Source organism: Staurois parvus, unplaced genomic scaffold (assembly GCF_062004578.1).
Source record: "Staurois parvus isolate SC_StPar_1 unplaced genomic scaffold, SC_StPar_1.0 ptg000108l, whole genome shotgun sequence".
NCBI lineage: Eukaryota > Metazoa > Chordata > Amphibia > Anura > Ranidae > Staurois > Staurois parvus.
The window spans coordinates 3,161,824-3,738,539 of record NW_028317904.1 but is presented as its reverse complement, the minus strand read 5'-3'; the positions used below and the strand labels follow the sequence as shown (position 1 = coordinate 3,738,539).

The following is a 576,716-nucleotide window of genomic DNA, read 5'->3' as shown; positions in this document are numbered from 1 at the left end:
GGGGGGAGAAAAAGGGTAACAGCAATGACTGCATGAGTGGTAAAGAACAGCATGGTGGCGCGCTGGCGTCACGTAAAGTGGGCCAAGGGCAGCGTTAAATGTGCACTGTATGGGAATCAAGGAAGAAGAAGGGATTCGGCAAAGTTAGGTGGGAGGAAACATTCTACCCAGTGGCTCCAAACATTTAAGAATTTAGGGATCGTGTCAAGAATCGTGGCTTCCACCTTTGCGTGTATCATAGCTTGTGTTATTCTGGATTTAACAGCTGTGGTGTTTAAGGTGGGGGATTTCCAGGATTTCGCTATGACCTGTTTGGCTGCCGTAGTGACTTGCAGAAGGAGTTTGAATTCTGAATTGGTAATACCAAGAGGGCGTTGATTGAGTAGGGCTGTAGCCGGATTGGGTTGTAACTTGGTGGCGCTGAGTGTGGACAGTATGTTGAAGATGTCAACCCAGAAAGCTTGTGCGACTGGACAATCCCACCATATGTGGAAATGCGTTCCAGGGTCTGTACAGCCTCTAAAGCAATTGGGCGAGTAGTTAGGGGTGTATTTCGCGATTCTCGCTGGAACCAAATACCATCGCGTTAAGACTTTATAATTAGCTTCTAGTGCAACTATGTTCTGAGATGACGATTTAGTATTGGCCCAGATGTGTTCCCAATCAGATAAGTCTAATTGCCGATGGCATTATATCATATAGATCACTTTACTACTAGAACAGTTAATAAAGTTTCTTATTTGGAAAACTTGAGATTTGTTAGCGTTAAAAAATTGATCCGTCTTGTGCACAAAGGGGCAGACTTGACAATGGCCACACGGGTACATTCCTACCGTCTTATTAATACTTGTTAACCAATTTTCACTGGGGACCTTCCTAAATTCTAACTGAACCAATAGATCATTCAAATTAGAGGCTCTTTTTGCTACCATCTGTGGTTTTTCACCTACAATTTGCGCTATTCCTGGGTTCAAAGTTAGTAAATGCCAATGTGAATTCAAAATCTTTCTAACCTCATTCCACTGTTGTCCGAATTTAGTTATGAAACTCACTGGTTGGTTCTGTGATTTATCAATTTTGCTAGGATTAACTTTACTAATTAGTTCATTTCTAGTCCTATAGGAAGCTTTGTGTTTAGCTCTTCTTAATGTTCTATTTGAATACCCTCTTTTTCTAAATCTTTGATATAGTTGGATTGATTCCATTCTATACTGATCCTCATCTGAACAATTTCTTTTAATTCTCTGAAATTGGCCAGTTGGTATACCTTGTTTAAGGCTCTCAGGATGATAACTAGCAGCATGTAAAAGTGTATTTGCTGCTGTTTCCCTTCTAAAGGTCTTGGTAGTCCATTTATTCTCATGGATCGATATTGAGAGATCAAGAAATGAAATTACTTTACTATCAACATCGTATGTTAAATTTATATTTCTATCATTACGGTTCAAATACACAAGAAAGCTCTCCAATTGCTCTAAATCACCATCCCAAATAACCAGGACGTCATCAATATATCTTAGCCATTTCACCACATGTCTGTTAAATGGAGTCGATGTATATACCAAATCGTCCTCCCATAATCCCCGGTGGAGACAGGAATATGCTGGGGCCCAGGGTGCTCCCATCGATGTACCACAGATTTGTTGGTAAAAGGTACCCAGGAATTGGAAACAGTTATGTGTCAAGATAAATTCCAAAAGATCCAAAATAAACTCATTTTGGGCTTCCATTTCAGGAAATTGTACTTCCAGAAAATGTGCTCCAGCTCTAAGTCCCCATATATGTGGGATTGAAGTATATAGGGATTCAACATCTATACCCACTAGCAGAGCTCCTTCTGGTACCCTGAAATTTTCAATTTTAGAAAGAATATCTCTTGTATCTTTAACATAAGATTTGAGTCCAATTACCAGGTCCTTAATTAGGTCATCTATGAACTTACCAATTGTTTCAAGTGGGCCTTATATAGCTGATACTATTGGACGCCCTGATGGTTGGGATGGGTTCTTGTGTATTTTTGGGATCACATAGAATGTAGGGATATTATAAACATCTACCGTAAGCATCTCAGTCTCTTGTCTAGTCAAAAGATTCGCTTTATAAGCCCAGTTGATCTTCCTGTTCATGGCCTCTACTATTTTGGGGAATGGGTTTGCATGTAGTTTATGTTATGTATTTACGTCCTTAAGTTGTCTCATTATCTCTTTTTCATATTTATTGCTTTGCATAAGCACTACATTCCCCCCTTTATCTCTTTTCTTGATTATTATATCTTTTGTGGCATCCACGAGGGGAAAGAAGCTAGTGATGCAGCTCCATCTTGGATAAGCATGAGGCGATATAGATAACTACAAGGCAATTACTCTGAGGAGTTTTTCTCGGCGATTCAAGTGACTCAGTTTACTTCCACCTGTGGCAAGTAACAGAGTGTTTAGCTGAGTCACTTTAGACCACAATTTTTTTAATGGGAGCTAGATGACATGCTATAAATAAGCTGTTTTGAGCCCTAGATTAAAGGGGAATTTTTGGGGACTCTACAGGTATATAAGCTAGTGGTATGGGACACTGGTCTCACACACCTCTACAGGAGCCGAACTAACTCCTTATAGGAGCCGCATTAACTCTTCAAAGAGTAATTTTTGGAACCCTTATAGATGCACTTTTTAAAGGAACCATTGATGTTTGCATGACATCTACTGGAATTCTATGGTATCTACTCTGGACTATTACCCCTCCACCTACACATCCATACTTTTTTCATATCAACATGAAAATGTTTTCTGGTCTGCCACAGGGTAATTCACATTAGCTGTTTGTATGACACTTTAGTACTACTGGTATATATATTTTTTTCTCATTACTTTATATTTATTTCACTTTTAGAGTCACTTCTTATTGTGGATGCATTTCCATCTATGCTGGTTATCCAGGAAGACACATATCCACCATTTTTATATCATGGCACATTTATTGTTAAGTTAAAGAGAGGTATAATTACTACCTAGCTAATATGAAACATGTGCACACTGCTAGGTCTATGTCCAGATGATTAGCCTTTGTTTCCTGTGTATTCATCATAATCCATTATCTAACTCCTAGGATTTCATCCACTTTCACTGTGATATCCATAAGGGAACAGCCAAAAGAGAAAACTAATTTACTAGGCTATACAGTATGGAACTCTACAACAGATGAATACAGAAGGAAAACCTTACTGCCTCATACTGATCATTTCTGCCTATACAGCCATTTTTGAAGATGCGGAACAGTTCTTTTTTTTAACTCTTTGATTTTAACATGATTGCAATATGTTCACCCTGTCAATGTCAACCTTTTTCATGATCTAAGTGATTAAATAAATACACAATCACATTCACTTTTGTAGTGATATATTACTCCACATAGGATTTAATTAACCACTTTCCAGGCGGCTCTGCACTAGTCAACTGCCAATTTTTGTCTTCTTGTCCTGTAAACCGCCTTTTCTGGTTTTACTCAAGGATAAGGTGGTGCTTCGACCGTCTCCTTCTTTTCTACTGAAGGTGATGTCGAATTTTCACTTAATATATTGGATATTGTCCTTCCTTCTCTGTGTCCTCAGCTTTTTGGAGGTCTGATTCTTTCTTTTTGCTCATCGACACTCCAAAGAAAATCCTGATGGCCTCTTTTGCACTATTTCCTGTGGAATTTGGCAGACAATTGTGAGTAGGTATTTAAGGTAGTTAAGGGGTGGGAACCTCCTTTCCCTGTTATGGCGCACTCCATCTGGGTGGTTAGCGCCTCCTGGGTGCTCTGACATCAGGCGTGTGCTTCTCAAGTTTGCAAAGTGGTAACATGATCATCTGTGCACACGTTTACTAAGTTCTATAAAGTTGCTGTGCTGGCTACTTCCAATGCTGGTTTTGGCCACAAAGTTTTGCAGGCAGCTGTTTAGGATTCCTGGGAACCCCTTGGGGTGGTTTGGTGTGTTTGCATGTTGCCCTAGGTTTTATCACCATTATTTGGTTTGCCCACCCATCCTTATGGCATTGCTTGGAAACATCCCTGTTTGGTCGTGCTGTGTCTGTCAATAAATGTAAGAGAAAACAGAATTTTTTGTTACTCACCATAAAATCCCTTTTTCTGAGTTCATTGACAAACACAGTCCTCACAAGGCATTTAACTCGTTGGCCACCCTGGTCCAGGATGGGGCATCGTCATGGCCGACCAAGAGCGAAGCTAGTTGTCTGTGTGCACTTGCTGGTAAGACTGAGGTGACCACTGGATCAAGATTATCCAGCCTGTCTCCCAGCCCGACTGTTGATAGAAGATTTCCATGGGAAAAAATCCCAGGAAAAAGAAAAGGAAAAAATAAGAAAGATATATATGACTAATGATAATAGGACTATGCTAAGTCCCAGCATAAAAAAAGGACATCCATACCCCTGACAACAGGCAGAATGACTTTAGGCCTATAGCAGAGAGAGTTTTATGCCCAGAGAGGACTGCCCATAGGAGGTTCCAAAGCTTTTTTTCCTGCCTAGTGTCCTATACCTGTAGGTGGGGCTATAAAACCCTGTTTGGTCATGAAGAAGATGCTGTGTTCATCAATTAATCCAGAGAGAGGATTTTTTTAGTAACAAAAAATCCAATTTTTCCACAGAGCTTAGTAAATGTGGTAAAACTCTTTTGATTTCCATTATTCAATCATGTGCAAGTAAAAATTGTGTTTATTTTTTTTTACAAAATACCGCATTTACTAAGGCCTGGGGAAAATGAGTGCAATTGCACTTGCAAACTGCACAGTCTATTTCCTTTAGTAAATCCATCCCACTTCCCTTCTGCATTAAAGATTCTAACCTGCCTGTTATCATTGTACACTAAGCTGCGCATGCGAAACTCAATGTATAAATTTGGCATTCCTGAGATGAATAAACTCCTGCACATGCACCGGAGCGACATCAAAATGGTCTGAGAAGTCAGCGGTTGGCAGGGAGCTCCAGGACACTTCAGTGCTGGAGAGAACGTGAGTATAGTTCCACTTTAAGCTGGCCATACACTCTTACAGTCATGGCCGAAATTGTTGGCACCCTTGATATTTTTCCTGAAAATCAAGTATTTCACACAAAAAAGGTATTGCATTAACACATGTTTTGCTATACACATGTTTATTCCCTTTGTATGTATTGGAACAAATATAAAACAGAGGCAGAAAAGCAAATATGACATAATGTCACACAAAACCCCAAAAATGGGCTGGACAAAAGTATTGGCACCCTTAACTTAATATTTGGTTGCACACCCTTTGGAAAACATAACTGAAATCAGTCGCTTCCTATAACCATCAATAAGCTTCTGACACCTCTCACCCGGAATTTTGGACCACTCTTCCTTTGCAAACAGCTCCAGGTCTCTCTTATTGGAAGGACACCTTTTCCCAACAGCAATTTTAAGATCTCTCCACAGGTGTTCAATGGGATTTAGATCTGGGCTCATTGCTGGCCACTTCAGAACTCTCCAGCGCTTCTTTGCCATCCATTTCTGAGTGCTTTTTGACGTATGTTTGGGGTCATTGTCCTGCTGGAAGACCCAGGATCTTGGACGCAAACCCAGCTTTCTGACACTGGGCCCTACAGTGCGACCCAAAATCCTTTGGTAATCCTCAGATTTCATGATGCCTTGCACACAGTCAAGGCACCCAGTGCCAGAGGCAGCAAAACAACCCCAAAACATCATTGAACCTCCACCATATTTTACCGTAGGTACTGTGTTTTGTTCTTTGTAGGCCTCATTCCGTTTTCGGTAAACAGTAGAATGATGTGCTTTACCGAAAAGCTCTATCTTGGTCTCATCTGTCCACAAGACGTTTTCCCAGAAGGCTTTTGGCTTACTCAAGTACATTTTGGCAAACTGTAGTCTTGCTTTTTTATGTCTCTGTGTCAGCAGTGGGGTCCTCCTGGGTCTCCTGCCATAGCGTTTCATTTCATTTAAATGTCGACGGATAGTTCGCGCTGACACTGATGCTCCCTGAGCCTGCAGGACAGCTTGAATGTCTTTGGAACATGTTTGGGGCTGCTTATCCACCATCCGGACTATTCTGCGTTGCAATCTTTCATCAATTTTCCTCATCCGTCCACGACCAGGGAGATTAGCTACAGTGCCATGGGTTGCAAACTTCTTGATAATGTTGCGCACTGTGGACAAAGGCAAATCTAGTTCTCTGGAGATGGACTTGTAACCTTGAGATTGTTGATATTTTGCCACAATTTTGGTTCTCAGGTCCTCAGACAGTTCTCGTCTCCTCTTTCTGTTGTCCATGCTTAGTGTGGCACAGACAGACACACAATGCAAAGGTTAAGTGAACGTCTCTCCTTTTTATCTGCTTTCAGGTGTGATTTCTATATTGCCCACACCTGTTACTTGCCCCAGGTGAGTTTACAGGAGCATCACATGCTTGTAACATTCTTATTTATCCGCAGTTGTGAAAGGGTGCCAATACTTTTGTCCAGCCCATTTTTGGAGGTTTGTGTGACATTATGTCGAATTTGCTTTCTTTCCTCCCTTTTTTTGTTTTGTCCCAATACACACAAAGGGAATAAACATGTGTATAGCAAAACATGTGTTAATGCAATACGTTTCGTGAGAAATACATGATTTCCTGGAGAAATATCAAGGGTGCCAACAATTTCGGCCATGACTGTATGTTAACACATTCCTTCATCCACACAAACCAGGTCCCCTTTGCCAGGACTTTTTATACCTATGGGGTCCACCTGTCCGTTTTTCAATTGGGCCCAATTGGTCCATCCATAGACTTCAATGGACTGTCGGATGGCAGCGAACAATAGTTTGCTGACACCCGCCGGCATCAGATCCAATCCTGTATGCCAAAAACAGACTGATGGGGATCCATTCCCCATCCGTCCAGCGGATCGGATGACAATTGGGTGGAAAAGGACAGGAGGTCTGTTTCCATCCGACCATCCCATTGAAATCAGTGGGCAGTGTCTGTGTCCGCTCTGGAGCAGCAGAGTGGACAGAGACCTGTCATCCGCCTGCTCAGCGGGGGATCAGCTGAGAGATCCCCTGCTGAGTAGTTGGATCACGCTGACAGATCTACCCCTTCTAAAAGGTGCCTTCCCCATAAGCTTACACAAACATAACAGAAAGAGAATGGTTTCTAAAACTATATCAAAGCGAAACCTATTGGGTTTTTTTATTAGGCACTATGGCCCCAGGTTAGCTTCAATGACGAAATAGAGCTCAGTACTGTTCTGCAACTTTGTATCACTTTTTGAAAACAGGTTTCTACAAAATAATAAGGGTTGTGATCTTAATAAAACACAAATCAATTTAGATTTGTAGCACATCTTCAAAGGAACATTGTTTATAAAACATATTTTTATCATTATCAGAACAAATGGTTTCTGCATATATCAATATTAGTACATCTGGCTTGTTGCTATTCCAAAAATAATGTTTGATATACCAATGCCAATACATCACATATCGTGTGTTATACTGTACTGTATATGCATCTCTGTATAGTTATATAAATATCCAATTATCCATATCCATATATACTGTTAAATGTGTAATCCTCCTTTTCAATATATCCATCTTAAGCATATTTTTTAGTTTTTTTTTCATTTTTAGTATTTTGTTATCTTTATTGTTCTATTTATTTAATGTGGTACAATGGAAAATCATGAGCACTTGCTCCCCTTGCACTCCTCCATCTGTTTGGAAGCACTTTGTATTTAATGAGTTCATCTGCTGTACAGGGCAATCTTTAAGATGGGGCTAAAGGGGCAGCTGTCCAGGGCCAGTCATTGTTTTGGGGCCCAAAACAGCTGTCCCTTGAGCCTGAAAATAGTTTTCTTGGCCTTTGCTTTCCAGCATACACACTCTGCAATGTGTGGATACATGTGCCCCGGGAGTCTACAGCGTCCTACCCAATCAGCAGCGGCTCGATCATAGATAGACAGCGCAAAGGGCCAATGAGTGGTAGTGTTGCTGTGCCTGGCTGGGGCAGCGCTGACTTGTGTGGGTTGAGCTGGCGGTGGGGAAGGAAGGTGACGGTGAAGGAGAGAGAGGTGCTGCCTGCCTCTGACACCAAACAACAAGCTGCACTGCAAGGACAAACTTTGTATAAGTCTCACTTGTCCTATATGACTTCTCTGTTCCTGGATGGTCCTTCTACTGCAGGCAGCATGGCTAGTCATTTATCCCTGGCAGCCCATCCTCTGAGATGCTTGTCACATTAGGCTCTGTTCCTACCTGCACTCAGTTAACCTTCATAGCTGTGTGTGCTCTGCTCATTGCTAATAACACATTCTAGGAGTTTTCTGTCTATTGGGTGGTCTACTCACCTCCCCAGTCCATGGTGTGCAGGCAGTGAGGAGATGATGTGCTGTAACCTGATTTGCTGTGTAAGTTTCACTTGTCCTGTATTACTTCTCTATTCCTGGCCGGTCCTTCTACTGCAGGCAGCATGGCTAGTCATTTATTCCTGGCAGCCCATCCTCTGAGATGCTGGTCACATTGGGATCTGTTCCTACCTGCACTCAGTTAACCACTCACCTCCCCAGTCCATGGTGTGCAGGCAGTGAGGACATGATGTGCTGTAACTTTCAGCAACCAATCAGTGAGCTGTAATGACACATCATTACTTCTCACTGGTTGCTAGAAGTTACTGCACATTATTGTCCTTCACTGATTGGTTGCTATAAGTTACTGTGTATCATTACCACTTATTTATTGGTAGCTACAGCTATACTGTAAGCTGTAGCTACCAATAAATAATGCATGGAGGCAGTCATATTCTCCACATATGCTGAATTAGGTTGCTTGACCCTAAGACCCAACCTCATGAAAGTAAGTATATGCTTACCACACTTTTTGCTATACTTTCTATACACATAATACTGAACACTACTCTTAGAAAGCTCTCTCTTTTGGCTTTTTATCCCCCTTTTTCCTTGTCCTTGCTCCCTCCTGCTCACCTGGAGCACCACTGAGTTATATTGACAATGTCCTTTAGATGTGGTAGGGAAAACATAGGGAGTACTGCTGATAAAGTGCGTAGGAAGGTATTAGTGTAGGACTTGTTGGCACTAACAGGTCTGTTAAAGTAGATTAATGGCATGTAGGAAACACTGGAGGACCTTAAGGAGTCGCAATTGTCTCTACAACCAGGGCCACCCTTAGGAAGCTACAGGTGGCCTCTGATTTTCTTCCCCGAATGCAGTGCAGCTTTTGTGCCCGATGTGTAGCCTTGTTGCAGGTGGCTGGCAGCTCCCATGGCCTCTCTCCCAGATGGCAGCTTCTCCATGGGCTAACCGAGATGGTGGGTGGGTCTGGGGAGTGGCCAGCTTCACTTACATAGAAAGGTGGCTACTCTATCTGAAAATGGTAGAGGACTGGGAGGGGGAGCACAGATGGCAACCCCAGGAGTCTTTTCCCCTCCAGCCATATGGTGAGTGACTCCTGCAGCAATTCCCTCCATGTATAATACTTCAGCTTCCTTCTATGGTTAGTACACTTATGCTCCTCACTGATGCTCCCCTCCACTGTATACTGCCCACTGCACCCCCCTACTGTATACTCCCACAGCTACCTCCAAATGCCCCCACACTGTATACTGCTCACTGCCCCCCACCACTGTATACTGCTCACTGTTCTCTCCCCCTCACTGTATACTGCTCACTGCTACCCCCACACTGTATACTGCTCACTGTTCCCGTCCTCCCCTTCACACTGTATACTGCTCACTGCCACCCCCCTCCCACTATATACTGCTCACTGCTCCCCACTCCCACTGTATACTGCTCACTGCTACCCCCTTCCACTGTGTACTGCTCACTGCCCCTTGCCCCACTGTATACTGCTCACAGCTTTCCCCTCCACACTGTATACTGCTCACTGCTCTCCCCCACTGTATAGTGCTCACTGCTCCCCCCCCCACACACACTTTATACTGATCAGTGCTCTCCCCCACTTTATACTGCTCACTGCTCCCCCCCACTGTATACTGCTCACTGCTTTCCCCCCTTTCACTGTATACTGCTCACTGTCCGCTCCCCACAGAATACTTCTCACTGCTCCCCCCAACTGTATACTGCTCACTGCTCTCCCCCTTCCACTGTATACTGCTCACTGTTCCCCCCCTTCCACTGTATACTGCTCACTGATCCCCCCACCACTGTATACTGCCCCCCACAGTATACTGCTCACTGCTTCCCTCTCCCACAGTATAATTGCTCAATGCTCCCTCCCCACAGTATACTGCTCACTGCTCCCCCCAACTGTATACTTCTTATTGCTCCCCCCTGTATAATGTTCCACTGGTGTAGCTCCAACCTTGCAGGGGGCCCATATGGGCTCCATGTCAGAAGGGGCGGTTCCAGGGGGTCTACAGTACCCCCAACAATATTGCTAGCACCCAGTGGTGGAGCTACCAGGGTCACAAAGGTCACACTTCTGACCGGGCCCCAGTGTTCCACCACTGGGGGGAGCATGAAGATGGCAGAAAGGGGGCCCTACTGCCCTATAAAGGCCCCAAAATGGGAGTAAAGGGTCCTGGGATTAGTGGGAAACACCCTGAAGGGAAGGGCCCCAGGACCAGAGGTTAGGGGGTCCTTCATGGTTTCTTGCACCAAGGCACTGAAGGTTCTAGTTACGCCTCTGGTAGGAAACAAAATGTTGTGTATGTTGGAGAATTTGGCTGTGGGGGAGAAAGGGTTTTTAACCTTTTCTTTCATCCTTTGCTACACCTTAATGTTGCTGATGTCTTGCAGCCTCTTTAATGCCTGTCCACTGTACAGCGATATCAAACTGAATGTGTTTTTCACAGGACATATCTCCTAGTCCTAATTGTTGTTTGCTGTGATTGTTTTTTCACAGTCCTTGAACATAGTAGGTCTGCTCTAATGAAAGCCCCCACGCACACCCCAAAGTCGAATCATTTACAAAGCTGAATTAAAAATAAAGCTGTTGTTTATGAATGTACACTTATCATTATTGAACCACTATAAAACAACTGGATGAATATGGTATGCTGTTCGGATATAAAATAAATGCAGTTAAAACCAAAGTGCTCCCCACTGGTATCCCAGCGATGCGTCTTGCACAAATATATACTAATTGTAACTACAGCTGGAAGCTGAAGTCAATCAAATACCTAAGCATTCATATTACACCCAAAGTCAAATGTAAAAGAAGAAGAAAAATTAGCCACCCTTGAGAAATGCATCAACAGGCCAAACGACAAGTGCTGTTCAATGGCTTCACTATAGGTACCAGCTTTGCTGCCCTCTCGACAGGTTGGGGAAACCCAGAGAAAAAACAGCAAAAACTAAAGATGGACGGTGCACTAGCCTAGCGCATTACCTCAATAAAAATAATTTAATTGTATTAAAAGAAGCAGATGTATACTCACAAACAGCACAAAAATAAAGGAACATCAGACATCATGTCTGAGAACATCTACTGGGTGAACCCCAATTGCGTGAAGATCTACCAAAACGTCTGATGCGTTTCGAGACTAATCGCCTCTTCATCAGAGTCCTTAACTTATAAAATAAAGACACCATTTCATCTTCACAACTGGTATACTGGGGTAATTTTTTGAAAAGGCAACAGTACTCTGAATAGTCTGTTGTTCAATGCATCACTATTGCTAGAGAAACCTTTTGCCAAGGAGGTCCTTCTTAATTGTCTCTCGACAAAACCATGGGCTCTGGGCTCTGATGAAGAGGGGATCAGCCCTCGAAACTGGTGCTCCCTCCATCTTTTGCTTTTGCAGTTTATTCACATTACACCCACCTATTATTCTCTCTGTAAGTGGAACTCCTCTGCCCCCCTCCCTTCCCCGTATATAGGGACGTAACAAAACAATTTCATGCATGGACATCCCAACCTTTATCCTTACTGGTATAGAATGTGACAATTAAAATGGCAATTAACCCCCAACTTCTATATCTGTTTGAGAACCAGCCTGCTAGGGTACCCTCTATAGATCATAAAAAACTCTAGATGGTACCAGAAGGAACTACAAGTGTCACAGACTTGCTAGAAGATTGCACTGAATGCTTAGATCCCCAGAGAATTCGGAGGTTCCCAACAAACCAAAATACTATTACACGGTTAAGACACCTTACATCTTGGGCCACCCTCAAGAGGGAAATAAGTATTTGATCCCCTATCATTCAGGATTTCTGGCTACCAGGTGTCTTTCATACAGGTAACATGCTGAGATTAGAAGCAGTCCCTTTAAGGGAGTGCTGCTAATCTCATTTTGTTACCTGTATAGAGTAAAAGACACCTGTCCACAGGAGCAATCAAACAATCAGATTCAAAACTCTCCACCATGGCAAAGACCAAAGATCTGTCCAAGGATGACCTACACAAGGCTGGACTGGGCTACCAAAATATCGCCAAGCAGCTTGGTGAGAAGGTGACAACAGTTGGTGCAATCATTCGCAAATGGAAGAAGCACAAAATAACTGTCAGTCTCCTTAAGTCTGGTGCACTATGCAAGATCTCACCTCGTGTAGTGTCAATGATCATAAGTAGAGATGAGCGAATTATTCAAAAATTCGATTCGGCTGTTTCGGCGAATTCGCGGAATAAATTCGATTCAAGTCGAATATATTCGCTGCGAATTTAATTTATAAAAAGGGTGTTTCTAGGCTTCAGAGAGCCTTTATATTAGTGCAGAACACTGTACCTTTAATTTAAATGCCCTTGGAGTCTGCTGGGGAAGAGAAATAATACTGTCAGTCAGTATGACATGCAGATGAGTGCCGTCGATCTTAGAATCACCGCACACTTCACTCATTTGGGCAGTCACGGGGCCAAAACCAGAGTGTGGAGCCACAGTGTGGCGGTGGAGGCAGCAGCAATGGGAGGCCATACAGCACCCTATGAAAAAATGGAACCCACCAGCAGTGTGAAGAGACCTGAAAGTGGCACATGGCAGAGTGTGGCGATGGAGACAGCAGCAATGGGAGGACGTACAGGGACCCATGAGAGACTCTGGACCTGGCAGCAGCATGAAGAGGCGGTACAGGGGCCCATGACAGATTACGGGCCTGGCAGCAGCATGAGGAGTCGGTACGGGGGCCCATGGCAGATTACGGGCCTGGCAGCAGCAATGGGAGGCCCGTAATCTGCCAGCACCCTATGACAAAATGGAACCCACCAGCAGTGTGAGGAGACCTGAAAGTGGCACATGGCAGAGTGTGGCGATGGAGACAGCAGCAATGGGAGGCCGTACAGGGACCCATGACACACTCTGGACCTGGCAGCAGCATGAGGAGGCGGTACAGGGGCCCATGACAGATTACGGGCCTGGCAGCAGCATGAGAAGTCAGTACGGGGGCCCATGGCAGATTACGGGCCTGGCAGCAGCAATGGGAGGCCATACAGCACCCTATGACAAAATGGAACCCACCAGCAGTGTGAGGAGACCTGAAAGTGGCACATGGCAGAGTGTGGCGACGGAGACAGCAGCAATGGGAGGCCGTACAGGGACCCATGACACACTCTGGACCTGGCAGCAGCATGAGGAGGCGGTACAGGGGCCCATGACAGATTACGGGCCTGGCAGCAGCATGAGGAGTCGGTACGGGGGCCCATGGCAGATTACGGGCCTGGCAGCAGCAAGGGGAGGCCCGTAATCTGCCAGCACCCTATGACAAAATGGAACCCACCAGCAGTGTGAGGAGACCTGAAAGTGGCACATGGCAGAGTGTGGCGATGGAGACAGCAGCAATGGGAGGCCGTACAGGGACCCATGACACACTCTGGACCTGAGGCGGTACAGGGGCCCATGACAGATTACGGGCCTGGCAGCAGCATGAGGAGTCGGTACGGGGGCCCATGGCAGATTACGGGCCTGGCAGCAGCAATGGGAGGCCCGTAATCTGCCAGCACCCTATGACAAAATGGAACCCACCAACAGTGTAAGGAGACCTGAAAGTGGCACATGGCAGAGTCTGGCGATGAAGTCAGCAGCAATGGGAGGCCGTACAGGGACCCATGACACACTCTGGACCTGGCAGCAGCAAGAGGAGGCGGTACAGGGGCCCATGGCAGAGTGGCGAAGCGTAAGCAGCTTAAATTGAAGGCCATACAGAGGCCTATGTTAAAAATAATAACATGTTTGGGGCATGATTCATGGCGGATTTAGTCAGTTGTGTCAGGAACTGGTGGTTTGAAATCCAGACTAATCCACGCCTGATTCATTTTCACAAACGTGAGTCTCTCCACACTTTGGGTGGACAGTCGTGTCCTCCGCGGAGTTACAATACCTCCTGCCGCACTAAACACGCGCTCCGATGCCACGCTACTGGCCGGGCATGACAGCCTTTCAAGGGCAAATTCAGCTAGTTGGGGCCAAAGGTCAAGTTTCGTTGCCCTGTAGTCAAGGGGATTGTCTACCTCGGTTGGCAGGGTGCTGTCCAAGTAGGCCCGAGCCTGTTGTTTGAGGTCCTGCTCCAGGTCCACCTGATGCTGCTGCTGCTGCGGCTGGTTAGTAGTTTCCTCACTGCGCTGGTGAAGAAAGCTACTCATCATCGACTGCAGACTGAGGCAGCCGCTGCTGGTGGAGCTGCCACTGCTCCTACCACCCCACCCCTCCCCTGCTGCCATGGCAGCGGAACGCGAGCGCACAGGGCCCACAGTGTCTGAGGATGGACGTTGGCGCAGAAAGGCAGAGACCAACTGACTACATAGGTGGTTTTTATAGTACTTTATTTTGGCCTCCCTCTCAGCAGGTGTGAAAAAGGCCACCATTTTTGAACGGTAGCGAGGGTCCAACAAGGTGGACAGCCAAAAGTCATCCCTCTGTCTGATGGTTATTATTCGGCTGTCGCTACACAAGCAACCGAGCATGCTATGGGCCATTTGTGCCAAGGAATGCGAGGGACTCCCTGCCTCCATCTCCACAGCATACTGCCACGGTGCGTCTGGGTCCTCTGTCTCCTCCTCCTCCTCTACCAGATGCTCCTGCTCCTCCACTCCTGTCCGCTGAGTGGAAAAACCACCCATTTCACTCAATAATTCCTGAGCACCAATGTCCTCCTCTACCTCCTCCTCTTCTTCCTGTCCTGCCCCCACAGGGGTCATGTGGCGTTGAGATCTGTGCGCCACATCTACCGCACCCTGACCAGCCATTGTTAACAGCATTTGTTCCAGAACGTGCAACAGAGGAATGACGTCGTTCATCCCATAGTCCTGCCGACTCACGAATAGCGTGGCCTCCTCAAAGGGCCTCAGCAAGCGGCAGGTGTCACGCATGAGCTGCCAATGGCTGACATCTAAGTTACACAGGGAAGTACCTTTATCCGCTTGTAACATCAGGAAATCGGTGATGGCCTTTCGCTGTTCGTAAAGGCGGTCTAACATATGTAGGGTTGAATTCCACCTTGTTGCAACGTCGCAGATCAGGCGATGCTGTGGAATTCCGTTCTGCCGCTGCAGCTCAAGGAGGGTGTGCTTTGCGGTGTAGGAATGGCTGAAATGCATGCAAAGTTTACGTGACATTTTAAGGATGTCTTGCAGTGGGATGGTGGATTTTAGGAACCGCTTGACAACCAGATTGAACACGTGAGCCATGCATGGCGCATGGCACAACCTTCCTTGACGCAGAGCAGACACCATGTTCTTTCCGTTGTCGGTCAACATGGTTCCGATTTTCAGTTTGCGCGGAGACAGCCATCTGTCGATTTCTCTGTTCATTACACTCAGAAGTTCCTCCCCTGTGTGACTACGTTCGCCAAGGCATACCAGGTGCAGCACAGCGTGACACCGTTGCGCCCTGCACATGTGATATGCCGGTCGGGTAATGGGACTTGGCACGGGGGTGGCGGCTGAGGACACGGCGGAAGAAGAGGTGGTAGAGGCGGACATCTTTGCTGGACCAAGGACGTGCAAACGTGGAGGCAAAAGTGGCGTGACCTGTCCAAGTTGCTGGTGCGGCTGTGCCAAGTGGGCCGTAAATGACATGTACTGTCCCTGACCGTAGTTACAGCTCCACATGTCGGCGCTGCCGTGCACTTTGGCAGAGACCAACATGCTCAAAGACTGGCCCACCATCTCTTCTACATGTGAATGCAGGGCTGGCACTGCCTTTTTGGCGAAGAAATGCCGGCTTGGCACTCTCCACCGCGGCTCGGCACAAGCCATCATTTCTTGGAAAGGTGCTGAGTCCACCACTTGGAAAGGGAGGTACTGCAGCACCAGCAACTTGGACAGGCGGACGTTCAGCTTCTGCACCGTCGGGTGCGTGCTCGCAAACTGTTGTCTCTTGGAAACGGATTCCAAGAAAGACTGCTGACGGAATCCGTGAAGAGGAGTAGCAGGAGAAGGAGCATCTGAACGAGCGGAAGATGCCAACGAGCGACAACTCCCCTCAGCAGAGGTGTTGGAGCCTTGACTGGCTGATAGAGGGCGATTGACGTCGGGTGACGGAGCAAGTAACGGAGCGGGTGATGGAGCGGGAGCTGGGGCAGGCAGAACCGCCGTATCTTTATCACGGTTTTCCCAGGCCACCGAATGGCGACGCTGCATATGCTGACGCAACGCTGTAGTCCCAACATGGGCCCCCTGGCCACGCTGGACTTTCTGGCCACATAGTCGACATACGGCTACGTTTACTTCCTCGGGCGGCTTGACGAAAAATTGCCACACCGCCGAGTAGGAAACTTTGCCCCCGCTACTCCTCACTGGCTGACTGCTACTTCCTCCGTGCACACCGGCACCACTACTGGCCGTGGTGGTAGGCTGCAGTGGAGCTGGTGCTCTACTCCGTGGCCGTTTGCCTCCACTGACACTGCTGCGACCCTGCTGCCTCCTGGGCAACCCACCGACTGTTTTGCTCGCTGCCAAGCTGGCACCCTCTTCTCCTGATGATGCGGAAGCAATAGCCTGATGACAACGAGGCTGCCAAGTGCGATCAGCCTCATCATCATCAATTAGGGTCTCCGCCTTACTACTAGCCCCCTCGGCTGCGTGTGGGTCAGGAGACAGACCTGTCTCTAGACCGGCTACCGAGCCACTCTCCTCGCCAGTACTTCTTCGCCTGGCTGCTGAAGAGGCGGATGTCTCCCCCCTTAGGTGAGCACAGAGAAACACACATGTGAAGGAACAGCAAGGAGGGGGAGCACTCTAATTTGCAGACCTGCTCCTGGATACACCGGAGGGACCCAGACCAGATCCTTTAACGTCCAACACCAGGGGGACCCCTAAGTGGAGAGGATCATCAGCCTCATACACAGCTGAGGGAGGACCACCCAGTATCGGGTGACATCTGGATCATTTATACACAAAGGCGCATATTTTATGCGGGTCTGGTGAGTGCGCATTGCTTTATCACTTTCGTGCACGGATACCTGAACCAAGTCACCTGAATACCTAAGTCACCTGCATACTTGAGCACCTAATCTCTGTCACCTAATTGAGGAGGACTTTTTATTGATCGAACTGATTGAATACATGTCATTATCTATATATGTTTAGCGCTGCACTTTATTTTATGTTTAGGATGTCTCCCCCCGTTCCTGACCGCCCTCTGTTAGCTCTTCCTCACTGTACAGTGGGGCTGAGCCCACAGCATGCGATACTTCGCTTGGTGAGGGAACACCAAAGGACAGGGGCAGGTAGAGGACACGTGATTTCAGTGGGCTTGCTCCCGGGCCATGCCAACTAACGGTTGTGTCTGACGTACCCACCGACCGTTGGCTGTAGGTGTCAGAGGTGACCTGGGAAGAGGAAGACGACCGAGTCAACCAATCGATGACGGCAGGGTTGTCGGTGGAGACACGACCGCTGGATGACACCGGGAGCACTGGCCTCTGGCTGCGACTAGTGCTGCCTCGACCCCTTCCTCTGCTGCCACGTCTGCTCGCTCCTGAAACATTGCCTCCTCTGCCACTCCTCTGCGTGTTGTCTGACATGCTCTTTAATTCAATAGTGGTTGTGAAGCAGAAAGTAACGATTCTGTGTCCCTGAGTAACAATTGTGTGTCCCCGAGTAACAATTCTGTGTCCCCGAGTAACGATTCTGTGTCCCCGAGTAACAATTCTGTGTCCCCGAGTAACGATTCTGTGTCCCCGAGTAACGATTCTGTGTCCCCGAGTAAAGATTCTGTGTCCCTCAGTAACGATTCTGTGTCCCTCAGTAACGATTCTGTGTCCCTGAGTAACGATTCTGTGTCCCTCAGTAACGATTCTGTGTCCCTGAGTAACGATTCTGTGTCCCTGAGTAACGATTCTGTGTCCCTGAGTAACGATTCTGTGTCTGTCCCTGAGTAACGATTCTGTGTCCCTGAGTAACGATTCTGTGTCCCTCAGTAACGATTCTGTGTCCGTGAGTAACGATTCTGTGTCCCTGAGTAACGATTGTGTCCCTGAGTAACGATTCTGTGTCCCTCAGTAACGATTCTGTGTCCCTGAGTAACGATTCTGTGTCCCTGAGTAACGATTCTGTGTCCCTGAGTAACGATTCTGTGTCCCTGAGTAACGATTCTGTGTCCCTGAGTAACAATTCTGTGTCCCTGAGTAACCATTCTGTGTCCCTGAGTAACGATTCTGTGTCCCTGAGTAACGATTCTGTGTCCCTGAGTAACGATTCTGTGTCCCTGAGTAACGATTCTGTGTCCCTGAGTAACAATTCTGTGTCCCTGAGTAACAATTCTGTGTCTGTCCCTGAGTAACGATTCTGTGTCCCTGAGTAACGATTCTGTGTCCCTGAGTAACAATTCTGTGTCCCTGAGTAACGATTCTGTGTCCCTGAGTAACAATTCTGTGTCCCTGAGTAACAATTCTGTGTCCCTGAGTAACGATTCTGTGTCCCTGAGTAACGATTCTGTGGCCCTAAAGTCTCTCTGGCCCTAACTCTGTCCCTAATACAGACAGGTCTGTCTCTCTTGAATGACCGGAGGCTAATGGAGAATTGTAAGATGGCCGCAATTTATAGTTCCACCATTACACAGTGCTGGCTGGCTGGCTGCTGATTGGCTAATGCGATCACATGTCATGAATGAATGCATTATGGGTCAGCGCGCCTTGTCTGCGCGCCTTCCCAGAGATCCCCGCTCCGTCGCCACACATGTCGCCGCCATTTTTGGGAAAATTCGATTCGTGCATCCGAAGTTTGCTAATTTTCGGATTCGGCGCGAATCGAATATTTCCTAATCTTCGAAACGAATTCCACTTCGTCATGTTCGATTCGCTCATCTCTAATCATAAGAACAGTGAGGAATCATCCCAGATCTCGTCAATGATCTCCAGGCAGCTGGGACCACAGCCACCAAGAAAACAATTGGTAACACACTATGCCGACAAGGATTGAAATCCTGCAGCGTCCGCAAGGTCCCTCTGCTCAAGAAAGCACATGTCCAGGCCTGTCTGAAGTTTGCCACTGAACATCTGAATGATGCAGAGGAGGACTGCTTGAAAGCATTGTGGTCAGATGAGACCAAAATCGAGCATCAACTCAACTCGCCGTGTTTGGAGGAGGAGGAATGTATGACCCTAAGAACACCATCCCAACTGTCAAACATGGTGATGGAAACATTATGCTTTGGGGGTGTTTTTATGCTAAGGGGACAGGACAACTGCACCACATCAAAGGGACGATGGACGGGGCAATGTACCGTCAAATTTTGGGTGAGAACCTTCTTCCCTCAGCCAAGGTATTGAAAGTGGGCCGTGGATGGGTGTTCCAGAATGACAATGACACAAAACACACGGCCAAGGCAACAAAGGAGTGGCTCAAGAAGAAGCACATTAAGGTCCTGGAGTGGCCTAGCCAGTCTCCAGACCTTAATCCGATTGAAAATCTGTGGAAGGAGCTGAAAGTTCGAGTTGCCAAACGTCAGCCACCAAACCTTAATGACTTGGAGAGGATCTGCCAAGAGGAGTGGGCCAAAATCCATCCTGAGATGTGTGCGAACCTGGTGGCCAACTACAGGAAATGTCTGACCTCTGTGATTGCCAACAAGGGATTTGCCACCAAGTATTAAGTCATGTTTTGTGAAGGGGATCAAATACTTATTTCCCTCATGAACATGCAAATCAGCGCATATTTGTTAGACATGCATTTCTTTTGAAATTTTTGTTGTTATTAAATGTTCTTGCATGGCAAGACCACTTACTGTTATCTCACATATATATTCTTATTATTATAGCCAAATTTACCACCCTAACTCCTCCCACAGTTTTTACACTACATAGACAGTAATATACCGAAATGAGTGGATTGTTCCCGATTGGTGTGCTATTACTTTGTGGAACGTTTCGCTGAATGGTTCACGATATATTGGCGTTTTTGTGGTGAAATTGGTCCCATAGGAATGAATGGCGGAATGTTCAAAACTAGAGTGGAAGCTGACAAATCAGGACATGATTTCTAAACTGCCATCACTCCCTCATTTTCAAGCCCACCTACACAAATTTTATATCAAAACGTTCAGGTATACCTGCTGCCACTAAAAATGTCCACGGCTAAGCCATAGTCCTTATAGTTTTCACAATATGACCATTTGTTTGCAACTCACGCCACCCATTGACATTCATTGAAACTTCACTCTAGCCACCTCAAATTTGAAGGGCAATTTCTAAACTGCAACTGTGCCTTCATTTTGTCATATTTCAGAGACATACTATACATCAAAATATAGGTCTGGGTCTTGTGAATCTCACAATATAAAGCTGTTCGGTGTAGGATTCATAATTTTTAAACTACAACCATTTGAAGATGGCAACCGCCAGTAAAATGAGCAAGTTGGAGCAGTTTGTTTTTAACCGTTCTTCTCTGCCCTTGCTGTAGAGTGAGTTGCCATGGGAACCAAGGTGTGTGAGCAGGCAGCAGAGTGACAAGCCACTCCACCCAGTTACTCCGCCCACTCCAGTTGTAGACTACTGGTGGAGGCAAGAACACTTCACTCAATTTCCCCAGAAATTGTAGCTTTTCTAGTTTGTTTGTTATTTGACAAAACTCATAAACATTCTTTAAAAAAAAATAAATGTTGCTCAGCTTTATTTTCATATTGCTTTTGCAGACAATTTGACTTTAGGACTAGGAGAACTTTCAATAGAGCAAACCTTTCATTATAATGGAAGACCTGCTTTAAAATGTGACAACAGTGGAATGTGCATTGTTAATGTGCATCAGCACAGGCGTTTATAGTTTTTTTGGGAGAGCATGTGACAGGATGATTTATGGGTAGGCGATTGTGGGAGGCAGAGGCACACTGTTGTTACCCCACAACAAGAAGGGCCCATACAAGGACCTTTAGGGACACCATCAGTATCCCTAGCTGTTATTTTCATGAAGTGATTAAAATAAAAACAGGATTTCCAGGTGGTATGATCATGTTAAAGGTTATATGTTATTTTCTTGGTTAGCTTTAAATCTACTTTAACAAGCTATGCTTGAGCTCTCTAAATTGCACAGATCTGCACACCTGAAAAAGTCCTTTAAAGACTTGGCCTCCAAAAGGTTTTACCCCCTTCCTGATCAGATCTTATTTTGCTATTCAGCACTGTGCTATTTTAACTGGCAATTGCGTGGTCATACAACACTGCATGCAAATAAAATTTCATACAAGAAAGAGCTTGCTTTTGATGGTATTTGATCCCCTCTTGATTTTTCATTTATATTATAGAAATGAAAAATGACTGAAAATTTTTGAAAAAAATATTTTCTGCTTTCTGTTACAAATCCTATAATAATATAAACATATACAACTCAGAAAATCAATTTTACTCATAAATTTAGGCCAAAATGTATTGTGCTACATGTCTTTAGTAAAACAAAATCCCAATAAGTGTATATGTAAGTGGTTTGTGCAAAAATTATAGCATCTACAAACTATGGCATAGATACTAGAATTTACACAGCTATAGATGTTATAATGCAATGGCAGTTATCAACAACAACTTAAAGTGGGTCTGTGTGGTGGTCAATCTAGTAGTAGCTGACACTGGCTGGGTGGTACATTAACTGACACTGACATCAATAGTGACACTAATACAGTGTTTATTACCAATACTGTACACTGTCACTGTACTAGTGACACTGGCTGGGAAGGGGTTCATATCTAAGGGCAATCAAAGGGTTAACTGTGTGCCTAACAATGTGTAATGTGTTCTGCTTTTACTTTACTATCTGGTTGTTTTTTCTCCGTGCTCTGCAGGGTCTGCCCTGGGTTTAGTAACTTTAACCACTTGCCCTTCTGAGGATTTACCCCCCTTCCTGACCAGGCCTCTTTTTGCTATTCGGCACTGCACTATTCCAACTGGTAATTGCGCGGTCATGCAATACTGTACCCAAACGAAATTTAAGTCCTTTTTTTCACACAAATAGAGATTTCTTTCAGTGGTATTTTAGCACCTGTGTGCTTTTTTTTTTTTTCACACTATAAACTATAAAAAATATATAGTAAACTCAAAGTTAGTCATACATTTAGACCAAAATGTATTCTGCTACATGTTTTTGGTAAAACAAAATCCCAATAAGTGTATATTGATTGCTTTGTGTGAAAGTTATAGTGTCTACAAACTATGGTATAGATACTGTAATTTATGCCATTTTTTGCTATATAGCGCTGAACTAGTTTAACTAGTAATTGCGTGGTCATGTAATGCTGTGCCAAAATAAAATTTAAGTCCTTTTTTTCACACAAATAGAGTTTTCTTTCAGTGGTATTTGATCACCTGTGTGCTTTTTATTTTTCGTGCTATAAACAAAAACAGACCGAAAAATTTGAAAAAAAAACAATATTTTCTCATTTCTTTCATAAAAAATATCCAAAAAAACTCAAATTTCGTCATAAATGTAGGCCAAAATGTATTCTGCTACATGTTTTTGGTAAAAAAAAATCCCAATAAGTGTATAATGATTGCTTTGTGTGAAAATTATAGCATCTACAAGCTATGATAGCTATGATTATCTAGATAGCTAGATATTGGAATTTACACATCTTTTACTTTCTGACTGCCCATCACATTTCTTCAGGTGCTAATATACCAGGACAGTACAAACACTCCCAAATGACCCCTTTTCAGAAAGTAGACATCCTACGCTATCTGCTGAGAGGCATATTGAGTCCATGGAAGATTTATTTTTTTCCACAAGTTTTTGGAATATGACAAAAACATTTTTTTTTTTTACACAAAGTTGTCATTTAAATGATATATTGCCCACACAAGCCATGGGTATAAGTGGAATTACACCCCAAAAGTACATTCTGCTACTTCTACCGAGTATGGGAATACCGCATGTGTGAGACATTTTGGGAGCCTAGCCACATACAGGAGCCTGAAATCCAACGACCACTTTGAAAGCCTGAAGGTGCGTAACTTCCTCATTTCACTGAAAAAATATGTTTTTGTTTTCTTTCTTCATTTTCCAAAAACTTGTGGCAACAAACGAGATCTTCAAAATACTCACCATGCTTCTTATCACATTCCTTGGGGTGTCTACTTTACAAAAAGCGGTCATGTGGGGGGTTTGGTGCTATCCTGGCATTTCAGGGCCTCTGAAACTGTGATAGGTACCGTATTTGCCGGCGTATAAGACGACTGGGCGTATAAGACGACCCCCTACTTTTCCTGTTAAAATATAGGGTTTGAGCTATACTCGCCGTATAAGACTACCCCTCTTCCAATGCGCCCCATCATTGGTGTCAGTGGGGAGGAGGAATAGTGCCCCATCATTGGTGTCAGTGGGGAGGAGGAATAGTGCCCCATCGTTGGTGTCAGTGGGGAGGAGGAATAGTGCCCCATCATTGGTGTCAGTGGGGGAGGAATAGTGCCCCATCATTGGTATCAGTGGGGAGAAAAGTGCCCCATCATTGGTGTCAGTGGGGAGGAGGAATAGTGCCCCATCGTTGGTGTCAGTGGGGAGGAGGAATAGTGCCCCATCATTGGTGTCAGTGGGAGGAATAGTGCCCCATCATTGGTGTCAGTGGGAGGAATAGTGCCCCATCGTTGGTGTCAGTGGGGGAGGAATAGTGCCCCATCATTGGTGTCAGTGGGGGAGGAATAGTGCCCCATCATTGGTATCAGTGGGGAGAAAAGTGCCCCATCATTGGTGTCAGTGGGGAGGAGGAATAGTGCCCCATCGTTGGTGTCAGTGGGGAGGAGGAATAGTGCCCCATCGTTGGTGTCAGTGGGGAGGAGGAATAGTGCCCCATCGTTGGTGTCAGTGGGGAGGAGGAATAGTGCCCCATCGTTGGTGTCAGTGGGGAGGAGGAATAGTGCCCCATCGTTGGTGTCAGTGGGGAGGAGGAATAGTGCCCCATCGTTGGTGTCAGTGGGGGAGGAACAGTACCTCATCGTTGGTGTCAGTGGGGAGGAGGAATAGTGCCCCATCGTTGGTGTCAGTGGGGAGGAGGAATAGTGCCCCATCATTGGTGTCAGTGGGAGGAATAGTGCCCCATCATTGGTGTCAGTGGGAGGAATAGTGCCCCATCATTGGTGTCAGTGGGGGAGGAATAGTGCCCCATCATTGGTGTCAGTGGGGGAGGAATAGTGCCCCATCATTGGTATCAGTGGGGAGGAGGAATAGTGCCCCATCGTTGGTGTCAGTGGGGAGGAGGAATAGTGCCCCATCGTTGGTGTCAGTGGGGAGGAGGAATAGTGCCCCATCGTTGGTGTCAGTGGGGAGGAGGAATAGTGCCCCATCGTTGGTGTCAGTGGGGAGGAGGAATAGTGCCCCATCGTTGGTGTCAGTGGGGAGGAGGAATAGTGCCCCATCGTTGGTGTCAGTGGGGAGGAGGAATAGTGCCCCATCGTTGGTGTCAGTGGGGGAGGAACAGTACCTCATCGTTGGTGTCAGTGGGGAGGAGGAATAGTGCCCCATCGTTGGTGTCAGTGGGGAGGAGGAATAGTGCCCCATCATTGGTGTCAGTGGGAGGAATAGTGCCCCATCATTGGTGTCAGTGGGAGGAATAGTGCCCCATCGTTGGTGTCAGTGGGGGAGGAATAGTGCCCCATCATTGGTGTCAGTGGGGGAGGAATAGTGCCCCATCATTGGTATCAGTGGGGAGAAAAGTGCCCATCATTGGTGTCAGTGGGGAGGAGGAATAGTGCCCCATCGTTGGTGTCAGTGGGGAGGAGGAATAGTGCCCCATCGTTGGTGTCAGTGGGGAGGAGGAATAGTGCCCCATCGTTGGTGTCAGTGGGGAGGAGGAATAGTGCCCCATCGTTGGTGTCAGTGGGGGAGGAACAGTACCTCATCGTTGGTGTCAGTGTGGAGGAGGAATAGTGCCCCATCGTTAGTGTTAGTGGGGGAGAGGAGCGGCTGCTCCTTCTTTCAGTTCGGCCGCTTGATTTTCGCGGGGCCGTTCGGCTCCGCCTCCTCGCCGGTGATTGGTCGCCTGTGTGCCTTTCCAGTGCTGGCGCCCAATCACCGGTGAGGAGGCGGAGCCGAGCGGGCGGCGGGACCATCGAGCGGCCGAACTGAAAGAAGGAGCAGCCGCGCTTCCTGGACCGGATCGTCGTGGGACCGGGACCGGAGCCAGGTAAGGTACAGCAGCCCCTCTGCCCACCCCTGTACTTGGTGTCCGTTGGAGGAGGAGGGGGGGCGGCGCCGCCCCTCGAAAAAGTGCCGCCCTGACACCGGCTCGCCGTATACCGGCGTATAAGACGACCCCCGACTTTTCAAAAGATTTTCACGGGTTGAAAAGTCGTCCTATACGCCGGCAAATACGGTAGTCAGGAAGTGTAATGAGGAAATAAAGCCCTTTAAAAGCCTGAAGGTGCTTATTGGATTTTGGGGTCCTGTACTTGGCTAGACTGCCAAAAAATCTCTCACATGTGGTATCCCCATACTCCAGAGAAGTAGAAGAATGTATTTTGGGGAGTAATTCCACATATGCCCATGGCATGTGTGAGCAATAAATCATTTAAGTGACAATTTTGTGTAAAAAAAAACAAAACATTTTTTTTTCATTTTCCAGAAACTTATGGTAAAAAAAGAAATTCTTCTATTGAGACAACATGCCTCTCAAATATTTTGGGGTGTCTACTTTCCAAAAGGGGTTGTTTTGGGGGGGGAATTTTATGCCCAGCATTAGAAGTTTATGCCACATATCATTCACTCTTCTAACCACCTGAAGACCAAGCCTTTTCTGACACTTTTTGTTTACATGAAAAAAATGTATATTTTTTGCTAGGAAATTACTTTGAACCCCCAAACATTATATATTTTTTTATAGAATAATATATAAACAGTGCAAATTAACCTCTTCAGCATATAAACAAGATTATAATATAAATTAAATAAATTTAAAAAATATATAGTGATATATAAATAATAGTGGCCAAAAGAAATTTGCATGAAAAATAAAATAAAAGTTTTTTCTTCTTGGTATTTGAGTTGTGTCTGTTATCCTCTGCAAACTAAAAGGCTGTGAGGTCTTTGGTTTCTGGATTGGATTGTGGTCCCACGGATTTGTGTGAGCCAATGGAGGCAATATCCAATGCTTTTAACTTTCTCTGAACATGTAAGTGGCCTGGTGTTATTTAATACTGTACAAGGTATTAGCAATATCACACTATGGTATTTTTCTTTTATGCACCTATATGGAGCTTTCATTAGGAGTAAGTGGAAGGATTACATCTAACCATACAAGGTGAAAGGAGCTCTGGAAGATTTACAGGGGGTGTAGGATCCCTAAAATCCTAAAAGGCGCAACACTCACTAACATCTGGTGAGTGCGGTTGATGTTGATTTTACACTGGTGAATGGTGGACGCACATTTTTTTGGGGAGATCTTTTTGGATTTATTTGATGGGAAGAAAGTACTTTTATTTTATTATTGCACTCAAATTTTTTTTGGACACTATTATTTATATATCACTATATATTTTTCAATTTATTTCATTTATATTATAATCTTGTTTATATGCTGAAGAGGTTCATTTGCGCTGTTTATATATTCTATATTTAATTGATGTATTGCACCGGTGCACAGCAGCATACATTTACCTCCAGGATTTATTGAAAGGTATTCCTATGCGCTGGGGTGTGAGAGAGATATTTTTTTGTTTTTATTTTTTAATTTTTTTATAATTATTTAAATATTTTATTAAACTTTTTTTTTATTACAAAAACACAGCAAAATATCATTTTACATCCAAAATACAAATATTCCCTAAATTTTTCAATCCCGCCTCCCCAATGCTCCCCCCCTCACCCAAACCCCCTAACAATTTATCCCGGTCCATATAGCTCTTCACTTTTCTTTCCAACTTTCCATTCTATACCTATGATCTTTCTCCACAATCCTCGCTTCCAACTCTGTTTCCCTCCAGCCTTTGTTTTCCCTTCTCCTATTCCTGCTACTGCCTTACAAAACATTCCCCTTATTCTCCTACCTCCAATCAGATCCCTGGGGCTCCCACTACTTCAATATATTTTCCTGATGCCTTGAACTTAGACCATCTTCCCCAATCCTTTCTAAATCTACCCATATTACCTTCGTCTGTATGGTATAACTCCTTCATCCTATTTATATATTCCACCCTGTCTAACCAATCCCTCATTGTTGGAGGCTCCTGTAACTGCCAAAATTTTGGAATAAGCCCCTTAGCTGCACTGATTAAGTGATATAATACACTGTTTTTATACTGCTTCACTGATGCATCTGTCCTACAAAACAAACACACCCACGGATCTTTCTGTATAATTGTCCCCAAAATCTTTTGTATGAACTGAATGACATCTTGCCAAAACCCTTGTATTTTTGGACAATCACACCATATATGTGCCATTGTTCCCTTGAATCCACATCCCCTCCAACATGGCAGTGAGTCTTCAACTCGTGGTATATGTACAACATTCGGTGTCAAATACCACCTCGTTAAACATTTATAATTCATTTCAACCGTGTTTATGTTAATCGACCCATGTGTTAAACATTTTATTTTTCTGTGATTCATTAATTTTTGTTCCCTGTTCCCTTTCCCATTTCTCCGAGAACAGTGGAGTGCCTGACCCCCCCCCCCCCCACCAATTCAAAAAGAATCTTATATATCCCAGAAGTAACATGCTTTGGCGCCATACTGGAGCCCAACATCTTTTCAAAAGGGAGCATGTCTTCCATCATCCTCAGTGGTTGGGGCAACTTTGCAACAAAATGTCTTAACTGACAATATATCAATTCATCTAAAGACACAAATAACTCTTTTTTACTCTTTAAGTCTTGAAAAGTACCCAACTTCCCCTTAACTACTATGTCCCACAAACATGCATCTACATCTTTAAACCATTTCCCAGAAACATTGTCCTTCTCCAGTGGGAAAAAATTAGTTCCCACCAGGGGAATAAACAGTGAGTTATACTTTCAGTCCATTTGATTGTGCATTCTATCCCATACTCTTAAAACCTCATGTGTCGAGGGGCGCTCGTGAGCAGCACACGGTGATGGCTGCTTATTGATCCCGCTCCTCCACCGCTGGGCACATCTGTACCTACCCTGCCTCCTGGGGAGCTCATTCTGTCCCCCACCCTTACCCTATATCTTTGCAGACCCCCCCCGCTACCTATGGGGAAGAAGTCCGCGGCCTCCCGCACCTCCAGTGCCCGCCTGCCGAGCTGGTTCTGAGATGCAGCCTACTCACCGGCCTCAATTTCGGCCGCTTTCCCGCCGCAAACCTCGAGCGGTCCGGACACCCTCTTGGACCTGGAGAGCCTGCTTGATGTTCCTGCAGACCTCCCACAGCCCCCCTTGCGGGCCTCAGACCACCCACATCCCTCCTTGCGGGCTGCAGACCATCCAGAGCCCTCCTTGCAGGCCGCAGACCACCCACAGCCCCCTTGCGGGCTGCAGACCACCTACAGCCCTCTTTGTGGGCCGTGGACCACCTGCGGCCCTCCTTGCGGACTGCAGACCACCCACAGCCCCCCTTGCAGGACTCAGACCTCCTGGCCAGGTTTAAGACCATGCTTCAGCAGGACCTTCACACTGCCACCTTCAGACTAGCGACTCATCTCACCAAGGAAATTCGCAAGTTGGGAATCCGCAGTGATGTTCTTGAAGATAAGATGGACGCCGCGGCTACAGTGATCGAAAATCATGAACAGGACCTTTCAGATCTGAGAAGAGAGCTTGACGTGGCTCTCTTGCATCTGGAAGATTTTGAGAATAGGTCCCGTCGGGGTAATCTTCACCTGCGTGGCCTGCCCAAAGCCATCGTTGACCTCACATCCACCGCTACCGCGCTTTTTCAAGAGCTGGATCCGGCAAAACCGATAGACTGTCTGGAATTCGATTGCATCCACCTGGGTCCGAGGAGGTCTGAGGGTCCTCCCAGGGACATCATAATTAAATTCACCTATTACCATATGAAAGAATCGCTCCTTCGCTCTGCACGAGACACACAGGATCTTCAATTTCAAGGTCATCTGTACCAGCTGCTCGGGGATCTGGCACCATCCACCATCCAGAATTGTCAGTCCTCTTGAACCGTCACATCAAGTACCAATGGGGCTTTCCATTTAAGCTTACGTTCGCATACCAAGGTCAGAGCCATGTTGTGCACAATCCGGAAGAGGCCAAATCGACCCTGGAGGCGCTATACCTTCTGCCCTTGCGGGATTCCTCCGACAGCCCGGTGCAGCCCCCCGGTTCCCATGCTCCTTCATCTCAGCTGCAGCGTATATGGGAGAAAGTTGGCAGGCGTAAACGCTCCCTCCCTTGTACCTCTCCATTGTCCGGATCCTTCCGCTCTAATCCAGGTTAAGTATGGTTGGATGGGTAAGATTTTTCATATGGCTTGCTCCATTGCCTTGACTCTCCGCGTTTCTTATGGGGCGGAGACCCTGACTGGCCCTTGTTGGACAAACATTTCATATGTTTTGTATGTTGCTCATTTTCAGTTTTACAGTTTGAAATGTTTTTCTATGCAATACTGGTCAGTACTGGTGGTGCTCCTCGGCCCCCGCTGGCTCCTCGCGGTCCAACTTTGAGTTGAAATTTTTTTTTTTTTGGGGTAGGCGATATGTTTGTAAGTATTGTCTCCTATCCTCTAATTTTACTATCCACTAATTTTACTGTTATACTAGGATTTTGTTTATGTGGATCCTCGGCTCCCGCTGGCTCCTTGGTTTTTTCTTTTTTTTTGCCGGGGGGGGGGGTTATTGTGCCTTTTTATATATACCAGGAGTCCTCCTGGCTCGTGGTCCTCTGCCTTATCTACTGGGGCCGTGACCTGAGTGCCTCATTTCTATTATGCTGATATGTTTGTGTACATGTTTACATTTTCTTTATACTGTATACTATGGTGTCATATTATGCATTTCTTAAGGTACTGTACTTGACTTTGCCTTTTTGCTTGTTATTCCCCCCCCCCCCCCCTTTTTTTTCTTCTCTTTATTCCTCTGTTCCCTTCCCCTTTTTCCATCCTTTTCCTTCCCCTTCCCCCTTTCTTCCCCTCCCCATGAAGGTTCTTTTTGTATTTTGTTGTTTATGATGCACCCATGTGCCTGGTGGTAGAGCCACCCTCTATGTGTGTCCATGCGGTTGGGATGCAATTTCCACTGATTGAGGTTTCGTTACACTACCTTAGAGTGTACATTTTCTCCTTCTGTCTCTTGTTTCTTGTCTGTTTTTTTTTTCTCTTTTCTCACGGATCTGGGGCAGCCCAGGGTAAGGTTGCATTTGAGGACTGGACCCTTATTCCTAGAGTACTTTGGCAGCTAAATTCCCTTGACTCTGTATGGCTTTAAAACCTTTGAAGATTTTTTCTCAAAATATCCATGGTTTTAATTCTCCGACCAAGCGTTCTAAAGTGTTCCATCATCTTAAGTCCCAAGACGTGGACGTAGTCTGTCTGCAGGAGACAAGGTACCTCTCTCACCATTATCCAACCTTTTTCTCTGCTTCGGCCCTTAAGAAGCATAGGGGTAGGGTGATGGCTTTTAGACGCAATCTGCTGTTTACTTGTAACCTGGAAATAGCTGATCCCACCAGTAGGTATTTGCTCCTCCGGGGTACCCTTTGGGACCAGGAGGTGACCCTGGTGGGTTATTACGAGCCAAATAGATTTCAACTCAAATTTTTTTCTCACTTGTTGAAGGTGATTTCGCACCACCAACGTGGTATTCTCTTATTGCTGAGTGATTCGAATGTTGTTCTTAATTCCTCTGTCGATCGCCGTTACCCGACGGGAGGGACCTCATGACCTTTCTCAGGAGTCTAATTTGCGTGATACGCTACAAGCCTATGGTTTGGATGATGTCTGGCGGGAATACGCTTTTTATTCGGCCCCACACCTGAGCTTTTGTAGAATAGATCACGTTTTCATTTCCTTCCAACATTTATCTTTAATTCAAAAGATTGTCATCTCGACCTCACCCTGGTCTGATCATGACCCATTGATCTTTTCATTGTGTCTTTCTGGTATGGCTAGGCCCTATTTTCTGTGGATACTCAATGAACCCCTGCTCACCACTCAGGCTTCTTGCTCCCAGGTTCTTTTTGCACATTCAATCCTATTTTACGGACAATATGGGTTCTGTATCCTCGGCTCTACTATAAAAAAAATTGCCACCGTTCTGGTTCCTCACTTGACGGCTTTTTTCAATTTTTTGAAGCAGGGTTCCTGGCTTACTTTGGAGTCTCTTCAGGCGCATATTACTATGATCCCTAAGAAATCTGAAGATGCCTTTGAACCGCAAGCTTTTAGACCAATGTCTCTGTTAAATGTGGACTTGAAGATTCTGGGAAAGGTTCTGAGCACCCGAATTAATACGTTTCTACTCTCACTTATTCATCGAGATCAGGTTGGCTTTGTTCCGGGACGACAAGCTGCTGATAACATTCGTAAAGTCATCCATCTCATTCATATTTTGCATCGCCGCAGGATACCGGGGTTCCTTTTATCCCTGGACATTTATAAAGCGTTCGATTTGCTTTCTTGGGAGTACTTGACATATATACGCTGTCTAGATGGGGCTTTGGTGACGCATTTCTGGCTTGGAGCTCAGCTTTATACTCCTCCTAGGCCTCGGTTAAATATGCAGGTTTCTTTTCCTCATCTTTTCCTATTTTCAGGGGCAGGAGACAGGGATGCCCATTATCACCTGCTCTTTTTGTTCTCGCCCTTGAACCTCTAGCTGCAGCCATTCGAAATCACCTGGATATTTCTGGTGTCCCCTTATGCCGGCACTCCATATAAGGCCAACTTTTATGCGGATGATGCTTCTTTGGTTTTAACCAATCCTATCATCACTCTCCCCAATCTCCAGGTCATATTGGACCGTTTTTCGACTATATCTGGCCTTCATATCAATTTGTCTAAAACCACGGCATTAAATATTACGCTCCCTGCTGACCTGGTTGAACGGTTGCAGACACAATTTCCCTACCGTTGGGCATCCCATTCTCTGGCTTATCTTGGCGTTACACTTACTTCCTCCTACTCTGCCTTATTTTTGGCTAATTATTACCCATTACTGCGCTCTGTTACTTCCCTGCTTCCTTCTTGGAAGTTTCCTTCTTTATCTTGGATTGGCCGGATAAATACTGTCAAGATGACTATCTTGTCGAAGATTTTGTACTTTTTCCGCACTCTCCCTATTCAGGTCCCTGCGTCTTTTCTTTGTGTACTGCAAAGCCGGATTCTCCATTTCGTTTGGGCTCATAAACGTCCCAGAGTGCCTAGAGCCACTCTGTATACTCATAGATTACAGGGAGGTTTGGAAGTTCCACATATTTCTAGATACTACTTGGCGGCTCAGATTTCCCAGCTGTCTATGCTTCATGCCAAGACAGATATCCCGTTATGGGTACTCCTGGAATTACCCAATTGTGCTCTGCTTTCTTTAACTGCATTGCCTTGGCTCCCGCCTAAGATGCGTCCTCCAGATTTGAGCCCTATCATGCTTCACAATTTACGAACCTGGGATTCTGTTAAATATTCGGGTAATTTGATATCATTGTTTCTACCTCTTTTGCCGATTACACAAATTCCTCTATTTCCACCAGGCCTAGAACATCCCCCTTCTTTCTCTTGGTGGACCTCCCATGGCTTTGTCATTGTACATGATTTTATGAGTGCTCGTACGTTTCCATCATTGGAATCTCTTCGAGAGGCAAGGGGGGTCCTGCCATGGAAATATTATCGGTATTTGCAGTTGCTCCACTGGGTTTTATCCCTCCATCATACCTCTACATATCCTTACCACAAAACCCCCTTTAAACACATCTTTCAGCATTCCCCAGGGTCCCTTGGTCTCATTTCTGTAATTTACATCACGCCTGTCTTATGTCTCTCATTGGGAGCGAGATCTGGGTATCTCGATTGCGGTGGAGGATTGGCGTAGGGCCTGGGGGATGGTGGCAAAATGTTCATTCAATACAGTCACTCTTGAGGCAGCCTATAAAGTTCTCCTGCGGTGGTACTGGGTCCCAGCTCGGACTGCTCACTTTAATCAGACTGACGGAGATAGGTGTTTCCGGAACTGTGGTCTACGCGGGGACATCCTGCACATTTGGTGGTCGTGCCCATGATTGATAGGCTTCTGGTTTAGGGTTTTTGGTTTGCTACAAACGCTATTTCACAATACGGTCCATAGGGATGCAAGGGTGGCCCTCCTGCACTGCCCAATTTTGGGTCTGTCCAAGTCTCAGCAGAAATTGGCATCCTACTTATTTATTTCAGCCACACGTGCTATAGCTCAAGCTTGGAGAACCCCTTTGGTTGTCTTCCAGGGGGTGAAGACCCGGATGAATGCTATGTTGGTCAATGAACAGATGTCTAGCATTCTTCATGATTCTCAGCCGAGATTCCTTAAAGTTTGGGAACCTTTGATACGTTATTCCTTGCCATCCCTGTCTCCTACTAGTTATGGCCTCTTATAGTCACGGCCTGTGCTAGCCCTGGATCCATGATTCTTCTAGTTTTCCTTTCCTCCATGTTTTCTTTCTGATTCTTTTCCTTTTTTTTTTCTTCACTTCTTTCTTGCTCTCTTTTTCCAGTAATATGATGGATTGCTGCTGCTATTATTTGGTGCGGCTTTTTGCCGTCCCTCATTGATGTCATTGGACATTCCGTTATTTGACTAATATAAGTCAGCAGGATGTATCTCATTATGTATTATTGTTCTGCTCTGCCCCTGCGTGGGCATATCTTGAGCCGGTTTTATTCTTAAAACAAATCTTCTTAATAATAAAAAATATTGAAACAGAAAAAAAAAAAAAAAACCTCATGTGTCAATGTACTACTAGTCTCATCCATAGTGTGCAAATTTCGTGGTATCCAGATAATCCTCTCTAATCGTGTATTACTTAACATGACATATTTTTTTAAAGCAGACACCCTAGTGAATAAAATGGTGGGTGCTGCAATTTTTTATGTCACATAGTACTCGCGCAGCGATTTTTCAAACGCCAATTTTTAAAAAATACACTTTTTTTACTTTTCATGCACAAAAAGACAAAATATTGGTCAATTATTTGGTAACACATAAAAGATGATGGTATGCCGAGTAAATAGATAGCAAACATGACATGCTTTAAAATTGTGCATGCCCCATGCAATGGCAACAAACTACATACATTTTTGATATCCATAGGCAATGATTTAAAAGCTTTTATAAGCTACCATTTTAGATTTACAGAGGAGGTCTAGTGCTAGAATTACTTCCCTTGATCTTACGTTTGTGGCGATACCTCACAAGGTGCAACCACAGTTTACATACTGGCACAGGGTCAATGCTCGCGGGCGGGCCAGGGTGCTTTTTTTTTCAATTTATTTTGATTTTGTTAATTATTTTTACACTGACCCTTTCATTATTTTTTTTACTTTTAATGCTATCACAGGGAATGCAAATATCCCCTATAACTTCATTGGGCATTGTCATATATTCTTTTTTGAGAAATCTGGGGTCTATCAGACTCTAGATATCTCCTCTGCCCTTACATTAACTAGTCTCACCAAGATTGGTGTTATAAGATGCTTTCCCAAGTTACAAATGGCTGTTTATATCCTGTGAAACTGAAGTGATGAAATGCTTGTAGCTTCCAATTTCTTAGACCATAGAGATGATTGGCACCATTCCAGTCTCCAATCAGCTGTATGGTAAGCTGGCAGAAACACCAGCTGCATTCTCAAGTTCCCCCAATGGCATGAGACTGCCCAAGAAGGCCGTGGAAGGCAGTGGGGGAGGGGGGGCATCTTCTAATTAGCCACTAATACATGAAAGTCAAACGCTGGCTGAAAAAAACGATACCAGGATGATGTCTTCAGCTGCAGGCATCCTCCAGGTTTAGCCACTCAAAGGCCAGTGATGTACCAATACGTCACTGGTCATTGTTGAGTGTATATGCTATGTTGTTTTTTTTTTTTTGCAGCCTGTGGGCTGAATGAAAAACAGAGAAGAAATTTCGGCCAGAAAAAGTGTGTAGCATGCCCACCATTAGAATATACCGCCCTGCATCCACCCATTTCTAATGGTCGGTACACATGAAATGTGCCAAAAAAAATAATAAAATATATATGCCGAAGCATAGGAGCCATCCACCCACTGGCCACCCCAGGCCCCCATGCTTCGGCATATATGCTATTTTTTAACTGCAGATGAAAAATCTCATCTAACAGCACTGCGCACACCTACTTATGTATATTCTGAGAGCAAAACCCTGTTGCTGTCAGAATAAACAAGTCGATGCTGCAGCTGAATGACATCCTCATTTCTCAAGCAGGCTTTTTCCCCCTTTCTAAAATGGGTATTTACAAGCCGTTGGGGAAGAACTTGAGATTAGGTCGCACAGTGCTACACGCGCCAGTTCAAAGATTGTACAAATGTCTAAATAGTGGCACGCTTGAATAAAAATTGGCCACGTATAAGTGGTAACCCATGTGGAAAAAGAATGATACCAAGTCCCAAATTATCTTGCCACTGCTCCCCATGTAGTCTGGGCATCCGGGGGGCTCCATGTTTTCCCTCGTAAATCTGAAACTTATATGTATAGCCTGTTGCCCTCTCACAGGTCTTATACATCTTGACCCCATATCTGGTACGCTTTCTGGGGAGAAATTGTTTGAATGCAAGGTGGCCAGAAAAATTAATGAGGGACTGATCAACGCAGATGTTTTGCTAGGGAGTATAGACATCTGCAAATTTTTGGTTAAGGTGATTTATGAGGGACCGAATTTTGTGGAGCCAGTCAAATTCAGGGTCACCCAAAAGATGATAGAGTGTATTGTCATTGAAATGCATAAAACACATTATACTCTCATATCTATGCCTGGCCATGGCAACAGAGAACATGGGCATATGATGAATCGGGTCTGTCGACCAATACAACAGCAATTCATTTTTTTTAGTAATGCCTATGTTGAGGGTTAGGCACAACAAAAATTTTAATTTTGAAACCGTAATGGGTTTCTATGTGAATGGTCTGGCAAGGTTTGAATTTGGGTTGGCGGTGATAAACTGTTGTGCATATAAATTGCCTTGATCCACAATCAATGCATACAGATCTTCTGTGAAAAACAGCTCCAAAAAATCAAGGGAAGTAGTTAAATTTGCTATTTCCACCTCAATTCCGGGTTGTGCAGTAAATGGGGGAAGTATGGGTGCTGCAGAATTTGAGGGCTGCCAATCGGGATTTGCAAGCACATCTGTAAGGATACTAGGGGCTCTATGGGCCTGTGTGCGAATTCTTGGTGAGTGCGGGACACTACTTGTGCTTGCCACCGCACCAGCTTGTATTGCACTTATGGGAGTTGCCATGTCACCAAGTGATACTGCAGTGCTGGTATGTGAAAGACCAGGATGTACTAGGCTGCTGGCGCTCGCCAGTTCACCAAAAGGTAGAGCGGCACTAGTACTGGCACTCTGCTGCATATGAGAGTCATCAAAATTTACCGGGAAGTGCTAGCAGAGATCAGGCCTGATTCCATGAACACTGTGGTTTTGTGTGTAATGTATCAAGTTACAGTGACACTGCACTTTCTGGGGGAGAAGGGGAGGGTAAACGCAGGTGCTGGGGCTGATCCCACTAATGCTGCATTTTTGGGGACACTATACTAATGTGAAGGCTGGTATAGTGCCAATTTGATCAAAGATATTGATCCGTTCAGACACTATACTAGCAATGGAGGTTTATTGTGTATGTAAGCGTGTTCCTAGCAATCAAGGGGTTAAATGTGATTACTGGCATACAGAAGGGTAATCTGACGCTATCTTGGAGGGGTGCAAAAACCACGGGAGTGCGAATCACATATATATACGTGATTGTGCGCACCCATGCTGCCCTGCAGCAGTATTTCTACTACAGGGCGGTGCGGAAGCGATTAAACATGTCCAGTAAAAAAATTTAAAATTCAAATTTCGTCATAAATTTAAGCCAAAATATATTCTGAGACATGTCTTTGCTAAAAAAAAATCCCAATACGTGTACATGAATTGGTTTACGTGAAAGTTATAGCATTTACAAATGGCGGTATAGATACTGTATTTTTTTTTCTACTAATAAGGGCAGCGATCAGCGACCTATAGCGGGACTGCAGTGGGCATTCTGACACTGGGGGGAACTGATTTGGTGTCACTGACATCCCTAGTGACACCAATACAGTGATCAGTGCTAAAAAAAAAGCACTGACACTGTATGAATGGTACTGGGCAGGAAGGGGTTAACATGAAGGGCGCTCAAAGGGTTACTGTGTGCTGGGAGTGTTTTACTAGGGGGCGGGAAGTGTGTGCTTCACTGTAAGCACACTGCTCTTGATGGCAACCATAACCATAAAAGTTATACATAGGTATTACATATTCAGAATCCTAGATTGTAAGCTCGAAAGAGCAGGGCCCTCAATCCCCTCATGTTTTGCATTGTTTTGTTGTTGTTCTGTCACATGTTCTGTCCCCCTTTGTAATGTACAGCACTAAGCGAACTATTGGCGCTTTATAAATACTGTATAATAATAATAATAATAATACATCAAAGATAGTACAACACAAAAATGTTTTCAAAAAGTACATACAAAGATATACAAAAAAGTATAATAACCACTTGCCTGCTAGAGGATTTACCCCTCTTGATGACCAGGCCTCTTTTTGCTACTCGGCACTGCACTAATTCAACGCGGTCATGCAATGCTGTACCCAAATTAAATTTATGTCCTTTTTTTCACACAAATAGAGCTTTGTTTTTGTGGTATTTGATCACCTGTGCACTTTTTATTTTTCACGCTATAAACAAAAAAAGACCGAACATTTTGAAGAAAAACTTTATTTTGTACTTTCGGCTAAAAAAATATATAGTAAACTCAAAGTTAGTTATAAATTTAGGCCAAAATGTATTCTGCTACATGTTTTTGGTAAAAAAAATCCCATTAAGTGAATATTGATTGCTTTGTGTGAAAGTTATAGAGTCTACAAACTATGGTATAGATACTGCAATTTACGCCTTTCTTTTGCTATACAGCGCTGCACTAGTTTAACTGACAATTGCGCGGTCATGTAATACGGTACATAAATGAAATTTATGTCCTTTTTTCACACAAATAGAGCTTTCTTTTGGTGGTATTTGATCACCTGTGCACTTTTTACTTTTGGCACTATAAACAAAGTTTTGAGAAACAAAAATTTTTTAGAAAATAACAATATTTTCTAATTTGTCACGAAAATTTTGTCATAAATTTAGGCCAAAATGTATTCTGCTACATGTTTTTGCTTAAAAAATCCCAATAAGTGTATATTGATTGCTTTGTGTGAAAGTTATAGCATCTACAAACTATGGTATAGATAATGGAATTTACACAGATTTTACATTCTGACTGCTTATCACATTTCTTGAGGTGCTAAAATACCAGGATAGTACAAACACCCCCAAATTACCCTTTTTCGGAAAGTAGATACCTTAAGCTATCTGCTGAGAGGCATATTGAGTCCATGGAAGATTTATTTTTGTTCCACAAGTTTCTGGAAAATGACAAAGTTGTCATTTAAATGATATATTTCTCACACAAGCCATGGGTATATGTGGAATTACACCACAAAATACATTCTGCTAATTCTACTGAGTATGGGGTTACCACATGTGTGAGACTTTTTGGGAGCCTAGCCACATACAGGAGCCTGAAATCCAATGACCACTTTGAAAGTCTGAAGGTGCGTAACTTCCTCATTTCACTTCCTCCCTACCTATCACAGTTTCGAAGGCCCTGAAATGCCAGGATAGCACTAACCCCCCCCCCCCCAAATTATCCCTTTTTGGAAAGTAGACACCCCGAGGAAATTAAAAAGAGGCATGGTGAGTATTTTGCAGATCTCATTTTTTCTCACAAGGATCAAATTCCTTGGGGTGTCTACTTTCCAAAAAGTGGTCATTTGGGGGGGTTTGGTGCTATCCTGGCATTTTAGGGCCTCCGAAAATGTGATAGGTAGTCAGGAAGTGTAATGAAGAAATAAAGCCCTTTAAAAGCCTGATGGTGCTTATTGGATTTTGGGGCCCTATACTTGGTTAGACTGCCAAAACGTCTCTCACATGTGGTACCCCCATACTCGGAAGAAGTAGCAGAATGTATTTTGGGGAGTAATTCCACATATACCCATGGCATGTGTGAGCAATAAATCATTTATATGACAATTTAGTGTAAAAAAAAAAACATTTTGCTTGTCATTTTCCAAAAACTTGTGGTAAAAATCTATTGAAAATAATGCCTCGGTTTACAAATTGAAAATCTATTGAAAATAATGCCTCGGTTTACAAATTTTTTACAAAATGTTTTCACAATACAAAGTGTAATACATTCTTCTATTGATTCAACATGCCTCTCAACAAATAGTTTGGGGTGTCTACCTTCCAAAAAGGGGTAGTTTTGGAGGGTGGGGGCATTTTATGCCCAGCATTAGAAGTTTATGCCACACATCGCTCACTCTTCTAACCACCTGAAGACCAAGCCTTCTCTGACACTTTTTGTTCACATGAAAAAAATCACTGACAGCTGAATGTAAAAGAATTGCTGGCAAGTAATTTTTTTTTTTAACTGCCGGCAATTCTTTTACACTCAGCTGTCAGGTGCCAGTTTTTAAATGTAATTACCGTTTTTTTTTTTTTCTTCACTATACAGTAGTTCAGAAATTCAGCAGTCACTTTCCCCTCTCCAGCTAAAAGAGAGAAAGTTTCTTTTAGAATGATAATTCTATTTGACACAAAAGATAATGGCCTTAATTTGGACATGGGTTTCCTCAACCATTATCCGACAGCTTTATGACTATCTATTAGCTAAAGCTTGACCCCCTCTGTGTGAGTGTAGTATCCCCCCCCCCCCCCCCTCGCTTTTGATGTATCTTATCTGTAGCCTTTTTTTTTTTTTCTCAATCCCTTTTAACATTCTGCTTAAACTTTGTGATTTGTAATAGTACTGCTTAGACCTTGAAGAAGGGGACATACCCCGAAAGCTTGTCCTCAAAATTGTATGTTAGTGCAAATAAAAAAAGTATCACGGACAGTACTCAATTGTTTCTGTCGCAAATGCACTAATACGGCTGCAATCACCTCAAACAAAATGGAAGATACTGCATATAGCCGCATAAAGAAGCAGTTAACCAACCTAATCACAAAGGAAACACAGATCAACAGTGATATTTTCTTTCTCTCAAGATGCAAAAAGAGGAATCTCATACTACAAGGCCTCTGGATTAAAAATCCTTGCGTAAATACAATCAACTCTCCTTATGCAGAAGGACTTTGCAGACGCACCAGTGAGAGATTAAGGAATCACCTCATTCACAAACTGTATGGAAAAAGGGTAACTATCCAGATACAAAAGCAGTCTTTGTTTAAAACCCTAACATCATTGGACCCTACCAACATTAACCAAATCAAGAATGAATTGGAAACTTTACAAAGACAAACACAAAAACTTGCCATGACTGGGAAACAAAAAAAACTTCAGAAGCTGCACCAAGAGCATACCTTTTGGATACAACCTAAACATAAAAGCAACCCAACATCTATACCTCCTACGATCAGTGACCTGGAATCTAATTGAGCATCCCAAGGGATCCCTTGTGTAAATGCTGACCCGACCGAAAATGTGGATATAACAGAGGAACTTGGAATCATCAACTTGTCAAAGCATAAACTTTCCAAACCAGAATTAACCATCCTTTCCAAAGGCCTTACATTCTGCCCAACCACCAAATTGGATCATTTACAAGTATTGTCAGATATGGAGGATTTCTTCAGGAGACTAAGGCTCAAAGAATATTTCCACAATAATGAAAGGAATCCTAGGACAATGGAGTGCTACACAAAGAAAAAGAACAGCTGCTTCACACCTCCACAAGGACGCAACCCCAAACTGGACACCTATATTGATAGCTTCAGATTGCGAGCTACATCCCTGATATCCACCCAGCAAAAGAAAATTTTGTACAATCTTTCACCACTAGAGCGAAGGGCTATACACGATTTACGCAACAATCAGGCCATCACCATCAAACCAGCGAATAAAGGGGGAGCAGTTGTTGTGATGGATACAAACAAATACATAGAAGAAGGCCAGAGGCAGCTGAAAAATGACATTTACTATAAAAAACTGGATTATGATCCGACCCAGGACTTTACAAAGCAATTAAAAGGTCTCATTAAAACACTTCCAGCCCACCTACATTCAGAACTTATAAATGCGATCCCGGATCATCCAGAAATCGGGGACTTCTACATGCTGCCCAAAGTCCACAAGCCAGGAAATCCAGGCAGACCCATCATAACAGGTATGAATACACTCACCGAACAAATCTCAGGCTTTGTAGAAAAAATTTTAAAACCGTTAGTCATGAATACTGCTAGTTTCCTGCAAGACACAACTGACTTTCTTAACAAGATCAACAACATACAGCAATTACCATCTAACACACTTCTAGTGACTATGGATGTAGTATCCCTGTATAGTAATATCCCTCACAAGGATGGATTAGCTGCATGTCACAGATCTTTATCGTCCTCACCAAACGACAAATACACTGCTGAGGATGTTACACAGCTCATTGAATTCATACTTACACACAACTACTTTGCTTTCAATAAAGACATCTATCTTCAATGTATGGGCACTGCGATGGGAAGTAAATTGGCACCCCAATATGCAAATTTATTTATGGCTAACATGGAGGAACAATTCCTGAACAACATGGAACAAAAACCATACAGATACTTTCGCTACATTGATGATATTTTCATCATATGGACAGAAGGTGAAGAAAATCTAAAAGAGTTTTACTCATTGATGAACACTTTTCATCCATCAATTAAACTAAAAATGGAATACTCAAACACACATGTTAACTTCCTAGACACCACAGTATACATCAGGGATGATACACTTCACACCTCAATATACAGGAAACCCACTGACAGATGCAACTACCTCCACAGTTCCAGCTTCCACCCCCAACACACGAAACGTGCCATCATACACAGTCAGGCCATTAGATACCACCGAATATGTTCTGACCCAAGAGACAGAGATAAACATCTCGGGACACTAGCAGACGCCTTCCATAAGAAAGGTTGCAAGGACAAAACTATCAACACCAGCATAAACACAGCCTTGAGAACCCGAAGGGAAAATCTACTTCAGTACAAAGAGAAAAAAACAAACAACCGTGTACCTCTAGTAACCACATACAACCCAGCACTAGAAGGGATAAGAAAAATAATCAAAGATTTACAACCCATCATAACAGAGGATGGAACTCTGAAAGAAATATTCCAGCAACCCCCAATACTGGCTTTCAGACAACCCCCTAACCTCAGAAATAAACTAATCAGTAGGAAAATTCCTTCTGATTATGATGTCACAAATAATGGAACCAAACCCTGCAATAAGAAACGCTGCAAACTGTGCAACCAAATCAATCCATCAAAAAGTGTCAGACACTCAAAAGGGATCTTCAATATCTGCAGATCATACAGCTGCACCTCCAGTAATGTTGTGTACCTTATCCAGTGCAGAAAATGCAGCAAAGGTTCTTATGTTGGTGAAACAGGACAGAGGTTACAAACACGGATGAATTTACACAGACATACCATCAAGGAACATAAAGAAGGTGACCTCTGCACACCTGTAGGACACCATTTCTCACAACCAGGCCACAATATGGAAGACCTCAATATTTTAGTTCTGAAAGGAAAATTCAAATCTATCCAGGAAAGAAAAACAGTTGAACTAAGAATGATAATTCTATTTGACACAAAAGATAACGGCCTTAATTTGGACATGGGTTTCCTCAACCATTATCCGACAGCTTTATGACTATCTATTAGCTAAAGCTTGACCCCCTCTGTGTGAGTGTAGTATTCCCCCCCCCTCCCCCCTCGCTTTTGATGTATCTTATGTGTAGCCTTTTTTTTTTTTTTCTCAATCCCTTTTAACATTCTGCTTAAACTTTGTGATTTGCAATAGTACTGCTTAGACCTTGAAGAAGGGGACATACCCCGAAAGCTTGTCCTCAAAATTGTATGTTAGTGCAAATAAAAAAAGTATCACGGACAGTACTCAATTGTTTCTGTCGCAAATGCACTAATACGGCTACAATCACCTCAAACACAGTTTATTTCCCCAAATTAAAAGAAATAATGTTTCCTTTCAGTTTCTTAAAAGATACAAAGAATCCCTTCGCTCCGGGGAAAGTGATAGCTAATGTTGTGAGCTATAGTGAAGGAAAAAAAAGGCAACTGCATTAAAAAATCAGCACTGACATACACTTTGTATTGTGAAAAAAATTTGTAAAAAATTTGTAAACCGAGGCATTATTTTCAATAGATTTTCATTCGTAAACTGAAAATTACATTAACAGACGCATTCTTAACAGAGGTATTACTGTATATGCTGTTTTTTTTTTATTCTATGCAGCCAGTGGACTGAATGAAAAAAAGAGAAGAAAACTCTGCCAGAAAAAGTGTGTGGTATCCCCACCATTCGAATATACCACCCTGCATCCACCCACTTCTAATGGTGGGCACACATTAGGTTACACTTTGCCACATGCACCAGTTCCGAGATTGTACAAATGCCTAAATAGTGGCACGCTTGAATAAAAATTGTCCACATATAAGTGGTACCCCATATGGAAAAACGATGACACCAAGTCCCAAACTATCTTGCCACTACCCTCCATGTACTTTGGGCATCTGGGGGGCTCCACATGACTATCTTTTCCCTCGTAAATTGTTTAGCCTGTTGCCCTCTCACAGGTCTTCTACACTTGACCCCATATCTGGCACACTTGCAGGGGAGAAATTGTTTGAATTCCAGAAAAATTAATGAGGGACTCCTCAACACAGATGTTTTGCTGGAGAGTATAGACATCTGCAAATTTTAGGTTAAGGTGATTTGTGAGGGGCTGAATTTTGTGGAGCCGGTCAAATTCAGGGTCACCCCGAGGACGACACAGTGTATTGTCGTTGAAATGCATATAACACATTATACTCTCATATCTATGCCTGGCCATGGCAGCAGAGAACATAGGCATATGATGAATGGGGTCTGTCGACCAATACAACAGCAATTCATTTTTTTTAGTAATGCCCATGTTGAGGGTTAGGTCCAAAAAAAATTTAAATTCGGAAACCGTAATAAGTTTCCATGCGAATGGTCTGGCAAGATTTGAATTTGGGCTGGCGGTGATAAATTGTTGTGCATATAAAATGCTTTGATCCACAATCAATGCATACAGATCTTCCATGAAAAATAGTTTCAAAAAATCAAGGGAAGTAGTTAAATTTGCTATTTGCACCTGAATTCCGGGTTGGGCAGTGAATGGGGGAAGTATGGGTGCTGCAGAATTTGTGGGCTGCCAATCAGGATTTGTAAGCACATCCAGAAGGATACTTGGGGCTCTACAGGCCTGTGTGCGAATTATTGGTGGTTGCGGGACAATACTTGTGCTCCCCACCGCACCAGCTTGTACTGCACTTATGGGACTCGCCACGTTACCAAGTCATACTGCAGTGCTGGTATTATTATTATAAGATAGATAGTGCAGCGCTAGATGATATATGACTGCACCAGTATTAGAGATGGTGCAATATCCCTTACTTAAATGTCAACTAATGTGGACCACATATATTGTATGTGACCTTCCCAAGAATTGAAAAAAGGGAAATAATGACGTGAACTCCACGCGACTTCACTTCACAATAAAAAACGCACAATATAAATGCACAATACAGTCCAGTCATCAAAGAAACACAGATAAGTATATCTTGATAAGATCCTTATGATGCATGCAGTCCGGCGTTGTGCAGAAAAAATGAATAAATTGCGCACTCACCGGAAGCACAATTTAAATTGTGCGTTTGTGTCTCATACACCAAGGATCATTCCGGCTGTAGATGAACGGAAGCTCTAAACAGGTGGTTCTGTGATAAAAGGTAACACATCTGGGGGTTCCTTATGGCAGACAGGCTCCAAACAGGATCAGCTGAATATTACTCTGGGCCTTGGGGTAGTCACCTGGTGGTCCTGAGGAATTAAATGCTCGATGTGGAGCAAAAAGGAATACCCATAGTGTAGTATTTAAATCAAATTTAAAAAGATTTATTGTATATTAGAACAAAAAAAACACTTAACATGAGTATGAAGATAAAATCAATCCTTGTGCACTAAGGATATCATAAATGACACACTGACCAGCTGGTATAGAAGAGTGGCCGCCGGACCCCCTTGATCCGGCGGCTTGACGTCACAGCTAGCAGGGGCTCCTCCTTGACGCGCGTTTCGTATCACACGTACATCATCAGAAGGAATAAGAGCCATAGCTGCCGGACGTCACAGGAGCTATATATATAGTGCATTGTGTGCCTGTATTAAAATTAATTGGGTGCCATTTTGCCGAAGTCCCGCATACTGCGCATGCGCGGGCGTCCGGGTGCCATTTTCTAGTGGCCTTGATCATGTATGTATCCACCACATACCCAACCGCGGTGGAACATACTATACACAAATGAATTGGTGGGCAGAACAGAAGCCTACCTTCTTCTCCTGCATGTTGTAGTCCCAGGTGTCCCCAGGTATCTTCAAAAGGAGATGGAGAAAGCGCCGATCAATGCGGATCGGCGCCATATTCCCGGGGGTGGGCTGCATAAGTGCGCATGCGCGAATGAACACAACGGACCGACGCCATTTTACCGTGGGTCGGTACAGCAGTGCGCATGCGCAAACGGAACCGCCATATTTCCGTGGTCTCACAGGATAGATACACACTCACTGCACTTGCACAGGTGCAGGGACAGTGAATGAACAATTAAGGATATACCTGGAATTTATACAATGCCCTATTCACCTAGGGGAGGCTCTGATATATAGATTGTACAATTAGATACATCATTCCTAATTACTAAGTGTCCCATATGGTATCTTATATGCCCATTAGTGACATGTACCTTTGTATACAAAACTCTTGATCACTCTATGGTGATCAGAAGCCACTATGGTTAAAACTAAAATTATATACATAGCTTAAAATCATTATGCATAAACAGTATTATTATATACAAAAATGTATAAAATTATGCACATGTTGACCATAGAAGATCATATAAAACCAAAACATGGGGGCTATAATGAGTGTACATAACCATGCAGTATATGTCCTCATTAAACCCACTTCAATACAGTAAAATACATAAAATTGAAGTTGAAATACCCCAAATATATAAAAATTATAATAACCAATGTCAAAATAATAAAGTAAAATTTCTAAGTGGACCATATTAAAAAACCTTATAAGTCATAGTGTAATAAACAAATAGGTGGACTGTTATGATAACTAAGGTAGTCTTAATCTATATTCATGGTCTGTAATGTTGTAATATTCCTGATAACCCACAATGTAAATGTGAAGAATTAAAGTTAGACAAAGGGCCATATAAACAATTAAAGACATAGGTGTTAACTATTATCTATATAGCAATTTATATCTACCTCTACATTATGGCCAAGAGGGGATAAAGTTCTCATCTCATATATCCACCTCGTTTCCATTTGAGAGACTTGTCTTAACTTATGTGTACCTCGCCAGTGACTATGAACTACATCGATCCCTGAAAATTTCAAAGAGGTAGGGTCCCGGTTATGGTGGTATCGGAAATGTCTAGACAGAGGATGTTCTTTCCGGCCCTTTTTGATACAGTTAACGTGCTCTCTGAACCTGTCTCTGAGCCTTCTGGTGGTTCGACCAATATATTGCCGTTTACATGGGCACTCCAAGAGGTATACCGCATAGCGGCTATGACAGGTGATCAATGAAGAGATGTCATATGTTTTCTGAGTTATAGTGGAAGTAAAAGATTCAATTTTCTTTTTGCGTATGCCATCTAACTTACATATAACGCACTTGTTGCATGGGTAAAAACCCGTCATATTACCAAAGAACGTAGTTCTGGAGGGAGGATCTACCACATTTGGTGAGATTTTATCCCGTAAGGTAGGGGCCTTTCTGAAGACTATTTCAGGCCTATCTGGTAATGCTCTGACTACGTTCTTTGGTAATATGATGGGTTTTTACCCATGCAACATCTACAGCCGGAATGATCCTTGGTGTATGAGACACAAACGCACAATTTAAATTGTGCTTCCGGTGAGTGCGCAATTTATTCATTTTTTCTGCACAACGCCGGACTGCATGCATCATAAGGATCTTATCAAGATATACTTATCTGTGTTTCTTTGATGACTGGACTGTATTGTGCATTTATATTGTGCGTTTTTTATTGTGAAGTGAAGTCGCGTGGAGTTCACGTCATTATTTCCCTTTTTTCAATTCTTGGGAAGGTCACATACAATATATGTGGTCCACATTAGTTGACATTTAAGTAAGGGATATTGCACCATCTCTAATACTGGTGCAGTCATATATCATCTAGCGCTGCACTATCTATCTTATATTGTCTATTTGAAGGTTTTATGGTTTTTCCTTTTTAGTGTATCAGCTGCTGTGTTGGTTAGCGCTCACTGAATCCCTCATTACGGTATTATTATTATTATACAGGATTTATACAGCGCCAACAGTTTGCTCAGTGCTTTACAATATAAAGGGAGACAATACAGCAACAATACAGTTCAATACAAGAGGGTTAGGAGGGCTCTGCCCCATGAAGCTTCCAATCTAAGAGGTATGTGAAAGACCAGGATATACTAGGCCAGGGCTTAAGATTTTGAGTCTAGACCCACTAGCCAGGCACAAACCTACTCTCCACCAGTTGCCCCACCCAACCTTGCCCAGGTCCGCCCCTGCCCCCACCCCCAACCACACCCCCTTAAAGCTTATGAAATTACCTTTTTCTTCAGAATAAAGAGTCCAAAATATAAAAAACGGCAATTATAACATAGCTTTATTATGTCAATTTAAACATAGCAGCTAAATAGCAATAGGGTGCAATCAAAATATCACGTTTTACAGCTTTAAACCTGTAGTGAACATTGTGTATTTTTTGTTTATCTCCTGCATCTTTAAAAAGAGACGTTAGTAACTAAAGTCTCTTTTAAAAGATGTAAGTTTAGTTTACAGAAGTATAGCATAAGAAAAAGTGCTTATTTTGATGCCAAAAACATGGAATAATAGTTACTGTAAACATGTTGTATTTTTTATCTCCAGCAGAGACCTTAGAGAAGTGTGGCATTAAGAAAAAAGAAAAAAGTGCCTCTTTTGATGGCCAACAAACATTGCATAAAATAAATAATAATAATAAACATTTTTCATTTTTTTATCTCCAGCATCTTATTAAAAGAGAGCTTAGAGAAGTAGTGCATTAAGAAAAAACAAAAAAAGTGCTTATTTAGATGCCAAAAAACATGGCATAACAATAGTAAACATTTTACCAAAGATGTGCTAATAGAGTAGCCATGGTTTGTGTTGTACAAGCAGGACCAAGACTTGTGTAATACCTTTTTTCTGATGCAAAATACCACTTCAATGGCTGTATGTGGATTGCATTTTATTCAATTATGAAAAAAAACACAAAAATAAATTTTTTAGATGACAAAAAGCAGTAGGAAGCCAGTTTCACATCAAGATTTGCAATTGTTTTCGTTGTACAGCAGGACCAAGACTTGTGCAATACCCTTTTTCTGATGCAAAATACTACTTCAATGGCTGTGTGTGGATTGTAATCTATTTCATGAAGAAAAAACACACCAAAAAATTATTTTCTGGATGACAAAAAGCAGTAGGAAGCCAGTTTCGCTATGGTTTTCGTTGTATAGCAAGACTTGTGTAACATCCCCTTTCTGATGAAAAATACCATTTATCAATGGCTGTGTTTGGATTGTAATCTTTTAGCGGTGGTCCATTACCAGCAATCATCAAAAGATCATCCAAAGTCTCCAGTGTCAGTGATGAACAATTGACTGTCTTTATTCCGTTTTGGTAGCTAAAGCCACGTTCACATGAGGCGGTTGTTGGGGGAAGTACGGCACAGAAACTGACCAGAGGGAGTATGTTGCTGAATCTTTCTTTCTGCTGATTCAGTCTTTTCAGAGTCTCATTAATTCATCCATTTTGAATGGAGAGTTTTAGGTCAGCCCACTCTGCTTCTAACAGGTCAATTTTGTCTTCAAACTGATTAGCAAAAACATGTTTTGCAATTCTGTGCAACTCAGTCAATCCAAAGTTGAGGATGTGTGCTTTGTCTGGCCAAGACACGCTGTTAAATATATTTAAAGATTGTACAATATCTGAGGAGAATGAGGAAAGCCTCAAAATTAAATATCTTTCTGCTTTGGCCAATACAGATTGGCGTATAGACTGAAATGCTCTGTCACCAACTTGAAGGTTGGTCAGCTGCAGCCCATGTAGTTTTCCATCTTCTGTAAACTTACTAAGAAATTCAAATTCGTTTTCCCTTTCCCATCAGAAAGATCCTGAAAAGTTTTAACTGAATGTTCTAGTTTGTTTTTTACCTGACAGATCATAAGTTCCTTGTTCTGAAGACCCTCTGACAAAGGTTTCAGCTTGCTATAAAAATCGAATAGGAAATGCAAAAGTTTCACAAACTTCAGCTGTTTCAGGTCTTTCAGGATGCTTTTAACTTTAGCAGATTCAGATGATCCCTTAGTTGATATCTGCTCAAAATGGCTCAGTACTGTCTTCCAGTTTTGCAGAAAAGCACACAAGGCCTCAACTTTGCTGCATAACCAGCGCACTGTGTGTACATCTTTAATTTTCAAGATTTCCTTGCTTAAAGTGTTTGCGAGATCTTTAAGTTGAATAAAGCGTTTTGCTGAGCAATGATAATATTTGAAAACACGCCGCACCACCTCATGGTTTCATTGATGGCTGGATTGATTCATGGCTGGCTGGCTTGATTGATGGCTGGCCTGATTGATGGCCTGATTAAAGTCCGGTCTGCTGGCTGGTATGATTGATGGCCTGATTAAAGTCTGGTCTGCTGGCTGGTCTGATTGTTGGCCTGCTTAAAAGGCTGGTCTGCTTGAAGGCAGATTAACGGCAGGTCATCTGAGCGGCAGTTCAAATTAACGGCAGTACAGCTCAACGGCAGTTCAGATTAAACAAGGCAGTTTAGACTAAACAATGCAGTTCAGATTAAACAAGGCAGTTCAGCTCAACGGCAGTTCAGATTAAACAAAGCAGTTCAGATCAAAGGCAGTTCAGATCAAAGGCAGTTCAGATCAAAGGCAGTTCAGATCAAGGGTAGTTCAGATCAATGGCAGTTCAGATTAAACAAGGCAGTTCAGCTCAACGGCAGTTCAGATTAAACAAGGCAGTTCAGCTCAAAGGCAGTTCAGCTCAAAGGCAGTTCAGATTAACGACAGTTCAACTCAATGGCAGGTTAGCTCAATGGCAGGTCAGATTAAACAAGGCAGTTCAGCTCAACGGCAGGTCAGATCAACGGCAGGTCAGCTCAATGGCAGGTCAGATTAACCACCTCCCGCCCGCCATATAGTACAATGACGGGCGCAATGCGGTTCTCTCATTCTGGGAGGACGTCATATGACATCCTCCCATTCTAACTTCGCATGCGCAGCTCCGGGAGCGCGCAGCGCGGCGATCGGCAGTGCGCTGTGTCCCTCAGATCACCGATCAACGGAAAGAGCCAAAGATGTTGGCTCGGTCATGTGATCAGCTGTGTCCAATAACAGCTGATCACATGTAAACAGGGAAATGACGGTTATCGGCATTTCTCTCCTCACGAGCTGTCATGGTGACAGCTCGTGAGGAGAGCAGGTAATCTGCATCGACATGTACACAGATCATCAGAGCACTGATGATCAGTGTGCCCTGATGATCTGTGTAGCCCTAGAAGTGCCACATGTCAGTGTCCATCAGTGCCAGCTGTCAGTGCTCATCCATGCCACCTGCCAGTGACCATCAGTGCTACATTTCAGTACCTACCAGTGCACATCAATGCCACATATCAGTGTCCATCTGAGCTGCCTTTCAGTGTCACCCATCAGTGAAAGTCAGTGCCACCTATCAATGCCAGTCAGTGCCACCTATCAGTGCTGCCAATCAGTGCCAGCCAGTGCCGCCTATCAGTGTGCATCAGTGCCGCCTATCAGTGCCCATCAGTGCTGTCTACCAGTGCCGCCTAACAGTGCCAGTTAGTGCCACCTAACAGTGCCAGTCAGTGCCGCCTATCAGTGCCAGTCAGTACCACCTATCAGTGCCGCCTATCAGTGTCATATGAGTGCTGCCTTTCAGTGCCCATCAGTGATGCCTGTCAATGCCCATCAGTGCCACCTCATCAGTGCCCATCAGTGCCACCTATCAGTGTTCATCAGTGCAGCCTATCAGTGCCCATCACTGCAGCCTCATTAGCGCACATCAGTGAAGGAAATCACTTTACAAAATTTTATAACAAAAACTAAGAAAAAAAATTTTTTTTCAAAATTTTCAGTGGTTTTTGGTTTGTTTAAGAAAAAATAAAAAACCTAGAGGTGATTAAATACCACCAAACTAAAGCTCTATCTGTCACAAAAAGATGATAAAAATTTCATATGGGTACGGTGTTGCATGACCGCACAATTGTCATTCAAAATGTGACAGCGCTGAAAGCTGGAACTTCGCCTAGGCAGGAAGGTGGTATAAGTGCCCTGTAGGCTAATGGTTAAACAAGGCAGGTCAGCTCAACGGCAGGTCATATTAAACAAGACAGTTCAGCTCAACGGCAGGTCAGCTCAATGGCAGGTCAGCTCAACTGCAGTTCAGATTAAACAAGGCAGTTCAGCTCAACGGCAGGTCAGATTAAACAAGGCAGTTCAGCTCAACGGCAGGTCAGCTTAAACAAGGCAGTTCAGCTCATCGGCAGTTCAGATTAAAGGCAGTTCAGCTCAACAGCAGTTCAGCTCAAAGGCAGGTCAGATTAAACAAGGCAGTTCAGCTCAACGGCAGTTCAGCTCAATGGCAGTTCAGCTCAACGGCAATTAAAGACAGTTCAGATCAACGGCAGTTTCTCAGCTCAAGGACAGTTGTTCAGCCCAATGGCAGTTGTTCAGTTCAATGGCAGTTCAGCTCAACGGCAGTTCAGCTCAACAGCAGTTCAGATTAACGTCACTTCAGATTAAATGCAGTTCAGATTAAAGGCTGGCCTGATTGAAGGCTGGTCTGCTTGAAGGCTCCTCTGGTGGCTTGGTGTGTCTGCTGGTGGGGATGCCTTTTTAGGAGCAGAGCGGAGCACAGATGCTTGCTTGCTGGGTCTGTCCACACATTACAATTGTGAGAGACCAATGGCGACCCTAGGAAAATAAACAGGGTGCATATAAAATACCACAGTCAAAACTGGAAGGGCACTGATAATTTTCACCACTACCATATGAAGATGTGTTCCTATGCATAGTCAGCTACCAATTTTTTTTTTATTTTAAATTAAATTTGCAGCTGATTTTGCATAGGTGTGCTCTGCTTTTTTCTTTTCTTTTTTACTTTTTGAAATATTTAGGCCCCAGAGAGCAGCACTAAAATGGTGTGGTTATTTTTTTTTTAACGTTGTTGGTGTTTTCTTTTTTACTCTTTTCAAAATCATTTTGCTCCCAGAGCACAGCACAAAAAAATGTAATTTACCTTAAGCTGGCGGGTGTAGTGATGTGCACCGTTGGTAGGTCTCCCCTTCACGTGTCCCCCACGCCAGTGTAGAGTGGGTCTCTCCTTGTGTCCCCCAAGGCGATGTAGAGGCGGCCTCATGTCCTCCAAGGCAGTGTAGAGCAGGGCTCATGTCCCCCAAGGCGGAGGAGAGTAGACCTCTCCTTGTGTCCCCCAAGGAGGTGTAAAGCGGGCCTTGTATCCCCCAAGGCGGTGTAGAGCGGGCCTCGTGTCCCCCAAGGCGGTGGAGAGCGGGCATCGTGTACCCCAAGGCGGTGGAGAGTGGACCTCTCCTTGAGTCCCCTGCGGCGGTGCAGAGGGTGTATCCTCTCAGTACCTCTCCTGCACCTGTCCCCTCAGCAGCGCTGCCAGTGTAATGGCGGTGCTGAAGAAGCCGGAAGTTGGAGACCAGAATTCGGCTTCACAATGAGGCTTGGAGCACAGGTGCAGCTGCTCCATCATCTGTGCTCGCCGCTCGCCACACAAGAATTACTACTTTCATTTGGAGAGCAAGCGAGCAGCTTTTTCAAGCCCTGTACTAGGCCACTAGTACTTACCAGTTCACCAAATGGTAGCGTGGCACTAGTATTGGCACTCTGCTGCATATGAGAGTCATCAAAATTTACCGGCAAGTGCTAACAGAGATCAGGCCTGATTTTGCAAACACTGTGGTTTTGTGTGCAATGTATCAAGTGACAGTGACCAGAGGGATTAAATGTGATGACTGGTGAGAAAACCACAGGAGCGCGAATCATGTATATATATGTGATTTTGCGCATCTGTGCCGCCCTGTAGCAGTATTTTTTTTTGTATACTAATAATAGCGGCGATCAGCTACTTATGGCGGCGATCAGCAACTTATGGCAAGGCTGCGGTGGACATTCTGACACTTGGGATCACTGACATCCCCAGTGACACCAATACAGTGATCAGTGCAAAAAAAAAGCACTGACACTGTACTAATAGCACTGGGGAGGAAGGGGTTAACATTTTTAGGCAATCAAAGGGTTAACTATGTGAGGGGAGTGTTTTACTAGTGGGGGTGTGTTCTTCACAGGAACACGCTGGCTGTCCCAGAAAGCTAAGCTCTGCTCTCTGGAACAGTGTGCTGGAAACTGATAGGGAGCAGGGCTGCATTGAAAACAATGCCGCTGTGCTCCGTGTCAGTGTTTGCCGGCAATCGCCGGGACCCGGCGGGTAATCACCGGCTGGGACCTGGTGATTGACACCCGCGGCCGCGATTGGTGCCGCGGGCAGGGTGCGCGCGCCCCCTACCATGTAAAAAGGATGATGTTTATAAACGTGATCCTGCCTACAGGGGCCGCTTTGCACTGTGCTATGTACTGTGGGCGGTCCCCTAGTGGTTAAATACATCACAAATAAGCATATACACAAAATATATAAACAATACTCAAAATATAAAGAAAGAATAAAAAATGAAATATAAAAAATATCAATTAAATACATATAAATATATGCAGTGACTGAATATCAGGGCAAAAAAGGTTTGAAACTCAAAGTCATTCAGGCCCGGAGGTTGTGTTGCCGCCAAATTATGTATCCATCTTGCCTTTTTTTAGAGGATACTGTCAGGGATCCCCTCGATCCCTGCCGCGATGGTCCCGGCGCAGGCGCAGTGCACCGCCCTGTGCAGGGACACGGGCACTAGGTCCGGGCCGGCCGCGGCGTTCGAGTTCGCGCATGCGCAGTAGAAGCCGCGGCCGCCCGCTGGGCACCAATGGCAGCGCAGGGCGGGATATTTAAATGGCCCTGAGCTGTCATTCAGCGCCTTCTGGTCTTCCCTGCATCCTGTTAACCTGTGATCCTGTACCCCTTGTAAGTTTTGACCCGGATTGAACCTGACCTTGCTGCTTTCTCCTGCTCTGACCCTTGCTTTGCCTGACCTCTCTCCTGGATGCCCCCTATTGGATTTGACCTGCTGTTGCTGACCTGGCGTGTGACCCGACCATTCTATGCCCGCTGCCTTGTACCTTGCCGTCCTCTCTGTTACCGACCCGGCCCGTCTGACCTTGCTCATCCATCCATCCATCCCTTGTGGTGGTGTCTTCCGACCTCCTCACATCAGACTCTTCCCCGTGGGAGCCCCTTGCGCATACTACTACCACTGACGGGCGCACCCAGTAGTCACGACCTGGTCTCAGGGAGCTCCAAGTCCATCCCCACCATCAGGGGCCCTGGTGAACAAGCACCCTGGGACTTAGATTCCGTGCGCTGGGGACGCCTATTCAGTGGAGTGCTAGTGGTACCGCCGGGCGGTCCCTTACAGTACCAGAAGGCCATGACTGAGTCTAGAGGAGGTCCCTCGCCGCTTGAGGAGATCTGCAGGCACCTGTCTAATTTGACACAGGCCGTATCGGCCCTGCAGGATAGATGTCAGCAGATTGAAACCCAATTCCAGACCTGCACTATAGCCGTTCCCGCTCCACAGGCCGCGGTCCCCGCACCTCCAGCCGTAGCAGCCCCTGTGCTGGTGTCTGGGGCATCCGCACCACTCCCGGCGGCCGACCCCCGAGTACCCTTACCGGAACGTTTCCACGGGGACCGCACACGCTTCAGATCATTCCGCGAGTCCTGCCTCCTCTATTTTGAGCTACAACCCCGAACCTTTGTGACTGAATCCGTGAAGGTGGGGTTTGTCATCTCCCTCCTGCAGGGTGAACCCCAAGACTGGGCCCATCGATTACGGGGAAAAAAATGACCCTCACCTCAGTTCGGTTGACAGTTTTTTTGATGCAATGGCCATCCTTTATGATGACCCGCAGCGGGCAGCTTCTGCTGAAGCTACTCTGTACACGCTCCGGCAAGGCCGCCGAGCGGCGGAGGAGTACGCATCTGAGTTTAGGCGGTGGATGGGGGATACTCGCTGGAACGAGTTCGCACTCCTGCATCAGTTCCGTATAGGCCTATCAGAAGGCCTGAAAGATGAGCTCGCCCGGGTGGAGGTACCTGAGACTTTAGAGGACTTAATAGCACTGACCATTAAAATTGACCGTAGACTGCGGGAACGCAGGTTTGAGAGGTCCGGCCAGGGTCATGGAAATCCCTGGGGATCATTTCAAGGCCCCAGTCAAACACCTAGGCCAATCATCCAAAACCGGCCACCTGGAGATAACCCCGAACCCATGCAACTTGGCCTGGCACGGCCTAAACTATCCCCAGAGGAACATCTGCGCAGACGATCCCAGAACCTGTGCCTCTATTGTGGCGAAGCTGGTCATATGGCACGTTCCTGCCCGCAGAAACTGAGTAAGTGCACCTCTTCTTCCTTATCCATTGGCAATACTGGTCCATCCCAATACTTAGTGGTACCCCTTTCCTTTCAGCTTCCAGAAAGGACCGTGGAAGTATCGGCCATAATTGACTCTGGGGCATGCAGCTGCTTCTTGGATATTAATTTTGCTCACCAGCAGGGTATTCCTCTCCAATTGAAACAGAAGGGGTTCAATATTTATTTGGCCGACGGTTCCCGAATAAAATCGGGGGTAGTGAACCAGGAAACCCCCTCCATCACCACTGTCATTGCCGGCCAGCACCAGGAACTCCTTCGCCTGGATGCTATAGCTTCACCCCTCTTCCCAGTCATTCTGGGGCTCCCATGGTTACGGGCCCATAACCCCCAGATTGACTGGGAGACCGGAGTAATCACGTTCCCTTCCCCATACTGCCGGGTATACTGCCGCACTTCGGGCCCGGGGGCCCCCCAAATCCTCCTGTGCTCTGAGGGGGAAGCTGAATTAAAACAAGTAATCCCTGCAGTCTACCATGGGTTTCTAGATGTGTTCAGCAAACGGGGAGCCGATACTCTACCCCCCCACCGCCCTTATGACTGTCCCATTGACCTGTTACCCGGCTCAGAAATTCCGTTTGGGCGAATCTTCCCCCTTTCAGAGCCCGAATTGGGGGCCCTAAAGGAATATATAGAGGATAGCCTCCAGAAGGGGTTCATCCGCCACTCCACTTCACCGGCGGGGGCGGGAATCTTCTTTGTTGAAAAGAAAGACAAAACCTTAAGGCCGTGTATCGACTACAGGGAATTGAACAGGGTCACGATAAAAAACCGTTACCCACTACCGTTAGTACCAGAGCTGTTCCAAAGTTTAAAGTCAGCAGTGGTTTTTACCAAGCTGGATCTGAGGGGGGCGTACAACTTGATTCGCATAAGGGAGGGGGACGAGTGGAAGACGGCCTTCCGCACCCGCTTCGGTCATTTTGAATATCTGGTCATGCCGTTCGGGTTGTGCAATGCTCCGGCCACTTTTCAACACTTTGTGAATGATATTTTTAGGGACTTTCTGGATGTCTTTGTGATCGTTTATTTAGACGACATTCTGATTTTCTCCCCGTCTTTGGGGGAACGCAGAATACATGTAGCAAAAGTATTGGGGCGGTTGCGGCAGCATGGGTTGTACGCCAAGGTAGAGAAATGTTGTTTTGAACAATCCAGCATTGCCTTCTTGGGCCTGATTATCTCCACCGCGGGGGTCGCGATGGATCCCCAGAAGGTCGCTGCAATACTGGATTGGCCTGAACCCACAGACAGGAAAGGCGTCCAACGATTCATCGGCTTTGCAAATTTTTACCGGAAGTTCATCAAGAACTTCTCGGGTCTGGTCTCCCCCATTACTCAGCTAACCAAGCTGGGAACCCGATTCAGATCAACACCAGAAGCGCAGGGAGCTTTCGAAGCCTTGAAGAAGCTGTTCACTTCGGCACCCATTTTGGGTCACCCAGACGCCGCCCTGCCCTATATCTTGGAGGTAGATGCATCGGAGAATGCGGTAGGCTCCATCCTCTCCCAACGAAAAGGCACCAAGGAACTGCTCCACCCTGTAGCGTTCTTCTCACGGAAGCTTACCCCAGCAGAGAGGAACTATGATATCGGTGATCGAGAGCTACTAGCGATCAAAACGGCGTTAGAGGAATGGAGGTACCTGCTGGAAGGTGCGGTGCACCCCATCTTAATATTTACTGACCACAAGAACTTAGAGTATCTGAGAACCGCCAAGCGTCTATGCCCGCGACAGGCGAGATGGGCACTATTCTTTTCAAGATTCAACTTCCACATTACGTACCGGCCGGGATCAAAGAACACTAAGCCGGATGCGTTATCACGGATGTACGAAGACGCCAAGGAGATCCCAGTACCCGACACCATCCTGTCCTCGGGTAACTTCTTGGTCCTTCAGTCGGACCTTCGTTCCAGGCTAATGGAGGCATCCACAAACTTCTCTACCCCAGGCGGAGGGCCGCTCCAGAACAAGGGGGGACTCCTATGGAGGGAAGATCGAATTGTGGTGCCGGAAGAAGCCCGAACCCTGGTCTTGGGGCATTGCCACGACCACCCGATGGCGGGGCACTTTGGCCCAGAAAAGACCCTGGAACTTCTCCGACGCTCATTCTGGTGGCCAGACATGGCTAAGGATTGTAAGGGCTATGTAAGGTCCTGTGTCACCTGCCAGAAGAACAAGCCAGCAAGAAACAAGGTTTGGGGTCTGCTGCGACCCTTACCTATTCCTGAACGGCCTTGGCAAAAGATCTCATTAGACTTTATAGTCAAGCTTCCGCCATCCCGAGACCACACGGCAATCCTGGTGGTCGTGGACCGCTTGTCCAAGATGGCCCACTTCATCCCGTTGAAGAAAACCCCCTCGGCGGCCGAGACCGCGCGAGTCTTCATTCGTGAGGTAGTCAGGTTGCATGGGGTCCCCGAAGACATTGTCTCGGACCGAGGGGTCCAGTTCACGTCCAGATTCTGGAGAGCACTGTGCAAAGCCCTGGACATCAAATTATCTCTCTCCTCTGCGTTCCACCCTCAAACTAACGGTCAAACCGAAAGGACCAATCAGACCTTAGAGCAATACTTAAGATGCTATACTTCGTTTACTCAAGATGACTGGCTGCCACTTCTACCTCTAGCGGAATTTGCGTATAACAACGCCCGCCACTCAGCAACAGGGCAGTCCCCGTTCTTTGCCAACTATGGCTTTCACCCAGTCTTCCTCCCGGATTTGGTTTCGGAATGCCCAGTACCAGCAACACAAGATGTGGTAACGTTCTTCGCTGCGAACAATAAGAAGCTTCAAGAGTCCATCAGTCGGGCCCAGGAAGACTACAGGAAAGCATTCAACAGGAAACGGAGAGATCTGGTATTGCGGCCTGGGGAGAAGGTTTGGCTGGCGACGTCCAATTTAAAGATGCTTTGCCCGTCAAAGAATTTGGGACCCAAATTTATAGGCCCCTTCTGCATTAAACGGATGGTTAACGAAGTAGCCTACGAACTCGTCCTCCCTGACACGCTCAAGATCCACCCGGTCTTCCATGTGTCCCTGCTGAAGCCAGTGGTCCCAGATGCCTTCCCTGACCGGGAATCTAGACCCCCGGAAGCGGTAACGGTCGAGGGAGAAGAAGAGTTTGAGGTTGAAACAATCCTGAAGTGTCGAAGGAGGGGAGGCCAGACCCAATTCCTTATCAAATGGATCAAATGGAAGGGCTATGGCCCTGAGGACAATTCCTGAGAACCAGCCCATAATGTCCATGCACCCAGACTTGTCCGGAGGTTTTTTCGCGATCACCCGTGGTGGAGAGATCGGGTGGGCATCCGGAGGCTGCCCGTAGGGGGGGGGCAATGTCAGGGATCCCCTCGATCCCTGCCGCGATGGTCCTGGCGCAGGCGCAGTGCACCGCCCTGTGCAGGGACACGGGCACTAGGTCCGGGCCGGCCGTGGCGTTCGAGTTCGCGCATGCGCAGTAGAAGCCGCGGCCGCCCGCTGGGCACCAATGGCAGCGCAGGGCGGGATATTTAAATGGCCCTGAGCTGTCATTCAGTGCCTTCTGGTCTTCCCTGCATCCTGTGAACCTGTGATCCTGTACCCCTTGTAAGTTTTGACCCGGATTGAACCTGACCTTGCTGCTTTCTCCTGCTCTGACCCTTGCTTTGCCTGACCTCTCTCCTGGATGCCCCCTATTGGATTTGACCTGCTGTTGCTGACCTGGCGTGTGACCCGACCATTCTATGCCCGCTGCCTTGTACCTTGCCGTCCTCTCGGTTACCGACCCGGCCCGTCTGACCTTGCTCATCCATCCATCCATTCCTTGCGGTGGGGTTTTCCGACCTCCTCACATCAGACTCTTCCCCGTGGGAGCCCCTTACGCATACTACTACCACTGACGGGCGCACCCAGTAGTCACGACCTGGTCTCAGGGAGCTCCAAGTCCATCCCCACCATCAGGGGCCCTGGTGAACAAGCACCCTGGGACTTAGATTCCGTGCGCTGGGGACGCCTATTCAGTGGAGTGCTAGTGGTACCGCCGGGCGGTCCCTTACAGATACGGTGGTCCCAGTCACCACCTCTAGGGTCCAAATGTACTCTTAAGAGCAAAAAACGTCACACATTATGGATTCTTGGAATGATGCCAGGTCCCATGTCTACCAATGGGGAATGAAATATCTCCCATTTGGATGGCTGAAACATGATCATAAATTCTTTTCCAAAACTTACGTTTGGTTTTGCCAATATAGAAGATACCACAACTACATGTCATCATATAAACACCTGCCATTTGGCAGTTGACATAGTGTTGTGCTTCATGCATCTCACCATTTGGCAGAATATGTTTTCTGCCTTGGGGGATGTATTGGAAATATACACAGCCACCACAAATAAAGGTTCCCCTATGGCGGCATGGGTCCCTCCTTCCTGATCTATTGAAATGACTATGTACCAAAGTATCTCTGATTGATCTATTCCTATGATACATAATCTCAGCTTTGTCCTTCACATATATAGGCACATATTTTTTAATAAATACCAAAATTTACTTACAATATGGCGGATTTGTTGCTGTTGTTTATTATAACACATAATTAATCTAGTAGTCGTTGCTGTATTAGAGCTAGATTGTAGGGTCTGATAAATCAGATCCGTGAGTGACGTGTCATCCCAGAGGATGAGTATGTCATCAATGTACCTGTGCCAGGACAAGATATGGCACAGGTGCATTGAGAAAAACTCATCTCCAAACACCTGACGGTCCCATCCCCCCCCAGGCACAGATTAGCGTGGGACGGGGCGCAGCATGTTCCCATAGCTACGCACTGTACCTGGAGGAAGTGGGAACCGTTGAAAGTGAAATAATTGTTAGTCAAAATATATCTGATAATTTCAATAACAAATACAATGAATTCGGTCTGGCCCCTGCTTCTTTCTTGTAGAAGGCTATTAACAATATCCAAGCCCTTACTGTGTGGAATACTACTATATAGAGCCTTCACATCCAGGGCCACTAATGAAGTATTAGCGGAAACCTGCATGTCTTCAATTATTTGTAACAAGTGAATCGTGTCCTTAGTGTATGATGGTAAACTAGTGACATGTGATCTCAAATACATGTCCACCAAGGTACTTGCATTTTCCGTGAGACCCCCACATCCAGAGATAAAGGGTCTACCTGGAGGTTTATTTAAGTTTTTATGCACTTTCAGAAGAGCATAAAAAGTCAGGAGACGTGGCCATTGAATGTTCACAAAGTCCCAAGTGCTCTTAGGGATGATATTATCTTGCAAGGCATCATTGATGATCTTATAATAGGTTAATTTTGCCTTGTTTGCTTGATGTTGGGAAACCTTTTTATACCATTTTCTATTTTTTAGAATCTGCTGGCACATGGCACTATATTGATCACAAGACATTACCTCCCTTATCTGAGGGTTTGATCACCAAGTCCTTCCTTTCCTTAATTTCTCCAAAGCTAACTCATGAGATTTGGTCAGGTTTTGTCCAGATGTACCCGAAATAGGCAGGGCAGTAATGTATTTCATTGTTTTCTGCACAAAAGCAAAGATATTGCCATTGAGGGTTAATGAAGGAAAGACTATGGATTTCGATTTGAAAGTTTTTTGAAGCAGGAATTGGGCTAAGGACAGAGAATTAGCATTCACGGCTACTAATTCATCCAAGTCCCAGTTGTCAATTTCATCATAATAATCCATATTATCAATTTCCTCCAATAACTCAATGAGCTCTTGCAGAGCTTTAAAATCAAGCTTTTTTATAATTGGAAAAATATAAATTAGATAATTCTTACGGCTTAAATTGTTTACACGTAAAACGCTCAGTAGTAACCAACTCACAAATACATAGATATCCTTAACTGCCTTGAATGGATCAAAATCTTTTTCAGGACAAAATCCAAGACCCAAAGATAGTATTTCACTTTCTTCTAAAGAAAGGACTGTAGGAGATAGATTAATTACCTCTAAAGTGTTCTGTCGGTTTGTACTCGTGTCACATATTGGTCCGGATTTGTTTGTATAGTTTTTGTTTCCCCCATGAGGTTCACTAAAAAAAGCGGGATGCTGGAGTCTAAATGTATTTGTGTTATCACATGGGTTCTCACATGGTATATTTAGGGGACTTCACCATGTGGTGTTGATCGTGGTGTGGTTATTCACTTGTGAGACCATAAGGTTTGACTCATGTTGAGGTTTTCCAGGCTGAATGTTGAAAAGAGGTTGTGAAGATTGTGAGAGTGAGAGATTTGGTTGTGTAATCATTTGATTGTGTACATCAGGAGTGGATAAATTAAATTGTACATTTTATTTTAGTTGTTTGAAAGTGCCCCCCTTGTGTGGACGACTAATCCCCCTCCATTCTTACGTTTTTTTGTGAAACTGTGAAAAAATGTGAAGTGGAAGGATGTGAGGCACAATCAGAAACAGCCCCATTCTCAACTTCAACCACATGGTCCCTTACTGATCTTTTAATGTATTGTTTATTGGTTCCTTGCCATCTATAGGCCCTTTTATTCTTAACCACTTCCCGACCGGCCGTTGTATATAAACGGCCGGACGGTCGGACACAGTGAAACACCGATCGTCGGACGGGACCCCTGTACGAGGTCCCGATCATGTGATCGCTGATTGCTATGTGTGAAATCTGTGAATGATTCACAACAGCCTTGTACCATGTGACAAGCTGTGACCAATCACAGCTCACTCAGTAGTTCTCAATGGCTGCAAGGATGCAGACAGAGAGAAAGAGAAATGATTGCTTTTACATCCTATATGGGTGTAAAAGCAATCAGTGTAAAAAAAAAATCTTCATCACCCCCCAAAAGTAGTACATGGTGACACTGTACTGCTAGGGTGACAGTATGTAAAAAAACCATAATAAAATAAATAATAACATAATATAAAAAAAAATAAAAATGTAAAAAAAATGTTTAAAAATTATAATTTTTGGTTATAAACTAATTTGGCTTATTTTATTTTTACTAAAAAGATAACAGAATAAATTTTGGCCAAGATTTATGATGAAATATTATTTATTTGCAAAATTTTATAAGAAAAACACTTTTTTTCAAAATGTTTGGACATTTTCATTTACATAGCAAAAAAAATAAAAAGCCCAGCGGTGAACAAATACCACCAAAATAAAGTTTTATCTGTCTAAAAAAAATGGTAAAAAATTCATATGGGTACAGTGTTGCATGACCGCGCAATTGTCATTCAAAGTGTGATAGCGCTGAAAGCTGAAAATTGCCCTGGTCAGGAAGGGGGTAAAAGTGTCCGGACTGGAAGTGGTTAAGGCCATCCTATCTTTAAATATTTTGGTTTCCTTATCCTCGATTAAATTAGTTTTGAATTTTTCTATATAGAATTTTTCTATATATATAGGGCCTTCAACTCCATATCTTTCTTCTTGAAGCATACATGAGATAATAAATCATTCCCTTGAGTATAAAGGGTACCAGTTTCCTCAACTATCATGGTTAGCTCTCTATTGTATTGCTCCACCAGTAGGCCCATCATCCCTTGTGAACATCTGGACAGAACTTCCTCCCATCTCCCTCTAAAGTTATTCAATATTTCCTTTAAATATGGGAAGATTTGAACTCTAAGACCCATCGGGCTTGTGTTCTCCTCTAGATATACAGGTGAAACTCGAAAAATTAGAATATCGTGCAAAAGTTCATTTATTTTAGTAATGCAACTTAAAAGGTGAAACTAATATATGAGATAGACTCATTACATGCAAAGCAAGATAGTTCAAGCCGTGATTTGTCACAATTGTGATGATTATGGCTTACAGCTCATGAAAACCCCAAATCCACAATCTCAGAAAATTTTAATATTGTGAAAAGGTGCAATATTCTAGGCTCAAAGTATCCCACTCTAATCAGCTAATTAAGCCATAACACCTGCAAAGGGTTCCAACTTCTTTTGCAATTAACTTTTGAGGCTTTCCCTCCTTATGGAGGGTGTCAATGATGGTTTTCTGCACAACTGTCAGGTCAGCAGTCTTTTCCATGATTGCGATTCCTACTGAACCAGACTGAGAGACCATTTAAAGGCTCAGGAACCCTTTGCAGGTGTTATGGCTTAATTAGCTTATTAGAGTGGGATACTTTGAGCCTAGAATATTGCACCTTTTCACAATATTAAAATTTTCTGAGATTGTGGATTTGGGGTTTTCATGAGCTGTAAGCCATAATCATCACAATTATGACACTTCAAGGCTTGAACTATCTTGCTTTGCATGTAATGAATCTATCTCATATATTAGTTTCACCTTTTAAGTTGCATTACTGAAATAAATGAACGTTTGCACCATATTCTATTTTTTCGAGTTTCACCTGTATATCCAAATATTTCATATGCCAGTATTTACTAGATTATTGCTCCAACAATTTCTTGAGAGAGTGGAAGAATGCATTAATGTCAGTATCAGATTTTTCATACCTAGTGCTTTGAACTTGCAATTTAGTCATCATAGCATTCCATAGTTTGCCCTGATATTCAGCCATCATGCAAAAAAAAGGGAGAAAAAAAATAACTACAATAAAGTATTTTGAATGTACAAAAACATCAATAATATAAATGCAAGGGTATTCTCCCAATAGGTGTTTGCCACCTTGAAAATTCAAAGCATTAATAGAGAAGAGAAGGTGGGAGATAGAGATCCAAAAGCAGATCACCGCCCCTTGCTAATGGAATTTATTGGTGCCACACCCCTTGATAAGTCATTGAAGCTACCACCCCTATCTGAAAAAAACTAATGGGGTTTTAAAGGCACCATACCACAAAAATACAATTACAAACTGTATAGTAAATACAACTTTATCAATAAAATTCAAATCGCTATTGTGGTAATAAAAACATTGAGCACATTATTCTTAGATGCTTGACTTTTATTCTCCAACACATTTCGCTTCTTCAGGGAGAAAAAGTATATAACTCTGAAACGATCATAGTCTGGACTGTATGCTCATACTCTTTTCCACTGGCCTCCTGCAAAGTCTATGATGTCATTTTGGGTAAATGTCAAATTGAGCGTGTTAGATTCATGACTTCAATATGGTATGTTTATTTAAAATTTTTGGTCTATTTTGTATAATTTCAGAGTTTTTATACTTTTTCTCCCTGAAAAAGCAGGCTGCGTCCCGCAAAATGCGTTGGAGAATAAAAGTCAAGCATCTACTTGTAATAACTATGCCAGTTATGGAAAATAATAGTAAAGCATTCTCTTGTACCAATTATGCTAGTTATGCTAATTATGATAATAAGGCTATCTGAAGCCTCATTTTGTACTAATGTATATCTATTGTGCTTACTACCAACCTTACAAGCTTTTTAAGAATAATGCCCTATGCGCTCAATGTTTTTATTACCACAACAGTTGTTTGAATTTATTAATAAAGTTGTATTTACTATATAGTTTGTAATTGTATTGTTTGGTATGGTGCCTTTAAAACCCTATTAGCTTTTTCAGCCCAGCCAAAGGTCATCAGTCTACGTTCACAAAAGAAACTTGGCCTGCAGTATAGGAGGACATTTTCATCTGTGGAGGTACATAGCTAGTCATCCCATTCAAAATTAATAGACTTTAACACAGTTCTATGCCTAAACCTTTGGTCCTGCTGAATTGTTTTGCGATGGACCACAATGCACACTGTAGAGAAAATTTTGATTGCTATAAAACCCCATCATTCTTGTCAGTAACCACAATAATAAACCCCAGTATTGGTGTTCATGAACATAATAATAACCCCAGCATTGCTATCAGTAGCCACAAAAATAACCCCTAGCATTTTTGTCAGTGGCTCCAATAATAACCCCTAGCATTGGTGTCGGTGGCCCCAGAAAAAAATTCTCACCTTTATTGTCAGTAATTGGTGGAAAGAGCTGCACTGGTGGAAAGGGCTAAAATAAAAAGCCTGAGCATTAGTGTCAGTGACAGTAAATTTAACCCCCAGCATTGATGTCAGTGGATACAACATTAACCTACAGCATTTGATGTCAGCAGATGAAATAAAAAAATAGCAGTAGAGTGTCAGTGATAGAAATAACCCCAAGCATTGGTGCCAGTTGCTGCAATAACCCCCAGCATTTAAGCATTCAACTTGGCAAGGGCTTTTTCCTCACAACCCTGGATAAGTGGTTGTGGGGATCTACGGGCTGGGGGCTTATCAGATGGTTGCCCCATTTAATGCTGGGAGTGGTATTTATGTTCTGAGAGCACATGGACTCAGTGTCTTTCCCGGAATTGGATTGTCCAAGCCAGGCTTGCTGCCATGTGGCCTCAGGTGGGTCAACCTAAGGGCCTGAAGTTAGCAGAGAGAGTGACCCTGGTTCTTCAGTAAGCTGACTGAGGGGAGCTGCGTGCTGAAGATCAGTCTGGTATCACTGGAGAGAGTCGCTTGGAAGATTGGAAGGAGGCAACCATTCTGTTCTTGGACTTGTAAGTACAGAATCTGAGAGATCTTAGGGACTCTGTGTGCTTGCTGCCCCTCTGGTGCCTGATAGTCAGAGTGGGTCTGAGAAAGGGAAGACTGGCTAGTGTTATGAGGAGCTTGTCCGATTTTTGCTTCTGCAAAGGGACTTTGCTCAGCTATGTTACCTTCGGGCTGTTGCAGTCTGTCTGGCTTATAACTACTACTACTGCAAATAGGGCTCACTCTAAAAACTACCTGCTGCTATATGCTACAAGAGAAGTCTGCTATTTACTATCAGCCAAGACTTCAAACTAAGAAGATCAGCTAGATGTCCTCAGTGTGGATGGTTCCAATTTTGGAGTGTCCTACTACAAATCCCAAGTGTGTGTGAGTGTATTTGGCTGCAGAAATACACTGTGCCTGGCTGCAAAGTGAAGAAGGGGAGCCTGTGGAAAACATACAAGTGGCTCCTTAGGGGGTAGTGCTACACATAAATAGAGACGCCACAATTTTTGACATTCTTTATTAAAAAAAATATGTCCCACCATGAACATGCATCATCAATAACATAGTCCAGTCTTTGTCAATCACAATGAATTATTGGAGTGTCCTACTACAAATCCCTATCCCCAGTTCTACAATAAACTCCAAAACAAAACATCCCCTAGACTGGTCATAAAAGACAATGAGCGGAAGTGTGTGTGAGTGTATTTGGCAGCAGAAATACACTGTGCCCGACTGTGAGGCGAAGAAGGGGAGCCTGTGGAAAAAATACAAGTGGCTCCTTAGGGGGTAGCGCCACATATAAATAGAGACACCACAATTTTTGACATTCTTTATTAAAAAAAAAATGTCCCACCATGTACATCCATCATCAATAACAAAGTCCAGTCCTTGTCAATCACAATGAATTATGCCCACCTACTTGCTGAAATAAAAAACATGCAGACCCACACATCCAATATCCTCACTACACCCACTGTGAATGACATATTTGGTCCCTGACACAAAAATGTAAACAAAGAGGTGGGGTATACCTGGTGATGTAATTGACCAAATATGGCCATGCAGTCAATATTCCTGCCCCTTTGTTTACATGGCTGGGGAAATGGATGGGACAAGGTGACATCACTTACTGCTAAGAATGTGGTGGGTGCCGACAATTGCACTCTCTTAACAACCATTGACAGCTAAAGAAGAAAACTATTATGCATCATAGTAGTAGAAAAACTGTTACTATATATGACATTCAGCTTCCGCTGAATGGGCTGAAAGTTCAGTATTTGGACAAATTCCAGAACAAGCAAAGTTTGGTTTGAACCTGTGTTTGGACTAAATCAAGAACATGTCCCCAGTGGTTATTCATTTTCAGTGCCTAATCTGCCAGTTAATGTATATAAAGCATCATGCAGGGGACTCAAGTTCTTTTTTTTTTAAATACATTTTTATTGAAGTTTTTCAAGGTAAATACAACAATACAATCTCAATATAAAACCCTTATTAACCAGAGGTATTTGTAAGACAAGAAGTACAAAAGTACAAAAGCGTGTACAACAATTAAAACGTAGAAAAAAACAGTGTTAGAAATAGGCATAACATGACCGTAAAGAGGGCTGAACCTAAAAGGTTAAAGCGGAGTTCCACCTGAAAAAAAAAAAAAGTCAGTAGATGCTGACTCTTAAAGTACAGCTACTTAGCTGTCCCTCAGTCCAGCGGTGTCCTCACCACCACTGGTTTCACTGGCCGTCTTCTCTCCCTGGCGCCGGCATCTTCAGTGTGGGTACCTGGCTGTGACAGCTTGCGGCTTCACACTTAAAACACTTCCAGCCCACCTACATTCAGAACTTATAAATGCGATTCCGGATCATCCAGAAATCGGGGACTTCTACATGCTGCCCAAAGTCCACAAGCCAGGAAATCCAGGCAGACCCATCATAACAGGTATGAATACACTCACCGAACAAATCTAAGGCTTTGTAGAAAAAATTTTAAAAACGTTAGTCATGAATACTGCTAGTTTCCTACAAGACACAACTGACTTTCTGAACAAGATCAACAACATACAGCAATTACCATCTAACACACTTCTAGTGACTATGGATGTAGTATCCCTGTATAGTAATATCCCTCACAAGGATGGATTAGCTGCATGTCACAGATCCTTATCATCCTCACCAAACCACAAATACACTGCTGAGGATGTTACACAGCTCATTGAATTCATACTTACACACAATTACTTTGCTTTCAATAAAGACATCTATCTTCAATGTATGGGCACTGCGATGGGAAGAAAAATGGCACCCCAATATGCCAATATGGAGGAAAGATTCCTGAACAGCATGGAACAAAAACCATACAGATACTATCGCTATAATGATGATATTTTCATTATATGGACAGAAGGTGAAGAAAACCTAAAACAATTTTACTCATTGATGAACACTTTTCATCCATCAATTAAACTAAAAATGGAATACTCAAACACACACGTCAACTTCCTAGACACCACAGTATACATCAGGGATGATACGCTTCACACCTCAATATACAGGAAACCCACTGACAGATGCAACTACCTCCACAGTTCCAGCTTCCACCCCCAACACACGAAACGTGCCATCATACACAGTCAGGCCATTAGATACCACCGAATATGTTCTGACCCAAGAGACAGAGATAAACATCTCGGGACACTAGCAGACTCCTTCCATAAGAAAGGTTACAAGGTCAAAACTATCAACACCAGCATAAACACAGCCTTGAGGACCCGAAGAGAAAATCTACTTCAGTACAAGGAGAAAAAAACAAACAACTGTGTACCTCTAGTAACCACATACAACCCAGCACTGGAAGGGATAAGAAAAATAATCAAAGATTTACAACCCATCATAACAGAGGATGGAACTCTGAAAGAAATATTCCAGCAACCCCCAATACTGGCCTTCAGATAACCCCCCAACCTCAGAAATAAACTAATTAGTAGGAAACTTCCTTCTGATTATGATGTCACAAATAATGTAAGCAAACCCTGCAATAAGAATCGCTGCAAGCTGTGCAACCAAATCAATCCATCAAAAAGTGTCAGACACTCAAAAGGGATCTTTAATATCTCCGGATCATACAGCTGCACCTCCAGTAATGTTGTGTACCTTATCCAGTGCAGAAAATGCAGCAAAGGATCTTATGTTGGCGAAACAGGACAGGATAAATTTGCAAGGATGAATTTGCACAGACATACCATCAAGGAACATAAAGAAGATGACCTCTGCACACCTGTAGGACACCATTTCACACAACCAAGCCACACAATGGGAGACCTCAATGTTTTAGTTCTGAAAGGAAAATTCAATTCCATTCAGGAAAGAAAAACTTTTGAACTAAGAATGATAATTCTATTTGACACAAGAGATATTGGCCTTAATTTGGACATGGGATTCCTCACTCATTATCCAACAGTTTTATGACTATTAGCTAGCTTGACCCCCTCTGTGTGAGTGTAGTATCCCCCCCTCCTTTTGCTGTATCTTATCTGTAGCCTTTTTTCTTTTTTTCATCCCTTCTAACATTCTGCTTAAACTTTGTGATTTGTAATGGTACCGCTTGGACTTTGAAGAAGGGGACATACCCCGAAAGCTTGTCCTCAAAATTGTATGTTAGTGCAAATAAAAAAAGTATCATGGACAGTACTCAATTGTTGATGTAATGAAGAATTCGGTCCTAGAAAGATGAAACCCACGCACATTCCCACAAGCGATGGAACAAGATCGGTTGGTTGCGATCACACCAAGAGCATGTAGGGTGGGCAGCAACAGCCAAATTCGTGAAAAAAGGATAATAGGCCTGGTGAATGATTTTGCATTGAGTTTTGCTCCATGTTTCACTAAGTACAAGTGAAACAATTTTCCTGTATCCCGATAATAGTTTGTCTGGAATAACATCCGTAGAAAGTATGGGGGCCCAGGGTTTAAATGGAGTAAGGTGGTATTTTGCAGATTGATGAGAGACCGGATGAGGGTAGATGTCTGATATGGAATAGCGGTCTTGTCGAAGCAATATCTCTATGAAGGAGCTTTGGATTATACAGTAATGTATATCCCAGCTTCCCTGTACTCCATTATAGTGATATGACATGTATACAGTAATCATTACTCTATACATGTCATCACTATAATGGAGTACAGGGGAGCTGGGATATACATTAATGTATACATGTCATATCACTATAATGGAGTACAGGGGAGCTGGGATATACATACTGTATACATGTCATATCACTATAATGGAGTACAGGGGAGCTGGGATATACATTACTCAGTAATGTATATCCCTCCAAGTCAATAAGGTGTCTCTGATCAAAAGATTAGATCGGAAAGACACAGGTAGAGATTTAAGGTTGGAATGCAGAATAGAGAGATGGAGCTGGGACACCAGGGCTTCCACCAAAGAGTAGTTAGAATAACGCGATTTCATGGTAATCCAATGGAGACCCTGGCAAAGGAGGCAGGACAAATTGTAAAATCATCCTAATATTCGGCAGGCCTGCGCCACCCTCACTCCTAGGGAAACTTAGCTTCTGTAACGCAATGCGGCATGTTTTTGCATTTCCAAATAAAGGCTTGTAGGGCCGTGTGAATCTTCTGTATTATTATTATACAGGATTTATATAGCCCCAACAGTTTGCTCAGTACTGCACATTATTTTGGGAGACAGTACAGTAACAATACGATTCAATACACGAGGGGTTCGAGGGCCCTGCTCCTTGGAGCTTACAATCTAGTAGGGAGGGGATACTGGTACAGGAAAAAATAGCTGTGGGGGATGGAGTGGAAGGAAGAGTGGGGGAGATCGGCAATTAGCTGAGGGCGGGGTAGGCTTCCTTGAAGAGATGGGTTTTCAGGGTGCGCCTAAAGGTGAGGAGAGCAGGTGATAGTCTGATGGATTTGGGTAGGGAGTTCCAGAGATTGGGGGAAGCCCTGGAGAAGTCCTGGAGACGGGCATGGGAGGAGGAGACCAGGGAACTAGAGAGTAGGAGGTCTTGTGAGGAGCGGAGAGTACGTTTAGGGTGGTATTTGGATATCAGATCGGTGATGTAGTTTGGGGCAGTGTTATCAACAGCTTTGTACGTCAATGTTAGCATTTTGAATTTTATCCGTTGGGCAATCGGAAGACAGTGGAAGGATTGGCAGAGGGGGGTGGTGGATACGGAGTGGTTAGTAAGGTGGATGAGTCTGGCCGCAGTATTCAGGAAAGACTGAAGTGGGGATAGCCTGCGGTGAGGTAAGCTGGTGAGGAGGGAGTTACAGTAGTCAAGTCGTGATATAATAAGGGAATAATTGAGTTGTTTAGTGGTTTCCGGGGTTAGGAACGGATGTATTTTGGAGATGTTGCGGAGGTGGAGTCTACATGAGTTTGTCAGCGATTGGACCTGGGGCTGGAAAGACAGATTGGAGTCTAGGATGACACCTAGTACTCTTGCGGGGTGGGACTGATGGTGGCGTTGTTGGTCGTGATGGAGAAGTCGGGGGGGGGGGGCATATCTGAATGCTTTAACAAAATAGGAAGTGTTTGTAAAGGGTATAGCGGTCTTGCAAATGAAATCATTTTGAAGAGATGGCATTCCCAAAGAGCGAGGGGGGGGGGTGTCGGCCAAGCTTCCAATTCCTGTGCAATCTTATTGATTAGAGGAGGGTAATTAAGGTAATAGAGAAATGATGGTTCTCTGCCTATGTGTATGCCCAAATAGGTAATTGAGTGTTTAGCTATACAAAAAGGGGAAGACCTGAGCCAGCGAGTCGAAGTAGTAGGGTTCAAAGTGAGCACTTGACAAAATTGATTCATAAACCCCAGCAGCTACAGAAGGTTGGGAATACGTTCTGGAGTAATCTAAAATCTGAAGGTGGATCAGAAGAAAACAACAATATATCGTACGCAAATAGAGCTGAACGAAAAGTGTGTTCGCTGATCGTGACACCACTTACTCCTGCCATGAACTGGAGTAGTCTGGATAAATGTTCTAATGCAATATTAAAAAGAAGGGGGGAAAGTGGGCAGCCCTGTCTCGTACCCTTAGGAGAATGTCAGTGGATATAAAATCAGGTGTGATCAGTCTAGCCGTGGGTGAAGAGTACATTTGTCGTAAAAAGTCTAAAATGGAACCCGATATACCAAACGTCTGCATGACCATGAAGAAGCCAGATAAAACTAATACTGTCAAAGGCTTTTACAGCATCCAAGGATATGAGCGTCAAATCATGCATTGAGTGGGATTTAGCATATTCTAGGGCCAACAGTACTTTAAGGATATTTACGTCGCTGATAGCCCCTGTACAAAGCCAGATTGGGCCGGATGAAACATTGTAGGGAGTAGCAGAGCCAACCTGGGCACTACAATTTTCGACAGCATTTTGGCGTCAACATTAATCACAGAAATAGGTCGGTAGGATCCAGGCTACAATTGGTCTTTCCCCTTTTTAGCTATGAGCTTGATATGTGCTTGGGAGCCATTTGGGAGATAAGGGCCATCCTCCCACATTGCCTTGTAAACATGATGCAAGGTGCCTGGGATGAAATGGGATAGTTTTTTAAATTGTGCAGTATAAGAAATTATGCGCCCTCTGAGGAACGCTTTCCCAGAATAGATTGGGGTTGGTTAAGTGGGCTCCATTCGTGTCTGCAAATTCCGCCCAGGCTGTGTAGAGATGAGTTTTGAAGTCCTTGCTATTAACTAAGTAGGCAGGGAGAAGCACCATGAGTTAGTAGTCCTTGGAGCTCTCAGCCCAAACAGCTGCATCATAATTGGACAATGATCAGAGATGGCCATATCAAGTATTGTCATTTTGCGTAATAAGGGAAGGAGAGACCACGAGCAGAAGAAATAGTCAATGTGGGAAAATAAGTCATGTGGGTGTGAGTATAACGTGTATTCCTGGTCAGTCGGGTGGTGCAGACGCCATGTGGTTTATTTACTAAAGCTGGAGAGTCCAAAATCAGACTCCCTTCTGCATAGAAACCAATCAGCTTCTAACCTCAGCTTGTTCAATGAAGCTTTGGCAATGAAACCTGGAAGCCGATTGGTTTCTATGCAGAAGGGAGTCTGATTTTGGACTCTCCAGCTTTAGTAAATAAACCCCCATGTGTCATGAAGATTAAGTATATGGATGACTGTGCTAAAGGAGTAAGAGTGGGAGGCTGAAGCGGTTGTCAAGTTCGTTGCATTAAACAGTCCCTGGTATAATTGGCAAATTGGTGGAGTTAAAATTCCCGACTAGTATATGGCAGGATTCTGGGATTTATAGTGCCCATGATATCAGGTCTTGGTAAAAGTTCTGTTCTGGGGAATTAGGGGCATATACATTGGGAGATAGCAATGTCATGAGAAGCGATAGTGAGATGGACGGTAAGTTTGCGACCCTTAGAATCAGAGTTGACAAAGCTTATAGTGTGGTGTAAATTTTTGTGTAACAGTATAGCTACCCCTGCTTTACAACCTACAGCAGGAGAACCATATACCCGGCCCACCCAGAGCTTCAACAGTCCTGAGAGATTGTTTGCTGAGAGATGCATCTCCTGGAGGAGAGCCACATCTGCCCTCAAACGCTTCAAATGTCGTAAAACTTGCATATGTTTGTTTGGAAAGCATAGTCCCTTAACATTTCAAGAGACTACCTTTAGGTGATCCCCGTTGTCTGATGGAGTCATGTCTGTTGCAGTACAGGATTAGAATATAGCCCATAGGAGGGCAATACCACATAAGCATTGCCCCAATGAGTCCAAGTTCACATTAGTACCATACAGTTCCTAGGAAAATGAAACATAAAGAAGCAATGGAGTAGGACAATAAAAGCAGAGTATTCGTAACAAAAAGGAGGTACTCCCAAACCATAACAAGAACTTCACTTTTTTCCACATGAAGCAACCTCATTAAGGCTCCCGCACTAGAGACTCCACTACTGAGAATTTACTCAGCGGTCATGAGGGGGGGGGGGAAAGGAAAAAAAGGGGACGGGAGAATGGAGGAATGTGATAGGAAGGGGAAAGACAGAAGGGGGCACATGAGGGCTGAGGGGAAACAATAGGGGAAGGGAGCTAAGAAGCCTGCCTCGCCTACCAGGGGGAAGAGGTGGACATAGTAATTAGCCGTAAGAGAGGCAGGTAACAATACCATCCGAGGGCAATGCCCCGGCCCTGTCAGGGTCAGAAAGTGAATACGGGATGCAAGATGAACCATTGCTTGGGTCTTGAGGGGGCAAGTCAGCAATTAATGTAGTGGTCCTCTGATTGACAAAAGTGGACTCATTTGTGGGACGGTTTTTGGGGGCTTGGTTGTTTTTGGAAGGGTGCAGCTTTTCCCCTGGGGGCGGAGGAGGAAGATGGTGTAGAAGTTGCCCCTTGCTCCATCGCCATTTCAGGGGTGTTGTTGAAGTAGTGTTCCGCTTCGGAAGGTGGAGTGAAAGAAAGATGGTCCTCCTCTGGTGGTTGGATATGGAGGACAGCGGGAGTACATGTGATATGTTTGTGATAGAGAGCAGAGCAAATCGCAGAGAAGGCCTTACGTTGGCGCATAACTTCTATGGAGTAGTACGCAAACAGGAGTAGTTGGTTTTAATCGACAGTTAATGTGTGCATCTGTCAGAATTTTTGAAGAATGGCTTGCTTGTCAGCATAGTTCAAGTAGCGGACTATCACTGGCCTAGGCTTGGGGGGAGAATCAGACAGTGGGCCAATACGGTGAGCTCGCTCGACTGCACATTGATAACGCAGACCTACAGTATCTCACAGAAGTGAGTACACTCCTCGCATTTTTGTAAATATTGTGACAACACTGAAGAAATTACACTTTGCTACAATGTAAAGTAGTGAGTGTACAGCTTGTATAACAGTGTCAATTTGCTGTCCCCCTCTCAATAACTCAACACACGGCCATTAATGTCTGAACTACCAACAAAAAGTGAGTACATCCCTAAGTGAAAATGTCCAAATTGGGACCAATTAGCCATTTTCCCTCCCCGCTGTCATGTCACTCGTTAATGTTACAAGTTCTCAGGTGTAAAAAGTGAAACTGTCCAAATTGGGCCCAAAGTGTCAATATTTTGTGTGGCCACCATTATTTTCCAGCACTACCTTAACCCTCTTGGGCATGGAGTTTACCAGAGCTGCTTCTCCACCTCTCCTCCACCTCATCTAGTTAGAAAACACCTGGCATTTGTAAGAAAAATAGGTGTTCAGTAAGTGGCGCCCTTGCTGAGCCATCGGCCTCCTGTTCACTATGCAGCAACCATGGGACCCAGAGGACAGCAGCAATCACTGTGGTGACTGTAGAGTAGCACTGGCTCTCCTGTATGAGGCCCAGACCTCATAAGTTCCACAGGGGGGGCCCGTAGCGGTGGGGGGAGGCACAATTACTGGAACCAATCCCCCTGTGGCGTGCCACTGCAGTGCAGCTGGCTTTTACTCCACTTGCTACCACTGGCTTTCAGCTGCGGGGGGAAGGATAAGAGGATTGGTTTCAGTTAAAAAATTTAATAAATAATGAAAGCAGTAGTAAAGACTGCTTGCTCACTTGTACCCACAGGTAAACTTATAATAAAGCTTACCTGTAGGTACAAGGAATATCTCCTAAATGTGCACGGTTTACTACTTCTGCAGCCGGTGACATCACTGGCACATGCACACTGTGCTCTGAAGGGACAACATGTTGTGCTCTGAAGGGACAACATGCTGTGCTGCAGCTCCCATGTGCATGTGCGAGAGTGACGTCATTGTGGCTCAACCATTCAAATGACCGGAGCCCATGAACCTGGAAGGAAGACTGGTTGACGATGGAAGCCTGGTCACTGAGCACTGCTGGAAGGTTTTGTTTTAAGGTAAGTCTCGCATAATGTGCTAGTTTGTGATGCATGCTAGAACATTATGGCATTACCTTGCAGGGGAAAAGTTTTCTTTTTTTTTTTTGCTACCGCTTTAAAATGTCGTATAGATAAAGCCAAGAGGATCCAAAGTCCTGCTGCTGCAAAATGCCACAGGATATGTAGTTTTGCTAGTAGAAATGTATGCACTAATTGCAAAAAAAGTGTAAAACATCACTATCGTCCTGCTTTAAATATTTGCTTGAATTGGCTATTTAAAGTGTTACTAAACCCAAGACCCTGCATTCACTCTATCTGGTCTCCCACAGTACACAGAACATGGAAATGCAATTATTTTAGTAAATATAAACTGCTAAATACCTTTTCTCATCAGCAGTTAGAGCAGTCTTGTGACTTCTATCAGTGTCCAGCAGGGCACTGGTTAAAGATTGCAGTTTTCATTCTCCCCTGACTGTCCTATGAGGCTGCAGGACCCGTCCCTCTGGCTGGACAGCGCTGATTGGCCCTGTGCTGATCACATACACCCAAGAAAAAAAAAAACTTGGTTCACAAGTACAGGTGTGACCAAGTGAGGGCACGTTTCTGTGCGTTTTTAGTGCATTCCCACATGTCATGTGTAAGTCAGCCCATTTATTTCAATGGGGTGCCGTACAGGCAAGAAATGCAGAAGAGAAGTCCTTGACTCTTTCCCAACAGAGTGCAGAACTACGCAGTTTGGCGAGTGCGGAAATGCGCATTTATGTATGTTCTGGAAAAGCGTGCACATTCCCAGCTCAGTGTACATTCTGGGGATTGTGGTGAGTAGGCAGGTAGGTGTCATTTATCGCAGAAGACAGATTGCATGCCTGCCTGCTCAGTGTGTTTACAGCAGAACTTTAGTTCTGTTTTAGCCCTGGTTTATACAGCTGCATTTTTTTTGAAGAGTCACATGGCATGGAAAAGAAAATTAATTCCTATGGAGGTTGTTCACTTTTATGCAGTCCACATGTAGTGCGTTTTGAAAAAGGGTTGTATACAACTTTGAAGTGGTGCAATTACATTTTAAAGGTCCATAGAGTTCAATAGAAATCGTATGTGAAATTCTTATCTGTTCACATTATGCGAGAGAGACCTAGGACATTAATCCAAATTTGCAGGAGAAAAGCATTGTTATCGTGACGGGAGTCACTTTGGGTGGGGGCCCATGAAACACAGCTCACTTTGGAGAGGTGGGGAAACCCTTGTCTCAGCTCCCCATATCCCTATTATGTGTAAGTCACCCTGTGCCTGTTAGGGGTACAGGGCGATCTGTCCTAATATTGGGGTGGGGGGTTGTTGATTGTTTAATGCCATGTGGTTGCATCCTATTGTTCGTCTTGCTTGGGAGCAAACTATTATGGGATGTATGTTTTTGTGTATTGGCTTGGTGGGGGGGGGGTGTTTCCAGCAGCCCTCCCTCCTGATGGGACTGTCTGTTGGTGTGTCTTGTTACTAAAGGTAGATTGCCCCTCCCTGTGCAGGGAGGGGTGGGTTGTTCCCTTGAATGTATATATTTTATATCTGTGTTAAAATAAAGTAGTCTATTTCCTGGTTTACTTCAGGACTAGTGTCGTCTAGTCTTGTATGGCCAGCTTTGGTGTCTGTTGTCGGTGTTCGGACGGGGAAGCGTATTCTAACGGAAGTATTCAGCATAGGCTGGGACGGTTCCGTTACATTGGTGGCAGTGGTGGGATTGTGCTTCCTGGCTGTGAACATGTCCAAACCACCACCGGGATTCAAGATTACAAGTAGGCCTCGGTCACCCCAGTGGAGATATGGACCTGGCATCAGAGTTTCTGGGGCTACTGCGGATCGTTCTTGCAACATACCCCAGGACTGTGTCTGCGGATGAGCACCTGGAGCTCAGGGTGTGGATTCAGGTGGTGCTTTGGAGTGGAGCCCTCCAGGTTGCTGGTATGTACAAGGGCAAGTGCTATCCAACCCCAGGGGAATGGGCCAGTGACCATCGAAAGCTACGGATGCCATTCCTGGAAGAGCGACCCCAGGAGCAATGGGTGACTGAGTTGGACAGGCTGGTCCAGCAGGAGATAGAACTGGACAATGGATATCGGGCTTTGCAATGGTATGCAGAGCAGAAATATTTAGGGGTGACAACAGAACGCTCTCCGGAGGGATATGACTTTGGTGGCCCTGGACTGCTGTGGGAGAGCCTTACAGATCATTTTGTGTTTGGCGATTATTATTATACAGTATTTATATAGAGCCAACAGTTTTATCACCGCTGTACATTACAATGGAAGACAATACACGAGACAGTACAATAACAATACAATGCGATACACGAGGGGTTTGAGGGCCCTGCTCCTTGGAGCTTACAATCTATGAGGGAGGGGATAGTGGTATGGGAGGAATAGCTGTAGTGAATGGAGTGGTAGGAAGAGTGGAGGAGATTGGCAATTAGCTGAGGGCGGGGTAGGCTTCCCTGAAGAGGTGGGTTTTCAGGGTGCGCCTAAAGGAGAGGAGAGTAGGTGATAGTCTGATGGATTGGGGTAGGGAGTTCCAGAGGATGGGGGAAGCCCTGGAGAAGTCCTGGAGACGGGTTTGGGAGGAGGAGACCAGGGAACTATAGAGAAGGAGGTCTTGTGAGGAGCGGAGAGTACGTTTAGGGTGGTATTTGGATATCAGGTCGGTGATGTAGTTTGGGGCAGTATTATGGACAGCTTTGTACGTCAATGTTAGCATTTTGAATTTTATCCGTTGGGCAATCGGGAGCCAGCTGAGGGATTGGCAGAGGAGGGTGGCGGATACGGAGTGGTTAGTAAGGTGGATGAGTCTGGCCGCAGTATTCAGGATAGACTGAAGCGGGGATAGCCTGTGGTGAGGAGGGAGTTACAGTAGTCAAGTTGTGATATGATAAGGGAGTGAATGAGTTGCTTAGTAGTTTTCGGGGTTAGGAACAGACATATTTTGGAGATGTTGAGGAGGTGGAGTCTACATGAGTTTGTCAGCGACTGGAACTGGGGCTGGAAGGACAGATTGGAGTCTAGGATGACACCAAGTACTCTGGCTTGCGGGGTGGGACTGATGGTGGCATTGTTGGTCATGATGGAGAAGTCGGGGGGGGGGGGCGAAGGCTGGGGGGAAAACTAGGAGCTCGGTTTTGGAAAGGTTCAGTTTGAGGAAGTGGAGTGACATCCAATCCGATATGTCGTTCAGTAGGTTAATGATTTGGGCAGAGACTGAAGGGATGAGGCGAGGGGTAGAGAGATAGATTTGCGTGTCGTCGGCATAGAGATGGTAGTTGAAGCCGTGAGAGTGTATCAGTTGGCCAAGGGAGGAGGTGTAGATGGAGAAGAGAAGGGGCCCGAGGACAGAGCCTGGAGGGAACCCAACAGAGAGGGTGAGTGAGGGGGAGGTGGCTGCGTTATAGGTAACACTGAAGGAGCGCTGTGATAGATAGGAAGAGAGCCAGGAGAGTCTCTGAGGCCAAGAGAGTGTAGTTTTTTGAGGAGGAAGGGGTGGTCAACTGTGTCGAAGCAGCGGAGAGGTCGAGGAGTTTTCGTGTGAGGGGTGCTAGGTGGGGTGGAAGTCTGAGCAGTGGCGTTGTCCCTACGAATTGCGTCAATCTTGTTTTTGACGTGGTTGGCAATCTTGTGGGCGGTGAGTGAGGTCCTGGGTGGAGGTGGGGGCGGAGAGAGTAGAGAGTTAAATGTAGAGAAGAGCCGGCGAAGACTGGAGGAGAGGGTATTGATGAGGGTCACAAAGTAGGCTTGCTTGGCAGTGTGGAGAGAGGAAGTGTAGGTGAGGAAGGCAGATTTATATCGGGTGAACGCTAGTTGGGATCTGGTTTCGCGCCATAGTCGCTACAGCGCACGACTGCGTCGTTTGAGATTTTTGGTATGATCAGTCTGCCAGGGTTGAAGCGGTCGTGGTCTAATGCTTCATGTGGTTAGAGGCACTAATGAGTCTAGAGTGGTTGACAGCGAATTGTTATAAGCAGTAGTGGCCAGGTCAGGGAAAGGATACTGTCGTAAAGTTGATCAGCTGCAGAGTGGAAGGGGGCAGGGTTCAGGTTGCGGATGTTTCGGCTGGTGATAGTTTGACATTTGGAGGGGTAGGTGTTTGAGAACGAGGAGACGGAGAAGGTAATAAGGTTGTGGTCAGAGAGAGGAAAGGGGGTGTTTGTGAGGTTGTGGGGAGTGCAGCGATGAGAGAAGACAAGGTCCAGAATGTTCCCATCAGAGTGGGTGGTGGGCTGTATACACTGTGCGAGTACAAAAGAAGAGGTTAAGTGGAGGAGTTGGGATGTAGCCGGGTTATTGATGCTGATAGGGATGTTGAAGTCTCCAAGGATGATGGTGGGTAGCTCGGAGGAGAGAAAGAAGGGTAACCAGGCGGAGAAGTCGTCGAGGAAGCAGGACACGGGTCCAGGAGGCCGATAGATTACAGCAATCCTCAGAGGGGTTGGAGAGAATAGTGGGATGCAGTGGGCCTCAAAGGAGGAGAAGGATAGAGAGGGGGGGTTTGCGAGGACTTGGAAGGTGCTCAGCGGTGACAGAAGCATACCAACCCCACCACCTTTTCGACCGCTGGGTCTGGGTGAGTGGGTCCAGATGAGACTTCCATAGGAGAGTGTCGCAGGGGAGGTAGAGTCAGTGGCTTGGATCCAAGTTTCAGTTATCGCTAGGAGGTTGAGGGAGCGGGAAACAAAGAGGGCGTGGTTGAAGGAGAACCTACGGGCACTAGGTCCTGGCCGGGTTTCCAGCGCCTGGCACCAATGACAGCGCAGGGCGCGGTATTTAAATCCTCCCTGTGCTGTCACTGGTTGCCGTATGGTCTTTCCTGCATTCTGTTCCTGAACCTGTGCTATTGCTGATTACTACTGACCCGGATTGCGCTGACCTTGCTGATTTCTCCTGCCCTGACCCTTGGCTTGCCTGACCTCTCTCCTGGATGCCCCCTTGTGGATCTGATCTCTTGTTGCTGACCATTCTCTGCCCGCTGCTTTGTACTGCACCGATCCCACGGCTACCGACTCGGCTCGTCTGACCACGCACTTGCTCATCCATCCATCTGTCCACCTTGTCGGGGTATCCCTGCCTCTTCACATCAGGCTCTCACCCTGCAGGAACCTCTGGTGAGCTCCTCTACCACTGGTGGGTGTACTCAGGAGCCGTGACCTGGTCTCGGTTCACTCCAAGTCCATCCCCACCATCAGGGGCCCTGGTGAACAAGTGAAGCGTGACTTAGACTCTGCGCTCTGGGGAAACCTAACCAGTGGATTACTAGGGATGCCGTCAGGTGGTTCGTTACAGTACCATACGGCCATGACAGAGTCTGGAGGGGGACCCTCCCCATTGGAGGACATATGCCGCAACCTGGTAGCCCTGACCCAAGCCGTCACGGCCCTACAGGATAAATACACTCATCTGGAAAACCGCTTCCAGACATTGACCGTTTCTGACCTCACCTCTCAGGCCCCGGACTCTCCTGCCCCATCCGTGTAATCTCCTGGGCCAGCCACGGGAGCTTCAGCCGCACTACCTATGGCTGAACCCCGCGTTCCACTACTGGAACACTTCGGCGGGGACCAAGCACGTTTCAGGGCCTTCTGGAACTCATGTCTCCTCTATTTTAATCTGCAGCCACGCACGTTTACCACGGAGTCGGTTAAAGTGGGATTTATAATCTTGCTGCTCCAGGATGAACCCCAGGGCCCATCGATTGATGGAGAATCACGATCCTCACCTGGAAACGGTAAAAGATTTTTTCGAAGCGATGGCCATACTTTATGATGATCCGCAGCGGGCAGCTTCTGCAGAATCAGCCCTATACTCCCTTAGACAGGGCTGCCGGGCAGCAAAAGAATATGCGTCAGAATTTAGACGATGGATGGGAGATACCCAGTGGAATGACCACCAATTCCGCATAGGGCTCTCTGAAGCTCTTAAAGACGAGCTGGCCCGAGTAGGTCTACCCAAGTCCTTGGAGGACCTTATTTGATTGGCCATCCAAATAGACCGCAGATTGCGGGAGCGCAGGTTTGAGAGATCCAGCCAGGGTCAGGGAATAGCATGGGCCCCTGTCCGGGGGGCATTCCAACCTACATCAGAGGGAAACCGGACTGCAGATCCTGTGGACACCCACGAGCCCATGCAGCTGGGACTGGCTCGGTCATCTCTATCACCCGAGGAACGCCAGCGAAGACGGTCCAAAACCCTCTGCCTGTACTGTGGAGAAGCCGGTCACATGGTACGTTCCTGTCCTCTGAAAGCGAGTAAGTCTACCACTATTTTTTCTTCATTATCTGCTGAAGATGTTAGACAGTCCAGTTACTTAGCTGTACCCCTCTTCTTTCAGCTCCCAGGAAGAACCGTGGAGGTGACAGCCATAATTGACTCGGGAGCATGCAGTTGCTTCTTGGATCTAGACTTCGCACATCAGCAGAAAATCCCCCTACAGCCCAGAGAACAGGGCCTTAATATATTTCTGGCCGATGGATCCCGAATTAAGTCGGGGTTAGTAGATCAGGAGACTCCGCTTATTCCTACCACAGTAGCGGGTCATCATCGGGAACTCTTTCGGTTAGACGCCATAGCGTCACCCCTTTTCCCAGTCATTTTGGGGCTTCCTTGGTTGCGGGCCCACAACTCTCAAATTGACTGGGAGACCGGTTCCGTTCCCCATATTGTCAGGAACACTGCCACGCATCAGGCCCCGCAGCTCCCCAATTTCTCCTGTGCTTGGATGGAGACTCCAATCTAAGACAGGTCATCCCGTCGGCCTACCACAGCTATCTAGATGTTTTCAGCAAACGGGGGGCGGACGTCCTGCCTCCACACCGCCCGTATGATTGCCCCATTGACCTTTTACCCGGTTCCCAGATTCGGCTGAATTTTTCCCTTGTCCGAATTAGAATTGGGGGTTCTCAAGGAGTACATCGACGAGAACCTCCAAAAAGGGTTCATCCGCCCCTCCACTTCACCGGCAGGGGCCGGAATTTTCTTTGTGGAAAAAAAAGATAAATCCCTGAGACCCTGCATTGACTATCGTGAACTAAACAAAGTCACGATAAAGAACCGCTATCCACTGCCCCTGGTCCCAGAACTCTTCCAGAGACTGAAATCCGCAGCTATTTTTACAAAATTGGATTTGAGGGGTGCATATAATCTGGTCTGTATAAGGGAGGGGGACAAGTGGAAAACAGCATTTCGCACTCGATTTGGCCATTTCGAGTACTTGGTCATCCCATTCGGACTCTGCAATGCCCCAGCCACGTTCCAACACTTTATTAACGACATATTCAGGGACTATCTTGATATTTTTGTGATTGTCTATCTGGACGACATATTAATATTTTCTCCCTCTCTCGAAGCTCATAGGAATCATGTGACAAAGGTGTTGGAACGGTTACGCCAACACAGGCTGTATGCCAAAGCTGACAAGTGCAGCTTCGAGCAGCACAGTATTGCATTCTTGCAGGTCTCGGCGATCCTGGACTGGCCAGTACCTACGGATAAAAAAGGCATCCAACGCTTTATTGGGTTCGCTAACTTTTATAGGAAGTTTATCAAGAACTTCTCTGGTCTGGTTTCCCCCATTACCCAGTTAACCAAACAAGGAATCCGCTTCAAATGGACACCTGAGGCCCAGGCAGCCTTTGAGTCTCTAAAAAGATTATTTACCACCGCTCCCATCCTCAGTCATCCTGACTCCTCTCTGCCTTATGTTCTGGAAGTAGACGCATCAGAAAATGCAGTAGGGTCCATCCTGTCCCAGAGGAAAGGCACTAAGGAACTTCTGCACCCAGTGGCGTTCTTCTCAAGGAAACTCTCACCGGCAGAAAGAAACTACGACATTGGAGATCGAGAATTATTGGCTATTAAAACCGCATTAGAAGAATGGAGATATCTGCTGGAAGGAGCCACGCATCCTATTCTGATTTCTACAGACCATAAAAATCTGGAGTATTTGAGAACAGCGAAACGCTTACGACCACGCCAAGCGAGGTGGGCACTCTTTTTCTCCCGATTCTCTTTCCATATTACGTACAGACCTGGCTCCAAGAACACGAAACCCGGCGCTCTCTCACGCATGTTTGAGGATCCTGAGGAAATTTCAAAGCCAGATACTATCTTATCTTCAGGGAACTTTCTTGTCCTTCAAACGGAGCTACGTTCTAGACTGCAAGATGCATCTCTGGATATGCCAACCCTACCTGGGGTGTTCCTCCAGAGCAAGGGAGGACTCGTATGGAAGGAAGGGTTAATCATGGTACCAGAAGAGGTCCGAACATTGGTCCTGGGACATTGCCATGATCATCCGATGGCAGGTCATTTCGGGCTGGCGAAGACTCTTGAACTGCTCCAGCGCACGTTCTGGTAGCCAAGCATGACCAAGGACTGCGAATGCTACATCAAATCCTGTGCCATTTGTCAGAGGAACAAACCGTGTAGAAGCAAGGCCTGGAGTTTGCTACTCCCACTACCTATACCCGATCGATTGTGGCAAATGATTGCGATTGATTTTTTAGTCGAGCTTCCTCCGTCCCAGGGCCACACCGCGATCTTCGTGATCATGGACCGTTTGTCAAAGGTGACTCACTTTTTACCCTTGAAGAATACGCCATCGGCTCTTGAGACCGCACAGATCTTCATACGAGAAGTGGTGAGGCTGCACAGAGTCCCGGAAGACATCGTCTCGGATCGAGGAGTCCAGTTTACCTCCAAATTCTGGAGAGCATTATGCGAAGCATTAGGTATGAAATTGTCCCTCTCTTCCGCTTATCACCCACAGACCAATGGGCAGACGGAGAGGGCCAACCAAACACTGGAACAGTATTTGAGATGCTACACGTCCTTCCTGCAGGATGATTGGCTGGCACTCCTACCATTGGCGGAATTCGCCTACAATAACGCAAACCATTCAGCCACGGGGCAATCTCCATTTTTTTGCAAACTATGGGTTCCATCCCACTTTCCTACCCGATCTGGTTGCCTAAAGTTCAGTTCCTGCCACTCAAAGCACACTCACTTTTTTTTCTACCAATAACAAGTTGCTTCAGGAAGCTATTTCAAGAGTTCAGGAAGATAACAAAAGAGCCTTTGATAAGAAGCGAAAGGGAGAACTAGTGTTGCAACCAGGGGATCAAGTCTGCTTGGCAACAACAAACCTGAAGATGTCGTGTCCCTCGAAGAAACTGGGACCAAAGTTTGTGGGCCCATTCCGAGTAAAGCGCATGATTAACAAAGTGGCGTATGAGCTCGTTCTTCCGGAAACTTTCAAAATCCACCTAGTTTTTCATGGTTCACTTCTGAAGCCAGCCGTGCCCAGATCGGGAGTCCAGACCTCCGGAAGCTATAACCATTGAGGAGCAGGAGGAATTTGAGGTGGAAGCAATCCTAAATTGCCGAAAGAGGGGGGGGGCCAGACCAAGTTCTTGATCAAATGGAAGGGCTATGGTTTGGAGGAGAACTCCTGGGAAACAGCCCAAAACGTTCATGCCCCCAGGCTTATCCGAGAGTTTTATCGCGGCCACCCACGGTGGAGAGATCAGTTGGGCACCCGGAGGTTGCCCGTGGGGGGCAATGTCAGGAGCCGCGGCGGCGTTGGGCTCGGCGCAGTATGCCGACTCGCACTGGTGTGCGGGCACTAGGTCTTGGCCGGCCGCGGCAACAGAGCTCACGCATGCGCACTCGGGACCGCAGGTGTGCGCCTGGCACCAATGACAGCGCAGGGCGCGTTATTTAAATCCTCCCTGTGCTGTCACTGGTTGCCGTATGGTCTTTCCTGCATTCTGTTCCTGAACCTGTGCTATTGCTGATTACTACTGACCCGGATTGCGCTGACCTTGCTGATTTCTCCTGCCCTGACCCCTGGCTTGCCTGACCTCTCTCCTGGATGCCCCCTTGTGGATCTGATCTCTTGTTGCTGACCTGGCGTGTGACCCGACCATTCTCTGCCCGCTGCTTTGTACCACACCGATCCCACAGCTACCGACTCGGCTCGTCTGACCACGCACTTGCTCATCCATCCGTCCACCTCGTCGGGGTATCCCTGCCTCTCCACATCAGGCTCTCACCCTGCAGGAACCTCTGGTGAGCTCCTCTTCCACTGGTGGGTGTACTCAAGAGCCGCAACCTGGTCTCGGTTCGCTCCAAGTCCTTCCCCACCATCAGGGGCCCTGGTGAACAAGTGAACCGGGACTTAGACTCCGCGCTCTGGGGAAACCTGACCAGTGGATTGCTAGGGGTGCCGTTGGCGGTTCGTTACACTACCCTTGAGGACCTGCGAGAAGACAGAGATGCTATATTCAGTCTCACAGGGGTCTCAGAGCTTGATCCAGATCTGGAATACCTGATGATGAAAGAACAGGATCTGGAAAGGCAACTGCTAAAACATGTTCAGCAGCATGCCCAAGAATCAGCAGTGGAAATTCCAGAGACTGGGGATTTGATAGACTTCTCTGCCAAGGAAAAACAACCTGGTGAGCCTCTAGCAGATGAGCTGGCAATAGGGCCAAACATTACTGAACTCTGCCCAGCACTGGTAACATCTTCTGGGTTCCACGGACAGGAGATGGTAAACCCCTATCCCCAGAAACCAGTTATAGAGACTGGGAATTTGATAGACTTCTCTGCTGAGGAAAAACAACCTGGTGAGCCTCAAGCAGAAGAGCTGGCAATAGGGCCAAACATTACTGAACTCTGCCCAGCACTGGTAACATCTTCTCTTCTGGGTTCCACAGACAGGAGATGGTGAACCCCTATCCCCAGACACCAGTTCCAGAGACTGGGGATTTGATTGACTTTTCTGCTGAGGAGGAACCAGCTGGTGCACCTCCAGCTGGAGAGATGGAATCAGGGCATGGCGTTGTTCACCTCTGCCCACAACAATCAGCACCGCAGGAGCTACAGGAAGGGGATGCAATTGGCACCTCACAACTGCAGCTTGAGCTGATGTCCGTGGATGGGACTTCGGTCTCCACTGACACAACCCCAGAAAAGGGTCTGGCATTGGGACAGGAGGATGTCAACCTTACTTTGCGAACACTGGGGGATGTCCATCAAGTCAAAGTGGATGAGAATACAGTCACCACCTGGATACCCCAGGGATGCTGAGCAGTCGGCCCAGATCCCCAACCACATGATGGAGTCGGCCCAGCCACCCTGTCTTCTCTCCAGCGGCTGAGAGGACTTCAGGGAGAAGGACCAGCCCATACTTCTCGTATGTTCTACAAGGGAGGCAGAGGTTGGCTGGGTGAGTAGTGCTTTGTGTGGGACAATTTGTTTGGGGTACTGTGTGGGTGCTGGCATTGGGAGACTGGAAGTACAGACTAACGTCAGAGTCCACCCGTCTGGTGTTTCCTCCTGCTGAAAGGGGAGATATTGACGGAAGTCACTTTGGGTGGAGGGCACATGGAACACACCTCACTTTAGAGAGGTGCGGAGATCCCTGTCTCAGCTCCCCATAGCCTTATTATGTGTAAGTCACCCTGTGCCTGTTAGGGGTACAGGGTGATGTCCTAATATTGGGGTGGGGGGGTTGTTGTTTAATGCCATGTGGTTGCATCCCATTTTTCTATTGTGTCTTGCTTGGGAGCAAACTATTATAGGATGTATGTGTTTGTGTATTGGCTTGGTGGGGGTGTTTCCAGCTGCCCTCCCTCCTGATGGGACTGTCTGTTGGTGTGCTTCTTGTTACTAAAGGTAGATTGCCCCGCCCTGTGTCATTATGCAGGGAGGGGGTTTTATGCAGGTAATGGGGGTTGTTCCCTTGAATGTATATATCTTGTATCTGTATTAAAATAAAGTAGTCTATTTCCTGGTTTACTTCAAGACTGGTGTCGTCTAGTCTTGTATGGTCAGCTTTGGTGTCTGTTGTCGTTGTTCCGACGGGGAAGCGTATTCTAACGGAAGTATTCAGCGCAGGCTGGGACGGTTCCATTACAGTTATCCAAGCTGAAAGGTTAATCAATCACAGGTGCTCCTTGAATAGCACTTGGTAACTGAAGGAATTCAGACTTCTTCAGTGTGAATCTAGCCCTAAAGTGGTTGTAAACCCTTACAGATACCCAGTGAGGTGACTGGTCTCAGGTGATACAAAGATGAAACACATCATGCTGCATACATTGTACCTGTTTATCTGCAGTCTTTTCTACATCTGTTCAAAGTCCAAAATTTATAAAGCTTGTCTGAGCAGGCAGAAAAAAAGGGGCAGAGAGCGAAAGCTACACTCCATAGAGATCAGTGTGAGCTCACAGGAACAGAGCTGAGGCTGTGAATCAGCTGGAACCATTTTTCTGTTGGTGTCAGGAATACTCATCAGAAGTGATTCATGCCGATAGCAGAGGAACAAAGCAGCAGACAGAAATGACACTTAGTACTCTTAATTGAGACAAGTACACACTGTAGAGGGATATACTTTGTTAATATTTCATGTCTGAGGTTTACAACCACGTTAAAGTATTTTTAAATGAAAATAAAGGTTTGATAAAAAGCTGTGCACATATTGTGCAACATAGTCTTTTTATTCAACTGGAAAATATTTAATTTTCTGGAGTCAAATTTGTCCTTTATGCCAAAAACACACATTTTAACAAGTGTAAAAGAAACAAATGAAAAAATTGGTCTGCCAGTCAGTTTAGGATGCACTTGATATCTGTAAAGTGACGCTATACAATCCGATTGTACAATTTCCTTTAACCCTAAGTTCCCACTTGAGCATTTTCAGTGCATTTGTTTTCCAGTTAGAAGAAACGCACTACAGTCCATTTAACATGATTTACTACGGATCTAGTTCACATTTGTGCGTTTTTAGTTTTGGTGCGATGGGTTTTTTAGAAAGGGTCAGGGACTCCCCCCCCCCAGATTTTTTCTTTTTTTGTGCGATAGACTTTGATGAAAATACACCAAAAACGCAAGTGCTGCATTTTTAATGCATTTTTTTGCCAGCAGGAAAGTATTGACGTTGTTGTAACTTTCGTGGGTGCAACCTTTTTTTTTTTTTTTTTTTGCTAATAGGAAAATATGACAGTTCTGTTCATTTGATGCAACTTTACACACTCTTGCCCTCAAGTAGCATTAAAGTTGCACCAAAGTCACACACATCCGAAGTGGCATAAAAGTCAATACTTGCCTATTGGTAAAAAAAAAGCAAAAACCGCAGGTGTGAACCTAGCCTCAATCCACCAATGACAAGAGCCTGCCATAGATGGATCAAAAGTCGTCTGGTTCACCAAAGACCAGCTGAACTTCCACCCATCTATGGCCATTCTCACTCCCAAACGTCGATCCAACGATCAGCTTCTCTCGTATGGGAATGACAGTGGAGTCATCCCCAAAGAAAATCATCTATCCACCACTAATGCATGGATGGGGGAATCTGTTGAGATGTTTTACCAGTCTGCTGGCTGATGGGAAAAAAAAAAAACAATTCATCTATGGCCAGCCTGTGTAATATAATGGCCTGTTTGGACAAAAATTGGGTAGTAAAGGTATGTCCCATTGTACCTAGTTTTGGTAAATGAGATTTGTAAAGATTGTAGTGTGTATGGCCAGCCTTAACCAGATCAATTCTAAGTGACAAATCTTCAGTCTGGTAATTCATTATCCACTTCCCGACCGCCCTAAAGTAGAAGTACTGCTATAGGGCAGCAGGGATGCACCAAATCACACACACACATATATATATATAGACACAGACACACACACACAATTTTGTATTCCCTGGTAGGGTGCGCGTGCTCCCTACCCACCCGTACCGCCATTGGCTCCTCGGCATATCAATCACTGGGTCCCGACCAGGAATCGGTGGTCATCGGTGGAGCTGACAGCGGAGAGGTCTGTATGTAAACAATACAGATTTCTCCTCTGTCAGCAGAAACAGGCTGCTTTGTATTGCAGAGCAATACAAAGCAGCTTGTTTTCCTAGTGAAACACAGTTAACCCTTTGATCACCCCAGATGTTAACCCCTTCCTGCACAGTGCCATTGGCACAGTGGCAGTGCTTTTTATTAGAACTGATTACTGTATTAGTGTCACTGGGGATATCAGTGGCAGTTAGTTCTCCCCCAGTGTCAGAATGCCCGCCGCAGTCCCGCTATAAGTCGCTGATTGCCGTCATTACTAGAGAAAAAAAAATCCCCGTATACCACCATTTGTAGATGCTATAACTTTCACGTAAACCAATTAAGTTACACATACTAGGATTTATGGTTGCAAAAGACATGTAGAAGAATATATTTATGATAAAATTTGATTTTTACATTTTTTTTATTGGATATGATTAATAGCAAAAAGTAAAAAATAGTTCTTTTTCAAAAATGTTTTTTTTTTGTTTATAGCGCAAAAAATAAAAAATGCACAGGTGATCAAATACCAAAGAAAGAAAGCTCTAATTGTGGGAAAAAAAGGACACATTTAATTTGGGTGCAGTGTTGCATGACCACGAATTGTCAGTAACACAGCAACGTATCGCAAAAAATGGCCTGGTTATCAAGGGGGGGTAAACCCTCTGGAGGGCAAATGGTTAACTATTATCTCCTAAGGGACCACAGGCAAACCTGGACTGCATCCCGATCATCGTGGGCGGCTGTGAGCTAGGACGATGTGCATGTATACCATGATCAGTCATGTCCTGGGCAGGTGAATGGTCGCCACTCCATTCACTTCGAGCATCACATAGAACACTACTGACCCCCTTCCATACACAAAGCTAGGCACCCCATAGAGAGCACAGTCGATGCTTCTCCCAGCAGAACTACCCCAACCAGCTGCACCCAGCCCACCACCTGCGCCCCCACCCTGTTGCCATCCCCCACCCATTGATACACCTTCCCTTTAAACAACCTCACCACGCTCGGAATGACATCATCCCTTAAATTTCATCCCGCCTCACCCAGTTTCTGATTGGCAGATAGGCCCTCCTTCCACAAGTCGTTCGCTATAGGCTGTCGCTCACGTCGCTCAATCCTCGCAGCCACGCCTCCGTAGGTGTAGGGGAAGGCTCAGGTTGCTCTGTGTGCCGTGATAGGCTGAGGAAGGCGTATGTCTAGAGGAAAGGGGGCGGGTACTATGTGGCAGGGAGGTGCTGCCTCTGCTGAGCTGGGAATAGGGGTGATTTTATTTTGAGCACCCCGTTGTCTGCGCGGTGGGAGGAGCGGGGTGTCATGCATCGGAAGGGATGATGGAAGTGAGGAGGACCGGCTTTGGTATCCCGATCACCGGCTGCCACAGCTGCTTCGGCGGTGTAGCTGCATCTTCGGGGCTCTGACCGACACAGGACACATCAGAGGAGACAGCAGACGTTTAAAGGGAGAGGAAAGCGCAGGACATCATAAGAAGGAGGCAGACAGGTGGCCCAGGGACCATTGGAGGGGGGGAGGGGATGATCACCACCCCAGAGGTACAGTCCGGGGACCAGGGGCAGGATGGCAGTCATCATCCTGGGGGGATATAGACCACCAACCCAGGGGGGGGGAGCTAAGGAAAAGGCAAATCCCATATTATGCATCTCTTTATATTCAAATCTTCAAGAGGAATAAAAAAGATCATTCCAATGACAGATGCCAATAGACTGCCAATCAAGGGGTAGCAAAGGGAGTGTGAGGACTATTCCTCCCTATACAATTTTATTTATAGTAACCGATAGTAACTGTACATTAGAATCCTGAAGAGGAATGCGTTAGCCCACCTAAAATCAGCCAGGAGAAGAGGGCCCTGCCCAGGCAATCCTACATTCTGGGAGACATCTGGGGTCTGGGAGACGGCGCGCTCAGCTGGAAGAGGAAGAGACGGCCAGAGAGGCCCAGCTTGCTGATATCAAGTAAGTTGGGAGGGAGAGGGGATAGATGATTGACAGCACCTCCATACACCTGTGCATAGATGGGGATGGGATTTGCCATCAGTATCCCTCATCTGCTGGGTACCACATCCTTGCCTGATCCATGGTGCCTTCCTGTAGCAGCATTGGAACAGTAGATATACTGGGGGGCTGAGTATGTAATGTCTGCCTCCTCTCAATCATGTCATTGTTAACAATTTCCTCACCAGTGGCGTCTTCAAGGAGTTCAATCCTACCCAGCCAACACTGGCTTCTACAGGGCTATGCATCCTTTTCCACTGTCTTATGAAAGATTCTGATCTACCCCCCATCTTTCACCTCATCCCGCACCTGCTGTTTTATCAGCCCACCCATTTGCAGTTTGCCTCTCCACATCCCTTGAGTGGTTTGCAGGCCCTTCCAACAGTAAAGGGATTAATGGAGCATTATCAACTGCCCTCTTCCTTTTCTGCATATCTTGCCTTGCTACTGCCTGATCACATCCTTCTCTGCCTTCCCTGACAACCAGTGTTGCAACCCTCCCCCATTTATGCCATTGTATCCCATCCTATTTATGTCTGCATCATTCTCATCTTCCTTGTTTTCTTTGCAACCATCATTTTGATTTTTACAGTTTCCCTTTGATGTCTGGATGCTTTAACACTGGACAGATCATAATATCTATCTGCCTGTCTAAATGTGGGCTTTGAGTATATGTATGCCTGCTGTTTACGGACATATGGTTTTTTTCGCTATAAATATTTGCAAAAACACATGGCCATAATAAAAAAAATCGTATGTGTGTGTGTGTATATATATATACACATACATACATACATACATACATACATACATACATACATACACACACCCAGTGATGCTTGTACATACAATACTGTTGTTTAAAATAAGCTGGGGATGTATCCACATAATCCATGAATATGAAATATACTATGTGAAATATATATATATATATACATATATATACACACACATACATACACACACTAACACAATGTACATGTAAAAGAATGTATTCACTATATTTGCTTGGATTACAAGCCTTTTCCTTCCTAGTTCCAGGAAATGTCAGTTTTGATATTTGTATATTGTTGCTCTAATTGGTTTATTATGTGTGCCATGGGAATATTGTCCTCTTGGTCATTTTCCTTTATGTATCCTAATATGTCCCTCCAGCCTATATTCCATCTTTGCTGTCACTCTCATCCTCAGACCCCTCCCTTATCAGCTGGCAGCTCACTGCATTCATGGAACCTCTTATTCATATAGGTGTGCCTGGCTAGAGGGTTGTGTTCTGATGGCTGAAATCCAGTTTGCTACCCCAGTAACTGCTATTATTATGCGGGCTCACACCTGCTTTATATCACAGGAATTCCCATAGGTTAAAAGGACAAGGTTATAAAATAAAGGTATACAAAGATATAGCCCTGTACTACTTTAGGTACTTTATAAAGGAAAATAAGCTAATATACAATCCAGTATGTGACACCCTGGCAGATATGTCAGTGCCAACATGGATCAATTCATCTTAAATTGGAACTTCTCTCTTTCTATCAGAACTGACTAGTGTAATACTTAGGCCCCATTTTTCAGGCGGAAAAACGTCTATTCTCTATGGAGCTGTGGGTGTAAACGGACGTGTCCGTTTACACCCACCGTCATCCGTTCCGCCAAAAAGAGACAGATGGGGATCCGTTCCTCTTCCATTGAATGGCAGTCAGATGGAAATGGACAGGTGATTCATTTCCACCTTTTCAACCGCCCATAGAGGACAACCGGCTTTGTCCGTGTCCACTCTGCATAAGCAGTGCGGACACAGACCTGTCGTCCGTTTTCTCAATGGGAATCAGCAGACAGATCCCCCTCCCTGAGCAAGCGACTCTGTTGACGGGTTTCCCCCATGGGAAAGGATAGCATTTCTAAAAAATTTAAATGTATATCATATTTACTTTTTTTAAACTTTTTGTACATTTCTTCAGTTACTTCCTGTTTTGTTTTCCTAGGCAAAATGATGTCATGCATCCCAGGAGTTTTCAAGAGGGGAGGAGGGGTTTTCTCAGCTAAGCTTGTCCTCCTATTTGTATGCCTGAACTAAGGGCAGATGGATTCCAGGAAGTAAATGGTACATGAATAATAATCTTACCTTACTCAAGATGGCCTGGCCAGAAATGCTAGGGGGTGCTTTTCAAAGTGATTTTTCAGCAAAATAAAGCATGGAAACATGAAGGGATCTGGGAGTTTGCTTTGAATATTAAAAATGCATTAAATTGCATTTTTGCTGTGTGTTTCTCAGATTCAGTGTAGTTCTGCTTTAATAACTGGGAGAACAGTTACATACACCAAAATGAAGGAAAGGAGTAACATCATAAGAGCGTAGGTTTTTTTTTTCCTTGTTCATACATGCTTAGCTATGGCATGTTGGGGAAGAGGAGTAGCTAAACATAGTTTATCTATTTTTCGTTTATATTGCACAGGGTTTTGTATTTTTCACATAAAGTTATTGCTTTTCTGAAATTTAGCTTTATGTTTGGTTAGGTAAAGCTAAGGTCACACAAACTTTAAATATATTCCTCTGTGGCTACAAATGATATAAATCCACTTTCTGTGCGCTAAATGCCTTTGCAAACTGTGGGAGGGACTCAGCAGGCTATACTTATTACAGGATTCCTGTAGAAAACTTCAGGAGATGGCGGAGACAAGACCAGTTATCCTGCACAAGGAGAGAGAGCAGCAGTGACCGGTCTTTATTACACATAACCAAAGTTTCACACTGGATTACTGCACAAACCTGGATTATTATTATTATACAGGATTTATATAGCACCATCAGTTTGCTCAGCACTTTACAATATAAAGGGAGACAATACATCAACAGTTCAATACAAGAGGGTTAGGAGGGCCCTGCTCCTTATAGCTTACAATCTAAGGGAGGGGCTGGTGGTACAAAAGGTAATAACTGTGAACTGATAAGAGGAATTGATGACTTCGTTATTAGCTGAAGGCGGGATAGGCTTCCTTCAAGAGAGAGGTTTTCAGCGATTGCCTAAAAGTGGGCAGAGTAGGCGATAGTCGGATAGATGTGGTAGAGAGTTCCAGATGATGGGGGAAGCTCTGGAGAAGTCCTGGAGATGAGCATGGGAGGAGGAGACAAGAGAGCTAGAGAGCAGGAGGTCATGGGAGGAGCGGAGAGGATGTTTTGGGTGATATTTGGAGACAAGATTGGTGATGTAATTTGGGGCAGAGTTACAAATGGCTTTCTATGTTATTGTTAATGTTTTGAATTTTATTCGTTGGGCAATGGAAAGCCAGTGGAATTGCCAGAGAGGGATGGTAGATATGGAACTGTTGAATGGATGAAATGAACAAAACACTCCAAGAATCAAGTAAGAATATACATCCCTCTTGCATTTAGACAGTATTTACTTATCCCAAAATCAGAAAAAAAAGTAAATGTGCAGATTGTAGGAGCCCACATCAACCAGTCAGAAGCCAACTTTCATTGAACTGATTGCCTTTAAAGTGATATTAAACCTTCATTATTTTATTTAATTAAAAAAACAAACATGTTATACTTACCTGCTCTTTGCAATGCTTTAGCACAGAGCAGGCCCGATTCTCTTTTCCTGGGGTCCCTCGTTGGTGCTCCAGGCCCCTCTTCTAAGGGGGTGCCCCCCATGGAATGCCACTTTCCTCCCGAGCTGCCCTGTTTGCTACACAGAGTGGGCAGCTCGGCCCTGCCCCACCTCTCGCTCCCATGTCACAGCATTTGATTGACAGCAGCGGGAGCCAGTGGCTTTCACTGCTATCAATATTCCCAATGAGGAAGGAGACAGGACCTACAGACGCTGCACATCGCTGCATCGGATCAGGCAAGATAAAGTGTGTGTGTGTGTGTGTGTGGGGGGGGGGGGGGGGGAGGTTTCACTTTAATGCATAGTATGCATTAAGGTGAAAAACCTTAAGGCTTTAGAACCACTTTAAAGTGGGGGTCTCTAAAATCTTCAAACAGAGCTAGCTTTTTTCTTTTTGGACATTAGAGGGACCGGATTGTGGTCAGTGGGAGTAGAAAATGTCCCGGACCCAGCATGAGAGAGAAAAAACAAATGCCTCAGGGTTGGTGGTCAGTTGCCTCCAATGTACAGTTGCAAGAAAAAGTATGTGGGATTGCGTGGAGTTTTGCATGAATTGGGCATAAAATGTGCTCTGAACATCATCTAAGTCACAACAATAGAAGAACACAGTCTGCTGAACATAATACTACACAAACATTAGATGTTGCCATGGTTTAATTGCACATAACATGTAAACATTCACAGTGCAGAAAGGAAAAAGTATGTGAACCTTTGGACTTAATAACTGGTTGACCCTCCTTTGGCAGCAATAACCTCAACTAAACGTTTCCTGTAGTTGCAGATCAGACCTGCACAACGATCTGGAGTAATTTTGGACCACTCCTCTTCAAAAAACTGTTTCAGTGTAGCAATATTCTTGGGATGTCTAGTGTGAATCGCTCTCTTAAGGTCATGCCACAGCATTTCAATGGGGTTGAGGTCAGGACTCTGACTGGGCCACTCCAGAAGGCGCATTCTGTGCTGTTGCAGCCATTGTTTTGTTGAATTACTTGTATGCTTTGGGTCATTGTCCTGTTGCATCACCCATCCTCTGCGGAGCTTCAGTTGGCGGACAGATGGTCGTACGTTTTCCTGCAAAATGTCTTCATAAACTCTGGAATTCATTTTCCCATCAATGACAACAATCCGTCCAGGCCCTGAGGCAGCAAAGCAGCCCCAAATTATGATGCTCCCTCCGCCATGTTTTACAGTGGGGATGAGGTTTTGATGTTGGTGTGCTGTGCCTTTTTTTCTCCACACATAGTGTTGTGTGTTCTTCCCAAACAACTCAATCTTGGTTTCATCTGTCCACAGTATATTTTGCCAGTAGTGCTGTGGAACATCCAGGTGCTCTTTTGAAAACTTCAAACGTGCTGCAACATTCTTTTTGGACAGCAATGGCTTCCTCCGGGGTGTCCTCCCATGTACTCCATTCTTGTTTAATGTTTTCCTTATTGTAGATGTGTCAACAAAAATGTTAGCATGTGCCAGAGATTTCTGTAGGTCTTTAGCTGACTCTCTGGGATTCTTCTTTACCTCATGCAGCATTCTGCGCTGTGCTCTTGCAGTCATTTTTACAGGATGACCACGCCTAGGGAGAGTAGCAACAGTGCTAAACTTTCTCCATTTGTAGACAATCTGTCTTACCGTGGACACATGAACATCAAGGCTTTTGGAGATACTTTTGTAACCCTTTCCAGCTTCATGCAAATCAACAATTCTTGATCGTAGGTCTTCTGAGTGCTCTTTTCTGCGAGGCATGGTTCACATCAGACAGTGCTTCTTGAAACCAGTAAACCCAAAACAGGTGTGTGTTTTTTTTTAAGGGCAGGACAGCTGTCAGCAACACATCCAATATCATCACACTGATTGGAGTCAAGGTTGGCTCACTCCTGGCTCCAATTAGCTCTGGGAGAAGTCATTAAGCTAGGGCACTGTGAATGTTTACATGTTATGTGCAATTAAACCATGGCAACATCTGTTTGTGTAGTATTATGTTCAGCAGACTGTGTTCTTCTATTGTTGTGACTTAGATGATGTTCAGAGCACATTTTATGCCCAATTCATGCAAAACTCCACGTAATCCCAAGGGGTTCACATACTTTTTCTTGCAATTGCATTTCTCCTGTGCATTGGTATTACTGGAAATAATAGGGCCCCATCATTGTCAGTGGAAGAAATTGGGCTCTATTGTTAATGTCAGTGGGAGGAATAGTGCCCCATCATTGATGTTAGTGGGAGGAATAGTGCCCCATCATTGATGTTAGTGGGAGGAATAGTGCCCCATCATTGATGTTAGTGGGAGGAATAGTGCCCCATCATTGATGTTAGTGGGAGGAATAGTGCCCCATCATTGATGTTAGTGGGAGGAATAGTGCCCCATCATTGATGTTAGTGGGAGGAATAGTGCCCCATCATTGATGTTAGTGGGAGGAATAGTGCCCCATCATTGATGTTAGTGGGAGGAATAGTGCCCCATCATTAGTGTCAGTGGCAGGAATTATGCCCCACTCTTGGTGTCAGTGGGAAGAATAGTGCCCCAATGGCTGGATAAAGGCTAGCAAATGGCCACAGTTTGGAGACCACTGCTTTAAAGTAATGAATAATGAAATTTAGTTTATTTAAGTTACTGCACTGGGATAATTTTTTTCACTGTTTCTTCTGTTTTTCTTACATAATCCAAAATATCCTGTGTATATAATATGAAGAATCTGCTGCTGCTAGGGGTATTTAGCAGGTGTCCACCTTCAACACCACAGCCTTCTGCATACAATTACTTAAAGTTCAATTCCAGGAATTATTTTTTATTTTTTTTGCAAAGTTACACTAGTCCAGCTTGGACCAATGTAAGCATGCATATTTCATAACTGGCCTGTCCCTGTGAAATAGGGGAATCACTGGAGTAGTTGCCGCCCCTACAGTGATCCTCACGCTTATCTGAGTCCTGAAGAGGCTGCTGAGACCGATATAACAGCCTGGATGAACCGTGGGAGAAGCAGATCCGGTAAGTAAATCTGTTTCTTTTGGGAGCTTCCCCCCAGACCCAAACAACCGTTTAACCATTGCAGTGGGGTGCAGCCGCAGATACAAGCATAGAAGCAAAATAGAAGCATTTTTATATTTCCTGTAGTTCAGCATTGAATTGAGATAGATATATATATATACAGTCATGGCCGAAATTGTTGGCACCCTTGATATTTTTCCTGAAAATCAAGTATTTCACACAAAAAAGGTATTGCATTAACACATGTTTTGCTATACACATGTTTATTCCCTTTGTATGTATTGGAACAAATATAAAACAGAGGCAGAAAAGCAAATATGACATAATGTCACACAAAACCCCAAAAATGGGCTGGACAAAAGTATTGGCACCCTTAACTTAATATTTGGTTGCACACCCTTTGGAAAACATAACTGAAATCAGTCGCTTCCTATAACCATCAATAAGCTTCTGACACCTCTCACCCGGAATTTTGGACCACTCTTCCTTTGCAAACAGCTCCAGGTCTCTCTTATTGGAAGGACACCTTTTCCCAACAGCAATTTTAAGATCTCTCCACAGGTGTTCAATGGGATTTAGATCTGGGCTCATTGCTGGCCACTTCAGAACTCTCCAGCGCTTCTTTGCCATCCATTTCTGAGTGCTTTTTGACGTATGTTTGGGGTCATTGTCCTGCTGGAAGACCCAGGATCTTGGACGCAAACCCAGCTTTCTGACACTGGGCCCTACAGTGCGACCCAAAATCCTTTGGTAATCCTCAGATTTCATGATGCCTTGCACACAGTCAAGGCACCCAGTGCCAGAGGCAGCAAAACAACCCCAAAACATCATTGAACCTCCACCATATTTTACCGTAGGTACTGTGTTTTGTTCTTTGTAGGCCTCATTCCGTTTTCGGTAAACAGTAGAATGATGTGCTTTACCGAAAAGCTCTATCTTGGTCTCATCTGTCCACAAGACGTTTTCCCAGAAGGCTTTTGGCTTACTCAAGTACATTTTGGCAAACTGTAGTCTTGCTTTTTTATGTCTCTGTGTCAGCAGTGGGGTCCTCCTGGGTCTCCTGCCATAGCGTTTCATTTCATTTAAATGTCGACGGATAGTTCGCGCTGACACTGATGCTCCCTGAGCCTGCAGGACAGCTTGAATGTCTTTGGAACATGTTTGGGGCTGCTTATCCACCATCCGGACTATTCTGCGTTGCAATCTTTCATCAATTTTCCTCATCCGTCCACGACCAGGGAGATTAGCTACAGTGCCATGGGTTGCAAACTTCTTGATAATGTTGCGCACTGTGGACAAAGGCAAATCTAGTTCTCTGGAGATGGACTTGTAACCTTGAGATTGTTGATATTTTGCCACAATTTTGGTTCTCAGGTCCTCAGACAGTTCTCGTCTCCTCTTTCTGTTGTCCATGCTTAGTGTGGCACAGACAGACACACAATGCAAAGGTTAAGTGAACGTCTCTCCTTTTTATCTGCTTTCAGGTGTGATTTCTATATTGCCCACACCTGTTACTTGCCCCAGGTGAGTTTACAGGAGCATCACATGCTTGTAACATTCTTATTTATCCGCAGTTGTGAAAGGGTGCCAATACTTTTGTCCAGCCCATTTTTGGAGGTTTGTGTGACATTATGTCGAATTTGCTTTCTTTCCTCCCTTTTTTTGTTTTGTCCCAATACACACAAAGGGAACATGTGTATAGCAAAACATGTGTTAATGCAATACGTTTCGTGAGAAATACATGATTTCCTGGAGAAATATCAAGGGTGCCAACAATTTCGGCCATGACTGTATATATATATATATATATATATATATATATATAAAAATAACACACACACGCGCACGTCCATGCATCCAACCAAAAATCTGAGATAGAAACATAGGGATTGGGATCCAAATAAGACTATCCCTCCAAATGAAGCACAGTATAAGGCATCAGGAAATGTCTAAGAAGCATCTCAAACTGATCTCAAATTCAACAGGATGCAAGTGCTAACCTAAACAATCCCTAAATTAAACTTGTACAGAAAGAAATATGGAGTCTGCCATTGCCTACCTTATGCAAATGCTAGCTGCTTTGCTGTCATGATTGATTGCTTTGACCTGAAGCAAACACCTAGATCAAGATAGTCAGAATGAAGTTTAAACTCCTAATTAGCCTACTCATTCTGAGTCTGTGACCTAAGAAGTACTGATGTCACTGGCTAAGCACGACAGCCAAGAATATAGCATTTTTTAGCAATGGTAGTCTTTGTACTCCCTCCCTAAAGGTTTCCTTTAATTGTGACTACACCACCCCTCCTCCCCAATTTTTTTCACTTAGTAAATGCCTTATAGCCATTGAAAAGTTATTCTTTGAATGGCAGCAGGACCAGGTGAGTACCCCCCCCCCCCCGTGGTCATTATGTAGTGGGATAGCTGCTTGGCATAGGACCTGGAAGAACGTGGTGATCGGTGTAGTAGTGCCAACTACTACAGTGATTGTTGGCTTCCAAAGGAGCCCCTCAGCTATGAAATACGCATACTTACATTGGTTCAGGCAATGGTAATAATGCAGTAAAGATCATTTCTGGAGTTCAAGTTTAAAACTACCCTGTTGCTACCTTAAAAAATTAGAATAGAAGGATTCCACATCCCCACATGTATGCTATGGTTGTACTTACCGGCCTCTATATTACCATTGTACCCTGTAGTGACCACAGCAGTCACCCAGAAATGTCAGATACCAATGGTGGCCATGGTTGTGCAAGAGAACAGAGTTGGTGCTCCCAGAACAAGTTAGTATTCTTCTTTTAAAAGGATGCTTCAAGTCAATTTTTTTCAGGTAGCAACGGGGTTGTTTTTACCCTTTGATTTCTAAGGAGGCATTTTAATTATCAAGACTGACCCTCTATTAGCTAGCATCTAAAGGCAGCATTTTTTAGAATACTTGTTCTTAGCCTTTAAATACTATAACACTATAAATAAACCCATTACTGTACATAATGTATATTTACAAATGTCATTGCTGCCGTTTTACTGCTACCATTTCATTTGTAACACGGTTATGAAACTCTGACTTTCACATAGCATTATTTCTACAAGTATATCAAGATGACCTACAACGACCCTGAATCACCTACAGTCACAAGCAGACTCATTTTATTTAATGTTACAATTTTCTCTTCCCCTATAGTTTAGTGGTTTGGAAACTTGACTTTTGCTGTGAAGCTCAAATTCACCTGTATATTTACTTGAATGTGTTATTGGTACATTCTTTAGAATCTTCACTAATTTAATGCCTAGAATACCATTTGACTCACTAAATAAAAGAAGTGACCTACACCTTATTTTATGTAATTTTGATGTGTTGCATAAGGATTGTAAGGTGCAAGTCTTAAAGTGTTACTAAACCCAGTAAAATCAGTCTGTATATGCAGTAAAGCATGCTTGTTATACTCACTGTGGAACCTAAGGGGTTTAATCCCCTGCATTGTGTAAAAACGCTGTTTGAGCCTGACTTCTCTTATCCTTCCCTTCAACTAGTGTCCCCCACCTATCTCCTGATAAGACATATTGTGTGTAGTCACTCTGCACATGCTCAGTTTAGTGTGTATTGCTAGAGCGGTTGTTTTTTTTTTCTTTTTCTTTTCTTGGGAAAGTGCATGCAATCAGCACAGGACCAATCAGCACTGTGCAGACAGAGGTCAGGGGTTCTTCATCCTCCTAGAGCAAAATGAAAACAACTCTTACAAGCTTACACTGGTTAACCAGTGGTCGGCTGGACACTGATAGAAGTCACAAGACTACTCTAACTACTAATGAGAAAAGGTATTTAGCAAATTATATTTACTAAAATAATTGCATTTCCATGTTCTGTGTACTTTGGGAGACCAGATATAGTGAATGTAGGGTCCTGGGTTTAGTAACACTTTAAATAGCAAATCCAAGCAAATATTTAAAGCAGGACGATAGTGATGTTTTCCACTTTTTTTGCAATTAGTACATACATGTCTACTAGCAAAACTACTTATCCTGTGGCATTTTGCAGCAGCAGGACTTTAGATCCTCATCCTTTTGGCTTCATCTATGCAAGCTGCAAAGCTCAGAAGTCATACTCTTGCCACACATTCCTCGAAGTATGTTATTATCAGGGAAGTTCATATAACGTGTCATAGACCCTCTTTAGAATTCCAACGGGCCTGCACACAGAAATTGTCTGTTTCTGTGCGAGATTAATGTATCTATCAGAAAAGGTACATGAATCTGTCGGAGGCTGGCCCTGAGGACAGTGTGTCTATACTAGACCTCTATCCTCAGTGCGCTCTCTCTTCAACCACTGCACTCATCACACAGGTGTATGGCTAAGGAGTGTTGTAGTGGAGTGGGCGAAGCGTGTTGGAGAACTTAGAGACTAGTTCCCCATCAGGTCCATTTGGCCTGCGATTGACAGTGCATGGTAATGAGCTAATCCATAGCCACTATTCAGTTCAATAGAATCTTTCAAATCCACATACTACTATCTGCTGTCAATCAAAAGCAAGGTGGGCCAGATGGGAAACTAGTCTGTTGGGTTCTTATCAGGTTTCACCCTCCAAATAGGTGTTGTGGCCACAGGGATTTGTTTCCCATCAGGTCCGCCTCCCATGTGACAAGGCATTTCTCAAATATGGGCATGGCCATATTTTGGGTAATACTATCACCAGTATCCCTTGTTTACGTTTATCTTTCGACCACGGAATCTCCTGGCTGCCAGCTAAATGGGGTTGGGGAGGGAAGCTGTCACATTTCATGACTGCTTCACAGAATAGACCTGCCCCACTGGAGCAGTTTCCTAATCTGCAAACTGGTGTTAATTCTTTAAGAATCTGTTGCTGCCATAGACATAGGTTAATTGGCAGTAAGAACTACCTACATTTATTGCACTTGACAGTAGTGTTACTGAAATTGTGCAAACGTTTGCCTGAATTAGGTATGGATAGCTTTAAAGACACCTACTATCCTATAAAAATCATTAATGCTTTATTGAATTCCACAGTATGTATCCTATGGCATTTTATCAGCAGAAGGACCTTGGATCCTTAAAGAAGAGTTTCACCCACTCTCATTACTATTTTTTTTTTTTTGCTTCCCCGCTTACCTAATATTGAGCTGGCCACACTTCAGATACTCACCCACACAGAGGATCTAGCATTATCCTGCGGAAATCCTCTTCTCTGCAGCCACCTCTGGGTCCTGTGCCACCATGTTCATCTGTGACATCATTGAGCGACTGCATCTGACGCAGCCTACTGATGATGCACTGCTAGGTCAGCCCCCCCCTCTTCCATTGGTGAATGGGTTGATGTTTGGGGCTCCCGGTGCCTTTTGGGATAAGCACGTCGGAGAATGGGAGGACGAAATTTAAAAAAAAAAGCCGATAAATGTGGAGCAGAGAATGAGCAGGATGCAGAGGAAACAAGTCATTGGAAATAGGTAAAGATCTGCTTTATCTTCATGGCTTCATCTGTGCAAGCTGAAAAGCTCAGAGGTCATGGGCTTGCCACACTCTCCTCTAATCCAGTGTTTCTCAACCTTTTTCCAGTCAAGGTACCCTTTAAAATATGCACAATCTTGAGGCACCCCATTCTAAAACGTAAGAAATGAACTAGGTTTACATATTGCAGCAGTATCCACACTTGTAGGACACCCAACATTAGGGGTGATTTATTCTTACAAAGTAAATACAATTTCACACTGGTACTGACTAGTATTCCAGCATTGCTTCTCCCATGTTTTTTCTCCCCCTTACAACTAACGTGGCCCCAGTGCTGACAAAGAGGGGTGGAGTGAAATCAAACAAGGATGTTGTGCAGGTGCCTGATGTCCTCGTTATCAACCAATGACATTAGTGGCTGTTAGGAAGCTAGTGGCTGGACCAAGGTTGTAACATTAAACAATAAAAATCTTTGCCTTCGTGTGACAAAAAGGCAGACTTGATAAAGCCACTGGCTTGTATACAATTTTTAGGCAATTTTTAGGCTTTTTGCCAAGGCACCCCTGAAGAACCGAGAGGACTCCAAGGAGTGCCTCCTTAAAAGATGCTGCTGTAACCTAAACATGTCATTATATTGCCACATTTCCATAAGGGGCTTGAGCACCTCACTGCAAAGAATAATTTTGCCTTTCTTAATTTTGCCCCATGTTCTCTCTATTTGACTGTTAGCTGCATTTAATACAAAAAAATGGATAACAGAGCAGAAGAGAGGGAGAATTGGGGTGGCAATAGATGTGCCCTGTTACGCACCCAGTTCCTGGCAGAGTGAAAATTGTTCACTTGCTTTGAAGGAAATAGTATATTACCTCCTCAGATTGGTAGCACGGCTTTCATCATCTCCCACTAATGCTGAGGAACAGGCTTTACAAGATAGGCATATAGATATCTATATACAGTATATTATATATTTTATTTATAAAGTAAAAGGTAACACAGATTTACAAGTATACATGCACAATTCTTGAAGTATCCATGGTCAAAATGTAAAATCCTAAATTCTTTTCCATATTGTTTTTCAGATTTTTTTTGGCCTACTCATTAATCTGAATGATCTTGACATTTTTAAACATACTATGTGAAGATCCACACATATTTCCTTCCTTGAATTCTGCAACCCTATTCACTATGCCCTATGATTAGACACTGCGGTGTCACAGAATTCATAGATCCTGCCTTCTGAACTACAGAGAGAGTTTCAGGAGGTCAGTACAGCAATCACTGCTTGCAGGCAGCAAGGTACCATGAGATATTGTATGTAGTCCTTCGAAATTGAAAATTAAACAGCAGAAAAGCAAGTTATTTTCTGGGGCGAATTTTGTTTGGATATTGTGGCGCTACTGGCAAGATCCAGGAGAGATCTGTGCTATAGTCAGATGCAGGCTCTACATCTTTGGGCTCCTGGGCAACAGGATAGACTGAATTCAAACCTGGAAAAGAACAGACCTCAGTGAACCTGGTGGGATTGAGTCTCAGAGTCCAGTCCAAAGTAAATACTTGTAATGGCCATCCCAAACATTGTAAGCAGTCTTCCATTCATCACCTTCTTTTATGTGGATTACGTTGTATGCATTGCTAAAGTGTAATTTAGTGAAGATAGATGGATGCAGAGCGTTCTCTGAGTGGACGAGGTGGAGAGGCAGGGCAATGATATCACAGTCTCCATCTTTTGGACAATGCTTTGCATTTATTGAGAGAAATGCAAGGCTTTCTTTGGATTATACCATGCCGAGTGAGCACCCCCCCCCCCCCGTGTTCACAATGCAGCACTGCCACTGGTTGGCACAGGACCTGGAAGATGGTGGCGGTTATTGTAGTAGGGGTCTATGGCACATTATGAAAGATTTAAGCCCTCTAGTGGTGTGCTGTCACCACTGTAAGTGCTCCCATCTTCACCCGGTCTTCCTTCCAAGTCTGTGGGCTCCAGCAGCTTGAATGGCCGAGCATCACTTCCATGCAGGTGTGCTGAAGTCCCGGCCACGGCACCCTTGCCTGTTCCTTCAGAGAGCATGTGCCAGTGACATCACCGGCTTCTGCTCACTGCAATATTTCCTAAACTGTGTACGTCCAGAAAGTGTACTCTTAAAAAGAGAGTTGGAAAAATGATCTCATAGCGACAAGGCTTATGTCCACTGATACTTGAATCAAGAAAACCATCTAGCTGGGAATTGTCAGTGGAGTTCACTGCCAGAACAAGTTATCATGGTAGCAGTAAACCTTCTATGTCACCATGTGAATGTAAGCCTTATAGAAGGTCGAAGCACAGAAACGAAGGAGCTGCCTGGTGTCCACCAGAGTAAACCTGCAAACAAATATGAGCTTTTCTGCAGATACCTCCCGGGTTATGGTCTTTGGTTACATCCGGACTGGCAACAGCTGACAGAAAAAAAACACACGGTATAGAATCACGAGGCAAGATCAAGGGCTGGCAGGGATTGTTGAACAACTGGAGGTCATATTTGGGTATCAGACGTTGACAGCAATCACAGGACCTGGAGCCTAGGAACAGAATCTTAGAGGTCTTCACCTTGGCAATTCCACATTGCACTGGCTAGGTTTAAAAATCTTTCTTAGACATGACTAGAGGAAGTGTCCAGCAGCAAACAGCAGAGAGAACATGTGGACTGAATAATATTTGGTACTGGTTTCCTGGGAGGAAAAAATCTTTGCACTTGAGTAAATGATGAACAGGAATCAGTCAAGGAAGCCAGGTGAGGAACAGCAGAGTCTCGGCTACAACAGCAACAGCGGTGGACAACTGCAGAGGTTGTTTCTGAATGCAAGAAACTGTATAATGCAGTAACCATTAGCAACAAATTTAATCAACTTTTAGCTGCTCCTCATGCCTGTGATTCCTCATTCAATGTGATTTCTGTGTGGTGCAATTTTGAGCCATACCTTTTTATGGCTCAAATCACACCATATCCGCACCAGAATAGTGCAGGACCTTTTTTTTTTTTTTTTTTTGACCGCACCAGAATCGTATCACATGGGTGTTCACACCCATGCAGTCTGATTCTATACATCGCACCGCATTATTGAACTGATTTCGGGGGGCGTTGGTTACTTAAAATACACATGAACGGGGTACGATTATGATGCGGTTTGGAAATCGCACAGAAACCGATGCGAGTTTCGTACTGCATCAGTGTGAACCAGGGCTTGTGGTGACTTGCAAGAGAGGATTAAAGAATATATTGCTCCAACATTTCACATTGTCAACATGCCCCATCCAACCAAAAATTTACAAATTTGGTGACATATTTGTATTGATGAATTAGTTGTCACCCCTGCAGAGTAAAGTCAGCCATCTCGGACCTAACATTTAAGCTGTGCATGTTTCTTTGTTAATAACTGTTCACCCAATTTTTTCTTTTAATTTGTAACTTAAGAGAAGAAAACACTGGTTGCTAGTTTTCAGATCCTTTTTCAAGAGTCCTTCTGTGAATTGATCAGTCTAAGGCACCATGCACACTAGCGTTTTTTTAAGCTCAAAAACGTTGGATAAAAAACTCTGGTAATAGTGGTTTTTAGTAGCATATGAGTAGCTTTCAGAAGAGTTTAGGTGCGTTAGTGTTTTATTAGCGTTTTTACCATACATGTAGAGGGAAAAAAAAAAGCTAGATAAAAGCTGTCAGGAGCATTTTAGTAGCGTTTAGGAGCATTTTTTGCTGGTAAAATGCTCCAAAAAACTCTACAAAAACGATTTTTTATCTGCTCCTAAACTCTGAAGCTGAAAAAATGCTAATAGCATAAAGTACAGTAGTATGCATGGACACATAGGATAACACTGTTTAGCTTCTGGGAGCTTAAAAAAACAATTACTGTGTATCAACAGTTCATTGATTTTATACCAATTTTAGAAGCTGCATATGGACGAATTGTGCAATGGTCACTTTAGAGTCAGTTGAACATAGAATAAAAGACTTCGGTAGAATTTGTTCAATAAAAAAAAAGCTCTTGATTGCAGTGTACATGCTTGGTGTTATACCAAATAGTAGGCAAGAGTGCATTAATGGGCTGCCCTATACCCAACATGCATTACCACGTCTGAATCATGCTTTTTAAATCTCTAGCGGGAACCCGTGTTCCCGCTAAGCAATGTGTGAACGTGGCCTAATGCTTAGTGCAAAATACTGGGGAGAAACACTGGATTAAAGTGGTTGTAAACCTCAGACATGAAATATGAACAAAGCATATCCTTCTATAGTGTGTCTCTATTCAGAGCACTGTGTCATTTCTGTCTGTTGCTTTGCTATCAGCATGTGACACCAAGAGAAAAAGGGCGACAGGAAAGGGACCGCCAGCAGATTGACAGCCTTAGTTCTGTTTCTGTATGCTGTGTGGAGGGGATGTGTCCCTTCCCTCAAATCATCTCTCAGAGCTCTTCTCACTGAGCTCTGTATTGTGTAATTGCAAGCTGCATAAATTCTGGACTTTGAACAGATATAGAGAAGAGAAGACTGCAGATAAACAGGTACAACTTATGTATGATTTGTTTAATCACTACATATCACCTGAGGCCAGTCACTTCACTGGGTATATGTAAGGGCTATCAACCACTTAAAGGGGCAGAGTACAGATTCTTGTAGGAGACACAGCAGGGTTCTGGCAAACAGGAAGCCTCATTTTTGAGAGCACCCACAACCATTCACATTGTTGGACACACAGTGATTACTTGTTGATGAACGGCCCTGGATGCAAACATTTTGCCTCAGGAGCCGATCATCCACAGGTAATTGCTACACATCCAATTACATGAAAATGGCTACAGGCCCTGTCAGCCTCTCCTAACCTTTAAGCTTAGTAAATAGGGATTTGAAACTTAAGCCAGCTATACATCAATCGAAATTCGGCCGTACAGCAGGGACCAGCCAAATTTTGATCCATGGATGGGCTAGCTGGTTGTATACAAGTTGATCTATCTATTGAATTATGTACAACCAGCTTGTCGGGTTTTCCCGAACGATCAGCACCGCTGGTTATAGCTGGCAACACTGATCATTGTATTCTGATGATGAGGAAGGCTACCCTCTGTTAGAATACAATACCACAGCGGAAAGGATTCCCCTATCCACCTCAAATGTGTGTATGGGGGAACCGATTCCTTTTTCTTTTTTTTCAATTTGCTGGTTGAATGAAAAAAATTTATTAATTATGTATGGCCAGTTCTAGAATACATATGCCATTCTAAGTTACTCAGGAGAACTGTCTTGCAGGATTTTGCTTTATCATCATGCACAGAGATATGCTTATTTGTATTGCTCTCTATATTAGATTGTCCAGTTGGTGTGATCTATTGGCTGCTAGGTGCAGTTTTTTTTATCTATGCACACTCTATTATTTTAGTATTAGTATTGGAGTACTTTAGAATGAACTTTGTTTAAGGTTGGAATTGTGAAGTTTAGTATGTATAAAGGCTTGGCTGCGGGCCACATGCAGGTCTGTGTTTTCCCAGCATGGGGATGCACAGGTGTTGCATGCATCCCTTTTGGAGGCATCCAATTAATTTCTTTCCTTTCATTAAGTTTTTATTGGGTTTGTTGGTATTTTTTTGTTGTGTACAAAGTACAAGCTTGACCGCTTTCTAGTACGTAAGCAAGAAGTTACAATAATGAACAGCAGTTAATAGTTATCGTATACAGGTGGAACATAACTATAATAATTAACGTTATATATAACTTGTCAAGAGAACAGAAACAAAACATATATTTTGTGTCAGTTGATTGGTTAGTGGACAGAAAAGCCTACCTATCAGTAGCTCATCGGCCGACATTGATAAAAGGATTATATCATGAAGGATATACTAATATGTTATCGAGACAGGAGATGTATAGAACACTTCTTGGTTCGTGAGGCATCCCTGTGGAAGAGCCAGAAAATGGAAATTCAGAAAGAATAGAAAGGGGAGGAAGTGGAGGGTGAACATCTAAAGCACTTGAGTTTGGTTTATAAAGTTTGATAAGGCTACAGTGAGGTGAAGAACTCCACAGAGACCTCGGGATGGACGCGTTGGATCCATGGAGTCCAAGCTTTAATGAATCTCTCAAGGGTGTGTGAGAGAATGCTAGACGGTTTTTTTCATTTATTTAGAAGAAATCAAGGCGGCGGTGGACTTCTGTGAAGGATACGAACTGCCGTTTCCAGGCTTTCGCTATGGTTTGTTTGGCTGCCAATAGTACATGGGTGGCTAGTTCAAATTGGTGTTTGGACAATTCCAGTTGTTTTAAGTGTAAGAGAGTATACCAAGGGTCTCTCGGGAAGGGACAATAAATAATGATAAATCTTGTTTAGAGTAGTTTGAGAACCTTTGAACAGAACCGGGAAAGCATAGCACATATCCATCATATGTGTAGAACATCTCCCAGTGCGTTACAGCCTCAGAAGCAAATATTTGGGGCTAATGGGTGAAGAAATGCTAAACGGGATTAGACAAGGTACCACCTTGTCACCACTTTGAAAGACGATTCCATGGTGAGGATGTTGATGGAGCATGAGGTCAGAGTTGGCCATAACTGTGACCAGCGCCTCTGAGGTCTCTTTCCCATCGGAAAACTTAAGCATGATTATTGGGGTTCTGTATATTAGTCAATTGTGAATAAAGGATAGAGATAGGTTTAGATGAGAGAGGCGTCCGGTGGCAAATGTGCTCATACAAGGATAGTCGTGTGGTCGGGTCTTTCATGGCAAGGACCAAATTTACCAAATGTTTAATCTGTAGAAATTGGAAAAGTTCTGGAAGGGGGGGGTTGATATTTTCCCTTATTTCTGCTCAGGTGTAAGCTGAACGGCCCGTGAGAAATGAATGGATACATTGGAGGTTGCGGGAAGTCCACCAATGGAATGCGTTACGGGACTCGAGGCCAGGTGGAAGCAGAAGATTGCCCAAGAGGTGGAGGAGTGGTAAATGAGGGGAGATTAGGCCACTAGTGTATTTTGTGGAATCCCATATACACAGTGAGTGGGCCATTAGAGGACTGATGGATGTGGGTCTGGATCTTGGGAGGAGCCATAAGAGCGAGGAGAGAGAGAGATCGGGTGGCAAGAGAGCACTTCTAAAGTTACCTATATGGGGGCTTGTTGTGCTGCATATAATGAGGTTAGAGGTGCGATTTGAGCCACCACATAGTACTTGGAAAAGTTAGGAACCCCCAAGCCCCTATGTTTCCGGTGTGTGAGCATAGTATATTTAGTGACCCAAGGTTTTTTATTTGCCCAAATAAATCGTAAAATTGATTTTGAAAAGATTTCAGGTCGTAAGAAGGGATTGGGACAGGGAGGCTCTGGAATAGGTATAGAAGTTGGGGGAGGATAGTCATTTTTACTGCATTTATTCTATCCATCCATGAGAGAGGTTGGTGTGACTAGGTTATTTCCTCTACGGGGAGGGAAACGTTGAAGGCTGATGATTTGTCTTTGTTTACTATTAAACCCGAAATGTTGGAAAATCTGGTTAGGATGGAGAAGAGGTTGGATAATGCGATGTGTGGTTGGATTAGAGTCAGAAGCAAGTCGTCTGCAAATGCGCTAACTTTGAAGGTTAGGTGAGCGAATGTGACTCCTTTTGATGTCCGGGTTGGTTCTTATAAGGTGTAGTAAGGGTTCCAGGGCTAAAACAAAAAGTATCGGAGAAAGAGAGCATCCCAGGCGTGTTGCCCTATGAATAGTAAAGGGGGAAGTTTGGAGAGATAAACTGTGGCGGAGGGTCCACAGTAGAGGGCCCTCAACCAGGATGTGAAGATAGGTGGGAAATACCATTTTTCTAGAACATAGAATCATGCCAGGAGATTTGTGTTGTTGTAGCAGATGGATAACCTTACAGTATAGTCTGAGGCCTGTCGAAGGGGGACAAAACCCCCTTGATCTTTGTGAATGAGATGGTGTAAGAAAGCTAAAATGGTCTATTTGTATGGCAGTTATGGGGTGCCAAGTAATAGGTAAAATCTTGTGCTCGAGGGTTGAATTCTCTTCAAGCATCCACTAATGTGTGTTCAGATAAAAGATCTGTGAATCTCTTTGTGAGGTAGTTTCAGTGGGTTCCCGGTGAGGATTGGTTGGGGGGATCGGTCTAGTTGCAAGGCACACTTACATTTCTGGGGGGAGTTAAAGCCCTATTTGTTTTGGTATACGATGACGAATTTGGAAGTAGCCATCATGGTCGGTAAAGGTTGGAGTAGCTAAAGAACTTGAGAATGGACCATTTTGTTTCAAATGTAGTGTGTTCAGGCGTTTCGACATCCTGGAGAAAATAGAAAAAAGGAAGGATTGTGAGAGAGAGAGTACAAAAAGGTAAGGTGTAGCAGGCTCAACCATAGGGTTGTCAAAGGGGGGATTGTCTAAGCAATCAAGGGTGGTGGTTATACAGACTGCCATAGTTGAAGGTCGCCGAAAACCCTTCAGGCACACATTGTATTATGTATTCAGAGAACATTTTAGAAAGAACTAGCGTTCTATTGACTGACTGTAGAGAGGAAAAAAAAGGGAGGGGAAGAGAATGATGAAAAAGAAGAGGAGAAAGAAAAAGAGGAGGGGGTGAGAGAGGGAGAGGGGAAAAGAGTGTAAGTGATAAAGCCGACTTGTACATATACTCATTAGCATATTTAAATGACATTAATAAAAGGTATCACTGACCATGTAGTTGGGACCAGAGGGAACCACGATTGACTGGATTAGGGAACTTCAGTCCAGTGCAATCGAATGAGTGAAGTATTAAATGGAGGGTGCAACATGGTTCTACCGCCCATTGCTCTCCCATTGAGATAGGTGAAGGACTGTTAAAACTGTACCAGGTCCCTGAACAAGGCAGCGAGCCTTCAATTCCAATTAAGAATGAAAGAACATAATAACCCAGGAAACAAGCATAAAAAGGTTAATACGTTTGAGTTCTAAGGTTCAGTTTAATACATCCTGGCATGTGAACTTTTAAGTAGGTGAGCCCACTCAAGCATGGGATGTTCAGAAAAGGGGGTACAATGAAGAATCAGTCCTCTTCCGGAACGTCTGGTCGAGGAACCAATTTGTTTTGTCTAGGAGATGGTCCGAGGGAGAGGTTCCCAGAGAGGAGTAAGGCGAGGAGATTTTCCGGGGGGGGGGGGGGGGGAATCTGCAAAGCCTGTGAACTAGTGGATGATGGGAGCATGAGTTGTAGCCTGGTAAGGACTTCTTGAGCTTAGTTTGGTGTGGTGAAAGTGTAGGGGTGACCTTGGAAGGAGAAGGTTAGTTTGAACGGAAAGTTCCGGCGGTATTTAATGCATTGACTTTGTAGTGTTTGGACGAAGTGATTCAGTTCTCTGCATCTCGAGTGTTTGCGGGGCAAGATCGGAAAATATTTGTGAAATTGAAAGGTCCCTCTTTGACCAAGCTGCATGCATGACAGCCTCTTTAGTTTCATACAAAGTAGGTTTGATTATGATGTCGCAGGGGGAACCTCAGGTCTTTTTGGGCCAAGGGCTCTGTGGATTCTGTTGAATTCCAATCTTTCGATGGGATGAGCTCCTGCTGTAACACAGTGACTGTGGAGTTTAAGTCCTCTATAGATTCTTGGAGGCCTCTGATCCAGAATTTACCTCTCCTACTGCGGTTTTCCATAACTTCAGGTTTCTGTCAAGGTCCTACCTTTTCCCAGAGGTTATGTTACTCCATGTGCTAGCATCCATCTTGGATTTCTGCTGAGCATGATGGGAATCTTTTATGCCTTCAGGTCTCTGAGGTTCATCCCCCAGAGGGGTGTGGCTGAGTACATATAAGCCTGGGATCTGCACATGCTCTTTGCACTTGTGTCTTGTGTCTTGGTCTTGCTACAGCTCTGTGTATACGCTCGTGACTCTTCTGGTATTCTGACTCGGCTTGTGACTAAGACCATTCTCTGCGTTTCCCTTTGATCTGACCTTCCGTTGCTGAACCCGGCCCGTGACCTGTGATTCTCTGTCTACTGTTCTGTACTGTTTTGTCCCGTTGTTATTGACCCGGCTTGTCTGACTACGCTATTGTCATTCTCACCAACTACACGCCATTGGCGGCGGCCATTACCGCAGTTGGGGTGTCTCGGGGGCCGCGACCTGGTCCCTGGTTGCGTCAAGTCCATCCCCACCATCAGGGGCCCTGGTGAAGGGCAGCCTGGGACTTAGACTCCGCGCCCTGAGGGACTTCAGTCTGTTGGTGGTGGTTGTCGTCAGCCAGTGCGTTACCCTGCCACTAGGCCTACCTGTCCGTTCCACAGCCCTGCCCTGACAGTTTCTGCAAGGCGGAGGAGAGGTCTAGTTTGATTATGTCATTTTTCCTGATTATGTCTTGTTCATGGTTATGAATCACCAGAATAGCTTTGTCTACTTTGTGTTCAAGATCGTCCATCCGGGAACCTATGTCCTTGATTTTGCATGTAATCTTAGTAGTAAGTTGTTCCGTGGCTGTGTTCAGTCCCTTTTTGAAGGATAGTCGTTTCAGTAGATTCTTCGTTTCGTGCAGCTGAAAGACCATCATTGGATGAGTTGTCTAGCTGGTATCCAAGCTCTTGGGAAAGAAATGGGTATTCAGTTGAAGGTTGAGATCTTTTGGCAGGGTTGGCTGAAGCTTTAGTGGAGCTTGCCGATGATATGGTCACCTTGGCCGGGGTGGCTTGGGAGTTTTTCCCCATGGTCCCCTGTGGCAGGGTCTCCCCACGATGGGCAGCATGTTGTGGTAAGCGTGGCATCGCAAAATCTCCATGGAACCCCTATGCGTTGGATGTGACGGGGGCTACGGTGGACAGGAGGGGGTTTTCGGCCACCAGACGAACAGAGGGTGCGCTGCGGGTGGGGAACGGAATGGGGATACAACTCCCCCAGGTGATATGTCAGGAGTTCAGGGAAGTAGCCAGGGTGTCTGTGCTGTCCCAGTGGGGGAGGCAGATGTAGCCAGGGGGTCTAGAGGAGGCAACAGACCCCTACCTCCTCCTGCTTTTCTGATGAGGTCCCTCTCAGAGATGCCGGCCCTCTGTTCTGGGCTGTGAACTCCTTATGACCTTCTAGGCCATTGAAGTCCAGGGAGCCTGGGGTTGGAGTAGGGGTACACACCGGAAAGTTAGAGTGCGTTCCTGTGGCAGGTTGACCGCCAATGGCTAGCGGAAGTCCAGGTCCAGGGAAGGGGGGTGCCTGAACTGCACCAAGCAGCTGTGCACAGTTACTGTAGTCGGCACGCCGAGGAGGCGCGCACTGGCCGTAGGAAAATGGCGGCTGCCACTCTCCTGGAGGCATGGAGCAGCTTCCTCAGTGATTGAGTCAAATTACTTGGCGAACCCCACTCACCATGCGTTCCTGCCGAGTCTGTGGGGTCCCGTGAGTAGGGGGGGGGGGGGGGAAGAAAGTTCTGGTGTGCAGGCTTGTCTCTGGCTGGGCTGTATAAGGATGTGTGCCTGGGAGGTGAGGAGCCGGGTTAAGGAGCGGCCATCACGCTCGGCTGCTCAACAGCGCCCCTGCGTCCCATTCATTTATATTGGGCAACACGGCCCCACTGTCAAAGCTGCTGTGTCCTAATGTGCCGCGTGGGTGCAGGTACCCGAATGCACCCTGTATGTGTTCTGGGACTAATATGACCCTGTCATAGTAGGACACAGTGGCTGTAACCAGGCAGCTCTCTGTCCCAATAGAAATGAATGGGATGCCAGCAAGGGGATGTATGCCCTCTGTTCCCCAGGGACTCTCACTAATTGGCTTCCGCTGCTGTCAATCATAGCCAGTGAGCCAATGATAAGAGAAAGTGGGTGGAGCCGAGCTGCAGCTCCATGTGTGAATGAACACACGGAGCAGTGGCTGAGGGGTGTGCCTGGTCCGGTACCCCCATACAAAGCTGCTTGCTGTGGAATCACCTGACAGGAGGGAGGGGCCAGGAGCACCGGCGGGGAACCCGAGAAGAGGATCTGGGCTGCTCTATGCAAAACCTCTCACAGAGCAGGTAAGAATAGACATGTTTGTTATTTCTTTTTTTTTAAATTTAAGCCTTTAGAATCACTTTAAACCACTTCCCACCCGTAGGACTTACCTGTACATCGTCGGGTTGAAGTGGTTATACCAGGGCCATGGCCCTACAATGTAAAAACAACCTGAGTGACTGAAAAGCTGCTTGATCACTTTTACATGGTGTGACAGAAGGCCCCCCTCACCACCTTCAGCTGCCTTCCCAGGCTGTCCGATTTCACTGGGGAGCCTGGTACTTAAGCCAACAGTTTTGCTGACTTACCATGGAGATGATTGAGGACTAGAAGTTCCCCGATTATCGCTTTTGTCTAAGAAACTGGACAGATTTTGTCAATTCTGCTTTCACTCAAATGTATTCAAGCCATCACCAACTGAAACTGATCTTGGTTTGATCAGATGCTTTTAAGGGCAAAGGAGAGATCTGGGGTCTAACAGACCCCAGATGTCTTAGCATGGGCAGTGAAAGGTACCCTTTACTATCATAAGGGATGTTGTTCATCCCTTGTGATAATAAAAGTGATTTTTAAAAAAATTAAAGAGACAATGTAAAAATAACAAAAAACTATTTAAAGAACCTTTGCACTCTTCCGTAAAGTGCCCCACTTCATTTAAGTGTATTTTTTCTATAAACGTTGCTTTTGAAAAACCACTGCGCAAATACCGTGTGACCTAAAAAAATTGCAACAGCCATTATATTATTCTGTAGGGCCTCTGCTTAAAAAAATATATACTGTTTAGGAGGTTTAAAGTAATTTTTCTAGGAGAAAATGCTGATTTTTACATGTATAACAGAAGTGTCAGAATTGGCCTGGGGGTTAGGTAGTTAGGTCAAGTTTTGTAGAGAAAAACACAATCCCCTCTATGTAATCTATATATGTTGCAAGGATTTTAGTTTTATTTTGCTTTTGGTCTAAAGCAGTGGTCTCCAGAAATTGGTCTGCGGGCCTGATACAGCCAATTGCTTGCCGTTATCCAGCTTTTTGGGCACCATTCCTTCTGGTGCCACCAGCTATGTGGCACCATTCCTTCAGCTGACACTGACTGTGGGGCATAATTCCTCCCAAGTCCACTATTCAACAGTGGATCACTATTCCTAACACTGACACCAATAATGGGGCATAATTTCTCTCAGTGGCAAAAATTATGGGGCACTATTTTTTCCACTGACACCAATAATGTGACACTTTTCCTCCCATTGACACCAATGACTGGGCACTATTTTACCTTTTCTTCCTATACCTATGCTGTTACAGAATAGTAAAGTGTATGTATTTTTAAAAATGGCATTTAGAAAAAAAAAAAAAAAACCTTGAAAGAAAAAGGTGTGTAGTTTACCTTTAAATTCCAACCAAAGACATATCCATTCAAGCATCCTTGGTGCAAGCCTCCCCTCCATTGCAAGGTACGCTATTCCAAGATTGAGGGACAAGGGCCACGTCGAACAACTTTTCCTTCAAAAAAGGATGTGGGGGTGCGGGACTTATAGGAATCTGGAAGCCCACTTTAAAAATCAGGGCCCCCAGATATCCACTTACTCCCAGGTAAATGATTACAGGGGTACATTAGTACTTTTTTTTTTAATTACTCATTCCCAAAAAGTGGAAAGTAAATAAATACACCCACATTATGAAAAAGTCCATTAATAGGGGGAAAAAAAAAAAAAAAAAAAAAAAAAAAAAAAGGTAGTAGTACTAGTACCACTAAATCACAACCTCCTGGTCGCTAGAAGGCAAGCAGCCAGGTATCCTGACTGACGTTATTGACCTCAAGTATTCCACGCTATGTGGTATGGTGGTAACATGTTTCTTTAAAAATATTAACATGGTTACATAGTTTGTCAGGTTTAAAAACAGTAGTCTATCTAGTAGAAACCCACAAAGTTGTAAAGGTTAAGGTTTTTTTTACCCTAATGCATTCATAGTGGCTCCCCCCCAATACTTACTTGAGCTTGATCTCGATCCAGAACTGTGCCCATCTGCAGCAGCTCTTATCCCCTCTCGCATAGGCTTGGCTGAGATCAGTGGGAGTCGTTGGTGCTGCTGCTATCAGTCAAAATACTGAGCAGAGAGCAGGGGATGGCGCCAAGTCACACTGTGTGTCTGAATAAATGCACACAGCCTGGCTTGGGATGGAGCCCTCATGAGGGCACTCGGAAGGGAGGAGGAGCCAGGAGCGTCAGCGGAAAACCACCAGTTAGTTATTTTGTTCTGTGTCCACTTGGGGAGAATGTTGGGGAGATGCAACAGAAACTGAGAGAACATTGCTATAAAGCGATCCATACAACCAATTTATTTGTCCTAGGACTTTGAATGAGGCACAACACACACGAGCAATGAATAACTAGTTTCCAACATTGTTGTTTAATAAAACTTCTCATTGCATACAAAAAGAGGATAAAATGGTAACAAGCTGTTTTGTAACAAATCTACATTAATGCATTTCTTACATAATTATATATACAGTTGACTATATACAATCCTGATGTCAAATGATTACACTAAAATTGCATCCAAAAACTCAACGCTTTTGTGACTCTTTGTTCACCTCTTCAGGAGTAGATGCATGTATATTATCTGTAAGGTAAAGCATCAGGTATGTAGCATACCTCATGATATCTCTTAATACATAGAGTAAATCCAGCCTCAAGGGTCACCAGAGGGACTCTAATAAGTACAAAACAGCTAAGGATAGATATGACCATATTTCCAAACTATGATCGCCAGGGGAGTCTCACCTGGGAGCCGAGGAAGTATAACTCAGCAAGAAAGGGGACAAACAGGAAGCAGATTCAACGTGGGTGAGCAATCCATGTTGGCACCCAAAATAGTTGCTATAGAGAAAAAAGTTTAGGTATGCATTATAGTGATAAATAAATAATAAAGAAGTAAAAATTGGTGAGAAGCAACAAAAATAGCGTGCAATGCTGGCTGCAATATAGCAGTGAATGGATGTAACATAGATTGAGCATGTGAAGGTGCAGAAAACTGCACATAGTGGTATAAGGAAGGAAAAGACACCCAAGTCTCAAAGTCCAGTCCACAGAAAAGGGAATGTACCAGTAAAAGGAAATAGACCACCAAATACCCAGAGATAATTGTATAAACGAAATATAGGCAGCCAAATCATGAACCACCATGAGTCAAGAGCTCTCATTCTAAGATTAAATAGATATTTGAGTCAAAATAAGCAATAAACAACAAAAATAAAGTGCTGTACTGGCTGCAATCTAGCAGTAATTAAAGAAAACATATGGTGAATTTGTGAAAGGTACTAAAAAATGCACCTGGTGGTATGAAAAAAAGGAAAAAAAGAAAATAGGAAGAAAAGGGCACTCAAGTCTCCACACCATAATCCCCCCCCCCTTCACCAAACTTTACACTTAGCGCAATGCAGTCAAGCAAGTATCGCTCTCCTGGCAACTGCCAGACACGTCCATCAGATTGCCAGACAGAGAAGCATGATTCGTCACTCTAGAGAACACGTTTCCACTGCTCTAGAGTCCAGTGGTGGCGTGCTTTACACCACTGCATCCAACGCTTTGCATTGCACTTGGTGATGCAAGGCTTAGATGCAGCTGCTCGGCCATGGAAACACATTCCATTAAGCTCTCTATGCACTGTTTTTGTGATAATCTGAGGGCCACACAAAATTTGAAGGTCTTTAGCTATTGACTCTGCAGACAGTTGGTGACTTCTGCGCAATGTGCACTTCAGCATGCACTGATCCTGCTCTGTCATTTTACGTGGCCTACCATTTCGTGGCTGAGTTGCTGTTGTTCCTAGTTGCTTCCACTTTGTTATAATACCACTAACAGTTGACCGTGGAATATTTAGTAGCAAGGAAATGTCACAGATGGACTTATTGCACAGGTGGTAATCTATCTCGGTACCACGCTTGAATTCAGAGAGCGACTCATTGTTTCACAAATGTTTGTAGAAGCAGTCTGCATGCCTAGGTGCTTGATTTTATACACCTGTGGCCATGGAGGTGATTGGAACACCTGAATCCAATGATTTGCAGGGGTGCCTTAATACTTTTGGCAATATAGTGTAAATTGGTTGTATGGATATAATAATGAAGGAATGGAGGAACATCACTGGGTGCACCAGGTCACGTTTTATTTTGCTATAAAGTGAAGGGAATTCCTCTCTTAGTTGTTACCAGAACAGGCTTCCAGATTGGAATATTTACTCTTGCCTCATGTTCTGGTGACAATTGTAAAAATGTGACATCACTGTATAGTGATGCTAACATTTATAAGTAAAGTTTATCCAGGGAATACCGGATTGCCTCTCGGGGAATTGGGAAGGAATTTTTTTCCCCTACAAGAGCAAACCGAATCATGCTTTGCTGGGGTTTTTTTGCCTTCCTCTGGATCAACTGTGGTTATAGGATATAACATTTTGTTTTTCCTTTTATGGTTGAATTAGATGGACTTGTCTCTTTTTTTCAGCCAGACTATGTAACTATATGTGTAAGTTCATATAACTAAAAAATGTTGCGCTCCCAATCTCTAACAAACCTATAAATTAGTGACTTCAAAATATATATCCATGAAAAACAAACAATATACCATATATAAATAAATGAATATCAAGTTAAATGTGATGTGAATCAAATAAAATAAAAAAACAGTCCCATTAATAAAATAGTCCAAAAAAAAGGGATTTGTGATGACGTGATTCAAACACACCAATTGTGACTTTTCGTGAATCCTTAAAACATTAAAGATGTGCGCTCACCTCCTTACAAGCCTAACACACTTTTTGTTCACATACATGGAACCTGCTAGAATTTGCTGCAGCATGGAATGGATGTTGGATACCTCCTATTTACTCCAGAATGCTTCTCTCCATATACACTCGTTATCCCTGCAGGGTTCACTCCCTCCTTCAGCTGCTCAGGATCCCCTGCTCACTCCTCTTGGATGTTCCTCATATGTGTGTGTAACTTGTGAGCCACTAAAATATTCCTCTGGATCGCTAACATTTATCACATTCTCAAACTGTGTAAAAAAAAAAAAAGACCATATAACTAAAAAATGTTGCGCTCCCAATCTCTAACAAACTTATAAATTAGTGACTTCAAATTATATATCCATGAAAAACAAACAATGTACCATACATAAATAAATGAATATCAAGTTAAATGTGATGTGAATCAAATCAAATAAAAAACAGTCCCATTACTCAAATAATAGTCCAAAAAAAAGGATTTGTGATGCCGTGATCCAAACACACCAATTGTGACTTTTCGTGAATCCGTAAATCATTAAAGATGTGCGCTCACCTCCTTACAAGCCTAACAGATAGGCTTAATACATTTTTTGTTGACATACACGGACCCTGCTAGAATTTGCTGCAGCATGGAATGGATGTTGGATACCTCCTATGTACTCCACAATGCTTCTCTCCTTATACACTCGTTATCCCTGCAGGGATCTCTCCCTCCTTCAGCTGCTCAGGATCTACTGCTCACTCCTCTTAGGCTGGCCATACATTATACAATTATCTGGAGATTTTTGGTTTAGATTTACCAAAAACCATATAATAGGAGGACAAACCTAAGCAACACTTTCAGTTGTATCCAATTATGCAGCCCCTTGCACTACACAGTTGAAGGCAAATCTAAAGGAAATTGGGCAGAAAATTGGAAGATAATTGTATAATGTATGGCCAGCCTTAGATGTTCCTCAGTGTCATGAAGCAAAAAAGAAATGTGGACATAGTGCTTTATCCTTATAAGACTTACCTTTATTTAAATGCTCAATATATGCACTCGCATTGAATAAAATTAAAAAGCACTTTGGTATTAAAAAAATCCTTTGCTTGTGTGTGCCCCGCACAGCGTGTATACTCGCCGTTTGCTATCTGGTGCCGAGTGACGTCGTAGCCCCACCTGTCTATACCAAAGGATTTTTTAATACCAAAGCGCTTTTTAATTTTATTCAATGTGAGTGCATCAGTGGATAATAAGTGTATAAGGAGAGAAGCATTGTGGAGTACATAGGAGCTATCCAACATCCATTCCATGCTGCAGCAAATTCTAGCAGGGTCCATGTATGTGAACAAAAAGTGTATTGAGCCTATCTGTTAGGCTTGTAAGGAGGTGAGCGCACATCTTTAATGATTTAAGGATTCACGAAAAGTCACAATTGGTGTATTTGGATCACGTCATCACAAATCCCTTTTTTGGACTATTATTTCAGTAATGGGACTGTTGTGTTTTATTTGATTTGATTCACATCACATTTAACTTGATATTCATTTATTTATGTATGGTACATTGTTTGTTTTTCATGGATATATAATTTGAAGTCACTAATTTATAAGTTTGTTAGAGATTGGGAGCGCAACATTTTTTAGTTATATGGTCTTTTTTACACAGTTTGAGTATGTGATAAATGTTAGCGATCCAGAGGAATATTTTAGTGGCTCGCAAGTTACACACGCATATATGTGTAAGTTAACATGCTCAAAAGTAGGAATACAGAGGCTGAAACTACAATAAAAATGTGAGCGGTATCACTTCCTTTCTTTATACAAAAGCAATTTATATTATTTTTGCAATTTAGAGTTTTCATTTTTGCACAAGGATAACAATCTTTGTTTTAGCCAGGTGACTGCAGTTTTCAAATCTCGTAGACTTGAGCTGAAAGTACTTCTATTTTGAAAATAAGGATCCATATCCTGCTATGCTACCTTTTGTGAGCTGAGCCTCACCTTCAAAATCCCCACATAATTCTCCAAAGGCACAAAATGTAAAAGTTTGGCTCATGCAAACTTGCATGTTCTGTACAAAGTATGTCTAGTGTAGTGTCTAAAAACCTTAAGACCATGCTGGGGAAAATCCAAAGTTGGTTAGCTTAAGATTGGGCAAGGGAAAAGTCTAACAATAAAATACGAGACAAGGCACCATTCTACGTACTGACACCAACTATGAGGCACCATGCCTTCAACTGAGACCAACAGTGGGGCATAATTCCTCCCACTACCAACATTCAATGCTGCGGCACTATTCCTTCCACTGACACCAACAACGGGGCATATTTTCTCCCAACTACACCAACGATGGGGCACTATTCCTTTCACTGACACCAGTAATGAGGCACTATTCCTCTCACTGACACCAGTAATGAGGCACTATTCCTCTCACTGACACCAGTAATGAGGCACTATTCCTGTCACAGACACCAGTAATGAGGCACTATTCCTGTCACTGACACCAGTGATGAGGCACTATTCCTGTCACTGACACCAGTGATGAGGCACTATTCCTGTCACTGACACCAGTGATGAGGCACTATTCCTGTCACTGACACCAGTGATGAGGCACTATTCCTGTCACTGACACCAGTGATGAGGCACTATTCCTGTCACTGACACCAGTGATGAGGCACTATTCCTGTCACTGACACCAGTGATGAGGCACTATTCCTGTCACTGACACCAGTGATGAGGCACTATTCCTCTCACTGACACCAGTGATGAGGCACTATTCCTCTCACTGACACCAATGATGGGGCAATATTCCACCCACTGATACCAATGATAGAGCACTATTCCCCCCACTGACACAGATAATGGGGCACTATTCCTCCCACTGATACCATTGGTGGGGTACTATTCCCCCCACTGATACCAGTGGTGGGGTACTATTCCCCCCACTGATACCAGTGGTGGGGCACTATTCCCCCCACTGATACCAGTGGTGGGGCACTATTCCCCCCACTGATACCAGTGGTGGGGCACTATTCCCCCCCACTGATACCAGTGGTGGGGCACTATTCCCCCCACTGATACCAGTGGTGGGGCACTATTCCCCCCACTGATACCAGTGGTGGGGCACTATTCCCCCCACTGATACCAGTGGTGGGGCACTATTCCCCCTACTGATACCAATGGTGGGGCACTATTCCCCCCACTGATACCAATGGTGGGGCACTACTCCTCCCACTGACACTAATGGTGGGGCACTATTCCCCACCCCCCCATTGATTCCAATGGTGGGGCACTCTTCCTCCCACTGACAGCAATAACGGGGCACTCTGATGCTCTGGGATGGTGGGTCGGGAAGCCTATATCATGGTCAACAGGTTGCCGAACCAGGACATGTGCTTCCTTGGTTAGAAGTTGAGAGCCACAGGTTGAGCACCCCTGCTTGACAACAAATGCAGGGGTGTGGAAAAAACTACTCGTCCAAGGGACTAATTTGGGGTCCCAATCTATTTGTCCTGGTAAATTAAAAGAAAAAAAAATTCCCAGGATTATTATGAACAGTTTATGAATTTATTAGGCAGAGGTGCTTTTAGGGATGTCTGGGACTTTTAAAAAACGAAAAGGGCTTTATGGCGACTTTTTTGCTAGAAAATTTCTTTGAGCTGCCAAACATTTATGTTTTTAAAGCAGAGGCCCTAAAGAAAAAATTGCTGGGTGTTATTTTTTTTTTTAACACCGTATTTGTGCAGCAGTTTTTAAAACACATTTAGAAAAAAAAATACTTTTTTACATTTTAATGCAAAAAAAACAGTAAATAGATACCAAACATGTTACACTTTAAAATTGCGTGCTCTTGTGCAACAGCCTCAAATTACGTACATTTTAGTATCCAAAGGCTTTAAAAGCCTTTACAGGTTACCACTTTAGCTTTACACAGGAGGTCTGGTTCTAGAATTACTGCCCATGATCTGGTGTTTGCGATGCTACCTCACATGCGTGGGACCATCACTGTTGGCAAGCATGCAGGACTGATATGTGCGTTCACCTTTGCATTTATTGTTACACTGTCACTTTAATTTTTTGTTCTCACTTTTATTGCTGTCACAAAGAATGTAAACATCCCTTGTGACAGCAATAGGCAGCGACAAGTACTCTTTATGCAGAGATCTGGGGTCAATAAGATCTCTCCCAGATCCCTTCTCTAACCCAAGATTGGTGTGATTTAAATGCTTTCCATTTTTAAAAATACCGCCATTTACAAGTGATGCATGCTCATCGCTTCCTGGCTCCTATATCATAGAGGCAGCCAAAGTGGTTCTGCTCTTTGTCCACCTCTGTGATCAGCCGGCGGAAGTGCCGGCTGGTCGATCCGGTGTCCCAGATAGGACAGGCTCTGTCCCTCCCAGTGGATGGTACTCAGATGGTACAAGGCTGCAGATAACAATAACTAAAAAACAAATAAAAATGTAAATAAAATGAAAATGCTTTTTTAATTAAAATTAAAATAACAGTAATCAGTTAGCTACAACAATAAAGATATAAATAGAAAATTTAAATAAAAATTTACAAAAAATAACAGTCCCGCTCCCCACTGCCCATTGGGGGAAAGTGCTGCCAGTCAGAGCCAGATGTTCTCTGCATGGCTGCCCTGTCGTGTTCTTCTCAGGAGCTGCTGGTGACAGAGAACCTCTGGCTCTGACTAGCGGCGCTCTCCGCCAATGGACAACGGGGCAGGACGGAGCAGAACTGGACTGGACTGTGCTTCCACCAAGCAGGGGAAATGACAACCCCCTGAAGGCAGTGGGACGGGGGATATCCCCTACTGCTTTCTGTAAAAATGATCCAGTGGCTTGTTAGCTGCTTTTACAAGAGAGCTGAATGTCTAAACCCTGCTGCTTCTCCGTAGCAGGGCTAAGTGGAAATAAAAACATCTTGCCTGGCGCCCGGAACTGCATGTCCCAGGAGAAACTGAACATCTCTGAAATGGCCAACAAACAAGCAAATGTGATATTACACAGCAATAACCATAGAAATGTCAACAAGCATGACAATATTGACCGTAGCAGTGAGGATATCTGGATCTCAGCTTGCCGCTTACCCCCCCTTCCTTTAGCTTCACACCAGGACTCCTGGACATAGCAAACAGGGATCTTTTATGGCCAGGTGTTGCCCATGTGTGACATCTGGAGTGCTGCAGGACAGTGTATCCTTGCCAGGACAGTGACCCACTTACTGTTGCATTTGGGGTCTGAGCATACAGAAAGCATGTGCCTATAATGAGGATCTGGAGGAAGAGTAAGCAAAGCCTGCACCTCCTCCCAAATTTTTACATAATGTACATTCACATATAAAATCATCAATCTGACTAAAATCCAACAGTCCATTGTGATCTTTGAGAATAAATTACTTAACAGTACATGCAGCTTTGGGGAGTTCAGGGATAGCTTGTTTTTAAAACTTTTTTACTGGTTGCTGAAAATATGTAAATAATGTTCACACAACCCCAATTCGAAAATGTTGGGACGCTGTGTAAAATCTACAAGAAAACAGAATGTAATGATTTGCAAATCTCATAAACCCATATTTTACTCACATCAAACATCAAATGTTTAAACTGAGAAAATGTAGCATTTTAAGAAAAAAATAAGGTAATTTTGAAATGGATGTCAGCAACACATCTAAAAAAAAAAAAAAGTTGGGACAGGACCATGTTTACCACGTTGTAGCATCCCTTCTTCTTTTAACAACACTCTGTAATCCTCTGGTAACTGTGGGGGGGGGGGAGATGTCTCATTCTTGCCTGATATAGGAGTATAACTGCTCAACAGTCCTGGGTCCTCTGTCGTATTTGTAATTTTAAGGTGCACCAGATATTTTCATTTCATATTTTTGTGTTTGAAGTTTAATTATGGTTGTGTGTGTTGATAAAATATTATATTTAAGAACACTTTTTTTTTGCATTATAAGGATAAAAAAATTGTTGATTTGTTGGATAGTGCGATAGTAGTATTAACCGAGAAAAACCTCAAGGTTCATTAACATTTTTGGGCTAGAGGACTTGTGAATGAGCCCTATACGTGATTGCAAATCAGCTAATTCAAGCACTATCAGGTACTGCCAGAGTTAGTGTTCCTAAACCCACAACAGTAAAATCAGTCTGTATATGCAGTAAAGCATGCTTGTTATACTCACTGTGGAACCTAAGGGGTTAATCCTCTGCATTGTGTAAAAAGGCTTTTGATCCTTTCTTCTCTGCCCCTCCTCTTGTTGAATTGACCACCTGATACAGACTGAACCCGTAGTCACATGCACATGCTCAGTTTGGTGTGTATTGCTAGAAAGGTGTTTTTTTTTTCTTGAGAGAGTGCATGTAATCAGCGCAGGGCCAATCAGCACTCTTCAGACAGAGGTCAGGGGTCCTGCATCCTCCTAGAGCAGAAAGAAAACTCTGACAAGCTTTAGCTGGTGCTGAGCTGAACACAGATAGAAGTCACAAGAGGTTTCACATCCTCCTAGAGCAGAAAGAAAACTTCTCCTACAGGCTTTAACCAGTGCTCTACTGAAGTCATAAGACTGTAACTGAAGATGAGAAAAGGTATTTAGCAGTTTATATTTACTAAAATAATTGTATTTCCATGTTGTGTGTACTGTGGCAGACCAGGTATAGTGAATGCAGGGTCATTAGTTTAGTATCACTTTAAAGCGGAATTCCACCCAAGAGGGGAAGTTCTGCTTTAAAAATTGGTTCCCTGCTCCCCATTAAGGATTGGCACCTTTGGTGAATAGACAGGTACCTGCTCCCACTTCTGCTGCGACCACCTAGGCGATCGAAAGCGGAGGTTGTCCTCTTATGCTCCCTCTCCGTAGTCTTGTGGGCCACGTGACAGGTCCCAGAAGGGCCATTCAGGATGCGCAGTGCTACTCGCGCATGTGCAGTGGGCACCCGGCTATGACAGCTTGTGGCTTCACACTGAAGATGCCGGCGCCTGGAATACAGGTGGTGAAACGGGCTACGGCCGGGGCACCGTGGGATCGTGGGATAGGTGAGTGGCTGTTTTTTTAAAAGTCAGCAGATACAGTTTACTTTTATTTTTTTTACTGAGTGATTGGAATGCCGCTTTCAGGAACAAAAGTGCAAAAACCGCATAAGTCAAGTTTTTGTAAATCCTTGTCAGATTTGATATAAATTATCCATAAAGCAAAAAAATGTACAGAAAGAAAATAGTCCAAGGCTGGAATTGGCTTTGGTTGTGTGAAAACAGGTAGAATTTGGAGCTAATTAAGATACATGTACCCATTTATAGCTAGCTGAATGCAGACTGTATTGAATACTGGAATTTTGATGTTCATTTGGATTATGTGCTTCATAGCTTTTCTAATTGAACAGTCTCCCCTAGGAGCTGGACTGAACAAGAAAAATCCAAGTATGTACTGTATGACTAGCTGTAGGCTGTCTTCACACTGATCCATTTTTCTTCCACTTTTGCGTTGAAAAAAGCAGAAGAAAAATGTGTGATCATGTAATTCTATGGAATTCTTCACACTGATCCATTGCGGGTCTACTGCATTTTTTAAAATCCTGCTTGCTGCATTTTTGGTGCAGGTTTGGTGAGGTAGAGAAAAAAACACCCCCCACTTAAATCAGTGGAAAAACGTGGCAAAAATGCATAACAAATCCACCCGCGTTGCGTTTTTGGTGCGGTTTTTGAGTCACTTGTCCTCAAAATAAATGCACTTCAAACATGGTAAAAAGCGGCAAAAATGCATATGTGTTTTTGCTATGAATCAGTGTGATAGTAGCCTAAGTTCTACCGATTCCTGTGGCACTATGGGGCCTCCTTGGGTCCTAGGCCATCCACACTCTTTAGGGCTAAGGCGTACCTCTCATTTAACTGTTAGATGCTAGAAAATCTACTGCCTGCTATTCTGGCACCAATGGCGGTAAGGGGGACGGGTGTAGTTTAGCAGCAGGAATGGGATGGAGTTTGATCATGACTTGAGCAGACATAAAGGCACCAACAGATATTAGCTGCTCGTAAGTAAAGGTTTAGATAAATATTGATCATAATAAAAGAAAATTTATCCAATTATATAAGAAAAACCTTGAGGGCCCATTCAGAATCTGAGTGGTATGGATACTATGTCTCACTTTGAATGGTACATTGCAATTAGGCCCTGTTCAGATTGTCATTGATAGCAGGAGTTTGAGGCACGTTTTTAATGTTCCTCAAGCTTCTATGCAATTGATAATATGGACGGCACACAGTATGAAGCGTTTACGTCACTTTGCTTCAGAATTGAAGCTTCGTGTTGAGTTTGAAGGAGTTCAAGCATTTCAACTCCTTCTATTCAAATCTATGGTAATGCACCACAAACACGCTGGCATGTGTTTGCGGTGCAGTATGTTAATAACATTACAACTTCTTTAAAAAATATATGCATTGTGGTGCGCTTTTAACACCCGTTGAATGCGCCAAAAACGTACATAGGGCATTTGGGGAGTCAAATGCACCTGTTAACGTGCATTAACGCTACATATGCGTTTGTTAAGAGTTAGCATTTTGAATGAAGTGTGAACAAGTCCTTAAATTGATGGGCAACACACCCACACTGCATTGCAGTTGTTGTGTATTTCTGTGTACTGTGTCATATTAAAAGCTAACTCCACCTTTCTGACCATGTTTCATGTTTAGGGTATATCAGGAAACATGGTCAGCTTCCACAATTCTCCACTCTCAAACTGTCCACCTCACTTACAAAATCTGGGGGTTCTTTTTCTCAAATTCATTCAGAGAGCCATTCATGCACAAAGAGATGTGAATAAAAGCTACAGGTCCCATCTGTCACCGCAGCAGAAGAACAATACCTCTCAATGAAGCACATTGAGAGAAGACTCCCAATTAACCTGCCAGCATGTCTCCCAAAGACATGCTGGTAGGTTAATTGGATCCTGTCTAAATTGGCCCTAGTATGTGTATGTATGAATATGAGTTAGGGACCTTAGATTGTACGCTCCTTGAGGGTTAGGGATTGATGTGAATTTTCTATATATATACAGTATTTTCTGGCGTATAAGACTACTTTTTATACTTAAAAATATACCCCAAAAATTGGGGGTCGTCTTATACGTGGGGTATAAAATGTGAACCTTGAGTTTGTTTGGGTCAAGCTGGCTGGATGTGTGGTAATACTGTACAAACAGTATACCGCGCTGAGCCAAGCTGGCTCAAAACAAATGTCCCCATGACAGAATTATCTGTCAGCCCGCTGGATGTGCGGTATATACAGTATACTGCGCTGAGCCAAGCGGTTTCAAAACGTTCAGGTACGTCCCTACTGCAATCAGCCCACTGGATGCGTGTATGTACGGTAGCTGCGGCTACATACAGTATACACTGGGCCAATCACGGCGAGTGATGTATTCTACTAATGAATACAAAGCCTGCTTGGATTGGCTGAGTCAGAGAGGTGGGCTGATGTCACAACCTCAGCCAATCCGAACAGGCTTTGTATTCATTAGTAGAATACATCGATCGCTGTGATTGGCCCAGCGTATACTGTATGTAGCCTCAGCTACTGTACATACACACATCCAGCGGTCTGATTACCATAGGGACGTACTGGTAAGGTTTGAAACAGCTTGGCTCAGTATACTGTATATCCCACACATCCAGCGGGCTGACAGATTAATCTGTCAAAGAGACATTTGTTTTGAGCCAGCTTGGTTCAGCGCGGTATACTGTATGTACGTTACTGCACATCCAGTGGGCTGTATATATACTGTATACTTTATGTAGCCGAAGCTACCGTATTACCGCACATCCAGCGGTCTGTATATATACTGTATAATGTATGTAGCCGAAGCTACCGTATTATCGCACATACAACGGTAACCATCTGATTTGGAATTTGATCCATATGATGACTGTCTTACAAATGTATCACAAGATGTCATTCATGAACTTATGATGTCAGAGGATGAACATGAGGATTTTGAAGGATTTTAAGTACTGGTAAGTCATAACCATTTCAATAAAAAAATCTGATGTTTTTAAATGGTGTTGCCTCGGAAGGGGGGTAGCCTTATACGGCGAGTATAGCACAAAACCTTTGTTTTAACTGGAAAATTAGGGGGTTGTCTTATACACCCAGTTGCCTTATATGCCGGAAAATATGGTATGTAAAAGCGCTGTGTAAATTGACAGCGCTATAGAAGTACCTGTAATAAATAATTAAATAAGTGTGTTGTTGTAGCCCATTGATACTTTCTTCAACTTTGTAGCTGAAAGGCCATACCTCAGTATGGACTTGAGCTGGAGGAATAGTCTTCAGGAGCCAGAGCATTGCACCCACAATCCACTGATTGCGTTTGCAGTGCTTTAGAGGCTCAAATGCAAAAAAAAAGTAGACACATTGTTTTGCATTTAGGTGCATTTATTTAATTCTTTTATGCAAAAGATTGGATTCTTCTTTTAACCCCCAAATTACAAAACTTCTTTTATATTCTGCAGTTACATGTGCATATCACAAGTAAAGCCTGATTATTACTGGCATTGTCGGAAATCAGTAAATACGTGGTGATACTGCCAGTATTTTCACTTAAGCCCTGTTCACATCTTGCAAAGCGTGAACTTCCACTGGCTATTCTTTTTCAAATTTCCACGTTTCCGTGTATCACTCATAGGGCAGCCCATTTACTTGAATAGGCTGCCCTATGCTCATTTGTCATGGCAAAGAAGCTCAAGGACCACACTCTGGCAACAATCATGGTGAAATTGCACTGCGTTCGGGGTGCCATTAAGAATGAGAGGCGCCCAAAAGCGTATTTTGCCTTGATTTCAGTTCCGATCCTGCCTGAGATTCCAAATTTCTACAGTGTGAACATAGCTTAATGCAAGACTTCTGTGTTGTCCAGCCAACACTGAAGATGGCCATGCACTAGTGGATTTTGTACTAGTAGACATGAACGAAAGTTCATATGAAAATTTGTACGAACATTTGCATGAAAATTCTTAGTGCAGTTAATGACTTGATGGAATTAATGGACTGGACATGCATTGTTAGCAATTTGTTAGTTCGAGAAAAAATTTCCATCCTGCTGCTTTTTTCTCATCATCTACTATCATGAACTACGATACTGTAAAATACCTAATATTTAGAAACCCTGAAATAGACATACTTTATGCCAAACACTGCTGCTTTTTTTTTTTTTTTACATATTTGTCTATTGGAAAGCTTATAAAAAAATGTATTTACTAAAACTGTGTGTCTTTGTATGTTGTCCCCCCCGAAAAAGTAAAAATTATTTTGATAGGAAAAATAATCAGTGGGTAATGGGTGGTTTGCCATTGCATACTGATACAGCTAACTTTGGAATGGGCAACTAGGTTTCAGTGACACCTGGTCATGAAGGAGTTAAATTGCACTGCCTGCCTATTTAAAATGAATAGGTTAGTTTAACAGTGCACCTAATGCATAAAAGCACATAATTTAAAGGGGACATTGGTGTGCGTTTAAACACAGCTTTCAAAAGTACCTCATTCTGTCCTTATGTTATCTTCTTGAACTCTCACGCAGAGCAGAATTGACCAAGAGAATAGCAATGTGGTGAGACATATGGGCTTTAAGGGCTTTGCACGATGCTGTCAGCAAAGTACTGTGAGTTTACTGTTGTTCATTTATAGCCCAGTCAGTTGTATTTAAAGGCAACCCAGCCCCACCCAAAAAAAGTATATTGCAGCTTACCATCCTTAAATATGGTAGCTGTATTTGTTTTCTTCATTTAGGCTTTGCTTCCTTTTTTTATCTGGTGATCCTGTTCGTAACACACATCTTGTGCTAGGGTGTCAACATTTACCATTCTCTATTAAGAATTAGTGTTTTTACAATAGGACAGGACTACAAACACCTCCACCTTTCCTCCACTTCATAACATGGAGGAGAGGGGTTCCATTATCCTCAAAGATAGCTGAGAACATTGTAACTGTTAAGACTGCAGTACAAGCAAGAGAGCACAAGGTGTTATAAGCTGACAGTATTTCTGTCAAAATCAGCAGGTATTCTTGGCACTTATCAAAAAGATCTAACAAAACAGTTTTTCAGTGGTGCATTTGGCAGACCAAAAGGGACAAAATAGGTTCATTGTTAGGGTTTACATACCCTTTGAACTACAGTTGAAAAAAGGTCAGGTTTCAGTGTATGCTGTGTGCAGTGAGGTACCTACGTTCACAAGGTGGGCTGAACATTTTGTAGGTAAAACATTTATTATGCATGTATTTCAAATGTGTGTTCAGTTGTTTGCGCAGAGTACATTGCTAAATTGCTGAGATTTTAAGCCCCACTCAGGGATAATTTTCACCCCCACCAACCTGTACTCAGTCTGGCCTTGAGTACCATTAAAGAGCAAATCACAGCCTTTGCCATTTTGTTTCAGAGACTGATGGCCTCTCATTCCATAGTTAGAACCTTTGTGCAGGGTTTCACACCCATCTCTCTCCTGTACAGTCCCCTGTGGCTCTATGAGATCTTAACTTGGTTCTTTTGGCCTTTCAGAGACTGACCTTCAGACCTAATAGGGATATTCCCTTATCTGACCTTACTTGCAAGATTGCCTTATTTGTTTTTCTTACCTCTGCATGAAGTGTCTGTGTGAGCCTTATCCTACAAAGAGCCTTATTACTGGGGTAAAGGGAGTAGTCTAGGAAGCCTAGCCCTTGTCTGTCCAACTTTTACTAGAAGTCAAGGTAAGTTCAAACAAAAAGATCAACCAGGTAATAGCTAAAGTGGAACATCATTAACCCTTAACTTCAAGGAGGGGGAAGTTCATAATATTAAGGATATACAGTTAGGTCCATATATATTTGGACACAGGCACAATTTTATGGGTATGGGCTGAAAGTGCACACTCTCCGGTTTAATTTGAGGGTATGTACATCCAAATTGGAGGAAGGGTTTAGGAATTACAGCTCTTAGGAGTAGCCATCCCCCCTTTTTGGCGTACAAAGACCTCAGGGCCAGAAGGATGATATGGAGAATATCCAGCTCACACCCCAATGTGTCAGGGGTGTTGTAGCCATTCTATAGCCTACCTTACTAGCAGTAGAAGCAATTAGCCAGATAGAGAGTAGGAAAAAGATTGATCTCTTAGCAGTTAGGTCCCATGAGAGTCTCCAGACTTATGCTATCTAGCTGAAGTGAACTCTGCAGACAAGATTGTCCTGTCAGCTGACCTCATGAGGAAGTACAGACTTCAAAACATGGATGCTTTTAAGGAAGAAAGGAAGCACACTCATATGTTTGACTAGGTGAACATCAGATGCCAGGATCTTGAAGAGATATTTGAGTCTAAAAAGAAAATGGCATTGTCACAAAAAACACACTCTACACTGTCCAGGTTAGGGACCTAGTCACCCACACAGTTAGAAGGAAAGTTCTCAATTTTTTTTTTCCTGAGGTGAAGATCTTGCGCCTCAAAATTAAGTCTAGTGGAGGTTAAAGAAAAAAAATATCAACAGAGAGATCCCTGGAATTTGGGAAACTGGCATTGATAATGACAATGACTACAAAGTGCATATATTCATAAGGTGAATCCTCTCAGAATAAGAGAAAAGAAAGGATTGATTATTTTCCTATCCAGCAAAAAGCAGGACAAATTGGTCCAAAGAATCTCTGTTGTATCTTGCCCAAATACCATATTCTCCAGCACAGAAGGAGATATGAAAAGTACTGAGAGACTATAAGAAAATAAATTCCCCAACAATTACTCAAGCAGTAAATGGGAAAGGAGCTGCTATAGTGTAGACAATAGCAGGAACTGCATTCCACAATAGAGATGTTAGGGGGAAAAGGGCACTATAGTGGACATACTAGTCAGTGCGGTAGGTATGATGTAAAAACTACCAGAGTATACAGAAGAGACAGGCAAGGGAGTAGTGGAAACTGATCCCTGTTAATCTAGCAAGTCAGGAGATCGCTCCATACGGGAATAGGGGGAGTGCAAGGATCCCACTGAGGAGTGTCTTATCGAATGGGATAACACTTAAGGATAGATTTCTACCATGGTAGGAATCAGATCCCAAGGTGCAGGGAGCTTCAATAGAAACGCCTGAAAATGTGTGATTTGAGCGTTTTTATGAGCATTTGTCATGTGTTGTCTGCTCAAACAGCAGCTCTCCGTCCGTAATTTCCTCCCCCTAGTGCTTTCTATTGGCTAAACAAAAACACTTGAAGCTGTAAAACACTTGTAATACTCTTCTAAAATGCTTGTAATAGACTTCTAAAAATGCTCAAAAATTCTCAAAAGCGCCGGTAAATCTCTACTTTCAAGTGTCAATGCAGCCTATCTGTCCTAAAGTGACACTTACCCTGAGAAAAGAAAAACTAATGCAATAACCATACTCAAGGACTGGTAAGCTGCAGTGTATTATACAGTGGCATTACTGATGCCAGAGCAGTCCATGCAGCTATTGTGGGGGCCTGAGGGTGGAAGGGGGCCCTTGTTGGGGAGGTTGTTGAAGCAAATTAAAAATAGAAAATCTGTGTGGATGTGAAGAGAACACAGATTCAGTACTGTATAATTTAGAGTTGCAAATGAGGACAATTGTAATCCCCTATAAAGTCTCCTGTCTAGAAGAGTTGACCTTAGATGTACATGAGGGGTCTTGATGTCACAGCTTTCCTTTGCTTCCCCCATCTGTGAATAGATTTTTTTACTTTCAGAGCTTCTGGTCATTCGGACAGATATTAACCCTGTATGCTTCACACAGTTTTTCTGACAGGTAGGCTTTTTATTGCAGAAGAGATATGCAATGTCTCCCGAAACTCCTGGTACCTGGAAGAAGCTGGGGGGGGGGGGGTGTTGCCAGCGAGGTACTTTTGTGAGTCTTGGACAGTTGGAGAATAGGGGAGTATTCGTGCCTTAGTTCTACTTTACCCCCCGCTCACCTCAAGCCCGACTTTGAAATCGTGCGACTTACTGTGAAGTCACACGATTTCAAGGTCGGGTGAGATGCCGATTTCAGGTGTGATTTGCAAGACATTGCACCAAAAGTAGTACATGTACTACTTTAGAAATTGGTGCGGCTCCGACCAGGTTGGAACCGCACCGATTTGACCACTGTAATTGCAGACAATAAGGTGCGACTTGGCATACAATTTACAAGTCGCATGCTAAGTCGCACCCGATGTGACCGGGGTGTAACAGCATTTTATCCCCTCCTTCATTTGATGGTGCTGGTGCCAGAGTGGCCAGTTGCCAAGAATCAGTGCTATCATGTAGGCGGATGGGGAGGTAAGTTTCAGACTCCCCTAAAACCAGTAGTACTGAGTATTTATCTTCACTCCTGGAGGAAAAATTAAATGGTAGGAGGAGCGACAGGAAGCTGTTGCACAAGCTAGCATTGTTATTTTGCCCTTAGCGGGCAAAACAAAGGTTCACTTAATGGGCATGTTTACACTATAATATACATAAAAAAGCTATAAAAATGCTTTACTGTCGGCCTGCAGTCACATGCGTTTCTGTGTGTTTATGCATCTTTATGTGCCTTTATGCACATTTTTATGTGCATTTTTCCACATAGTTCTGTTTTTTCAAGGGCATGTTTCCTCTGACCTAATTGTTGAGGGTGAAAGGTGGGTTGGCGTGCAGTGTGATTTTGCATGTTTATTTGCTTTCCTGTGCGATACAATGTAAACCTGTTGCATTTTAATGCACATCTCTGGAATGCGTATAGACTCGGCGTTCTAGTGTGAACGTGACACATAGAAAACTATTGAAAACAGTGTTGGCAAAGGACACGAATAACGGACTTTTTTTTTTTTTTACAGCTGGTGAATAGGTAAGGGGGGGGGGGCCAGAATGACTAGGGGGAGACCCCCAGTGATGGGTTGTGGTGCTACACATTTTCATTGTGTTTGTTCAGTATGATAAGTGCACTGTATTATGGATTTGGCTTGTGTGTGTATACAGGCATCCTGTTTACTGTACTACTCTATCCATGCATTTGATAGAGGACACGTTAATAGAAGGAAAGTATATTTTGTGTGTATTGTGTGAATTATAGGCTTGATGGGTGTACTTATAGAAGTTTTTATGTACAGTATTTGATTATTATTTAGCGTTTCATATAGCAGCTATCCCATAGAGTCACAATTAATGTTGACATATTGCCTCTGCATGGGATAGGTAACCATTTTGATAACTGAATCGTGTTTGAGAATGGTGCTTACTAAGACACATAAAAATGAATGAATTACAATTCACTTTGTAAATAGCAGTGTGGCTGACTGTAAGTTTTCTTACATAGGGGATTATTCAGTGAGATACAGTGAAATTGCATTAACTACTATAACCTATTTAGTTTAGTAAAGTAAAGGGGGGACCAATGCATCCTGGTTGACTGTTACACTTTAATCACTATCTTTTGCCGCATTTTAATCATTATGCTTTGCCACATTCAATAAGTTACAGTATTTGGCTTGTTTGCTTTAGTGTCAGTTTTAATTGCTGTGGAGCACAAGGTGAAATTGAACAGTCACCACAGTTAGGGCCAATTTTTCAGATTCTAAATGAATATGCAGTTTCTTCAGTTCAACATGCAGAAAAATAATCTACTTGGCATTGACAGTTTTCATCCTTGAGAATGCAGCCAAATGGCAATTTTAAGTGCAAGCAAATGGTGATCAATGGATCAGCCTATAGCATTTGAGAATGCAAATGCAAGTTGATGGTCACCCTATAACATCTGAGATTGCAGACTAATTCTGCTCAGTGGGTAAACCTATAGAATTTGGTGGCTCAAATGCTACGAAGAGCATTTGCTATCCTGTTCTGCAGGCCCATTATGTAAATGCATTCCTAGAAGGTAAGCAATTGAAAGCACTGGGATAATGCATCTTGAACATTACATTTAGCATTATGGTCAGTATTGTTTGAAAAGGTGTGTGGAGCTAAATAGAAGGGTAAACACTTCTTCATTCCTTCTGTCAGATCCAGTTTCGGGTGTGGTGTTGGGGGTGCTTGACTGGTGAAGGAAATTTTTGTTTTTAGGGCCCTCTTTGTCATTGTAGGCTAAAGAAAACGTTCTGGTAAAAAGAAGCAAAAGAAAACTTTCACTTAAGACGCTAGTACTTCTTAAATCCACTTTTTAGCTGCTCATAGATGTGTCGTAGAAACCCCTTGAAGTTTTACAAAAAAGGCTTCCTTCCAGGTACTAGAGATGTGCTTGTTCATCTTATCCATAAGATGGGGCAGTGCAATGTGGAAAGCAAGGAGCATGCTCATTCTTTGACCGTGAAATATCTTGTATCTGTAAAAGCAGGTCTTGATGTTTTCCTACTATTCATTTTTTTTTTTCTGATGCTTAGTTAGGCTTTCTATGAATTCTTGTGAAGCAGGAAAGTATGTAATATGTCCCCTCTACTCCTCCTTTTCGTATTACTTTCCTGCGTTCCCAAAATCTCACTTCTTTACCCCTCTGCTCCACCCCAAAACCTATAGATCTCACCCTCACTGCTACCATCTCCCTACTACTGCTCTCATCACCTCCTGCTGATACTTTACTCTCCTGCTGACCCAAACGCCAGGCCTGGAAGGCATGTACACTTGTGTACATCCCGCTCCCATGTTACTTTCCTCACCCTTCTTCTTCTCCTAACCTCTGAGGATATCTCCCCAAACCCTGGTCCTCCACTATTTCACCCCCACACCAGGCACCCTCTTTCTTCCAGGAATAGCCGCAATCCCCTCAATTTAATATCAGTCCCCGTGCTCCCAAAAACCACTCTCCCTTTTTTCAGCTTCGCTCTGGAATGCCCGCTCTGTCTGTAATAAGCTCACCTCTGTCCATGACCTTTTTGTCTCCTGCTCCCTTAACCTACTAGCAATTACAGAAACCTGGCTTCAAGCAGCAGATTCTGCTTCTCCCGCAGCACTTTCCTATGGAGGCCTCCTCTGGACTCACTCACCCAGACCCAGTGGTCGGAAAGGAGGAGGGGTTGGTTTACTTCTGTCCCCATTGAGCACCTTTCAAGTTCTCCCTAACCCTCCCTCTCTATCCTTCTCTTCTTTCAAGACTCACTGCATTCGGCTGTTTTCTCCCATTTCTCTGAGGTTTGCAGTGATCTATCAGCCTCCTGGACTGGTGTCCCGCTTTCTTGATGATTTCTCCATCTGGCTACCCTACTTTCTCTCCTCTGAACTACCCGCTATCATTCACTGAGATTTTAACATCCCCATTAATGTCAACAACCCGGCTACATCCCAACTCTTCAACATAACCTCATCTTTTGCATTAGTACAATGTATACAGTCCTCCACTCACTCTGATGGGAATACATTAGACCTTGTTTTCTTCTATCTTTGCACTCCCTACAATCTCACAAATGCTCCCTTTCCTCTCTCTGATCACAATCTCATCACCTTCACAGTGTCCTCATCTTCAATCACTTATCCCTCCAAGCAGCAAACAATTACCCACAGAAACCTTCACAACTTGAACCCTGCTCCTTTCCACTCCGCAACTGACCAACTCTATGACAGAATCTCTCCCCTGTCCTGCCCTGACCTGGCCACTGCTGTCTACAACAGCTCACTTTCATTCACATTAGACTCACTTGCTTCTCTAACAACACGAAGCATCAGGCCCCGACCATTACAACCTTGGCAGACTGACAACACCAGAAATCTTAAGCGACATAGTCGTGCGCTGGAGCGATTGTGGCATAAAACCAAATCTCACCAAGCTTTCACCTTATAGAAATCTGCTTTCTTAACAAACAATTCCTCCCTGCATGCTGCCAAACAAGCATACTTTGTAACTCTCATCAATAGCTTGTCATCCAGTCCTCGCCGTCTCTTCTCTACTTTTAACTCTCTACATTCTCCACCTCCACCTACACCCATTACCTCACTCACTGCTCACGAGATTGCAAATCATTTTAAAACAAGATTGATGCAATTCGTAGGGGCATTGCCACTGCACAGACATCCATCCCACTTAGCATACCTTATACTAAACCTCCCTCAACACTTTCCTCTTTTGACCTTGCTACTACTGAAGAGGTTACTAAGGTTTTCTCAGAAGCCTGTCTCACTACCTGCCCCCTGGATCCTGTCCCCTCATAACTACTACGGTCACCCTCTTATTCCATCCTATGCTTCCTCATTCACATCTTCAATCTCTCACTCTCTAACGGTGCCTTCCCTTCCCCTCTAAAGCATGCACACATCACTCCAATACTTAAAAAGCCCTCCCTGGATCCCACCAACCTAAACAACTTAAGACCCATCTCCCTGCTGCCATTTACCTCTAAACTCCTAGAACGCTTAGTCTACAATCGCCTGAGCTCCTACCTCACTAACAGCAACCTTCTTGTCCTTTACAGTCTGGCTTTTGCTCACTACACTCCACTGAAACTGCCCTACTAGAACTCACTAATGATCTACTAACAGCTAAAACCAATGGCCACTACTCCATACTCTTACTACTTGACCTCTCTGCGGCTTTTGATACGGTTGACCATCCCCTCCTCCTAAAAAAACTCCACTCTGTTGGCCTCCGAGATTCTGCTCTCTCCTGGTTCTCCTACCTATCTCAGCGCTCCTTCAGCTTTACCTATAACTCTGCCTCCTCCTCTCCAATTCCTCTTTCTGTAGGGGTCCCTCATGGTTCGGTCCTTGAACCCCTTCTCTTCTCCATCTACACCTCCTCCCTTGGTCACTTGATAAACTCCCCATGGCTTTAAGTACCATCTCTATGCTGAAGTGACATATCGGCATGGATGTCATTCCACTTCCTCAAACTCAATCTTTCCAAAACTGAGCTCTTAGTATTCCCTCCAGCCTGTGCCCCCTCCCCTGACTTCTCCATCAAGATCAATAACACAATCATCAGTCCCTCCCCTCATGCCAGAGTACTAGGTGTAATCCTAGACTCCCATCTGTCCTTTCAGCCTCAAATCTAATCGCTGTCTAAATCTTGTAGACTTCACCTCCGCAACATCTCCAAGATATGGCCGTTCTTAACCTCAGAAACCACTAAGCAACTTATTCACTCCCAGGTTATCTCTCGCCTTGACTATTGTAACTCCCTCCTCATTGGCCTACCTAATCGCAGGCTATCCCCTCTTCAGTCTATCATGAGGAGCAGGGCCCTGCTATCCCTCTTGTATTGAACTGTATTGTTGCTGTATTGTCTCCCATTATATTGTAAAGTGCTGAGCAAACTGTTGGCACTATATAAATCCTGTATAATAATAATAATAATGTAGCTAAGCTTGGCTTTGCAGGAAAAAAGTCAGGATTTACATATAATTCTGGGTGTCTATATCTTTGTATCTACTGATTGATGTATGCAGTTTTTACTGAGGGGATCTCTGATGCATTTTTTTTTTCAGAAAGTATACCAGGATTGCATAAAGCAGACCATGTCACTATCAAGTCTGAAAAATTCAATATTAACTTGAAAAAGGAGATCATTTCAGATGGTGCCTTTTTCATGTAATCATTAAGGAAGAACATGTTGAGTGTCTAGAATAAAGTATGAACGCTTAAAGTGAAACTCTAGTCAATTTACCCCCCACCTTGACTGTCAAACTACAGTTGTGTTCAAAATAATAGCAGTGTGTTGAAAAAAGTGAATAAAGCTCAAAATCCTTCTAATAGCTTTTATTTCCATGCACACAAATGCATTGGGAACACTACACATTCTGTTCCAAATCAAAACATGAAGAAAAATATATCAAATTTGTGTTGTTCCTCTAACAAAATTGAAGAAAAGTGAATATTAGACTGTTCAAAAAGATAGCAGTGTTTGTATTCTTCTTTACAAACTCAAACATTCACTATATAAACTGAAAAATGTTTGAAGATTTTGCTTTCCTTTGAATCACTTAATTAATATTTAGCTGTATAAGCACTGTTTCTGAGAACTGCTGTACATCTGTGTTGCATGGAGTCAACCAACTTCTGGCACCTGTGAACAGGTATTCCAGCCCAGGATAATTGGACTACAGTCCACAGTTCTTCTCTATTTCTTAGTTTTGCCTCAGAAACTGCATTTTTGATGTCACTCCACAAGTTTTCTATTGGATTAAGATTCGGGGATTAGGCTGGCCACTCCATAACGTCGATCTTGTTGGTCTGGAACCAAGATGTTGCACATTTACTGGTGTGTTTGGGGTCGTTGTCTTGTTGGAACACCCATTTCAAGGGCATTTCCTCTTCAGCATAAGGCAGCATGTCCTCTTCAAGTATTCTGATGTATTCAAACTGATCCATGATCCCTGGTATGCGATAAATAGGCCCAACACCATAGTATGAGAAACATCCCCATATCATGATGCTTGCGCAACCATGCTTCACTGTCTTCACAGTGTACTGTGGCTTGAATTCAGTGTTTGGGAGTCGTCTGACAAACTTTCTCCGGCCACTAGACCCAAAAAGAACAATCTTACTTTCATCAGTCTAAAAAAAGTTGCGCCATTTCTCTTTAGGCCAGTCAATGTGCTCTTTGGCAAATTGTAACCTCTTCAGCACGTCTTTTTTTCAACAGTGGGACTTTGCGGGGGCTTCTTGCAGATAGCTTGGCTTCACATAGGCATCTTCTAATTGTAACAGTACTCACAGGTAACTTTAGACCTCCTTTGATCTTCTTGGAGCTGATTGTTGGCTGAGTCCTTGCCATTTTGGCTATTCTTCTATCCATTCGAATGGTAGTTTTTCGCTTTCTTCCACGTCTTTCAGGTTTTGGTTGCCATTCTAAAGCATTTGCGATCATTTTAGCTGAGCAGCCTATCATTTTCTGCACTTTATATGTTTTCCCCTCTCCAATCAACTTTTTAATCAAGGTACGCTGTTCTTCTGAACATTGTCTGGAACGACCCATTTTCCTCAGAATTTCAGAGAGAAATGCACTGTAACCAGCATGTACAACATTTGCTGCCTTCCTTAAATAAGGGCAATAATTGCCACCTTTTTTTCAAAGAATGAATGACCTCACTAATAGAACTCCACACTGCTATTATTTTGAACATGCCCCTTTCAATTAGTGATTCAATTACACAGAATCAGCAGCATGCATGTCATGACTGTTGGGTCTGTTGGATTTCTGTTACTCTACTACACCTGCTAGTAAATTATTTGCCATGTAGAAATATAATTTCTACCAAAAACAGTGATTGATCAGGTTAGTGATGTCTGACTGCTATTATTTTGAACAGAACTGTAAATCAATCTTTGATCAAGGTTAGATAGAATGGGGAGATTATGTCATGTAATGTTTTTTCAGCTTCCTCCTGTGATTTTTAATCAATATGATTGTAATGCACAATAGAAATTGTACATAATTTTACACATTTTACATATTCCACTGGAGCAAAAAGTGACCGTTTGATAAATGTTTTTAAAGCATAATCACCAGAATGCTATGCTTTCTAGGGGTCACAAACTTCAAAGCAGCAGTAAACCCTACAATAGATGCCTTCATGACTGCAAAGCCCAGTTGAACCTGCAGAAATAAACCATTCCAGTAATGACGTACATTTTTATAGTCCTAACTCCATTTTCCTGTTTCAGCTGTTGCACAACATTTCTGACTGTTCAGTCCATTTGGCACCAGAGTTTGATAACCCTGCCCAATGCACTCTTTAATTGAAAAGACACGTCTCCTTCCTCCCTCCATATAAGTCTGATTGAGGATGCTTGTGATGGAGGGATATGACCATTACTCCTCTGTGCCACCATATAGAGCACTGGAATAGGAGGAAAGGCAGCATATTCTGCTAAGAGAAAAATATTTTTCTTCTTACTGTAAAGTCTATTGAGGCACACCAAGATGAAGAAATTCAGAGATGTATGGATTTTGCTGCTGCCTTCCGGAAGTTGATGCTGGCAAACAAAAAAAGAAAATGTAAGGCTATCCCACCATAACCCTACGCCTAACTGTCAAGCCTCAGTTTTCTGGGCAAACAGTTATTCGCACCAATACACAGAGGGTTGAAACCTATGACCTTCATTGGACTTCAAGAAAAAAGATTTTACGTTAATAACCATAAACATATTTTATATTGTATATTTGAGGCACATGGGGGTGAGTAATTCAGAAATGTTTGGGACATCCAAAAGAAGTTCATATGAGTGGTGGGCAAGAGCCATAGAAAGATCCAACAGATGTGGAGTTACTGAAATAAAATGTAGCCAAAGCTGCAGAAAAAAAATGGAGGAGCAGTATAAAATCGCATTCTAATTAATTCCAAGAGGGAGACTTTCATAGGCTGGTCAGTTGTACGTCTGAGGGTGGAATGACATAAATTGTTAGGGACCACAATAGCAAGTGGAGGGCATCTAAACAACCACCAAGAGGAAATCACAAACAGAAACATCTAGAACTAAAAGCAAGGTCATCAACCATGTAAATATGTGAGGTAAATGCCTATGAGAAGCCTATGAGAACACATGCTATGATTGTAGGAAAAGGAAAGTCTGAGAAATTATAAAAATTTAGACTTCAGAAGGAAAAGACAAGAAGAGGTCTTTCGATGTACTCCAGTAGTTGACAGAAAGACATGATGGTCCAAAATGGAAGAAATTCTAATCTAGTAACTAGGTCCCAAGTGGGTTTCAAAAACAAGAGACCAGCTAGGGAGACCCTGAGATCAACAGAGTGTAAATTTGTATTCTAGAACAAAATCGTTAATTATATGGAAGGAAGAATATAGGATCTGGAGATGAATACGAGTTTTAAACCTGCATAACATAGTGAAAACATTACAAACCCACTGGTGTCGCCTGACGGAGGGAAAAAACTATGCTGGATAAATGACATTTCAAAAAGCTTCTGGTCATATACATTTCATAGAAGTGGAAGGGGAGGCAATACAAAGACTGCACACATCCATATAGAAAGGTCTAGCATATCAAGGACTAGCATAGCGTACAGACCAAAAATGGGGGTCGGAATCTCGGGACAAAATAGGGCACGTACTGAAGGACAGTGCTTGGGAAAGTTGGGGGGATCCCAACCTACTAGGAAATGGGTTTATGGTATTAAACAGATGGTTTACAACTTGAGAATCTTCAGTCCCCAAGAAAGAAAAATTTTGCTCACCTATGAGGTAGTGTAGCTGTTACAGAAGTAGATGAAAATCCTTCCATGTCATGAACAGGTCTCTGAAATGGGTGCCCAAAATGCGAATCAGCATGTTACAATTGAGAGGATCACCAATACTGCATCTTCTCTGATATGGCAAGTCAATAAGACATTGTCTAAAGGTATCATCTACGTCCCAAGCATGTAGGTACAGTGCTCTCTACATACACATGGACAGACATACTGTAACTACCATGTAGGGCACCAGTCTAGAAGTTTCTAAGAGGACAGTACAATTGAAGTAAAGTGCTTCATTCATTTCCGTAAACCACTGTAAAACTCTACAATCAAGACTGAAGGTAGAAATCCCTACTAAGAGTTTTGATCCAGTCAGACACGGTTTTCCCAGCTAGAGTTGCTGCCAGAAGAGGATTCCAGCAAACTCAAACTGGGACTTAACAGTGACTCTAACTGAGCATTAGTGTAGTCCCTAAGTTTAAAGACCTTATCTAACAAGGTGAGAAGGTTGCTATTGAGGTGAAGGACTTGTAAGCCCACCAAAAGTTGGGACCAACTGTCCAGGAATTTACTATCCAGGGTAAAGAACTACCTCACATGACTTTTAGGGGGGAACCATGATGGCACAGGAGTCTTCCAGTCTTCACACAGGAAGTTTCGCAATGGAAAATGGAGGTATCAGGTAAACATTTGTGAGCCAAAAGTTGACATGAAATCAAGCAGATTCACTAAAGGCCCATCTGAAAACAGATTTAACAGGAGCAGGCTGTGAAAAATTTGAATAGCAGTCAGAAATAAGAATATGATTCTCCAACACATTTTCGGGAGATGTGCCTATAGAGGCATGTACTGTCACAGAGGTAGCAGTGGAAAACTCTAAATTTTAATCTGTAAGCTGACTGTTTTCTTATTGTGTAAACTGGCAGGAAGTCGTATGTGGAGATTATAGGCTTGGCAGAGGCAGCAGACTCAGGTAGCAAACCCAGTGAGGCTATTGCAATAACAAACCAATGGGAATAGTGGTCCCAGGATTTTAGCTGCAGACATCGGTTCCATAAGGGAAGGCTGGCCAAATGTCACAAAAAAAAAAAAAGAGCCATTGTACTCTTTTTTTTTACAGTCACGGCGCCCCTTGATAAGCATTTTCATTCTTAAGGCTTGGTTCACGTTGCTGCTTGTCAGGGAAAGCGTGCAAAATCGCGCATCCTAACATGCAGACAAACGTGCTGCTCTTTAGTAGATGTGCAGGGGTGTCATTAATTCTTAATAGTATCCCTATACTTTGGCAAATGTATGGCATGTGATTTTAAAACAAGGGCTGGGGACTTCTTTCCCTGTTTTTCTGCGGGTAGGGCACCCTATTGAAATGAATCGGCTGCCCTACGTGCAGCATGAATCGCACAGATGTGAACCATGGGCGCTTTCATATATGAGGTTGGGGGGCTTTAAAACCATGCAGTTAATGTAACAGGATATAACGGGACTATCCTTTTAATGTCTATTAAAAGACGTGATGCACCTGTGAGTTGTTACAGACAACAATATGGCTCAAAAATGGCAAGGCCTTGTGTAGTAACAAACTAGAATCAACTGAGGAGAAGTGAGATTTGAATGGGCAGAGGTGACGATGTCACTGAAGGCAGACAATGGATCAGACCAGACAATCCATGCAATGTGTCAAGTAGGGCCAGCAGCAATACCAGTCTTTTTCCCCAGAAGACCGGAAGGAAGATGATACATGCATACCCATGCAGTGCTTAATGTTGGAACAAAAATGTGGGAAGATTTAAATAAAGCCTAATGGCTAAGAACTTTTGAGTAAACTCCTGCCATCCCTTTGTCCCAACTGTGTTTTGTTGAAAGAGCCAAAGGAACAGGGCCATCCTCAAGAGAGGAGTCACTGTTTCAGACCTAAATGCAGTAGTACATACTGTAGGTATCTAAAAGTAGTCTCTAGCGACCAATGTTTTACAATGTAATGTGAAAGCGAAACCAACATGTAGTAACCATCAGTGTTCAGATATTTGGACATAGAGAAACTGTAGCAGGACTATGGATATAGCACTTACGAACAAGCACAGTACAAAAACTGCAAGATGCCATGGCAAAACTGAAAGACTATGCAAGTGTTTAGAGAGACTGGGTATACTTGGGTAATACCGCTGCTCCAAAATATGATAGCACAATAATAGCTAAAGGATTCTCCAAAGCAGAGCACAATAAATGCAAGTATCATACCAAGATACCTGTTTTCCAAGCTGAATGAAACCGGAAAATATCAAAAACTGGATACACCAAAGGGACACCTCTGCCCCTAATAATTACAGCTTTCATAATATTATTGGACCCAACATAATGTTGAAAGCAGAGTTTGAAGGGAACATACTCTGATGCCTTCATTATTTTCTGAGGTAACTTTTTTCACTAAATAACAGACTGGGTATAATAGAGTAATTAAAGTAGTATGAAACCCAAAAGCAAACATTTTATTATATTGCAACTTACCAAGTCTTGGATGTGATGGTTGTATAAAGCCCCACAGGCTGCAGGAAAGAAAATTGCTTGATTCCCCCATCAACATAGTCAGTGTTGATGGGGGAATCCCTCCCGAGGAAGGCCGCGCCAGGAGAACACAGTGATTATTGCTTGTGGCTATAGTTGCTGGCAATAACTGCATGCTAGAAATCGGGCATGCTGGTTGTACCCAAGTCGATCGATGGATCAACTTGGGTACAAACAGCCTACCCATACATGGATTGAATTTCGGTTGGTCCCTGCTGAACTAGCTGAGATTTGAACCATCTATCGCTAGCTTTACACACCCTGATACACTCCCCACCGCCACTGGGAGAACACAGTGATTACTCCTAGTGGCTATAATAGCCACGTACAATCACATGTAAAATCCATCAGGCTGGTTCTACCAAAGTTGATCGATCAATCCACTTGGGTACACTCAGCCTTCCCAAACATGGTTTGAATCTTGGCCATTCCCAGCTTTCGTTTCCTTTTTAGGGGTTCTATTTTCATTGGTGATCCAGCCAGCAAATCTAATTTTTTTCACTGCACAAGTTTTCCAGTAGATGTATCAATTTACGTGGATGAGATAAACCTCTTAACACTGGCAGGGGTGAATAAAATGGATATAGCGCCGTCAGTTTACGCTTTACGCAGCACTGTACATATATATTGTACATTCACATTGTGGCAGGCGCAGCACCCTTTGGTGCCTTGTGCGCTGTGGCATTAGAACAATTATGCAATTGCTGTTTCTTTGTTTGATTAGACTGACTTTACTCTGTAATTCCTCCAATGCCGCTCTATGGATGCAGTAGGTTTAAAGAGCACACCAAATACTTTAGTTAACTTCTTTAATAACTTCAATCTTCTTCATATAACACTGCTTACAATGGCTTGTTTTGTTTATCTTACAGTGACTTATTTCTTTCATATTACAATGGTTTAATTCGTATTACAGTGGTTTGATTCGATAGCTTATCTCGATAGATTAGTTCTGTATATTTCGATAGATTCGATAGGTTCGTTCGCTTATGTCGTTAGATTATTTCGGTAGATTGATAAATTCGGTGGAACTACAAGTAAACACACACACAACAGTTTTTACATACAGATCTACCTGCATTGCTAAACAACAGAGGAACACACAAGTGCATTAAATACCTATTTGGCCTTCTCTGCCTCCATAAAGCTTTTCTGACTGGAACTTATCTGTTTCCTCTTCTGTCTGGTGAGCAAGTGGCTCTAGAACAATCTAGCAGGGAGTTTTACACAGGCATAAATGTGAAACTGGCTGGGATTGGTTAAGGCTCTGTACAGTGTGAGGCTGTCTGTGATTGGCTCAGCTCTATACTGACTCATAAAGGCATATTTTCCTTTTCTGCTTCTGCTAACACAATGAATATATAAGTGTCATATAACATTCAAAGACCTAAATTACAGCAATGATTCTGCTTTTGGCTTTAACGTGCACATATACACTGTACTGAGGTTATTGGCAGGTTTGGTATACACATATATGTGAACCATATTAGCAACCTAGGATTGGTCTTAGCTGGCCAGCTACACTCCCACCAAAATTACCTATAATTCTATGTTCTCAGTAATAGGATTTGAACATGAATTTGAGGAATTTTCCATCAGTTTCTCAACTCTCAAGTGTCTTTGTTACTCTCAAGCAGAACAACTAACCTTTGTATTGGACGTTCCAACTTGAGTGGAGACGTTTTCCCTTTTTGTCCAGTTTTGAGTCTCCCATTTGTAACAATACTCTTCTTACTAGTCCTTCTTCGTCCTTTTGAGCTTCTAGGACTTTGGCCAATTTCCATTGACTTCTAGGTAAGTCGTCTTCCTTTACTAACACTATGTCATCAACATGAACATTTCTTCTAGGCGTTTGCCATTTACTTCTTAGTATGAGATGAGCTAAGTACTCCTTGCTCCATCTATTCCAAAACTGCTCTGATAGATATTGAACTCTTCGCCATCTTTTCCTTGTGTATAAATCCTCTTTGGTGAAGTTGCCAGGTGGTGGCTGTATGTAATCAGACTTAAGGTGAAGTAGATGGTTGGGAGTTAAAGGTTCCAAGCTTGTTGGGTCGTTGATGTTGTTGACTGTAAGTGGACGACTGTTAACAATAGACATTACTTCATAGAATAGTGTCCTAAGTAAAGCATCATCTAATCTTCCGGCGTTCTTTTTCAACACTGAACTTAGTACGTTTCTTACAGTTCTGATTTGCCTCTCCCAGACTCCGCCTGTATGGCTTGCATTTGGAGCATTCATATGAAAATCACACTGTTTCTCTAACAAGTACTCAGTTTCTTTTTCTTTATCAATCTCTTTTAGAGCCTTATTCAATTCATTCTTTTCTCCAACAAAATTAGATCCTTGGTCAGATCTAAGTTCTCTGACAGTACCTCTAATGGCTATGAAACATCTTAAGGCATTGATAAAGGCGTCGGTTGACATATCTTCCAACATTTCCAGGTGAATTGCTCTGGAGCTTAGACACGTAAATATCAGTCCATATCTCTTGTACTCCTTGCAGTTTTGTTTGGTGATAAGTGGGCCGAAGCAATCCATTCCGCTATAAAGAAATGGTGGTGATGTGTTTACACGGTCAGCTGGTAGATCAGCCATTCTTTGTTCTTCTGTAGGTCTACGTGCCTTTCTACAGATTACACATTTACTTATGTACTTCGCTATAACTTTGCTTCCTTTCACTATCCAGTAACCACCTTCTCTCAAACAGCTTTGAGTAGAGCTTCTTCCTTGATGCAAGGATTTGTTGTGGTAGTGATTGATAATCAATCTTGTGAAGGTAGACTTTTTGGGTAGAATTGCTGGATGCTTAACTCTGTTAGGTAGCGATGCATTTTCCAGCCTCCCTCCCACCTTCAGTATACCATCCTTCAGAATAAGATTAAGCTTATACAGTGGGTGGTTGTTTGGAAGTCTCTGAGGTTCTCGACTAAGTTTCTTCAATTCTTCACTGTAGAATCTTTGATGAATGAGTCTTATAACCGTTTCTTCAGCTTTCACTCTTTCTTCTACATTCAACGATTCTTTCTTTCTGATTCCTTTTGCTAAGCGTTGAATTCGAGCTACTATGTTTATGACTGTATTCCACTTTGAACATCTGGCTAGTCGTTCAAGTATGTCATCAGGACAATTGGCGGCAGTGCTCAATGTTTGAACTACCTTTACTTCTGGATCACCCATAGACAGTTCTGTATAACCTTCACTGGGTATGATTTCCCTTTCCCAAAGGAACTCTGGACCGGTGAACCAGTTTAAATTCTTCAATTCTGTTACATTTAGGCCTCTTGAAGCATGATCTGCCAGGTTTTGCTTTGTGTCAACATAGTGCCAATGTTCTGGATTTGTTGTTTTTCAAATTTTTTGAACTCTGTTAGCGACAAAGGTGTGGAATCTTCGAGCTTCATTGTTTATGTAACCTAGGACAACTTGTGAGTCTGTCCAAAAATGCTCTTCATCTATTTTCAATTCCAATTCTTCTTTCAGAAACTGACTTACTGAGGCTGAAACGACAGCTGCTGTTAGTTCGAGTCTTGGTATTGTCTGAATATTGTTGGGTGCGACTCTGGCCTTTCCCATAACTAGGGCACAGTGTATCTTCCCTTCTCCTATTGCTCTGATGTAGGAGCACTGACCATAACCATGACTACTGGCATCTGAAAAGTGATGAAGTTCTATTTTCTTGTACTTTCCGAAATCAGGAACTACAAAACACCTGGGTATCCGAATTTCTTTCAAATTTTGCAAGTCTCTTATCCAACTCTCCCACTTTGGCCTCAATTCTGCAGGTATGGGTTCGTCCCATCCCAACTTCTGTCTGCATAATTCTTGCAGTATTTCTTTTGCTCTGAGGATTACTGGTGCCAAGAATCTCAACGGATCATATATTGAGGCTACTGCAGAAAGAATGGTACGTCTAGTTGGAACTTTCTCTTCCATGGATATTTCAAAGAAAAAATTGTCGTTTTCTACATTCCATCCCAATCCGAGTACATTCTGAACTGGAAGAGGATCATAGTTAAGATCCACATTCTTCATTGTTAATGCACGTTCGGAGTCACTGATGGATTCTAGTACCTCTCTGTCGTTTGAGATGAATTTGTGAAGAAGCAGGTTTGCCTTTGCGCGTAACTCTTGGCTCTCTCTCACCAACTGAATTGCCGATTTTGAGGATTCTAGGCTTATAAGACCATCATCTACATAAAAGTTTTTCTTCAAAATATTGGCTGCTGATGGACAATCCTTTTCATTCTGATTGGCCAGATACTTCATACCATAATTGGCACAACCTGGGGATGATGCTGCTCCAAACAAGTGTACTTTCATCCTGTATTCCGCTGGCTCTGTATCTCCGTCTTCCCACCATAGGAACCTCAGGAAGTCTCTATCTTCTTCCTTCACATGAAATTGGTGGAACATCTTTTCAACGTCGCACATGACTGCTCTGGGATACTTTCTGAATCTACAGAGTACTCCAGGTACAGTGTTTGTAAGATCTGGTCCCTTTAGTAGATGATCGTTCAATGCAACATCATTGTACCTTGCTGAGCAATCAAAAACTACTCTGATCTTATCCGGTTTCTTTGAGTGATAGACACCTTGATGTGGGATTTACCACACTTCTCCATTTTTAGGCTGACCATCAACTTTCTCTGCGTGCCCTTCTTTGAGGATTTCTTTCATGAATTTCAAATAATTGTCTTTGAGTTTGGGATCTCTTCCCATCCTTTTCTTTAAGCTTTTCAATCTTGCCAGGGCAAGATCTCTGTTATTTGGCAGATGAGGTCGTTCTCTAAAAGGTAAGGGCATTTCAAGATAACCTTGTTGATTTTGCTGAATATTATCTTCTAGAGCTTGTACAAACGTTATGCCCTCTTGGGATACGCTCTTTTCATTAGAGCTTACATCTGCAAAGTCAGATTCTAGGATTTTGAGCACTTTCGCTGGACTTACAGTTGGTAACTCTTGGACAGATATTCTATGACACAATCCTGTCAACTGTCCTGAATCTGCAATCTGTCGTTTTCCTCCAACAACACCCCATCCTAGATCAGTTTGGACTGCGTAGGGTTCACCCTTTCCTCCTGCGATTATCTTTTGTGGCCTCGGGACAGTCGTAGCCTATCAACAGTCCAACACCAAATTCCTTCAGCGGGGACATTTCATGAGATATGACAGATAGGTGTTCCCATTTGTTGGCTGTTTCACAGGTAGGTATGTGATCTCGATCCAGAGGTATGTCGTCTTTTGTATAAGCTGGAGGTAGATCTAATATGCAGTTTGAGTGGAGTCCTCTAACTCTCAGTCCTTTGACTCTTTGACTGTTCACCAATGTGTCTCTTCCCGTCATTGTGGTGAGTTTGAGTTTCACTGGTTCTGTGGCCACTTGTAATTTCTTGCAGATTTTTTGATCAATGAAGGTGACGTCACTCTGGGCATCCAGTAGCGCATAGGCGTATACCTTCTTGTTCTTCCTTTTAGGATTTGAAATACACACTGGTACAACCATTGATGTGCCATTGATTTCTCTTTCTCTCACTCTGCAAGAGAATACTGTCGCTTTATTTTCTTCCTCAGTGTCCTTGGGCATTAAGGATTTCTCTTTCTTTGGACGTTCTTCATGTAGTGGGGTAGGATGACGTCCTTTACAAACACTGCAAGTGGCCTTTTTATTGCATTCTTTAGTAGTATGGTCTTTTATTAAACATCCAAAACACAGCTGATTATCAAACACAAACTTTTTCTTTTCATCTGGAGACCTTTCCTTCAATTGTTGGCACTTATGTATGGAGTGATTCTCTTCACAGAACATACACTTGAAGGTAGTCTGAAGACTTGTCGTTTCAAACTCTTTACTGATCCCAGTAATGACGTTGAACTTGCTCTCATGGGCATCTGGACCTTTAGTAGCCGTGTTGGTTGCAAAGCTAGTTGCTCTTGCGCGTTTTATCTCTCTTGTAGGCCTTTCTTCTAAGGGTTTTAAGACATAAGATGCTGTTACTGGATTACACGCTCTTCGTGCTTCCTTATTGACAAATTAAGAGAACTCTTTGAAACTTGGGAAATTTTTGCCGTGATCTAACTGTTCAGTCACATAGCGATTCCATCCAGAAGCCACTTGTTCTGGTAGCTTGGGTAGCATCCTGTGGTTTTCTAGATAGTCGTTCAATACTTCTAGTCCTTGAACATGTGGGATAGCATTGCTGCATGCTTGCAGGAAGTCGCCATACTCTTGGAGCTTGAAGTGTTCTTTAGGACCTATTTTAGGCCAGTTTATCAACTTCTCTCTGAAGGCTCTTTGCACTAAGAAGGGATGACCATATCTTGCATTTAATTTTTCCCACGCTTGCTTGTAGGCTTCTTCATCTTTCCTATAGAAGTTACCTTCAAGAACCTTTTTTACTTCTCCGCCAGTATACCGCTGGAGGTAGAATAACTTGTCCACTGGATGGGAGCAATGATGTTCAATGATCATTTCAAAACTTGCCTTCCACTCTATAAACTTCAGTGCGTCTCCGGAGAATACAGTAGGTTCCGGAACAGGAAGTCTAGTGAGAAATATTCTCTGAGGTTTCGCCGGGTCAACAGTTGCAACATCCTTGTGACCACTGCCATGACATATGGGAGTTGCATTATCTGGTTCTCTTTTTCTACTTTGTTCTGAATCAGGTGAGTCTCTCTTCTTTTCTCTCTGAGCAGGGATGGAAGGACTATGACTTATTTCTTCACTACATGCTGAAGATTTCCTTCCATTTTCCTGGGCGTAAGGAAGAACGTAGGAGTCAGCTTCTCCACGTAGTACTGATTTGGATCTATGACTACCCTGATTCGTATCCTCTTCGTGCACTGGCTTCTATAATCTTAACTTCCTTCTGCCTTTCCAGACTTTTCATTTCAGCTTCCATTTTATGGCGCTGAGCTTCCATTTCGGCTTCCATTTTATGGCGCTGAGCTTCCATTTTATGGTGCTGAGCTTCCATTTCCTGCCGCTGAGCCTCAATGGCAGATTCCATCTCAACTTCTGCTCTTTTGGCAGCGAGTTGTTCAGCTAATTCCTTTATTTTGGTTGATGTACTTGAGAACTCTGTTATGTGGCTGGCGCTTCTGCTAGTGATGGAAGTCAGACTTGAGATTGTGGTTCCTCCTAAGGACCTAGCATAGTCTTTCATGAAGAGCTCATTCATTCCCTTTCGTGCCTTGACTTCATCATAATTTGCTGCAGATGATAGTTCTCTCATAAGCTTCACTAAATCCCTATTGACTGCGGTACATGTATCCATGTTCCTTACAATATCCTGGGAGGGTGTCAAGGACGACCGCAAGTTGACATATGGGGGTTTATTTACTAAACCTGGTTGACTCAGAATCTTGTCCACTTCTGCATAAAAACCAATCAGCTTCCAGGTTTTATTGCTGAAGCTTAACTGAACATGCTAAGGTTAGAAGTTGATTGGCTACCATGCACAGGTGCCCAAGATTCTGAGTCAACCAGGTTTAGTAAATAAACCCCATGCTGTCATAAGCTCTGACTCAGAATCTTCTACTGTCTCTATCATTTCACTCAAATTCTCCTTTATGCTCTCTTGTTTTAGCTTTCTGCGAATGTCTTTGATGTATGCTTTCCACCTCTCATATATTCGGACAAACTTTTTTTCCTTTTAGTGCTGCCCCTTGCTCCAAATTTTCTAGCACCTTTTGGGTCAGTTTTCTGTCCCGTGATGAACGTCTTAGTTCACCTGTTTCAGCTATATTTGTTTGGGGCGAGACTACCGTTTCATTGCACCTTTCAGATTCAGACGGCTTCTCTTGCTCTTCACCTTCTACCATATCTATCATTGCATCCGCTAACAGTGGGGTGGCAATGCTAGGCTCAGCCATTTTTGAATGCTATAACAATTAATATGAATAATAAGGACCTGTCACTTTAAATGCAATACTAACAAATGCAAGAATAAATGACTTTCACTTTACATGTAATAGCACCAAAACACAGGCAATAAATGACTTTCACTTTAAATACTTCAGAGTCATATACTATAACTGTCTCTCTTTTATTAAAAGTCTGTATTCTCTTGAGCACAAAAATGTCTCTTGCAGAAACCTATGTGCATAAGTGAGTAATAAAGGAAAGCTCTGACCTTAATTGGAAAGCAGGATACCGTGATCTGAAGGTTGCAGAAACAAATGTCAGTCTTAAAGGAGACTTTTCTTTTCTTGATGCGGTGACTTGCGATGCTCTGCGGTGACTTGCGATACTCTGCGATGACTTTGCAATGCTCTGCGGTGACTTGCAATGCTCTGCGGTGACCTTGCTATGCTCTGCGGTGACCTTGTGATGCTCTGCGGTGACCTTGTGATGCTCTGCGGTGACTTTGCAATGCTCTGCGGTGACTTGCAATGCTCTGCGGTGACCTTGCGATGCTCTGCGGTGACTTGCAATGCTCTGCGGTGACTTGCAATGCTCTGCAGTGACCTTGCGATGCTCTGCGGTGACTTTGCGATGCTCTGCGGTGACTTTGCGATTAGTATCGTGAACTCTCTGGATGCAACACGTGGTCTCTTGATGGATAGCGGTGCGGGCACTCTAGCTCTGGACTCTGGCCCTCACCCCATGCATCTCTTTCTCTCTCTAGGGGTGCAGGAGGTTTGGCGCTCTTTCTCTGACTGTCTTGCCTTTGCCGTTATGCCACTTTAAGAGCCGGCTGCAGCCTGACTAATGCGCACGTGCTATAGCCTGTACTGTTCCACTGAGGTGTCTCCGTATGGCGGTATATGCTGGCGCTCTGTTTCTTTAGTGTACTCTTTACTGTGCAAGTTGAGGAGCGCTGTTGCTTGACCTCTGAGGGTAATAGTTCCACTGTGGCAGGCACAGCACCCTTTGGTGCCTTGTGCGCTGTGGCATTAGAACAATTATGCAATTGCTGCTTTCTTTGTTTGATTAGACTGACTTTACTCTGTAATTCCTCCAATGCCGCTCTATGGATGCAGTAGGTTTAAAGAGCACACCGAATACTTTAGTAAACTTCTTTAATAACTTCAATCTTCTTCATATAACACTGCTTACAATGGCTTGTTTTGTTTATCTTACAGTGACTTATTTCTTTCATATTACAATGGTTTAATTTGTATTACAGTGGTTTGATTCGATAGCTTATCTCGATAGATTTGTCCTGTATATTTCGATAGATTCGACAGGTTCGTTAGCTTATGTCGTTAGATTATTTCGGTAGATTGATAAATTCGGTGGAACTACAAGTAAACACACACGCAACAGTTTTTACACACAGATCTACCTGCATTGCTAAACCACAGAGGAACACACAAGTGCATTAAATACCTATTTGGCCTTCTCTGGCTCCATAAAGCTTTTCTGACTGGAACTTGTCTGTTTCCTCTCCTGTCTGGTGAGCAAGTGGCTCTAGAACAATCTAGCAGGGAGTTTTCACAGGCATAAATGTGAAACTGGCTGTGATTGGTTAAGGCTCTGTACAGTGTGAGGCTGTCTGTGATTAGCTCACCTCTATACTGACTCTTAAAGGCATATTTTCCTTTTCTGCTTCTGCTAACACAATGAATATATAAATGTCATATAACATTGAAAGACATAAATTACAGCAATGATTCTGCTGTTGGCTTTAACATGTGCACATATACACTGTGCTGAGATTATTGGCAGGTTTGGTATACACATATATGTGAACCATATTAGCAACCTAGGACTGCTCTTAGCTGGCCATCTACACACATCAGTCCCTAACCCTCAAGGGTCGTACAATCTAAGGTAATTCAACACTCCCCTTCCCCCCAGAATGACAATGCTGCTGTCTGCTGTGCCTCCTGTGCTTAGCCCTCCAAAGATGTCTCATTAATAGAGGAGGTGTTTTACTGGCCAGATCACCAGGTTAAAACAGGAAAAAGAAAACGAATGCAGCTACCACATCAAATAATAAGTAAGCTGCAATATATAAACTTTTTTGGTTTGGAGTTTGTTACCACTTTAATAAGGAGAGCACTTTTATTGTGAAAGGAGTCAGTATATTGTAAAGCACAATAGGCAAAAGTAACATTCTAAGATGTCTTCATTCTTTCCTGAGGAATTGTTCACAGGAAAAACAGCAGAGACTAATTATACTGTGGTAGTACTGTATTGCTCCTAATTATGAGTGTGCCCATATAGTGTAAGGGTTGCACATAATGTGAATCTTGCAGAGTTTTTTTTTTGTTTAAGTCCGCAAACGTGCAACTATAACGAAAAAACCCGTAAGTGTTCACAAAAAATGTGCAAGTGCAAAACACCACACGAAAAAGTGCACTTAGGGGTGTGCTGTGTCCTACCCCTAAAGGGGCTTGGACCGCTTACCCTGATCCCCCGGGGCACGAAGCTCCTGACGGGGACAAGGTTCCCAATTGGTCCTCCTGGCCAAAAGGCCTGGTGGACCACCGTTCCTTGTGTCCAGCCGAAGCCAGACACCCAGTACTTGGTCAGGGGGCTCTCCCGCAGAAAAGCCCCCTAGGGATCAGGGGAGGAAGGAACCAAAAGGCCACACATCCTCCCCCTAGACTTCAGGGTAGGCCCGAGGACCCACACCCTCCGTCCGTGAAACACACACATAAGCGAAAGAAAAAAGTGACAAACGTGGGAGATGAATAAATTAAATAAACAAAATCTTGCAGAGTTAGAAGGCAATAAACCAAGATGCCTTTGTCATTTCCAGAAGTAATTTCAAGAAAAAATAAGACTGGGTATATTGAAGTAAGTGCTCCTAATGGGGAGACCGCTCATATTGCTAAGGCCTCGTTAAGCCTCAAAATTAAGAATAGGCATTTAAGGCACTACGAACATCTAGCTAAGCAGCCTATAATATATAATACAGTGTCTTGAAAAACTATTCATACCCCTTGAAATTTTGCACATTTTGTCATATTACAACCAAAAATGTAAATGTATTTTATTGGGATTTTTATTGGGATTTTATGTGGTAGACCGACACAAAGTGGTACATAATTGTGAAGTGGAAGGAAAATGATATATGGTTTTCAAAATTTTTTTACAAAAAAATATCTGAAAGGTGTGGAGTGCATTTGTATTCAGGCCCTCTGGGTCAACACTTTGTAGGACCACCTTTCGCTGCAATTACAGCTGCAAGTCTTTTTTGGGTATGTCTCTAGCAGCTTTTCACATCTAGAGTGACATTTTTAACCATTCTTCTATGCAAAATAGCTCAAGCTTTGTCAGATTGGACGGAGAGTGTCTGTGACCAGCAATTTTCAAGTCTTGCCATAGATTCTCAATTGGATTTAGGTCTGGACTTTGACTGGGTCATTCTAGCACATGAATATGCTTTGATCTAAACCATTCCATTGTAGCTCTGGCTGTATGTTTAGGGTCGTTGTCCTGCTGGAAGGTGAACCTTCGGCGCAGACCCATGTCTTTTTCAGACTCTAATAGATGGCCGTGTATTTGGCTCCATCCATCTTCCCATCAACTCTGACCAGCTTCCCTGTCCATGCTGAAGAAAATCATCCCCATAACATGATGCTGCCACCACCATGTTTCAAAGCGGGTATGGTGTGTTCAGGGTGATGTGCAGTGTTCGTTTTTCACCATACATAGCGTTTTGGTTTTAGGCCAGAAAGTTTAAATTTGGTCTCCTCTGATCAGAGCACCTTCTTCCACATGTTTGCTGTGTCTTCTCGCAAGCTGCAAAACAGGACTCCTTATGGCTTTCTTGAACAATGACTTTCTTCTTGCCACTCTTCCATAAAGGCCAGATTTGTGGAGTTATTGACTAATGGTTGTCCTGTGGACAGATTCTGCAACCTAATCTGCAACCTAATCTGTGGAACTCTGCAGCTTCTCCAGAGTTACCATGGGCCTCTTCTTGGCTGCTTCTCTGATTAATGCTCTTCTTGCCTGGACTATCAGTTTAGGTGGATGGCCATGTCTTGGTAGCTTTGCACTTGGGCCATACTCTTTACATTTTCGGATGATGGATTGAACAGTGCTTGAGATGTTCAAAGCTTGGGATATTTTTTTAATATTTTTTATGGGATATTTGCTTTAAACATCTCCGCAACTTTATTCCTGACCTGTCTGGTGTGTTCCTTGGCCTTCATGATGCTGTTTGTTCACGAATGTTCTCTAACAAACCTCTCAGAGCTTCACAGAACAGCTGTATTTACACTGAGATTACAATACACACAGGTGGACTCTATTTACTAATTAGGTGACTTGTGAAGGCAATTGGTTCCACTAGATTTTTGTTAGGAGTATCAAAGTAAAGGGGGCTGAATACAAATGCATTGTCCCAATATAGGTCACTGATCACCGCCATTACCAGTATAGCATTATAGCTGCGTAAGTTCCCGTATATAAACTCGTTGCCCACTTTATTAGGTACACCTGTTCAATTGCTTGGTAACACAAATTGCTAATTGGCCAATCACATGGCAGCAACTCCATGCATTTAGGCATCTAGACGTGGTGAAGATGACTTGCTGAAGTTCAAACCGAGTATCAGAATTGGGAAGAAAGGGGATTTAAGTGACTTTGAACATGGCATGGTTGATTGTGCAGATGGGCTGGTTTGAGTATTTCAAAAACTGCTGATCTACTTGGATTTTTACACACAGCCATCTCTAGGGTTTACAGAGAATGGTCCAAAAAAGAGAAAATATCCAGTGAGTGGCAGTTATGTAGACAAAAATGCCTTGTTGATGTCAGAGGAGAAAGGTTTGAGATGATGAAAGGCAACAGTAACTCATGTCAATGTTTCTAACAACTTGTTGATTCTATGCCACGAAGAATTAAATCAGTTCTGAAGGCAAAAGGGGGTCCAACCCAGTACTTGCAAAGTGTACCTAATAAAGTGGCCAGTGAGTGTATATTTTATTTATTTTTTTTTTATTTCAGGTATTTCTATAGCGCCGTCAATTTACACAGCGCTTTACACATATATATTGTACATTCACATCAGTCCCTAACCCTCATGGGGTGTACAATCTAAGGTCTCTAACTCACATTCATACATACACATACTAGGGCCAATTTAGACCGGATCCAATTAACCTACCAGCATGTCTTTGGAGTATGGGAGGAAACGGAGTACCCGGAGGAAACCCACGCAGGCACAGGGAGAACATGCAAACTCCAGGCAGGTGGTGCCGTGGCTGGGATTCGAACCAATGACCCAAGTGCTGCCAGGCGGAAGTGCTAACCATTTAGCCATTGTGCTGCCCTACCATAGTTTGTAGATGCTATAACTTTCACACAAAGCAATTAAAATACACTTATTGGGATTTTTTTGTCTTCCTAAAGACATGAAGCAGAATACATTTTGGTCTAAATGTATGAAGAAATCTGATTTTTAAGTTCTTTTTATTGGATATGTTTTTTTTAACAGAAAGTGGAAAATATCATGTTGTTTCAAAATTTTCTGTCTTTTTTGGTTTATATATCAAAAAAAAAAACAAAAAACAGTGGTCATCAAATACCACCAAAAGAAAGCTCTATTTATGTGAAAAAAATCATATAAATTTCATTTGGGTACAGTGTTGCATGACCATGCAATTGCCAGTTAAAGTAGCGCAGTGATGAATAACAAAAAAATGTCCTGGTCATGAAGGGGGTAAAACCTTCCAGAGCTCAATGGTTAATAATGGCAGTCTGCATCCAGGGCCGATCACTCTCATTTGATCGCTGCATAAGTGATTACATGCGTGATTCTCTGCAAGAGCCAGCAGCTTCCCATTGATGTCAGGGAGGCTGCCTATTCACAGCTAAGCGCGGGAACCCCCGCTGGGGTTCTCACATCTAATTGCAGGCAGGGTGCAGTCGCAGGTATAGTGTACAAACCTCATCAGGGTCTTGTATCCTGTTGCAGAGGCTTGGGGGGGAATATAAAAGTGCTCCGTAGGTTCAGTGATTTTGACTGCGTTGAATCTTTGTGTCCATGGAAAATGAGCACAGCAATGAAGTGTAGCACATTAACTCATAAAGCTAGGATCTGGCAGCTTCATCTGAGGGCGTATGATATCCTGCCCTCATTCCCTCCATGTGTGGTAAGAAAGAACTTTCAGCATCTCTAATTAACAATTAGAGTAATTAGAACGGCTGCATTGGTGAGAACTTAATTATATTGGAGGAGGCTGCGCCATTCCCCTTGTAAATAAACGGCTGCAAAAGCCGATCTGTTCCATTTATTTGTCTTTTGATATCACTGATGTAATCAGATTTTTTTTACGCGTAAGGGGCAAGTTTCAATTAATTGAGTTTTGAGCCGTTTTGTAGAGCACACCCTGTGAGAAGACAGTGTGATCATGTCACATGCATACTGTACAATGCAAGGGCATGATGTTGCACAAAAGCTCCTTTGCAGCTGTTCTATATACCCATGTTTTATTTTATAAGGCACAGATCACTGATGACCAACCACATTATACTATATTTTAATCATTAACCACTTTTTAAAAAACGAAAAATTGCCCCAGGAGACACACATGTTAAATTCATCTGCATTTATTTCCTAGAAATGACTGTAAACCCCTTAAAGTATATATTCTCTGAAAGCAGGGACCTTGGATAATTTATTGGTGGTAGTTGCAATTTTTACGTTACACAATATTTGTGCATTTCTCAAATGCATACTTTCAGGGAAAAATACGCTAAAGTGAATTTTAGTACAAACATACAATATCATACGCAAATAATTGGTAAAATATAAAAGATGGGGTTACATCAAGTAAATAGATACAAAACATTTCAAGTTCTAAAATTGGCCATGCCTTTGAAATCCCAGAAAACTATGGTACCCAAAATTCTTCATAGGAGAAGCTTTAAAAAAGTGTTTTACAGGTCAACAGTTTAGAGATAAAGTGTTATTAAACCCACAACAGTAAAATCAGTCTGTATATGCAGTGAAGCATGCTTGTTATACTCACTGTGGAACCTAAGGGGTCATCCTCTGCATTGTGTAAAAAGGCTGATTAATCCTGACTTCTCTGATCCTCCCCTTCTTCCAGTGTCCCCCTTTTATCTCCTGATAAGACATATTGTGTGGAGATACTCTGCACATGCTCAGTTTGATGTGTATTGCTAGAAAGGTTTTTTTTCTTGGGAGAGTGCATGTGATCATCACAGGGCCAATCAGCACTGTCCAGACAGAGGTAAGGGGTTTTGCGTCTTACTAGAGCAAAATGAAAACTCCTCCTACAAGCTTTAACCAGTGTTTGGCTGGACACTGATAGAAGTCAAAAGACTGCTCTAACTGCTGATGAGAAAAGGTATTTAGCAGTTTATATGTACTAAAAATAATTGCATTTCCATGTTCTGTGTAATGTGGGAGACCAGATGTAGTGAATGCAGGGTCCTGGGTTTAGTAACACTTTAACTGTGAACTATGGCCCTAGAATTGTTGCGCTCCCTTAGTGTGGCACAATTGAGGTTTACATACACAAGCTTGAAACAAAAAAGTCTATGTGACTGTGGGTATGGTTGCCACCTTCCCTGTTAAAGTGTACCAATTAAATCACCCTCTTAATGGTATTTTGAAGGCAACCAAAAACTCAAAAATAAAATTGTAAAAACATTTATTGTTCTTTTTTGTTTTAAAAGAAACTAATCAATAATAAAAAGCATGACCCATAACAAAGTACCTGGTAATATGTAATATGCGTTTCTTGAACATCCTTATTTTCCAAAGAGACAATAACATTGTACTTTAGTACATCTTTATTTGAAAAAGGCAGACTACAGAATTATTTCAAAGTATCAAAGGCTTAGACATAGTGGTATCCTCAGCTAAACATGTTATACATGTCCAAACGCTACAACCAGTTGGATCTTTACCATCCTCTTGATTGACCAAGGCAGATAGCAGAGGGAGGTCTGAATGCCACCATGGATCATATGGTGTCACTGAAATTGGCAGACAGTAGCAGAATGAGGAAAACTGGGAGTGCAGCTGACATAGAAACAAAGGAAAAACAAAAGAACATATGATATACTAATGATGTTTGCAGGTTTAATTTTTTTTGAAGTTTAATGCCACTTATTGACACAAAATAGCTCCAACATAGCAGACACGGAAGTATCCCCTAACCAATACAAACAAAATATATTCACCAGCGGTATCTTCTTTACCTATACTATTTATTTTTATTTAAGGTACTTGTATAGCGCCGTCATTTTATGCAATTTATGCATATATATATTACATTCTCATTGGTCCCTAACCCTCAAGGGGCGTACAATCTAAGGTCCCTAACTTCATACATACATGTACTAGGGCCAATTTAGATAGGAGCCAATTAACCTACCAGGGAGACAGTGCAAACTCCAGGCAGGTGGTGCCATTGTTTGGGATTCAAACCAATGACCCTAGTACTGCCAGATGGAAGTGCTAACCATTTAGCCACTGTGCTGCCCCATATCTACCTCCCCAATCGATTTCAAACCCTGGATAGGTTCGCCTACAACAGATCTGTAGCTATGAAACACTTTAAATAACAAAAAAAAAAACGATTTTCACCTAAAAATAGTCTACAGGTTTATTAGACTACTTAAAAGTGAAACTCACACCCCAAAACTCCTCCCTCTTCACTGAAAACTATTACCCTATTCTTAGATCACTATCGGCTATGCTTCATTCTTGGAACAATCTACCCATTTTTTTTGTTTTGTTTTGTATTTTTTTTTCGGATTGACAAATAAATGTAAAGGTTCTTTTTCCCTAGAATCCTTTACCTATTTTAATCATGACCAATCACAGTCCCACCTTTCTTTTTCTGGACCATCACCTTGTAAAACAACCCATTTAGTTTAAAATATAAATGAAAGACATCTGTGTATAGATATAAAAACATTATAAAGTACCTTTTTTGAAGTGGTCACATACCCTCTCTTCTCAGTCATATAAGTAACTTAGAGAGCTAGGGAGGAGAAACCGCAGTACACTTTTTCCAGTGAATGGCAGTGCAGGTGGGGGTGGGTAGTGTATCAGCACAAGTCTGATCATTAGAGGAAAGTTTGCGGAGTTCCAGCACATTTACAAAACTGACCACACTGTGCTCTCATTCCTAGTGTGGTCAGTTTTTAAGTAGGAAAGCAGAGGGACTGGTAGGATTACCATGGATTTCTTTTGTCATGATTTTTTTGTCATGTTACAACCAAAAACCTAAGTATATTTTATTGGGATTTTATGTGGTAGACCAGCACAAAGTGGCACATAATTGTTTTTACAAATATCTGAAAAGTGTGGTGTGCATTTGTATTCAGCCCCTCAAGGACCACCTTTTGCTGCAATTACAGCTGCAAGTCTTTTTGGGACTGTCTACCAGCCTTTCAGATCTAGAGAGTGACATTTTTGCCCATTCTTTTTTGCAAAGTAGCTCAAGCTCTGTCAGATTGGATGGAGAGTGTCTGTGAACAGCAATTTTCAAGTCTTGCCACAGATTTTCAATCGGATTTAGGTCTGGACTTTGACTGTACCATTCTAACACATGAATATGCTTTGATTTAAATCAGTCCATTGTAGGGCTGGCTGTATGTTTAGGGTCATTTTCTTGCTGGAAGGTGAACTTTTGCCCCAGTCTCATGTATTTTGAAGACTCTAACAGGTTTTCTTCTAAGATTGACCAGTATTTGGCTTTATCCATCTTCCCATCAACCCTGGCCAGCTATCCTGTCCCTGCTGAAGAAAATCATCCTCGCAATATGAATCTGCCACTACCATGTTTCACAGTGGGGATGGTATGTTCAGGGTGACGTGCAGTGTTCGTTTTCCGCCACACATAGCGTTTTGCTTTTAGGCCAAGAAGTTCAGTTTTGGTCTCTAACCAGAGCACCTTCTTCCACATCTTTGCTGTGTGCCTCACATGGCTTCTCGCAAACTGCAAACAGAACTTCTTATGGCTTTCTTTCAACAATGGCTTTCTTCTTGCCACTCTTCCATAAAGGCCAGGTTTGTGGAGTGCACGACTAGTAGTTGCCTTGTGCACAGATTCTCCCACCTGAGCTGTAGATCTTTGCACCTCCTCCAAAGTTACCATGGGCCTCTTTGCTGCTTCTCTGATTAATGCTCTCCTTGCCCGGACTGTCAGTTTAGGTGGACGGCCATGTTTTGGTAGGTTTGCAGTTGTGCCATACTCTTTCCATTTTTGGATGATAGATTGAACAGTGCTAACCTAACCTAACCCTGCTTTAAACTTCTCCACAATTTTATCCCTGACCTGTCTGGCGTGTTCCGTGGCCTTCATGATGCTGTTTGTTCACTAATGTTCTCTAACAAATCTCTGAGGGCTTCACAGAACAGCTGTATTTATACTGAGATTATATTACACACAGGTGGACTTATATTTACTAATTAGGTGACTTCTGAAGGCAGTTGGTTCCACTAGATTTTAGTTAGGGGTATCAGAGTAAAGTGGGCTGAATATAAATGCACGCCACACTTTTCAGATATTTATTTGTATAAAAATTTTGAAAACCATTTATAATTTTTCTTTGCACTTCACAATTATGTGCCGCTTTGTGTTGGTCTATCACATAAAATTCCAATGAAATACATTTACGTTTTTGGTTGGAACATGACAAAATGTGGAAAATTTCAAGGGGTATGAATACTTTTTCAAGGCAGTGTACATATCAAAAATATGAAATGTTGGGCTTAAATATTATTTCAGTGAAGAATCTGAAAATACATTTGGCAACACTTAAGAACTCGAGTCCCCTGCATGATGCTTAATATACATAAACTAGCAGATATTATTAGACAACACAAATCACCAAGATTGTGTTTCTTCACATAATCACAGACACCCTCTCTGGTTACTCCTAGAAATACTAGACCAAGGCTGTGGCTGTGTGTAACACTGTTCTCATGCAGATGTTTGCTAAATTCTGCCTGGGTATCTAGGCAATGATAACACCATGGTTCCCAATCATAAGCTCCATGATTTTATGTGGATCACTTGATATTTACAGACAAGAGGGATGAACTGTCAGAATTTTTAAGCAGGAAAATTAGAGACACCTCAAGGATTAATAGTTTCAGATCTCAAACTATACAATCCCACAGTTGACCAGTACTACAATCTAACCATTATTAACATCAACATACATTTAGTAGAAAAAACAAATAAATAAAAAGTATAAATCATGTTACACCTCAAATACACTATACTGTATTGCCAAAAGTATTGGGATGGCTGCTGTTATACGCACATGAACTTTAATGGCATCCCAGTCTTAGTCTGTAGAGTTTAATATTGAGTTGGCCCACCTTTTGCAGTTATAACAGGTTCAACTCTTCTGGGAAGGTTGTCCACAAGGTTTAGGAGTGTGTCTATGGGAATGTTTTGACCATAGTTCCAGAAGCGCATTTGTGAGGTCAGGTAATGATGGACGAGGCCTGGCTTGCAGTCTCTGCTCAAAATCATCCCAAAGGTGTTCTATCGGGTTGAGGTCAGGACTCTGTGCAGGCCAGTCAAGTTCCTCCACCCCAAACTCGCTTATCCATGTCTTTATGGACCTTGCTTTGTGCACTGGTGCGCAGTCATGTTGGAACAGGAAGGGGCCATCCCCAAACTGTTCCCACAAAGTTGGGAGCATGAAATTGTCCAAAATGTCTTAGTATGCTGACGCCTTAAGAGTTCCCTTCCCTGGAACTAAGGTGCCAAGTCCAGCGCTTGAAAAGCAACCTCACACCAAACCCAGGCACGTCCATCAGATTGCCACATCACTGCATCCTATGCTTTGCATTGCACTTGGTGATGTAAGGCTTGAATGCAGCTGCTTGGCCAAGGATACCCATTTCATGAAGCTCTCTACGCACTGTTGTGCTAATCTGAAGGTCACATGAAGTTTGGAGGTCTTTAACTATTGACCATGCAGACAGTTGGCGCCTCCACTTTGTTATAATACCACTAACAGTTGACAGTGGAATATTTAGTAGCAAGGACATTTCACTGATGGAGTATTGCACAGGTAGCAACCTATCACAGTACCATGCTTGAATTCACTGAGCTCCTGAGAGCGACCCATTCTTTCACAAATATTTGTAGAAGCAGTCTGTATGCCTAGGTGCTTGATTTTTATACACCTGTGGCCATGAAGATGATTGGAACACCTGAATCCAATGATTTGGAGGGGTGTCCCAATACTTTTGGCAATATAGTGTATATAGCACCACACATTACATAGTTACATAGTCTGGCTGAAAAAAAACCAAAAGTTCACCCAGTTGACAAATCTCTAAGTCTACATTCACATGGGTGATTAAAGCCAGTGAGAATTGTAGTGGTAGGAATCTTTCTGATGCAGCTTGCAGTGGCCACCGACTCCTGGTTGCTGGTAGCTGCAGTTATTTGCAACTCTTTGCATAGCCAGTGAATACCTGCGCCTAGCCGCTGAGAGCCGAAGCAGGAATCAGAGGATTCCTGCTACTACAATTCGCACCTTAATTGCAGATGTTAATGTAGCCTAAGCCTGCTTTCACACTGATCAGTTTTTCTTCCGCTTTTGCATTAAAAAAAGCGGAAAAAAAATTGTGTGACCTTGTAATCCTTTGGAGTTCTTCATACAGATCTGTTGCAGGTCTGCTGCGTTTTAGTAAAATCCTGCTTGATGCAATGCTCCTCCCCATTGAAATGCATGGAAAAGTGTCAAAAATGGCAATGCGGGTGCATGTTTGCTGCGGTTTTTGAGCTGCATGCTTTTTGTAAAACGCACCCCAAAGGCGGCATAAACGCATGTATTTTAAGTGCATTTTTGCTACGGATCAGTGTGAAAGTAGCCTTAATCAGTTCAATAATCCTAAAAGCTCTTGTGAGGAGCAAACTTGTTTTATTGTGTCCATTGGGACTGCTGCTAAATTGAGCTTACTCTGGGGAGTGCTAAACATCCTGACTTTGTGTCTGGACTCCACAATAAATGTCTATGGAGGGAGAGACAAAGTTTAAAATGCAATTTTTGTGGTGGGAATGTGGGTAGTGCACAGGGAGAAGTCTAGACATTTAGTTTGTTAGAGGGAGGGATACAGTGGAAAGACCAATGTGTGTTCTGAAAGTGTTGGTTCACCTTTTCAGAAAAAAATGAAAAAGTGATTTAAACTAACACCATACACCAGTGGTCTCCAAACTGTGGGCCGAGGGCCAGATGCGGCGCTTTGCTTGCCCTTGTCCGGCCCTTGAGGACTATTCCTCCATCAACAGTGGGACATAATTCCTGCCACCGACACAAATGATAGGGCACTATTCCGTCCACTAATATTAATGATGCATCAGTATTCCTCCCACTGAAACCAACAATGAGGCAGTATTCCTTCCACTGGCTCCAAGAATGGGGCACTAGGTCAACTGATACCAATGATGGGGCATTACTCCTCCTCTTACTGACCACCAACCCTAAGGTAATGTTTATTCTCATTGATGCTGGGTCATGGACATTTTCTATCCTATGCTGGCCACAATCCAGCCCCCTGAAAGTCTGAAGGAAAGTAAACTGGCCCTTTTGTTTGAAGAGTTTGGAAACCTCTGCCATACACCCTCCCCGCCTCCCCATTCCCCATATGCTGGGCGGTCAGCACCCCCACACCCGGTTGAATTCCCTGCTCTTCTCCCTTTTCTTTCTGCAGCGCTTCCAGAACAGATCAGAGCAAAGCTCTTTGATGACACTGGTCAATCAAAATCACTCTGATCCATCCCAGAAGCACTGCAAGGAGAAGGGAGAAGAATGGGGATTTCAAATTCCAGAATCGTTACACCCACCATGTGAGTACAAACAGTTTAGCATCCATGGAGGTAAGTACAGCGGGGACCCGGTGGGGGTTTACGATGTTGGTTTTCCTCAGAGAAAAGGTAAACTAACTTTTGATGGTGGCATTTCACAGGAGGGAAGTCCGGTCTTTGTGCTGAGGGCAAGATCTTGATGGGAAAAACCAAAGTGTGCACTGGAGGTGTGACATCACTACTTGAACATGCACTGTCCAACTCCATTTAAAGCGGTAGTAAAATCTCTTTAAAAAAAAAAAGGCCCCCCTGCAGGTTAATGTTATTATGTGCTAGTATGCACTGCATACTAGCATATTATGACAGATCTACCTACAAAGTGAATCCCCGCCAGCAGAGAGTTATCACTGCTGACATCTTCCATCTTCACCCGGTCTTCCTTCTGGGTTCATGGGCTCCAGCTGTTTCACTGGCAAAGGCCTCAATGATGTCACTCCCATGCTCATGGGAGCCACAATCACGGCCCAGCACTCTGAACGGCACACTTGAGTGTGCCGTCCATAAAGACAGCAGTGCACATGCGCCGGTGACATCATTGGCCGCTACAAATGTGAATATCTCCTAAATGGTGCATGTTTAGGAGATATTTACTGTGCCTACAGCGAAGTCTTTTTTTTATAGGTATACCTGTACAGTGAAGGAAATAAGTATTTGATCACCTGCTGATTTTGAATGTTTGCCCACTCACAAAGAAATGATCAGTCTAAAAATCGAATGGTAGGTGTATTGTAACACTCAGAGACAGAATAGAAACAAAAAATTAGTTAGAAATGCATGTCTAACAATTTATGCACTGATTTGCATGTTCATGAGAGAAATAAATATTTGATCCCCTATCATTCAGCAGGATTTTTGGCTACCAGGTGTCTTTCATACAGGTAACAAGCTGAGAGTAGATGCAATCTCTTAAAGGGAATGCTGCTAATCTAATTTTTGTTACCTGTATAAACGACAACTGTCCACAGGAGCAATCAAACAATCAGATTCCAAACTCTCCACCATGGCAAAGACCAAAGAGCTGTCCAATGATGTCAGGGACAAGATTGTAGACTTACACAAGGCTGGACTGGGCTACCAAACTATCGCCAAGCAGGCTGGTGAGAAGTGACAACAGTTGGTGCAATCATTCGCAAATGGAAAAAACAAAAAACAACTGTCAGTCTCCCTAGGTCTGGTGCACCATGCAAGATCTCACCTCGTGGAGTGTCAATGATCATGAGAACAGTGAGGAATCATCCCAGAACTACAAGTGAGGATCTTGTCAATGATCTCCAGCCAGCTGGGGCCACAGTCACAAAGAAAACAATTGGTAACACACTACGCCGACAAGGATTGAAATCCTGCACTGTCCGCAAGGTCCCTCTGCTCAAGAAAGCACATGTCCAGGCCCGTCTGAAGTTTGCCACTGAACATCTGAATGATGCAGAGGAGGACTGGTTGAAGTGTTGTGGTCAGATGATACCAAAATTGAGCTCTTTTGGCATCAACTCAACTCGCCGTGTTTGGAGGAGGAGGAATGCTGCCTATGACCCCAAGACTCGGGGTTGCCGCAAAATACATACCTGGTCCTGCAATCCATGTACTGGGTCCTGCAGCTGCCTCGAGCCATCCGCTGTCTCCTTCCCGGCTATCTCACGCTGATCTGTATAATCAACGTGAGACAGCCGTGCTGTGCCAGCGTGACTTGCGGGAGGTGGAAGTTTTACCTGTGTAAAAATAAAGTGTTACTCTAGTGGATACATTGTAACATTACCTCAGATATATCCATAGTGCAGTTTTTCAGTTTCTGTGACTAAAAACAGTTTTGAACTCATGGCTTCCAAAAAGCGTCTCGCTAGCGCCAAAGCTATTTTTGATGAGCTAGCAAACAGTGAGAGTGAGGAGCTACTTGAATTGAGCGATAGTGACTCGTGGAGATTTGTCCACAGACAGTAAAGACAGCTCCGAATCTGAAATTGACGTGAGTGATCTGCAAACGTGGTGCACTATTGATTGCGGTATGCGAGCACTGCCAAGATTCCCATTTACCGGCACACCTGGCATGAAATTCCACGTTGAAGGTGACAACCCCTTGGCGTACTTAGAATTGTTTCTGACTGATGAGGTTATTGGAATAATCGTGACGGAGACAAACAGGTACGCAGTACAACAATTAGCTGCTCCATACAGCAGGTTTTCACAAAGCAGAAAGTGGGAACCTGTGACCAAAGAGGACATTTGGCTGTTTCTCGGCCTAAGTATTCTACAAGGAGTGGTGGGGAAACCGATGCAGAAGTGGTATTGGACCACCAATAAAATGCTTGCCACGTCGTTCTTCTGTCCTGTCACTAATTGAGCCTCTGCTAAACCAAGGTTACTGTGTAACAATGGACAATTTCTACACCTCTCCAGAACTTTACGAGGTTCTTCTGCAGCACAAAACGGATGCCTATGGAACCGTTAGGACTAACCGACGCAATCTGCCATCAATGTTTGGAAAAAGCAAACTGAAGTCTGGAGAAATAGTTGCCTGGCAGAAAGGCAAAATGATGGCACTGAGATGGCGGGACAAAAAGGATGTGTGCCTAATGAGTACCATTCACAATGCCTCCACAGTGATGGTACAATCAAGAGGTGGGAAAAACACCCAGAAGCTGCAGGTAGTTATTGACTACAATAGCACCATGGGAGCTGTCGAAAGAACTGACCAAGCTATGACTTTCTATCCAGCAATGAGAAAGCAGCAGAGGAAATACTACAAAAAGATTTTCCGGCATCTTCTAGAACAGTGCTTGTGGAATGCCTACATTCTGTTCTGCAAAAACAGTGACAAGCCTGTACTTCATGCAGACTTTTTTTGGAAAGTTGTGGAATCCATCTTTCTGAAACACCAAACACATCAATGTCTGTAGATAGATCCGGACGACGTGCTGTGGGAGTTGTCAACCCAAAACGCCTGACTGGACGTCACTTTATGGACCACATCCCATCAGCCCAAAAAAAAGGCAGCACCTACATGGATGTGCATGGTATGTTGCTCTTGGCGAGATGAGAGTTGAAAAAAAATCCGCAAAGAAACGAGGTTCCACTGTCCTGATTGCGATGTCGGACTTTGTGAAGTCTCGTGTTTCAAGATATACCACACCCAGGATGTTTTCTAGAACAAAATGCAGTGTCTATATAATATTGTTTGGACAGAGTTCCGTGTGTTCACATTTTTTAATTTATAATTATATTATTATTTTTATAAATATTTATTATATTATAATGTATAATTTAATGTATTAAACTTTATCACATCCAGAATGTCTACTAGACTCTTGTTTAAACAGATTTCAGTGAGTTATTCCTAAGAATTACAGGTCTACAATAAAAAAAAACAACATATTTCCATTGAAAACAATGTACTGCTTTGAGCGCAGAAATACAGACATAATCATGGTCATGGGGGTTTAAGGTCATGGAGTGGCCTAGCCAGTCTTAATCCGATTGAAAATCTGTGGAGGGAGCTGAAAGTTCGAGTTGCCAAACGTCAGCCACCAAACCTTAATGACTTGGAGAGGATCTGCCAGGAGGAGTGGGCCAAAATCCCTCCTGAGATGTGTGCAAACCTGGTGGCCAACTACAGGAAACGTCTGACCTCTGTGATTGCCAACAAGGGATTTGCCACCAAGTACTAAGTCATGTTTTGTGAAGGGGATCAAATACCTAATTCCCTCATGAACATGCAAATCAGTGCATCATTTTTTAGACATGCATTTCTTTTGAATTTTTTGTTGATATTCTGTCTCTGTGTTACAATACACCTACCATTCGATTTTTAGACTGATCATTTCTTTGTGAGTGGGCAAACATTCAAAATCAGCAGGGGATCGAATACATATTTCCTTCACTGTAGGTACAACTGAAAAAGCGGACTTTACTACGCTATAAGACTGGAGGCAGATTCCCCCAGTGACACATGACAAAGTGAAAGTGGGACTTGCACATTATAATATTAAAGTGTAAGGGATAACATTCACTATCTGGAATTAGTCATTTTTTTGTCTGTGTAATACTCCCTGTGTAGTTTCTAGCACTTTACCCATTTTCTGTAAAATCTCAGTGATATCGGAAGAGGCACCCACCCCACCCCCTTCCAAAACCACTGTTTCTGGAAAGAGGAAACAACTCACTGACCTGGCCCCACCTGCAGTCTATGCAGAATATTTTTTAACAATGTTGGATAAGTATGAAGAGTTTGGAACATTTGTATTGATGGCAGGAAGTCTAGCTTCAAGAGCATGACACAATTGTTATGGCTCTGTGGTAGAGGATGGAAATACAAACTTTTGCTCAATGATTGTCCTGAATGCTTTATCCTCCCTATTTAACTATTTCCTTACTTACAGAAAAAAAAATTATAAAAATGTATACAGTGTTCGAAAACCAATACAACTCCATACCTCTATATACGTAAAAAAATAATGTGCTAAAATTGGTTCTCATAAAATATATGTGTAATAATCAATGCAACGAGTCCCAAAATCCAGTTATCTGCTGTGTCCCTTAAGCTTGATTTACACCAGTAAAATTTAATTTGAAAATTATTTTTGGAACTTTTTTTGATTTTCTAATGGTTAGTGGGGTTAAATCGACATTCGTTTTCAACCATAGTGATGTGAAAATTCGAAGAAGCAAGCAGAATTTTTTTTCTTAAACGCAAGTTAAAAAAAAAAAGTTTAGACTGTGAAGGTTAATTTTTTTTTTCTGAAAAAATTGTACATATTGTGATAATTGTGTCTTTTTTTCATACTGACTAGCTATAGATATATGAATAATAATAATCGCTGCCAGAGCCAGATTATGTATAACCCCCAAAACATTATATATTTTCTGAAAGCAGACACTCTAGATAATAGTAGTAGTTCCAATTTGTTGTCACATGATTATTAGCTCAATGGTTTATGAAATGCAACATTTCAGTAAAAAAATACACTAAAGTTAATTTTAGGGCAGATGAACACAATGTATTACCCAATTTTTTGGTAAAATATAAAAGATGTGCTCATGAAACTGCAACAAATATAGTACCCAGGGCCGTGCGAGGATTTTTGTCTACACAGGCAAATGTGCATTTGTGTGACAGGAGGGGGGCTGTGTGACGAGGGCTGGGACACCGTGACTGGGGGGAGGGAGGTACTCTGGTAGGTGGGGGGTGGTGGACATTGTGGCATGTCGGGGGCAGTTTGACAGGGGGACACCTAGATACACACTAAAGTTGCCTAGGTGCTGGGCACTGTGTATTCTTGAAGAGCCAGGAATATGCTGTGGTTATTTCTCTTACCCTATCCAGCAGGCCAGCAGGAGTAGTGTGGAGGAAAGCAGTGGGAGCCGGAGTCGAGGGGGCAGAGCTGGAAGGCAGAGCTGATGGAGCAGCTCTGCACAGAGGAAGTTTCCTCCTGCTGTGCTCAACTGCAGAGCGTATTATTGGCTGCTAGTAGTCTTAGCAACCAATCACTGCTAGTCTCCTGTCACACTCACGTGTGATAAGGACTGATTCTGCTGACACAGGTGTCTATTGGCCTACTGGGGTTTTGGTGTTTTTTTTTTTTGGGGGTAGGGGAGTGGGCGCTTCATAATTGTCTGCCTGTAGGCTCCTTAGATGTAAATCCGGCCCTGCCCCCACCGCCACCAACATACTATGTTGATGGCAGTAAAAGAGTTAAGGGTGGTATGAAGGGTCATGTAAAAATATAACCACCCATAATGCAGGAAAGGAAGTGGAGTATGGAAACACAGACTGAGAAAAATAGTATCCCGAATCTCAAACAGGCAAGTAACTCACATTTTATTCTATGTATGAATTGTCCCCAACCTCCTCAACCTCATCACCATGTCAGTCAGTTGAAGGACAGGGGTCTTTCAGACTTTGGCTGAAAGACTTCTGCTGCTATCAGTCTGCCCAGGGAGAAGGGAGACAGTGGCGAGAGCTGCAGCTCTTGTGCACATCACTGGATTCGGATTGGGCTCAGGCATGTATAAGCTTGGGCTGTGGGGCATCTTGCAGCACAGAAGGTGTTTCACCTTAATGCATATAATGCATTAAGGTGAAAAACCTTAAGACTTTAGAACTAATGTAAGTGTCAGGTTTATTTCTTTGTGCTTTTTTAGAGACTGCTAGCTTCCCACTCCTTGGTCAGAACTTTTGTACAAGAGGTGGCTCACATTGCCACAATGGTGGGTCTGTTGGTCGTTGTTTGCTGTTGCCCGCCTTTCTTAGGATTGCTTTTGGACATCCCAGTGGTCTACGAATCTATCTGCCCTGTGTCCTGTGATGTATGATTAAGAAAAAGTTTTGTTTACCTTTTAAAAATCCTTTTTTGGAGTACATCACAGGACACAGGTACCTTCCCACTTTTTTCACTTCGATATTGTTCGATGACAAAACCAGGGCAAAACTGGGGATGGATGGGATTATGCAGTGCTGAGTCAAGCTTTGCTATTTGCTAGTGTTCAATCACGTGGAGGTGGAACATAATCAGTGGTATAAGAATTTAACTTTCCTATGTCTTGTGATGTACTCCAGGAAATTAATTTTATAGGCAAGTCCAAATTCACCTCAGTCCCCGCTTTGGATGTAATCAGGGAGGCACAGGTGGTGCCAGCGCTACCATGTTGCCTCCTGAGATAGCCAGAGACTCGAAATCCTGCAATAATGCATCTCAGCTCATTGGAGTAGTGCATTTTTGCAGGACTTTGAGTGCCCTAGAGCAGTGTTTCTTGACTTTTTCTTTTTAGTCATGGCACCCTTAAAAAATCCACACAACCATCAGGCACCCCATACTAAATTATAAAGAACTAAATGAATAGTATAAAATAATGTAGAAACATCCACACGTAGGACACCAAATGTTAGAGACGACTTGTTCTTACAAAGCTTATACACCTTTGTACATTGGTACTGATATTCCAGTGTTCCTCATCTCCCTCACTCAGCTAAGGTGTTGAAGGGGGTGGGGGGTTGGGGGCAGGAGAGAGGCAAACAAGAATGCAGATGCCTAATGTCCTCATCAACCAATTACATTATCGGTTGTTAGGATGCCAGTGGCTGGTCCACACAGTGCTCAAGGTTGTAATGCTGCACAATAAAAACCTGTGGTTTGTGCAACAAAGAGGCAGTCTTAATCTACTTGTTGGCTTGTCGGCAATCTGGGGAAGTTTATAGGCATTTTGCCAAGGCATCCCTAAAGAACTCAGAAGGCACCCTGGTTGACAAAGAGGAACACAGAGTCCAGCTTTGCTCGAAGGGTGCTGTCGCTGATGCTGCTTCTTGCTCATGTACTTCCATTGCAAAGGCTAATGGTCTCCCACATGGACTTTATGGACTTTTAATTTAGTTACATACCACCCCTCCAGCGCCAAATTTGTATATTTCTTGTAACCTTGGTTGAAAAAGACTGCCCTATAGACACATATTGATATATCAAGCAGTGAAAACTGAAACTAAAATAATTTAATCATAACAGCCAAGGCAATCTACCTCCATATTCAGTCTGAATCCCATGACAGCTGATGAAAGTGAGGAAAAATACAAAATTTAAGACTTCTCCCTAGAACAAGAGGTGAGCGTTATTTTCTGTGAACAATTGTCTAAGATGGGAATTCACCTCACTTTCTTTTAACTTTTCCTGTTGCATCACTGAGACAGGAATTGAAGGGAAATTTCCTTTGGTGGTACACAAACAGCAAGCAATACCCTTTCAGGTGGTGTAAACACTTCTCTATGCTATCCAAAACAAAAATGTTTTTGGGTATACATTTTAACCCCACCACACCCACACACCTACAGAGCAATGCCCTACCCAATAAAGCCACTCCTTTCTCACTTGTAAGCTAATCTCCACATTCTCTTAACCAGAACTGCCAGTCCAAGTGAAAAAGCAAAGCTGGTCTGTGCTACAGCATCCTGCATTTTGCTTCCGTCCTTTCCTATGGTTGTCAAAAGTACAAGCCAGAAAACAACATAAATATGTAAGGGCTGGTGTTGGGGCAGAAAGGCAGTTTGTAGTATTATGTGGGCAAAAGTGTGCCCATTTCAGAACAGGTACACAAATGTAGTTTGGTATGTACTATGAGCAAAATCCTTTTTGTTTTCTTATCACATTATACGTACATGATCTCTGATAAATAATATTATCTCAGGATAAATACTATATAACAAAAATATAAAAGTAAAAATCTCTAATTTGTCCTTTTTTCCTTGTCGTTTTTTTTTTTTTTTTAATTTAAGGATTTATTTTGTTATTAGAAGTATGCTATTCATTAGAAAAAATGGAGCACAAGCTTGTGTTGGTGTCTGTGAACATTTTAAAAATACCTTTTCAAACAATATAATACACAGAAAAAAATTGAAAAGGACATAATGTTTAACAATAGCTTTGTGTTTGCAACAAATCAATTCAATATTACTAAGTCTGGCAGCAAGTACATTGTTAATTCACCATTGTTCTTATTTGACCTGCTTACATTCCTATAAATGGAATTGATTACCTACAAACCCATTTAAAATGTATGAATAGGATGCAAGATGAACTAAAGCTGTTCCTATGAATCAGGGAAAGTCAAATGAGGACACTAGTCAGTGTGCTTACTTGACAACAGTGTTGTGAATGGATTTGTGTACAAATACAAATCCATTCATAAGCTTGGAAAGGAAGCTGCTACATCAATGGAGAGCGATATGGCTTCATCTACATTTTCTCATTTTTCCATTTTTTAAGCTTTCCACTTGTCACTTTGGTACTTTAAAGCAGCAAATAGGAGGGGGAGACAACCATAGAGTGGGCAATGACTTTGCAGATAGGAGAGGGCTGCCAGGTGCATATGGTGCATCATGGTATGGGTGACCAAACTTGGGGGGATGAGTGGCAGTAGGAATAGGGGTGAATAGGAATGTCAGGTGCAGTGGTAAGGGAAGGTAAATATAAGCATGTTGTAGTGGCAGGTGTAGTACTGGGGGAATTGGGGGGTGGTAGGGGCTGTGGTGGTGAGACTGGGGGTGTCAGGACTGGTGATAAAAGTGAAGAGATGGTGGAGGCAGAAAGCAGGCTTCTGGGGGAGGGTGGTGAGAGCAGTGATGGAGGGCAGAGTAGTGTGTGGCAGGGAGGTGCTGCATTGTAGATGAGGTAGTGAGAATAGGGGTCTTCAGGCATAGCGGTGACAATGTAGAAGGATCTCAGGTATGGCTGTAATATTGAAATAAATAGTGTTACATTGCCAGGAAAACTTCTAATTCAATATATAGTGTATAACAAAACAAAAAATATCAAAGTCCACCAAAAGTATGCAAAATCTTCATGCAGCAACTGTGCACCAACCACCAAGTGATTATAATGCTGCTTACCAAATCCTTAGACCCCACAACTCAAGAGGTCTTAGGCTCTGTTCACACCAATGCGTTTTTTAGTGCTTTTTGCAGAAACGCACTACAGTCCATTTAACATGGTTACCTATGGAACATGTTCACATCTATGCTTTTTTGAGATGCTGCATTTTTGGAAAGTGTCAGGGACTTTTTTAAAAGCAAAAAGCAGCATTTTTGCCACAACAGAGTTCAATGGAAAAGCTGCTGAAATGCATGCTAGTGCGGTTTTGCATTTTTATTCTGTCCAGCAACAAAAAATAATTCCACTTTAACAAAAAAAAAAAAGAGTTGAACAAAACGCGGTAAAATCATGTAAAAAAAAGCATCAAAAACGTGTAGAAAAAAGCAAACAAACTGCAAAAAACACTGGAGAAAGTATCCAATTCAAAATGAATATATTTGTGAACAGAGCCAAAAATCAGCATTTTAAAGATGACAAGTCTCACATGGATGGATGGCTCCAGCTCTCTTCATCTCATACCTGAGCAAGCCTCAAGCCTCACTCTCGCATGACTAGCATGCCCCAAAAGTGGTCACTGGATCACTCATATATCAGACTCAGCAGCAAAAGCACATACCAAGGAAATCCCATAGTGAAGTACTGTTTAAAAACCTTTATTAATAAACCAAGTGGGTTCCCACAAAACAAATAGTATGACAAGTATGTCGCACAGCACAGTTGACTCTCTGGGCAGGCCTGATAATTTCACCGCTAAACTCTGCCCTACACACCTTTCATCCCATAGGACGTCTTCCAAGGTGCAACACAGGGGCAACACTCTGTTGCCCTTGGAAGATGTCCTGTTACCTTTATTTAATTTGATTGATTAGAGTACCAAGTGCAGGTTAAGCACAATAATGGCTGTAATATTGGCAGGATGGTTAGCCCCAGTGATTTAAAATACCTCTGCCAGACTGGCAGCTTTAGGTACATGTCTACTGTGAATAATGTTAAATCTGGTACCGTGTACTCGGAAATTCTCTCACTTATCAGTCAGATTCAGGCCTGCCTGGAAATTTTAATCTGACTGCAAGAAGTTGACCGATCCACCCTGCATGTGAGGACCTTGGTGGATACTGACTACAGAAAATTCAGATTTAAGTTCTCATACACTTGTGGGATGAAAATCATCATTTCAACTTTTTATAATAAGCGCCATACAGTAAAAATATAAACTTTTGCCCTGCATCACTGAAGCTGTTCACTCCTTTTAAAATAACAAAATACGGAATTCTTGTAATGTAAAGTTTACTGAATGATAAATGCACTCAAATGAAACAGAAAAAAATATTTTCTAGACCTAAAGTTAATTTGAAAATAATTTGTGTTCTGCACATCTTATCCTGTTTCTCCACTTTTCCTGCCAAGTAGAAATATATACATACATTGTTGTTACAATATTACCTGCTGGGTAAGGGGAGTGTTGTGAAAGTCTGGCATTTTCACATGTTATATGGGAGGATCTCTTGGTGAGGCAAGGAATCGCCCCCTCATTTGCCTCTGCATGAAATCAGGGTGAGGTTGTAATTGTTCTAATTCCCACGATTGTCATTCTGGTGTGTAAATACAAGAAGCAAAATATGTGCCTTTTAAAAAAAATGTTTTTCACAAGCTATAAAGGTATTTGACTGTCATGCAGTAATCTACACACAAGGGTTGGATTTGGATTTTCTAATTAAGTGTTCTTGCATGGCAAGACCACTTACTGTTATCTCACATATATATTCTTATTATTATAGCCAAATTTACCACCCTAACTCCTCCCACAGTTTTTACACTACATAGACAGTAATAGACCGAAACGTGCGGATTGTCCCTGATTGGTGTGCTATTACTTTGTGGAACGTTTTGCCGAATGGTTCACGAAATATCAGCGTTTTTGTGGTGAAATTGGTCCCAGAGGAATGAATGGCGGAATGTTCAAAACTAGAGTGGGTGCTGACAAAAGCTAGAGTGTGAGCTGAGAAATCAGGACATGATTTCTAAACTGCCACCACTCCCTCATTTTCAAGCCCACCTACACAAATCTTATATCAAAACATTCAGCTATCCCTGCTGCCACTAAAAATGTCCACAGCTAAGCCATAGTCCTGAAAGTTTTCACAATATGACCATTTGTTTGCAACGCACGCCGCCCATTGACATTCATTGAAACTCCACTCTAGCCACCTCAAATTTGAAGGGCAATTTCTAAACTGCGACTGTGCCTTCATTTTTAATATTTCAGAGACATACTATGCATCAAAATGTAGGTCTGGGTCTTGTGATTCTCACAAAATAAAGCTCTTCGGTGTAGGATTTATTTGTTTGTTTGTTTTTAACTGCTCTTCTCTGCCCTTGCTGTAGAGTGCATTGCCATAGAAACCCAGGTGTGTGAGCAAGCAGCAGAGTGACAAGCCACTCCACCCAGTTACTCCGCCCACTCCAGTTGTAGACTACTGGTGGAGGCAAGAACACTTAACACAATTTCCCCAGAAATTGTAGCTTTTCTAGTTGTCATTGAAATTGGGCACATTGTCTCCAGTTCGGCAGCAGTTCACAAATGAGGAGCATCCTCAGGTAAAAGAGAAAGAATCCACACACATAGGATCCAATGAGAGCGCCAAACAAACGTTCAAGTGGTTAAGGTAATTTAGTTATAAAATTGGTTCATACCAAAATAAAGCAAAAGCATTCGGGGGTTGAAACATAGTCCCCCGTCACCAAAGTTTCAGAATTTTGACTGCAGGTAAGCAGATCCCAAATAAAACCACACTGTCATTTACTGCTTAGAAAGTTTCAAAAGGGCAGGTTATGCCAGTATTTGTGAATGCAGTAAAAACTTCTTTCTGCTACGAGTCAATGTTATTATTAAATTACTATGGACTTTTGGACGTTTGTTTGGTGCTCTCATTGAATTGTATGTATGCAGTAATCTCTGTCCATGTATCCTATACTTCCTTCCTTCCTCCTTAATGATATAATGTTCTACTTTAACTATGTCTTGGCATACTTGCCAAGTATCCAGGGATTTTGGAGCATCTGTATTTAGCAGACTGTCCCACAGGATTGAAGACACTGAGCACTCTGCTGCAAGCCTGCAAGTGAAACCTTTCAGCTCCTGGCAGTTGACACTCAAAGAACACTTTGTCCCTCAGGCCACCCATCTTTAGCCGTGCCCTCTACCCATTGTATGTATTTTGCTGCTGTTAGTCTAAACTAAAAGTATTCCTTGTCTGCAATAAGTCACCACCCCTTCCTGGCACAGCATATTTCTGCAGGTCACTATCCCTTCCTGGCACATCACAGGTCACTATCCCTCCCAGGTACAGCACTTCCACCATACCTCCTTGGTACAGCATGTCCTCACAAGTCACCATCCCTCTGCAGCACAGCCCATCCCTGCCGTTCACCATCCCACCCTGACACAGCACATCCCCACAGTTCATCATCCCTCCTTGGCACAGCACATCCCTGCAGCTTACCATTTCTGGCAGGCAGGAATCATAGGAATCACTCTAGCCACTCTATGCCCATTCTTCCCTTACTGTAACACTCTGCACACACAGACCACTTGCTCCTGGTAAAGCCAGCAGCATTTTTCTGGTCCTTGGAAACACTTCAGATCAATGACAACCATCCAGGGCTGGGAGAAGAGCCAGCCTGCGTAGATCCTGCACACTCAATCTCTTCACCTAGCCCCACTCAGCTTATCTTTGCAGGTCACATCTTCCCCGACGCGGTACTCTCTCACTGATCAACCTGTAGTTTACCATCCCTTGCTGCGAGATCTCATTGTCGCTACACAACGCCCCTCCCCTTCAGATTGCATCCCACCATCTGATTATGTCTGTTGGCCCTTGCAACCATCTAGTCCTAGGTCATTTGAGTCCAGAACATTGTATCCAGAGGCTACAAGCTAAAATTTCAGATGAAGGATAATCACTTCATTTTCTGTCACTTTATTGTTCTCAGACAAAAAGATTTTATAAGTCAAAATTTAAACTTTTTTTGTTTGTTTTTTTTACCTGAAGTTCTGCTTCAAAAGGTGAAGTATAGCCAATGCTATTTTAGCTATACTACTCCTGGGGATGAAGACTGAAGTGCACTCCTGTGACTATTTTGAGCCAACAGTGGGCTAAAGCCCACTGTCGGCTGACGTCACACAACTGCTCCAGGCTCTGAAAAGATCCCAGCCATATGGACTGGCAGCTGGCTCAGCCTTCCAGAACACCGGTGAGAGCCTGGGCCAGCTGCTCCCACCCCCTCCACAGCCCAGTGAGGCCACGCCCCCTGATGCATTTTACCCCGTCCACTGGGACTTAGTGTGCCCACTGGGGCCTCTATGACAAGTGCATGGCCTTTGTAGGAGAACTGTCTGATGCCACTTCACTCACTTACTCACACTCCAGTTGGGCTAGCAGTGCAGCTTTCTTTTTATTATGGATTAAACACTGCTAGATGATTGAATGCTGGAGTTGGCACCCCTGTCTAGGAGAACCAGGTGGATCAGTTTTTCCTCAACTTTTGAGATGTGCTCTAAGCTTTTCTACAGGTCACAGTGAGCAATTAGCGGTGTTTGACAGCTCAGTTCTCAGTCTTCGAGCTGTCGGGGGACACATGCAGCATTGGATCCACCTAGATGAGTATAAATGGGTTTTTTTTGTTTTGTTTTTTTAAACCCATACTTCTCTTTTAAGCAGAGTAAAATGATTGAAGCTTAAGCACGCTTTAGTGTGGATTCAAACGTGTGCTAAGTAGATTGAAGCTGGGGTTTCACAGCTAATCGACACAGTAGTCGTACAGTGGTACAATTCAGGTTTACATCAGCTCCAGGACAGGTTTAGGTCAGGTTCAAGTCAGGACCCTTTTTGAGTCCGTACTGAATCTGCACTGCCAGTGCACCAGACATACTGTATGTGAACAGGCACCATAGGAAGCAATGCTATTTCACATGTCATGTGACTTGGATGTGGTTCAGACCGCATCCAATCTGCTTATATGTGAATCGGCACTTATAAGAAGTCTTGGCTCAATAAACTTTTAATATAGGATTGAATTCTAGAGTGTGTTTTTTTTTTTTTATGTGGAGTATCACTGTGGTTGAGACAAATCAAGGGGAGAGCCTTAACCTGGGACAGGAAGAACTGCATACAGTATTCTGCCAAGCTCTATATTGTAAAGTGTTGACTTCAGCTAATTGATTTGTTACTTTGGGTTCTTAAAAATTCAATTTTGCTTTATGCTTTATTGAATATGTTAATTCAAGGTTGTCAAACTGACAGCCCTCCAGCTGTGGCCAAACTACAAATCCCATGAGGCATTGCAAGATTGACAGTTACAAGCATGACTCCCAAAGGCAGAGGCATGATGGGACGAAGCCATGTGGTTGGTGGCATAACATGTGGGGCGGAGCTTAGTGACAACAGTTATGGTTATGTACTTGTGGACCGGAAGTGTTGTGATTATTTAATACATTATTTTACACTATGGGAGGCTGTTCTCTCTTCCTATATGTTGAGGTGGAGTTGTGAAGAAATCCCTGTGGATGATCGTGCATTATTATTCCTTCAAATGTTATTACCAGCTCTGTGCTGCCATTTGGAGCCCATTCATTCAATGACCATGCTTGTTTGACCTATGTTGTTATATAGGTCCATTATTTGAGATGAGCGGCCATCCTATGGTGGAGGGGCACTTATTTCATGTTGCGGTGGAGCACTGTCAGTTGAAGTTGTGGAGCACCATTTATTGATGCACAGTATTCTTTGCCTTTTAGGACTATTTAAACACTTTTAAAGACTTTATTTTTACTTTGACACTATTTGGTCATTTATTGATTACATTGATTATTATTTTCATCCTTTTTTAACACTTTATATATTAATGTTAAGAGTTAGTGCAACACTATTGTTATATTATGTGACTTGCTCTAATTTGTATGTACTAAATATCTTTGGGACACGTGTTTAACATGGATCTAAACTATTTTTTTTTTCATTTTTAGGTGCTGTAATCTGCGCATGTTATAGTTTAAATGAACTGTGACTGTTACAAGTGGAGTTCTACATCAGCACGTATCACAGTGTGACCTGCTTTGAAGGATCTTCCTTGCTATAAAAGATGCCTAGACCTGGGCACTACACTTAGCCTTCATGTGAACGTTGACCTTTGCCACATCATCACTGAAATAAAATACGTGGATCTGCTCCTGCACCGTGTCCACGTCCCACCTGTCTGACTTGATTGGATTTGTACGTGTTATTACTGGCGTTTTCCTCCTTCCTTGGTGCCTTTTATTTTTTTTCTGGTGTGTGTTTTGTAACCTAAAACTTTCAAGATGATGTGTGAAGTTATGCCCACCATTAATGAGGACAACCGTCGGGGCTCCACTTACAGCTCCGACGATGCAAACTTTGAACAACTTATGGTCAACATGTTAAATGAGAGGGAACGGTTGCTGGAGACTCTCCGAGAGACGCAGGAGAGCTTGGCCACAGCACAGCTACGTTTACGGGAATTGGGTCATGAGAAGGAGTCTCTTCAGAGACAACTTAACATCGCCCTTCCACAGGTGAGATACACATTATCATCAATGTATAGAGACGTTTCCCATCAAGAACTATTTAATTTTGAAGAGGCACTTTCAAATTCAGTTGGGTAGGGGTGCAACGTTAAGGCTTCTCAATGCGAAACTCTAGATAAGGAACTAAATTCACATAGGATGACTGTTCTCTGCAAATGGAATTTTGTTCTGCTAGCCTGTTTTAGACACCCTGACACAGACACAAATTTAAGATTACAGTCTGGTGACTGAACAGAAAACCCTCTGGTGACATCATTCTACAGCATGTTCACAGCTTAGGTATACCTTCCAACTATTCCTTGGTTTGAGGAACAGCCCCCTGTTGACCTCAAATCTGTTTTCTAGCATTATTTTTCTTTTAGCTTTAGAAAAGTGAAGAATATAGGAAGTTATATTTGATTTAAAGGGTATTTGTTAGGTTTTTATATATTGTATGTATGTATTTTTTATTTTAAAGTGTTTATTATTATTATGTGTGTATTCTCTATTTTTAACAAACATTTGGTTTTAGCAAGTTTCTCTTGTGGTTCGGTAAATTTGAAATAATGCTTGTAAATAATTACATTTTTTCCAGCCAGCCGGTGGAGCCCAACACTCCTTTTCAGTTATTTTTTTTTTCATTGTCTTCAAAAGAATTTAAACATATTTCCATAAAAAATGGTTAAGGCGTACAACTTTGGCATAAACTGATATAAGCAATAAGGTACAGTCCTTTAGTCAATCAACTAGGTAAGTTTCATGCAAAATAAAAGGAATGAAAAAGATGTAGAGTTCAAATATTAAATTATATTCTAGTGCAATATAATTAATGTGCTAATCAAACTAATACATCATATTGTAATAGTAAATTGTGCAACACTATAATGCCCCTACTTCCTATTTATGAAACAGTGAAATCAGATGGCATGGTATGATATGATATGGTATGGTGGGAAATGATTTTAAAAGTGTTAGGCAATGTTGGGAGCAGTGATTGTGTCCGTGTGCTATAGTACGCCTGTGTGGACGATGGGCTTAGAGACACTAGCAGAATTAGACAGACCTAACTAGTGGTTTCAACTGAACACCAGCTAACCCTTTTGAAAGCAGAACTAAACCCTCCTATCCTTTACAGCCAATGAAGCTGCTATCTTAGCATCTGTTTGATCTGCAGTTGCCATGGTGCTGCACATGTAACCAGTTATGACTCCAGCCATTTGAAGGCTTGACAGTTTGGTTGAGAACACTAGCAACTGTGACAGTTATTAATGGCATGCCTTGAATGTAATTGTTACGGGAAGCAGGTAACTTCATGGGTTTAGTTCTGCTTTAGGGCCACATTAGCACAAGCGTGTTACAGCATATCCCCGTGCTAGGGCCGTGTTTGCTCCAGCATGTACAAATGGTCTCATGGCATTGTTCAAATTCAGAAAATAGAAAGGCAGGTTGTTTTCCAGGCCCAGGTTACAACACTTTTTGCTGCCGTGAGGATAAATGTTAGCAGATGTTGTCTCTAGGGCTCCCCTTAGTTTTTTTGTTTAAGAGGGCCTAATATGAGTTTTTGGGAAATTACCTACCTGATATTGTATAAATAAATACTCATGGGTGGACTGGTCTACCAAATATGGGCAAATATTTTCCAGGAATGACCGCTATGATGGCAGCTTGGGGGTAATTTGGTATCTGGCTGGATCCAGATATCACTGCAGCATAATGCTTGGCATCAAGCAAGACCTTGCTTGAGAACAGATAATTCATTTCTCACTGGAAGTCAAAAGACTTAATGGGTGAGCATCCAAATGGATTGAAAAGAGTTTAGGCGCCCAAATGGATTGAAAAGTGTTTAGGCGCAAGTATTGCAATTTTTAGGAATAGGCAGACACTTAGGTCTTTAGATTTTGCCAAAGAAAAGCTTATGGTGGTGACCTGCTACTGCTAGACCAGAAATGTTTATTAGATCTTTTAACGTGTGCCAATGGCTCAATGGCTATACTGAAGAATAGTGAGGACAGTCCTGGTGCATCCCTCTTTGGAACAAAAAGATGAAGGAGCAATGTTCACCATTATTCACATACGCAGGGACATTGGAATTACTTAAATGTCGGTTCAAAAGTTTGGACCAAAGACTACTTTTTCTAGATAAAACATTTTTCTGTGAGAAGTTGTCAAAAGCTTTTTTAATATCCAGCAAAAGGAGAATCACAGGGATATCTTTCTGTTTTCTGAAATGGTAGAGGAGGGATGTTAATCTGATTTTTGCTCCAGCTTAAAGAGTAACTCCACTGTTGTTGAAATATATCTCCTCTGGGTGATCAATGTACATTGCAGGGATTTTAATAAACGTTGTTGCAGATTCCTACCTGTTTCTACTCAGAAAAAGCTGCTTGTTGTGTGCGAAGTGAATCCGAATGGGAGTGAATTTTTAAATTATTAATCAGCTGATGCATTTGCAGTGTTCAAATGAGGAAAGCTGTGTCTGTATGTCTTTAAAAGTAATTAAGTAAATTGTGGCAGAGGGTGCCTAAAATCTTACTTATATCTTAGTGCAGACTTCTGGGAAAATAAGTACTCTGAGGTTGTCTCTGCTTCCTAGGGATTGATAATGATGCAGTACATTACACTGAGATTGGAGATCAGTAGCAGAAGTTGTAGGAAGTCCAGACTTGTATCAGCCTCTTCAGGGATGGTGATTAAGAACAGCTTGCCTTGATATGAACATTGCAACAGTGATTAAGAACCACTTGCCCTCTAGAGGATTTACCCCCCTTAATGACCAGGCCTCTTTTTGCTACTCGGCACTGCACTAATTCAACTAATAATTGCGCGGTCATGCAATGCTGTACCCAAACAAAATTTACGTCCTTTTTTTTCACACAAATAGAGCTTTCTTTCGGAGGTATTTGATCACCTGTGCGCTTTTTATTTTTCGCTCTATAAAAAGACCAAAATTTTGATGAAAATATTTTTTACTTTCAGCTATAAAAAATATACAGTAAACTCAAAGTTAGTTATAAATTTAGGCCAAAATGTATTCTGCTACATGTTTTTGGTGAAATAAATCCCAATAAGTGTGTATTGATTGCTTTGTGGGAAAGTTATAGCGTCTACAAACTATGGTATAGATACTGCAATTTACGCCATTTTTTTTGCTATTCAGTGCTGCACTAGTTTAACTGACAATTGCGCGGTCATGCAATATGGTACATAAATTATGTCCTTTTTTCACACAAATAGAGCTTTATTTTGGTGGTATTTGATCGCCTGTGTGATTTTTTATTTTTGGCGCTATAAACAAAAAAGTTTTGAGAATAACATTTAAAAAAAAACAAACAATATTTTCTCATTTCTGTCATAAAAAAAATAAGGCAAAAAACTAAAATTTCGTCATAAATTTAGGCCAAAATGTATTCTGATACATGTTTTTGGTTAAAAAAAAATCCCAGTAAGTGTATATTGATTGCTTTGTGTGAAAGTTATAGCGTCTACAAACTATGGTATAGATAATGGAATTTACACAGCTTTTACTTTCTGACTGCCCATCACATTTCTTGAGGTCCTAAAATACCAGGTTAGTACAAACACCCCCAAATGACTCCTTTTCTTCCGAAGACACCCTAAGCTATCTGCTGAGACTCATTTAAATGATATATTTCTCGCGCAAGCTATGGGTATATGTGGAATTACACCTCAAAATACATTCTGCTACTTTTATTGAGTATGGGGATACCACAGGTGTGAGACTTTTTGGGAGCCTAGCCACATACAGGAGCCTGAAATCCAATGACCACTTTGAAAGCCTGAAGGTGCGTAACTTCCTCATTTCACTTCCTCACTACCTATCACAGTGTTGAAGGCCCTGAAATGCTAGGATAGCACCAAACCCCCCCAAATGACTCCTTTTTGGAAAGCAGACACCCCAAGGAATTTAAAAAGTGGCATGGTGAGTATTTTGCAGATCTCATTTTTTCTCAAGGTTTTGAAATTTAAAAAATGAATAAAAAAAAACAAAAACATTTTTTCTTTTCTTTTTCGAAAACCTTGTGGCAACAAATGAGATCTGCAAAATACTCACCATGCTTCTTACCAAATTCCTTGGGGTGTTTACTTTCCAAAAAGTGGTCATTTGGGGGGGGTTTGGTGCAATCCTAGCATTTCAGATCCTCCCAAACTATGATAGGTAGTCAGGAACTGTATTGAGAAAATAAAGCCCTTTAAAAGCCTGATGGTGCTTATTGGATTTTGGGATCCTGTACTTGGCTAGACTGCCAAAACTTCTCTCACATGTTACCACATGTTATCCCCATATTCAGGAGAAGTAGTAGAATGTATTTTGGGGAGTAATTCCACATATACCCGTGGCATGTTTGAGTAATAAATCATTTAAGTAACAATTTTGTGTAAAAAAAAAAAAAAAAAGTAATTTTCCAAAAACTTGTGGTAAAAAAATGCATTCTTCTATTGATTCAACATGCCTCTCAGAAAATAGTTTGGGGTGTCTACTTTCCAAAAAGGGGTTGTTTTGGGGGGTGGGGGCATTTTATGCCCAGCATTAGAAGGTTATGCCACACATAACTCACTCTTCAAACCACCTGAAGCCTAAGCCTTTTCGGACACTTTTTGTTCACATGAAAAAAATCAGTATTTTTTGCTAGGAAATTAATTTAAACCCCCAAATATTATATATTTTTTTAAAGCAAACACCCTAGTGAATAAAATGGTGGGTGCTGCAATTTTTTATCTCACATTGAAAAATCGCTGCGCGTGTACTAACACAATTTGTACACTTTTTTTACTTTTAATGCACAAAAACGCAATATATTGGCCAGTTATTTGGTAAAATCTAAAAGATGATGGTATGCTGAGTAAATAGATACCAAACATGACATGCTTTAAAACTGCGCATGCCCCTTGCATTGGCGACAAACTGCATACGTTTTTAATATCCATAGGCAACGTTTTAAAAGCCTTTACAAGCTACCATTTTAGATTTACAGAGGAGGTCTAGTGTTAGAATTACTGCCCTTGATCTGATGTTAACGGCGATACCTCACATGCAGGTTTGCGCGTGGGGGGGGGGGGGGGGGCGATGGTGATTTTTTTTTTTTTTAGCTATTTTGATTTTTTAAATTATTTTTACACTGTCCCTTTCATTCATTTTTTTTTTTTTTTAATCACTATTAATGCTATCACAGGGAATGCAAATATCCCCTATAACGTCAATGGGTATTGTTATATATTCTTTTTTGAGAAATCTGGGGTCTATCAGACTCTAGGTATCTCCTCTGCCCTTACATTATCTAATCAAACCAAGATTGGTGTGATCAGATGCTTTCCCAATTTACAAATGCTGTTTATATCCTGCAAAACTGAAGTGATGAAATGCTCATAGCTTCCGATTTATTAGACTATAGAGATGATTAGCACCATTCTGGTCTCCAATCAGCTCTATGGTCAGCTGGCAGAAACACCGGCTGCATTCTCAGGTTCTTCCGATGGCACGGGACTGCCCGAGAAGGCCGTGGAAGGCAGTGGGGAAGGGGGGGCATCATCTCCCGCTGCTTGTTAAAGCAATCCTGCAGCTAATTAGCCACTAGGATTGCTTTTACATGAAAGCCTATCGCCGGCTAAAAAAAATAATTATACCAGGATGATGCCTGCAGCTGTAGGCATCATACTGGTATAACCATTCAAATGCCAGTGTGTGACGATCGTGGCGTCAGACCCTAGCCCTTCTCACCAAACTCGTGACCGAAGGACTAGCCAATCTAAAACCGCGCTGTCACGTGTGTAAAAATGCCACGCCCAGCTGCACCCTGCACAAAGATTTTCCAGCTAATGGACTACAATCTGTGTGTCTGCAGCCTGAGAGCGATTGTTACTGGGTCAGGTTAATTACGCAAATAACCCTTCACACTGCCACCACCTCCTTTTTCTACAGAGAAAGAGGAAACTCTGCAATATCAGCAATAACACTATGATGTTTGAATAATCGTTTGTATACATAATGTGACTGCAGACAGATGTCTGCAGACGTTTTAAAACACAGTTGCGCTCTTCAGAGACAGGGTTTCTTCGTTTGCATTAAAGAGCTTTAGAAACAGTTCAACACTTTCAGAAAGTAAGATTTATTACTAAAAGGTCAAAAGGGTGCAATATAAGGATTTACAGAAAAAGATGTAGCCAATATATATATATATATATATATATATATATATATATATATATTTATATATATATATATATATACATACAGAGAGCAGTAACACAGCAAAGAGATAACAGAAAGGAATTTTAGAGAGATAAAGTACTTGCCAAAGTCCTGGTTTAAGCAGATCAAGTTTCTTGAGCCAAAAGGGTGCCTTATCTCCCAGTTCTGATGTTCAAAGGGAGAATCTTCAACTTAGCTCAACTCAGCTTAGCTCAACTCCAAGCATAACAGCCTTTTTCTAGAAACTCAGCAGGGTGTCTCCTTAAAGCAGAGAACCAATCGCCTCATTTGGGGAGGGGTGTTGTAGGCGGGGAGCTCAGGCTATGACCAAATCCCTCACAAATTATACTATGGCCAATAACTTTTCCTAGGTACATGTAACATTCTATCCACGGGTAGATTAATACGCAGAATCATCTGCTGAACGTCTAGATATGAAATATGACATACCTGCTGGGATGGTTAAAGAGATATCATTTTCTGCTCTCCTGTTTGTGTCAGCTAGGGGGTGTAATATATCAGATGACTTGTATTAAAGTGACCGGTCTGAATATATGCCTGGTTTTTATGTAAGTCTTTCATATTACAAGATATGTAATCATAGCGGAAAGTGGGTTTTGAATGTGATGTCTGCTTTATGGCTTATCTGGAATGTCTTTGAAGCTCAGCGAAGGACTGGTTTATGGTTTTACGATCCTTTTCCAAGCAGAGTCTCGCAGACATATGGGGGCCAGGCTAATTGGGGTTTATAGCCATGAGCTCTCCCGCTGGGCCTTGATGCCTTTTTGAACTCCGCATCCAGGGACCACGTGTCACTCAACAGGGGAGGGGAGATGTGGAGGAGAGAGAGATACAAGATGGAGGATCCTTAGCAAAATGGGTGACCGCGTCCATCTCTGGCTTTCCTTCTATCTATCCCAACGCTCCTTCAGTGTTACCTATAATGCTACCACCTCCCCCTCTCTCCCCCTCTCTGTTGGGGTCCCCCAAGGCTCTGTCCTCGGGCCCCTTCTCTTCTCCATCTACACCTCCTCCTTCGGCAAACTGATACACTCCCACGGCTTCAACTGGCTTCAACTATCACCTCTACGCCGATGACACGCAAATTTACCTCTCCACCCCCCGCCTCACCCCTTCAGTCTCCGCCCGTATCACCCACCTACTGAACGACATATCAGACTGGATGTCGCTCCATTTCCTCAAATTGAACCTTTCCAAAACCGAGCTCCTGATTTACCCCCCAGCACGCGCACCCCCCCCACCGTCTCCATCACGACCAACAACGCCACCATCAGTCCCACCCCGCAAGCCAAAGTCCTAGGTGTCACTCTAGACTCAAACCTGTCCTTCCAACCCCATGTCCAATCGTTGGCAGACTCATGCAGGCTCCACCTCCACAACATCTCCAAAATACGTACGTTCCTAACCCCAGACACTACTAAACAACTCGTTCACTCCCTTATTATCTCACGTCTGGACTACTGCAACTCCCTTCTCACCGGCCTACCTCATCACAGACTATCCCCGCTTCAGTCTATCCTGAACTCAGCAGCCAGACTCCTCCACCTTACCAACCGCTCCACTTCTGCCACCCCCCTCTGTCATTCCCTCCACTGGCTCCTGATTCCCCAACGCATTAAATTCAAACTACTAACACAGACATACAAAGCCATTCATAATGCTGCGCCAAACTACCTCACCGACCTGATACCCAAATACCACCCAACCTGTACTCTTCGCTCCTCACAAGACCTCCTACTTTCTAGCTCCCTGGTCTCCACCTCCCACACCCGACTGCAGGACTTCTCCAGGACTTCCCCCATCCTCTGGAACTCACTACCCCAAAGACCCCAGACTGTAACCTACCCTCCTCACCTTTAGGCGCACCTTGAAAACCCATCTCTTAAGGGAAGTCTACCCCGCCCTCACTTAACAGCCGATCTACTCCACTCCTCCTACCACTCCATCCCCCACAGCCACTTCCTCCTGTACCACTATCCCCTCCCTCCTAGATTGTAAGCTCGAAAGAGCAGGGCCCTTGACCTCGTGTTTTGTTACTGTATTGCCTCATGTTCTGTCCCCCACTATAATGTACAGCGCTGAGCAAACCTTCTAGCGCTATATAAATACTGTATAATAATAATAATAATATGCACAATTGCTACACAGTGATGTACCAGTACGTCGCTGGTCCTTGTTGGGTATATATGCTATGTTCTTTTTTTTTTTTTTTTTAAGTTGTATGCAGCCTGTGGACTAAATGGGAAAAAAAAGAGAAGAAATATCTGCCAGAAAAAGTGTGTGGTATGCCCACTATTAGAATGTAACGCCCTGCATCCAACTACTTCTAATGGTGGGCACACATTAGGTCACACGGTGCCATATGCGCCAGTTCCAAGATTGTACAAAATGTCTAAATAGTGGCACGCTTCAATAAAAATTGTCCACGGTAAGTGGAAAAAAGATGACACCAAGTCCCAAACTATCCACTGCTCCCCATGTAGTCTGGGCATCCGGGGGCTCCACATGACTGTCTTTTCCCTTGTAAATCCGAAAATTATAAGTATAGCCTGTTGCCCTCTCACATGTCTTCTACATCTTGTCCCCATATCTGACACGCTTGCTGGGGAGAAATTGTTTGAGGCGGCCAGAAAAATTAATGAGGGACTCATCAACGCAGATGTTTTGCTGGGGAGTATAGACATCTGCAAATTTTTGGTTAAGGTGATTTACGTCGGGCTGAATTTTGTGGAGCCGGTCAAATTCAGGGTCATCTCAAGGACGACAGAGTGTATTGTCGTTCAAATGCATAAAACACATTATACTCTCATATCTATGCCGGGCCATGGCAGTAGAGAACACAGGCATAAGATGAATCGGGTCTGTGGGCCAATACAACCGCAATTTAATTTTTTTAGTAATGCCCATGTTGAGGGTTAGGTCCAAAAAAAATTTAAATTCAGAAACCGTAATGAGTTTCCATGCAAATGGTCTGGCAAGGTTTTAATTTGGGTTGGCGGCGATAAATTGTTGTGCATATAAATTGCTTTGATCCACAATCAATGCATACAGATCTTCTGTGAAAACCAGCTCCAAAAATTCAAGGGTAGTAGCTAAATTTGCTGTTTCCACCTGAATTCCGGGTTGGGCAGTGAATGGGGGAAGGAGGGGTGCTGCAGAATTTGTGGGCTGCCAGTCAGGATTTGCAAGTACATACGGAAGGAAGGATACTAGGGGCTCTACGGGCCTGTGTGCTAATTCTTGGTGGTTGCGGGACAATACTTGTGCACGCCAGCACACCAGCTTGTACTGCACTTATGGGACTCGCCACCAAGTCATACTGCAGTGCAAGATGTGAAAGACCAGGATGTACTAGGCTGCTGGCGCTCACCAGTTCACCAAAAGGTAGCGTGGCACTAGTACTGGCACTCTGCTGCATATGAGCGTCATTAAAATTTACCGGCAAGTTCTAACAGAGATCAGGCCTGATTTTGCGAACACTGTGGTATTGTGTGCAATGTATCAAGTGACCTACTGACACTGCACTTGCTGGGGGAGAAGGGGGGGGGGGGTAAGCATAGGGGCTAAACACAGGTACTGGCAGGTGCCGGGGTTGATCCCGCTAACGCTGCATTTTTTGGGACACTATACTAATGTGAACGCTGGTATAGTGCTGATCTGATCAAAGATATTGATCCGTTCAGACACTATACTAGCAATGGAGGTTTATTGTGTATGAGCGTGTTCCTGACAATCAAGGGGTTAAATGTGATGACTGGTGTACTGATGGGCAATCTGATGCTGTCTGGGAGGGGCATGAAAACCACGGGAGCGTAAATCACGTATATGTGTGTATACAGTCATGGCCGAAATTGTTGGCACCCTTGATATTTTTCCTGAAAATCAAGTATTTCACACAAAAAAGGTATTGCATTAACACATGTTTTGCTATACACATGTTTATTCCCTTTGTATGTATTGGAACAAATATAAAACAGAGGCAGAAAAGCAAATATGACATAATGTCACACAAAACCCCAAAAATGGGCTGGACAAAAGTATTGGCACCCTTAACTTAATATTTGGTTGCACACCCTTTGGAAAACATAACTGAAATCAGTCGCTTCCTATAACCATCAATAAGCTTCTGACACCTCTCACCCGGAATTTTGGACCACTCTTCCTTTGCAAACAGCTCCAGGTCTCTCTTATTGGAAGGACACCTTTTCCCAACAGCAATTTTAAGATCTCTCCACAGGTGTTCAATGGGATTTAGATCTGGGCTCATTGCTGGCCACTTCAGAACTCTCCAGCGCTTCTTTGCCATCCATTTCTGAGTGCTTTTTGACGTATGTTTGGGGTCATTGTCCTGCTGGAAGACCCAGGATCTTGGACGCAAACCCAGCTTTCTGACACTGGGCCCTACAGTGCGACCCAAAATCCTTTGGTAATCCTCAGATTTCATGATGCCTTGCACACAGTCAAGGCACCCAGTGCCAGAGGCAGCAAAACAACCCCAAAACATCATTGAACCTCCACCATATTTTACCGTAGGTACTGTGTTTTGTTCTTTGTAGGCCTCATTCCGTTTTCGGTAAACAGTAGAATGATGTGCTTTACCGAAAAGCTCTATCTTGGTCTCATCTGTCCACAAGACGTTTTCCCAGAAGGCTTTTGGCTTACTCAAGTACATTTTGGCAAACTGTAGTCTTGCTTTTTTATGTCTCTGTGTCAGCAGTGGGGTCCTCCTGGGTCTCCTGCCATAGCGTTTCATTTCATTTAAATGTCGACGGATAGTTCGCGCTGACACTGATGCTCCCTGAGCCTGCAGGACAGCTTGAATGTCTTTGGAACATGTTTGGGGCTGCTTATCCACCATCCGGACTATTCTGCGTTGCAATCTTTCATCAATTTTCCTCATCCGTCCACGACCAGGGAGATTAGCTACAGTGCCATGGGTTGCAAACTTCTTGATAATGTTGCGCACTGTGGACAAAGGCAAATCTAGTTCTCTGGAGATGGACTTGTAACCTTGAGATTGTTGATATTTTGCCACAATTTTGGTTCTCAGGTCCTCAGACAGTTCTCGTCTCCTCTTTCTGTTGTCCATGCTTAGTGTGGCACAGACAGACACACAATGCAAAGGTTAAGTGAACGTCTCTCCTTTTTATCTGCTTTCAGGTGTGATTTCTATATTGCCCACACCTGTTACTTGCCCCAGGTGAGTTTACAGGATCATCACATGCTTGTAACATTCTTATTTATCCGCAGTTGTGAAAGGGTGCCAATACTTTTGTCCAGCCCATTTTTGGAGGTTTGTGTGACATTATGTCGAATTTGCTTTCTTTCCTCCCTTTTTTTGTTTTGTCCCAATACACACAAAGGGAATAAACATGTGTATAGCAAAACATGTGTTAATGCAATACGTTTCGTGAGAAATACATGATTTCCTGGAGAAATATCAAGGGTGCCAACAATTTCGGCCATGACTGTATATATGTGTGTGATTTTGCGCACCCCTGCCGCCCTGTAGCAGTATTTCTGCTATAGGGCGGTCGGGAAGCGGTTACATAAGCGGTTTAAGTTATGGTGCTGCGTCACTTTAACTGACAATTGCGTGGTCATGCAACGCTGCACCAAAATGAAATTTACGTCCTTTAGTTCAGTGGTATTTGATCGCCTGTGCATTTTTTTTTTTTGCAGTATAAAAAAAAGAATGAAAATTTTGAGAAAAAAACATTTTGGACTTTTTGCTATAAAACATGTCCAGTAAAAATTTTTTAAAAAACAAATTTCGTCATAAATTTAGGCCAAAATGTATTTTGCGACATGTCTTTCCTAAAAAAAATTCCCAATACGTGTAAATTAATTGGTTTATGTGAAAGTTATAGCGTTTACAAATGGCGGTATAGATACTGGATTTTTTTTTTATACTAATAATCATGGCGATCAGCGACTTATGGCGGCTATCAGTGACTTATGGCGGGACTGCGGCAGACATTCTGACACTGGGGGGAAACTTTCTTAGGGTCACTGACATCCTCAGTGGCACCAATACAGTGATCAGTGCAAAAAAAAACCACTGACACTGTACTAATGGCACTGGGGAGGAAGGGGTTAACATTGGGAGGCAATCAAAGGGTTAACTGTGGGAGGGGAGTGTTTGAGTGTTTTACTAGGGGACGGCGGGGGGGTGTTCTTCACTGTTAGACACTGTTCTGGAAGGCTGTGCCCAGCAATCCATAACAGTGTGCTGAAAACTGACAGGGAGGAGAGCTCCATTGAAAACAACGCAGCCTTCTTCCCCATCAGTATATGCCGGCAGTCGCCGGGCTCCAGCAGGTAATCACAAGCCGGGACTCGGTGATTGACACCTGCGGTCGCGATTGGTGCCGTGGGTAGGGCGGTCGTGCCCCCTACCCCGAAATGCTGGATCACGTTTATATATGTGATCCTGCGCACAGGGGCTGCCTTGTAGCAGTATATGTACTGTGGGCAGTCCCCTAGTGGTTAAGGTGGTTGTAAACATCTGTCATGAAAAATGAACAAAGAATATCCTTCTATAGTGTATAGTTATCTCAGTCCCAAGCCCTGTTTGTGATTTCTGACTGCAGTCTCCTGCATGAGTCGTTTCTGAAATGCTGTGCTGCCTGAACTCCAAAGGAGGGTCGGGGACAGGAAGGGGGCCTCCAGCACACAGCTTGTGATTGACAGCCTCAGCTGTGTATGTTTCTCTATAAGATTGTGTAAAGGGGGGGCTGTCCCTCCACTTAGGTCTGAGATTACGATTAGCTCTCCTCTCTGAGCTGTGCCCTCTGCCTCTGGAAGCTCAGAAAAGTAAATTGATTTTAAATGGATGTAGAGAAGAGATGGCTACAGATATATAGGTTCAACTTATGTAGGAAGATTTGTTTAATCTCACTGTATACGCTAAGGCTAATCACTTCATTGGGTATTGTGACGGAAGCGTAGGCAGGACAGAACGCACACGGACGATGATAAACACACAAAGTTTTATTGAAATGGGAGAGACACTCAATCAGGGCAGGAAGGTAGCGTCCGGGTACCCAAAAAGGGGGGAAGAGGGAGGAAGAGTCCAAATAGTTATAATCCTGCCCACGATAGGGCGATTCGGGTAGCGACGGCCTGAGCACTCGGGGGGGGGGGGGGGCAGGGGGCAGTCCAGGTAGCTACGATAATCCAGACACGCAGTAGGCAGTCCAAGCAAGTATTAATCCAAGTGGGCAGTTCCGGCAAGGATAATAGATTCAATGGGGCAGTCCAGGCAGGGAAAGTATGGGTGCATTCAGTGGGGCAGTCCAGACAGGGCAATATATGGATTCAAGGGGGCGGTTCAGGCAGGAGAATGTGAGCACTCACGGTTTAGGCAGGGGTAACTTCCCAGAGACACACAGAAGTCAGGAGACAGGGACCCGTGCAGCACTCAGCTTTCCAGGGACACAGCGGCCAGCGGACAGGAACAGCTTTCCTGGGACAAACAGTGGTCAGCAGACAGGGATCGCTTTCCAGGGACAAACAGCGATCAGCGGACTCTCAGCGGGGTCTGGGCTGTGGGGTCTGGCCTCAGCTCAGACCTCCAGACAGCGGCCAGCGGACAGGAACAGCTTTCCAGGGACAAACAGCAGTCAGTAGACAGGAACAGCTTTCCAGGGACAAACAGCGGACAGGGACCCTCACGGTACTCAGCCTTCCAGGGACAACCAGCGATCAGCAGCCAGGGACCCTCACGGTACTCAGCCTTCCAGGGACAACCAGCGATCAGCAGACAGGCTCACTGGGACTCAGCGGGGTCTTGGCTGTGGGGTCTGGCCTCAGCTCATACCTCACACAGCGCTTCTATCCAGAGCAAGGGACCAACAGGGAAGCTGGGTCCTGGCTGTGGGGTCTGGCCTCAGCTCAGACTCCACACAGCGCTTCCCTCAAGAGCAGGGGACCAACAGCGGGCTGGGTCCTGCTCCGGTCTTCTTATGCCGGAGCAGGACTCTTCCTGGTTGCCCCGGCAGTGGCCGGCCCAGCATCAGGTTGCCGGGGCAACGAGGCACACCCCCCTTACTATGGCCGCGCTCAGGGAGCGCGGGCTTTGTCTCCGGTGGGTGCAGAGTGCGGGAAGCCTCGTGCCCGTGCTGCGCCTGCCGGGTGGGGCGCGCAGAGACACCCCGGTGGCCTGCACCATGCAAGCCCAGCTGGATGCCGGACTCCTCAGTGGTTTCACAGAGGAGAGGTGCTAACCGCACCACAGGGGGCGTTTCCTTCCCTCCTGCACAGCCTTTGATGTAGGCTTGTGCAGAAAGTTAGGAATCTGCAAGGGGAAGGGAGGGGGGAGGATAAAAGGGGAGCGAGCGGGAGCCGCTGCCACCTGTGAACTGAGGGGAGAGGGGAGGAAGGAAGAGCAGGCGAGGGGGGAGACCGTGACAGCCATATGTAAGGGTTTACAACCACTTTTAAATGGGAAACCTCATTTGTTGTACCTAACTTTTTCATTGCATCGCAGATAGGAAAGGTTTCAGATCATTGTGCTTGGCAGTTGTTGCCTGGGCCAAAAAGAGCGGATGCTCATGCCCCTGAAACTTCAGAGGACTTGTCTCGGGCAGTTGAAGGGTCTACACTTTTGTTTTGTAAATATTAAATGAAACAACAATATTTCGCAAGAATGCATCTGAGGATTACATCAGAGCTCAATGGATTCTGTTGAATTCCAACCTTTCGATTTGTATTTTGGGGCTAAATCCAGAATTAGCGTAGTAACCTTTCACCTCAAGTACATAATGAACCCTTCCAGGCTCCGCTGATAGACCAGCATTCCCAGATTTCTACTCCTCCGGTTGAGACAGAGTATTGCAATTATTCATTTCAGTTGTTCAATTTTCTTTATTTTTCTCTATTGTATAATTAGCCTTGGACTCCAGAGAGGATGCTTGCCTGCCCAGATCTCTAATCTCTTAGCTGTCCTGTTATTTTCCTTGACATCTTGTCCAAAGCTTTCTGGTGTATGCTTTAAAAATGCTAGAGGAAGTCGGCAGATTTAGAGACAGCCTGAGTAGAGAGGCATGCAGGTGTAACTGGGCATGCCAGAGGAGTCTTCTCAGTCACGGAAGGAGTCTTCAGAGCAGGGGAAGAAGATGCCATCTTAGAGAGGTGTGAATTTTGTGGGCTGACATTGGGCTGGTTTGTGTTGTTTTTGTGGCCTCTAGTTAGAGTCATACTCGGTACCTGCGTATGCCTGTGGGAGCCCACTTGGTGGCGCACAGTTAGCTAGGTTTGCGGCCATTTAACTAGATGTGGGCATGTTCCCCCTCTGGGCTCCTTTTCATAGGTTTACTAGGCCAGGTTTAACTATTTTACTGAAAAATGTCACATGGCTCATTGGTTAACATGCAGATCATACACATAGCTAAATGTTAAGTAACCCAACCCTTTCCTCCCTAGTTTGTATAGCTGCATACAGTGTTTAAATTAGAAATATAGGTAAAACTTTTTTTCATTTTGGATAGAGCAAAGGAGGGTTATAACCCGTCAGGTTTTTTTTGCCATCTGTGTTCTATTTCCCTTCACTTCCTGTCCCATAGCCAAATAGCATTTGAGAGGAAATCCCTGCAAATCCCTGCAATTAAAGGGAATTTCTTGTGGACCCTCAAATCACCAGAACTAGTACCTCCAATGGAAAATTTGGGATTTTCGTTTACTTTCACCTTCAATAATAATGTTAAACAGGACATATAGGGAGGGGGAATCTCTCTAATGGGGGCATAGACAGCAATAACAACTGACAGATGTTCTAATCCACCTCCACTCTATGCAAAACTAAAAAAAAAAGTTTTGTCTTTAGTTATACTTTAAGTAAGCCACCGAAAAAAGAAACCACTATTTCTGTGCATATTAGCCCCAAAGCCATGGTTGCTTACTCCACATTTCCCACCATTGCAATAAAACAGCATTGTATTGTAGGGTCACAACATAATTTATGACTCTGGGACTACAATTCCTGGTGAACAATCAGAAAGTACAGTGGTATAGTCCCTACTCGATTATAGGTTATTCAGCTTTTTTCTTCTAGTGCCCCTTTTTTTCTTGCCAGAAAGAAAGTTGCTTTTAATTGCATATAAATGTATATTTAAAAAAAAAAATTATAAATAATGGCAATATGACTGGCTTTGTAGCATGGGAATGCCCTTTTCCTAAATATTTTGGCACAAGTGGAAGGTGTAAGCATGTGTGCTACAGCAGGATGTGTGCTACTGGTGGCTACTGACTTAAGGACCAGGCCTATTCTGCAACTTTTTGTTTACATGTAAAAATCAGCATTTTTTTTTTGTTAGAAAATGAAATTAACAGGTGCACTTGATGGGCAACAATGAGACAACCCACAAAACAGGAATGATTTTACAGGTGGAGGCATTGACATTTTTTTTCCCTACTCATCTTTTCTGACTGTTTTTCACTAGTTTTGCATTTGGCTAGGGTCAGTGTCACTACTGGTAGCATGAGACGATACCTGGACCCTACAGAAGTTGCACAGGCATTACAACTCCTCCAATATGGCACATTAATACGTGCCATTGCCAGAAGGTTTGTTGTGTCTCCCAGCATAGTCTCAAGAGCATGGAGAAGATTCCAGGAGACAGGCAGTTACTCTAGTAGAGCTGGACAGGGCCATAAAAGGTCTTTAAGCTTTTACTGTGAAGAAGACCTTCTTAGCCACTTCTCCACCCATCAAACATATTAATCTAAAGACCCATCCCACTCTAAAGGTCCCTTCTTAGATATCTTTTATAAAGTCAATTACTCTAATTACTCAAACTATAAAAATAAAAAAAAACTTTCTACCGAATAATCTCACACCACTAGAAAAAACAGCCCTCAATAACCTCATGGGAAACACCAACATCATCAGCAAACCCGCAGACAAGGGTGGTGGTATAGTCATTCAAGACAGAACCCAATATATAACTGAACCCAACCGATTACTTTTAGATCCCAACCAGTAGCCAAATCCTTAGTGGATTCTGCACTCTCTCAGGGTGTAATTACCAAATTAGAGGCCTCCTTCCTACACAAAACCTACTATAAGAGCCCCTATTTCTGCCACCTCCCCAAGATACACAAAAGCCTCACGAACCCACCTGGTAGACCTATAGTCACCTATATTAACGGAATCACCAGCGGTTTCTCCCAGTATGTAGATTTCTTTCTACAACCGTTAGCCCAGAGTCTGCAGTCTTACATTAGAAATGGAACCCTCCTCATACTATTACTCACACCGTACAGTTGGACCTCAACATATGTCTGGGTCTCCTTAGATGTTAGCTCACTCTACACGTCCATCCCAGATGATTTGGGACTTGTAGCAATTAAACATTTTCTATCTGACAATCCTTTTATTAACCCAAAACAAGCTAACTTTATTCTAGAGGCAACCAAATTCTGCCTAACACAGAGGCTTTGCCACAGGGAGATTTTTTGGATACATGCCCTTAATACCCTGTCCCCCACTGGCCTTAATGAGGAGTTAGTGATGCAGAAAACAGGTTATATTATGGTGGCAATCTCCAAGCATTTAGTCATTCCATATCCTCTGTGTCTGCACCTCGTTCCTACATGTGTACACATTCGGTGTATAACCATCATTGTACCAATAGTGGATTGCATGATAACCTTGATATCGCCATGCCCCTTCATTTTACAAACTCCATATATCCATTGCATTGCTGTAATCATCATAGACTATGCAATTTCATCTGCTACCCAATTTTTGCTCTCTGACGCCCCCTATTGCTTTCCCTATACAGGGCACCCACAACATATCACTATCCCCACACAGGATTATCCCCCACTAATAAAATATCATAACTCTTTCATATACAAGTATGTACAATTCTTTTACATGTAGATCCTATTTTAGAGACATCAATTTTTATCATATTCCTTTACCGGTTCCCTATTCGAGTGTTTCCCCCCCCCCCCCTGCCCTTTTTATCTGTGCCTTTTTATCTGCACCTTTTTTTATCTACGTGTTTGCCAACACGCATTGTATACAAACATATGTGTCTTCCTTCCCCTCCCCCCCCCCTTTCTTTTTTGTTTTGTTTTATCCTTATACCCCCTTTTTCTCCCAATGGTCATATTACTGTTGATAATATTTCATTATTTCTGTACGTTATACTGATTTTATGTTTTCATGTGAAGCCCAAGTTTTTTAATTTGTTATCACATGCATTGTATCCCATTGCCAGCGTCAGTGTATCCTTCTCCTGATCACAGACTGCTCTCTTGCTGCTCTGTGACCGTTCTTTGCCAGGTTTCCCCACCCCCGGCCCTGTCTATCATTCACCCTCTATCTACAAAAGGCTCTCCCGCTTGCCAGCTCCTCCCTGCCTGATGAAAGAGCGCGCCTGGCGATGCTCGTCCCGCGCATGCTCAGAAATGCGTCGCGCATTGATGACGTCAGATGCCGAATGTGACCGACCTCAGACATCTTGGAGACTCTGCCAGGCTTCACCACCCATGCTACACATACACAGCACCATCTGCTGGTGGACCTAAGCTATCTCCCTCTGGCACAGCCACCCAAACATCTGGCATAAGATGTTTTACCTCTCCACTACATGAGCCTGTTTTTATTTCTACGATATGAGTTACTACTTATCTTCTTATTAAATACTACTACAGTACACACTTAGAGGCACTGTGTTCCTTTTACTTTGAAGAAACCTTTCTGTATTTGGAGATTAAATTTCTTTTCCTCCAGACGTAAAGAGTGACCCCCTGTCCTCTGTGATGACCTCAGGGTGAATAATTCTACACCGAGTTCACTATATGAACCACTGATGTATTTATACATGTTGATCATATCCCCCCTTAATTTCCTCTTCTCAAGTTCTTCTAATCTTTCCTCATAGCTGAGCACCTCCATACTTCTTATCAGTTTAGTTGCCCTTCTCTGTACTTTCTCCAGTTCCCCAATGTTCTTTTTGTGAATTGGTGCCCAACACTGAACTGCATATTCCTGATGAGGTCTTACTATTTATTTGTACAGGGGTAATATGATATCTCTCTTTTTGGAGTCTATACCTCTTTAAATACAAGAGAGGATTTTGCTCGCTTTAGAAACCACAGCTTGGCAATGCATGCCATTTCATGCCATTATTAAGCTTATGATCTACCAGAACTCCCAAATCCTTCTGTACCATTGACTCCCCCAGTTGTACTCCCCCTAGTATGTATGATGCATACATATTTTTAGCCCCCAAGTGCATAACCTTACATTTATCAACATTAAACCTCATTTGCCACATAGTTGCCCAATTAAACAGTGCATTGAGGTCAGATTGTAAGTTGGAGACATCCTGTAAAGACGTTATTCCACTGCAAAGCTTGGTGTCATCTGCAACGACTGAAATGGTATTTTTAACCCCAGACCCTATATTGTTTATAAATTTGTTAAAAATTAAGGGTCCCAACACTGAACCTTGGGGTACACCACTAACAACCCTAGACCATTCAGAGTATGAATCATTAACCACTACTCTCTGAATATGATCTTTTAGCCAGTTTTCTATCCACTTACGTACTGATTTTTCCAAGCCTGTAGATTTTACCTTACTCATTAGCAGTGTGTGGGGAACTGTGTCAAGCGCTTTTGCAAAATTCAAGTATACCACGTCCTCCACCACCCCTCTGTTCAAGGTTTTGCTCACCTCCTCATAAAAAGAAATCAGATTTGTTTGACAACTTCTCTCTTTCATGAATTCATGCTGTCTGTTGCTTAAAATACTTTTTTTTTCCAGCAGGAACTCATCTATGTGGTCTTTTGTTAAACTCTCCAGTATCTTCCCAACTATGGAAGTTAAACTAACAGGTCTATAATTACTTGGTAAATATTTTGATCCTTTTTAAATATAGGCACCACATTGGCCTTACACCAATCTAATACTATGCCAGTCACTCGCTCTGAGATCACTTCTCACATAGAGACAGACACCACCACCTTTCCTATTTACCCTGTCTTTCTGAAAGAGAACGTAGCCAGGAATATTATTGGCCCAGTCATGTGAAGAATGAAGCCAAGATTCAGCAATACCAATTATATCATAGTTATCTTCATACACCAAAGTTTGCAACTCACCAATTTTGCTTGGCAGACTTCTGGCATTGGTGAAGAGACACTTTAATCAATTGACACCTTTTGCGCTCGTATTTGCATATTTTTTATTTCGTACAAATCACCTGCCATAGCCCTCCCCCCATTTTTCCCCCATTCCACCCACCAATAAGGACTGACCCCTGTCTGATCTGTCTGCCCCAATATAATCGAATTCTCCCTTCCCCCTCTATCCTAGTTTAAATACTCCTCCAGCCATCCCATAAACCTCTCCCCCAGCACAGCATATCCCCTTCCATTTAGTTGCAAACCATCTCTAGCATATAGGTTGCACCCCCAATGAAAAGTCAGCCTTTTGCTCTAGAAACCCAAAACCTTCCCTCTTTCTCCAGATCTTTAGCCATGCATTGAGTTCTCTAATCTTCCCCTGTCTTTCCTGAGTTGTGCATGGCATGGGTAATATTTCAGAGAATATCTGTCACGTACCTGGATAGTGAGCCTGACGTGAAGAGGCAGGCTTCCCGTACAACTCCGGCTCAAGGACTACTGATGGTGAGACAGCAGTCACAGGTGCACAGTGGGATATGAGTGCCTGAGATCAGTCCGGTAATAGCAGGTGAGCTGATGAGTTGTAGGCAGGGAGCAGGGTTCTGATGTAGCCGTGCGGGATGGATGGATACTCGAGCGCAGAGTGCTGAGGATGCAGGGTCAGACGAGCCGGGTTCGGTATCGGTCAGGCAGATCGGGCTTACAGCAGCAGGAGGAAGAGTAGTCAGGTCACAGGCCAGGTCAGCAATAGAATATCAATCAGACAGGAGCAGAGACAGAAGAATAATCCAAGACAAACCAGAGGTCAGGGCAGGAAGCAATCAAGCGGAGATCAGGAACAGGCTGGTTCGGTATCAGGAGTCAATCACAGGAATCAGGGAACACGAGCAGGGAAAAGACCATACGGCAATGAGACAACTACTGCAGCCAGTTTAAATAGCCCTTTTGGCGCCAGCATTAGTGACAGGCGCGCGCCCCCATGTGCGAGTGCGCATGCGTGCACTCGCCGATGTCCAAGTACCTGTACATCTGTTTGATGGGTAAGGACTCTATTTGTGTGCCGTGGAACTTCACCTGCACTATGGGCAGGCCTTCCCTGACAATATCACCTTGGAGGTCCTTCCCTTCAACTTGCAGCCTAGTTCTTTAACTTGATTCTTAAGGAGCCTCCACCTACCATGTATTCTGTATATTGTATGTACTCTCCAGCGCCTCAGGAAATGCACAGCTAAAGGGAAGCCAAGGGAACCAGGACAGCGACAACCAAAGGAAATGCTTCAGGGGTGCAGCCCTCCTCAGACGGGGAGATCAGCCACTAGATAAAGAATAAACAGGTGGCGCACACACCTAGTGAATTATCCAAGGTTTATTCAAAGGGATAAAAACATACTCACAGATGAAGCATGTATCTAAAAGCATTTGCATTATGAAGATGACCACAATGGCAAGCAAGGTGTTCCAATTGTCAGTGCGGTCAAATGGCTGATGCGTTTCAGGAACGAGTCCCTTTCCTCAGAGCTACTGACCAGCCTCTTGGACTGGTGCAGCTGTGTAGTGGATGGTAGAATGGTAGGAACCTTGCTGCTGATCCCATACCTTTTTGAATAAACCTTGGATAATGCACTAGGTGTGTGCGCCACCTGTTTATTCTTTACCATGTATTCTGTCTTTGGTTCCAGCATGAACCAAGACAGCTGGGTCATGCGCAGCCCCTCCCAGTAATTTATCAACCTGGTCCACCGCATGTCAAACACCAGGGAGACAGCAAACCATTCGGTTGAGGTGATCCTGGCGACAAATTATTTTATCAGTCCTTCTGATTATAGAGTACAACCAACTGTCTAGGCCTTCCTGCATTACCCTCACTACCCCTCCCAGATGGTCTGCCCTCCCGGCTGTTAGGGTTAAAGTGACATCAAGGGCTGCCACCCCTGAGCTTGCCAACCCCACATCTTCACCCAACTTGGCGAATCTGTTTGGGTGCTCAAACCCAGGGCTGGCCTTCCTTTTCTGTGAGCTCCTACCACTTCCTCTCATTACAGTAACCCATCTTCCTACCTGATAATCCTGACTAGCCCCTCCACATCAATCCCATTAGCTACCTGCTCAGAGAGCAGAAGACCCCTCTCCAGGTTGTTGGTTCTGCCCAGTGTTGCAACTTGCTCCTCCAGATCTCTTAACGCGAGCTTCCAAAGGGTAACCCGCTCACATCTGTCACAGCGGTATCCATCCTGGAGCTGTGCATTGTTGCATACATGTGGCACATTGTGCACTGCACAAAGCCTTCAACCCTGCTAGCACTCATTATCCCAGTTACAATATCAATATTACTAATAGGAAATATCAGATGTCACTTACATGTTAGAAGACTCCTATTATAATCTCCTGTTTTCCACTCCGGTTTTTTAATTCCACTTAATCAAAGGTTCAGCAAGCAAAATACAGGCAAGCTCAAGAATCAGCAAGCTCAAAGTGACCTCTACAGAAAGTTCTATAGGACCTGGAGCACTTGTGACCAATTAACCCCTCCCCTTAATCAGCAGACTAAAGGAAGGAAAGGAGAGAAAAATTCTATTTAAAAAGTGACTGAAAAAGTGATTTAAAAAGTGTAAAGCTGCTAGCAAGACTCTAAATAAGAAAATAAAACAACTAAAAGCACCAGCAGACTAAAGTGAAACTGTTTTTCACTCTCCATTCAAATTTTCCACTCTTTTTAGCTTCAGCTAGCAAAATGTGCCATGGTATGAATGCCTCTGACCAAACAATCAAAAACAAACTTCATGAGGGTGGCCTGAGGGCAAGACATCTTCTAGTGGGCCCTGTGCTCACTGCCCGGCACCAAAGAGCTCCATTGGCATTTGCCACTGAGCACCAGAATTGGCAGGTCAGCCACTGGCGCCCTGTGCATTTCACAGATGAGAACCGGTTAACCCTGAGCACATGTGACAGACTTGAAATCGTCTGAAGAAGTCGTGGATGAACATTATGTTTCCTGTAACATTGTCAAGCATGACCGTTTTGGTGGTGGGTCAGTGATGGTCTGGGGAGGCATATCCATAGAGGGATGCTCAGAACTCTACAGGCTAGACAATGACACCCTGACTCCTGGTCAATGACAATGCCCGGTCTCGTGGTGAGAGTATGCAGGCAGTTGGAGGATGAAGGAATTGATACCATTGAATGGCCTCATGCTCACCTGACCTAAATCTAATAGAACACCTCTGAGTTATCATGTTTCTTTCCATCCGACGGTGCCAGGTTGCACCTCAGACTGTCCAGGTGCTCAGTGATGCCCTGGTCCAGATCTGGGAGGACACCATCCGTTGTCTCATTAGGAGCATGTCCCGACATTGTCAGGCATGCATATGAGCGCATGGGAGCCATACAAACTACTGAATACCATTTTGAGTTGCTGCAATGAAATTTCAGCAAAATGGACTAGACTGCTGCATACTTTTTTCACTTTGATTTTCGGTGTGTCTTTGAATTCAGTCCTCTGTAGGTTGATCATTTTCATTTCCATCAAATGATGGGGCATCCTTACGTTCCTAACACATTACCCAGTCCTTAATCAGTATAGATGTCAAGCATGATATTTTTCCCCATTGAGATCTGATGTGTTTTCAAAGTGTTCCTTGATTTTTTTTTTGAGCAGTGTATATTTATTTAGCAGAGGCCTTAGAGAATAAAATGCTGGTAAATTTTTTATGTCACACAGTATTTGCACAACGGTTTTTCAAACACATTTGTTCTGGATAGAATATACTTCAGTTAATTGTAATGCAAAAAAACACAGTATATAACCCTATTTTTTGCTAAAATGTAAAAGATGATGTTATGCCGATTAAATAGATACTTAACATGTCATGCTTTACAATTGCACATGCTCGTGGAATGGCAATAAACTATGCTACTTAAAAGTCTCTATAGGCAACGCTTTAAATTTTTTTACCAGTTTAAAGATGCAGAGGAGATCTAGTGCTAGAATTATTGCTCTTGCTATAACGTTTGCGGCGATACCTCACATGTGGTGCAAACATATATGCAGGTGCGACCTACATATGTGTTTGTCACTGCACAGGGAGCAGAGCACTTAAAAGAAAAAAAAAATATTTATTTTGTTACATTTTTTTTTTTTTTTATTGCTATCACAAGAAATGGAAACCTCCCTTGTGTTAACAATAAAGCATGACAGGTCCTCTCTATGGAGACATCTTGGGTCTATAAGATCCCAGATCTCTCTCCTACCCTGGAAAGCATCAGATAAAAAAAATAAAATAATATTGATCTAATTCTTCCCCCACCCCTAACAAAAGGCAGTGTTTACATCTGCCCAAAACCGGAAGTGACGTCATGATGTCGCTTCCGCTCTCCTAGACCACAGAATTGATCAGAGAAGATACATCTGTGGTCATCTCTATGGCTAACTGCCAAATGGGATCCGAGGTTTCTCAGTGAAACAGGTAAGCCATACCCTTCCCCCCTGCTTCTAAAAGCGATCCAGTGGCGGCTAATCCACTTTTAGCTGAAAGAGCATTGGCTGTAAAAAATTTTAATACCGGGGTTATGGCTGACAGCTGCAGCCATGGCCCAGTTAAACCACTTCAAAACCGCAACATGCATATCGTGGTCTTGAAGTAGCTACTAGTGCTTTATCAGTACAAATGCTGCTTTATGAGCATAGACAGATCAAAATTTGTCTGGAACTGGCTGAATTTTGATCTGCGTGTGGCCATCTGTATTCGAGAGAAGTCGATCGTTAGATCAACTTCTGTCGAACTGACACTCTAGAAGACTTTTGTCAATCAGCAGATGTAGCTGCTGATATGTACAGTATATTCTGACAGCAGTGGGTGCCACTTTCAGAATCCAGTGTCTTGGTGGGGACACAAGCAAGGTGGATGGAGAAATCTGGAGGAACCTTCTATGCTAGCTTCTCTACAGCCTGCTGGGATGGACAGACTTTTCTAGCGTGGCTGCTTGCTAAAGAAAATACATTTTAAGACTTTGCTCCTGGTGCACCTGGAATGTATTTAGTTGAGCTAAACTGAACTTTCATTTAGGCTCTAAGGTGTGGGAAAATTTGTGTAATAACACCAGAGATCATTGATCCAGGGAATATTGGTTTTCTTCCTGGGGATTTGGGAAGGATTTTTTTTTCCCACTAGAGCAAATCGGACCATGCTTCATATGGAGTTTTTTTGCCCTCCTCTGAACAATTGTGGGTACAGGATTATGATTATGGAGGCTATTTTTTAATTTTTTCTATTGGTTGAATTAGATGGATTTTTCAACCTGATTATCTATGTATATGCTTGTGCTTGTTGCTTTTAAAATGCATGTAATGGTTTCTTAAAATATATCTCTAGTCAAAACCCCTTTCCTTTTGGATAGAGTGACACAATTTTTATTGCTGTCTGTGTTTCCCACTAGGGGTCCTCTAGTTGCATTAGTGACCTTTGACAACAAGAGTTAGGGGAAATCTTGCAATGGGAAAACCTGTTCTGGGCACAATTTTCTAAGATTGGAATTTCTTTCACTTTGAGAGACTTCCTCTAACTTTCATTGGTGTCTGTTGTGTCTCTGAGACAAGAAGTAAAGGGAAATTTGGACAGCAAAAAATAAACTGAAAGGGATTTAATCATTCCTTTCTCTATCCAAAACCCCACATACACTTACATACTGACTATACATACACTTTTATGAATATATATTTTCATTAGAGTGTTTTTTTAATTGCTTGGAATTCAGTGTTATTGTTTTAACTTGATTCAAAGCTGAAAATCTACATTTATTGCCATACTACCTGCTTTGTAAAGTTTTTAAAAAACTCATCTCATTTAGTCCTATATTAGAGCTACATCCTTCCTAATAGCCACATGTTATTTTATAACCCTTGCAGAATGAAAGGGTGGCAGGCATTTCCCAACCCTCAGGCTGCATTCACACATGAGCGTCTTTGGTCATTTGGTCATGCTTGTGCAGGTGTTTATACTCACTTTTGCAGGTGTCTGAGGCTTGACCATTTTTAACAACATATTTACAGCCATTGGAAAGCTAATTGGAAAGCTAATTACTAGAGGAAAAAAACATGCAATATGGGCATTTTCCACGCACGTTCATATATTTTCCAGGCACTCCCGGTAAAGTCTGTTGGGCCAAAAACATTTGAAGATTGTAGCTCAAGAGAAGCTAATGTACTTTTTTGCACTACAAGCTTCAAGCAGCGCTATGTTTAGATGTAAACAGGCACTTTTGAATAACATGGGATTTTGAATGCTGAACATTTTGGAGCTTCGAGCTACAAAACACCCAGGGGTGAATGGGGCCTTAGAGCTTGGGAAAGACTCTGTGTGGCGAATGGCTCATTCTCAGAAACTCTAAAAGCACTGTCTAGGCAAACTGCGGCTCTCCAGCTGTTGCAGGACTACAAGTTCCATCATGCCTCTGCAAGTCATAGCTGTAACTATAAATTTTGTAATGTCTCATGGTAAATGTAGTTCCACAACAGCTAGAGAGCTGCAGGTTGCCTACCCCTGGTCTAGACCAACAAGCCAGCTTACGTTTTGGCATTCTGGCTGGCATTGACTGAACTGATGGGGGTGGCTGAAACGTAAACCTGTGCAGACTTTGATTTCATAGAGTGGGGTGTTTAGCTTCGCCAACCTCACCATTCTGTTTGTCAGTTAAGCTAATAAGGGCAGAGGGCTTGAAGAAAGGCAAAATAGACACCTGGGAGCTGAAATGGCAGTTATGACTTCTTTTGAAGCTGACCTTCCCACTCTTGCTTCTTGCACCTTCCTCTTGGTCTATTACTATGATCAGAGGCCTCAATAGTAGCAACATACAGGAATCTCGAGTGAATGGGCTACCCATTGCATATTGAAGCACCCAGGTTTTCCTGAGTGCTAGATCGCTCATAAAGATGGGTACATAAGGTAAACCACTAGCTTTGTATCATGTGACTCATTCCCCTTCCTCTCAGGTTGACAGTGCTTGTGCTTGGCCAGACAGTGCCTTCATTTGGGGTGGTAAGCTTAAAATCACAACTTGGAGTTCATAGAGAGCTAATTGTTGGTCTAATGAGGCGGTGGGGAAATAAAGGGCGAGTACCTGCTGATGAGGCTGCCTTTAAGTGAACTTGTTGCTTTGCCCTTCCTGAGCAAAGCTTGTGTTCAATATAGTCCATGGGCTCAATTCTCAAAGGATTAATTTCCCAATAGGTATGTCTGATAAGTTTTCTCATGAGATAAATTTCAAAAATCTCTGCAATTCATGAAAAAAACATGAGTTAATTTCTTTTCCTCTTGATTCATTGATTCATGTGAGTAGATTCCAGTCTAGCTTTCTGAAGATGTAATTTCCCGGGGGGGGGGGGGGGCAACTTGGTTCTGTACAGGAAGAAGGAGCCCTCAGTGGACATGTTATAGGGGCACTCTGATGTGATGTGAGCACTCTGAATTTAAGGGGGCACTCTGATGTGATGTGAGCACTCTGATATGATGGGGGAACTCTGATGTTAAAGGGGCACTCTGATATGATGGAGACACTGATGATATGGGGGCACGTTGTTGTGAGCACTGAAGTCAATTGGATTGTATGTGAGTTTAACAGCCATGCTATTAATTGGTTGTTAAGTATGCCGGTGGGTGTTAGCCCTTTAACACGCAGCGCTAATTGATTCACTGAATAAAGTGTGGCTAGACCAGGACTTCTTCAATTAATGTATTTATTTGTATTTAGTTTTGTGAATTGAGTTTAGAGTCAGTTTATGCTGTATTTATCATGCATTTTTTACTTGTGTGGTAAATATCTCATAAACTGACAGAGAATTGACATTTTCAACATCGCATGAGATAATCTGAAAAAAAATGTGTCACATGATCTTCTTTAGTGAATTGAGCCCCATATCACAAGGGTGCAGTTGCTTTACATTTAATTTCCACCTTGATGCTTCTTTTTGCTTCTGCTACACTCGCCGTTAAATAGTAATTTTTACTATCAACAACCTGCTGAGGAAGCATTAATTGCCATATGTATACCATAATCTATTCAGTAAATGTCCTTCTCTAAGTTACTATCAGCCTGATAGTGTGAGTTACAGGACTTCAGCCCAGGTACACAGCAGACTATAAATAGTGCTGTTGGCACACTGTCAATTGTGACCTCCCCAGACTTGAACATGGAGTAGGTGGCAAGATTAGGTTAGTGGTTTATGTGCTCTCAATGGTAATGATGCTGCTTCCAGTTTGCCATTTCACTTAGGAGCACCAAGATATTTTTTTTATCCTGTAACAGCACTTTAATCTGGAATGAAAGAAATCAGAAGGCAAGCTGAAGTTTTCACAGCTTTTATAGCAGCTACTAAGGATGATATTAAAATATCTTTCACAGTCTCATTCATGCGTCATTCCTAGCGTGTCGGTGTAAGCATGGGTTTATGAGAATAACTTGTAAATTTCTGGTCTACAGAGTTTTTATTTTACATTTAATTTTTGGTTACCTTTATTGCTGATATAAAAAAAATGACAAGTTTTATAGGAAAACATTAGGGTATTTTCAATGCACATCCATTTTGAGCTATTGTAACATTTTCCGGAAATTAAATTTTGACGTAGCTTTTACATTTTTACTTGCTTGCTGGTTACTTGTTTTGGTTAATGTAATTTACATACAAATTTGTAAATGCTGTTTTCAGTATTATAAAAGCACTGTTGTGTTCATGAGAGCCTGTTGATTTACTAAAACTGGAGTGTGCAAAATCTGATGCAGCTCTACATGGTAGCCAATCAGCTTCTAACTTCAGCTTGTTCAATTAAGCTTTGACAAAAAAATTGCAAGCTGAACTGCACCAGATTTTGTACTCTCCAGTTTTAGTAAATCAGTCGCAGTGTCTCTTTAAAGTGGAACTCCAGGAATACAAATAAAACAATATATGATAAGAAAGTTGATTTATATAATTTTCCCTGCTGAAATTGCTACTGGCCCTTTCTGTCAGTTTAAAGATGTTGTACTTTCAAGGAGGTGCTTGTCTAGGAGAAAGGAAGTCTTAAGTCATAGGTGTTCATCTTAGATGTGTTCACAACAGGGTGGGGAAGGTGGATTACTTCAGGTTGGGGTATAGGTAAAATGGTAACTATACTTTCTCTGAAAGTACACTCGGGTGTGGACATTTTTGAAAAAACAACTTGCCCAGGGACTAAATCGGTGTCCCAATCTACTTGTCCCTCATGACAATCTACTTGTCCAGATTAAAAACATTTTTTTTAATCAAAACCATATTTAAATCAGAGGTGATTTTAGGAATGTTTTAAAAACAAAAGGGGTTTTATGGCTACTTAAACGTGTAATAATTTTAACATTGCATTGTTTATCCCCTCCTCCCCTCCCTGCCTGTCTCAAGCACCGCACACGGGGACTGGCAGGGAGGAGAGAGACCTTGCAGTGTAATGAGCATTGATTGAGTGCTCCTCAGGAAAGGGGAGTGTCGGGCTTATCCTTTTCGCTGCCAGAGCGTTTTTTGCATTTTTTGCACAAGTTTAAAAAATAATTTTAGGCCTGAAGATTACACAAAACCCCAAAACATTATATATTTTCTGAAAGCAGAGACCCTGGAGAATAAAATAGTGGTAGTTCCAATTTTTTATGTCGCATGATATTACCATAAACTTTCAGTAAAATATACAAGTAAGTTAATTTTAGGGCACAAAAAAAAGCAATAAATTACCCTATTTTTTGTAAAATATAAAAGATGAGGTTGCAGTGAGTAAATAAATATCCAACATGTCAAACAGTAAATTTGCGTGCACTCGTGAAATGGCGACAAACTTCAGTATATATTTTCTATAGATGACACCTTTATATTTCAATAATTTTTATTGGGAATTTTTACATAAGAATACAGGATATACCCGCATGCAGTAGATAAACATTCTACAGTCATTGATAAAATTAAAGAAAAAAAAAAAAACAGGTAAACAGAACAGAAAAAGGAAAAAAAAAAAATCATAACACCAATGACACAGTAACGTTTACATTTAAAATTAGATGACACTTTTAAAACCCCTATTCGGTCATTATAGTCTTATGGAGGAGTTCTGGTGCTAGAATTATTGCTCTCATTCTGGCATGCGCGGTGATATGGGACATGTGTATCACAATCTACATTTTCATACGTAGGTGCCCCAGCGTGTGCTTTTATGTTTGTATGTGCGTATATGTGGGGGTGGGGGGCCTCAGTTGTTTTTGGGGTGGGGGGATGTTATGTGCTTGGGTGTAAATTTCATTTTTTACAATTAAAAAAAACAACTTTTTTTTTTTTTTAATTAATTGTCTTTTTTCATTACATAGGGAACAAAGTCCTCTATGTGATCATTTTTGGTGACAGGTTCTCTTTATTGAGACATCCAAGGTCTAAAAGACCCTGGATGTCTCCCCTGTGCTGCACTGAATTTAATGCAGTGTACATCGCATCACATTGCATTCTTTCCCGACCTTCATGGCCGGGAATCTCTCAACGTGGATCCGGAAGTGACATCATAACGTCACTTCCAGGTCGGGACAAGGAGGGGAGGGGATGTGTCCACTCTCCTTCCTCCGACGGCTGAGAGCTGTTCCCGGGCCCGCAGATGGGCAATCGGAGCCCGGGAGACAGTGGGCAGTTCACATGGGGGGAGAGGCTGTCACTGTGTGACGCCCAAATGCTTCCACCTGACAGGTGAGCCCTGCTGCTTGCCCACAGCAGGACTAAAGTTAAAAAAAAAAATAGCTGCCTGGCGCTCGGAACTACATGTGCCAGGCGTCGTCATAGGAATTCAACATCCCTGACACTTAGCCTTTACTAAATGAGGTGTGTTTTAATGAATTCTTCCTGGCGTATGTCACTTCACACTGATGTAGAACTTTAATTTGGAAGGAACCAGACCTAGATCCTTACATCCAAAATAAAAAAATTTGTTTACTACATAGCTTTATAAAACACCAGCTAATGTGTTTGGTGGCATCCGGTCACTTCTTCTAAACTAGTGTGTCACAACTCTCCAGGTATAACTTGCATTTTGGCCTCAAAGCATATACATATGAGAAAATCAGTGGGGGGTCCTGGCGTTTAGCAGCCCCATTGAAGGCAATGCAGCTAATTGAAGTCACTTGCATGTAATCACTATGTGGCAATTACCTGCGAGTGATCGGCCCTGAACACAGACTGTCTGTATACAAGGCCAATCACTTGCAGGTAATTGCCTCATAGAGATTATATGCGAGTGGCTGCAATTAGCTGCAGGAGTCTGCAGCCTCCCTTTGATTTCAGTGGGCTGTCTCCCATACCTAATTACCTAATTCCTTATTGGCACACTCGACTACCTGATATCCTATCCTCACTCTTAGAAAATTGACAAATTAAAATCACTGTTCAAAAGATATGCATTCTGTAAAAAGGATCAAACAACCAGGCCCAGATGGCTTCTGGGTCGATTACTAAAACAGATCAGAGATATTCTCAGCCCCAGACTTGCTGTGAGCTTCAATAATAAGTGCCTCCTGGCAAAATTCTTAGAAACCAGTTTTAAACTTGGGTATGCCTACCCCCATAACTAACAACCAAATGGGCTTTGTCCCGTCAGGCTCTGGTAACACTCATAGCTTATTACAACTGCTTCACATTTCCAGATGCAGAAGGGGAGGTCTCTATATTGGAGGAAAGGAGTGGGGGTGGTGTCTTCAGTATCTCCCCCAGTGGTCTTGTTACCCCTGACAACTGCTTCCAATCTGAGTTGCTTCCCTCCTCAGAGGCCTTCCTAGCTCCATCTGTTGATTGTTCTTTCTCTGGTCTTTCCAGGCAGGAATTCTCAACCACTATATCTGTCTGATTTTATCGGAAGGTTATCTGCTCAGTTAGAGGCCTCAGATCGCAGAGAATACAAGAAAGCTCCCTTTGTCTGTCCTCCATAGTCCATCTGTGATTCTCCTTGTGTGGCTTTTATGCTCAAGGAAGAGGAGAGCTCACAATCTGTCTCTGAGGACTCTGTTTAGGATATCTAAGTCACTGATACTTCTCATGGGCAGCACAGTGGCTTAATGGTTATCACTTCTGCCTGGCAGTACTAGGGTCACTGGTTCGAATCCCAACCATGGCATCATCTGCCTGGAGTTTGCATGTTCTCCCTGTGCTTGCGTGGGTTTCCTCGGGGCACTCTGGTTTCCTCCCACACTCCAAGGACATGCTGGCAGGTTAATTGGCTCCTGTCTAAATTGGCCCTAGTATGGATATGTATGAATGTGAGTTAGGGACCTTAGATTGTAAGCCCCTTGAGGGTTAGGGACTGATGTGAATGTACAATATATGTGTGTAAAGCGCTGTGTAAATTGATGGCACTATATAAGTACTTGAAATAAAATAAATACGCTGAAGGATACTATTTTTGTCCTTCTTGATGCAGAACATTCCTGTCTTGCCCTGGAGCAATTGAAACAGTGTATGTAATAAACCATAAAATCTTAGACAACCATATCCAATTCATCAAAGGTATACAAGGTGGCGAAGCCCAAAGAGGGGTTCCCAGGTTTAGCTGCAATGAGACAGCCCCATTATCGCACCCACTAGCATGTAATCACTCAAGCAGAGATCGCATGCAAGTGATTGGCCCTGGAGGTAGACTGCCACTGCAAGTGTGAATGCGCCTTTCTAGTCCTAATATCAATCTCAAACTTATAGTAGAAGTCTCAAAGTACAAGGTAAACAAAAGAATGAGGTATCTTTTGCTTTTGCTTTTACTTAGTCCAGCTTAGAGAGATACGTGAAGGCCGTGGCATGCATATGTCCAATAAATTTGTGATTTATCAAACTCTGTTATAAACAAAATTGTTTTATTTGGATGTAGGACCACAAGTCTAGCTTCATCTACATTGACCTCCCTAGCGGTCTGATTATGTCCATATTTCTGTGCTCAAAGCGGTACATTTTTTTGCATGGAAATATGTTTTTTTTTATTGTAGGCCTGTAATTTTTAGGAATAACTCACTGAAACCTGTCCGAACAAGAGTCTAGTAAACATCCCGGGTATGTTAAAATTGAAACATGAAATCATAAATTATAATTTAATAAATAATCATAAAAAATAATATAATAATAATACATTTAATTCAATAATATAATCAAACCAAAAACACTGAAATTTGAAATATAGCGCCAAGTTCGCACATCACTGAGCAAAGTCGCAAAATAGTTTTCAGTGTCTGATGACGAATTTCCCCATGAATCATTATCACTCAATTCTGCAAGTAGTTCTAATTTACTATCCCTGTTCTCTAGCTGGTCTAAAACCGCTTTTGACCTAAAGGGACGCTTTTTGGACGCCATGGACATTTCTCAGTTTCCAGGCAGAAAGAACAGTAAAAATGTAGACAGGGCACAGGACAAAGCACTAGGGACAAAATGTATGTGAAATGGTTTGATACAGTAATGTTTTACTATGTTATTTTAGTGAATTTAGTGAATGTCACTTTTTGTCATTTTCAAATTTCCCGCCGTTCCGTCCCCGTACGTCCCGACGTCGCAGGGGACGGAACCCAGAAGACAGATGCCGGCATCCGCCGGAGGACATTACAGGGGACACTGCAGGAGGGACATCGCGGGAGCGCAGGACAAGGTAAGAGAAGAACAGATCCTGGAGCACCGCCGCATGGTAAGCCCGAGTGTAGCTCGGGGTTACCGCTTGTGGTACTGAAACTTTACCCCGAGCTACACTCGGGAATACAGCCAGGGAGGCTACAGTTTTACATCACTCCGAAGTGATTTTGCAGAATAAGCTAGTCAGGAATTTTTGGAATACACCATGCTTAGTACCTCAAGCACTGCAAATCCTACACATAGAAGCGACAAAGGTCTTTTTTCTTTTGTTGCATATAGTGCCACCACACGCCAGGATAAAGATCTGTGCTTAGACAGGAATATTCTCCTCAGACTTGAATATAGATTGCCCAATATATACATAATTTGCCACAACCTTTTCAAGTCATTCTGTAGTTCTCATATTTTTTTTTTTGCAAAATAGGAAAAATATTACTACACCATAAGGGGCTCTCCCATCTCCTTACCTAGCTTTTCTTTGTCAGAAGAAGAACAAACATTTATCCTTTAATCTTCTCATGGATAGGTGGCAGTTATGGGCAGGGGCGGACTGACAACTCATGGGGCCCCCGGGCAATAGGGGTTCACGGGGTCCCTGTGTCCTTGCCCAAACTCAAAAAAGCCTATGAAAAAGGTACCAGTGGCATCTCATTGGGGCCTCCTACTGACCCCGGGCTCTCGGGCAGTGCCCAAGTTTCCAAATGGTCAGTCCGCCCCTGGTTATGGGTATGTAAATGCCTATACTCTGTATATTTATCTAGTTTTGCATAGGATAGAGATGGGTTCTGTTAGATTTGTCTGCAAACTTCTTGCTCAGTATTGTCGCTGATCCACTAAAACATTCAGTTCAGGCTTCCTGTACATGCAAAATACCATTGCATGTTCTGTTGACACACATCAGGAATTTAACTTTGATAGAACAGGCAGTATCGCCGTACTTCTCCTAATATGAACAATGGGTACCAGCAAGCAAGTTTTAAGAGAGCAGTGTCCCAGAAACATGAGGTGCAGTTTAGGTGTCTGCTTATAGGCAACATGAAGTTGATAACTTCCTATTAAGCCTGGCATTTAAAGTACACTATGCCTTCCCTAATTAATAAAATACTGTATGTGCTTCAGCACTTAATAATTGAATCAGCTACAGTTTACTCTTAGGACAATAACTGGTGGTTTTCCCAGTGAAGTCTACCTATTGCTGCTTTCTGTAATGGTGTGGCAACATTACTTCACTGTTTCTGAATTTGTTGCAGAGTTTCCACTCTCATGTAGGGTGTGGCTGTTTTTGCACTGTGGCTTGTCATTCAGAACCTGGCCACACCTAGTCCTTTCCACCGCCTTTTGGATTGTCAGCACTGACTCGGTCACTGAAACCCTCCCACTTTAGGCTGCAGAATCTGGAATGAGAGCATGTCAGGCACAAATGATGGAGGATTTACCTCAGTCAGGAAAGATAAAAGAAGTTTCTCATTCATTAAGGGACACAGGAATCAGAGACAATTAGATTATACTGCCCCCTGCAGAAGGATTTGAAGATTGGTAATAAAATAAAAGTACCCAGTATGGTATAACCCCTCCCACCTACAGCACCCTAGTGTCCTTGGAGAATAGACTTTTCTCTATTCAGAAAAGCTTAATTGTTTTATTAACCTCTTCATCTTTTTTCAAGATTATTTTTTACTTCAATCAAGACTTCATATGCTGTGCTTGAGCTGCTCTGTTTATGCAACTGTCCCAATTACTTAATTCTCACCAATAGCTTTGCAGGCTATACTATAGCTGCAGAACGCTATACAGGTCTGGAGCCATGGCACAGTCTCAGGTGTGACCCAATCTCTGAAGACTTCTTTACTAGTAGGCGGTGGGGGTTGAGCATCGGTAGCTGCTACAGAAGCAATGAGTGCCATTATTACACCTGTTTTCTGCTGGGAAAATCCTTGCTACATTGAGTAATTAGAGTGTATGTTACCCCAACATTTCATATTTCTGATATGTCTGGGACTCTTGCACATAGTACTGATGTTTGAGCCTCAGCATTTTTGGATGTCATTTCAGACGTTTTTTTTGCACGTATTTATGTGTATTGCATGTATGTGCATTCACTCATACAATACACTCCTACGCAAAATGCATTATATGCTCATATACGCATACCTGTGAAAAATACTGACCAGGAACACAAATTTTTCTATTTTATTTATTTTTTTAACTCAAGAATACGCAGTGCTTGGGCTGCATTTTAGATCAGTAAGATAACTAAATGAAACCATAACAGTTCTTATTGATTTGGTGCATACCACCTTAAAATGGAACAGCGTGCTGTAACTTCTGCTAACACTGCTACTGGGCTAGGATTCCTGAGAGACCCAAAGACCATAAAAAGTCTTCTGGTATACACCTTACCGGAAGGTGTTCTATATAGAGACCGCAAAATGTCTGCTAAAATATTCACACCTCCCTGTTTGAGGAGGCCTTTGTTAAAAAGTGGTCTTTTTCCACTGTTGAGGGTGTCCCGCCTTAATAAACAATTGTCCATTATTATTGAAGGTGCACCAGTGTTTAAGGATCCAATTGACAAATGTTTGGGAACACTTTCCAAATCCATGTCTTCACCAGCAGGCTCTGCTTTGCAACCTGTCATAGCTGTGATGTTAGTCTGTTAAACCTTGGTGGAATAGACTAGACTATGTTAAGAGATCCAACTTCTCTTGATACCAATCCTTAATTTGTAGAACAATTCAAGCATACGTCTACAGCACTTCAATATTGTGGACATTGCTATTCTATCTCTTCGTCTAGCTCCAATACATTAGAAATAAACTTCTCTTCATTGTGTGTGTTTGTACTGTGCAGGTTTAACTTGCAGTCATTCCTTCTATTAGATAGATACTGGGGAGAATTCACAAAACTGGAATAACTAAGATCTGGAGCAACTGTGCATGGCAACCCATCAGCTTTTATCTTCAGCTTGTCCAGTTAATCTTTGAAGATGAAATATAGAAGCTGATTGGTTGCAACTCACAATTGCTCCAGATTCTGTCTGCTCTGGTCATAGTAAATCCACTTTGCAGTCCTTCATCTCTCACTGTCTCTGCAAAAGGAAACACATTTCTCATTCCACCATTTCTCAGTGGTTCAGATAGTTGTTCAAGCTTGTGATCTTAAAGATCGGGTTCACATTTCCCTGTAAAAGCTCACCCTGTTACATCTCTGAATGCCTCTTGGGTTTTTTAGCATCAGGCAACCGATTCCCAGATTTGCAAGGCTGCCAACTGGTCTTCTGTTCACACGTGCTTAGCCTGGGTTCACACTGATGTGGTGCGGAATTCACAGTGGTTTCTGTGCGAATTCCGCACCGCATCACAATCGCACCCCATTCATGCGAACCACTGTGGGTGTGTATTTAACATACACCCCGAAATCGGTCCGCAAAACACAGTTGCAGTATGCAGAATTGGATCACTTGGGTGTGAATACCCATGCGATACGATTCTAGTGAGGACCAAAAAAGGGTCCTGCAACTTTTTTGGTGTGGATGCGGTGCGATTTGAGCCATACAAAATGTATGGCTCAAATCGCACCGCACAGAATTTGCGAATGCGGTGCGGTTCCTGTGCAAATCACATGCACTATGCCGTACCGTACAAGTGTGAACCCAGTCTCAAAGTTTTCAGTAGGTGGATGTTCGAGTCTCATCAGATGCAAGCTTTAAATGTAAGCTCCCTCAGGCTGCAAGCAGAAACTCAGTGTTGTGTTCTGTTGGCCTGTTAGTGTTTTGTTACTGTTGGCTACCCTTTAGTTGGACTGCTTTTAGAGGTCCCAAGGTACAAAAAAGAAAATAGAATTTTTGCACTTACCATAAAATGTATTCCTTCTCTTTATTAAGGGAGACAGGTCCCACCCTACTGCGTCTTACTTACGTGATCTTATGTCCAGGAGCGGACTGACAACTCATGGGGCCCCCGGGCAATAGGGGATCATGGGGCCCCTTTGCCCTTGCCCAAACTCAAAAAAGCCTATGAAAAAGGTACCAGTGGCATCTCATTGGGGCCTCCTACTGACCCCGGGCTCTCGGGCAGTGCCCGAGTTTCCAAATGGTCAGTCCGCCCCTGCTTACGTCTATTACTATTTGTCTACAAACCGAGCCGTGTTGAGAATGGGAAGGGCTATGTCAGACACTATTTTTGTTGCCAGTATCAGGTTTTTCCTGTAGAGGGCAATATAACCCAATAGTCCCTGAATCCTGTGTTCCTTAAAGGATAAGTTCAATTTTCGTAACATGTTACCATATTCAGGGTTTAACATGTTACGATCAGACCGCCCCCGCTCCCCGCTTTGGATCTTCTTCCCACTCGCTAGCCATCAAATCTTTTTAAAAAGTGGCTGTGCGGGGCTCCGCCCACATGACCGCATCGCTCATTCACAGTCATCTGTGAATAAGAGACTACAAGTCCTGACAGACTTAGCGACTGTCAGCTTGTAGTCCTCAATGAACTACCACGGCCCTGTGGTAGTTCATTCATTCTTCCTGGCAGTATATCTGCTTGTCTGTACATCCCGTATGAGCAAGTAGATATACTGACAGATCTGCAGGAGACCTGCATAGCACCAGCTGGTGCAATGGTTTGCAGGCTCCTGCAGACAAAAATAATAAATGCACATTTTTTGACCTGCAAAAAAATGTGCGTTTTATAATTTTTTTTTCTAAAAGATAAAGTTATCCTTTAACCACTTCAGCTCTGGATGATTTTACCCCCTTCATGACCAGGCAATTTTTTGCTATTTGGCACTATGCTACTTTAACTGGTAAATGCGCGATCATGCAACACTGTACCCAAACGAAATATATATCATTTTTTCACACAAATAGGGCTTTATTCTGGTGATATTTGATCACCACTGGGTTTTTTTTTGCTATATAAACAAAAAAAGACTGAAAATTTTGAAAAAGAAAACAATATTTTTTACTTTCTGCTATTAAAAAAATCATATATTTTGGTCAAAATGTATTCTGCTACATGTTTTGATAAATCAATTCTAATAAGTGTATCTTGATTGGTTTGTATGAAAGTTATAGTGCCTACAAACTATGGTGTATATATACTAGAATTTTTATTTTTTAATACTACTAATGGCAGCGATCAGTGGCTTATAATGAGACTGTGATAGTGCAGTGGGCACTGATTAACTGCAACTTAGGGTACATCATCAGTGACGTTAATACATTGATCAGTGATAATACTATGCACTGTCACTGTATTGACACTGGCTGAGAAGGGGTTAACATTTAGGGCGATCAAGGGGTTACACATGTGCCCAACTATGTGCAATGTGTGTAAAGTGTGCTGCTTTTACTACTAGGTCTCTTCGTTTCTTATCCATGCTTTGCAGGAATGAGAAACTGACAGATCGCTCCCTCTGTACAGAGCTGTGTGTTGTTTACCAACCCAGAGCTCTGGGCTGTGATCTACACAGCCGATCACCAGATCCTGGCCGTAAAGCATTGGCCGGGACTAGCTTACAGGCTCCTGCTGTGTACATTCAAAGCGGGTGCCAGCCAGAGGGCGTGCGCCCGAAACCAGGAAGTACGGGTACGTTGCTTTGCCTACTGCAGCCACTGTCCACAATACATTGCTAGTGGGTGGTTGCTAAGTGGTTAATGAACTTGAGGATGTCATCTCATTGTCATGCGATTCTGTGTGACTCAAGTTGCTCCTGAAGTGCAAAATTGAGCATTCAGCAGTGCAGTTTTGTGCGAGACAGGTACCTTTATGCATATACATATCTTAAAGAAAATGAGACCTGAGATCATTTTTAAATTCAACATTTTCATGTTTGATTGAAGTGTTCTTTTCTGGATGTGATGCGCTCCCCTCCCACTGCCTTATACTAGAAGTTTTGGAATTATTTGCTGGGAGTGGAGGGAGCTGACCACTAATCTAAATCCTGAGATCAGTAATGGTATAGAAGATGACTCAGCAGACAATGCAGCACTAGAGCAGCATCAAATAGTTACAATAACTCATTAAAAGATAATGGGCCCTAAGAGACAACCAACAGCCTATCAAAAACACATTTACTTCTAACAAGGAATTGTAAAAGTTCACAGAGTTACTTCACCAACCCCCACTCTTCCCCTTTGAGCTATTTTTTATCTCTTACCTTAACCTGGTTGTTCTAAAAAAAACATACTTGCCTGCCTAGAAAATCCTGCGTTGTCAAATGTCACGTCATCATCTTCTATACTGACATCGTCAGGGGCCGGCTGTCCCTTCCAGGTTTGTGGACCCACATGCATAGTATGCTGGACATTGCCCCAAAGTCATGTAAAACAGGTGATGTGAGTATTCCAGAAGGCTTCGGGAAAAGGTGGGGGGGCATCATTCTTGCCTAGGCGAGAAAGCTGGAAGAGCAGGACCAGGTCCTGCAGAAAAGGTATTCATAGTTACATAGTTTATAACTACTGTATACTATAGGTTGAAAAAAGACACAGGTCCATTCAGTTCAATATACAGTTGTGTTCAAAATAATAGCAGTGTGTTGAAAAAAGTGAATAAAGCTCAAAATCCTTCTAATAGCTTTTATTTCCATACACACAAATGCATTGGGAGCACTACACATTCTATTCCAAATCAAAACATGAAGAAAAATGTATCAAATGTGTGTTGTTCCTCTAAAAAAAAATTGAAGAAACGTGAATATTAGACTGTTCAAAAAAAAATAGCAGTGTTTGTATTCTTCTTTACAAACTCAAACATTCACTATATAAACTGAAAAATGTTTGAAGATTTTGCTTTCCTTTTGAATCACTTAATTAATATTTAGTTGTATAACCACTGTTTCTGAAAACTGCTGTACATCTGTGTTGCATGGAGTCAACCAACTTCTGGCACCTGTGAACAGGTATTCCAGCCCAGGATGATTGGACTACATTCCACGGTTCTTCTCTATTTCTTGGTTTTGCCTCAGAAACTGCATTTTTAATGTCACCCCACAAGTTTTCTATTGGATTAAGATCCGGAGCTTGGGCTGGCCACTCCATAACGTCAATCTCGTTGGTCTGGAACCAAGATGTTGCATGTTTACTGGTGTGTTTGGGGTTGTTGTCTTGTTGGAACACCCATTTCAAGGGAATTTCCTCTTCAACATAAGGCAGCATGACCTATTCAAGTATTCTGATGTATTCAAACTGATCCATGATCCCTAGTATGCGATAAATAGACCCAACACCGTAGTAAGAGAAACATCCCCATATCATGATGCTTGCGCAACTATGCTTCACTGTCTTCACAGTGTACTGTGGCTTGAATTCAATGTTTGGGGGTCGTCTGACAAACTGTCTCCAGCCACTAGACCTAAAAAGAACAATCTTACTTTCATCAGTCCACAAAATGTTGCACCATTTCTCTTTAGGCCAGTCAATGTGCTCTTTGGCAAATTGTAACCTCTTCAGCACATGTCTTTTTTTCAACAGTGGGACTTTGCGGGGGCTTCTTGCAGATAGCTTGGCTTCACATAGGCGTCTTCTAATTGTAACAGTACTCACAGGTAACTGTAGACCTTCTTTGATCTTCCTGGAGCTGATTGTTGGCTGAGTCCTTGCCATTTTGGCTATTCTTCTATCCATTCGAATGGTAGTATTTCGCTTTCTTCCATGTCTTTCAGGTTTTGGTTGCCATTTTAAAGCATTTGCGATCATTTTAGCTGAGCAGCCTATCGTTTTCTGCACTTCTTATGCACTTCTTTATATGTTTTCCCCTCTCCAATCAACTTTTTAATCAAGGTACGCTGTTCTTCTGAACAATGTCTGGAACTACCCATTTTCCTCAGAATTTCAGAGAGAAATGCACTGTAACCAGCATGTACAACATTTGCTGCCTTCCTTCCTTAACCATTAGCCGCCTGGCCAATGGCCGTTTGGTGGCTTTAGAAGTGCTGCGGCATTCCGGGTGCACGCCATTTGGCGTGCACCCGCACATGCGCAGTTTGCGGTAATGCAGAGTCTCGCAGCGGCGCGATCTGTCACCCGCCGTGTACCTCGGACACGGCCGATGACAGATCTGAGTACCGGCCCCGTTGCTGGTACCATGTGACCTGCTGTGACCAATCACAGCAGGTCACATGACAGTTGTATACAATGGATGGCTTCATTCATGCCATCCATTGTATACTAGTGCCTAGCTGTGAATGGTCACAGCTAATCACATGCACATGTCATGTGATTAGCTGTGACCAAATCACAGCTAAGCACAAAAAAAAAAAAACCTGAATGAATCGATTTCATTCAGGTAAATGCTTGCTTATAGCAAAGTAATTCTTTGCTATAAGCAAATTGTGTAAAAAAAAAAAAAAAAAAAAATACTGATCACTTCCCCAAAGTAGTACAATGTTACTATGGTAACATTGTACTACTTTGGTCATAGTACAATATGCAAAAAAAATCTTAAAAAAAAATAAAAAAATGTAATAAAAAATTAAAAATAAAAAAAAAATAAAAAAAAAATATATTTTTTTTTTCATACTGTCACCAGTCAGTGTCCCTGTTCACCGCCATGCCAGTTATATGATGACGCTGTACTGCATTGGTGAAAGTATGTAAAAAAAAAAATAGTGAAAATAATTTTTTAAATTTTTTTATTTTCCGAAAAATTATGACAAAAAAAATACAACTTCAAAAAACTCGCCATTCCTCTTATAAAGTACGTCGGACTGTCTACTCTGCAAAAAGGGGTCATTTGGGGGATATCTGTACTGTTCTGACATTCTTGGACCTCAAGAAATTAGATTGGCTGTCAGTACTTCAGGATTGATCAATTTTCAGATCTATACCATAGTTTGTAAACTCTATAACTTTCCTACAAACTAAATAATACATCCTAATTTGGGTTATTTTCACCAAAGACATGTAGCAGAATACATCTCGGCCTAAATTTATGAAGAACAATTATTTATTTGTAAACTTTTATAACAGAAACAAAGAAAAACGTGTTTTTTTTCCAAATTTTTGGTCTTTTTTTGTTAATTTAGCAAAAAATAAAAACCCCAGCAGTGATTAAATACCACCAAAAGAAAGCTCTAGTTGTGTGAAGAAAATGATAAAATTTTAGTTTGGGTACAATGTTGTATGACCGCGCAATTGTCATTCAAAGTGTGAGAGCGCTGAAACGTGAAAAATGGCCTGGGCAGGAAGGTGTAAAATTGCACGGTATTGAAATGGTTAAATAAGGGCAATAATTGCCACCTGTTTTTCAAAGAATGAATGACCTCACTAATAGAACTCCACACTGCTATTATTTTGAACATGCCCATTTCAATGAGTGATTCAATTACACAGAATCAGCAGCATGCATGTCATGACTGTTGGGTCTGTTGGATTTCTATTACTCTACTACACCTGCTAGTAAATTATTTGCCATGTAGAAATATAATTTCTACCAAAAACAGTGATTGATCAGGTTAGTGATGTCTGACTGCTATTATTTTGAACACAACTGTATGTATTTATAAAATTTTGCACAGTCTGACAGAACTTTGTGAGGGTGTTTGAATGAAAAATACAACCCCCATAAACCACAGCAGGTAATGTGTATTGAGCCTTTTTGCAAGACACAGGTTCTTCTTTTTAGACCCCGCCATAACTCCTGAGGGGAAATCCTGCTTCAAATATATGATAGTTACATAGGTTGAAAAGACGCATATCCGTTTAGTTCAACCAATAGAAAAAATAATAGAAAACCTCCATATACACAATCCTATATCTACAGTTGATCAAGAGCAAAAAATCCTATGGAGCATGGTCCACTTTGCTGCAACACAGGGGAAAAATTATTTCAGATATATTTTGTGCATTTATGAAAACATCCAGCTCATTTTTAAAAGAATCTATTGAACTGGTCAGAACTAGTTTTTGAGAGAGTCTTTTATATATTGTGCTGGTGCAAGGCCCTGACACTTTGTAAAAGTAGGGAAAAGGAATGCAGGGTTCGCATGTATGCAGAGTGAGGGGCTCTGGAATATCAATTTTGAGTTGAAAAAACTGTTTTTGTATTTCTTACTGATCTGGTTTTTTCTGGAGTTTAAAGCTTTCAAAGAGTTTAGGGAAGGAAGAAATTTCCAACCCAGTATCTAGTGTCTTGCATAATGAAGGGCATAGTTCAGAGCTCCCATTAGGAGATAGGTGTGCTCCAATCAAGGAGACAAGTCTGCTCTGTTGAGGAGACAGGTGCTCCCAACCTGAATCCAGGAGGTCTCAGGCTAGGAGACAAGAGGGCTGAAGCAAGAGGTGCAAGAACTGTATTTAAGCACAGTAAGTATTGTGAACAGGTCTGAAGAACCAACGTATAGGTTTGCAGTTGAGGTCTGAGTAGCAGTGTCACAAGAGAGAGTCAGAAGGCTAATCAGTTATTTTTCGAAGTTGGTCCTGATAGTGGAAAGCACTGCAGGGGAAATGTCTAGCAATTCATGTGGAACTGTTTATTTTAATTTGTTTTAACAATAATTAATTTAGCGTATAGTCACACCATATCTCATAAGAAGAAAAAAAAACAGGAAAAGTTGGACTTTTAAAGTTTAATTCCTCAACAAATAAACAACCAATTGAAATGATATGAAATACAATCTTTATTAAATAAACATTATTAAAATTGCCCAATGGTAGACAATATAAAACTATTCATATTGATATATATATAAAGAAATGGATAACATCAAGAGAAATGGAGGTAATCTCAAGAGCCAGTGATAATAATATGATGCAACTATAGACAACCTCTTAGCTTTAACATGTTTCTCTATACATCTTCATCAGGAGAGGGGTACTACAAATATAAAGACAATAAAATAATTTCCAGTTACAACAATTTGTCAGTCAGCAATGCATCAACAATAGTTAGCAATAAGTGCACAGAGGGCCAGCTGGACTTATATCTTGGTGTGTATCCAGTGCAATTAAAAGTAGTAAAAACACATGTGCATCCTGGCTATGTGCGGAAGCCATGCATTACCTCCAGACAAGCGAGAGACACACCTTCAAACACAAGAGGGGAGCCAAATTAACTGATCAAACCAAAGCACCAATACTAAGGAGGGAAGAATACAGAGAAGGAGGGAGAGATATGTATTATGCTCATAAAACCTATGGAAATTGAAAGAGCCTACACAACTTACATCCACATACCCTCAGGAAATGAAACAGTTAAGTTCTCCTGAGAAGAATACAGGCTTACATGGTCTAAAATGGACTTGTAATGACACATGAAAAAAATATACAAAAAATATCACAAATAAGAACCCCCATGATAATAGTCATCAAAAAGACCACTCAGTGAAAAAAGGAACAAAGCATAAAGACAATAGTTCCCTAATGTCCTCTATTTTGGGTGTTACCTATTTCTCTGTATGAGTGTTTCTCAACCTTTTTTCAGTCAATTACTTATAATCTCAAGGCACACTTTAAAATTCTGCACAAACTTAAGGCACCCCATTCTAAAATGTAAAAAACATCCAGTTCTCCCAACGTTAGAGGTAATTTATTCTTCCAAAGCAAATACACCTTTGCACAGGGACTAGTATTCTAGTGTGTCTCTCTCAGTTTCTCTCCCTCATTCTGCTAATGTGATTCTGTGTTGAGGAGTGGGGCAGGCGAGGGGAAAACAGGGATGATGTGCATGCATCCTACGTTGTCCTTATCAACTGATGTTGTAATGGGTTATTAATTAGGATGGCAGCTAGAAGGTCATAAAAATGCACAATGAAAACTTGTGGCTTTGTGTACTAAAAGGCAGGATTGATCCACCTGCTGGCTTGTATACAATTTTTGGGCATTTTGCCAAGGCACCCCTGAAGAAACCTGAAGGCACCACAGGGTGCCTGAGCACCCTGGTTGAAAAAGGCTGCTCTATATACTGTACATCCATATGTATTGTTTTATATCGCTTATCATTGGGAATTTTTAGTCATTTGTATTTAATAAAGATTGTATTTTATATAATTTTATTTGGTTGTTTATTTGTCGAGGAATCAGACCTTAAAATTCCTTCTTTTCCTGATTTTGGTTTTTCTTCTCTATATTTTATTTGTTTTAAATAAAAGTGGGCAACCAAGCCATAGAACAGACTGCCTGACTAGTGTGGACTCACAGAGAATGCTTAATCCTTAATTTAAAAATTAGAGAAAAAAATTAAACATGCAACTACAGTGTGTATTTATATATACAAAATTGAGTACACCCCTAAGTGAAAATGTCCAAATTGGGCCCAATTATCCATTTTCCCTCCCCGGTGTCATGTGACTCTTTAGTGTTACAATGTCTCAGGTGTGAATGGGGAGCAGGTGTGTTAAATTTGGTGTTGTCGCTTTCACTCTCTCATACTGGGCACCTCATGGCAAAGAACTCTCTGAGGATCTGAAAAAAAGAATTGTTGCTCTACATAAAGATGGCCTAGGCCAGGGGTGGGCAACTGTGGCCCTCCAGCTGTTGGTGAACTACAAGTCCCATCATGCCTCTGCCTTTGGGAGTCATGCTTGTAACTGTCAGTTTTGCAATGCCTCTTGGGACTTGTAGTTCTACAACAGCTGGAGGGCCACAGTTGCCAACCCCTGGCCTAGGCCATCTTTATGTAGAGCAACAATTCTTTTTTTCAGATCCTCAGAGAGTTCTTTGCCATGAGGTGCCCAGTATGAGAGAGTGAGAGCAACAACACCAAATTTAACACACCTACTCCCCATTTACACCTGAGACCTTGTAACACTAAAGAAGATTGCCAAGACCCTGAAACTGAGCTGCAGCATGGTGGCCAAGACCATACAGTGGTTTAACAGGACAGGTTCCACTCAGAACAGGCCTCTCCATGGTCGACCAAATAAGTTAAGTGCACGTGCTCGGCGTCATATCCAGAGGTTGCCTTTGAGAAATAGATATATGAGTGCTGCCAGCATTGCTGCAGAGGTTTAAGGGGTGGGGGGTCAGCCTGTCAGTGCTCAGACCATACGCCGCACACTACATCAATCACTGCATGGCTGTCGTCCCAGAAGCCTCTGCTAAACATGATGCACAAGAAAGCCTGCAAACAGTTTGCTGAAGGCAAGCATACTAAGGACATGGATTACTGGAACCATGTCCTGTGGTCTGATGAGACCAAGATAAACTTATTTGGTTCAGATGGTTTGAAGCGTGTGTGGCGGCAACCAGGTGAGGAGTACAAAGACAAGTGTGTCCTGCCTACAGTCAAGCATGGTGGTGGGAGTGTCATGGGCTGGGGCTGCATGAGTGCTGCTGGCACTGGGGAGCTACAGTTCATTGAGGGAACCATGAATGCCAACATGTACTGTGACATACTGAAACAGAGCATGATCCCCTCCCTTCAGAGACTGGGCCGCAGGGCAGTATCCCAACATGATAACGACCCCAAACACACCTCTAAGACAACCACTGCCTTGCTAAAGAAGCTGAGGATAAAGGTGATGGACTGGCCAAGCATGTCTCCAGACCTAAACCCTATTGAGCATCTGTGGGGCATCCTCAAATGGAAGTTGGAGGAGCGCAGGGTCTCTAGCATCCACCAGCTCTGTGATGTCGTCATGGAGGAGTGGAAGAGGACTCCAGTGGCAACCTGTGAAGCTCTAGTGAACTCCATGCTCAAGAGGGTTAAGGCAGTGCTGGCAAATAATGGTGGCCACATAAAATATTGAGACTTTGGGCCCAATTTGGATATTTTCACTTAGGGGCGTACTCACTTTTGTTGCCAGCGGTTTAAACATTAATGGCTGTGTGTTGAGTTATTTTGAGAGGACAGCAAATTTACACTGTTATACAAACTGTACACTCACTACTTTACATTGAGCAAAGTGTCATTTCTTCAGTGTTATAACATGAAAAGATATAAAATCTTTACAAAAATGTGAGGGGTGTACTCACTTCTGTGAGATATTGTGTATATATATATATATATATATATATATATATATATATATATATATATATATATTTATATAAACTGCTCAAAAAAATTAAAGGAACACTTTGAAAACACATCCCAACTCAATAGGGAAAAATATCATGCTGGATATCTATACTGATATGGACGGGGTATTGTGTTAGGAATGTAAGGATGCCCCATCGTTTGATGGAAATTAAAATTATCAACCTACCGAAGAGTGAATTCAAAGACAACCTGAAAATCAAAGTGAAAAAATGATGCAGCAGGCTAGTTCATTATGCTGAAATTTCATTGCAGCAACTCAAAATGGTACTCAGTAGTTTGTATGGCGCCCACATGCTTGCATGCATGTCTGACAACATCAGGGCATGCTCCTAATGAGACGACAGATGGTGTCCGGGGGTATTTCCTCCCAGATCTGGACCAGGACATCGCTGGGCTCCTGGACAGTCTGAGGTGCAACCTGGCGGCGTCAGATGGACCAAAACATGATATCCCAGACGTGTTCTATTGGATTTAGGTCAGGTGTGCGTGCGGGCCATTCAGTGGTATCAATTCCTTCATCCTCCGGGAACTGCCTGCATAATCTCGCCACATGAGCCCGGGCATTGTCGTGCACCAGGAGGACCCACTGCACCAGAGTAGGGTCTGACAATGGATCCATTGATTTCATCCAAATACCTAATGGCAGTCAGGGTGCCATTGTCTAGTCTGTAGAGGTCTGTGTGTCCCTCCATGGATATGTCTCCCCAGGCCATCACTGACCCAACACCAAAATGGTCATGTTGAATGATGTTACAGGCAGTATAACGTTCTCCACGGCTTCTCCAGTCCCTTTCACGTCTGTTACATGTGCTCAGGGTTAACCGGCTCTCATCTGTGAAAAACACGGGGCGCCAGTGGCAGTCTTGCCAATTCTGGTGTTCAATGGCAAATGCCAATTGAGCTGTATGGCAGTGAGCACAAGACCCACTAGAGGACGTCGGCCCTGAGGCCACCCTCATGAAGTCTATTTCTGATTTTTTGGTCAGAGACATTCACACCAGTGGCCTGCTGGAGGTCTGCTCTGGCAGTGTTCATCCTGTTCCTCCTTGCACAAAGGAGCAGATACCGGTCCTGCTGATGGGTTAAGCACCTTCCACGGCTCTGTCCAGCTCTCCTAGAGTAACTGCCTGTCTCCTGGAATCTCCTCAATGCTCTTAAGACTGTGCTGGGAGACACAGCAAACCTTCTGGCAATGGCACATATTGATGTGCCATCCTGGAGGAGTTGGCCTGCCTGTGCAACCTCTGTAGGTTCCAGGTATCGCCTCATGCTACCAGTAGTGACACTGACCCTAGCCAAATGCAAAACTAGTGAAAAACAGTAAGAAAAGATGAGTAGGGAAAAAAATGGCAGTGGCCTCCACCTGCAAAGCCATTTCTGTTTTGGGGGTCCTCTCATTGTTGCCCATCTAGTACACCTGTTGTTAATTTCATTAAAACCAAAGCAGCTGAAACTGATTAACAATCTGCTCTGCTACTTAACTGACCAGATCAATATCCCAGGAGTTTGACTTGATGCTATACTCTGTTTAAAAAGTGTTCCTTTAATTTTTTGGAGCAGTGTAGATGTACTGTATCAGACATTCTGGATAGCTACTTTGGTTATCAGTATGCACTGTGACCACTGTGAAATGCCAATTAAAAAAAATAGTGGAACAGGATCATTCCACAGGGGGTACGGTAGGGGGGTTATAATGGGAAAAGGCTCCACGCATAGCTGTATTGGTTTATGGGGGTTGCAATTTACATTCAAACACCTTCAAAAATTGCTGGGGGGCTGAAAGGGATCCAATGAGCTCTCTCCCTCACAGCACTACAGTATGTAAGAAAGCTTACCTGCAATGTGACAGTGCCACCTGCTGGAAGATTTCAGAATTGTGGCAGAATCCTGGGAATTGGACAGTAGAGTGTCTTTAGATTGCTTGTGTATGATAAAAGGGACAGCCTTCCAATTTTCTTTCTCCGAGCCTCAGACAAGATAAACTTTCTGTGTAATGTATCATCTTTGCTCTTTTATTCCAACTTCTACGTAACCTCATTTAGATATCGTTATGTATTTGTTAATGATTTTCAAATTTTAAACCCAAAAGCAAAAATCTATTATATTGCAGCTTACCAATTCTCAGATGTAATAGCTACATACGTTTTCTTTTGTTGGCTCCATTCACACTTGTGCGACTTGTCTTGCGACTTTGGACACATAAAGTCGTGTGACAAGCCACAGCCCATTATTTTCACTGACACCCATTGGGATCTATGCGACAAAGTCACAGCTACTTTGAAGAGGTCCCTGCGCTACTTTGATGCGACTTAGTTCCAGGGAATGTAAACGGTTTCCAGTGCGACTTTGGAGTTGCTCAAGTATGAATGGAGCCTTAGACTCTCTTTCTTTTTATTTTCACCTAGTGACCTGGTGATTGTTTTTCAACAGAAGAAGCTGTAATGCAGATGTAGCAGTTACAGGGTTGAGACAAACTATTACCTACTGACAGAGGTGCTTATAATTATCAGCTTCTATTTATGTAAAAAGGAAAAAAAAATCTGTTTGCTGTAACTGCTTATAAAGTGTTAGCTGAAGTTTAATCTCAATGTTAGTGTATTCGAATCTGCTAGTGCATCTAACACTTCCCTCTCCCCAGAATAACAAAGCTGCTGTCCAAAGATGACCCCTGTGCTCCTTCATCCAGAGTGGAGGCATTCTAATACAAGATGTCTGTTTCTGGTCAGATCACTAAGTGAAAACAGAGGGGGAAAAATTCCTAAAAAAGAACACTAATGCAGCCACAACATCTAATGACTAGCAATATGCAATATGCTACAATATATTACTTTGTTTTTTGTAGTTTAATACCACTTTAAATAAAACCTTTGCTTTTTTTAACACTGATAGTAGTATTATTATCACTGTAAATGTTATCAAAGCTCCAGCAGGTGGGCTTAATTCAGGGACAGACAACCATTTAACCTACAGAACAGAATTGCTCTGTTTCCTGTTTCAGGCAAACCAGACTTGATCTCACTCTAAATGCAGCTGGATCTTGGACACTGCAGACACCTGAAGGACTGGAATAGAATACATAATATATATATATTTTATAAAATTCCACAGATCCGAGCAGGGTGATCCGCTAGATGGATAACCTTGGATACTATGCAGTTGAACCGATCTCCACAGTCCAAAAGTATAGTACATTCAAAGGAAACTGCAAAATTAAGGTACTTAAACAATAATAAAGACTCACTGTCACCCTGCCATACAGCAAGGGTATCGTCAATGTAGTGATAATAACAGAGACCATAATCCTGAAAGAATTTATTACAAAAAATTTAATAAGTTTCTTTCATATTCATGAATGCATTTGTATATAGTGGCTTGACATTTGATCCCACAGAATCTCCTCATAACTGCAAAAAATGTTGATCCTAACATTATATATATTTATTTATTGATTGATTGATGTATTATGTTTAATAGATCATGATTAGTAGTCTCTTCCAATGTCTGTGAGGAATGCCATAGACAGGGAGGATAATTTAAATGAATTAACTTACCAAAGACTTGTATACGGTGGTTTCAGCCTGAGGAAGGACATGGTCTGAAAGCTTGTGCTGGAGGGTCACCATTTTGGCATTGTATAAGACTGACATGTATTTATTTTGAAAAAACCCCATAAAGCAAAATTTTTAATTCGGGAGTGCGACAGCCTTTTGTATGTTTACACATACACTATATTGCCAAAAGTATTGGGACACCCCTCCAAATCATTGGATTCAGGTGTTCCAATCACCTCCATGGCCACAGGTGTATAAAATCAAGCACCTAGGCATGCAGACTGCTACAAACATTTGTGAAAGAATGGGTCGCTCTCAGGAGCTCAGTGAATTCAAGTGTGGTACCGTGATAGGTTGCCACCTGTGCAATAAGTCCATCATGAAATATCTTTACTTCTAAATATTCCACAGTCAACTGTTAGTGGTATTATAACAAAGTGGAAGCAACTGGGAACAACAGCAACTCAGCCATGAACTGGTAGGCCACGTAAAATGACAGGGCGGGGCCAGTGCATGCTGAAGCACACAGTGCGCAGAAGTCGGTAACTGTCTGCAGAGTCAATAGCTAAAGACCTTCAAACTTCATGTGGACTTCCGATTAGCACAACAACAGTGCATACAGAGCTTCATGGAATGGGTTTCCATGGCTGAACAGCTGCATCCAATTCTTACATCACCAAGTGCAATGCAAAGCGTAGGATGCAATTGTGTAGAGCATGCCGCCACTGCACTCTAGAGCAATGGAGATGTGTTCTCTGGAGTGACGAATCAAGCTTCTCTGTATAGCAATCTGATGGGCTTGTCTGGGTTTGGCGGTTGCCAGGAGAATGGTACTTCCCTGATTGCATTGTGCCAAGTGTAAAGTTTGGTGGAGGGAGATTATGGTGTATTGTTGCTTTTCATGGGTTGGGCTTGGCCCTTTAGTTCCAGCAAAGGGAATTCTTAAGGCATAAGCTTACCAAGGCATTTTGGACGATTTCATACTCCCAACTTTGTGGGAACTTTGTTCCAACATGACTGCGCACTAGTGCACAAAGCATTGTCCATAAAGACATGGATGAGCGAGTTTGGAGTGGAGGAACTTGACTGGCCTGCACAGAGTTCTGACCTCAAGGAACTGACCTCAAGGAACTGACCTCAACCTGATAGAAAACCTTTGGGATGAATTAGATCGGAGACTGCGAGCCAAGCCATTTCGTCCGACATCAGTGACTGACCTCAGAAATGCGCTTATGGAAGAATGGTTAAACATTCCCATAGACACACTCCTAAACCTTGTGGACAGCCTTCCCAGAAGAGTTGAAACGTTCATGTGTGTGTAAAGGCAGGTGTCCAAATACTTTTGGCAATATAGTGTGTATATATCTTCTTTTATATATTATTTTCTACTCACAGAAAGATGGGTTCAATCCCCTTGAGAATGGTCCAGCTGTGCACCCCTTTGTTTTGGATTTTTTAAGCTGCCACCCAATTGTCTATTTATAATAGCAGTGAATGATGACTGATCTGCCAGGAGAAAGCTTTTAGGGCTCTTGGTGTTGCCTGAATCTTCAGAATGTTAAGTATAAGTATTTTAGAATTGTTCCATCTTCCATGAACCATATAATTTTTCAAACGATGCCCCCCTCCAGCCTTCTCTCCTTGCCTCTGATGTAATTTTGTCCAAAATAGCTATCAGTGGCATTGGGAAAGGTTTGGTGGTGTGGTCCATAGATTCTGTTTAGTAGTCAACAACATGCGGATCAGCTGGGATAATGACTTCCAAGCCTAATGGGAGAGGAACCTTACCTGAAACGGGAAGTGGACCCAGCATACCATCTGTATGCAACTGGAGAGTTATCCCAGATTTTTCAGTGAACAAGATGCTGTCAGAATCCTGGTTACCAATACCTCCTGGGTTTATAATTGAATTTAGTGAGTCAGCCATATTGAATTGCACCCCAAAAGTATTCATCTTCTTTGAAGGCATAGGCTGACTTCTTCCAGTTTATTAACCAACCCGACTGAAAGTATATTAGAATTTTGACATTGGATAGAAGGGTTTCTTTAGAGTGAGCTAAAAGAAGCAGTTAATAATGGACATGCCAATATATCAAGATATGGAAGATATCCAGAGTCCAAACAGGAGACGTCTGAACTGCAGATAAGCATCTGTCTGTGTGAAACAAAGAAACCTTTGAAAGGACGGATGGATCGGAGTATCCTTCAGGTTCATGGACAAGATACAATCATCTGGAAAAATTGAATTAGAGGGACTCAATTTTAAATCTTTCATACTGTATACAGAATCAGAATCATGTATAATGGGTTTTCAACAACCTGGTTCAAGGGTAAAGTTCAGACCTCCTAGGCCCTGACTTAAAAGCTTACTGTAGCTATAGGAGATGCACACAGGGCTATACAACTCATTCCCTAATAAACACACTCCCATTGACTGGTGGTAAATATTTATTGTTGGCTGTCGTTGGGGCCCAAAGTCTCCACTGGAGCATTCTAAGCAAAGCTTTGTAATGCAAAAGTAAAGGGGGGAACACACCTCAGAAAAAATCCCTGGGGATCCCAGAAAGGGCAGGAATATATCTAAAATTGTGGCCAAAGGCCTCTCGCCACTTCTGGCACAAGAACTCCTCCCCTTTCTGAGTCCTCTAGAATGGTGCCTCTGACTACAAGGGACTAGAAGTCAGTGAGGGTGGTGGCAGCAGTCCTGAACACAACGCAAAAGCTACCCCAGAAAAAAACTGCAGATATCCTGGATGCAGCCACTCTCTCTCTGCAGCCAGTCACAGCTCCTCTATCCTCTGGCACTTAGCACGGCTTCCAGCTAAGTCTAGCTGTAGCCTGTGTCAGTGCCCCTCTTGGCTGCACTGTCTATTACGTCAGGGCAGGAGGAGGATGGGTGCAGTAGACCCAGCAGGCTTACCAATTAGAGAGGAGGATATAAGGATACAGAGAGGAGAGAGGCGGATACAAGACCAATCACCCCGTACAAAGGTACAAAGAGAGGGAACAGCAGTGACCAGTCTTAATACAAAAGCAAAGTTTCACACTGGATTACTGCATAAATCCAGAAGAAATACACAAGTCACACCAAGATTCAAATAGGAATACACATGCTTCATTAATTTGGACAGTATTTGCTTATCCCAGAGTTAATCTGTAATTAACAGCCACAAATGGATTCATGCCAGATGCTAAACCCTGAAGTCCCTCCAGGTATCTGCTGAGCACAGGTTTTTCCCATTCATGTAGCATTGGTGATCTCACTATGGCCGCCCTGCAGTGATCAAATCCCTGCAGAGACATTCCTTGCTGTTCTTTCTTGGAAGCACAAAGCTCTGCTTTTGTATTATTTTAGCTCTAGTCTGATAGTTCATGGCAGTATCTCTTTCCAGATCACGAGCTATGGCAGTTGCATTGCTTGCTTGTCCCTGTCTCTGAAGACTTCTTAATGAATAAGTACACTGCCTGCAGCGCGCAGGCCATGTCAAGATTTCCCTCCTATTTTTTCTAGCTTGGACCATGTTGGTATGTTTGTCATTAAACAAAAGAATGTCACCAGGGAACAGAGGTCTAAACCTTTTCCTTCATAAGGCTCAGTTAGCACTGTAGAATTTGACTACAGCTATGTGTGTTCCTTTTATGACTCTTTCACCAGCTATCTAAGGTACTTGCCTTGGCAGTGGCTGCTCCTGAGCCATTTGTGCCAGCAGTTACTAACTACCTTACAGTGGGGGCCTTTTCCTCTGTCACGGAGGGCTTTATCTCACAGCTATTACAGCTAGTGACACAGTCTTCTCAGGAAGGCCATGCTTGTCCTTCATCCATTTCTCTGATGGAATAAGACTGTAACAGTCCCTCCCAGCCACTGGGCCTCCTGTGGCATGATTCTTTTTGAGGATGAACTCTCGTATGACCCTTTGTATACTTGTCATCTTATCCAATCAGAAACCGATGGTAGCCTCTCTCATTGAATACCTTACAGCTGGAAGATTCTTCAGTCTCCACCGCTAGGAGGTGAGTGGTTCTGGCATACACACACCAAAGCAGTTTTCTAAAGTATTGCCCCAACATCCCAACATAACTCATTCAATAATGTTATCTACGAGCATTAGATGCATCTGGACATGCTTTTCCTCTTTATTAGGAAGTGGAACATTCTGTGTGCGGCGGTTTCTCCTCTTAAAGTGGTAATAAACTGGAAAAAAAGAGAAAAAAACTTGCATCACATACTAGCACACTTTGTGAAACTTACTTTAAAATGAAGCCCTCCAGCAGCATGCTGTCCATCTTCGCTCGGTCGGTCTTCCAGGTTCGCGGGCTCTGTTCCTTTGAATGGCCTAGCTGCAATGACATCACTCCAGCACATGCGTGCAGGAGTCACTGTTTGTGGCACAGCTTTGAAGGAATGGCACGGGTATGCCATTCCTTCAGAGAGCATGTGCCAACTGCTACACAAGTAAATGCCTCTTAAAAGGTGCATGTTTAGGAGATATTTACAGATAGGCCCTAATATATGCAGTGCCTTGAACAAAGTATTCAACCAAGTATTGACTCGGGAGCTGAATACAAATGCACAACACACTTTTCAGATATTTATTTGTAAAAAAATTTGAAAACCATTTATCATTTTCCTTCCACTTCACAATTATGCGCTACTTTGTGTTGGTCTATCGCATATAATCCCAATAAAATCCATTTACGTTTTTGGTTATAACATGACAAAATGTGGAAAATTTCAAGGGGTATGACTACTTTTTCAAGTCACTATAGGTAAAACATTAAAAATGGACTTTACTACCACTTTAGGGGACTACTGCTTTTCTGATGGTGGCTGCCCCCACCTTTACAGACCCTACATATGAGACTGCAGTCTCTCTCCTGCTCCCTGTGTACATTAATGGGTTCATTATTGAGACCTAATGTAGTTTTTACTTTGCTGGCCCAGACGCTCTCTAAGGCTGGCCATACACTATACAATTTTCTTACAATTTTTTGTCCAATTTCTGCCCAATTTCCTTTAGATTTACCTTTCACTATGTAGTGCAAGGGCCTGCCTAATTAGATACAATTGAAAGTGTTGTTTAGGTTTGACCTCCTATTATATGGTTTTTGGTAAATCTAAACCAAAAATCTCAAGAAAATTGTATAATGTATGGCCAGTCTATGTGGGCCAAGATTCTGAGTTGGGACCTATAATGCAGGTCATAGACTGGGAGAAAACCGGACGGTTTTTAAAAAAAAAAACGAAAAATCGGTCGTTCAATAGGCTGACGTTACCACCAACAGTAAAAAAAAAACGGCCGATTTTCTTCCCGTCTACAGCCGGCATTTCATTACTTCTGTCCCCGCAGACAGCCCCGCTATTATATTTGACATTAAAAAGTATTGCGGTTGCAACATTGTATCTATTTGTATCCATTTCAGATACAGATGTTTTTCGGATACAAATAGATACATTGTTGCAACCACAATACTTTTTAATGTCAAATATAATAGCGGACTGGAATTCTTCTTCTTTCTCTTCTCCTTCTTTCTCTTCTTCTTCTTTCTCTTCTTCTTTTTTCTCTTCTTCTTCTATTTCTTCTTCTTTTTTCTCTTCTTCTTCTTTCTCTTCTTATTTTTTTTTTCTTATTCTTCTTCTTCTTTTTCCTCTTCTTCTTCTTCTTTTTCTTCTTTTTATTTTTTTTTCTTCTTTTTCTTCTTTTTCTTGCAGGTCACGGCTCATGCGCAGATTTTTTATCGGTAAAAAGATCGGCTGATTTGCCCATTGTTGCCGCAAAATCGCCCAATCGGCAAAATCGGACGATTTTTTTCCAACTTTACCGATCAAAAAAATCTGACAAAATCCAGAAAAATGGCCGACCATTTAACCCATCAACGGTGTGAAAATCGGCCGATTTTTTTTTTTTCAGCTGAAAAATCGGCCGATTTTTGACCCATCTATGGCCTGCATTAGTCTCAAATATTGATTTCAAACTTGGTGCATGTGTGGATCAGATAAAAGTGCTTCACTTCACATGGCTTTCAAATTTGAATGCTAGCCACCAGGTGTTCTGCATCAGTCTTATGTCTGTTCTGATGCTCATATTCCTTTTGGATGCATGCATCTTGGTCTGTGGATCCATCCTATAAGAATACCCTACTTTGACTACCCTTTGTGGGATTGTCTTTTTGGATCTTTGCTGAGTGATGCCATACAGAGAACGTTGAGGGACAGAAGTACTAATCTCTCCTTGGCTTGTAAAAAGCAAACTGCAATGTGGTAGATGCTCACCCTCTTTTTCTACCACCAGATGGATCTTTTCTACTCAGAGGATGATCATGACATGCTCCTAAGTCAGTGACGTCTGTAGAATCCAGCAGATCTGAGTAAATAAAAGAGCCGAAACGGAATAGCACCTACTTTGTATTTGTTACATGTTTTGATTTACATAGCATGCTCTTTTCTGAAAACACGAGGACTGACAAATCCTTCTCATGTCTCTTTAAGTAATGCTTGAGGGGACTAGTGAATTGCATTTTTCATAATTAACCCTGCCTGTACTTATGATGGCAGATATCATTATCATTTGAAGACTAGATGTGCAGGACTATCTGTCCTAACTAAGGGTTAAAGATCTGAGGCTTGGTTTGTGCTTGGGTAAGTTAATGCACTTACAATAAACTGTTTCTCTTCTATTATTGCTATCAAAGCAATAGAAGCTGCATATAGTGTCCTATGTATAAATATGTCCCAAAGAATTAAAATTACAATTACATTTGCATTAATAACACTGGCATTGATTGAAAGACACTGGGGCCGTGGCTCTCACACCACGTCCAGTTATGGCTTTCAATCAGCCCTGTAACAGCCGTAACCGGAAGCCATGGCTCCTCTCTTACAATCAATGCCAGTGTTTTTAATGCAAATGTAAGTGCAATTTTAATAAATAAAAAGGATTATGAGATTTACTACACTATGAGAACCCCTTTTTTATATGAGTTTACTACAGGAAAAAATGGTGATCTTGTAAAGGGCCATGTACCCATTAATGTGTGGTGACACATAACCTCCAAAGTGGAAAGAAGTAAAGTGTTCCAGGGGAGGCTTTGACTAGGAGGAATCCTCAGCAAACTTTAAGTGGGGGAAAAGTGTTTTTGACCTGATACCTGGCATGTCCACTATTAAAGGCGAGCGCATAGTGCAGGGGTGGCGAACACACGGCTCCCGGCCAAAATGAATGCGGCTCTTTGCCTCTTATCATATTTTGTATACTGTGGCTCTTTGCCAAGTTTCTCTTATTTTTACCTGTTCCTCTATCCAGCGGCGCGCTGTCTTCCGGCTTCTGTAGTGTGGGCACTGAGCATGACAGCCGGGTGCCAAGTGCGCATGCGCAAGAAGCGGTGCTTTTTGTGAATGGTAAGGCGGTACCTGGGACACATGACAGATCCCAGAAGTCGCCGGACCAATCACAAAGCGCAAGTGCTTCTCGCTCGTGCGCACTGGGCACCCGGCTGTCATGCCGAGCGCCATTACAGAAGCCGGGAAGACAGCGCGCGGCTGGATCGAGGAACAGGTAAGATCAAACAAAAACTCTGCGGAAGTAAGAGCGGGTACCTGTCAAATTCAGGTACCCGCTCCCCACCTCCCCAAAGGTCAGCAGTCATCTGTACTGTCCGCAGTCTCTGGTCATCCCTGTGCTGTCCGCAGTCTCTGGTCATCCCTGTGCTGTCCGCAGTCTCTGGTCATCCTGTGCTGTCCGCAGTCTCTGGTCATCTCCTGTACTGTGTCTGCAGTCCATTAGTTCAGAATTTTTTTTTTGTATACTTGTGTGTTAGAGTGAGAGAGAGAAGGGAGAGAGAGAGAGAGAGAGACAGGTGCCACAGCAACCTCCAGGGTAGTTGATGTGTTAACTCTGGCTAAGTTGCATTTGATGTGTGTGTTGAGGGTGGACACTTACCTTGAAATGAACACATTGTTGTTTTGTAAGGGGAAGAAAGTGTTATGGTGAATAATATGGTTTTAATTATGTTTTTTTGTGTGAGTGTTTGTCTGTTTTGGCAGGTCACTGCGTGGTGTGGCTCTCTGACTTTCACAGTTTAAAATTTTGGCTCTTTGTGTCTAACTTGTTCGCCACTCCTGGCATAGTGAATGGTGGTGGGAATCGCTGCAAGGAATAAATAAAAATACCACGGGTGAAAACTAAGAAGATTTGGAACCATATGAACTTTTTATTTCACTAGAAGTAATGAGGACATTGATTATTAATGATTTACTGTATTATTATGTGGTGTGTTTTTATTTGTCACAGGATGGTAGCAAAATATTAATTGATTAAGTGTTAAAATAAGAAGGTGCAGCAATAGTTTTTTTATAGAAACATAGGGGCGTAGTGCTGTACCGAGATGGTAAATAATGTGGCCCCCACACCGGGAGTGTATATGAAGCTTCTATAGTGTAAAACCTTTTTATTCAAAAAAGAAAATTGGCAAAAACACACTTACAGTGCTGTAAATATGAAAGTGCCTTTAAAACTGAACACCATGCATTCCACAGACATGAACCGGAAGTGACGTAAGTTAGCCCCACCCAACGCGTTTAGCTATTGTGATCTCCTCAGGAGCGCTCATGGCGTTCAGTTTTTAAAGGCGCTTTCATATTTACAACACTATGAGTGTGTTTTTGGCAATTTTCTTTTTTAAATAAAAAGGATTTACACTATAGAAGCTTCCCTTTCTCTTTGACATATTTCTTTACGGTCCAGCATAAATGCAAAGCTCTGGTATATATCTTCACGGTCTGGCACATGGAAGATCAGCAAGTTTGACATTGACTATATTTGCACATGATTTTGGAATTAATATATGCACAGATTGTTTAGTTGCACAACAGTATTTTGTTGCATATTGCATATTGAACATTGTATATTGGACATTTGTATTTGTGTATTACATCTCAATTTTGTGGGGAGGTGCACAATGTTTTAGTTGCACCATAGTTATTTACTGCTATTGCAGATTGCACATAGGATATCTGGATTTCATGCAAGGTATTCTATTATTTGGGGGAGGTGTATTATAGCACCTTATTCTAAAAATCAATTACCACTTCACATTTTTTGGAAAACTAGGGAAAAGGTTTCTATTATTATCCACTCACAATGTGGGATAAGCTGATGAGGCCTTTGTTGTACTTGATGTTTTCTGTCCAACTCACCTGGTCCTGTCTTAACACGGGAGGGTGCTCTGTGGGACGATTCCCTAGGAGTATCTTCTCACACATCTCATTAATTTCCATTTATTCCTCAATTTGATAAGTTTTAGGAAGGGGGAAGGGTTAATTTATGCATTTAATGCATGAAGGTAAAAAACCTCGAGTCTTTACAACCATTTTAAGTACGAAAATCCAGTTTTGTTTTAGGGAAAAAAATACAATTTGAATAAAAATAATGTAATTTGAAAAAGCAAAACGTGGCCTATTCATTTATGGGAAGGAGACATTTTAATTAGGTTGATATGACATTGTTATTCTGAAGTTCTTCTTTTACACATGTACTAAAAAGTATTTTCATGATTGCAGTAAATAAACATCAGTGAAGTAAACAAAAAAAAAGAAAAAAAAAAAGACATAGAATGCAAAAAGTAAATAGAGTGCATTGCAAGCTATACAAAGCAAGCAGTGTACACACGGAGGTCTGTGCAAGGCTGAAACTCACTCCTCTGTGGGGCCTGCAGAGACCCAGGTTACACAAAGCAATCAGTGTACTCTGTACTCTTGCTGCCAATCTCGTATCCCTTTCTCACCTTTCTGCAATTGGCAGAAAAGAAGCTTTTTTTCCCCATCACTGGTTTCTCCTTATGCCTGTTGATTTTTTTTTTCTACTGAATGTGGCGACTTCTCATTTCAACTTCAACTAGAAGACTAACAGCATAGCAATTATTGTCCGCGCAGAGAGTGGGGCGAGGAACATTGTCTTTCATATTAGGAATGAGATGGGTGTCCCTGAGAGTGACACCTATGTAAGTCCTATTATAAGAATTCATCGCTTTGCTTTGTTGTTTTATTCTTTGTTGGGCTGTTATATTTAGGCCATGTGTTTTATTTTTGCAGGAGTTTGCAGCTCTCACTAAAGAGTTGAATCTGTGTCGCGAGCAGCTTCTTGAGCGAGAGGAAGAGATTGCTGAGCTAAAGGCAGAGAGGAACAACACTCGGGTAAGTGAGGAATGGCAGAGTGGTTTTTTTGGGACAATTAGATTCAGTGTTTTGTATGGGCAAGGTTTGAAAGGTGGGGGGCAGTCTTGGCAGTATGGAGGAGGTCACATTTTGTCCTCTTTCCCTTACACTTACCTATTACCATCTATAGTATTTATCTGCAAGCTTTAAATCTCATTATCTGAAGTAAATTTAATCTAACGTTTATTTACAGAAACAGTCAAATTTTAAACTTTTTAAAAAAAAACTTTGTACTGTAAGATTATGTAAGGTTCTGCTGTAGAAATAAAGATCCTATGCAGTGGATTTAAAAATAAATTAGTTTATTATGAGTGGAAGTCTTGACGTACTGAAATTACTGAAAGAGAATGGGTATACATGAGGCTGATCCTGTGTCACAGGTTGCCATATAGAAATATTGACATCCGACATAAAATGTACCTTGTAGTCAAAGATTAAATATTTATATTTAAATGGACACTAAACACTATTTTTATTTTCTAAAAATAAGCCATAGACATCTACTATTTAATGACTCTGTAGTCTTATGTTTCATTAAATTGTTTCTTAGTGTGTTTTTCTACCTCCTTGTAACATCCTCCATGAGCTCCTGAATCTCTCTTTTTCCCCTTGATTCCATTTGTTTGAAACAAGCAGTGTCCATTAGTTGTGGTCATGTGCACTGCTCCATAAACACTACAAGTCTCTTATTATATAGTTCTTAGTCTCGAAAGTGAGCAAGAGAGGGCTGTTTCCTTCCCACATACAGTGGGACCATGGATATACAATATAGTCAGCCTCCAACAGAAAGTCAGATCACACCAGAAAAAAAACAAAGGAATTTAGAGGAGGGTGAGAGCAATAGAAGATACTTTTTTGAGTTGAGAATAGATACTTGAATAGAATTGTTTTTAAAACCAGAGTTTAGTGAACATTTATTATATTGTTAAAAGGGTTCTTTGGTCAGTTCTGCAAAAATTAATAACTATCTTTTACTAAACAGACACTCACCTGTCCAGCGTTCCAGCACTGTCCTCACCTGGGCTGGCCTCTTCACCAGTCTTTGGTCCCTGGCATGTTAACTTTGGGCTTCCGGCTGTGACTCCTTGCGGCTTCACACCCGGCTGCCCACTGCTCATGCATGTGCCACACTGCGCTTTTTGAATAGTCCGGCAGCCTTCTGGGACCTGTGACGTGTCCCAGAATAATACCGGCAAGGAGGGGGAAGAGAACCTCTGCTTGGACCACCTATGCAATCTGAAGAATAGCGGCAATGGGTACCTATAACAAGTAGGTACTCGCTCCCCTCCCAAAAAATTATATGTGCCAAATATGTCAGAGAAAGGGGGGACAAGGAGAAAGAGAGGAACTTTTCTAGGTGAAGTTTCGCTTTAACTTTCAAAGCAAAAGTCCTGCCTAACTTTTGTTAGCCAGAAATACCTTTTTTGTGAACCTATACTCTATATTTATAAGAACCTATTTAGCTTGTATTTCAACCATCAATGAATTGTGAAACAGTTGGATGAATGCAACCTTCCTCTACCAAGTTTATTGATACTGTAAAATACACTGAAGTGTAGGTGGTGGATTGGTAGTTTTTTTTCGTTTTTGTTTGTTTAAAATGTATCTGGTTTAAACGGCATTTGAAAATATTGATATGTCTCTGGTCAGTATTAGATTTAATTTTGGTGTATTGGTGCCTATTTTAGAAGATTATGCTAAGAACAGTACATTGCAATGTAATGAAAGACACTTTTCAAAAATAAAAGTAGCCAATGAAGTCTGTTCCCATAGTTGTGTCCACCCAACCCAAAACACATGCAGACAAAACAGATCTGGACAGGCCTTATTGCATGTGTGGAGAAATGGTTTTTCAGAAAAGTACTAGGTTCACACTAATGTGAGTGTGGGAATGTGTGTAAATCGCAAACATTATCGCACCCACAGCCACCTGCAGGCAAAAAGTGCTGCTCTTTAGCAGACACATGGGGGTGCCATTGATTCTTAATAGCACCCCCATGTATCTGAAATGCAGCATGTTTTTGGGTGCAAGAAACCACATGGTTTCAGTGTGCTACAATTTTGAAAAAGGTGCAAAGACCGTGTTCCTACGTTTTCTGCAGGTACAGCAGACCATTCAAATGAATGGGCTTCTGTGCCTGCGCAAACACAGAATGCAAGAAATATCTAGATGTGAACTTAGCCTTACTTTTAAATGATATCAAGCAGCGGTTTCTGTTTTTAATGGAGCTAACATCCTGAAAGTGCTTCGATTTTTTTGCTGTTTCAGGCACATTCTTCCCCCCTAGGGCAGACATTTTGCCCCCATTCACACTTGAGCACTAAGCCACTCGACCAGATATTCAGTGCTGAAAATGGTACATGCTCACTATACTGTTTTTGTGCGCTCCTTGCAAGCAGTTGCCACCCCCAGTAGTCTAGCTGAAAATAGAAAAAGTGGAAGAAGAAGGATCGGAGTGTTCCATCAGCAGGCAAAGTGATGGCGACAGTCTTCTGGGAGTCTTCTGGCACACCCTTGGAATCCCAGAAGACTTGACCCTGTCCCTGAGAACATAAGCTGGCCATAAATGGATCATAATTTGGCTGGTTCCTCCTGGGCAGGGTGGTTTTACAGAAGGCAATTTGACCACTAAGTCACTCGACCAGATATTCAGTGCTGAAAATGGTACATGCTCACTATACTGTTTTTGTGTGTTCCTTGCAAACAGTTGCCACCCCCTGTAGTCTAGCTGAAAATAGAAAAAGTGGAAGAAGAAGGCTCGGAGTGTTCCATCAGCAGGCAAAGTGATGGCGACAGTCTTCTGGGAGTCTTCTGGCACACCCTTAGAATCCCAAAAGACTGACCCTGTCCCTGGAGACATAAGCTGGCCATAAATGGATCATATTTTGGCTGGTTCCTGCTGGGCAGGGTGGTTTTACAGAAGGCGATCTACTGATCAACTTCTGTACAACCACCCTGTTGGCAGCACTGGTCAGTGTATTCTAATCATAGGGATGTCTGCCCTTCTTCAGAATTAAATAGCTTAGCAGGGAGGATTCTCCCATCCACCCTGAGTGTATGGATGGGGGAATCGAGTTTATTTTTTTTGTTCAACCAACTCCTTTATGTCCAGCCTTACTTTCCATGGCTGTATGCAAGCCAGATGTCATTTTGGGAGCTTACTTTGTGCATTTTGTGCACTTTTCAAACTCTGGTTTCCTTGTAGCAGTGTGAATAGGGCTAATCTGAGGTAATCAGCTAAGGTGGAGCATCACACACACACACTGCCCTTTGTATTATTTGGAAGCAGATTGTACCTATCTCCCTTCTGCTAGCTGTTTGCTACACCTGCATTGATGTTTAGTCACCTGTAACTACAGTCCTGCTGTAGACCTTCTGGTTTTGAGTTTAAAGTGGTATTAATGCAGGTCATAGACGGCTCGAAAACCGGGCGTTTTTTTTCGTACTATAAACAAAAAATTGGTCGTTTGTAAACCGACGTAACCACCAATGATTACGAAAATCGGACGACCAAGTCATAAAAATCAACCCCAGGATAGGGAGGAGGGTTAGATACCCTTTGGACTGTTGAGATAAGTTAGTGAAGAGACTGATAGATGATAAGAACTAATAAAGAACAGACAGCAATAGACACAGATTGATTGTATTGCACAATTGGAAGGGACAGACAGAAGAAATGCAGCAGCTGCAAACAGTTGTGTGTCTGTATTTGTCACATGCTGTAAAATACAGTTCTATTTGTAAATGTTTTCACACAATTTCAGAACTGGCAAGTTTTTCCGATTGGATTCATAGGGGTTGATTTAGGTTATTGATTCTGGGGTTCATTAAGGTTTGGCCTACTTCTGTTATTCTGAACAATCTTGACGTTTGTAAACTTTGTGATGATCCTCCTGAATTCTGTGACATATATTCACTGTGCTCTGTGTGTAGGCATGGCTGTGTTACAGAGTTTACAGAGTCTACCTTCTGGACTACAGAAAATGGAGTTTCAGAAGACAGAGTCAGTACAGGAATCACTGGCAGGCAGCAAGGTACCATGGGATATGTAGTCCTTAGAAATTTAAATTAATCTGCAGAGGAAAAGCTGCAAAGCATGCAGAGATCCAGGAAATTGTGGAAAGAGATGGCCAGTAGACAGACGGCACTCACAACATGAAAGGACTTTTTTAAGTAAAGTTATATTGGTTGTCAAAAATACCTATAATTTGTATTGCTATTACAATGTTGATGCTAAACAATGAAAGTGTATGCTATGACCATATAATTCCTTTAAAACATTGATCTGTATTAGTTTCAAAGCGTTCATCTGATCCTTGTGTCATACCATGCCTGACAAAGGGGTCCTGCGAGGCTCCTAGATGTTGCACTCTTCTGCTGTGATGTGATCATCCTGAAAAAAACATTTGAATGCTATTTGAAGATCCCTGGTGTGCTGGCAGTATTGATTAACTGCCTCCTGAATCTTTATTTTAGGGGCTGAGTTCTTTAAAATGCTCCTTTATTATCTTTTTGTTGCTTTTTTGGAATTTTTCCTGCATAATGTGGTGCTGTCACTTGAAATATTCTAACCGTGGTTGGTCTGCGTGGGAATCATTGTCACTGTCAGTTAGTGCTTCAGTATCATTTCTCTCCCTAACTCAAAGAATTGCTTGGATGTCTGTAGGAATTGCATAACAGTCTCTCTACTCTCTACCAGTTTATCCAGCATATCATTAACTATCTTCATGTAATGGTGGCAGGTTTTGCCTTTTGATATACTCTATTCTGGTGGTTTAATAAACCAGAAGATATCAGTCAGGTCAACAAGTGTCATTTGAGTTAAAGATCGATTCATTTCATCTTTTACACTTACCACATTTTTATTTAAATGTAAAGCTTCTGGCATCAAAATAGTTAATTGAGCATATATTCGCCAAGAAAAACCTTGTGCCTGCTTTATTCCTTGTTTCTGTTCCCATCTGCAGACAGGCTGTCTCCTCTCTGGCACTATAATGGGAATTGCACAAGCTTTCTTTCACTTACACTGGGGAATTCATAAAAAGCATTGTAGATACTCTTTAGACACCCTTTATTCTCCGCTGGACAAATGTTCGTGTGGGCGATAGATTCATGTACCTGTAATATGTGCTGGGAAGCTGTCATTAAAGCAGTATTAAACCCAAAAGCAATCATTTGTTACATTGCAGCTTACCAATTCTTAGATGTGATGGCTGCATTAGTTTCCTTATTAGGCTTTCTTTCTTCTATTTTCATCTGGTGATCCAGCCAGTAAAAGTCTGCTGTTTTTCAAAAGAAAAGCTCTCTTGCAGTAACAGGGTTGAGACAAACCATTGGAAGTGGTGCTTAACCACTTTCCCCGTTCCTGACTAGGACATTTTTTGCAATTTGGCACTGTGTTACTTTAACTGACAATTGCATGGTCATGCGATGCTGTATATAAATTAAGTGTATGTCCTTTTTTTCCCCACAAATAGACCTTTCTTTTGGTGGTATTTGATCACGCCTGCAGTTTTTACTTTTTGCTTTATAAACAAAAAAAGACTGACAGTTTAAAAAAAAAAAAAAAACTTTTTGATAAAATACATCCCAATAAGTGTATATTGATTAGCTTGCGCAAAAGTTATATCGTCTAAAAACTATGGGACATACTGGGATAGTAACATTTTAAAAATGTATTTTCTATACTAGTAATGGCGGCAATCAGCAACTTATAGCGGGACTGCAATATTGCAGCGGACATTTTTACACTAACTGACACTTTGCGGGAACCAGTGACACCAATACAGTGATCACTGCTAAACATATGCACTGATCACTGTACTAATGACACTGGTTTGGAAGGGGGTAACATCTAGGGCAATCAAAGGGTTAAATGTGTCCCTAGCTATGTGCTTGGTATACACTAGGTGGTGCTTGTACTAAGGGAAGTGAAGGATCGTATTCCCAGCTTTGCAGAGACACATGGTCCTTCACTTCCCCACCTGTCAGCACAGAGCTATTCCTTGTTTACATAGGCAGAGCTCTGTTCTTTGTCCTGCCCCAACAATCAGTGGATGCCGGTGAGCATCCGTTCACCGGGACTCACAGATCGGCTTCTATTGTGAGTGTTCACAGCAGAAATGAGCTGCCGCCGGTACACATGTGCCCCCTGTGGCAGGGGTACAGGAGGGCTGCCCTGTAGCAGTAAAACTGCTACAGGGTGGTCTTAAAGTAGTTAAATGATCAGCTTTCTTTCTTTCTTTCTTTCTTTGTCTTTCTTTCTTTAAAACCTTTATCCTAAAAGGAAAAAACTGCTGTAACTGTTTAAAAGTATTAGCTGGAATTCAGCTTCAGTTTGTTACTGGATTTAAATCTGCTAGTACATCTTCCTTCCCCTCCCACAAGACGGACAATGCTGCTGTGCAAATCTGCCCCTAAAAAAGAAAACTAATACAGCCACTGTGTCTAATGATTGGTAAGATGCAATATAATTTATTTTTGGTTTAGGGTTTAATACTGCTTTAATGTCACAGCTTCCTGCACAAGGTTTGTGTGCTGCTAGGATGCTGGCATCTGTGCCCTAAACACCCGTCTGGCAGCTTGATGTTGCTAAATTACTGGTTGTTAGGACATCAGCAGATATACCGGCCGAGATTCATGTATCTGGATCATGTTTACTGATGTCCTATCAACCAGTGATTCATCCCTGGCTCCCTTCAGTTGCCAGCTGGAAAAGTTCCTGGCCAACAGCTGAAAGTAAACAAATGGGTCATGGCCATCTTTGTATGTCAGCCATCATACAAGCCCCTTAGTGTCAGCCAGGAAATCTCCCAGCTGGTAACTGAATGGGGCCAGGGATGCCAGCAGACATGTTCCCAACAGGTACATAAATCTTGTTTGGTGGGTGTTTCTGCTGATGTCCTAATAACCAGTATCTCATATCCATATATGCATTAAACTCATTCTAACATAATTTTTATTATAATAGCAAACATGTTATACTTACCTGCTATGTGCAGTGGTTCTGCACAGAGCAGCTCTGATCTTCTTCTGTTTTGCCCCCCCCCTCCGCTGGTCCTGGCCCCTCCCTCCTGCTGAGTGCCCTCATAGCAAGCCACTTGCTATGGGGGCACTTGTGTGGGCTTGCTCCTGGGCCAGCTCTGTATGTCTGTAGGATAGTGGGTGGATTCTGTGGCCAATAGTAAGCTGTCTTTTGGTTAAGGATTCACTAACTGTCTGCTGTCTATCACAAGAGCAATGGACCCGATGGGTAACTAATGTGTATGAATTCCCATCAGGCTCCACACCTCCAGATACAAAACTCCCTGCCACTTTTCTGTCTGACAGGTGCTGCAGCAAAGATGAAGCACAGCTGCACTGAGGGTGGCGTGTCCATGAGGATGCTGTAGTCTCAGTGAGCCTTCAAACCCAATGTGTGCCCCAGATTCATGTACCTGTCTACAACAGAATCTGTTGCCTGCATTGACATTTGTCGTGTGGAGGAACGTCAGGGTTTGAATGTATGGATGCTCAGCCTTTAGAAGAGCAAGAGCCACTTAAAGTGGAAAAGCGCGATTTAATTAATTTTTAATATTCAAAGCAAACTCATCCATCCATCCATGTCCCCATAATTTATTTTGCTGTGAAATCACTTATAACCCCTCCCCAGCATTTCTGGCCATGCGTAAGATCAAATGACCCATGTAGCAGTTACTCCCTGGAATCCATCTGCCCTTAGCTTAGGCATGCACATAGGAGGGTGTGCTTAGCTGAGAAAATCCCTCCTCCCCTCCTAAAGACTCCTGGGATGTATGACATCATTTTCCTAGGCATGGAAACTAGGAAGTAACTAAATAAATGTAAAAAACTGTTTAAAACAAGTAAATGTGATATACAGTACCACTTTAAGTGATACAATCACGAGCCACAATTAAATTAAATAGTTCAGAATTTTCAATAATTTTGAATAGCACAATGAACATTTACCTTCTGCAGCCGCTGAATACCAGCAGGAGGGAGAGGAGAAGACAGTTTTCAGAAGTTTCACTAGGAACGTGGAGATAAATGCATATGCCGCCCTCACCACCCCCCCTGTCCAAGTGTAAAACGGAATATGACAGGGAGGCCACAAGGACCACCTGTAGCATGGGTGTGGGTCACCATTGCAACCCCTGACGCAACACCAGTGGTTGGGAGTTATGGTGGTAAAAACATGTCTTAACTATGGAGTTTTACCACCAAAATGTAAACGTGTCCTTACTGTGCTGAGCCCCCTATAAAGCTGCTTTCATACTGATGCACTGCGGTTTAACTGCACCACTGGTGCAGCGCAGTGCTCCTGCGGGTTAGCTGTGCTTTGCCATAGACTTCTACTGTATTTTATCATGCGGGTGTGGTGCACTTTCTGAAAGTGCACCAAAACTCCTTCATTCAGTTTGAGGTGGAGGGCCACATCAGAGGGCTCCGAGGGCCACAGGTTGAGCACCCCTGTTCTAAAGAGTATCTAGACACTCTTTATTAATTCTCTTGACTGTGATAGAGGTGGGTTAAATTAGGGGGCTTCAATGAGGATTAGCTGAAGTGAAATGGAGAACACATCAGTTTGAGGGAACAGGGGTTTTGATTGAATAAATAATACTATAGTATGCAAAACGTGCATAAACTGTGCAGGTATAGCATAGTATAAGTTTGAAAAATGAAAATCCAAATGATGAAGTGCAAGTCCCCAAATGTAATCTGTGTGCTAGGAACATGCTCCCAGCACACTGCTAAGCTGACAGCTCATGGTCATGACTTCTGTGAGTGCCAATCACAGCAGTCAAATGATCTGTAATCTGCTCTGCCTCCCGGCATTAAAGCTCGCTTAAGGGGCTACTAGTAGCCATCAGGAAGGAGTTAAAAAAGGAAACGTGAATATTATTATTAACATTATAAACATGTTTTAGAAGACGACACTATTTCATGGACATCTAGTAACAATTCAGGTTATGAAAATCATTATCTGCTACATTCTGTAAAACAGAAATGTTGCATTATTTATCAAAGTTCCAACGTTAGAATGTGAATCTTTATTAAAGGCTTTAAAATTATAATAAGGAACTTCAGATTGTATTTTTTTTTTTTTTATTCAAATATTTATTAAATTTTCACATTTATAATTACATATAAAAAGAGAAAGGAAAAAAAAAAAAGAAAAAAAAACAGGGGAACATGAAAGAAGAGCATAATGCATTTCATCTACATTCTCATATAATATTTTTACTCTTATTTTCTTTCTGTTACCTCCTTTTTCTTCCTTTCCCTTCCCTCTACCCTTATGCCCTACCCCATCCCTCCTCCCTCCCACTCTGCATTTTTCTCTTACTTCCATCTATATAAAATTAAGAATCTTCTCCTGGCATTTCTTCATATATATTCCTATGGTGTACAAAATCTTCCCATTTTTCCCATCTCCTGTTATATATCTCCATCTTATCTTCCTGGGTATAGTATAGTTTCTCCATCCTACTAATCTGATTTACTCTTTCTACCCAATCCTTCTCTTTCGGAACTTCCAAGCTATGCCAGAATTTGGGTATCAACCCCTTCGCTGCGTTCACAAAGTACCATATACCCGAGTTTTTATATTTATTCACTGGTAAATCTGTTTTATGTAGTAAACACACTTGTGGGTCTAATCCTATCTTTATTCCTGAGATTTTCTCAATTAAGTTGACTGTTATCTTCCAAAAATTTTGTATCCTTGGGCACTCCCACCAGATGTGAAACCATGTACCAATCTTTCCACAACCACGCCAACACTCTTGTGTTTTCTCTATATCTATTTTGTGCTCTAGAATTGGTGTAATGTGCCATCTTACTAAACTTTTATAGTTTACCTCCACCTCTCTCATACTAGTGTTCTCGTGCGTGAGTCTATATATCTTCCTCTGTTTATCCTCATCTATCTCCACTCCTAAATCCCTTTCCCATTTTTCTATATAGCTTGGTTTTAATTCCGTAGCTAACTCGGTAAGAATTTTATAAATTTTTGCCGTGCCCCGTTTTCCGTCTCCCCGTGATTCCAGCAACCTCTCAAACATGTTCCACTCCTTTCTCCCTCTTATGGGTTTCGGAAGACTCTCAACAAAGTGATTTAATTGGTGATATTTCCACTCATCAATCTTAATAAAAAGTTCCCTTCCACTCTTTTTTAAGTCTTTCAATGTTTTCAACTTCTTTCCGTCCATAATATCCCTTAGTTGAATGTCTTCCTTTTTAATCCATTTTCCCATACTCCCTTCAATACCTGGTGGGAAGTATTCTATATTCCTTAGTGACATTAATTGTGAATTAAAATCCCAGTGCATATACTTGTGTAAATTATCCCAAACCCTTAAAACGTTCAATGTAAACACGCTCGTGGTTTCTTTTAAACCTCTATATTGTGTTGGTGCCCATATGTTTCTACTCAGGTCAACTCCGCTCAAGTCATTCTCTATCTTTACCCATCTTTTCCCCCTTTTATTGTGTGTCCAATCATAAATTCTTGCTAAAACTACAGCATTATAGTATCTCCCAAAGTCTGGCACTCCCAGTCCCCCTCTCTCTTTTCGTCTACTTATCAAATCATACGATATTCTAGGTTTTTTATTTTTCCATATAAATTTTGTTATCATCCTTTTAATTTCTTTAAAAAATGCTTCTGGGAGTTTTATTGGGATCATTTGATATTTATACAAAACTTTGGGTACAATTATCATTTTTATCAGATTTATTCGTCCTAACCAGGAGGGGATTCCTCCTCCCAATTTCTTCAGTTCCTCCTTAATCTCGTTTAAAAGGGAAATATAATTTAATTTATACAATTTTGAATATGAAGCAGAAAGTTTGACTCCTAAATATTTTATCTCTCTATCTCTCCATGTAAAAGGGAATTCTTTTTTTATCTTTTCTTTCTCACCATTCGGGAGATTTATATTCAAGATCTCAGTTTTTGTCAGGTTGATTTTTAGGTTTGATATTTCTCCATATTCCTTTAAGCTTTTCATTAAATTCGGGAGTGTTATCCTAGGATTACCCACATAGAACAACAGATCGTCTGCAAAAGCTGCCACCTTATGTTCCGTTTCCCCTATTTGTATTCCCTTTATATCTGCATTCCTCCTAATTGTTTCTAGTAAGGGTTCCAATGTTAACACATACAACAAAGGGGACAGTGGACATCCCTGTCTAGTGCCATTTGACATCCTTATAGGTGCCGATTTTTCACCATTGACCAAAATAACCGCGGATGGCATTTTATACAATTTTCCTATCCATTCCCTCATTCTACTACCTACCCCCATGATCTCTAGGGTGTCCATCATAAAGCTCCAGTTTACTCTATCAAAAGCTTTTTCAGCGTCGATCGAGAGAATCACTGCCGGGGTTTTCCCTTTCTTAGCTTTCTGGATCAACAACAGAGTTCTAATTCCGTTATCTCTACCCTCCCTCCCTGACACAAAGCCAACCTGATCTCCCTGGATCCATTCTGGCATTAAGTCTTTGATCCTATTTGCTAAGACCTTCGCATATAACTTTGTATCTACATTTAGGAGTGCAATTGGCCTATAACTTGAACATTGAGTAGGATCCTTCCCTTCCTTGTGTATAAGTGTTACATAAGCTTGTAGGGATTCCTGTCTAATCTCCATTTCTCCCCCCAGGGCATTCATATATTCCTTCAACTTTGGTATCAATAGTTCACTATATTTTTTATAGTACCTCACGGTGTATCCGTCTGGGCCAGGACTTTTCCCCACCTTAGTGTCTTTTAGTGCTATTTTTATTTCCTCCTGTGTGATTTCTAATTCCAGGGATTTCAATAGATCTTTATCTATCCTTGGTAGTTCTGCATTTTTTAGATATGCCTTTCTTTTTTCTCTGTTCTCATTTTCACTATTATTTACTAAGTTTTGAGACTTAATATTATACAACTTATTGTAATACTCCTCAAACACCTTCCCAATCTGAGCCAGAGTGAGTGAGCCATTTCTCCCTTGGGGTTTCTTATTTTTTCTATGTAATTTCTAGTTTTCTTTTTTCTCAGGGCCTTCATTATATATTTTCCTGGACGATCTCCCCATCTGTACCTCTCCACTGCAACTTTATTAAGTACTCTCCTCATCTCTTCTTCCATTAATATCTCCAATTCTTTCTTCTTTCCTGTTATCTTCTGTCTTATCTCACATGTTATTCTGTTTTTATGGATCTGTTCCAGGTCATTTATATCTTTTAAGAGCCCTGTCATTTTCTTACTCCTTTCTCTTTTCTTTTTTGCTCCTAACGCAATCAATATACCCCTAATATATACCTTATGGGACTCTCAGACAGTGGCCATTGAAACATCTCCTGTTTCATTCTCCTGAAAATATCTTTCCATTTCCCGTCTGATCTGCTGATCGATCTCTTGATCTAATAGAAGGGCCTCGTTTAATCTCCATCCCACCCCCCTTGTCAGTTGTCTCCCCCATCTCACCTTCATTATAACTGGGGCATGGTCTGAGAGAGTCATTGTCTCTATTTGTACTTTGGCCACCCTCTCGATAAGTTGATGTTCTACCATTATATAGTCCAGTCTTGAATAAATCTCGTGTGCATTAGAGAAGAAAGTATAGTCTTTTTCCTTTCCATGCATTATCCTCCATATATCCACTAGTTGCCCTTCATATATCTCCTTCTTCAAAGTCTTCATAGACCTACCTCCCTCTCGTTGCACACGAGATGTTGTATCCATCTGTGGATCTAGACATAAATTCAAGTCTCCCGCCATTATCAGTCTTCCCTTTTTAAAGTCCCTCAATTTTCTTAATATCCCTTTCAGGTATACCTCCGGTCTCTTATTTGGGCAATAAATATTCGCCACTGTACACTCTATTTCCTGTAATCTGCCCCTCAGAAACAAGAATCTCCCCTCAGGATCTGTCTCTCTCTCTTCCACCTCCCACCTTACGTTTTTAGCGAACCCAATTGCCACCCCTTTGGCTCTCTTAATTGGGGAGTCTGCATAAAACCATGTTGGATAGTTTCTAGTATTTAATTTGATATTTGACTTAATCTCAAAATGCGTCTCCTGTAAAAAAACTACCGAGGCTTCTCTGTGTTGTAACTCCTTAAATAGCTTAAATCTCTTCCCAGGACTATTCAACCCTTTTACATTATATGTTATAAATTTTATATCTTCCATAATTCTTGAGTACATCTCGTCCCTATGCAGAGTATTTTTAAAACCTTCCCCCTATACCATCTTTTACCTCCCCCCCCCCCCCCCCCTACCCTCCCTCTTCACCTCCCCCCTCCCCTGCCCCTCCCTCCTCCCTCCCCCCTCGAACCCCCCCCTCCCATCAGGCCTATTTTTTACCATCTAATCCTTTGTGAGCTTACTGTCACATTTGGATCTTGGCCCTGAGGTTGAACTCTAACCCTGTACGGTTCACCGTCCCTCCATTTCCCTCAATGTTCCCCTTTCTATCCCTTCTTTATTCTTTCTTCTAATTTGCTGCCATTGCTCTTTTCCCTCGACGTTTTCCCCTCCCTCAACCTCCCAACCTGGAACCTCTACTTTTTGAATGTTAAGTTTGTCAAAAAAGTCTCTCAAATCCTCAGGAAATCTCAGGTATGCAGTAACTCCATTCTTCCATCCGATTAGACACATTGAGCCGCTCCATCTATACTGTATGTTTTGTTTTTTCATCTGTTCTATTAAGGGTCTCAGTGATCTCTTTCTCCATAATGTCTCAGGTGTCAAGTCTGCAAAGATTTGTATATTTTTCCCTTCATACTCAATATTATATCTTCCTTTTGTCTTCTTCCATATTTCTTCTCTCTCTCCAATTTTATTAAATTGAACCACTACATCTCTCGGTCTCTCTTCCGCCCGATCTCGTTGGGCCTTTCCTGATCTATATATATTGTCCAATATGCATGTCTCTGTTCTAGGTCTACCCATAATGGAGTTTAAGATTTTTTGTATCGTCTCTCTTAATTCTTTATCTTGTATAAGCTCCGGAATTCCTTTTATCCTGAGATTTTTTTTCCTGTGTATGTTACCTTGTATCTCCAGTTTATATCCCAGTTTTTTTTGTTCTTGCCTAATCTCTAGTATCTGATTATTCAGTTCAGAAAGAGTTTGAGCATGTTTATTGATTTTTTCTTCTGTATCTTCTACTCTAGTCAAGAGATGTCCCAGATCTTTCCGAATAATTCCCATTTCCTGTTTAATTGATTTTTCCAAATTTTTAAACATTTCCGCCATTTCCTTTTTATTTGGGATTTGTAGTTCTCCTTCATTTTCCTTTGACTCTATTTCTCCTGATATTTGTTGATTATTATCCATTTCTACTGGAGATCTGGCGCTTTTATCCATACTGTTCTCCATTATACTTTTTTCACCTGCCCCCTGAGTTCTTTCTGGGGTCACATTACCTTGAGATGTAAATTTTCTAATTGTTCCTGATTGGGCGTGTTTAGGGGCATTCCCTTTACTATTTTTGCTCTTCATATTTTTAACTGTATCCGAGTTCTCTTTTTAAACTTTAAGATATATACTGATAATAAGTCCTTTAGGTAAATTCTACTTTCTTCAAGCTATTTGGTGGTTCCCCCTTTTTCTCTATATATATTTCTTCTGCCACACCAAGAAGCTATCCATAAACAGATTTAATATATAATCCAGATAGTCTCACTCACCCTCCTTCCCGCTGCTTCGTTCCAGTGAGGCTGTCAGCATTCTGGTGTGGCTCTGCTCCTTTTCCCTTCAGCTCAGGAGGGGAGGGGGGGGAGAGGGGTTAGAAGAGGGAGGGGGGGGAGAGGTGAAGGGGGGGTTTTCCGAGGCTCTTTTCTTCTCTCTCTCTCCGTTTCTCTCGTGGGTACCGACGGTCATGTAAATCTCTCTGCCCGAGCGGCTTCAGTTTCAAAGGAAGCCAGCCGTTTCTCTCTCCCTCCTCTTCTGTTGGGTCGGAAAGCCGGGGTCTCCCTCTGCTTCAGGAAGCCGGCCGGCTTCTCCGTCTCCCAGTACTGCCCTTCGGCGGGTCACGTGACCACCTCCCGTCACCCGCACTCCCAGCAGTCAGAGGTGAGAGATTCCCAGCCGTCTCACCGTCCAGAACTCCCGCAGCTCCGTCTCCTCCACTTCACTCTCAGGACCCCCCCTCTGCCGTAAGATCTCAGGCGGGGAGTTTAGCAGCTTCCATGGGGAACGTCAAGGGAAGGAGGGCGGTTATCCTGCGGAGAGCGCTCACATCGCTCTCTCTCACACCGCCACGATTAGGCTCCTCCTACTCCAGTCCTTCTAGCACCTCCCCTCGCCAGGACAAGGCTCCATATCAGGACTTGCACTGCTCTGACTTTCCTGGTCTGTGCTGTTGTTCCAGGGGAGTGACACTGGCTCAGCACAGCCAGGCAGCGAGAATGTTCCTAAAGTCTGCTGTATGAAGTTGTATTTCTCCCAAGGAAGGCTCTCTGCTGGATCGCACCGCCTTCCACAATTCAGATTGTATTAAGCTGGAAATAAAAGCGTAACTAAGCCCTGGTTCATACCAGTGTGACTTGTCACTTCAAAGTCGCAGCCAATGTATGTCTAGGACCCAGTTCCAATAGCTGTGACTCAAGTCGCAACGACTTTAAAAAAAGTTCCTACACTACTTTTGTACAATTTGTTTGTGACTTGCATTGAGCTGTATGACTGAAGTGACCTGAAGTGGCAGCAAGTCTCACAGAATAGTCGGATGGTAAAGTCACACCACGTTAAAGTCTCATTGGCATGAACAGGGGTTAAACTCCATCAACAAAAATAATATATTGCAGCTTACCAGTCTTTAGATGTGGGGAGTGCATTTTTTTTCTGGCTTTTTCCTTCCCTTTATATTCAGTTGGTGATTCTGCCAGTAACACACTTTGAGTCCTAACATGACAATACTCTCCTGCTTTGGAACAACAGAAATGGGACAGGACTTTTGAGAACTCACCAATATCCTCATGCACATAGGCAATGTCTTGTGGTCCTCAGAACAGTGCTACATGATTATTAGCTGACAAAATTCAGGATTAACAGGTACGGTGCCTTGAAAAAGTATTCATGCTTCTTGAAATTTTCCACATTTTATGTTACAACCAAAAATGTAAATTTTTTTTATTGGGATTTTATATGATAGACCAACAAAAAGTGGCACATAATTGTGAAGTGGAAGGAAAATGATAAATTGTTTTCAAACTTTTTTTACAAATAAATAGGTGAAAAGTGTGGCTTGCATTTGCATTCAGCCACTCAATACTTTGTAGAACCACCTTTCACTGCAATTACAGCTGCAAGTCTTTTTGGGACTGTCTACCAGCTTTTCAGATCTAGAGAGTGACATTTTTGCCCATTCTTTTTTGCAAAGTAGCTCAAGCTCTGTCAGATTGGATGGAGAGCGTCTGTGAACAGCAATTTTCAAGTCTTAGCACAGATTCTCAATTAGATTTAGGTCTAGACTTTGACTGGGCCATTCTAACACATGAATATGCTTTGATCTAAACCATTCCATTGTAGCTCTGGCTGTATGTTTAGGGTCGTTGTCCTGCTGGAAGGTGAACCTCCGACCCGGTCTCAAGTCTTTTGCAGACTTTAACAGGTTTTATTTTAAGATTGCCCTGTATTTGGCTCCATCCATCTTCCCATCAACTCGGACCAGCTTTGCTATCCCTGCTGAAGAAAATCAACCCCACAACATAATGCTGCCACCACCATGTTTCACGGTGGAGATGGTGTGTTTAGGGTGATGTACCGTGTTAGTTTTACGCCACACATAGCATTTTAGGCCAAAAAGTTGGTCTCATCTGACTAGAGCACCTTCTTCCACATGTTTGCTGTGTCCCCCACATGGCTTCTCACAAACTGCAAACAGGGCTTATTATAGCTTTCTTTCAACAATTCCTTTCTTCTTGCCACTCTTCTATAAAGGCCAGATTTGTGGAGTGAATGACTAATAGTTGTCCTGTGGACAGATTCTCCCACCTGAGCTGTGGATCTCTGCAGCTCCTCCAGAGTTACCATGGGCCTCTTGGCTGCTTCTCTGATTAATGCTTTCCTTGCACGGCCTGTCAGTTTAGGTGGATGACCATGTCTTGGTGGGTTTGCAGTTGTGCCATACTTTTTCCATTTTCGGATGATGATGGATTGAACAATGCTCCATGAGATGTTCAAAACTTGGGATTTTTTTTTATAACCAACGCTGCTCTAAATTTATTCACAACTTTATCCCTGACCTGTCTGGTGTGTTCCTTGGCCTTCATGATGCTGTTTGTTCACTAGTGTTCTCTAACAAACCTCTGAGGGCTTCACAGAACATCTGTATTTATACTGAGATTACATTACGCACAAGTGGACTCTATTTACTAATTAGGTGATTTCTGAAGGCAATTGGTTCCACTAGCTTTTAGTTATCAGAGTAAATGGGACTGAATACAAATGCATGCCACACTTTTCAGATATTTATTTGTAAAAAAATTGAAAACCATTTATAATTTTCCTTCCACTTCACAATTATGTGCCACTTTCTGTTGGTCTATCACATAAGTTCCCAATAAAATACATTTACGTTTTTGGTTGTAACATGACAAAATGTGGAAATTTTCAAGGGGTATGAATACTTTTTCAAGGCACTGTATTTTGTGCACTTATCAAACAAATGTAACAAAATACTTCCAATGGCATTTTTAACGGGCTAAAAAGAAGAAACATGAACAGTTAATTGTTAGGGTTTACATACACTTTAAAGTGATAATAAACCCTTACATAAGCCTACTGAAGTGACCAGCCTCAGTTGATACACAGTGATGAATTAAATCCTACTAGAAAAGCTACGCCTGCTTTTCTGCCACCTTCCCTGCTTTCCAAAGTACACAGATCAGACAGTATTTCTCAGCTTCCAGGAGGCAGGGGGTGGAGATCTGATGCCAGATAATTCACAGCACAGTGCTGAGAGGACACCCCTCAGGGTAGGGGGTAGGGATGGTCCGTCTCCAAAGGTTGCCTGGTGTCAGGAAAGACTGTCAGAAGTGATCCATGCAGACGCCATAAGGAAGGAGAGAGCAGGCAGGATCTACATTAAGTGCTATGGATCAAGGCAAGCACACACTATATGAGGATATTCTTTGCTCATTTTCATTTTGGAGGTGTACAATCACTTTGGGTTAAATTCAGTAATAAGTTATTAGATATGTGTTTGTCCATATGCTGCTTTGCATTTCTTTATTGATAATAAGTTGTAAGGTCCTTAAACACATGAAAAGCATATACAGTCTGCCATTTTGGGAAGCCTGCTTCAAAGATCTCATATTCTACATACCACATATAATATTAAGCCCTCCATCTCCACACATACATGTTATCATGTATTTTGCATGCTAACGTGTTAACGTGATAAGGCGGCTTATTCATTTAGAATGTGCTACCAATGCATATAATATAATCACAAAGTGCACATGATAATTGAAAATTCATAATAAACCAAAATAAAAAATAGATGCCTAATTCTGATCAAAAAATTATCAATAAATAAATAAGTGTGTTATTAAATTATTTAAAAAATCATGCAGTGTATGAACGAATCAAAAATTTTAAATAACTTCACAAAATGAACAAATTACCAGTGTTGATAAATAACTAAAATCATAAAGTTCATTTTATGTTAAACTATTCCCAGAGATTCCCAAAATGATGGCGTAAAACCAATCTCGTAATCCAGTATGACTCTGTTCTGTATGTGTTCAGCCACCTCAGTGAACACAGGCATCTTACCTCTAAATAATAGGAGGTCATGTGGGCATGTTTTATCAATGATTAGTGCTTTCCAGCGCTCTCCAGCTATAGCGTCTATCATACTTGCTCATATAAATGATCACATGTTACTACCAAAGGGGGAAGATAAAATAACCTACATCATGATTTTAATATTATAAAGCTTTGTTTATTAAAACACAATAGGGTACTCACAATGTAGCAATCGTAACAAACAAGGAACAGCACCTCTGCACACTGATCAGTTTACCAATTATAAATGCGCTGGACTATCACACTTGAAAAATTAGATGTATACGTTCTGCCAAAGCAGCCTGTATATAATGTAGAAAAACTGTGTTTAGAAAATCTCCATGTCATAGTAAATTACAAGCAAAGCAAAACAATGTTCAGCAAAGAAGTCATTATCCATCTAAGGGGCTAAGTTGGGTCAATTGGTATATTTTGCAAGTGTAAAGTTAATTTGCCTCTCTCACATTGAAATACTATTATGGATGTCTCATTGGGGTATCATTTCTTAGTGGGGGTTGGGGTGGGTTTAGACCATTTATATATTCATACAATTATGCTATGGCGACACCTCACTGGTTTTGGTATCTACTCTCCTCCTAGTGGGAACTTTAGTTGTGCATGCTTGAGGAGGCAAATGTTTTGTATTTTTTGCCCTACTGTGTGTTACTGTTTTTCTGCTGTTGGCAGTTTTTATTGTACTGATGTCTATACCTTATGTCAAACTTAATAAAAAGAATTTTGCAAAAAAAAAAAAAAAAAGAAGGAAATCAGTATCCATCAAAAGAACAAGCTGAAATATAATAATAATACTGTATAACATATACATTACTGTGCAGAAGTCTCAAGCAGGTGTGAAAATTGCTGTAAACTAAGAATGCTTTCAGAAATAGAAATGTTAATAGTTTATTTTTATCAATTGACAAAATAGAAAGTAAATGAATAAAAGAGAAATACAAATCAAATTAATATTTGGTGTGATCACCCTTTGCCTTCAAAACAGCATCAGTTCTTCAATTCCTCCAAGTACATTTGCACACAGTTTTTGAAGGAACTTGGTAGGTAGGTTGTTCCAAACATCTTGGAGAACTAACCCTAGATGTTGGCTGCCTCAAATCCTTCTGTCTCTTTATGTAATCCCAGACAGACTCCATGATGTTGAGATCAGGATTCTTTGGGAGCCAAACCATCACTTCCAGGATTCCTTGTTCTTCTCTACACCAAAAGTAGTTCTTAATGACATTGGCTGTATGTTTGGAGTTGTTGTCCTGCTGCAGAATAAATGAAGGGCTAATCACACACTTCTCAGATGGTATGGCATGATGGATAAGTATCTGCCTGTATTTCTCAGCATTGAAGACACCATTGAGCTTGGCCAAATCTCCAACTCGGTAGCAAAGTGACTCAGAGTTCAGAGGTCATTAGTAAAGTGATGCAGAGTTCAAAGGTCAGTATTCAGTGATGCAGAGTTCAGAGGTCAGTCATAAGTGATAACAAAGGCAGAATTCAGAGGTAAGTAGTAAGTGATGCAGAGATCAAAGGTCAGTAGTAAATAACGTAGAGGGCATAGTTGAGAGGTCAGAAATAAAGCAATACAGAGTTCAAAGGTCAGAAGTAAAAGCAATGCAGAGTTCAGAGGTCATCAGTAAGTGATGCAGATATCAGAGGTCAGTAGATAGTAATGCAAAGGTCTAGAGGTCGGTAGCAAAGTAACAGAGAGTTTAGAGGTCATTAGCTAGTGCCACAGAGTTCAGAGCTCATTATTAAAGTGATGCAGAGTTCAAAGGTCAGTAGTAAGTGACATAGAGGCCAGTAGTAAGTGACACATGGGGCAAAGATTAGTAGTAAGTGATGCAGATGTTAGTAGTAATGATGCAAAGGTCAGTAGTAATGCAGAGTATAGGGGGCCAGCAGTAAGTAACGAAGATTCAGAGGTCAGCAATATGTAACACAGAGTGCAAGGGTCAGTAGTAAGTTCAGAGGTCAATAATATGTAACACAAACTGCAGGGGTCAGTAGGAAGTGATGCACCATTCAGGGGTTAGCAGTAAGTAAAGCAAAGTGTAGCAACTAGTATAAAAGCGGAGTAAGAGTATGAAGCACTACAGATACCAGCATGTCCTCCCCTCTGTCCGCCTCTATTACTGACAGCTTGCATAATAAAGTTATTTAGCTCCTATGAAATTTTTCACCCAAGTCACCCAGTGTAACTCACCAGCACAAGTAGCTATCCAGCTGGTGAAAATAAATTAGGAGGGTGAATGTGGGGGATCTTCAAACAAAGTCACAGCAGGGACTGGGGAGATAATACAGACCCACCCCTCCCCTCTCTCCCCCTCCAGGCACAGGCAGCAAGTAGGGAAAATGTTGCCAGGTAGATTATTATGACCTACAGTACCTTAAATTAAGGGCCAGTTTACAATTGCATTGATTAGTAACACACATTAAAGCACTAACCACTAACGTGGATTTTTTATGTGATTTTAATGCTTTTGTAATGTTTTTGAAGTTTTAATGAAGCTTGCCAAATGCCGTGTGTGTGTTGGTTTTCTATTTGTTTTAAAGGGGCTCAGTAGAAGCCCAGCTCGGTAGTGCCACAGCTCAGTAATATCACCGCTCAGCAGCATCCCCGTTCAGCAGATCCCCCGCTTAGTAGTACCCCCAGCTCTGATAAACCCCTTCTCAATAGTACCCCCAGCTCTGCTGATCCCCTGCCCAGTAGTAAGTCCCAGCTCTGCCCCACTTGGTAGTAACTCCCAGGTCTGCTAAGTCTTTGGTTTGCTGATCCTACTCTTTCTCCGGTCCCTGCTCACCTCCCACTATATTGCTCCCATGCTGCGCACCACTTCTGACAGATGCTAGTTTCTTTTGCTCTGGTCCTCCAGGTCTGCTGATGCTCGGCTTTTCAGTCCTCTATCTTCAGTAACCGCTCACCTCCCACTATATTGCTCCCATGCTGCACACCACATGTGACATCTGCTAGTTTCTCCTGCTTCAGTCCCCCCAGCTCTGCTAATCCTCTGCTTCTCAGTCCACTCTGTCTGATCCTATTAGTCAAACTTAGACTGTAATGATTTAGTTGATTCATATAGCGGCCCTTTCACACTGATGCCTTTTTGTGCAGCTCAGGGTCCTTTCATACTGATGTAAAAGAAAATCCAAATTTGGGGTTGTTCCCTCAACAGGAATAGTAGGCATATCTTCTGACATGGGGCATAATTCTGGTGATCCTGGTGACAACCAGACATTCCCTCACTTTAGAGGGACTTTCTCTTATATTTTGTTATGGCTGTTAGGGGACACAGATGGCAAAAATAAACTTTACAGGGGTTAGAACCGTCCTTTTAACCCTGGTTCACATCGGTGTGACTTGTCATGCGATTTGACAGATCCAAATCACATGACAAGTCGCACCCTATTATCGGCAGTGAAACCGTTCAAATTGGTGGACTCTGACTTTGCGGTGCTGCACTGAAGTGAAAAAAATGTTCCTGCACATTTTTTGGGTGATTTCAGGTGCGGCTTACATAGATATCTGTGCATGAAGTTGCACAGATGTCAGGCAAGTTGCACCTGAAATCACACTGATCTGCGGCTTTGAAATCGTGCAACTTCAAGTGGACAGACCATTTGGATCTGTTGTGGATTTTAAGCGGAACCCCATGCCAAAATTTAAATAAAAACTACATGAGGTCCCCCAAAATCCATACTAGACCCTTATCCAAGCATGCAGCCCAGCAGGTCAGGAAAGAGGGGGACGAGCACGCGCCCCCCTGCCAAGTATACCAGGCCACATGCATTCAACATTTTGATGGGGACTTTTACCCACAACCCTTGGTGGTGGTACAGAATTGTTGGACTGTAGTCACCAGGTGGTACCGTGGTACAATGAATTGTTCTGAGTGCTAGATTTGTAGGTAGTGGATAATGGACTTTATAGGTACGTACACAACTTCATATGGCAATATTAAAACAATATAATTTTATTAACATAAATGTAAAAACAATTGATACATAAAGTTTTAGATACTGAATTTGTGGACTGTGATGTGATACCTCCCAAAATTATACAATAGAGACATCCAATAACGATAGTGTTGTCGAGGGTACCCAAGCTCAATTCTGGTGTGCTCTACATGTTTCACAATAAGAATCTCTTCTTCAAGAGCTAGTATATAGTATTAAAAACAATTAGTGAATTATACAATAGAACATACTCACTCCTGGAGTGGGAGATGGCTCCATAGGCTGCGTGCAGGGCCGGTCAGCAAAGTGCATGCGGGGATGCACAGTGAGAGTGGTCCCCAAAGGCTAGAGTGTATGCTAATGGTTCAACAACAGTGCCTTCCAAGCAGTCAGCGGGGTCCCAGGAAAAGGGTCTTGTATCAGGCAGCCCATAAGAAGAAAGAATATAAATATAATCTTCTGTATATCATCATTCGATTTGCATGGTATACATAAATCCTTACATAGGGTCAAAATGGGTTACAGCCACCAATAATGAACACACTCCATGATGACTCTGGGGACTGCATGACAGCCCATTATAGCAGTGAGGCTTTAACTCTAGCAACAATATTAGAGTACAAGGACTAGGGCTTAAAATTTGGAGTTTAAACCTACTAGCCAAGCACAAACCTTACTCTCCACCAGTTGCTCCACCCAACCTTGCCCAGGTCCGCCCAAACCGGCACGTCCCCCAACCCAACCCCACCCCAGCCCTGCCCCCCAACCACGCCCCCTTATGCTTATGAAATTACCTCGTGTCCCTCAAGGCGGTATAGAGCGGGCCTCGTGTCCCTCAAGACGGCGGAGAGCGGGCCTCATGTCCCCCAAGGCAGTGCAGAGCGGACCTCGTGTCCCCAAAGGTGGTGGAAAGTGAGCCTCGTGTCCCCCAAGGCGGTGGAGAACGGGCCTCGTGTCCCCCAATGTGGTGGAAAGCGGGCCTCGTGTCCCCCAAGGCGGTGCAGAGTGGGTCTCGTGTCCCCCAAGGCGGTGCAGAGTGGGTCTCGTGTCCCCCAAGGCGGTGTAGAATGGGCCTCATGTCCCCCAAGGCGGTGTAGAGTGGGCCTCGTGTCCCCCAAGGCAGTGGAGAGCGAGCCCCGTGTCCCCCAAGGCAGTGTAGAGCAGGCCTCGTGTCCCCCAAGGCGGTGTAGAGTAGGCCCCTTGTCCCCCAAGGCGGTGGAGAGCGGGCCTCGTGTCCCCCAAGGCGGTGGAGAGCGGGCCTCGTGTCCCCCAAGGCGGTGGAGAGCGGGCCTCGTGTCCCCCAAGGCGGTGGAGAGTGGGCCTCTCCTCATGTCCCTCTCGGCGGCAAAAAAGAAACCAGAAGTCGGCTTCACAACGAGGCTTGGAGCGCAAGCGGAATGCAAATCGATCCCCGGGGCCTGGGGATCGCATTGCAAGCCACCTGTTCCATTGCAAGCCACCCACTTTATCTGTGCTCGCCACAAAGGGATTTCCCCTCGCATTTGATGAGCGGGCAAGCGGAAATTTTAAGCCCTGGACTAGATTATTGGTGGTTGTTACCCATTTTGACCCTATGTAAGGATTTATGTGTACCATGCAAATCAGCTGATGATAGCCAGAAGATTATGTTTATATTCTTTCTTCTTTTGGGCTGTCTGATACAAGAACCTGTTCCTGGACCCCGCTGGTGTGTTTTTTTCCCCTAATTTATAAATATTGGCAATTCTTTTGTTTAAATTCTGCTGTCAGCGGGAAACCCCACTGACATTATATGAGTCATGGTTGTTAGGGACATGGCGGCCGCCTGCTCCTTAACAACCATAATATTTACTGCTTGTTAAGGACACTGGCAGCTGCCGGGTCCTTAACCTGTTAAATTCATATACGTACACTAACTATCACATGCCTGGACCACTGATGAACTCCTTCCCGCCGGCTGCACGCATATATGCTGCTTCTCTGCCGGTGGGCCTTAACGCTGAGAAGCCGCATATATGCGTATTCAATGTGGCTCAAAGAAAAACAGAACTTTGCCAAAAGCGTGCACCATGCACTGTTACCAATAGGTAACGGAAAGCTCCCAATTTCTACTTGCGATCGGGAGCTTTCCGATCATGTGACTGCTGTGACAGCCAATCACGGCGGTCATATGATCACAAATCCAGCCCCTCCTCCTGGCATCTGAAACCCCTTAAAAGGCTGGGAGGCACCGGCACTATGGGGTTAATTACTGCATGCATTTATTTATTTCCTTATGTGAATTGAGTTTAACGCTGGTTTATGTGGTATTTACCTAGCATAGCTACCGCAAAATGGCATAGTGAATTGAAAATTACAGGATCGCATGAGATTTTTGGTAAAATGTGTCCGGACATCTAAATACCACATGTGATCTGCTTTATTGAATGGAGCCCACTATCTTTTCTTGGGTAATGTACAAGTATAACCTGATCACTACTGCTCTGAGGTTTTTGAATGTTCTTTCCTTTAATGGGCAGGTAATTGTATTTTTATAAGCACATAAGTAGTGTTTTAATGTGCCTCAGCCTGTGTGCTTGCAAATTCTAATATATTAAGAAAATATTCACGAAAATCTGAGGCTGAAAAAAAAAAAAAGCATTGTCATGATTTCAACAAATTAGAAAACAGAAATAGCCATAAGAAAGGGTTGCTGTTCATGCAGGAGAAGAAAGGGATATTATAACCCAGTTTATCTAGAGCGCTTGACTCTCTACTCTGATTATATCTTTACGAATCAAGGACCCGTGTAATATATGCTGTGTTCTCTTCTCTAAGGTCGGAAGGTTTATATAAACGCACTTTATGCTTTTGCATGCCATGAAGTAATGCTGCCTCAAAATCGAGGACACGTAGGAAGTGACTGTCACAGTAAATACAGATGACAATGTGCCACAGGCAATATGAGATGTCTGGAAGGCACTGGGTATGTTGTCATTGTAAAATTGTCTCTGTGAAAGCTTATCAAACAACCAGACAGGAAGATTACACTAAGTGATCAGAGAGTGCAGTATAACAAGATATAGATATTTGATGCCACTGGCTTTTGATAAACACTAGATCTTTTGGTGTCAATGTGCCATACTGAGGCTCTAAAGCAGTGGGGGATCAACTTTCTTGTTTTAGGGGCCTCAAGTGCGGCCCCCAACATCAACAGAGGGCTGCATATACAATTCAGTGAATATTCAGTGACACCAAATTAAAAAAGAAGAAAAAAGCGCCACTTACAAAAAACACCAAAGTGTCAGCAGCATATCCCACCCAAAATAAATTTTGGCAACAATAATCCAAATTAAAAGGTATGCGCTAATAACAAACTTATACAAAAGTGTATGTCATCATCCCAAAAACATTAGTGTTTTAAATAAATTAGAGTGTCCAAACATAAATTAGTGTCCAAAAAAATATACAGTCATGGCCGAAATTGTTGGCACCCTTGATATTTTTCCTGAAAATCAAGTATTTCACACAAAAAAGGTATTGCATTAACACATGTTTTGCTATACACATGTTTATTCCCTTTGTATGTATTGGAACAAATATAAAACAGAGGCAGAAAAGCAAATATGACATAATGTCACACAAAACCCCAAAAATGGGCTGGACAAAAGTATTGGCACCCTTAACTTAATATTTGGTTGCACACCCTTTGGAAAACATAACTGAAATCAGTCGCTTCCTATAACCATCAATAAGCTTCTGACACCTCTCACCCGGAATTTTGGACCACTCTTCCTTTGCAAACAGCTCCAGGTCTCTCTTATTGGAAGGACACCTTTTCCCAACAGCAATTTTAAGATCTCTCCACAGGTGTTCAATGGGATTTAGATCTGGGCTCATTGCTGGCCACTTCAGAACTCTCCAGCGCTTCTTTGCCATCCATTTCTGAGTGCTTTTTGACGTATGTTTGAGGTCATTGTCCTGCTGGAAGACCCAGGATCTTGGACGCAAACCCAGCTTTCTGACACTGGGCCCTACAGTGCGACCCAAAATCCTTTGGTAATCCTCAGATTTCATGATGCCTTGCACACAGTCAAGGCACCCAGTGCCAGAGGCAGCAAAACAACCCCAAAACATCATTGAACCTCCACCATATTTTACCGTAGGTACTGTGTTTTGTTCTTTGTAGGCCTCATTCCGTTTTCGGTAAACAGTAGAATGATGTGCTTTACCGAAAAGCTCTATCTTGGTCTCATCTGTCCACAAGACGTTTTCCCAGAAGGCTTTTGGCTTACTCAAGTACATTTTGGCAAACTGTAGTCTTGCTTTTTTATGTCTCTGTGTCAGCAGTGGGGTCCTCCTGGGTCTCCTGCCATAGCGTTTCATTTCATTTAAATGTCGACGGATAGTTCGCGCTGACACTGATGCTCCCTGAGCCTGCAGGACAGCTTGAATGTCTTTGGAACATGTTTGGGGCTGCTTATCCACCATCCGGACTATTCTGCGTTGCAATCTTTCATCAATTTTCCTCATCCGTCCACGACCAGGGAGATTAGCTACAGTGCCATGGGTTGCAAACTTCTTGATAATGTTGCGCACTGTGGACAAAGGCAAATCTAGTTCTCTGGAGATGGACTTGTAACCTTGAGATTGTTGATATTTTGCCACAATTTTGGTTCTCAGGTCCTCAGACAGTTCTCGTCTCCTCTTTCTGTTGTCCATGCTTAGTGTGGCACAGACAGACACACAATGCAAAGGTTAAGTGAACGTCTCTCCTTTTTATCTGCTTTCAGGTGTGATTTCTATATTGCCCACACCTGTTACTTGCCCCAGGTGAGTTTACAGGAGCATCACATGCTTGTAACATTCTTATTTATCCGCAGTTGTGAAAGGGTGCCAATACTTTTGTCCAGCCCATTTTTGGAGGTTTGTGTGACATTATGTCGAATTTGCTTTCTTTCCTCCCTTTTTTTGTTTTGTCCCAATACACACAAAGGGAATAAACATGTGTATAGCAAAACATGTGTTAATGCAATACGTTTCGTGAGAAATACATGATTTCCTGGAGAAATATCAAGGGTGCCAACAATTTTGGCCATGACTGTATATATCTTCAGTGACTTGAACCAATTGTGAGAAATCCACCACCAAAGGAGATTAAATGAACTCACCAGAGCTAATGGCTGGTCAGATTATAAACCAGCAACAGCGCTTGTGCTCTGGGAGCAATGAACCCGATGTCCGATGTTTGGGCGTAGCCTATTTGATGTGGATGTTAGAGAGCCTTGCTGGTCTGTGCTGTATGGGAGAGATCTGCGGTGAGCGTTAACTGTATCTCAACCCTTTTTTGCGATTGAAGCTGGTGTCTGTTGGACACCTTGTTTGTGAGTTTCCTTATACCTTTTTTATTAAAGAGATAAATGAAAAAAACGTATTGCACCATTATGTTCTCTTTTTTGTCCCTGAGTGTACTGCATGCTCTCATGGAGGTATGAGACAGAGTGGAGAAGTTCATCATAACAGCTTGGGCTGCAAAGTTGTTTGGCTGTGATTATTATCTGGAAGTATCTGAAACATCACCATATCTATTTGGACATCGGGTTCATTGCTCCCAGAGCACAAGCGCTGTTGCTGGTTTATAATCTGACCAGCCATTAGCTCTGGTGAGTTCATTTAATCTCCTTTGGTGGTGGATTTCTCACAATTGGTTCAAGTCACTGAAGATATATATTTTTTTTTGGACACTAATTTATGTTTGGACACTCTAATTTATTTAAAACACTAATGTTTTTTGGATGATGACATACACTTTTGTATAAGTTTGTTATTAGCGCATACCTTTTAATTTGGATTAATATTCAGTGACACACAACAGGATATAGTCAAAGACTGAGGGCATGATACAACACATGGTCAGAGACTGTAGAGAGGATACAAGAGACGTTCAGGGGCTGTGGACATAATACAAGAGATGGTCAGAGACTGAGGATATGGTACAGGAGTACAGAGACTGCAGACATTCAACTTGGGGATTTACAGTATATATATATATATATATATATATATATATATATATATATATATATATATATATATATATATATATATACAGTGGATATAAAAATTCTACACACCCCTGTTAAAATGTCAGTTTTGTGTGATGTAAAAAAATGAGAGAAATAGAAATAATTTCAGAACATTTCCACCTTTAATGTGACCTATAAACTGTACAACTCAATTGAAAAACAAACTTAAATCTTTGGGGGGGAGTAAACATAAAAATTAAAATAATGTGGTTGCCTAAGTGTGCACACCCTCTTATAACTGGGGATGTAGCTGTGTTCAGAATTAAGTAATTACATTCACAATCATGTTAAATAGGAGTTAGTCCACACCTGCCATCATTTAAAGTGCCTCTGATTACCCCAAATAAAGTTCAGCTGTTCTAGTAGGTCTTTCCTGACATTTTCTTAGTCGCATCCTACAGCAAAAGCCATGGTCCGCAGAGAGCTTCCAAAGCATCGGAGGTATCTCATTGTTAAAAGGTATCAGTCAGTAGAAGGGTACAAAAGAATTTCCAAGGCATTAGCTATACCATGGAACACAGTGAAGACAGTCATCATCAAGTGGAGAAAATATGGCGCAACAGTGACATTGCCAAGAACTGAACGTCCCTCCAAAATTTTTTGAAAAGATGAGAAAAAAACTGGTCTGGGAGGCTGCCAAAAGGCCTACAGCAACATTAAAAGAGCTGCAGGAATATCTGGCAAGTACTGGCTGTGTGATACATGTGAAAACAATCTCCAGTATTCTTCATGTCTGGGCTATATTCCGAGCCCAGATAAATTTTGCAAACACACATTTGAAGTCTCCAAAAGGCATGTGGGAAAATTTGTTATGGTCTGATGAAACCAAGGTTGAACCTTTTGGCCATAATTCCAAAAGATGTTTGGCGCAAAAAAAACACTGCACATCACCAAAAGAACACCATACCCACAGTGAAGCATGATGCTGGCAGCATCATTCTTTGAGGCTGTTTTTCTTCATCTGGAACTGGGGCCTTAGTCAAGGTAGAGGGAATTGTGAACAGTTCCAAATACCAGTCAATATTGGCACAAAACCTTCAGGCTTCTGCCAGAAAGCTGAAAAGGAAGACTAACTTCATCTTTCAGCATGGCAATGACCCAAATCATACATCCAAATCAACAAAGGAATGGCTTCACCAGAAGAAGATTGAAGTTTTGAAGTGGCAAAGCCAGAGCCCAGACCTGAATCTTATCGAAAATCTGTGGGGTGATCTGAAGAGGGCTGTTCACAGGACATGCCCTCGCAATCTGACAGATTTGGAGTGTTTTTGCAGTTAAGAGTGGGCAAATATTTCCAGGTCAAGATGTGCCATGCTGATATACTCATACCCAAAAGAGTGCTGTAATAAAATCAAAAGGTGCTTCAACAAAGTATTAGTTTAAGGGTGTGTAAACTTATGCAACCTTATTATTTTAGTTTTTTTTGTTTACTTCCTTCCACCTAAAATATTTCAGTTTGTTGTTCAACTGAGTTGTACAGTTTATAGGTTACATTAAAGGTGGAAAAAGTTATAAAATTGTTTATCTTTGTCTCATTTTTTACATCACTGAAACCTGACATTTTAACAGGGTGTTGTAGACTTTTTATATCCACTGTACATGGTATGTGGTTTGTGTGGATGGGGGTGGCGCTAAAACACCAGTAAAGGTTGCAAAAAATCCTCATTGTTTTGAGATGAAATTGATCCTTGGTGGAATATTGAACCTTGTAATTGATACACTTGTACTATTTACGTGGTGATATATGGACATTTAAATAAGCGCATGGACACTAGATACAGTGGTGTATGAAATGTATTGCTAAGCCTTAATTATATATATTTCTTGTTATTATACTGTCCTAATTTTATTGATTTATCTTTACAACTTTTATTATATTTTTGGTTGCACGGACATTTTTATACATATACATTTCAGTGGATGTGGGAACATATTACAGTGAGTTAGTGGCAGCATATATAAAGTTTTATTATGAACATTTGCGGGTAGCACAGGGTAATTGTTTTATTTATTTACTGTTCTACGAGAGGCTGAAAGCGTCTGCGGCTGGATGGTTGCATTCCGGTTATTCGTACCATACTGCCCTAAACAGTAACACCACTCAGTGCACTATCCAGCCGCAGCAGCTTTCAGCTTCTCATAAAGTTTACCAGGCTGCTGGCAGCGGGGATGGACAGTGTGCAAGTGCCTTCTACCCGCACCTAAACACAGGTATCCTATGCCATAGGGCTAAACACACCGGGGTGGATTTACTAAAAGCAAATACACTGTGCACTCTGCAAGTGCAGTTGCTCCAAAACTTAGTAAATGAGGTGAAGCTTTGCTGTGTTCCATCATCCAATCATGTGGAAGCAAAAATTCTTTTTTTTTTTAATTTTCCTTGCATATGATTGGGTATTCTTTGTAAAGTGAAGCTTTGCCTCATTTACTAAGCTCAAGACTATCCTTTCTTAGAAAGTCTGGGTGCTGGTCACTATAGTCTGTCTTTACTCTTTACTGAAAATATGAAAAAAAATCAGCCGCACTCCTTATGAGCAAGCCACGCATCAAGGAAGGTTGAGTTTTGGGTAGAGACATTGCTGTTTGTAGTCAATTCATTGGTTATTATTTTTTTTCAACTTTCCCATAAAGCTATGATTGGTGAAGACCCCAACAATAGTTGTATAAATCTTTGTGGCTAGACTCTGGCACCAGGGGCCATGCCCTGGGTTTTTACAAAACCTTGCATAGTTAGGTACTTCAACTGTCAAATTGACTTGCTCTGTTGTACTTAGGTAGCTCTGAGTAGATGGGGTTTACAGCTTGGCGCTACCTGTATTGTATCAACCCACCTTTACAAAGAAAAGACCAAGGAGCCAGTAGTAACCAACGTGGGACCTCTGCATTTCTCAGGTAAGTAAACTTCACTCCCTTTGAATACCAACAAAAAGGGGGACATAAATAATTGTGCAAGCAAGATGAGTACTAAGCAGTCATGAACGGTACTTAGTAGCCATTAGGGGAACCGAGCTGAATTGTGGGACACTGAGCAGCATTACTTATTTGCTTACAGCACAGTAGTTAGGAAGTAGTTACATAGTTAGTCTGGCTGAAAAAAGACAGACCAGTTCAACCATTTAAAAAAAAAAAAGTTATAATCCTATACCCTCAGTTGATCCAGAGGAAAGCAAAAAACCCAAGAGAAGCATGATCCAATTTGCTCCTGCAGGGAAAAAAAATTCCTCCCTGATCCCCCGAGAGGCAATCAGATATCCCCTGGATCAACTTTACCTATACATGTTAGTATCCAGTTATATTCTGTATATCTAAGAAAGAATCTAGGCCTTTTTTAAAGCAAACCACTGAGCTGGCCAGAACCACATTGCCTATTCCACTTTTCCCTTTCCGTGTTTGGAGATTACATTTTTTTTTCTTCCAGATGTAAAGAGTGCCCCCTTGTCCTTTGTGATGACCTCAGGGTGAATAGCTCTATACCAAGTTCACTATATGAACCACTAATGTATTTATACATGTTGATCATATCCCCCCTCTTCTCAAGAGAGAATAGATTCTGTTCCTCTAATCTTTCCTCATAGCTGAGCTCCTCCATGCCTCTTATCAGTTTGGTTGCCCTTCTCTGTATTTTCTCCAGTTCCCCAGTGTTCTTTTTGTGAATTGGTGCCCAAAACTGAACTGCATATTCCAAATGAGGTCTTACTAATGATTTGTACAGGGGTAAAATGATATCTCTCTCTCTCTCTCTGGAGTCTATACCTCTTTTAATACAAGAGAGGATTTTGCTCGCTTTAGACACTGCAGCTTGGCATTGCATGCCATTATTAAGCTTGTGATCTACCAGAACTCCCAGATCCTTCTCCACCAATGATTCCCCAGTTGTACTCCCCCTAGTATGTATGATGCATATTCTTAGTCCCCAAGTGCATCACCTTACATTTATCAACATTAAACCTAATTTGCCACATATATGCCCATGTATTTTATGTGTAGGAGGACTGTGGCACACCTCTGCAACATATACAGAAAATAGTCTCTTGAGTTCTATTTATTCCTTTCACTTTAAGTTGCTTGCACCAATGCTCTCTTTACTAAGTGCACCTTATTGCTTTTCTTATTGGTCCTTAGGTCTTTTCTAATTCTAGCAACACCGCTGTGCCTAATTTCTTCAGTCTCACTGCCACTGAGGTTTGTTACTCCTTCAGAGTTGGCATATATAGGTCTAAGGGACCTATAGAGATAGATATATACAGTATTTCACAGAAGTGAGTACACCCCTCCTATTTTTGTAAATATTTTGTTCTATATTGTCATGTGACAACACTGAAGAAATGACACTTTGCTACAATGTAAAGTAGTGAGTGCACAGCTTATATAACAGTGTAAATTTGCTGTCCCCTCAAAATAACTCAACACACAACCGTTAATGTCTAAGCTGCTGGCAACAAAAGTGAATACACCCCTAAGTGAAAACATCCAAATTGGGCTCAAAGTGTCAATATTTTGTGTGGCCACCATTATTTTCCAGTACTGCCTTAACCCTCTTGGGCATGGAGTTCACCAGAGCTTCACAGGTTGCCACTGGAGTCCTCTTCCACTCCTCCATGATGACATCATGGAACTGGTTTCCGTTTGAGGATGCCCCACAGATGCTCAATAGGGTTTAGGTCTGGAGATATGCTTGGCCAGTCCATCACCTTTACCCTCAGCTTCTTTAGCAAGGCAGTGGTCGAATCTGTGCACATGTTCTGTTTGCTGTGCCATGCACACCCTGCTGCCAAGCTAATACCTTATCTTGGAGGAAACCAAGTGCTGAAGGGACTCTTATGGGCTAAAAACTAAGGACCACCCACTGGAAAGGAGGGGAGAGAGGGAACTGGGGTGGAAGGGTGTGCACATAGATGGCTTGAGCTTCCACAGCTTGTGCAGGGCTGTCTCAGAAGGGGAGAGGTGCTGCAGTGCTGACTGTAAGGACTGTATTTCCAGAGACCTGCTGTTTTGGAAACCTGCAGAAGTGCTGCTGTAAGGCTGTGCTGTTTACAACTGTGAGTACAAGAGTTACTGTGTTATACCCATCTGAAGTGTGTTGATTTAATTTTGCCATTAAAAAGGCTACCATTTGCAATGGCCAGGAGCTATATTGCTGCAAGAAAAGTGTTACTTTGTGCCCACCAGGAATTGGATTACAGCAGGCACAGCCGGCTGCTGTGTCTTATGGAGTGGTGGGAGGCCTCTAGCCATGTGTTCCTCTTTATACTGTTAACCTTTGGGATTACTAAGACAGAAAAAAAGAGACTAGCCCTATAGCTTGGGAACTAAAAGTGGCTAGGGAAAGACAAAGAAAAGGTTATAGAACATGTTCTAACTTGTCACAGTGAGACCAGGCTCCACTTAATCACGTCCCTTAATATAAGTGGACCCATGTTCAAATATAGAGGTTTGGAGTCATGGAGTTGTCATCCGTTGATGGAGTTAACATCAAGTTTTTTATGGAACTGAAGAAATCAGTGACAGAAACATTTCAATTATTGACCGAGGTTTACAGGGAAGAGTGCATTTTTGTGCATGCATATTTGAATGGCACAAATGATTTTTGGAAGGCAGAGAAAGTGTGGAAGATGATGATTTCTCAGGCCGCCCATGCACAGCAGTTACCAACGACAACGTTGAAAAAGTGCGAGATGTGATTAAAAAAAAGACAGAAGGTTGGGATTTCGAGCAGTAGCTGAGAAATTTAATTTGGACAGGGAAAGTGTTTGATTTTTAATGGAAGAATTGAACATGAAAAATGTTTGTTCAAAAATGTTTCCAAAAATGCTGTCAGATGAACAAAAAAGTATGTTGCTAGGAATTGTGTTTGGACCTTTTGCAATACATTTAGGATAAACAAGATTTGTTGAATTTGGTAATTTCTTTTGACGAATATTTATGTATGATCCGGAAACCACTTCTACCTCTTCCGAAAGATCAAGTCAGTATTCAAAGGAACCCATTTTTTGTTGGCGGAAGATGTGAAAACAAAAATGATGAAGGTCCTCCGGAATTGCTTTCAGTGTTGGTAGCGTCATATGCAGCTGTGTTTCAACTCAGAAGATGATCATTGTAGATTTTCTTAAGATGTCTTTAAATAAAATGAGAAAAGGTGATGGAAAAAGGGATGACAACCGATATACAGTGCTGTGAAAAGGTATTTGCCCACTTCCTGATTTTTTCTTATTTTGTATATTTGTCACACTTAAATGATTTAGATCATCAAACAAATTTTAATATTACACAAAGATAACCTGAGTAAATATAACAAAATGTTTTTAAATGATGATTTAACGTATTAAGTGAAAAAGGCTGTCCAAACCTGCCTTGCCCTGTGTGAAAAAAGTAATTTTCCTCTAAACTGTTTGTGCCACCCTTGGCGGCAGCAAATGCAATCAAGCATTTGCGATAAATGGCAATAAGTCTTTCACATCTCTATGTAGGAATTTTGTCCTTCTCTTTGCAGAATTGTTTTAATTCAGCCACATTTGAGGGTTTTCAAGCATGAACGGCCTGGTTAAGGTAATGCCACAGCATCTCAATCAGATTTAAGTCCTGACTTTGACTAGGCCACTCCAAAACCTTAATTTAGTTTTTTTTAGCTATTCAGAGGCGGACTTGCTGGTGTGTTTCGGATCATTATCCTGTTGCATAACCCAAATGCCATTGAACTTGAGGTTGCAAACTGATGGCCAGATATTCTCCTTCAAGATTTTCTGGTAGAACGCAGAATTCATGGTTCCAAGTTGTCCAAGTCCTGAAGCTGAAAACCAGCACCAGACCATCACACTACCACCATCATGTTTGAATGCCAGTATGATGTTCTTTCTATAAAATGCTGTGTTAGTTTTACACCAGAATTAACAGGACACACACCTTCCACTTCAAAGTTCAACTTTTGTCTCATCAGTCCATAGAATATTTGCACAAAAGTCTTTGGGAGATTCAAGATTTTTCTTGTCAAATGTGAGACGAGCCTTTGTGTTTTTTTTGGTTAAAAATGGCTTTCGTATTGGAGCTCTCCCATGGATGCCATTTTTGCTTCTTTCTTATTGTTGAATCAGGAACACTGACCTTAACTGAGGCAAGTGAGACCTGGAGTTCTTTAGATATTTTTCTGGGTTCATTTATGACCACCTCGCTATTGTGCTTTTGGAGTAATTATAGTAGACTGGCCACTCCTGGGAAGGTTCACCACTGTTCCAAGTTTTCTCCATGTGTGAAAAATGGCTCTCACCATGGTTCGCTGGAGTTTTCTTTCCAGACCAGGCTGGAGTTTCTTTCCAGACAAAGCTTTGTAACCCTTTCCAGACTGATGCACATCAATTATTTTGTTCCTCATATGTTCTTGAATTCGGCATTATGTGTTGATTTTTAATATCTTCTAGTGTGCCTCACTTTGTCAGACAGTTTCTATGTAGGTGATTTCTTGATTCAACAGGTTTAGCAGTAATCAAACCTGCGTGTGGCAAGTGCAATTAAACTCAGCTTTCCACAAAATGTGATTAATCATAGTTCATTCATGATATAGCAAATCATAAATCATCATTTAAAACTGAATGTTGTATTTACTCTGGTTATCTCTATGTATTTTTAAAATTAGTTTGATGATCTAAATCATTTAACTGTGACAAATATACAAAAAAAGAGAAAAAAATTAGGAAGGGGGAAAATACTTTTTCACAGCACTGTACCTATTTCACTTGTCTCTTTTTTTTAAAGAGGAACTTCAGTTTCCATTTAGAGCCTCTATAAGATACATTATCACATTCCCAGTGAATCCAGTGTTGTCTGGTGATACCTGCTGCTCTGTCACTGTATATTGGTGTCCCGCTCCTGCATCTTCGATACTGGCATCACCAAAGGGCCTGATTTTTGCATCCAACCCTCTGACTATGCAACTCTGCACATGTGCAATGTGCTCCAGATTGCCCAGGCGCATGTGCAGTGTGCCTATCATTACTTAGAAGGGGGTCCCACAGAAGAGGAAATTTAGGGGGGGTTCGGGGTGCAATGTGCAAAGAGGGGAGGGGGGAGGAATTAAAGTACTTAGGGTGGAAGACATCTTTAATTCCAAAACAAAGAACTTTAAATTGCTGTCTTTGTGACTTTGTTTCAAAAAATGTCTAGGAATAGATGAATTTGTTCTAATTTAAAGATGAACAATGCTGTGCTAACCTATCTGTTGCATTTTGCATGGTTTTCCAAACATAAATCAACCCACACGAACGATCAGTGCATTAAAAGACTTCCTTACTGGAAACACTCATGTATACAATACTCATGCTTTGGAAAAACTACTAAAATTTTGTTGCTTTGGAATTATTTGGACTTACACTTGCAGTATACTACAGAGTACAGAGAATCCTGTAAGGTCTCTGTGTGAAGTTAATTCCCAATTATGAGTAATTCTGGGAAATAAAGAAACACTTTTCAGCAGCTTCTGAAGAAATGTTAATGCCCTAATCGCGCTATCACTCACATTCACATACCTATTTACATACCTGACAGGACAGATTACCCATAAGGAAGGGGATCTGCAATCAGCACTGTCAGGTGAAGAGTATTCAGCAACTAAAGAAAATTTGATCTAGATACAGAGGAGTACAACCACCACAAGACAACACAGATTCTACCGTAGGGTTCTTAGGACAAACTCATCAGGAAGTACAACAGCGGGTACAAACCCATTCCATGCCCCTAGAAGCGGAATAGAGGAAGCACAGGCAGAGGTCTGCAGTTATCCATAAAACCAAGACAAACACAAAAACAGAGACAGATAACCTCATTCACAACATCTCTGCCTCACCTTTAAACCCAGAGGAGGTAAGAGTTTTAGGCAAACATATGTTGATAAATTTACATAAAATTAGGACCTGTATCAATTTTTTCCTAATATTAGATAGAAAGTCCATTTTTCTTTGAAGATGGAACTGATAGTGGCCTTAGGGTAGTGATGTCTAACTTACCTCATGTTTGGTGGAAACATTTGTTGACAAGGTTTTGAAAGAGTTTTGGGTATTTACAGGCAAATAACGTTTGGGATCATTTGCCTAGCAACTTGTCTGGAGATGAGAGAGAGGCTTAAAAGAACAGACAGTTCATGTAGTTCATGGGATGAAGTACATGTAGTTATTTGTCTCATCTTTCTACGTGCTGTGGAAGGCAGTCTAAGTGGTTAGACAGGATGCCTCCCCACATGGCCATCCAACAACACAGAAAGGAGATGACAATTAATCAAGTAAAGGGAAATTATTCTAATGTAAGTTTGATGGAATTGAGCCACCTAAATACAGTAATAAAACGGGATGGTTCAGGGAACATTTTGATTTAAATTCTATCAAATTATATTTTCAAGATGTCTTTAGTTTACATTTTGAAAAGGTGTTGCAGTGAGTTTCAATGTCTCCTTGTCATTCGCAGGGGCTTTTATAAACCAATTTGAGACCAGGTTTGTGTATTTTAGGGGCATTTGCCAGACACTACTGTTTATAGTTGTCCCGTTTTTAGATGCCATGATGTACAATAAATTAGGTGTGCTTTATACAGGGATCTATGAAAACCAACAGATAGGAATCATTTACTTTTATTTAGCAAATATCCACTACACACATTTCAATCTATTGTAAGAAGTCACCTCATAAAGGTACAGTGCATCAGTGCATTGTTTATGAGGATAAACATTGAGGAAAGAGATTGCAAGTCATGTAAACAAAATATTTAACAAGAGGTTACCCCAAAGTGATTGGTTATTTAGAACAAGCAAGGCTTACAGAGAATATGTAAGTGAAGAGGATTTCCTTCATCACACAATATCATGCATATAATACAAACATTTTTGCCATTATCATAAAGAATTGACAGATACTAATATATGCTTCTTCAAGCATTTTGCAAACTCCAGCAAATGCCAAGGCAAGCTTTTAAAAGGATTCACAACTTACATGATATGATGGGGAGGACTGAATTCCAACCACCTTCTACTTTACAGAAACATACATTTTTGTGTCCTAACAGAGGGGGTCCTTTCTTTGTTTGTGCTGCGCACAATATTCTTCGATGGTGATGGGTTTCAGAAAACACACCCTACCACAGGCAAATGTTTCCACATCAACAACACCTAAGTTGTCAATCATCTTTTGTAATGTATGTATTGATTTGCCCATGTGAGTTGATTTACGTGGAGGAAACCACATAAAAAGCTAAGGACAGGTTAGCATAGCATTGTGCATCTATTAAATTATAACAGACTAATTTACCTATCCCTAGACATTTTTTTGGAACAAAGTCACAAAGACAGTGAGTTAGGGTTCATGACTGTTGAATGCTGAGGTTAAAAAGGGGAGAAGACAATGTTTTAGAATTCAGAAAGAGAAATGGATTCATTGGTTGTCATCGATTTACCAATAAGGTTTGGATAAAGACTGTGACCAGTTTTATTCTTGTAAATGGAATGACAGGGTGGTGTGACAACATGTTATTTATTTTTTTACAGAGGGAAAAGGATCTTGTGTATTGTAATTTGAAAACATCACTGGTTTGTTCATACATGTTCCATAGTTTGTGGTTTAAGATTGCTTTGCTACAAAACATTTGTACTTGTTTTGCACCAGTTATTTCGAACCTGAGGCTCATGGGTTTCCATTTTTCATTTTACTATGATTTAAACCAGTGTATGAGCTTGTACAGAACACGCGTGAATTTGGGGTTGCCCAAAATTGTTCCTTGTGTTGGATTAAATAATGTTTTTTTTTTGAAAAGCGCAAGTTATTTCTGTGCCTCATCCCTTGTTTTGGAATTATTTGTATTGTAAGGGAGACTGCTGCATAATAAATCATGGACAAACCTTGAAGGGAATAAATGCAGCTCACCACTACTTTGTGTTTTGTGTGTGTATGCATTATATATATGTGTTTGTATATATATATATATATATATATATACACACACACATGCACTTTCACTGCATGAAATTGTATGTATACACATATCTGTGCTACATTCGCTTCAGTGGAGGGCAGGTGAGACAGGGGTCTACAAGACCAGAATTAAATATTGTAACTACCACCATTTTATTCTCCAGGGTCTCTTTTTTTTTAAAAATACAGTATATAGTGTTTGGGGAGGGTAATTTGAAGTAATCTTCAGGACTAAAATTTTTTTTAAACTTGTCTGCAAAATGCAAAAATGGCTCAGGCAGCGAAAAGTGTTCGGCTCAGCAGAAAATAATTTGTAATGAAAGACATTTCAGAAATATTTTGTCCTGAAGTTTATACCTGTCTGTAAGAATATTACTTGCAGTACAGTAAAGAGAGAATTTGTGGGTTCAAAGACAGAAAACCTGCAGCGTATACGGTGAATAGGCTCAGGTTCTTTGTATAGTCCACAACCCATTTGACCTGACACACATGGGAAAGTGAACTCCGATTAATATTTGGAAGATGCGATCATGAGTTACCGACTGCATCTATGTTTTGACCCTGCAATCTAGTAATCTGATATAAAGAAATATGTTTAAATTCATAAACAATGCATTTCAGAGATGGCAACTGATACAACACAGTCAATCATTTCGAATAAAATCTAATTTAAATTAAGTCTAAAGCTGGCCACATACTAGTAGATTTTCATTCAAAATTTTTTATTTTAAGAAAAATTGTTTGCTTTTCTAATTGTTACTGGGGTGAAATCGACTTTCATTTTGGACTGCATTGATTGGAAAATTTGATGGAGCAGGATAGAAATTTTTTCTTGGAACAAATTTTTAATGGTATAGGTGGTTTTCATTTGGGAAAGTCAATTCATTCCAAAATCGAATGTTAAATGCTAATGAAATTTTGAAGTAATAATATAATATATATTATATAATATATATATAATAATATATAATATATATATAATAATATTGCTTGACACAGCACTTACAAACAAAATGATATACAAAGTACTAAACTTCAGCATGTGTTTACATTCAATCCAACCAGTGTTTTTTAAAAATCAAAACCGTGTCCGTAATCACTTCATCCTCCGGTACGTACTGGTACGTAAGGTTGAAGGGGTTATACAGGAATGATGTCTGCAGCTCCAGGCATCATCCCGATATCTTTGTTTTCAGTGGTGCACTTGTTTGTAAAAGCAATCCTAGTTGCTAATTATCCACTTTTACAGGCATCAGAAGGGGGTGCGCAGCCTTTCTAGGCATTAGTGTTGCATTGGGGAGCCTGGAAGTGGAACCTGAGGTTCCACCTGCTGATCGTAGAGATGATCGAGGACCAGTACGTCCCCAATCATCTCTATGGTCTAAGGAACCTGAAATGAATATATATTGTCACTTCCGATTTTGCCAGAATGTAAACAAGCCATTCTTGGCTTGTAAAAGCATCAGATCAAACTGCTTTTGGTTTGATCTGATGCTTTGGATGTCAGAGGAGGGATATGTGGTGTTTTATTCAGGGTGGATTTGATTTAAATCAAACTGATTTAAATCACGATTTAGTTTTCTACATAGACTAATTCTTGCTGGTATAACTTTAATATGCAAGTAGATGAAAATATTTAGAATAACAACTTTTCATATTAGTTTTTTTATCCCCAGTTTAATAGGTTAATCATTCATATTTGGACAACTTTTCTGTTGTACTTAGGAAAGAGAAAAATAATCATTACCTTAATAATAACAATTTAAATAGATTTATTCAACTGAAACAATAACATTACAGCATATGTTATTTGCTTAAACAAACATCCATGTTTGTTAACTAATTTGGCTAAACAAAATATATATATTTTAAGAAACTTAGACTGTCAGCCCCTTCCTCCTCACACTTAGTTTCACTTTCTTCTTGTGCAGATCTATTCCACTCCAAACAATCAGAAAAATATTGTTTCTATTCTATTCACTGAACTTCTTGAAACTTAGCCCTGAAGGGGTTGATTCTGTATTCATAGGTTTGTAGAAGTTAGGATTAAGGTCTTTTTCTTAACTCTGTTCATGTTATAACATTTTTGCTGTGAAGAAGAGGCATGTGATCTCCGCTGAGTCAAATTCAGTTTTGAGAACTGCAAAAGTAAACCAAGCATCTGTGATAATATCTTGTAGGCAGAGAAACTGCCCAATAATCTTACAAAAACCTCTGGAAGAGCATGACATTGTGAATGGATTATTGGAATTTATTTACCAAAAAAATTAAACATATACAGCCTTATTCTACATAATTAAAAAACTAATCTTTATTTCATGATTGAATAACCTTTGGATGGTAATATATTTTCCTCAAAAAGCATTTTATTCAAAAAAATCCGATTTAAATAAAAAAAATCCGATTTAAATAAAAAAAAATCCAATTTAAATAAAACAAAATCCAATTTTTTTGATTTTTTTTAAAAAAATCATTGATTTTTAGCCACCCTGGTTTTATTTCTTATATGTATTGTTATGTATTATCATCTGGATGTGAGTGAGGAACTACGGAGGGAAATCAGAGGCTGCAGAGCCAAGGCCTGTGATGCCTAAGAAAGCTTGACGAAAAAATTGGTGTGTGTGTCTGTTTTTCAAGAACCCATTGGTAGTTTTGTAGCACAAGTTGATTAAGAAGATTCTACCATTTTGAGGGTACTGTAATTTTTTTTTCAAGGATACCGTTTTGATTTTAAAGAGACACTGGTTGGATTGAATGTAAACATATGTAGAAGTTTGTTGCGTTGTATATGGTTTTGTTTGTAAGTGCTGTATTCAATTGGGATTAGCCTAAGCAATATTATTTCATAATATTTTATTATGTTTATTAGTAATGTTATATCATATTATATCATTTCATGTGGTTGGTAACGTATTGGGGAAGAGAACACCATATGTAGGGACACAGTATAGTTTTGAGCTTTTGAAGTACTGTACCTTCGAATGACATTCGTCAAATCATCAAATGTACTGAGAATTTGCATGCAAATGTTTGTTCAAACTATGTTCAACAGTCTACTAGTGCATAACCAGCCTAAAGCGATATGAGAGCATGTTATGCCTGTTCAATTGTTTGTAACTTTGATCATCTTAATCGAAGAATAAAACTGAAGCGTGTATGGCCGCCATAAACACTGCTAAATGCTTCTTTATAACTACAGCCAGAACTCCCACTAATTTGTATTTAGCACTCTGAAGCTGAAGGATAGCCAGAAAAATGCTGAAAGGTTTTTGTTGTTGTTTTTTAATAAATTCTAAGTACATCTGAATGTGGTGCTTTTCAAATAAGTGTCTACAAACCAAGATCACAACCTGTCCATGTATAATAGGCCTAAAGTTCTCCCACCTTTTGCTGCAAGGTTGTCCCAAGGTGTTCCTACTTCTACTGAATTTAGCACATACCAAAAAATGTGTAATCAAAGAGGAAGATTGGTATTAACGCAGTTGTTCGACTGAAATTATTAATAAAAAAAAGTTGCTGTAGGCAGTGACATTATAATTGTTTTTATTTGTTTGTATAAATGAACCACAAGTCAAATCTAGAAAGAGCATCACCCGCAGAGATCAAGGAACAAAGCATTAAAATCTTCCCTAGCTGGTTCTTGTTCTGAGCCATCTATGGGTTGCTATTATTTGTAATCCCTCTGTGCTTTGTGTGGCTGTTAGTCTTTGCTATTATGTGTGCTATCAGATGTGCAGGAGGTTAATAAAAAATAAGTGTTTGGTCTACTGAGATTGTGTACAGAAAAGTGAGGAACAGACTGTTCACTGGGTAGAATGTGTTTCTACAGTTCCAGGCATCCTGGCATGGATTCATTATTAGATGGAACATCTTTTGGTTTTAGAAAATAATTACCCCATATTACATATCATTTCTCTCGAGACGAGATGATGCATTAATGACTTCCCCCAAGCAAATAGTAAGGAACTACAAGTCTTAGCCTGTCCTCTTAATCTGTAACATGCTGAAATTTGTGGTTACTCAGTAACTAATGTAAGACCTAAAAAGCCAGCTACTCACCCCCCCAGTCTCCATCTATAACTAAATTATTATTTGCAGATGCATTATCCATTTAGATTGCACATAAAACTTATAAAAATTAGTGATGCACCGATATGTTGGTCGCCGAAAATTATCAGCCGAAAATAGGGTTATCGGCATTATGCTGAAAAATAAAAGGTGCCGGTAATGCTAACTGACTTCACTGCAAAATCGTGTCCCATTGATTTCAATGCAAAAATGCCTCCATTGACTTCAATGCAATATAGCGTCTCATTGACATCAATGCTAAAACACATCCCGTTGACTTCAGTGTAAAAACGCCCCCTATTGACTTCAATGCAAAAACGCCTCTACTTAGCGTTGTCTAGTTTTTGAATGTTATATATACAGGTGAAACTCGAAAAACTAGAATATCGTGCAAAAGTTCATTTATTTCAGTAATTCAACTTTAAAGGTGAAACTAATATATGAGATAGACTCATTACATGCAAAGCAAGATAGTTCAAGCCGTGATTTGTCATAATTGTGATGATTATGGCTTACAGCTCGTGAAAACCCCAAATCCACAACCTCAGAAAATTAGAATATTGTGAAAAGGTGCAATGTTCTAGGCTCAAAGTGTCCCACTCTAATCAGCTAATTAAGCCATAACACCTGCAAAGGGTTCCTGAGCCTTTAAATGGTCTCTCAGTCTGGTTCAGTAGGAATCACAATCATGGGAAAGACTGCTGACCTGACAGTTGTGCAGAAAACCATCATTGACACCCTCCATAAGGAGGGAAAGCCTCAAAAGGTGTTGTTTGGCAAACTCTAATCTGGCCTTCCTGTTTTTGAGGCTCACCAATGGTTTACATCTTGTGGTGAACCCTCTGTATTCACTCTGGTGAAGTCTTCTCTTGATTGTTGACTTTGACACACATACACCTACCTCCTGGAGAGTGTACTTGATCTGGCCAACTGTTGTGAAGGGTGTTTTCTTCACCAGGGAAAGAATTCTTTGGTCATCCACCACAGTTGTTTTCCATGGTCTTCCGGGTATTTTGGTGTTGCTGAGCTCACTGGTGCTTTCCTTCTTTTTAAGAATGTTCCAAACAGTTGTTTTGGCCACGCCTAATGTTTTTGATATCTCTCTGATGGATTTGTTTTGTTTTTTCAGCCTAATGATGGCTTGCTTCATTGATAGTGACAGCTCTTTGGATCTCATCTTAAGAGTTGACAGCAACAGATTCCAAATGCAAATAGCACACTTGAAATGAACTCTGGACCTTTTATCTGCTCATTGTAATTGGGATAATGAGGGAATAACACACACCTGGCCATGGAACAGCTGAGAAGCCAGTTGTCCCATTACTTTTGGTCCCTTAACAAGTGGGAGGCACATATGCAAACTGTTGTAATTCCTACACCGTTCACCTGATTTGGATGTAAATACCCTCAAATTAAAGCTGACAGTCTGCAGTTAAAGCACATCTTGTTTGTTTCATTTCAAATCCATTGTGGTGGTGTATAGAGCCAAAAATCTTAGAATTGTGTCGATGTCCCAATATTTATGGACCTGACTGTATATTTTTTTTTAAAACTGCCCATTTCTGTTTCAGTTTTCGGCCAAGTTAATCCTGAATTCTCAGGTTTCGGTTCAGAATTTTCATTTCAGTGCACCACTAATAAAAATTGTGCCTACGGGATTGTTTACACTTGTGGCAATCTCCAAAAGTTGATCTGTGGTGGATTGCTTTTCAGCAGTAACGGCTTCCACTTCCTGATAGCCTGTTTTTTTTTTTTTTTTTTATGGTAATACCCCTCCACAGTCACAAACCTTGAATGGGTCATGAACGCCCCTTTGTTTACATGGCTGTCAGGTCACCTTTAATCTATGTGACAGGTCCATTAAGGGCACTGTCATAGTATTGGAGCTGGCATTGTATTGGAAGATAGACATAAAGTTAGGGAAAACCAGGCCCCAGTAACAATGTTAAATTAAATTCTAGATGGACACAGAAGTTTATATCTAATAAGGTAACAGTCGGTCCTTTCTGATGTCCCTAGGCAGGAATTTTTATATTTATTTGCCCTTTTCTGCACATTCTCAGCATCTGTTTGATTATCTCCCTCCCTCTGAAGACTGTATCTCTTTTATTACAACAAATATTCTGCTTGCTTTAGAAACTGCGGTTTGACATTGCATGCTATCATGATATTTATGAAATACAAGGACACCCTGATATATTTTAAGACTGCCCCAGTTGGTGTACTTCTAAAGTGTACAATGCATGCATGTTTTTAGCCCCTATTTGTGTAACGTTACATTTATCACCATTAACCCTTTCACTGCCAGGCCCTGTGCTCCACTTTTAAACCCAACTGGCCAGACCATTTTTGCAATTTTTCCATTGCATTTTTATTTTTACCTTACAGCTTTCAGAGTTTGTAAAAGACCCCCCGAAGCCATACATTTTCTGAAAGCACATGCAGAATAAAAAGAAGGTGCTAATGATTTTTAAGACTCCGTGATATTTGCGCAAATGTTTATCAAAGCAATATTTTTGCTGAAAATACACTAAAATCATTATTAGCAGATAAAAGCACAGCAATTTTTACAAATTTCCTGCTAAATATAAAAGGTTTACCAGTATTGAAGTAATAAATAACAAATATTTGTGAATTTTAAATTGCGCCATTTTCTGAAAGCACATGACCAGTAGAATAAAAAAAGGTGCTACTGATTTTTAAGGCCCCGCGATATTTGCGCAAATGTTTACCAAAACTGTATTTTTGCTAAAAATACACTAAAATCATTATTAGCAGGTACAAACACAGCAAATCTTTCTAAATTCCTGCTAAATTCCTAAATAGAATATCGTAACCTATATTGAGCTAATAATGGACAAATATCTGTCGATTTTAAATTGCTCCTGAAAATCGAATGTGCGCAAAAATGTATCTAAAAATCTGGAGGTTTTAATTTTTCACTCACAGCTTTCAAAATTTGTAAAAGATCCCCCAAACTATTTATTTTCTAAAAGCACATGACCAGTAGAATAAAAAGAAGGTGCTACAAATTTTTAAGGCCCCACAATAGTTGCGCAAATTTTTATCAAATTGCTATTTTCACAAATAAACACTAAAATCCTTATTTGCACACAAAACCACAACATAACTTACAAAATTCCTGCTAAATCCATACTAAGGCCTCATTCAATGGGGTGTACCAAAGTGTATGTCCATGGAGGGCCGTGTTTACCCACATATGTAAGTCCTATTCACATCTACTGAGATGTGGCAGCTGCAAGACATTTCTGACATCCATGCGGGTGTAGGTCCATGGCCCCAAACGCACACAGTGTGAGTTCAGGAACATACATCCAACATGGTTGTCAAGTTGGGAGCAGTGGCTGTCTTGATGCAGCTACTGCGTCCCAATTGACAACAGTGGGACTGCCTGCATGGGGATGCACCGAACACCTGTGCATCCCTGTGCAGCTAAACATGGCCTCGCTGTAGTATGCCCCGCGTGAAAAAGGCCTTTAGTCTTGTTTAGACTTGCGGTTGGGGGCTGGTATGGGGGCGCGGTTATGTTGCATTTTTGCTGCCGGCCCTTATGTTGCAATAGGCAGTGCACAGGGTGATGATGCTGTCATGCGTCAGAAGCAAGGGAGATTTAGACGCATGTCTAAGTGTACCCTTACTATGGTTATTTCTTTCTTTATTTGTTTTTTTACAACTTTTTTTTTTTTTTGCAGAGGTACATTTTCATGTTTTAAATTTTTACATTTTTTTTTTTTATTGGAGGGGTGCTTTGGAGATGCATCAGGGGTCTTAACAGATCTCTAATGTCTCTTTTTTTAAAAAGAAATTCATTCTGAATGCCCCCCACGCATCTCAGCCCACAGCGTGATCCCACGCAAACAAACCTCTTTTTTGTCTGACCCTGAGCTGCACTAAAGATGAAAGAGATAGGAGTCTGTATAGACTCCTAATTCATTCATTAAATGAAACATAGTCTTTACTATGTTTCATTCACAAGCTGGCAGATAGTAAAAACTATTTATTATCTGTTAGTGATTAATGAATACAGAAATGATCTGTGTTTATCACTGTGTGCATGCACTGAGGAAAGGAAGGGGGGTAAATACACATCTATCAGCACCCCTGCTCTCAGGAAAGGAAGCTCTCCCGCCTCCAAACTGACAGCGATCTGTCAGTGGCTGCAGCTGTCGGGAGGGGAAGGAGGGAAAGCCGGCTAGCAGCTGCAGGGAGGATTGCGCTGATACAGTAGAGGTGGGGGGCACTAAAGAGGAGGTCTGAGCAGCGGGGGGGGGGGGGGGATCTGGTCTTCCATTTGGTCTTCCATTGGGATCTCTCTGTGGCTGCCAGCACTGTAAGTCGGCAGGAGAGGCAGAGGAGGGAAGCCAACAGCTGGGCAGCCACAGAAGGATCAGGGTTTGCGAGGTGGGGGGGAATTGGTGCTGAATGGGGGGAGTATGCAGGGCAGGCAGGGAAAGGCAGTGTAAGAGACAGGTAGTCTGTCAGGGCTCTGGGGTGTGACCAGAGGTATGTGACTGACGCAGGGAAACGCAGGCTTCAGATAAGTTATAAACAATATAATTTATTAAAGACTAACAATACAAACATAAACGCAGTGCAATACTAAAACATAACAGTGCAAACGAACCAAATCAAACCACCCACAGATAACAGTACATACAATGCAAGCGTCGTCAGGCAGGCCGGGTCAATAACAATCGGGCAGGTAGGTACAGGGGTCAGGCGGAGAATGGTCGGGGTCACAAGCCAGGGATGAAACAGGACAAGTCAGCAGAGGTCCGGATCAGGCAGGGTCAGCAACGAATCAGTCAGACAGGAACAGGAACAGGGATGCAGGTAACAAGATACAGGGCCCAGGAAAAACACACACCAAGGCAGAGACTGCAGGTCTGGCCATCCCTTAAATACACCTGCATGATCAGCTTCAGGTGTTTGGCTGGCTGCAGGGTTGAGTCTCTGATTGCTGGGAGCACCCGCTGGCCAGCCCTGGTACTGCAGCCCACAAGGCAGGTGAGTCCCACCATTACTGGCAAGTCCATTCCTGACAGTACCCCCCCCTCAAGGAGCGGCCTCAGGACGTTCCAAACAGTCCTAGCTGGGCAATATGTTCCACCGCCCGGGTCTGGTAACTGGCGGGATATCAAAGACTGGCACATCGGGCAGGACTCCGGGCAGCGGCACATCGGGCTGGACTCCGGGCAGCGGCACACCGGGCTGGTCTCCGGGCAGCGGCACACCGGGCAGGACTCCGGGCAGCGGCACACCGGGCAGGACTCCGGGCAGCGGCACACCGGGCAGGACTCCGGGCAGCGGCACACCGGGCAGGACTTCGGGCAGCGGCACATCGGGCAGGACTCCGGGCAGCGGCACATCGGGCAGGACTCCGGGCAGGACTCCGGGCAGAGGCACATCGAGCTGGACTCCGGGCAGGACTCCGGGCAGAGGCACATCGAGCTGGACACCGGATCACCAGGCGGAGCAGCAGGCACCGGGCCACCAGGCGGAGCAGCGGGCGCCGGGCCCCCAGGCAGAGCGGCGGGCGCCGGGCTCCCCGGCGGAGCAGCAGGCACCTAGCCACCAGGCGGAGCAACAGGCATCGGGCCCCCAGGCGGGGCGGCGGGCGCCGGGCCCCCAGACGGAGCGGCGGGCACCGGGCCCCAGGAGGGGCGACAGGCACCGGGCCCCCAGGCGGGGCGACAGGCATCGGGCCCCCAGGCGGGGCGACGGGCATCGGTCCCCCAGGCGGGGCGATGGGCGCCGGGCCCCCAGGCGGAGCGGCAGGCACCGGGTCATCAGGCACGACAACGGGCATCAGGTCATTTGGCTCGCCAGTGGGCACCGCGTCATCTGGCAAGGCAGTGGGCACCGAGTCACCAGGCACGACAGTGGGCTCCGAGTCAACTGGCATGACCGCGGGCACTGGGTCCGACATTGGATCGTCTGGCTGGACAGCGGGCATCGGGTCACCAGGCATCAGGTCATTTGGCTCGACAGCGGGCACCGCGTCATCTGGCAAGGCAGTGGGCACCGAGTCACCAGGCACGACAGTGGGCTCTGAGTTAATTGGCACGACAGCGGGCACCGGGTCATCAGGTACCGGATCGTCTGGCTCGACAGCAGGCACCGGGTCATCTGGCGCTGGATCGTCTGGCTCGACAGCGGGCATCGGGTCACCAGGCATGACCGCGGGCACTGGGTCATCAGGCATTGGATCGTCTGGCTCGACAGCGGGCATCGGGTCACCAGGCATGACAGCGGGCACTGGGTCATCAGGCATTGGATTGTCTGGCTCGACAGCGGGCATCGGGTCACCAGGTATCAGGTCATTTGGCTCGACAGCGGGCACCGCGTCATCTGGCGAGGCAGTGGGCACCGAGTCACCAGGCACAACAGTGGACTCTGAGTCAATTGGCACGACAGCGGTCACCGGGTCATCTGGCGCTAGATCGTCTGGCTTGACAGCGGGCATCGGGTCACCAGGCATGACAGCAGGCACTGGGTCATCAGGTACCGGATCGTCTGGATCGACAGCGGGCACCGGGTCATCTGGCGCTGGATCGTCTGGCTTGACAGCGGGCATCGGGTCACCAGGCATGACAGCGGGCACTGGGTCATCAGGCATTGGATCGTCTGGCTCGACAGCGGGCATCGGGTCACCAGGCATGACAGTGGGCACCGGGTCATCAGGTACCGGATCATCTGGCTCGACAGTGGGCACTGGGTCATCAGGCGTGATAGGATCATCAGGCTGGATCAGTTCATCAGGCTGTGTACAGACATCAGGCTGGGTACAGACATCAGGCTGAAGTGCGAGTGCCGAGAAACCAGGCTGAACCACGGAAGGCACGTTCTCAGACGGCAGGCTCACCGGTTTGGATACTGGCAGGATGGTACTGGTTGGAAAGAATTTCCGCTTTTTTCTGGTTTTAACTACTGGGGCACTGCAAGTAAACGCAGGTCTGCAAACGAATGGAGCAGCTGAGGACAGAGAAGAGCTGGAAGATGGAACAGAGGAGGGAGCAGTTGCTACAGAGGACTTCTTTACAGGGTTAAAGAAAGGATAGGTGCAGCGAGTGGGAGCAGAGGACTGGTATGTGGTAGTTAGAGTATACTGGGCAGTCACTGGGGGTGCTGTCGGGGATGCAGGAAGAGTGCCTTGAGTGGAGGAATGATGTTGTAAGCTGACTGAGGCTGGGTGCAACAAGTCTGACCATGTCTGCAGTATGGGTTGAACAAAGCTCAATTTACACAAAGCCTGTCTGGTCAATGACTGCACTGCGTTTATACAATCTCTTAGTATCTGTGGTGAACATGCAGAATAACGCTCCAGAAAGTAATCCACATCATCCTCTAATAACCATACCAGGGACTCTACCTGGTCGGCACTAAATGGCGGCAAAAATTCATCCCTGCATTCGGGGGTACCAGATGAAACCAACTCAGCACAAACCTGAATGAATGGCTGCACCTCAGAGAATTCTGTGCCCTAATCTACTAGAACATGAGCGAGCCGTATACACTCTAGTAGTTGATCCCTGGGATACTCCCTCAGAGTCTGATAAGCATATTCTCTGTCATCAAACACTAGCAGAGATAAATACACAACCTCATCCAGATCCATCCTTCCCAGCAACAAGCCAAGATGGCTTCCCTGTGCAGCCACTTCTGGTCAGGATTGGCCTTGGTGTAATGTCAGGGCTCCGGGGTGTGACCAGAGGTATGTGACTGATGCAGGGAAACGCAGGCTTCAAATAAGTTATAAACAATATAATTTATTAAAGACTAACAATACAAACATAAACGCAGTGCAATACTAAAACATAACAGTGCAAACGAACCAAACCAAACCACCCACAGATAACAGTACATACAATGCAAGCGTCGTCAGGCAGGCCGGGTCAATAACAATCGGGCAGGTAGGTACAGGGGTCAGGCGGAGAATGGTCGGGGTCACAAGCCAGGGATGAAACAGGACAAGTCAGCAGAGGTCCGGATCAGGCAGGGTCAGCAACGAATCAGTCAGACAGGAACAGGAACAGGGATGCAGGTAACAAGATACAGGGCCCAGGAAAAACACACACCAAGGCAGAGACTGCAGGTCTGGCCATCCCTTAAATACACCTGCATGATCAGCTTCAGGTGTTTGGCTGGCTGCAGGGTTGAGTCTCTGATTGCCGGGAGCACCCGCTGGCCAGCCCTGGTACTGCAGCCCACAAGGCAGGTGAGTCCCACCATTACTGGCAAGTCCATTCCTGACATAGTCACTTTAGCTGTTAGCACATGTGGGGAGAGGGACAGCAGACACAGGGCAGAGAAGCGGGGGGGGGGGGGGGCGCAGCGGGAGGTGTCACATTTTAGGTTAATTATCTCAATCAGCAGCTTGTTTCTGCTATAAGGTCAGTGACCATGAGCTTATAGCAAAGGAGGAATGCAGGTCCATACAGTGTACAGACCTTGCCAACTAAAAGCAGTGCTGTAGGTCCATGCATTGTATGGACTTAGCAGTGAAAGGGTTAAGCCTCAATCCTCTTTAAGAATGTTATTCCACTACATACAGTCAGGTCCATAAATATTGGGACATCGACACAATTCTAAGATTTTTGGCTCTGTACACCACCACAATGGATTTGAAATGAAACGAACAAGATGTGCTTTAACTGCAGACTGTCAGCTTTAATTTGAGGGTATTTACATCCAAATCAGGTGAACGGTGTAGGAATTACAACAGTTTGCATATGTGCCTCCCACTTGTTAAGGGACCAAAAGTAATGGGACAACTGGCTTCTCAGCTGTTCCATAGCCAGGTGTGTGTTATTCCCTCATTATCCCAATTACAATGAGTAGATAAAAGGTCCAGAGTTCATTTCAAGTGTGCTATTTGCATTTGGAATCTGTTGCTGTCAACTCTCAAGATGAGATCCAAAGAGCTGTCACTATCAGTGAAGCAAGCCATCATTGTAGCTTGCTTCACTGTAGCATCTATAAGACCTTATTTTACAGAGGAGCCATCTGTGGGTAACTGTGTCCAAAAGTATATGCTATCCACAAACTCTCCTTTGTCTAATTTTTTTGCCTTCTTCCTCGTAAAGAGTAGATTTTTTGATAAATTTATTCTTTTGTGAATCCATGCTGACTATAGACACTCTTGTCCTGAGATATCTTTAAACTGAACTGCCAGAATGTTAAAAGTAAGTGCTGGGTTTTCTGTGTAGAAAGCCTCACTAAAACAGTTTTATAGGCATAATCAAAAAGCGATGCCAGTCTTTTCGAAAGTGTTATAGTTAAGAAGAGTCTGGTGGGCTAAGCATAATTTTGGTTGTCCTTTCTGCCTTTGCATGTTCCAGCAGCCTTTGTTGCATTCTCCTTATAATAAAATAACAAAAACATCTAACAGAGACAGAATCTTCGTAATGGCATTCGCAAACCCGGAAACTAATGTTCAGAGATCTCACCAATAGAGTCCATGAGAAAGAGAAGATGTTGCCTGATGGTATAGCTCTCCAGCATCTACTAAAAACGGAAATATCAATTTTCGTGGACTGATCCTTCAAGCAGAGCTTTTTAGATGCTTCTGGAAACAAGCACATTTTAGCAAATCTTTATTCGATTTTATTAGTTTTTAATTGTGTAGTAATTCTTTGTTTGTGTAACAAATATATATATACAGTTGCAAGAAAAAGTATGTGAACCCCTTGGGATTACATGGAGATTTGCATGAATTGGGCATAAAATGTGCTCTGAACGTCATCTAAGTCACAACAATAGAAGAACACAGTCTGCTGAACATAATACTACACAAACATTAGATGTTGCCATGGTTTAATTGCACATAACACGTAAACATTCACAGTGCAGGGAGGAAAAAGTATGTGAACCTTTGTACTTAATACCTGGTTGACCCTCCTTTGGCAGCAATAACCTCAACCAAACGTTTCCTGTAGTTGCAGATCAGACCTGCACAACGATCTGGAGTCATTTTGGACCACTCCTCTTCACAAAACTGTTTCAGTGTAGCAATATTCTTGGGATGTCTGGTGTGAATCGCTCTCTTAAGGTCATGCCACAGCATTTCAATCTGGTTGAGGTCAGGACTCTGACTGGGCCACTCCAGAAGGCGTATTCTGTGCTGATGCAGCCATTGTTTTGTTGAATTACTTGTATGCTTTGGGTCATTGTCCTGTTGCATCACCCATCCTCTGCGGAGCTTCACTTGGCGGACAGACAGTCGTACGTTTTCCTGCAAAATGTCTTGATAAACTCTGGAATTCATTTTCCCATCAATGACAACAATCCGTCCAGGCCCTGAGGCAGCAAAGCAGCCCCAAACCATGATGCTCCCTCCGCCATGTTTCACAGTGGAGATGAGGTTTTGATGTTGGTGTGCTGTGTCTTTTTTTCTCCACACATAGTGTTGTGTGTTCTTCCCAAACAACTCAATCTTGGTTTCATCTGTCCACAGTATATTTTGCCAGTAGTGCTGTGGAACATCCAGGTGCTCTTTTGCAAACTTCAAACGTGCTGCAATATTCTTTTTGGACAGCAATGGCTTCCTCTGTGGTGTCCTCCCATGTACTCCATTCTTGTTTAATGTTTTCCTTATTGTAGATGTGTCAACAAAAATGTTAGCATGTGCCAGAGATTTCTGTAGGTGTTTAGCTGACACTCTGGGATTCTTCTTTACCTCATGCAGCATTCTGCGCTGTGCTCTTGCAGTCATTTTACAGGACGACCACGCCTAGGGAGAGTAGCAACAGTGCTAAACTTTCTCCATTTGTAGACAGTCTGTCTTACCGTGGACACATGAACTTCAAGGCTTTTGGAGATACTTTTGTAACCCTTTCCAGCTTCATGCAAGTCAACAATTCTTGATGGTAGGTCTTCTGAGAGCTCTTTTCTGCGAGGCATGGTTCACATCAGACAGTGCTTCTTGAAACCAGTAAACCCAAAACAGGTGTGTGTTTTTTAAGGGCAGGACAGCTGTCAGCAACACATCCAATATCATCACGCTGATTGGAGTCAAGGTTGGCTCACTCCTGGCTCCAATTAGCTCTGGGAGAAGTCATTAAGCTAGGGCCTCACATACTTTTTCCTCCCTGCACTGTGAATGTTTACATGTTATGTGCAATTAAACCATGGCAACATCTAGTATGACAAAATATGACAAAAGTCCAATATGACAAAAGACAAAAGTCCTATAAACTGAATAATATACAGTCCAAGGTACTGTGATATCAGTCCAAAAAGGTATATTCCAGTGATGGAGTATAAATGACTTCAATCCAAATGGGTATATTCCAGCATCCTAACATGAAGGTGTAGAAAAATTGCCCACTCACCGGAAGTGCAATTTAATGTGCACATAGAAATTCCATGAAGCCGGAAGTCCCGTGAAGGTACAGCCTGATGATAAAGGTGCCCTCTGGTGGTAAATGGGGTGACGGCTGCCAGAGATGGTGGTCTGAACCTATATCCCAAATTCTCCTGCCTGGGTGGACTCTTATAATGCTGGGCTGAGATGTGAAGGCTCAGTGCCAGGTAATAGAGATGGAAACGCTCATGGTGTAGTATTATGAAATGTATTTATTAGGTATAAACCATTATGATAAAACAATGCACGTACAGGGTTAAAGTACCTATACAAATATAGTGTGAATGAGCTCTTTGAATGCACTGACCAGTGGGTAAATAATGATGGCCACCGGACCTCCTGATCCGGTGGCGTAACGTCAAGGCGTGCAGAGGCTCCTCCTAGACGCGCTTCGTGTAATAACACGTCTCCTGTAGGGGTGATGCCATGCATGCCTGACGTCTCCTTACTCCTATTTATAAGAAAAAATTGCGCCAAAAGTGTCCTGGCGCTGTTATGCCGTTTTTCGGCCTATTGCGCATGCGCGGGCGCCATTTTGCCGGCTATTCGGCCTAATGCGCATGCGCGGGTGCCATGTTATCGATGATACTGAAATCATCTGAAAATGGTCGGCGCACGGTACACTGCGCATGCGAGAGAGTTCCGGCGGCCATTTTATTGGTTTGAAAGCATGCTACAGACCTTCAAACTGCGCATGCGTGAGCCGAACGATCGTAGCTAATGCCTTCAGATCAGTCTAGGTGGTGTCATACTGAGCTGATGGCCAGTATATACCCAACCTAGCAATGGAAAATGATAGTTATTGATATGTCTACTGCTGGTGTACCCATATATTATATGAAAAATATGCATATTAAAAAATATGCATATAAAAAATGTGTATATAAAAAGGGGAGGGGAAGCTTGTGCATTAGTTAAAAAAGTGGTCGCCATTTTATTGGAGATCTGAACTGAGCCCAGACAGTTAACAGGCATACGGTCTCCCCTCACGCAAATGGACAGATATGTGAATTGGAAGACTATCCTATAGCGATATGATAAACAGCATATTGTCTTAATTGGAATATATGTAAATATTGTCTTAATAAAAATGTATATATATATAACCCATAACAATAATAATAATATATTAAAAACCATATAAAAAATATATATAGCACATAATAATAATAAATGAATATTGCCATAATCAAATATTTAAAATACTAAGTAAATCATGTAGACATAATAATAATAAATTAAACTAGTATTGCTATAATCAAATACTTAAAATATTTTAAAAAATATTTAAATCATATAGACATCAATCCAGTATGTATCCCTTTCACAAAAATTGGGTCTTTGCAACATATGTATATGTGCAGTGTGTCAGAAAAACAGTCCTATCTCATAGTGCAGGATATGTATATAATGCCAGATCAGCTATTATCTATATAACAGTTGATGTCCACTTCAACATTATGTGCTAAAGGGACCATGGATTTCATTTTGAAAATCCATTTCGTTTCTAGACGTGAGACTTGTCTAGATTTATTAATGCCGCGCCAGTGGTGTTGTGCAATATCGATCCCTATAAATTTAAGGGAAGAGGGATCTTTATGATGAAATTCCTTATAATGTTTCGAAAGTGAATGCTCGCGGAACCCTCTTTTAATATTGTATACATGGTCGCGGAACCGGTCACGTAGTCTTCTGGTCGTCCTGCCAATATACTGTTTCCGGCAGGGACATTCCAGAAGATATACGGTTATATGGTTTTTAATATATTATTATTATTGTTATGGGTTATATATATATACATTTTTATTAAGACAATATTTACATATATTCCAATTAAGACAATATGATGTTTATCATATCGCTATAGAATAGTCTTCCAATTCACATATCTGTCCATTTGCGTGAGGGGAGACCGTATGCCTGTTAACTGTCCGGGCTCAGTTCAGATCTCCAATAAAATGGCGACCACTTTTTTAACTAATGCACAAGCTTCCCCTCCCCTTTTTATATGCACATTTTTTATATGCATTTTTTATATGCATATTTTTTAATATGCATATTTTTCATATAATATATGGGTACACCAGCAGCAGACTTATATCAATAACTATCATTTTCCATTGCTAGGTTGGGTATGTACTGGCCATCAGCTCAGTATGACACCACCTAGACTGATCTGAAGGCATTAGCTACGATCGTTCGGCTCGCGCATGCGCAGTTTGAAGGTCTGTAGCATGCTTTCAAACCAATAAAATGGCCACCGGAACTCTCACGCATGCGCAGTGTACCGTGCGCCGACCATTTTCAGATGATTTCAGTATCATCGATAACATGGCACCCGCGCATGCGCATTAGGCCGAATAGCCGGCAAAATGGCGCACGCGCATGCGCAATAGGCCGAAAAACGGCATAACAGCGCCAGGACACTTTTGGCGCAATTTTTTCTTATAAATAGGAGTAAGGAGACGTCAGGCATGCATGGCATCACCCCTACAGGAGACGTGTTATTACACGAAGCGCGTCTAGGAGGAGCCTCTGCACGCCTTGACGTTACGCCACCGGATCAGGAGGTCCGGTGGCCATCATTATTTACCCACTGGTCAGTGCATTCAAAGAGCTCATTCACACTATATTTGTATAGGTACTTTAACCCTGTACGTGCATTGTTTTATCATAATGGTTTATACCTAATAAATACATTTCATAATACTACACCATGAGCGTTTCCATCTCTATTACCTGGCACTGAGCCTTCACATCTCAGCCCAGCATTCTAAGAGTCCACCCAGGCAGGAGAATTTGGGATATAGGTCCAGACCATCATCTCTGGCAGCCGTCACCCCATTTACCACCAGAGGGCACCTTTATCATCAGGCTGTACCTTCACGGGACTTCCGGCTTCATGGAATTTCTATGTGCACATTAAATTGCAGTTCCGGTCAGTGGGCAATTTTTCTACACCTTCATGTTAGGATGCTGGAATATACCCATTTGGATTGAAGTCATTTATACTCCATCACTGGAATATACCTTTTTGGACTGATATCACAGTACCTTGGACTGTATATTATTCAGTTTATAGGACTTTTTGTCATATTTTGTCATACTTGTGTGTTTTATTTGTATAGCACTGCACACCCCATCTTTATTATTGATAGTATGGAGTATAGATAATTTAAATTCAAAATTCTGTGTAAGAAGACTTCAGACAGGATAGAGTTTAAAATTCTGGCCAACAGAATCATTTATTTAGGTTAGGTATGCTATCTGTGACCAGAGATGGCCTGGTGTACCAAGTAATAATAGGATGAAAAGTAGCCCTATGCAAATAACGAGACATATTTACTAAATACAATATAGTGTATGAATATTTAATTATCCAAGAATGTGAAAAGCAAATTCCTGTTAACTTTTTTCATCAGCACATGATTGGATGATTGAAGTATATCACACATTTTATTGCGTGAAGATTCTCAACTGCTTTAGTAAAGCAACTCAGCTGTCTGAGGCATTCATAAAGGGTGTCATATGCACCCTTTAGAATTCCGTTGGGACATAGTGTCAGTACTTGAGCCTGATTTGCGTCTCCTGCCAGAGACAGATACAGTTGTGTTCAAAATAATAGCAGTCAGACATCACTAACCTGATCAATCACCGTTTTTTGGTAGAAATGATATTTCTACATGGCAAATAATTTACTAGCAAGTGTAGTAGAGTAATAGAAATCCAACAGACCCAACAGTCATGACATGCATGCTGCTGATTCTGTGTAATTGAATCACTAATTGAAAGGGGCATGTTCAAAATAATAGCAGTGTGGAGTTCTATTAGTGAGGTCATTCATTCTTTGAAAAACAGGTGGCAATTATTGCCCTTATTTAAGGAAGGAAGGCAGCAAATGTTGTACATGCTGGTTACAGTGCACTTTTCTCTGAAATTCTGAGGAAAATGGGTCGTTTCAGACATTGTTCAGAAGAACAGCATACCTTGATTAGAGAGGGGAAAACATATAAAGAAGTGCAGAAAATGATAGGCTGCTCAGCTAAAATGATCGCAAATGCTTTAAAATGGCAACCAAAACCTGAAAGATGTGGAAGAAAGCGAAAAACTACCATTCGAATGGACAGAAGAATAGCCAAAATGGCAAGGACTCAGTCAACAATCAGCTCCAGGAAGATCAAAGAAGGTCTAAAGTTACCTGTGAGTACTGTTACAATTAGAAGACACCTATGTGAAGCCAAGCTATCTGCAAGAAGCCCCCGCAAAGTCCCACTGTTGAAAAAAAGACGTGCTGAAGAGGTTACAATTTGCCAAAGAGCACATTGACTGGCCTAAAGAGAAATTGCGCAACATTTTGTGGACTGATGAAAGTAAGATTGTTGTTTTTGGGTCTAGTGGCCGGAGACAGTTTGTCAGACGACCCCCAAACACTGAATTCAAGCCACAGTACACTGTGAAGACAGTGAAGCACGGTTGCGTAAGCATCATGATATGGGGATGTTTCTCATACTATGGTGTTGGGCCTATTTATCGCATACCAGGGATCATGGATCAGTTTGAATACATCAGAATACTTGAAGAGGTCATGCTGCCTTATACTGAAGAGGAAATGCCCTTTAAATGGGTGTTTCAACAAGACAACGACCCCAAACACACCAGTAAACGTGCAACATCTTGGTTCCAGACCAACAAGATTGACGTTATGGAGTGGCCATCCCAATCCCCGGATCTTAATCCAAATAAAACTTGTGGGGTGACATCAAAAATGCAGTTTCTGAGGCAAAACCAAGAAATAGAGAAGAACTGTGGAATGTAGTCCAATCATCCTGGGCTGGAATACCTGTTCACAGGTGCCAGAAGTTGGTTGACTCCATGCAACACAGATGTACAGCAGTTCTCAGAAACAGTGCTTATACAACTAAATATTAAGTGATTCAAAGGAAAGCAAAATCTTCAAACATTTTTCAGTTTATATAGTGAATGTTTGAGTTTGTAAAGAAGAATATAAACACTGCTATTTTTTTTAACTTTCTAATATTCACTTTTCTTCAATTTTTTTAGAGAAACAACACAAATGTGATATATTTTTCTTCATGTTTTGATTTGGAAAAGAATGTGTAGTGTTCCCAATGCATTTGTGTGTATGGAAATAAAAGCTATTAGAAGGATTTTGAGCTTTATTCACTTTTTTCAACACACTGCTATTATTTTGAACACAACTGTCGGTCCCTGCACTGATATTAGGTTGTCCATACTGGACACTTCTTCCTCAGTGCACTCCCTCCCTCTGTTCCCAACCACTATGCCCATCACATTGACTGTGTTACTGATAGTAATGGTTTAAGAGTCTGTCACTGCCATAGCGACAGGTTGCTAAAATGTCGGTAGTAAGAGCTACCTGATTTTTTTTTTCTTTAGTTCAGGGATTGCTGGACAGCATTGGGAGCTCATTGACTGCCTTCATTTGTTGCCTGGAATTTTCTTTGGCAAATGCAACTGCTGCAGTAATGTACAGTATCTTAAAAAACATAGAAAACTGACGTAAAAAAAAAGATCAAGTGGTCCATCAAGTCTGCCTGTTTTTTTTTTATATTTGTGCAAGTTTGTTTTTTGTTTTTTCATTAACTTTTTTTTTCTTTTTCCATCCCCCCATCATTGTCTTATCTTTCTCTATCTGTATCCATTTCTCCATAACTTGTTATTCCGACCAATCTCATTGTGATTTCTTAGGCTACCTCCTTTACTTTAATTAGTTCTGTATAAGATTCTGCGGTTTTAAAATTTAACCAAACACTCCATATTCTTTTAAATATTCCCATCTTATCCTCTTCTAAACTTCTCAGTTCTTCCATTCTGAAAATGCCTTCCACTCTATCTATCCAATCCACCACCCTTGGAACCTCTGCCACTAACCAAAATTTTGGTATCAAACCCTTTGCTGCACTGATTAAATGGTACAATACTTTATTCCTATTTACTTCCGCCATGGGCTCAGAATAGTAGAATAATCATTTCAGTGGGTCCCCTTGAATATCTACCCCACATATTTCCTTGATATAATACGCTATTTCCCTCCAATAAACCTGTATCCTCAGGCAACTCCACCAGATGTGCTCCATATTGCCCTTTTCTCCACATCCTCTCCAGCACCATGGGGAGCTTTCCCCTTGCTGCTTATGGGTTATACTGGGTGTTAAATACCATCTCACCAAGCATTTGTAGTTCATCTCTACTGTGCGCATGTTTATTACCTTGTGTGTTAGGTTAAAAATACCTTCCCTTTGCTGAGGGTTGATTTTTATTCCTAGTTCCCTTTCCCATTTGCTTAAATATCCAGGGGGCTCTACATCATCTAAGTCCACAAGGATTTTATATATCCTAGAGGTGATTCGTTTTGGGCTTAATTCAGCATTCATTAGTTTTTCAAACGGGTTCATTTCTCCTACATCCCTAAATGGTTGTGTAAAATTTTCAATTAAATGAGACAACTGGTTATACTTCCATTCATTTATTCTAACAAACAAATCCTTATTCTTTTTTACATTCTGAAACGTGCATAATCTCCCCCCTTTTATAATATCTTTCAAGTGTGCGTTTTTATCCTTTATCCATCTTCCACTTATTTTAACATTTCCTGGTGCAAAAAAATCTGTTCCCACTAGTGGTATCAATAGTGAATTAAATTCCCATTTATTCTTATTGTGTAATCTGTCCCATGTATCCAACACTATCCTAGTCAATTTACTTGTTTCTACATCTAATGTACGAAACCCATGAGGTATCCAAATCATTTTATCTTATTGTGATTTACTTAATTCCCCTTCTATCTTTACCCATCTTTTCCCTTGTAAATTAAAAAAACAGCCTATCACACGTGACAATATTACAGCTGTATAATACTTCTTTATATTCGGTAACCCCAGTCCTCTGTTTTCTTTTACTCTGCATAACACTTTATAACTAATTCTAGGCAACTTATTTGCCCATATGAACTTAGTAATCATCTTTCTAATTATTACAAAGAAAGTTCCCGGTAAAGATATCGGGAGCATCTGAAACTTATACAGAATTTTTGGGAGTATCACCATCTTGACTAAATTAATTCTTCCAATCCACGAGGCCCCCCCTTTTACTAGTCTTTTCAGCTTGTCTTTTATTTCATTTATCAGGGGAATATAGTTTATTTGGTATATGCTTTTTACCAAAGTTGTTAATTTTATTCCAAGATATCCTATTTCGTTTTTTCTCCAGGAAAAGGGAACACATTTTGTAATCTTTGCTTTTCTGTGACTGCAAGATTGATATATAGGATTTCTGATTTAACCGGGTTTATCTTCAAGTTTGATACTCCTCCATATTGTTTTAGTTCTTTCAATAAGTTGGGCAAAGTTGTCCTAGGGTTAGCCACGTAGAACAGCATGTCGTCTGCATAAGCAGCCACTTTGTGTTCCCTATCTCCTATTTTTAACCCTTTTATGTCATTACTTTTCCTGATCCTCTCCAACAGTGGTTCTAATGACAACACAAACAACATGGGGGAGAAGGGGTAACCCTGCCTAGTTCCATTATTCATCCTGAAAAACTGGGATAAGGTCCCATTTACCTTTACTGCCGCTAATGGGTTCTTATATAATCCTTTTATCCAATTCATCATTTTAGGTCCCAGCCCCAATTTTTCAAGCATGTCAAACATAACCCCCAGTTGACCCTTTCAAATGCCTTTTCCGCATCGATCGACAATAAGATCGCAGATGTTTTTCCCTTTTTAGCTTTTTGTACCAACATCAAAGATCTCAGACCGTTGTCCCTCCCCTCTCTCCCTGGTATAAAACCCACCTTATCTAAATGCACCCATTCGGACATCAGATCCTTCAACCTTGCAGCCAGTACTTTTGCGTACAATTTGGTATCAACGTTTAGCAATGAAATCGGCCTATAGCTTGCACACTGAGAACTATCCTTCCCCTCCTTCAAAATGAGGGTGATATAAGCCTTGAGGGATTCTTCCCTCATTTCTACTCCCTCTCCTTTCACATTAATATATTTACATATTTTGGGAACCAATATCTCTTTACATTTTTTCAGGTATCTTACTGTATACCCATCTGGCCCGGGACTCTTACTCACTTTTGTATTTTTTAAAGCAACATTAATTTCCTTGGGGGTGATTGGGCTTTTGAGATTTTCTAGTTTTTCCTTTGCTATATTTGGGAGCTCCACCTCATTTAAATAGTCCTGTATTCTTTTCTCCTCCTCCTCTTCACTTCCCCCATACTTATCCTTTCTTACATTATAAAGTTCACTATAGTAATTATGAAACCTCCTAGCAATATCAGATGTTTTAAACAAATTCTTTCCCTTCCCGTCACTAATTTGTTCAATAAAATTCCTCCCCTGTTTATTCCTGAGTCTTCTCATTAAATATTTTCCTGGTTTATTTCGCCATTGATATCTTTCTTTAGCCATTCCATTAAATATCCTCCTAGAATCCTGTTCCATCAGTTCTTTCAACTCATCCCTTTTTTGTGTTATATTCTGATATGTATCCATCTGCTTTTCCTTTTTGTGAGTTTGTTCCAGTTTTTGCAGTTCTTCTATGGCCTGTTTTATTTTTTTTCCCCTTTCCTTCTTCTTCTCTCTGCCTATGGAAATCAATATTCCTCTGATGTAAGTTTTATGTGACTCCCACACTATTGCCTCTGACATTCCCTCGGTCTCATTTATCTCACAAAATTGTTCAATTTCCCTTTTTATCCTCTTCTCCACTTCAGGATCCTGTAAAAGCGAATCATTCAATTTCCAAGATAATGTTTTATCTTCTCCACTCCCCATTTGAAACCTCATCGTGACTAGGGTATGATCTGATAATGACATAACTTCAATCTTAGATCCTTTTACTATCTGCAACTGTCTATGCTCCACCATTATATAATCCAATCTTGAATATGTACCATGGGCATGTGAGAAGAAGGTGTAATCTTTTTCCCTCGGATGGTTTATCCTCTACACATCAACCAACTGATATCTATACAATACCCCCTTCAAATTAAGACTCCTCTCTCCTTCTCTCCTCCCCTCAGATGACACATCCCATCTGGGATCCAAACATACAGTTGCAAGGAAAAGTATGTGAACCCCTTGGGATTACGTGGAGTTTTGCATGAATTGGGCATAAAATGTGCTCTGAACGTCATCTAAGTCACAACAATAGAAGAACACAGTCTGCTGAACATAATACTACACAAACATTAGATGTTGCCATGGTTTAATTGCACATAACATGTAAACATTCACAGTGCAGGGAGGAAAAAGTATGTGAGGCCCTAGCTTAATGACTTCTCCCAGAGCTAATTGGAGCCAGGAGTGAGCCAACCTTGACTCCAATTAGTGTGATGATATTGGATGTGTTGCTGACAGCTGTCCTGCCCTTAAAAAACACACACCTGTTTTGGGTTTACTGGTTTCAAGAAGCACTTTCTGATGTGAACCATGCCTCGCAGAAAAGAGCTCTCAGAAGACCTACAATCAAGAATTGTTGACTTGCATGAAGCTGCAAAGGGTTACAAAAGTATCTCCAAAAGCCTTGATGTTCATGTGTCCACGGTAAGACAGACTGTCTACAAATGGAGAAAGTTTAGCACTGTTGCTACTCTCCCTAGGCGTGGTCGTCCTGTAAAAATTACTGCAAGAGCACAGCGCAGAATGCTGCATGAGGTAAAGAAGAATCCCAGAGTGTCAGCTAAAGACCTACAGAAATCTCTGGAACATGCTAACATTTTTGTTGACACATCTACAATAAGGAAAACATTAAACAAGAATGGAGTACATGGGAGGACACCACAGAGGAAGCCATTGCTGTCCAAAAAGAATATTGCAGCACGTTTGAAGTTTGCAAAAGAGCACCTGGATGTTCCACAGCACTACTGATGAAACCAAGATTGAGTTGTTTGGGAAGAACACACAACACTATGTGTGGAGAAAAAAAGGCACAGCACACCAACATCAAAACCTCATCTCCACTGTAAAACATGGCGGAGGGAGCATCATGGTTTGGGGCTGCTTTGCTGCCTCAGGGGCTGGACGGATTGTTGTCATTGATGGGAAAATGAATTCCAGAGTTTATCAAGACATTTTGCAGGAAAACGTACGACCATCTGTCCGCCAACTGAAGCTCCGCAGAGGATGGGTGATGCAACAGGACAATGACCCAAAGCATACAAGTAATTCAACAAAACAATGGCTGCAACAGCACAGAATACGCCTTCTGGAGTGGCCCAGTCAGATTCCTGACCTCAACCCGATTGAAATGCTGTGGCATGACCTTAAGAGAGCGATTCACACCAAACATCCCAAGAATATTGCTACACTGAAACAGTTTTGTGAAGAGGAGTGGTCCAAAATGACTCCAGATCGTTGTGCAGGTCTGATCTGCAACTACAGGAAACATTTGGTTGAGGTTATTGCTGCCAAAGAAGGGTCAACCAGTTCTTCAGTCCAAAGGTTCACATACTTTTTCCTCCCTGCACTGTGAATGTTTACATGTTATGTGCAATTAAACCATGGCAACATCTAATGTTTGTGTAGTATTATGTTCAGCAGACTGTGTTCTTCTATTGTTGTGACTTAGATGACGTTCAGAGCACATTTTATGCCCAATTCATGCAAAACTCCACGTAATCCCAAGGGGTTCACATACTTTTTCTTGCAACTGTAGATTAAAATCCCCCGCCACAACCAGTTTCCCCTTTTTAAACTCCATGAGTTTCCTTATTGTCCCTTCCAAAAATCCTGCTGGGTTTTTATTTGGGCAATATATGTTAGCGAGTGTATATCCTTTCCTAATAATTTCTTCCTGATAAACAAGAATTGACCTTCCAAATCTTCCATTCTATCCTCCAATTGGAAATAAACATTTAGTGAAAAACCAATTGCTACTCCTTTTGCCCCCTTTACAGGTCAATGCTAGCCTGCTCTAACCCTCCCCTATCCCCTTGATCATCAGCACAAGGGGATATAAACCAATGAGGAACTACAAAATTCTAATGGGGCCCAGTGGGCCACTGGACGGAGAGGGGGGTACAAACCCCCCCAACCACCAGGGGTGGGGGGCCTCTATGTATCTCCACCCCTCCCCCCATCTCTATCCCATAGCCCCTTCCCCGCACTCATATTCTAAGATCTACCTCCTATTTACTAATTACCCTCTACCAATTGCCCTCTAACTGGGGCCTGGGTGTCTCTTTCTCTAATCCCCTCAAACCACCCCTCTATGTTAACTTTCTGTAAGTCCAGTTTTTCACAAAAGTCATTGTAGTCTTCTGGGAATCTCAATCTTGCCGATCTTCCATCTCTCTATCCGATCAAAGAAGAAGGAAATCTCCAACTACTGTATATTTGACATTTTTCTCTCTCGTATGGATTAGAAGTGGTTTAAGGGCTCTCCTTCTTGGGGAAATATCAGCATAAATTTGTATGACTGAATCTTCAAATTTTATTTCCGAAAAATCCCGCAACCCTTTCCAAATCTGGTCTCGATCTCCAATATCCTGAAATCTTTCTGCTGATATACCCTTTGGCCTTCTGACCCTATATACTATGGCCATTTTTATACAATCTGTCTCTGGTCTTCCCATAATTGGGTTGCAAATGCTTTTCATTTTCCCCCGCAAGTCTTCCTCTTGTCCTTTTTCTTCCGGAATACCTCTAAACCTCATATTAGTCCTTCTACTGCGGTTCTCCAGATCTTCCATTTTAAATAATACTTCTCTCATTCCTAATCGCCTCTCTTCTATTTGCATTTCTAATCTTTCAATTTTTAGTGTGTGTTCCTCTACTCTTTTCTCCGACTCCTCCAAACGGGACAGTACATGACCCAGATCGCCTCGGAGGTTCCCGATCTCCTTCTTGACAACCATCTCCAATTTCGTGAACATTTCTATCAAATCCTTTTTTGAAAGGGTATGTACTGAGGACCTTTCCTGTTCCACTTTTCTTTGTTCCCCTCTCCTCTCTGAAATTGGGCTTCCTTTATCTTGGACCTCCTCCATATTACCAAGTGACAGTCTTCATTGATCACCTCTCATGTTTATAGAGCACTCGCCCTGGTTGTCTTGATTTTGCGATTCTGGACTTTTTTTCCCCTGTGCCGGCATATATTTTTTTATCGTAAGAGAGTTTGCACTTGCCTGGGGTGTTTTAGGGCCACACCCTTTAGTTGGTTTACTTCTCATTTTCTTTTGAGGATTCCCGTTTAATGACTTATTTGTTATTTTGGACTGGGGTAGGCCTTCTATATATCTATATATATATATATATATAATATAGGTCTACTATATAAGACTAACTAAGATCTTCTGTACTGAATTTGTGTAAATCTGCTATATACAGCTAATATGTGTCTGCTCTATAGTACTTGCATTAAGTCAGCAATATATAACTTGATGCAGATCAGCTGTATACAATTTCATGTGCGTCTACTATTTGAAGTTTTGTGCAGATTTGTGCAGACGGAATTCCACTGTATAGACCTTGGTGCAAGTCACTTGTTTGGACTTCCATATGAATCTGTTGTTTGGAGCTTAGTGCGGGTCAGCTGCATTGTATTTAACAAGAGCCTGTTATTTATGGCTTAGTACAGGTCTGCTGTATAAAATTTGGTGTGCGTCTCCTGTTTGGAGCTATGTGCGGGTCCACTGTATAACGTTTGGCGTCAATCAGCTGTATAGAGCTTGTTGCAGGTACGCTGTATATGCTTTGGTATACAAGTAAAACTCGAAAAATTAGAATATCGTGCAAAAGTTCATTTATTTCAGTAATGCAACTTAAAAGGTGAAACTAATATATGAGATAGACTCATTACACGCAAAGCAAGATAGTTCAAGCCCTGATTTGTCATAATTGTGATGATTATAGCTTACAGCTCATGAAAACCCCAAATCCACAATCTCAGAAAATTAGAATATTACATGCAATCAATAAAACACGGATTGCACATAGAACAATATCGGACCTCTGAAAAGTATAAGCATGCATATATACTCAGTACTTGGTTTGGGCCCCTTTTGCAGCAATTACTGCCTCAATGTGGCGTGGCATGGAAGCTATCAGCCTGTGGTGTTATGGAAGACCAGGATGCTTCAATAGCGGCCTTCAGCTCTTCTGCATTGTTCGTTCTCATGTCTCTCATCTTTCTCTTGGCACTGCCCCATAGATTCTCTATGGGGTTCGGGTCAGGTGAGTTTGCTGGCCAATCAAGCACAGTAATCCCACGGTCCTGGAACCAGGTTTTGGTGCTTTTGGCAATGTGGGCAGGTGCCAAGTCCTGTTGGAAAATGAAGTCAGCATCCCCATAAAGCTCGTCTGTGGAAGGAAGCATGAAGTGCTCCAAAATCTTCTGGTAGACGGCTGTGTTGACCCTGGACTTAATGAAGCACAGTGGGTCAACACCAGCAGATGACATGGCTCCCCAAATTAACACAGACTGTGGAAACTTCACATTGGACTTCAAGCATCTTGCAGTGTGTGCCTCTCCATTCTTCCTCCATACTCTGGGTCCTTGGTTTCCAAATGAGATGCAAAAGTTGCTCTCATCAGAAAAGAGGACTTTGGACCACTGAGCAACAGACCAGGTCTGTTTTTCTTTAGCCCAGGTAAGACACTTCTAACGTTGTTTGTTGTTCAGGAGCAGCTTGACAAGAGAAATACGACATTTGAAGCCCATGTCCAGGATCCGTCTGTGTGTGGTGGCTCTTGATGCAGTGACTCCAGCCTCAGTCCACTCCTTGTGTCCCCAACACTTTTGAATGGCCTTTTCCTGACAATTCTCTTCAGGCTGCGGTCATCCCTGCTGCTTGTGCACCTTTTTCTTCCATACTTTTCCCTTTCACATAACTTTCTATTAATGTGCTTTGATACAGCACTTTGGGAACATCCAACTTCTTTTGCAATTACCTTTTGAGGCTTTCCCTCCTTATGGAGGGTGTCAATTATGGTTTTCTGCACAACTGTCAGGTCAGCAGTCTTTCCCATGATTGTGATTCCTACTGAACCAGACTGAGAGACCATTTAAAGGCTCAGGAACCCTTTGCAGGTGTTATGGTTTAATTAGCTGATTAGAGTGGGACACTTTGAGCCTAGAATATTGCACCTTTTCACAATATTGTAATTTTCTGAGATTGTGGATTTGGGGTTTTCATGAGCTGTAAGCCATAATCATCACAATGATGACAAATCACGGCTTGAACTATCTTGCTTTGCATGTAATGAGTCTATCTCATATATTAGTTTCACCTTTTAAGTTGCATTACTGAAATAAATTAACTTTTGCACGATATTTTTAATATTTTGAGTTTCACCTGTAAATCTACATTTAAGAGCTTGGTGTGGATCTGCTATATGATGCTTGACGAGAATCAGCTGTGACTGAATATCAGTCTTTAGACTTCCACCAGCACCGACAGACATTGGTAATACAGTTCTCAAACAAATGTACCCAGTGTGCTGGGAAATGTCTGTAGCAACCCTTAATCGCCCTGCACCAGGAAATCTGCACCACCTTGGTGCAGGTCACTTGTTAAGACTTCCATATGAGTCTATTGTTTGGAGCTTAGTGCGGATCTGCTGTGTTGTATTTAGCAAAAGCATGATGTATATAGCTTAGTACAGGTCTGTTATATAAGATTTGGTGTGAGTCTGCTGTTTGGTGCAAGGTGCGGATCCACTGTATAACATTTGGCGTCAGTCCGCTGTATAGAGCTTGTTACAGGTACGCTGTATATACTTTGGTATAGATCTACATTTAAAAGCTTGATGTGGGTCTGCTGTATGGTGCTTGACAAGAATCAGCTGTAATTAAATATCACTCATTAGACTTCCACCTGCACCAACAGACATTGGTAATACAGTTCTCAAACAAATATACCCAGTGTGCTGGAAAATGTCTGCAGCAACCCTTAATCAGCCTACACCAGGAAATCTGCACCAACCTTTTTGTATATGTTTAATTTTATATGCCCGGTGGAATACGAGATGAATTTGGGAACTGACCATATGTCCCCAGGCTCCGGTCCCACTGCTGCTGCTCCCTTCCCCTTCTAACCTGTGACTGCCAGTCCTCCGGTCCTCAGGCAGTATCCAGGGCAGCTGCGGGTCCTTCTGTACCTCTCCAGGTCCTTGCTTCTTCTCTCTCCTTCCTCGGCCACTTCCCCTAGCACACCAGCTCCAGACTCACATGGGAGCGGACTCTCACTCCGCTCCCCCAGCACACCGACACCGCTCCCTAGCCGCGCCACCGTCCTCCACAGCTCCGGATCAGATGACACCCGGGCTCCGCGTCCTCTCACTTCAAGGAAGGGTAAGCTGTTTCCGCACTTAGGGCACAACACCTCATACTCCTTCTAGCAGGCCGGCGCCCGTAGCTTCCCAGCCATGCTGCTACGGCTTCCTGCTGCGGCTCCTCATTTCCCCCTTTCATTAACTTTTTTGTCTATGTTTGTCTATGTTTGTCCCAAGCATGTATGAAGCCATTTACTGTTGACTGGCTCACTACCTCGGCTGGAAGTTTATTCTAGGCATCAACTACCATTTTAGTAAAGTAATAGTTTTGAACTTTCTTCCAGTTAGTTTAAGGTCATGTCCCCGTGTTCTTGATTTTGGTTTCATATTCAAAATCCTGCCCTCCTGAAGCTTATTCACACCCTTGATGTTTTTAAAAGTTTCACCCATGTTTCCTCTTTCCCGTCTTTCCTCCAGACTGTACATATATGGTTCCTGAAGTCGCTGTTGATATGTTTTAGTCCCCAGACCTTTCTTAATTTTTCTTACCTGTCTCTGGACTCATTCTGTCTTATCATATCTTTTTGTAAGTGAGGTCTCCAGAACTGGAGTATTCTAAATAAGGTCTCGCTAAAGATCTATATAGGGAAATCGGGACCTCCTTCTGCCTACTGGTGACCCTCTAGTAATACATCCTAGAATTCTATTTACTTTCCCCACTGCCTGGTCATACTGTTTTCTCATTTTGCAATCATCTGCCATAAATACCCCCAAATATTTGTCCTCTGTAGTGCTGGCTAACACTGTACCCCCAATATTGTACTCTCTCAAGGGATTCTTTTTGTGTAGTTGCATTATTTTACATTTTGAAACATTAAACTGCAGTTTCCATTGCTTTGACCAATATTCCAGCAATGCCAAAATCATAGTCCATATTACAGACAACTCCGGGGATATCAACCCTATTGGCCACCTTTGTATCATCAGCAAAAAGACATACCTTGACCAACAAACCTTTAGTTATATCACTTACATATAGATTAAATGCATTTAATTAAATAAATTAAATCTTACTATTGTTTATGCTGATTGAGCTTTGCTTTTTAAAATGTCAGTAGGTAATGACTGTTATTCTAAATAAAGGTCTTCAAGGTTTGCCACAACTAAGATGGTAAGGCAAAACAATTTGGGCAGGGATGTTTTCCTAGAAATTAAGATTTTAGTTTATTGATTTTTGGCTTTGTTAACATAATCCTTTATTTATCCTTCTACTGTCTCTATATCTACAGCTGCTTTTGGAGCATTTGGAGTGTTTGGTTTCACGTCATGAACGTTCTCTGAGGATGACTGTTGTAAAGAGACAGGCACAGTCGCCAGCTGGAGTCTCCAGTGAGGTCGAGGTGTTAAAGGCTTTGAAGTCCCTGTTTGAGCATCACAAAGCACTTGATGAAAAAGTAAGTAAACTATGTCTTTAAGGATAAACAGTAGTAAGTGATATATCTAAATGTACATTCCTTGCCTGGCAGCTTTCCACTTCTTGGTTGATCTCTCCTAAGCAGGGTGTCTGGCTGAATAATTGAAGCCAGTGAGGTTGACAGGTTGCACAGCCTTTGCTCACTTTAACACCTGTGCTTTGCTGAGTTTCTGACTTTAATGAGCTTTTTGACAACAATACAAATGCTTCCTGGGACACATAGTTACTTTGTTTTTGTTTAATTATTTAATTTAAGGTTTTAGGTGACTATGAATGGATCAGTTATGGTTGTAGACTGTAGCATTTTAGAACTAGTCTGCCAAGACGTACCCCCTCTGTGAGGAGAATCCAACCACCAGAAAGGATGGGACCTTCCTGGCCTTTTATCATAAGTATCCTAAGTATTTCCTCTATCAATATGTGACATATCTGGCCTACCACAGAGAATGCTCTGCTTAGATGGGCAGAGCCTCTCTACACCCTGTTCCAAATTATTATGTAAATGATATTTTTCTCATTTACCTAAATAATTGATGTAAATAACAGTCAGCATTATTCTCATGTTATCAACTATTAAGAGTACAATTCAAATTTTATTGAACAAACCTAATGATAACAGTATTTTTTTTAAACATAAAAAACTTACAATGCACTGTTCCAAATTATTATGCACAGTAAGTTTAAAAACACTTTATAGGTTGTAAAGTACTGAAAATTGTCATTTGTTGTGTTTGCAGCATATTTACTGAAATCAAAAGCTATTTCAATCAAACTTTTAACAACATTTTAACTTTTTAAACATTTTAACAGGTCACGTTACATTTTAACATAGGAATCCTTATTTGATAGCAGCTTCCCAAGTCTTGCATCCATTGAACTTGTGAGTTTTTGGACAGTTTCTGCTTGAATTTGTTTGCAAGATGTCAGAATAGCCTCCCAGAGCTGCTATTTGGATGTAAACTGCCTCCCACCCTCATAGATCTTTTGCTTGAGGATGCTCCAAAGGTTCTCAATAGGATTGAGCTCAGGGGAGGATGGAGGCCACACCATGACTTTCTCTCCTTTTATCCCCATAGCAGCCATTGATGCAGAGGTATTCTTTGCAGCATGAGATGGTGCATTGTCATGCATGAAGATGATTTTATTACGGAAAGCATAGTTCTTCCTTCTGTACCAGGGAAGAAAGTGGTCAGTTATAAACTCCACATACTTTGCAGAGGTCAACTTTACACTTCGGGGACCCTAAAGGGGCTGACCAGCTCTGTTCCCATGATTCCGGCCTAAAACATGACTCCACTACCACCTTGCTGACGTCGCAGCCTTGTTGCAATTATCACTTCCTCCTACCACAAATTCAATATCCAGTGGACCCGATGGCTAAACCACCCAAAATGTTATGTATGACCCTGATGACATCTCAAGAGATGAAATCACACCCCACACCAAGACTGGTATCTCCTTAATTCCCCAGTTATATCCCTCCCACCCCACTCCTATCCCTCCCACCTCTCCACTAACACCCCCCAACATAATTCCCCCAACTCCCCACCAAGGTTCTTCAAACTCACACGAATACCTCTGATGATATTGCTAAACAAGACCAACACCCCATCTGTCCAGGGGGCGGATCTACAACAAAATGACCTACCATATTTTGTCTACTGTAATATTGTATGTTTGAACCTAATCTCTTTTCCCTGTTTTTCCCTGTTTATCTTTGAAAAACTCAATAAAAATATTGAAATATATTTGAAATAAAAAAAATAAAAAAACATTGATTTTAGTCAATGTATGACATTTTTTATAGTATATAGGCTGTATTTATGTTTAATGACTTTAAGGGAGGCATTCTTCCACTTCTTAGGCCAATAGTTTATGGTTTAAGTGTTTAAAGAAGTTTACATTTGAATTAAAACCATTTATAATTAATTTAAAATCTTAAAATGGCTTGAGCATGACCCTTCTTTTTCATTATACTGACTGCACTCAATTTTACATTCATTATCTCTTCCAGGTGCGAGAGCGCCTCCGTGTGGCACTCGAAAGAGTTGCAGTGTTAGAGGAAGAGTTGGAGATATCTAGTCAAGAGGTGGGCTTGCTCACATTTCTATGGAACTGACATTTGATGTAGTCAAGAAGTATTAATCTCTGTCCTATGTTTTAGTCACTATCCCTTCGAGAGCAACTTGCTAGGAGGAGATCTGGGATTGATGATGGCAGTAAAGATGGAGACTCACAGAGCTCTGTAAGTACCACATTAACATAAATTGTGTCAGAGAAAGAGGTACACACGTATACAAACATTATACAAAGCAAACATTCCAAATCATCTTGACATTCAGTGAAATAATAGATTAGAAGTGGATATTTAGTTACAAATACATTGTAAAGCATAGTGAGTTTGCCATATAATTAAAGTAGAAGTCCAGTCAATTCCTATCTAAAACCTAAACCTGCTCCCACCCCCATTCTAAGCAATATACTAACAGCCCTGTACAGAAAAGATGTGTATACTAACCTATCCTGAGAGAGCTCTGGTCTGGTCACGTGATCTCCCCAGCGGCCAGCTTTAGTGGGGAGGAGAGATCACATAGCGGCTGCAATGCCTGTATGGTAACATCACCAATAGACTTACTATTGGGCATCCTTTATTGGCTGTCTTTCCTCTCCCCTGAAGCCGTCTCTGGGAGAAGATCATGTGACAGGACCAGGAATCAGTAAGTATAAGCATCATTCCTCTACAAGGTAGTTACTGTAGGGCTTAGAATGGTGGCGGGAGCAGGTTTAAGTTTAGTTAGGATTTCACTGAATTTCTGCTTTACCATAGGAAGGGGCAGTTAGTTGCGAACCCAACTTGTTTTTGGAGTATCAAGTAATATAATCAGTATGCATCATTAAATATTGTCAAAAACACTTGTATGATGTGTCTTCTTTGTTCTAATGTGATATTTATTGATGTGTTAAACTTTAGAGGTTAAAGTGATACTAAACCCAGGACCCTGCATTCACTATATCTAGTCTCCCACAGTAGACTGTGATACTAAACCCAGGACTGCTAAATACCTTTTCTCATCAGTAGTTAGAGCAGTTTTGTGACTTCAGCCGAGCACTGGTTAAAGCTTGTAGGAAGAGTTTTCTTTCTGCTGTTGGAGGATGTGAAACCCTTGACCCTCTGTCTGGACAGTGCTGATTGGTCCTGTGCTGATTACATGCACTCTCTCAAGAAATAAAAAACTCTCTGGCAATACACACCAAACTGAGCATGTGCATGTGACTACAGGTTCAGTCTGTATCAGTTGGACATTTCAACAAAAGGAGGGGCAGAGAAGAAAGGATATAACAGCCTTTTTACACAATGCAGAGGATTAACCCTTTAGGTTCCACAGTGAGTATAACAAACATATTTTACTGCATATACAGACTGATTTTACTGTTGTGGGTTTAGTAACACTTTAAATAAGCAATTGAAAGCAGCACTGGACTCATCATATGAACTAGTTAAGATGTATATAGTACGGGAAAAGGAAGAGAAGTAAGAAACACAAGGGAGTTAGCTGTATGTGTCCACATGGAAAGGGGAATGGCTCATAAACAGGAAAAAATGGGTTTTAGGGAAATGGTAGAAAGCAGGATAGCCTCTTTGGTAGTGGACCAACAGGGTGTAAAAAACAAGGTAGAGAACCTAAGCTTATGTATGGGTTGGAAAATGACTATGAATGTTCTCCAGAGGAGTTGGTTTTCAACTTTTAAACTGACCCAAGGGTTCCAAATTGTATGATATGTATCTAGTGCATTGTTCATTCTTGCACATATTTCTGACATTAATTTCCCACCATTTTTACCCATCTTTAGGATTTGTCTTGTGTGGTATGTTTGAATAGATGGAGTTCTCCCCTCAAAATTGAGGGTAGTCATATATAGTCTTATAGTATGTAGTTGTAGTATGCATACAGCAGTGCACATGACCACAACTAAAGTGACCGCTCTTTCCAAACAAGTAAGGGGTAAAAGGAGATGTTCAGGAGCTCATGGAGGGCATTATAATGAGGCACCAAAGCACAGTAAGAAATTATTTCAGGAAATTGATTACAGAAGCATTAAATAATGGATGAGTATGGATTATTTTTAGAGTATGACAATATCAATTAGCATTACTTTACCTTTCTGGAATTCCTGGCCAAATCAAGGAGGAGAAGCTGTAGTGGAGACCCTGCATTCACTATATCTAGTCTCCCACAGTAGACTGTTTAGTATCACAGTATCACCCAGGACTGCTAAATACCTTTTCTCATCAGTAGTTAGAGCAGTTTTGTGACTTCAGCCGAGCACTGGTTAAAGCTTGTAGGAAGAGTGTCTGGTTCCAAAGGTGTAAAAGTTTGTATTATATATTAAGTATCATATATTATATATGAAGTAGAGATTGAACTCCACACCAAATGGGTTGTATTTTAGGACTGATCTATGTGTAATAGGGTTTCTATGTGTTACCTCCAACATTGATTGGGAACAGTGGTACCGAAAGTATATAAAAAGTCACAAGCATGGTGCCAGAAATAAAGTATTTCTGTTCTGATATGAACATATATGTTTGCTTTAGGGGTGGATCACTGGGTGGGGCTATCAGGAATAATTAGATACTCGAAATAATGTCTGACGTGAACATTCTTCAATGCAAATCTTCTCAAAGGGTGTTAGGTGGGAGAAAGTTAGATTTGGAGCTAAAAACTGATCAGTCATTTGAAGCTAGATAAATAGAGATTGGAACTGGAATTTATAACGATCTGGGAAAAATAGTTTTCGTATCAAGAATGAGCTGATGTGGAAGGGGGTATTTCATTTTCCATGGTAAGGACATGTAAAAGGTCAGGCTACCTGGTAATGCCAGAGTGTACAAAAACAGATAATGATGGAGATAGAAGAAGGTAGATTACTTTGGTAAATGTCATTTTATTCCTCATATTAAATTTTCTGAGGTCTACAGTGCTGTGAAAAAATATTTGCCCCTTCTTGATTTTTTTATTTTGTGCATATTTGTCACATTTATTGATTCAGATCATCAAACAAATTTTAATATTACACAAAGATAACCTGAGTAAATACAAAATTCAGCTTTTAAATGAAGATTTAATTTATTAGGGGAAAAAAGCTGTCCAAACCTGCTTGCCCTGTGTGAACACATAATTCCCCTCACTCCCCCTTTGCTAAGTTGTGAATGAACTGTGATTAACCACATTTTTTGGAAAGCTGAGTTAAATTTCACTTGCCACACCCAAGCCTGATTGTTGCTAGACCTACTTAATCAAGAAATCACTTAAATAGAAGCTGTCTGACAAAGTGAAGTATGCATAAAGATATCAAAAAGCAACACACCATGCCGAGATCTAAAGAAGTTCAAGAACAGATGAGAAACAAAGTAATTGACATGTATCAGTCCGGTAAGGGTTACAAAGCCGTTTCTAATGCTTTGGGACTGCAGTGAACCATGGTGAGAGCCATTATTCACAAATAAAGAAACTTGGAACAGTGGTGAACCTACCCAGGAGTGGCTGACCTACCATAATTACTAAAAGAGCACAGCGACGACTCATCTAAGGTCATGAAAGGACCCAGAACAACATCTAAAGAACTGTAGGCATCATTTGCTTCAGTTAAGGGCAGTGTTCATGATTCAACAATAAGAAAGAAACTGGGCAAAAATGGCTATATGAGAGCTCCAAAGTGAAAGCTATTGCTGACCTCAAGTCACTGCTGTGGAGCGCCGTGGTGGTTCATTGAAGGTTCCTGTCAGAATATCTGCTTGCTTGTACATCCCGTACGGCAAGCAGGTATTCTGACACATCTGCAGGAGACCTGATCTCTAGTGCAATGCTTTCCAGGCTCCTGTAGACAAAAATAATAAATGCACATTTTTTTACCTGCAAAAACTGTTAATTTATTATTTTTATCCAAAAGGTGAACTTATCCTTTAAAAACTGCATTCTGTATTTACTCGGATTATCTTTGTGTATTATTAAAATCTGTTTGATGATCTGAACAATTTCAGTGTGACAAATATGCAAAGCACTGTATATTGGGTCTCCATAATACAATGTTTCAGTGGAAAGCAGATTCAGAACTTTTCAAGCAATACGAGCAATACAAAGATGTAATCATTTTATATTGAGTTAGATTTTTATGTATTTCCAGTTTGGTAGCTTGAAGCTGTTCTAATAGCGATTCAATCTCAGATGACCGATGTTTAAAGCCATTTCCAAGTAAAGCCATTTCAGAGGGACATACCTCTTTGATCTCATATACTAGTAGCCTGAAGGGAGGCATTGCAAAACCACAGGTGAACATTTGCTCTGCTGAAGGCTTGCACAACACTCAATCTCAGAGTGATAGTGCAACCCTTGCAGGAGCTGGCTCTAACACTGATCTCTAACATCCAATTCAGATCTGCTTTAGTCACGCAACAAGTGGTCTACCTGACAAAGGTAGAATATTCTGTATCTACTCTGTCAGAATTTCTTGGACAAATAATGGATTTAAAACCTCCATCTTTGCCCAGGGCTCATACACAACACCCCTTCTCTTACTATTCCCCTTCTCTTACTCCTATTTCTCTACTGGAGTCAGATCCTGATATGCCTGCTCTAGACAATGCATACACAGAAGAGGGTGAAGAGGACATTGAGACAGTATTGGAGGAAGCTGTGGAAGATTATTCTCTACCATGTTGCTACACAATTAAAGCAAGAGCTTCACGCAACATGCTTGCTAACGTTTAAAAAACTCACTGGTGCAATCCTCAAATACCTTTGCATTGTGCAGCTTGATTCACCTCCATTTCACCATGCCCCTTTGGGTTCAAAGAGAGAACTTTCAAAGCATTCCTTGTTCATGAACAGATAGAATGTGCAATCTTTCGTGGTTGGGTCACTCCAGGAAAAATTTTTACTCTTCCCAAATCTTTGCTGAGCTTTATCCAGTGGTTACAGGTTTCACAAACTGTTGGTCTATCCCTTTGGTTGATCCTGCCTTCTCAGTCTTAAACAAACATCTCACTGTTCCTTTCAAAGATTCAGCAGATAGAAAAACTGAGACACTCTTAAAGGCTTTCTTTACGCTTGCAGACCCAGTCCTACAACCAGCTCTTGCTGCAATTTCAGTATAAACTGCAGCTAACTGGACTAGGTCAATGAAAAATCAACGTGACCCTGTTTTTGTTTGTTTTTGCTTTTACAATTTTATATTTTTTTATTTTAATAATTACATTTTACAAAAATCCAACACATTACTAATACACATCCTCTAAAACTCATTACATGGTTACACACATAGTTAGTCTGGCTGAAAAAAATATAAAAGTCCATCCAGTTCAACCATTAAAAACCCCATAAAAAACCATACCAAAAAAAAACCATAAAAAAGGTTATAATCCTATACCCACAGTTGATCCAGAGGAAGGCAAAAAAACCCAGCAAAGCATGATCCAATTTGCTCCTGCAGGGGAAAACATTCCTTCCTGATCCCCTGAAAGGCAATTGGATATTCCATGGATCAATTTTACCTATAAATGTTAGTAACCAGTTATATTCTGTGTATCTAGGAAAGAATCCAGGCCTTTTTTAAAGCAATCCACTGAGCTGACCAGAACCAGCTCCACATTTTCACAGCCCCCTAGTATGTATGATGCATGCTTATTCTTAGTCCCCAAGTGCATCACCTTACATTTATCAACAATAAACCTCATTTGTCACATAGTTTGTCACATAGTTGCCCAATTAAACAGTGCATTGAGGTCAGCTTGTAAGTTGAAGACATCCTGGAAGGATGTTATTCCACTGCACAACTTGGTGTCATCTGCAAAGACTGAAATGGGATTTTTAATCCCAGACCTTATATCGTTTATAAATATATTAAAAAGTAAGGGTCACAACACTAAACCTTGGGGTACACCATTGACAACCCTAGACCATTCAGAGTATGAATCATTAACCACTACTCTTTTGAATACGATCTTTTAGCCAGTTTTCTATACATTTACATACATATTTTTCCAAGCCTGTAGACTTTACCTTACACATTAGCCGTGTGTGGGGAACTGTGTCAAACGCTTTTGCAAAATCCAAGTATACCACGTCCACCGCCACCCCTTTGTCCAAGATTTTGCTCGCCTCCTCATAAAAAGAAATCAGATTTGTTTGACAACTTCTGTCTTTCATAAATCCATTCCGTATGTTGCTTAAAATATTTTTTTTATAACAAAAACTCATCTATTTGGTCTTTTATTAAACTCTCCAGTATCTTCCCAACTATAGAAGTTAAACTAACAGGTCTATATATACTTGATAAAGATTTTGACCCCATTTTCCCCTACCCTCCCACCCTATCCCACCTCTCAGACTCTTTTTCTCCTTTTCCTCTTGTTCTACTGTTTGCTTTCTCTGCACCTTTATTATACATCTTATCTCCCTATTTCTCTCCCTACTCTTTCCTTCTCTTTACTCCATCAGATCGACATATTTCTGTGTAGTCCTATATTGACACCACCTCTCCCATGTTTTTAGACATTTTTCCATCTTATCCTCTCCACTATGATATAGTTCTTCTTTCCTGTAAATATATTCAACCCTCTTTATCCAATCTTTAACTTTTGGTGCTTCTTGGGTCTTCCACAATTTGGGTATCAACCCTTTCGCTGCATTATTTAAATGAAATACAATCATGTTCTTATACTGTTTTACTGTAAGACCAGTATTATGAAATAAACACACCCATGGGTCCATTGTTATACTTTCTCCTTCAATTTCTAATATTTGTTGTACTGTCTTCTGCCAGTATTCCTATATCTTGGGGCATTCCCACCATATATGTGCCATTGTACCCTCCTTCCCACATCCCCTCCTACAGAGCGAAGAATTCTCTGGGTGATACTTATGCACTCTACTTGGTGTATCATACCATCTTATCAAGAGTTTATAATTCATCTCTACTGTAATCATATCAATTGCCCCATGTGCAATTCTAAATATTTTCTTTTTCTGTTGATCATTCAGCTGTGTTCCTAACTCCTTTTCCCATCTTTCCATATATAGTGGAAAAACCGGTTCAGATATCGTAAGTGTCTTATACATACGAGAAGTGCAATGTTTTTGTGTTGCTTCTAAATTCATCAGTTGTTCTAATGGGTGCAAATCTCCAATCACTCTTATTGGCTGTGTAAGTGCTGTAACAAAATTTTTAAGTTGGTGATATCTCCATTCATCCATCACATAATGGATGTGTTTCAATTCCTGAAAAGAGCATATTTCTCCTTTTTCCATAATATCCTTTAAACTTGCATTCCTATCTTTTATCCACATCCCAGGTATGCTCCTCAGCCCCGGTGTAAAGTATTTTGTTCCATCTATTTTTGTTCCATCTGTTTATATATTAAATCCCATATCTGTAATACATTCCATGTTAGAGTGCTAGTATTTTCCACTATCAAACTGTTTTGTTGTGGAATCCATATAATCTTGTCTAATTGTGCTTCACTCAATGTTTTTTCGATCTTTACCCAACTTTTCCCCTGTGAATTCTAAACCCATTCCATTATTCATGACAGTATTACTGCAAAATAATATCTTTTAATATCCGGCATATTTAGACCCCCCTTTACTTTCTCCTTACATAATACCTCCTGTTTAATCCTTGGTTTTTTATTTACCCATATATATCTCATTATCACTCTTTATAAGACCCTGAGAAATGCCTGTTGCAGATATATCGGTAACATTTTAAATTTATATACCATTTTTGGCAATATCACCATCTTAACCATATTTATTCGCCCTATCCAGGAAAGAAATCCCTCAATACCTCCTTTATCTCATTAATTAACGGGATATAATTTACATAATAAATACCCTTCAATGATGAAGTTAATTTAACTCCTGGGTAATTTAATTCTTTATCTCTCCAGGTAAAGTGGAACTTTCCTTGTATTGCCTGTCTCTCTGCCTTTGATAAATTAATATTCAATATTTCTGACTTCGCAAGGTTAATTTTAAAATTTGACAACTGTCCGTATTGTTTTAATATACTCATTAAGTTTGGTAGTGTCAATCTAGGATTTACAACATAAAAATAACAAATCATCTGCATACGCCGACACTTTATGCTCCATATCTCCGATCTGAATTCCTTTGATGTCTACACTATTCGGTATAGTCGCTAACAGGGGTTCTAAAGATAATATAGACAGGAGCGATAAAAGTGGACATCCCTGTCTTGTTCCATTATACATTGTAAAAGGTTGGGACAATGAACCGTTAATCTTCACTACTGCTGAGGGATAAATATCTAAGTTTTTTATCCATTGCATCATTTTATATCCTAATCCTAATACGTCATCCTAAATCCTCAATCTACCCTGTCAAATGCTTTTTCGGCGTCTATTGACAGGAATATCACTGAGGACTTCCCTTTCTTACTTTCCTGCAGAAGGAGTAATGATCTCAAGCCGTTATCCCTTCCTTCTCTCCCTGGTACAAATCCCACCCTGGTCAAAGTAAACCCATTATGGCATTAAATATTTTATCCTACTAGCAATAACTTTTGCATATAGCTTAGTATCTACATTCAATAATGATGTTAGTCTGTAGCTAGCACATTGAGATAGGTCTTTCCCTTCTTTAGGTATAATTGTAATGTGTGCCAACAACGACTCTTTCCTCATTTCCATCCTTTCTCCTAATACATTCATATATTCACACATTCTGGGCACTAGCTGTTCTATAAATTTCCTATAATATCTTACTGTATAACCATCCGGCACCAGGCTCTTTCCTGCTTTTGTGCTCTTTAAAGCTGCTTGTATTTCCTCTTGTGTTATTGGATTTTCCAGCATTTTCTTTTTTCTTCCAATCTAGGTAATCCAGCCTGAATTTTTGTTCTTCTTTCTCCCTCCGGTTCACCTTGATCCTTGTGTTTAACAGCATACAATGAGCTATAGTATTTTTTAATATTTAGTTGGATATACTATCTTCCCTGATTTATTCCTGATCTTCTCTTATAATTAACTGATTTCTTTTCTCTTAGTATCTTTGCCAAATATTTCCCAGGTTTATTCCCTCATTTACCGTATATCTTTCTTTTGCCACCATGTTAAAAACCCTCTTTGTCTCCTGTTCCAGTAATTAATTTAGGTCTTCTCTTTTTAAGATTATCTCATGATATAACTTCATTTCAGTTCTTCTTTTATGAGCTTGTTCTGATTCCTGTATATCCTCTATTAATATTCTAGTTTTTTCTACCCTTTTTCTCTTTTTTTCTGCCCCTACTGAAATCCGGATACCCCTTATATATGCCTTATGGGCTTTCCATACTGTGGCTATTGAGACACCCTCTGCTTTATTTAACTGAAAGTATTGCTTGATTTATTTTTTTAATTCTTCCATCAGTATCCTGATCCTGTAACAGTGACTTGTTTAATTTCCATGCATTTATCTTATTTGAATCTCCTCCCATTTTCAACTTCATTGTGACTGGTGCATGGTCTGATAATGATGTAACTTCAATATTGGATTTAACCAACAATTCCAGTAATCTATGCTCTATCATTATATAATCCAACCTGGAATATACTGCATGTATAGAGGAATAGAACGTATAGTCTTTTACCCCTGGGTGCTTAGTTCTCCAGACATCTATCAGTTGACATTGGTATAACATCTTTGTTAATGCTTTTAACCGTTTACCGCCATCCCTCTGCACTCACGAAGAAGTATCCATCAGCGGATCCATGCAAAAGTTAAAATCCCCAGCCAGAATTAGTTTCCCTTTAAAATCTATCCTTAGTGTATCCTCTAAATAAAGTTCTTATAGAGAACTTATATTTGGATAGCAAATATTTGCTAACATACATTCCATACCGTATAGATTCCCCTTCAAAAACAAAAACCGACTCTCTGGGTCTACCAGCCTGTCTTCTATATTAAATCTTACATTTCTTGCTATCCCAATAACTACTCCTTTAGCTTGTTTTATTGGCGAGTCTGCATAATACCAGGTCAAATAATATCTTGATTGTAATTTAACTATTGTATCTTGGGATAAATGTGTCTCTTGTAAAAATACATTATCAACTGAGCATTGCCAAATTTTCCTGGTAATCTTATGTCTCTTTACTGGGGTGTTCAATCCCTTTACATTATAGGTCATAAAATTAACTACGTTCTTGTCCACCATCTATAAACCTTTTTTAATTTGGATCACATAGAGAAAAAGATCTTTATACTAAATTTGGAACCAAAGGAGAATTTCGAAGTACCCCTTTCTCTCCCACCTGCCCTACCCTCTTCTCTCCCCTCCCTCCCTCCCCCACTAAGCCCACCTGGCCCATACCCAGCCCGTCGATCTGTTGTGGATCTAACCCCACCCTCGATCCCTCTACTTGGGGTTGGTCTCACAGATGCCACCCACCACCTCCTGCTACTCCCTTTAGGTTGTAGATTTCAGAGAGTGTTGTACCTCCATATGTCCCGCCCTCAATTAACCTTTCCCCCATACCTCTACTCAGCACTAATTCCCCTGCCTCCCCCCCCCCCCCAGAAAAAAAGAAGTGAAGGGGGGAGGGCAGGAAATAAAGAAGGAGGGAAGGCAGGAGAAAAAAAGGAAAAGAGAGCAGCAGGGTCATCCCAAGGACCACCTCCTCCTCTACACCCTCTATTAAATGTCACTATGTCACTAATTATAGAGTCTCTCAACAATTCTTTTCTTCTTACTCTTATACTTTCTTCTTTCCTTCCTGCTTATCTCCTGTCTGCTGCACTCCTTTTCTTTGGGATTAGTTGCCATCTCTGTTGTTCCAGACTCCCTTCCTTTTTTTTTCCATTAGTCCAGTTTGGGATATCCGGTACTTGCATTTCTAATTTCTCAGAAAACCTGAAGATCTTCCAGAAACCTCTAGTCTAGCTGAACATCCATCTTTCCATTCCACCAGACAAGCAGGAAAACCCTAATTATATCTGATATTTTGTGTTCACATTTTCTCCAACAGGGGTCTTAGATTCCTTCTTCTTGCTAATGTTTGCTAATGCTAATGTTTCAGGTGCTATGTCTGCGTAAATTTGCAAGTTTATCCCTGCAAATGATAATGCTGGTATTCCTCTAATTTTCTCCCATATTCTTACTTTCTCCTCAAAATAATGGAACCTTACAGGGTTGTCCCTTGGGGTTCCCGGGCTATTCCTTGGGTATCTTTATCCTGTGGACTCAATTTTCAGTTGTTCTGTTATAGGTCTGTCTATTAGTGCATTAAGCACTTTATTCATTACATCTCTTAAATCTCCTTGTGAACATTTGGATAAACCCTGAATCCTCAAATTACTCATATTTCTGTTCTGCTGAACTTCTAATTTATATCTCATTCTTCTTTGTTCAAGTCGCATTTCCTCCAATTGGTTCTTGAGCTCTGTTATTATTTGGGCACGCTTATCCAATTTCCCTTCTGTTTCTTCCACTCGAGACAAAACTTGTCCCAAGTCCTTATGTATAATTTCCATATCATTCTTTAGCGACTGTTCTAACTTTGCAAACATCTCTGCCATTTCCATTTTTGTAGGCATTTTAGCTCCACCTTCTTGCTCCCCTGTGCTCCCTATATCCAACTCACAGTCCATATTTAAAGTTTCTTTACCTTGACTCAGGTCAGTTGTTTCCATTGACAGACTAGATTGATCTCCACTATTATTCCCCATTACTTGTTTTCTACTGGCTCCCCGTTGTCTCTTGGGGGTCTGGTACCCCGGACTCTTCTCCTGCTGAGGCATATATTTTTTTATTGTAATAGTATTTGTTCTGGGTGTCTTTGCCCCTCCGCCTTTTTCTGATTTGCTCTTCATCCTGCTACCTCCAACAATTCTCGCTATGCCTTGGAATACATCCTTATTCCCAGTTTGCTTTTGCTCTAGAGCAGTGTTTCTCAACTCCAGTCCTCATGGACCCCCAACAGGTCATGTTTTAAGGATTTCCCTCAGATGAAACAGCTGTGGTAATTACTAAGGCAGTGAAACTGATCAAATCACCTGTGCAAAATAATGGAAATCCTGAAAACATGACCTGTTGGGGGTCCATGAGGACTGGAGTTGAGAAACACTGCTCTAGAGGAATATAGAGATTGTGAACAGGATCAAAACTAATGAAAGTTCACCTTTATGTCCCACTGGGTGACCCTCTCTCTCCATATCCCACCAGCTTCCTCCGCTTCACTTCCACCAGTCCTTCTCTCCCCACTACACTGCTCTCCGGGCTCTGCTCCGCACTTCCGGCCTGACTAAGGAGCCTCCACGGTTCCTACATCCAGCTGGGAGCCCATCTCTCCAACAGTACAAGGTATGACATTCACGGCGGGTGCTTGGAGCTCCTGCTACACGCTCCTACTCAGCGCCATGTTCAGGCCCCCGACCCTGTTTTGTTTTAACAGAGCAATTACAGCAGTTCCTTCTGCTCTGCTGTTGTGTAGATGCCCAATGATGGCGAACCTTTAAGAGACTGAGTGTGCAAACTGCAACCCAAAACCCAGTTTGGGCACTGCAATTAAACCTGGATACTGAGGTTTTAGTTTAGAAAACACAACCCATACATTAACATATTTTGTCTTAAAAGAATAACACATCAAAAGAGCTTTCGCTGACCACCAGCACAAGGGGGCAAAGTTCCACTGACCACCAGCACAAGCTAAAATCTTGTGTTTATAAAAACAAATGTATTAAAACTCACAGCCAGTCCAATTTATATATCCTTGGCAGCGCACTGACCAGCCGTGCGAAAGCTCGGACAAGTTGCGGCTCATGACGTCATCAGCTGGTGCCGCTACTCCTTTCCAAGCATGTGCATGGCCCCTATGCGCGCTGTTATCCGATGCTCGGCCGCTGGGGTGACTTAGCTTGCAGGCTCTGCATGCCCACTGCAGAACGTGTGCCATAGGTTCACCACCACTACCCTAGAACATGTCACGAGACAAATTTCCAGAATGGCCCTATTCTACATTCACATATACAGTATCCAGAGGCTAAAAGGTTGGACAGCTGAAGCTGCCTGTAAAAAGCACCTCATATGTATGCCTTTTTAAAAGAAGATTGCTATTTTGACAGACACTTGACCAATACTTAAAATATGTCATAGGATAGAAGGTTTTGCTCCCGCAGCAGAAGACCCCAAAAGCCCCTCCTAAGGAATATTTACCTCCTTTTCACCCTTTCCTTTCAGCGCCAGACTTGGACCCCAAAGCCCAGTAGGTCTTTTCCAAAGTATCCCCCAAGTCTGCATTTTTGGTGAGTGCTCCATTCACTCATTTTATATGTCAGGACACACACTGGAGGATTTAATAGGAGGTCAGCATTGATCGCTTTGGAGGTAGGGGACACAGATTCAAGATCACTTAGTTAAAGCAGTAGTAAACCACGGCCTTTAAAAAAAAAACTCTGAGAGGCAATGGCATAATGTGTTGGCATGCATCGCACACTGAGTGTAATCCTGGACTCTGGCCTATCCTTTCTGCCCCAAATTCAGTTGCTGTGAAAAGCTTGTAGACTTCACCTCCGTAAATTCACCTCTTTTTAAACTAATGAAACCACCAAGATACTCAATCACTTCCTTATTATTATTATTGTTCTCTCGCCTTGACTATTGCAACTCCCTTCTCATATGCCTACCCCTCCGTAGGCTATCCCCTCCTTATCATCTGCCTAACCAACCACTCACTGTCTCCCAACCCTCTCTGCCTATTTCTCCACTGATTACCTAGTCAATTAAATTCAAAATACTAGCAAAGACATACAAAGCTATTCACAAATCTGTCCCGAGCTACATCACCAAACTTGTCTCCAAATATCACCCTAACTGTCCTCTTCGCTCCTGTCATGATATGCTCATAAGCTCCCTTGTCTCCTCTTCCCGTGCACCTCTCCAGGACTTAGCCAGAGCCTCTCCCATCCTCTGGAACTCTCTACCTCAATCTGTCTAGCTATCCCCTACTCTGGCTGCCTTTAGGCGATCTCTGAAAACTCATCTCTTCAGGAAAGCCTGTCACGCCTCCAATTAAACATTTATCACTTCCATCAGCTCATCCCCCGCAGTTATAACCTTTTGTACCACTTGCCTCACTCTATTAGATTATAAACTCTTATGAGCAGGGCCCTGTAAATCCTCTTGTTTTTTATTGTTTTGTAACTGTACTGTCTCCCTTCATATTGTAAAGTGCTGCACAAACTGTTGGCGCTATATAAATCCTGTATGATAATAATAAGAATATTAATATAATATATATATATAATTGTTAGGCTTGGTTTTATATCTGCATTTAAGGGTTAGGTATTAGGTTGAGGGCTAGTAGTTTGAGCGTTAAACTGACATTTAGGGTAAATTACATTTTTTTTAGCTATGATTATCCAAAAAGCATTGTCAAAATTGGTAGAGATGCATCTTTACAAAAAATAAGTGTGACAAATTCTAAAATTCAATGAGTTTAAGCTTGCCGACCAAAATATTCTGCAGACTTTGAATATCTGGGATTCACAAGTAATGCCAATGTTCACCTATTCGTTAATTGAACCAGCAAATACTGTAAGTTTATTTGCTCTAAATAGTTTTGTCCTAAACACCCAGGACCTACAGTTTTTCTGTGTTGTTTTCAGACTGTCATCAATGGCTCTACTCACCTGGAACTTAGAGGTGGACGAGAGTCAGAACTGGAGGAGTTGGTAGAGAAGCAGAGGTTAGAGCTATGTCAGCTTAAAGAACGCTTAACCATGATGTGCCGCCAAATGGCTGAACTTGAGGAGGAACTAAACACAGCACAAAAAGATCTTATAAAGTCCGAGGAAGTCTGTGCCAAACTGCAGCGTGATCTAAAAGAGGTAAGTCCATCCCTTCTGTGTTCTCATGCTTACATATTAGTGAGATACTGACATAGGAAAAACTGCTGTAGATTGCTAATTTATAGGTTTTCTGCACCGCTCTCACTGGGCTTTGCTCAGCAGATGGTGAAGTAACCATCAACTACTGCCTATAGTGTTCATTAAATTTTACAAGCAGTAGTCCTACCATATGCATTTGTGCTTAAAGGACAAGTTCACGTTTGTGAACATGTTGCATGTTCCACCTGTTTTAGTGTGGAACATATAACATGTTTCCAAGGCTGCAGCCGCTGCTCAGCTGCCCCCCCCTCTCCCTGTGACAGAAATACGAGAGAAGTTCCCCATATAAGCTGTCATTTTTTTATAAACAGTGCGGCCATGCGGGATTCCGCCAACACGGCTGTGTCATTCCCGACAACTTTAACGGCTGTCAGCTGTAGTTCTCCATGAACTACCAGGGCGCTGTGGAGCACCCTGGTAGTTCATTGAATCTTCCTGTCAGTATATCAGCTTGTGCCGGTACATCCCATACAGATAAGCAGATATACTGACAGGTCTGCAGGAGACCTACATGGCACCAGTGATCAGCTGATCGCTGATGTAATGCTTTACAGGCTTCTGCAACCAAAAATAATAAATGCACATTTTTTTAACTGCAAAAAAATGTGCATTTATTATTTTTGGTCAAAAGGTAAACTTATCCTTTAACAATTTTTCCAAGCACAGTGCAAAGCATGCTGACCAGACAATATCCTAATGAAATATTTTGCACTATTTTGCTTGGCAAAACTGCCAAATGCAGTCTGATGCAGGTGAAGCTCAAGTAGTATCTTAAATGGTCATCCACAGGGACCTTCATGTTACAATTTTTGGCATACAAATAGGAAACAAGAAATGTAGAATTTTAGCGCACAGCAGAGTATAGGTGATTCTCCCTGTATTTTGCAATAATCAGTAAAGCATATTAGAATGAGCCAAACTTTAGAGTACTTTTAAAAGGGAAAATATACTGTATATTCAATATTTACAAATTTGGTTTTAATTGTAATGTTTGCCTGTAAGTAATGATGTGATGTTACTTTTTTAGGGTTTCATATTTTAATTATAGTTTTGTTCTTCATGTACAGATAGTTAAGTACTGCTATTAGTTGCCGTCTATGTGAAGTGTGTAGTCAAAAGTGTGCAGGCAGATTGGTGTCAAGGATTGTGCACTGGCATGTTATTTTAGTGTTGGCTAGTGGAATTATTTGTGTCCCGGCTGTGGCAACAGGTGGGGTGATGCACAACATATAAGTGGCAGCAAATGCAGAATTGCACTTTGGTGTAGTGGATTAAAGCATGTTGGTGCAGTAGAAGTGGGTGCAGTGGCAAAGAGTGGGGTAGTACATGTGAGTGCAGTGATGAAAAGCAGAGTAGGGTGCAGTGGAGAAGAATGCCACACTGTGAGTGCAGAAGTTTGCTTTGATGTAGTGGCAGCAAGTGAGGTAGTATATTGGAGAATGTTTGGAAATTTGATAGTAAGAGTTACTGCAGGAATGTTGGCTACAGTAGTCAATGGTAGTGCAGTAATTGTGAGGGGAGTAGTGCACAACAGTGTAGTGGTGGCAAGCGGGATCATGCACTTTGTGGCAGTGTTGGCGAGTGTGAAAGTGGGCATTGGTGCAGTGGTGAAGAGCATGGTCGTGTGTGTTGGTCCAGTGCCAGCAGGCTGAGTGATGCCTTTTTCTGCAGCGGACTGGGATTGTGCATATTGGAAAGTGTGGTTGTTCTGTACCATACCATCATCCTATTTTCCATGATCTACTTTATAAGGGAATGTCCTGCCATGGTTGGGATGGTTAGAGATTATTGTTGTGAAGAAGAAGAAGGGAAGTAATGTCACCCTGGTGCTATAACTCTTTATGAAGCATCAGCAGATTACTCCGTTGCACAATTCCTGTGGGACATGCACTGTTGGCTGCAAAGACTGCCACTCAGCTTGGTGTCCATAATGAAAGAGGTAGACTACATTTTAATGAACTCCAAAAGGGGTCCATAAACAGTAAATCGAGACTACAAATTGTGTGCAGCCAATAGGCAAAAAACTCAAGTTTTTCACACAAAAATACCTGCCCACCCACCATTCTGTTGTCTGATGACCATTAGCTCTGGGGATGGGCCTATTCTCAAAACTCAGGGAATCAAAACCTTTAATAAGTAAGTGAAAGGGTGCAGAGAACAGGCTTCTTTGCCAGAAGAGGTAACAGCAGGCTTCATTTGGTACCTGCTCTTAGGCTATTACTGTTTACATTACTGTCAGCTTTGCTTTGAACATATGCCTTGTACTGAGCAAGTGAAATTACTTTTGAATATTATTTGTGCTATTGGTTTTAAGATTCTGTTCCCTTTGCAAAGCTTTTCTGTTTATCCTCTGACTTCAGGCTCTAGCACAACGGGAGGATATGGAGGAGCGGATCACCACGTTAGAGAAACGCTATCTCAGCGCACAAAGGGAAGCTACATCACTTCACGATGTCAATGACAAGCTGGAAAATGAACTTGCCAGTAAAGAGTCTCTCTACAGACAGGTAGGGTAACCAGTGAATAAGCACCCTATCCTATTGTGACAGAATGTGCTGCCCATTTGACACAGTACACATAGTACAGTCCACTGTTTTGGCCATAAAGCTTAATATAAATTGTAAGATTTTTAAATAATCATAAATAAACCTGTCTACAAATCTTTAATTTGTATTTATCACCTGCAAAAACCAAGTGTTGCCGACATGTGCTGTCACATAATTTCTAAAGAGGAACTGTAAACCTGGTGTGCTCTCATTTGTACATAGCAACTTTATCTAGATTGTTGGTACTTTGACCCACCAATTCCCATCACATAACAGACAACAGGGAAAACAATGTGTGAAAGAAAAATAGTTAACTTGTTAAACCTATTAAACTGCCAGTAGTAGGCATCTACATGTACCTGCAATGTACTTTTAGGTAGCTTATCGAATTGCTCGGGAGCTTAAAAACCTGGTATATTCTATTTTGTAACAAAATTAGGTTGAAAAAACTGGTCTGTAAAGTTTAACCAAAAAAAAAAAAAAACATCTTTGCATCCTCAGAATGCTAAACCTGCAGCTGATACAGAGGAAGAAAAAAAAACCTTTTAAAACATTGTCCAGTTTCCTCCAAGAGGGAAATATAGTAACACAAAGATCTTCTTGATATACCCTGGATGGGCAATTAGAAAGAAAGTGAGGCTGTGGAGTTAATATCTGCCCAGAGTTTAGAGGCTCCAGAGATCATTAGGAATCTTCATAAAGGTATATGCAGGCACCTGCAAATACGTAACTAATGGCAGTTTTGTACATTAGAATAAATGTTTGAACATTAATGCCACAACTGTTTTCTCTGTTTCTTTGGCATCTATAGCTGAACAGAGCATGCTCTAGCAATGATACCCATCCTCCAGCACACACATTGGTCTTTCCTCAGTGAAGTACTGTATCTTACACAGAACACAGATTGCTCTTTCGTTAATGCGGTCCCACTTCTAGAACACAATCATTGGTCTTTTCCCTGTATCCTTTCCCCAGAAAACACAAACTCCACTCCCCCCTCTCAGGGAGTGACTTTGCAATCGCACACTCCCACTAGACAAATTGTCTACGGTCCTCATAGACTTTCCTGACTTAGCCCAACATAATGTGCATTAGGACAACACACCAAAATGAAAAGGCAAGAAGGGGGCCGTGGAATAAAAATCAAGACTAAACGGCAGTCCCTAACCCCACTCCCCTCTGTAGAAGTAAAGTTTCTCAACACTGGCTATGCACATTAAACTATCAGTGATCAACTACCATAGAATGAGCTTCTCATTTATTAAACCCTCAACAACGAGCCTCAGCTTATGTGTAATAACCCCTTAGTACCCTGTGTATGTATGTTAACCTTTCAGCACCCATTCTACAGTCTGTACAATGATACCTCTCATTTATTCAATGCACCATGCCAATTGGGGTCTCATATTCACTGTCACTAGTCCAATAGTAATCTCAGTTCCACTTCTCCCTTTTCCTGCTTAAAATGTATGTATCACCAAAACTTGTTTTGGCCAAAAAAGTATTAGATCAAATAGGAAAGAGGTAAAACCCCTTGTATGTTATTTTTTATAAGATATCTTCCTGCGCCTAGTGAGACACTCTACTACAAGTACTATCCTGCTGCTGTGCAATGTGAACAACACAAATATATGAAAAAATAAAATAACAGCGCAAAACATAGACCTCTACATAAAATCAAAAAAGTGCAAAAAAATTTTTTGTAAAACAAAATACAATTTAAATGGTGCAGTCCATCAAATTCTTATATAAATAGTGAAATCCATCAAAATAAACTAAAGTTCAAAAATATTCAAAAATATATGTGCAAAAAAAGAAAAAAAAGGAAAGAAATCTTTTCACATTCTTCTTGTAAAGAAACTTCCACCTTCCACCCGTGAAAACCAATATCAAATGCACTCACCAGATATAGGTGAATAAAACGCCTTTTAGGAATTTTATGGGATCCTACACCCTCTTTCGTATCCACTCTATAGGAATCCTCTCCTCCAACATGGGCTCCACCATCCGACCAGGGAGAAAAAAATCTCAAATAGTGTGATATTGTAAGACACCATTTCATATGTGAAATCAAGGATTAAGGCCACTCACATTAATTTCACTTTAAAAAGGCATATTTATTAAGGCAAGCTTCTCTCCAGATGAACAGTAGATGCAAGGTAACCTCTCACAGAATCTCACATCACAGTCCCAGGTTCCAGCAGAAGCTCCACAGAGACCACACATATATAAATCCCACAAAGATGGCCGCTGGAACGCACCACTCAGCGTGCGCTCCACTCACCGGAAGTGACGCCGGACATGCAAAATAAAACCGGAAATGCGTCAACGCGTTTCGCCCCTCCCACAGGGCGTTCTCAAGACAATCATTTCCTGTTTGAAGCTCCCTTATATACCCAACTGGGACCCACCCCTCCGTTGTGATAGGTCTAAACCCTCCCCGGGATTATCAAAACAAACCACTCCTCCTGTGATGTAACGTGAGAATCCTTTACACATGAGGTCTATGCCTACATAATTCAGAATACTTATTAGAACCATTAGATTATCTCCCAAAAGCGACATGTGTAAACCACATGCCACCAGTGGGAAAACACGAATGTATTTTAAATTTTAAAACAATACCTCAAAAATACAAAAACTTTCTTTAATAAATAAGCAATGAAATGACAATTTTAAAATTAAAATAAAATAATTTATGAAGAATAATATAATAAAAATAAAAATAAAAATAAATATAAAAATAAAAATAAAAATAAAAATAAAAATAAAAAATGAAATATAAAATATAATGAAAATAAAAATAAAAATAAAATTAAAAATAAAAATAAAAATAAAAATAAAAATGAAAATAAAAATAAAAATAAAAATAAAAATAAAAAAATAAAAATAAATAAAAGTAAAAATAAAAATGAAAAAATGAAAAAATAAATAAAAATAAAAATAAAAATAAAAATAAAATAAAAATAAAATTAAAATTAAAATAAAATAAATGAGAATGCAAATTCATCAAGAAATGAAGTATATATAGGAATGGAAATACTATGCTATTACCAATTAGACAGATAACAATTGATGTCTATGTCTGAATTCAACCCTTTAGGGTACAAAGATCCTAATTGAAAGATCCATTTTGTTTCATTCTGCGAGATACTTTTGACCATATCTCCCCCCCTCCAGTGGGGAAAAATCCGATCAATCCCGCAGAATTTCAAACACGATGGATCTCTATTATGGCACATTCTGAAATGATAAGAAAGACTATGATGTTTAAATCCTTTTTTGATATTTCTAATGTGTTCACCCAATCTCACCGACAATTTCCTGGACGTTCTACCTACGTATTGCAGGTGACAAGAACACTCCAGCAAATACGTAACAAAAGAACTGTCACAAGATATAAAATTATTTATTTTATAAGAGGAACCTGTAGAGCAAGAATGAAACGAATCATATCTCCTCTTAGTGTCTCCTTTCATGTTTCTACATGCCAAACACCTATTACATTTATAAAACCCTATAGTGTCCAAAAAAGTTGCCTTTTTCTTCGGAATATCTGGGACATTTTTTGCCAACTTCATTCTCAGTGTGGGTGGTTTTCTGTAGACAAAAGACGGTTTCTCCGGTATTACATCATGGAGAACCTCATCCCTCTTCAGTATTGACCAGTGTTTCCTTATGATTTTCTCAATAACCTTATATTGATTTGAGTAACCCGTAATAAAAGCCAATTCACCTGTTTTCTTTTTCTTCTTTCTATTTGTTAATAATTCATCTCTATTCATCCTCCCCACTTGATTCATTGCACCCATTAGAATATTTTCTTCATAACCTTTTTCTGAATCTTTCCAGCAATATGTTGGCTTGCTCTTGAAATGTTTTGTTGTCATCACAATTCCTTTTAAGTCTAATGAGTTGACTTTTGGGAACAGACCTCAACCAATTTCTATGATGACAACTGTGGATTGGGATGTAAGCATTCCTATCCACTTGTTTAAAGTATGTTTTTGTATAAAGATGGTCCCCCTGTCTATAGATGACTAAATCAAGAAAGTCTATAGATTCCATGCCGATATGATTGGTAAAAGTGATGTTATAAGGATTACACTCCATTCCACGGATGTACTCCTCTAAACCATTCCTGGTTCCCTTCCAAATTATCACGATGTCATCTATAAACCTTCTAAAGAGTATTAAATTCTCATTTATATGTTGAAATATAGCCTTATCTTCCCACATACTCATGAAAAGGTTGGCTACTGATGGAGCATACTTTGCTCCCATCGCAACTCCAGTACACTGCCTGTAATAACTGTTGGAATGCCAAAAATAATTGTTTGACATTGCTAGATCAAGACAATCTAGCAAAAAATCGATTTGGTCAGTTATTAAACCCGATTTTTTCTCCAAAGCCCACCTCACTGCTGTTAAAGCATCCTCATGTCTAATGTTGGTATATAATGCATTAACATCAACACTGGCCAAAACACAGTTATCTTTCATCCTTATTTTTTTCAAAACTGAGATCAAATCCCCACTATCTTTTAGGTAAGATGGAAAACCTGATACCAGGGGTTGTAAGAAATCATCCACATATTCCCCTAATCTCGAAAACAATGAATCAATCCCATTAACAATGGGTCTTCCAGGGGGTTTTAATAGACTTTTGTGAATCTTGGGTAATTGGTATATAACAGGTGTAACAGGTGCTTTAGGTACCAAATATCTCGCTTCTTTTTTGTTTAGAAAACCTTCTTTAACACCTCTTTTCACTAATTTCATTAATTTATTCTTATAGCTTTTTAAAGGGTTACCTCTCAATTTCTCATATGTATTTACATCACCCACCAATCTATTCAATTCTTCATAGTAATCATTCCTATTCAACACTACCACCCCTCCTCCTTTATCTGCTGATCTTATTACAATATTATTATTTTTTTCTAATTGTTGGATTCCTCTGATTAGATCATGCTTATTCCTCTTATTTGGAACAGATATTACCTCCAAATCATGTTCTACCATCTTTTTAAATGTATCTATGCAACAATTATTCCCCACTTTTGGGTTGAACACAGACTTGTTCCTCAAATTGGTGTGCTTGTAAAACTCTTCATTCCCATCATTGCTTATTATTCCATCCTTCTGAGAATCAATAACATTAAGTTTGGAGTGTTTACTCCAATATTTTTTTAAATTGAGTTTTCTAATAAATCTATGAAGATCTATGTAAGTTTCCAATTTATTTAATTTTTTATCGGGTGCATATTTCAGACCCAATGCTAAAACCCTCAATTCATCTTCTTTTAAGATATATTCACTTAAATTAAAAATTCCTTCATTTACATTGACCTTTTCCTTTTTCCTTTTACCTCCTCTGCATCCCCTGTATTTCTTCCTTCCCAATAGGGGTCCTGATAGTTTGGGTCCTGATAGTTTTGATAATTCTGATAATTGGGAGGTGGTTTCCATCCACCCCTCCCCCCTCTGTTTGGGTAATACTGACCCCCTCTCCCTCTCGGATTGAAAAATCCTCTTGGATTCCCCCCTCTCCATGGCGGTCCCACAAAACCTCCTCTTGGAAAAACCTTTCCCTCATATTGATGATTATATGGGGATCCCATTAAAGGTCCAAATCTATTATATGTGGGCACCCCATGGTAGGAAGTAGGATTCTCATCCATATTTTTCTTAGGGGAAGAGTTCTTTTGTGTATTTTTAGAAAAAGCAACAGTAGCTGCCTTAGTCTTCACTCCAGATGATCCCAAATTGGAACCTAGATCTTTAATTTCCCCCTCAACTGAAGAATTTCTAGAATCATCGGTTCCCTTACTATTTTCATCCTGCCACTTATAAACATTTAGGGATTTGTAGTCCTGTATATCTCTACTATATTTCTTGATTTTCTTCTTTTTGGTATCCTCATCTACTTTGTTAATATATTCTTGAGTTAATTTTGCCTTTTCTTTAAAATCCATTGATTCACTGAAAGGGGCCATTTTCTCCTTTAAATTATAAATTATTTCTTCCAAAATTTTAAGTTTCCTTTTTCTTCTTTGTACAATTAATTCCATAAGTTTTTTCTCAACATGGTTGAAAAATGAGAACCACTCCTCATCCAACTCTTTACCCACAAGACCATCACTGGGAGCAATTTCCCATCTGAGCCTTCTTGGGGTGATTCCTTCCTTAATATATTTTTCAAGTGTCACCACATCCCACCACGCCCTCACCTGTTTGTCCAAAGAATTTTTAAGTGTTCTAAAATCCTTCGACAAATCAGTATTCTCCACAGTATGTGAAAAAATGTCTTCTACATTGACCCTTTTTGAAGACACAAAACTAAATAAATCCATGGCTGCAGGATCAGGTAAACAGATGAAATATGTAAAAAATACTATAACCTCTGAACACAAAAATTATAAGATATCTTCCTGCGCCTAGTGAGACACTCTACTACAAGTACTATCCTGCTGCTGTGCAATGTGAACAACACAAATATATGAAAAAATAAAATAACAGCGCAAAACATAGACCTCTACATAAAATCAAAAAAGTGCAAAAAAATTTTTTGTAAAACAAAATACAATTTAAATGGTGCAGTCCATCAAATTCTTATATAAATAGTGAAATCCATCAAAATAAACTAAAGTTCAAAAATATTCAAAAATATATGTGCAAAAAAAGAAAAAAAAGGAAAGAAATCTTTTCACATTCTTCTTGTAAAGAAACTTCCACCTTCCACCCGTGAAAACCAATATCAAATGCACTCACCAGATATAGGTGAATAAAACGCCTTTTAGGAATTTTATGGGATCCTACACCCTCTTTCGTATCCACTCTATAGGAATCCTCTCCTCCAACATGGGCTCCACCATCCGACCAGGGAGAAAAAAATCTCAAATAGTGTGATATTGTAAGACACCATTTCATATGTGAAATCAAGGATTAAGGCCACTCACATTAATTTCACTTTAAAAAGGCATATTTATTAAGGCAAGCTTCTCTCCAGATGAACAGTAGATGCAAGGTAACCTCTCACAGAATCTCACATCACAGTCCCAGGTTCCAGCAGAAGCTCCACAGAGACCACACATATATAAATCCCACAAAGATGGCCGCTGGAACGCACCACTCAGCGTGCGCTCCACTCACCGGAAGTGACGCCGGACATGCAAAATAAAACCGGAAATGCGTCAACGCGTTTCGCCCCTCCCACAGGGCGTTCTCAAGACAATCATTTCCTGTTTGAAGCTCCCTTATATACCCAACTGGGACCCACCCCTCCGTTGTGATAGGTCTAAACCCTCCCCGGGATTATCAAAACAAACCACTCCTCCTGTGATGTAACGTGAGAATCCTTTACACATGAGGTCTAAGGATTTTTTGCCTCTTTGCACAATAACCATTTCCCTTCACTTCCTGTCCCAGGGACTCTACAGAAAGTAAGAGGAAATCTCCCAAAGTGAGGGTAGTTCCTCTTTTACACAGATGTCACCAAAACTGGTGTCCCATTGGATGATTCCCCTTTACCTCATGTTCTAGGGATACCTCTAACATTTTTTATTTCCTGGTGACAATGATCACTAGTACAAAAAGAGGAGTGAATATTCTGAAATGGGACACAGACAGAATTAAAAACTTTGGAATCAAAATAGCTGAGTAAAGGCGAGTGTACCTTTGATGTTTATATGGAAACTAATTTTTATTAAACCTACTACACTATATGAGTTTTCTTTTCTGACCTATGTGGATCTGAAACTGCAGATTTAATGGGAGAATATAGAGAAGAAATCTACTGTGATTATAAACCCTGGTGACATAAACCGCAATTGACCTTCTTTTAAGTAAGGGGTCATGGATGGTTGGTGAGTGCGATATATTGGCACATGGTGGTGGAGCGCTTAGAGGTTTCACACGAAGATATATATCAAGCACTAGAAGAATATATTTTTGTCACAACATTTGGAGTGGGACTTTCAAATATTTGCAAATTTTTTTCCTTGGTGAAATTCAATTATCGGTTTAACATATACTTATGTATATGACCTTTATTCAGCTATTTTGATTCTATAGTGATTTTACACTTTATGGGGGCAGCTAGCATATATTATATTTTATTATAACCTTATATACAGTCATCAGTGTACACCACGGTGGTATGAATAACAGTGATTTTTATTCACAAGTGTCTGTATTTACCCAGAGGGATAGTTAGCACATTTCAATTATTAATTTTCATCTTAATTATTTATTTATTTTAGGGTAGTAAGAGAAGGTGCTCAGTCATTTATATCTAGAATTAAAAACTTGACATATGGGATCTAACCATTCCCCACTTTTTCTAAAATGAAAACAAGCTTTTGCTTAGAGATACACTTTTTAGTATCACTGTGCAAAAAAGCCATCTCTTGCAACCCACTGCCACCTCTACTATTCTTCATGGCACTAATAACTTGCTTCAATTTTGGTGTCTTCTTTTCAACCTTCATTGTAACCTTCCCAGTTCTATTGACACTCCTCCTGTTTATCACCTTTATAGTTCATAGTACTACTGACATGCTCAATGTCGCTTTCACTTTTCCAGAATAACCTGCTTCAATTTCAGTGGGCTTGTATGCTTTTCTACTCTCTGCACTCCTTTCCTGCACATATTGCCCAGTATCATAACCTTTGCAGTTTTTTTCTTACATGCATTGATGGACACAGCCCTGTTCTTTGACCATAAGGCTTTATAGTGCCACATACATGAGTTGGACACTAGGCAGAAAATAACAGCTGGTATAAAACCTCCTCTCTGCTATAGGCAAGCCCATTATTTCTGCCTAGTGTAAGGAGTAAAGACTTAGTTCTCTGCTGGTACCTGTGGTTCAATAGCTCTTTTTTAATTTTTTCTTTTTCTGAGAAATTTTGCTGCAGAGACCTTAAATCAACAGCCAGGCTGGGCAACAGGCTGGATAATCTAGGTCCAACAGTTAAATGTCTTGTGGGAAATAAATATGACCGGGTGCCTGCTGTTCATGTCAGAGTGTTACCCTGGTTGACAGCCTCCGCATTTCTGTGGAGAAGAGGATCTGTCTCGGGAGCTTTACCTGAAAGATCAGCTGGATTGGTAAGTAGATGGCCCCCTCCCTCCCTAGACATGGTGTGGAGTGCAGGTGCTCTCTGGGGTAGTCTGTCCTGCAGGGTCCCCTCCTCTCCTCCTGGCCTTAGGAGTTCATTGCCTGTTAACCCTGGTGGTGCAGAGGTTCCCATTTCCCCTCATCCTCCTGCCTCCCTTGCTCTCAGCTTCTTCCTGCTGTATTAGGCACTCCTTTAAAGTGGGGGCCCTTCTCTTGTGCCCCACTGGGGGCTCTACTTTCATGACAGGGCATGGAGAGTTTATGCAGACTGCTTTGCGGCCCCTATGTTGCTTCAGGGTGGCCTGTGGCCATTTTACTGGAGCTGAGGCGGCCATCTTTGGTGTAACTAGCCAGCAGCAATTTTCCCTTAGCTCCAACAGCTATTTTTTTGGTGGACTGGTGAAGCGGTCATGTTTGGTTGGACCTTCCAATAGACATGCATGGAAACGGAGCTGGGGTTTGCATGGTGGCCATTTTCTTGTAATTGCTTAGCATGCTTCTCCATGTGGCATCTAACAGAACTTTTCTTGCGGCCTGGTGTCAGTGGTGGTGAGTCCTTTTTGGATACTGTCCCTCTCTGTAGTAGTTGACCTGAGCGTATTTTTTTCCCCCCTTCCCCAATGGACCTTCTCTTGGTGATGCCTTGCCTAGCTGGGTATTCCCATTATAGAGTATCAGGCTTCCCCTCCTGATCCCATCATGGAGGCGGCATGTTCCTTGGGGTCCACTATTTCTTTAAACACACTGTCAGCAGATCTTGAGTCATTTGTCTCCTGGGTGGACGTAGTGTTTGGGTGCAAGACAGGTAAGAAGCATCACTTGCCATGGCTCTCTTCCTCAGATGTTTTGAGCCTGAGTTGGGCTCTGCTGCCGGACACTGTGCTTTCTGTGGGTTCTGATAACGTAATCCCTAATTCCTTTGACAGTGAGGAAGAGTCCTCTGCCTCTGTTGCGGCTTATGAAAAGGCTTTGGTGACCACACTGATTACCTCTGTGTGAGAAATATCAAAAATTGAGGAACCCTCTGGGGCTGCAAATGAGGTGGCTGCCACCCTTGGTGTTAGATCTGCTAAGATTTTTCCTTACCTTGCATATTTTGATACATTTACAAGAATTGAGAATATCTGAAGCAGCCTTATAGTGCCAGAGTGTTTTATGGTACATTACCCTATTGGGGAGTCCCTTCTAAAGACGTGGACCTCTCCTCCTGTGGTGAATTTTCCTATCTCCAGGTTGAACAAAGCAACCTTGATACCAGTGGAGGGGTCTCCCTCCTTTAAGAATCATGTGGACTGTAAAATGGAATAGGTCGCCCGCACTATGTTTACAATTGCCAACTCAGCACTGTGGCCTGTGTTGGCCATGGCCCTGGTGTCTCAGATGCTTACTGAATGGGCCAAGATTCTGTGACAAGGTCTGAATACAGGATAGGTGTCTTCTATGTACTGTATGTGGAACTGGTGGACCAGTTGTTCCAGAGCCTGAAGTACATATTTTATGCATCTCTAGATGCAGTTCCACTAATTTACAAGCTCTCCGTTTCTTTGGTGGTGCTTTGGCAGGTATATTGGCTTAAACACTGGTCTACTAACCAGATGTCTGAAAAGGTCCTGGAGGACCTACTCTTTCAGGGTGACTGCCTCTTCTGTGTTACTTTGGATAACATCATTAAGAGGCAAGAGTACCTTCCTTTCACAGACCAGGAAGGGAACTGCTTCTTACATCCATGCCCTCTTTAACTGCAAATAAGAGATTTTTACATTCCCCTGGCTCCTCAGACAAGGGCTCCAAGCCCTTCAAGGCCCCTGTGATCCTGGCCCACAAGGCCACCAAGGCCGTAGACAAGTCCTCCTCAGTATGAAGGCTTTCCCCCACCTGTTTCCATGGTGAGAGTTATTTTTGCTGGTTCTTTGGCCCATGGACTTTCCTCATTCCCAAAAAGTGTGTCCACAAACTGATAGTGTCCAGTTACAAAATTCCTTGTACACAATAAAAATTCTTTCCATCCAATCTTTGCCTCCTTTCGTTCCACCTGCAGGCAGTTCAGGACTTGCTTCTTCAGGGAGTGATTGTCCCAATCTCAGAACCAGAGCATTTCCAGGGATTTTTTTTACAATCTATTTACGCTCCCAAAGAACGATGGGCTCCACCCTATCTTGGACCTCAAGGTCCTGAAAAAGTATGTGTATCTACATGTCCCTATCTGTGTGTGTGTGGAATCGGCACTTCTGTGTTTTGCAGTCACGGATGCAAATGATCAATTTTTGGCACTCTCTTTCAGCCTGGCCTCTGCTTCTTTGGTTTTCACCATGATGTTGGTCCCAGTCCTGGTGTTTCTCAGAAAATGGGGTCCTGCCATAATTGGTTACCTGGATGACCTACTCCTGCGAGCAGTGACTCATTCCACACTGATGGAGAATGTAGGGATCACAATGCACTCCTTGCAGGACTTTGGATAGAACGTGAACTTCAAGATGTCCGACCTGCCCCCGACCAGGAGACGGGAGTATCTAAGTCTTATTCTCAACTCGACGTAGTCCAAAGAGTTCCTCCTGGTGGACAAGCTCCAGAAACTTCAGACTGCAATCCAGCTGCTTTTGTCCTGTTGATGGTCTTCCCTGCAGACTTGCATTCAGTCCTTGGGTCTTATGGTGTCCACATTCATGGCAGTCCCGTATGCACAGTTCCATACGTGCGTTCTGTTAAGGGAAATCATAGCAAAATGGGACAAATCTCTCACTTCCCTGGACAACCAGATTCATCTGGGTCAATCAATGATGGCCTCCCTTCTCTGTTGGCTTCGATCTCTCTCTCCTTTCTCCCTCTCCACTGGATGGCGGTTACGATGGATGCCAGCCTGTCCAGCTGGAGAGGGGTTCACGGTTCGAGATTAGCACAGGGTCATTGGATGCCAGAGAAGGCTCGGCTGTCCATCAGTGTCCTGAAGCTGGGAGCATTCAGGCTGTGTCCAGAAAAATCACCTTCTCCTGGGACGCACAGTTAGAATCCAATCGGACAGCCACCAGGGCAGTATAAGAAGTGCGGAAGTAGTGCTGGGCGTCTATCACATTCTTCAGTGAGCAGAACTGCACGTATCAGCTCTCTCGACCATGTACATTCTAGGCGATGAGAATTGGCAGTTGGATTACCTCAGTTGCCAGGAGCTGAATCAGGGGGAGTAGTCTCTACATCCAGACATGTTCCTTCAGATCTGCCTATACTGGGGGACCCTGGATTTGGATCTCTTGGTATTTCACCTCAACAGGAAGGAACCGAGGTATGTGGTGAGCGTGAGGGCTCCCCTGGATTATGCAACAGATGCACTGGTGGCACCGTGGGATCAGTATCACCTCATGTATGTGGTTCCCCCTCTCAAGCTTCTGCCTCACCTGCTATGCAGGATAGCGGTCAAAGGGATTCCGGTCATTCTTGTAGCTCCAGACTGGTGATTTGTCGACCATGGTACACAGATGTGGTGCAGCAGACTTGTTGACCGTGGTACACCGATGTTGTGGTCACAGATGCTCCTTGGCAGCTGCCCCTTGGAGAGGACCTCTGCCACCTTGCTTTACCATCTCTGGTTTTGATGTTGTGTCTATTGAAAGACAGGTTTTGAGAGATAGGGGGTTGTAGGGTTCAGTAATTCTTACATTGTTGAAGGAATGCAAGTCAACCTCTTGGAAGATTTACCAATGCACCTGGAAGGCTCTGAGTGTCCATCCCTGCTCCCTCCCAGTGGCTCAGGTTTTGGCCATTGTCCAATGGAACATTGAACAAAAGCTTGCCTTGAGTACTATTAAAGCAGTTCCTAAGTCAGATCTGCCAAAATTAAAAATTAGCAGCTACAAAATCTTTAGCTGCTGACTATTCATAAAAAGCTACTCACCTGTCTAGGGATCCAGTACTGTCCTAACTCGGTCCGCTTCTTCACCGGTCTTTGTATTCCGGGCACTGGCATTTTAACTATGGGCAGCCATCTGTAACTCTTTTCAGCTTCACAGCCGGCTGTCCCCTGCGCATGTGCAAACCATGCTGTGCTTTGTGAATGGTTCTGCCTAAGCAATCAAAGGGGAAGCAGGAGCAGGTACTTTCCAAAACCAAGTACCTGCTCCACCCAAAAGAATTATGCTCCAAATAAAGTGTGGGGGGGGAGGGGGGGAATATTAAAACTTCCTGTTTTGGGTAAAGTTCTGCTTTAAGGGTCAATCTTTTTTTTTTAGCTTCCTTTGACCACACACTGTTCGATTTGCAATTTCACTCAAGGGATTTGCCATGTGGTGCCCCCTGCATGCTCCCATTGCCTCCTTGGAACCTGAGCTTAAGATTATTCTTGGTATTCCACTGCTTACTGTTTCTCAAAACGTTGCCTTCTTGGTTGCCATCACCTTCGCACATTGAATATCAGAGCAGGTGGCCTTATCTTTTAAGTCTCCCTATTTGGTCTTACACATGGATAAGGTGGTTCCCTGTTCGTGCCCCTCCTTTCTTCCAAAAGGTGTTCTTGAAATTTCACCTGAATGAGGTGCCTTCTTTGTGTCCACTGCATTTGCACCCTAAGGAGGTTGCTTGCACACTCATAAACCCACACCCAGATAGGTTGAACTAGATGGACTGATGTCTTTATTTAACCTTACTATGTAAAAGTGTAGACATGCATAGAAAGCAACATGCTGGATGCTCCAACAGTGAATACAAAGCAAAATGGTACAGAAAATAAATGCTACCACAGGTAGCATTGTGAGAAATTCAGCAACTAAAGCATGTAACAGGCAGCAAGCAGAGCAATCCAAAGATAGTGGCAGGACCAGTTTTTATTTGTACTTCAAGATCATCCTTAGGACACACATCAAGAGTATGTAATCCATGCATTCTTTTTTCATGAGCTGGCATATGAGAAGCAATTAAAAATAAATGTTCTCCAACCTCTAAGATAAAGTGTACAAAGAGTATGGCTGTCACACCCAAAAATGTGTCTGTCAGTAGACACTCCTAGCACAGGAATCATGTAAGTACAAAGCAGTATTTCTGCAAAGCCTCTCATAAGTTTGGCCACTTTCAAAAACTGTAAATCACTACTGGGAATATGACAGTAGCACTCACACTGGGTATCTACCAAGTGATATCCCCATACTGTAAAGCATAGAAATATACATATAAACTGTCTGCCAAGCTCGCCTTAAAGCGTAACTTTATTTATAACAACTTGCTAAAAAGTAATGTTCTTTAACAAGCAACATACATTCCACATTAATAATTATGCTACCAAAATTAGTGTGTGCTGTAAATTGTCTCCCACATTGCTCCTGTTTATTCTTGGATGGCAAAATGGAGGCTGCCGTTTTGCTGAAGCCCAAAGTCCCTGAGCAGCAGTAAATCTTTTATTCTATAAGCAGACTGGCTTCTAGTGGGTCTGAGTTTTGGCGGAATGCCGATAATTGGGAGCAACTGAGCATGCGCAGAGCAGGGTGAGACCATACCTTACTGGATTTTAAATGTTATAGGCACTTATTTTTAATGTTTACAGTATACCTGCAGAAGCGGCCAGAATAGTAATCTATCATAACCTAATTTTCTGACTAAAGTTCCACTTTACTGCAGCCAAAACAAAGTAGCAAAGCATAAACGTTGTGACTCCTCCTGTAGGACCCTGTAGGATCCATGACAGTTGTTTGCTTCAATGCAATCAATCCAGATGGATGCAAGGCAGTAGATATATATGCATGCCCATAGGTAAGACAATGAAGAAATCTGCCATGAAGTTAGTTAAAGACATGCTGGCAAACTGTACCTGTCAAGAGCTGTGGGCAGGCATGCAAGTGCTGTTTTACTTAAAATCTGTGGTCAAAAACAAGGCGATAACCAGAACCATAAATACTTATCAGTCCATGCACAGAGCAGAAACAGCATCCATGGTGCTTCAATTTGTTGTTGTATCTAAATCTGCTATCACTATGTCACAGTTCCTTATAGATCACTCTCATGACACTACTTCCAGTCTGGTTCAATGGGAAGCATTGAAATGTGTGCTGAGAGGAATCTTCATCTCCCACGAAACATACTTGAAAAGACAACTTGATAGCATCCACAAATCCTCTAGATCTAATGAAGCTCTACACCGCTTATCCAATGCTAGAACCCAACTTCGTCAGCTCATAGACAGACGCTTTTTTGCTGTTAGGGACAGTTTTTTTCGCACCACTTACAGTATGTGCTAGAAGACAATTGCCACATTTGTTTTGCCTGTAAATTGCATTTGAGACAGTCAACTAACTTGCTTTCTGCTATATGTAACGCCTCTGGTTCCCTCACACATACTGTAGACCCTCTGAAATTTCGAATGCTTTCAGGACCTTTTATTTGGATCTTTAAAATATTAAAGGGAAATATGCAAATCTCCCTCACCGCAGAAGAACTCTCTCAAGTAATCTCCTTTCTGCCAAGTAATAAGAGTCCTGACCCTAATGGTTATTTCGCCAGATTCTATAAATTTCTAGAGGACCATTTGGCCCCTGTTCTCTTGCAGGCATTCAGTGATATTTCTCCCCAATGTCTTTTCCCTTCCCAAACCCTTGAAGCTTAGATTACCCTCATTTCCAAGTCGGGTAAAGATCCAACTAACTGTGGGAGCTATAGGCCAATTTCCCTCAACAATCTTGCTGCAAAAAAAAAACTTATAGCCAACCGCCCACAACCTCATGTACCCTCTCTGATATATGGTGATCAAGTGTTTTTTGTCAAATCTCAAGAAGGCAGAGATAATTCCACCAGAGTGTTTGATATTATTCACTTTGCTAAATCTCAGCATATTCCCCTCTGTCTACTATCAATCAATGTGGAAAAGGCTTTTAAAAGAGTGAGCTGGCCATTCCTGGAAGCAACGCTGCTTCAAATAGGCTTAGGCAATACTCTAGTACACTAAATTAAAACCCTTTATCATAACTCATCAGCCAGGATTTGCTCTAACGACACCCTTTTGGAGCCACTCAGCATTTGGAAGGGGTTGCCCCCTATCGCCTCTGTTATATGTTCTATTCATGGAGCATCTAGCGGTTGCTCTTAGAACTAATATTTTTATCAAGGGTCTCCAAATAGGGGAGGGGGTCTCACAAGTTAGCCTTTTTTGCCGATGACCTCTTATTGTTCCTGACTTAACCAGTAATTTGTCTTCCCAATGTGATGCCAGAATTCGATTAATTTGGAGACCGCAGCAATTATAAAATTAACACTTCCAAATCGGAACTGCTGAATATCTCTCTTCCCCTTCCTGTCCAGACTCAGCTACAGAGGTATTTCCCTTTCCAAATTAAAACTGATTTTATTACTTACCTAAGGACGTGCATCCCCTCAGGCCAAGGAAACTTCTGTCATCTAAATTAGCAGAGACTCCTGACAGAAGTGACTGGAGATCTGTCTCGCTGGCAGTCCAGACCTCTCTTTTGGTTTGACCATATTAGTACTCTCAAGATGGAAATCTTACCACAATTCCTTTATATCGTGTGATACCTATAGTCCCACCCAAACAATTCTTCACCCACCTTAGATTCAGGTCATAGACTTTGGAGATCTCGTCGACCCTGTTTGAAAATGGCAGTCTTTGTACCTAAGAAGGCAGGTGACCTAGGTATTCCTGACTTTTCCCTCTACCATCACGCTGCAGTGCTAAATAAGCTATTTGGTTCTCTTGCTTCCATGCTAAGCGTATAGTCCAAATAGAAAAGGATCTTTCTCCACTCAATCTATGAGCCTTACCCTGGCTTGGCCTTGCTCAATGCCCCCACCCCTCTACTTTACATTTTTTGTTGCCATGTCTCCCTGATGTTTGGGATAGACTTGTCATACCTCACAAACTATCTCATCGTAAAAGCCCCCTGACTTTCATCTTTGATAACCCCTCTTTTGGCCCTGGCCTACAGACCAATATAATTTCCTCTCTCTCCTGCATGCATTGGTCATAGTTGCGGCATTTCCTTCCAGGATATTCTGTCATCAGAGCCCCAGACTCCATACCAGCAGATGCTCTGTTATATGGTGACTGGCTCTTCTTAACGCAACTGAAGGGCTTTCTTCTGTTTCACTGACTTAAATCTAACCCTCAGTTCATTGCTTCTGCTACTCCTCTGACCTCACAGATCACACTGTTTCTCTGTTGTATGGAGTATTTAGAACAAGATGGAAGTATCAAGATGGAAGTTTATGGTTTACCCCTGTAGACCTACATTGTATGTTTCCTTCTTTACCCAAGACCTGTTGGAGGTGTGGGGAGATTGAGGGATCTTTCTTTCATATTTGGTGGGGTTGCCATCTGATCTCGTAATTTTGGCAAGGAGTCCTTACTTCATATAATGCAATGTGTATCTAAGGTGTTCAGGCTTCTCCTGAAATTGCCCTCCTGTCAATGATCCCTGGGTCCTTCTCTAGCATCAAGAAGAGAATCTTATGCCATTGCCTGTTGGCCGCATGTGTGGCTATTTCACAGCACTGGAAAACAACCAAACCTCCTCATATTCTCGAATGGGTCCAGATACTCAGTGACATTATGACAATGGAGACTCTTGTGATGGAAGATAGCGCTGACCCAGAAAAAGTCCACACTACCTGGACCTTCTAGAGGGCTTATAGCGACTCTGTAGACTTCCGAGCTATAGTCTCTCAGTAACTCAGAAACACCAATTGTATTTATTCTTATTTGTTTTTTTTTTCTTTATTTTTGAGCATTTCTGGGTATTAGATACCCCTTAAGGGGCTTTTTTGACCTATCTCAGTAATGAGCTAGTTCTCCTCCTCTCTGGTATTGTTCCTCCCCTTCCCCCTCAATTAGTGCCTATTACGGGTTGACTATATAACTTCTCTTAGGTGATCACTTTCAAATCTTAGTAGGTTAGCTGCACGACAACCCGACAATTGGTGTTGTTTTTGTCATGCTTTTTCTTTTTTCTTATTCCCCCCCATGTGATTTTCCCTAATGTGATTCATTTATGCAGGATGGTAGTCATTTTGCTGTTATGGGCATAGGTTTCTTTACACTGCAGTCTACTCACAGATGCATCTATGCTTCCTACTGTTTATTGCCCAAATGTCTTTACTTGGCATTCTCTTTGACTACAATGCAATGTTTTCCATGGTTTTGTAATACAAAACGTTTTTCTATTTCTTTTAATACTCTGCATATACTTTAAATAAACATTTATTTGACTAAAAGTTTGCTATGTGAAAACACATGAAATAACATATTATAAATGTGGATTACCGCATGTTCATTGCATAAAAGACCACCATATCCTAATGATAACAAAGTTTGTGTTGTCATGGCTGTTCAGAAACTTAGCAGTATACCAGTATTATCTGAGGGAGCAGTGATGACAAAGTGGAAAAATCAACCCAGAGCAGAAAATACACTCTGCTGTGGACACGATTTTTATCTTAAGGGCATATTTATAAAGAGGTGAATGTGAATTTCACCAAATATTTACTGATGGTTAATCAGTCACTGCCAATTAAAAAGCATGCACTTGGAAGATTAACCTGCAGTGAATGTTTGGTGAAAGTCATATTAACTGCTCTATAAATATGCCCCATATTGTATAAGCCTCAAATATGTTCTTCAGCCTTGCCATTTTGTTGCTTTCTTTATTTTCTGTTTTCCTCTGATTCTCCCATGATGCTTCAGTCATTGGTTAAGAAGCATTATGGGACTGCTTAAAATGAAAATCCGTGATCAATCTACCTAATCTATTAACTTTACCCTGTGGAAGAAAGATACCTATTTTCAAGCAGTTCCTGTCCAGTCATGTGATCAGCTCCCCACTGTCAGCTAGCAGCAGGTTCAGGCGAGACAACAGAGGGCTGTCAAATACAGAGGGCCCATAGGAAGCCTATGGGTGATGTCACTGCTCAGCTGTTGTCAGAGAACTCTCTCCTCTGCCCTGTAGCCCATGCTGGTGGACAGACGGTGGCTCACATGAGCGGACCGGAACAGTTTGAGAATACATAGGTATATGCATGTTTATTCCACAGGATAGTTAGTATAGGTGTTAAGGGAGGGGGCAGTTTTAAAATGAGTTAGATCAATACCAGAATTCTACTTTAAAAGTCAAATATTGCTCGCAGCTGATGCAGCCACTAACTTTATTCCCTAGCTATTTGGACAGTGGCTACAGATGAGATTTTGAGTCCTGGTCATTGGCTGCTGTTTTTGTCCAATCCATTATGGGCCCTGAGTTGCTGGACTATTAGTCTACATTGGCTTACTGAAAAAGGAAATGACAGAGATTGTACATTAGAACAGATAGCAAAGAGCCTCAAGAGCTTTTGAGGCTGGGTTGTATCTTGGTTACTATTGACTGATCATTGTTAACATTGTTGACTTGTGTCCCCTGCCACAGAGTGAAGAGAAGAACCGGCAGTTGCAGGAGTGGCTGGAGGACGCCAAACAGAAATTACAGCAGACCCTCCAAAAAGCAGAGACTCTTCCTGAGATTGAAGCTCAGCTGGCACAGCGAGTGGCGGCTCTCAGCAAGGTATCTATACTCACACATTGCCTAATTATAGCACACAGTAGATAGAAGCCAATAAAACTTTCATAATAAGTCAAGAATTATAACAAATGCATAAGTTCCTTTTGTTTTATTTTTTTAACCACTTACCGTTTGTATACATGGGCCGGACGGGAGCAGTGCAGGGGTGGGTGGCCATTTATAAATGGCCTCCCTGCTCCCTGCTTGTGCGCACTCCCTGGGAGCGTGCAGCACCACAATCCGGTGCCCGCTGTGTCCTCGGGACGCAGTGGAACACCGATCGTTGTATGGGACCTCTATGTGAGGTCCTCCTGATCATGCGATCACTAATTGCCCAATCAGTGATCACATGAAGAGTAGTAAGCAAGATGTCACTGCTGACATCCTTGCTTACTACGTGTGAAATCTGTGAATGATCACAGAAGTCACATTGTACAAGGCTATTCACATCAGCCTTGTACCATGTGACAAGCTGTGACCAATCATAGGTCACACAGTATTTCTCAATGGCTGCAAGAATGCAGCCAGAGAGAGGGAGAAATGATTGCTTTTACAGCTTTTATGGGTGTAATTGCAATCGGTGTAAAAAAAAAAAATCTTCATCACCCCCCACAAGTAGTACAGTACTATGGTGACACTGTACTGCTAGGGTGACAGTATGTAAAAAAAAAACAAAAAAAACCCATAAATAATAATATAAAAATGTAAAAGAAATGTTTAAAAATTATAATTTTTGGTTATAAACTAATTTGGGTTATTTTTTTTTTTTGCTAAAAAGATAACTGAATAAATTTTGGCCAAGATTTATTAAGAAAGATTATTTATTTGCAAACGTTTACAAGAAAAACACTTTTTTTAAAAATTTTTGGAATTTTTTATTTATATAGCAAAAAAAAAAATCCCAGTGGTTTATAAATACCACCAAAATAAAGTTTTATCTGTCTCAAAAAAATGCAAAAAAATTCATATAGGTACAGTGCTCCATGACCGCGCAATTGTCATTCAATGTGTGATAGTGCTAAAAGCTGAAAATTGGCCTGGACAAGAAGGGGGTAAATGTGTCCGTACTTGAAATGGTTAATTGATGTTATTTATTAATAAACAAATAAATACCCTACATTCCTCATACTGAAGCCCCCCCAACACTCCGCACCTTTGACCTTACTACCATCGAGGAAGTCTCCAAGATCCTCTCTGATGCCCGCCTCACCACCTGCCCCCTCGACCCTATCCCCTCACAACTCCTACGACCTCCCTCCCCCTCCATCCTACGCTCCCTCACCCACATCTTTAATCTCTCCCTCTCCTCCGGCACTTTCCCCTCCCCTCTGAAACATGCACACATCACCCCCATACTTAAAAAGCCCTCCCTGGACCCCAATGACCCAAACAACCTCAGACCCATCTCCCTGCTCCCATTTACATCCAAACTCCTCGAGCGCCTAGTCTACACCCGCCTAAGCTCTCACCTCAACGACAACAACCTCCTCGATCCGCTACAGTCCGGCTTCCGTCCCCTACACTCCATCGAAACTGCCCTACTTAAACTCTCCAACGACCTGCTAACCGCCAAAGCTAATGGCCACTATTTAGTGCTGCTACTCCTTGACCTCTCCGCGGCCTTCGACACAGTCAACCACCCCCTCCTCCTCAAAAAACTACACTCCCTTGGCCTCAGAGATTCTGCTCTCTCCTGACTCTCATCCTACCTGTCACAACACTCTTTCAGCGTTAGAGCCTCCCCCTCACTCCCCCTCTCTGTTGGGGTCCCTCAAGGCTCCGTCCTCGGGCCCCTTCTCTTCTCCATCTACACAGCCTCCCTTGGCCAACTCATACACTCTCACGGCTTCAACTACCACCTATATGCCGATGACACACAAATCTATCTCTCAACCCCCCACCTCACCCCCTCAGTCTCCGCCCGAATCACACACCTACTGAGCGACATATCTGACTGGATGTCGCTCCACTTCCTTAAACTGAACCTCTCCAAAACCGAGTTTCTTGTCTTCCCCCCAGCCCGCACACCACCCCCCATTGACTTCTCCACCATGTCCAACAACACCACCATCAAACCCACCCCTCAGGCCAGAGTACTTGGTGTCATTCTGGACTCCAACCTATCCTTCCAGCCCCAAGTCCAATCTTTAACGAGCTCGTGCAGACTCCACCTCCGCAACATCGCCAAAATACGCACGTTCCTAACCCCAGAAACCACTAAACAGCTCATCCACTCCCTCATCATATCACGACTCGACTACTGCAACTCCCTCCTTACTGGCCTGCCTTGCCGCTGGCTATCCCCGCTTCAGTCGATCCTGAATACGGCTGCCAGACTCATTCACCTTTCCAACCGCTCCATTTCCGCCACCCCCCTCTGCCAATCCCTCCACTGGCTTCCGATTGCGCAACGGATCAAATTCAAAATCCTAGCACTGACGTACAAAGCTGTCTACCATACTGCCCCGAACTACATCACTGACCTAATATCCAAGTATGACCCAGCACGCACACTCTGCTCCTCACAAGACCTCCTTCTCTCTAGTTCCCTGGTCTCCTCCTCCCATGCCCGCCTCCAGGACTTCTCCAGGGTGTCACCCATCCTCTGAAACTCCCTGCCCCAACCCATCAGATTATCACCTACTCTCCTCTCCTTTAGCTGCACCCTGAAAACCCACCTCTTCAGGGAAGCCTACCCCACCCCCTGCTAACTTGCAAACCTCCTCCACTCTTCCTACCACCACATCCCCCACAGCTATCTCCTCCTGTGCCACCATCCCCTCCCTCCTAGATTGTAAGCTCGAAAGAGCAGGGCCCTTGATCCCCTCATGTTTTGCATTGTATTGTTATTGTTCTGTCACATGTTCTGTCCCCCTTTGTAATGTACAGCGCTGAGCGAACTATTGGCGCTTTATAAATACTGTATAATAATAAATATTTTTTGTTGATTTTTAATGACTATTGCACAATTACCACTTGCAGACAGGAGATGATTTGCTACAAATATGTAAACTAACTTTCTGGTAATACAAATCTAGCTGTTTTGTGAAAAGACTTGACAAAAAAGAAAGCTTAGATTATACCCATGCCTCTATTTCTATGCTGGAGTGTCATTGCAACACTGCTTTCTTGCCACTGGTATCAGTATTTCAAATGTTAGGCTGCTTCTCTTAAACTTTTCACTACTGTGTCATTGCCAGTGTTTTCAGTACCTGTTTGCTGCATTTGGAATATCTGTTAATTTTTATTGCTATATAATAATTTGTGGTGTCCATCTTGTCAAAAGGAATTGTACATTTCATAATAAGGATATAGCCTGGTATAAGGTTTCATATTAGCCCTCTTGCACACAAGCATCTAAGCCTGTGCAACATAATTCAAACATCATTTTCATGCTCAAAAAGCCCAGGTGTTGCATACAGTCTCCCAGTATAGAGTACAGGCGTATGCAAAAAAATGAGGACATTTTCTGTGCTTTATATTGGTTTTGTTACTATTCATATAAAGTCTTTATTTTAGGAATGAGAGTTGTCCCATGAGACAGGATTTGCAGGTACTATAAATTTTATAAAGAAAGAGCACAGCAGAAGATGTTTTCTGTCAGACCCTCTCACTCTAATTAAAAACTTTATTTTAGAGTTAAGCCTAGTACACACTATGAGAAAATCGGATGACCGATCATCCGATCTTGCACGAAGTTGTGTATCGTGATGTCACCGACAATGGTATTAACTTGTATGAAAATTCTCATAGAAGTGCAGTAGAAGAATTGTAGGGCTGTTCTTTTCTGCCGAGCATGTCTGTGTTTTTCTATTCAATTATTTCCATATACAGTTGCAAGAAAAAGTATGTGAACCCCTTGGGATTACGTGGAGTTTTGCATGAATTGGGCATAAAATGTGCTCTGAACGTCATCTAAGTCACAACAATAGAAGAACACAGTCTGCTGAACATAATACTACACAAACATTAGATGTTGCGGTTTAATTGCACATAACATGTAAACATTCACAGTGCAGGGAGGAAAAAGTATGTGAACCTTTGGACTTAATAACTGGTTGACCCTCCTTTGGCAGCAATAACCTCAACCAAACATTTCCTGTAGTTGCAGATCAGACCTGCACAACGATCTGGAGTAATTTTTGACCACTCCTCTTCACAAAACTGTTTCAGTGTAGCAATATTCTTGGGATGTCTGGTGTGAATCGCTCTCTTAAGGTCATGCCACAGCATTTCAATCGGGTTGAGGTCAGGACTCTGACTGGGCCACTCCAGAAGGCGTATTCTGTGCTGTTGCAGCCATTGTTTTGCTGAATTACTTGTATGCTTTGGGTCATTGTCCTGTTGCATCACCCATCCTCTGCGGAGCTTCAGTTGGCGGACAGATGGTCGTACGTTTTCCTGCAAAATGTCTTGATAAACTCTGGAATTCATTTTCCCATCAATGACAACAATCCGTCCAGGCCCTGAGGCAGCAAAGCAGCCCCAAACCATGATGCTCCCTCCGCCATGTTTTACAGTGGAGATGAGGTTTTGATGTTGGTGTGCTGTGCCTTTTTTTCTCCACACATAGTGTTGTGTGTTCTTCCCAAACAACTCAATCTTGGTTTCATCTGTCCACAGTATATTTTGCCAGTAGTGCTGTGGAACATCCAGGTGCTCTTTTGCAAACTTCAAACGTGCTGCAATATTCTTTTTGGACAGCAATGGCTTCCTCCGTGGTGTCCTCCCATGTACTCCATTCTTGTGTAATGTTTTCCTTATTGTAGATGTGTCAACAAAAATGTTAGCATGTGCCAGAGATTTCTGTAGGTCTTTAGCTAACACTCTGGGATTCTTCTTTACCTCATGCAGCATTCTGCGCTGTGCTCTTGCAGTCATTTTTAAAGGACAACCACGCCTAGGGAGAGTAGCAACAGTGCTAAACTTTCTCCATTTGTAGACAGTCTGTCTTACCGTGGACACATGAATATCAAGGCTTTTGGAGATACTTTTGTAACCCTTTCCAGCTTCATGCAAGTCAACAATTCTTGATCGTTGGTCTTTTAAGAGCTCTTTTGTGTGAGGCATGGTTCACATCAGACAGTGCTTCTTGAAACCAGTAAACCCAAAACAGGTGTGTGTTTTTTAAGGGCAGGACAGCTGTCAGCAACACATCCAATATCATCACACTAATTGGAGTCAAGGTTGGCTCACTCCTGGCTCCAATTAGCTCTGGGAGAAGTCATTAAGCTAGGGCCTCACATACTTTTTCCTCCCTGCACTGTGAATGTTTACATGTTATGTGCAATTAAACCATGGCAACATCTAATGTTTGTGTAGTATTATGTTCAGCAGACTGTGTTCTTCTATTGTTGTGACTTAGATGACGTTCAGAGCACATTTTATGCCCAATTCATGCAAAACTCCACGTAATCCCAATGGGTTCACATACTTTTTGTTGCAACTGTAATTACTGTACACTTTCAGCGACTCTGACTCATTCAGTTGTGTGTTTGTAAATTACAACATGAGTTCTTTATAAAGACTTTTTCAGCAAAGCAGTTAAGAAGAGCCTAGAGAACATGTGAAAAGCAGCCTGTTGTCTAATATACTGACAGAAAATGAGAATGCAGAATATTCTTTTGCAATGTATTATATTTACGTGACTTAAAAAAAACAAAATGAAAAAGTAAGATAGTATTTTTAATCTTAAACATAAACTTTAAAGAGTATGTAAATGTTTACTGACGTATATGGTGCGGAATCTGTTCTTGATGTCTTTAACAATCATGTTTCCGTAATTCTTTGTTAATAATTATGAAATTTTAAAGAACCAGTAATTCCCAACTAATACATCTATTATCCTTTCTCTTTCTTAAAGGCTGAAGAGCGGCATGGAAATTTTGAAGAGAGGCTCCGCCAGCTCGAAGCACAGCTGGAAGAAAAGAACCAGGAACTGCAAAGAGTGAGTCACAAAGCATGAGTTGCCAGTCAAAATTCTAATTTCTCTATTGTTCATTGAGTACCACAGCTTCAGTCATTGGACATGTGGGTTTTTATGCTAACCTGCCAAATAGTAGCTGCATCAAAAATACATATGCAAACCCTTACAAATGTACACAACTAAGACCTGTTTTAATGTAAATTGTTGGAAGAGTAATTTGTTTTTTCTTTTTTTTTTTTGTCGACTAACTGGTAAGTGTGCTTTGAAACTTGTGTTTGTTTTTGACTCTTTGAACTGGTGGCCATTAGCTAAAGCTCTCTAGCAATAGTGAAAAAAATGCACTACCTAGTGGTTAAACTCAACCTTTGCTAAACAGCTTTAGTTTGTGGCCAGTTGTTTAATAAGTGAAAAAACTCCAGCATAGACAACAGGGCTAACGAAAAAGAGGGGAGGAGGCTGTGTCCCTTAATACGCTCAGGAAAATAATATTTTATTTCAGGTTTTATTGTTGCATCCTATTGTTGCATCCTTATTGGATAGATTATCCCTAGTATCCTGTATTCTCCACTAAATCTGAAACAAAAATATTTGGCTGGAGTTGGGCTTTAATTTGTGGAATATTGCAGGCATACTTCGGAAGAAATGTTGTGTCATCCATAACAATTCTAAATAATATGCTTATGCCTCATTATAGCATAATGGGTCAGAAATACTTTGTCTATATGGCCAGCTGTGCCTCAGGACTACCTGTTTAGACACAACTTAAATGGTATAGGTAGCATTAAAAAAAAAAAAAATTCATAAAACTATTTCAGGTTTGTTGACCAACACGACTTCTATGGAGTAGAGCTTTGGAAGCAAAGAGAAAATATATCCCATCAGTTTGTATGAAATAGTTACAGAAATTAGTGTGCATTGTTTCTTATGTTTTCTGAGTGAAGAAAGCCCTCAGAGTCTACTGAGCTACTGAAATGTAGCCCTCTGCTCCAGATGGTGAAGAATCAAAATACAAAAAAAACTTAGTCTACTCTTACTAACATATTTTGAGTTTTTAAATTTGATCTGATAGCAATAATTAATGTGGCTTTTACTTTCAAATTGCTTACTTACCATACAGTATTTTCATATTTCATGCATTGACTTATTGTCTATGTAAGCTAGGCAATGCAGTCAGCATGTGAACATTGATAAGCTACCAGGGGTTAGCATTCTGTTCAGTAAATCAATATATAATTAATCTGAATAGGCTTACACTGAGGTTCTACAATCCTTGTGCACCACTGCCAAAAAGAGATTTGTAAAGGACATTAGCACCCTAAACATACCCTTGCACAAAAAAGCGCAAAGCAGGAAGCGCATTATGTATTATGACAAAATATAACTACAAAAACAAATCAGCTATGTCAGCTACCATAGTTTTATCATTACAGGTTTCTTTTAGGATGATCAAACACCCATGTGTGTTCATATTTGTATGTAGAAAAATTGTTATTTTCTTGACATTAGGATTTAGAGACAATTGGGTTATACTGTAATTTACAGAATGATTTGGACACTTGCAAATACAAAAATCAGTGATCAACCTGGTGTAACCCCTCCCACTTTCAGCATGCTTCATTTTTTTGTAATTTAGCAATAAAAGGAAACCAAAGACATAGAAGGGTGAGACCTGTGTCCCTGAAAGAATTCCAAGAATTAAATTATGAGTACAAAAATCCAAATGAGGGGTGGACAACAGCAACATAACACTTACAAGCCCACAAGAAACAACAGCAGAACTAAGGGTTGCCTGTAGCTCAAAGAGCCCCCTGAAGGACTTTACACTCTAAACTGGCATGAGATTAGGCCTGAATGTCTACCTGGTAGAACTTAAAAAACATATGAACAGAACACAGGGTAGCAGTTTTGCAAATCTGGGAAAAAGTTGCCTGATGCCAACGAGTCCGAGAAGCACTTACAAATCTAGTAGAGTGTATTTTGATTCAAAGGGATGGAACCTGATCCTTAAGACCATAAGCCTGAATGATCTGTGAGAAATAGTGGTGCTAGTAGCTAGTTTCCATTTAAAGGGACCGTCATGGATGAAAATAAACGAGTCTGGGGTTTTTGGAAGGGGCTGCATGGTTAACACACACCGCACGAACCACATCCAGGCAATGAAGGAAAATCTGAAGAGATGTACTGGAGGTGGATGACAGAGGGATGGAAAAATATTGTTTTGGTTCAGATGAATTGCTGATGCAACCTTATAAACAAAACAAGCTCTAGACCTCAAAGCTACCTTGTCTGTTTGCAAGACCAGATTGTTTCTTTACAGGATAAGAGCACCAACTTTGAACCACATTTAGCAGAGGTAATGGCAACAAGGAAAGCAACTTTGTCAGTAAGTGTGGAAAGGGAAATGTCCCTGAGGGGTTCAAAAGGCAAATGTGCCAGGAGAACCAAATTCAAATCCATTGGAGACATGGGGGAGCTACATGAGTAATTAGGTCATGGGCATGTTGGACTTGTTGCATAAAAAAACATACGAGGTGTGACAATTTAATTACGGAATGGACCAGTAATAACTCTATCAATCCCCTCTGTATTCTTCAAAAGATCAGATGAAATTTAAAGATGACATTCTTTCTAAACATCTGTTAAGTTTCGAGGCACCATATTTTCGGTAACCTTTCTCATTCCCAAATTCTCTTTTCGAATCTGATGCACTGTTCCCTGTTCATGTTCAATTCTTGTGCCATCATTCACAAACTCAGTCTTTGATCTGAGAATGCTAGGGATCACACTCTGTCCACATTTGCATCCGTCCTTTGCAGTTTTGGCTGCCCATATCTTCATTCATTTGTCATTGTGGACATCTTCCTGCCCCTCCTTAGAGCACCTGTGCTATTCAAAAACACTTGATTTCTTCATGGAATTTTCATCATAAGACTGCTGTAACAGAGCTGAGGTTTCACTTGCACTTTTGCCAATTTTCACGCAAAATTAGATGTTAATCTGCTGCTCCAGATTAATGTCACTCATTTTCCTGCCAACAGCGCAACACACACAGGTTATTTCTTCTACTACTCTGTAAAGACAGAGTCAACTGGTCTGCAACCCAGGCAAGTGCTAGTTAGAACATGTCAGAACATGCTTGAGTGTGAATATCTGTGTGACTCTCCACCATAGTGCTATACCACCGGCATTCCGGGAGTTAAATGTTAACACTTCATACAGTCAGGTCCATAAATATTGGGACATCGACACAATTCTAACATTTTTGGCTCTATACACCACCACAATGGATTTGAAATTAAACGAACAAGATGTGCTTTAACTGCAGATTGTCAGCTTTAATTTGAGGGTATTTACATCCAAATCAGGTGAACGGTGTTGGAATTACAACAGTTTGCATATGTGCCTCCCACTTGTTAAGGGACCAAAAGTAATGGGACAATTGGCTTCTCAGCTGTTCCATGGCCAGGTGTGTGTTATTCCCTCAATATCCCAATTACAATGAGCAGATAAAAGGTCCAGAGTTCATTTCAAGAGTGCTATTTGCATTTGGAATCTGTTGCTGTCAACTCTTAAGATGAGATCCAAAGAGCTGTCACTATCAGTGAAGCAAGCCATCATTAGGCTGAAAAAACAAAACAAACCCATCAGAGAGATAGCAAAAACATTAGGCGTCGCCAAAACAACTGTTTGGAACATTCTTAAAAAGAAGGAACGCACCGGTGAGCTCAGCAACACCAAAAGACCCGGAAGACCACGGAAAACAACTGTGGTGGATGACCGAAGAATTCTTTCCCTGGTGAAGAAAACACCCTTCAAAACAGTTGGCCAGATCAAGTACACTATCCAGGAGGTAGGTGTATGTGTGTCAAAGTCATCAATTAAGAGAAGACTTTACCAGAGTGATTACAGAGGGTTCACCACAAGATGTAAACCATTGGTGAGCCTCAAAAACAGGAAGGCCAGATTAGAGTTTGCCAAACGACATCTAAAAAAGCCTTCACAGTTCTGGAACAACATCCTATGGACAGATGAGACCAAGATCAACTTGTACCAGAGTGATGGGAAGAGAAGAGTATGGAGAAAGAAAGGAACTGCTCATTATCCTAAGCATACCACCTCATCAGTGAAGCATGGTGGTGGTAGTGTCATGGCGTGGGCATGTATGGCTGCCAATGGAACTGGTTTTCTTGTATTTATTGATGATGTGACTGCTGACAAAAGCAGCACAATGAATTCTGAAGTGTTTCGGGCAATATTATCTGCTCATATTCAGCCAAATGCTTCAGAACTCATTAGATGCCGCTTCACAGTGCAGATGGACAATGACCCAAAGCATACTGCAAAAGCAACCAAAGAGTTTTTTAAGGGAAAGAAGTGGAATGTTATGCAATGGCCAAGTCAATCACCTGACCTGAATCCGATTGAGCATGCATTTCACTTGCTGAAGACAAAACTGAAGGGAAAATGCCCCAAGAACAAGCAGGAACTGAAGACAGTTGCAGTAGAGGCCTGGCAGAGCATCACCAGGGATGAAACCCAGCCTCTGGTGATGTCTGTGCGTTCCAGACTTCAGGCTGTAATTGACTGCAAAGGATTTGCAACCAAGTATTACAAAGTGAAAGTTTGATTTATGAATATTATTCTGTCCCACTACTTTTGGTCCCTTAACAAGTGGGAGGCACATATGCAAACTGTTGTAATTCCTACACCGTTCACCTGATTTGGATGTAAATACCCTCAAATTAAAGCTGACAGTCTGCAGTTAAAACACATCTTGTTCGTTTCATTTCAAATCCATTGTGGTGGTGTAGAGAGCCACAAATGTTAGAATTGTGTCGATGTCCCAATATTTATGGACCTGACTATATTTAAAAAAAAGGCAGACTTGATGGACCGCTTGGTCTTTTCTATGCTGTCACTCTTCTATGCTTCTATTTTTTTTGCCTTGCACTGGATGACTCGGTATGTTACCACACAGCAGGACAACACACCTTGTAGGTAAGCAGTGACTTGAATGACGTTTCAGTTCAAATAAATAAATAAAATATAGAGCTAACACTGCACTAGCCTGCACAGTAAAACGCTTCATTTAATGGGGCAGCCTGGTGTGAACCTAGCCTTAATGAAAGAAGAGTGACCACTGAAGCAGCACTGAGCCTGGCAGACAGCAGTGCTCCAGCAAAACATACTCAGGAGGAGAATATAAAAGTGAATGCATAACCCAAACTAACCTAACAGGCACACTTTAGCTTGGCCTAACCTGGTGGCCAAGGCAAGCACAGGAGCCAAAACCTTGGTGAAATCGTAGGACCTGGAAGACAAACCAAATGCAAGGCCACAAGCTGGAAGTGCTGAGAACCCACAGAAAAGCAAAGGAAGTGCTGATGCAATGAGAACGTGCAAGTATGCATCCTTAATGCGCACAGAGGCTAGAACCTATTCCTGATGGAGGGAGGCTATTAGAGACCTGATGAATGCCATGCAGAATTTTTGGGATTGATTGAAAACATTCAAGGCCTTGAGACGCAAGATGAAGTGGATGTCCTCCTTGGGTTTGGGAACTGTGAAAAAGTTGGAATAGAACCTCTTAAAGCTTTCCACTATAGGAACTAGGGTGACAAATTCCTGATCTAAAAGATCTGCAAGGGCTGCATGGAGATCTGCTAAAATGTGCAGTAACACAAGCAGGTTGGAAAGCATGAGCTGGGGAGGGGGCTGAGAGAAAGACTCTAGTTTGAAACCCTCAGAAGCTACCTTCCATACTCAGGCATCTAAAATGCTGCTTGTTCTGCTGTCTGCAAAGGCTAACAGACATCCTCCAGTTTGGAAAGCGGAGGATCACCTTCATGCCAAAAAGGATTTGTAACCAGGTTTGTGGAATTTGAAAGCCCAAGGTTTGGTAGCTGGCTTGAGTTTGGTTTCAAAGCTTGAGGCCTGGGAGTAATGAAAAGAACTGTTTTTGGCCTCAGATTGGGATGAGTTTTTCCTGATCGAGGTCTAGGCTTCTTCTGCTGAGGCAGATAAATGCTCTTACCCCCACCAACAACCTTGATGGGGGTGTCCCAAGCAGTCCAACATTTCAGCCAAAGAGTCTTCCGTATGTTCACAGACATGAGACTCATTCTGGAAATAAGACAGGTGGTATCTACTAACCCATCAACGCAATAGCTTAGAGCTGTGGGCTTGAAGACCAAATAATTCACAAACAGAGGATTCATTTGGATCACAGCCAAAGTGTAGGTTTAATAATAAACCTTTTCTTTCACTAATACTCATACACCCATATATAAAATCCAAAATTAATACATAAATAAAAAAACTAAATAATATCCAAAAATAAAATAAACAAAATAAAATAATAAAATATCCAAAATAGTGTCCAAAATAATGTCCAGAAAAATAAATAATAGTCCACCAAAAGTATCTCAATCCAGTGTGTCCAACTTTCAGTTCTCCATTCTGAACCTCGTGATATCTCGAGAAAATAAACTATAATAGTGTATTATCTTCCAAATATCATATAAGTGTATATACCTTAAACATATAAGTATATACTAAATAAGTGCAAAGTATGTGCAAAAATATAACAATGTGCACAAAAATATACTCAGATTCAACTGTGGATAACACGTGAATCATGCAAAAATTATTCTGTGTAAACTCCAGCAATAAGTAAAAAATAGTGTACACTCAAAGCAATAACAGGGAAAAAAAATGTAAATAAATAAATTAAAATAAAATAAAATCAATAAAATCAAGTGAGACAAATTAATAAATACAGTGAGCACTCTGTGACCACCTCAAATAGTGAGATTGAATACAATTACCCTCAGGGAGTAATATCAAGCTTAACAGGATGTTCCTGGTGTATATAGCAGTCACTTCCAGGCTTTGCTTCACTTTAGATATAGTAGTGGTGCCTCCAATCCTCCATATTCCTCATAAAGTAGAAAGGAGACTTATGTAGTACGTATTTCAAAGTATAAAGATATATTAATATAGCATCTTACATTGGGGGTAAATAGTAATCAGCATAGAGCCAACAAACCAGCCTCAGCAGTTTTTCTATTCAAAAAACCTGCTTTTCCAGATTCCAAAATGACACTTCCGGTTTGGCGTAATACGTCAGGCATCACATCCCCTGACACGTTTTGTCACTTCCGGACTTCTGAAGGGATCGCCGTGGCCATTTTGGAATCTGGAAAAACGTAGTTTCTAAATTCTAAAAATAGTTGGCCACCAGGTTTGCACACATCTCAGGAGGGATTTTGGCCCACTCTTCTTGGCAGATCCTCTCCAAGTCATTAAGGTTTGGTGGCTGACATTTGGCAACTCGAATTTTCAGCTCCCTCCACAGATTTTCAGTTGTATTAAGGTCTGGAGACTAGCTAGGCCACTCCAGGACCTTAATGTGCTTCTTCTTGAGCCACTCCTTTGTTGCCTTGTCCATGTGTTTTGGGTCATTGTCATGCTGGAACACCCATCCACGACCCATTTTCAATGCCCTGGCTGAGGGAAGAAGTTCTCATCCAAGATTTGACGGTACATTGCCCCATCCATCGTCACTTTGATGCTGTGCAGTTGTCCTGTCCCCTTAGCAGAAAAACACCCCCAAAGCAGAATGTTTCCACCACCATGTTTGACAGTTGGGATGGTCATAGGCAGCATTCCTCCTCCTCCAAACACAGCGTGTTGAGTTGAAGCCAAAGAGCTCGATTTTGGTCTCATCTGACCACAATACTTTCAACTAGTCCCCCTCTGCATCATTCAGATGTTCAGTGGCAAACTTCAGACAGGCCTGGACATGTGCTTTCTTGAGCAGAGGGAACTTGCGGGCACTGAAGGATTTCAAAATCTTTGTCGGTGTAGTGTGTTACCAATTGTTTTCTTGGTGACTGTGGTCCCAGCTGCCTGGAGATCATTAACAAGATCCTCACGTATAATTATGGAATGATTCCTCACTGTTCTCATGATCTTTGACACTCCACAAGGTGAGATCTTGCATGGTGCACCAGACCTAGGGAGATTGACAGTAGTTTTGTGTTTCTTCCATTTGTGAATGATTGCACCAACTGTTGTCACCTTCTCACCAAGCTGCTTGGCGGTAGTTTTGTAGCCCAGTCTAGCCTTGTATAAGTCTACAATCTTGTCCCTGACATTCTTGGATAGCTCTTTGGTCTTTGCCATGGTGGAGAGTTTGGAATCTGATTGTTTGATTGCTCCTGTGGACAGGTGTCTTTTATACAGGTAACAAAATGAGATTAGCAGCACTCCCTTTAAGAGACTGCTTCTAATCTCAGCTTGTTACCTGTATGAAAGACACCTGGTAGCCAGAAATCCTGCTGAATGATAGGGGATCAAATATTTATTTCCCTCATGAACATGAAAATCAGTGCACAATTTGTTAAACATGCATTTCTTTTGAATTTTTTGTTTCTATTCTGTCTCTCAGTGTTACAATACACCTACCATTTGATTTTTAGACTGATCATTTCTTTGTGAGTGGGCAAACATTCAAAATCAGCAGGGGATCAAATACTTATTTCCTTCACTGTATATACACTTATATGATATTTGGAAGATAATACACTATTATAGTTTATTTTCTCGAGGTATCATGAGGTTCGGAATGGAGAATTGAAAGTTGAACACACTGGATTGAGATACTTTTGGTGGACTATTATTTATAATGTTTATTTTTCTGGACATTATTTTGGACACTATTTTGGACATTTTATTATTTTATTTTGTTTATTTTATTTTTGGATATTATTTTGATTTTTTAATTTATTTATGTATTAATTTTGAATTTTCTATATGGGTGTTTGAGTATTAGTGAAAGAAAAGGTTTATTATTATTATTATTTGCTTTCAAGGGTGAAAGTGTTACTTTTCTTTAGGGGTGATTATAGTAGGTATTATATTGTGTGATCTTTGATCTATGATCACTTTGTCGAGTGATCATATACAAAGTGTAGGTTTGCTTGGCAGGACAGCATATGAAAACAAGGCTTTAGAAAATATCTCCAAACATTTATATTTGGGATCCTTGAAATCGGGTGCATCCTCCACAGGGATCGTCAGTGTCTTATTAAAACAGGTAGTTGCAAGTTCCACCATGGGAAAAGCCCACTTTTTAGTAAGACTCCTCAAGTGGATCTAGAACTGCTAAACTTTGGGAGGAGTTCACAGTTTATCCAGAGTGTGCCAGCCCTGATGAAAAACATCTGAGACTAATGGGCGCACCAGAAAAGCTTTAGTAGTCTTGGGCCCAGAAGACATCCTAGACAGGTAGCAGCACTGCTAGAAGTTGCAGGTTGCTCTTCCAGTTTCAAAGTGGTGGGCACTGCTTCAAGGATTTCTAAGACTTGCCATCAGACAAAACTTCAACAGAAGAATCAAAAGCCAGATCCTATGAGGGAGTCGCTCCTAACGGTGCTATTCTAAGGACCCCAGCAGAAGACTGCATTCCAGAATGTCGATGTGGAGCCTTGAGTGCTTACACTGCAGGCAGCAGAGGAGCTTTTAATGGAGCATGAGCTAGAGGGATTCATTACCATAGGACAAGGCAAGGCAGTGACAATGTAGCTCAGGGAATAAGACTAAACAATGGGTACCCACAAATCAACTGCTAGTAGCAGGGGGGGAGGTTCGGATGGCCTTAGGTGACAAACTCACTGTAGACAGACAGCTGAGATCAACCGAGGAAAATCTCAGTGTCACTGACGACAAGCAGAAACAGGAAAATTATATCCTAAATCTTGAATGGTGGGAATAAAAGCATGGGGCTCATACCAGTACCACTCCCTTGACATAGTGAGTCCACACGCAGTTCCTCAGCATTAACCATTTCCGTGATAAATTGACAGAAAATAGAACATTAATAGATCCTAACAATGAGGTAGCTCCCGGAGTTCAGCCCACATAGCTTTTTCACAAAGTTAGTTTCCAAAGATTAGGTGTCATGGCTCAAGACCCAGAAACGACTCTGCGGCTATTTAACACAATACGCTCGTGCTTAGCTCGGTGCCCAAGGGTCACATTCCAGATTAGCCTTACAATTGTGCAATCCAACAGGGTCCAGGTTCGTCCTAAAAAGCTATTGTAGAGGATGTGCTAATCCGAATAAGTACATATAGAAACTGGCTCAAGCAGCTTGTGGAGAAATATTCGGTGAAGAAAAATTTAATCTGTAGAAATACCCAACCTCCAAGGTGTGGGAGGGTTTATTCGCTGAATGAAATAACAAGTGTGGCGCTAATATATATAGGAAAAATGTGTGTAAATATCTCAAGAATACATAACTGAGCAATACATATAAAACAATAATTCATATATGTACAAATATAAAAGGTATAATTTCATGCAAGTGAAAAGGTGCTCAATGATAAATAAGACAGTCCCAAAAAGAAAAGTTACTGTGTATAAAATACTTCCAAAATATAACAGTCTGCTTTAAAGTGTATAAAACAGACCCCTTTAAATTGAGTGTTCCAGCATCCTCCTTAAATCTTCCATAAACACTAATGTGACCAAACACCACTGTGAATATAAGATGGATGCTTACCAGATTCAGTGACCCCTTAGTCAGAGAGGTCAGCATCCGCTTTGTTTAATAAACCCAGACCGGAACTCATGTTTATCAAGCCAGGCCACATAAACTCTGGTCGCTCCAAGGAGCCTCCCTTGTAACATCAATGCGTAAGATTTTATCGGAAGTACAGCTCTGTGCAGTTTGGTGATTATATTTTAATGCCGATGCTTTTTTATTCGTTTGTAAGTGCTTTTTATATTTAGTAAATGGTGTTTTAAGCAATTTGCACTATGAGAGACACTTTCTTTATCTCCACATGAATTTATATATATGCTGTGCGATTGAGACCATCTGAGGAGTGATCAGAGTTTATGTGGTAATTTCATCCAACATGCACTTGCGCGGTTTGCATTTCTTATTATGGGTTTATTCACTGGCCTGGTCACTGTTTTTTTTTTGTTTTTTTTGCTGGCCAGTGTCTATGTTCTCTTGAGGGTGGCAAAAAAAATTGTCTCTGAATACTGTGAATGTGTTCTTCAGTGAACAAGAAAAAGTTACTATCTAGTTCAAGTAGTTACCCTGGTCAAAAGGTTGTGCAGTGCCCTTATCAGCATCTATGTCTATAGTCCCTTTTGTTTCATTAGACAAAATGGCTGATTTCCCTGTGTACAGACAACAGTCTGCAACAGTTTCATTCCAGTAAAAAAAAATTCCAGTATTGGATAGAATGGGGAATAGTTAGAGTCCCTTTCAGATTTTTAGTTTCTCATGTTCCTGTTATGAGACTTCTCTTTACTTTCTGTCCTGGAAGCACAGTGGTAAGTGAGAAGAAATCTCTCCAGTGAGAAGAATTTTAACTTTGAACAGTTGCCCCTGAAACCAGTGTCCACATCAGGAGATTTCTTCTTACTTTCTATACTGATGATAGCAACAACCAAGACTCTACTAAATATTAGAAAGCAACTTTTGGCCGGAGTACTACTATAAGAGGTCAGTTCCCAGTCAGCTTGTTTATTAGAAGTCAATCTTTTTAAATCCTTTACTTGCGTTTGCTGAACACTTGCTGTCTTCTGCAGGCTCGTCAAAGAGAAAGAATGAACGATGAGCACAACAAACGCCTGTCAGAGACAGTTGACAAACTCCTGTCTGAATCAAATGAGAGGTTACAGTTGCATCTTAAGGAAAGAATGGGTGCCCTGGAAGAGAAGGTACGTGTATAGTCCATTAAGTCACTGATCATTGCCATAATCTGTGTTTTGTTTTCTAGGCCAGAATAGTTTGCACATGACCTTGTCAATGAGTTTTCTGAATTTCTGAGTGACAGAAGCTGACAGGTGTTGTACAGGTGCATCTTAATAAATTAGAATATCATCAAAAAGTTAATTTATTTCAGTAATTCAATTAAAAAAGTGGAACTCATATATTAGATTCATTATGCACTGAGTGATAAATTTCAAGAATTTCTTTCTTTTAATTTTGATGATTATGGCTTACAGCTAATGAAAACCCAAAATTCAGTAACTCAGAAAATTAGAATATTACTTAAGATCAATAATAAAAAGGATTTTTAATACAGAATTGTTGGCTTACTGAAAAGTATTTCCATGTACAGTATAGTATGCACTCAATACTTGGTTGGGGCTCCTTTTGCATGAATTACTGCATCAATGCGGCATGGCATGGAGGCGATCAGCCTGTGACACTGCTGAGTTGTTATGGAAGCCCAGGTTGTTTTGATAGCGACCTTCAGCTCGTCTGCATTGTTGGGTCTGGTTTCTCTCATCTTCCTCTTGACAGTACCCCACAGATTCTTTATGGGGTTTAGGTCAGGTGAGTTTGCTGGCCAATCAAGCACATCGATACCATGATCATTAAACCAGGTATTGGTACTTTTGGCAGTTTAGGCAGGTGCCAAATCCTGCTGGAAAATGGAATCAGCATCTCCAAAAAAGCTGGTCAGCAGAGGGAAGTATGAAGTGCTCTAGAATTTCCTTGACTTGATAAAACACAGTGGACCAACAACATACACACTGATTAAGAGTGCTATAGATAAGGACCACAAACTGGTACTAGTCCCACATATATGAACCCAATATTGTAAGTAGGCACATTTGAACCATAGAACATGAAGAATACATTTTAATAGAGCTTAATAAGGATATATATATTATTGTCCAGCAAAAAACTGTCCACCAGTGAGTGGCTGTGTGTAAAGCGCAGGACGTCAATAGGCAAAGCCATGAGCTGTGCTAGTGGCAGAGGTACACTGTAACATACCAATCTGGTGGGATGATGACTGGGGAGGTGAACGGCAATGATGTGGATCACTCCATAAAGGGCTTGGTCTCATCCAAAGTGGACAGATAAGCCTAAATGATCCATGTACTTCCAGCCTCCAGGGTTGACAGTGGTAAGGCGTATGAGCTGGGCACCAGAAGTGACGATCGGGTGTGCAACAGAGGTGACCTCAGATGGACTGGAGACGGTCTAGGAGAACCGCCTCAAACCCACAGTAGAATGAGCACATCAGAAGTGACCTCAGTTGGACTGCAACAGGACCAGGATAGGCGCCTTAGACCTTCAGTATGATGGAGCTGGGTGGAGACAGCCAGTGGGACACACAGAAGTTGCCATAACGACACTTCGACGATGCAATGAAACACAGTGGACCAACAAGAGCAGATCACATGGCTCCCCAAATCATCACTGACTGTGTAAACTTCCCACTGGACCTCATGCAACTTGGATTCTGTGGCTCTCCACTCTTTTTCCAGACTCTGTGACCTTGATTTCCAAAAGAAATGCAAAATTTACTTGCAAACTTCGCAAGAAGACTTTGGACCACTGAGCAACAGTCAAGTCCTTTTTCTCCTTAGCTCAGGTAAGACACTTCTGATGTTGTCTCTGGTTCAGTAGTGGCTTGACACAAAGAATGCGACAGTTGCAGCCCCTGTCCTGGATATGTCTGTGTGTGGTGGTTCTTGCAGGACTGACACCAGCCATAGTCCACTCCTTGTGAATTTCCCCTAAATTCTTGAATGGCCTTTGCTTCACAATCCTCTCAAGGCTGCGGTTATCCCTGTTGCTTGTGCACCTTTTTCTACCACACTTTTTCCTTCCACTCAACTTTCCATTAACCACTTGCCAACCACGCTATAGCCCCCACGGGGGAGTGCAACTGGCGATCTCCGTGATTGATGTGTCCTACGGACACAGCTGATTACGTGATGTGGTAAAAGGCCAATCACAGCGGCCTTTTACCATGTGATCAGCTGTGTCCAGTGACACAGCAGATCACAGGTAAATGCAGTTGCTGGTTATCAGCTGCACTTTCCTCACGCTGTCACAGCCTGAGGAAAGTACTGCCTATAACCGACAATTGTCAGAGGATGGATCAGCACCGATCATCTGGGCACTGATCATCAGTGCCCTGATGATCAGTGCCCAGCAGTGCCACCCACCTGTGCCCAGCAGTGCTGCCCACCTGTGCCCAGAAGTGCCACCCACCTGTGCCCAGCAGTGCCACCCACCTGTGCCTAGTAGTGCCACCCACTTGTGCCCAGCAGTGCCACCCACCTGTGCCCAGCAGTGCCACCCATCAGTGCTACCCATCAGTGCTGCCCAGCAGTGCCACCCAGCAGTGCCACCAGTCATGCCCAGCAGTGCCAGCAGTCAGTGCTGTCAGTCAGTGCCACCCATCAGTACCCATCAGTGCCGCCTATCGGTGCCCATCATTGTTGCATATCAGTGCAGCATCATCAGTGCTGCCTATCAGTGCTGTCTATCCATGCCACCTCATCAGTGCAGCCTCATCAACGCACATCAGTGAAGGAGAAAAATTACCTGTTTGCAAAATTTTACAATAGAAACAAAGAAAACCTTTTTTTTCAAATTTTTTGCTCTTTTTTTTGTTTATAGCGCAAAAAATAAAACACCCAATAAATACCACCAAAAGAAAGCTCTATTTGTGTGAAAAAAAATTATAAAAATTTCATATGGGTACAGTGTTGCATGACCGCACAATTGTCATTTAAACTGTGGCAGCGCTGAAAGCTGAATATTGGCCTGGGCAGGAAGGGGGGTATAAGTGCCCAGTAGGCAAGTGGTTAATATGTTTGGATACAGCACTCTGTGAACAGCCAGCTTCTTTACCAATGGCCTTTTGTGACTTGCCCTCCTTGTGGAGGGTGTCAATGACTGTCTTCTGGACAACTGTCAAGTCAGCAGTCTTCCCCATGATGGAGTAACCAACTGAACCAGACTGAGAGACAATTTAAAGTCTCAGGAAACCTTTAACGGTGTTTTGAGTTAATTAGCTGATTAGACTGTGACTCCATGGGGTTTATTTACTAAAGCTGGTTCACTCAGAATCTTGTGCACTTCTGCATAGAAACCAATCAGCTTCCAGGTTTTATTGCTAAAGCTTAATTGAACAAGCGGGAGTTAGAAGCTGATTGGCTACCATGCACAGCAGCACCAGGTTCTGAGTGAACCGGCTTTAGTAAATTCTCCCCCATGAGTCTACATTATTGAACTTTTTTACTATATTCGAATTTTCTGAGATACTGAATTTTGGGGTTTCACTAGCAGTAAGCCATTATCATCAAAATTAAAAGAAAGAACTGCTTGAAATATACTGCTCTGTGTGTAATGAATCTATATAATATACACGTTTTACTTATTGAATTTTATTACTGAATTAAATTAACTGAATTAAACCTTTTGATGATATTCTAATTTATTGATATACATCTGTAAGTTAACTTTTTAGAGACCAACTGTTGATAAATAGTGCTTCTAAATACAACTTCAATAGCAGTATGTCTTCAGAAATATTGAAATTATTTTTCAGTTAAACTTTAGCTGCTTGCTAAAGGTTTTATTTTTTTTATACTGAGCTGCCATTTGACAGCTGAATATAGACCTCAAGCTTGCAGTGGCATTGCCTGCACTCTTAGCTGATGCATTGGAGGAGGTACTTCAGTGTTTTTATAAGACGGAGAGCCTCAAAGTGAAAATATTCTGTAGTAGTCCAATGAGCAGACAAAAGGTGGGGGTAGTGTGACAGACTGTAGAATTGTAGATTTTGAATTATGTTGTAATCTTTCCTCTGCTGTCACCTACATGGGTAAGTATGACAAGTACCTCTGCACAACATTAGAGTTCTTAGATAAAACAGATCTAATACATTGTACAAAAAAATATTTTGTGTATATTAAAAAATGCTAACTGTCTGGTTGTGTTTGAAAAATAAAGAGTAATAGAATAGCTGAAATATATTTCCTGGAGAAAATTCTACTCAAGGTTCCCTCTCACATGGGTTATTTGTTCAAACGCCTAGGCCTGGAATCTGGAGCACCATTTACTCCAGGAAATATGTATTCTTTAACAACTCTATCATTTATTCATTTAGTCCAGCCACTTTAGGGTAGCATTTGAATATATGTCCACTTTAACAGAACCCTGGACTATGCCAATGCTGACCTATTCTAAAAAATTCTAGTTTTCTGGCTGTCTCGAGTTATAATGACCTTGAAGAAGAATGCAGCAAGTGAAGGGACAGTGTAGTCAGAACACCTGATTTCTCTACTTGTTACAGAACTGTGTCATTCATTTAAAAAATCATTCATTATGACATTCTTTTTATGCCATGATTGAGTCAACTTATGTAAGTCGAAAGTCTTTAAAATTTCATCTTGGCATGCTATTTGAATGGAATCCCAGATATATTAAACAGGTTTCAATACAATATGTACTAGTTTTTCCTGAACGAAAACCACATTCACAGTTTGAAGTTTGTCAAAAATTTCTACCCTGCTTCTCCTAATATTCTTGTCACAACAACTGATTTGTCTAAAATCGAAAATTGAACAAATAATTTGTGAACAAAATTCTTCTTTTGTATGGCCAGCTTAAAAGCTAAAGGGTCAACAGACAGCCAGGCAACTACCAGTGTATGGTACAGTTATACGTTGATAGCCTCATTTAGTTTTTCAGAAGGCTTACTATTTAAAAGTAATTTAAAAGTACTGCAGTACATTTCACAGTCTGCCTCTGGTTTCTTTACTGGTTGCTACTGACTTCTAACCAGCTATTATTTTACTTAGATTTCCTGAGACTTCATTGTCTCCTCAGCTGATCTTTCTCTCTCAGGCTTGCATCTAAACCTTTTGTCTTCTCTTGCATTTGCTTGCTTCTTCTATGTCAGAACACTCTCTCGGAAGAGATAGCTAACATGAAAAAGCTTCAGGATGAGCTTCTTCTGAGCAAGGTTTGTATGAAAGTATACACAGGCATAGCATATAGCTAAACAAGTCGCCTTGAGTGTGTTACTGCGACATCATTGCTTCTATATGTATACACACTACAGGTGTATGAGATTGCCATCTACAGGGCAGGTGTTTGAATATTAATTAAATGCATGCATGAAGCTTCTGTTTCTGAGATTTTTTTTTGTAAGAGAACATTGCCCAGCGTTCAACACAGACTGTTTGATCACATCAAGTTTGATCACATGCAGTTTTGTGTATTGATTCTTGCAATGAGAATTATACAGTTACTTTTTCCAATAAAGGTCTCAAAGATAATAATTGCTTAGGTCAAGAGAGTTCTTTAAAAATAAACTACCTGCCTAGGATTGCTATATTCTAAAGAACAAAACTTAGCATTAATGTGTTTTAGGGCCCATTCACACTTTGCCATTCTTGTGTGTCGTGTTAATATGCATTCTGTCACAGAGTGCACTTAGACAGCAAATTCATTTCAAATGGTCTGCTATTTTCACAAGAACTGACAAAAAACAGATATGCAGTATTTTTTCTGACACATGCTTCTTAACACATGATAGTGCATTGGTGACACTACAGTTCATGGGGCCCCATAGTAAAACTTAAATAAGGTTCCCCAGCAACTTCTCTTTGTGACACTGATAATATAATTTGGAACAATATTGAAATTAAGAACAGGTAGTAGTGCTGTTAATATAGTCAGCACAATACTAGGAATCAATCCTGTGTATAGAAGTTAATTAACAAATTTAAATAAACTTAAAGAAGAATTTTAGATATGGATTATTTTGCAATATTACATAGTTCCAGCTTGGGACAGTGCAACAATGCATATACCATGTCTGACTGATCCCTCTGAAAGCTGGAAATCACTGTAGTTGACATCACTACTAGAGAGATCTCCATTTTCTGTGCGAATTCCGCATCGCATCAGAATCGCACCCCATTCATACGAGCAGCTGTGGGTGTGTTAAGTTAACAACATCCCAAAATGGGTCCGCAAAACGTGGTGCGATGTGCAGAATCGGATCGCATGAGTGTGAATACCCATGCGATCCGATTGTAGTGTGGACCAAAAAAAGGGTCCTGCACCTTTTTGGGTCTGGATGCGGTGCGATTGGACACATACAAAATGTATGCCTCCAAATGCACCACACGCAATTCGCATGTGATTTGCACAGGAATGCGGTGCATTTCCTGTGCATATCACATGCGATATACCGCACTGCATATGTGTGAACTCAGCCTCAATGCAGCTTTGCAGTGCATAAGCATAGCATAGGCAACCCTTATGTTGATTTCTACATCAGTTTCTTTCCTTTATGCAGCTAGAGTTGCCCTGGCAGTGGGAGATAGGCAGTAGAGGGTGTCTTTGACTGGTAGGCTGCAGGTGGGCTGTCCAGCACCGTCTGTACTTGTAATGCTGTAGTAGTTATTATTATACAGGATTTATATAGCGCCAACAGTTTGCTCAGCGCTTTACAATATAACGGGAGACAATACAGCAACAATACAGTTCAGTACAAGAGGGATAGGAGGGCCCTGCTCCTTGGAGCTTACAATCTAGGAGGGAGGGGCTAGTGGTACAAAAGGTAGTAACTGTGGGGGATGGACTGGTTGGAAGAGTAGAAGATTCCATTATTAGCTGAGGGAAGGATAGGCTTCCCTGAAGAGATAGGTTTTCAGAGATCGCCTAAAAGTCAGCAGAGTAGGCGATAGTCTGATAAATTGGGGTAGAGAGTTCCAGAGGATGAGGGAAGCTCTGGAGAAGTCCTGAAGATGAGCATGGGAGGTGGAGACAAGGGAGCTAGAGAGCAGGAGGTCTTGCGAGGAGCGGAGAGTACGGTTTGGGTGATATTTAGAGACAAGATTGGTGATGTAATTTGGGGCAGAGTTACAAATGGCTTTATATGTTATTGTTAATGTTTTGAATTTTATCCGTTGGGCAATGGGAAGCCAGTGGAGTGATTAGCAGAGAGTGGTGGCAGATACAGAACGGTTAGTAAGCTGGATGAGTCTGGCAGCAGCATTCATAATAGACTGAAGAGGGGATAGCCTGCGATTAGATAGGCCAATGAGGAGGGAGTTACAATAGTCAAGGCGAGATATAACCAGGGAGTGAATAAGTTGCTTAGTGGTTTCCGAGAATAGGAACGGGCGTATCTTGGAGATGTTGCGGAGCTGAAGTCTACAAGATTTGGGCAGTGATGGATTTGGGACTGAAAGGACAGATGGGAGTCTAGGATTACACGTAGTACCCTTGCATGAGGGGAGGGACTGATGATTGTGTTATTGATCTTGATGGAGAAGTCAGGATAGGGGGTCCGGGCTGGGGGGAATACTAAGAGCTCAGTTTTGGAAAGATTGAGTTTGAAGAAGTGGACTGACATCCATGCCGATATGTCACTTAGTAGGTTAGTAATGCGAGAGGAGACTGAAGAGGTGAGGTGAGGGGTAGAAAGATAGATTTGTGTGTCATCAGCATAGAGATGGTACTTAAAGCCATGGGAGTTTATCAAGTGACCAAGGGAGGAAGTGTAGATGGAGAAGAGAAGGGGTCCAAGGTCAGAACCTTGAAGGACCCCTACAGAAAGAGGGAGTGAAGAGGAGGAGGCAGCATTATAGGCAACGCTGAAGGAGCGCTGCGATAGGTAGGAGGAAACCAGGAGATAGCAGAGTCCATGAGGCCAAGAGAGAGGAGTTTTTTGAGGAGGGAGGGGATGGTCACCCGTATCAAAAGCCGCAGAGAGGTCAAGTAGTAAGAGTACGGAGTAGTGGCCATTGGTTTTAGCTGTTAGTAGATCATTAGTGAGTTTTAGTAGGGCAGTTTCAGTGGACTGTAGTGAGCGAAAGCCATACTGTAGAGGGTCAAGAAGGTTGTTGTTAGTGAGGTAGGAGCTCAGGCGATTGTAGACTAAGCATTCTAGGAGTTTAGAGGTAAATGGCAGCAGGGAGATGGGTCTTAAGTTGTTCAGGTTGGTGGGGTCCAGGGAGGGCTTTTTAAGTATGGGAGTGATGTAATGGTAGTAACAACCTGTGGCTCTGTGTAAAATAAAGTAGGCTTGGTCTACCTGTTTTTCTTTACAATTTTTTGGCATTTTGCCATGGTACCCCTGCAGAACCTAGGCAGCATCCTGACTGATATAGGCCGATATTGTGTCTATGGGGCTATGCATGACAGCACCAGCAAAGGCAGATATTAGAGATTTGAATGTGAACATAGGAGCTCTTGAACTAAAGAATACATCTATACATGTCTAGAGTGCTAAACAGCATGGATGAAAGAATCACCCCTGCCGGCTATTGTATTCAGCAGCTGAATGCCCGAACAGCGACTGCATCTAATTGATTGCAGTAACTGTTTTGATCGGCTAAACAGTGTTTGACAAAACTGAAGATTGGCCACCTAGGGCTCCATATTTGAATCTTGTATTGCCAGCTTAAGAGGACTATGTGTTCCTTTTTTAAAGGATAAACATTGATAAGTAGTAATCAACTAATTTTCTTTAGAATTCCCTTTGTGTTCCTGTTCTTAACATATGCTGAAAGTTGTGCTTGAACTTTTATATTGTGATCCCTGACTTTTGTTCTTTGGGTCTATACCGTACAAATCATTTGAAAAACATATAAATTTTTCCCATAACCATTTAAGCTATCATTTAGGGGAAAGACTGGCCCCATAAAAAAAATCACGAGTTGCCACATTGTACATGTATGTCTGGTAGTCAAAAGAGAAGAAGGACTTTTTTTCTGCCATTTATACTTGCGTAGGTGGATGCAGCATTGGTCCGATGCTGTATCTGATTCCTGCCGGCTCCACGTATGAGAACTCAGCGATCGCATGACCTCTGAGTTATCACAGCCAGTCTGAGCAGAGAGTGGTGACTGTCAGTCACGGCTGTCTGCTCTGCCCCCGCTCTGGGCTCTGAAGGGGGAGGGAGTGGCTGGCTCAGGCTCTCAACACTTCACTGAGAAGCTGAGCTAAGTGCCACTCCAGACTCTGGGGTGGATCCCGACTTTAAAGTCGGGATCTTTCCCCAGCCTGGACCGGCTGAGTGAAGTCAGCTGAAAATGAGTCACAGGAGTGCAGAGCAAACTGCACGCCTGTGATCCACAGGAGATGTACATCCAAAAGAGCTTTGGCTGTACGTCTCCTTTAATGAATGTCTATGGCCAATAATAGACATTGTTCTAGAATTGTGTGCTCTTATGTAAATTAACAGGGTATGAGTTACAGGAAATCTTAAGTATTTTTGTTACCTCTGCATGGAAGATAATTTTAAATATCTAGAACAGATATATTTTATTTACCTAGAGAATAATTTCAAAATATTGTATTTTTAAACATTACTAATGTTAACTGGTTTCCTTAGTAAAGATTCTGACCTGTCTTTATAAAATTTTGAATAGGTGTAGTAAACACTTTGTATTTCTCCTCTAGGAGCAACTAATGGCTGAAATTGAACGTATGCAGTTAGAGATAGACCAGCTACGGGGACGACCGTCATCTACATACTCAAGGTGAACTCCTTAGTAATTTGGAAATAGTGTTAAATTACACAGGAACTTAATAGTTAATTACAACTGTAGGAAGCATTTGAAAGGACCAGTATAACCAGTGTTTTTGTCAAGATGGCTTGTCGTTCTTGAGCTGTGAGGGCACTGATGAACAGAAAGCCCATACAGAGTTATGGGCAAGAAAGCTGGAGGGACAATGTGCAGTAGCCTGACATTGCACCTGCGATCCAGTGATTGCAGGTGCAATGCTCTGCAGACCCCTGTAAAAAACAAAATGAGTGAACATTTTTTTTTTTACCCAGCAAAAATATGTGTTTATTATTCAGAAAGGTGAACTTAGCATTTAATATATTGATTTTTAAAGGTGACTTTGTACATTAATTTGCAAGGACATCCAATTCTGTACACCACTTGGCCATGTTCATTCCTCTTCTTATTATTCTATAGCTGCAACCTCTTTAAGAATCACACTTTTAATTATTTTGCCTCCTTTTCAAATTCTTTTCTGTCTGAGCAATGACTATGTATGCGCAATTAATGTACAAAGTCACCTTTACAAATCTACATGTTAAATGCCAAGTTCATCTTTCTGAAAAAGTAATGTCCAATAGGAAAACCTCATATTGTGGTAGGTTGCATGAAGGAGCATAATTTCTGCTGTTAGTTTTTGAATAGTGGAAGTGGTCATCATTGACTCTTCTTTTTTATCATTAAACCCAAGAGCTCCATTTCTGCTGTGTTCAATTTTTTTTTGTCAGAAAAATATTACATGGATTTTTAATAAGCTTTATGGAGAAAGTTTTTATTAGATTCCAATTTGTTCATCTAGGTAAACATTGGTTTTTATAACTTTATATGACCATTTACATACACCTAACTGAAATTAAAATATCTCTTTTTTTTTAAACTCAGTTAAATGTGGAGTACTTGGAACTTTGTCTTTCTCTTTCTTTTTAATATTACAGCTAGATGCCTTGGCTTTTTGTCACATGGCTGACAGAAGAGTTAAAGTGTTACTAAACCCAAACTGTAAAATCAGTCTGTATAGACAGTAAAGCATGCTTGTAATATTCACTGAGGAACCTTGGGGTTCATCCTTAGCATTGTGTAAAAAGGCTGTTTGATCCTGTCTTCTCTGATCCTCCCCTTCTTACACAGTCCCCAATTAATTTGCTGATAGTACAGAGCTCTAGGAGGCACTCTGCACATGCTCAGTTTGGTGTGTATGGCTAGAGAATTTTTTTCTTTGGGGAGGTTGCATGTAATCGGCACAGGGCCAGTCAGCACTGTCTAGACAGAGGGTCATGTAGCTTTATAGAACAGTCAGAGAAGAATGACAACTCCTCCTACAAGCTTTAACCATTGCTGGGCCAGACACTGATAGAAGTCACAAGACTGCTATATACTGCTGATGAGAAAAAGTATTTAGCAGTTTATAGTTACTAAAGTAATTGCATTTCCATGTTCTGCGTGCTGTGGGAGACCAGATAAAGTGAATGCAGGGTCATAGGTTTAGTAACACTTTAACATAATTTTCTTTTTCCAGAAACATATTTCAACCCTTTTATTAATTATTTATCCGACTCATCAAGATTGTTACCATTAAAGTATATGTAAACCCTCACCTTGTAAATCAACTCGCTCAGTTCAAAATATAAATGAAAGGCAAAACATTTGTCTATACATATAAAAAAACATTCTAAATACCTTTTCACCCTTTTTTATAAGTAATTATATTCTCTCAGTTCTCAATTGCATAGGGATCTTAGAAAGCTAGGAGAGGAGAAGCAGCTGCACACTAATCTTGTCAGTTAATGGCTGTGCATGAGAGGCATATCAGCAGAGGTCTGATCAACGGAGGAGAGCAGGTTCAGTTCACAGCACAGCTAGAAAACTAACAATGCTGTGTTCTCATGCCTAGTGTGGTCAGTTTTTAATGGGAGAGCAGAGGGACCAGCAGGAACATCAGGTATTTCACACAAAGGAAGCAATACAAACAGAACAGGATACTTTTTCATACAGGTACATTGTACAGCAGACACATTTCAGGAATATGAAATGTTGGGTTTACATATTCTTTAACATTTAGCTAGGTACAAGTTTATTCTAAAGTACAACACAGTTTTATTGGAATTTGCTTTTCACAACTGAAGACTCTCTGTTTTGAAGATATGGCATATTTACAGAGAATCTAGCTTTCAACGCCTGGGTGTAGCTCCTGCTCCTGTACACTAGACAAACCCAAAGGCACAGCCTCATCACATGGCTATACCTCTGCATATACTGAACTACTCCATTTAACTTTGTGTCCTGCAGAAATACAATATAATGCTCTTGGTCTGCTGGATCCAGACTTTGAAGCTGAAAACCTCAGCCCCCCACTTTTTTGTTCAACATCATACTGAACACACACATTTGGATGTGATTTGGATAAACATGAATAATATACCATGGTTTATATTGCTGCCTACAGAGAGATGGAAGACTAGACAAAATAAAATGTAGGACGCTACAAAGGGCTATAGCTCTTCCCAGCGCAACTATGTTTCAGTTTTAACTAATGTCTTTAGTAGGATGGACATCTCTCTCAGCACATGTGCATTCATCTTTCCTTAGATCTTTTCTCTTCAGTAAACATCTGCTGGTAGATTGGGACCTGAGTCTTCTAATCCTGGGAGGCTCTTCAGTTCAGACTTCGAGCATAGGTTATCCCCAGCCTGCCAGTGGATCTCACTGTTACATTCCTACAGGGCCATGTCCTACAGGGCACACCTGGAAGTGTCCTCTGGGTACTGGATGCTATCGTCTGTCCATTCCAGCTCTGACTGGTTAGGATTCTACATGATGCTTTTCTGGTAGCCTTGACAATGCTTTGTCATGAACCTATCTCTTAGCAACTTGGACCAGGTATTACCAGCATCACTCTCTAACCCCTTCTTTAGCTGTTCAGCCATGACCAAGATCTCTTTCTCCTGTGCAGCATCGCTCTTGCATCCTGAGGTTTAGGGGTAAGTGGGGAGACATTAGCTTGCCAGAATATTTTACAGCGCCACAAACTGTTAGTTGGAGGGAGACAGATGTACAGTTGTGTTCAAAATAATAGCAGTGTGTTGAAAAAAGTGAATAAAGCTCAAAATCCTTCTAATAACTTTTATTTCCATACACACAAATGCACTGGGAACACTACACATTCTATTCCAAATCAAAACATGAAGAAAAATATATCACATTTGTGTTGTTCCTCTAAAAAATTGAAGAGAAGTGAATATTAGACTGTTCAAAAAAATTGCAGTGTTTGTATTCTTCTTTACAAACTCAAACATTCACTATATAAACTGAAAAATGTTTAAAGATTTTGCTTTCCTTTGAATCACTTAATTAATATTTAGTTGTATAACCACTGTTTCTGAGAACTGATATACATCTGTGTTGCATGGAGTCAACCAACTTCTGGCACCTGTGAACAGGTATTCCAGCCCAGGATGATTGGACTACATTCCACAGTTCTTCTCTATTTCTTGGTTTTGCCTCAGAAACTGCATTTTTGATGTCACCTCACAAGTTTTCTATTGGATTAAGATCCGGGGATTGGGCTGGCCACTCCATAACGTCAATCTTGTTGGTCTGGAACCAAGATGTTGCACGTTTACTGGTGTGTTTGGGGTCGTTGTCTTGTTGAAACACCCATTTCAAGGGCATTTCCTCTTCAGCATAAGGCAACATGACCTCTTCAAGTTTTCTGATGTATTCAAACTGATCCATGATCCCTGGTATGTGATAAATAGGCCCAACATCGTAGTATGAGAAACATCCCCATATCATGATGCTTGCGCAACCATGCTTCACTGTCTTCACAGTGTACTGTGGCTTGAATTCAGTGTTTTGGGGGTCATCTGACAAACTGTCTCCGGCCACTAGACCTAAAAAGAACAATCCTACTTTCATCAGTCCACAAAATGTTGCGCCATTTCTCTTTAGGCCAGTCAATGTGCTCTTTGGCAAATGGTAACCTCTTCAGCACGTCTTTTTTTCAACAGTGGGACTTTGCAGGGGCTTCTTGCAGATAGCTTGGCTTCGCATAGGCTTTCTTCTTAATTGTAACAGTACTCACAGGTAACTTTAGACCTTTCGTTGATCTTCCTGGAGCTGATTGTTGGCTGAGTCCTTGCCATTTTGGCTATTCTTCTATCCATTCGAATGGTAGTTTTTCACTTTCTTCCACATCTTTCAGGTTTTGTTTGCCATTTTAAAGCATTTGCGATCATTTTAGCTGAGCAGCCTATCATTTTATGCACTTCTTTATATGTTTTCCCCTCTCCAATCAACTTTTTAATCAAGGTACGCTGTTCTTCTGAACAATGTCTGGAATGACCCATTTTCCTCAGAATTTCAGAGAGAAATGCACTGTAACCAGCAAGAACATTTGCTGCCTTCCTTCCTTCCTTAAATAAGGGCAATAATTGCCACCTGTTTTTCAAAGAATAAATGACCTCACTAATAGAACTCCACACTGCTATTATTTTGAACATGCCCCTTTCAATTAGTGATTCAATTACACAGAATCATCAGCATGCATGTCATGACTGTTGGGTCTGTTGGATTTCTATTACTCTACTACACCTGCTAGTAAATTATTTGCCATGTAGAAATATAATTTCTACCAAAAACAGTGATTGATCAGGGTAGCGATGTCTGACTGCTATTATTTTAAACACAACTCTAAATCATTAATCTGTGTCAGTGCCAATGAGTAGGCTTCTGCATTGACCCAGAAGAGATACATTTATAGTGATAGGGTTAGTTGGTAGATTTTTGCCATGTGGTAGTAACCTGAAAGATGGAGGCCTCCTCTTGAGTTTCCCTTTGTAGCAGGTGCATAGGGTGATCTTGTTGTCTTGGACAACACTATGAGGTAGGGATTTTTCATTTGTAGGGGTCAGTATATGGAAGAAGATTTGTACAGAGAAAACTGAAAAGAAGTACAGTAGTTTGGGCAAAAAGATAATTTTCATTTCAGCTATTGTTTCCAAAAGTGCAATTGGGTATTTTTTCCATTTGGTTACCCAGGTGGTGAATTGCTGAGTTAGCGATGGGTAAATAATTTAGGATAGGTGGTTGTATTTTTTTCAGTTAAGAAAGACGGTTATGGTCCTTTTTAACTCAAACCATGCCTGAAGGGTCTTGGGGATTTCATATAGGAGAAAGAAAATTTAAATTTTTGTCTATTGATGTATAGACCGCAAATTTATTGATCATGGAAAGTAGGTTGGATAAATGGATTTACAAAGACAGTTATTAGGCCTATGGCAATTTGACACCACTTGTGATGGTAGGGAGCAATGTTGATTCCTGTGATATCAGGTTGTTTAATCAATAACCTGAGCAGTTCTGTTTCAGCACAAATAGAAGTGAGGAGAGTGAGCAATTCTGATGCGTGCCATTGGGAAAGCAGGTAAATCAGTGGTAGTCTGAGTAATTTATGAATGCGAGTAAGTTATGATATAGAGCCCAGACAAAGATTTTAACATTTTTACTAATTTCTGTAAAATATGGCATAATTCGCAAGACTAAGAGTAGAAGGCTTCTTTATACGAGTGATATTCATATTGAAACTGGTTTATGGGACTCAGTTGTATGAGCTATTATTATCTGCATATGCTATCATTGGTTTGGCGACCAGTTACAAAGTCAACTTGCTCTTTGAGTTTAATGGTTACAGCTCTAAGTTCAAGCTGTTGAAAGAAATGACCAAAAGGTGGGCTGAAGATTTGTGAGAATCTTTTATAGTAGGTTGCAGCAAACCAACTGGATCCTGGTTGGTTAAGTTTAACCTGTTGCCTACCAGCCGCAGTGTATATACTGCGGCAGGGTGGCACCTCTGTGCTAAACGACGTTTTAAAACATCGTTTAACAAAACAGGTCGCGGCCACGGGTGTCAATCACCGGGTCCCGGCCGGTCACTACCCGCCGGCTCCCGGCGATTACTGGCAATCACTGACGGAGAGCACGACTGCAGTGTTTACACTGCACCCCTGCTCCCTGTCAGCTCCTAACACACTGTCAAGGAGAGCAGAGATTAGCTTTCTGGGACAGCTTGTGTTCTTGTGAAGTACACAACCCCTGCCCACTAGTAAAACACTCCCCTCACACAGTTAACCCTTTCATCGAATAAATTAACCCCTTCCTCCCCAGTGCCATTAGTACAGTGTTTTTTTTTTCACTGATCACTGTATTGGTGTCACTGGGGATGTCAGTCACCCCAAGTCAGCTCCCCCCAGTGTCAAAATGTCCGCCGCAGTCCCGCCATAAGTCGCTAATCACTGGCATAAATCGCTGATCACCGCCATAAGTCGCTGATTGCCGCAATTATTATTATAAAAAAAAAAATCCCAGTATCTTTCCCGCCATTTGTAAATGCTATAACTTTCACGTAAACCAATTAATTTACACGTCTTGGGATTTTTTTAGCAAAGACATGTCACAGAATACATTTTGGCTGAAATTTATGACAAAATTTGATTTTAAATTTTTTTTACTGGACATGTTTGATAGCAAAAAGTCCAAAATATTGTTTTTTTCTCAAAATTGTCAGCCTTTTTTTTTATAGCGCAAAAAATAAATAAAAAATCGATTACCACCAAAAGAAAGCTCAATTTGTGGGGAAAAAAAGGACGTAAATTTAATGTGGGTGCAGTGTTGCATGACTGTGCAATTGTCAGTTAAAATAACGCACCAACGTAACACAAAACCACTTCTGTAACTGCTTCCTGACCGCCCTATAGCAGGAATACTGCTACAGGGCGGCACAGGTGCGCAAAATCACATATATATACACATGATTTGTGCTCCTGTGGTTTTCACGCCCCTCCCAGATGGCTTCAGATTGCCAGTCAGTACACCAATTATCACATTTAACCCCTTGATTGCCAGCAACACGCTCATACACAATAAATCTCTATTGCTAAAATAGTGTCTGAACGGATCAATATCTTTGATCAGATCAGCACTATACCAGCGTTCACATTAGTATAGCGTCCTCAAAAACGCAGCGTTAACGGGATCAGCCCCGACACCTGTCAGCACCTGCATTTAGCCCCTGCGCAGTGTCAGTAGGTCCCTGTCACTTGATATATTACACACAAAACCGCAGTGTTCGCAGAATCAGGCCTGATCACTGTTAGCACTTGCCGGTAAATTTTGATGACTCTCATGCAGCCTCTTAGAATGTAAGCTCCCAGGATCAGGCCTCCTAACACTCTTGTATTGAACTGTATTGTTGCTGTATTGTCTCCCGTTATATTGTAGCGCTGAGCAAACTGTTGGCTCTATATAAATCCTGTATAATAATAATAATAATAATACCAGCATTGCAGTATCACTTGGTGATGTGGCGAGTCCTATAAGTGCAGTACAAGCTGGTGCATTGGCGAGCACAAGTATTGTCCCGCAGCCACTAAGATGTGCTTGCAAATCCCAATTGGCAGTCCACAAATTTTGCAGCACTTGTACTTCCCCCCTTCACTGCCCAACCCGGAATTCAGGTGGAAATAGAAAATTTAACTACTCCCCTTGATTTTTGGAGCTGTTTTTCACGGAATATCTGTATGCGTTGATTGTAGATCAAAGCAATTTATATGCACAACAATTTATGCCGCCAACCAAAATTAAAATCTTGCCAGACCATTCGCATGGAAACCCATTAAGGTTTTCGAATTTACTTTTTTGGGGGCCTAACCCTCAACATGGGCATTACTAAAAGAAATTAATTCCAGTTGTATTGGTCCACGGACCCGATTCATCATATACCGTGTTCTCTGCTGCCATGGCCAGGCATAGATATGAGAGTATAATGTGTTTTATGCATTTCAACGACAATACACTCTGTCATCCTCGGGGTGGCCCTGAATTTGACCGGCTACACAAAATTCAGCCCCTCGCAAATCACCTTAATCAAAAATTTGCAGATGTCTATACTCCCCAGCAAAACATCTGCGTTGATGAGTCCCTCATTAATTTTTCTGGCCGCCTTGCATTCAAACAATTTCTCCCCAGCAAGCCTGCCAGATATGGGGTCAAGATGTAGAAGACCTGTGAGAGGACAACAGGCCAAACTTATACGTTTCGGTTTTACGAGGGAATAGATAGTCACATGGAGCCCCCTGGATGCCCAGACTACATGGGGAGCAGTAGTTTGGGACTTGGTGTCATCTTTTTTCCATATGGGGTACCACTTATACGTGGACAATGTTTATTCAAGCCTGCCACTATTTAGACATTTGTTCAATCTTGGAACTGACGCTTGTGGCAAAGTGTGACCTAATGTGTGCTGACCATTAGAAGTGGGTGGATGCAGGGCAGTATATTTTAATGGTGGGCATACCACACACTTTTTTTTTGGCAAGGATTTCTTCTCTTTTTTTCATTCAGTGCACAGGCTGCATAAAAAAAACAAAACAAAAGAACATAGCATATATACCCAACAAGGACCAGCGACGTACTGGTACATCACTGGACTTTGAGTGGTTATACCAGGATAATGCCTACAGCTGCAGGCATCATCCTGGTATCATTTTTTTCAGCTGGCGATTAGCTTTCATGTAAAAGCAATCCTAGTGGCTAATTAACTGCAGGATTGCTTTTACAAGCAGTGGGAGACAATACCCCCCATCCCCCTCCCCCGCTGCCTTCCACGGCCTTCTCGGGCAGTCCCGAGCCATAGGGGGAACCTGAGAATGCAGCCGGTGTTTCTGCCAGCTGACCATAGAGCTGATTGGAGACCAGAATGGTGCCAATCATCTCTATAGTCTAAGAAATCAGAAGCTACGAGCATTTCATCACTTCAGTTTCACAGGATATAAACAGCACCATTTCTAAATTGGGAAAGCATTTGATCACACCGATTTTGGTTTGATTAGATAATGTAAGGGCAGAGGAAAGATCTAGAGACTGATAGACCCCAGATTTCTCAAAAAAGAATATATGACAATGCCCATTGAAGTTATAGGGGATATTTGCATTCCCTGTGATAGCATTAAAAGTGATCAAAAAAAAAAGGACAGTGTAAAAATAATAAAAAAAATCAAAATAACAAAAAAAAAAAAGTACCCTCAACCCCCGCGCATGACGGGGCGGAGCCTGAACATGGCGGCAGGGGAGAGCTCAATGTAGGAGCTCGTGGACGGAGCTCCGTTGTCTGACCTCCCCAGGCCTCCAAGCTTATCCCCTGGGGTATGTTAGAGCCCTGCGGTGGGGGACTTACCCGGTCTGAAGGCTCCCGGCGGAGGAGAGACTGATGCGGGTGAGGGAAGAGAGAGGAGCGGCTGGTGACTGGTGAAGAGAGAATCCCTGGACGCTGGGAGACGAGAGGGGCCGGCGCGATCACGTGACCGGCCGCAAGGCACCTCTGGGAGATCAGGAAGCCGGCCGGCCGGCGTTTCGCGGGGAGAGAGCAGCGCTGACCTGTTTACCGGGGGCCGACACACTCTCCCCCTATCCCCCTAGTAACCCAGGAGCCTAAAAGAATGTGGAAGGAGAACCATTGAGACCTGGACAAGGAGTCTGAAGAGACCCTGGGGAGTTCCCCCCCATGAACAGACCCTCAGAGGAATCGACCGAAAAGGCACTCACTGGAAGAAGACATAGGAGGAGGGTGAGTGACAGATGTGAATTGCATTTGAAGATTTATTAGGCTGACCTCCAAGAAATAGAGTGTATATGAAAGGGGGGACCCCTAGAGACTGTATAAAAGGTGGAAGAGGCTCGCAGAGAGAAGAGGAGAGGCTCGGGGGGGAAGGAGGGGGAGAGGGGCGAAGGAGGAGGAGGAAGAGAAGAGAAGGAGAAAAACCAGCAGGGGGACAGGGCAGAGACTTGAAAGTTTAAAGAAATAATATCCTGCCCTACCCACAAATTTATAAAGGACTATAAGAAGGATAAGCGTCACAGAGAAAGATGAAAAACAAAAATGTAAAAGGAAGTGGGCTTAAAGGGTCCCAGACTGGCACAATTAAAAAATATACATCCCAAGGAAACGTAACCCCAGAAAGACCTCAGAGCAGATCTGAAAAAGGAGAAGCAGACCTTAGTATGGAAAGAAGCCCTAGAGTATCAATAGGCCCTGATACTAGTAACCAGCAAATATCAGGCAATACAGAGGCGGAAAAAGACCTACAAATACCTAATAAAAAGGAAATGGCAGAAATGTTTAAAGAACTGGAGAAAACAATAAAACAAGAAATGGTAAACATTCGCAGTGATCTGGGACACCTCTTGGAGAGAGTTGAGGAAACGGAGGAGAAAGTTAAAGGTCAGACCCAGGCTATCTCTGAACTTGAAAAAGAACTAACTAATATAGGGAAAATCCAAGAAAAACTGTTATATAAGGCTGAGATACAAGAAAATAAAGACAGGAAAAGAAACATCTTGATACGTGGGGTCTCAGAAAACTTAAAGGGAGAAAGCCTGCAAGAGGTGGTTTGTAAAATATTTAACATTATAACAGACAGCTCTGAAATGGAAAGGTCTAAAATAGAAGGAACCTTTAGAAAAGGAAAAATCCTGAGAAACCTGGGGAAAGAAAGGCCGAGAGATATAATTGTTAAATTCTATGAACTTCGGGACAAAGAAAAAATCTGGAAGAAGACTAAGGGAAAATCAGTAATTAAGTATGAAGGAGGAGACATACAGATATATGTGGATCTGGCTCCAGAGACTTTGTGGAGAAGGAGAACTTTGAGACCCCTACTGGAAAGGTTGAAAGAACAAAATGTGCAATATAGATGGGGGACTCCCGAATGTTTAATAGGATGGAAAAATGGGACTACAGCATACCTTAGGTTTCCAGAAGATATGAAAAATTTTTGTGACAGTTTAAAAATTCAAAGAACGGAAATCCCCGGCTGGGAAGAAGAACGATGAGAAAGTAGAGCGAAGAAAAAAGAGGACTGGCAATGTGTGGGGGGGAGAGGTGGAGGGGGGGAGAGGGATGGAGGAAGAGAGAGGTTTTTTTTTTTTTTTTTTTTTTTTTTTTTTTTTTTTTTTCTTCTTCTCCTCTCACCTTCTACCCCCACTCTATTGCCTTAGTTATGGATTTTTTCTTCTTTTTTTTTTTTTTTTTTTTTTTTTCTCTTTTCTGCCGGTGATAAATCCAGGGAGGCTTGGGAGGTTATGGGGAGGTTAGACAAGGGGAAAGTCGTCCATGGACGGAGTTTTAGCCCAAGGACCAAATCAAAGGTGGATTTTTAATCCATAAATGATTAGTAGGCAAATGTTAGGCCTAAAAAGAGGGGGGAGGGGAGGGGGGAGGGAGGGGGTTGGAAGGTTGGAAGGGTGGGATATGGGAGAGGGAGGTTGTTTTTTCTGCAAAATAAAAGACGATATAAAAGCAAGTGAGAAGGGAGAAGGAGAGAGAAATAAAAAATATAGATGGAGGAGAAAAGAGGAAATTTAAGGAAGATGGAAGAGATTCAGTTTATAACATATAACATAAATGGGTTGAACTGTCCCGGGAAAAGATATAGATTATTTAAAGAATTACACCATAGAGATGCCTCAGTGATATTTTTACAGGAGACACATCTAGAGATAAGTTCTAATGTTAGGCTGAGGTCTAAAAATCACCCAACATGGTATTATGCAGATTCCCCGGTTAAAAGAGCAAAAGGGGTAGCAATAGGCCTGGCAAAGAATGTTAGGTTCGAGTTGGAAGATAGAAAAACAGACCCAGATGGGAGATTTTTGTTCTTAAGGGGCAAGTTACAGGAGATCGAGTGTACACTGGCTAACATTTACTGTCCTAATAAAAAACCGGAGGAGTATCTGAAAAAGGTGTTGAGGAAGTTGATGGACTTTAAAAAAGGACGTTTGATCCTGGCAGGGGACTTTAACTTTTGTATGGACCCACAAAGGGACGCCACCTCCCATATAAAGACAGAAGGAAGTAAGGCCCTGAAATTATTGAAAAAAGAACTACACATAAGTCAATTGGTAGATGCCTGGAGAATTACACACACGCAAGATAGAGATTATACTTTTTTCTCAAATATGCATAAGAGATATTCAAGATTAGATTATATATTAATAGAACATCAATTAATTGACCACCTGACCCAGGTAGACATAGAGACAATATCTTTATCAGACCACGCTCCAGTTACTATGAAAATGGAATGGGGGAGAAGGAAAAGCGGAGGGTTGGGATGGAAATTGAATGAGACACTTTTAGTGGAAAGGGAAATAGCTCAGAAAATAGGGGAGGAGATTGAACGCTTTTTTAAGGAGAATCAGACAGGGGAGGTGTCAACAGCCACAGTGTGGGAGGCACATAAAGCTTATATAAGAGGAATATTAATGGCGATTGGGACAAGAAAGAAAAAAGAAAGAAGGGAGAAAATGAATGAGCTCTTAGAAGAAATAGGTAAATTAGAACAAATACATAAGAATAGAATAACAAAAGAAATAGAGCTGAAGTTAAAAAAAACAGAAGGAAGAACTGAAAGAAATGATAGAAGAGGAGAGGAGAAAAGTATATAATAGAGTTTTAAGTGAGAGATATAGATGGGGAGAAAGACCTGGAAAGTATCTGATGAGAGCCTTGAGGAAAAAGAAAAATAGAAATTATATAGAAAAAATAAAAGATGCTAAAGGAAACATGAAACACTCAAATAAAGATATCACCAAAGCCTTCATAGAATATTACAGGAAACTGTACAATATAAGCCCCTTGGAAGGTTCAGAAACTATAGACAGTGAGAAAAATCAGAAAAGAAAGAAATATCTGGAAATGGCTAGGTTATTAAAATTAAATGAGGATCAACTAAACTCCCTAGATGCAGATATCTCACAGGAAGAAATAAAACTAGCATTAAAGGGGACAGTGTCGGGGAAAAGCCCAGGTCCAGATGGTTATACAGTGAGATACTATAAAAAATTTAGTGAAATCTTAGTACCAAAACTCAAAAACTACATGAATGCACTAGGTGGAGAGATGGAAGTAAGAAGAGAATCATTACAAGCCCAACTCGTGCTCATTCAGAAAGAGGGAAAAGATCCCTCTCAGTGTTCTAGCTATAGACCTATTTCACTATTGAACACAGATACTAAGCTGTACGCAAAAGCCCTAGCAAACAGATTGAAAGAGCTAATGCCTGGATGGATACACGAGGATCAGGTGGGTTTTGTTCCAGGGAGGGAAGGAAAAGATAATGGGGTACGATCATTGATGTTAATCCAAAAGAGTAAAAAGGGAAAAGAACCGGTGGTACTACTGTCTATAGATGCTGAAAAAGCGTTTGATAGAGTAAACTGGAGATTCATGATGGATACTCTGGAAGCTTTGGGAATCGGGCCTAGGATGAGAGAGTGGATAGGAAAGCTGTACAGATACCCCTCGGTGGTCATTGGGGTAAACGGGGAGAGGTCAGAACCCATTGAGATGTCAAACGGAACAAGACAGGGATGCCCATTGTCCCCATTGCTGTATGTTATATCTCTAGAACCTCTATTGTCAACAATAAGATTGAATAGAGACGTAAAGGGAATCCTGATAGGAGATACGGAACATAAAGTTGCTGCCTTCGCAGACGACTTGTTGTTCTATGTAGGAAACCCCAGGTTAACACTTCCAAACTTAATGAAGTCACTAAAGGAGTACGGAGAACTATCAAATTTAAAGATAAATCCAACAAAAACGGAGATTCTAAATATAAACATCTTAAAAAACGAAAAAGAAAAGATACAAAAAGAATTCCCCTTTAAATGGAAAGACAGAGATATAAAATATCTAGGAGTAAAACTCACAGCCTCACATAAACATCTATATAAACTAAACTATATTACACTGATTAATGAGATTAGAGATGAATTAAAAAGATTGGAGGGAGGAACCCCGACATGGATGGGTCGTATTAATCTGGTAAAAATGGTAATAGTACCAAAAATCATATATAGATATCAAATGATCCCAATTAAACTCCCAGAGATTTTCTTTAAAATAATTAAGAAATTGATAACAAGATACATATGGAGGAATAAAAAACCAAGACTGTCATACGAACTGCTAAGTAGGAGGAAAGAAAGAGGGGGTTTAGGGCTCCCAGACTTTAAAAGATATTACAAAGCGGTAATACTGGCAAGAACCATAGATTGGATATTTAATAATAAAAAAAGCTGGGTGAGAATAGAGAATGAACTCAGCGGAATAGACTTGGGAAGAATGATATGGGTGCCAACACAGTATAGGGGTTTAAATGGTAATGTAAATACATACACTTTGAATGTTTTAAAGATTTGGGATAACTTACACAGAAATATGAAATGGACTTTTAATTCTACACTGATTCCACTAAAAAATACAGAGTTTTTCCCCCCAGGTAGAGAAGAAATAGGAGGGAAGTGGTTTAAAAAAGATAAGGTGCAATTAGGAGATATCTTGGTGGGAGACGAAATAGGAGCATTTGGCGAATTGAAAAAAAAAGAGGGAGAGATTTTCACTAAATTAGACGAATGGCGGTATTTCCAATTGAGGTGTTTTGTCGGAAGTTTGCCAAGACCTTTAAGGACAAGAGACAATTGGAACTTGTTCGAAAAGACATTGGGAACACAAGGTGATGGGAAACACGGGATTGCTAGAGTTTATAAAATACTCACTGAACTAGACACAAACACGAAACCAACATATTTAACAAAATGGGAAATGGATATGGGAGTTGTGATAGATGAGGAAAAGCAGAGGAGAATGTATAGATTAACTCACGAAAATGTCTCTATGAGAGAAGTAGAGATGAATTATAAGTGTTTGACAAGATGGCACATTTCACCAATAGTAGAAAATAAGATGTGTGGAGAGAGTACACCGCTGTGTTGGAGGGGATGTGGAGAAATAGGCACAATATACCATATATGGTGGGGATGCCCAAAAATCCAGATATTCTGGAAAACAATAATCCACTTAATAAGAAAATTGACAGGAATAGATATAAATCTAGACCCAGAAGTATGTATTTTGCACATCACGGATATAACGGTAAATAAATATAAAAAATCAGGGATATGGTACTATATAAATGCTGCAAAAGCCCTGATACCCAAGTTCTGGAGGCAAATAGAGGCACCAAAGGAAGAGGACTGGATTGAAAGAGTCGAGCAGATTAAAAAGATGGAAAGGTTGTGCCATACCCAAGAAGATAAGATGGAGGTTTATTATGGGAAATGGGAGAACTGGGAAAAAGCTAGATTATATATGAGATGTAGGAAAGAATAAAGATAACAACAGAAAAACTTCCACTTGCTGATACAGGAAGACGCAGAGAAAAGATAGAATAGGCAGAGGGGATACGGGGTGGGGGGTGGAGAAGGGGGGGAAAGGTTGCATAAAGTATATAAAGTTAGAAATGTTGGTTAATATAATATTATAGAATATATTCTTATATATATATATTTATATTGTGATGATGAAATGTAATTAAAATGGAAAATTAATAAATATTTAAATTATAAAAAAAAAAAAAAAACCCCCGCGCATGAGCGCACCTGTGTTCATGAGCGTTGACCCTGTGCCAGTATGGAAACAGCAGTTGCACCATGCATGTGAGGTATCACCACGAACTTCAGATCAAGGGCAGTAATTCTAACACTAGACCTCCTCTGTAATCTAAAATGGTAGCTTGTAAAGGCTTTTAAACATTGCCTGTGGATATTAAAAACGGATACAGTTTGTCGCCATTGCACAGGGCATGCGCATTTTTAAAGCATGTCATGTTTGGTATCTATTTACTCGGCATACCACCATCATCTTTTATATTTTAACAAATAATTGGCCAATATATTTTGTTTTTGTGCATTAAACGCAAAGAAAGTGTATTTTTTAAAAAAAATTGCGTTTAAAAAATAGCTGCGCGAGTACTATGTGCCATAAAAAATTGTAGTACACTACAAACTACATTTTATTCACTATGGTGTTTGCTTTAAAAAAATATATAATGTTTGGGGTTTAAATTAATTTCCTAGCAAAAAAGACTGATTTTTTTCATGTGAACAAAAAGTGTCAGAAAACGCTTGATCTTCAGGTGGTTAGAAGAGTGAATGATGTGTGGCATATACTTCTAATGCTGGGCATAAAACACCCCCCAAAACAACCCCTTTTTGGGAAGTAGACACCCCAAACTATTTGCTGAGAGGCATGTTGAATCAATAGAAATTTTTTTTTTTTTTACACAAAATTGTCACTTAAATGATTCATTGCTCACACATGCCATGGGTATATGTGGAATTACTCCCCAAAATACATTCTGCTACTTCTCTCGAGTATGGAGGTACCACATGTGAGAGACGTTTTGGCAGTCTAGCCAAGTACAGGACCCCAAAATCCAATAAGCATCTTCAGGCTTTTAAAGGGCGTTATTTCATCATTACACTTCCTGACTACCTATCACAGTTTCGGTGGCCCTAAAATGCCAGGATAGCACATAACCCCCCCCCCCAAATGACCCCTTTTTGGAAAGTAGACACCCCAAGGAATTTGATAAGAAGCATGGTAAGTATTTTGCAGATCTCATTTGTTGCCACAAGTTTTTGGAGAATGAAGAAAAAAAAACAAAAACATTTTTTCAATTTTTTTTTTATATTTCAAAACCTTGTGAGAAAAAATTAGATCTGCAAAATACTCACCATGCCTCTTTTTAAATTCCTTGGGGTGTCTACTTTCCAGAAAGGGGTCATTTGGGGGGGGGGGGGGTTTGGTGCTATCCTGGCATGTTTGGGCCTTCGAAATTGTAATAGGTATTGAGGAAGTGAAATGAGGAAGTTACGCACCTTCAGGCTTTCAAAGTGGTCATTGGATTTCAGGCTCCTGTATGTGGCTAGGCTCCCAAAACATCTCACACGTGTGGTATCCTTATACTCGGTAGAAGTAGCAGAATGTATTTTGGGGTGTAATTCCACATATAACCATGGCTTGTGCGAGAAATAAATCATTTAAATTACAACTTTGTGTAAAAAAAAATGTTTTTGTCATTTTCCAGAAACTTGTGGAAAAAAAAAATCTTCCATGGACTCAATATGCCTTTCAGCAGATAGCTTAGGTTGTTTACTTTATGAAAAGGGGTCATTTGAGGGTGTTTGTACTATCCTGGCATTTTAGCACCTCATGAAATGTGATGGGCAGTCAGAAAGTAAATGCTGTGTAAATTCCATTATCTATACCATAGTTTGTAGACGCTTTAATTTTCACACAAAGCAATAAATGTACACTTACTGGGATTTTTTTACCCAAAAACATGTAGCAGAATACATTTTGGCCTAAATTTATGACAAAATTTTAGTTTTTTTGGATATTTTTTATGACCAAAATTAGAAAGTATTGTTTTTTTCAAAAAATGAAATGAGAAGAGGGATGCATATATTACTGCCAGTGTTGAAATGTTGGCTGTTGTTTTTTTTTTCTGTGCAATGCTAGTTGGATGCATTTACCCCATACAAGGTGGCCTTATGAGATTTCCATAGGATAACAATGGATAGGAGCTAATAGTCAAATAATCTTGGAGAGAGGTCTGAATCTCAAAGCTTTCTGAGTCACTCAACAGTGATGCAATGGAGAGTGGAGGGGAAGGAAAGTGGTGGTGTGGGGTGTTAGGAAGGACTGGGAACTGAAGGGTGTTCTGGGGTGGGATGGGGGGGAGGTACCAGAAAGCTTAGGTGGGGACAGGAGCTAGGTCTTGGTTTGGCAAATATAGTTTTATTATTTGCTCCTTGAGAAAAAAGTTTGAGTTCCTGTGTGGAGAGAAAGGTCTGCAAAGCAAAACAAGAAAAAGTGTAATGGGCATTTATGGCAATTTCAGGTTTGAACTGTTAATATTTAGAAATTCTCGTGGTGGAAATTTTCATTGCAGTATAGCATGAACAACATGAACATAAAAAATATAACAAACTACTATAATCAGAAGCAAGAACAATGGAACCATGGATGATGAACCCTAGTGGTATGTGCAAGCACTCATTCATCAGAACACTAAACAAAGCCAAGCGAGTGGAACATAAAAAGTAGTTGAATTTCATATCTCCACTGGTTATATAACTGCATACCACCACATACGATAAATAAAGACATGAGTTGTCTGTGAGTTTGGTATGCCTATTGTCTTAGTGTCCAGAGATTGGGAGAGAGCAGGAAGTTGCTGGAAAAGATCTGGCAGCAGTTGGATTGTTGCTGCTTCAAATTCAAATTGTCTTTTTACCATGCTTTACTTAGAATTTTCTATTTGATTCTGTAGAAGTGGATGTGACAAAGGACATCTCTAGCTTTGGCTTCTCTGGGGCCCCAGGAACCTTAGATTCTGTGCACTCTAATTTAATCTTTGCTGCAGATGCCTTGTCTAGGAGAAGGTTGAGGCTTGCTGTGGCTGTGACTTTAAGGCCTGGGCTTGCAGCAGCTTTAGGAATGCGTTAAGATCATATATTATTGTGGTGGTTGTAATGTTCATTGTCTTCTACCTGAAGGTATTGGGAGTTGAATCTGAGATCCTGTGCTGCTTCCAGGGCCAAGGGAAGTGTATCTACAGAGATAGTATTATTCTCCAGAGAGAGTAACTTGGCATCAAGATATGTCCGGTTTTGCTTAATCTGTTTTATGTCTTTTTTGAGGGTCCCCTCTTTAAGAGCCAGTCTCTTGGGGGTCTGCTTTGGTAGGAAGACATTGCAACAAGGTTCATAAAATGCTTTCCAAGAGTATTGCTTGTGTACATGAGTCATATGGTAAAGCAAAGGTTAAAAAGGGGATAAGCAAGGTATCAGGGAGGATGTCAGACTATGCTTCTGGGTGGAAAGTGAGGTGTCAGTATATAAGGGAGTACAAGCTGTACAGATTACACTCTTCTCCTGCATGTATCAGAGGTGTGGCGGCTAGGACATCAGAAGACCTGCTCCCTGAGATGTAAATAGGTTGGTGGCGCAGTAGAAGAGGAAGCTAAATTGCTGGACTAGGAGCAGGCATTCAAGAAGTCCTTGTTGTATTTGTGGGAGACTATCTCTGTAGTACTTGGCTGGATGAGCTCATCAGGATAAGGATTAGGATCATAAATACATGGGATAAAAGTATCCACCTTCCCTGGGTGCAAAAAGGTGAGGATCATTAACACATAACCACTTCCTCTTCCTTGTATCTTTGTTGTTCCTTATGTCCCTTCAGATCCTGGCACACAAAGAATGCAAAGTCCACAGAAAAAAAAATGCTGCAGCATGACAATTTGCCTACACCTTTCTTGTTAGGTGAGGGACACGTGGAATTTGCGGACATTTAGAAAAATCAAGTATCCAATGCCTGACTTTTAAGAGGTAAATCTAAGGGTTCCAAAATAGAATTAGTTCCCGGCCTCCTTGTCAATTTTTGGCTTTAAACCTGTCCGTTTTCTTGTAACATTGAAGATGTTCACTAAGTTTTTTAGATCACAGGACCAGGGGGTCATCATTATGGTTCCATGGTCAGAGAGGTTTTATGTTTTTTTGTTTTTTTTTGCTCAAACATTTTCAAACATACACAAATATGACAGGGATACAGGACTCCAACTAACGTGTTGACTAAGCGCTAGTGGAGTGTGATATACGTTAGTTGGAGTCCTGTATCCCTGTCATATTTGTGGAATATGCTATAAGAAGAAATAAAGGTGATTTTACTGGATGTGCGGCCATCGGACGTTTGTCTGTATATTGGAGTCTGCTGTGGACAGAGCCAGCACCTGGGATTTAGTGTGTTTATAGTAGTGGAAGAGGGAACTGACCTGGAGCAGTGTTTTTTGTTTTTTTTGGTTTAAACAGGACTTAGACTTGAAAGCCCTGAACAGCTTTGTACACTCTTAAATGTTCAAAATAGAATCTGCTTGTTTGGTCTTAGTTTCCCTTTTCTGGAGGGTCTTTTTGGATATCAAGTATGCAAATCTACACATCTCAAATTCTTTCTCCTCCAACTGGGGACAAAGGAAGTCTTAAATCTTAGGGTTATATTGTTGTAGGAGGACTGGACACTGGCAAGCAGAAAAACTGCTAGCCCAGAGTATACCAGTCCAGCATACCTTGTTTTTTTGCTAGTGTCCTAGGAAGATGAACATATTTTTTTCAGCTCTGCTGTTTGAAGGCTTTTTGAAGAGTTTTCTAAATCTAGTTTTCTAAGAACCTTTTTTTCAGCGAACACTCTTCTCTATACCGCTGCAGGTGTTTTCCCCACCAATGTGCAGCTATGTGGAGTGGTCCTTCTTATAGCCCAGTCAGTTTCCATAGGGCACTCTCTGGCTTTCTGGACCAAGGGGTTATTACTCCGGTCTCTGCTGCAAAAGGGGTTTTACTTCAACCTGTTCATTGCCCCAAAATCCAGAAGAGGCATTCATCCCATTTTGGGCTTTAAGAATGTTTACATTCGGCCCCAAAAATTCCAGATGGAATCAGCCAGATATATCATTGCTTCCTTTCACCAGGGGAACATCTTAGCTTCGGTGGCAATAAAAGATGCCTATGCACATATGCACATCTTTACAGCTTGGCAATGTTTCCTGTCTCACAATCAGCATTTTGGAACTTTGGGAAATTAGGTTGTCCCTTCAGTGTGGGACTGACCTTTTGGAGGGTCATCTGACTCAAATGCACGTTATGGTGGTGGCATACGTTAATCATTATGGAGGAACAAAAAGTCTTGATGCTGCAAGAGGGGTAGAGTAGCTCTTGTTCTGAGTGGAACTTCATGTTTCAGCTGTGTCAGCCATTTACATTCTTGGTTCAGACAATTGGCAGGCAGGTTTTTCCAGCCAGCAGCATCTGGACCTTGGAGAGTGGTCTCTGAAACCAGTGGTCACTGAACCCAGAACCTGTGTCACAGGTGAGCACAGCTACCAAATGTGGACCTGGTTTTCAGGTTCAACAACAAGCTGAACAGGTTCGTATCCAGTTGCTGGCAGAGGCAGTGAATTCTCTACTGGTGATCCTCATTGTTCTGCATTGGCTTTGGTGGATATGGTATGCCAACCTGGTAAGACTTCTTGTAAATGCTTTGCCAGACAGGCCAGATCTACTGTCATAAGGACCGATTAATCATCCTGTTTCTCGCTGTCTTTAAAAGCATGGCTGTTTAAGCCCAGATTCTAAGCGATAGGGACATCTGAATCTGATTCCTACAATGCTCAAGGTTAGGAACTCCACTTCCCATAGGATCGCACATCAGACGTGGAAGGTATAATGTTGCTTGGTGTGAAATTCGCCCCAAGAGTTTCTGTTGACAGATTTTTCTGCAGTTGGGTCTAGAACATGGATTGTCTCTTATCACCATCGAGTGACAGATCTCTACCCTTTTTATTCTTTTTCAGAGACCACTTCAGAGACGTCCAATGAAAAAAAAAAGAGCATCCAAGAGGTGCAGGGATTTTGATATGAGTTTAAACAAGGTAGTAGGAGGGGAAAAAAACACTTGAAGGCTCAGGCTAGGCTGTTCACAATAGGCAAGACCACCCTACTGTGGGTACTCCAGCAGATTACCAGGAAAAAGTGTGCACATATGGAAGGAGCACCAGACCAGATGATAAGACTGTCTTTTAACATAACATCATTAAATGAATTTGGACTCTCTTCTTCTGGTCTGGTGCTTCTTCCATATGTGCACACTTCAGAGACCTGGCACTCTTCCCAGAGCTCAGGGGACAGACTATGTATACAACCTTCTGATAGAAGTATACTCTTTGCATCTTACAGGAAATATCCAAAAGACTATTCACCTGCTTCAGACCTTTGGCTCAGTGGTCAGCTTCAAAGACCTGTTCTACAGCCTTCCATTGGCCTTGAGTATCTTGATCCAATTTTATATGTACAGTGCCTTGAAAAAGCATTCATACCCCTTGAAATTATCCACATTTTGTCATGTTACAACCAAAAATGTAAATGTATTTTATTGGGATTTTATGTGATAGACCAACACAAAGTGGCACATAATTGTGAAGTGGAAGGAAAATGATAAATGGTTTTCAAAATGTTTTACAAATATCTGAAAAGTATGGTGTGCATTTGTATTCAGCCCCCCCCCCCCCGAGTCAATACTTTGTAGAACCACCTTTCGCTGCAATTACAGCTGCAAGTCTTTTTGGGGATGTCTCCACCAGCTTTGTACATCTACGGAGTGAAATTTCTTCTCTGCAAAATTGCTCCAATTCTGTCAGATTGGATGGAGAGCGTCTGTGAATAGCAATTTTCAATCTTGGCATACATTCTTAATTGGATTTAGGTCTGGACGGTCCAAGGAACCAGGTAGGGAGGAGGCCAAACTCCCCAACAGCACCATAGAGCTCAGAGCTGTCAGGATACCTCTACAGCAGTAGACTGTCCCCTTCTTCACAGACACTCAATTAGGGTGCAGTCTGACAATGCCTCCACAGTAGCATATACCAGCCATCGAGAGGAGAACAAGAAACTTATCTGCGTTGAGTTGTGTAAACGTGTTTTCTCTAATGGATAGAAATGTTCCAATCCCCATTCAAAGTGTAGACAATTGGCAGGTGGACTATCTCAACCACCACCATCTGGACCAAGGGAGATGTTTTCTTCAGCCAGCTGTGTAAAATCTAATGCACCAAACAGAAAACTTTGGAAGTGGGTATCCTAGTTTCCAGAAAAAAAAATACTACCTACCTTTTTTTGTTTCTGGATCCACAAATCCAGTTTCGGGCTGTGTGTTCTTTCACTGAGCATTCTATCTTGCTTATTCCACTAACTAATATGGGAGAAGGAGACATTTTTCTGATATCAAGTGAGCCAGAAGACCCTGCTACATAGACATCCTCAGCCTTCTTACAGAAAAACCCCTGCCTCTTCTAACATGGCGGAGCTTTCTGAGGGTCATTCATTCCTCGCTGTTTCAAAGACTCCAGCATTAACAGCATGACTGTTGAAACCCAGGTAAGAAAGGATAGAGTGATCCCTTAGTCTGTTCTTGCTACCTTGCTGAGTGCAAGAAAAGCCACATCCAGGAAGATTTTCATTGTAACTGGAAATCTTATTTTGCGTGCGGTGAGAACACTATTCAATCCAAAAGTTTACTCCCTGTCCCACATCTATCCCTTCTACAAACAAGTCTGAGCAGACTCTAGCTCTCATCACCCCATCACCCTAATAGGATGCTTGTTATTTTTGCACCCTGCTCTTAATATTTTAAGGACATTTCTCTGCTTGATCTGGACCTTGTCAGAACCATTAGAGCACACCTGACATCTACTTCCTATTTTAGACAGAGTCGTTGTTTGATCTTTTTTTCAAACCCTTACACAGGGCACTACACTGCAAAACCCACCATTGCTTGGTGGATAAGGTGTTTATTTGCTAGAGCCGACACTCAAAACCAAAGGCCTCTTCCTGTGCTGTTATGTGTACACTTCAGCACATTTGTTAGGGAACCCTGTGCTTTTAGGCGTCAACCCTCAGGTGCCAGATTTTGTTAAACTACCACCTGGTTTTCTATTCATGCTTTTCAAGTTACCAGGTGCATGTTCTAACTTTTGCTGACACAGCTTTGGCCACAGGGTTCTTGCAGTGGCGCTCTGAACCTTGGTAGTTTTTGTCTTGTTGCTGTTCAGCCTGTTGGCATAGTTCTTTTCCCTAGTGGTTGTCCAATTTTGTATTCATTGTTTTGGGACATCCCATGGTAAATGAATAAGATGCCTGTGTTCTGTACTGTGTGATTAAGAGGAATTTTAACATACCTTTATTTCCATATCTAGGAGTACAGTACAGGACACAGGCAACAAAACTGAGGAGTTGCAGAGTTCGGAAAGGGTTATAGGAGAGGTGCCCCAGGTGGGGCTTGCCTTTAAAAGCTTGCCAGTGTCCAATTACCTTAAACCTGTAACCCCGGTATATGAATAAGATGTCTGCGTCCTGTGCTGTACTCCAAGATATGAAATGTTCAAGTATGTCAAAATTTCTTTGCTCTTGTCCACCCTTCCCTTATTGCCTTTTGTTTCACTGTTTGCTACTGCTGAACATGTTCAGTACCTGCAGAGGTATAGCTACTAGGTGGGGATGTGCCTTTTGTTTTTGCCTAGGGTCCAATTTTCTAGCAGAAGGAGCTATATACAGATGTTAAAGACTGTTTATCCAAAGGAACTACTGTAGAAAAAGATTTTATGGTAAGTACATAATTCCTTTGAGTGCAGAAGTCACAAAACCATGTTTAACTGCCCTTGGTGCTGAACCCTAGCTGTAAAAAAGGTGTGCTAAATACACAGACGATTTTAACTGAGTCTACATCTGTTTCCTATTTCAGCAGAGTTTATCATACTCAAATATTAATATTTTTATCATGTGTTGAATTCCTGTCTATTCATTGCTGCACAATTTCTTTTCCCTTACTCCCGCTCTCCACAAGTTTCTACTTCAACTATTCACTTTGTAAGTGTGTACGGAGTATTTTCCAATGTTTGACATTGCAGCAGATGATTTTTACTTAAATCATGTAGACAAAACAACCAAGTATCTTGTGTATTGAGACCAGAGCACAAATTTCTCAGTCTGTGGCTTGTTTGTCCTGGTGTCTGTCATTTGTAGGGCTGATTAATAGAAACTGGACCAGAAATAGAGCTGTTGCCCATAGCAATCAGTCAGATTTCATCTCTCAAGCTAATAAATTGTGGTCACTGATTGGTCAGTTATTGTTTTAACATTCATTGGCCCAGTTTTTAGAAATCAGCCCTAAGGTCTTGTCTCTGACACAGAGTGTGAACCTCACATGAATGGTATGTGTCCGGAATGTTTATGAAAATTGCATTTTTGTCTCATTATATTGCACAGGTTGTTGATTATGGTATAGTTTAATAAACTCTGTAAACTCTGCATCCTGTTGTCTTTCGCTATCTGCCATTTTGTTCCTGCAGCTTTATTCTTTTTCGGGTCAAGTGTGTTATATTATAATAAAGCTAAATACACCACCTCCTTTCCAGCAGGTCCCATAGAAATTTGTATTCACAAATTGGCATTGTAACAAAATTAGCCTGCAGGAATAATGGTCACAAGAGAGACCCAAAATGGTGTAGCTCTTATTTGTCATTTTAGCTGTTGTATTCGCATAGAGGGTTACAGACTAATCAAAGCATGTGCATCATGTTTTGCATGTATCGTAGATGTCTGTTAATCAAGAATGAGGAGAAATGTATGTAGACAAAACTTCTTATTGCATTTGCTTATATTGCTAACTATGTTTTTTGGGATCTTCCAATTTCAGGTCTCTCCCTGGCAGTGCACTAGAGCTACGTTATTCCCAGGCCCCAACTCTGCCCATAGGTAGCCACATGGACCACTACAGCAGTACAGCTGTAATAAGGCGGCCCAAAAAAGGGCGCTGGGCAGCTATGAAGGATGACCCAACAAAGGTACTGTATGTGATCAGAACTATTATAAAGTACTTCTTCTTCCCAGTGCTTTAAGATAAGTATGTATTAAAGAGACTCTGTCTTTATAACCAAACATTACTGCAGGTATAATACACAGCAATAAACCAGATGGTACCTAGCTTTGAGGGAAAACAGCACACCCTTTTACCTGGCTTTTGGTCTCAGATTTCTACTTCTTTTAAGACAAGATGACCTCAAAATAATAGGGTGCATTTTATCTGATAACCTACAAAGTATATAGGAAAAAAATCATAAAATAATAATTTATGTTTCAGATGCAGACTTGCCTATACATTTGGCGAGTAATATAATATACAATAACAAGAAGTGAAAGAAAGTCAAGACACTGTACTTTGGTGTTATCCAAATTATACCAAAGGAAAATATTACAAAGCTGTATTTTTTCTAAATAGGGGGTTTGAATAAAATGTCCCCTAACACAAATTGCACTAAAAAACTACCTACACCAAAACAGCACTGTATCATACAATAATTAAAAACCAAATAAATATCTAAATGACCTGCAATTTAAATGCATAATATTAATTGTAAACTGTGCTACATTTTCAATTGAGGTTAAAATTTCTAATCCGGCTTCTCTTCGTCAGTCTCTTGTTGATTTCAAATATCTACATGTAATATATTAATACACCCATAATTGTAGAGATTAATGTCTTTATGCCATCAGCTGTATTTTATACAAATAGAGAAAGTGTTCTCATATTTAGCTGGGATCCCTTTAGCTGTGTTTAAAGAGTTGAAGAGAGCTTTTTTAAATCATAAAACATACAGATTTTCTGTATGTAGCCTTGTTACTTTGCAAATCGATGCTTATTTATCTCTTTAGGTCCACTTTAAATTTAGACACATCTGAAAGCACAAATCCAAGGACCGCTGATAGGTAATGGGATACAACTGAACACAAAGGGGATATACAGTATATATATATATATATATATATATATATATATATATATATATATATATTCACATTTCCTTAAAGTGTAACTAATGGCAAAACGTTTTGGTGTTTGTATTGACGGGGGAGGTTGTTAAATCACTGCTAGGTTGTATTGCTGTATTTGTCCATATTAGGGAGATGTACTCTTATTGATTGTCCCAATCACCAATGTCACTGGAAATAAAAGTGGGGGTAAATTAAAATTTTGAGTTACCACCAGTACAGAAATAGATACTAAGAGAGTATTTCCCTCACATTGGAAAAATATCTCTGACTTCCTACAGAACAAGAAGTAAAGGTAAATCTCTTTAATGAGACACAGACTGCAAAAACACCAATAGGGCTTTTAATCCTTCTCTGTCCAAAATGAGAAAAAAAAGTTTTTGTTTCAGATATGCTGTAATATTCACCTAATACAACCACTTTTTTTTTTATTTCAAACATCTACGTATGTACGCTGTATAGCAAAAGTAAATATTATTTTTTTATCTGACCCTCACTAACCCCCTGAAACCCATCCATGAACCACTTAGGGGTCAATGGACCGCAAGTTCACAACCTCTGGTATAGAAAAAAAGAGATATTATGGACTGGACAAATTCCTTACTGAAAATAGAAACAAATGATTCAGACAATAGTAAGCAAAGAAGTAAAGGAAACATAACTTTTTAAGACGATAAATAAATAGAAAGAAAACAAGAAAAGAAAGTAAAAAAGCCAGAAGTAAAAACAAGAGGTGTCCAATGGAAAATACAGGAGCAGGGCAAGAAGAGATAGAGATGGATACCATAAATGCTATTTATCTAATTTTGTATTAAAACTTAAACCATATTGCCATATATTTACAAAAGGCACAAGGTTTTTCCCAGTGGGGGGGGGTGCAGGTTTAAATATTTTGTTCTGGTGGTTTAACCAAAAAAGAGCTGTTCCCTCAGGGATAATGAAAACAAAGAAGATGAAAAGATGTTGAAAGTTTAGGAAAGCTTTTTCAAAATAGGAAAAAGTAGTTGAGCAAGTTGTTGTGGGAAGAAGAAAGTAATGATGGTCTGAAAAATACCATGCAGTATAGTGAAATTAAGTTAACCCCTTAGTGACTTAGGGTAAAACAAATGTTGCCTGAACACAATTTTGCAACTTTGGCTTGCGTTAGTAAAACTGTGCATATCATCGCAATCACTTTATGTATGCAGTTGGATTATACCTTTTTTTTTTTTTTTTCAGTTCAAATTAGGCTTTCTTTTGGTGGTAAATGGTAATAGATATCTTCTTTTTTTTTTTTAATTGTCAAAAACTGGCCCAAAATAGTAATAAAAAAACCATTCTTTTTTATATATAGCTGTAAATTTCTTGCTATTAACTTAACACCAAAGAATAACCCAAAATGATTTCTCCTGCTCCTGACGAACGCAGCACAACCACATAGGTCTATGTTAGTTGTTGTTTGTACCTATAGTAGGTCCCAGAAACAATAGTGCACATTTTGTTTTTGCTACCTAAAACACACTTTGTTACCCAAAATATACAGGCCCTGACCTTTGACCCTAACACTAGCCCTTTTACTGACCTAGATCAAACCTTTATTAAGCTTTTTTTTTTTGCTGAGAAATCACTTAGAAAAACCCCATAGCATTTCAGACCACCGCCATCTTGAGCAAGGGCAGATGGTTCATGTAGCAATTTTTCCCTGGAATCCATCTGCCCTTAGCTCAAGCACGCATACAGGAGGATGTGCTTAGCTGAGAAAACCCCTCCTCCATTACTGAGATGTATTACATCTTTTGCCCTGGCATGGAAACCAGGAAGTAACTAAAGAAATGTAAAAAAAAATTTATAAAACAAGTGAATATATTATTCCTTCTTATCTATGTACTAATGCTAGCAGCATAAGGGTTCAAAATAGTCAATGTTGAATGAGTGAGTGAAGTTCCACTTTACTGCGAGACCTGGTCCTTTTGGTGAGAGAACCATGCAGCGTACTCCCAGCACAAAGGGAGGTACACATATATGTGGCTTCACGGATAAAGACCCACTTCCATGAGGCTGCATATCTGTGTACTGTTGGCAGGAAGGGGCTAAAATAACAAATATGCTCCCTTTTAAATTTTAGCAAATTTACATTTTCCTTCAAATTTTTTCTACAAAATTGAGGGTAATTAATCTTATAGAAAATATACTTGTAATTTAAAAAAGAGGAAAAAAAGCTGTAAGTGAATTATAGAAAAATAACCAAATAGTGGTGAAATCTAGTGATAAAAGGGGGCAACATTGTCCTTCTTCCAGATAAATATTACATTTAGGAGACTTAAAGACAACCCTCAGATGTCGATTCTTAAGAAAAAATCTCAATGAATCCATTCCCGGAATTAGATGAGAAATTCAATCAATGACTATATTACGTGTACATAGAGGAGATTATCAGAAAGAAAGAAAGGTTTGAGCACATAAAGGTGGATGATTTTAGTTTCAGTGTTTCTTTTATTAGGTTTGAAAAAAAATAAGGATACACAAACAGCAGAGAGATGTAGAAAAAAAATCTGAACTCTTAAAAAAAAAAAAGGTTACTGCATCCCATTAAGGAAGGGAAAGGAGGGGTAGAGAAGGGCAGGAGGGCATGAAGGTGGTGGAACAAGAGCGGGGAGGGGGTGGATAGGGTAAGGAGAGAAATCGGTCAGGTCACACACACCTGTATTTTGTAATTGCTCCCAAACTCACCAACTTGCTGAAGGAGGGAGAAATCCCTGCAGGGATATACAGAGTTTAAAGGGGAACGGTGTTTGCAAGAAGTTCCCAACATCCATCATATACTGCAGCAATTCTAGTAGGTTCCAGGATATGTGAACCAAAAGCTTATTAAGCCTGTATAATAGGCTTAGAAGGAGATGAGCGCACATCTATTTTCACTGAAGGATTCACGGAAAGTCACTGTATTATGTTTTAATCTGTCAGGAATCAAGGAATGACCAGAAGGGTGTGGACTGACACAGGGAAACGCAAGTATAGTATAATAATACAGGTTATTATTAGCCACCCAGATATATATATATATATATATATATATATATAAACGCACAGTGAACAAACCAACCTTTCACTAATCTTAGTAGGTGCAGGAACACAGACGCAGTCAGGGCTGGAGAGGTGGAACGGTCAGGCCGGCCGTAGGGTTCTGTAATGACCGTTTGGTGGTACCTCTAGTGGTCCCCAGGACAGGATTCCCCAGGGCGCGGAGTCTAAGTCCCAGCCTGCTTATTCACCAGGGCCCCTGATGGTGGGGATGGACTTGGAGCAGACAGGAACCAGGTCGCGGCCCCTGAGTACACCTGCTAGTGGTAGAGGGATCCGCCAGAGGTATGTGCAGGTACCGTTGGATCCGTGCAGGATGGATGGATGGCAGAGTAGTTAGCGTGGTCAGACGGGCCAAGTCAGCAACGTGCGGGCAGCAAGGTACCAAAGGAGCAGGCAGAGAATAGTCAAGGTCACAAGCCGGGTTCAGTAACTCACGGACAGCGCGGTACAGGGGGTCAGACAGAAGGATGGTCAGGCAAGCCAGGGGTTCAACAGGAGATGGTCAGCAGAGGTCAGAATCATGCCGGGTCAGCAACGAAGCAGGAACACAGGATACCAGGTACAGAGGCTCATGGGAAAACATACACCAAGGCCCAGAGCACAGGCCTTGTCATGCCTTAAATACACCTTTCTGTAATCAGCCCCAGGTTTGGCTGATTGCTGGAGTGAACTTCTGGCTGCTGAGAGCACCCGCTGGTCAGCTCTGGTACTGCAGCCCACACGGCAGGTGAGACCCACCACCAGTGCTGAGTCCATTCCTGACATAATCACTTTATCACAAATTTGGACTTTTTTTGGATAAACGGATTTATTTTTGTTTTTTATTATGATCACTTTATTGATATATTGAAAATTTTTTTGTCAGTTTGCATACATAATAGTATATTTCACACACTTTATATAGTTGGATAATAGGAGCGCAACATTTATAGATATATGGTTTAAATTGCACAGTTGGAGTATGTGTTAATTGTTAGCGATCCCTAAGGTTTTTTTGTTTGGCTCGCAAGTTACACACACCTGTATTTTGTAATTGTTCCCAAACTCACCAACTTGCTGGTAGACAAATGGAGGTTTTCGCATATTTAGAGAACAGAAATGTGGATATAGAGAATATCTTTACAATAGATGATAAAGCTGATATTATTATACACAATGTGTTTAGAAGAGTAGGACATACTATGGATAAAAAGATCAATACTTGGTGGGATATTATAACCATGGAGAAGTATATTAACCTCCCTGGCGGTATGATTATTTCAGATTTTTGGTGCTGAAAGCGGTACCATTTTTTTGCATGGAAATATGTATTTTTTTAATTGTAGGCCTGTAATATTTAGGAATAACTCACTGAAATCTGTCCAAACAAGAGTCTAGTAAACATCCCGGGTATGATAAAATTTGAAACACAAAATCATAAATTATAATTTAATAAATAATCATAAAAATAATATAAAAATAATAAAAAATTTAATTCAATAATATAATCAAACCAAAAACACTGAAATTTGAAATATAGTGCCAAGTTCGCACATCGCTGAGCTCAGTCGCAAAATCATTTTCAGTGTCTGATGACGAATTTCCCCACGAATCATTATCACTCAATTCTGTAAGTGGTTCTGATTTACTATCGCTGTTCTCTAGCTGATCTAAACCGCTTTTGACCTAAAGGGACACTTTTTGGATGCATGGACGTTTCTCAGTTTCCAGGCAGAAAGAACAGACAAAATGCAGGCAGGGCACAGGACAAAGCACTAGGGACAAAATGTATGTGAAATTGGTTGAGACAGCAATGTTTTACTATGTAAAATGTAAAAAAAAAAAAATGACATTTTTTAAAATTTTTAAATTTCCCGCCGCCGGCAGCGGCGGCGGCGCCCGTACGTCCCGACGTCACAGGGACAGGACACAGAAGCCGGATGCCGGCATCGGCCGGAGGAGATGGCCGGGGACGCTGCAGGGGACACATCGTGGGAGCGCAGGGTAAGGTAAGTGAAGAACACATGCCGGAGCAGTGCCGCATGGTATTCCCGAGTGTAGCTCGGGGTTACCGCTTTTGGTACTGAAATGTTACCCCGAGCTACACTCGGGAATACCGCTAAGGAGGTTAAAGAAAAAATAATACCTAGAAAATTAAGATGGGATTTACCCATTGCAGATGGCTTAGTGGAGGAAGACGATAAAATGGAATGGTATAATTTTTTTAGTGAAAAAAGTTTAGAATTATTAGTGTTTCTCTACAAAAGAAAACAAAGAAAAATGAGAAAAATAGAAGCAAGCTTAAAAGAGCAAGTGGAGAAAGTGGAAACATTTAAAGATCACCATGATTTTGCTAAATACATGAATGAATTAAATAAAAATGTTAAAAACAAAGATTTGGAGAACAAACAAAAAAAAGAAGAAAAAATATCAGAGAGTGATCCAGGATTATAGTTGTAAACAAGTGTTTAAGTGGCAAAGTAAGGATCTGAATCAAGCCACAAATTCCACTGAAAATACACCAATTATACAAATGGGAACTAATGGGTCTGCAATAAAGAAATCCATAGGATTTATGACACCAAAGAATCAAAATTCAAATAAATTTTATATGAATAATACAGCTGCATCACAAAAGAAGTATGTACCACCTCAGTATGGATATGATTGGAGTAATTGGAAGCGCCCAGATCATCCCCAAACTCAGAATAGAGAGCCATACAGGCCTCCACATCCAGGTTATAAACCATACTATAATCATGGTTTCAGAGGCACTCAATATAGGAATCCGCAGGGTTATCCACCCAGAAATTTCCAAGGTTACAAACCAAATCAATTTAAGCCCCCGGGTTACAGACCACAAAAATTTGATAATATTATAATGTACCTACCTATAATAGGTTTTCACCATTGGAGCAACATTATCAAGAATCTCCATTGCCCAACCCTTTTTTAGGATGGGATTACAATCCCACACAAAATTCAGAAAGATCAGGAAAAGGGGAAAAAGAGGAGGAAGAAGAAAGCAACAAGAAAAGAAGAAGAGACCAATAGGTGAAGGCATTTTCAATTTGAGTGGTATTCCATTAAAGGATGAGGAAATCAAAGTGTTAGATAAGGGTTTAAAATTCGCGCCTTCAAAAGGTTTAAATAAATTTGAAACATATGTTGGCCTACAAAAACTCATCAGAAACCTGAATCTAAAGAAATATTTTATACAGAATCCCATTAAAGAAAATAGTCATGAAATAGAAAAAATCCAACACAGTAATTTGAAAAATAAATCATCATTCAATCCTAAAAATAAGGACAGTTTTTATATAAATACTTTTAAAAAAATTAGTGACAGAAGATTTAGAAGCTTTAAAAATTAAGAAGTATAAGGAGGAACACGATATTATAAAAGGTATTAAAAGTTTAAAAAATAGAGATAATATAGTAATAAGACCAGCCGATAAGGGGGGAGGAATTGTCATTTTGTCAAAAGATTTTTATGAGACATCTATGATTAACTTGTTAGAGGATAATGAAACATATCATAAACTTAATAATAACCCTACAAAATTATATAAAAAAGAACTATTGAAATTGGTTGAATATGGCAAAAGAAAGAGTATCTTAGATGAAAAAGAAGCCAAATATTTGGTTCCTTCAGTTAGTAGAATACCGGTAATTTATTCTTTACCAAAGATCCATTAGGATACTTTGAATCCACCTATTCGTCCTATTCTCAACGGAATTGACTCACTAACTTCCAGAATGGGGCAGTACATAGATCAATTTTTACAACCCCTAGTGGAAAAATCCAGGGCATATATTAAAGACACCAGACACGTGTTAACTATTATACAAAATTTGAAGGTTAATAATAAATTGGTAATGAGTACTGCTGATGTATCCTCGTTATATACAATTATAGACCACCAAGGGGCAGTAGAAGCCGCTATGTGGGCTTTACAAAAATACTCTTCTCTCCATAGAAGACAGCAAAGATATATAATTAAATGTATTAAATTTTGCCTTAACCATAATTATTTCTGGTATCAAAATTCTTATTATTTGCAAATAAGGGGTGTGGCCATGGGTGCCCGCTTTGCACCCAGTATTGCAAATTTATATATGGCAAAATGGGAGGAAGAAGTAATATTTAATGGTATTCTTGAAGAAGTGGTTATCTATAATAGATTAATTGATGATATTATACTGTTTTGGAATGGGGATGTAACATCATTAACCAATTACTCTCAGAAATTGAATTTAAATAATAAGAACATCATTTTGAGTTGGAATATTAGTAATAGTGAGATACATTTTTTGGATATAAGGATCATTAATACAGGTACGCATATCATCACTAAAAATTATTTTACGAAAACAGATAGAAACTCATATATCCCGGTTAATAGTTGTCATCATAAACCGTGGATTAAAAATATCCCTAGGGGCCAGTTTCTCCGCTTAAGAAGAAACTGCACAAATATAGAGGATTATAGAGAACAGAGTGATATATTAATTCAGAGGTTTACAGCTAAAGGATATAAAAAAGAAATAATAGAAAAAGAGAGTAGGGCAATAGAAGTGGTGGATAGAAATAGTTTGTTAGTAAATAAGAAACACAGTAAGTTAGAAGAATATGAGATATCTGTGGTATTGCCATATAATAAACAGTATAAAGATGTCCAAAGAATAATAACTAAACATTGGGATGTACTGAAATTGGATAAGGATCTAAGAACTATTATCAAAGAAAAACCCAGATTCATATATAAAAAAGCATTAAATATTAGAGATCGTTTGGTTAAAAATGTATTAGAACCCCCGAAAACAACAAAAGGTAACACTTAGTTTCTTTCAGGGCACTGGATTTTATAAATGCTGTTGCTACAGCTGTAAAAGAACGTTTAATAATCCGAAATGTAGAAAAAAATTAATCCAAGAAATGGAAAAAATTATACAATAGATCAATTTATAGCTTGCGACACCAAAGGTGTAGTATATGCTCTGAAATGTTCATGCAACCTGCTATATATAGGTCGCACAAAAAGAAGTTTAAAAGAACGCATAAAAGAGCATATACATAATATTAGCATTGGATTCAAATATCATCATTTATCTCTTCATTTTCGTCAGTTTCATAACCAAGAAGTAGATAAGATTGAATTTTGGGGTATAGTTAAACATACCCCACATTGGAGGGGTGATAATTTAATTAGGGAAATAAGTAAAAAAGAATAATTTTGGATATGTGAATTGGGTAGTCTGACCCCAGGAGGATTGAATAAGGATTTTGATCTGTCATGTTTTATTAATGATTTTTAGTTTATAGTATAGACTAGTTCTTTATTTTAGGAATATGATTAATGGGATTCAATTTTAGATTTAGTTTTATATTAGTATTGTGGACTTTTATTTTATTTTGATTGTTATTTTATTTTAGTTTTCAGTGTATTTTATGTAATATATAAAACATTTTGTGTTGTTTTGAGAGGGTTTGTAATATGTGTGAACCTGTGTAAGCCGTAAGATATCGCTATAGTATCTCTTTTGGCCGAGGTGCAACGTAGTTATATTTAAAATATTTATAATTGAAACATGTATCAAATCCTGTGTGGTTAGCAAGCTTGGTTTGACCCCAAAAAGATGGCCACTCCCATGTGATCTCCAGGAAAATGGTGGAGACAGCATATATAAAGGAGTCTGTGTATAGTGACTGTCCAATCATAACCCCCTGATGAAGCCATGTGTCCTATGGCGTAACACGTAGGGGTGGGGCTACAAAGTCACTCGGTTTCAGAGAGAACAAGCGGATAAAGCACTATGTTCCTATTGTCTCCTTTCACACTGAGGAACGTATAAGGAGGATTGTGCTAGTGATTCAAAGCAGCTGAAGGAGGGAGAAATCCTTGCAGAGATATACAGCGTTTAAAGGGGAAAGGTGTTTGCAAGAAGTACCCAACATCCATCATATACTGCAGCAATCCTAGTAGGTTCCAGGATATGTGAGCCAAAAGCTTATTAAGCCTGTATAATAGGCTTAGAAGGAGGTGAGCGCACATCTATTTTCACTGAAGGATTCACGGAAAGTCACTGTATTATGTTTTAATCACTTTATCACAAATTTGGACTTTTTTTGGATAAACGGATTTATTTTTGTTTTTTATTATGATCACTTTATTGATATATTGAAAATTTTGGCAGTTTGCATATATAATAGTATATTTCACACACTTTATATAGTTGGATAATAGGAGCGCAACATTTATAGATATATGATGTTGGGAGGTGTCATTTTTCCCAAAGAAAATCAAATGACTTAAATGAGTTTTACCTAGATTGCTAAGTAGTGTGATACCTGTAGATGTCCATAGGTACAGGTTCATATCAGGGATAAATTGAGGTAGGATATCTATTGGCAGTGGAAATTAATGAAGCGCTAAAGATTTATAGTTTAGGGAGGAGTTATCAACCCATATTTTAGAAAAAAATTGAACTGCTGGATATTCCATTTTAGGGATAGGGCGCCCTAACTTCAGCACTGGGAGAATTAATTTAGAATTATTATCTCAGAAGAAAGATGATTACATCATCGACCAGATTTTGGTCCACCAGTACTGGAATTGGTCAAAGACTGTTGCTTTGTAGTAAAGGAGAATATTGGGGACCTCCACTGGCTGTGAGTTTGTTCATGATATGGAGGGCACACTTACCAGGTTGGTTGTTCCAAATGTATCACATGAAAAGGTGTTGGGTTGTGGAGAAAAAAGAGGCAGGGATAGGGATTGTGACAGTTCTAAAAAGGTGGAACAGCCTGCGAAATATTAGCATTTTTAGAGCCACATTTCCACTTGCTATGGCTAGTTCATGGGATTTTAGTTGGTTTAAACATTGTGGGAGTGAGGAGAGAAATATTTTGTAATTAAATTCAAATAGTTGGTTTGTGGAGGTTGATATTTGAATGCCCAAGTAAGTAATGGTATGAGTTGCCCACACAAAAGGGAATTTGCTTAAAAAGATGGGATTTGCGTGTAGGTGCTAAGTGATGGTGTAATATGTAAGATTTAGTGTTATTCAGCTCATAGTAAGAGGCTTTACTAAACATGGAGAGGGCATGTTGAATTCTCTGGAGAGATGTAAGTGGGTCTGAGATCATAAGGATCATGTCATCAGCGAAGAGATTAATCGTATGCTCAGTAGCACAGCATTTTATACCAGAGATCTGAAGGTCAGTTCTAATATATTTGGCATGTGGCTCCATAATCAAGGCAAAGATGGTGGGGGATAGAGGGCACCCTTGCCTGGTCCCGTTGGTAATATGGTGGTTGATTTTAATTTCCCATTTTTTTTTATTTTTTACAACTGTATAAACCAGAGGCTGAGTTGCAAAATGAACTAATAGCAGATTTATTTAAGTTCATTTTGAAAAATAATTGCTTTGTTTTGATAGACAATGTAGGGGAGTGGTGATGGGAGCCTCAAACACCCCGGCTTATGCATGCTTTAGTTACCAGCAGGTAATGGTTAGGGGAATGTATGTGCTCAGGGTGCACGTGGTACCAAAGCAGAGATATACTGTAGGTGTGTTGGTTATGTGAAATGGCACTGAAATTGAATACAAGGAATTATTTTAAACATTTACCGTTACCGCCCACGAGATTGCCACTCATCTCCATAGCAAGATTGACGCAATCCGCAAGGACATAGTCAACTTGCAGTCTACCTCCCCATCTAGCCTCCCCCCTTCCATCACCCTCTCATCTCTCCCCTCCTCTGACCTTGCAACGGCACTGCCCCCCACCACACCCAAGGCCCTGCCTACCGTAACCCCCCCATCACTGCACTCCTTCAGCCCTACTACCACTGAGGAAGTCACCAGAGTCTTCTCAGAAGCCCGCCTCACTACCTGCCCCCTGGACCCTATCCCCTCTCAACTCCTCCGGTCACCCCCCTCTTCCCTCATCCGCTCCCTTACCCACATCTTCAATCTCTCCCTCGCTACTGGCGTCTTCCCCTCCCCCCTAAAACATGCGCACATCACCCCCATACTCAAAAAGCCCTCCCTGGACCCCACTGACCTCAACAACCTCAGACCAATTTCCCTGCTGCCACTCATGTCCAAGCTCCTTGAGCGCTTGGTCTACGATCGCCTAAGCGCCCACCTAACTGACAACAACCTCCTTGACCCACTACAGTCCGGCTTCCGTCCCCTACACTCCACCGAAACTGCCCTCCTCAAAATCACCAACGATCTACTAACCGCCAAAGCCAAAGGCGACTACTCTGTCCTCCTCCTCCTAGACCTCTCTGCGGCTTTTGACACAGTCGACCACCCCCTCCTCCTTAATAAACTACTCTCCCTTGGCATCAGAGACACCGCTCTCTGTTGGTTCTCGTCCTATCTATCCCAACGCTCCTTCAGCGTTTCCTACAACGGCGCCACCTCCTCTTCCCTCCCCCTCTCTGTTGGGGTCCCCCAGGGCTCTGTCCTTGGACCCCTTCTCTTCTCCATCTACACCTCCTCCCTTGGCAAACTCATACACTCCCACGGCTTCAACTACCACCTCTATGCTGATGATACTCAAATCTACCTATCCACCCCTCACCTCACCCCCACATTCTCCGCCCGCATCACTCACCTCCTAAACGACATCTCTGACTGGATGTCGCTCCATTTCCTCAAACTCAACCTCTCCAAAACCGAGCTTCTCGTCTTTCCCCCTTCCCGTGCCCCCCCCCCCCATCCTTTCCATCACTACCAACAACACCACCATCAATCCCGCCCAGCAAGCCAAAGTCCTTGGCGTCATTCTGGACTCAAACCTTTCCTTCCAACCTCATGTCAAATCTCTCACAAACTCATGCAGGCTCCACCTTCGCAACATCGCCAAAATACGCTCCTTCCTTACCCCAGACACCACTAAACTACTCGTTCACTCCCTGATTATCTCACGCCTTGACTACTGCAACTCCCTCCTCATCGGCCTACCCCAGTGCAGGCTCTCCCCGCTTCAGACCATCCTGAACTCAGCTGCCAGACTCATCCACCTCACCAGCCGCTCCACCTCTGCCACCCCCCTCTGTCTCTCCCTCCACTGGCTCCCCATTGCCCAACGCATTAAATTCAAACTGCTCACTCTGACCTATAAAGCCATTCACAACACTGCCCCTAACTACCTCACCGACCTGATTCCCAAGTACCACCCTACCCGTACCCTTCGCTCTTCACAGGACCTCCTTCTATCTTGCTCCCTGGTCTCCTCCTCCCACGCACGACTGCAAGACTTCTCCAGGTCCTCCCCCATCCTCTGGAACTCACTACCCCAATCCATCAGACTGTCACCTTCCCTCCTCACCTTCAGGCGCTCCCTGAAAACCCACCTCTTCAGGGAAGCCTACCCCACCCTCACCTAACAGCCGCTGCCCTTCCCTCCTCCTACCACTCCATCCCCCACAGCCATTTCCTCCTGTACCTCTACCCCCTCCCTCCTAGATTGTAAGCTCGAAAGAGTAGGGCCCTCTTACCCCTTGTGTGCTGTTTGATGTTACTGTACTGTTTCATGTATTGTCCCCCCTCTATTGTACAGCGCTGAGCAAACCCTTTGGCGCTATATAAACTCGATAAATAAATAAATAAATAAATAAATAAACATTTAATCTAAGTTTGCGTAACATCATTTTCACATATAAACTTGATGAGATAATATGGGTATCCTAATAAAACAGTTTTTTACATATACATTAAAATTGTATCTCTACCTCTTTCATAAATGCTGTAAAATGCAGCTTAGTGTTTTTCAAAAAAAAATTTGGCATTCACAAAATAGCTTCTAAAATACTGCATGCAGTATTTCTCAGAAATATGCATTATTTTATCTCATGCGCTATCCAGTGGGTTGGATACAGTGGAGAAGAATTAGAACCCCTGTCAGTTTATTGCTAATAAAGAAGTAAGATGGTTTAAACTGTAGAAATATGCCAACTCACCAAGTCATTGTGTTGTCCATGCAGCAGATGTATTAATACAAAAGAAACAAAGGTGACTACAATACCAGTTAAAGGGAAGCTTCTTTCACAGGATGCATGTGGTGTATCAAAAACAATTAAGTTAAATTAGGTAAATATGAAATATATTTCTAAATGTCAAATATTGAATGAAAATAGTACCGAAAATCACACGCATATATAAATACCCTTCTTCTACATCTACAACTTTGTCTTTTTATTGATGAAAGAAGGGTATTTATATATGTGTGATTTTTTGGTACTATTTTCATTCAATATTTGGCATTTAAAAAGATATTTTGTGTTTTCTTAAAGTATAACTAAATACATTTTTTTTTAAGTTTTGGATAGGGTGGAAAGGTATTAGGACAACTATTAGGTTTTTGCTGCTATCTGTCCCCATTAGGAAGATTCACCCTTTGTATTCGTTCTGGTTACCATTATCATTGAAAGTGCAATGAAAACAAAATACAAAATTTTGGGTTGTCCCCAGAAAAGTAGTAGAGGGGAAATTTTCCAATGGGGACACTAGTTATGGTCACATGGGGGATTCCCTTAATTTACAGGGATTTCCTCTCACTTCCTGTTTTGGCAATAGGACAGGAGATGGAGGCAAGTCTCCCCAATAGGACACAGATGGGAAAAAACCAGGGGTTATAACCCTCCATTACAAAAATAAGTTTTGCATTTAGTTACACTTTCAAGCTGATTTTTCAACACAGAGGAACCCTTGAAATAACTCTCCAGCCTCAGGAAACCCCTGCTAAAAATTACTATACCTACAACGCATGATACATTAGTGTGAGAAGAACGCTTCTTACACTTTTGGTCACTGGGAAGATCGCTAAAAGGATCAATGATGTCAGTGGGAACTTGTCAGTAGGAAGATATCTCTAAAAATAATTGTGAAAATATAAAGTATTCCCACTACATATGACATACACTATATTGCCAAAAGTATTGGAACGCCTGCCTTTACACGCACACGAACTTCAATGGCATCCCGGTCTTAGTCCATAGGGTTCAATATTGAGTTGGCCCATCCTTTGTAGCTATAACAGTTTCAACTCTTCTGGGAAGGCTGTCCACAAGGTTTAGGAGTGTGTCTATGGGAAGGTTTGACCATTCTTCCAGAAACGCATTTGTGAGGTCAGGCACTGATGTCAGACAAGAAGGCCTAGTTTGCAATTTCCACTCTAATTCATCCCAAAGGTGTTCTATCGGGTTGAGGTCAGGACTCTGCAGGCCAGTCAAGTTCCTCCACCCAAACTTGCTCATCTATGGCTTTTGTAGACCTCGCTTTTTGCACTAGTGCACAGTCATGTTGGAACAGGAAGAGACCATCCCCAAACTGTTCACACAAAGTTGGGAGCATGATATTGACAAAATGTCTTGTATGCTAATGCCTTAGGAGTTCCCTTCACTGGAACTAAGGGGCCAAGCAGAACCCCTGAAAAACAACCCCACACCATAATCCCACCTCCACCAATATTTGTACTTGGCACAATGCATTCAGGCAAGTACCATTCTCCTGACAACTGCCAAACCCAGACATGTACATCAGATTGTCAGACTGAGAAGCATGATTCTTTACTCCAGAGAACACTTCTCCACTGCTCTAGAGTCCAGTGGTGGCGTGCTTTACACCACTGCATCCAATGCTTTGCATTGCACTTGGTAATATAAGACTTGGATGCAGATGCTTGGCCATGTGAACTCATTCCATGAAGCTCTCTATGCACAGTTGTTGTGCTAATCTGAAGGCCACACAACGTTTGGAGGACTTTAGCTATTGACTCTGCAGACAGTTGGCGACTTCTGCTCACTGCGCTTCAGCATGCACTGACCTTGCTTTGTCATTTTGCGTGGCCTACCACAGAGTTGCTGTTGTTTCAGTTGCTTCCACTTATAATACCATTTATATTATATGTTATGATACCATTAACAGTTGACCGTGGAATATTTAGTAGCAAGGAAATTTCACAGATGAACTTATTGTACAGGTGGTAAGCTATCAAGGTACCATGCTTGAATTCACTGAGCTCCTGAGAGTGACCCATTCTTTCACAATTGTTTGTAGAAGCAGTCTGCATGCCTAGGTGCTTGATTTTATACACCTCTGGCCATGTAGGTGATTGGAATACCTAAATCCAATGATTTGGAGGGGTGTCCCAAAACTTTTGGCAATATTGTGTATGTTCTAACAAGGGATTAGACCATTGTGATATGAATGTACAGTGGATATAAAAAGTCTACACACCCCTGTTAAAATGTCAGGTTTTTGTGATGTAAACAAATGAGACAAAGATAAGCCATTTCAGAACTTTTTCCACCTTTAATGTGACCTATGAACTGTACAACTCAATTGAAAAACATACTGAAATCTTTTGTGGGGGGAGTAAACGTAAAAAGCTACAATAATGTGGTTGCATAAATGTGCACACCTTCTTATACCTGGGGATGTAGGTGTGTTCAGAATTAAGCAAACACATTCAAAATCATGTTAAATAGGAGTCAGTACACACCTGCCATCATTTAAAGTGCCTCTGATTAATCCTGAATAAAGTTCAGCTGTTCTAGTAGGTCTTTCCTGACATTTTCTTAATCACATCCTACAGCAAAAGCTGTGGTCCACAGAGAGCTTCCAAAGCATCTGAGGGATCTCATTGTTAAAAGGTATCGGTCAGGAGAAGTGTACAAAAGAATTTCCAAGGCATTAGATATACCATGGAACACAGTCATTATCAAGTGGAGAAAATATGGCGCAACAGTGACATTACCAAGAACTGAAGGTCCCTCCAAAATTGATGAAAAGATGAGAAGAAAACTGGTCTGGGAGGCTGCCAAGAGGCCTATAGCAATATTAAAGAAGCTGCAGGAATATCTGGCAAGTACTGGCTGTGTGGTACATGTGACAACAATCTCCCATAGTCTTCATATGGCTGGGCTATGGGGCTGAGTGGCAAGACTGAATCCTTTTCTTACAAAGAAAAACATCCAAGCTCGGCTAAATTTTGTAAAAACACATCTGAAGTCTCCCGAAAGCATGTGGGAAAATGTGTTATGGACTGATGAAACCAAGGTTGAACTTCTTGGCCATAATTCCAAAAGATATATTTGGCGCAAACACAACACTGCACATCACCAAAAGAACACCCTACCCACAGTGAAGCATGGTGGTGGCAGCATCATGATTTGGGGATGTTTTTCTTCAACTTCTGGAAATGGGACCTTAGTCAAGGTAGAGGGATTTATGACCAGTTCCAAATACCAGTCAATATTGGCACAAAACCTTCAGGCTTCCGCCAGAAAGCTGAACATGAAGACGAACTTCATCTTTCAGCATCTCAACAACCCAAAGAATACATCCAAATCAGTAAAGGAATGGCTTCGCCAGAAGAAGATTCAAGTTTTGGAATGGCCCAGCCAGAGCCCAAACCTGAATCCGATCGAAAATCTGTGGGGTGATCTGAAGAGAGCTGTGCACAGGAGATGCCCTCGCAATCTGACAGATTTATAGTGTTTTTGCAAGGACGAGTGGGCAAATATTGCCAAGTCAAGATGTGTCATGCTGATATTCATACCCAAAAAGACTGAGTGCTGTAATAAAATCAAAAGGTGCTTTAACAAAGTATTAGTTTAAGGGTGTGCACACTTATGTAAATATATTATTTTAGTTTTTTATTTTTACTTCCCTCCACCTAAAATATTTCAGTTTGTTGTTCAACTGAGTTGTACAGTTTATAGGTTACATTAAAGGTGGAAAAAGTTCTGAAATGATTTATCTTTGTCTAATTTTTTTACATCATAGAAACCTGACATTTTACCATGGGTGTGTAGACTTTTTTTATATCCACTGTACATTGTATTATGTTTGGAGTGGTTGGGAGGGTTTTTTACAGAAAATTATTTATATGCTTGTATATACACACAGAAAAAAAATTTGGTGAACATCTGGCTAAAGGACAAGAGAAAATAGATGCAAAATCTCATCCAAAATCCTTCCTATAATTAGGAATTAGGAGTCCATCATTGTTCTGCCATCCAACACCACAATACTGTGTTCCATCATCCTAGGTGTCCTTTCAAGCTATCTGTGAGGTTGGACAGAGCTCCCCCTCCCCCTTGGTACTCAACTACCCGACACTGCAGCTAGCATGGAGGCAGCTTCTTTGATAGCAAGTGCCTGTCTTCAGCTCCCAGCACTTGTATGAGGCAAGAACCAGAAGAAGGAATACTGACACCCCTTAAAAAGAAATGTTGTTTCCATTCATCTTATCTTATTGAAATTTGCATATGCGCTGAAATGATTTACAAACAGTTGGATCAGTAAATGGTAAACAGTGAAACAGTTCAATGGTAATCATTGGGTTTTGATATTGTCATAGTAATTGTGAAAATTGAATGAAAATTTATATGGATGAGTGTGTTGTGGTATTTGCTACCTGTACCGTAAAGGATATATACAGTAGCTCACTATATGGATGAATATCAGAGCCTATCTTCCATTATCTATGAATCGTTCATAGATTTGCACATTCAGTTCTAAACTAATTTAAGGTGGACTAAGGTTTGTGAAGTAATGAGTATATACTGGAAATATCTTATAATGAAAATAAGTTCTCTACAATTCTTTAAATGAAAGAAGAATCCAAGTTCCATCTGAGAAAAGACTTTCTCCATTTGTAAAAAATAAAGGAATAAAAATATTAACTCCGACAATTTTGGGTAGAGTAATATAATATAAAAGAAACCTGAAATCAAAAAAGTATTAGGTGGGAATTAAGAAAATATACAGTTGTGTTCAAAATAATAGCAGCGTGTTGAAAAAAGTGAATAAAGCTCAAAATCTTTCTAATAGCTTTTATTTCCATACACACAAATGCATTGGGAACACTACACATTCTATTCCAAATCAAAATATGAATAAAAATATATCAAATTTGTGTTTTCCTCTAAAAAAAATTGAAGAAAAGTGAACATTAGACTGTTCAAAAAAATAGCAGTGTTTGTATTCTTCTATAAAAACCCAAACATTCACTATATAAACTGAAAAATGTTTGAAGATTTTGCTTTCCTTTGAATCACTTAATTAATATTTGGTTGTATAAGCACTGTTTCTGAGAACTGCTGTATATCTGTGTTGCATGGAGTCAACCAACTTCTGGCACCTGTGAACAGGTATTCCAGCCCAGGATGATTGGACTACATTCCACAATTCTTCTCTATTTCTTGGTTTTGCCTCAGAAACTGCATTTTTGATGTCACCCCACAAGTTTTCTATTGGATTAAGATCCGGGGATTGGGCTGGCCACTCCATAACGTCGATCTTGTTGGTCTGGAACCAAGATGTTGCATGTTTACTGGTGTGTTTGGGGTCGTTGTCTTGTTGGAACACCCATTTCAAGGGCATTTCCTCTTCAGCATAAGGCAGCATGACCTCTTCAAGTATTCTGATGTATTCAAACTGATCCATGATCCCTGGTATGCCAAAAATAGGCCCAACACCTCTTCACAGTGTACTGTTGCTTGAATTCAGTGTTTGGGGGTCGTCTGACAAACTGTCTCCGGCCACTAGACCCAAAAAGAACAATTTACTTTCATCAGTCCACAAAATGTTGCGCCATTTCTCTTTAGGCCAGTCAATGTGCTCTTTGGCAAATTGTAACCTCTTCAGCACTTCTTTTTTTCAACAGTGGGACTTTGCGGGGGCTTCTTGCAGATAGCTTGGCTTCACATAGGCGTCTTCTAATTGTAACAGTACTCACAGGTAACTTTAGACCTTCTTTGATCTTCCTGGAGCTGATTGTTGGCTGAGTTCTTGCCATTTTGGCTATTCTTCTATCCATTCGAATGGTAGTTTTTCGCTTTCTTCCACATCTTTCAGGTTTTGGTTGCCATTTTAAAGTATTTGCAATCATTTTAGCTGAGCAGCCTATCATTTTCTGCACTTTTTTATATGTTTTCCCCTCTCCAATCAACTTTTTAATGAAGGTACGCTGTTCTTCTGAACAATGTCTGGAACGACCCATTTTCCTCAGAATTTCAGAGAGAAATGCACTGTAACCAGCATGTACAACATTTGCTGCATTCCTTCCTTAAGTAAGGGCAATAATTGCCACCTATTTTTCAAAGAATGAATGACCTCACTAATAGAACTCCACACTGCTATTATTTTGAACATGCCCCTTTCAATTAGTGATTCAATTACACAGAATCGGCAGCATGCATGTCATGACTGTTGGGTCTGTTGGATTTCTATTACTCTACTACACCTGCTAGTAAATTATTTGCCATGTAGAAATATAATTTCTACCAAAAACAGTGATTGATCAGGTTAGTGATGTCTGACTGCTATTATTTTGAACACAACTGTATATCCTCATTTGTGATATTGATTTTAATGTTAATTTTAATGTTAATTGAAATTTTAATGTTAATTGAAAATGTGCTATTGTTTACCATCAGTATCTAAATATGAATGTAAACTGGTTTTCATTTGGATTTTGGTTTTTATTTTTTTTATGGTGTTTTGGTGTAGGTGGTTTGGCACTCTGTGTTATTTTAATACCCCCTGTTGTTTTTATAAAAAATGTTTTGTAATAGTTTCATTTGTTTTTGGTTTTTTTTTTTTGTTTTATTTCTTTTTTGCATGTCATCTGATCCTTCTCATGGCTGTCTACAATAGAATTCACGTATTTTCCGCTGCAGTGTCTTTTACTATCCCTCTATTCTCCTTTGTAATTGTGGTACTATATATCACTGCCTGCATCAGATACATAGGTTTTGAATTCAGTAATTGCTAGTAAGTAGAACTAATATGTGAAACATGTTTTTGGCCATAATATTAACCCATAGTTGTCTCCTTTGTTTTGAAAATATTCTTGTGCAATCCTGGTTTAATTCATTTTTAAATTACTCTTTTTGTGCTGTCCATCTGGACCCCACCTCATGTAAGTATCTTTGTTCTGATTTGTTATTCACTGTTGTGTACTTTTACCAAAGTATCCCCCATGCAATGGTTACAGTTGGGTCCAAACTCAAAATATGTGTTGTCTGCTGTTGCAGCAATAATTTTGTGATATGAATTTCCCAGGTCTCTTAAATGCACAATAATAAAATTGACAGCAGGTTGCAGTACTCTAGCAAAAACCGTTCTCAGCAAAACTGAAGTGATACAGAAAGTTAGGATAAAACAGAACTAGTCTTAAGGATAAACTTAATGTAAACCGCTACATATGCAGAATAGATATGAGTGCAGTTTTATTTGCTAAGAGAATATTGATCAGCCAAATTTGTGATTCATTGAAAACCATGTGACTCCTGCCAGGTCCTAGGTCTTTCATCAGACTGAACTGCACTTACCCAACACTTCCTGTTCCCAGATCTACTCTAGCCTTTGACTGGATATTGAAGGAGCAGAATATTACTGATTAGGTCATCTTTCTGCTCTCCCAAACGTAATATTGCTGTTTGGGGTATTACAGGAAATTATATCAGATATAAGATTTTATGCTAGCTCCTTATTAATATACAAATATAATTTTTTTTAAATAAACACGAAAGTCACTTAAATTTTGTTTTGCTATCCACTTCAGGTCGGCTTTAATTGTTTCATCATTCATTGAGGGACACAGCACTGTAGATGTATAACCTGTCTGTCCTCAACAGCAAAATTGCACACTATGCAAAAGCAAAAAGGGGGCAGCTCCATCAAGTGGCTATACCCATGTGCTTGCTGTACAACCCAGTTTCCTAAGGAGGTAGGCTGTCTCTCTGCAGCTCTACTGGATCTAGACTTCTCAAACTGGAATTTTTCAGTCAAGCTGGTGGTAGTTTCATGCTGGACCCTCAATATACTTGACTGTCTCTCTATCAGCTAGTGATTGTGGTTTCTTTTGATTTACTAAAAACAGGGCATTTCTACTTGACTCAGTCTCTGCAGAGGAATACTTGGACAGTGCTTGTACTGCAAGAGCTTGCATTGTGTGTCAAACCTGATTCTGTGTATTTACTTCAACAGCTCTGCTCAGAGTTCTAGAGACACAGAAAGTGGCTGTGTTTCATAGCTTTTTTGCTGGTGTATTTTGGGTTGTGGCAACCTAACATTTATTTTAGCTAAAGGATGGTTTACTAACCCTTGCTGGTCATTTTCTCTACTTTCCACTGCCACTTTTTCAATAGCAATTGCCCTACAGGAATCTTGTTCCTGGGCTCTTCTGTGATCTCAGGACAATATAGGAAGCTGGTTGGGCTTAAGGATGTGCAACCTAGTGTTTCCTAGGCCTGAAAGCCCAATACCCCTACTAATGTCATCAGAGAGGTATCTATTGTGAGTATCCTACTGCCTACTTGTTCTATCTGTAACCTTAAATTTGACAACACATAGGCTGATTGAATATTTAAAACATGTAGGTCCTTGTCTGAGCCACCCAATTTTGCCACCACCTTGGAACATGAATATAAATCTTGGGTGCTGAGACACATCTTGATCATGATGAACACATCATGATGAACACATCATGATCTGAAGGGGAAAGTCCCTAAAACATGATTGTTTTCTCTCCTTTGGTTTGACATGGTTTGAGCGCTCCCCTAGGCTTCTAGTTTACCCTCAACAGCCCTTGTTCGGGCGCCAGGTGTATGACATAACAACTGGATCTGGGACATGTGACGTCCGGCAAACGCGCCATCTTAGTGATCCCAGTGGCTGCCATCCACACATCATTCCCACTGTCCTGCGGCTTCTGGGCTGAGCAACCTACTGTTGGGTCCAGGATCATGTGTCATCCTTCAGCTTCTGGGAATATGTGTTTCTCCTTTCCGCTGGCTTGGTGATGTATCAATCTTGGCACTCCTACATGTCATGCTTTTTAACCCAATATTAAAGTGAATTTTGATTTTAACTGTTCCTGTGCTTGTGACTCTATTGACTTGCACAGGGTTGGGAGCACTCCTTTATTTGTTGTTTTGAAAATATGAAGGTAATCAATTCCACATCCATGGTCAGCAAAGATTTCCCAGCAACATCATGAATAACCAAAAGGCAGACTCACAGCAGACATACAGGAAGAACAAGGATAAGCCACATTGCATAATACTGCTTTAGATTAATAAAATTTATTAAAAGAAAATAACTCACAATGTGCCTGAGAAACCAAGCATGCCGCAATCCAGTGACCCCCTGTCCAACGCATTTCATCACAAGGAGGTTGTCATCGGGGGAATGAAGCACCCTTGTTTATTTTCTGTTGATTTTGATCCAGTATTTGGATATTTACTATGCTTCGTTTCCATTTCATTTAATTTTTTAATACACTAAGGAGTTTAAGTTTTGCAATCATTTAAGTATACCTCTAGGGCGCTGTTCTGGATCGTATGTACATACAGATTTAAGCTGCCTTCCATTGACATGAGCACTTTGCCCTAATATGTGGATGGAAATTTTTGTAAAGCCATGGTCTGCTACTGGCATGAACTAATTTACACCACTGTCTAGCAGCTCCACATGATTGAAATCTGGCTAATCTACACTACAGCTATATATCTACAGTTGCTGGGAACTTTGATTACTAGTTTGGCTTACTTTACAGATACTCTCTTCATGTTATGTATATGGAAATATCCAGTACTGCATAAGGCTGCTTGTTATTGGCATGGACTAACATCAACTTTTTCCTGACTTTTGCTTTTCTATAGTTTGCTAATCTATCTCCAGCTACGTACACTAATGTGTTTGGTGCTGTATCCTTCCAAAATATAAACGTCAGCTTTAAGTCTATTGAGGAATATAAACCTGTACATGAACTTATAGGCTGCCGCTTTTCTGATGGGAGGGATAATTTTCTAATATCCACTAAGCATTAATTATTAGTTTTCTTTATCTACATTCCCCTTGCAAACACAGTGGGTTCTGTATCTACCTCAAGGTGTCCTGCAAATCCAATAATAACCAGCCAAATCTATTAAACAGAATAAATTGTATTTTGATCTAAGAACACCAGGTGTTGTTTTTTTGTACAGTCTTTGCACTGAATAGTCCTGTATTAGTTGTGCACTATGATGTTTGAACATGAGACGTTGTGTATCATCTTATATATTAGGACGGCATTTCTTTGGTTTATTGGAGCTATCTTGTTTTTAAAGTATTTTATGGGTTAGATGTGTTAGAATTAAATTTTAAATGTTTTCAATGTTATGATCATAAAAGTGGTTTATGGAAAGCATGTTAGCTCTTGTTATGGGTTCAGCAAATCTGAGGTTTAAATGGTTTCTACCAAGTGTATGGTGGTAGTGCAGTTCATTTGTTGGAGTGATGTGGTAAGGACTGTAAGGGTTTAACTAAATGACGTTGTTACCTTCCTGAGGTTGGTTCCTTCTTATTGCAGCTGGTCCCTGTTAGGGTGCCTCAGCTTTCTCCAGATGGATTTACCAAATAATTTTTTACGCCTCTGCTTTGAAACATCTGGATCCTTCTTTCCCTTAACTGGTAATTCTATTAAAGCAATATGTGCTCCCTGGGGCTTTCAGGGCCTTCCACCTGTGGCTTCCCAGGTTTGTTATTTGTGACCTGGTTTTACATTAATACCTGTACTAAGTTATACAGGCAAGATCCTGCAGGCATCTTCGTGATCACCTGTTTTTTTCATGGGTTTCAAGAGTTCCCCTTTATTATTTTGTTTGTTGTCCTTGCTTACCCCTCATTTTTTGAGACCGCTTTTGGATGTCCCACAGGTTATGATTCTACAGTGCTGTTTCATTCAGTGAATGATGGAGAAAAAAAAGTTTTTTTGCACTCACTCTAAAATTCTTTTCTCCAGTTTTCATTCAGGTACACCGCTCCTCATGCTTCTTGGGTTCTCATTTTTGTTTGGCCTGATTCACAGTTGCATGTTTGTGTGTTTAGGGAAGGATACTACCTTCATCTATTCTTTTATCTAATTGCTTTGCTTTAACTGAGCTTCATGTAAATGGCAATATACACACAATTTATGATTCTACAGTGTATATAGTCTATAGTGTCTCTTAATAAACATGGGTGAAAAACATTTTACAGTGAGTACAAACTAATCCTATTATATCAATGAAGACTTACTTGAAACAATTTGCTCCCTATATACGTGGTTAGAGTTCTCCTGAAGTCCTACAGTTTCTGCCCTGTCAGTTGCATAGGTGCATGATAAAGTTTTCTTAATTCATCCCTTTTTTTATAGTAGTCATTCTTTCCTTCTCTTTCTCTGTATTTTTGTCCCTTCCCTTCCCTTCCATCCTTCCAACATCCATTTCTTCACTGCTCTCTTTTTTTCTCCTGCTCTCCTATTTCCAACATTTTTTTCTTTTACAAAATTATGAATAGGCTGAACCATCAAATCTACAATTAACAATATACTGATCACCCCTTTTTTGAGCATTTTGGAAACTTTCTTAAAACAGACAGGATTATTTGTATTCTTCCACTAGTACTGGTTATCTTATAAAAATGCTGCTTTACAGCTGACTACACTGGAGATTGGTTCATGTACTGTATAGCTTGCCAAGCTGAATAACAAATGTTTTCCCATTCCAGCGCTCTTATTGTTTAGATGTTTTGCCATACATATTTATAAGGAATTCATTTTTCCCAGTATGAGTATTATCCCCGTTTTCAACATCCAAGATCCGTGGCAATCATGTACTTTCTTACCACAGAATGACTCTTAATTCTTTATCTCAACCCTTTCCATTTAGATTCAAACCCTGGATGAGCAGGACTGGGAGCGGGCTCAGCAGGCCAATGTGCTTGCCAATGTGGCACAAGCATTTGAAGGTGACTTGGATGGCTCTGATGAAGATGACAGAGAGACGATATTCAGCTCAGCTGACCTTCTGTCTCCAAGCGGCCAGACAGATGTGCAGACCCTCGCTATCATGTTACAGGAGCAGTTGGAGGCAATCAACAAAGAAATCAAGTATGTAATGATCACTTGTTTAGTATGCTCAATTTCCTTAAAAATAAAATACAAATTCTTGTTTTTATTTTTTACTTGAGGTGATTGTAGTCATATTAGTGCACTTGCAACAAAAACAATCGAGTACTGTCAGTGATATATATTTTTTTTAATTCAGATTTTCAAGGAAAGCTTTTGAGGTGTACCCCTTTCTTCTAGGGTCCACACAGTAATAATACACAATTAATACACACACTTTTAGCAGAATGTTAAGACAATCTTTGAGAAAAAAAAAATATATACACAAACATTCCCAGCAATTGTAATTTAACTGGAATAGTTTGTAAAATGAGGAAAGTGGGCTAGAAATGGGAATGAGTGGGGAGACAGAGGTAGGAGTGGTCATAATGATTTAGAAATACAGTTATCATTCTTAATTCAAAGTTTTCCTTTCCTAAGTATTGTTTAAACATTTATGTTTTCCACACTGTGATCTGGTTGTAAGAAAAAATGTCCCACAGGTGTGCAATAATCACCTTTGTTATTTTTTTAATGGTGTAGCTGTGTAAATTCAGTCTTTTTTGTAATTTCTGTGCGGTTTTGCTAATGTAAGATCCTTGGTTGCATTTTTGCATTGAACACTACTATTTAACACTACTGGAGGTACAACTATAGGATCCTCTAGTATTAAAGGTCCCTTTTGCTTTTTGACACTTTTTATTGATTTGATTGTTCTGTACAGTTTGCAGCATTTATTGTTGCAAAGCTTGGCTTCTTTATTGGGGTTTCTATAATCAGATTGAAAGTGGTTGTATAGGGTAAAAGGTATTTTACTCTAATGCATTCTCTGCATTAAAGTGAAATAACCTTTCAAAAGCTGTGCCTCCCAACCCCCCCCCCCCCCCCAATAACACTTATATGAGTCTGATCTTAGTCCTGCTCTGTGCTCATCTGGAGCAGCTCTTCTGCCATCAACGGGAGCCATTGGTCTCTGCTGCTCAGTCCAAGCCTGTGAGGAGGGCCCAGGACTGCACTGTGTGTGTCTGTGGATGCACACTGCCTGGCTCAGAATGGAACCTGCACGAGTGTCCCCATAGCAAGTAGCTTGCGATGGGGCACTCAGAAAAGAGGAGGAGCCAAGATCGCCAATGGTGGACCCCAGGAGAAGAGGGTCGGGGCCGCTTTGTGCAAAACAATAGCAAAGAACAGGTAAGTATAACATTTTTTTAAAGCCTTTGCAAGCACTTGGAAGTTTCCTTTAACCTCCCTAGCGGTTTGATTATGTCCATATTTCTGTGCTCAAAGTGGTACATTTTTTTGCATGGAAATATGTATTTTTTTTTATTGTAGGCCTGTAATTTTTAGGAATAACTCACTGAAATCTGTCCGAACAAGAGTCTAGTAAACATCCCGGGTATGTTAAAATTTGAAACACGAAATCATAAATTATAATGTAATAAATAATCATAAATAATAATAATATAATAATACATTTAATTCAATAATATAATCAAACCAAAAACACTGAAATTTGAAATATAGCGCCAAGTTCGCACATCACTGAGCAAAGTCGCAAAATCGTTTTCAGTGTCTGATGACAAATTTTCCCATGAATCATCACTCAATTCTGCAAGTAGTTCTAATTTACTATCGCTGGTCTAAAACCGCTTTTGACCTAAAGGGACACTTTTTGGACGCCATGGACGTTTCTCAGTTTCCAGGCAGAAAGAACAGTAAAAATGTAGGCAGGGCACAGGACAAAGCACTAGGGAAAAAATGTATGTGAAATGGTTTGATACAGTAATGTTTTACTATGTTATTTTAGTGAATTTAGTGAATGTCACTTTTTGTCATTTTCAAATTTGCCGCCGTTCCATCCCCCGTATGTCCTGAGGTCGCAGGGGACGGAACCCAGAAGACAGATGCCGGCATACGCCGGAGGACATTACAGGGGACACAGCAGGAGGGACATCGCGGGAGCGCAGTACAAGGTAAGAGAAGAACAGATCCCGGACCACCGCCGCATGGTAAGCCCGAGTGTAATTCGGGTTACCGCTTGTGGTGCTGAAACTTTACCCCGAGCTACACTCGGAATACCGGCACGTTTCAGTTTTGCCTAAAGAGGGTAAGGACCCATCCTCCTGCGGTAGCTACAGACCGAACTCCATATTGAATATTGATCTTAAGCTCTTCACCAAAATTCTGGCTCTACGCCTCCAACTACATCTGTCATACTTGGTTGATTTGGACCAGGTGAGTTTTATTCCAGCTAGAGAGGCTCGCGACAATACCATAAAGGTGATGAACCTGATACATGTTGCCAACCAGACTGACACTCCCTGTGTATTCCTTGGTACGGATGCAGAGAAAACATTTGATCGGGTGAACTGGCATTTTATTCTTGCGGTGCTTCAGCATATCGGAATGGGGGAAGTTATGATGGGGTGGGTCTCTAGTATTTACTCCCAGCCATCAGTTCAGATTAATGTTAATGGAGTTCTCTCCGACCCCTTCCCTATCAGTAATGGGACTAGACAGAGGTGCCCCCTCTCTTCTCTTCTCTTTGCGCTTACGCTTGAACCCTTTTTATATCGTAAAAATCCGGATATTACAGGTATTTGTATAGAAGACCACCAATACAAAGTGCCTCCGCCAACGAAATGCTCTTTTAGTGACTAATCTGGCAATCTCCATTCCTAATATTTTCCATGAATTTGATCATTATGGTATCTTTGAAGATCAATTTTACTAAATCCGAAGCGATGGGAGAGCAATTCCATCTACTTCACTCTGCCAACTTTAATCCTCCTTCAAATTCAAGTGGACGGAAGCCGCTTTGAGATATCTGGGTACCTATATTCCGGCCAGCCCTACCGCACCTTTGAGCATAACTTTCCTCCACTCTTTGCCATGGTTCATATGCTATAGGACAAATGGCAGCCCAAACTTCATTCCTGGTTTGAGAAGTTTAATATTGTTAAGATCTCTATTCTACACAAACTTCTATATTTATTTCAAGCACTACCTATTTCCTTATCATCCAATTTTCTTAAAAAGGCTAGCACTCTTCTTCTCAATTTTATTTGGGCCAGCAGGAGACCTTGCATGCGTCGCCTTCTTTTGACATGGGCTTGGCAGTTCCCAACCTTTATAAATATTACCAGGAAGTACATATTGGCCAACTCGTAGACTGGTGCCGACATAGGGAGCTTAACCAGTTCCCAACCACGCTATAGCCGAAGGATGGCTACAGCGCGGCTGTATGGTTCTGGGACGACGTCCATGAATGTCATTTCAGAACATGCCCCCTGTAAGCCCCCAGTGGCGCGCACCCGGCTCCGCCGGTGATCGCTGTTTCCTACGGACACAGCTGATCACGTTATATAGTAAACGGCCAATCACGGCGGCCTTTTACAATGTGATCAGCAGATCACTGCGTAAATACAGTTGCCGGTTATAGGCAGCACTTTCATCACGCTGTCATAGCATGAGGAAAGTACTGCAGAGAAAAGGTAATTGTCAGCAAAGGGATCAGCATTGATCATCAGGGAACTGATGATCAGTGCCCAGCAGTGCCACCCACCTGCGCCCATCAGTGCCGCCCACCTGTACCCATCAGTGCCACCCACATGTGCCCTTCAGTGACACCCACCTGTGCCCAGCCGTGCCACCCACCTGTGCCCATCAGTGCCACCCATCTGTTCTGCCCAGCAGTGCCACCCATCAGTGCTTCCCAGCAGTGCCGCCTATCAGTGCAACATCATCAGTGCCAGCTCATCAGTGCTTCCTATCAATGCCGCCTATCAATGCCTTCTATCAGTGCCCATCAGTGCTTCCTATCTGTGCCACCTCATCAGTGCTGCCTATTAGTGCTGCCGATCAGTGCAGCCTCATCAACGCACATCAGTGAAGGAGAAAAAATTACCTGTTTGCAAAATTTTATAAAAGAAACAATGAAAAACTTTTTTTTTCACATTTTTTGATATTTTTTTGTTTATAGCGCACAAAATAAAACACCCTGTGGTGATTAAATACCACCAAAAGAAAAGCTCTATTTGTGTGAAAAAAAATGATAAAAATGTAATATGGATACAATGTTGTATGACCACCAAATTATCATTCAAAGTGCAACAGCGCTGAAAGCTGAAAATTGGCCTGGGCAGGAAGGCGGTAGAAGTGCCCAGTAGACAAGTAGTTAAATTATGGCCGCAACTTGAACAGGCTCAGATCAGTTCCCTGCTTTTGTCACCTGCTTTGGTGCTACAAGGAGCTCCCTACAGCCCTCAAAATGCATCCATTGGTAGGCAGTACAGCACGCGTGTGCTTTCAGGCGTTCTCCATAACTGATCTGTCCTCAATGAATTCTCCTTTGTTCTCCATTCTGGGTAACCCCAGTTTTGAGCTGGGGGAAAGGGATGGGACTTTTCACTTATTTGCCTCTTCTGGGCAGTTTCAGGCATCCCTTTAGGTTAGATTTCTAGAGGACTGTACAATTGTGGGTTGATCATTTTTGGATTCTCAAAGTACCAACATTCTCCGCTTTGCCTGGAAATCTTCAGTTTCTACTAAATTCCAGTTTCTACTAAAATCACTAGGTGGTATCATACTCCAGCTCTTCTGCATACCTTCTATCCAATTACGTTTGATCAATGTCGGCACTGCCAGGAGGGGAGGGGAACACTACTACATATCTTTTGGTCTTGCCCCAATCTGACTGGCTTCTAGGCAGAGATCCGTAAATTGGCTCAAAAATGTACTGATTATGAGGTTCCGGATGATCCGACCTTTTTTCTTTTGGATGCATCTAATATACCTACTAAAGTCTATAAAAAATATTGATCCTCTGCCATCTTCTTAACGCCGCCAAATCTTGTATTCCTCTCATGTGGAAAAGCTTGCGACCTCCGTCCATTCGCCAATGGCTCATGAAAGTGCAGGAACTGAATCAGATGGAAGATCTGTTTCAGACCTCACAACATAAACGGGAGATCTGCTCCAAGTCGTGGGTCTGTGGAATATGTGCATCTATTCTGAGCAAGGTGAGGCCCACTTTGCACAAGAGTAATAAGTGTCACAGATCCAAACCTGCACACACGCCCACAGCGACTAGCTAACCGAGGCGTGTACGTCCGGCTGTGACTTCGGGTAAAGAGAGAGTGAGGGGGACTTACTTTGAGTATATATAAGACCGGCCATGATACGCTTTCACAGCCCGCACTACCTCTGGCCACCACTTCACTCCAATTCAGCTGGCTGACCACACACAGGCAGATACGAATCTTATATACAATCTGGTGCACGCTAAGGGTTGGGGAGCAGTCTAGCAATTGGCACACCCTTCTAGGATTCCTCCAGCAATCCTACAAGCTAGAACCCCAGTGTTAATCACTCTTCCACTGTCCACACACCCCCACACCAGACACACAACAAATGGTAGCTTGCCACCACCCAACAGTTTATCCGCAGACTGGTCTGCTGGGCCACCACACACACACAGATCTCCATCTGGCAGATCTGCTGCTTTACAATCTGCATGCAATCTGCCAACACGCAGTACAATTGCATACAGATAGGCAATGAACTTGACCGAGCATATAAAGACACTGCAATACAACACAATCTCTCTGAAGATATGAGCCCAAGCTTAAGTACCCAGAAGTCCCTTATTAATTTTATGATTTAATATCCCGAAAGTGGACAGTGCATAAAATATGTACAAAGAAAAAACAATTACAGAAAATGCAAAAAGACACACAATTGGCTATTAACTATAAAATAAAAGGGAATAAAAACAGAAATAAAACTTTTACCAAGAGTTATCCTGCGACTGCAGCAAGTCAGAGAAAGTCCGCGATTCCCCAGTCAAATAGAACGGGCTCCGTACGTATCACCCCGTCCATATCTCAGGGTCCTCAATTTATTGAAATATGGACGTAGGCTGTACTTTAGCCCTTGGCCAATCAACCCTGGGGGGTGTTCCTGTACCAGCCCACAGGACGTTCTGGGTACTGAAGTGCCCAAAGTCGATTGGACCAGGAACGGTTTGAATCACCAAGTCAGGGATAGAATTTCTGACACCAGCGCATCAGTCCGATCGTCGCAGTACCTATAGCTGTTCAGCTATCGCAATCAGGCGCCATATAGCTGTTTTCTGCGTTTCTCTGGGATTCTACATAGGCTACAAATACAGTTTTACATGCAGATGTAGCCTACAGTGTGTCCAATCAGAAGGAAGTATTTTCATCTCTCTGCAACTAATATTTTAGCTTTCATGAGAGATTAAAGATTTTCCTTAGATCTGGGTATATAAGTTATAGCTCCCAGACAGATCGGAGCCCTCTCCTGGTCTCCTGCTGCTTCCCGAAGCCGAAATGGCTAAAGCCCTTCTTTTTAGATTTCTAGAAGGTGGCAAACTGTGATTTCATAGGTGACAATGTTTTGTTGGCACCTAGGTTTCACCTCCAGTCTAGAAGCTGCTCTGTCCTTTCAGATGCTAATTGGTGAACATATGTCTCTGACTGAATACTGATCACTTAACTTGTTATCTTTAATAACATGGAACTAAGCTAGATATACAATGGCATATTTCTACTGATCACATCTCAACTATCCGAATCCTACATTTATGTTACAATAAGTATCAGTCCCCAGGTTGTCCTAGTCTTTTCCCCTATTGTTCCCCTTCCTTTTTCACTCATCTCCATCCCCCTCCCCCATATACATATACACACACACACAGTTAGGTCCATAAATATTTGCACAATTTTAGTTTTTTTCAGGTATTTACTAAAACATAATTTATATGTATAAGCTAAAAATTAATTAATTCATCAATAGCTTATATCAATTTGCCAAAGTTGTGAAATAATTAAATATAACTCAAAATTGCGTCTAGAGCTGCTATTTTAAATAAATTGAAAAACAATAAATCAGTAGAAATACCATAAACAGTGCTCTCTAGTGAAATGCGATAATAACCCCAAAAATTATAAAAAATGAAAAAAAAAAACAAAAAAAAAAAAATATATATATATATATATATATATATATATATATATATATATATATAAAAATATTCAAAGCACAAAAAGAACAAAATACCGTATTTGCCGCCGTATAAGACGACTTTTTACCCCTTAAAAATCTTCTCAAAAGTCGGGGGTCGTCTTATACGCCGGTATAACATGACATGACACTTTTTAGGGGGGGCGGCGCGGTGCCGCCGCCGCCCCCCCCTTCCCCTAACGGAAGGGACACTAAGTACAGGGGTGGGCAGGGGCTATTTCTTACCTGGTTCCGGTCCCACGACGATCCGGTCCAGGAAGCGCGGCTGCGCCTTCAGTTCGGCCACTGGATGTTCGCGCGGCTGCTCGGCTCCGCCTCCTCACCAGCGATTGGCCGCCAGAACTGTAGCTCAGGAAAGGCACACAGGCAGCCAATCACCGGCGAGAGGGTGGAGCCGAGCGGCCGCGCGAAAATCGAGTGCAGGACCAGCAGGTAAGTGGTCAGTGTAGAGGTGCTGCTGCAACCACATATGCTGGCTGCAGCAGCACCATACGAGAACAGAGTCAGCAAGTGTCAGTGGGAGGAATAGTGCCCCATCATTGGTGTCACTGATACCAATGATGGGGCACTATTCCTCCCACTGATACCAATGATGGGGCACTATTCCTCCCGCTGATACCTATGATGGGGCACTATTCCTCCCACTGACACCAACGATGGGGCACTATTCCTCCCCCCCACTGACACCAACGATGGGGCACTATTCCACCCCCCACTGACACCAATGATGGGGCACTATTCCACCCCCACTGACTTCAATGATGGGGCACTATTCCTCCCCCCCACTGACACCAACGATGGGGCACTATTCCCCCCCCCCACTGACACCAACGATGGGGCACTATTCCACCCCCCACTGACACCAACGATGGGGCACTATTCCACCCCCACTGACACCAATGATGGGGCACTATTCCACCCCCCACTGACACCAACGATGGGGCACTATTCCACCCCCCACTGACACCAATGATGGGACACCATTCCTCCCACTGACACCAATGTTGGGACACTATTCCTCCTACTGACACCAATGATGGGGCACCATTCCCCCCACTGATACTAATGATGGGACACTATTCCCCCCACTGATACCAATGATGGGGCACTATTCCCCCCACTGATACCAATGATGGGGCACTATTCCTCCCACTGACACCGATGATGGGGCACTATTCCTCCCACTGGTGTGCACTGGAAGAGGGGTAGTCTTATACGGCGAGTATAGCCCAAACACTACATTTTAGCAGGAAAAGTAGGGGGGTCGTCTTATACGCCCAGTCGTCTTATACGCCGGCAAATACGGTAAATAAATAGTATGAAATAATATAAACACTGCCATCAAAAAGTGAAAAAATCTTTCCAAATTAAAATATAATAAAATAAAGTCCAAAATTATTTTCTTCAAAAAGTTTCCACCACAACCGTGATTTCCATTGTGCTCAACACCCCATCAAAGTGCAAACTCACCAGGTGCTGGTGTTTAATCAGCATTAAATCAGATGTCAATAGGTGTGGAAATTCATCAAAACCAGATTGATTCGGATAATACTAATCACTCATCAGATGGTTGATCCATCAAGGTAAGTATAATTCATTTCCATATGTGGGTAAATAAAGAACACTCACCATGGCATAATAACGTTTATAAATTTATTGCCATCAAAATTTCCCCCTTAGAATCAAACTCACATTGCATAAGATTAAAAACAGCATTCATAGTGCGGAAATGGAGGAACTTATTTCTGTAGCAAAAGACCATCCCGAGAGATTCAGGAAGACATGTGCTTGTTGGAGTCTCTTCAAAACCACTACCACCTATCACCTACTACTGCATGAACAGCCTACACCCCCCGACAAAATAATTGGACGCAATGTTATGTCATACGACACCCTCTCCATCTGTGACGCATTTAATGCATATTCAGACAGATTGAGACTCAACATCATAACCTATCTTTTAGGTTTTTGACCCACATATTAGCCCATTAAATGATCTTGCACATATTAACTCATAAGCTATATAGTTATCTTTCTGGCTCGTATAAAACGACGTGATTTATTTTACTTGCAGTTACCCCTTCCAACGTCCCCTCCACTCCATATCCATTCTCCCCCTCCTCCCTACCCTTGTTCTCCCCCCTCTCCCTATTTTTTTCTCCTTATATTCCCCCCTTCTACCTCACCTTTCATCTTTTTTTCTAGCTTTTCATCTCTCTGATTTCTCTTTACCTCACACCTTTTGTACGATTTTGTCAATCATATATCTCCAATAAAATAGTAATCTTTCATACAGGTGTGCTTAGACTCATGTAGATCACACTCTCCTGAAATGGGCACACAAATTATAACGCACATAAGGTTATAAATATCATAGTGTATCTATGCACTTTAGAAAACATCATAACCGAGATCCTTCCTGTATTACATTTTGGGGAATTGACACCATTCCCTGTATGTGGCGTGGGACAAATAGGGTGAGAGAGCTGTCAAAGTGTGAAACGAGGTGGATTTATCTCACTGACAATTTGACCCCCAATGGTTTAAATGTTGAAGTGGACTTAAATTGTTTTATCAGTAATTATTAGTTTATGATTTTATTGTTTATTAAATATATTGAATTGATTTATATACACCCTGTTCCAAATTATTATGCAAATTCTATTTAAGTGTCACAAAGATTAAGAATGTTTTTTAGTTTAACTCATGGATGGCATTGTGTCTCAGGGCCCTTTTGATTACTGAAAACAATCTCGGACACTTGTGATAATTAGATTGGGAGGTGAGCCCAATTTAAGGAAAAACTACTAAAGGAGGGTGTTCCACATTATTAAGCAGAGCACCATTTTCAAGCAATATGGGGAAGAAAAAGGATATCTCTGCTGCCGAAAATAGTGAAATAGTTCAATGCCTTGGACGAGGTATGAAAACATTAGATATTTCATAAAAACTTAAGCGTGATCATCGCACTATTAAGAGATTTGTGGCTGATTCAGAGCACAGATGGGTTCGTGCAGATAAAGGCACATTGAGGAAGATTTCTGCCAGATCCATGCATCGGATCAAGATAGCAGCTGCTAAAATACCATTACATAGCAGCAAACAGATATTTGAAGCTGCTGGTGCCTCTGGAGTCCCACGGACATCAAAGTGTAGAGTCCTCCAGAGTCTTGCAACTGTGTATAAACCTTCTATTCGGCCACCACTAACCAATGCTCACAAGCAGAAACAGCTGTATTGGGCAGAAAAAGACAAAATTTCAAACAGTCCTGTTCACTGATGAGTGTCGTGCAACCCTGGATGGTCCAGATGGATGGAGTAGTGGATGTTTGGTGGACGGCCACCCTGTTCCAACAAGGCTGCGACTTCAGCAAGGCGGTGGTGGAGTCATGTTTTGAGTCGGAATCATGGGAACAGAGCTGGTCGGCCCCTTTAGGGTCCCCGAAGGTATAAAGATGACCTCTGCAAAGTATGTGGAGTTTATGACTGACCACTTTCTTCCCTGGTACAGAAGGAAGAACTTTGCTTTCCGTAATAAAATCATCTTCATGCATGACAATGCACCATCTCATGCTGCAAAGAATACCTCTGCATCAATGGCTGCTATGGGGATAAAAGGAGAGAAAGTCATGGTGTGGCCTCCATCCTCCCCTGACCTCAATCCTATTGAGAACCTTTGGAGCATCCTCAAGCAAAAGATCTATGACTGTGGGAGGCAGTTTACATCCAAACAGCGGCTCTGGGAGGCTATTCTGACATCTTGCAAACAAATTCAAGCAGAAACTGTCCAAAAACTCACAAGTTCAATGGATGCAAGACTTGTGAAGCTGCTATCAAATAAGGGGTCCTATGTTAAAATGTAACGTGACCTGTTAAAATGTTTGAAAAGTTAAAATGTTGTTAAAAGTTTGATTGAAATAGCTTTTGATTTCAGTAAATATGCTGCAAACACAACAAATGACAATTTTCAGTTCTTTACAACCTATAAAGTGTTTTGAAACTTACTGTGTGTAATAATTTGGAACAGTGCATTTTAAGTTTTTTATGTTTAAAAAAAATACTGTTATCATTAGGAGGTTTGTTCAATAAAATTTGAATTGTACTCTTAATGGTTGATAACATGAGAATTATGCTGACTGTTATTTACATCAATTATTTAGGTAAATGAGAAAAATATAATTTGCATAACAATTTGGAACAGGGTGTATATTTGATTTTATAATTAATGTTATTTGAATTTTATTAGTTTTATGATGATGTAATTTTGATGGTTTCCCTCTTTGTGATATGAATAGTGGACTATCATATTTGTGTTTCTCCATATGATGACAGTAGGGAGCTTTTGTATTCTCCCCTTCTGGTACTTGTCTTCTTAGGCAGGACTAGTTGAGTATATGCTATTAGATATTCAATCAAAAGATGGCAGTGGAAGTTCAATTGGCTGACCTATAGGATTGCGAGCTGTCTTATAAAAGCCAAAGGCCTGTATGTTGATCACACCCTCAGAGGAAGTTGTGTGACAAAACACGTAAGGGCGTGATCAGCAATCTGGTTTTGATGAATTTCCATGTCTATTGATACCTGATTTAATGCTGATTAAACACCAGCATCTGGTGAGTTTGCACTTTGATGGGGTGTTGAGCACAATGGAAATCACGGTTGTGGTGGAAACTTTTTGAAGAAAATAATTTTGGACTTTATTTTATTATGAACTGATTTTTTTTATATTTTATTATGGATTGATTTTTTCACTTTTTGCACTTTTTGGTGGCATTGTTTATATTATTTAATACTATTTATTTATTTTGTTCTTTTTGTGGTTTTAATATTTATATATACTGTATATTTATATATTTTTCATTTTTTTTATAATTTTTGGGGTTATTATCGCATTTACCAAAACATATTCAAGCTATAGTTATATAATGGATATGGGCTGAACATGCACACTCTCAGGTTTAATTTGAGGGTATATACATCCACATTAGAGGAAGGGTTTAGCAATTGCAGCTCTTAAGAGTAGCCATCCCCCCTTTTTCAAGGACCAAAAGTAATTGGACAATTGAATAAAAAACTGTTTCATAGCCAGGAGTGGGCTGCTCCTTCAGTATTTATTCATCAATTAAGCAGGTAAAAGGTCTGGAGTTCATTCTAAGTGTAGTATTTGCATTTGAATCTATTGCTGTGAACCTACATCATGCGTTCAAAGGAGCTGTCTATGCAAGCGGAACAGGCCATTGTAAGGCTTCAAAAAGGAAACAAATCCATAAGAAAGATACCAGCAACATTAGGAGTGGCCAAATCAACAGTTTGGTACATTCTGAGGAAAGAAGAATGCACTGGTGAGCTCACCAACATGAAAAGGCATGGATGTCCATAGAAGACAACAGTGGTGGATGATCGCAGGATCCTCTCTATGGTAAAGAAAAACCCATTCACAACATCCAGACAAGTGAAGGACACTCTAGAGAAGGTGGGCATATCATTGTCAAAGTCTACAATCAAGAGAAGACTTCACGAGAGCAAATACAAAGGGTTCACCACAAGGTGCAAACCATTCATAAGAATAGAAAACCCAGATTAGACTGTGCCAAAAAACATCTAAAAAAGCCAGACCAGTTCTGGGAAAGCATTCTTTTTACGGATGAAACTAAGATTAATCTGTGCCAGAATGATGGGAAGAAAAAAGTGTGGAGAAGGCTTGGAACAGCTCTTGATCCAAAGCACACAACCTCATCTATAAAACATGGTGGAGCCTGGGCATACATGGCTTCTAGTGGCACTGGGTCATTGGTGTTTATTGATGATGTGACAGAAGACAGAAGCAGCCGGATGAATTCTGCAGTGTTTAGAGATATATTGTCAGCCCAGATTCAGCCAAATGCAGTAAAGTTGATTGGACGGTGCTCCACAGTACAGATGGACAATGATCCAAAACACACTGCAAAAGCAGCCCAGGAGCTTTTGAAGGAAAATAAGTGGAATATTCTGTAATGGCTGAGTCAATCACCTGATCTCAACCCAATTGAGCATGCATTTCACATGCTGAAGGCAAAATTAAAGGCAGAAAAACCCACAAACAAAGAACAACTGAATATACAGTCAGGTCCATAAATATTGGGACATCGACACATTTTTATACACAGTCCCTCCATTTTCAGGGGCTCAGATGTAATTGGACAAATGAATATAATCATAAATAAAATGTTCATTTTTACTATTTTGTTGAGAATCCTTAACTGGCAATGACTGCATGAAGTCTGGAACCCATGGACATTACCAAATACTGGGTTTCCTCCTTTCTGATGCTTTGTCAGGCTCTAACTGCAGCTACAGTCAGGTCCATAAATATTGGGACATCTACACAATTCTAAAATTTTTGGCTCTATACACCACCCCACAATAGATTTGAAATGAAACGAACAAGATGTGCTTTAACTGCAGACTGTCAGCTTTAATTTGAGAGTATTTACATCCAAATCAGGTGAACGGTGTAGGAATTACAACAGTTTGCATATGTGCCTCCCACTTGTTAAGGGACCAAAAGTAATTGGACAGAATAATAATTATAAATCAAACTTTCACTTTTTAATACTTGGTTGCAATTTTAATTACAGCCTGAAGTCTGGAACGCATAAATATCACCAGACGCTGGGTTTCACCCCTGGTGATGCTCTGACAGGCCTCTACTGCAACTGTCTTCAGTTCCTGCTTGTTCTTGGGGCATTTTCCCTTCAGTTTTGTCTTCAGCAAGTGAAATGCATGTTCAATCGGATTCAGGTCAGGTGATTGATTTGGCCATTGCATAACATTCCACTTCTTTCCCTTAAAAAACTCTTTGGTTGCTTTTGCAGTATGCTTTGGGTCATTGTCCATCTGCACTGTGAATCTGCATCCAATGAGTTCTGAAGCATTTGGGTGAATATGAGCAGATAATATTGCCCGAAACACTTCAGAATTCATCGTGCTGCTTTTGTCAGCAGTCACATCATCAATAAATACAAGAGAACCAGTTCCATTGGCAGCCATACATGCCCACGCCATGATACTACCATCACCATGCTTCACTGATGAGGTGGTATGCTTAGGATCATGAGCAGTTCATTTCCTTCTCCATACTCTTCTCTTCCCATCACTCTGGTACAAGTTGATCTTGGTCTCATCTGTCCATAGGATGTTGTTCCAGAACTGTGAAGGCTTTTTTAGATGTCGTTTGGCAAACTCTAATCTAGCCTTCCTGTTTTTGAGGCTCACCAATGGTTTACATCTTGTGGTGAACCCTCTGTATTCACTCTGGTGAAGTCTTCTCTTGATTGTTGACTTTGACACACATACACCTACCTCCTGGAGAGTGTTCTTGATCTAGGCAACTGTTGTGAAGGGTGTTTTCTTCACCAGGGAAAGAATTCTTCGGTCACCCACCACAGTTGTTTTCCGTGGTCTTCCGGGTCTTTTGGTGTTGCTGAGCTCACCAGTGCGTTCCTTGTTTTTAAGAATGTTCCAAACAGTTGTTTTGGCGACGCCTAATGTTTTTGCTATCTCTCTGATGGGTTTGTTTTGTTTTTTCAGCCTAATGATGGCTTGCTTCACTGATAATGACAGCTCTTTGGTTCTCATCTTGAGAGTTGACAGCAACAAATTCCAAATGCAAATAGCACACTTGAAATGAACTCTGGACCTTTTATCTGCTCATTGTAATTGGGATAATGAGGGAATAACACACACCTGGCCATGGAACAGTTGAGAAGCCAGTTGTCCCATTACTTTTGGTCCCTTAACAAGTGGGAGGCACATATGCAAACTGTTGTAATTCCTACACCGTTCACCTGATTTGGATTTAAATACCCTCAAATTATAGCTGACAGTCTGCAGTTAAAGCACATCTTGCTCGTTTCATTTCAAATCCATTGTGGTGGTGTATAGAGCCAAAAATTTTAGAATTGTGTCGATGTCCCAATATTTATGGACCTGACTGTAGCTGCAGTTAGAGCCTGACAAAGCATCAGAAAGGAGGAAACCCAGTATTTGGTAATGTCCATGGGTTCCAGACTTCATGCAGTCATTGCCAGTTAAGGATTCTCAACAAAATAGTAAAAATGAACATTTTATTTATGATTATATTCATTTGTCCAATTACATCTGAGCCCCTGAAAATGGAGGGACTGTGTATAAAAATGGTTGCAGTTCCTAAAATTTATACTTGATATTTATGTTCAACCCCTTGAATTAAAACTGAAAATCTGCACTTCAAATTCATATGGATCATTTCATTTTAATTTATTCTGGTGGCATGCAGAGCCAAAAGTATGAAAGTTGTGCCTGTGTCTAAATATATATGGCCCTAACTGTATGTGTGTGTGTGTGTGTATATATATATATATATATATATATATATTTATTTATTTATTTATTTTTCTTTCTTTCTTTCTCTTTCTCCCCCTCGAGGAGATCGCAGTTCAAGCCTCTGGGAAATAGGGCTACGTTTTATGGGTGCTCTGTTATTTGCCGTTTTACATTACCGTCTATTGTCTCAAGCTGTTCGACTGAATCTTGCCATGAATCTTGAATGTACCAGATGTTCACATACTATCTGTTCTGGATACTACCTTATGTCAATAAACTTTAATTTGAAAAAAAATGCACTCCCTGTGTGACTGACAATGAATCTTAAATGATAACCAGGACTGGATTTATACTTTTTTTTTATCCAGTACTCTAGCTACCTTGTGTGTGTGCTCCCACCCAACACACAGCATACAGCAACCAAAACAGATTTGCCTTAATATTATAACACTGGCAAATTTATGATCATACATACAGAAGTTAAAGCAAAACCAAATGAAAGCAATCACAACCAAGAACATATCTGTAAAGTCAACACAACTAGTGTACAGACACAGCCAGAAACCACTGCAGGGACACGGTCAGTACCCTGGTATCAACACTAGCAGTACCATACTGACAGAAAAAGTGTCCAAAGAGACAAAATCCATACTGTGCTGACACATGCAAGAACATAAGGCTAAGTTCATTCTTTGTACATGTCGGGAACTCATGCAGAATCACACAGAGAAACACACTGCCCTTTAGCAGACATGTGGCAGTGCCATTAATTTTTAACAAAAACAGGCTGAATTTTATTTGTTAATGCTTTGTTTTGTTCATCTTTTGTTTCTTTTTTGTTGGAGAAAAGACTCTTTGCCAGAGAATTGAGTTAAAGGTACTGCTGTGCTAGAAAACTGTGCTAATATTACAGCCCTGCTGGAGAATATAGCTCATAGTTAGATAGTTAGTCTGGCTCAAAAAAGACAAAAGTCCATCCAGTTCAACCATTAAAAAAAAAAAAAAAGTTATAATCCTATACCCACAGTTGATCCAGAGGAAGGCAAAAAATCCAGCAAAGCATGATCAAATTTGCTCCTGCAGGGAAAAACATTCCTTCCTGATCCCACGAGAGGTAATCAGATATTCTGGATCAACTTTACCTATAAATGTTAGTATCCAGTTATATTCTGTGTATCTAGGAAAGAATCCAGGACTTTTTTAAAGTAATCCACTGAGCTGGCCAGAACCAACTCTCACTGTGAAGAAAGCTTTCCATGTTTGGAGATTAAATTTCTTTTCCTCCAGACGTAAAGAGTACCCCCTTGTACTCTGTGATGACCTCAGGGTGAATAGCTCTACACCAAGTTCACTATGTGAACCACTGATCTATTTATACATGTTGATCATGTTAATCATGTTAATCTCCTCTTCTCAAGAGAGAATAAAATCAGTTCCTCTAATCTTTCCTCATAGCTGAACTCCTTCATGTCTCTTATCAGTTTGGTTGCCCTGCTCTGTACTTTCTCCAGTTCCCCAATGTTCTTTTTGTGAATTGGTGCCCAAAACTGAACTGCATATTCTCATGATACTCATGATACTGTTCTAGTGTAAAGTAAAGGTGGTGGGACTCTGACACGGGTAAGAGTTGCTGTACGTACTACTCTGCTGGAGAGCTGAACTGATACTATTGAGCTGCTGAAAACTGTTTTATTCTTTTGGAGAAGAAAGCTAATGACACTGTTCTGTTCTGAAGATTAAGTTTAGGGTGCTGCTCTGCTGGAAAAACTGATGGTACTGCTCCGATGACAGGAAATGCTGATAATACTGCTTAGAGTATCTGCGTAGAGTGGGGTATTGCTCTGATGGAGAGCTGATGGTTCTGTTCCAATGAAGAGTCGATAGTACTGCTCCAATTGTGGCAGTGATGTAATCAATGTGGCTCCACAAACTCTACATTCCACCTAGTGGTCAGTAAAGGATATTTCCCCAAGTTAAGCACACTATCAGCTGATAGTAGACACCAACTTTATCATCTTGAATTGAGGAAGTTACAATTTAAAGCCACGAAATTTGTTACTGGGTGAAATAAAATCAATGAATGTTTTACTAAAGCAGATGACTCATTGCTATCCTTTGAACAACTACATTGGCTGCCTCTGCCAATCAAACTACCTAAGTGCCCTTTTTGTGCTAACTCTTTTTACCACCGCCGCAAACAGGCACAGCGTTAGATCGAAATAGGATAGGTAAGTAAAAGGGTAATGAGGGGGCAATACAACTGCTGGGACATTTTTTTACCGGAATGTAAGGAATGCATTAGGGTAAAAAATGTCCTGCCTTTACAACCACTTTCAGTTACTTTATAAAAAGGTCTGCTTTAAAACACATTTTAAAGTGTGTTTTCTTAATGTCTTAAATCATCTCTTTGACCTAGATACCACATAGTTATTGGGAGTCCCGTACCTGGCAATATGTTTTGCTTTCTCCATTACTTGTTTGCCTCATTTATTACTGTCTATTGTTGTATCCCCTTTTAACAGAACCTTGCTGTCAATTGTGTTATCACAGAGAATCTTGTTAGGCCATTATGTTAGGCATGGATGATATAAAGTTTAGGTGGAGATCTCTTACCATTATGTTAATCATTTTATATTTATTTTCTAATTTTCCTATGATTGTGAAGTAGAAAAAAATGTGCTAAACAGCAGCACAGTAACTAAATGGTTAGTACTTCCGCCTGGCATTACTAGGGTCCTTGGTTCGATTCCCAACCATGGCACCACCTGCGTGTAGTTTGCATGTTCTCCCTGTGCCTGTGTGGGTTTCCTCAGGGTACTCTGGTTACCTCCCACACTCCAAAGACATTCTGGTAGGTTAATTGGATCTGTCTAAATTGGCCCTAGTATGTGTATGTGTGAATGTAAGTTAGGGACCTTAGATTGTACGCCCCTTGAGGGTTAGGGAGTGATGTGAATGTACAATATATATATAAAGCGCTACGTAAATTGACGGCGCTATATAAGTACCTGTAATAAATAAAAATAAATAAGCACACAAATAGCAATGGTAATTTTCTTCTTACATTGCCTCTTCTTGCCAGGCTTATACAGGAAGAGAAGGAGACTACTGAGTTGCGTGCCGAGGAGATAGAGAGCAGGGTTACTAGTGGCACTCTTGATGGATCTCTGGGACGTTACCGTTCAGCTAGTTCCATTCCAACTTCTGTCACCACTTCTACTTTGGCCAGCCCCTCCCCACCCAGTAGTGGACACTCCACCCCACGGATAACCCCCCATAGTCCAGCTCGAGAGGGCGAGAAATTTGTGAGTATTGTTTTCTTCTTGAATTTGTGGTTCTAGCAAATGTTTTAAATTTGGTAAATCTGTTTTTTTAATGTCTACTCCCATTATATCACCAACCTAATGTTAGATAAAAGATAACGAGACTTGACCTTTTCCCACAAGATTCAGGACCTTGCCCACCCTTTTATTACCATGGCAGATGAGGCTGCTATGTGTCTCATGGTGGCCCATCTAATGTTAACAACCAAGACACCACAACTCCTACATATTTTTTCCCAAAACATTCCATGTTTTAAACACACAAAGTGGATATTGTCAATCTTCAAAAATCTTTAGATATCCATCCGCTTCCTGCCCAACATTTCTTAGCAAACTTTTCCCTATCTTTTATATGGCTAGCTCTCAAGACAAGGTTCAAGGTGCCCTTATAGCCTTCTGATGCAACCTCATATTTTACATGCACCCTAGAGATAGGTAATGGATCAACAAGACCCCCACCCACGATACCTCCCAAGAATCCCACATGCACACAGTTCTCAAATCTCTTTACCTTATGGACACTTTGCAATAATTTCATCCCTGGACCACGAACTTTACATATATCTCCAACCCCCAGCAACGCTTCTGTAGGTTTAGCCTCATCTTCATACCACTTCGAAATTAACCCCTTGTGTCCAAAACCGATATCTCTATTATACACTGGTCAGACCACAACCTTTCTCACTACATTATAGACTATCGCCACATGGTAAACCTGTCTTCAAATGGAGGATGAACAGGTCTTTAAAACATGTCTGTAGTCAAAATTTTGAATTAGATCATCATTTTCACATTGCATTTCAGTTATTTCTAGCCCACCATTTGTAATCTAAATGATCTTGTCAACGTTTGTAAACGTATTTGTGAAGTACCCCGCACATTTCCATGACATGTATTTACTGCCCTGTGAGTAGGCACTGTTGTGTTACACATTTCACAGAGCTTGTCTTCTGAACTAAAGAGGTGCTGAGAGGAGGCAAAGTCAGTACAGGAATCACTGCTTACAGACAGAAAGGCTTTATGGGATAGGTATAAAGTAAACAACAGAGGAGAAGCTGCAAAGTATGCAGAGAATCCATGAAATTGTGTAAAGAGATGGCCAGCAGACATGCAGCACTTACAACATGAAAGGAGATTTTTTTGGTAAACCTACAGTGCTGTGAAAAAGTATTTGCTCCCTGCCTGATTTTTTTTTTTCATAATTGTCACACTTAAATGATTCAGATCATCAAAAAAATGTATTATTGCACAAAGATAACCCAAGTAAATACAAAATGCAGTTTTTAAATAATTTAATTTATCAATGGAAAAAAGCTGTCCACACCCTATGGCCCTATGGGAAAAAATAATTCCCACCCCCTTGCCTAAATCATGAATGAATTGTGATTTACCACATTTTTTGAAAAGTCAAGTTAAATTCCACTTGCTGCACCCAGGCCTGTTTACTACCAGGCCTGTTGAATCAAGAAAGCTGTCTGACAAAGTGAAGCACACTAAAAGATCTCAAAAAGCAACATACCATGCTGCGATCTAAAGAAATTCAAGAATTGATGAGAAACAAAGTAGTTGACATGTATCAGTCTGGAAAGGGTTACAAAGCCATTTCCAAGGCTTTAGAATTCCAGCGAACCACGGCGACAGCCATTATAGACACATGAAGAACAGTGGTGAACCTTCTCATGAGTTGAAGACCTACCAAAATTACTCCAAGAGCACAACTATGACTCATCCAGGAGGTCATAAAAGAACCCAGAACAACATCTAAAGAACTACAGGCCTCACTAGCCTCAGTTAAGGTCAGTTTTCATGATTCAACAATAAAAAAAGTGACTGGGCAAAAATGGCTTTCATGGGAGAGTTCCAATACGAAAGTCACCGTTGACCAAAAAGAAAAGGAAGGCTTGTCTCAGATTTGCCAAAAAAAAACATCCTGTATATCCCCAAGACCTTTAGGCAAATATTATGTGGACTGCTGAGACAAAAGTTTACCTTTTTGGAAGGTGTTTGTCCTGTTACATCTGGAGTAAAAGTAACACAGCATTTCATAAAAAGAACATCATACCAACAGTCAAACATGGTGGTGGTAGTGTGATGGTCTGGGGCTTTGCAACTTCAGGACCTGGATGACTTGCCATAATTGAAGGAATTGTGAATGCTGCTCTCTACCAGAAAATGCTGAAAATGCTGATGTCCGGCCATCAGTTTGTGACCTCAAGCTCAAGCGCACTTGGTTTATGCAGCAAAACTCATCAGCTAGTTCACCTGTGATGGATGAAAAAAACTAAAGTAAGGTTTTGGAGTGGCCTAGTCAAAGTCTGGACTTAACTCTGATTGAGACTCTGTTGCATAACCTTAAGCAGGCTGCTCATGCTTGAAAACCCTCCAATGAATAGTGGGCCAAAATTCCTCCACAGAGATGCCAGTTATTACCTTTTCACATAGGGCCAGGCAGGTTTGGATGGCTTTTTTCCCTTAAATGAAATCATCATTTAAAAACTGCATTTTGTATTTACTGTATTTACCTGAATCATTTAAGTGTGATCAATATGCAAGAAAACCCCCCCAATCAGGAAGGGGGCAAATACTTTTTCACAGTGCTGTATATTGGATTGCCAATAATAACTATTGTTTGTATTGCTATTACAAGGCTGATGTGTCCTGTGATTATAGAATTCCTTTAATTATCACTCAGAATACTTTTCTCCAAATTCGAACACATGTACAAAACATTTTCTCTAATACATTACACGCTCTCTCTTTCCCAGTCAGTCATTCGAGTGAAGCCCAAAAGGCAACCTTATGAAGACATCTGATTCAAATAGCTATTTGCCAAAATCAATTGAATAAAAACAGAAGAAAAGAATTATATAACCTATTAACATTTGCAGAGAGGACATGGAAATCCCAGCCGATGTTTGCTAACAGACACATAACAGATATGCAGGAGAAAAACATCTCTTACTTGCAGTGAATGCTGAATATTTTTACGCTGGTCTAAACCTAAATATTATTCTTGTGCCAACAAACCTGGTCCTATGTTGGCTAACAGACTCAAGTCTACTGTGAAGCCTCTTGCCCCAACCACAATTTACGCTTACATTGGCTCACTCACTTCTGATCCATCCCAAATAGTTTCTATCTTTTCAGACATCCTCACTACCATCTATAACCATCAATCTTTTCCCAGAAACTAGGAAAACCTTTTTTTTTTAAAACTCCACCCTTCTCCTGTCTCAGTGAACATCAGAATCTTCTTAACCACTGATATTAACCAGGCCAAAGTCTTCTCAGCTACCAATGGGCCCAGATTGTTTCTCAGCAATCTATTATTAGAAATACTTCTTCACCCTACGTCCCTTTTTTTAAAGTCCTCAAACCTGGTCCCTAGCTGTCCTAAAATTTCCTTCAAGCACATATCCCTAAACCACCAGAGGAAGCTTTCGAACCCCAAAACTTTAGTTTGATATTTCTACTCAATGTAAATATGAAGCTGTTGGCCAACATTTTAGGGACTAAGTAAACATTTACAGACCCTCATACATAGGGATCAGGTTATGTTTGTCTTTGGGCACCAGGCTAGAGATAAAGTTACGAAAGTAGTCGGCCTTACCCATCTGCTGCATCAACGCAAGATTCCTTTTACTCTATTTTCCCTTTCACATCCACAAAGCATTTGACTCGCTATCATGAGATTACTTTAAATATATTTTCCATAAATGGGGTTTCTGAAGATCTGTTTTTAGTGAATCACTGCTTTGTATTCTAGCCCTTCTGCTATGGTGCAATATGTATGGTAGTACTCTCAACCCTTTCGAATACCTTGAACCAATGGCAATTGCCATCAGGGAGATTCAGGGTGTTTCAGGGGTCACTAATGCAGGACAGAACTATAAAATCAGACTTTTCGCAGATGATACCCTCCTGATTTGCTAATCCCCACATATCCCTCCCCAACCTTTGCTGTGCTCTCAATCAGTTTGCCCAGTTCTCTGGCCTCAAATTATTCTCTCACTTCAGCAACTTATATTCACTCACATTTTCCTTTTACTCGGATGTCCTCAGATTTAAACTGTTTGGGGGTGAAGCTTACCCCATGTTACTCTACCTTTTTCACTACAAATTGCTATTCTTTCTTCAATCCCTAGACCAAGAATCTCGCTGTGCCGAATAGGCCCCATCAGTGTGGTAGTGTTGAGTCTCTTGCCTAAAATCTTGTACAGCTTCAGAACTCTCCCTATACCTGTTCCATCCCAATACCTGCACCTTATTTAAAGATGAATCTACTCCTTTATCTGAGTGTACCAAATGTAGAAAAATATTTTAAAGTAGTACAAATATCTCAGTGTTCACTACTTCAGCCCACTTGGGACACTCCTTTATGGGACTTACTGGAACTCCCCAACTGTGGCTATATTCAGATCACTGCCTTTCTCTGGTTTCCACATTCTGTTCAGCCACCCTCCCTTAGCCCCAGAGGCCTCCTGGGACTCAATCTGTTATTTTAGCAAATCATTGTCTCCTTTCCTACCCCTATTACCGTAAGCTAATAATCCCCGTTTTCCTCCAATAATGAAGGACTCCAGGTCCTTTGCATTGTAGACCTCCAGCTGCTTCTCTCACTTACACTGCTTTCTCACTACACTTTCCAGCTTGGTCAGACCTGCAGGAGCACAACAAAGCTCCTCAGATGGAATACTTTAAATGCTTGTGGATTAGACACAGAATATTCTCCATTTTTTTTAGAAATTCTGCATTTCCCTAAATAAAATCAGTCTTCATTTTTCTTTATATGTGGGGTTCCCCCAAACTCATCCTATATTTAGCTGTTAGCCCCCCCCCACCCAATTTCCCACTTCACTTGACAGGAACTGGGAGCAATAACTGACCCTTGATAACCTCTGAAGATTGAAGTAAAATCTGATCTAAGATATCCAAATGTTCATTTAACACAACTTTAATGCAATCGGCTTACAAAGTCCTTTTTAGGTGGTACTGGATATTTTTTTTATCCCAACCCATTCCATATCACTCTCCCAAAACACCCCTTGATAGCGCTCTTATATCATACCATGCCAGGCCTTACTATTTCCCAGGAAAGGCTTGCTGCTTTCTTTTTTATAGTTATTTGTTTTCATATATTTCTTTTCAATAGCTTTTGAAAAATTGCACACTATGCACGAATAAATAAAGAAAATTCACTTGCCATGAGTGCCCTGAACTTTTTTTTTGGATTGCTGTACTGAAAATCATTGTTAAAAGCCAGTAAATTCCAGAGTTGACTTGCAAGACATTATATTCTTATTGCTTGTTAACTAAAAACTCTCTGGTGCCCTCACTGATTAACAATCCAAATTTTTCAAGGTCTAGGAACCTGTCTCTAATATGTGCTTTCCTCTCTGGATCCATCTAGTCACTATTATCTATAAACATCTTTTCCTGTCTTATATTCTGAGCTCTTGGGGAACACCATGCTCTCTGCCCTCCCTTCTTCTTTTGTTTCCCCCTTACCTCTTTGTTCTCCCAACAGTTCTATTCCTCCTTTCCTCCCCTCCCCCCTTTCTAACTTCTATTATCTACCCTTTAACTGGAATTAAACTATCTCAATCATAATTGACTATTTTTAATCCTCATGCTGTTGGCATTAGTAAATAGATAGGAAAGTATATCATATTTACTTGTTTAAACAGCTTTCTCAGCTAAACACTCTCTCCTGTATGCAGGCCTGGCCTAAGGACAGATGGATTTCAGGAAATACCACATAAATCATCTGCCCTTACTCAAGATGGCTGCAGTCAGAAATGCTAGGGGAGTGTTTTTTAAAATGTTTTCTTATCAGAATAATGCATAGAGACATTGATGGATGGGTGAATTTGCTTTGAACATTAAAAATGAGCTAAACAGTGTTTTCAGTTTGTGGTGCTCAGATGCAGTTTAGTTCCACTTTAAGCTTAAGCCCCAAAGTTGGCCATTGTACTTTTAAAATAAAAATACAAAGAAAATAAAGACAATTTGGTCCCATTGGAAATTGGCCCAGTAGTATGTAATATACTTTCTCTGTGCACAGAATCATGTTCCTAAAGAAGAAAGCAGGGATGAGAAGGCATTGATGCAGAGTGAAACTACACCTCCTTTAACACCGCGGGCTGTACGGCTAGAAAGGATGACACAGGCTCTTGCTCTTCAGGCCAGCTCTCTAGAAGATGGAAGAGATTCTCGGGCAAGGTAGGAAATATCCTTTACAATGCTGCAGTGCTTGCCCTGATGCCAAGGCCAGAAACTAATACCGGCAAGTGTTGCTTTACCTATACAGTAGAAGCCCCCATTACCTTAAGGCATTACCTTAATTCACAGACGGTCTGAGGTCAGGCCAGGCAGCAATCCAAAGAATAATCTTTTTTTCCAAGAAAGGGGATCAGTAACAGGAGAATCTGAAAGATAAAGCTCGGCAAACAGGAACAGCAAGACAAAGCAAAACGTGGGGAGCCAGGTGTATCAATTGTACGTACAGAGATGGACGCAGTCATCCATCTTACTAAAGATCTTCCATCTTATATCATTCTCTCTCCCTCCAATCCCCCTCCCTCAGGAATGTGGTCTGTGTGTATGCTGAGTTCAGAAGGCATCAGGCACAGCTGGATAGCTTCATGGTTATAAACCCCAATTAGCCTGGGCCCAGTATGTCTGTGAGACTCTTGCTTGGCGATGATCGTAAAGCTATAAACCAGTCCTTCGCTGATCATGAAAGACATTCCGAGATAGCAGTAAAACATACATCCCATTTAAAACCACTTTTCCATACAATTTCATATCTTAAAATAGGAAATACTTACAATGAAACAAAGCATATATTCCGAGAGGTCACTTTAATACAAGTCACCTGATACCTTACACCCCTAGTTAAAGTCTACAGGAGAGTAGAAAGCCATATAGTTCTAGCTGAAATAGTAAGATATGGCATATATGATGTCAGGACGTTCAGGATATCATTGTGCATATTAATCTACTAGTGGCTAGGCTGCTACATGTACCTAGGGAAGGTTATTGACCATGGTATAACTTGCGAGGGATTTGGTCATAGCCTGAGTTCCCCGCCTAAACACCCCTCCCCAAATGAGGCAATTGGTTCTCTGCTTTAAGGAGACACCCTGCTAAGTTCCTAGAAAAGAGGTTGTCAGGCTTGGAGAAGTAAGATGAAGAGATCTCCCTTTTAACATCAGGAACCAACTTTGGGAGAAAAGGCACCCTTTTGCTCAGGACCCTTGAATCTGCTTAAACCAAGTACTCTGGCAAGTACTCTACCTCTCTAAACTTCTTTCTGTTATCTCTCTGTTGTGGTATTGCTCTCTGTATTTATATATATTGGCTACATCTTTTTCTGTAAATATTTTTTTTTAACCATTTTGACCTTTTTAGTAATAAATCCTGTTATCTGAAAAGTGTTGAACTGTTTCTAAAACTCTTTAATGCAAACTAAGAATCCCTGTCTCTGAAGAGCGCTACTGTGTGTTTTAAAACCTCTGGGTACATCTGCCTGTGGTGACAGTGTGTATCCAGACGCTTATTCAAACATCATAGTGTTACTGCTAAGATTGGCGAGTTTTCTCCTACTCTGTACAAAAAGGTGGTGGTGCCAGTGTGAAGGGTTAATTGTGTAATTAATCTGACTCAGTAACAATCGCTCTCAGGCACATAGTGTGGTCCATTAGCTGGAAAATCTTTGTGCAGGGTGCAGCTGAGCGTGGCATTGTTACGTGACAGTGCGGTTTTAGATTGGCTAGTCCTTCTGTCACAAGTCGGTGAGAAGGGCTGGGGGTCTGACGCAGCGTCCGTCACACCAGGTAGCAAAATTCTTTCACAAGTCCAAAACACTGAGCTTGTAATTCTGAAATCAGGTGAGAGTGGATGGAACAAAGAGCATGGAGCTGCTGCCTAGCAAAAGGGACTCAGATTGGGCAGCAGAGAGTAGCAGGGTGGAGGGCTGTAGAACAGAAACCCAAGTGTTTTTTATCGCTCTTAACATTTTTCCCCTTTTGGGGACAGGCTAATGAAAACTATAAAAAAGTAATCCTGATTCTTTTGGTGTCCAAGATGCGCTCTACTTCATACTCTCCTTGACCGTTGAGAATCAGTGACGATTGAGCAGAAACAATGGTATCCTTGTGAACCAGCTTCAGAAGCAAGATAGCAAAACTATTAGGGATTCTCACTGAGAATCATGCAGGAAGGTGTAATTTAAAGAAAAAACTTGTTGAACAACTCTATAAGGACTGATAAGTCTGGGGGCCAGTTTTTGAGTAGGAACCTTGAAGGTTAAATTCTTTGTGGAGAGCAAAACCTGATAACTGACCCTTATCTGAGGGGCATAGGAGTGAAGGTGATATGTACAGTGATTGTGGGAAACAGAACTGGACAAAAGCTAACCTGGGTTTTGCTCCAAATTTGAGAAAATGGGCTCAATTCACTAAAGAATATCTCATGAGGTAATTGAATCATTTGACACATTTTCTCCAATTATCTCATGAGATGCTGAAAATGTCAATTCGCTATCACGTTATGAGTTATTTACCTCACAAACCAAAAACTCGGTAAATACCTCATAAAATGGTGCTAAAGTAAATTCACTAAATGAAATAAATAAATACATGTGTTAAATAAGTCATGGTCCAGGATTTTAAAGAATGTAAAAATATAATCACCAATTTAGAGTAGTCTCTACCTTTTTGGATCAGTTTCTCATCTGTAATGCATAGAAAGCTAAATATGGAAAAACACAAACTCATTGGGAATGATTTACTTAAAGTATAAATCAAGACACATTTTTTTTTCTGTTTTGGGTAGAGTGGAGATGGATTAGACCCCCTGTCAGGTTTGTATTGCTGTCTGTGCACCCTCTGTATTTGTCCTGTTTACCATTATTATTGAAAGTGAAAGTTAAGAAAATCCCTATTTTTTTGGTTGTCTCCAGAAAAGTAATTAAGGGAAAATATTCCAATGGGGACACTGGTTCTAGAAGTGAAGGATAATCTCCCCAATGACACATTGTCTTTTTATTCGTGGAAGAAGGGTATGCATATATGTGTGTGATTTTTTATACTATTTTCATTCAGTATTTCACAATTATAAAGATATTTTGTCTTTATGTAATTTAACTTGGTTGTTCTTGATACACTATGTGTGTCATGTGAAAGCAGCTTTCCTTTGACTGGTGTTCCAGTCACAATTTTTCTTTTGTATTAAAGTGATATTAAAGGCTTACATTAAAAAAAAATAAACACATCATGCTTACCTGCTCTCTGCAGTGGATTTGCACAGAGCAACACAGATCCTCCTCTTCTGGGCTCTGCTGCCGGAGTTCCTGGCCCCTCCCTTCTGTCGGGTTCCCCCACAGCAAGCAGCTTGCTATGGGGGCACCTGCTGCTCCGTGTGTCCATTCACAAACAGAGCCTTGGTGTGGCCCTGCCCCCTCTCTCTTCTCATTGGCACACTGGCTGTGATTGACAGCAGGGGGAGCCAGGGGCACTGTATCAAGAGGGGACTCAGGTGAGTATTAGGGGAACTGGGGGAGCTGCGGCACAGAGAAGGTTTTTTACCTTCATACATAGAATGCATGAAGGCAAAAAAACCTTGAGCCTTTACAACCATTTTAATACATCTGCTGCAGGGAGTGCACTGACTTAGTGAGTTGGTATATTTCTATGGTTTAAAACACTTTACCACTTTATTAGCAATAAAAACTGACAGGGGTTCTAATCCTTCTCCACTGTATCCATCCCACTGGATATCACGTCATGAGATAAAATACTGAACGGTTTTATTAGTAAAATACCTCACATTTTGAATAAATAACTCTGTATTATTTTATGCAATGCTTTATTTTAGTAGTGCTTTTTTTGTGAATTGCAAAATAAAGTTAGAAAAAAAGTTATTTTACCTTAGATTTTAACAGTAAAATAACTCTTTGTGAATTGGGCCCAATGTTTGAATAGTACTTTTTGTATCAGGAACATCCAAGGGACCTTATTACTGAAGCAATCCATGGTGGCATGGATTCCACATCCACATCTGAGGAAGGTAGATGCACAATAAAGTCCATAGCCAGATGAGTCCAGGGATGCTTAGTGACTGGCAAGGGAAAAAGCCAACTGAAAGGCGGGGACCTAAAGGACTTGGAATGGGCACAGGTCTCACACTCTTTGACTTAGAAATGAATACCCTTGCGGATAATAGGCCACCAGGGGTTACGAAACATCATGGAAAGTGTTTTAGCAATACCGGTATATCAAGCCATCTTGGCATCATGTGCTTCTGATGGTAGTTGGGCTGCATAGAGGCATCACAACAACAAGGATCTCACAGTGACCGGGCGCAGCAGCCTTGGCACAGACTCTGGCCGACAAAGGGCTGCACAGAGGCATTAGAACAACACAGATCTTACAGTGACCATGCAGGAGAATGTTAAAAGGCATGGATATGCTGTTCATTCATCTGTGTAATGTGAGTGCATTGAATAAAGGCTTTTAATCGTTTCTCTATTAAACTGTATCACACTAGGGCAGTTGTGCGCTCTCTCTTTCTTGTATTTTTGTTCTTCTGATGGGCTTGAAGTGAACAGTAGCAAATAACTTTCCCAAAGGCAAATCAGAAGGGACATCCGTTTGAAAGCAGATAGATGGGGGAAAACAGTAAAATGCTGTAGATCTCTAAGGCTTCATGTACACTGGGACTGGGACACTGTAGACGTTAACTCTACTGGCAGGAGAAAAATGCTAAACGCAGCAAAAATGCGTGTTAACGCGGTACCGCATATACCCGTGTTAGGAGCTTGGATGTTTACTCATTTGTTAATGAATAAACACCCAAGCGCTAAATGCAGATTTTCCTGTAACACAATTTTGCTTCAGTGAAAAATAAGGATAAAATTACCTAGAGGCTTACTTAAAGTATAATTCCACTTTTGTTGATTAAAAAAAATATTCCCCTGTGGGTGATATATGGACAGTGAAAGGATTAACAAACTTTGTAGCAGATTGTCTGCCCTGAAGAAAATGCTGTTTGTTCTACTATGTCCTTGCAAAACTGTTTAATAAATGGGAGGATCAGCCTTCATTACAATCAGCTGGTGCACTTTCAGAATTTCAATGAGGAACGTTAGTGTCTGCATCCCTTTAAAAGTATTTAAACTGTGGAGAATTATTTCCCCAAAAATATAATTACTATTGCCAGAAGTCTCACGGTTGCTCCCACAACTCCCCTCACTCTGCTCTGATGCCCAGCCCCAGTGCCAGGAGAACCAGCATCCCTTCTTCTGGGATGACGCCCCCCCCCCACCCACCCCCTGTAAAATTCTGCCCAAGACAAACGCCTTGTTTGCTTCACGACTAATATGCCTCTAACTGTTGCAATGGATGCCTAAAAATTTTACTTGTATTTTAGTGCAGAAATCAGTTAGCCAATCACATAAGTAGGAAATCTCAGTTCAGGGTATCCTGTACAGAATGCCCTGGTTGCCATATTGCATTGAATTTTTTGACAATTTTAGAAAACCACAGCAGCTTCAGATTGAAATGAAAAGGTATTTTTTTAAATAACATTGAATTACAAAATGGCTTGTGGAACAATTTTATTTGCTATATTGTTTTTTTCAATAGAAATGGAACGCCCCTTTAATTAGATTTGTTTAGAGCTCCCATTGAGATACAAAACAAAACTGCTGAATCATAAACCACTGTTTACCTGGATCTCCTATCTTAATAATTTGCCTTCTCTTTTCTTGTTCACTGCATCCTGACTTTCCTCTCACACACCTACTTTTCTTCTGGTCCTGTCCCACAATTGTCTTATTGTCACCACTTGTTTATTTCTTTTAACCCAGTTTGGGAGCTGAAGGTCTTGGTGGCACCAACAGTACAAGTCAGGATTCCCTACACAAAGCTGCTAAAAAAAAGAGCATCAAGTCCTCCATTGGGCGCTTGTTTGGCAAGAAAGAGAAGGGGCGCATGGGACAAATGGGGCGAGAATCCTCTTCTCTAGGTAAGTGACATTAATATGGTCCAGTTCTAGGAAGATTAACATTTTACTTATACTATGTAATCATCAAATGTTCCCATCCTTCAGCTAATGTATGGTAACAGTTAGCTTATAAAAACTGAAACAATATGTAATTTTAAGATCTAAGTTTACCTAAAAAAAATACAAAATAGGTACAAAAGGAATATTACTTACCCTCAGTATAATGTTTCCCATGTGCTTCTGTCTTCTAATTCAGTAGAAATCTTCGGTGCTCTGATACCTACCCTTACTGCCATAATCTTCTGGTGCAGTGGGGGTTAATAGAGCTGAGTAGCTGTCATCAAGAGTGCGTGACTATGCACATCCTCCATTTATAGAAGCTAGCACTACAGCTTCTATGAATGTAGTGGGTGGACCTTTCAGACATCCGCCCATTCTCCATTCATAGATTCTGTTTCTTACATAGAAACTGTAGTACCATCTTCTATGAATGGAGTTGCTGGGTGGAAAGAGCAGGCATAGTTGGGCAGTCTTGATGAGAGTCTGTGACAGCTCCTCAGTTCTATTAACCCTCGCCTCACTGGGAATTTATGGGAAATCAAGGATGAATTGGACAGATCACACCTAGGGTAAGAAATGTCCCTTATGCTTATTTTGTATTTTTCTTTCTGTAGGCAAACATAGGCTTTAAGAAATTAAATTAATTATGTAATAAAAATCAAAATTATGAAATGGATGTAAATTATTTACTTGTCTGCCTTCAGTACCATTTTAACCAGCATACAGTCTGTTCTTAATATTTCTGCACTGTTCCCTCTTCCCACAGTTTAGAAACAGGTTGGAAAATAAAGGCTTTAAAGCTTAACAAGTAACACCCATCACTTTACCACCTATGTGCATGGCACTTTCACATTAGGTGGTCAAAGACACAGTTTTATTCACAGCTATAAATAAATTGTGTTATTTTAATAGAAACTAGCAGCTTATGTGATGTTTGCACCTGACCTTCAGGCTATTTGAAATCCTTAGCAAGACACATCACAACGTGTTTGAGAACAATCCCATTCGACTTACTTAATTGGGATAATTTACATTTATGCAATGCAACATGTTGTGTGGACAAATGTCCTATTGCGCACAATGTAAACTCTATACATTTTGCCTATGTTGTAAAACTACAGCTAATAAAGCCAAAAGGAGGCAAAACATACCCATTGGGCAAATAGATTGTGCACTCTGCAAGGGCATTTGCCTCAAGGCTTACTAAATGGGGCAACCCTTTATATTGCAAATAATACCCAAACACATGCAAAGAAAATTAAAAAAAAAGCATTTTTACTTACACAGCTTCACCTCAAGCTCTTGAGCAAACACCTTTACAGTACAGTGTGCAACTGCGTTTGCAAAGTGCACAGTCTAGTTGCCTTCAGTAAATCCACCAAGATGTTTTCTTGCTTCCTAGTAGACAGTGCGTGAGGTCAGGCAGCTATTACTCTTCAAATGAGCTTTGAATGGAAGAGTCAGCCTCAGAGTAATGAAAGGTAAATAAGGAGGTAAATATAATTGTAATAATATAAAATCAGATTCTTGCATAGGCTCAGTCATGGCTGTTTTTTCTCAGGGTTAGGTTTCTATTTTGTGAAAAGAAAAAAAGGCTTATCGACACAAAGAAAGCAAGTAATATTAATAATAATTATAATAATAATACGAGGGGCGTTCAAGTCAAACAGAGACTTTTAATTTTACAGGTATAAAAAGGGATGCTAGCGTGGCGGTACTACACACAGTAATAAGTGCCAAGTGCGATGTACATGCCGCAGGCCAGTCCAGAGACCGTTAATCAAGATGGCAGACAACAGTGTTAGTGCGTGCATGAAACAGCATGTGGTAATGAAGTTTCTTGTGAACAAAGGCGTAAAAACCGTGAATATCTACAAAAGACTTCAAGCACAGTACGGTGATGAGACGCTCTACCGCAGTAAGACATTTGAATGGTGTAAACGTTTCAAAGATGGCCGTACGCCTGTAAGTACCAAATCCAGCCGTAATGGTTCCCAGCGCACAGCAGTCATTCCTATGCCTTTTGTTCACAAGAAACTTCATCAGCATACTCTGTTCCATGCACGCACTAAAACTGTTGTCTGCCATCTTGATTAACGGTCTCTGGACTAACCTGTGACATGTGCGCCGCTATCAGTAATAAGACACACTTGCCACTTACTAGTGCGTGTAATACTGCCACACTAGCATCCCTTTTTACACCTGTAAAATGAAAAGGGTCAGCTTGTTTTGAACGCCCTTTGTAATTATGAATACATCTGTATCATGTTAATAAATATATGTCTGGAACTATCTTTACCAACCAAAATAAAAGCATTTAAAAACAGACCCAATGGAGGATCACATGGAGGATTTTTTAATTATGTCTAACCCTTGTTGACATTTCTGAATGGATTGGCACCAGCATTTACTGCTACAGTCTCCAAGGTTTATGAACTGTTGCTAAAATTATCTAGTGATCAAATCTATTGAATCATATATATGGAGTGGATCAGTGACTCTAATCTACTAACAGAAATAGCATATATTTGTCTACCTGTTGACATTGCTTATCTAGCCATTTGACTTATTGGACTATCCAAAGGCCTGGATTCTTTCCTATATACACAGAATATAACTGGTTACTAACATTTATATGTAAAGTTGATCTAGGGAATATTCAATTGCCTCTCGGGGGATCAGGAAGGAATTTTTGTTTCCCTTGCAGGAGCATATTGCATCATGCTTTGCTGGGTTTTTTTCCCCTTCCTCTGGATCAACTGTCAGATTGAACACAAACACTTCCAGGAACCAGACTTCCAAGAACATAGCAGAACATACAGCTTAACAACATAAACATATCTCTGTGTGCATCCCAAAGTCCCCCTTCCAGTACTGACTGCCATTGGAGTTTACGGGCTGGGCTGTTTTTAATTATTTGGCATAGGCTGATAATGCACTTCTGTCATCACTAGTGTAAATGTCTACACAGTATACATTTGATATTATACAGCTCTGGTAATCCTCCCTTGAGCACTGAGTGGGGTGGCACGTGTTGCACCTGTATGAATTGGATCACTTTTGCATTGACCATCTATGATTACACCTAAGAACATTTCACATTGAGCTGGGTGATAAAGGCTACACCTGGATATACAAAATTATCTGAGCGATTGAAGATCCTTATCACATTCAAAGACTTTTCACTATGTCATTCATATCATAGTGTTTTCTTTTTGCTTTTCATTTTTTTGTCTTATATTCATATAGTTATTATTCACGTTGTGAGCGCTGCACTTTTTTATATTTATTTTGATATACATGTGGGAATGCATATAGTGCAAGCTGTAGTCCATTTTGGAGTGTACATAAGGATAAAACATAATTGCACTGAAGTATATTGATATTAGAACCTCTATTGGAAGGAGTTGTTATGCTTTGTCTTCCATGTTCATTGCCTTTTTCTGTATTTCAGCTGGAACCCCCTCTGAAGAGACATCACCGGCTGATCCTATGGGCCTATCTAAATTAGCTGGACCTGTGGACAAAGATCGCAGGAACAAGAAAAAGTAAGTTACATTATAAAATTGTTATGCCCAGAACAATTTCAACTGAATCTGGGACTTAAAGCAAAATAACTTGGGCATATGAGTCATGTATAAAGTAAAGTTAAAATATCCATATCATAAGAAGAGGAAAAGTCTGTTAGTTGTTTTACACATGAAACAGCTGTAGATATCAAAAAGTATACAAAAGCAAGTGCAGCGCCCTGTTCATCAACATATTAACCAGTCAAAAATAAAGCAATCAAAATGTCCAATATATAATGATTAAACTATGTCCATAGAAGATATAGTGATAAAGATAATAAGTCCCACATGCCGTGATAGAAACAGGAAACTTCCAGAGTTAGCCAAGCTGACACCATCCACGCTCATGCAAGGCTTACCAGAAGGATTGTGACCCCTGCTAAGAGTGGTCAAACCGTGCTCTTTAATATATTGTAGATAACATTATAAACATTGGATAGTTATCCTCCAAAACAGGCTCCAGTTAGTGGCAAGCAATCTCTTTATTTGGTAATGGTTCCACAGCAGGGTTCCGGGCTCTTGTCAGGGCTGTGAGCAGTGGCTGGGCTCTGGACATCGGGCTCCTCTGTCTTGCTGACCATGTCTTCTGTGTTGGATGGCACTGGAAGGACACAGGACAAACCCCCTGTAGATATCACACTACAGATGTCTGTCAAAAAACAACAAAGAAAAATTTGCAGCTCACTTACCAGCTAGCTGCAACAAATCGAATTGTCCTGTCTAACAGTTCACCTTAAAATAAGGGGTTTAGTTTGCAAATATATGTGTAAGTTGCAAGGCCACTTCACAACACCCTAGTGTACACTTTTGCTGCCATTGTGCTATTGCTGGGTGTCCAGTTCGTCCCTATACCTGTAAGGAAGGTGGGCTCTCTCCAGGCATACTTGCCTTTTATCTATCCATTATTACATATGTGCTCCAAATTTCCATGTACTCCTTGCTGCAGAGGCCAGTTATAGGTTGGGGTGGTTGCCATTTGTTTGTACTGAAGGGTAGATGTCTTTACCACCAATGATTTTTTTTTTTTATTTTGTGCTTTGAAATGCAGAAATTAGAGAGTATTTCCAATTTTGTTGAGAAAAAAAAAATCATTCCCTTCTGGGTGATCTATGTATATTGGAGATATTTGAACAAACTCTGTTAGATTCCTATCTTTTTTTGTTCTGGAGAAAAAGCGGTTTGTCTCACCATGTGTTTTGGATACTGAATGGGAGTGGATAATTATTTTAATCAGCTGGTGCACTCGGAGTCCTATGATAAGAAAAGCTGCCGTGTCAGTATCCCTTTAGATGTGATTGACCCTTGAAGAGTATCTCACCAAAAATGACATTTTTGTTGCAGAGGATGCCTAAAACCAGACTATTATCTTAGGAGAGAGTTTTTCACACAAGCAGGAAAGACATTTCTGGAGGCTTTCTGTACACCAAAGAACGCCTCCAGGAGCCATATTGCATTGACATTTTAGAAAATGACAGTGGCCGCAGTTTGAAAAGGGAAGATTTTTTTTATAAAAATTTAATTTTAATTGTAAATGCTATATTATTTTTTTTTCCAAAAAAGTTGTTTCCATTTAAGGAGCAAATTAATAAAAACACAAAAATATTAATGGTAAAAATAGAAAAGGAGAGAAGAGTACCAAAAACGTATTTAGGGTAGATTAGGATTAACTAAGGTGATAAATAGGAGTAGGAAAATGTTTTTAACTTGCAAAACTATTGTAACAGACATCATTGGTCATGAAAGGTCAGCCCTTTCATTTGCTATAAACGCAGATGCTGTTCTGTGAATGTTAGGTAAATGGGAGCTCTGCCCATATGTAAATAAAACAAGTCCCAGCTGTCAAATGACAGCCAGGAATTGCTGGTAAAAATGGCCAGATAGCTGTAGGGGAGGAGGCTGCACATACTACACACACCCAAAAGAGAAGATTTAGATTAAGCTTTTTGGGGCATTAAACACTCTCGATGTTCATAACTGGTTAAAACCTAAATGTAGCAAAACGTTTTAGACAGATGGGTTGAGAGTTAAAATTATTGTCAGATTTTCTATTTCTGTTGGTGTAAAAACAACCTTACTGACAATCTTTTTCTAGACAGGAAAAAATCCAAAACAGCCTTTTCCTAACCCTACAGTACAACTGTTTAGGAGATTAGGTTATATAGTTTTCAATGTACCAAGATAAGTATAAATACAATTATTTTATTAACTCATATAAACTTTAAAGCATACCATTACAAATTATCAGCTGTAAACTCCTGGACCAAATTTGAAATGCAAAAGAATATTAGATTCAAATCAGATATTTGGGTAGTCCCCACTTCCACTTGTAACCAGCAAGAATGTTAGGTGTTTAATCCAAGTAATTTCATATGTACTAGCATGATGCACATATTTTATGAAAGTGTTCATATATATGGTGCTCTTAGATGAATTAAGTTTTCAACATAGAGTTCATTCTTTACACAATATGTCCATAAGACCCTAATTGCCACACAGTGAGTTTATTGTATCTTTCAAATTTGCTTGCTCTGCAGAAGTGTGTTGAAAGCATTTGTGTATAGGTCTTCCAATTTAAAACTGGATTTTGAAAACTGATATGTATATTTTTCACATTCAATGTTTATGAAATAGTGCACAAATACAGAGAAAACTGACTCCATTCTGTATGTTAACATCATGTAGATATAGTACCTGGATGTAGATTGCGTGTGTAGCAATAAGTTTAGCTTTTGGCAGGAGAGAGAGCTTTGAGAGTTCCGTCAGTGCCTTTGTCTTCTGCACTGAATCCTGTCAGTATCCCGTTACAAAAATCTCACTTTCTTACTAGTGGTGATCTCACCACTTACTAGTGGTAATTGGGGAGAACAGCCTGACCTTGGCCATAGTCAGAATGCAACAGAATTTAAAGAAGACTCCAGCAGATAAACTTGCTTAGTTTATCCACAATGTGGACCAAAATGGCGTCTAGAAGGTCTCTAACCACAAGGCAGCTGGTCCACAGAACTCCTGATGGAGGCGACGCAGTCTGCCTCATAAGGATGATTGCCGCAGAGCGCTGGATTAGTGAAGTTAGGGACAAAATCAGACCAATCTCCTCTGACTTCATGTCTTCCCTGAAAGGAACTAGCAGATAAAAAGGCTTTAGACGATAGGATGCAGAGATTCACTTTCTTGAAAGGGGCCAAAAGCTCAAGCACTGAACCTTTTTTAGTGGCTCCACTCAAATATAGGGATTCGACATCTGTCCACCCTCTTTACTATTGATTGGGCGCACTGCATCCCATCTAGACCTACTCTTGTCAGAGGTCGTCCACAACCCCTAATCACCAAGCTACTGTACTTTGAGGGCTTAGATGCAATCCTTTCAGATCCTCAACAACCTTGAATTCAATGGTAACTACGGCTCCATTTATCCTGATTTTCAAGCACTAACTACACAGACTCCACAAACAAGCTTACCCACAGCTAAACTCAGCAAAATTCAGGTTGCTGACTGAGGGAAAAGGTCACCCCTGAAACTGAATTCCCATTTCTGGGCCAATACAGGTTGAATGATAGAACTAATTTCTCCCCCTATGTATTGTGCTGTATCACCTCAACTACAACACTACTCTAACAACTTTACCAGCTATATGATGGGTTGCATCAAAATATTACATTTCCAGGATTATAAGTAAGTAATGATCACTCGACCAACCCTAAAATAAGTGAAATACCCACTACAATCACCCCTAAAGAAAAGTAACACTTTCACCCTTGAAAGCAGATACAGTAATGAAACCTTTTCCTTCACCTATACTCCAAAACTCATATATAAAAAAATCAATAGTATATATCTACCTTATTCCAATCAAATAAAATCAAATAAATGCTTCAAAATAATACAAAAAATGTCCCAAAGTAATAAAATCAAATAAGTCAATAGTCCACCAAAAATATCTCAATCCAGTGTGTTGAACTTTCAATTTTCATTCTGAACCTTGTGATACCTCAAAAAAAATAAACTATAATAGTGTATTACCTTCTAAATATCATATAAATGTATATACCTTAAACGTATGTATATACTAAATCAGTGCAAACAATATAAATAAGTGCACAAAATATACTCAGATTCAACTGTGAGTGACGTGAATCATGCAAAAATAATTCCGTGTACACTCCAACAATAAGTGAAAAAATAAGTGAAAAATAGTGTACATTCCAAACAACAAACAAAAAAAAATATATATTAAATTAATAAAAACATTTATATGATGATATAAATACATACATCTATAAAATAAATAAATACAGTGAGACAAATCAGTTATTAAAGTGAACACTCCAATTAATAAAGTGAACACTCTGTGACCACCTCCAAATAGTGAGATTGAATGCAATTACCCTCGGGGAGTAATATCAGGCTTATCTGGATGTTCTTGATATATATATATATATATATATATATATATATATATATATATATATATATATATATATATATATATATATATATATATATATATAGCAACCACTAAATTATTGTAATATTTTAATTTTTAATTTTATTTTTTATGAGTATAATATTTTATGAGTTTGGTATTAATTTTAATATTAATTTAAAAAATTTTATTTTATTTTTGATACTAATTTAAAATAATAATTTAATCACGAATAATTATTTTAATCACAAATTCATATATATTGGGTCTATTTTTTTTAGATGATTTTGGCTGCCTGAAGTACACATGGTCACTGCCTTCCTCTGACCAGCACAGCTAAAAACCATATATTGTTTTCCATCAAGCTCTATATATGAAGGTTGATATTATTCAGTTATTGGTCTTTGTCAATAACTTTTGTGTGTGCACATTATACTAACCTATATTACTATTTTTTGTTGTGGGGAAAGTCTGCAATGGTTCAGTTTAATTATCTCCATCTACATCACTTACCATAAAACCCATCAATGTCAGGCCCTGAGTGCCCTTTAAGACATATGCAAAAAAGAGCACTATTTAATAAGAATTATTTGCCATTGTCTTGGTTTCCCTTTTGGATAGGATGGCATATAGAATTAATGAGCAGGCAGGACAGGGAGCTCAATGATCAAATTAAAAGATCCTGGAATTTGATTTTCCAAAAAATGTCCTAAAAGGTATAGGCATGTTATATTGCATCTGTTTAGAATTTTCAATTTACACTATTGGGTTTGTATATAGTCACTTTATACAAATGACATGTACGTTTTCATGTAAAACAATGAACATTTTTGCATATGCTTAAAAAACAATGATTAGGCAGAAAATGGGTTAAAGGAAAAAAAAAACACAATACAGATAAGAAATTACATCTGGGTATAATACATTGTAAGACAAAAATGTTCTCTTGGAAGATATGGCATGCTATTACTTTTAGGAAATAACATATCTAAAACTATAAGAAAAGTTTGTTATTATCAAAAGTATATACAATATAAAACTGTTAACCTTTTTGTCATTTGCAGGATAATGCATTGAGAATACTGCATTCATAGCATTTTCACAATACATTGTAATACAATGCAACTGGGACCTCTGAATCTGAGTCTGAATATGACAGAATATGGGAGAGGGTGTATTCTGTGGGCCCCCAGTCAGACTGCAAATGAGTCTGGATTAGTAGCAATATAAAAACCTTGTTATGATGGGAAACGCCTGGACAATTATTTTAGTCAAAGGTGCTTCCAAATATAACAATAAATTATAAAAATAATTTGACTAATTCTGAGATAACGTTTAGCCAAACAAAATCCTTTAAGAACACAAATTAGATCTATGTGAATAATGACAAAGTTATTAAATAAATTAATAATTTACATAAGTCAATTCCAACACATAATATAATACCTAGGGATGCACCAAAATTTCAGCAGCCAAAATGTTTCGGCCTAAAATACCCCTATCGTCCTATGGTCACTATGAAAATAGGCAATGATACAGGTGCCCAAAATAGCCCCGTCGCCTGGTGGTTCTCAGCCTTACCTGAGAACCCATCCAATGATTCCCGCGCTGGGCATAGAGAAAAGAAGGAATGATGAAGTGAAGGAATGATGACCTCCACTCATCTCTATGCCCTTGGAGATCCAGGGCAATGTCATTATGTCACTTCCAGTTACAGCGCCAGGTAATCAAGGCCATTTACAAAAAAAAAAAAAATCACTAGATCAATACTTTTTTTTTTTTTTTGCTTTTTTTAATCTTATGCTTTACATTGTAGAGGAGAGATGTGGGGTCTTATTGACACCAGATCTCTGCATAAAGAGGACCTTTCACTGCTTATTTCTGTCACAAGGGATATTTGCATTCCTTGTGATAGGAATAAAAGTGAAAAAAAATAAAGGGACAGTGTGAAAAAAGTAATAAAATACATTTTAAAAAATGTTTAAAGTGTCCTCATCTCCCCGTACTATCGCTGAATGCATATTTAGGCCATGCCCACATATGTAAACGGTGTTCAACCACACATGTATGGTATCGCTGCGAACATCAGAGCAAGAGCAATAATTCTAGCACTAGATCTCCTCTGTATCTTTAAACTAGTAACCTGTAGAAATTTTTAAAGCGTCATCAATGGAGATTTTAAGTAGTTTGGCGCCATTCCGCGAGCATGCACAATTTTAAAGCATGTCATGTTGGGTATCTATTTACTCGGCGTAACATCATCTTTCATACTTTACAAAAAATTGGGGTATATATTTTGTTTTTTTAAATTCATTAAAGTGTATTTTTTTCCCAAAAAATTGCATTTGAAAAATATATACATTTTTAAAATCGGTTTGTTTCAGTTTTCGGCCAAGTGGTTTCCGGCACCAGAATTTTCATTTCGGTGCACCACTATAGCCAATTGTGATGCACATAGACACCCAGATAATTTGCATAAAAGTACCAAAAGATTACATGTATATATATATATATAGATAGATAGATATATAGATAGATATAGATATATCTATAGGATGAATACATTTGATAATTAATTTCTCCCCATACACAAAATAACCAACAATAACTAACTGTCAAACAATAGTCTGTGTTTTACGGGTTTTCCAATGGTTATTCCCCTGCAGAAGGAATAATCGTCAAACTACGCAAAATGTGTATGCCAATATGGCCCAAGAACAAAAAAAAAATTAATATTAATATTAACACTAAAACTAAAATATAAAAATGTCAGTGGCTATAGTATCGTAAGGAGAACAATTAGGTTACAACAAGAAAAATGACAATAAGCTTATTAATCTAGGCAAGCAGAATCACTACAATATAGATTATAATTACCCTCCAAGTATCATGTAAACCAAAGATGGTTGCCGATTGATGGGTGGAGTTAAGCTTCCACAAAATAGCATCTAGACAGGCTGGAATTGTGTGGATGGTCAGATGAAATATAATAAAATGGTGTAGCGCTATATACTAATAATATTAAGTGACAACAAAGTCACTTGTGTCCCATATTGGGTACCAGGGGTCACAGTGTATGCATCCCTACGGGGATTGGGGTCACGTTTTACCATATACAGTGGGGCAAAAAAGTATTTAGTCAGCCACCAATTGTGCAAGTTCTCCCACTTAAAAAGATGAGAGAGGCCTGTAATTGGCATCATAGGTAGACCTCAACTATGAGAGACAAAATAAGAAAAAAAATCCAGATAATCATAGTGGCTGATTTGGAAAGAATTTATTTGCAAATTATGGTGGAAAATAAGTATTTGGTCAATATCAAAAGTTCATCTCAATACTTTGTTATACAGTCAGGTCCATAAATATTGGGACATAGACACAATTCTATAATTTTTGGCTCTATACACCACCACAATGGATTTGAAATGAAACAAACAAGATGTGCTTTAACTGCAGACTGTCAGCTTTAATTTGAGGCTATTTACATCCAAATCAGGTGAACGATGTAGGAATTACAACAGTTTGCATATGTGCCTCCCACTTGTTAAGGGACCAAAAGTAATGGGACAGAAAAATAATCATAAATCAAACTTTCACTTTTTAATACTTGATAGCAAATCCTTTGCAGTCAATTACAGCCTGAAGTCTGGAACGCATAGACATCACCAGACGCTGGGTTTCATCCCTGGTGATGCTCTGCCAGGCCTCTACTGCAACTGTCTTCAGTTCTTGCTTGTTCTTGGGGCATTTTCCCTTCAGTTTTGTCTTCAGCAAGTGAAATGCATGCTCAATCGGATTCAGGTCAGGTGATTGACTTGGCCATTGCATAACATTCCACTTCTTTCCCTTAAAAAACTCTTTGGTTGCTTTTGCAGTATGCTTTGGGTCATTGTCCATCTGCACTGTGAAGCGGCGATCAATGAGTTCTGAAGCATTTGGCTGAATATGAGCAGATAATATTGCCCGAAACACTTCAGAATTCATCCTGCTGCTTTTGTCAGCAGTCACATTATCAATAAATACAAGAGAACCAGTTCCATTGGCAGCCATACAAGCCCACGCTATGACACTACCACCACCATGCTTCACTGATGAGGTGGTATGCTTAGGATCATGAGCAGTTCCTTTCCTTCTCCATACTCTTCTCTTCCCATCACTCTGGTACAAGTTGATCTTGGTCTCATCTGTCCATAGGATGTTGTTCCAGAACTGTGAAGGCTTTTTTAGATGTCGTTTGGCAAACTCTAATCTGGCCTTCCTGTTTTTGAGGCTCACCAATGGTTTACATCTTGTGGTGAACCCTCTGTATTCACTCTGGTGAAGTCTTCTCTTGATTGTTGACTTTGACACACATACACCTACCTCCTGGAGAGTGTTCTTGATCTGGCCAACTCTTGTGAAGGGTGTTTTCTTCACCAGGGAAAGAATTCTTCGGTCATCCACCACAGTTGTTTTCCGTGGTCTCCCGGGTCTTTTGGTGTTGCTGAGCTCACCGGTGCGTTCCTTGTTTTTAAGAATGTTCCAAACAGTTGTTTTGGCTACGCCTAATGTTTTTGCTATCTCTCTGATGGGTTTGTTTTGTTTTTTCAGCCTAATGATGGCTTGCTTCACTGATAGTGACAGCTCTTTGGATCTCATCGTAAGAGCTGACAGCAACAGATTCCAAATGCAAATAGCACACTTGAAATGAACTCTGGACCTTTTATCTGCTCATTGTAATTGGGGTAATGAGGGAATAACACACACCTGGCCATGGAACAGTTGAGAAGCCAATTGTCCCATTACTTCTGGTCCCTTAACAAGTGAGAGGTACATATGCAAACTGTTGTAATTCCTACACCGTTCACCTGACTTGGATGTAAATACACTCAAATTAAAGCTGACAGTCTGCAGTAAAGCACATCTCGTTCGTTTCATTTCAAATCCATTGTGGTGGTGTATAGAGCCAAAAATGTTAGAATTGTGTCGATGTCCCAATATTTATGGACCTGACTGTATATCCTTTGTTGGCAATGACAGAGGTCAAACGTTTCCTGTAAGTCTTCACAAGGTTGGCCCATTCCTCCATGCAGATCTCCTCTAGAGCAGTGATGTTTTGGGGCTGTCGCTGGGCAACATGGACTTTCAACTCCCTCCCAAGGTTTTCTATGGGGTTGAGATCTGGAGACTGGCTAGGCCACTCCAGGACCTTGAAATGCTTCTTACGAAGCCACTCCATTGCCCAGGCGGTATGTTTGGGATCATTGTCATGTTGGAAGACCCAGCCATGTTTCATCTTCAATGCCCTTGCTGATGGAAGGAGATTTGCACTCAAAATCTCACGATACATGGCCCCATTCATTCTGTCCTGTACATGGATCAGTCGTCCTGGTCCCTTTGTGGAGAAATAGCCCCAAAGCATGATGTTGCCACCCCCATGCTTCACAGTAGGTATGGTGTTCTTTGGATGCAACTCAGCATTCTCTCTCCTCCAAACACGACGAGTTGTGTTTCTACCAAACAGTTCTATTTTGGTTTCATCTGATCATATGACATTCTCCCAATCCTCTTCTGGATCATCCAAACACTCTCTAGCAAACTTCAGACAGGCCCGGACATGTACTGGCTTAAGCAGGGGGACACGTCTGGCACTGCAGGATCTGAGTCCCTGGCGGTGTAGTGTGTTTCTGATGGTAGCCTTTGTTACGTTGGTCCCAGCTCTCTGCAGGTCATTCACTAGGTCCCCCCGTGTGGTCCTGGGATTTTTGCTCACCGTTCTTGTGATCATTTTGACCCTACGGGGTGAGATCTTGCGTGGAGCCCCAGATCGAGGGAGATTATCAGCGGTCTTGTATGTCTTCCATTTTCTAATTATTGCTCCCACAGTTGATTTGTTCACACCAAGCTGCTTGCCTATTGCAGATTCAGTCTTCCCAGCCTGGTGCAGGTCTACAATTTTGTTTCTGGTGTCCTTCGACAGCTCTTTGGTCTTCACCATAGTGAAGTTTGGAGTGTGACTGTTTGAGGTTGTGGACAGGTGTCTTTTATACTGATAACAAGTTCAAACAGGTGCCATTGATACAGGTAATGAGTGCAGGACAGAGGAGCCTCTTAAAGAAGAAGGTACAGGTCTGTGAGAGCCAGAAATCTTGCTTGTTTGTAGGTGACCAAATACTTATTTTCCACCATAATTAGCAAATAAATTCTTTCCAAATCAGCCAATGTGATTGTCTGGATTTTTTTTCTCATTTTGTCTCTCATAGTTGAGGTCTACCTATGATGCCAATTACAGGCCTCTCTCATCTTTTTAAGTGAGAGAATTTGCACAATTGGTGGCTGACTAAATACTTTTTTGCCCCACTGTAGGTCACTTTATTTGGTCCACCATTAGGACCTTGTATGTTTTTGCAGCACTTTGTTGTCACTTAATATTATTAGTATATAGCGCTACACCATTTTATTATATTTTATCTCTTAACCTATTGGTACAGGATCAGGTGTTAGCTGCTTTTAGTGGCTATTTTAGGTTTTATACATATAGAGCACAGGAGGATCTCCTGATTTCATTTGGATGGTCAGATGGGTTTTGTGTGAGTGCAGTGTACCCGATGATCAGATGGATTGCTGTGATCGCCTCGTATCTGACCCCTCCTGGCTGCCTGACTTCCTCTTTTATCCCATGACACACAATACATTTATAAAATTAATGGTGGCCTCGAAGGCGTTACTTTTTTCTTGTTGGTGAATTTGTACAATACTCCAGTCTATGTTTGTTTTTGTATTACCACCCTTTTTCCACTGAGTGTCACTGTAAGATAAGTCCTGACTATTTGGGGTTTACTTAGAAACTGAAGCAACTAATTTGTTATAGGGCAAGATGAATATTTCACTATAACAAATTGGGCTTTGTGACAAGTGTATAAATGTCTTGGAGGGCACATATGTTATTCCTAATTTCTAATGTAAAACCAAAAAGTTGTAGTTTTATAGATACAGATTAACATATTTACGCAGAGGACAGAAAGACAAAAAAAACCCATATATATATATATATATATATATATATATATATATCTCCATACCTACATATAAACCTAATAATTTGCATATGTCAATACTTATTGATTATAGATATGGTAGCACACATACAATATTTCTGCATACAGATGAATTTCCACACACTAAATATATTGGGATTACACATAACAGCCTGTGTTAATATTCAGAAATCCTTTCTAGCAATGGGATCTTGTGTCAGAATAAAATCTTTTATAGATACCCTGTGACGTTGTGTACTATTTATAATCACAGACTGATACATATATCCATGATATTTATAATGGTTTTGTCCAGAAAAATAATTTATAACCCATTAGTCCGGAAGCAGGCATCGATAGATATGCAGTATATACACACTGTCATGAATGTCTTGACCTTATAACTTGCAATAGATAATCCATGGAATCAGCTTATGTTATATGGATAGTTTGAACATATAAACTAGTTCCAAACTCCCATCTGTATAACTTCCCATAGAGATCCTTTTACCCCTTTTGCTGCCAGGTCCGTATTAGGGGGTTTTATACACAATCCAGTGACTGTAGCCAGACTCCTGCCAGTCAGGTGGCTCCGCTGCCGCCAATCACTTCCATGGCCCTGGTAAAGAGAGCCTGTCACCAAAAAATCATCACATAAGAGACTTTGTGTCCTCTATGTGATGGAAAAAAAAGTTAAGTAAAGAAACCTAAAAAATAAATAAAGTTACACCCAAGCACATAAAATCACCCCCCCCCCAAAAAAAAAAATTTTTGAGCCCCCCTCCATCCCCACATATATGCACATATGAACGTAAACACACACGTTGGGGTGCCTACGCTTGAAAATGTCAGTTGCAACATGTTTCATATCGCTGTGCACAGTGCAGTGAGAGCAAAGCTCTAGCAACAGACCTCTTCCATAACGCTAAACTGATGACCTCTGGGGACTTTTGATGCAATTTCATAGGCGCACACAAATTCAAGGTTTGGCATGTTGGTTATCTATTTGCTTGGCAAAACCTCATCGTTGTATATTTTACCAAACAAGTGGGTCATTTATTGCATTTGTTTGCCCTAAAACTCACTTTAGTGTGATTTTTACTGAAATATTGCAATAAACAATTGGAGCTATCACTATTTTATTTTAGTTTGTCAGCTTTTATATATATATATATATATATATATATAATGTTTTTGGGGTTTTGTGTAATCTTCAAGCCTAAAATTATTTTTGAAAGTGTGCAAAAAAATAAAAAATGCAAAACGGCTCTGGCATAGAAAGTTAATAAGAGGTGTTTGTCTCTTGTTTACCTTCCCAAAGCTGAAACAATGGTGAGTCATTGAATGATTTTGAATGATGTTAATTTGTTGTGTCCACAAGTCTACCTAGTCACACATACAAGGTGTCTCCACAGTTTACATTTCCTGGTCTTGGAAAGGCTGGTAAATATTGTTCATTTGTTCTAGGTGCAGTAAATAGGACAAAAACTAAAGAGATGTTCTTGCTTTTCTCAGTTCTGTACTCACTTCATTTAAAAAAAACAAACTATCTCAGTTGGGAAAAAGATTGCCTCTTGCGTGAACTGAAACCTGAACGTGACCTGGATTTTTGGAGCCTATTCAGTTTAAAACAACCATGATTTCAGCTGGAGAAAAGATGAAAAAATAGTTCCTCTCAGAAATTCTGCCATTTTATAACAGAAAAGAATGATTTAGAGTAGGACATAGGTTTACTTGAAGCTTCCACAAGGGGTTGAGATGAAGGTGCAGAGGCAGCATTTCCACTGTCAAACATTAAGCTAAATTATGTCAAAAACTATTTTTGTAAATACACAGTAAAAAAGTTAATTCTAATGAAGTGTGCCCCATCTTTGCAGCATTTGTTATATCTTCTAATTTTTATTCTGCTTGCAGTCTCCTGTTGTCCCCAAATGTCCAACTAAGAGTTGTAGCTTGTTTACCACCTCCCTAATTTCTTCATGGAAGGCATTTTGTGAATGGAGTAGAGAGACTGTGATATTCATCCACATCTCTTTCATTCAGGAGACTGTGACCAAGATAAAGGTGCCTTGTAGTTAGGATATTATGTTGTTAAACAAAATGGTGGATGGAGGTGAAGGAAAGCAGTCCTTGACCTGTAGTAGTGAAAGATTAGGGTTGTTGTTCTTGTTAGGGAACAACATAGTTTCCTCGAGATTTCTTTGAAATTTGGGTGAGATGAAATCTCTAATCCTGGGTCCATCTTTTGTGAATAACCAACACATTGATTATGCAGGTGTGCCCTGGGCTTTTTGTAGAGTCAGGACTAAGGTTCTGGGCTCCACCCCAATAGACAAAGGAGGTCACTGCCAGGAGAGCTCCATCTATGAAAGACAGGTGGGAGCTAGAGCAGCAAGGGTGATGTATGAAGGCTGTCTGTAGGAGGCAGACAAAGGGCCTAAAGGGTAAGGCAAGAAAAGGAGTGGAAATGTTTAAGCCTGGAGGCTGAATGTGTATTTCTTTGGATGGAAGATAAATGCTGAAAACATTTGTGAAGGAAACCTGTTTGATCTCTGGAACTGTGTTGAACTTTCTTTTTTTAAAAATGGGCATGAAAAGCCCTTGAAAAGAAGACTTCAAAGAGTCAATTTCCTTAACGCGCTACCACTTGAAGCTAATTCTCACAAGTGGCAAGGAATTGCTGCCCATTAAGATTTGGCACCTTTGGAGAGCGGTGGGGGGGAGCAGGTACCCGAATTTGACAGGTACCTGCTTCCCCCGCTCCCCAAAGGTGCCAATCTTTAATGGGGAGCGGTAGAGAAAAGCTTAAAGCGGAACTTCCCTTTTTGGGTGGAGCTCCGCTTTAAGGGCTGTCCCAATAAATCATCTGATTTTCAGCTGATCACTGATCCGCTGCGCTCATTTTCTGGCTGGATAGGCTACCTGCATTTGAAATATCTGGCCTGAAACTACTAGCAGCTGTCTAACTGAAATTTCTCACTCAGGTCCTGATATGGCAGAGCTGACAAAAGATGATGTTCCTCCTTAGGACACCAAGTTGAACGCAGGCTCTAGAACCAATGTGGGACATAGGCAGCAGGTGGAGATCTCAGTTTCAGTTCTTTCAGGATCCATGCATACTGGGCGTTTTGATAACGCTGGTAACATTAGTGTTGTAAAGTCAAGTTAAAAACTTGAGTTTTTAGTGTTTAGCGGCGTTTTCCCGCATTTTGCTGCGTTTGCCATTTTTAGCTTTTTTTTGGTCAAAATATGACCAAAAATGCCAGTTTGCAGCATTTTACCACGTTTCACTGTGCTTTGCCACATTTTTCAGCGTTAGAGCGTTTTTACAGCTAAAAAACTCCTCTAGAAACCCACTAGTCCTGGGTTTTTTTCCAGCTAAAAAAGTCCCTGCCAAAATACATTGATTAAAGTTTATGTGTGCATGGACACATAGGATAACATGCTGGGGGGTTTACTGGCTGTAGAAAAAAAGTCAAAAGCCAAAAACAGCAGCTGTAAATACGTCCAGTGTGCATGAGGACTTACAAGCTAGTGTCCCATTTTCTTGGAGAAATGTGATCTTGTGTCTATTAGTATCAGTAAATACCTCTTGAAGAATCTTCTTAGTACTTTCTTACATAGAGCACCATCTGTTTCTGTAGCAGTTTTTGTCATATGATGTTAACTAGGTCTGAGTTCTATTTGTGGATCAGACACATTCAGGGAAAAATTCATGATCTCTGAACAGGTGTAAATTGCATCAGTGAGTCACTGCTTTCCCTCTTAGCAGATAAATACTGAAATATCTTATGTGATGCTCATACCTGCAGTTCAGGGTGTGTGTGAATTGCTAAACAGTTTATATGACTGATTATTACGACCTTCCTGTATAGATGCCTGGAAATCTGTAGGGGATTTTTTTTTTAAGCAAAAACATATGGTCTGTATATATTTTCTTTGTCTATTATGCTTTTATCTGCATATGCATTTGAAAATGTTTATTTAGTTGGGGCAATATAAAATACGACTTTTAAATATTTTATGTTTACCTATTTCATGCCAACAGATGGTACTTTAGGTTAATTTTTACATTTTGTGCCTATTCTTAGGCTTCATTAACACTGCCATTTCTGCATTTAGCTTTTCTAAACACAGGGGAAGTCATCCGGGAATTATAAAAAACTTTTATGCCTCCCCAGGTCCTTTTTTCCTGAGTTTAGATGTTTCAGCAGGTTTAGCCTCATTTACACTTGTTTAGTCATGTTTACATATGTTTAGCTGCGTTTAAAGTGTCTAATTGGATCATAAATGCACAGAATTCCATTTTTTCTAAACGCAGCTAAACTGACCACATCTAAACGTAGGTAAATGCGGTTAAAAAAGCATAATCTTCCACTTTTTTTTAACTGAAAAACTAATCAGTTGAAAGGACCTTAACATGCACAAAAAATGCAGCAAGCAGGATTTTTAAAAACGTAACTGAAACAAAATTGACCGGTGCAAAGAGTTCCATAGGATTTAGATTTTTGTTTTTACTGCATTGCAACAGAGCAGTGTGAAAGCAGCCAAAAATCCATAGGATTTAAAGGGATGCACTTTTCTTCCATTTTTTAAACTTAAAATTTGGTCAAAACTGTTCAGTGTGAAAGAGCTCTAAGACAGATGGTGTGTTGGCTGTCCGGCAAAATGTGTTGGAGGAGCCTGGTCTTAGGAGGAGCCGAGGCTAAGGCTACTAGTTTGGTAGCCCAGGAAATACTGGTCCTCTTGGAAGAAACAGAGATGAATGCCTTGTTGAGAGGAATTCTGTGATTTTGTAATGTAAACCTGCAAGAATTACCCATACATAACAGGTAGTCTGCATGTGCATAATATTAAAAAAAAATCTGAGGCAAATAAAATGAAATGTCAAAATTGTGTATTGACCTGTGCTACCCTTTTCAGAAGTAACTTCCTAAAGGCATACTAAGAAAAAGCATGGATTGAATAAAAAATTATAATTTTTCAGGATTAGCAGAAATATCATTTTTTTTCCACAAAATGAAGACATTTCCAAGGATTCTGTCCATTCAGTGGAGTGTATCTTAAGACATTCCGTCCACTTTTAAAGTCCATGCACACATTCTTTGTAACACACTACAGTTCACAGAGGTGAATGATCCGTGCAGTACATTTTTTTAGGAAAGTGTGGCATACAGCATCTTTGGTGCATTGCAGCCCATTCAAAATGAATGGGCTTCTTAACGAGATTAAAAAGACTTATTTTCTTAATGAGATTGTTAAGGCTGGCGAGGGAAGCTACCCTCTGCCTATACAACCACTTTATGGCCACATGTATAAAATACACAAGGACACACAATGCACAGGTGTGAAGGAGCACCCACAATGTAGAAGTAATGCAGTGGTCTGATCTTACAGAAATTTTAAACCATAACAAAGAACCAAAATGTCACGTATCCTACTGGCTTCTTATCACACAGCTCTATTTCCTCCTTAAGTCTAGGTTCACACCTAAGCGTTTTCTGCAGCATTTTGCAGAAACGCAGTACAGTCCATTTAACATGATTTCCTATGGGACATGTTCACACCTGTGCGTTTTCACCGGGTGCATTTTTTGGAAATGGTCAGGGACTTTTTTTTAAAAAGTTGCATTTTTGTTTCTATAGACTGCAATGGAAATGCTGCAGATAAGCATGTATTGTGTTTTTGCTGCGTTTTGCATTTTAAATGTGCCTAGCAACAAGAAAAAGAAAAAAAATGCAAAATCACATCAAAAACGCAATGCAGAAATGGCTCAAATGCAACCTGCATAAGTGTGAACCTAGCTTAAGGGACAGTTAACACCAGGCCATGCGCCTTATGCTCTGTATATGCTCCTATTAAAGTGCTCGTGCACTGCCCTGAAGCTGGCCAATTTCTACTAAACACATACTTGAAATCTAGATTTGAATATTTTTGGAATAGTTGGGAACACAAAGATGAGAGGGGGTTCAGAGACTGTAGGGTTGTGATTTTGGAGTGTTTTTTTAACTCTTCTTTTTTTTGAGAAAACCGTTCTAAAGCTTCTAGATCTATTGTGGCTGTTACTTAAAATCAAATTTTCCTAACCTGGGTATGTTCACTGATCGCTAGTCAGGAGGAAGGAACACATGGTGGTGATTTACTAAAACTGGAGAGTGCAAAATCTGGTGCAGCTGTGCATGGTAGCAAATCAGATTCTAACTTTAGCTTGTTCAATTAACCTCCCTAGTCTGATTATGTCAGTATTTCTGTGCTCAAAGTGGTACATTTTTTTGCATGGAAATATGTTGTTTTTTTATTGTAGGCCTGTAATTTTTAGGAATAACTCACTGAAATTTGTCCGAACAAGAGTCTAGTAAACATCCCGGGTATGATAAAATTTGAAACACGAAATGATAAATTATAATTTATTAATCATAAAAAATAATAATATAATAATAACTTTAATTCAATAATGTAATCAAACCAAAAACACTGAAATTTGAAATAGAGTGCCAAGTTTGCACATCACTGAGCTTAGTCGCAAAATCATTTTCCGTGTCTGATGACGAATTTCCCTACGAATCATCACTCAATTCTGCAAGTAGTTCTAATTTACTATCGCTGTTCTCTAGCTGGTCTAAAACCGCTTTTGACCTAAAGTGACGCTTTTTGGACGCCATGGATATTTCTCAGTTTCCAGGCAGAAAGAACAGTAAAAATGCAGGCAGGGCACAGGACAAAGCAGTAGGGACAAAATGTATAAGAAATGGTTTGATACAGTAATGTTTTACTATGTGGTTTTAGTGTATTGAGTGAATGTCACTTTTTGACATTTTTAAATTTCCTGCCGGTTACATCCCCCGTACGTCCCGACGTTGCAGGGAACGGAACACGGAAGACAGATGCCAGCATCGGCCGGAGGAGATGGCAGGGGATGCTGCAGGGGGGACATCGCGGGAGCGAAGGACTAGGTAAGTGCAGAAGGGATCCCGGAGCAACGCTGCATGTATTCCCGAGTGTAGCTCGGGGGTTACCGCTTGTGGTGCTGAAACTTTACCCCGAGCTACACTCGGGAATACCGCCAGGGAGGTTAAGCTTTGACAATAGAACCTGGAAGCTGATTGGTTTCTATGCAGTGCTTGCACCAGATTTTGCACAGTTTAAGTAAATCAGCCCCACAGAGTTTAAGATTCAGGAGTATATAACACACTGATTTAAAATGTCAGAGAAACGTAACGCACAGTTAGTAGTAGTTAAAGCACAGAGTTCAAGGGTCAGCAGTACGTAATGCACAGAGTGCCCCTCCCTCTTTCCCCAGAACAGATTCCCTCTTGAAGCTAAAATCCAATCCATACAAAAATTCCCATTTGTCCTGATAAAAATCCCACCCTCAAATCTCTTCTCCCATTAAGCCCAAATCATCCTCCTAAGTTAAAATCACCACCAGCATTAATACTGCATAAATGTGCTTACTTGACCTCAGATACAGTGGTGCCTGGAAGTGTGAGGAAAGTCCCTTCCAGGTCTACCCTTGGCTGTATTAGGGCTCTTCAGAGCAGATGAGCAGCATTGTCATTCTAGGGGGAGGCTAGTGTTAGAAACACTAGCAGATTTAAATACATTAACAACTTGAAGCCAAATTCCAGCTTATACTTTTTAAGGAGTTTCAGCAATTTACTGTTATAAACTTTGCTCTCCTATCCTGAACATACTAACCCTCTGATGCCCTTTGCACTCTTCTCATACCCATATTACCTGCCATCATACCCTTTGCACTCCTCTCTTGCACATACTGCCCCCCCCCCCCCAATCCCCATAACCTCTGTACTCCTCTCTTGCGCTGCCCCTTCCAATACCTTCAAGTCTCCTCTTCTTATACTGCTCTGCTGATACCTCTCATACTCTTCTCCTTCACATACTGCCTGTTATGATACCCTTTATACTCCTTTCCTGTACACACTGTTTTCCGAAAACAGCAAACCCAAATACTTCTGCGCTTGGGGATGGACTCAGCATAGGCTATGGCCACATCTCGGATGTCCTGGAATGTGCACTCCTTGCTGCTCTCAACGGACCGGAGAAGTCCAAATGCACTGGATATAAAGAAAACAAACAGAGGACGCAGCAGCCTAGTGCAAATTACCGTAAAAAATATTTATTGAAGAAGTAAAGATAGGTATCATACTTACAAATGACAATAATGTCAAAGGCACATAGTAATGAACAGCACTGTCCAATCCACACTACTTGACCATCTGTAATGGGAACCCTGGACTTCCAACAGGCTAATGCGTTTTGAGGGCTTGCCTCTTCCTCAGAGCCAACAAATGAAATGTCTGTACCCTCTCTTATATGCTCTCTAATGGCTATTTCTGAAGCTGCATGTTGGCCATCACTGACTCGCCCAGGGGCGGAGATAAGCGTCACATGAGCTGTTTTTTGGTGTTATACCTAGTACAAAATCTAACTTTGTTTGTATATTTGGTATTGGAGTCCTTTGTGCTTTGACTGGTATATGTAGTGACAGGGATGTTGGATTCCTATCCAAGGTAGTTTATTTCTACCTTTAGCCCTGCTGTGGGCAGCAGCAGGGCTCACCTGTCAGGTGAAGTAATTGGCGGCAGAGCTATAGCTGAATGCTTCACACAGTGCCAGCCTCTCTGCTGGTGATGCTGTCAATACCTGCTATAATTGGTCTGCCTGGGGAATTCTCCAAATCTTTTTGGATCTTGGGTATGTGATAAAAATATGGTGTCAATGGATGTTGTTTAAACAGAAACAAATTCTTGTTTTTGGATAATACCTTGTTTGCCAAGGCTTCATCCAGTAGCTCTCTCAAGGATTCCTTATATTTTGGCAAAGGATCTCTAGGGAGCTTTTCATAAGTGTTAGGGTCCCCTAACACTCTTTTGGCTTCAATGAGATAGGTATCTTAATCCTGGATGACCAGTCCAGCCCCTTTATCAGCTTGTCTGATAAATATGTCCTCCCTGTTTTTAATGTGGGTCATAGTAACTCCAAGATTTTCTCCTCCAGCTGTATGTGCGATGTCTTTAGGGCCTTTATTGTAATTATTATGCCCACAAATCTTAATATCCTCCAATACCATCTCATAAAAGGTGGGAATGAAATTCTCTTTTGCTTAAATGGGGAAAGAAGGTTGAGGAAGGTTTAAAATCAGTATGTATGATTTCATCCTTCTCTAATCTATGAGATATAATGTTGTGATCAAATTCAAAACCATCACACGCTCCCTCTTGGAGTAACCAATCCAACAAAGGGAGTGCAGGGTCATTACTGATGGAGCTGGTATTTATTAGCTCTTCCTAATGGAAATCAGCATCAGCTGGAGGCTCCTTTTTGAGAGTAAAATATCTCTTCACAGTTAAATTTCTGATGAACTTGTTTAAGTCTATGAATAATTAAAACAAATTGAAGAGTTTTATGGGGGCAAAGTTAAGTCCTTTGCGCAATAGATTAAGTTCTGTATCAGTAAACACTGATCTGGATAGATTATAGATTTATTAATACTGTTTATTCTTTTTATATATGATAACATTAATATATTTATATATTTATTATTATTAATTATTATTATTAATTTTCTTCATGTTATTTGGTGGTCATATCCATGTGATCTTTCACCGTAATTTTATTCTATTTATAAATACCATACAGAACCTTAGTTGTCAGTACAATTGTGTGCATATACATCTGTGTATGTGTTAACACTAGTGTATGCATATGTATATGTACACCATTCCTTCCTTTATAGTGCACCCCAGCTTATCCATTCAGTTATCATACACACTAGTTTTTCTATTTATTTTATCATTTATGTTTATCATGTTCATTATCTATCCTCAGCCATGTCATTGTAACAGAGATGGATGGCAGCTCGGTCTGGCTTGCTGGTCATTTGTAGTGACTGGTGTAGTGAGTTCCTCCACTCTGCAGGAGTTCCTGCTCCTGAGACTCGACCATCACGGTAGTGGTCAGGAGTCTGATGACTTCCCGGACCTGAGTGGAGCACACATTGCACCTGCCCTCCCCGGGGAGAGGAGTGGTCACCTGTTTTGTTAGCACGTGCCCATTGGCTCCTGGTGGAGCGCATTTGCACCCGCTCTTCCCAGTTGGAGGAGGCGGTCCTGCCACTTGGTGGAGCACATTGGCCAGCGTGTTAGAAGTGAGTCCGTGGACCGCACACGCTGGCATGTGTTCCAGCCATTAGAATGTGCAGACTGACATCTCAAAACTGCATCTCAGACTCAGCGGCCAGTACACAGAGCTGTGATGTTGACACTGCTACATTTGTAAAGGAGACTATTAGTCTCCTCTGTGTACATATATTTATATGAGAGCTATGCACTATGTCCCCCCTTCCACTTCATACATATCTTTTGTCATCAATCATTGTAATTTATAATAGCTTGAGCTGCAGGTGCAGATAGGCAGATAGATGGGCTACTATGGACTTGTACATTACACATTATGATGGAGTGTAATCAAACATGTATAATACACTGAAACAAATTTTCTATGTTCTTTTATGCATTTTATGATATTGTGTGGTCGTTTTATTATTTATCAAATACTTAGAACAAGCCATGGTATTGTTTATAAGGTGGTTGTGTTTATATTTATGATGCTTTGAAAGAACAGCTCATGTGACGCTTATGTCTTTCCCATGGGCAAGTCAGTGATGGCCCACATGCAGCTTCAGAAATAGCCATTAGAGAGCAAATAAGAGAGGGTACAGACATTTCATTTGTTGGCTCTGAGGAAGAGGCAAGCCCTCGAAATGCGTTAGCCTGTTGGAAGTTCAGGGTTCCCATTGCAGACGGTCACGTAGTGTGGATTGGACAGTGCTGTTCTTTACGATGTGCCTTTCAAATTATTGTCATTTTTGAGTACAATACCTTTCTTTATTTCTGCAATACATTTTTTTTACGGTAATGCACTAGGCCGGTGCGCCCTCTGTTTGTTTTATACACACTGTCTGCCATCATATCCTTCACAATCTTCTCCATATACTACCTGCTGTCATACCTTTTATACTTCTCGGCTTCAAATATTGCCTATCGTCCTACCCTCCACACTGAAGGTACTGCCAGCTAAAACAGTTCTTCAGCAATAATTGTAATATTCCCAGTCATCCAGAACAGGCAGACTTAAAGCAGTTGTAAAGACTCAAGGTTCTTTACCTTCATGCATTCTGTGCATGAAGGTAAAAAACCTTCTGTGCGCAGCAGTGCCTCCAGACCCCTGAATACTTACCTGAGCCCCATCGAGATTCAGCGATGTGCACAACAGTTTCGGCTGTCCTGGGTCTCTGCCTCCTTATTGGCAGAGGCAGCAAGTGGGAGCCAATGGCTCCCTCTGCTGTCAATCATAGCCAATGAGGAGGGAGGGGCGGCGATGTCAAGCCGCGGCTCTGTTTGTAAATGGACACACGGAGCAGCGAGTGCCCCCGTCAGAAAGGAGGAGCCAGGATAGCCTGTGGGGGACTCGAGAAGAGGAGGATCCAGGCTGCTCTGTGCAAAACAACTACACAGAGTAGGTAAGTATAGACATGTTTGTTATTTAGAAAAAAAAATGAACCTAAAGTTTTAAAGTGTTGCTGAACCCACAACAGTAAATTCAGTCTGTATATGAAGTAAAGCATGCTTGTTAAACTCATTGTGGAACCTAAGGGGTTAATCCTCTGTATTGTGTAAAAACATTGTTTGATCCTGACGTCTCTAATCCTCCCCTTCTTCCAGTGCCCACTGTTAGCTCCTAATGAGACATATCATGTGGAGTCACTCTGAACATACTCAGTTTGGTGTGTATTGCTAGAGAGTTTTTTTTGGGGGGGGGGTTTTCTTTGGCGAGTGCATGTGATCAGCACGGCCAAACAGCACCGTCAAGACAGAGGTCAGGGGTCCTGCATCATCCTAGAGCAGAAAGAAAACTCCTCATACAAGCTTTAACCAGTGCTCATCTGGACACTGATAGAAATCACACGACTGCTCTAACTGCTGATGAGAAAAGGAATTTAGCAGTTTATATTTACTAAAATAATTGTATTTCCATGTTGTGTGTACTATGGGAGACCAGATATAGTGAATGCAGGGTCCTGGGTTTAGTAACACTTTAATAGTACACTAGAGGACCACCACAGGACCTTTTATCATCCAGTAGTAAGAAAACTAGCCATTTACTGTCTTGATTAAAGTTCATAGGTTGCCCCAACTGCTTTAGAGTGGTTGTAAACCTCCACCATGAAATATGAACAAAGCATATCCCTCTATAGTGTGTACTTGTCTCAATTCAGAGCACTAAGTGTCATTTATCTCTACTGCCCTGTTCCTCTGCTATGTGCATGAGTCACGTCTGACAAGTTTTCTTGACACCAAAAGGTAAAAAGTTGACCTGGGAGGGAGCTCAAGCACACAGCCTCAGCTCTGTTGCTGTGTGAAGGGATGTGTGTGTCTCTTCCCTCCAATCAGCTCTCACTGAGCTCTGTAGAGTGTAACTTCAGCTTCCTGCTCCCTGCTTTCTGAAAGCTCAGATAAACTATAAATTCTGGACTTTGCATGGCTGTAGAGAAAAGAAGACTATAAATAAACAGGGCCAACTTATGTAGGAAGATTTTTTTAATCTCTGTGTATCACCTGAGGTTTATTGCTTCACTGGGTATGTGTAAGCATTTACAACCACTTTAAATTCGTTTTAGGATAAAGAAGTGCAGAAATTGTGTTTGTTCAGTCTTCTTACATTCTGTACCTAAGATTTGCAGACCTAAGAGAAAATACTTCAATGTGTTCATGAACAAAAGCCATGTCTATCTAAAACAGGAGATTGTATTGATTTGGATAAAACTAATGTATCCTGAAAATACAAAAAAATGCTCTGTTCTTTAAGGCTGACAGCCCCTTCTATTATGAAAAGTCTGGGAAGTGTGTAGTGAATTACTGCTGTTTAGTTGAAGTGTGAAAACTTAACTCTTGCCGTTTCTGTTTTAGACATGAACTCTTGGAAGAGGCCTGTCGACAAGGCCTTCCATTTGCTGCTTGGGATGGACCTACAGTTGTTTCGTGGCTGGAGGTAATGTTTAAATTGCATTTCATTGTATCTTCTTGACTTGGCTATCTTCAAAGACCAAGCAACAATATGAGCACTGTTTTAGCCATGAATAAATACTGAAGTAGAGAACTGATACAGACAGTATGATACTTAATGTTTCTGTAATGTACAATCACTGATCTGATGCTTTGTCCATGTTCTCTCAGCTCTGGGTAGGTATGCCAGCCTGGTATGTTGCTGCATGCCGTGCTAATGTGAAAAGTGGCGCTATCATGGCCAACTTGTCTGATACAGAAATTCAGCGCGAGATTGGTATAAGCAACCCTCTCCATCGACTGAAACTGCGCCTTGCCATCCAGGAAATGGTTTCCCTTACAAGTCCATCTGCTCCAGCCACGTCACGCACGGTAAGACCCCATGTTATGGTTGGTATATACAATTACAATGGTATTAAGAGCACTGGAAGCCCAACTCCAGCTAAAACCCTTTGTAGTTTTAGATAGTGGATAGTGTGAAAGTGTCTGTCTGGATGGCTGTATGTTGATGTTCTAGTTAGTGAGATTTTGCCCCCACTTCCTATTCCAAGAAACCCTATTACACAGGGTGGTACTGGGATCGGATGTGAATTGAAATTTCTTCAATAGGGACTTAAATAGGAATAATATCTGATAGAAGTTTTAGCTTTTCTCTGTATGAATTCTAAACATGCAGTATTTCTGCTGTACAAGCAAAAAAAAATGATCTAATCTTGAGCTAAATTTTCCTGTCCTCTAGATCCTTTATAGACCATTCAGTGTATTTTAGATGGATGGATGTAAGATCAATTTTAAATAAATATTACTGATATTATATATTTAAATCTATAATTTTATTGATGGGTTAAAGGGGATCTAACATCACAGCATACTCTTTCATTTTATAACATCCGCATTGTAATAGTAATACAAACAATAGGTTTTTTTTTCCAATAATTTTTATTCAATTTAAATTCTTCCAATAAACATAAAAGAAATATCATATGTAAGTTCGTTACAAAGATCCAAGATTAACCGCATATAACAAGCGTTCAGTTTACAGCAAATTATTATGTTACCAGTCAAGAAGAACATAATATAGTCATATTGTATAAATTATCCTGTTACCCCACATGGGCTCGGACTGTAATACTAGTTGCAAAAAAATATATGTTAACCATAGCAAAGATAACCAGGAAAAATCTTACAAAACATAATTTTTTTAGTAAGCTCTCTTAAATAGCTACCAGTTTTAGCAAACAATAGTTTTTTTTTGACAATCCAACATAAGCTTATTTGAAAAATCTCCTTTCATGCTTTGAGTGTGCTTCCCATCTGCTGGCCATCTCTTCAATTTCCTAGATTCCCTGCATGCTTTGCAGCTTCTTTTGAAATTCAATGTGGAAATGAAAATATGACGTTAAACTTTAACACAATCTAAAATGTATGTCCAGTTAAAATATTTTTCTTTTTTTCCATAATAAGTTTTCATTGTAAATTTTTTAATCGTAGATAACAGTGTTATACAACCATACAGTTGGGGTAGGGACAAGGGTCATCAAAGAAAAACAAAAAAATACAAAACAAGGCAAAAATTATATACATTTGTTTTTAAATATTAACAGCGAGTAGTTCTCCAAAATCAACCTCAGTGGTCCTGGGTGGCAGAAGGCATATGATCTGGCCTCAGAAAAGGGCTAGGAAGAGCCCATCTACACACTACCCCATCCCTCTGTACTTTGCCCACCCAGAAATGCCAGAAAGGAGTCCAAGCTTTGCTGAAAAAGGAAAACAGAAAAGGGGGGAGGGAGGAGGAGAAGAGGAAAACAGAAAAGGGGGGGAGGGGGTACTGGGAGCCAAGAGCACAAGAGAGTCAGTGAAGGGGTAGAACATGGAGAAATACTAATGGTATGCTGGACTGTGTCCTCCCAACTCCCATCCAAACTTATCAGCCATAGATCCCCACTGTGGACAGGGTGCCTCAACAGTTCACCAAATGTACATGTACATCAGTTGACACAGATCATGCACCTCGTGCACTGACGGTACCAGATGGCTTCCCCAAGGAACCACCCACAATGAGAATTCTGGGCTAAGACATGAGCTGTTTCTATTCGTCGGTCATTTCGTTTAATGACGTCAACAGGCTAATATGTTAGAATAGGCAGAAATTCTATCTAATTCTATCTAGTTAATTTAGCAACATAAACCATCTCCTCAAACCTGCCCAAGCGCACAAGCCATTCATGCACCCCTGGCAGTGTAGAATCCTTCCAGTGCATGGGGAGACACAACCGATCAGCATTAATCATGTGGAGTAGAAAAGAACAACTATACTGTTGAATATAAAGCTGAGTGTGATGCAGCAGGTGTTGGGCTGGTGAGAATTCAACATCATAGCCCACTACTCGAGAGAATGTTTCATGTACTGAGGACCAAAAAGTGTGAATGTGGGGGTAGCTTCACCAAATATGCATAAAAATACCTTCTGCCTCCCCACATCACCAACAGCAGTCAGAGGTTTAAAACATTTTTTGTTTGTTTTGGATAGAGTGGTGGGCGATTAAAACACTTCTTGGGATTTTATTGATATTCAGGGCTCTGTTATAAAGATTTCCTATCACTTACTGTCCTAGTGACAACACTTTTACCAAAAAGTGAGGGAAAATCTCCAACAGCCTTGCCAGCAGGAGTAAAAGGGGTTGTTCTTACTATAAAATCTATTTCTTGAAGTCCATTGAGGGATACAGGATTCTTTTCAGGGACCATAGATTTTATTGCCACATCCTAGAGGTGTGGACACTAGACACAAAAAATGTAGGCCAGCCCTACAGAGTTATAATGCCCCCTACAGATAAAATTGGAAAAGAAAACAGAAAACACAATAGAGATTGTCCTTGAGTATTGCTGGTGACATTTGCATAATGCCACACAAATTTTAAATATTTTTAATGTGCATCAGAAAAACTGTTGATGATATTAAAGGGAAAAACTACTTTACATTGGTGTCAAGTAGTATAAACTAATTTTGGGTATCAAAAAATGATGCTCCAAGACTTTTTTGGCAATTTAATTTTGCCAAAGACCACGTGAAGATGACAAAAACATCAAAGAGTAAGCTTTTAAAAGAAGGATAATACTATGTACAACAGTGAAAATAAGGAAAGTATCCCACTAGATTGAAGTAATGTGCTGAAACTCTAAACAAAAAGCTTGTTCTGTAATAGTCTGTCTATGTTATCTCTTTGCTCATACTGGGAATTTTAGATCCTATGGTGGAAGAAAAGCCTCTGGTACAGAGATTAGATTTAGTAGTGACAGAGGAGTGTGGCTCAACTCCTAAGCAACTGGCAATCTATAGCCAGATAATCATCTTCACTGTGCTGTCATGCCAAATCACCAGCATAAGCATGTTTCAGCCAGTGTTGCAACATGTGCCTCTATGTGATAAGCACAAAAATGCCAGTTGTTGGATTGTCACAAGGTCAGACCACCAACACTTGTCTCTACACACTAAAAACTGCTAACATCCAAAAACGGAGAAACTGTGTGTGAGAATGACGTTTTGGGCTTCCCAAAGGCAACTGGCTTGTGATCTGGGCAAAAGTGAAAATAGATATTGTTTGATAGAGGAAATATTGGTATGTGGTATGCTGGAAAAGGGTGACGCCATATCCACTGATACCTAGTGTGAGCCTTTTGGTCCAAATCTTCTCTTATAAGGTTTGAAACAAATCTGTAGTGTTTCTGAGATAGGTGGGTAGATAACATTTTTGAAGATGTTGGGCAATGGACTGGGATAGATTGTACGTTGGAGTTGATTCCTGAAATAATAGGCCTGCTGGAGGTTGGGGGTTGTGATGTATGTACCTTTGGAAAATGGTAAAAAAACATTAACTGTTGGGATTCTCTTTGATCAAGAAATTATTTTAATTTTTTTGGTCAGTATGTTTTGTGCTTGATTAAAGCAGTTTTGAAGCACTGTCAAAATGCCATGCATAATGTTTCCATAGCAGGTCTGTAGCTGCAAAATTGATAATGTTTGCTACGGGGTGAAACATGCTCTTTGGCTCCTAGTGTTTTGCAATTCCATTGCTTGGGCAATCCAAATATATTTGTGGATATTGTCTCTTCAAAGTAATGTTTTCTAACTGTAATTTCTTCAATGAAACCTGCCTGGTGTTTCCCCATTAAATGGTGGCCTAATAGAAGTGCTTACATACAGTCCTTGGAATCGGTTAAATATTTGGCTGACTTTTTTTGATGAAGAAATACAAACTAATGTTACTTTTGTTTTATTAAAAGCTGCATGGTGAGTATTCTGTTTAAAATGCAGCCAAGTGAAGTTTTCTGTGGGAAAAAAGCACTCTAAACTAGTGGTTTGTTTTTTGTTTTTTTTTTGCATTTAATGCTGCCTTGTGTTTTCCCTGTTCAAAATTTGGTCCAGTAATTTTTTTAAAATACTGTTTTTAGTTAGTGTATTTTGCTATCTCTTTTTCTGCAAAATAAATATACTCTCTAAAGTTGAATTTTTTATAAAGGGCCTGTTCACACCGAGCACTCATTGCCGTGCAGTGGGTTTTGACGGGGCAATTATTTGAGTTGAAAAATGCACCAGATCACGCAAAAAATATTGCTTTTAAAAATGCACTGCACCAAATCACATGGTACTGTTCTTGTTGAGCTCAGTTGCTACTATCCCCTATTCTTTGAGTGTTCCACTGTACAGAGGAGATCTGCTGACAAGTCCCCTCCCCCTGCAGACCTCCCCTTTTGCTGTGATCAGGGGCAGACTGACCATTTGGAAACTCGGGCACTGCCTCGAGGGCCTGGATCAGTAGGGTGCCCCATGAGATACCCCTGGTATCTTTTTCATAGGCTTTTTTGAGTTTGGGCAAGGACACAGGGGCCCCATGATCCCCTATTTCCCGGGGGCCCCATGAGTTGTCAGCCCACCCCTGGCTGTGATTAGAGTCTTGTGTATATGATTTACATGTGGGAGACCTGCTGACACAACCCCTCCACCTGCATTCTGCCCCCTCTTCCCTGAGTGAAGAGACCTGCTGACACACCCTCTCCCCTTGCATACCACCCTTTCTGCTGTAGGATGTGTCCTGTGTGTGTGTTCCACTGTGAAAAGGAAACCTGATGATCCACCTCCCTTCCCCTGCATACTATATCATCTGCTGTAAGCTGAGGCTTGTGTCTGTCTTTTTATCTGTGTGGAGACCTGCTGACCTGCCCACTCCCCTAGATACCACCCCATCTGCTGTGAGCTGATTAGACATTTGTATGTGTTTTTCCTGTGTAGAGGAGAACTGCTGAAATGCCCCCTTCCTCAAGCATAGTGGCCCCTCCCTCTGCTGTGAGCTTGTCCTGTGTATGGGTTTCACTGTGAGATGTGCTGACTTTTCCCTCTCCCTCTGGTGCCAGAGACGAGATAGCACTGTCAATCAGCATTTAATAGCTGTGTGTCTGCTACAGAGCAGCGTCCTTGGACAGTAGTTGGTGGAGGGGGACAAGTGGTTGACCACTTTATTTCTTATTCTGCAGCAACTATCAAAATGGGACAAAGTGTTGCATGCACGTTATTCTCTGGGTTAAGATGAAGAAATTAGATGTATGGTGAGACATTTTTTTCTTTGTACAGTTACAGTGAGGATCGAAAGTTTGGGCACCCCAGCTAAAAATTTGTATTAATGTGCATAAAGAAGCCAAGGAAAGATGGAAAAATCTCCAAAAGGCATCAAATTACAGATTAGACATTCTTATAATATGTCAACAAAAGTTAGATTTTATTTCCATCATTTACACTTTCAAAATAACAGAAAACAAAAAAATGGCGTCTGTAAAAGTTTGGGCACCCTGCAGAGTTAATATCACAGCTTGTAAACGCTTTTTGTAGCCAGCCAAGAGTCTTTCAATTCTTGTTTGAGGTATCTTTGCCCATTCTTCCTTACAAAAGTCTTCCAGTTCTTTGAGATTTCTGGGCTGTCTTTCACGCACTGCTCTTCTAAGGTCTATCCATAGATTTTCAATTATTTTGAGGTCAGGAGATTGTGAAGGCTATGGCAAAACTTTCAGTTTACGCCTCTTGATGTAATCCCCCGTGTATTTCGAGGTGTGTTTAGGATCATTATCCATTTGTAGAAGCCATCCTCTCTTTAACTTCAGCTTTTTCACAGATGGCATCAAGTTACCATCCAAAATTTGCTGAAAGTTTATTGAATCCATTTTTCCTTCTACTTGTGAGATGTTCCCTGTGCCACTGGCTGCAACACAACCCCAAAGCATGATTGATCCAACCCCATGCTTAACAGTTGGACAGAGGTTCTTTTCATTAAATTCTGTGCCCCTTCTTCTCCAAACGTACCTTTGCTCATTCCGGCCAAAAAGTTCAATTTTAACCTCATCGGTTCATAGAACTTGTTTCCAAAATGCATCAGGCTTGTCTATATGTTGATTTGCAAAGTTCAAACGATGATTTTTGTGGTGAGGACGTAGAAGAGGTTTTCTTCTGATGACTCTTCCATGAAGACCATATTTGTACAAGTATCTCTTTATAGTGGAATAGTGTACCACAACTCCAGTGTCTGCCAGATCTTTCTGGAGGGATCGTGCAGTCAAACGTGGGTTTTGAATTGTTTTTCTCACAATCCTGCGAGCTGTTCTGTCTGATATTTTTCTTGGTCTTCCAGATCTTGCTTTAACTTCCACTGTTCCTGATGACTGCCATTTCTTAATTACATTCTGAACAGAGGATATTGACATCTGAAAACGCTTTGCTCGCTACAAAAAGCGTTTACAAGCTGTGATACCCCAAAGGGGGCAGTACAAGATATTAACTCTGCAGGGTGCCCAAACTTTTGCAGACGCCATTTTTTTGTTTTCTGTTATTTTGAGAGTGTAAATGATGGAAATAAAATCTAACTTTTGTTGACATATTATAAGAATGTCTATTCTGTAATTTGATGCCTTTTGGAGATTTTTCCATCTTTCCTTGGCTTCTTTATGCACATTAATACAAATTTTTAGCTGGGGTGCCCAAACTTTCGATCCCCACTGTATGTTCAAAATAATAACAGTCAGACATCACTAACCTGATCAATCACTGTTTTTGGTAGAAATGATATTTCTACATGGCAAATAATTTACTAGCAGGTGTAGTAGAGTAATACAAATTCAACAGATCCAACAGTCATGACATGCATGCTGCTGATTCTGTGTAATTGAATCACTAATTGAAAGGGGCATGTTCAAAATAATAGCAGTGTGGAGTTCTATTAGTGAGGTCATTCATTCTTTGAAAAACAGGTGGCAATTATTGCCCTTATTTAAGGAAGGAAGGCAGCAAATGTTGTACATTCTGGTTACAGTGCATTTCTCTCTGAAATTCTGAGGAAAATGGGTCGTTCCAGACATTGTTCAGAAGAACAGCGTACCTTGATTAAAAAGTTAATTGGAGAGGGGAAAACATATAAAGAAGTGCATAAAATGATAGGCTGCTCAGCTAAAATGATTGCAAATGCTTTAAAATGGCAACCAAAACCTGAAAGACATGGAAGAAAGCGAAAAACTACCATTCGAATGGATAGAAGAATAGCCAAAATGGCAAGGACTCAGCCAACAATCAGTTCCAGGAAGATCAAAGAAGGTATAAAGTTACCTGTGAGTACTGTTACAATTAGAAGACACCTATGTGAAGCCAAGCTATCTGCAAGAAGCCCCCGCAAAGTCCCACTGTTGAAAAAAAGACGTGCTGAAAAGGTTACATTTTGCCAAAGAGCACATTGACTGGCCTAAAGAGAAATGGTGCAACATTTTGTGGACTGATGAAAGTAAGATTGTTCTTTTTGGGTCTAGTGGCTGGAGACAGTTTGTCAGACGACCCCCAAACACTGAATTCAAGCCCCAGTACACTGTGAAGACAGTGAAGCATGGTTGCGCAAGCACCATGAGAAGAGGATGTTTCTCATACTACGGTATTGGGCCTATTTATCGCATACCAGGAATCATGGATCAGTTTGAATACATCAGAATACTTGAAGAGGTCATGCTGCCTAATGCTGAAGAGGAAATGCCGTTGAAATGGGTGTTCCAACAAGACAACGACCCCAAACACACCAGTAAACGTGCAACATCTTGGTTCCAGACCAACAAGATTGACGTTATGGAGTGGCCAGCCCAATCCCCGGATCTTAATCCAATAGAAAACTTGTGGGGTGACATCAAAAATGCAGTTTCTGAGGCAAAACCAAGAAATAGAGAAGAACTGTGGAATGTAGTCCAATCATCCTGGGCTGGAATACCTGTTCACAGGTGCGAGAAGTTGGTTGACTCCATGCAACACAGATGTACAGCAGTTCTCAGAAACAGTGCTTATACAACTAAATATTAATTAAGTGATTCAAAGGAAAGCAAAATCTTCAAACATTTTTCAGTTTATATAGTGAATGTTTGAGTTTGTAAAGAAGAATACAAACACTGCTATTTTTTTGAACTAATATTTAATATTCACTTTTCTTCAATTTTTTTAGAGGAGCAACACAAATGTGATATATTTTTCTTCATGTTTTGATTTGGAATAGAATGTGTAGTGTTCTCAATGCATTTGTGTGTATGGAAATAAAAGCTATTAGAAGGATTTTGAGCTTTATTCACTTTTTTCAACAAACTGCTATTATTTTGAACACTACTGTATGTAGTCAGTACACTTTTTAGCTGTCTTTTTTGTTCTGTAAAATAATAGCATTTTAAAGTTCTTTTTTAATATACTTCTGACTTTTGTCTCAGAAATAATACACTCTAAATTGTATTTCACAATGAAACATGCTTCGCTTTTCCCTCTTCAATTGTAGCCTAGTAAAACTGCTTACATGATATGCACAAGTCTGTACAATATTTCTGACTGTTTTTCTTCTGATGTAACACATTATAATTTGTATTTAATGCTAAAACCAGCCTCTTCTCTTCCTCTTAACTTATAGCCCAGTCACTCTTACAAACTATCCAGCCACTGTGCTATATGTCTGGCTATTGTCTCTGAAACGTGGGACTATCATTTTTTCATTATAGCACCGCCTTATCTATGAAATTTGGGGTTGTGGTTTTGAAGTGTTTTGTGCACTGTATTGACCTTTTAGACAATACAGTGTGGTGCACAAAAAGAAAATCTTAAAGTGGAGTTCAAATACTGTGGCTGCTGACTTTTAATAGTAGGGCACTTACCTGTCCATGCTTCCAGCGGTGTCCTAACCTGAGCTGATTCTTCATATGGCTGTCGGGTAGAGGCGCCGCCATCTTGACTAAGGAAAACCGGTGGTGAAGCCTTGGAGCTTCCTCTTTTGGGTGGAACTCTGCTTTAAGATTTATTATTAACCTCCTATGCCACTGTTTGGGAATTGGTATGAAACTGAGGGCTTTAGTTTTTTTTTTTTTGAAAGTGTGAAACTTCCAATACCTTTTTTAGATCTGTTGTGGTCGCTTTTTCTTCCATTCAATTCTGGCCTAGTACTGCTAGATGAAAAAAAAGGTGTAGCAGCCATAACTACTGAAAAAGACATTTTCTCAAGTTTAAATGAATCATATTTAGGTGATGCTGCTGCTGTATTTAAACCAAGCAATAATGTAACAGTAAAGTAATTTATTACACATGCTAATTTAATGTTAGAATAGGGTCACTGATGCTGTCCATGAGAATCCTACTGTTCCCTAACACTGCATACAGTTTAATGGCATTTCCCAAGCATTTAATTTAAATGATTGGTGTTTGCCATGAAGTGAAGGGCCCTCTCACTGTTGAATGGCATTTTGTAAAATTGCTTTTTCCATTGCTACATGTCCCTTATGGCCTTGACCACCTCCCATTCCTTTGACGATCCATTGCCTTGAAAATTGGCAGAATTTATTTTCAAGATTCATCTCCCAATGCCTAATATTTGCAATTTCTGGAGTTTACCATGACCCCCCCCCCACCACAAAAAAAAGAAGCTGCCACAAATACAAAGCTGTAGTACATTGTAAGGACATGACCACCACAGATCTTTCACCTAAGGACTAAACAACTAGTTAGGCATGTGTTTTTTTTGATCTGTGCACTAACCTCCTCATTCCTATTTTCCATCTAGTCAACAGGCAATGTCTGGATGACTCATGAAGAGATGGAAACGTTAACGGCAACAACCAAACCTGTAAGCTGTCAATCTTTTTTACCCTTCAAACTAAAATATTTCATCATCATTATTTAATTTTCAATACCCATTTTTGTTCTGGACAGATAAAGTCAGACAAAGCAAACTATACCCCTCTTGTCTGGCCTTTTTTGGGGTATTACAAAGCATTTGCAGGCATACTGAGAGATATAATACAATGCCATGGGTCTGCCCTGGGCACCATGTAATAAATTACAAGAACCTTATCTCTTTCTGTTGGTGAAAAAAGTGCAATAGGCGTATCCTGAGATACTCTTGGATTATCAGACCTTTGTTATATGGAGACAGGTCCCAGTGACCGTTCATAGGAAGCCTCGTTTGTACCACTTGTAGCTCTGAGCTAAGATGAAAATTCCAACAGAATCCTAATGCAAATCTCTCTTGAAGGCACATATTCTGTTTCCCTCTGCATCTATCCTTTCTTCTTACTCTCTGCATGTGCTTTAAATGCTTCTATTGTATGTGTAGGTTAATGTTTGTTTGCCTATATGTCTGCTGCACTAGTTCTCTTTTTGCTGCTTGCTCACCACTTGACTTTCTGATTTGTTCTTTTTAACAATCTAACCACTGTCAGGAGACTAAGGAAATCAGCTGGGAACAGGTAGGTGGGTTTATTGTAAGGTTATCTTCAAAAGAAAACAATTATTCATGTCTAAATTGTTATTATAATTGCTCCTGATTAAACCAATGACAGCCGAAAGCTCTTAGCAGGGTCATACAGCCCCACCTACTGTTGGACTTGCATAATTATGTATGTAGCCTTGTTAGAAAACATGCTACATTTTGTGGACTTACTTGTTGCCTCCAGTTTATCCAAAGGGCTACAGACAGACACATACAATAAAATATAATGCTTAAGAGAGGCAGAAGATGCGCACAATATGCCAGCCACATTGCTCATCAATATACATTGCAGCCATAGCAATAGCACTCTACAAACAGTATGATTATATTAAGTTAGGAAAAATCATAGGAATGGCAATGTGACATCATTTTCCATACACCATAACATAATCTATATTAGAAAATCGTTTTGAACCCACCATGTGGCTTTCTAACCAGAGATAATTTGGCAGAAAATGTATAAAAGTTCAAAGTGCATTCAGAATGAATGAACTGCTTAATGCCCCTTAACACTTACATGTTACGGTGCACACAATGTAGTGTGGACAAGCTTTTAAGCTTTTATAGGCACCTTTTCTGCATACTTAACAAACCCAGCACCAGATTAGATGACGCAAAAATCTTGTTTGTCAGACACACATGCAGCTGAGCCTCTGAAGATTCTTGCCAAGTTGCCAGTACTGTAATACCATTCTGGATTACTGCTCTACTTGATCCATTCTAGAATATTGAATTCAGATTTTTCAATGAATTGAAGTGCAAGGTGTCAATGCCCAACCCTGTATCTTATTTATATACTTCTACTTCTTTCTCCTTCATCTTTCACCAGCAGTTTGCATTTGGTCTGAAAGACCTAGAATCCTATGATTAAGCAGCTACTGATAGCCTCCCACTCTTGCTGAGTCCAGATACACAATCAGGGCTAAAGCTGCACATATTTCAAACTGTAGACTGTGATTCAACAAGGAAATAACTGCCCTCCCTGGGCTCCACCTTTGGTAATATGGTAGCCTCGGGCAATAACTAACTGGAGAAATGCTGGCGGAACTTAACAGCACACACTGTTTTGCAAGTGTGATGATTAATGTGGCACAAACGTTTTTTTTGTAAAAGATCATTTATTCTACCCGCTGTTACATTTTGAATGCTGATTAAAGTATATGTGAACAAATACCTTGTAGAACAACTCATTCAGTTTAAAATAGAAAGGAAAGGCACATTATTATTTATACTGTATATGAAAAAATATAAATACTTTTTTTTTTATAAGTGATCGCATAATCTCTGTTCTGAGCTGCATAAGAGTTTTGAGAGCTGGAGCTGGAGAAACAGCAGTACACTGACATTCCCAGTGAATGGCTGTGCAGGGGGCTGCATCAGATCAAGTTTATTAAGATTGATCAAGATTATTGGAGGACTGTCAGGCTGTGCTCTCAGCACAGCCAGAAAACTGACCATGCTCAGAAAGATGTACTCTCATTTCTAGCAAGATCATTTTCAATCAGGAGAGCACAGGGGTTGGCAGGATCACCAGGTGTTTCACACAAAAGAAGCAATGCAAAGAGAACAGGATACTTTTTAACATGAGCACATTGTACAACAGACATATTTCAGGAATATGAAATGTTGGGGTAACATACTCTTTTATCATGTTCTTGTCTTTAAATTGTAAGAAGATAAGAGCCCAGGATGTGGCTGTTGAATTTTAGAGTCCTAACCCTTCCCCCCATACGTACTGCTGAGACCTGATGTCATTCTGACAGATCCTGCAAAAGCAAAGCGGTAGTCAGCAGCTCTTTTTTAACTGATCAGCGTGTACACCACAACTGGTACTTTATGTTAGCTACCTGTCAGAAGCAGCTAATTACAATGTATCTATTTTTATTACGCAGGAGTTGGGGAAGCAAACCTGAAAATAGATGAGATTTTTTTTATTTTGTAGTGAAAGTGTGAAAAACTAAGCCGTATTTTTATATATGGTTTATAACTGGTTGGTTGAAATATTTCAATGATATTACTTAGATAGAAGTGTCTCTTTTTTCTTTTTACTTTAATAGAATTCAGAATAAATCGCTTTTGTAAGGCAATGCCAATGAAAAGAAGCCTTGTTTGTTCTAAAGAATTAAATATATGTAATATGTCTGTATTGTAAGTAATGACAAATATATTGGAATAATAGGCCAAAATCTAAAATGTGAAAATGGTACTGAAGCTTAACTGGTTTCGAAACCACCATAATCGCCTACAAAAAAAATGAGTCGCACTGCTTGTGTGAAACATGCATCATTAATTCAACACAGCAATATAAGAAAGACGTAACACCTAGCCTGCTATAAACAATTACAAATCCCACATAGCTCATCAAGGAGCCCTCTGAAATATAAGTACCCATTAAAGATGATGTTTGAACCAACAAGTGCATGCAAATCAGTTGCAGTAACAGTAGAAAATAATTGCACTTATAAACCCCGAAAAATGTTCAGCAAGAGCACCTATCTAGGGGAGAACCCAAGTTCTATAAATTTAATGCAAAAGATATGTAAGATACTGTTATCATAAGACCAGTACTGAGCACAAAATGTGGTTTAAATGTGCACAAACCACCTACTGTATATACCAAACATACTGTAACTGTAGACACCTGTTCTATATAGTGCCAACATACAAAACTAATATAAGTGTAGTAAGAAAAGAGGATTGGAAATATGCGTATTGTGGTATGTAACCACTTCAGCTAATTGCATGGAATGTATTATAGAAGTAGTGTGCAATCATTCACATGGCAAATGGGTGACAAAATGGTGCACTGGAAATGGTCCCAAAAACAGGAAGTGAGCTTAAAATTTTAACATTTTTAATTGTTTATAGGGGTTGGGATGCCATGTCTCTTTAATATTGCTGTAATAAATACATTTTACATACTTTACACAAGTAGTGAAGCTGATTGCCTTTTTTTAAAGGAATTATGGTACTTTCATATCTAGTTTTTCCCTGGCCAGAACACAAGGTGTTGTGGTTCTAGTTTGGGGTAATTCTGGAGCTTAACTGGTTAAAATTTTGTAGAGTAGTCATTTTTATTAGTACGGCTTACCTATTTTATTGTTTCTAATTAACAGATCCTGGCATATGGTGACATGAATCATGAATGGGTGGGTAATGACTGGCTACCTAGTCTGGGATTACCCCAGTATCGCAGCTACTTTATGGAGTCCTTAGTGGATGCCAGAATGTTAGACCACTTGAACAAAAAAGAGCTTCGAGGACAACTCAAAATGGTAGATAGTTTTCACAGGTCAGTACCATACAGCCTGCTTCTGTTAACTTGATACCCAGCCAATAAGATCCTTCCTGTGTCTTTCCACTACTGCACTAATAGAATACAGAGTATTGTTGCTATGGATAGTTTTTATTCTTGCGCTCTTATAAACAGCGACAAGGTCATCCAGCGCTCAGGGCGAACATGCGAAATAGTGCCCCCCTAGGATGTGCATGACCAGTGGTCTTATCCATACCTGAGAACCACACCTGATCATTATACCTATGTATATAGTGCAAAGGTCAAGACTGAATAATTTACAAAGTTCAAGAGTCAGGAGCAAAAATAATGTACAGATTTCAGGAAGCAGGAGTGGACAACGTACAGTGCAAGGGTAAGGAATATGCTGTATACAATGTGCAACAGTGGGTAAACTGCAGAGATATGCACCCTAATGTGTGTGTGTATATGTGTATAATATATATACATATATATATATATACAGTATATATACACAGTTGTGTTCTAAATAATAGCAGTCAGACATCACTAACCTGATCAATCACTGTTTTTGGTAGAAATGATATTGCTACATGGCAAATAATTTACTAGCAGGTGTAGTAGAGTAATAGAAATCCAACAGACCCAACAGTCATGACATGCTGATTCTGTGTAATTGAATCACTAATTGAAAGGGGCATGTTCAAAATAATAGCAGTGTGGAGTTCTATTAGTGAGGTCATTCATTCTTTGAAAAACAGGTGGCAATTATTGCCCTTATTTAAGGAAGGAAGGCAGCAAATGTTGTACATGCTGGTTACAGTGCATTTCTCTCTGAAATTCTGAGGAAATGGGTCGTTCCAGACATTGTTCAGAAGAACAGCGTACCTTGATTAAGAAATTGATTGAAGAGGGGAAAACATATAAAGAAGTGCATAAAATGATAGGCTGCTCAGCTAAAATGATCGCAAATGCTTTAAAATGGCAACCAAAACCTGAAAGACATGGAAGAAAGCGAAAAACTACCATTCGAATGGATAGAAGAATAGCCAAAATGGCAAGGACTCAGCCAACAATCAACTCCAGGAAGATCAAAGAAGGTATAAAGTTACCTGAGAGTACTGTTACAATTAGAAGACGCCTATGTGAAACCAAGCTATCTGCAAGAAGCCTCCGCAAAAGTCCCACTGTTGAAAAAAAGACGTGCTGAAGAGGTTACTATTTGCCAAAGAGCACATTGACTGGCCTAAAGAGAAATGGTGCAACATTTTGTGGACTGATGAAACTAAGATTGTTCTTTTTTTGGGTCTAGTGGCCGGAGACAGTTTATCAAACGACCCCCAAACACTGAATTCAAGGCACAGTACACTGTGAAGACAGTGAAGCATGGTTGCGCAACCATCATGATATGGGGATGTTTATCATACTACGGTGTTGGGCCTATTTATCGCATAACAGGGATCATGGATCAGTTTGAATACATCAGAATACTTGAAGAGGTCATGCTGCCTTATGCTGAAGAGGAAATGCCCTTGAATGGGTGTTCCAACAAGACAACGACCCCAAACACACCAGTAAACGTGCATCTTGGTTCCAGACCAACAAGATTGACGTTATGGAGTGGCCAGCCCAATCCCCGGATCTTACCCTTCTGATGATGTACGTGTGATACGAAATGCACGTCAAGGAGAAGCCCTTGCTAGCCGTCACGTCAAGCCGCCGGATCAGGGAGGTCCGGCGGCCCCCCTGTTTTACCAGCTGGGTCAGTGTTATGCTGTATTCAATTTTATCATATCCTTTGTGCACAAGGATTGTTTTATACTACAGTACCTAAGAAGTGTGTCTTTTCTGTTTTAATCTTCAATAAATTCATTTTTTTGGTTCAACTTAAATACTACACTATGGGTACTCCTTTCTGCTCTATATCGAGCATTTAACCCCCCAGGACCACCAGGTGACCATCCCAGGGCCCAGAGGAGAGTTGTAATCAGCAGATCCCATCTTTAGCCAGGCTCATTAAGGGGACCTCCAGATGTTCCACCATTCATCGCGGAGTCATCCATTCCAGGCCATGCTCCATCTACAACCGAAGGGACCTCTGGTGTATATGACACAAATGCGCACCTCTGGTGAGTGTGCAATTCACCTATTATTCCTGCACGGCACCGGATTACAGGTTTCACTGGGATTTTACCAAGTCACCATTTTCAGTCATATTGCGGTTTACTACCATTAGTCATTTTGGACTATCGCTTGCACTGTGTGTTATACTACTATATTACAATATTAGTGAAGGTGTTCGGTACAGCTCCACCATTGCTATAATTTCTTAAGGATATACTGTGTTGCTTTAATATTTGTTATACATTTGTGCTATTTTATACATCACTATTAGTATATTCTTATATTTCATTTCTAGCGCTGTAATGCTATTTTTTTGAACAGTCTAATATTTACTTTTCTTCAATTTTTTTAGAGGAACAACACAAATTTGATATATTTTTCTTCATGTTTTGATTTGGAATAGAATGTGTAGTGTTCCCAATGCATTTGTGTGCATGGAAATAAAAGCTATTAGAAGGATTTTGAGCTTTATTCACTTTTTTCAACACACTGCTATTATTTTGAACACAACTGCATATATTATATTGCCAAAAGTATTAGGATACCCCTCCAAATCATTGGATTCAGGTGTTCCAATCACCTCCATGGTCACAGGTGTATACAATCAAGCACCTAGGCATGCAGACTGCTACAAACATTTGTGAAAGAATGGGTCGCTCTCAGGAGCTCAGTGAATTCAAGCATGGTACCGCGATAGGTTGCCACCTGTGCAATAAGTCCATCCGTGACATTTCTTTGCTACTAAATATTCCACGGTCAACTGTTAGTGGGATTATAACAAAGTGGAAGCAACTGGGAACAACAGCAACTCAGTGGTAGGCTACATAAAATGACAGAGCCAGCGCATGCTGAAGCGCACAGTGCACAGAAGTCGCCAACTGTCTGCAGAGTCAATAGTTAAAGACCTCCAAACTTCATGTGGACTTCAGATTAGTACAACAGTAGAGAGCTTCATGCAATGGGTTTCCATAGCTGAGCAGCTGCATCCAAGCCTTACATCACCAAGTGCAATGCAATGCTTCGGATGCAGTGGTGTAAAGCACTCCACCACTGGACTCTAGAGCAGTGCAGACTTGTTCTCTGGAGTGATGAATCATTCTTCTCTGTCTGGGAATCCGATGGACGTGTCTGGGTTTGGCATTTACCAGGAGAACGGTACTTGACTGACTGCATTGTGCCACGTGTAAAAGTTTGTGGAGGGGATTATGGTGTTGGGTTGTTTTTGGGTTTGGGCTTAGCCCCTTAGTCCCAGTGAAGGGAACTTTTAAGGTGTAAGCATACGAAGACATTTTGAACAATTTCATGCTCAAAACTTTGTGGGAACAGTTTGGGGATGGCCCCTTCCTGTTTCAACATGACTGCGCACCAGTGCACAAAGCAAAGTCCATAAAGACATGGATGAGTGAGTTTGGAGTGGAGGAACTTGACTGGTCTACACAGAGTCCTGACTTCAATCCAATAGAACACCTTTGGGATGAATTAGAGCAGAGACTGCGAGCCAGGCCTTCTCGTCCGATATCAGTGCTTGACCTCAGATATTTACATAACACCACCACTTTATGTACCTCCCTGACCCCAGTGTCTTCTCTGACTTTTTCTTTCATAATTCCAACTCCAGGAACATTAAAAAAAAATCCACCCTTGAAGTGGGGCCTCCTGTACTGCATAAATGTAAAGATCACATGCAGTCCAGATGCGTTCCAAATGCATTTCTGCATATGTGTTTTGTGGCGCATTTCAATGCGATTTTTTTTTTATACGTTTTTGATGCGTTCCGGTGCATTTTTGATTAATTCCAATTAATTTTTACCCTCTTTTTCTTCAATTTATATAGAGGCATGTGCATTCCAGTGTGTTTTTGGTGTGTTCCAGTGCATTTATGGTGCTTTTTACGCCGTTCCAGTACAGCTAAGTGCAGAAAAAATGCAGCATGTTCTACTTTTTTTTCCCGGGACTGGAACGCACTGGAGCTGACCGCACTGGTGTGAACTTTGCCACTGGAAACCATGTAACCTACAATCATTGCGTTTTTGATGCAGGAGAAAAACACGCTCGACTCCATGTGAATGCCCTGTGGGCTGAAATAAAAACAAAAAAAAAAACTAACAAACTCCTGCAGCCACACAAGCGAGGGGGATGCAGAAATGCCCTCCACCAAGACATTGTATTCTGACAGCAGGGACTCTTTGCGGTCAGAATACACTGATCTGCAGCTGATTGGCTGCAAGCCACTGATTGAACAAGATTTTCCAGCAGTCCCATTCTACAGAAGCTGATCTGATGATTGGCTTCTGTCTAACAGGTAGGGCTGCACAGAGATCAAAATGTGGTTGGTCCCTGCTGAACAGGACAAATATTGATCTGTGTGTATCCAGCTTTACCCTATTCCTTGCTCCAGGAGCTCTGGATCTCCTGGATAAATTGTGAGTGGCTGTGGTCACACTTTGGCTTTGACATCATACCATACAGGGTTAATGTTCCTGAATAGTATGTGATGATGCTGAGGCTGGAGCAAAGAATCATGTAACTGAAAGATGCTATTTTTTCCCAACACTGCCAGGGTGGACTTTTTTACTTTTCTGGATTTGAGCTTTGTTATGTCACCACATTCCTTTCTGTTCATGCACACATTTTTTTTATATGTTAGGAATATGCTGGGACTTTTCAGATTCTACATAGATGTATTCCACATACACACTATCTTAATAAAAGGAAGGATTTTTAGTAAGATATTGTGTATGTGGAATACATCTGTGTAGAACCTGAAAAGTCCCAGCATATTCCTAACATATAAAAAATGTAATTTTCTCTTTCAGCAAACATGCATTGCAAAGTGCAGTACAAATTTACAGCACAGAATTGCACAGTCTGGAAAGCAGAACAGGTCAGGACTTACAGAAAGAGAAATTCCAGTCTGCAATCTGTCATCTGTTATCTTCATTCTTCCCTGGGGAGAGCTCTGATGTCTGCCAGGCAGGATGCAGTGATCCGGGCTGCAGTGTTGTATCATTTGCTCTGCTCACCTGTACTGGAGTTCTTACTGTTACAGCCCAGATCTAGCTGGCCATCCTGACATGAATCTGCCTGGGAGAGAGTGTTTCTTCCTTCCAGAAAGGGGTGTGTTGCTGCCATAGAGAGAAAACTGGCAATAGCTATGGGCACATCCTCGGCTCTGCTTTTGGACAGGCTTTTGCGGCACAGAGACTGAGGCATATGGTGATGCAACCGAGCCCGAGTATTTCGTGCAATAGATTCCTAAGCCTGCTGGCAACCTAGCGCCCCCTTCCACACTGCTCCGAGGGCAGGGGACCCCCCCCCACACTTATAAATATGGCTTCGATTTATTTCATACTGATGTATCAATATATACCTTTCTGTTTTAAAAAAAAAAAAACTTTCAGGCTCAGGGATCCTTGTCTGCATTATTTTGGTACCATACCTTTAGGACAACATCGACCATTAGTTAATGAGGGCTCAGAAATCTTTTCATTATCCATAGCAATCCAACCAAAATAATCTTAATGTATCTGCCTTTAACTTCTGAAAGCCAATGACTCTTGGGGAAAAATGGTTTAGCAGCTTTTTCCTCCCTATTGGATAGCCGTGAGTTATCATTTTGTTTTTAAATTTGTGCTATCATTTTGAAATTTAAAGATGCTAAGATTCCATTCTGGAGTGCTTTAGTATTTATACCATTAGAATATTATCGACTTTGAGTGTAAAACCCACAATAACTTAATTCATCTCTCAAATCTTAAAATGAAACTTGTGCTCAACTCGGTTTTAGGGGTTGCCACCATTCCCTTCTATTATGCAGAAATAAAACTATTTTTTACTCTAATGAGACTTTAAGGGCAACCTGATTTAGGGTTATCCTTAAAGTCCCATTAGAGGGAAAATGACTCTATTTTTTGTGTATCAAATCTTTCAGTTTGTATCTAATGCCAAATGTGTTGTTAGTACAGCATGTGTTTAGTCTTTACTAAATTTGTAACATTCCTTAATGTACACTTTAGACTTTTAACATTTTGCTGTTGGTGTTTAGGGTTAGCCTTCATTATGGTATCATGTGCCTGAAAAGACTGAACTATGACAGGAAGGATCTGGAGAGGAGGCGAGAGGAGAGCCAAAATCAAATTAAAGGTAGGAGGAACATCAAAAGATCTTATCCACTTGTATACCCCACAGCCTCATCAAACAGAGGTCTTCCAGGCCTTGTAGAGTATTATAGAATGTTAAATTAGAAGGTAACATTGAGGGATGTGAAGTAAAGAGATACAGTAATTCCTCAGTTTACAAACACCTCGGTTAACGTAATTTTCAGTTTACGAATGAAAATCCATTGAAAATAATGCCTCGGTTTACGAATTTTTTACGGATTTTTTTTTTTTGCAATACGAAGTGTATGACTGCTGATTTTTAAATGCAATTGCTGGCTTTTTTTTTCTTCACTATAACTCACAGAATTAGTTGTCACTTTCCCCAGAGTTAACAGAAACTTTGTTTCTTTTAAGAAACTAAAAGGAAACATTGTTTCTGGGGAAATAAACTAAGAAAACTTTCTTTCTTTTTGCTGGAGGGAAAGTGACAGCAGAATTTCTGAACTATAGTGAAGAAAAAAAAAAGTGGTAATTACATTTAAAAACCGGCACCATAATAAATAAAAAAGACGGTGTGGGGTCCCCCCTCCCATCCATTCCAAACCCTCCGGGTCTGGTATGGATTTTGAGGGGAACTCCCACGCAAAAATAAATGGCGTGGGTCCCCCCCCCAAAATCCATACCAGACCCTTATCCGAGAATGCAGCCCAGCAGGTCAGGAAAGGGGGGGGGGGGCGAGTGACTGTGAGCTCCTCCCACCCCCTCCTGAACCATACCAGGCCACATGCCCCATGTAACATCAATGATGTGGAGTAGGGTCACATGCGTGATGTCACCAGGTGACCCCCGCCCCTTACATATTTAAGAACTGTCAAACCACCGGAGCAGGTTGAAGGCTGGAAGCCATCGTCGGGAGCAAAGCCTTTTTTATTTTTATTCTTTTTTTTTTTGGGTCGGCGACGGCAGTGGCGGTGACAGCGGGCATCATGATTAACATTGGATCTACTGCGGGGGACATTCTTTTAGTTTTTTTCTTTTAATAAAGGACTTGGCAAAGACCGTGTCCTGTCTTTTTTCAAACTACACTTTTTTGTTTTTTGTGAATGAGTAGGGGTACCCCATATTCATTCACATAGGGGTGGGGCCGGGATCTGGGGGCACCCTTGTTACCGGGGTTTCCAGATTCCAATAAGCCCCCTGCCCGCAAACCCCCACAACCACCGGCCAGGGTTGTGGGGAAGAGGTGCTTGGGGGGGGGAGCCCCAAAGCACTCCCCATGTGGCCTGGTATGGTTCAGGAGGGAGAGGGCACTCGCTCATCCCCCCCCCCCCTTTCCTGACCTGCCGGGCTGCATGCTCAGATAAGGGTCCAGTATGGATTTTGGGGGGGAACCCCCAATCCATTTTTTTTTTTTTTAATTTTGGCATGGGAGTTCCCCTCAAAATCCATACCAGACCCGAAGGGCTTGGTGTGGATGGGACCCAGCGCCATTTTTAAAATTATTTTTTTAATTGCCTGCAATTATTTTACATTTATCTGTCAGTGGGGAACCCCACTGACAGCTAAAAGATTAACACATGATTGTCACTACTAAAATATTGCATGACTTAATAAAATAACTCATGCAGTATTTTAGTAGTTTACTTTTTTCTGACCTCCGGAACGGATGAATTAGTTTTCAATGCATTCCTATGGGCAACAGTGTTTCAGTTTACAAATTTTTCGCTATATGAAAAGTCCTGCAGAACAAATTAAATTTGTAAACTGAGGTATTACTGTACTTTATTTTGTACAAAATGAAATGACTGTGTAAATGATGAGAGTGGGGAATCCTGGATGGACCACCAGACATCATGGATTAAGGTCTGACAATGACATTTCATGTGACCACAGACACTTTGATCTTTTGTAATGCATCTTGATTTCATGTAAATGTTTGCTTTAAAGATACAGATACCCTTTACATTTACCTGGGATAATTAAAACCATAATAAAAACTGTTGTGCATAGCAACAGTAGTAGAGCTATACTCTATGGATTTAATAATTGTCATGCTAATGTCAGAAATAGGTCCTCAGATCCTAAATGGCAGTACTAGCGCCGTTGGTTGGAATCCCAACCACGGCACCACCTGCCTGGAGTTTGCATTTTCTCCCTGTGTTTGCGTGGGTTTCCTCTGGGTACTCCAGTTTCCTCCCACACTCCAAAGACATACTGGTAGGTTAATTGGATCCTATCTAAATTTGGCCATAGTATGTGTATGTATGAATATACGTTAGGGACCTTAGACTGTACACCCCTTGAGGGTTAGGGACTGATGCAAATGTACAATATATATGTAAAGCACTGCGTAAATTGATGGCGTACTGTAATAAATAAATATTAATAAATATCAGAGCATTTTCTTTATGGAGAATGCTGTGATCTGTAAAGAATTGCTATAATTTCAGATGATTGTCTATTACAGAGCAATAAACTATATAAGAAGGCTGTCTGATGGGAATGATAATTTTTGCAATGTGACACATACTAGTTCTGGGACAGTAAAGCTATTCACAAGTCACTGTCCTGGAAATAGTATGAATTCCATGAAGTAGGGAAAACCATTTACTGAAATATCTTATGTGCTCTCCTGCAGATGTCATGGTCTGGTCCAATGAGCGTGTAATGTGCTGGGTTCAGTCTATAGGACTGAAGGAATATGCTAATAACTTGCATGAGAGTGGAGTACATGGAGCCCTTATTGCGTTAGATGACACATTTGACTTTAACGATCTAGGGTTGCTGCTACAGATCCCAACGCAGAACACACAGGTTAGTGTATTTTACTTGCAGCTTTTGACTGGGGTGTTTAGGACAGAGCATTCATTAAAAAAATGTGTGGGGGATTTATAGCATCACTGAAAAAAATCAGACTGGATTTGAATCTGAATATTTTTAATGTGTAATGATTACAATGCATAGTAATAAGCACCTGTTATGTGGGTAACAGTATAAATGCTCACCAATACACATTGCAGGGGGGCCTGCAATAAAGTATATGTAAACCCAATCAGCACAATCTCATATAAGCTTTAACATGTTAATGTGTTTTCAAAAATCATTTTTTTAAATATGCAGCTTTCATTAAAATAATGCTGGTGACCCAGCTATGAAGGAGGTTTTTCAAGCACAGTATGTGCTTAAAAAAAGACCAACCTCCAAGTTATGCTTTTGTGATGACACTCTGTCACATGTACTTTCAATGGAAACTACAAGCAGTCACTTCAACATACAGGGCTTTACATCTTCTTTATTTTTTGTTTCTGATAAACGTGTCCATGCATGCTAGGAAGGCTATGTACACCTGGTATATCTTGAGCAGGCTTCATATTGGTTACATTACTCCCACTGTCTGCCTACAATGCAATATATGTGCATCTCTGTAGATCGCTAAGGCACACACAGTGCCCTGTGAGATGCCAGAGTAGTAGAGCATAGCAATACCATCCTCAGTCATTTCTATTAAGAACATGTTTGGGCAGGCTCCTTGTGGCATCTGCTGTTTGTAAGCTTGAGTCTTTTTACTTTTAAAATAGTGACAGGCTAACACAAATAGGTTGGAATATGCATAATAATCATTTTTTATGACATACAGTATATACATAGGAGTATATCACAGATTGGTTGGTTCAGCTCAGGATGGATAGTGTTGTCTGAAAGCATCGCCAATCTAACAGGTTGAATCTTTAACTTCCTCTGGATTGTTTCTTTGATATGCTGTCTTTTGTTGTTAGGCTCGACAAGTGCTGGAAAAGGAGTTCAGTAGTCTCATTTCGATGGGGACAGAGCGGCGACTGGATGAGGTCAGCAATGCACAACTGCACACACATTCTATATATGTACCATATTTTTTACTCTATAAGACGCACTTTTTTCCACCCAAAAAAGGGGGGAAAATGTCAGTGCGTCTTATTGAGCGAATATAAAGCGGCCGGTCCGGTATTTCCGCCTCTACCATGTCAGAATACCGGGCCGGCCGCTCAGCTGTTCTCTGCGGCAGGAACTCACCTGTTCCTCGGTCCAGCGCTGTAGTCTTCTCGCGCCAGCTTCTCGCGCATGCGCAGTGGGCACCCGGCTGTCAAAGTCGGGTGCCCACAGTATAGGAAGGAGAACTCCGCGGAAGTGGGAGCGAGTACCTGTCACATTCAGGTACCCACTCCCCTTCCCTCTATAAAGGTCCGCAGTGTCTGGTCATGCCCTGTACTGTCTGCAGTCTCTGGTCATCCCCTGTACTGTCTGCAGTCGCTGGTCATCTGTACTGTCCGCAGTCTCTGGTCATCTCCTGTACTGTCTGCAGTCTCTGTTCATCTCCTGTACTGTCCGCAGTCTCTGTTCATCCCCTATACTGTCCGTAGTCTCTGGTCATCCCCTATACTGTCCGCAGTCTCTGGTCATCCCCTGTACTGTCCACAGTCTCTGGTCATCTCCTGTACTGTGTCCACAGTCTCTGGTCCATCTCCTGTACTATGTCCGCAGTCTCTGGTCATCTCCTGTAGTATGTCCGCAGTCTCTGGTCCATCTCCTGTACTGTGTCTGCAGTCTCTGGTCATCTCCTGTACTGTGTCCGCAGTCTCTGGTCATCCCCTGTACTGTGTCCGCAGTCTCTGGTCATCTCCTGTACTGTGTCCGCAGTCTCTGGTCATCTCCTGTACTGTGTCCGCAGTCTCTGGTCATCTCCTGTACTATGTCCGCAGTCTCTGGTCATCTCCTGTACTGTGCCCGCAGTCTCTGGTCATCTCCTGTACTGTGTCCGCAGTCTCAGGTCATCTCCTGTACTGTGTCCGCAGTCTCTGGTCATCTCCTGTACTATATCCGCAGTCTCTGGTCATCTCCTGTACTATATCCGCAGTCTCTGGTCATCTCCTGTACTGTGTCCGCAGTCTCTGGTCCTTCTCCTGTACTGTGTCCGCAGTCTCTGGTCATCTCCTGTACTGTCTGCAGTCTCTGGTCATCTCTTGTACTGTGTCCGCAGTGTCTGGTCACTTCCTGTACTATGTCTGAAGTCCATTGGTTCAGAATATTTTTTTTCTTGTTTTTCTCCTCTAAAACCTAGGCGCGTCTTATGGTCAGGTGCGTCTTATGGAGCGAAAAATATGGTAAATGAGTAAGGGTGTCAAAGATGCAAACATTGTCTTACCTTTTTAGCTACTATAAGTTGTGGTTTAAATTGACATTTTATTTATTTGTAATGACCTTGAAGACTCCATCTTGTTGTCCATCCTTTTTTTACTTAGTGCACTCTCAATCCCACCACAAAGTGAGTTTTAGAAATTATAATATACCATTGTAGATTTAGAAAAAAATGTTTCATTTGGAGTTACGTTTAATGTTTAACTATTTATTGAAAACAGTAGGATAGTAGGGAAGGTGGGGCCTTATGTCTTCCTACTTATGTTGGAGGTGTTCCCTCTACTCCTGTTTTCTTAATCATACATTAAGGGACACCGGATAAAGTATTTATGTATGTTGCGTTATGGTGCTGCTTTCAGGAAACTGGCAAAACAAAGTTGTAAGAACAGCCCAGTATAACTTCTACTCCAAGTCTGTCTCAGTTTTTTTCTAGTGGCGCAGTCTCCTCGCAGAGAGAAAAAACCTTTTATGCCTTCCTTCGTTTGAGACTCCTTCCAAAAAATTGTCATATAAATGGGACTTTATAGGTGCTAAACGACAACAACAACTTAAAGTAGAACTATAGGCAAAACTTTCTTTTTTCATCTTGGATAGAGCAAGGGAGGGTTATAACCCCTGTCAGATTTAATTCACCATTTGTGTCCCATTGTGGAGATTTCCCTTTACTTCCTGTCCCATAGCCAAACAGGAAGTGAAAGAAAATCCCTGTAAATTAGGGGAATTCCCTGGGGACCCCCAGGTCGCCAGAACTAGTGTCTCCATTGGAAGATTACCCTTCTATTACTTTTCCGGGGACAACCCAAAATTTTAGATTTTCTTTTACTTTCACCTTCAATGATAATGGTAAACCAGACAAATAGAAATGGTAAATCTCATTAACGGGGGCAGAGACAGCAATAAATACTGAGTTCTAATCCCTCTCCACTCTATCCAAAACTAAAAACAAGTTTTGCCTTTAGTTGTACATCAAAATCTCTTGCATCCTCTTCCAAGGGAGGGCCGGGGATGGGTGGGGTTAGCTATGGACTTGCGATATTTATTGCATGTCCAGTTGTAAGGTACAAAATATTACCTGACAAAGCTGATTGCAAAACGCGTCAAATTGCAATGCTCTATGTATTCGAGAAGCCCTATATAGTAATTAAAGTTGTACTATGTGTGAGGACTACTATGTTCAATGGCATTCAGAAATTTTCAAATTGTGTAATATAATGTATTTACTGCAAGCAATTATTTGTATGAAAAATACAGTTTTATTATATGGACTATTTTTAGGCAGAGTATTAGCACACCATGTAGGCATGTACCTTCAGGTGAATGGACAATTGCCAGGGTTTAGAGAACATGCCTCCCCTGTAACTCTAACCCACTCCTTGAGTCCTAGTGCTAGTGTCTAAAGATGATGAACATTTTCTCCTTCACAAAGAAAATCACCCTTAACTTATCTAGTTTATTATTTTACTGTCTTCTAATGCCAACATCTAAGCAATGTATTCATATCAGTGCAGCCTCAGTATACAAGCCCAGGGTCATGGTCCATCTCTGTGGAACCCAGTCCCTGAAAACCACTTTGAGAGTATGCCCACTGTGACAGTGTAAACATTTTAAACTTGGCATTCAAATTCAACTACTCAGAACTTAGTCTTAGGGGAATGACCAGGTATTACATCATGCCACTGGTCACACACTTCTGCCTAGGGTCCTTATAAGGTGCCCAGGCACTTCTTCATGCCCTTTCAACAGAAGGATTCATTACAGGACAGTCTACACTTGGTTTATCACATACTCCTTAAGGACACACTGAATCTATACTCCACACCCTATTCAGCAAGTTCTCCACAGGAAAATACCGTCACTTGTAGCTGTGGTGGAGACCCGGTAAAAGGGAGTCCATTCCAAATTCTGTTGAAGGCCCACACAACTCTCAACTACAGAGTGACAATGCATTTCTTGCCCCGGAGTAAGTTCCAGCTCTAAAATCATTCTCAACATCTGATTCTAGCTCTATTTCTGGCACACAAGTGGCCTATTTGACTAAAGCAGGATTCTCTGCATCTGTGTCACATTTCCTTGGGCAGATTACGACCTTAATACAGCCATCTTCAGTCAGGGCCCAAAAAAATACCATGCCGCTTTTCATACTCTCATTTCTTAACTGAAGTTGGATCTTGCTATGCTGGTTCTAGAGGAAGAAGACAAAATGAAGAGAATATAAAAAGAAGGGTCTGTCCTTCGAAACATGTTACTGCCCCTCTGTAACCCCTGCACGTAGAGGTCACCACAACTTAAGAAACAGCGGCAGAGAATTCTGTCTATTCGTGGACTTTTGACAGCTGTCAGTTCAGGTCTCTGTTATTATGCTGGCTATAAAATTGGGAGCTGCCGCTTCTATCATACAGCTTTACATTAATTAATAATTGAGAACCCTCGCAATGAACCTTATACAGTATCAGACTTTTGCACTTGGGAACACTGAATACTAGATTCTTAAATGTGCAAACAAAAATATAAAGTGCGCTGTCTCTTTATATAAAGTTAATCCAAGTATTCTTGAAAGTACCAAGTGCTCCTATGCCAAAAAAGTGCACCAGTGCTTGTGCATATTCCACCAGAAAACAAAAGCCTCTTAACAGACCATAATGATCTCAGACTACACATATATCAATAGCGCTTGGGATAACTCCATATGACAGATCCAGTGCTTTCACCACTGGCGCTTCCTGTCCCAAGGGGACTCCCTTAGCCAGATACAGAAGCTATGTCCCCTTCACAGGGCTATAAGCTCCTCTCTCTCCTCTAGACACTTGTCAGCAATGACGTATATTAAGTGCAGAGAAAAAGAAGTCTCATAGCGCAACATGTACAGACTTAAGGGTTTATTTAAAAGTAATCACACTTACAAATATCAGAAGATTCAAGCGGTATTTTACAAACCATAGAGTGGCTGCGGAACCCGCCTGGCTCACCCTTATGTAATGATGTCACTGCCTCAACTCCTCCTGATACGTTTCCCCATAACAGGCATCCTCTGGGATTGGAGATTGGGCCAGAGACGTCAGAGTGATGTATTTAAAGCAGATGTGACACCGGAAATTATTGCAATAAGCATATGAACCAAGAGACTCCACTGCAAACAAAACTAATTATGAACGCGGTGGTTATCACATGTAGACATAGGGAAGATTGAAATATATAAAAAATAAAGTTAAAAAACAAGGAGCATTATTCCATAAAACAGAAACCATGATGCCAATGTGATTCCAAAATCAACACATGGCTCAATCACAATACACTGATACCAACTAAAATTTGAAAAGACTTCCTGGTAGACCATTTGTGAGTGGCATTGACTCCATCACCTCCCGTATTGGAAAGTAGATAGATTTTTTCTACAACCATTGGTCACTAGCACTCCAGCCTTCCTTAACCACTTCCCGACCGACCGTTGCATATAAACGGCCGGACGGTGGCACTGCAGGGTCGGGTGGCCGTTTATAAACGGCCTCCCCGCACCCTGCTTGTGCGCGCTCCCTGGGAGCTTACTACGTGTGAAATCTGTGAATGATCACAGAGGTCACATGGTACAAGGCTATTCACAAAAGCCTTGTGCCATGTGACAAGCTGTGACCAATCACAGCTCACTCAGTACTTCTCAAGAATGCACACAGAGAGAAAGAGAAATGATTGCTTTTACATCCTATATGTGTGTAAAAGCAATCAGTGTAAAAAAAAAAAAAAAATCTTCATCACCCCCCACAAGTAGTACAGTGTCACCATGCTAGGGTGACAGTATGTAAAAAAATAAATAAAAATAAAAAATAATAATATAAAAAATAAAATAAAAATGTAAAACAAAAAGGTTTAAAAATTATAATTTTTGGTTATAAACTAATTTGGATTTTTTTTTTTTTACTAAAAAGATAACGGAATAAATTTTGGCTAAGATTTATGATGAAATATTATTTATTTGCAAAATGTTATTAAAAAAACACTTTTTTCAAAATTTTTGGACATTTCATTTACATAGCAAAAAAAATACAAATCCCAGTGGTGAATAAATACCACCAAAATAAAGCTTTATCTGTCTCAAAAAAATGGTAAAAAATTTATTTGGGTACAGTGTTGCATGACCGCGCAATTGTCATTCAAAGTGTGATAGCGCTAAAAGCTGAAAATTGCCCTGGTCAGGAAGGGGGTAAAAGTGTCCGGTCTGGAAGTGGTTAAGGATACGATGCAGATTATTAACGAGTTATCCCAGTTGGATATAGAAGGAGCCTGTCTCTTAGTAACTATGGACGTCTCTATCTCTTTATTCCAGTATCCCACATCAGAAGGACTATGAAGTAGTTAAGCATTTTCTTGATCTAGATGAGAGGTTACCTGAGAAACAGAAGGAGTTTATTCTTGAGATGTTAAACTTTGCTATGGAACACAATTTGTTCTACAGTGCACTGATGTGGCAATGAGTGCTAAATTTGACCCCACCCTAGCCAATTTGTTCATGGCGCTGTGGGAGAAACATGCTATCTATGGTATTCAAGAGAATAATTTACTCTTTTGGCATCGTTATATCAACGCTTTTTGCAAATGGCAGAGGGATGTGCATTCACTACATGTGTTTTATGACACATCTTCACTCCAACACATGGGGGAATAAATTCACCTATGAGAGGAATAGTACGGCCATCAATTTTCTTGATCTTGTTGTTTTCAGAGAAAATACACTTTTCACCAAAACTTTTTTCAAAACCACTGAACAGAATGGGTTTATACCCGTTGGAAGCTGCCATCAGCCTACATGGCTGAAATCCATTCTGAAAGGACAGTTTAGGCGTATTCGCCGCAACTGTTCTAAGAAGGAGGACTGTCTGATTCAGGCAGAAGTTCTGAAGGAGAGATTCCTGCAAAATGGATATCCACAGGAAGGTTTGGCTCTTGATATTCGTTCTATATCTGATTTAGATTGTAGTAGTCTCATTGTTCCTAAAATTGGGTGACTCCGTGACAATAACAAACAAGAATGGTCATTCTTAACTACCTTCTTAACCCAACACCATTGGATTAATAAGATCATCAGGAGGCATTGGAGAATTTTAAAGGTGGATCAGATCCTGGGACCAGTGCTTCCTGATAAGCCACAGGTAAGTTTAAGGAAAGCACGGGCTATTAAAGAAGTAATTGCCCTGAATTTAGTGAAAAAACCCCCAAGATCAAAATATTTGACAGGATTTTTCCCCTGTAGGAGGTGCTAAGTCTGTAAAAATTCCCAAACTTTGCATACCTCTTCTTTTGTGTCTAGCATTACTTTCAAGCAGGTTCAATATTCAGGAATCCATCACGTGCAGTGCCAAGGGGGTTTTCTACCTTCTTAGGTGCTTGTGTGGTCTCCAATATGTTGACAGGACAATGTGATCACTGTGTGTTCGTATTGGCTAACATCATAAAGGGCTTTGTGGGGCCATAGCCTCTAAGCACTTTTCCCGATGTCAGAACCAAGGTCTATCCTGTTTACAAGTGATTGGGATGAAAACGTATGTTCCACACTGGAGAGGGAGTAATCTAAAGGAGGCAAATTTCTCGCCGTGAAACTCAATAGATTTTTGACCTTAGGACCTTTCGGTTATGAAGACTGAATGTACATAAATGGGATATAAACTCACTGTATAACTGTATTGTGATTGAACCATGTGTTGATTTTGGAATCGCATTGGCATCATGGTTTTTGTTTTATGGAGTAATGCTCCTAATTTTTTAACTTTATTTGATATATTTCAAGCTTTCCTGTGTCTCCAAGTAAGAACCGCTGCATTCATAAGTAGTTTTGTTTGCAGTGGAGTCTCTTGGTTCATATGCTCATTGCAATCTGGTGTCAAGTCTGCTTAAAATACATCACTCTGACGTCTCTGGCCCAATCTCCAATCCCAGAGGATGCTTGTTATGGGGAACACATCGGGTGGAGTTGAGACCGTGACATCATTACATACGGGCAAGTCGACGGGTCCTGTGGCCGCTCTGTGGCTTTTAAAATACCACTTGAAACTTCTGATGTTTGTTAGTGTGAATACTTTTAAGTACATCTTTAAGTCTGTACATGTTGTGCTCTGAGACTTCTTTTTCTCTGCACTTAATATACACCATTGCTGACGAGTATCCAGAGGAGGAGAGAGTGGAGCTTATAGCCCTGTAAATGGGGCATAGCTGCTGTAACTGGCCAAGGGAGTCACCTGGGGACAGGAAGCACCTGTGGTAAGATCAGTGGCTTTGCCATCTTGAGTTATTCCAAGCGCTATTGAGCTTGGTTTAATCTGAGATCATTATGGTCCGGTAAGAGGCTTTTGTTTTCTTGTGGAATATGCACAACTACTGGAGCACTTTTTTGGCATATGAGCACTTGGCACTTTTTCAGGAGCACTTGGATTAACTTTATATACAAAAAATTTTTTTTTTACATTTTGGCTGACACATTAATTGCACATTTATGTGATGTATATTATTGTGTAGTAGGAACGATTCATTGCCACCAATTTTTTGCACATTAATGCTTGTAGTTGGGTATTGTTGAAATTTACAGTATATGCATTTTATTTTAAAGGAAACAAAGTTTCCTTTAGCTCCGGGGAAAGTGACAGCTAATTCTGTGAGCTATAGTGGAGAAAAAAAAAAGCCAGTAATTACATTTAAAAACCGGCACTGACATATAGTCACAGCCAGTCACTGTATACACTGCTCCTCTCCTACCTTTCTCAGCAATCCCCCCCTCTTCCATCTGCAGTACACACAGTCTCCTGTATCAGCACCTCTATCTGCAAAATTTTTCCTATCGGCAAAATGCAGATAGGGCTATTTTCGGGCGATATGTTTTGGTGGCTGAAATTTCGGTGCATACCTAATTTTTATTTATCACACAGCTTTGCCATGGTTCCATGCTAGTACCCTCTGCTTCAACTGCTGATCTACCAAATTGTAACTGTAAGTGTGCTAAGTTCCTTTTGCTATTAAACACATACTTTTATGCTAATGTGGATCCCTCGCTCCTGTGTTTCTCTCTTTTGAGCTGCCTTGGATCATCCTAGATCCCCATCTGGAAGCTGCAGGATCCAGTTGCCTTCTGACCTGTGATTTCCCTATTTGCACCATTGGATTTTTGGTTGTCATTGCCATTGGGACTTGTAGTGCGCTTTGGTGGTTTGTGTATATTCTTTGTCTTATATAAACATCTCACTCTTCCTATTGAAGATGTTCCAACACTGCAACCAGTTCTTGCTGCAATTTCAGTATGTCTAACGGCAGCTAATAGGACTAGGACAATGAACAAACATGATCCTGTATTTCAGGATCTTGCTGTTACACATTCATTACAGCAATTGCCTTTGCTTTGGTTTACTCTGTAGATGTCCTAGGACATGTAATGAGACACATTTCCAGCATGGCTCTGTTCTCCGTTCACATATGCACATCTTGTGGCAAAAACCTGCCTGCAAAATGCTTCTCCCATTTATGCTCTTCCAGAGAAGACATCTGTTTAGTGAGGCACTTGACCAGTTCATCAAGAGGTCACATGTCTTCCACAATGGAAGGTCCCAAAACCACCCTTCCTAAGGATTCACTAGCTCCTCTAAATGCAGAGCACCTGTCCGCTCTAACCAGGCTTCAACTTCAAAAAAAGTTCAGCACTTCCTTTCAGCGCAAGACTTGGTCCACAAAGGCCACCAAACCTTCGCCAAAGCCCTTTTCACAATGAAAGGGTGCCCTCACTCCTTAGAGTGGAGGAAATCTGTTACGGTTTGTTTCTCTCTGGCTCAGAGATTTCCCAGACCTGTTGCCTCAATTGTTAGTTTCAAAGGGGTACCAAATTCAAAAGTTCGACTCTCTAACACGTCACAACTTTCTTCCTTCAAATCAACCAAAACCTGTCCAAGGATTTTTAGATTTACAGAATGCCCTAAACCACCTCTTGTCTTGGGGTATCATTGTGCCAGTGCCAGCACAACACTGGTTCAAAGGATTCTACTTAACCCTGTTCATGGTAACTAAACAGGGGTATTGTCCTATTCTAGATTTAAAATCCCTCAACAAATTTCTTCAAATTCCAATTCCAAAAAAGGTCAGTAATTGCTTCTCTGAGATAAGGGGAAAACATGGCATTTGTGGACATGCAAGATTCCTGTTTCCTTGCTCCCATTTACCTAATTCATAGGCTGCTTTTGCATTGGCAAACAACCACTTCCTGTTTGTCTCACTGCTTTCAGAGTGTTCACTTCTTAGTACCTCTTCTTCCCTTCTCAGAACTCAAGGCATCCAATCACATCTAGACAGTTGAGAAAAGTATAAAAATAGTGCTGGACCCATAGAGTTATCTCACTTGTTTTGCCATCCTATAGTATTGGCATTGATGTAAATGATCTGGTTCCCAGGCAGGCAGCTTCTACATCCCAGAGGATCTTCAGAATTTTTAGTTATTATTTTCAAGATTACTGCATTGACCTGACACATCTAGATTGATAGAGAGGGTCAGAAAATATGGACAGAATAGGACCCTCTTCCTCTTCCCCCTTTCCCTGTTCTTTTTGATTAAATTATTGTAAAGGCAATTTTTTTTTCAAACAACAAACATGTCAAACAATGGTTTTCCACACAGCAGCCCTGAAAAAAAAAATTGTCTGCCGGCCTGGTTGCCAACTGAGGAGATGCTTAATAAGAAAGACATTTCTAATACTAGGTCACAAAGATTGATAGATTCTCTGTACCATGGGAGTCTAGTCCAACTTTTGGAAGATAACAAAATTAACATTTACCTAGCAGATAAAATGTGATATTGACATCAAATTATTACGTCTACCCACCCTTCCATTAATAGGCATCTCTGAATAAAGGTGGATATGATGGAATACAGCTAGTGTATGAATATCCACTGTGGCAGTGCGGTATCCTGCCACGGTGGAAATCATGATGGAGACCCAGGATTCTCAACCATGCAGGTTGAGGGGCTCCAGGCAGTTCTCATAATGCAGAGGAAACGGGTTTATAAGTTTCCTCTTTGGTTTGTAAAGCCTGTTTTGGGACCTGTTGCCTGGAGATTTCTAAGAGATTTGGGAGGGATGAAATCTCCAATCCTGGGCCCATATTTTGGGAGCAGCCAGTGTGCTGATTGCACAGGTGTGTGCAGGCCTTTTTGTGGAGGCCAGGCCATGAGTCTGAGCTCCACCCCGGCAAACTGAGTCAGGAGGATTCCACCCCGGCAGGCAGGAGGTCTCTGCCGTGGAATCAGGTGGAAGCCGGACTAGCTGTGTGCTAGTGTCATACTTTGGGAAGCGTCTGCAGGAGGCAGACTTAAAACTGCGTGCAAGCCAGGAGGCTGAATATTGTTGTGTTTGATGGTGGATACCCCTGCGTGGGAAGCATTTGTGTTTTCTTGAACTTTCTTAAATAAAAGTGGGTAAAAAAGCCCTGAAAAGAAAGCGAGTTGCTGTGTGTTTAACAAGAAGAGCTCTACCACTTGAAGCGAGTTCCCACACCACATAGAAGGAACTGTAGAAGTAGCTTACCTGTGGTAGACTAATACTAATGAGGTGGGAGAGAGCCTCAAAGACTAAGATCCTTGATATTATTAAGGGAGGGCATTGAGAAATAGCCTTTGTGGCCCCTGGTTAGGTGGCCAAGCAGAGCAAGTTACATGCAATCTTTTAATATTTAATATTTTGTCTAATCTGTCTATATACGTATGTACACTCTCTTAAGGACGTGAAGGCTGTTCATGAAACAGAGAAACGTTACATCTGTAGCAAATATATGCAGTTGAACTATATTAGTATGTAAAGCACTACATATGTTGTAAGTTATATGTCGTTATGACATATACCACTAGCTTTATAAAGTATTTATATGTTTTTATGGGGTATGAGTTTTATTGAAGATATACAATAACATTGCTTTTATAATATTGGGAGTTGTGTACCTTTTAAAGTCCTTTTTATGTGTAAATATATATTTGTTTAACCACCTAAGGACCACCAAATGTACTGTGGACTGGTGAACCTTACAGACACAGAGACGTACCTGTATTTTTCTAGCCTCTTCCGGGCACAGGGCGCATTTGTGCCCTCGCCCACCGACACCCACTGTGATTAGACACAGCAGAATTTTATCAGAAGGTCCCGGCCAACGATTCATGGCTGGGACCTGCTGATCAACCATGTCCAGTAACAGTCCAGAGCCTTGTTATGTAAATTAACACAGGGCTCTGATCAGAGGAAACACTCTTTGTTTCTTCTCTCTGCAGAGCAAAAAAATAAATTTTTAGTAAAAAGCAGCACATAATACACACATTAACACTTTTTAGGCACACACTTAACCCCTTGATTACCCCGAGATGTTAACCCCTTCCCAGCCAGTTATTAATACAGTGACAGTGTATAGTATTATCACTGTGTTAGTGTCACTGGTGATGTCTTTGTCTGTTAGTCAGTTGCCACCCAGTGTCAGATTGGCCGCCACACTATCACAGTCCCACTATAAGTCGCTGATCACCACCATTAGTAATATAAAAAAAATTTAAATTCCAGTATACATATGCTGTACCATAGTGTGTAGACACTATAATTTTCAGGCAAACCAATTAACATACACTTACTGGGATTTGTTTTCAACAAGGACATGTAGCAGAATACATTTTGGGCTAAATTTATGAAGAAACATGATTTTTTTATACATTTTTTATTGTATGTGTTTAAAAAAACTGTAAAGATTCAGTTTTTTTGCTTATATAAAAAAAAATAAAAAAACAAAAGAAAGCTCTATTTGTGTGAAAAAAATTAAATACATTTTGTTAAATCACCATGCAATTACCAATTAAACTAGCAAAAAAAAAGGTGGATATGATGGAATACAGCTAGTGTATGAACTAAATAGCAGAAATAACCTGGTCATGATGGGGTTAAAATTCCAGAGGTGAAGTGGTTAAAGGTCTGACAATGCACAGAAGCTTAGAGTGCATGTAAAAATGCTAAGTTGTAGAAGATGCTTTTAACAACATTAATAAATAATAGTTTTAACAGTCTGAAATGGATATGCAGCATACACTATATTGCCAAAAGGATTGGGATGCCTGCCTTTACACGCACATGAACTTTAATGTGATCCCAGTCTTAGTCTGTAGGGTTCAATATTGAGTTGGCCCACCCGTTGCAGCTTCAACTCCTCTGCTAAGGCTGTCCACAAGATTTAGGAGTGTGTCGCATTTGTGAGGTCAGGCACTGATGTCAGACGAGAAGGCCTGGCTCACAGTTTCCGCTCTAATTCATCCCAAAGTGTTCTATCGAGTTGAGGTCAGGACTCTGTGCAGGCCAGTCAAGTTCCTCCATTCCATACTCTCTCATCCATGCCTTTATGGACCTTGCTTTGTGCACTGGTGCACAGTCATGTTGGAGCAGGAAGGGGCCATCCCCAAACTGTTCCCACAAAGTTGGGAGCATGAAATTGTCCAAATTGGTAAGCTGACACCTTAAGAGTTCCCATCACTGGGACTAAGGGGCCAAACCCAAACCTTGAAAGGCAGCCCCACACCATGATCCCCCCTCCACCAAACTTTACTCTTGGCACAGTGCAGTCAGGCAAGCACCATTCTCCTGGCAAGTGCCAAACCCAGACACGTCCATCAAATTGTCAGACAGAAAAGTGTGATTTGTCAATCCAGAGAACACATCTCCACGGCTCCAGTGGCGGCCTGCTTTACACCACTGCATCCAACGCTTTGCATGTCACTTGGTGATGTAAGGCTTGGATGCAGCTGCTCGGCCACGGAAACCCATTCCATGAAGCTCTCTATGCACTGCTGTTGTGCTAATCTGCAGGCCACATGAAGTTTGGAGGTCTTTAGCTATTGACTTGGTGACTTCTGCACACTGTGTGCTTCAGCGTGCGCTGACCCCGCTCTGTCATTTTACGTGGCCTAACACTTGGTGGCGGAGTTGCTTTTGTTCCTAGTTGCTTCCACTTTGTTATAATACCACTAACAGCTGACTGTGGAATATTTAGTAGCAAGGAAATTTCACGGATGGACTTATTGCACAGGTGGCAACCTATCACGGTACCACACTTAAATTCACTGAGCTCCTGAAAGTGACCCATTCTTTCACAAATGTTTGTAGAAGCAGTGTGCATGCCTAGGTGCTTGATTTTATACACCTGTGGCCATGGAGGTGATTGGAACACCTGAATCCAATGATTTTGAGGTGTGTCCCAATACTTTTGGCAATATAGTGCAGGGCTTGAAAAAGCCGCTCGCCAAATGCGAGGAGAAATTCTTGTGCGGCGAGCACAGATGATGGATGGAGCGGCTGCACCTGCACTCCAAGCCTCATTGTGAAGCCGAGTTCAGGTTTCCAACTTCCAGTTTCCGGCTTCTTCGGCACCGCCATTACTGAGGGGACAGGTGCAGGAGAGGTCCGCTCTCCTCTGTGGAGAGGAGACACCCTCTCCACCGCCATGGGGGACTCGAGGAGAAGTCCGCTCTCCCCCGCCTCAGGGGACACGAAGAGAGGCCCGCTCTCCACCGCCTTGGGGGATCACTGTAGAGAAACCACTGCACTAACCTCACACAGAACTCAGTGGCCTTAGTATGCTGCAGTATACCTCTGAGCATAGGGCTACAAAATAAACTGTAAGACACTTGTTATTCCAAAACACATTGATTTTCTTTGTATAATTTTCTGCTAAAATATGACTGGACTTTAATAAATGAATAATAAAAATATAAAAGTATTATACAAAAATCAGTTTAAGGAAAAACTGCAATATTAATTGAAAATATGTGCTCACTAACAAAAATCATATCGTCATATTAAAAAGTCTCTTTTTAAAGTAGCAGGAGATAAAAAAAAAAAATACAAAATGTTCACTACAGGTTTAAAGCTGTAAAACTTGATGTTTTGATTGCACCCTATTGCTATTAAGCTATTGCTGTTATGTTTAAATTTACCTAATAAAGCTATGTTATAATTGCAGTTTTTTATATTTTGTACTCTTTATTCTAAAGAAAAATTTAATTTTATAAGCTTTAAGGGGGCGTGGTTGGGGGCAGGGCTGGGGTTGGGGGGCCTGGGCCGGGGTTGGGGGACGGGGGTGGGGTTGGGTGGGGCAACTGGTGGAGAGTAAGGTTTGTGCCTGGCTAGTAGGTCTAGACTCGAGGCACTGATAGTGACATATAATAAAGTCAATGGATTCATTCTTGCAGACTATTCAAGACTAAATAAGCTGATTTCTTGTTATAAAAGGTGTAACCTCTGGGATTGATATTTTCATCCTTGCTAGACTACTCTGTGACTAACCTTATGACACGAATGAAGTCAATGAAGTAGGAGTGCCAGACCTGCATACTTGTTCCATGTATGCAGTAAAGAAAAGAAAGGGATATTACCCCTCTTAGAAGCAAGTTCCCGTATTTCTGTCATGACAGGTTCCCTTAAAGTGCACCTGTGCCCAGACAAATTCAGTACTCTGTGATGTGAACTCTGAATGTGATTCTTTACACAGTGTGGTATCTACAGAGATTAGTCAGCACTTGTTTTAAAGTGCTTTTACTACTTGTTTAGAATTTGTAAAAGCTTATTGTGCAGGGTTTGGACACTGGTTCACTTACAATTATTGCAAGCCATTCTCTGATGTTGCTTGTCTGTGTTTCTGTACAGGATAGTGCCAAGACATTCAGCCGCTCTCCTTCTTGGAGGAAGATGTTCCGTGAGAAGGACCTTAGAGGAGTGAGTCCAGACTCTGCTGAAATGTTACCGGCAAACTTCCGAACTGCCGCTGTCTCCTCTATTACCTCACCTGCTGTGCAGCTACGCAAGATGCAGTCTGAAGGTACTGATGCAACAGTGCAAAAACTTGGATTCACCCTATAATGACTATTTTTCTGTTTTTATACATTTGTTGTGTCCCTTTAAATGGGGATTATAACGTTTTTAATGTTTTATATTATTTTTCACTTATTCAGCAAAATCTGAATAATTTTATTGTTTGTTGATGTTTAATATATTCAGTGACTACCTTATTAGGTACACTTGTCTAATACAGTACCCTTATAGTGATGCATAAAGTCAGCTTTAAATATTTTATTATATCTTTTCATGTGATAACACTGAAGAAATTACACTTTGCTACAATGTAAAGTAGTGAGTGTACAGCTTGTATAACAGTGTAAATTTGCTGTCCCCTCAAAATAACTCAACACCCAGCCATTAATGTCTAAACTGCTGGCAACAAAAGTGAGTACACCCCTAAGTGAAAATGTCCTAATTGGGCCCAATTAGCCATTTTCCCTCCCAGGTGTCATGTGACTCGTTAGTGTTACAAGGTTTCAGGTGTGAGTGGGGAACAGATGCGTTACGTTGGTGTTATCGCTCTCACTCTCTCATACTGGTCACTGGAAGTTCAACATGGAACCTCATGGCAAAGAACTCTCTGAGTATCTGAAAAAAAGAATAGTTGCTCTACATAAAGATGGCCTAGGCTATAAGAAGATTGACAAGACCCTGAAACTGAGCTGCAGCACGGTGGCCAAGACCATACAGCGGTTTAACAGGACAGGTTCCACTCAGAACAGGCCTTGCCATGGTCGACCAAAGAAGTTGAGTGCACGTGCTCAGCGTCATAGCCAGAGGTTGTCTTTGGGAAATAGATGTATGAGAGCTGCCAGCATTGCTGCATGGCTGTCGTCCCAGAAGGAAGCCTCTTCTAAAGATGATGTACAAGAAAGCCTGCAAACAGTTTGCTGAAGAAAAGAAGATTAAGGACATGGATTACTGGAACCATGTCCTGTGATCTGATGAGACCAAGATAAACTTATTTACTTCAGATGGTGTCAAGCGTGTTTGGCGGCAACCAGGTGAGGAGTATAAAGAAACGTGTGTCTTGCCTACAGTCAAGCATGGTGGGGGGAGTGTCATGGTCTGGGGCTGCATGAGTGCCAACATGTACTGTGACATACTGAAGCAGAGCATGATCTCCTCCCTTCGGACGACCCCAAACACACCTCCAAGACGAACACTGCCTTGCTAAAGAAGCTCAAGGTAAAAGTGATGGACTGGCCAAGCATGTCTCCAGGCCTAAACCCTATTGAGCATCTGTGGGGCATCCTCAAATGTAAGGTGGAGGAGCGCAAGGTCTCTAACATTCAGCAGCTCTGTGATGTCACGGAGGAATGGAAGAGGACTCCAGTAGCAACCTGTGACGCTCTGGTGAACTCCATGCCCAAGAGGGTTAAGGCAATGCTGGAAAATAATGGTAGCCACGCAAAATATTAACACTTTGGGCCCAATTTGGACATTTTCACTTAGGGGTGTACTCACTTTTGTTGCCAGCAGTTTAGACATTAATGGCTGTGTGTTGTGTTATTTTGAAGGGACAGTAAATGTACACTGTTTCACAAGCTGTACACTCACTACTTTACATTGTAGCAAAGTGTCATTTCTTCAGTGTTGTCACATGAAAAGATATAATAAAATATTTACAAAAATGTGAGGGGTGTACTCACTTCTGTGAGATACTGTATCTTATATGCTGTATATGAGGGAAGCCATATCTGATCACTACATTTTTGCTTTACTTAGTAGTACTGCACTATGCTGTATTTTGATCTTTGTATCTCCCCAAAAAATTACCAAAAAGAGATTTTGATGTAAAACTCAAGCCAGTAATGGTATAAAGCGCATCTGATCCCCAAAAAATAAAATGTAATATACCACAGTTTAACAGTCCTTAGATGAGGTGGCTGCATTAGCATACTTTTTCAGGCTTTTTCCTTCTTGCCACCCAACAATACTGCTAATAAGATGTCCTTGTCCTTGGGTGGCTAAGTGCAATAATCCACTGCACCGCATACTCCACTGCATGGAGGTAGCCATGGTTGCCGCCCAGGCTGGACTACAGAAATGTCTGCCACTTCTTTATAATCATTTTATGGGGTGGAGAGATTTATAGTTTACAGAACAAAGAGAACATTATTTTTAAATTTAAGATTAGATTGCAGAAAGTTACAAGGGCTCTGCATTTCTGATACATTTCAAGTATTTTCAGTACTTGCTCAAAATGTGCATAGCACAAATGCAGCCGCCACATCTAAGGACTGGTAAACTACAGTATATTCATTTTTTTGCCTATGGGTTTAACAATCCTTTAAGGAAAACCAGTCAGGTAAAGGCATGTTTTTGAAATCTAAATCCCCACTTTTATACCACCTCTTATGTGGTCACCATTGATGACCATTGCCAGAAAGGGTTTTAGTTTTGCCAAGTAAACATGATGAGAAAATCGGATGAAAAATACAGCTTTTGAAGCGATTGTCCAATAGTATAAGCATTAGTACACAGCTTTCAAGAGCTGATCATGCCAGTTCATGCAAAATACAGTAATCCGAAGGGACAAGCACAACATTTTTTTCGTAAGATAACAGAACAAGCAATTTTCATTTAGCCAGTACAGTATTTGTCTATAAAAAATGAAGTGACCAAGACATACAATACTTTACATCACTTCTGAAGCTGTATTCTGTTATCGTTCATCTGATATTCTCATTGTGTATATGAGGCTTTTGTTGCAAAAGTATTTAAGATATGCTACAGTATACAGTATGACCAATTTAGATAAGATAGTGCTTACCAAAGTTAATTGAATAAAATGGTTTGTGCGTAGGATAATCATGTGTGTAATTGTTTTCAATTCTTATGTCGATATAGTGCTACTGTAGATATTTAGCTGACACCTGACTCATTACAAGCTGGGAGGAGATTGCCAGAGAAATTTCATTGTACTTAGAGCTTACACCAGGGATGCAAAAGTGCTCTCTACTCACGACAAAGTGTGTCTGCAGTGAACATTAAAGTTCCCAAATAATTTTTAATGGATGGGCATCCTTACTCTGAAAGAAACAATAAGAAATACTAAAAAAAGTATCTGTAGGGGAAGTGCATAATTCACTTTGAGAAAGCATTTCCTTCCAATATCTGACTTTGATGCTGGCTCCAGCTATGGCACTTAATATGCAGATTTGTACTCTAAAGCTGCAAAGTTTGAAGTTTTGTTGCCCCCTTTTTTATTGGTCACTGCAGCTTTTATACAATTAAAGAAACCTAAGCTTTGCTCATGAAAAGCAAAGCAAAAGGTTTGTTTTTTATTCTTTGCTCCCTTTACCACCAACGTACACTTTCATTTTTCACTCGCTGATCCATTCAGCTAACATGAATAAAGAAAATAAACTTTACTACCTTTTATAGAAGATTATGTTACTCACTCCCCTTTCTATAATGTCACAGTACTGGAGAGTGGTGATTGGCCCAGTTCTGTCATATGGGGTTGGGAAGGAATCCTCAACTCAGTGTAGGCTCCTATGAGAGTGACTCAAAGCTCACACACATATTCTTTTCTCACTCTCTGCAATTGAATGGAGCAGTGGGTTAACAAAGGAGAGTCAATATGTGCTGCTGAAGAGAGGGGTATTAAAACAAACATTTTGCTTACCCTACTATGCAAAATACATGTTTGCTTTAAGAAAGACACAATGATGGGTGGCAGGAGCTGTACTGACTTGTAAGTTGAACTTTCCATGTTTTGCGCCTACTGGGGAACTCTAGAAGATTAAGTACTTTCTGGCACCTCTAGATAAGTCATGTAGCATTTATAATGTGGTATATTAAAATATATCAATTTGCATTTTCAGGAAGTCCCTCCAGCAGCCAGCGAGCAGACAATGTCTCAGTCAGAACCTATTCCTGTTAATACCGTAATAATGCGGTGAGTGGATGGTGTTTCCAGAAGTGTAAAGAAAGCATCTTAACTTAGAACTGTGATGAAGGAAGGCTCATTATCCATGAAGTATAATTTGCCAGTCTGCATTTCAATTTTTCCAAATATTATTTTTTTTTTAATTTGTTGTACCTGTAGGACAGAGTTATTTGGAGAGAATCTTTACTATTTATAGTGTTTTGCAGACGTATAAGTGAATGTTATCAGCTTACTATGTACCGCTAAGATTGGCTTGGTAAATTTGAAAAAGAGCCTAGAGCTGCATCTGATGGCTGTATATGAAATAATCATATGTAGCCAGTATTTCATATTTAAAGAACTAAAAACATATTAAAACCCATTTGAATGTGCAAAGACAGACAGGCAATATATGTATACTAAAACACTGTAGATTCCCTTTAAAGGGCTTTTTTCCATATTTAATATATATACTGTGTGTGTGTGTGTATATATATATATATATATATATATATATATATATATATATATATATTCCTTGTATGTTTGTTTGTTACATAGACATGTTTTACATTTTGCATAGCATTGAACACAGTGATTGTGGTTTGCTGCTTTCTATGGTTTGTCTGGGAATCCATAATAGCTCACTGAGCATAATACAACCTCTAGTTTTCAGAAATGGATATATTCTGAGCAACTGTTCAACAAGACTTCCATCTACAAAGATCACTATTAGAGGAAATCTTTACAAAATGTTATATTAATTTATGTATTGAAACTATGGAACTGCTATCTTGTAAAATGTAGAAATGGCCTAAAAACATACTTACACCATTATGCCTTTGAAAGACACAAAAGCAATGTATTACCAGGGGTTATATTCACCACCTTCAGAAATGAACACTAGGTTAAATAACAACTGTAGACCAGCCCCAAGGGCCTGTATAACTTATCCCACACCAGCCAAGCACTAGTTCAGTCTAGTGTCCATAGGTAGATTGAAGCCTTTTCTTAGCTTTTTTGCTCAAGACTATATGTGAACTTGTTAAATCAACAGCTACTGGTAGATTCACATTAGACCTTTCTAGTCCTGGATAGTTTATCTAGTTAGCCATCAAGCACAGACTTTTCCAGATTGCTTACATAAATTCTCTCTGAACAATCCTATAGTGTTTGCACCCCTGGAAGTACTGTATTTTGTACTGGGCTATGCTACATGAGTCTGACTTCTTGGGCTGGGATGTCACTTACAGATGCACGTCTGGGGGTCACAGCAAGTCTGACGCAGTCTCTGTAGGACTTACTAAATGGAGATCTCCCTCCCCTTCTCCTTTACCTACTTCAAGCTGGCTGAGAAGAGTTTTTGTCTTGTGGAGTAAGTGCAACCTTGGTGAGCAAGAAGCTTAAACTACGGTGAAGGATCCAATCTATAACAGCTTTCCAGGCTGCGGCCAAAGTGTGCAACAGGGCCCTGCCTGGAGGACTAGTTCATGCTAAATCAACTATTGTCTAATTTTCGGGTGTAAAGTTTTGCAGGTTTACTGGCCTGTATTGTTTTCTGTGAGATGATCAGTCTGGTTTTCATTTATGTTTTTTGTCTATTCAGTTGATCCACTGCTTTGGAATATCCCTGAGGTAATGGTCTAAGGCTGATCTGTGTTCTCCAATGCACAAACAGAAAATAGGACTTACTTTTTTTTCATTCATTGGAGGACTCAGCACCCCTCTGGCTTTTTTTGCTACCTGTGTGCTTAAATTTGTTTTTGTGCACTGCAGTATGTGTGTATGGAAGAACGGTATGATGGGGGTAGGGGGAAAAGAGGGGTGTTTGTGCATGGGTGTGGGTGGGGGGGGGGTGTTATCGCCTACACACAGTGTTTTTGTGTGTGTGTGTTTTTTTTTCTTTTACTTTGCAAACATATGTAGAGTTACACCTTAATCACCCCATGGCTTGTGTGCAGTCGATGTCCTGGGACATTGTGGCCTCAATGTGCTCCTACTGATTTCTCTCCTTGTATGGACATGCATCCATCCATTTCAGCTACTGGAGAAGGTTGGTCTGCCTATGTCCAAGAGGGGAAATATGGTACATCTTTATCTGACTCCTACAGGACGTTGGTGCATGTCTGACAACCTAACAACCCCAGCTCTGTTGTTGGTGGCCTGTTCACTAAGTTCCTGTGGTTACCCTAAGGCTATCCAATGAAACTTGGGTTTCCTGTGTGGGCTTGTACTTACCAGCCATTTGTATATTTCCAGCTTGTTTGGCTCTGAGGTGTGGCTCTGCAGTATGCAGTTTGGCTTTTTATAGGAACATAGCACTTCCTACAGTTCAGCTTTCAGCCTCTGTAATAGTACCCTTGTTTGCTCTCAATAGTCTCTCCATGAAAAGTTTTACCTCACTGTGTTTTTTGTTCACTTATCCTCATGATGGCTCCATCTATAATGTCTACTAGCCTGAATCCAAAGCACCTAGTGTCATTTCTCTCTCAATCCCTCTGCTATCTGCATGAGTCACTGAATAGACTCTAAGCCAACCCACAGCCTGGAAGGGGACAGCCCGTTCCTCCTCTAGCATACAGCATGTGACTTATACCTTTTAGTTCTGTGTGTTTTCTATCAGCCTGTAAGCCTGTATAGAGGAGAGTGTGCATTTTCCCTCCACTTGGCGATCAGATATCAGGGAAATCTGTGCTCTCGCTCCGTAGTGTGTGTGATGTCAGATCCCTGCTGCTAGAGCTGGGAAAAATCCTTTGATCTGTCTGTTTTTAGAACAAGCTAGAGAAGAGAGGGTTGCAGACAAACAGATGAAAATGCTTGGACACTGAACAAATGTCTTCTCACCAGAGGGTTTTAGGACCTTTTTTCCCCGTTTTTGTTTTCCCGAATGTCACAATTTAACATATTGTGAATAAGTTATGTCCAGAAATGTAACAGCTGTTTAATTGGGCAACTATGTGGCAAATGAGGTTTAATGTTTGATAAAAGTAAGGTGATGCACTTGGGGACTAAGAATATGCATGCATCATACATACTAGGGGGCGTACAATTGGGGGAATCATTGGTGAAGAAGGATCTGGGGGTTCTGGTAGATCACAAGCTTAATAATGGCATACAATGTCAAGCTGTGGTTTCTAAAGCGAGCAAAATCCTTTCTTGTATTAAAAGAGGCATAGACTCCAGAGAGAGATATCATTTTACCCCTGTACAAATCATTAGTAATACCTTATCTGGAATATGCAGTCAGTTTTGGGCACCAATTCATAAAAAAGAACATTGGGGAACTGGAGAAAGTACAGAGAAGGACAACCAAACTGATAAGAGGCATGGAGGAGCTCAGCTATGAAGAATGATTAGAGGAACATCATTTATTCTCTCTTGAGAAGAAGAGATTAAGGGGGGATATGATCAACATGTATAAATACATCAGTGGTTCATATAGTGAACTCGGTGTAGAGCTATTCACCCTGAGGTCATCACAGAGGACAAGGGGGCACTCTTTACGTCTGGAGGAAAATAAATTTAATCGCCAAACATGGAAAGATTCCTTCACAGTAAGAGCTGTGAAAATGTGGAATAGACTCCCTCAAGAGTTGGTTCTGGCCAGCTCAGTGGATTGCTTTAAAAAAGGCCTGGATTCTTTCTTGGATACACAGAATATAACTGGTTACTAACATTTATAGGTAAAGTTGATCCAGGGAATATACGATTGCCTCCCAGGGAATCAGAAAGGAATGTTTTTTCCCCTGCAGGAGAAAATTTGATCATGCTTTGCTGATTTTTTTTTCCTTAATTTGGATCAACTGTGGGTATAGGATTATAATTTTTTTTCTTTTTCTTTTTTTTACTGGTTGAACTGTATGAACTTTTGTCTTTTTTCAACCAGACTAACTATGTTACTATGTAACTAATGCACTGGGTTCATCAGGTTTGTGATGTTCCAGAGAAATTCTACTTTCAGAATCATGTGGTGTTCCCCTTCCAACAGAGTGATTTATTAGCTAAAAATTCATAACAGGTTCTGTTCTGGTCACTGGATCCAATGATGAAGGCAGTGGGTGCATTGATTGCTCCATGGGATTGTTACCCACAGCTTACATATCTCCTTCCTTGTAGCTGCTTCCTTGTCTACTTTTTTGCTTATAGTCCTGGACAGGCCAAGAAAAGAGTGGTTCACAAATCTCATTGGTCTGATCATTGACAGTCCAAGCCTGCAGTTGGATAAGCCAAATCTTTTGTCAGGGGGTCCAGTCTACCACTCCGCTTCTTGGTTGCTGACATTAGCTTCATTGCAGTCGAGGTTCAGGTTCAGAGAGATTAAGGCTTCTTGGAATCAGTCATCCTGGCTATGCTATAAGCAGGTAAGGCTATTTCCCATTGTACTGCTGGACCTGGAAAGTCTGTTTCTGTTAGCGTGAGACTAGGAAGCTTCTTCTGCGTGGATTCTGTGTTGAATCGATCCCTGCTTATTATCATGCAGGGGTGGACCAGCATCTTACCATAACTACAAGCTAAGCCATAGTCTTGGTCTTGGTTTCTTTTTACAGAAGCCATTGGTGACTATACCCTGTTTGAGCCTGTATATAACAGATCACACATATTACACATCCAGTTGGATCTCTTCTCCAGCCGTAGAGTGGAGCTGTATAGTGTGAATTTGGTATTTTGGTTCTTTAGCAGCTTGCTGATGATCTAGTCTGAGAGGATCCATGTTTTTTTTTGCCTTCTCTTTCCTATGGGATTGCCTACCCTTGTTGGGCATACTGGTTTGGAACATGGTAAAATTCTATTCCTGTGTCTCCTATTGGCCAATAGAGTAAACAGGATTATGGGCTTTCCATAAAATCCCTTTCTCTGAGCCTATTAAAGAATATGTAAACCCAAAATTTCATATTCCTGATATGTGCCTGCTCTACCATGTACTTGTTTGAAAAAGTGTCCTGTTTCCTCGTATTGCTTCCTTTGTGTGAAATCCCTAGTCTTTCTGCCAGTCCCTTTGCTTTCCTATTAAAGATTGACCACACTAAGCAGGAGAGCACACCGTGATCAGTTCTCTAGCTTTGCTGGGATCTCAGCCTGCTGTCCTCCTATGATCAGTCTTGTCCTGCCACAGCCCCCCTGCACAGCCATTCACTTGAAAGATAAGTGTGCTTCTGTGTCTCCTCCCCTAACTCTTAGGCAGCTGAAAACAGAGGGTATGTGATCACTTAGAAAAAGGGGAAAAAAGGTATTTATAATTTTTTTTATATCTTTACACAAATAGTTTACCTTTCATTTTTATTTTAAACTGAATGGGTTGTTTTACAAGGTGAGGGTTTGCAATCACTTTGAGAGATACAGCTCACTCCTCTCGTGTATATTTAGTCATTGTATGTTTGTGCTTCATGACTACAACTGGAGCTTGGCTGGTGTGGAAATTGTTATTTGGAGTAGTGTCTATTTTATTTAAAGACCATGCTATGTATCTCATGGTTTATATACTGCCCCTGTGTCTTTAAATGGACTACTAGAAAGAACATTGACGGTAAGTTAAAAAAAATCTAATTTTTAAAGAATTTCAGACAAATATGATTTTTCATTTTGGCTAAAGTGGGGACAAGTTTTTCTATTGATTTTTGTTTTTTCATCGAGATTTACCCTTATTTCTGGATTTTAGGGGCACCCATCGAAAGACAGGAAGTGAGCTACTAAAAACATGCTTTTTAACTTTATTTTAAGATTTCTATTCAGTTACCTTTGCAGTAACATATCAGGATTGGAAATCTCCCTAGTGTAGATGCACACAACAATAAAAACTGTCCACATTTCTAGCTCCCTCCCATTCCATCAAAAACCAAAAGAAAAATTATTTTTGCTGAGGTTTTATTTTGGGTGTGCTATTAACTTTTTCCATACACATTTCAGATTTGATTGTGATCAACACTACAAGTTATCCATAGGTATTAGTTGACAGTTGCCCAATATTGCCATTTTCAGACAGCAGTTTATGGTAACTGTGTGTTACCATAGCAATGCAAGTAGGGATCATTTAAAAGGATTGCCACTGTGTTTTGAGAAGCTGTTGCGGTAATGGAGGGAGCTGCAGAGAGAGATGAAAAAAAAGACTGATGGTAGAATGTGGGTAGTGGCCTCATATGACACTATTTCCATCTGTTTTCCTCTCAGCAACTTCTGCTCTCTTCCAGAAGCTTTTAAGGACACTAGTGTCACACCTATAACTGAACCTGCTAGCATCACAGTAGTAACCTACATAAAAGACTGAAGTCATTACTGAAAAAAGGGCAGGTTGTTGTTGCTGTCTGTTTTTCCTGTTGCAATGTTTTCTCTTTGTGTTACTAGCACAGGAAGTAGTAAACATTTTTCCCAATGAACCCTAGGCAGCAATAAAATCCCGACAAAAGTTCTATAATATACAAGCTAAAAAAAAGTTTTACTGGTGTTTCACTTTAAATAGTCTGTGCAAGACTAAGGCAACCCTGAAAAGATAACAGTTTGAAACAGTATGCTGTTGGAATATGTCTAGGCTAGGTTCACACCTGACCGCACTTGAGTGATGGTTGCGGGTCCTGGAAATTGCAGCTGTTTCCGCACCCTCAACCAAATCATGCTGCCTTGTAGGGATGTGCGATATTGCCATTCATTTTTAATGGCACCCCCAAACATCTAGACCTACAGCTGGTTTGCAGGTGCTGGAACTACAGGGAAATCACATGGTGCAAAAGCACCATGTAATTTCTCTGCAGCCTCGCTTTGGAAAAGGTGCATGTGAATGGGCTCCCGTACCTATGCAAGCACGGGACGCAAACCTGCTAGGTGCAAATATAAGCTTATATGAAATAGAGGAAACCATTTTGTGCTCATGTAAACTATTTGAATTATTGAACAATGCAAATAGCAAGTTGCAGTAGTCAACAGCAACCAGTCAGAATGTATCTTACTTGAATCTGTTGTTAAATTGTTTGCTATAGGCTACTACACTTCACAGATCATACTCTTCTCTCTTTTTCTCTTTCTCTCTCTATAAATATTTTTTGTGGTTGTAATGACTATTGTCCTTCTCTATAATTTTGTTCGCAGGCAACATTATTGGGGCAATAAGTTTACTGAGGGCACTTTTTGACGTTTAATTACTACGCCAAAGGGGCTTGGTGAATATGATTTTAGTCAAGGGCACTTCTTGCTCAACATGATGCTGCTGCCTGTGCCATGTTGTGGTATAGTGAAAAGACACATGGAAACTTTATGAAGAGCTGAAAAAATCATAAGGCCAATAACAACCTCAACTTCCACATTGGATCCAAACAAGTGGAACCAAGACGTGCACAGAAGAGCCACCTTCATCTTTTCTCCATTTCAGTTAATGATTTAAGGTTCTTATTTGACCCTTTCAGAGATTAGAATCAAGGAGGAGCTTCGAAAATATTGTTTAGGCCAAAAAGGAGAATAGTGGACTGTCACTAGACTTGGGCAATGTGTGTTGTTGTCTGTCCAGTTCATCATGAGCTATGCAGAGGTACCCATCATTCCACTCAAAGGTCCTCAAAGAAAGTTGACCGGACATTCAATACAAAAGCCATGTTTTAGCTGGTATATTGAATATGAAAGTGAACTTGGTGATTAGTCTCTTAAAGCATCTAATTGGTCGGTGTCCCTTTTTGCTGTAGATGGTACCTGGTGCAATAGTACTTTGTGTTTCAAAAACCACCAGGCTGCTTAGTGCTTTTATCAATTAGCTAACTCAGAAATACGAGCGAAAGCATGACAGGGCGATTACCTTACCATCAAATGTTTTATTTATTATTATTATTATAATTATTATTTATGATTCTACTTTAACTGCCAGGCAGCACTGCACTGCACAAATTCAAAAAATGCACGCACAATGATTGCCCATTCTGAAGAGCTTTGCCTTTTTTTTTTTTTTTTTTTATTAATTTGGTACTCACCATGCAAGTTGTAAAACACATTGTGCAGATCAAGCCGCAATTTCCAGTCCCACAAACTGGCTGGAAGTTTGTATCCTAACCAATTTTACAACTTTTTTTGTAGGGTTTACAGTACTTTGTTTACAAGTGAAGAAAGGAGCCAGTTACATTAAGTGTTTTTTGTCTTGTATGCTGTTACGTGCGTTTGTGAGTGCTTAATATACAACAAGGTTGTATTTCTCATGCAGTTGTTTGTGGAACTGTTGTTCTCATCATGCTTTGTGCCATTCCTTTAGGAGGGTCAACATAAACACAATTCCCAGATAACACAGTCTAAGCACTATCTATATGGCTTCAGAGTCATGGTTTTCTAATCTTTGACCCTACTTTTTTTTGTAATACCAACAAAGTAACATTTCACCAGGCTTCTCACTCTAAATGGATAAATGCCTTAAGTAATTAAACAATTCTTTGCTGTAAGAGTCTATAGAAAAGTATGTTACCCATGCTGCAGCATAGATTTTTTTTCAGATTAAGAATAAATGCTCTCTTCCGAATTCTGTTTCAACATTAGTTTTTCTCAACTGCATTCCACAAATCCCACAAAAGGCCATGTTTTTAATATGTCTTTCTCATTGCACAAGTGTTTGAATCTGTGTCCTTGCATCTGAGATACCACTGAGGGAGATTATTAAACATCACCTGTTGGGAGTACCTGTTAGCTATTAACTTTTTTTTGTTGAAAATTGTTACAAACTGATCTGTAAGTGGTTCTACAAGAGAACTGTCTGGTAACTTTTGTTAATTTATGGCTATGATTTTTGTGTGTTTTTGTTGTTACAGCTGTGCCAAATAGGATTGAGATTATGATGATGGGTTTAGCATTGTTGTTTAAACGTACATACTCTCCAAACTTTGTGGTTGATGTGTACTGTTGCAATCTCTATAAATCTCTATACACCATGCAGCCCTGTTATATTATAGACAGTCTGCCAAACATTTATTTTAGTTTTCTATTTTAGTTATATTAGTTTAGGATAAGTGCCCTGGTGCTGGACCCTGATGGAGAGTTCTGTAAAAGTTACTAACCTTACACACATTTCACAACCAACCTTACACACATTCCACAACCATTATGAAGGTCATATTCCAATTGCTTGCTTCATAGTTTTTGTACATTATGGATTATCCAGCAGGTGGCTAAGCTTCATACTGAATTTAGGCAAATTAATGGTAACAATGAAATTCTTAGAAATATAAGACAGTGAGTGATAAAACCCAGCAGGTTTGTCAATAATAATCAAATTTCTGGGGTTTTTTTTTCCTTAATCAAGAGGTAGGGGCACTTAGCTGCATTTTATGTGCTAATAAATCTGAAATCCTTACTTTCCTAATCTTCTGTAGGAAAATCCCATCTCAAATTTGATTTTTCGCTGATGGCTACACACAAACTTTCCTTTTCTGTTTTTTTATTATATATATAACGTTAAATAATGCAGCTCTCAACATTGCTCAGGTACATATGTTAAAAAGTGCCCAGTACAAATCCATTTGACGGAAGATCAGTGCGTAAGATAACATAAAATCAGCCGATCAATGCAAAGGGTACATATTTCAATATGTGCATCAAAAACCATTCACAGATGTCTTAAGTAATGATTACCATAACATATTAGTTTCCAAAAATGTTTGTGCATAAAGTTGTGTTGGTTTATTTAAATGCAGAACAGTGACAAATCCAAACCAATTCCATCTCCATAAAGTGCCCCATACAAACGTTAATCTTCCCTTCTGGAATCATACTTGCCCTTTATGTAGTACCTTAACAATGGGTCTTGAGTGTGTTTATCCTTTTTCCAAATCAGCCAATACTCACAAAGGGTTTGTTCAATTTTTTAATATTGTATGTTAAAACCTTTCATGAATGCTAAACTAAAATCTTCCTTTCCTAACTTTGTAAAATAAAATATAAATCATAATATTTTTGTACTAATCACTATCCCTAGTGCAAGTTAATTTCATTCTTATATGTTGGCCACTTGATATGTTGTCCAACCACATAAAATGGTGACCGCTCGATAATCGTATACAGCTATTCCTGTCCTTAGGTTTCAAAAGTGTTTTACTATCCATCCTGTTGCTGTGTACATATATCCCTAAATCAAGAAAATATATTGCTGTTTTACTAGTTTGGTTGGACAAAGCAATATTTTTTATATTCCTATTTATAAAATCCCCAAATCCTCCTAAACATTTCTCCTGTCCTTTCCAAAAAAATTAAAGGATCATCTTGAAACCACATGTGTACACCTTCTTCCTTCGCTCTATTGGGAACAATGATCTCCTCTTCTGAAAAGGTCATAAAAATGTTCATTTGATTACATTGTCACAGTTTTATGCACAAACATTTTTTGGAAACAAATTTGTAATGTGTTCTTTATTGAGTGAATGATGTTTGTGCACATATAGTACTGGGTATGTAACTTTTGCACTCTTTGCTGAATGGATTTTAATTTTATTTTATTCTGATGCATTGATTTTTTCAAATGGATTTGCTTTTTTCACTTTACAACATATGTACTTGAACATGTTTGAACACTTCACTGTTTAAGGTATCTTGTTACATCCTAAGGTTATGCATAAGTATTTGTTAGTGAGTATACTTAATGCTGGCCATTAGACATTCAAATATTTAGTCATCTGTACGTAAGCGCCTAACTGATTGCATACACACTATTTTTTATGCTTAGAGTACAAAATGTTCATTTTTTATATATACTTTTTCAACTAGATTAGAAATTGTAAAGCTGGTAGAAGCTACTCTACAGCCACAGTGCATAACTAATCTGCAGTTCAGCTGTTTTTTTCAAGTCCAGGAAAGGAGTTTTCTGTTTATCTACTGCAGCAATGCCAGAGATGTTTTTCAAGCCTTCTAGATTGTCTAGCTGGAAATAAAAAAAAGAATATTTTGTTGGAAGTGCCTTGTTGACCTAAATAATGTATGTAAAGGTAACTGGTTGTAGGTTTTATTTAGGGACTTTCCTTTTTTGCATTTCTGAAAGTTGTTGCAGTTAGATGACGATATCCAGGTTAACTATTTTAATTTGGCTGCATTATTTATATTCAGTTTATGATACAGGAAATGAGTGCATTACATTTTTTAATAATTAATGCCATTACTCTCTCCAAAAAATATTTTAGGGAAGGACATTGAAACAATAAACTTTGTATAAATTACCTACATTTTTGGTGTCCTTGTGCAGGTTTCTGAAATATTCAGTTAGCTTCCAAACAATGTTAAAATTTTGCTTGTTGCCACAGGGCTTTTCGGTGTTTATATATAGCTTACTATGAAATATAGCCATACGCCCATGGGTTTTCAAAATCTTAACATTTCCTACTGGAGGCAATGCATACTTTGAGAGATTGTACAAACTATAATGGTTTAGAGAGAAATTTATGTTTTAAGTTTGTTTTTTAACAAAAATATTTTTTTTTGCTGTTTATAAACAGTATTTGTTTTGCAAATGCACATTTACAAACTTACATTTACTAAGAGTACTTTGAATTTTCTAAAAGGGAAAGCACATGTTTGCCTTAGGTTTCTTGTTGAAACTTTGTAGGTAGCAGCCTGTACACAGCAGCCAGGCAGGCAAGGAGGATTTGACACTGCTCTGACTCTTTCACTTGTGTATAAAAATTCCAGCTTGTGTTATTGAACTCTATAAATAACAGATTGTCAGCATAGCGGATAAGGAGACCCAAGAAAACATTTTAAAATGCTTCACACATTCATTTTCTTCTCACATTTTTTTATTCAGCCAGCTTCATTAGCCTAACTATAAAATTACAAAATATTCACATGCAATATTTCATATTTTCCTTACTATATGTAACAAAATATTTGCAAAAAACGCTACGCATTAAAAATTTATTGTCTTGTAATATCAGATGGACCAAAAATTTGAAGCCAATCTTTATATCTTCAGTCCTCTCAAGCTGAAAATTATTTCAGAATGAATATATTGGTGAGGCAATGATGGACTACCACTGTTCACAACTTTACATATTGCAATCACTTCATGGCATTTTCTAAAGATTTTAAACTAAATTATGTATGTGGTTCATTTGGATATTTTTAATTACTAAAAAACAAATGTCTAGAAAGCCATATATATATATATATATATATATATATATTTTCTTGAATGTGGGTATACTGTTCAAGACACTAGATATGTAGGTCTATTTTATATTATTGTATTACCTGTGTGCTATATAGATGACTGAAGTAGGAGTTAGCAATTGACTTCAGAAAAGAGTTACGCAATTTCCACCTACAGAGGGGGAATATTCAGTCATTTGAGGTGTTAAAAGAAACAATTTTGATAAATTTGGTCCATAATGCTTTGTGGTGGACATGAACAACCATCTCTGGGTTTTTCCATTTCCATTGATTGTGGCATGAGAGAAAAAAAATGAACATTTTAATGTCCCTTTGGCTGAATCACCATATTCTATTTGGTGGGTAGCCTGAATTACAGCTTATTCATTTCCAAAGGAGTATTGAGAGCTTATCATATATCATATGTGCTGAGATGTGAGAAGAGGTATTGCCATAACTATTAATAGATGATGGGATAGATATCTATTCAGTTCTAAGTTTTGGTGACTTCCGATATCTAACTTTAAACAGCCCGCTCAGCTCTCCTGTGAAAGTTGATAAGCAATGAGATGTGAATCACTGACCAGTGATTCTTACTTTGCAGAAACCATTTTGGATGACCTATTTAAGTATTAAACTTGTTTAATATGCACTATTTGCCTTTGAATCTTCTTCTCATAATGGTGGGATTATTTGTGCAATAATAGTCTTCTGAAGATTATTGTAAGCATTTCTCTTCCAACATTCAAAAGCTCTTACTTTCTGCTTATAGCTGGAAATTGGAATCCATTTATAAAAATCAAATTTCATTTCACATGCTCGATTAGGCTATAGCAGCCTTTTTCCTTAGGTTCCTATGGGTTCCTTGAGCAGTGGCAAATTGATTTCTAATCTATCACCTACACTGTTCACCAATGCCAAAGGCAATTTTCTACTGACCAACAGTTGCAAGGGGTCAATTCTACACCGACCAGTAATGTTAGTGGACACCACAATATTTTAAGGGTTTCTCAGACTGGTCTAGGTGGATATAATACAGTGCAATACCTTTTATTTCTCGCTCCACTGGCAGTTGCTGCTTTTCTCTGCTCTCACTTCAGCCCTGGAAGGTGGACAGGCCTTTGACATGCTTGCCTACAATGCAGGTTACTGGCCCTGCATTCTACATTAGTGCAATGGCAAGTGACTGGAGAAGAAGAGCAGCTTCATGGGACTGGTCATGAATATTGGAATCAGGAGAGAAGCCTGTGGGACTAAGAAGTAAATTAAATAAAATGTTCCGTTACATGCCCTTAGACTATACAAACATTAGACCCTTAATAGACAGAAGCCATTTCCAGAGTGATTAGTAAAAAGAAAACCTTACAGATAAAGTGCTCTATTCCACATTTTTGTTTTTTTGCTTTTGTGACCAAACATGCTAAGTCTAGTTCAATTCAGTCATGATGAATTGGACTTGCATTTGCACAAAAACCCAACTGATCTTTTTGCACTGTTACTAAGTTTGTATTTATATCAGGAGGTTTTACAGAAGCAGAGTTGCTCATTGGAGTTCTTAAATCCTTTAAAGCATGCAATTGCTCATGGCCTCTGTCACACTTTCTAGCTTACCAATGTGGTACGTAGCTGCCATATATTGTATCTGATCTTATATGCCTATTTAAAAGCAAAACTAAATTTTGAATTTGCTTCAAAGTAAAAATTCTGCTGCTTGTTACCTGCTAGTTTGGTGAAGTGTGCATTAACTTACCAAACATGTCATGCTTACCTGCTGTGTGCAATGGTTTTGCACAGAGCAGCCCCAATCCTCCTCTTCTTGGGTACCACGCCAGCACTCCTGGCTCCTCCTAATCTCTGCGTGCCTCCATAGCAAGATGCTTGCTATGGGGGAGACTAGTTTGTGCTCGCTCCCGAGCCCCGCTCTTTGTGTCTATAAAACAAACACAAAATGTGGCTCAGTCCCACCTCCCGCTCCCTCCTCACAGACTGTGATTGACAGCCACAGGAGCCAGTGGCTCCTGCTGTTGTCTCTCAGCCAATGAGGAGGCAGAGACCCGGTATATCAGCCACTCTCGTGCACATTGTAATTGGATTGTAATCAGGCTTAGGTAAGTATTGTGGGGAGCTGCATACTGAAAGTTTTTTATCTTCATGCATAGAATGCATGAAAGTAAAAAACCTCCAGTCTTTAGAACCACTTTAAACTGTATTTGCCAGTGCAACTTTCATTAACTTGTATAGCAGCAAAGAGACAGGAGAAATTATTTATTTTAAAACTGATTGTATCACCACAATTAAGTACTGAAATGCCTTACATTGGTTAGATGCTTATATGTGTGCATAATTATCTTGTGCAATATGTGTTATATGTGTGTGAATATGGCAGTGCTAAATAGACAATGACCTATACACTCACTGGCCACTTAGATACACCTTGTACCAGGTAGGAACCCCCTTTTGCCTTCAGAACTGCCTTAATTCTTCATTGCATAGATTCAACAAGGTGTTGGAAACATTCCTTGGTTTTGGTCCATATTGACATGATAGCATCACGCAGTTGCTGCAGATTTGTTGGCTGCACATCTATGAACGTTGATACAAGGCAGGATGGATCCATGCTTTCATGCTGTTTACGCAAAACTCCGACCCTACCATCTTAATGTTGCAGCTGAAATTGAGACTCTTCAGACCAGGCAATGTTTTTCTAATTATCTGTTGTCCAATTTTGGTGAGCCTTTTGTGAATCGTAGCCTCCGTTTCCTGTTCTTAGCTGACAGGAATGGCACCCAGTGTGGTCTTCTGCTTCTGTAGCCCATCGGCTTCAAAGTTTGATGTGTTGTGCATTCAGAGATGGTATTCTGCTTACCTTGGTTGTAATGAGTGGTTATTTTGAGTTACTGTTACCTTTCTGTCACTTCGAACCAGTATGAGCAGTCTCCTCTGACATCAACAAGGCATTTTCGTCCACACAACTGCCACTCACTGGATATTTTCTCTTTTTCGGACCATTCTCTGTAAACCCTAGAGATGGTAGTGCATGAAAATCCCAGTAGATCAGTAGTTTTTTAAATACTCAAGCCAGCCCGGCTGGCACCAGCAACCATGTCGCGTTTTAAGTCCCCTTTCTTCTCCATTCTGATGCTCGGTTTGAACTTTAGCAAGTTGTCTTCACCACATCTAGATGCCTAAATGCATTGAGTTGCTACCATGTAATTGGCTGATTAGCAATTTGTGTTACCAAGCAATTGAACAGGTGTACCTAATAAAGTGGCCGGTGAGTGTATACAGTATGTTTAAAGGGCAGTCCACTCAAAACTGATATTTCAACTTTGGCAGTGTAACTTACGTAAGTTCTTGCAAAGAGACCTCCATGTGTAGGTTTCTCCAGATCTTCCTTACAGCTGCAGCTTTTAAGTGGAAGTCTCACTAACCTGGTAAGGAAATTTCACCACTAGAATCTTCTAGAGAAGTAGTGCTGTTAGTCTAACGCTGTATAATTTTAGCAGAAACACTAGGAGGATTCGAAATGAGGATCTTGGTGTAGGAACAAAGGTACAATGACTGGCAGTAGTTAGTGGTAAAGACTAGTTATTAGCTAAGGTTAGTGTTTTGGTCATGAGTTAGGGAGCTTTGTTTAGTTTTTAGTGCTGCTTGAAGTTGACACCTTTTATTCCCAAAAATTAAAATCTTTAAAAAAGGAACTGTTGCTGCACTGTCTGATGCAGCATTTATAGCTTTATGGTTTGTTCCACCTCCAGACAAGGTCTCTTTCCACTGGACAGCTTGATCTGCATGCAAATGCAGAGAAAATATAAATAGGCGTACAAAATATAAAATGAATAAATACACTTAAAGTGATACTAAAGGTTTAGCTTTTTTTTTTTAAAAAATAACAAACGTCATACTTACCTGCTCTGTGCAATGGTTTTGCACAGAGCAGCCATGATCCTCCTCTTCTTGGGTCCTCTGCCAATGCTTCTAGCTCCTCCCCCCTGCTGAGTGCCCCCAGAGCAAGCTGCTTGCTCTGGGGGCACTCGGGCATGCTCAGCCCGGAGCCACCTCCATGTGTCCATAAGACACACAGAGCAAAGCTTGACCCCGCTCCCTCCTCATTGGCTGTGATTAACAGCAGTGGGAGCCCATGGCTTCTGCTGCTGTGTCTTGGCCAATAAAGAGCGAGAGAGCTGAAGCACCCATGCACATCACTGGATCGGGGTCAGACTTAGGTAAGTATAAGGGGGACTGAGGGGGGAGCTGCACACTGAAGGTTTTTTTTACCTTCATGAAGGTAAAAAAAACTTCAGCCTTTAGAACCACTTTAATGCTATGAGTGCATGTATTAGCATCATACACTTTGTAAGAGTACAGTATTTTTCTTGATAGTGTTGTATGTTAGGAAGTGTAGGGTAATGACTCTTTTAGGAGTTAGGTTAAAGCTCAGCTCCAACTAAAAAAATAAAATAAATAACCCAACAATAGTAAACAATTTAAAAAAACTGCTTTTGCTGAAATGCCCCCCTTCATTCCAGAGCTGCCCCTTGCATTAATTCCTGATGTCTTCAGCCTTCCAGATTCAATGAAAGCCAGCATAATTCAGCCCACTTCCCCTGAGCCCTTGTGACAGCATCATTATGCAGCCTGCTCTCAGTGATGCACAGCAGTCACACATCATTACATGAACACCATTTAGTGCAGTAGTAAGGCTAGCCCAGCACTGTCACAAAAGGAAAGCACCCATTATGTCATCAGACCACCCAAAAGACCCTCAGGAGAAAAGGAGCATGTATATATACAGTGAAGGAAATAAGTATTTGATCCCCTGCTGATTTTGAATGTTTGCCCACTCACAAAGAAATGATCAGTCTAACAAGCGAATGGTAGGTGTATTGTAACACTGAGACACAGAATAGCAACAAAAAATTCAAAAGAAATGCATGTCTAACAAATTATGCACTGATTTTCATGTTCATGAGAGAAATAAGTATTTGATCCCCTTCACAAAACATGATTTAGTACTTGGTGGCAAATCCCTTGTTGGTAATCACAGAGGTCAGATGTTTCCTGTAGTTGGCCACCAGGTTTGCACACATCTCAGGAGGGATTTTGGCCCACTCCTCTTGGCAGATCCTTTCCAAGTCATTAAGGTTTGGTGGCTAACGTTTGGCAACTCGAACTTTCAGCTCCCTCCACAGATTTTCAATCGGATTAAGGTCTGGAGACTGACTAGGCCACTCCATGACTTTCATGTGCTTCTTCTTGAGCCACTCCTTTGTTGCCTTGGCCGTGTGTTTTGGGTCATTGTCATGCTGGAACACCCATCCACGACCCATTTTCAATGCCCTGGCTGAGGGAAGAATGTTCTTACCCAAGATTTGACGGGGCATTGCCCCGTCCATTGTCCCTTTGATGCTGTGCAGTTGTCCTGTCCTCTTGGCAGAACAACATCCCCAAAGCAGAATGTTTCCACCACCATGTTTGACAGTTAGGATGGTGTTCTTGGGGTCATAGGCAGCATTCCTCCTCCTCCAAACACGGCGAGTTGAGTTGATGCCAAAGAGCTTGATTTTGGTCTCATCTGACCACAACACTTTCAACCAGTCCTCCTCTGTATCATTCAGATGTTCAGTGGTAAACTTCAGACGGGCCTGGACATGTACTTTCTTGAGCAGAGGGACATTGTGGGCACTGCAGGATTTCAGTCCTTGTCGGCGTAGTGTGTTACCAATTGTTTTCTTGGTGACTGTGGTCCCAGCTGGATGGAGATCATTGACAAGATCCTCACGTGTAGTTCTGGGATGATTCCTCACTGTTCTCATTATCATTGACACTCCACGAGGTGAGATCTTGCATGGTGCACCAGACCTAGGGAGACTGACCGTTGTTTTGTGTTTCTTCCATTTGCGAATAATTGCACCAACTGTCACCTTCTCACCAAGCTGCTTGGCGATAGATTGGTAGCCCAGTCCAGCCTTGTGAAGGTCTACAATTTTGTCCCTGACATCTTTGGACAGCTGTTTGGTCTTTGCCATGGTAGAGAGTTTGGAATCTGATTATTTGATTGCTCCTGTGGACAGGTGTCTTTTATACAGGTAACAAAATGAGATTAGCAGCACTGCCTTTAGGAGACTGCTTCTAATCTCAGCTTGTTACTTGTATGAAAGACACCTGGTAGCCAGAAATCCTGCTGAATGATAGGGGATCAAATACTTATTTCTCTCATGAACATGCAAATCAGTGCATAATTTGTTAGACATGCATTTCTTTTGAATTTTTTGTTGCTATTCTGTCTCCCAGTGTTACAATACACCTACCATTTGATTTTTAGACTGATCATTTCTTTGTGAGTGGGCAAACATTCAAAATCAGCAGGGGATCAAATACTTATTTCCTTCTCTGTGTGTGTATATATATAAATATATATAATTTTTTTAATTATTATTTATTTATTTTTAATTTTTTTGTTGAACAAAAAGGCTTATATTTTTGAGCATGAGGCTCCTAATGCTAAAAATTAATATACTGTTTAAAAGATTAGCTAGCAAGTAATTTGTTCCACCAGCCACATGTAACTTAAATATCAGTTTTGGGTAGACTGACGCTGCAAGATATAACTCTGCTTCTTTTATGAATGTTACAAGCAGTAGAGATTTCAGCCTACTAGCCCTAAGCAAGATAGAGAGGAAGGCCCTTCTGTCCCTCAGCTAAGAGCAGATCTGCCATTTAGTCAGGTGCTTCAACATATATAATGACCTTGAAAATGTGTGTAGAATATATTTCTTAATCGATTACAGAACACAGGATATGTATGTAGGTACATAGGGTTATGCAGCTACCTTCAGGAGACTAAACATTGGCAAAGTATAACCTGTCTAACTTTTAGCATGGCACTATTTTTTTTTTATAGTGTCCCTGTGAGGAATCTTCTCACTGCTCTGAGACAAGCCACTTCTTTTTTTTTTTTTTGCTCTTTTGCTTTTTATCCAGATATTTTTGTACTAGCAAGAGGATTCAGCAGCTGCATAGCAGCCGTGGCTTATTTTTTCAGCTTCAAGATTGGCAGTTTGCCTGAAGGGGTGGAGTGGGGTGTACTCAGATGCTGCCAAAAAGTATATGCAGTGCCAGCCTGTTACGTCGCCCTCCAGATACTGGATTCTGCATTTTTCACTCACCCAGGCATGGTGCATCGTGCATAGTTAGTTGCAAGGTGATCAACCTAAAGGTTCAGGGCCATGGTCCACCCATCTGGTGCATCCTTTCTCTGAAGACACCATAGAGGTTATGCCCATCAAGGGAGCGAAGAATAGTCCCTGTATCCTGTCTGGCACTCTTCAGCCTGTGTGCATTTGGGGGCTACAGGGCATGCTCCATAACACTGCTGCAGTAAGGGCATTGTCATTTAAAGGAGCCTGGTGTGTATTTCTACTAACTGCTCAGGTTACACCCCCACAGGAGTTAATACCAGAACGTTTGTTTATTGACCATTAGCAGTAACAAGTCAAACCTACTAACGTCTCTGCAAGGTTGGCAGTCTTTCCACTGCTCTAGAGCAGCTCCTCTCTTAGAGGATTATTGTAATTATCCCCAAAGAGGAGAGATTTCAATGTTACTATTTCAACCTGTGCACACTCTCAAAGAGAAAAGGGGACATCTGCTCTATACTAGAACCTATGGTTCTCAACAAATACCTCTGGGTAGAAAAATTCTGTATGAAATTTGTCCAGTGGTTGCTGCCCTCCATCCAGGACACTTTCTGGTCTCTGTGTATACTTAAGTTGCTTACTTACATGTCCCTATCTTCCTGATGCCTCAACACTACCTGTGTTTGCTATAAGAATACAATATTATTTATTGGCACCTTTCTCTTTGCCCTGTACACTACACCTCAGTTCTGACTAAGATGATAGCCCCTGTTCTTTACTCTGAGGGCATCCCTATAGTAGGATATCTGGATTACCTTCTTCTGAGGAGACAGTTAACTCAAGCTCTGTCAGCCAAGTCCAATGGACCGTGCAGATATTCTGGTGGATCTGAAATCTGCCCAGTCCTAGATTTTCTTTACCCTGGACAAACTTCAGTCTCTCTGCTCCCATTTTTATGCGCTACGGTTTAGGAGCCAACCTATCCTCCATTTTTGGCCAAATGGTGTCCTCCTTTGAAGTGGCCCCATATGCTCACTTTCACCCCAGACCATTGCAATTCAAAATTCTGGCAGAGGGGAACAAGCAGGCTCATTCTTTTCATCATCCTATACAACTGATCAGCAGGACCAGACTTAATCTGGCATGGTGAGTCACAAGTTCAACCTGGAAATTCCTTTCTCCTAAAGGTTTGGAAGGTTGTCACAATAAATGCCAGCCTGTTGGGCTAGGGAGGAGGATATCTTCTCAGTTTAAAGAACTTGGCCATTGGAGGAAGCTAATCTACTAATCTATATTCTCAGAACAATTTGATTATCCCTTCAACACTGGACCTCTCCACTTTAAGGTCATCCATCCAGAATTGAGTCAACAATGTCACATCAGTGGCTTACATAATCCATCAAAGAGGAACCAGAAGTTTTTTGGGTCAAAGAGCAATGAATCTGATTCTGGCTTTGCAGAACTTCACATTTCCGTGCTGCCCATCATGCACATCTCAAGCATGGATAATAGGCTTCTTTAGTTGTCAATGTCTTTACACCAGAGAATGGTCTCTTCACTCCAGTCACTGTAACAGGTGCTGGCAGCAGCAGTGGACCTATGGGCATCCACATTTGACAACAAACTGAACAGGTTTGTCTCCAGATCCAAGGATCTTCTAGTCTTTGAATACTTTGGTGATTCAGTGGGATCAGTTTAACCTGATGCATGTTTTCCTTTTTAAAACTCCTTCAGATGGAAGGCATCCCAATGATCCTCATCACTCCTAAACTCCCACTTACCAGTACTTGAGACTTACCAGTCTCCTGGCAGACTCTCTGTGGGCCCTCTCAGATCATCTGTCACAGGGGTCAGTTTTACACCCTTCTTGTCTGTTGGGTTTCATGGCTTTGCTGTTGAAGCCAGGTTCTGAGGAACAGGGATCTATTAGATTTGGTCATTCTTGCATTGCTGAAAGCTAGGAACTCAACTTCTCTCAAAGTCTACATATCACATTTGAAAGTGTATTTCTGTTCATACTAGACAAGTAAATTCTCTGTGGGACAAGTTATCTGTGGGACCACATGGTCTAACATTATATCAGTGTTCTAACATTAATTGAGTTTTACCTGGTGGATATTCAGCCCTCCACCAGGAGGTGATACCAGGCCAGGTTCTTCACCTGGCTCAGGAGACTCTGTTGAGCCACCTCTGTTAACCTGTGGTTTTGTGTGAGCCTGTCGGCCTTCATTGTGTTGATCACCCCTAAGTTGGACTCCTTTTGGACATCACTATACACCCGAATACTCATTTGTGCTTTAATGTACAGTTAAGAAAATAGGATTCTTGACTTATTGTAAAATAATTTTCTGGGAGGTCCTTACAAGACACAGGTCCTTCCCCTCTGTCTCATGATCCTATACTATTGATCATGATCATGATACTATTACTTGCTACAAAACTGAGGAATGCAGGGAGTGGAAGGCGTTATACTGGGCTGTCCTTACAGCTTTGTTATACTTTGTGTTCATTCTCATGAAAGAAACTACATAACTCCATGTATCCTGAATATTCATCCTGTGTCCCATAATGTACTCCATCAAAAGGATTTTATGGTAAGTAAAACATCTTATTTCTCTGACTTAATTTTCTGCTTTTAAGGCCTGAGTATTAGTTTTACTACCAAGATGTTAGCACTTTTTTATGGAGTGAATAGCCTAATTCTCTAAAAATAGCATATCTCCCAACTTTGGAACTTGGAAATGAAGGAAATGGTGGGGTAGGTGACCTATGGTAAACAGCAAACATGTCCTATACTTGTTAAATCAAGTATATTTTTAACAACCTCCCAAAAACCACCAGACCAGGGACCTGCCTAGATTTACATGTTGGTAATCTGGTCTTCAAACCATGTATACATGCTGCTCAGCTGTGAACATGATGTTTCCGGGGAGACAGCACTCATTCATCACATTGGAGAAGAGGCCTATTATCACTAAACAATAGTCTGTAAAGGTATCCAGAAGTGGCTTGTTCACAGCAAAGCAGGATGTAAATATAGCTATGGAAACAGCAGGCTATGCTGCTAAAAACAGGGTTTCTTAGGCTAACCCCTCATAACTGCATTTTTTTTGTCAGCTGCAGGGATACTATGCAAAATTTAGTGTAATAGTGAAAGTGCACTTATTTAAATATTGCATAGTTCAATAGTGATTGTGATAGGTGTAGTGTTTTTTTTTTTTTTTGCTGAAGATGAATGAAGTTATCATTCTGCCTAAGGCCTCATGCACACTGGACTTTTAGCTTTGGTGCATGAGGCTCCAGTGTTAAGCTGGAACTAGAGAGCACAGGCGTTTCTTCAAAACCCCGCTACTGGGCAGTGCACTCAGCAATACTTCCATTTAGGGCAGTATGCACCCAAGGACGAATGCCTGGAACACATACTGTTTGTTTTCCGTGCATTCCAGGGTGCACACTTCCCTAAACATACATACCGCTCTGTGCCCCATCCAGCTGCAGCAGCTGTCAGCCTCTAATAGATGTGCAGCTAAACACTAGAGCCTCATGCAATTGGGCTAAACCTCCAGTGTGCATGAGGCCTAACAATGTAGGCTTTTCAAACCTGTGGGTTCTACTGATATTGCTGTGGTGCGAGGTAAATAGTGAATGCAGGCATGTTAAACAAAAAACAAAATATTCGTTCAGCCCAGATATTACACTCCTGAGAATAAATAACATTCACATTGTTCTGTTTTATAACAGTTTTACAAAGCACATTGCCTCCCAAGGGAAAGTCACTGATGTATGCACCGTGTATCAACAATAACCTAGCTAACACTAAGTATGAAATAAATCCCACAATCTATCTTTCATTATGTATTAGTCTGCCTTTCTTCTTCTCATTAGCATTGCCATCCAGTAACAAAAACAAGTGCATGGCAAGAACAAGCATGCTTCCAACCAATCACAGAAGTAGCTGGAATTGTGCGATTTCCTGCTATGACCTCAATTACATTAGAGCATGGGTGTCAAACTGGCAGCCCTCCAGCTGTTGCCAAACTACAAGTTCCACGAGGCATTGCAAGATTAACAAGTTACAAGCAAGACTCCCAAAAGCAGAGGCATGATGGAACTTGTAGTTTCGCAACAGCTGGAGGGCCGCCAGTTTGACACCCCTGCTTTAGAGAGTAAAGTGTATGTAAACCCTGACACTGAACTTCTCTTGTCTAAGCCCTTTTGGTCTGTATAAAGTACAACTTTGAAAGCATTATACGTGTTCAATAAATGCAAATAAATACCTGTTGATCCTCCCAGATACAGAGAGTTTCTAAGTTCTTCTGTACTCTGCAATGTTATCTCATGCAGTGTTATCAGTCCTTCCAGTTGACCACTTGGAACTAAAGAACACATCCCTCTGTTATGGAAATAAGGATAAGGGGGAGTTGTTCTGCAGTCCTAACACACCCATTCCTGGAATGACATTGTTGATCCTCCATAGGTAAAGCGTGTTGTCAACCTAGGACAGGAAGTATGTTACGGGCAGGATCACTAGGTATAAATAAGGGGAAAAAGCCTGAAGAAAGAAAGCTAATGCTGCCACTACATAGCTGCAATATATAACATTTTTGTTCAGGGGTTTAGATACACTTTATTTATTTTATAAATATTCAAACCATAACATAGCTTATTTGCATACTATTGCTTTGCTGACACCTAGGAGTTATATTGTTGAAACCTCTAGGAACATCTATCTAATCAGCTGATGTTCCTGTGCGTAAAGATTCCAGTCCCTGCATTTTTTGACGCCCCATGGGCAGGCCTGGGAAAGCTAATAATGAGTGGAACTGGGTGGGGAGTGGGCAGCAGAGATAATGGAAATTGCTGTTCTCTTTAGGCAGCTGCCCAGTTTCGCAGTCACTCAACTAAAAGGCATTCTGTTTGATTAGTTCAAAATTGTTTACTGAGGAAAATGGTAATTATTAGGCCTGGCAGCCTTGTGAATACAAATGATATTGGTATGAATACATAGCCCTTTCCATAGCTTTGTCTTCTGTTTACTGCCACCACAGTTCACTCAGTGAATTTGTTAGTACCATAATGCTGTGCAATGCTGTTGTATACGGTAGGTGCTGACGTTTCACATGTCACCTTTAGATCTTGAGATCCATCCTGAAATCTTATATTGTAAAAATTAATAAAATGATTTGTGTCTCCTGATTTGAAAGATTTGTTTGTTTTACTGACCTGAACAATATTAGCAGGGGTGGTGGTGCTTTGGGGGATTCTGTATATTTGCAGTCAAAATAGTCTTGTAGAATGTTGTCCCTTACCACAGGGCCTGGGGGTGCCACCAAATGTAAAATAAATTATGTATTTATTTGTATATTTATGTTGTGTTGATATGTGTAAATGATCTTGGAATGTTTTTTTTTTCTTTTTTGTGCATGAATAAAATATTTCTAAAAAATATGAAAAAATGTTGCAAGGCAAAATTGTGACAGAAATGTAATTATTTTATTTTGTGGGGAGGATGAGGGTTTTTATTTTTTTATTTTTCTTTGTAATTTTCATTTTAATAATGTATTGCAGCGGCAAAATATCAAACTGTATGAATGATGTGCTGAAAAAATGTTTTAAAAAATTGTGACAAATTTATCATGGTCTTGACTATTTTTTCGGTTTATTTTTTTAATCTCGTAGTTATAATTTGAGTTGCAATAAAACATTCTCAGTGGAATCAGATTTATTAAACTTTAAAGTGATACTAAACACATGACACTTAATTTCCTTTACTGTATATGGTCTCCCATAGTACACAAATCATGATAGTTCTTTTAGCAAACCTAAGCTGCTAAGTATCTGTTCTCTGGAGTAGTATACAGCGTTCATTTGATTGGTATCCCTGTCTGTGCCAAGCGCTGGGTGAGCTGTTAGGAGGAGCTTTGATTCCCTTCTAACGTTTCTTCTGTACATCAGCACAGGCAGCAACCCTCTGTGTGGAAAGCGCCAATAAAAAAAGAAAAAATGGGATTTTACTGGTGATGACGGACATATTAATATAACATCATTAGGTTTTATTACAAAAATACCATTTAAAAGTTTTTTGTTGGGGTGACAAGAACCCCATAAAGAAGACCAGAATAAAAGTTAAAATGAACCATCGTTAGCTATGCAGGTCCCCAGAAGGGCACCTCCCCTCCTCATCACATGTCTCATTGCACAATAGCACATATAACATCAAGATATGAATATCTCAGGAAGGGGGTGCGGAAACTGACGCGTTTTGCACTTTAGCTTCTTCAAGGGGTGCAGTTTCAAAATGGCTGTTCGAAACAAAATAACAACGTAATGTATAGAATAATGCACATAAACTATGACACAAGATACATATCACAGTGTGTGTAGTGCATATAAATAGTTAACTTACAAGATTGAATCCACATAGATGTTCCCAACAAAGGGGGAGCATAACTAGGTCCGGTACAATAATATTACACAGTATGTCAGTAAGTGTGAAGGCTGATAGATGGAACCAAAGTGAAATTGGTATTCAAAGAACCGACCCAGGGGTCCCAGGGACCACAAATAGGGGGAGAGAGTGGCGCTCCTCAATTTTACACCACCATATAGCCTGCATACGATAGGAAGATAATATAATGAAACCATACAAAGCTAATCCGCAACATGTGTGTATATATATATATATATATACATGAAATATATTAGCCTGGCCAGCTGAAAAGTATGTGGTGCTACCTTTATGGATAGATAACAAAACAGACAATAGGGATGATCATAGAAAAAAAATGTTCTCTATGGCAATACACACAAAACAGCATGCGCAGAGCTTGCCAACGCTACTATGTAGGATCGACACATGGATTGGGGTAGAGTGAAAAAAGGAGAATGAGGGAACTACAGGATCAACAAGGTTTTTTTACACAATGTTGAGGAATAACCTCTTAGGAGCCAGAGTGATTGTAACAAGGATGCTTTACTGCATATACAGACAGATTATATTATTGTGGGTTTAGTAACACTTTAATGTCTGTCATAATAAAGATTTTATTTTTTTAAATAGTAGAAAAGAAGAGGCTAGTTATGAAACATTATTCTTGCATTTTACGAATGTGTAAACTGAAGAAACTGAAGTCCTTAGATGTGAGGGCTGCATTGGTTATATTTAGAGATGAGCGAATCGAACCAGGCGAAGTGGAATTCGATACGAATTTCAGGAAAAATTCGATTCGCGTCGAATCCGAATATTTGCCTACTTCGGGTGCGCGAATCGGATTTTTCCCGATCAGCCGGCAAAAGTGTCCCTGCAGAGAGCTCCGCTATTTCTGACAGTTCTCTGACAGTTCCTTCACATGTACAGCGGTTGAAACATTGTATCTATTTGTTTCCATTTAGGATACAGATGTTTTTATTCGGAAACAGATGTTTCAACCGCTGTACATGTGAAGGAGCTGTCAGAACTGTCAGAAATAGAGGAACTCTGCAGATACACTTTTTGCCGGTTTGGAATTATTCTTATTTTCATCCTACTTCTTCTTCCTCTTCATCCTCTTCTTCTTCTTCTGAGGATGAGGATGAAGAAGAAGAAGAAGTAGGATGAAAATAAGAATAATTCCAAGCCGGCAAAAAGTGTATCTGCAGAGCTCCTCTATTCTGCAGATACACTTAGAGGAGCTCTGCAGATACACTTTTTGCCGGCTTGGAATTAATCTTATTTTCATCCTACTTCTTCTTCTTCATCCTCAGAAGAAGAGGATGAGGATGAAGAAGAAGTAGGATGAAAATAAGAATAATTCCAAGCCGGCAAAAAGTGTATCTGCAGAGCTCCTCTATTCTGCAGATACACTTAGAGGAGCTCTGCAGATACACTTTTTGCCGGCTTGGAATTAATCTTATTTTCATCCTACTTCTTCTTCATCCTCAGAAGAAGAGGATGAGGATGAAGAAGAAGTAGGATGAAAATAAGAATAATTCCAAGCCGGCAAAAAGTGTATCTGCAGAGCTCCTCTAAGTGTATCTGCAGAATAGAGGAGCTCTGCAGATAACCTTTTTGCCGGCTTGGAATTATTCTTATTTTCATCCTACTTCTTCTTCTTCTTCCTCTTCATCCTCATCCTCTTCTTCTTCTTCTGAGGATGAGGATGAAGAAGAAGTAGGATGAAAATAAGAATAATTCCAAGCCGGCAAAAAGTGTATCTGCAGAGCTCCTCTATTCTGCAGATACACTTAGAGGAGCTCTGCAGATACACTTTTTGCCGGCTTGGAATTATTCTTATTTTCATCCTACTTCTTCTTCTTCATCCTCATCCTCAGAAGAAGAGGATAAGGATGAATAAGAAGTAGGATGAAAATAAGAATAATTCCAAGCCGGCAAAAAGTGTATCTGCAGAGCTCCTCTATTCTGCAGATACACTTAGAGGAGCTCTGCAGATACACTTTTTGCCGGCTTGGAATTATTCTTATTTTCATCCTACTTCTTCATCCTCATCCTCAGAAGAAGAGGATGAGGATGAATAAGAAGTAGGATGAAAATAAGAATAATTCCAAGCCGGAAAAAAGTGTATCTGCAGAGCTCCGCTAAGTGTATCTGCAGAGCTCCGCTATTTCTGACAGTTCTGTGACATTCACTCCATACAGCGGTTGAAATCTATTTGTTTCCATTTATGGAAACAAATAGATACAATGTTTCAACCGCTGTATGGAGTGAATGTTGTTGAAACCGCTGTATGGAGTGAATGTCACAGAACTGTCAGAAATAGGCTATTTCTGACAGTTCTGTGACATTCACTCCATACAGCGGTTGAAACATTGTATCTATTTGTTTCCATAAATGGCTATTCACTCCATACAGCGGTTGAAACATTGTATCTATTTGTTTCCATAAATAGGCTATTTCTGACAGTTCTGTGACATTCCCTCCATACAGCGGTTGAAACCGCTGTATGGAGTGAATGTCACAGAACTGTCAGAAATAGGCTATTTCTGACAGTTCTGTGACATTCACTCCATACAGCGGTTGAAACATTGTATCTATTTGTTTCCATAAATGGAACCATTTATGGAAACAAATAGATACAATGTTTCAACCGCTGTATGGAGAGAATGTCACAGAACTGTCAGAAATAGTGGAGCTCTGCAGATACACTTAGCGGAGCTCTGCAGATACACTTTTTGCTGGCTTGGAATTCTTCTTATTTTCATCCTACTTCTTCTTCTTCTTCTTCATCCTCAGAAGAAGAGGATGAGGATGAAGAAGAAGAAGAAGTAGGATGAAAATAAGAAGAATTCCAAGCCGGCAAAAAGTGTATCTGCAGAGCTCCGCTAAGTGTATCTGCAGAGCTCCGCTAAGAAATAGCGGAGCTCTGCAGATACACTTTTTGCCGGCTTGGAATTCTCCTTCTTCTCATCCTTCTTCTTCTCATCCTTCTTCTTCTCATCCTTCTCCTTCTTCTCATCCTTCTCCTTCTTCTCATCCTTCTCCTTCTTCTCATCCAATGTTTCAACCGCTGTATGGAGTGAATGTCACAGAACTGTCAGAAATACCCTATTTCTGACAGTTCTGTGACATTCACTCCATACAGTGGTTTCAACCGCTGTATGGAGGGAATGTCACAGAACTGTCAGAAATAGCCTATTTCTGACAGTTCTGTGACATTCACTCCATACAGCGGTTGAAACATTGTATCTATTTGTTTCCATAAATGGAACCATTTATGGAAACAAATAGATACAATGTTTCAACCGCTGTATGGAGAGAATGTCACAGAACTGTCAGAAATAGCGGAGCTCTGCAGATACACTTAGCGGAGCTCTGCAGATACACTTTTTGCCGGCTTGGAATTCTTCTTATTTTCATCCTACTTCTTCTTCTTCTTCTTCTTCATCCTCAGAAGAAGAAGAAGAGGATGAGGATGAAGAAGAAGTAGGATGAAAATAAGAAGAATTCCAAGCCGGCAAAAAGTGTATCTGCAGAGCTCCGCTAAGTGTATCTGCAGAGCTCCGCTAAGAAATAGCGGAGCTCTGCAGATACACTTTTTGCCGGCTTGGAATTCTCCTTCTTCTCATCTTTCTTCTTCTTCTCATCCTTCTTCTTCTTCTCATCCTTCTTCTTCTCATTCTTCTCCTTCTCATCCTTCTCCTTCTTCTCATCCTTCTTCTTCTTCTCATCCTTCTCCTTCTTCTCATCCTTCTCCTTCTTCTCATCCTTCTCCTTCTTCTCATCCTTCTCCTTCTTCTCATCCTTCTACTTCTCATCCTTCTCCTTCTTCTCATCCTTCTTCTCATCCTTCTCCTTCTTCTCATCCTTCTTCTCATCCTTCTCCTTCTTCTCATCCTTCTTCTCATCCTTCTCCTTCTTCTCATCCTTCTTCTTATCCTTCTCCTTCTTCTCCTTCTTCTCATCCTTCTCCTTCTTCTCATCCTTCTCCTTCTTCTCATCCTTCTCCTTCTTCTCATCCTTCTCCTTCTTCTCATCCTTCTCCCTCTTCTCATCCTTCTTCTCATCCTTCTCATCCTTCTCCTTCTTCTCCTTCTCCTTCTTCTCATCCTTCTCCTTCTCATCCTTCTCCTTCTTCTCATCCTTCTCCTTCTTCTCATCCTTCTCCTTCTTCTCATCCTTCTTCTCATCCTTCTCCTTCTTCTCATCCTTCTTCTCATCCTTCTTCTTCTTCTCATCCTTCTTCTCATCCTTCTCCTTCTTCTCATCCTTCTCCATCTTCTCATCCTTTTCCTTCTTCTCATCCTTCTCCTTCTTCTCATCCTTCTCCTTCTCATCCTTCTCCTTCTTCTCATCCTTCTCCTTCTTCTTCTCATCCTTCTCCTTCTTCTCATCCTTCTCCTTCTCCTTCTTCTCATCCTTCTCCATCTTCTCATCCTTCTCCTCCTTCTCCATCTTCTCATCCTTCTCCTCCTTCTCCTTCTTCTCATCCTTCTCCTTCTTCTCATCCTTCTCCTTCTTCTCATCCTTCTCCTTCTTCTCATCCTTCTCCTTCTTCTTCTCCTTCTCCTTCTTCTCATCCTTCTCCTTCTTCTCATCCTTCTCCTTCTTCTCATCCTTCTCCTTCTTCTCATCCTTCTCCTTCTTCTCATCCTTCTCCTTCTTCTCATCCTTCTCCTTCTTCTCATCCTTCTCCCTCTTCTCATCCTTCTTCTCATCCTTCTCCTTCTTCTCATCCTTCTTCTCATCCTTCTCCTTCTCATCCTTCTCCTTCTCATCCTTCTCCTTCTCATCCTTCTCCTTCTTCTCATCCTTCTTCTCATCCTTCTCCTTCTTCTCATCCTTCTCCTTCTTCTCATCCTTCTCCTTCTTCTCATCCTTCTCCTTCTTCTCATCCTTCTCCTTCTTCTCATCCTTCTCCTTCTCATCCTTCTTCTCATCCTTCTCATCCTTCTCCTTCTTCTCATCCTTCTCCTTCTTCTCATACTTCTTCTTCTCCTTCTTCTCATACTTCTTCTTCTCATCCTTCTCCTTCTTCTCATCCTTCTCCTTCTTCTCATCCTTCTCCTTCTTCTCATCCTTCTCCTTCTCCTTCTTCTCATCCTTCTCCTTCTCCTTCTTCTCCTCCTTCTCCTTCTTCTCATCCTTCTCCTTCTTCTCATCCTTCTCCTTCTTCTCATCCTTCTCCATCTTCTCATCCTTCTCCTCCTTCTCCATCTTCTCATCCTTCTCCTTCTCCATCTTCTCATCCTTCTCCTTCTCCTTCTTCTCATCCTTCTCCTTCTTCTCATCCTTCTCCTTCTTCTCATCCTTCTCCTTCTCCTTCTTCTCATCCTTTTCCTTCTCCTTCTTCTCATCCTTCTCCTTCTCCTTCTTCTCATACTTCTTCTTCTCATACTTCTCCTTCTCATCCTTCTCCTTCTTCTCATCCTTCTCCTTCTCCTTCTTCTCATCCTTCTCCTTCTCCTTCTTCTCATCCTTCTCCTTCTCCTTCTTCTCATCCTTCTCCTTCTTCTCATCCTTCTCCTCCTTCTCCATCTTCTCATCCTTCTCCTCCTTCTCCATCTTCTCATCCTTCTCCTCCTTCTCCATCTTCTCATCCTTCTCCTTCTTCTCATCCTTCTCCTTATCCTTCTCCTTCTTCTCCTTCTCCTTCTTCTCATCCTTTTCCTTCTCCTTCTTCTCATCCTTCTCCTTCTTCTCATCCTTCTCCTTCTCCTTCTTCTCATCCTTCTCCTTCTTCTCATCCTTCTTCTCATCCTTCTCCTTCTTCTCATCCTTCTCTTTCTCTTTCCTCATCTCCAAGGGCATTTAAATTAAAGGTACAGTGTTCTGCACTAATTTAAAGGCTCTCTGAAGCCTAGAAACCCTTTTTATAAGTTAACTTCGTAGCGAATTAATTCGCATCGAATCGAATTTCTTCCTGAAATTCGGCGAATCGGCCGAATTGAATTTTTGAATAATTCGCTCATCTCTAGTTATATTTAAAGGATAAGTTCAGATTTGTTAAATAAATAAATGTACATCTTTTTTGCAAGTAACAAAATGTGCATTTTTAATTTTTTTTGTAGGAGCCTGCAAATAATTGCAGTTCTCTTGCAGGCTTTCTTGTAAAGGCAGGCAGTTACACACTGACAGGAAGCATCAATGTACTACCTAAAGCACTCAACAGTGCCCTGGTAGTTTATTAGGAACTACAAGCCGACAGCTGAAAAGGATGTCGGTACTTGTAGTTTTACCATTCATAGAACTCTGTGAATAAATTACGGGTGGCCAGAGCCCCACACTTTTAAAAAAAATTGTGACAGTGCAGAGAGAAGATCCCCCACTCACTGTCACAACTAGGGATGGGGGGGGGGGGTGGTTGCTGGGGCTGCTGCAACAGTAACTTGTTACACGTTACACCCTGCATACAGCTGTAACATTTAACATGTTACAAAAGGTGAATTTATCCTTTAACAGACCAAAATATATTTTATAGTAAAAGTAAAAAATATTGGTTTTTTTCAATATTGTCAGATCCCACAGAGGTGATCAAATACCACTGAAAGAAAGCTCTATTTGTGGGGAACAAATGACATAAATTTAATTTATGTACAGCATAGCATGACCGCTCAATTGTCAAAGTAACGCAGGCAGCAGTGTTGTGCACAAGCGGAGAAGCCTGTCATCGCGCTATGGGAGTTGCTGCTGCAAGGAAGGAGACAGCTGGGAAGAGTGAAGGGCACAGGGCTGCAGAGGTAAGCTGAGGCAAGCAGTAAGCTTTGGACAGTGTGGGAGAGATACAGAGATGAGTTCTTAGAGTTGCCAGAGCTGTTTACATGGGTGCATAGGTGAACAAGGGAGAGGGGTCAGAAGTGCTATTAGAAGAGGGGGGCAAAGGCAAGCTATGGACGGGATGCAAAAGTTAGCTGTGGCCGGGGGGAGTGGGTGCAAAGGTGATCTGTAGATGGGGAGGTGGAGAGGTGAACTGTGGAGAGTTGCAGAGGTGAATTGTGGATGAGGTGTGTCAAAGTGAGCTATAGATGGGTGAGGGAATACAGAGGTGCTCTGTGGATAGAAGGTGCAGAGGTGAGCTGTGAACAAGGGGGTGCTGAAATTGTCTGTGAACAGGGGGGATACAGAGGTGAGCTGTGTATTGGGGTGCACAAGTGAGTTGTGAAAAGGATGTACAGAAATGTGCAATGGATGGGGGTGCAGAGGTGAGCTGTGGACTGGAGTGCAGAGATAAGCTGGTAGAGGGGGATGCAGGGGTGAGCTGTAGATGGAGGGTGCCAAGTTGAGCATTGGACAGAATATGCAGAAATGAGCTGTGGATGGCTTATGCAGAGGTAAACTGTGGGATGGATTGCAGAGGTGAACTGTTGACAGGGGGAGCAAATGTAAGTAAATGTTGGATGGAGATTGCAGAAGTGAACGTGCACAGAGGATGAAGGGGTGAGCGGTGGCGGGGGTCCAGAGGTGAGATATAAATTGGACACAGGAAGGGGGGGTGTAGACAAGATTGCAAAAATCTTTAGATGGGGTGAGCAGATGTGAGCCGTGGGCAGAGGGAATGCTTATGGACTGTAGGAAGGAGGTGCAGGAGTGAGCTGTGGACATGGGATGCAGAATTGAGGAGGAAGTGGGTGTGTAGGTGAGTTGGCAGAGGGGGCTGCAGAGGTGAGCTTTGAACAGGGCATTGGAGAAGTAAGCTTTGAAGGGGGATAGGAGTCAGGAGTAAGTTGTGGACAGCGGATGCAGAGGTGAGCTATGGACAGTTAGGTGAGGGGCAGAAGTAAGCATTTGATGGATAATGCATAGGTAAACTTTTGACAGAGGGTGCAGAAGTGAGCTGTGGATGGGGGAATGCAGAGGTGAGCAGTGGACAAAGGGTGCAGAAGTAAGGTTTAGATGGGAAATACAGAGAAACTATGGTCAGGGGGTGCAGAATTGAAATGTGAATTCAAGGTGTAAAGGTGAGCTGTGCACAGAGGATGCAGCAGTGAGCTTTGGACAGGAGTGCAGAGGCGTGCTGTGGAGGAGGTGCAGAATTGAGCTATGGTCTGTGGGTGCAGAGGTGAGTTCTTGACAGGAGGTGCAGAAGTGAGGTAGCGCAAGGTGCAAAAGTTTGTTGTGGGTGGGGGATGCAGGTGAGATGTGAATGGGCAGTGGAGCAGAGGGGGTGCAGAGGTTAGCTAGCAAGTTGTGAATGGGGGTACAGGTGTAAGCTGTGGACAGGGAGTGCAGACCAGAGCTGCGGATGAGGGGATTGTAGAGGTACCCTGTGGATGGAGGGGGCAGAGGTGCATAGTGGGGATAGAGGGTGAGATGTGGATGGTGGGCAGATATGAGCTGTGGAGGAAGGGTGCAGAGGTGAGCTGTGCATGCATGGGGGTATAGAGGGGAGGTGTTGACTATAGACAGATGTGGGCGTGCAAGAAGTGAGCTTCAATCGGAAATGCAGAAGTGAGCCATGGTGGAGAAATGCAGAGGTGAGCTCTGGCCAGGGCATGCAGAAATGATTTATGGATGGTGGTAAAGGAGTGAGCTGTGAACAGGGGATACAGAACTGAGCAGTGGATAGGGGGTGCAGAGAAGAGCTGTGGTCGGAGGGGGGGGGCAGAGGTGAGCTGTAGACAGGGATGCAGATTTGAACTATGAAGGGGAATGCAGAAGTGAGCTGTTGACAAGGGGTGCAGGACTGTGCTGTGGACGGGGGATGCAGAGGCGAGCTATGCGGGGGGGGGGGTGTACTGTGGCAAGAAGTGCCACATTATATGGACATCGCAGAAGTGAGCTATGGAAGGAGATACAAAAATTAGCTGTGGTTAGGTGATAGAGAGGTGAGCTGTTGATAGAGGGTACAGAAATGAGCTTTAGATGGAGAATGTATAGATGAGCTATGGATGGGGGGTGCAGAAGTCAGCTGTGAACTCTTGATGCAGAGGTAAGCTGTAGACAGAGGATAACAGAAGTGTGCTTTGGAGGAGGTAGAGGGGTGCAAAAGTGAGCTGGCAGAAGGTGCACAAGTGAGATGTAGCTAGAGGAATGCAAATGCAAGCTGCGGATGAGGGTGCAGAGGTGAGCTGAGGGCATGGGGAATGCCAGGATAAGCTTTAGACCTGGGGTGCAGGTGGACAGGGAATGCAGAGGGGAGCCGTAGGCAGAGAGTGCAGAGGTAAACTGTGGATGGGGAAGGTGCAGAGGTGAAGAGTGGATGGTGAGTAGAAGTGAGATGTGGATGGAGGGTGCAGGGGTGAGCTATGGAAATGGGGTGCAGAAACAAGCTGTGGATGCGTAAGGTGCAGAGGTGAGGAGTGGATGGCGGGAAAAAGTAAGCTCTGGCCTGAGGGTGCAGAGGTGAGCTATGGACAGGTTTGCAAAGACAAGCTGTGGACAATTGCAGGAGTGAGATGTGATAAGGGTTCCAAGGTTATCTGTGAATGAGTGATGCAAAGGTGACCTGTGGACCAGGGGTGAAAAGGTGAGCTAGCAGAAGGGATGTCAAGTTGAGCATTGATGGAGATTGCAGAAATAAATTGTGGATGGGGGATGCAGAGGTACATTGTGGACTGGAGGGTGCAGAACTGAGCTGTGAATCAGGGAGTGGGGGTTGCAACCATGAGCTATGGAAGGGGATGCAGATGTGAGCAGTGGACAGCCTTTACAGAGGTAAGCTGTAGACAGAGGGTGCAAAAATGAGCCTTAGATGGAGTATGCAGAGATGAGAGTGAGCTGTGAACTCGCAAAGGTGAGCTAGCAGAAGGTGCACAAGTGAGATAAGGCTGGGGGATGCAGAGGTGAGCTGTAGATGGGGGTGTATATGAGAGCTTGAGAGTTGTGGACAGGGGGAATACAGAGGTAAGTTGTAGACTGGGGGTGCAGGTGTAAGCTGTGAAAAAGGGATACAAAGGGGAGCTGTGGACTGAGGGTGCAGAATTGAGCTGTGGACAGGTTTGTAGAGACAAGCTGTGGACAGTTGCAGAAGTGAGCAGTTCACAGAGGTGTAGAGGTGAGCTGTGACAGAGGTTCCAAGGTTATCTGTGAATGAGAGATGGAGAGGTGAAATGTGAGCCAGGAGTGCAAAGTAATCAGTGAGTAAGTGGAAGGGATGCAAAGTTGAATGTAGATTGCAGAAGTGAGCTGTGAATGGAGGGTGCAGAGCTGAGCTGTGGATGGGGGGATGCAAACTGAACATTGGAGGGGATGCAGAAGTCAGCCATGGACATACAGTTGTGTTCAAAATAATAGCAGTGTGTTGAAAAAAGTGAATAAAGCTTAAAATACTTCTAATAGCTTTTATTTCCATACACACAAATGCATTGGGAACACTACACATTCTATTCCAAATCAAAACATGAAGAAAATATAACAAATTTGTGTTGAAATTGAAGAAAAGTGAATATTAGACTGTTCAAAAAGATAGCAGTGTTTGTATTCTTCTTTACAAACTCAAACATTCACTATATAAACTGAAAAATGTTTGAAGTTTTTGCTTTCGTTTGAATCACTTAATTAATATTTAGTTGTATAAGCACTGTTTCTGAGAACTGCTGTACATCTGTGTTGCATGGAGTCAACCAACTTCTGGTACCTGTGAACAGGTATTCCAGCCCAGGATGATTGGACTACATTCCACAGTTCTTCTCTATTTCTTGGTTTTGCCTCAGAAACTGCATTTTTGATGTCACCTCACAAGTTTTCTATTGGATTAAGATCCGGGGATTGGGCTGGCCACTCCATAACGTCAATCTTGTTGGTCTGGAACCAAGATGTTGCACGTTTACTGGTGTGTTTGGGGTCGTTGTCTTGTTGGAACACCCATTTTAAGGGCATTTCCTCTTCAGCATAAGGCAGCATGACCTCTTCAAGTATTCTGATGTATTCAAACTGATCTGTGATCCCTGATATGCGATAAACAGGCCCAACACCGTAGTATGAGAAACATCCCCATATCATGATGGTTGCGCAACCATGCTTCACTGTCTTCACAGTGTACTGTGGCTTGAATTCAGTGTTTGGGGGTCGTCTGACAAACTGTCTCCGGCCACTAGACCCAAAAAGAACAATCTTATTTTCATCAGTCCACAAAATGTTGCGCCATTTCTCTTTAGGCCAGTCAATGTGCTCTTTGGCAAATGGTAACCTCTTCAGCACATGTCTTTTTTTCAACAGTGGGACTTTGCGGGGGCTTCTTGCAGATAGCTTGGCTTCACATAGGCGTCTTCTAATTGTAACAGTACTCACAGGTAACTTTAGACCTTCTTTGATCTTCCTGGAGCTGATTGTTGGCTGAGTCCTTGCCATTTTGGCTATTCTTCTATCCATTGGAATGGTAGATTTTCACTTTCTTCCACGTCTTTCAGGTTTTGGTTGCCATTTTAAAGCATTTGCGATCATTTTAGCTGAGCAGCCTATAATTTTCTGCACTTCTTTATATGTTTTCCCCTCTCCAATCAACTTTTTAATCAAGGTATGCTGTTCTTCTGAACAATGTCTGGAACGACCCATTTTCCTCAGAATTTCAGAGAGAAATGCTCTGTAACCAGCATGTACAACATTTGCTGCCTTCCTTCTTTAAATAAGGGCAATAATTGCCACCTGATTTTCAAAGAATGAATGACCTCACTAATAGAACTCCACACTGCTATTATTTTGAACATGCCTCTTTCAATTAGTGATTCAATTACACAGAATCAGCAGCATGCATGTCATGACTGTTGGGTCTGTTAGATTTCTATTACTCTACTACATCTGCTAGTAAATTATTTGCCATGCAGAATTATCATTTTTACCAAAAACAGTGATTGATCAGGTTAGTGATGTCTGACTGCTATTATTTTGAACACAACTGTAGGGTGCTGAATTGAGCTGTGGATGG

The 576,716-nt window shown here is 41.4% G+C and overlaps 1 protein-coding gene across 2 annotated transcripts; it reads left to right on the top strand.

Moving 5' to 3' along the window:
- Positions 1-91,744: 91,744 nt before the first annotated feature.
- Positions 91,745-551,931, top strand: PPFIA3 (PPFI scaffold protein A3). Of its 2 annotated transcripts, none has more exons than XM_089671605.1 (30): positions 91,745-92,462; positions 185,102-185,668; positions 247,282-247,383; positions 319,165-319,329; positions 321,364-321,438; positions 321,514-321,594; positions 336,014-336,235; positions 338,656-338,802; positions 358,346-358,480; positions 364,341-364,424; positions 376,014-376,145; positions 381,146-381,208; positions 385,666-385,745; positions 410,992-411,124; positions 436,899-437,098; positions 455,568-455,790; positions 461,873-462,030; positions 467,681-467,838; positions 471,332-471,425; positions 495,876-495,957; positions 496,143-496,343; positions 506,078-506,140; positions 506,736-506,762; positions 509,902-510,077; positions 516,211-516,308; positions 518,904-519,079; positions 520,042-520,110; positions 535,123-535,294; positions 539,148-539,221; positions 546,269-551,931. In XM_089671605.1, exons 2-29 carry the CDS (start codon positions 185,435-185,437, stop codon positions 539,204-539,206), a joined length of 3,609 nt encoding a protein of 1,202 aa, XP_089527731.1. In that variant the 5' UTR covers positions 91,745-92,462; positions 185,102-185,434; the 3' UTR covers positions 539,207-539,221; positions 546,269-551,931. The 2 variants fall into 2 exon arrangements, with proteins under 2 accessions (XP_089527731.1, XP_089527730.1); XM_089671604.1 differs by having other exon boundaries at positions 410,977-411,124.
- The last annotated feature ends 24,785 nt before the right edge of the window (positions 551,932-576,716 follow it).

Bases quoted from the DNA above. Each gene is read 5' to 3' on its own strand.
- PPFIA3 (XM_089671604.1), top strand. From the start codon at position 185,435: ATGATGTGTGAAGTTATGCCCACCATTAATGAGGACAACCGTCGGGGC. The intron at 506,763-509,901 runs GTAGGTGGGTTT...TCTAATTAACAG, and splicing joins AGGAAATCAGCTGGGAACAG to ATCCTGGCATATGGTGACAT. The intron at 520,111-535,122 runs GTCAGCAATGCA...GTTTCTGTACAG, and splicing joins CAGAGCGGCGACTGGATGAG to GATAGTGCCAAGACATTCAG.